The sequence below is a fragment of the Symsagittifera roscoffensis genome, chromosome 3 (genome assembly GCF_963678635.1).
Source record: "Symsagittifera roscoffensis chromosome 3, txSymRosc1.1, whole genome shotgun sequence".
In the NCBI taxonomy this organism is placed as follows: Eukaryota; Metazoa; Xenacoelomorpha; order Acoela; family Convolutidae; genus Symsagittifera; species Symsagittifera roscoffensis.
In genome coordinates this window covers 65,117,381-65,684,896 of record NC_087064.1, presented here as the reverse complement: position 1 = coordinate 65,684,896, position 567,516 = coordinate 65,117,381, and the positions used below count along the sequence as shown (strand labels likewise).

Here is a 567,516-nt window from a genome sequence, read left to right as displayed (position 1 = left end):
GTTGAGCGCCTTCTTGTTGCTCCTTGTACTGCTTGCCGGATCAGTCTTCTGCCAAGACCCTTCCGAATTGAGCGCAAATCAGCTGACCCTTCCGGATTGAGCGCAATTTATCATTAACTCATTTCCTTCGATTGGGATTCATTGATAGAAAACTTCTCGAGTTATATTCAATTATATTTATGCTAGAGTTACTAATTAGCTTAGTTACTCTGATTCTCAAGTGTGCTGCTATGTAAGTACCTAATTTAATTTTCCCGAGTGTATTCTGTGATAAGTATGTTGAGATATGGCGAGTTTTAGGTTGATCCATCTGAAATGGATCAAAGTTCCACTGTCCAATAAAAAGTAATTTAACGGACTGTTCCGACCCTGTTTTTAACGGCGTTCGTGTATTTTGGGTATTTTGAGACCTAAGTATGGGGACGTTCTCATTTTCTAGAGTGGGGGGGGGGGGGGGGTATTTTGGTTGTGGCCTTTAAGCTGTAACGGGTTCTAGTCTCATGTCGCAAGTGAACCGAATTGGCTCCGACCGTTTTGAGGTAGAAAAACACAAGAGATAGTGTCCCTGACTCTTGAGCCAAGTTTATAGAGCCTATTTTTCTTAAGCTTCATATGTGACCGAAGTAGGCGACTGTTACAGTTTTTCTCTTCTCTTTTTCCGTCAAAATGGCCGTTCTCTTTATTTCCGGGAAATGAACTGTCGACAATCGAAATATTAAAATTTAAAAAATTCCAGAACATTCTGACCCTCCTTTTTATCACGAATTCGTCTGTAACGTCATTAACGTCCGTTTTGTTCTCGTCATAGAGTTTGACTGTGCCAATCCGGCAGAATGGCACAGTGCACTGCAGGTTCGTCGTCATAGATAGGCGTGAAGCATGAAGAAATGTAACATTCGCCCGGAAGATACATATCGACGGAGAACAAAACTAAGTTCTAAGACGACTGGCTAACGTCTAAACACCGTCTCTACCAAGCCAGTACTTTCAGTGGTCTTTCTAACATCGGGTCGACAAAAAACGTTACTGCTTTCGGCTTCGGTCAAAACACTCAAATTAACTGAAGCATGAAGAAATGTAACATTCGCCCGGAAGATACATATCGACGGAGAACAAAACTAAGTTCTAAGACGATTGGCTAACGTCTAAACACCGTCTCTACCAAGCCAGTACTTTCGGTGGTCTTTCTAACATCGGGTCGACAAAAAACGTTACTGCTTTCGGCTTCGGTCAAAACACTCAAATTAACTTAATTACATGCAGAAATAGTGAGCTCATGGCTGGGTCTCAGTATCCCCAGACCACGAGGTCACTCCTAAAAACAGGGCTACTACTATTTTTTGAATTATTATTGTTTTTGTTCAGTAGATAAAAATCATCATCTCCATCGAAGATGGATCAACCCTTTCCCCCAACTCCTAGCTTCTCATCTTAGTAGAATGAATTCGGATGTTAATTAAATTCAATTCAGGACATGACAGGGAAGCTAAAAGTTCATATAAAATGATAAAAGTTTCAGTCCCGAAACCCCTACGGATTCTCGAATCCACTGAATCAAGCACGTTAAGCTTGATTTCTCTGTAATCCGGAAGGCTGGTTTCCAACCCTCACTGTTGTTAGCAACTGCTTTGCAACTATTGTAGCGACACAATAGTTGCAACTCGGAGCTGTCTCTGTCACTTCTGTTTCTCTCTGTGGTTTTTTTAACCACAATCTTCGTTGTTTTTGTCAGCGCAACTATCGTTGTTGTGTTGCTTTTCAGTTTTTCTGCCAAAATGGCCGTTTTTGACGTTTCTGAGAATTGTTACGTCATCACTTCGAAAATTTAAAATTTAGGAATTTCCGAATCCTTCAGCGTTCACGGTTTGTCCAATCGTTCGAATTAAAAGGAACTTTACAAACACACAGGCCGTATCTCTACACATATTTTTCTAAGTTCTGTATCATGATTTTTCGAGTGGAACATGTGTGTATAAGCTTTCAACATTAAAGAAATTGTTTTCGTCGGACTCTTAAATCAATACTTTCTTTGATCTTTCTGGCTTCCAATGAGTTTGTTTCTCTTTTTTTTGAGCCCTCAATGCCTCCAAAAACTTGTACTAGTGCTCTGTTCAAGTTATCATAACAACTGCCGATTTTTGGAAGCGTCCTTTCTTCTTCAACTGAGTTTTGGCATGCTTTTTTTTAACAGAAGGCATTTTCATTAAGCGCAAAAGTTACTTTATCGTCCATTGTTCTTTTGACGAATAACGATTTGCTGTATCTCATTTTTCAGAAAGCTGTGACTTCAAGTTTGAACTGCCCAATTCTGGACAGTTTTCTGTTTAGCAAGAATGTATCAGAATAATGTGGGAGGTTCACATGATGGCGCTTTCCAATCAAATGCGAGGAGTGATCGGTCTAAATTATCTCTTGATTTCACCCATGCTCATACGCCAAAGAAAAATGACAGCCAGAATAATAATCCCTGTTTCCTCGACTCACCTGACATGCAAATGTTAAAAGTTGATTCTCCGGAGCTTGAAAAAATGATTTTGGATAATTATACGATCACAGGTGGGGGGTCTTCAACGCCTACGCCTACTCAGTTTGTCAATCCAAAAGCTGTCAGTCAATTGGATTCGACATCATACGCAACAAGTGTTCCTAACAATCTTTACGTCGACATATCCTCAACGCGTTCCTCTATGAATGATCTTCAGCAATCGATGTCTTCTTCGATTCCAAATCAGCGCAATATTGTTATTAATCACGGCGTACCGCAATACATTTCCAGTGCACCTATTCTAATAAACCCAAATCAGCATCCAACAAGCTCGGCTCAGAACTTCCTTCTCGCAAGCCTTCAATCAGTGCCTAAAGTTACAGAATCCGGGGCTCGTATGATTTTCAGTGCGCCAAATGTATCCTCGGATCTAAGTCATCAAAGAAATCTGCTGTCTCAAATTTCCGCACAAGCCCAGAAAAGTTGCAATATAAGCACATCGTCTACTTACTTGAGCAATGTAGATCAGTATTCCAATTCAAACTCACCTAATTCGGTGAAGACCGAACCAGGCAATCTATCGTCGTCCGAATCTGTGACGTCCGCTTCCGAACAATCGCCGCTGCCTCATTCGAACAATCCTTCCCTACAGGACAAAATAAAACAAGAGCGGAAACGGCTACGCAATAGAATTGCAGCGACAAAGTGCAGAAAGAGGAAGCTGGAAAAAATTTCGACGCTAGAAGACCAAGTAAATGAGCTGAAAAAGAGCAACTCTGACTTAAGCGAGCGGAAGCACCAATTAAGAGAGCAGATTGCGCATCTCAAAGAGAAGATGATGGTTCATTTAAAACATGGTTGCCAAGTACACGTCCAAAACATGGAAGCCTTTGGCTCCTCGTGACTAAGTTAAACAATTTTGAAGTTTTTTTTGCTGAAATCTGTAACTCCAACTGCGTTTTTCCAACCAAAATGTCGCTAGAAGTGTAATCAAAATATTAAATAATTCAATTAAATTCTTAGCAAAAACATCAAATCTCAAAAAACTAGTGTTACAGGCTTTTCAAAGAGTTTTATGATGGCATTTGTGTATAGATTTCGATGATCTTATCATTATAAATTTCCGTATATTTATATTTTTCGGCTATTTGGTTGATCAATCTGCTTCAAATTTGACCGTGCTAGTCTTCAAGCATTCTTAAATATATTTCCATTTTAATTGTTGGTGGTTTAGTTCTAATAAATTGCATTCTTTAAGCGGTCTAGCTTTGCAATAATTATTTGAGTCAATGTTGTACTCATCTCAAATTTCACTTCCGTGTTTTGACCAGCCACTGATATTTTATCTTGCATTGTAAAATATTCTTCTGTAGATTACCCGATATTTTCTCAATAGATTCTTAATTTCTGATTTTTGTCCAGCTAAAAAGACGAATAGGCCAGTGCCTGACTTTGTTGTGATGGCTCCCAGCAATTCGCCGCCCATACCATTTACGCACTTGACTAAAATCTATTATGTGCTATTTATATTTTAGCGGCATCGATTTTGACGAGTTAAATTCTTTAGGAAGCCAGTTTGATACTGATTATTGTACAAGTGAAGTGAGAGAAATTAAACGTAGATTTAATAATATTAATCATAATAATTCTCAAATTTCGAGGTCGTTTCGTATAGTTTGTTCATTTTTTTTTCAAGGAAACTTAGATTTAAAAATGAAAAAAAAAAAAGATTTCTTTCAACCCTTTGGTGGAGTGTTATCAGGGTGCAATCAGGAATTGCATATATGGCCTCCAAGTATGACTGATCAAAACCTTTTAAGAGCAGAGATATGGTTTCTGCTTTGTATGTTTTGATTTTGAAAACAAAAGCATCGATTTTAAAAACTGACAAATCTTGAAATTTTCAACCATGTTTTGTAATGCTGTCAGGAAGCTCCTATAGGCTGTAAGTTTGTCTTTTAAATTGAACTTCTTCATTTTGATTTTCCAGTAATTTTTTTAGAGAAAACAAATTTTTTTTTCAAATAAAGTCTCATTGTTGTCAGAAAATTAAAGTATGCACGGGCATGAGTTTGCTTTCGGCGTGTAAGGTCCTTTTTGGCTTTGCGCGTCATAAAACTGATAAAGCTCAGAAGTTTTTGAGATGTGACCATTTGGCTGAAAAATAAATTAAAAGATAACTTCTTAAAATGTTCAATTAAGAAATGCAAAACCCTGATAAATGGGCACAAGTTACATTTACGGTTGTGTTAAATACGTCCTTGTTTTTTGTAAATATTTAAGGAAGTTTTTTTTCACGTTCAAAATCTGTTTGAAGCACCGTACGTGCGAGTCATGCGCTAGTCATAATAAGAATTCGCTTTCAGGTGTTTACTAGATAAGATGGTATTATAAGTTTACTAAATTACAGTAGTTTCAAACGCGAAATTATTATGAGAATGATCTCAAGCGAGCTTGATCATAAATTAAAGCAATTATACGGCGGTATTAGCCGTAGTTACGGTTATAATTTTTTCCAACCGTTGAAAGCGGGGAAAAGTTGAATAACAAATTCCAAGTTTGTTTTTGTAATCTCGTTATTAATTTTTGGAAAAGGCCTGCATGTGGGATGCTGAAATCTGATTGCCAGTAAAATAACATTTTTAACCTAGCGAACGATCTCCTCCCTAATTTTATTTAGGGGGAAGTTGTTCACTTGGTCCCATCGCAAAAATGTGGCAAGTTGAGATCGTTCTCTCTAGGAAAAAATCGTTTTTCAGCTTAAATTTCATGTACCCAAAAAAGTTTTTTAAAAAAATTCTCCTATGTTACCTCGTGACTAATAGGATTGCAGTGAACTAGGATTCAATTGTTACGCACATACGAACATGGACCCTAGCAACAAATCGCTTTTTTGCTTTGGGGAAAGGTGAGAGTGAATGACAAGAAGACGGGTCTGATCCAGAACTTACTAGGAAATTATGAGAGATTGTAAAGCAACCATAACAAAAGCAAGGCACCAAATTAGAAGAAAACTATAAGCCGAATATTGAATCACTATTTATTACAGCTGTTAGTTTTATTTTATCCGACTTGAGGGCAAGCATGGTGTGAAACAATTATTCGTTTACCACCTATTTCGTTCAATTGCCCACCAAAATGCCTTCATTTTGTTTGTTTTGCTCGTTATTAAGTTCACTGTCTAGACCAGACCCGTCTCCTTAACATTCACCAAATATATAAAAGAGATCCAATTATATTTTTTACAATCATACCACATCTATATTACGGAGCTACTAAATGGTGGCCAGTCAATGAGCAGAATAGTCTAAGAGCAGAAAGGGTCAAAAGCCGAAAAACAGCAATTTTTTTTATTTCTACGGGCTAATTGATAAAGCAAGTATTAGAATTGCCAATAATAACAATGAAATGATTAATTTATACATTTGTTGAGTAATTTTATCAAGTTTTTTATTGCATTTAAAAAAGCTAGACCAAATTACTCAATTTATGCATAATCTAATAATTTCTTTGGTAATATTGACGATTACATCTCAAATGTCGTAATTCCCGGAAACTTCATGCAACAGTTGAATTAAAAAATCAAGAACAACTTTTTCGTGAACAATGTGAGAAAATTAGTCAAGTCGGTTGCCAATTCAGATGTTGATTGATATTTTATTTAGAAAAAATTGCAGAATTTTTAATCAAACGCGAAAAGCATTAGACTGCGGTTATTGATAAGCTTCTTTCCGACAATTTTCTCGCTTAAGCAATTTTTTCTAAATCTTGAAGCAATCATTTCTAAATCTTGTTCACATGTCGCATGTTTTAGTTCTTGACGTAGAAAACGTTTGAATCTATATCTATCTATCTATACCATATTTAAATGCTAGTGACAGCTATCTCCCATGTTTAAGCTTAATAGTTTTGCATGTTTAACGAAAGAATTTTTTTCATATTTCAGCTATATCATATATTGCAATGCTTAAGAAACTTTTTCAGTTAGTTTTGCGCAAGGTCATTAATTTTTCAGTAGTTTTTTTTGGAGGCCACATAAGGTCTGTCTGTCTGTCTGAATACCTGCTTTTTTAATTAATTTGATTATGTCTGTCTACCAGTCTCTTGATTTTTTTTAACTTTCAATTTGGTTTCGACGATTTACTTCAAAATAGTACTACTGTCAAACGGTTGTCTCCAATCTCTCTTTATCTTTATCTGGATTTTCTATCGTTTTTTCCTGTCTTTTTTCGATCCTTCTTTGTTGATCTGTTTTTTCTATCTTTTTTTTCTATCTTCGAGATATCACGTTTTGTGCTTTTTCAGAAAGCTTGAATTAATTTTTGTTTTCAAAATTTGAAATTTCTTACCCTGTATTTGGGTGCTGTCAGGGTACTCTCGGGTGTGTTACTCTCGGGTCCTCCAAATATGACTACTCAAATCCTTGTGGTTTTCGAGATATGACGTTTTTTGTGATATGTCAACTAATTTTCAGAAAAATTAACGAATTTCTTTCTTCATAGCTTGAAATTCCCAACCCTGTAATTGGGGACTATCAGAGTACTCTCAGATATTGCGAACCTTGCCTCCAATTTTAACTGCTCAAATCATTGTAGTTTTTGAGATATGCCTTTTTTCACGATTTTCAAAAATGTTTCAAAAAATTTAAATTAATTTTTTCTCAAAATTTGAAATTCCAAACCCTGCAGTTGGGGGTTTTCAGAGTACTCTCACAGGTTGTGAACCTTGGATCCATTTATGACTGCTCAAATCTTTGTAGGTTTCCAGAGATGACGTTTTTGTGATTTTTTCCAAGATTTTCAGAAAACGAAATTTTTTTTTTAATTTGAAGTTCTTAACCTGTTGTTGGGTGCTGTCTGGGTACTCATAGGGGCTGCGAATCTTTGCTCCAGATAGGATTGCTCAAATCCTTGTAGTTTTGATATGAGGTCTTTTTATGATTTTTCCAAAAGTTTCAGTTAACTTAGGATTGGAAAAATTCTCAAAGTTTAAATATCCCAATCCTGTAATTGGGTGCTGCCAGGGTACTCCCAGGAGTTGTAAATCTTGCCTCCAAATATGACTACTTAAATGTTTTTACTTTTCGAGATTTGACTTTTTCGAGATGACGGAAAACACAAATTTAAAAAAATTATAAAATAATAAATTACCAACCATGTAATTGGGTGCTGTCAGAGTACACTTAAAGCCTGCAGATCTGGTTTCCAAAATATGCGGTTTTTCATGAGTTGTCAAAAATTCGAAGCACTGGAGGTGCGTTACACGCTAGTTACAATGAAAACTTGAAACTTTGGCCATTTGGGAGAAGTTTCATTTTAATGCCATTTGGGAGTTATGCCATTTGGTAAAGGTACCGTCTAAACTCTTTTGCAACTTGAATTGCAACCGTCTACTCTTGTATCACCCGTATTTCATTGGCAAATTTTTTTTCAAGAACTGAATATTTTTCAAGTATGATTTTGCTTTCTATGCCTGCGTCTAATTTGTATTTATGCTATTTTAATGATAATCTACAACTTGAAACAGAAAGTTCTGTAACAACAAATGAATTGGATTGATTGAATTTAGTACTAAAGCATCGATGTATGAAATTTGCAGGCCGAGTATTGTTGATATTGGTCATCAGATTTTACAAATAAACATCATTGATAGTTGCGTTTTGTCGCTTCTGACTCTCTAGTAGTCCTGAAACAAAGAAAACAATGTATTAAGCTCGTCATAGTAACTGAAAAAATGTTACGTCAAAGGGTTTAGTCACACAAACAATTCAACTAATTTTCCATTTGATACAGGGGCGGATTTGGGAGGGGGGCGGAGGCCCCCACCCCGACCCCCCCCCCCCCCCCACTCAGGGATTCGACCCCCTGCCGACCCAAAGGGTCCCCCCTTTGTACTATTTTGAGATATCCATATTTGGTGACGGACCCTAAAAATTTTCTAAAGGCGCCTTTGGCGCCAATATATACTTACTTTAGGGGGGAGCGCGTGCCAAAAAAACGCAATTTTTTTGGTCAAAATTTTCTAAAAAGTGCTAAAAACGCTTTTTTGGCCTGTTTTTCAAAATTTTGCCTGCGGCGCACAAAATTTGACCAAAACAGGGTCTTTTTACTGCTTTGGGAGAGCTCGGAAAATCAATTCGGGTAGACCTAAAAAAAAAAGTTCGACAAAAACTTTTGAAAATCCTGAACGATTTTGGCTGCCAAAGTGGTGCCGCGTAAAATTTCGAGAACAAAGCTCTTCGCCCAAAAAACGTTCTCTGGAATATGGCAAAATAATGCAAACTGACTATGCTTAGACAGGCCTGAGAGCCTTTTATAAATCCTCCCCGATTCGCAAAAACATCAATTATGATTATAAATTATTTTATAATACAAATTGTATTTTAAAGAAGTCGATTGAACCAATACGCGTTTTGTTCCGAAAAATATCAGGCATTGGTTATACAATGGACGAAAAGAAAGCTGTAGTAAAGTCTATATGAATCGGAAAATATCAAATGGTGCGAAATTGCGCGTGTCAATTATGTTGATTTTTTGCGCATTTGAACCGTGACCTTCCGTAGGTCCCAACTTTCATAGGGCCCAAATAGAAAACTCAGTTGCGTAAGCCCCAAACATAAGTCCAAAATTTCGACCAATCAGTTTCCTTTAAACAGTTCAAAACTTTGTTTTTAGGTTGTTATTTTTCCCCGCTTTAATCTATTATCTATTATATATTTAAATGCGGGCTTCACTATCTCGCCATGTTTAAGCTTTCTCAACGTATTATTTTTGCATGTTTAAGCTATATCGTATATTGCAATGGTTAAGAATTTTTTTTTCATTTTCCAATTTGATTTTAGTGGTTATTTTACCGAGTTTAAATTAAGCAGCCCAATATCGAATTAGGGGTTGCAATATTATATATTTAAATGCGGGCTTCACTATCTCGCCATGTTTAAGCTTTTTCAACGTATTATTTTTGCATGTTTAAGCTATATCGTATATTGCAATGGTGTAGAATTTTTTTTTCGATTTTCCAATTTGATTTTAGTGGTTATTTTACCGAGTTTAAATTAAGCAGCCCAATATCGAATTAGGGGTTGCAATATTATATATTTAAATGCGGGCTTCACTATCTCGCCATGTTTAAGCTTTTTCAACGTATTATTTTTGCATGTTTAAGCTATATCGTATATTGCAATGGTGTAGAATTTTTTTTTCGATTTTCCAATTTGATTTTAGTGGTTATTTTACCGAGTTTAAATTAAGCAGCCCAATATCGAATTAGGGGTTGCAATATTATATATTTAAATGCGGGCTTCACTATCTCGCCATGTTTAAGCTTTTTCAACGTATTATTTTTGCATGTTTAAGCTATATCGTATATTGCAATGGTGTAGAATTTTTTTTTCGATTTTCCAATTTGATTTTAGTGGTTATTTTACCGAGTTTAAATTAAGCAGCCCAATATTGAATTAGGGGTTGCAAATTTGGCCTCCAATTTTGAGTGCCCGAATCATTTTAGTTAACGAGTTAAGACGATTTTTGAGATTTTTTCAAAAATTTTCAGAAATTTCAAATAACAAAATAATTTACAAAACTTGAAGTTCCCAACCCTGTAGTTGAGTACTGTCAGAGTACTATCAAGGATTGCGAATCTTGCCTCCAAATATGACTGTTCAAATCCTTGTAGTTTTCGAGATATGACGTTTCTTGTGACTTTTTTCAAAAATTTTCAGAAAACTTAAATTATTATTATGTTTTGAAAATCGGAAATTCCCAACCCTGTAGTTGAGTCCTGTCAGAGTAATCTCAAAGATTGCGAATCTTGCCTCCAAATATGACTGCTCAATTCTTTGTAGTTTCGAGATATGACGTTTTTTGTGATTTTTTCAAAAGTTTTCAGAAAACTTGAATTATTATTTTTTTAAAATCTGAAATTCCTAACCCTGTACTTGGGTACTGTCAGAGTACTATCAAGGATTGCGAATCTTGCCTCAAAATATGACAGCTCAAATCTTTTTAGTTTTCGAGATATGAAGTTTTTTGTGATTTTAAAAAAAAAATTCAGAAAATTTTAACTAATTATTTCTCAAAATTTGATATTCTCAACCTTGTAGTTGAGTGCTGTCAGATTACTCTGAGGAGTTACAAATCTTGCCAACAAATATGATTGTTCAAATCTTTGTAGTTTTCGAGATAGAGGTTTTTTGTTATTTTTTTCAAAAAGTTTTTAGAAAACTTATATTAGTTTTTTTTCGCAAAATCTGAAATTCGCAACCCTGAAGTTGGGTCCTGTCAGAGTTATCTCAAAGATTGCGAATCTTGCCTCCAAATATGACTGTTCATATCCTTGTAGTTTTCGAGATATGACGTTTTTTGTGACTTTTTTCAAAAGTTTTCAGAAAACTTAAATCTATTATCTATTATATATTTAAATGCGGGCTTCACTATCTCGCCACGTTTAAGCTTTTTCAACGTATTATTTTTGCATGTTTAAGCTATATCGTATATTGCAATGGTTAAGAATTTTTTTTTTGATTTTCCAATTTGATTTTAGTGGTTATTTTACCGAGTTTAAATTAAGCAGCCCAATATCGAATTAGGGGTTGCAATATTATATATTTAAATGCGGGCTTCACTATCTCGCCATGTTTAAGCTTTCTCAACGTATTATTTTTGCATGTTTAAGCTATATCGTATATTGCAATGGTTAAGAATTTTTTTTTCATTTTCCAATTTGATTTTAGTGGTTATTTTACCGAGTTTAAATTAAGCAGCCCAATATCGAATTAGGGGTTGCAAATTTGGCCTCCAATTTTGAGTGCCCGAATCATTTTAGTTAACGAGATAAGACGATTTTTTAGATTTTTTCAAAAATTTTCAGAAATTTGAAATAACAAAATAAATTACAAAACTTGAAGTTCCCAACCCTGTAGTTGAGTACTGTCAGAGTACTATCAAGGATTGCGAATCTTGCCTCCAAGTATGACTGTTCAAATCCTTGTAGTTTTCGAGATATGACGTTTTTTGTGACTTTTTTCAAAAATTTTCAGAAAACTTAAATTATTATTTTTCGAAAATCAGAAATTCCCAACCCTGTAGTTGAGTCCTGTCAGAGTAATCTCAAAGATTGCGAATCTTGCCTCCAAATGTGACTGCTCAATTCTTTGTAGTTTCGAGATATGACGTTTTTTGTGATTTTTTCAAAAGTTTTCAGAAAACTTGAATTATTATTTTTTTAAAATCTGAAATTCCTAACCCTGTACTTGGGTACTGTCAGAGTACTATCAAGGATTGCGAATCTTGCCTCAAAATATGACAGCTCAAATCCTTTTAGTTTTCGAGATATGATGTTTTTTGTGATTTAAAAAAAAAAAATTCAGAAAATTTTAACTAATTATTTCTCAAAATTTGATATTCTCAACCTTGTAGTTGAGTGCTGTCAGATTACTCTGAGGAGTTACAAATCTTGCCAACAAATATGATTGTTCAAATCTTTGTTTTCGAGATAGAGGTTTTTTGTTATTTTTTTCAAAAAGTTTTTAGAAAACTTATATTAGTTTTTTTTCGCAAAATCTGAAATTCGCAACCCTGAAGTTGGGTCCTGTCAGAGTTATCTCAAAGATTGCAAATCTTGCCTCCAAATATGACTGTTCATATCCTTGTAGTTTTCGAGATATGACGTTTTTTGTGACTTTTTTCAAAAGTTTTCAGAAAACATAAATCTATTATATATTTAAATGCGGGCTTCACTATCTCGCCATGTTTAAGCTTTTTCAACGTATTATTTTTGCATGTTTAAGCTATATCGTATATTGCAATGGTTAAGAATTTTTTTTTTTGATTTTCCAATTTGATTTTAGTGGTTATTTTACCGAGTTTAAATTAAGCAGCCCAATATCGAATTAGGGGTTGCAATATTATATATTTAAATGCGGGCTTCACTATCTCGCCATGTTTAAGCTTTCTCAACGTATTATTTTTGCATGTTTAAGCTATATCGTATATTGCAATGGTTAAGAATTTTTTTTTCATTTTCCAATTTGATTTTAGTGGTTATTTTACCGAGTTTAAATTAAGCAGCCCAATATCGAATTAGGGGTTGCAAATTTGGCCTCCAATTTTGAGTGCCCGAATCATTTTAGTTAACGAGATAAGACGATTTTTTAGATTTTTTCAAAAATTTTCAGAAATTTGAAATAACAAAATAATTTACAATACTTGAAGTTCCCAACCCTGAAGTTGGGTCCTGTCAGAGTAATCTCAAAGATTGCGAATCTTGCCTCCAAATATGACTGTTCATATCCTTGTAGTTTTCGAGATATGACGTTTTTTGTGACATTTTTCAAAAATTTTGAGAAAACCTAAATCTATTATATATTTAAATGCGGGCTTCACTATCTCGCCATGTTTAAGTTTTTTCAACGTATTATTTTTGCATGTTTAAGCTATATCGTATATTGCAATGGTTAAGAATTTTTTTTTCATTTTCCAATTTGATTTTAGTGGTTATTTTACCGAGTTTAAATTAAGCAGCCCAATATCGAATTAGGGGTTGCAAATTTGGCCTCCAATTTTGAGTGCCCGAATCATTTTAGTTAACGAGATAAGACGATTTTTTAGATTTTTTCAAAAATTTTCAGAAATTTCAAATAACAAAATAATTTACAAAACTTGAAGTTCCCAACCCTGTAGTTGAGTACTGTTAGAGTACTATCAAGGATTGCGAATCTTGCCTCCAAGTATGACTGTTCAAATCCTTGTAGTTTTCGAGATATGACGTTTTTTGTGACTTTTTTCAAAAATTTTCAGAAAACTTAAATTATTATTTTTCGAAAATCCGAAATTCCCAACCCTGTAGTTGAGTCCTGTCAGAGTAATCTCAAAGATTGCGAATCTTGCCTCCAAATATGACTGCTCAATTCTTTGTAGTTTCGAGATATGACGTTTTTTGTGATTTTTTCAAAAGTTTTCAGAAAACTTGAATTATTATTTTTTTAAAATCTGAAATTCCTAACCCTGTACTTGGGTACTGTCAGAGTACTATCAAGGATTGCGAATCTTGCCTCAAAATATGACTGCCCAAATCCTTGTAGTTTCCGAGATATGATGTTTCTTGTGATTTTTTCAAAAATTTTCAGAAAATTTTAACTAATTATTTCTCAAAATTTGATATTCTCAACCTTGTAGTTGAGTGCTGTCAGATTACTCTGAGGAGTTACAAAATTTGCCAACAAATATGATTGTTCAAATCTTTGTAGTTTTCTAGATAGAGGTTTTTTGTTATTTTTTTCAAAAAGTTTTTAGAAAACTTATATTAATTTTTTTTTCGCAAAATCTGAAATTCGCAACCCTGAAGTTGGGTCCTGTCAGAGTAATCTCAAAGATTGCGAATCTTGCCTCCAAATACGACTGTTCATATCCTTGTAGTTTTCGAGATATGACGTTTTTTGTGACTTTTTTCAAAAATTTTTAGAAAACTTTAATCTATTATATAATTAAATGCGGGCTTCACTATCTCGCCATGTTTAAGCTTTTTCAACGTATTATTTTTTGCATGTTTAAGCTATATCGTATATTGCAATGGTTAAGAATTTTTTTTTCATTTTCCTATTTGATTTTAGTGCTTATTTTACCGAGTTTAAATTAAGCAGCCCAATATCGAGTTAGGGGTTGCAATATTATATATTTAAATGCAGGCTTCACTATCTCGCCATGTTCAAGCTTTCTCAACGTATTATTTTTGCATGTTTAAGCTATATCGTATATTGCAATGGTTAGAATTTTTTTTTCATTTTCCTATTTGATTTTAGTGCTTATTTTACCGAGTTTAAATTAAGCAGCCCAATATCGAATTAAGGGTTGCAAATTTGGCCTCCAATTTTGAGTGCCCGAATCATTCTAGTTAACGAGATAAGACAATTTTTTAGATTTTTTCAAAAATTTTCAGAAGTTTGAAATAACAAAATAATTTACAAAACTTGAAGTTCCCAACCCTGTAGTTGAGTACTGTCAGAGTACTATCAAGGATTGCGAATCTTACCTCCAAATATGAATGTTCAAATCCTTGTATTTTTCGAGATATGACGTTTTTTGTGACTTTTTACAAAAATTTTCAGAAAACTTAAATCTATTATCTATTATATATTTAAATGCGGGCTTCACTATCTCGCCATGTTTAAGCTTTTTCAACGTATTATTTTTGCATGTTTAAGCTATATCGTATATTGCAATGGTTTAGATTTTTTTTTTCGATTTTCCAATTTGATTTTAGTGGTTATTTTACCGAGTTTAAATTAAGCAGCCCAATATCGAATTAGGGGTTGCAAATTTGGCCTCCAATTTTGAGTGCCCGAATCATTTTAGTTAAGGAGTTAAGACGATTTTTGAGATTTTTTCAAAAATTTTCAGAAATTTCAAATAACAAAATAATTTACAAAACTTGAAGTTCCCAACCCTGTAGTTGAGTACTGTCAGAGTACTATCAAGGATTGCGAATCTTGCCTCCAAATATGACTGTTCAAATCCTTGTAGTTTTCGAGATATGACGTTTTTTGTGACTTTTTTCAAAAATTTTCAGAAAACTTAAATTATTATTTATGTTTTGAAAATCGGAAATACCCAACCCTGTAGTTAAGTCCTGTCAGAGTAATCTCAAAGATTGCGAATCTTGCCTCCAAATATGACTGCTCAATTCTTTGTAGTTTCGAGATATGACGTTTTTTGAGATTTTTTCAAAAATTTTCAGAAATTTCAAATAACAAAATAATTTACAAAACTTGAAGTTCCCAACCCTGTAGTTGAGTACTGTCAGAGTACTATCAAGGATTGCGAATCTTACCTCCAAATATGAATGTTCAAATCCTTGTAGTTTTCGAGATATGACGTTTTTTGTGACTTTTTACAAAAATTTTCAGAAAACTTAAATCTATTATCTATTATATATTTAAATGCGGGCTTCACTATCTCGCCATGTTTAAGCTTTTTCAACGTATTATTTTTGCATGTTTAAGCTATATCGTATATTGCAATGGTTTAGATTTTTTTTTTCGATTTTCCAATTTGATTTTAGTGGTTATTTTACCGAGTTTAAATTAAGCAGCCCAATATCGAATTAGGGGTTGCAAATTTGGCCTCCAATTTTGAGTGCCCGAATCATTTTAGTTAAGGAGTTAAGACGATTTTTGAGATTTTTTCAAAAATTTTCAGAAATTTCAAATAACAAAATAATTTACAAAACTTGAAGTTCCCAACCCTGTAGTTGAGTACTGTCAGAGTACTATCAAGGATTGCGAATCTTGCCTCCAAATATGACTGTTCAAATCCTTGTAGTTTTCGAGATATGACGTTTTTTGTGACTTTTTTCAAAAATTTTCAGAAAACTTAAATTATTATTTATGTTTTGAAAATCGGAAATACCCAACCCTGTAGTTAAGTCCTGTCAGAGTAATCTCAAAGATTGCGAATCTTGCCTCCAAATATGACTGCTCAATTCTTTGTAGTTTCGAGATATGACGTTTTTTGTGATTTTTTCAAAAGTTTTCAGAAAACTTGAATTATTATATTTTTAAAGTCTGAAATTCCTAACCCTGTACTTGGGTACTGTCAGAGTACTATCAAGGATTGCGAATCTTGCCTCAAAATATGACTGCTCAAATCCTTGTAGTTTTCGAGATATAATGTTTTTTGTGATTTTTTCAAAAATTTTCATAAAATTTTAACTAATTTTTTCTCAAAATTTGATATTCTCAACCTTGTAGTCGAGTGCTGTCAGATTACTCTGAGGAATTACAAATCTTGCCAACAAATATGATTGTTCAAATCTTTGTAGTTTTCGAGATAGAGGTTTTCGGTTATTTTTTTCAAAACGTTTCTAGAAAACTTATATTAATTTTTTTTTCGCAAAATCTGAAATTCGCAACCCTGAAGTTGGGTCCTGTCAGAGTAATCTCAAAGATTGCGAATCTTGCCTCCAAATATGACTGCTCAATTCTTTGTAGTTTCGAGATATGACGTTTTTTGTGATTTTTTCAAAAGTTTTCAGAAAACTTGAGTTATTATATTTTAAAAATCTGAAATTCCTAACCCTGTACTTGGGTACTGTCAGAGTACTATCAAGGATTGCGAATCTTGCCTCAAAATATGACTGCTCAAATCCTTGTAGTTTTCGAGATATGATGTTTTTTGTGATTTTTTCAAAAATTTTCAGAAAATTTTAACTAATTATTTCTCAAAATTTGATATTCTCAACCTTGTAGTTGAGTGCTGTCAGATTACTCTGAGGAGTTACAAATCTTGCCAACAAATATGATTGTTCAAATCTTTGTAGTTTTCGAGATAGAGGTTTTTTGTTAATTTTTTCAAAAAGTTTTTAGAAAACTTATATTTATTTTTTTTTCGCAAAATCTGAAATTCGCAACCCTGAAGTTGGGTCCTGTCAGAGTAATCTCAAAGATTGCGAATCTTGCCTCCAAATATGACTGTTCATATCCTTGTAGTTTTCGAGATATGACGTTTTTTGTGACTTTTTTCAAAAATTTTCAGAAAACTTAAATCTATTATATATTTAAATGCGGGCTTCACTATCTCGCCATGTTTAAGTTTTTTCAACGTATTATTTTTGCATGTTTAAGTTATATCGTATATTGCAATGGTTAAGAATTTTTTTTTGATTTTCCAATTTGATTTTAGTGGTTATTTTACCGAGTTTAAATTAAGCAGCCCAATATCGAATTAGGGGTTGCAAATTTGGCCTCCAATTTTGAGTGCCCGAATCATTTTAGTTAACGAGATAAGACGATTTTTTAGATTTTTTCAAAAATTTTCAGAAATTTCAAATAACAAAATAATTTACAAAACTTGAAGTTCCCAACTGTGTAGTTGAGTACTGTCAGAGTACTATCAAGGATTGCGAATCTTGCCTCAGAGTATGACTGTTCAAATCCTTGTAGTTTTCGAGATATGACGTTTTTTGTGACTTTTTTCAAAAGTTTTCAGAAAATTTGAATTATTATATTTTAAAAATCTGAAATTCCTAACCCTGTACTTGGGTACTGTCAGAGTACTATCAAGGATTGCGAATCTTGCGTCAAAATATGACTGTTCAAATCCTTGTAGATTTCGAGATATGACGTTTTTTGTGACTTTTTTCAAAAATTTTCAGAAAACTTAAATCTATTATCTATTATATATTTAAATGCGGGCTTCACTATCTCGCCATGTTTAAGCTTTTTCAACGTATTATTTTTGCATGTTTAAGCTATATCGTATATTGCAATGGTTAAGAATTTTTTTTTGATTTTCCAATTTGGTTTTAGTGGTTATTTTACCGAGTTTAAATTAAGCAGCCCAATATCGAATTAGGGGTTGCAACTTTGGCCTCCAATTTTGAGTGCCCGAATCATTTTAGTTAACGAGATAAGACGATTTTTTAGATTTTTTCAAAAATTTTCAGAAATTTCAAATAACAAAATAATTTACAAAACTTGAAGTTCCCAACTCTGTAGTTGAGTACTGTCAGAGTACTATCAAGGATTGCGAATCTTGCCTCAGAGTATGACTGTTCAAATCCTTGTAGTTTTCGAGATATGACGTTTTTTGTGACTTTTTTCAAAAGTTTTCAGAAAATTTGAATTATTATATTTTAAAAATCTGAAATTCCTAACCCTGTACTTGGGTACTGTCAGAGTACTATCAAGGATTGCGAATCTTGCGTCAAAATATGACTGCTCAAATCCTTGTAGTTTTTGAGATATGATGTTTTTAGTGATTTTTTCAAAAATTTTCAGAAAATTTTAACTATTTATTTCTCAAAATTTGATATTCTCAACCTTGTAGTTGAGTGCTGTCAGATTACTCTTAGGAGTTACAAATCTTGCCAACAAAAATTATTGTTCAAATCTTTGTAGTTTTCGAGATAGAGGTTTTTTGTTATTTTTTTCAAAAAGTTTTTAGAAAACTTATATTAATTTTTTTTCGCAAAATCTGAAATTCGCAACCCTGAAGTTGGGTCCTGTCAGAGTAATCTCAAAGATTGCGAATCTTGCCTCCAAATATGACTGTTCATATCCTTGTAGTTTTCGAGATATGACGTTTTTTGTGACATTTTTCAAAAATTTTGAGAAAACTTAAATCTATTATATATTTAAATGCGGGCTTCACTATCTCGCCATGTTTAAGTTTTTTCAACGTATTATTTTTGCATGTTTAAGCTATATCGTATATTGCAATGGTTAAGATTTTTTTTTTGATTTTCCAATTTGATTTTAGTGGTTATTTTACCGAGTTTAAATTAAGCAGCCCAATATCGAATTAGGGGTTGCAAATTTGGCCTCCAATTTTGAGTGCCCGAATCATTTTAGTTAACGAGATAAGACGATTTTTTAGATTTTTTCAAAAATTTTCAGAAATTTCAAATAACAAAATAATTAACAAATTTTGAAGTTCCCAACTCTGTAGTTGAGTACTGTCAGAGGACTATCAAGGATTGCGAATCTTGCCTCCAAGTATGACTGTTCAAATCCTTGTAGTTTTCGAGATATGACGTTTTTTGTGACTTTTTTCAAAAATTTTCAGAAAACTTAAATTATTATGTTTTGAAAATCGGAAATTTTCAACCCTGTAGTTGAGTCCTGTCAGAGTAATCTCAAAGATTGCGAATCTTGCCTCCAAATATGACTGCTCAATTCTTTGTAGTTTCGAGATATGACGTTTTTTGTGATTTTTTCAAAAGTTTTCAGAAAACTTGTATGATTATTTTTTAAAAATCTGAAATTCCTAACCCTGTACTTGGGTACTGTCAGAGTACTATCAAGGATTGCGAATCTTGCCTCAAAATATGAGTGCTCAAATCCTTGTAGTTTTCGAGATATGATGTTTCTTGTGATTTTTTCAAAAATTTTCAGAAAATTTTAACTAATTATTTCTCAAAATTTGATATTCTCAACCTTGTAGTTGAGTGCTGTCAGATTACTCTGAGGAGTTACAAATCTTGCCAACAAATATGATTGTTCAAATCTTTGTAGTTTTCGAGATAGAGGTTTTTTGTTATTTTTTTCAAAAAGTTTTTAGAAAACTTATATTAATTTTTTTTTCGCAAAATCTGAAATTCGCAACCCTGAAGTTGGGTCCTGTCAGAGTAATCTCAAAGATTGCGAATCTTGCCTCCAAATATGACTGTTCATATCCTTGTAGTTTTCGAGATATGACGTTTTTTGTGACTTTTTTCAAAAATTTTCAGAAAACTTAAATCTATTATATATTTAAATGCGGGCTTCACTATCTCGCCATGTTTAAGCTTTTTCAACGTATTATTTTTGCATGTTTAAGCTATATTGTATATTGCCATGGTTAAGAATTTTTTTTTTGATTTTCCAATTTGATTTTAGTGGTTATTTTACCGAGTTTAAATTAAGCAGCCCAATATCGAATTAGGGGTTGCAATATTATATATTTAAATGCGGGCTTCACTATCTCGCCATGTTTAAGCTTTCTGAACGTATTATTTTTGCATGTTTAAGCTATATCGTATATTGCAATGGTTAAGAGTATTTTTTTTCATTTTCCAATTTGATTTTAGTGGTTATTTTACCGAGTTTAAATTAAGCAGCCCAATGTCGAATTAGGGGTTGCAAATTTGGCCTCCAATTTTGAGTGCCCGAATCATTCTACTTAACGAGATAAGACGATTTTTTAGATTTTTTCAAAAATTTTCAGAAATTTGAAATAACAAAATAATTTACAAAACTTGAAGTTCCCAACCCTGTAGTTGAGTACTGTCAGAGTACTATCAAGGATTGCGAATCTTACCTCCAAATATGACTGTGCAAATCCTTGTAGTTTTCGAGATATGACGTTTTTCGTGACTTTTTTCAAAAATTTTCAGAAAACTTAAATCTATTATCTATTATCTATTATATATTTAAATGCGGGCTTCACTATCTCGCCATGTTTAAGCTTTTTCAACGTAATATTTTTGCATGTTTAAGCTATATCGTATATTGCAATGGTTTAGAATTTTTTTTCGATTTTCCAATTTGATTTTAGTGGTTATTTTACCGAGTTTAAATTAAGCAGCCCAATATCGAATTAGGGGTTGCAAATTTGGCCTCCAATTTTGAGTGCCCGAATCATTTTAGTTAACGAGTTAAGACGATTTTTGAGATTTTTTCAAAAATTTTCAGAATTTTCAAATAACAAAATAATTTACAAAACTTGAAGTTCCCAACCCTGTAGTTGAGTACTGTCAGAGTACTATCAAGGATTGCGAATCTTGCCTTCAAATATGACTGCTCAAATCCTTGTAGATTTCGAGATATGACGTTTTTTGTGACTTTTTTCAAAAATTTTCAGAAAACTTAAATCTATTATATATTTAAATGCGGGCTTCACTATCTCGCCATGTTTAAGCTTTTTCAACGTATTATTTTTGCATGTTTAAGCTATATCGTATATTGCCATGGTTAAGAATTTTTTTTTTGATTTTCCAATTTGATTTTAGTGGTTATTTTACCGAGTTTAAATTAAGCAGCCCAATATCGAATTAGGGGTTGCAATATTATATATTTAAATGCGGGCTTCACTATCTCGCCATGTTTAAGCTTTCTCAACGTATTATTTTTGCATGTTTAAGCTATATCGTATATTGCAATGGTTAAGAATTTTTTTTTTTCATTTTCCAATTTGATTTTAGTGGTTATTTTACCGAGTTTAAATTAAGCAGCTCAATATCGAATTAGGGGTTGCAAGTTTGGCCTCCAATTTTGAGTGCCCGAATCATTCTAGTTAACGAGATAAGACGATTTTTTAGATTTTTTCAAAAATTTTCAGAAATTTGAAATAAAAAAATAATTTACAAAACTTGAAGTTCCCAACCCTGTAGTTGAGTACTGTCAGAGTACTATCAAGGATTGCGAATCTTGCCTCCAAATATGACTGTTCAAATCCTTGTAGATTTCGAGATATGACGTTTTTTGTGACTTTTTTCAAAAATTTTCAGAAAACTTAAATCTATTATCTATTATATATTTAAATGCGGGCTTCACTATCTCGCCATGTTTAAGCTTTTTCAACGTAATATTTTTGCATGTTTAAGCTATATCGTATATTGCAATGGTTTAGAATTTTTTTTCGATTTTCCAATTTGGTTTTAGTGGTTATTTTACCGAGTTTAAATTAAGCAGCCCAATTTCGAATTAGGGGTTGCAAATTTGGCCTCCAATTTTGAGTGCCCGAATCATTTTAGTTAACGAGTTAAGACGATTTTTGAGATTTTTTCAAAAATTTTCAGAAATTTCAAATAACAAAATAATTTACAAAACTTGAAGTTCCCAACCCTGTAGTTGAGTACTGTCAGAGTACTATCAAGGATTGCGAATCTTGCCTCCAAATATGACTGTTCAAATCCTTGTAGTTTTCGAGATATGACGCTTTTTGTGACTTTTTTCGAAAATTTTCAGAAAACTTAAATTATTATGTTTTGAAAATTGGAAATTCCCAACCCTGTAGTTGAGTCCTGTCAGAGTAATCTCAAAGATTGCGAATCTTGCCTCCAAATATGACTGCTCAATTCTTTGTAGTTTCGAGATATGACGTTTTTTGTGATTTTTTCAAAAGTTTTCAGAAAACTTGAATTATTATATTTTTAAAATCTGAAATTCCTAACCCTGTACTTGGGTACTGTCAGAGTACTATCAAGGATTGCGAATCTTGCTTCAAAATATGACTGCTCAAATCCTTGTAGTTTTCGAGATATGATGTTTTTTGTGATTTTTTCAAAAATTTTCATAAAATTTTAACTAATTTTTTCTCAAAATTTGATATTCTCAACCTTGTAGTCGAGTGCTGTCAGATTACTCTGAGGAATTACAAATCTTGCCAACAAATATGATTGTTCAAATCTTTGTAGTTTTCGAGATAGAGGTTTTTTGTTATTTTTTTCAAAAAGTTTTTAGAAAACTTATATTAATTTTTTTTTCGCAAAATCTGAAATTCGCAACCCTGAAGTTGGGTCCTGTCAGAGTAATCTCAAAGATTGCGAATCTTGCCTCCAAATATGACTGCTCAATTCTTTGTAGTTTCGAGATATGACGTTTTTTGTGATTTTTTCAAAAGTTTTCAGAAAACTTGAATTATTATATTTTAAAAATCTGAAATTCCTAACCCTGTACTTGGGTACTGTCAGAGTACTATCAAGGATTGCGAATCTTGCGTCAAAATATGACTGCTCAAATCCTTGTAGTTTTTGAGATATGATGTTTTTAGTGATTTTTTCAAAAATTTTCAGAAAATTTTAACTATTTATTTCTCAAAATTTGATATTCTCAACCTTGTAGTTGAGTGCTGTCAGATTACTCTGAGGAGTTACAAATCTTGCCAACAAATATGATTGTTCAAATCTTTGTAGTTTTCGAGATAGAGGTTTTTTGTTATTTTTTTCAAAAAGTTTTTAGAAAACTTATATTAATTTTTTTTTCGCAAAATCTGAAATTCGCAACCCTGAAGTTGGGTCCTGTCAGAGTAATCTCAAAGATTGCGAATCTTACCTCCAAATATGACTGTTCTTATCCTTGTAGTTTTCGAGATATGACGTTTTTTGTGATTTTTTCAAAAGTTTTCAGAAAACTTGAATTATTATATTTTTAAAATCTGAAATTCCTAACCCTGTACTTGGGTACTGTCAGAGTACTATCAAGGATTGCGAATCTTGCTTCAAAATATGACTGCTCAAATCCTTGTAGTTTTCGAGATATGACGTTTTTTGTGACATTTTTCAAAAATTTTGAGAAAACTTAAATCTATTATATATTTAAATGCGGGCTTCACTATCTCGCCATGTTTAAATTTTTTCAACGTATTATTTTTGCATGTTTAAGCTATATCGTATATTGCAATGGTTAAGAATTTTTTTTTTTGATTTTCCAATTTGATTTTAGTGATTATTTTACCGAGTTTAAATTAAGCAGCCCAATATCGAATTAGGGATTGCAATATTATATATTTAAATGCGGGCTTCACTATCTCGCCATGTTTAAGCTTTCTCAACGTATTATTTTTGCATGTTTAAGCTATATCGTATATTGCAATGGCTTAGAATTTTTTTTCGATTTTCCAATTTGATTTTAGTGGTTATTTTACCGAGTTTAAATTAAGCAGCCCAATATCGAATTAGGGGTTGCAAAATTGGCCTCCAATTTTGAGTGCCCGAATCATTTTAGTTAACGAGATAAGACGATTTTTTAGATTTTTTCAAAAATTTTCAGAAATTTGAAATAACAAAATAATTTACAAAACTTGAAGTTCCCAACCCTGTAGTTGAGTACTGTCAGAGTACTATCAAGGATTGCGAATCTTACCTCCAAATATGACTGTGCAAATCCTTGTAGTTTTTGAGATATGACGTTTTTCGTGACTTTTTTCAAAAATTTTCAGAAAACTTAAATCTATTATCTATTATATATTTAAATGCGGGCTTCACTATCTCGCCATGTTTAAGCTTTTTCAACGTAATATTTTTGCATGTTTAAGCTATATCGTATATTGCAATGGTTTAGAATTTTTTTTCGATTTTCCAATTTGATTTTAGTGGTTATTTTACCGAGTTTAAATTAAGCAGCCCAATATCGAATTAGGGGTTGCAAATTTGGCCTCCAATTTTGAGTGCCCGAATCATTTTAGTTAACGAGTTAAGACGATTTTTGAGATTTTTTCAAAAATTTTCAGAATTTTCAAATAACAAAATAATTTAAAAAACTTGAAGTTCCCAACCCTGTAGTTGAGTACTGTTAGAGTAATCTCAAAGATTGCGAATCTTGCCTCCAAATATGACTGTTCAATTCTTTGTAGTTTCGAGATATGACGTTTTTTGTGATTTTTTCAAAAGTTTTCAGAAAACTTGATTTATTATTTTTTTAAAATCTGAAATTCCTAACCCTGTACTTGGGTACTGTCAGAGTACTATCAAGGATTGCCAATCTTGGCTCAAAATATGACTGCTCAAATCCTTGTAGTTTTCGAGATATGATGTTTTTTGTGATTTTTTCAAAAATTTTCAGAAAATTTTAATTTATTATTTCTCAAAATTTGATATTCTCAACCTTGTAGTTGAGTGCTGTCAGATTACTCTGAGGAGTTACAAATCTTGCCAACAAATATGATTGCTCAAATCTTTGTAGTTTTCGAGATAGAGGTTTTTTGTTATTTTTTTTCAAAAAGTTTTTAGAAAACTTATATTAATTTTTTTTTCGCAAAATCTGAAATTCGCAACCCTGAAGTTGGGCCCTGTCAGAGTGATCTCAAAGATTGCGAATCTTGCCTCCAAATATGACTGTTCATATCCTGGTAGTTTTCGAGATATGATCTTTTTTGTGATTTTTTAAAAAATTTTCAGAAAATGTATTTTAATTTTTTATCACAAAATCTGAAATTCTCAACCCTGTGGTTAGGTCCTGTCAGAGTTATCTCAAAGATTGCGAATCTTGGCTCCAAAAATGACTGCTCATTTTTTTTATAGTTTTCAAGATATGACGTTTTTTGTGATTTTTTCAAAAATTTACAGAAAACTTAAATTATTATCAGTTTTTAAAAATCTGAAATTCCCAACACTGTATTTAGGTCCTGTCAGAGTACTCTCAAAGATTGAGAATCTTGCCTCCAAGTATGACTGCTCACTTCTTTGTAGTTTTCGAGACGTGACGTTTTTTGTGATTTTTTCAAAATTTTTAGAAAGTGTAAATTAATTATTTTTCAAAGTTTGAAATTCCCAACGCTATAGTTCAGTGTTGTCAGGGTACTCTAAAGAGTTTCAATTCTTGCCAAATGCGATTGCTAAACGAGACTGCTCAAATGCTTTTAGTTTCCGAGATGTGACGTTTTTTGATTTTTTCAAAACTTCTCAAAGAACTTATCTACAACGAAATTCAAAAAATTTGAAACTACTAACCTTATTGTCAGCGTACACCCAGGCGTCTCAAATTCTGACTTTTAATATGAATGCTCAAATCCTTTTAGTTTCCGGGATAAGACGTTTTTTTCAATTTTTTTTCGGGAAACTTAGGTGTAAAAAAGTTCACTAAGTTTTGCATTCCTAACCCTATAGTAGGGTGCTCTCAGTGACTCTCAGTGGTTGCAAATCTGGCCTCCAAATTTCTCGAGAGGCTCATTAAGTTAAATTTAAAAGTTCGAAATTATCAACCCTGTAATTGGATGCAGTCAGAGTACACTAAAAGTTCCAATTTATGCGGTTTTTCATGAGTTGTCGAAAAATTTCGAATCACCGAAGGTGCGTTAAACGCTAGTATTTATTAATTATTAATTTTTTTGACTTATTGGATCAATTTATATTGTCATCGAAATCAGTTTCTAAAAACTGGTATTTAATCATCCCTAATCCCCCTAAATCGATTTAGGGGAAATTGTACGGTTGATCCCAACAAGACACTACTAACCCACACAGATCGGAGGTGTCTGATGGTGGTGTTGAGAGAGTGAGCTCTGTCGTTCAGTCGGTCTATTCTGCGCTCCACGTCCAACAGACTCTCCGGACACCTGAGAAGAAAAAAAACACATGTCTAGCTAACGACAAACGGTTGATTTTTTGTAATTTTAAACAGTAAAAAATTGTGAAAACTCGTCGAACTTAAGAAGTTCTTTCGGACAGGTTGAGGAGCTCAAGGTTACCGATATAGTCAACAATTTGGCAAATTATAACTTAGACCTGAAAATGATTTTCTTTTTCTTAAAAGTACGACAAAAAAAAACAATTTTTTTCTCCTTGACGTTTGCAACTCAAAAAGAAAAGGAAATTATAATGTAGTTATTTGTTACCTTTAGCTTATTGCAATTTGTCTAATACGGACAATAAACTTACATTGTCGTTGTTTTGAATCTAGGGTAAGTCACTTCAGGTTTTGGAGGGGGCGGTGGGACTAGAATAGGCTTCTCTTCTTTCAGAGTCTTGGATACGCCTTCAAAGTTTTCCATCGCTTCATAAAACTTCGACAATCTCAGAGGACTAACATAGTAAAGCGGCCTTCGGAATTTAATCCAGTCAAGCTCCCGTTCGAATGCGCGCATCTCGAAATCGATGTTGTCGAGGTACTTCTCAAACGAGTAGTAGTTTCTATACGGATATAGCAATGGGTATGGTAGGTGCCTGCGTGGTATGTAAGGGATCCTGGGAACTCTGACAGGCGAAGTCGCTCGAGGGGTTTCCACCTCGTCGGGATCACGCGTCAACTTCTCGAGTTCTGGCTTGGAAACGCTGCTTTTCAGTGTGCTAGGAAACTTGTACGGTTTATGGCGACATGAATTGGCAACGGAGTCATCATCGAAGTCGTCTAAGAAATTTATTTTGGGCTTAGGACCGTAGTGCCTGTTTAGAAGCTCCTCGCGTTCGATCTTCTCGGGAGTCATGGGGGAGGTCAAGTGAATCACGTGACTGTTTATGAACAGCTGTGTGTCCTGATGCGTCTGTGAATCCAGGTACGTCTGGCGTTTCATCTGACGTCGATTGTCGTTAGAGTTGAGTAAAGAAGATTTGACACCCCTGCTATCTTTGCTGTCTAGTACTTTCGAGGGTTTTTCACTGTAATTTTTGGGTTCAGCTTTCTTCAGTGCCGGTTTCTGGTCCACAGAATTGGAGGTTGTCGGGATAGTTGGAACAGTTTTGCTTCGAGTGAATGCGCGTCTAGTGGGCTTGGAACCGAGCTTGTTACTCTTCGAATCCTAGAAAAAAAAACCTGCATATTGTCATAGATCGCTATGGATAGAAAGTTTTATTTGTCATGAATCGCCAGAAACGGAGTTTCAAATGGAAATTTAATTGATTCAACCAAATTAAGATCTGATTTGATTTAGATTTGAATCTTTGGCGAAGTGTCTGGTCTTAATGCTCGTTACTATAAAAATAAAAAATCAGTATCGCTTAAACAAAAACTGCAACTCGATTATACTTACTGGTTGAAACTTCTGCCGACCAAATATTTGATTGCCTACTTTTAGCAAAATAGACTTGATTAACTAATTTTTTTAACCATTATACCGTTTTCGGGCATGTCTTTTCGGGGAAGAGACTCGATTTGAACGACCAAATGTGTCTTTGTATTGCCATGCACGCAAAAGGTTCGAAAAGAAGAGTTGACGTCGCAAAAACAACTGGGACTCTCGCTATTTGTTTTGGTGCGCATTCATATTTTTCAATAAAAACCGCTTTTGCATGGCTGTTTGGTAACTGGGACATGTCCAGAAAATGGAGGGTAGAATAAACGAAGAATTAAAAAAAATTTCTATCTGAAAGATTAGAAAACTATCTAAGTGGCCTTTATTGAGCATTAGTGGGAAGGCTTTCTCTTTGAGATCGCCATATCGTGTGATCGATCCCTAACCGTTGAATGGCAGCACATCGTTTTATAGCTCCTGTGATTCGCACAAAGGCGCCGCGATAACTGGGAATAACAAGCCTCAGCTTAAATAAATTGGCTCTTATTTTCATGTAGAGTTTTACCCTGCAACACGTATCAGCTCGTTTGGACTAAAAATGGTCTTTTTCTCCAGTTGCTTAATGTTCCCACTTCATAACTTTTTCCAAATTGTCTGGAAATGCGCAGAAACCACGAATACTGTTGTTAATCGAAGTATTGTTTCGCTCCAATTACGGTCAATTAGAATGCGAGTAGTAGTATTTTGAGATTTTTCGGATCATCTTTGATTGTGGGAGCTAAGAAAATGGTAAAAGTTTGCAAAGAGTGGGTTCACGTTTTCATAGCGCCCAGAATGAAAGATCGGTCTCATATTTCTCAAAATATTACTTCTGATATTCTGATTGACCGGAATTTGAGCCAACTTATATTTCGATCATTGTTTAATTGTGAAGTTGAGAGAAAAAAGGTTCAAGTTGAGAAAAAATTCTTGTTTACCTCACAAAACCTCTTTTTAAGATCACCATTTAACTTAATTGCAGAATCGTCAAGCTAAATTATGGACAGGACGGATGCGCACGATCCGCACTTGTTAAGACAGCAACCCGTGAAGTCACTCGGCCGACCGTTAAGCTCGCTCCAGTTCTTCCTTCTTCAGGGGGGAGGGTGTTGCAACGCAAATGTAAACAAGACTATAAATGCACATAAAACAAGAGTATAAATGCATATAAAACAAGGACAGATAGCCGATGGCAGTGCGGCCAAGAAAAAAGTATCTCACGCCGGTCAACTGGGTTCGAGTCCCCCCATACGCAGACGTTAAAACATGTAGACCCGAGGGGCTATAGACCCTTTTGACCGTTTTAACAGTTTTTTGGTTCTAATTCGGTTCAGCCTTGATTAAGGCATACCGTGAAAAAGAGCAATTTGTCTCAAGGACATTACCGACCGGTTCTTGTGGCTAGCTTGCGCCAATTTGTTTTTTGGAGCTGAATATTTGCGAAATTATGAACTTGTATAACAGCAAATTTTGGATGAAATTAGCAGTTTTACCAATGAATTTTGTATTGCCGAGAATACGAATTTATGATTGATTTTTTTCCGGTTCTAAAATCATACTACGGAGATTGAGCGCGCACAATTAGTCAAAATCAGGAATTAAATGAAAAGAGCAGCTCGACAGCACTGAGTAAAACAGCCCGTCATTAATTTTTTTAAAACGCAAAAAGAATTGAGAGAAAAAAAAGGATAGCCGGTTACTATAAAGAGCTAAAAAAAGTTTTTTTTTAAACTAAGATTTGCGGCTTAAATTCAGCATGCATGACCTATTGTTAGCCTGCTCGCTCCTCTTAATAGCTCTAAATAGACAAAAAAAATTAAACCGGTTTTTCTCTACACAGACAAATTTTTCAATGCCGTTAGAATTACGACTGAGAGGGTTTTATTATGATATATCACTCGATCCATTCCGATGATTATTTGTGCCACCCGATTTTGCCTGGAAACAAAAAAAATAGAAAAAAAACCTAATACACACTCGAATACAAAATTCCTGCTCATTTTCCAAATGGTCGGAACGAAAATGCTGCTCGTATGATGGCGAAGTTTTGAATGTTCCGACTGATTTTGAAGGTCTATGTTCGCTTAAAAAAATGGAAAAATTTTCAAAAAAGAAATAGGCAATTTTTTTATTGAGATTGTTCAAAAAACTATAATACTTCCCCCTACGCTCCATTTACACTACGACGAAATGATAGATTTCGCTCCTTTTAAGGTAGCAATTATGACAAATATTCTGCCTCAAACAATTTAGAACGGTTTCTAAGACTGATTAAACCTCCGCGTAGGCCTTAATATCGTAAAGTATATCGCTCGTTAATGGTCTTAAATTGACCATATTGGCAGTTTTTAAACCCCCATAAGTTCACGAAAAGTGATCACAGATGATTTTTTTTAATTTTGAGCTCCGTACAACAATATTTTTTGGATGATGTAAAAGAATTCCCTGAAAAATTGCCAGTTAAAAAGTTCTAAAACCACCCCCAGCGAGCAAAATTGTTCCAGTATTTTCTTCGAAAAGCGGAACAGCAATCTCGATCAGCGGACATACATTTCCACTAGATCTGAAATAATTTTGCAGAGTGAGAGCATAATCTAAAAACCATTTGCTACTTGCCATTAATTTTGGACTGCTAATTATTATATGTAAAATTTAGTTTATTTAGAATAATTTATGTACTGTTTTTAGTAGTTATTTACTTAATTTATCGAACATAAACTAAAAAAACTGCTTGTATCAGGGCAACGCGTTACAAATAACTCGCGATACACCTTAAGCATCTGAGTATAAAGCGAGCAGTTTAGGTAGACTCGTTTCAGATAGCTCTTAAAGTCACTTAAATATGCAAGGTCCAAGGCTCGAGCCGCCAAGCGAGACAACATCCTTTTGGAAATTGGTCTTAATGAAAAACCACCCCAAATATTCTGCCTCAAACAATTTAGAACGGTTTCTAAGACTGATTAAACCTCCGCGTAGGCCTTAATATCGTAAAATATATCGCTCGTTAATGGTCTTAAATTGACCATATTGGCAGTTTTTAAACCCCCATAAGTTCACGAAAAGTGATCACAGATGATTTTTTTTAATTTGAGCTCCGTACAACAATATTTTTTGGATGATGTAAAAGAATTCCCTGAAAAATTGCCAGTTAAAAAGTTCTAAAACCACCCCCAGCGAGCAAAATTGTTCCAGTATTTTCTTCGAAAAGCGGAACAGCAATCTCGATCAACGGACATACATTTCCACTAGATCTGAAATAATTTTGCAGAGTGAGAGCATAATCTAAAAACCATTTGCTACTTGCCATTAATTTTGGACTGCTAATTATTATATGTAAAATTTAGTTTATTTAGAATAATTTATGTACTGTTTTCAGTAGTTATTTACTTAATTTATCGAACATAAACTAAAAAAACTGCTTGTATCAGGGCAACGCGTTACAAATAACTCGCGAAACACCTTAAGCATCTGAGTATAAAGCGAGCAGTTTAGGTAGACTCGTTTCAGATAGCTCTTAAAGTCACTTAAATATGCAAGGTCCAAGGCTCGAGCCGCCAAGCGAGACAACATCCTTTTGGAAATTGGTCTTAATGAAAAACCACCCCAAGAATATATATTCCCCACATATCTTTGAAAGTCGGAACAATATCCATGTTTGAGATCGGACGACATCAAATCTTCGTAATTCGCTCTGTGAGTTTTAATTGGGACAAGGGGGTTTATTAAGAATTTCTAGAGTTGGTTTATGCTGTTTCTGTTATCTCCAAAAACGGTCCTCAACACTTATTTGTTTTTTAACTCAAATAAGAGTCATTCGCCTTATCTACGACGGATTCTTTTTTTCACAATTATTAATTGGCTGATGGCTGTTTGAAATATTGTTCTGTAAGTTGTAACCATATATTTTTAAATCAATTTATTGTTATGGTATTTGGTTGAAACCGTCTCAAATTCATGCACAGAACCGATATTATTTCCAATCAGTTGGGCACCCTCCACACGTTGTGCTGACCAAATGTCTGCCCCATGTCTCACATTTGATTTTTCACCCTTTTTTTAATTCAGACCAAATCATTTTAAATTTCGCCCATGGCTGAAATGACACTAAATTTAAGTGGAAAATAGGAGCTGTGAAAACACGATTCATTGATTTTAATTTATCAAGTGCCCAGTTTTTTTTCAAGTTTTTAATTTAAAAATGTAGTTTTATTTGTAAATATAGTTTGAAAGAAAATAGCCAGCCTGGAAGCATTTAAGATTAATTTTCTCAAAAAAGATGGTTTTCAGCAATATAATTATGATTTTTTCCCCTTTTTGGATGAAAAAACGACTATAGTCTATATTCTATCATTTGACATTTGAGAATTTTTCGATATCAAGTTGAAATTGGATGTTTGTTCTGATAACATGTGCACTCAAATATTAGCTTATCTAAATTAAATAAATTGACGCGAGAACATATAATATTTTGTCCTTAGACAAATTACTCATCATTTTACTTTTTCCTGGAGAAATGATGGTAGCATTTCACAATTAGAGTACGTGTGCATTTTGCCTAAATTTCAGCTAAGAACTAATCAGCAATACTTCAGACTCTTGACCTACCTGTCCTTCAATAAAATGCTTGTTTCGCTCTTCGTTAGCTGACAGCTTATTGGAAATTGCTTCACTATTTAGAATGATACCCGGTTATATGAGCCGATTTTGCCAATTAGCTATTTGCGTTTAAAAATTGACTGATATAACGAAATTAGGGTGTTTCAACGTTTCTTTCGCGAATAACCGTCCAGAGAACAATTACATTTTACCTAAATTTTTAACTATTTAACCGTCCATTGTTACTTGGGAAACTGGAGTATTACTTTTTTGCGCCATAAATTCCTTGCCATTGTACTTTAATAGGTGAAATACGAAGCACGGGCAGATCTATGAATTCCCGCGAGGGAGAGTGAATTTCCGAAATTTGTCAACGACTGAGAATTTTTGACATAATTCTGTTTTTCTCGAGCTCTTTCGGAAGTATCAGTGAGTCATTCACCCGCGCTGCTTCATTTTCTATGCGATGATGCACCGATTTTTCTGTTGTTTTTTGCGAATCTTCTATCGACGCTATGTGTGTTTCATTTGTCGTGCGCTCGTTCAACTCTAGCAATTATTTTCACAAGAGCTTTTTAGCGATATCTATTTTTCCTCTGCAATTCGAAAGTTGCTGTAAGATAAAAATATAGTTGCTGAAGCAAAATGGATTTCAGCAATTAGATTACATTGGATTATTTCCTAAGTTTGAGTTTCCTTGCTTGCTTGAAAGAAAGTTATGCCTGAAATTAACCAGAAAAACCCAGTTTTGATCTAAAAGAAAAGATGAGTTTAAGGTTTGTAATTCAGTGTATTTAACTTTTTGGCCTTAAGTGAGGTTTTTACAGAGCATTGACTGAAACATTGACTAATTTTAGTTTTATAAAATCAATTGGGAAAAATCTACGCCAATTTTTGCAGTGTTTTTTGCTATGTTTTTTGCTATTTTGTTTTCCAGACAAGGCTATTTCCAGTCTTTTGCTATCTATCAGAACGAGTCAATAACTTTTGCAAGTTATTACGCTTGCGATTACAAAAGCGTTATCAAACTGGAATATATACTTTTTTGTTCCGACTTTCGATACGAAAGTAACGGAATATTTGTGCTCGGGTGGGTTTTTTTCTTCAGACAAACTTCGACTTTTTAACTAGCCATTTTTGACGGAATTTTTTAATATCATTCGAAAGGTATTGTTGTCATGAGCTCAAATTTGAAAAGATATTTCACCTGTGATCTTTTTTCGTAACGTTATCGAGGTTTAAAGATTGCCATTTTAGCCAATTTGGGACAATTAACGCGCAATATATTTCGCGCTATTAACGCGGAAGCGGAGATTTAATCCGTCTTAGAAATCGTTCCAAATTGGTTGAAAGAAGCTTATTTGCCATAATTGATTAGTTACAATGAGCGAAATCTATTTGTTTGTACTTTATATGGCGTGTGGGGGTATAATTTCATTTAAAAAAATCAAATTTTTTTTTCATTTTATTTTATTACATTTAATTTTTAATGTTATTACTGCTCCATAAACCTTAAAAGGCAGTCGGAACATTCAGGCTTTGCCATGATACGAGCAGTCTTGATGGTCGCGTGTAGCATAAAAAGCATTTAGGAAGGGGAAGGGGCCCCTTCCGGACAAAAAATTTCTAAAATTTAACCTTTAACAAAACGACCAAATTTGTCGAGTTCTCAAAAACGTTTCGTTGAATTTTTCTAATTTTTTGCATGCGGCCCTAATTTGACACGGCAATCATATCTTATAAAGGTCACTTTTCGATCCTATCGGTTTGAAGCCGATTTTACCCGATTTTTCCACTTTTTTGAGTTAACTAAAAGGTGATTTTTCGAAGTTTCTCAAATTGGGTACTTTTTACGGCTTTGGTCATGAAAACCATTCTGAACAGGTTCATAGAGTGTGGCTTAGTGAGCTTATTCAATTGGGACAACTTTTTTTGACTTTTTGAAAAAAATTGTTTTTTCCTATTTCTGACTCAACATTTTGATTTAAAAAATAAAAAATTTTGAAAGTGATTAAAAGTGGTTTTTGATGGTTGATTCGAGCTCCCGATAGTCAAATTAGTGGGTATAGAGTATTTGAAGGTCAAAATTGGATGAAAATTGTAGTTTTTTGTATTTTTGAATTTTGACCATATATGGTACTAATTAGTGTAAATACTACTACTAAAATTGTCAAAAAATGGTTTCGTTCTTAAAAAAAACCCGTTGGATTGTTTCAAAAATTGGCATGCAATCCTCATTTGACACGGCATCGATGCTTTTACTGATCACTTTTTCATCCTATTTGTTTGAAGACTATTTTTTACATTTTTCCACTTTTTCAAAGTGCTGAAAAAAGAGTTTTGTCGAATTTCCTCGAATTGGGTACTTTTTACGGCTTCGGTCACCAGAACCATTCTGAGCAGGTTCAAAAATAGTGGCTTAGATTTTTAGTTGATTTTGAACAACTTTTTTTGTTTTTCTGAAAAAAAAATCTTTTTCCCATTTCTGACTCAACTTTTTGATGGAAAAAAACTTAAAAAATGCAGAACGATTAAAACTGGTTTCTGATGGTTGATTCGAGCTTAGCATAGTCAATTTAGTCGGTATAGAGTATTTAAAAGTCAAAATTGGATAAAATTTGTAGTTTTTGCGATTTTTTTATTTTGACAATTTATGGTAAAAATGGTGTATATACTATTTTGTCAATTTCTGGAACAATTGTTTCGTTCTCAAAAATGCTTGAGTGCTTCTGCTGAAATTTTGCATGTGGCCTGAATCTCGTAATTTACACGTGATATTAGTAATGCTTTTTCTCATAAAATTCTTTTCTATAAGTTTGAAGAAAACTTTTCCATTATGCGTTTTTTATGTTTCCAAAAAAGTTATTGAGGACATTTCTAAAATTGAGTAAGCGTCTAGTCAATGGTTATGAAAACTATTTTGAACCTAATCATATACCATGATTCCATTGGTAAAACTACTTGCCACCTTATTTTTTGACAGTATTTAAAAATCTGTTTTTTTTTCGGACTTACTTTTCTGGTAAAAAATGAAACTTTAATAAATTGCTTTTGAAAATATATGACACATGTTTTGAAAAAATAAAACGAAACTTATAAAATGGGCTGTCGATTGTTCGTTTTAGCTTCGCAATTTCGAGTTTGGTGGGTGAAGAGCCTTAATTTAACCAAAATGGTTTCAGTTTGTAATTTTTGTTCTTTTTCGGCAGACATACAATTTGAAGAAAGAGTTTTCAAAATCTATCTGAAATTTAACAAAAAAAGCAGTCTGAAATAACCAGAATCGTTTTTTCTTTTTGATGTATTTCCATGCTTGAGAAGGTTAGTCAGATTCTTCCATTGATTTATGAGTGATACGAGTCATCACAAATGAAAAGGCTATTATTATTTTTTAAAACTTCAAACAAAAATTAGTCTTTACATTTGCAGTGGATAAGGGACTGTGAAAAAAAACACAATTGGCCAAAGATTTTGCCTTAATCAAAAATGGCATACTATCCAAAGCCTTTACTGATGCTCCCTGGGACCCTTGTGGTCCCACTTAGGGAGCATCATTGACCTCCAACAAAGAGAACAGATATAGACGACAGTCACAATAATGTCTTGCTATCTTTCAGTGTTTTTTGGTATGTTTTTGATTTCTAATGAAGTAATTAGTTTATTTTGCGAAAAACGGCAAACAAAATCAAATCAGTATTTTCAAAATTGAGACAGTATCTGAATGGGAATCTCATGTGGTCCTGTTGTTGGAACACCAGTGACGTGAAAAAAGTCGGAGCCGCAGCTGGACACGGCAAATTTCAGATAAAACCATAGTAATGTTTTATGTGAACTGTTCGGAGAAGAATTTCAGTGAGAAGAGAAAATGGGCTTCACCATTGCGCCCGTTGGGGGCAAAGTGAATGCGAACGTTTCAAGTAGGACTTTTTTCAAGAGTAACTGACCTGAGATGGGGTAAAGGTGAAACAAATGATATTTCTCGGAAGCAAGATTAGTCACGGAGGGCGGGTGGGACGCAGACCTGACCGGCTAGGTGGCCGCGTTCCAGCATTACAAAATTTTTTGAGGTGGGGTAGGGGCCCCCACCGGTACAAGTAATATCCCTCAAATGGACTATAGAGAAATTTTGCAAAAAAGTCGATTCTCGAAATTGTCAGGTTAGATTGGTCTAATTTTTTGCATGCGGCCCTAAAATGTCAAACGAATAGGGGTTTCCTTTTGTGATTTTTTGACCCAACAATTTTTAACAGGTGTTTGGGCTAATTTGGGCTTTTTGCCCAATTTGGGAAAAGTTTTTATTTTGCCTAATTCTCAAAAATAAGTAAAAACTTTGATATACTTATGAAAGAACGTCTAAATTGATCTCAGCAGTCCTATCTAACGCACTAATCATCATGGTAGTGGAGGTTTTTGAATCGGAGAAAATTGATTTTTTTGACTTTTTTTTACCCATTTTTGAATACTTTTTCAAAATAAAAGGCTTTAACGAATAAACTTGAAAATAATTTGCATAATTAAATTATTTGAGCTTAAAGGGCATTGCTCTGGCTTTATTAGCTAAAATGAAAAGTTTCAGCTAAAAATTGGCACTTTTTCAAAACAATCATTTTTTTCAAAAAATTTTTAAGTTTTTGATTTCTTTTCAATTTCTTGTTCAGAAATAAAGTTAAAAAACGATTTTTGAGTCAGAGTAAGTTTTTTGTTTCCAACCTAATGTACTTTATGTGGGAGTACTGTTTGTACTAATTTTAGGCCCTCATTCTTGTTTTTAGCCAAGATATTGCTTCCGGAATTCTGTCAAAAAAATCGAAAAAACATGTTTTTTTGACCTTTCTCAAAACTTTAAAATAAGTTATCCACTTGTTGGTAGCCGCCAGATAAGGTCTCCCAAAACCTCGAACACTCCAATAAATAGACTGATGAGATTTTTTAAAATTTTTGTCAAAATTTGAAATTTTTGATATTTTTTGAACTTTTCAGCTGAAAAATTATTCTAAGTATCGCCATTTGAAGAAGAAAAAAGGTTAAAGTTCATAATTTTCTTTCTTTTCTGGAGTTTTTTTTCTTCCAGGCGTGTTATCACGCTGAAAATGGCTCAGTTTGACCATCTGTGCAGCTTGTTTAGGTTCCAGTTTCTCAAGTTGGCTCAAAGGTGCCTTAAGTGGAGGCGACAAGGAAAAATAGCCAAAATGAAAACTTCATAAAATCTACAATTTTCAATATTTTTTGGTAATTTAAAATGCTAGACCCACTAAGTTGGGTACGCTGAATCGTAATATGCAACTAATTTTTACTTTTTTCAATTTTGAAAATTACAAGTTTTTGATTTTTTTTGTAAAACATAATTTTTAAATTTTTCTTTTTTTTAAAACATTTTACATCATATTGATGTTTTTTCTGCCAAAGTGTTATAAACGGCTAGAACAGGAATCTTCATTACTTAAGAAAAGTGGGTGGTGCAAGGAAAACTTAAAAAAAAGTGATTCATTTCTCCCAATTTATAAAAGAAAAAAGCAAAAAACTGTTTTTAAATTCATTTGAAAACTTACAAATTTTGTCATCATTATCCCATACTAGTTTTCACCAACCGCATTTGTAACCGCCTAACATCAGTTGTTCTTGGAAGCATTGATTAATAAAATCAATTTTTTTGAAAGTTAATACAGCTTCTCATGAGGAATTGAAAACAAGGAATAGTGAAAAAAAATTTTGTGAAAAACTAAAAACAACTATCCGTTATCCTGGATCGAGGTAGGATGCTCACTCGGTCCCTCTGGGACCTGTAGAGGGAGCAGCCGTAACCGTAAACTCTACGCTTAAAGTCTGAAATCAGCCTGATCGGAATTATGACATTAGCGGAGATCAAATAAGTTTTTGATAATGCGTTCTAATTTTGAACATTTTTTTCTTTCCATTTCCTTCATTTTCCATTTTAATTTTGCCGAAATCAGTCTCACTGCATGCCCGGTATTATCAAATACTTGATTAATTCACACTTTGAAATCTCTGCGTTTTTGGTGGTAGTTTAAGTTAAAATTCATCAGATTTTTTTTTAAAAAAAAATTTCACCTGGCAAAATTAATTGAGCATTGGCATTTGCGCCCGAAGGGCGCATTGCGAATGGGAATGCGTAGAAGTCCACGTATTTGCTTGAGCACATGATGTTGATGCTTGACTACACTCTCTTTTGGCTTGACAAAATACGAAAAACAAAAATAAAACACTAGTACCTGACTGTGCTAGGTGGTCGTCGCGGTCCGGCTTTGTGAATCCTTTAGGCAAGGGTAGGGTTTCCTTGCCGGTCAACTAGAAAAAATACCTAATTAGGAAAAGAAAAAAATTATTCAAGTTCTCGAAAACGGCAGTATAGAATTTCTTCAAACTTTGCATGTAGGTAGAGGACAAAATTCTAAGATATAACTTGGGAAGGCGTTTTTCCGAAATAATGTTATGAGTTGCACTTTTTGGGGAAAAAGGGGCGTTTTTTTTGGTCAAAATCACGATTTTTTTCAAAAATGCCCCAATAAATCAATTTTGGTTGAGAAAATGCGAAAAAGTGATGTTTTTTTTGGACACAAGCACAGTTAAGGGAATCGAATGGTGTATTGTTTGCCAAAATTTTTTCAGCAATTTTTTCGAGATTTTTGATGTTTTTTTGCGGTTTTTTTGAAGTTTTTTGTCAAATTTCAAAAAAGTCAATGTTCCGCTCGTTTTTCGACATTTTTACTGATCACAAAAAATGATTGTCGTGGCCGAATTAATTTATTGGAGTAAAAAGAGAGAAAACTTGATTTTTGATTTTTTGAGAATTTTCCCGCCAAAAACTGATTTTTTTACGTTTTTTTCTTTTTTTTTCAAAAAATCACTGTTCTTCTAAACTTTTTTATTATAAACATTTTGCCAGTTTGTATACCCTAGTGAGCCAAACTTATGACCTAAAAACAAATTTTTTGCTGGTCCATCATAGAAGGCACTTTTTGATCGCCAAATCTGAAAAAAAAAACTTTTTTTGTCAAATTTTTTAATTTTTTTTCAAAAATTAGCCAAAAAATCATTATTTAACTGGAGACAATTTTTATATACCTCAAAAACCCTTGACAAGTTAGTTTTGATGCAAAAATTTTCAACAATTTGTTCAAGAGGTTTAGAAGTAATGAAATTTTGATTGTGGTAAAAAAAAGCGTGTTTGTAAAACAAACGTAAAAGTTAATCGATCATTGTGAGTTGCGAAGTCAAAACGTGCCTAAACTGTAGTAACGCGTCAAAACGGGCCTCTAAGTATCATCTTTTTCAAACTGAGGTTTTTGTGATACTTAAAAAAACAAATAAGTGATTTTTTTTGCATATTTTTTTGATAAACTTAAATTTCTTTCTCGATTATTTGTTTTTTTTTTTTATTAATATTGTTTTTAACATAGTTGTTATGTGTTTGAACAGTCAATAAACACAAAGACATGGGCTGGGCTCTGTAAGTTTAACCAACGCATTAGATTTCTCTTTGTTTGTATTTGGGATCATAATTTAAAATTTGGACTGTTTCCGAAAACTTGTTTTCGTTGAAACAGTCCATTTCGTAAATCAAAACGTATTTGGTAGTTAATTGATCGAGCCACAGAGTGACTTATAAAAATGCCCTTCCAGGAATACAATTTGAGGTATCATGGGAGTTTAATTGAGAACAACTAGAAAAAAAGTTAAATTTCGGACGAAATATGTAAGATTTAAATCGACTTACAGTTCTCGAGCAAAAAGAGCACCCGCAGGGTGCTCTTTCTGCGAGTGCGTTGAGCGCTGTTCGTATTCTTCCCCCCCACGCAATGCAAGTAACTAAAGTCGAGAATAGACCACACAACCCTGCCCCCTAGATGGTCGCGTGTAGCACAAAAAGCATTTAGGAAGGGGTAGGGGCCCCTTCCGGACAAAAAATTTCTAAAATTATACATTTACCAAAATGACCATATTTGTCGAGTTCTCAAAAACTTTTCGTTGAATTTTTCTAATTTTTTGCATGCGGCCCTTATTTGACACGGCAATCATATCTTATAAAGGTCACTTTTCGATCCTATCGGTTTGAAGCCCATTTTACCCGATTTTTCCACTTTTTTGAGTTAACTAAAAGGTGATTTTTCGAAGTTTCTCAAATTGGGTACTTTTTACGGCTTTGGTCATGAAAACCATTCTGAACAGGTTCATAGAGTGTGGCTTAGTGAGTTTATTCAATTGGGACAACTTTTTTTGACTTTTTGAAGAAAATTGTTTTTTCCTATTTCTGACTCAACATTTTGATTTAAAAATTAAAAAATTTTGAAAGTGATTAAAAGTAGTTTTTGATGGTTGATTCGAGCTCCCGATAGTCAATTTAGTGGGTATAGAGTATTTGAAGGTCAAAATTGGATAAAAATTGTAGTTTTTTGTATTTTTGAATTTTGACCATATATGGTACTAATTAGTGTAAATACTACTACTAAAATTGTCAAAAAATGGTTTCGTTCTTAAAAAAAACCCGATGGATTGTTTCAAAAATTGGCATGCGATCCTCATTTGACACGGCATCGATGTTTTTACTGATCACTTTTTCATCCTATTTGTTTGAAGACTATTTTTTACATTTTTCCACTTTTTCAAAGTGCTGAAAAAAGAGTTTTTTCGAATTTCCTCGAATTGGGTACTTTTTACGGCTTCGGTCACCAGAACCATTCTGAGCAGGTTCAAAAATAGTGGCTTAGATTTTTAGTTGATTTTGAACAACTTTTTTTGTTTTTCTGAAAAAAAAAACCTTTTTCCCATTTCTGACTCAACTTTTTGATGGAAAAAAACTTAAAAAATTCAGAACGATTAAAAATGGTTTTTGATGGTTGATTCGAGCTTAGCATAGTCAATTTAGTCGGTATAGAGTATTTAAAAGTCAAAATTGGATAAAATTTGTAGTTTTTGCGATTTTTTTATTTTGACGATTTATGGAAAAATTGGTGTATATACTACTTTGTCAATTTCTGGAACAATTGTTTCGTTCTCAAAATTGCTTGAGTGCTTCTGCTGAAATTTGGTATGTGGCCTGAATCTACTCTCGTAATTTACACGTGATATTAGTAATGGTTTTTCTCATAAAATTCTTTTCTATAAGTTTGAAGAAAACTTTTCCATTATCCGTTTTTTATGTTTCCAAAAAAGTTATTAACGACATTTCTCAAATTGAGTAAGCGTCTAGTCAATGGTAATGAAAACTATTTTGAACTTAATCATATACTATGATTCCATTGGTAAAACTACTTGCCACCTTATTTTTTGACAGTATTTAAAATTCTGTTTGTTTTTCGGACTTACTTTTCTGGTAAAAAATGAAATTTTAATAAATTGCTTTTGAAAATCTATGACACATGTTTTGAAAAAATAAAACGAAACAAATAAAATGGGCTGTCGATTGTTCGTTTTAGCTTCGCAATTTTGAGTTTGGTGGGTGAAGAGCCTTAATTTAACCGAAATGGTTTCAGTTTGTAATTTTTGTTCTTTTTCGGCAGACATACAATTTGAAGAAAGAGTTTTCAAAATCTATCTGAAAATTAACAAAAAAAGCAGTCTGAAATAACCAGAATCGTTTTTTGCTTTTTGATCTATTTCCATGCTTGAGAAGGTTAGTCAGAGTCTTCCATTGATTTATGAGTGATACGAGTCATCACAAATGAAAAGATTATTATTATTTTTTAAAACTTCAAACAAAAATTAGTCTTTACATTTGCAGTGGATAAGGGACTGTGAAAAAAAACACAATTGGCAAAAGATTTTGTCTTAATCAAAAATGGCATACTATCCAAAGCCTTTACTGATGCTCCCTGGGACCCTTGTGGTCCCACTTAGGGAGCATCATTGACCTCCAACAAAGAAAACAGATATAGACGACAGTCACAATAATGTCTTGCTATCTTTAAGTGTTTTTAGGTATTTTTTTTTGAAATTCGAATGAAGTAATTAGTTTATTTTGCGAAAAACGGCAAAAAAAATCAAATCAGTATTTTCAAAATTCAGACAGTATCTGAATGGGAACCTCATGTGGTCCTGTTGTTGGTGGTACTGAATCTCGTGAAAAAAGTCGGAGTCGCAGCTGGACACGGCAAATTTCAGATAAAACCATAGTAATGTTTTATGTGAACTGTTCGGAGAAGAAGTTCAGTAAGAAGAAAAAATCGGCTTCACCACTGCGCCCGTAGGGGGCAAAGTGAATGCGAACGTTTCAAGTAGGACTTTTTTCAAGAGTAACTGACCTGAGATGGGGTAAAGGTGAAACAAAAAACTTTTCTCGGAAGCAAGATTAGTCACGGAGGGCGGGTGGGACGCAGACCTGAAAGATCTAGATGGTCGCGTGTAGCATAAAAAGCATTTAGGAAGGGGTAGGGGCCCCTTCCGGACAAAAAATTTCTAAAATTATACATTTACCAAAATGACCATATTTATCAAGTTCTCGAAAAGTTTCCGTTAAAATTTTCTAATTTTTTGCATGCGGCCCTAATTTGACACGGCAATCATACCTTATAAAGGTCACTTTTCGATCCTATCGGTTTGAAGCCCATTTTACCCGATTTTTCCACTTTTTTGAGTTAACTAAAATGTGATTTTTCGAAGTTTCTCAAATTGGGTACTTTTTACGGCTTTGGTCATGAAAACCATTCTGAACAGGTTCATAGAGTGTGGCTTAGTGAGTTTATTGAATTGGGACAACTTTTTTTGACTTTTTGAAAAAAAATGTTTTTTCCTATTTCTGACTCAACATTTTGATTTAAAAAATAAAAATTTTTGAAAGTGATTAAAAGTGGTTTTTGATGATCGATTCGAGCTCCCGATAGTCAATTTAGTGGGTATAGAGTATTTGAAGGTAAAAATTGGATAAAAATTGTAGTTTTTTGTATTTTTGAATTTTGACCATATATGGTACTAATTAGTGTAAATACTACTACTAAAATTGTCAAAAAATGGTTTCGTTCTTAAAAAAAACCCGTTGGATTGTTTCAAAAATTGGCATGCGATCCTCATTTGACACGGCATCGATGCTTTTACTGATCACTTTTTCATCCTATTTGTTTGAAGACTATTTTTTATATTTTTCCACTTTTCAAAGTGCTGAAAAAAGAGTTTTTTCGAATTTCCTCGAATTGGGTACTTTTTACGGCTTCGGTCACCAGAACCATTCTGAGCAGGTTCAAAAATAGTGGCTTAGAATTTTAGTTGATTTTGAACAACTTTTTTTGTTTTTCTGAAAAAAAAACCTTTTTCCCATTTCTGACTCAACTTTTTGATGGAAAAAAACTTAAAAAATTCAGAACGATTAAAAATGGTTTTTGATGGTTGATTCGAGCTTAGCATAGTCAATTTAGTCGGTATAGAGTATTTAAAAGTCAAAATTGGATAAAATTTGTAGTTTTTGCGATTTTTTTATTTTGACGATTTATGGTAAAATTGGTGTATATACTACTTTGTCAATTTCTGGAACAATTGTTTCGTTCTCAAAATTGCTTGAGTGCTTCAGCTGAAATTTTGCATGTGGCCTGAATCTACTCTCGTAATTTACACGTGATATTAGTAATGGTTTTTCTCATAAAATTCTTTTCTATAAGTTTGAAGAAAACTTTTCCATTATCAATTTTTTATGTTTCCAAAAAAGTTATTAACGACATTTCTCAAATTGAGTAAGCGTCTAGTCAATGGTAATGAAAACTATTTTGATCTTAATCATATACTATGATTCCATTGGTAAAACTACTTGCCACCTTATTTTTTGACAGTATTTAAAAATCGGTTTTTTTTCTGACTTACTTTTCTGGTAAAAAATGAAACTTTAATAAATTGCTTTTGAAAATATATGACACATGTTTTGAAAAAATAAAACAAAACTTATAAAATGGGCTGTCGATTGTTCGTTTCAGCTTCGCAATTTCGAGTTTGGTGGGTGAAGAGCCTTAATTTAACCAAAATGGTTTCAGTTTGTAATTTTTGTTCTTTTTCGGCAGACATACAATTTCAAGAAAGAGTTTTCAAAATGTATCTGAAATTTAACAAAAAAAGCAGTCTGAAATAACCAGAGTCGTTTTTTCTTTTTGATGTATTTCCATGCTTGAGAAGGTTAGTCAGAGTCTTCCATTGATTTATGAGTGATACGAGTCATCACAAATGAAAAGGTTATTATTATTTTTTAAAACTTCAAACAAAAATTAGTCTTTACATTTGCAGTGGATAAGGGACTGTGAAAAAAAAACACAATTGGCCAAAGATTTTGTCTTAATCAAAAATGGCTTACTATCCGAAGCCTTTACTGATGCTCCCTGGGACCCTTGTGGTCCCACTTAGGGAGCATCATTGACCTCCAACAAAGAGAACAGATATAGACGACAGTCACACTAATGTCTTGCTATCTTTAAGTGTTTTTTGGTATTTTTTTAAAATTCGAATGAAGTAATTAGTTTGTTTTGCGAGAAACGGCAAAAAAATCGAATCAGTATTTTCAAAATTGAGACAGTATCTGAATGGGAATCTCATGTGGTCCTGTTGTTGGAACACCAGTGACGTGAAAAAAGTCGGAGTCGCAGGTGGACACGGCAAATTTCAGAAAAAAACCATAGTAATGTTTTATGTGAACTGTTCGGAGAAGAAGTTCAGTGAGAAGAGAAAATGGGCTTCACCATTGCGCCCGTTGGGGGCAAAGTGAATGCGAACGTTTCAAGTAGGACTTTTTTCAAGAGTAACTGACTTGAGATGGGGTAAAGGTGAAAGAAAAAACTTTTCTCGGAAGCAAGATTAGTCACGGAGGGCGGGTGGGACGCAGACCTGACCGGCTAGATGGTCGCGTGTAGCACAAAAAGCAATTAGGAAGGGGTAGGGGCCCCTTCCGGGCAAAAAATTTCTAAAATTATACATTTACCAAAATGACCATATTTGTCGAGTTCTCAAAAACGTTTCGTTGAATTTTTCTAATTTTTTGCATGCGGCCCTAATTTGATACGGCAATCATATCTTATAAAGGTCACTTTTCGATCCTATCGGTTTGAAGCCCATTTTACCCGATTTTTCCACTTTTTTGAGTTAACTAAAAGGTGATTTTTCGAAGTTTCTCAAATTGGGTACTTTTTACGGCTTTGGTCATGAAAACCATTCTGAACAGGTTCATAGAGTGTGGCTTAGTGAGTTTATTCAATTGGGACAACTTTTTTTGACTTTTTGAAAAAAATTGTTTTTTCCTATTTCTGACTCAACATTTTGATTTAAAAATTAAAAAAATTTGAAAGTGATTAAAAGTGGTTTTTGATGGTTGATTCGAGCTCCCGATAGTCAATTTAGTGGGTATAGAGTATTTGAAGGTCAAAATTGGATAAAAATTGTAGTTTTTTGTATTTTTGAATTTTGACCATATATGGTACTAATTAGTGTAAATACTACTACTAAAATTGTCAAAAAATGGTTTCGTTCTTAAAAAAAACCCGATGGATTGTTTCAAAAATTGGCATGCGATCCTCATTTGACACGGCATCGATGTTTTTACTGATCACTTTTTCATCCTATTTGTTTGAAGACTATTTTTTGCATTTTTCCACTTTTTCAAAGTGCTGAAAAAAGAGTTTTTTCGAATTTCCTCGAATTGGGTACTTTTTACGGCTTCGGTCACCAGAACCATTCTGAGCAGGTTCAAAAATAGTGGCTTAGATTTTTAGTTGATTTTGAACAACTTTTTTTGTTTTTCTGAAAAAAAAACCTTTTTCCCATTTCTGACTCAACTTTTTGATGGAAAAAAACTTAAAAAATTCAGAACGATTACAAATGGTTTTTGATGGTTGATTCGAGCTTAGCATAGTCAATTTAGTCGGTATAGAGTATTTAAAAGTCAAAATTGGATAAAATTTGTAGTTTTTGCGATTTTTTTATTTTGACGATTTATGGAAAAATTGGTGTATATACTACTTTGTCAATTTCTGGAACAATTGTTTCGTTCTCAAAATTGCTTGAGTGCTTCTGCTGAAATTTGGCATGTGGCCTGAATCTGCTCTCCTAATTTACACGTGATATTAGTAATGGTTTTTCTCATAAAATTCTTTTCTATAAGTTTGAAGAAAACTTTTCCATTATCCGTTTTTTATGTTTCCAAAAAAGTTATTAACGACATTTCTCAAATTGAGTAAGCGTCTAGTCAATGGTAATGAAAACTATTTTGAACTTAATCATATACTATGATTCCATTGGTAAAACTACTTGGCACCTTATTTTTTGACAGTATTTAAAAATCTGTTTGTTTTTCGGACTTACTTTTCTGGTAAAAAATGAAATTTTAATAAATTGCTTTTGAAAATATATGACACATGTTTTGAAAAAATAAAACGAAACATATAAAATGGGCTGTCGATTGTTCGTTTTAGCTTCGCAATTTTGAGTTTGGTGGGTGAAGAGCCTTAATTTAACCGAAATGGTTTCAGTTTGTAATTTTTGTTCTTTTTCGGCAGACATACAATTTGAAGAAAGAGTTTTCAAAATCTATCTGAAAATTAACAAAAAAAGCAGTCTGAAATAACCAGAATCGTTTTTTGCTTTTTGATCTATTTCCATGCTTGAGAAGGTTAGTCAGAGTCTTCCATTGATTTATGAGTGATACGAGTCATCACAAATGAAAAGATTATTATTATTTTTTAAAACTTCAAACAAAAATTAGTCTTTACATTTGCAGTGGATAAGGGACTGTGAAAAAAAAACACAATTGGCCAAAGATTTTGTCTTAATCAAAAATGGCATACTATCCAAAGCCTTTACTGATGCTCCCTGGGACCCTTGTGGTCCCACCTAGGGAGCATCATTGACCTCCAACAAAGAAAACAGATATAGACGACAGTCACAATAATGTCTTGCTATCTTTAAGTGTTTTTAGGTATTTTTTTTTTAAAATTCGAATGAAGTAATTAGTTTATTTTGCGAAAAACGGCAAAAAAAATCAAATCAGTATTTTCAAAATTCAGACAGTATCTGAATGGGAACCTCATGTGGTCCTGTTGTTGGTGGTACTGAATCTCGTGAAAAAAGTCGGAGTCGCAGCTGGACACGGCAAATTTCAGATAAAACCATAGTAATGTTTTATGTGAACTGTTCGGAGAAGAAGTTCAGTAAGAAGAAAAAATCGGCTTCACCACTGCGCCCGTAGGGGGCAAAGTGAATGCGAACGTTTCAAGTAGGACTTTTTTCAAGAGTAACTGACCTGAGATGGGGTAAAGGTGAAAGAAAAAACTTTTCTCGGAAGCAAGATTAGTCACGGAGGGCGGGTGGGACGCAGACCTGACCGGCTAGATGGTCGCGTGTAGCACAAAAAGCAATTAGGAAGGGGTAGGGGCCCCTTCCGGGCAAAAAATTTCTAAAATTATACATTTACCAAAATGACCATATTTGTCGAGTTCTCAAAAACGTTTCGTTGAATTTTGCTAATTTTTTGCATGCGGCCCTAATTTGACACGGCAATCATATCTTATTAAGGTCACTTTTCGATCCTATCGGTTTGAAGCCCATTTTACCCAATTTTTCCACTTTTTTGAGTTAACTAAAAGGTGATTTTTCGAAGTTTCTCAAATTGGGTACTTTTTACGGTTTTGATCATGAAAACCATTCTGAACAGGTTCATAGAATGTGGCTTAGTGAGTTTATTCAATTGGGACAACTTTTTTTGACTTTTTGAAAAAAATTGTTTTTTCCTATTTCTGACTCAACATTTTGATTTAAAAAATAAAAAATTTTGAAAGTATTTAAAAGTGGTTTTTGATGGTTGATTCGAGCTCCCGATAGTCAATTTAGTGGGTATAGAGTATTTGAAGGTCAAAATCGGATAAAAATTGTAGTTTTTTGTATTTTTGAATTTTGACCATATATGGTACTAATAAGTGTAAATACTACTACTAAAATTGTCAAAAAATGGTTTCGTTCTTAAAAAAAACCCGATGGATTGTTTCAAAAATTGGCATGCGATCCTCATTTGACACGGCATCGATGCTTTTACTGATCACTTTTTCATCCTATTTGTTTGAAGACTATTTTTTACATTTTTCCACTTTTTCAAAGTGCTGAAAAAAGAGTTTTTTCGAATTTCCTCGAATTTTGTACGTTTTACGGCTTCGGTCACCAGAACCATTCTGAGCAGGTTCAAAAACAGTGGCTTAGATTTTTATTTGATTTTGAACAACTTTTTTTGTTTTTCTGAAAAAAAAACCTTTTTCCCATTTCTGACTCAAATTTTTGATAGAAAAAAACTTGAAAAATTCAGAACGATTAAAAATGGTTTTTGATGATTGATTCGAGCTTAGCATAGTTGATTTAGTCGGTATAGAGTATTTAAAAGTCAAAATTGGATAAAATTTGTAGTTTTTGCGATTTTTTTATTTTGACGATTTATGGTAAAATTGGTGTATATACTACTTTGTCATTTTCTGGAACAATTGTTTCGTTCTCAAAATTGCTTGAGTGCTTCTGCTGAAATTTTGCATGTGGCCTGAATCTACTCTCCTAATTTACACGTGATATTAGTAATGGTTTTTCTCATAAAATTCTTTTCTATAAGTTTGAAGAAAACTTTTCCATTATCCGTTTTTTATGTTTCCAAAAAAGTTATTAACGACATTTCTCAAATTGAGTAAGCGTCTAGTCAATGGTAATGAAAACTATTTTGAACTTAATCATATACTATGATTCCATTGGTAAAACTACTTGCCACTTTATTTTTTGACAGTATTTAAAAATCTGTTTTTTTTCGGACTTACTTTTCTGGTAAAAAATGAAACTTTAATAAATTGCTTTTGAAAATATATGACACATGTTTTGAAAAAATAAAACGAAACTTATAAAATGGGCTGTCGATTGTTCGTTTCAGCTTCGCAATTTCCAGTTTGGTGGGTGAAGAGCCTTAATTTAACCAAAATGGTTTCAGTTTGTAATTTTTGTTCTTTTTCGGCAGACATACAATTTGAAGAAAGAGTTTTCAAAATCTATCTGAAATTTAACAAAAAAAGCAGTCTGAAATAACCAGAATCTTTTTTTCTTTTTGATGTATTTCCATGCTTGAGAAGGTTAGTCAGAGTCTTCCATTGATTTATGAGTGATACGAGTCATCACAAATGAAAAGGTTATTATTATTTTTTAAAACTTCAAACAAAAATTAGTCTTTACATTTGCAGTGGATAAGGGACTGCAAAAAAACACAATTGGCCAAAAATTTTATCATAATCAAAAATGGCATACTATCCAAAGCCTTTACTGATGCTCCCTGGGACCCTTGTGGTCCCACTTAGGGAGCATCATTGACCTCCAACAAAGAGAACAGATATAGACGACAGTCACAATAATGTCTTGCTATCTTTAAGTGTTTTTCGGTATTTTTTTTAAAATTCGAATGAAGTAATTAGTTTATTTTGCGAAAAATGGCAAAAAAAAAATCAAATCAGTATTTTCAAAATTGAGACAGTATCTGAATGGGAATCTCATGTGGACCTGTTGTTGGAACACCAGTGACGTGAAAAAAGTCGGAGTCGCAGCTGGACACGGCAGATTTCAGATAAAACCATAGTAATGTTTTATGTGAACTGTTCGGAGAAGAAGTTCAGTGAGAAGAAAAAATGGGCTTCACCATTGCGCCCGTAGGGGGCAAAGTGAATGCGAACGTTTCAAGTAGGACTTTTTTCAAGAGTAACTGACCTGGGATGGGGTAAAGGTGAAACAAATGATATTTCTCGGAAGCAAGATTAGTCACGGAGGGCGGGTGGGACGCAGACCTGACCGGCTAGATGGTCGCGTGTAGCATAAAAAGCATTTAGGAAGGGGAAGGGGCCCCTTCCGGACAAAAAATTTCTAAAATTTAACCTTTAACAAAACGACCAAATTTGTCGAGTTCTCAAAAACGTTTCGTTGAATTTTCCTAAATTTTTGCATGCGGCCCTAATTTGACACGGCAATCATATCTTATAAAGGTCACTTTTCGATCCTATCGGTTTGAAGCCCATTTTACCCGATTTTTCCACTTTTTTGAGTTAACTAAAAAGTGATTTTTCGAAGTTTCTCAAATTGGGTACTTTTAACGGCTTTGGTCGTGAAAACCATTCTGAACAGGTTCATAGAGTGTGGTTTACTGAGTTTATTCAATTGGGACCACTTTTTTTGACTTTTTGAAAAAAATTGTTTTTTCCTATTTCTGACTCAACATTTTGATTTAAAAAATAAAAAAAAATTGGAAGTGATTAAAAATGGTTTTTGATGGTTGATTCGAGCTCCCGATAGTCAATTTAGTGGGTATAGAGTATTTGAAGGTCAAAATTGGATAAAAATTGTAGTTTTTTGTATTTTTGAATTTTGACCATATATGGTACTAATTAGTGTAAATACTACTACTAAAATTGTCAAAAAATGGTTTCGTTCTTAAAAAAAACCCGTTGGATTGTTTCAAAAATTGGCATGCGATCCTCATTTGACACGGCATCGATGCTTTTACTGATCATTTTTTCATCCTATTTGTTTGAAGACCATTTTTTCCATTTTTCCACTTTTTCAAATTGCTGAAAAAAGAGTTTTTTCGAATTTCCTCGAATTGGGCACTTTTTACGGCTTCGGTCACCAGAACCATTCTGACCAGGTTCAAAAATTGTGGCTTAGATTTTTAGTTGATTTTGAACAACTTTTTTTGTTTTTCTGAAAAAAAAACATTTTTCCCATTTCTGACTCAACTTTTTGATGGAAAAAAACTTAAAAAATTCAAAACGATTAAAAATGGTTTTTGATGGTTGATTCGAGCTTACCATAGTCAATTTAGTCGGTATAGAGTATTTAAAAGTCAATATTGGATAAAATTTGTAGTTTCTGCGATTTTTTTATTTTGACGATTTATGGTAAAATTGGTGTATATACTACTTTGTCAATTTCTGGAACAATTGTTTCGTTCTCAAAATTGCTTGAGTGTTTCTGCTGAAATTTTGCATGTGGCCTGAATCTACTCTCGTAATTTACACGTGATATTAGTAATGGTTTTTCTCATAAAATTCTTTTCTATAAGTTTGAAGAAAACTTTTCCATTATCCGTTTTTTATGTTTCCAAAAAAGTTATTAACGACATTTCTCAAATTGAGTAAGCGTCTAGTCAATGGTAATGAAAACTATTTTGAACTTAATCATATACTATGATTCCATTGGTAAAACTACTTGCCACCTTATTTTTTGACAGTATTTAAAAATTTGTTTTTTTTTCGGACTTACTTTTCTGGTAAAAAATGAAACTTTAATAAATTGCTTTTGAAAATATATGACACATGTTTTAAAAAAATAAAACAAAACTTATAACATGGGTTGTCGATTGTTCGTTTCAGCTTCGCAATTTCGAGTTTGGTGGGTGAAGAGCCTTAATTTAACCAAAATGGTTTCAGTTTGTAATTTTTGTTCTTTTTCGGCAGACATACAATTTGAAGAAAGAGTTTTCAAAATCTATCTGAAATTTAACAAAAAAGCAGTCTGAAATAACCAGAATTTTTTTTTAATGTATTTTCATGCTTGAGAAGGTTAGTCAGAGTCTTCCATTGATTTATGAGTAATACGAGTCATCACAAATGAAAAGGTTATTATTATTTTTTAAAACTTCAAACAAAAATTAGTTTTTACATTTGCAGTGGATAAGGGACTGTGAAAAAAAACACAATTGGCCAAAGATTTTGTCTTAATCAAAAATGGCATACTATCCAAAGCCTTTACTGATGCTCCCTGGGACCCTTGTGGTCCCACTTAGGGAGCATCATTGACCTCGAACAAAGAGAACATATATAGACGACAGTCACAATAATGTCTTGCTATCTTTAAGTGTTTTTCGGTATTTTTTTCTAATTCGAATGAAGTAATTAGTTTATTTTACGAAAAACGGCAAAAAAATCAAATCAGTTTTTTCAAAATTGAGACAGTATCTGAATGGGAATCTCATGTGGTCCTGTTGTTGGAACACCAGTGACGTGAAAAAAGTCGGAGTCGCAGCTGGACACGGCAAATTTTAGATAAAACCATAGTAATGTTTTATGTGAACTGTTCGGAGAAGAAGTTCAGTGAGAAGAAAAAATGGGCTTCACCATTGCGCCCGTAGGGGGCAAAGTGAATGCGAACGTTTCAAGTAGGACTTTTTTCAAGAGTAACTGACCTGAGATGGGGTAAAGGTGAAACAATTGATATTTCTCGGAAGCAAGATTAGTCACGGAGGGCGGGTGGGACGCAGACCTGACCGGCTAGGTGGCCGCGTTCCAACATTTCAAAAATTTTTTAGGTGGGGTAGGGCCCCCACCGGTACAAGTAATCTCCCTAAATTGGTCTTTAGAGAATCTTGACAAAAAAGTTGATTCTCGAAATTGTCAGGTTAGATTGGTCTAATTTTTTGCATGCGGCCCTAAAATGTCAAACGAATAGGCGTTTCCTTTTGTGATTTTTTGACCCAACAATTTTTAACAGGTGTTTGGGCTAATTTGGGCTTTTTGCCCAATTTGGGAAAAGTTTTTATTTTGCCTAATTCTCAAAAATAAGTAAAAATTTTGATATACTTATGAAAGAACGTCTAAACTGATCTCAGCAGTCCTATCTAACGAACTAATCATCATGGTAGTGGAGGTTTTTGAATCGGAGAAAATTGATTTTTTTGACTTTTTTTTACCCATTTTTCAATACTTTTTCAAAATAAAAGGCTCTAACGAAAAAACTTGAAAATAATTTGCATAATTAATTTATTTGAGCTTAAAGGGCATTGCTCTGGCTTTATTAGCTAAAATGAAAAGTTTCAGCTAAAAATTGGCACTTTTTCAAAACAATCATTTTTTTCAAAAAATTTTTAAATTTTTGATTTCTTTTCAATTTTTTGTTCAGAAATAAAGTTAAAAAACGATTTTTGAGTCAGAGTAAATTTTTTGTTTCCAACCTAATGTACCTTATGTGGGAGTACTGTTTGTACTAATTTTAGGCCCTCATTCTTGTTTTTAGCCAAGATATTGCTTTCGGAATTCTGTCAAAAAAATCGAAAAAACATGTTTTTTTGACCTTTCTCAAAATTTTAAAATAAGTGATCCACTTGTTGTTAGCCGCCAGATGAGGTCTCTCAAAACCTCGAAGACTCCAATAAACAGACTGATGAGATTTTTTAAAATTTTTGTCAAAATTTGAATTTTTTGATTTTTTTTGAACTTTTCAGCTGAAAAATTATTCTAAGTATCGCCATTTGAAGAAGAAAAAAGGTTAAAGTTCATAATTTTCTTTCTTTTCTGGAGTTTTTTTCTTCCAGGCGTGTTATCACGCTGAAAATGGCTCATTCTGACCATCTGTGCAGCTTGTTTAGGTTCCAGTTTCTCAAGTTGGCTCAAAGGTGCCTTAAGTGGAGGCGACAAGGAAAAATAGCCAAAATGAAAACTTCATAAAATCTACAATTTTCAATATTTTTTGGTAATTTAAAATGCTACACCCAATAAGTTGGGTACGCTGAATCGTAATATGCAACTCATTTTCACTTTTTTTCAATTTTGAAAATTACAAGTTTTTGATTTTTTTTTTTTAAAACATAATTTTTAAATTTTTCTTTTTCTTAAAAGATTTTACATCATATTGATGTTTTTTCTGCCAAAGTGTTATAAACGGCTAGAACAGGAATCTTCATTACTTAAGAACAGTGGGTGGTGCGAGGAAAACTTTAAAAAAGTGATTCATTTCTCCCGATTTATAAAAAAAAAAACTGTTTTTAAATTCATTTGAAAACTTACAAATTTTGTCATCATTATCCCTTACTAGTTTTCACCAACCCCATTTGTAACCGCCTAACATCAGTTGTTCTTGGAAGCATTGATTAATAAAATCAATTTTTTTAAAGTTAATACAGCTTCTCATGAGGAATTGAAAACAAGGAATAGTGAAAAAAAATTTTGTGAAAAACTAAAAACAACTATCCGTTATCCTGGATCGAGGTAGGATGCTCACTCGGTCCCTCTGGGACCTGTAGAGGGAGCAGCCGTAACCGTTAACTCTACGCTTAAAATCTGAAATCAGCTTGATCGGAATTATGACATTAGCGGAGATCAAATAAGTTTTTGATAATGCGTTCTAATTTTGAACATTTTTTTTCTTTCCATTTCCTTCATTTTCCATTTCTAATTTTGCCGAAATCAGTCTCACTGCATGCCCGGTATTATCAAGTACTTGATTAATTCACACTTTGAAATCTTTGCGTTTTTGGTGGTAGTTTAAGTAAAAATTCATCAGAATTTTTTTTAAAAAAATGTTCACCTGGCAAAATTAATTGAGCATTGGCATTTGCGCCCGAAGGGCGCATTGCGAATGGGAATGCGTAGAAGTCCACGTATTTGCTTGAGCACATGATGTGATGTCGATGCATGACCACGCTCTGTTTTGGTTTCAGAAAATACGAAAAACAAAACTAAGTCACGTGACCTTGAGGGTGCTAGGTGGCCGCGTTCCAGCATTACAAAATTTTTTGAGGTGGGGTAGGGGCCCCCACCGGTACAAGTAATATCCCTCAAATGGACTATAGAGAAATTTTGCAAAAAAGTCGATTCTCGAAATTGTCAGGTTAGAATGGTCTAATTTTTTGCATGCGGCCCTAAAATGTCAAATGAATAGGGGTTTCTTTTTGTGATTTTTTGACCCAACAATTTTTAACAGGTGTTTGGGCTAATTTGGGCTTTTTGCCCAATTTGGGAAAAGTTTTTATTTTGCTTAATTCTCAAAAATAAGTAAAAATTTTGATATGCTTATGAAAATACGTCTAAATTGATCTCAGCAGTCCTATCTAACGAACTAATCATCATGGTGGTGGAGGTTTTTGAATCTGAGAAAATTGATTTTTTTGACTTTTTTTAACCCATTTTTGACTAACTTTTCAAAATAAAAGCCTTTAACGAAAAAACTTGAAAATAATCTGCTTAATTAATTTATTTGAGCTTAAAGGGCATTGCTTTGGCTTTATTAGCTAATATGAAAAGTTTCAGCTAAAAATTGGCACTTTTTCAAAACAATCATTTTTTTCAAAAAAATTTTAACTTTTTGATTTTTTTACAATTTTTTGTTCAGAAATAAAGTTAAAAAACGATTTTTGAGTCAGAGTCAATTTTTTGTTTCCAACCTAATGTACCTTATGTGAGAGTACTGTTTGTACTAATTTTAGGCCCTCATTTTTGTTTTTAGCCAAGATATCGCTTTAGGAATTCTGTCAAAAAAACCGAAAAAACATGTTTTTTTGACCTTTCTCTAATTTTTGAAATAAGTGACCCACTTGTTGTTAGCCGCCAGATAAGGTCTCCCAAAACCTCGAAGACTCCAATAAACAGACTGATGAGATTTTTTTACAAATTTTTTCAAAATTTGAATTTTTTGATTTTTTTTGAACTTTTCAGCTGAAAAATTATTCTAAGTATCGCCATTTGAAGAAGAAAAAAGGTTAAAGTTCAAAATTCCCTTTCTTTTCTGCAGTTTTTTTTCTTCCAGGGGTGTTATCACGCTGAAAATGGCTCATTCAGACTATCTGTATAGCTTGTTTAGGTTCCAGTTTCTCAAGTTGGCTCAAAGGTGCCTTAAGTGGAGGCGAAAAGGAAAAATAGCCAAAATGAAAACTTCATAAAATCTACAATTTTCAACATTTTTTGGTAATTTAAAATGCTAGACCCACTAAGTTGGGTACGCTGAATCGTAATATGCAATTAATTTTCACTTTTTTTCAATTTTGAAAATTACAAATTTTTTGATTTTTAAAAAAAAACATAATTTTTAATTTTTTCTCTTTTTTAAAACATTTTACATCATATTGATGTTTTTTCTGCCAAAGTGTTATAAACGGCTAGAGAAGGAATCTTCATTACTTAAGAACAGTGGGTGGTGCGAGGAAAACTTGAAAAAAAAATGATTCATTTCTACCGATTTACAAAAGAAAAAAAGGAAAAAAACCGTTTTTCAATTCATTTGAAAACTTACAATTTTTCTCATCATTATCCCTTAATAGTTTTCACCAATCGCATTTGTAACCGCCTAACATCAGTTGTTCTTGGAAGCATTGATTATTAAAATCAATTTTAAAAAAAATTTATACAGCTTCTCATGAGGAATTGAAAACAAGCATTAGTGAAAAAAAAAATGTGAAAAATTAAAAACAACTATCCGATATCCTGGATCGAGGTAGGATGCTCACTCGGTCCCTCTGGGACCTGTAGAGGGAGCAGCCGTAACCGTAAATTCTACGCTGAAAATCTGAAATCAGCCTGTTCGGAATTGTGACCTTAGCGGAGATCAAATAAGTTTTTGATTTTGCGTTCTTATTTTGAACAATTTTTTTCTTTCCATTTCCTTCATTTTTCAATTTATTTTTGCCGAAATCAGTCTCACTGCATGCCCGGTATTAGCAAAAACTTGATTATTTCACACTTTGAAATCTATCCGTTTTTTGGTGGTAGTTTAAGTAGAAATTTATCAGATTTTTTCTTTAAAAAATTTTCACCTGGCAAAATTAATTGAGCATTGGCATTTGCGCGCGAAGGGCGCATTGCGAATGCGAATGCGTAAAAGTCCACGTATTTGCTTGACCACATGATGTCGTTGCTTGACGACACTCTCTTTTGGTTCCAGAAGTTACTAAAAACTAAAATCAAGCCACTAGTACCTGATTGTGCTAGGTGGCCGCGTTCCAGCATTACAAAATTTTTTGAGGTGGGGTAGGGGCCCCCACCGGTACAAGTAATATCCCTCAAATGGACTATAGAGAAATTTTGCAAAAAAGTCGATTCTCGAAATTGTCAGGTTAGATTGGTCTAATTTTTTGCATGCGGCCCTAAAATGTCAAACGAATAGGGGTTTCCTTTTGTGAGTTTTTGACCCAACAATTTTTAACAGGTGTTTGGGCTAATTTGGGCTTTTTGCCCAATTTGGGAAAAGTTTTTATTTTGCTTAATTCTCAAAAATAAATAAAAATTTTGATATACTTATGAAAATACGTCTAAATTGATCTCAGTAGTCCTATCGAACGAACTAATCATCATGGCAGTGGAGGTTTTTCAATCTGAGAAAATTAATTTTTTTGACTTTTTTTAACCCATTTTTGAATACTTTTTCAAAATAAAAGCCTTTAACGAAAAAACTTGAAAATAATTTGCTTAATTAAATTATTTGAGCTTAAAGAACATTGCTCTGGCTTTCTTAGCTAAAATGAAAAGTTTCAGCTAAAAATTGGCACTTTTTCAAAACAATCGTTTTTTTCAAAAAAATTTTTAATTTTTGATTTTTTTAAAATTTTTTGTTCAGAAATGAAGTTCAAAAACGATTTTTGAGTCAGAGTCAATTTTTTGTTTCCAACCTAATGTACTTTATGTGGGAGTACGGTTTGTACTAATTTTAGGCCCTCATTTTTGTTTTTAGCCAAGATATTGCTTTCGGAATTCTGTCAAAAAAATCGAAAAAACATGTTTTTTTGACCTTTCTCAAATTTTTATAATAAGTGATCCTTTTGTTGTTAGCCGCCAGATAAGATCTCCCAAAACCTCGAAGACTCCAATAAACAGACTGATGAGATTTTTTTAAAATTTTTTCAAAATTTGAATTTTTTGATTTTTTTTGAACTTTTCAGCTGAAAAATTATACTAAGTATCGCCATTTGAAGAAGAAAAAAGGTTAAAGTTCAAAATTTTCTTTTTATTTTCTGGAGTTTTTTTTCTTCCAGGCGTGTTATCACGCTGAAAATGGCTCATTCTGACTATCTGTATAGCTTGTTTAGGTTCCAGTTTCTCAAGTTGGCTCAAAGGTGCCTTAAGTGGAGGCGACAAGGAAAAATAGCCAAAATGAAAACTTCATAAAATCTACAATTTTCAACATTTTTTGGTAATTTAAAATGCTAGACCCACTAAGTTGGGTACGCGGAATTGTAATATGCAATTAATTTTCACTTTTTTTCAATTTTGAAAATTACAAATTTTTGATTTTTTTAAAAACAAACATAGTTTTTACATTTTTCTCTTTTTTAAAACATTTTACATCATATTTATGTTTTTTCTGCCAAAGTGTTATGAACGGCTAAAACAGGAATCTTCATTACTTAAAAACAGTGGGTGGTGTGAGAAAAACTTAAAAAAAAACTGATTCATTTCTCCCGATTTACAAAAGAAAAAAAGAAAAAAAACTGTTTTTAAATTCATTTGAAAACTTACAATTTTTCTCATCATTATCCCTAACTAGTTTTCACCAACCGCATTTGTAACCGCCTAACATCAGTTGTTCTTGGAAGCATTGATAAAAAAAATCAATTTTTTAAAATTTATACAGCTCATCAGGAGTTGAATACAAGCATTAGTGAAAAAATATTTTGTGAAAAATTTAAAACAACTATCCGTTATCCTGGATCGAGGTAGGATGCTCACTCGGTCCCTCTGGGACCTGTAGAGAGAGCAGCCGTAACCGTAAAATCTACGCTTAAAGTCTGAAATCAGCCTGATCGGAATTATGACATTAGCGGATATCAAATAAGTTTTTGATGTTGCGTTCTTATTTTGAACAGTTTTTTTCTTTCCATTTCCTTCATTTTTTCTTTTACTTTTGCCGAAATCAGTCTCACTGCATGCTCGGTAATAGCAAAAACTTGATTGTTTCACACTTTGAATTCTTTGCGTTTTTTGGTGATAGTTTAAATTAAAATTTATCAGAATTTTTCTGTAAAAATTTTTTTTCACCTGCCAAAATTAGTTGAACATTGGCATTTGCGCCCGAAGGGCGCATTGCGAATGGGAATGCGTAGAAGTCCACATATTTGCTTGAGCACATGATGTCGATGCATGACCACGCTCTCTTTTGGTTTGACTAAATACGAAAAACAAACATCCACCACTAGTACCTGATTGTGCTAGGTGGCCGCGTTCCAGCATTTCAAAAATTTTTTAGGTGGGGTAGGGCCCCCACCGGTACAAGACATCTCCCTAAATTGGTCTTTAGAGAATTTTGACAAAAAAGTTGATTCTCGAAATTGTCAGGTTAGATTGGTCTAATTTTTTGCATGCGGCCCTAAAATGTCAAACGAATAGGGGTTTCCTTTTGTGATTTTTTGACCCAACAATTTTTAACAGGTGTTTGGGCTAATTTGGGCTTTTTGCCCAATTTGGGAAAAGTTTTTATTTTGCTTAATTCTCAAAAATAAGTAAAAATTTCGATATACTTATGAAAAAACGTCTAAATTGAACTCAGCAGTCCTATCTAATGCACTAATCATCATGGTAGTGGAGGTTTTTGAATCGGAGAAAACTGATTTTTTTGGCTTTTTTTTACCCATTTTTGAATACTTTTTCAAAATGAAAGGCTTTAACGAAAAAACTTGAAAACAATTTGCTATATTAATTTAATTGAGCTTAAAGGGCATTGCTCTGGTTTTCTTAGCTAAAATGAAAAGTTTCAGCTGAAAATTGGCACTTTTTCAAAACAATCATTTTTTTCAAAAAATTTTTAAGTTTTTGATTTCTTTTCAATTTCTTGTTCAGAAATAAAGTTAAAAAACGATTATTGAGTCAGAGTAAATTTTTTGTTTCCACCCTAATGTACCTTATGTGGGAGTACTGTTTGTACTAATTTTAGGCCCGCATTCTTGTTTTTAGCCAAGATATTGCTTTCGGAATTCTGTCAAAAAAGTCGAAAAAACATGTTTTTTTGACCTTTCTCAAAATTTTAAAATTAGTTATCCACTTGTTGTTAGTCGCCAGATAAGGTCTCCAAAAACCTCGAAGACTCCAATAAACAGACTGATGAGATTTTTTAAAAAAATTTTTAAAATTCGAATTTTTTGATTTTTTTTGAACTTTTCAGCTGAAAAATTTTTCTAAGTATCGCCATTTGAAGAAGAAAAAAGGTTAAAGTTCAAAATTTTCTTTCTTTTCTGGATTTTTTTTCTTCCAGGCGATTTATCAAGCTAAAAATGGCTCATTCAGACTATCTGCATAGCTTGTTTAGGTTCCAGTTTCTCAAGTTGGCTCAAAGGTGCCTTAAGTGGAGGCGACAAGGAAACATAGCCAGAATGAAAACTTCATAAAATCTACAATTTTCAACATTTTTTGGTAATTTAAAATGCTAGACCCACTAAGTTGGGTACGCTGAATCGTAATATGCAATTATTTTTCATTTTTTTTCAATTTTGAAAATTACAAATTTTTGACTTTTTAAAAAAAAACATAATTTTTAATTTTTTCTCTTTTTTAAAACATTTTACATCATATTGATGTTGTTTCTGCCAAAGTGTTATAAACGGCTAGAACAGGAATCTTCATTACTTAAGAACAGTGGGTGGTGCGAGGAAAACAAAAAAAAACTGATTCATTTCTCCCGATTTACAAAAGAAAAAAGAAAAAAACTGTTTTTAAATTCATTAGAAAACCTACAATTTTTCTCATCATTATCCCTTACTAGTTTTCACCAACCGCATTTGTAACCCCCTAACATCAGTTGTTCTTGGATCTTGGAAGCATTGATTAATAAAATCAATTTTTTAAAAATTTATAGAGCTTTTCATGAGGAATTGAAAACAAGCATTAGTGAAAAAAATTTTGTGAAAAATTAAAAACAACTATCCGTTATCCTGGATCGAGGTAGGATGCTCACTCGGTCCCTCTGGGACCTGTAGAGGGAGCAGCCGTAACCGTTAACTCTACGCTTAAAATCTGGAATCAGTTTGATCGGAATTATGGCATTAGCGGAGATCAAATAAGTTTTTGGTAATGCATTCTTATTTTGAACAATTTTTTTCTTTCCATTTCCTTCATTTTCCATTTTATTTTTGCTGAAATCAGTCTCACTGCATGCCCGGTATTAGCAGAAACTTGATTGTTTCACACTTTGAAATCTATCCGTTTTTTGGTGGTAGTTTAAGTTAAAATTCATCAGAATTATTCTTTAAAAAATTTTCACCTGCCAGAATTAATTGAGCATTGGCATTTGCGCCCGAAGGGCGCATTGCTAATGGGAATGCGTAGAAGTCCACGTATTTGCTTGAGCACATGATGTCGATGCATGACCACGCTCTCTTTTGATTTCAGAAAATACCAAAAACAAAAATCCAACACGTGACCTTGAGGGTGCTAGGTGGCCGCGTTCCAGCATTACAAATTTTTTTGAGGTGGGGTAGGGGCCCCCACCGGTACAAGTAATATCCCTCAAATGGACTATAGAGAAATTTTGCAAAAAAGTCGATTCTCGAAATTGTCAGGTTAGATTGGTCTAATTTTTTGCATGCGGCCCTAAAATGGCAAACGAATAGGGGTTTCCTTTTGTGACTTTTTGACCCAACAATTTTTAACAGGTGTTTGGGCTAATTTGGGCATTTTGCCCAATTTGGGAAAAGTTTTTTTTTTGCCTAATTCTCGAAAATAAATAAAAATTTTGATATACTTATGAAAATACGTCTAAATTGATCTCAGCAGTCCTATCTAACGAACTAATCATCATGGTAGTGGATGTTTTTGAATTGGAGAAAATTGATTTTTTTGACTTTTTTTTACCCATTTTTGAATACTTTTTCAAAATAAAAGCCTTCAACGAAAAAACTTGAAAATTATTGTCCTAATTAATTTTTTTGAGCTTAAAGGGCATTGCTCTGGCTTTATTAGCTAAAATGAAAAGTTTCAGCTGAAAATTGGCACTTTTTCAAAACAATCATTTTTTTCAAAAAATTTTTAAATTTTTGATTACTTTTCAATTTCTTGTTCAGAAATAAAGTAAAAAAACGATTTTTGAGTCAGAGTAAATTTTTTGTTTCCAACCTAATGTTCCTTATGTGGGAGTACTGTTTGTACTAATTTTAGGCCCTCATTCTTGTTTTTAGCCAAGATATTGCTTTCGGAATTCTGTCAAAAAAGTCGAAAAAACATGTTTTTTTGACCTTTCTCAAAATTTTAAAATAAGTGACCCACTTGTTGTTAGCCGCCAGATAAGGTCTCCTAAAACCTCGAAGACTCCAATAAACAGACTGATGAGATTTTTTAAAAAATTTTTCAAAATTTGAATTTTTTGATTTTTTTTCAACTTTTCACCTGCAAAATTATTCTAAGTATCGCCATTTGAAGAAGAAAAAAGGTTAAAGTTCAAAATTTTCTTTCTTTTCTGGAGTTTTTTTTCTTCCAGGCGTGTTATCACGCTGAAAATGGCTCATTCAGACTATCTGTATAGCTTGTTTAGGTTCCAGTTTCTCAAGTTGGCTCAAAGGTGCCTCAAGTGGAGGCGACCAGGAAAAATTGCCAAAATGAAAACTTCATAAAATCTACAATTTTCAACTTTTTTTGGTGATTTAAAATGCTAGACCCACTAAGTTGGGTACGCTGAATCGTAATATGCAATTAATTTTCACTTTTTTTCAATTTTGAAAATTACAAATTTTTGATTATTTTAAAAAAAAAACATAACTTTTAAATTTTTCTCTTTTTTAAAGTTTTTTACATTATATTGATGTTTTTTGTGCCAAAGTGTTATAAACGGCTAGAACAGGAATCTTCATTACTTAAGAACAGTGGGTGGTGCGAGGAAAACTTAAAAAAAACCTGATCCATTTCTCCCGATTTACAAAAGAAAAAAAAAGTTTTTAAATTCATTTGAAAACTTACAATTTTTCTCATCATTATCCCTTACTAGTTTTCACCAACCGCATTTGTAATCGCCTAACATCAGTTGTTCTTGGAAGCAGTTATTAATAAAATCAATTTTTTTTTAATTTATACAGTTTCTCATGAGGAATTGAAAACAAGCATTAGTGAAAAAAAACTTTGTGAATAATTAAAAGCAACTATCCGTTATCCTGGATCGAGGTAGGATGCTCACTCGGTCCCTCTGGGACCTGTAGAGGGAGCAGCCGTAACCGTAAACTCTACGCTTAAAATCTGAAATCAGCCTGATCGGAATTATGACATTACCGGAGATCAAATAAGATTTTGATAATGCGTTCTTATTTTGAACAATTTATTTATTTCCATTTCCTTCATTTTCCATTTTATTTTTGCCGAAATCAGTCTCACTGCATACCCGGTATTAGCAAAAACTTGATTGTTTCACACTTTGAAATCTGTGCGTTTTTTGGTGGTAGTTTAAGTTAAAATTCATCAGAATTTTTCTTTAAAAAATTTTCACCTGGCAAAATTAATTGAGCATTGGCATTTGCGCCCGAAGGGCGCATTGCGAATGGGAATGCGTAGAAGTCCACGTATTTGCTTGAGCACATGATGTCGATGCATGACCACGCTCTCTTTTGGTTCAGAAAATACCAAAAACAAAAATCCAACACGTGACCTTGAGGGTGCTAGTTCTATTTAACAACTAGTTCAACAAAATCAGTTGAATCACTTGCTGACTATGCTGCTGACTGACATGCTCATTTTCTTGACAATTCAAAATAAACACAACGGGTTTGCTCGTGCTGTCGACGATTTTCATTGTTGCTGCAAGTGCAAGCGATGTTCATTCTAGTTTTTGGGGGGGGGGGGGCTTGAAGGATTTTTCTAAAAATCATAAACTCTTTTTCGGTTCAGTTGGTGTCTGCTCAAAGATTGTCGGCTTTGTTTCTTGTCGTAATTTTTGTTCCGTTTTTGCTGATTTAAAATTCAAGTGTCTGGCATGTTTGCCTGGAATAAACTTCTATCGAGACATATGAAAGTTTATCTGACCTAGTTTTTTTTGGTGAATTGTTGCACTTATTTTCAGCCTTGTGTCAAGCGCCATTTGTGCTATTTTGGACTTATTTACATGATCTGTATCGGCTCATTCAAAGCGCATTCAATTTTGACTGTTTTTGAAGTAAAATGTGGACTTATCTCTGAAAGATGCAAAGATGCGTTCAAGTAAGAGTGGTTTGAGGCTTGTAATTCTTTATATGCAGGTAAGTAACCGTTCGAATCGGCAGGTTTTCAGTTCTAATTAATTTGTTTTGCTTTTTCAGGTCTTCTTTAATGACATTGGATAACATGGCATTGGATAGGGTAGATTAAAATTGGCTAAATTGTCCTTCTACCGAATTATTTATAGAAGAGAATAATTATTGTGGGAAAGATTTTTTGCGAAAGTCAATTTTTTCCTTGCTTGGTTTTTTTTATCGGCTCTTTCCCAGAAAAGAAAAGTATCTACTGCTGCTTAAAGTCTTCCTAAGTAAAGGTCATTGATTTTTAAAACCAAAATGAGGTAGGTCATTTAGTAAGCATAAGCATAGAGTATAGGTGCTAGGGGCAAGACTTATTTAATCTTTTTAGTTTCTTGCGGCATACCGCTTTTGAGGTTTTAATTGAAAATAACACACCCATAAAATCGCCGCCTCACCTTCAAGCTATGCTCATCTTTCTAACTGATGCTCACATTTCGGAACTTTTTTGTGTAGCCTTGAAAATGTTCTTTGATGTAGCTTGGCAGCCTTGAAGAAGTTTTAACTGCTATTATGGTATACATAGCGGAATTAAAGGGCGATATCGCCTTCCTTCACGGATTCGACCCCCTTTGGTGCTATTTTAGGATATCTATGTTTGGCCGACCGACCCTGAAAATTTTCTGAGGGCGCCTTTGGCGACCCTTAAATTGTAAGCGTGGAGCACCCGCCGAAAATAAACGCAGTTTTTTGTTAGAAACCTTTTTAAAAAAGTGCCGAAAAACTTGCTTTTTGGCCTGTTTTTGAAAACCTACCTGTGGCTCAAAAAGATTTCTCAAAAGAGGGTCTTCTCTTGATGTGGTAGATCTCAGAAAATCAGTTTGGTCGACCTAAAAAAGGGGACAACATTTTTAGAAAATCCGCCACTCGAGAAAACCCTAGATCCGCCCTGATGGTATATATTTCTAGTTATCTTTCGTAATTTTAATGTTTTTATAGTTTCTGATTTTGTATTGTCAATTTTCCTTAATTGGCTCTCCTGAATTCATTCTTTACCTCCCTCCGTGTTTCATTAGGAAGTTCGCCACTATGTCAATATTCGCTTTATGTTTAACCGGTGAAGCAGTTCTTAACAGTAGTGGATTTTTGCTGCTAGATCCTATGGGGAAAAATGATTGATTCCGTTAAATTAAAATTTTCAAAATGAAACTGTAGCGATTGATGTTGTGCCCTATGTTAGAGCTGACACCATTGATGCACTAATAAAGTCATCTTATGTTAATGATCAAAAGCTTTGTAATTTATTTAAATTAAAACGGGAGTGTAGAAACCGTCCGGGCTGTGACCGAAATTTGCATAATTTGTTTCGTCTTTTTTCGCTTTTCAGACATATTTCTTCTGGTAAAAAATACACCAGAGATTTCACGCCTAAAGTTGCTATTTCTGGCGTTGAAAAACAGCCCTTGCTTTGCTTTGAACGAAAGGCCAGACGGTCTTTTTATTCTTCGAATAACGAATTTGTTAGTTTTTGTGCGTCATACTGGTTTTCCTGTTTTATGATTACAAAAAAATTTGTCTTCGAACACAATGGAAAATTTACTTTGTTTTTTTTTTCAGTTTTAATGTCTATTTTTGAACGGCTTATCAATGGCATTTGGGGGCTATTTTAAATTAAGTTGAGCAAAACGCCCCTTGCTTTTTAACCAGGCAAACCGAGGCATTAGAGTGAAAAAAACTACTCTTTGTTTTACTCAACTATTCGACTTCTCTCTAATCAACATAGCCCACTTAATCTACCATTTCCTCTAGAAAATGTGCATTAAAATTTGAACGCTCAAATTAGATTGATTTAAACTAGTTTTTTTTTAAAAAAATGGTTGAAACAATTGAAATATTTCTTTCGGTTTTTTTGAACGAGAAGAAATCAGTTTTACGTGGAAAGCGCTAATATTTCCTGTTGTCATGGGAAGCCATGATTTATTCATCAAAAGAAACCACAAAAAAAACAAAGAAATGGTTTGATATTATTGAAGTAATTGTTTCTTTTTCGTTTCATCTTTATGCGCATTTTCTTGGAAAGCCTTGCACAATATTTTGTTTGCTAAAAGCATTAATAAAAATATTTTTTTTCTCAATGAAAATACTTTGTTAACCTCTAAGTTCTGCGCTAATCAAAATTATTTTAGTAGAATCGAAAAAAAAACTTGAGAAACGGTTAGATCCGACTCGTAGGAATCAAGTAAAGTGCGTTTTTAAAGCCCATTGAATCGTGATTAGGATTGAAAAAATCAATAAGTTGTCAAAAAACGTTCGAGAAAAATGGGGCTGATTTTTTAAAAAGCAATATGATATTTTTAAAAATTAATGGACAAAAGTAACATCCGACACCACCACCAAACCCCCACCCAGGCTTTTAGGGAAGTGGATGCTAACTTAGTTCTGAGTTCGAATTTGCAGCCAATCAGAATGGAGCATTTTACACGCAGCGCTCAGCAAATTTAATTTAAATTGAAAGCTGGGGTAGAGCACCTTAACTTGTCCATTTTTTTTAGGGAGGGGGGGGGGGGGGTGTTTACTTGATTTTTGTCAATTTTTGAAAAAGTTTTCACCATTATTCAGATTTTTCTACCCGAATTTTTGTGGTCAGGTTTTTCTATGCATAGCAACCATTTGTCCTCGTAACTTTTTAATTCGAGTTTTTTTGTTTGAAACTTGTTCATAAGGATTCGAATTCACTAAGACAAACGAATTCACTAAGACAAATTGTTCATAAGAATTCGAATTCACTAAGACTAACAAAATACCTCTAGTATTCAATTTACTTTTTTATTTCAAAATTTTTCAAATTAACATCACTTTTGTCATTTTTTGCAATTATCATAGCTTCTCTGGGGCTTTTCATGATCAGACTGATTAGTTTCCATCGGTGGTCGCAACTCGTGCAGAGCTCTGAGAGCAAATTTTTTTATGGGAAAGTCGTGATCTCTGCAGCTATTTCCCCGTTATTGCCAGATGGGGGAAGGGGGGGGGGGGGTTAAAAAGGTACGAAAAGCGCGTATAATTAGCCATTGGTTCAGTTCTTTTTTCGAAGTGGTTATTCTCGACTTGGTACATCATAGGTGGAGAGGGGGTAGTTGAAAAGATCCAAAAATAGCTCCGGGACAATACAATAGCTTGCAAAAACATCTTCCTTTTTTAATTTTAAGCAATTTTTTCAGAATGGTTTTTTCTTTGTCTCAGTGGTGTATGTTCAATAGCTAAACCACTTGTGCGTCAAAATTGGATGAGTTAGCGTTCAATACAATTCAATTCGACTCCCAAGCAAGTTTTTTTGATTGCTTGGTTATTTTACTATTGACTCGTTTGCTCTGGTAGACTTTACTTGGTTTTATTTCCTGTCCAAATAGACTAGTTGAATACAAAAGTATGGTAGTTAAGTCCCTGAAGTACAGATAAGTCTTTGAACATGTGTAAAAAGCTGGCTTATTTGCCTAATAATAGAATTTATGGTTTTTAACCAACTCTACAAGACCCATCTTTAAGACTTGTTTTTTAACGGATCCAAGTATCATTATCTCGAATCGATCAGCTGGCTTTCTTGATATAATTCAGCTATTTGTAGCTATTTGTTCTGGTTAGCTAAAATTGAGTAATTTCCTTCGCTTATAAAATTTTATTAGCTGGTAACGGATTAAAAAAAAAGTGTTCATGTTCGATTGACGTAAAAATTTCAACCATCTTCAAAGGTTGTTAATCGGCTCCGATTGACTTTTAAAGCCGCACCTTTACCGTTTTCTTTTCCGGCTATGATCTGAAGCCAATGTATTTTATTTGGAAGGTTACTAACTTGTCAAAAAAGATTTCTGTCCATTACCGTGTTAGTGCTGACGGCAGAGAGTACATTAAAAATAAACAAAAACAAATTTACTCTTGTTGGTTAAATGTGATGTTAGTTTCCTGACGATTGGGAGTCTAATAAAGTTGTTAAACTGACTCTCCAATCGATCAAACTTACACCTGATTTATTTTTTCCTTGTCTTATCAATCAATATTTGCTCAATACTTCCTGTTTGACTGTGATGGATCGCCTAATAATTATGGTAAGTTATCTTTTTCGTTTTCTTTGCTCTGAAAAAAATTCGTCCTCTTCTTAAAACTTCTCCTGATAATGCAGGTAATGATAGGCTTCGATGCGCTATTTATGTAAAATAAGCTAAACAGGGGCGGATCTAGGATTTTCTCGAGGGGGGGGGGATTTTCAAAAAATTTTCGACTTTTGTCGACTTTTTTTATTTATGTCGACCAAATTGATTTTCCGAGCTCTCCTAAAGCATTGAAAAGACGCTGTTGTGGCCAAATTTTCTGCGCCGCAGGTAAAATTTTGAAAAAACAGGCTTAAAAAGGCAGTTTTAGGCAGTTTTTCGAAAATTTTGACCAAAAAATGTTTTTTTTCGGGGCGCGCTCCCCCCTCAAAATTAGTGTATATTAGAAAATTTTTAGGTTCAATCACCAAATATGGATTTCTCAAAAAATGGTTCAAAGGAAGACCCTTTTGGAAGGGAGGGCGTCGAATTCCTAAGGGAAAGAAGCGTCCGCCCCCCCCCCCCCGCCCTCTCCTCCTAAATCCGCTCCTGAAGCGAATGACTTATCTTGTATGTACAGAACGTTTTTCTGGAAATTAAAATCATTTTTTTTCTGAAAATATATTTACAATGAAACTAGAAAGCCTGTGAATTGTTTTTTGATAATATAAACTGCAATAAAGCATGTCAGCGCGAACCGAAGTGAACCGATATTTAAGCAGCTTTTTTTATTTCTTGCAACTTGCCTTATGAACAATTTTCAGACAACTTTATACTGTAATTTTATGATTGGGAGGGAATCTGGAAAATATGGAAGAGAGTCTCCTGCTGATCATGCTCTGAATCACCAACGGATTTAGGGGGGGGGGGGGCGTTTAAAAAAAAGGACGATAAATTTTTTTGAAAATCCCCCACTATCAATGAACTATAAAGTTATTCATAACTTAGTAATCAAAAACCTGGTTATCTTCACATGCTCTTATTCTTAAGCACAGTGCTATATTGTTAATGATGAAAGTCAAGCAGCCAGGAGGAAAAAGTATACTTTTGGTCGTAAGAAAACTTAATTTTTATGGGGGCCGGAAAATTGTTTAAGAAAGTTAAGTGCGGAAACCTTCAAATTTTGTCTTATAATCGCATGATGATTGTTAGTCCAATTCTACAGCAAGATAAATTAGCAGGCAAAGCTTTTTAGCGAGCTGTAATAACAAATTTTTCAAATTTCGCAATTACTTTGTAAGCTCCATTTTGCGCTCTCTCAGCACAAAATTAGAAAAAAATTAACCTGAGGAAATAGATAAAAACAAAGATGAAAGATAAGCATTGCAAATGGGAGAAGTGACCAGGCTTTCATTCACTAAGGAGAGAAGAAAATTAACCAGAAAATATAAAGCGGTAAGAAGGAAGCACGAAACAGCCCTCAAAAACGGAACAACAGAAAAAAGAACAACATAAGTCAGAAAAAAATTCAAAGCGGACTGGAGAAAACCACCAAAGAGAGAATAGCAGATGAAGACGATTCACCCGGTTAAGAAGAGTTTCCCTCGAATAGCGACTGTAAAGAACGAAACGCCGAGTCATCTTCAAGCAAATACTATTGTCTGAAAACTCCAAAATTCAGCGCTCTTCTGGAACAGAAATCGCACAAAAATCGCCACTGCTAATTTTAATTTGAAGAGATCGCGCGAAAGTCGACACAGGTAGAAATTTAAATACTTGCAAAACCCCACACAAAATTATCATTGATACGAAACAAAATAGAGAAGAAGTTTGCAAAAGAAAGTCCGATTGAAGAAAACAAAGATAAAATCTTTAATAACCTGATCAACGAAATGGGGTTCAACAAAAAATCATCGGAATTGGAAGCTTGCATGGAAATCATCGTGGTCATAAAACCTCAACGAGAAGGTCCGAGAAGGCAATTCGAAATTATCGACCTCGTATAACCGATCGGAAGTCCGGCAAACAATGTGCTATATATCGAAAAGGCCACGAGGGAACAAGATACGAAGTGACAAAGGAGGTAGCCGAAAAAAAAACAAGTCTCACAGTAATCTGGCGATGGGCGCGCAACGAATAACCTCCGGGCGTTCTCATAAAAAGTTATAGTCATTGGACTGGCAAGCATGCAACACGTACCCGACCCGCTGTCGAAAAAAAGCTGAACTTCTAAACGTTGCCTGATGGTCCGGGTTATTGCCGGGTACGTAACGTAGCCGGAGTGCGAATTCTCGCTTTTGACCATTTTTCGCATTCCAATTTAAGACGATTTATCCACAAGAGAATTTATTCCGCGAGTTGTTGTCGCTCAAAAATATGGTTTCGCGGCAACTCGAAAAAATGCAGCTAACAAAAAGTAACCTGGCAAAACATATTTTTTTGCAAATAAAGTTGCAAAATGTTTATCTCATAACTGAAGGAACTTAAAGTTGCAACTCGATAAATAAGATAACTAGTTTTAAAATCTGCATTGGCTATTTCACATTCGGTACAGGTCAAATAAGTGAGCCAGATTTAGTGTTTGCCGCTAATCCAGCTTGACCTGTTCTAAGTCAAAGTGATCAGGTCACATAGTCTTTGTTCGACCGCTGAAGACCAACTTTGTCTTCGGGTGTTTTAGTTTTTGATTTTTTTCCACTCAAAAATAAGATAAAACAAAGAATCATCTGAATGGGCCGAGGTCTGTCTCATATAAAAGCGCCTTCAGTGTTGATTCGAACGACATTACAAAAATTTTCCAAAAATTTCCTCAGTTCTGTGAAAAATCAGTGAGAGTTTTTCAACTTTTGTCTAATTTTGAGCAAAAAGGAATCGAGCAAGCTTCTAATACGGTGTTTTTAAGCCGTGAATAGTTAAATTTCTACATTGAATTTAATTTTTAAAGTTTCTTTTGGCCTTTTTAGGGAACATGTCTGTTTTGGGAAAACTTTAAAAAAACTAAGAAAAACTGATTGAAAATTATTTGTTTTTTTTTTCGAAAGAAACTATTGTCGGATAGGCCTGCTATTTTATTGATACTATCAACTATCCTTAAGTCCTAGACTTGTGTCAAGAGATTCTCCCAATCACAACACAATCGAAAAACGACACAATTTGGATTTGGTTTTTATTATCGTGGTCGGAGCTTTCTTCGCTACATGCACAGCAACCGGTTTTTTTTAATTGCAAGTTGTCAAATATCCTACGACTTGGGCGTTGTTTTCTTGTCGTTTGTCTGGTTTTAGAGTTTAATTGTTTGTTCTGGATGTTTGTTTTCTCGAGTTGTTGTTTTATTTAACCCTTTGCTTGTTGCTACGAGATGAATTAGGTACCTTGTGGGGAGCGGAGTTGTCGTTGTCACCTTCAACGGGAGACATGAAGTGCAATTCCTCTTCGTCTGGAGGGTCCTCAAATTTGGGCACACTTGATTGCCTCCTCACTGCTTGCACGTGGTCAGAACTCTACAAAAAACATGTCACTTAAACCAAGATGTGGGGTCAAATTGTCATCCTCCCTCCTATAACTAGACAAAGTTGAGATCTTCTTCCCCAATTATAAGTTTGAAATAAATTACTTAGCGGTGCGTGTAAAATGACCGATTCTGATTGGCTAGGAAACTTCAGCTAAGAAACAATTTGACATCCTCGCCGTAAATCCTTTTAGGCGGTGTGAAGTAGTAACCAGATTGGTTACGTTAATTCAAATAATACAACTGCTACTTTTCAACAGTCAATAAAAAGTGAGCGTGATCAAATCAAATTCACTTGACACACCTTGGCAGCTAAATCCCAGTTCACACATTAGGCAACGTAAGCTGAATAAAGTAGATAAACATGAGGCTACGTTGCCGTCACACTTCCGCCTTTAGACGAAAATTTCAACATCACAAATTTAAAAAATTATAACATACTAACATAAATCATCAGATAAAAAAGTTTTCAGATCTTTTTAGCACTTTTCAGCTAGACACGAATCTTCCGGCAAGGCGATAGAGTGGCGGACCAATCCTCGGTTGATACTGCAGTGGCATCTCTAATGCCTGGTCGTTGAGGCTCCATCGATTCAGGCACCTCCTTCACTGCGTGCCTGACTGATCTTCTATAAAGTTTTAATGTCCCTTACTCCGTCCCGATGATTTGGAAGATGTGGATATGTTGTCATCTTGGCTGTGAGATGGTTTTTCCGGTCTTGATTCTGGAGTAGGCGCTGTTTCGGTCGGTTTGGAAAATTCGACTGGAAATTGCCGAGGAGTTCTTTTTGGGTCTAAAATGAGCTCATCGCCAGACGACACAGAAACATACTTTGCTGGCTTTCATTTTGTGAGTAGGCTCTGAGTTTGGCTAACAGTCCTGCTTGGAGACTGTTTCTCGGTTGCCGAAGATTCGGCAATTGGGAGTTGGAAATAACCCTTAGTAAACTTGAAGAGGGTCGATTAAGGCCTACTATTTGAGCTGGCGCTTTTGCTAGTTCTGGGTTTTTCTTTTTTTGTTGGTTTGGGTGCAAATTCTCTGAGCTTCGAGGTTGAGCGCAGTAGTGGCCATGATTCGGTCGGTTCCGATTCGGTCAGAAGCCTGCGTTTGGGCGCTAGGTTTGAGATACTAATGTCTTCTTCTGACGATGATGATGTGCCCCGGGGCTTTTTGCCTTTCTTCTCTGCATTTGGCTCTTCGACTTTTGGTCTAATACTCTAGAATCGTTATTTTTTTTTCTAATAGACATTTTTTTCTAACTGTTTATTTTTGAGTTATATAAGTGCTATTAGTGATTTTTTTGATCGTATCGTCGAATAATTTGAATAGCTGTTTCCCTGATCTCCAGTCCAATAAATTCCTGGATCCTTATATTTGACTGCGGTTCCTGGATCCGACTAATTAAAATCAAATGCTCAATAATATTTTTCGATTTTGAAGACGAAGTAAAAGAGGTATCTGATCGAATTCTCAGGAGTTCTGTTGTTCATTTGTTTTGCAATGAGACCGCTAACACTTGATTTCCATCGGTAAATGTTTTCATAGAGTTGGCTCCTTGTTTTTTACAGGCTGGTTTAGCCATATTTTTCACCGCATGAGAATTTGGGGTGTCGGCGAACGAGTCTGAGTTTAACTTGAGTAAGGGTGACACTTCTCTGCTAGATTGACTAATATTGAATGCTTTTCAGACTGTGAATGATCTTCTGGGGTTAGTGCGTCTCTTAGAAAACTTTTATGATCTAATTTAAATTTAAAAGTATACCAAAAGTTATTGATTTCCTGGTGTTTTGTTATTAAAGAGGTCGATACGACAAAATCGTTCAAAATGATTACTCGAGACTGCATTGTTCAATAGTTTAAGTCTTGGTTCTTCTGCGACAAGCTCTTCCAACATATTTGGGTCCAGAACTCCAGTTAGTCCAGGTAAAGGTTTCTTATCCTTCGTGATAACAGACAGTTGCTGATTTCAAGCTAAGTTGATTTTGGCTGACATTCTTCTTGTATTTGAAGTTTGCGACCTGTTTTGTATCTGATAAGGCAGCGACTTCAATTCAAAGGCAGTCTCAAAGCTGCCATCCGCGGTTGAAATTATGGCTCCCATACTTTCTGAAAGTTGAGAGTATATGTCAGCCCAGTTAAAAGATAGATTGTTTGTGAGAAAAGTTTAGATAAAAAAGAGCGGTTTATATGATATGGCTACTGTTTAAGGTCGGTTCTGACCAATTGTGAAAGTCGATGAGACCAAACATGCATACCGCTCTGTGATTAGTCGGTTGGTCGGAACATTTGCGAACATATTTGTAGCCCTCTTGCGACGATATGGCATAATGGATAGAAGAATCTCATTGATTCAAGTTTTTTTTTTCAATCGATTAAAATTGTGCACTCTTGCAGTTGAATGCCGATGCTTGAATGGATTTTGATTGCTGAGAATTTTGAGAGTGCTTTCGCCGCCCTCTTGTGACGAATTTTTTTTAAAGAGTGTGATTGGATTAAACTTGTGTCCCACTTGCGGTAAAAGACTTCAAATGCAACCGAAAACTAATTGGCTAGAATTCTGGTCAAAATGTATAATGCAGGGTGACTTTGCTGGAGGAAAGTGAAATATGGCTGAAAAGATTTTTGATGATACATGATCGACTGTTTCTGCTTTGACTTCTTTCCCAATAATGTCGGAGAGAAATGCGGTAATTTCATTTAAGAGTCTGGCAAAATGTGGTTTTTTTGGGCTGCAAAGAAATTTCGTATCGACTCAACGAGAAACTGTTTGTCGAAGTTTGACGGTTTAGGGGGTTATAATGACGGGTTTTCAGAATGGTGGACAATTCCTTATTTCCAGCATGTGATGAGTTTACTACCTCGAAATCAACAGCCTGTCTGCCCATCTAGTTAATATGGGTTGATAGGATTTTTCTGTCCTCTGTTGGTTTTTAGTGCTGATATAATAGCGTTATGTTCAGTTAGGACCTCAGATCTGTCTACAAATTAATGGTTCCGCAAAAGTACCCACTACCCGACAATGGCTTAAATTTCCTTCTCTCAATTTCTGTATTTTTTTCTTAAATATTCAGCTATCAAAAGGCTAATGAGTTTGGTCCCTAGTTGCCATCTGGTATTTCGTGCTCAAAAAGGGCTGCTTGTCTGCTAGGACTAGCGTCCTATTTTCTTCGTGATTTTTTTTATTTTAACATAATGACACTTTTGGTTATCTCGGAAATAACTTTGAGGCTCTTGGTAAATGCTTCTTGTAGTTCTTGTTCCCAGATGAAGTTAGCCCTGTTGCTGGTTTTCAGCTAGGATACAACTTTTCAGTGTTTTGTTGGAGATTCAGAAGGTTTTTTTGTAATTGTTTTAAAACGCCCATATATGATTCTAAATAAAAGAGAGTTCTCATTGGTTTCGTGTCCAAAACTACACGGACCAGGAGTGTTTAGGAGTACAACTACGTTTACGAATATCAAAACCTTACCTGGTGATTTTTGCCACAGAAAATTCATATTTCGAGAATTTTAAGGCAAACCCCTCTTTGTCTATCTTTTGTATTACTTTTTCGATAACTCTTTTTTGATATGAACACGATTAAAATATCATCAAGAAAAAAATGTGATTCCCTTCAAGTCGTTCAGTTGCGTTTTGCGATTATTCAAACAAATGGAAACGACCGACAATAACGCTCGTGAACGAAATTTTGGAGGAAAAATTTCTTCCCCTCCGTCTTTTATGAGAAAAACAGCCTTGGTTTCACTATCTGAACAGCCTCGTTATTAAAAAAAGTGTTATGACCAAGTTTAAGTCCTTCTTGCGACGTTTTGTTTGGTTATTTTCCGAGTTTCTCCCTTGTCTGTCCTAATACAAATTTTTAAAATATCCCATAAATACATTTATGAGAAAATGTAACAATCAAACTAAATCGTTTATGAAAACTTATTGAGCCATTTTTTAACCAGTAATTTAGGCAAAAGTTGTTTAACAATTTATAACGAAAGTTGTTATCAAAAACTTTTTAAAAAAAAAAATTTTGAAGTCGTCAAATTGTGTTGGTGTAGATCTTTTGTGAACGAAGTGTTACATACTTTAAGTTAATTATTCCTCGTCAAATATACAAAAGGTCTTGCGTTGATTTAGATCTTGTAGTTAGATCTTCCCCATGATTTCAAGAGTTCCCAAATTTTTAAATCTAAGCAATTTAACGCCATAAAATTTAACTCCGTGTCATTTAGTACTTGAATTTCCTAAAATAAGCACAATTTAACGCCATCATAAACCAAAACAAAAAATTTTGCTTCAAAAAAAAACGTTCGTAGCATCAAAGCTTAAGGCGAGAAAACATTCAGCCCTTCAGAATTACTTGGTTTTGTGCTTCTCAAAGGGCATGAAGTTTAAACGGATTTTACTGGGTCCTTTTTTAACTGCCTATAACATTCAAATCAAAATCTAACGTCAAAGGCCGTTTGAATATTTAGAAGTGTCCTGGTCACAAGTAGCGTAATTATCTAGACATTTCAAACCGGTAAGAGAGATTAGATATAAGTTAACCTATGAATTGATTGTTTTTTCAGCTTATTTTGAATTGCTGGCACAAAACGCTAAACTTAAAAGGTTAAAAAAGCTGGCGAACACTCTACACAATTTAGTTTCGAAAAATGAAAAATTATACAAACAGAACATTGTTGATTGTTTTAGCATTGTTTTCAAATTTGCTCAGCTGAAACAAAATTTAATTTATCTTTTTCTTGAATTTTGTACAAAAGGTGATATTTTTTTTTCGACGTATAAAAATGCAGATGAATTTTGTAATCTAAATTTTCTAAGTTTTTTCTTTTTTCGTTTTACTTTTTCTTGCACCACAATTATTGGGTACCACAAAGAATTATTGGAAAAGGTTGAGCGATATGATACGTTAAAGTCCTTTCAGCCGTGATGTTTTTAAGTTTTAGACTAATTTCAAGCGATTGAAACGCACGAGTAAAGCGATAATAAAAACCAATAGGTTGGTTCATAGGGCAAAAAAGCTGGAGTTACTGAACTAAAACCAGTTTTTGAAGCTTTTTTTGGAGTTTCCTCGATAAAAAATTTCTAGAAAATTTGACATTGTGCAAACAAAAATTGAAAAGTTATGAATTTTTCTTCTATTTTTGAAGACTGATTCAAACTCAGTTTTGAAGTTTGACTTTTCTTGAAAAAAAATTGTAACAAAATTGAAAGATCACTGGGCAAGTAAAATTAAGAAAGCCTTGAATTAGTCTTTGAAAGCTTGTTTTCTCATTTTTTTAATTCTTTTTTGAAAACCGTTCTTGCCGACTATTTCTAATTAACCAGTTTAATACGCATATGTATAATTCTATTATCTTACCACACTCTTGATAAAAATTTTGGCGAATTTAGTTAATTGAAGAATTTTTGTAATTTTTATGAATGAGTGTTTTCTAGAAGTTTTGACTTAAATTTTAGATTCGATACTTCGATATCCCAATAAGTGGGAAAAATAATTGCTTGCTAATTTCAGGGTTAAATTTGGTGCAGGTATTACAAAAGCTTTGAAAAGCTACTGACTTCAACTATTGCCATAATAATGTTACATAATACTCATAGAAAAAACTGTTCCGCCTGACATGCTGGTAAAGTGCAAGGAATTAAATTATAAACAGCATTGCAAAATCTTACTAGGATTTTTTGTCAAGTTATCTTTAATCTTGACTCTAGTGCTTTACAAAAGCGAAACGCATTTGTATCTTTACGGTCCAAAATCTAATCTAAAGAAAATTTAAAGTAAATTGAATGGTAGGGTGGAAGTTCTTTATTTGGTAAATAAGGGGGAGGGGGGTTAACTGGATCTTTACAATACCAAAAATGAAGTGTTTCTCGTGTGTCACTAGCCTTGTGTGATCTCTCCTTCGGGCTCTTGTGCTCCCTCGGACACCCCAAGTCGACCTCCTTTTTGTCCCTCCTCTCAACGACTATCTCTTCGTCACTCTAAATTGAAAAAGTGTCAACTACAATTAAAGGTTGAGGTTATTTTGTTACTCTCTGAAGGTCATCGGCAGTGTTTTTTCATCAACATTGCTTCTGAGATGGCAAAAAGTTTTGAGTTTGAAAATTTGGAATTTTTAATGATGTTTTTTTTGTAGAAAAACGCAAGCTACTTTGAAAATTTTTAAATGCGCCTAAAATTGATGTCCTAAAAACTACCGAAAGGGGAACCTTTGAGTGGACAAGAGGTCACATCCCTGAGGATAGGGCGTCAGCCGACTCACCCCCCCCCCCCCCACCCAACGAAACTACTGTTTAGATAAGAAAAAATCGACCGAGTTTCAATTATAGAATAAGTTTTAAAAGCAGTTACACAGGTGCGGGTTTACAATTTTATTGCGCGGGTTTTTGAAACATTTTGGAAATTTTTGTCGACTTTTTTTTCTCAGTGGTACTTTTGTCGACTTTTTTCTCAGTAGTGAAAATATGGCCAAAAGAGGCGTTTTTTGGCACTTTTCGGAAATGTTAGAACAAAAGTTGCTTTTTTGCCCCAGCTCTCAAGTTTTTGTGTTTATTGGCGCGTCAACCAAGTATTTTTTAGAAAAAAAAACCGGGAATCCCACCATACGCCCCTAAATTTGTAACTGGGTCCCTTAAACTTTAAACAGAAGATTCAAATAGCTAGAACCAAATCCCCACCCGAATTCATGCAATAGAAGAGTAAGCAAAAAATTAAAACATTCAAAACAGTATCCGCAGCCCGAAACCACCCAATAACTGGACCAATTAGCTCGCCTCAAATCAAATCTAATTTTTCAGCATTATTTTTTCGCTGCCTTTGTTGATAATTGTAATAACCATGAAATTATATTTTCATGAAAAAAATCATCGCAGGTGAAAAAATCTAAAGTTGTGTGAAGAAAATAACGACACCGCAATATTATAGTTCGTTTTTTTTTGCAATCGGGAACAAAAAACAGCTCGTTAGCTCCTCCCCCTATTCGCGCAATTACATAAACACACTCACATACACACTCTCACATACACCACCATACTTTGCAACAGGGGCGGATTTAAGGGGTATGGATGCCTCACCAGGGATTCGACCCAACTCCAACGCAATTTTTTAGTAATTTTTTTTTCAAAATATGCCCAAAACCGATTTTTGACCTGTTTTTTTTTAATTTGCTTGCGGCGTAAAATTGTTGATGGTCAAAACGTAGTTTTTATAGCTTTCTGAGAGTGCTCGGAAAATCAATTTGGTCGACCAAACAAAAAAAGTCGAAAAAATGTTTGAATTTTTTTTTTAATCTACCGCCCTCTCTCGAGAAAATCTTAGATCCGTCCCTGCTTCATAATATACTTTATACGAAAATGTAGGTGTGTGTGAGTGTCAATGGGTAAAGGGAGTTACGTTTAATTTAATTTTGTTGTCTTCAGCTGATGTCTTCAGCTGAATTTCAATACGATATTTTATCTGTGATCATATTTTCACAACTTACGGTAACTCGAATTGCGAATTTGTCTAATTTGGAACAATTAGTGCGCAAGATATTTCGTGATATTAAAAAAATAACATTTTGTTCTCGCGGTAGTTTCGTTAATTTACTCGGACAAACTTTGATTTTTTACAGGTGGTATATAAACCAACCAAGGTACAAATCAGGTACCATATAATTCAGCCGAACATACGTAATTCTTAATGTATAGATATGGAGCAAATTTGTAACCACTATGAAAGTTATGCAAACTTTTTTCATCAGACATAACTTTTTGGTTGGTTCATAAAATTTGAGCATTCTGAGTTGATTTTTAGAAGTTGGCTACTTCGAAGAAATAAATGGAATTCTTGTGCTTGTGGTTTTTTTCTCTAGGCCAATTTCAACCTTTTAGTTTTTGAGCGAAATTTCTGAGCTCGTCCAATAGCCAGTGATGTCTTCAGCTGAATTTCGATACGATATTTTATCTGTGATCATATTTTCACAACTTATGGTAATTCGAATTGCGAATTTGTCTAATTTGGAACAATTAATGCGCAAGATATTTCGTGTTATTAACGCGTAAGCAGCTATTCAATCCGCTCATAAATCGTTCCAAATATTTGGTGGTTCTAATACGTATCTATATGCTAAGAATATCAGTTTGAGGGGAGTTTGCAAAAATATGTATAAATTTATCTATTTCAAAGACCTTGAAGCGCATTTGGAACATTCAGGGTTTCGCTCTGAAAAAAAAAAATCTTTTTCCAGCTTGGTATTTTTTGAACCCCCATAAGCTTGCGAGGAATAGTTGTGAAACAAATAAATGTTTTGTTTTGGTTTTTATTTGGTAGAGCAATAAAATCAGTCACACTGAACAAAAATTTCCGAAGAAAATTTTTATTTGAAAAAAAAAATAAACATTTTCTCAGAGCCATCATAAATTTCAGGCTAAATTAAAAAAATTATCTCAAAAATGGATTGATAAAAGGTCAAATTTGAAAACCACACCGAGCACAAAAATTCCATGCTTTCTTTTAAACCAAAAAATAAGACAATCTGAATATTATCGCTTTTAACTCTTCACTTTAGTTTATACTTCTGTGATCTCAATTAGTTTCATGGCATAATTTTTATTTAACCTTCCCAAGTTTTTTCCAAGTAAATTTTTTTGCTAGGGACCGATTTTATAGCAAACTAATCTGTCAGAAAAAGTTGTTAAAATTGAGTCTTATAGTAGATCAAAGTAAAACTATACTGATTGCATGATTGTTTGACAGACGTAAAAAATCCTAAGTAAGAACTAAAACAATGAGCCGCAAACCTTGGTTCACGCGCAAAATAACACTCGTGCCGAAGGTAAGCGCAGCGGAGCAAGCGTTCGCTGCTTGATAATGCCGCGTTTAAATTAGGTTTATGGCTTGTTAATTATTTCAAATCTGCTACAAAAAATTTGCCTGCTAAAAAAACCTTTTTTGTTTAATCATATTAAATCGAAGGAGAGCATTTGAAAAATGGAGAAAGTTGAGGAAGAATACTAACATGATTAGGGGCGTGTGGATCTACTTTCGCATCCCTCTTTTGTGGAGGAGCGCTCTCCAGAGTTCGTACAAATTGGAACCCAATTTCATCGTCGTCTTCTCTCTCCGCGAACAGAGTCGGCTTTCCACGCGTTTCCACGACTATCATCTCCTCTCCGTTAGTTTGATCTTCAATTACGTCATTTCTGGTAGCAGTTACGTCACCGGTAGCACTAACTGCAGCATTATGACCTATAACGTCATACTCGCCTTCCACTTCATTGGCTTCGTTCGGTTCCGATCGCTCATCGGTTTCGTAATATTCTCCGCCGTTCGGCATGTCATCGTTTCGACTGTGATCATCATCGCTGTTTTGCTGCTCGTTTTGTGAGTCGTATCGATTCTCAGCGACTTCGTTATCCTCTTCGTAGTTCGATTCTTCCGATCTGTCGGTGTTTTCTTGAAAGTCTTCCTCAACTTCGTACTCGTAAGCAGCTTCGTCTCCTTGGTCCGGTTCGTCGGTCGATCTCGGGTTTTCATTCGGATTTTGAGCCGTATCTACGCCATTTGGTTTTCGATCTCCGACCAGCTCGATTTCGGCTAACTGATCGTCGTCTGAGTTCGCTTGTACTTCATAAATAGGACTCGCGACTCCTGATCTTCGGTTTTCGACCTCGTCCCAGTCCGAATTATTTCCGTCGTCAGACATTTTGAATTCTTCTAAATATTTTTTTCCGTTTGTTTTTGGAACCAGTATTAAATTTGCACTAGTTTAGCTGGAATTGGATGTTATTATGATAGACAAATCTTTGTCAATAAAAAGATGATTCCCACCGATTGCTTAAATTTTAGGGAAGTAAAGTCCAATTAAAAGCTGATTTCTCTCAAAAGCTTTTTTTTATTGAAGCTTCAGACAAAAGAGCTTCAAAATGAACAATATTTTTCCGTTTAAGCTTGAATGAGTCTAAAAAATTGAGCTTTTATGAGACTAAAAATGTCATACTGTGTGGTATTAAATAGCAAGTGCGTTTTTATATGGTGTAGTTGTTTGAATAATTTGATGGTACGTTGTTTTCGTTTTTAAAATAAAACGTATGCGACCATGTGATTTAGCTTGGCTTTTATTTGAGATGAAAGTCTGTGTATTATCTCAGGTCGTCTACTCGTATCATATTTTAGTTTCTTTGTCAACTTGAAAACGAATCTGAAGAATTTCTCTTTAAAGTGAAGATTGCCGCTGGTATAAACAAGGTCCAAAATGAAGTTAACTTTTAACTGTTCACAAATTATTTAAACTAATTATGTAATATAAACAATTATGTATGCATGACTTATCAATTTATTAAGTGAGTGGAGAAGTAAGCTTCTGGATCGGATGATTCAGCCCCTACCCTCCCTTTGAGTGAAATCCCTTAACCGCCTAAATAAACACCAATTAAAAAAGTAAAACACTGACTGAAAAAACAAGTAGCAGTCCCGCGTGTTTCAACTGTCGCTTAATGTGCCTCAAGTAGTTTTTCTTGAAAAAAAACTTTTCAAAAAATGTTAAGAAGTTTTTCTTATATATATTTTTTGAAAATAACCCCCCAAAACGTTTTTTTTAGAAATGTTTGAGCGTTCATTGACCAGAATTTGGTGCCGTAAACCAGTTCTCAGTTTCGAGACTCTTTGGTTGGTGAGCGTGTCGAATCCCTGAATCGTTATAAACCCGACCTTGCCTGTTAGCATGCGCCCTGCAAAATTAAGATGGGACTATTAAAACCTGCACATGTGCTTTGATTTGTGTGATTTCTTCAAGTAAATACTTAAACGAAACTGAATCTTCTAATCGTCAAAAATGGGATATTCTCAAAAGCTTGATTAAAGCAAGGATAGCTGGTTGCTCTGCAAAAAGCTCAAAAATTTTGACCAAACTTATCTAAAAAAAATGTTTGTTTTTTTCATTTTTTTGTCGAATTTGCTGTTCAATTTTTTTTTTGTAAAAATTGACTGAATTAATTGAAAAACTGCAAAAATGAGAACTATTCCCAACTAAAGTAAAGTGAAAAAAAAACTAGAATTGTGTTCAACTACAATTCTATCTCGCTATTCTCTATCCCTATATTATATTAGACTTAAAAAAAGTTTTCAAACCGAATTCTTCTCAAATTTTCTCTCATTTTTTGATTGAAAAACCTTAATATGATATGTCACTCAAAACAATGTAATGAGTATTTTTGGCACCAAATTTTTCCTGGAAAACAAAAACTAAAACAAACCCAAAGACAAAAATTTCAAGGGGCGGAACCATGAGGATAGTGTTTTAACATTTGATCCAAAATGTATCTTTTTCTGGTCAAAATTTTTTTGAAAAGTCAAATATCGATTTGGCGATTTTTCGATAATGCCAAAACTAAAATCACATATGTTTAGTTCAATTTTTGTTTAGTGCAGTTTTTTAGTGCAATTTCCCTAACTTCTCGGGTTGACCTTCAAACATCGAAAATGATTATCATACAATTCCATACATCAAGTTTATGGGAAAATGCTTGTCATACAATTTTCACCCAATTTCCAAAAATGGGTGATAAAAAAATAAACTTATTTCTGCGTCTGTTTGATTCTAGATGTTGTTTTTTGAACAAAAAATGTAAAGGTTTTTGTTTCGGACTGAGGTTTTTGTTTTTTGAAAAATGCTGATCATACAATTCCCATATATAGAAATTGTATGACAAGCATTTTTTATGGCAAGACAAATAATTTTTCTAAGTAAATTTGAAATTGACCCAAAGAACGAATTCAAACAAACATTTTCCAAAAAAAATTTTCAGCATGCAAAATTTATAATTTTGTGTGCATAATGTTAGTCCTGGATACACTAGTGTTAGATTTTTTTTTAATTTTCGCTAAATAACTTATTCAGAAACGCTGAAAACACCTTTTTTTGTATGGCCTGCTTATGAACGCCTTGATCAATGTCTGATAACTTAAAAATTCAAATTTGAAAAAATAATCATCGTTGAAAAATTTAGCCAAAATTTAACAGTTTGTTACTTTAATTATATCATTTGTGAAAGACAGCTCTAAAACATTTCATGTAGTTTTCTAGGCAGTGTAAATGCAAAACCATACAATGTAATTCCAAAATTGTTTTTCAATTTTTTTTTTAATGTTCTTATAACCGGTTAAAAAGTTCTCCGCTGACGCAGAGTGCAATAACGGTAACTCCTAGTCTAAATGTCTCATTTTGCAACCCGAGTTGATTAATATTAGAGTTAGTTTATCGCTGATTTCTGGAGTTTTTGTCGATATGTACCAGAACTCTGCTTACAAGACGTCCGAATCTCTATGACAATATTCAAGTTTTTCCAAAATTGATTTTTATCTGTTATATGGTCCGCAAATCGTCCGCAAAGGCTGTAATTATTGAGTTTCGGTCGCGGCATTGTGGAAATACCCAATATTGGTCCTGATAGTCTGAAAAAAATCAAAACTAGTTTAGTCGCGATAATTGAGCATGCAATCACTTCCTCGGCCCGGGTCTCAGAATAAGAGTATGCTATTAGAAGCACATGGTCATCACTACGTCCTCACTTTCAAATGGGTTTAATTTTTTTCAGTTCACTGTTTGTTCAGACCACAGTGATTGTTAACCAGGTTCTCATTAATTTATCTAACTTGTGGAGGATCACCCATTTTTCCGGTTCTTTTTCGTTGTGCTCCATTAGCTTTTGAGTGTACAGGGGAATCTAAATCAATCTTTTCTTTTTATCCTCGGGTCATAGCCACAGTTTATTACGGTTTTAAAAAAAGAACAGTTCAAAAATGCCGAAAAATCAAAAAGGCGAAAGCTGTCGTCAACGAAAGACAACTTTCGGCAATTTGCTCAGTGTTTTAATTGGATGTTTCAAAATCATTGTCATTTATTAGTAGAATTGTGGTAATCGATGATGCTCAAAGGTGAATTAGAATGACCCTTTGGCTGTGTATTTGATCAACTGGTTTCAATCGATAAATCATCTTAAATACAAAGCTAATAGGGTCCCATTATTTTATTCCAGAGGGACCATTATTTTTTATCCATCCAAGGGATAAACCTTGATGGTTGTATAGAATCTTCAGACAAATGATGTCTAAATAGATTAGAAACCATCCTTGGATGAAAAGCTACAAGTGCATGTTAAATCTCTATCCTCAAAATTGGGCTTCCATTTGACCTTGAAGCGATATAAAGTAAAAAATGTCCTCCAGTCCTTTTTTTTACAGTTTGGTAGCTGGGTTAATTAAAAATGCAGCCACCATTTTCAACCGCAACTAGAGATGATTTTTTTCAAAGTTATGTTATACGATCGTCAAATTTTGGTAAATCAGTACTTTGGTGCTTCTGTAAACCGATTTGTTTTCGAGAAACAAACCTTTTTTTCTCGTGTATCCTTAGTTATTTGAGAATTACGCATTGACTTCATGGTAAGTTTCTTATGTCTTGGCTGCTTTGATAGGCTTCCGTTTTAACAAGATTGCTAAAAACTTTCGAAAATTCTTCATTTAAAACTGATTACTTGCAGTTTTTTTACCGCTAGTTGATAGGATGTTGAAGAACAACCTCATGTTACAATTCGTTCATTTATTTTATTTCGGACCAGTTCTCCTCAACATTCAGACAATTTTTTGGAATCCAAAGTTTTTCTGGAAGGGTTGTTAAATAATTTCAAGCAGTTTACTGACTACGAGAGTGTTTTCAAAACCTGAAAAAATTGTTGCCCCGGGCGCAATTTTATATTTGCTTCGAAAAAAAATAGGACAAATCATTTTTCTGTGTGCGGCAAACTTGTCGATTTCTAGGAATTTGTAAAGCTTATAACTGCTTTCAAAATAGTAAGCTAATTCGGCATATTATTTCCTCAGTGAGACCATCAACTTCGTATGAAATCGTCATCTCATTTTAGAGATCGTTCATACGCGAGTATTCGGCATTCATTTTCATCAATTTAGTCTTTAGAGTTTTTAGCTGTCGTGTTCTGACAATCAACTTCAAAACCATGTTCACATTGAACTGAAATAATTATAGAAATTCGATTTTTTGGCGACAGTGCTTGCTATTTTTAAAGACGTTTTCCATCCAACTATTAAACTAATTTTCATTCTGACATTTCTAGTTAATTGTGCCATATTTCTGCTCAACCTTTTCAATTTAAAGCAACATTTATATCTTTTTTAATATCTGCATACTATCTTTATGGGAGAAAAAAAAATCGATTTAATTGAAGAAAAATGCATCAAACAGTTAGCTGAGTTTTTTTTTGGTAAAAATGAGTCGGAAAGAAACACGTAATTGGACAATAAATCGGTAATTACTGCTAAATTAACTTCCTAAAAACCTCCGCGGCTAAAAAAATTAGTTTTCCCCTCCCCTTTTTATTCAATAATTTGTTCAGCCCGCGTACGAATTTTTCGACTGAGTAAATATGTTTACGTTGTAGAATTCGTTTATAAAAGGAAACCATAATTTTGCACATGCATGGACTTACCAACAAAAACGAGGGATTATTTTGTGTTGTTTTTAATTTTCACTGATTAAGCCAGGTATATAATCTGCCTTTGAAAATAGTTAAAAGAAACGTTAAATATACAAAAGTAACTGTTGTTATTTGCCAACTACCGTTGATCCCCCGTCAAAAATACGCCTATCTAATGGCAATCCTATGATTAAACATGGATTTTTTGTTGCTAGTATATGAAAATAAATGCCCAATTTTTGTTAAAATGTGGCCGTTTTTAGGGGCAGAAAATTTCATCTGTTTCTTTCATTGGTGAATAAGCGTCCTTTAAAATGTGCCAAGTACGTTTTTATAGCCACACGATGACATAATCATCCGCCGTGTACTTATTGCTTTTTGACTTCCTTCTTTCATTTGCAGAAAAAAAAGACACTTCATTACTCTAAAATCAGCAGAGCTGATAATTTGCTGTGCAAATTTAACCCAGTAAATTAAGCTTGCTTATTTGTTTCTTTTTTTATTGCCGGTATTTTTAAACTCAGGGGCCTGAAAGATTCTCTTGACTGGTTTCACATGTTATTTCAGACGCCGTTTTTGAAAGCGACTGAAGTGTAATAAAACGTGTTTGACATTACCACCTCCATTTTTACTGTTCCTTCTTTTTAATTGCCTTCCTTAAATATTTGGGGCCAAACAAGTTGATTTATTTTAAAACTAACATTTTTGTACTTAATTATTTTTCTACATCGCTTATTTTAACTGCAAACTTACCATTTACCAAGGTTTGTTTTTAGAAGATGATAATAAAATTTTCAATCCAATTTACATCGAAAGTAAAATTAACTGATTATGAAAATATTTTAGAAGAAGATTAATTTAGGAATCGAATAATTTAGAAAAACCTTTAAAATTGAAGTTGAAGCTATCTAAAAGATGAAAGTTTTTGGCAAAATAGCTTTCTTTGGCAAAATAGCTTTCTTTGGAAGCTCAGAAAAACTATTTTGCTGCTCTTTAGAACAGTCTTCAAAATGTTTCCAAAACCGGGATCTTCGGGAAAATTGTAGTTTCTGATCTAAATGGACTAATTTTTGCTATTTCTCAACTCTAAATTAAACTGTATTAAGTTCTCAAGTTGAACTTGGTTGTACCTAATGATTTTTTATTGCAAATGAGTTGTATTTAGAGCCACTGACATTTAAATTGAACTATACCACCTTCTATGACCTGCAAAATAATTAGATCAATTGACAAAACAAAATCCCGACATCTTAAAATAAAACGGATGTTTCCAGAAGCTATTTTTGTTATCTTATTTTTCCTGTGACGTTAGAAGCATAACGATAACTGAAAAAATGGTGGAACTTACACCCCAAAATGCTCCTTTGTGTTTATTTCAGTACAAAAGATAATCCTTATCGACTTTGATGGCTGTTTGGACCTTTTGAAAGTTGGAAAAAAACACTCCTTCCAACTGAAAAAAGTTAACTTGTGGTACCTCGAGGCGTTCTAATCTAAGAACTCGTTTAAACGTAGTTTTAACTTTTAATTCGGTTCAATGGGTTTGTTTGAGTTTTCATTCTAACTTGAGATAAATATCATCTCCACAACTGATATCGTTCGACCCAACAAGAAACTGTAAAAGGTAAGTTTGATTTTTAGAAAACAAAATGAGCAAAATTTTGCAATTTGTTTTGAAAAAAAAAGTTTTTATGTTTTCCTTTTATTTTTGTAAGTGAACAATTTTGGATAGAATAAAATAAAACCAAATACTATATTTGGTCACGTAGTATATCTTATAAAATAGTTCCTCTCATCTTTTACACTTTTAAATGAATCATCTTAAAAATAGTTTCAAGGAAACATAGACAACCTAACTAAAACTTCAAAGTTTGAGTGGCAAAGGCTTCTAAATTGGTAACCTATGCCAGTGATGGTTTTGAGTTTTTGAAACCCAATTGAGTGCAACAGTGTGAGCTTAAAGTGGCAACTTAAATTGGTCATACTCAAAGCCACGTTGAATGTTCCGACTAATGATAACGTGTATAATGTAGTTTTTAGCGAACAAAAGTAAGCCCTCAATGTCAAACGCAAAGTGATAAAAATTGCATGTAATTGAGTAGTTTTTAGATGTATTATAGTTAATAGTGTTAATAATTTTTATACTTGATAATTCAGTCATCTGAATTAACGTTGCTTTAGCTAGCTTTTTTGTTCTGGCTTTCAAAATTGTTTTCAAAGGACAGAACAAAAAGGATAGCAAATGCGACTTTTGTCAAACGATCACTCTGTTAAACGCTCAACGCAAAATTGAGCTACAATTAATTAGACTGTTTCAAAAAAAGCCTTTGTCAAGTTGCCGTATCAATTTCAAAGATTGCAGGTTGGGTCAATTACTGTTCGGGATTTTTGAGATTTCTGAAAGCAATGCGAGAAAAGAAAAAAATCAAAGTCAAATTGAGTTAAGGCAACCTTTTTAGTGTTCAATTATTTGTGTAGGTTTGAGAATCATTTTATTTTTTGTTCTGACTAGTGAGAATGGGGAGCAAGTTTGTCTTCTGTTGTGTTTTATTTTTTCTACGCTAGCACACTCAACAATTATCAAAATTAGCCGAGTGATGTTTCAAATTGAATCCCTTTTACTTATGATTCGAACAGCAAAAAAATCCAAAAAGTTTTCTCAGTGTCGAGATAAACCAGTTTGAATTTTTTCGAGCTTTAAATTATTTCGAGCAAAAAAGCAATCAAATAACGTTAGTTATATGAAAGTTGCTTATTTAGGCTAACAAAAACTTAACTAAAGTTATTTGTATACTAACTTTAAGAGCTTCATTCAGCGCTTCATTGACCAGAATTGCAAAATAAAAAAACTATTCTTTGAGATTTCCTAGAAATTGTTTTCATTCTTTGCTCTTGGTTAATCAGTTTGTTTTGAAGACGTCTGATGTGGATTACGCCTAAACCGCACAAAACACGACACTAGTTTAAAAAATAAAAAAACAGCTATTCTTCTACATTAAAGAGTTTGTGTAATAGCAAAAACCCAACCTGAGGCAATTACAACACAAAAATCTCTAAAATGATTTCAATTTCATTGCTTAGCAGGCAATATAATCTGAAAAAAAATCAATTTGTTTCGGTAAAAACTAGTTCTGTTTCGTTTTTTTTTTCAATCAAACTTTTTTCTGATGAAAATGCAATCGACCGTTCACGCAATGAACTCTCTCGTAATTTTTGTCAAAATCAGGATAACAAAATGATTCCAAGAAATATTTTCAATTTTTCAAAAGTGTTTAAACCGATCTTCTTGATGTTTTGTTTTGTAATTAAGGGCGAATTAAGTTGAACTAAATTTTATCACAAGGGCTGGTCAAAACTGCTTTTATCCCATTTCTCAATTAATTTCCAAATAAATTAAATCGTTTCATAAAAAACGCTTTTAAAAATTTCAAATAATACGGGGCTCCAAATTGGATTTGTATTGATCAGTTTCGTTAATTTTTTATAACTTGATTGTTTTTATAACAATATCTGATCAGCTCTTTTTCAGATTTCTTTAAAAATTCATGTGCCTAAAATCTAAAACACTGAGCTCAACCTGTGATTCATTCAGTGCGTTTCTAAAGATAGTATAACCTGTAAAATAATAACTTGCCATCTTTTTTCAAAGGTAGCATGCTTTTTATCGTTAATCCGTACAGGCTAGTGAAAACATGAATATTGGCCGACTTTAAAGTGACAAAACTAGACAAAAATCAAAACTTTTTGTGTTTTATCATAGCTCGAATAATCACGTTATTTGATCGAAAAGGAAGTTTGACGTTATTTGTGACTTTTGAACACACAGCCCCAGGTTGATTGATTCCTAAGTCCGCTTTTGTAGACAAACATTCCTAAGGGGTTAACTAAGTTTTTCTCGAGGAGCAATTTTGTTTTCTTTTTTGAAAATTTGACCAAAAAAGTGCGTTTTGTCGGCTCCCTCAAAAAAAGTTTTTTTTTAGGTGCCAAAGGCGCCTTTAGAAAAACTTTCGGGCTAATTTGCCAAAAATGACCCTAGTCGATCAAAAAAGGTAATCTTGCAAGCTCTTAAACAATTTTTAAAAGTGTTCATAAAAATTTTGATTTTTCATTTTTCGTAATGTAAAATATTTCAAATTGCCGTTATAATTTATGCATTTGAAATCAAAATTTTTCGACTTTATTGGATTTTTTCATCTAGTTTTGCAACTCTAGCGTTTAAATTTCATTTTTTTGTCAAAATTTTGATGAATAGAGTCAATTAGCTTGAGATATTTTGTATGTTGAGTTCACATAAATCCGATAAATTATTATGTTCATCTTATTATGAGGTTATGTTTTGCTTTTTAATGTTGATTTGTTCAATTATTCAAGGTTTTCTACTTGCAACTGGTAAAGTGTCTACTGGTAGAAAAAAATTTCTTGTCTTCTAGTGTAAAATTTTTTATTCACAAAAAAATCATTTTTTTAAAAATCTTGCTAGAATTAAGGTTATCTTTAAAGGAGGTTTTCTTGCATGATCTTGCAAGAATTTTGCAAGATTTTTTAAAGAGATGCATTTTCTTTACAAGAATCTTGCAAGATTCTTGCAAGATCTTGCAAGATAACCTCCCCTGATCAACGAGGGGAGCTCTTTAAATAGTATCAAGGAAGACTTTTTGGGTTGTCAAGGGGTCCAATCACTGAACTGGGGATTTCGTCCAACCCACCGCCCCCCTAATTCTGCTACTGGGTTGACCCACTATTCTATCAACAATTTCATATTAGAAAACTCCCTCGAATCTGGTTGTCAAACTGTTTTTCAAAGCGTCCCCGTTTTCCTATTTTTATAGTATGCAACTTTGGCTGACGGAGCATAAAATATCTCCAAATGTGCGTTCGGCACCAATAATCTCGTATGCTGCAGAAATCAGTTTATGGCCACTTTTCTAAAATTCCGGAAACAGTTCAAAAATTCAATGCGTTCAAAAAACTTGCCCAATAATTTACTCAAAAATCAAAATGGCCGCCCTACATAACTGATGACAATATTTAAAAAAACCCTTCCCGTCAAAAAAAACACCACTCTAACGTTGCTGCAATAATTCTTATTTTCTAAAACACTCAGAAAATTGGCGTCTTAGATGATTTAAGAATTAGTTTGACTAAAATATTGTTCTATATAGTTGTATCTATTTTTTCATTACCGTTGCAAAACAGAAAATTTCTATTTTTTCTTTGATTTCTTAAAAAGCCGCTATCAAAAAATGTTTTTATTGCTTTGTTTGTACGCTAAGAATTGAATATTAAAATTAGTAACTTAAATCAATTAAATAACATGCTGAAAAAAACACGGCTCTTCTTTTTTTTGATGACTAAGCCAGCCAATGAATCAGTTCCTTTGCAATTTAACGCCTTATTTGGTGCATTTATTTATCCGTTGCCTGTTTAAAAGTTCTGATTTTTCCTCTTTGAAGAAAATCGGGCTATCTAAAAAAAATCGTTTTTTTTTTGCGCAAATGAAAACGAACTTTTCCAACCTTTATAAGCTGTTTCGGAGAGTTTTTCCATTTTAAGAAAGAGCGGTTGAATTTCTGATTAGCAGAAACGCAGTTATGTGTATCACAAGCCCAGGTGAGTGGACTCCTATTTTTTACTTTTAGCTGCCAAACTTTATTGCCTTTATACCTTCTTAATCAAATTTATTTTGAACTTAATCAAGTTTTCAAACAAGTTTACGAACCTTAGAGCCATTAAAACTAAATTTTCAATCTTTTGTAGACTATCGTTTTCTTAATTTAATTACTCAAAACTGAATATAGTCGTTTTTGGAGTGGAAAGAGAAATTTTGCTAAACCAAAATTTAATTTGATGAACCAAAATTAGGGTAAGAATTTTTGATGAACCTTTTTTTACTATGGACAAAGAAATAAAAGCTTAGGTTAAAAAGGTGGTTTTAATCACATGTTCCAAAATTAATTAGAATTAAGAAAAAACGAAATTTTAGTTAATCGATGACAATAGTGTGTATATAAATTGCAATTAAATGGAAGGAAAAAATCGGCACAATTATTGGTAATTTGCTTCGCGTTTGTGACCACTAGAGGCAAAACTCATTCAAAATTTATGTTTCATCTTGAAAATCATTTTCATTTTAAGAGATAGGATTTTCTTTGGTTGTTTTAACCTAATTTTAGTTAATTTGAAGCAAAAAAACGCGTGATCAAAAACGCGTGATCAAATTCTTCAATGCGTGATCAAAATTCTTACAGTGCCTAAAAATGAGATATAATTGGTTGACATTTATTTGTTAGGTAATTAATTCCTGCTAATATCACCAGAATCATCTAAACAATCTATGGACTACGCAGGTTACATAGGCTGAGAATTTCTTGCGTGAAATGTTATTTTCACTTATTTAATCACCTTCATCATACTCCTCAATCCACCTGAGCAGAACTTCAACTGCAGATTTTTCATCTGATGGTAAGGTATGTAGTTTTTTTTCCTTTTAGAAGCCTCTGGAACCCAGGTTTCGGTGATCGGCTATCGTATAGACCGCATGAGACGACCGTTATTTTGTCTCGATTTTGTGGGTCGAACAATGTCCGGTGTCGACTTTTAGGACGAACAAAATTAACGATAAGAAGCATTAAAAAATGCCAAAGACTCATAATGGACCATAATGGAAAATAATGAACTACAAAGAATCATAATTTGTTGTACGCAAGAGCCTGGATTTTCCAATTTTTTTCCTATACTTTTAAAACTTGGACATGCAATCGCTAAATTCAGATTTACATTTGGCTTGTAAACTTTGTTGTTTTTTTATTCTTACTTTTTCTTATTTGTGGTATCACCTCTCTTCGTTTAGCCAAACGCTTTTTGGCCTGTTTTTTCAAAGTTTTCGAAAAATTTCCGAAAAATGTTGGAAACTGCTAGAGGGTTGGGTAAATTGCAGATTTGGAGATCCAGGGGGTTTTGGGAACGGTTAGGTGTGAAAAGGCGGATGAGAAATGGGGGGAGGGGGTCGGAGGGGTTATTTGTTCGGGGAGGGCGGTAAAGTTGGGTGGATGCCGTAAGCATTGGGGTATTTCATTATAATCGATTTAAATTGTTTTAAAATAATGGATTTTATCTATTATAATCGATTGTGTGCTTCCAAGAGGAATTATAATCGATTATAACGGCATCATTTTGACCACGGAAAACGATTATAATCAATTTTTATCCATGGAACCTCATTGCGGGTGGTCGACTCATGCATTGATCCTGATCGACTCATCTACTGACAGTTATCGACTCGAAAAAATAGTTATAGTCGAAAAAATAAAAACCTAATACAAATTTCAAGCGCCTCAACCTAGGAAACCCGGTTTGTAATATAAGTGTTTGGACAATATCTTTTATCATCTTTTTAAATGTTTCTCAAAATCCGCTTTGCCCTTAACTATCTTTCATCAAAAATTTTGCTGGAATCTGCTAAATCAATCTTTTATAGAGTAAAAAAATTTGCAGCTGATAGTAGTTCTGACTGTTAATCATTTTAAACCTCCAACCTCTTTGCCCAGTAACAAAAAACTTACTAAATCCCTAGTGTGGCTTTAGTGTTATTAGAGGCTTTGTATTGCTGAAGAGGCCGTTATGGGAAATCTGAAGCATGTCTACATCTTTTGAATCAAACCTGCCACTCATCTGACCTTAAACTTTCACGAGATATGATCAAACATAGTTCAATTTTTTTAATGATTTTGTTGGGCTTGCAAAAGAATTTTTAACAATGGGATAACTAATGCAATCAATATTGCGGTTTTTCTTACAATGCGCAGTGTATCAAGTTGTGCGCTCAGCAGTGCCGAAGTGCAAAAGTGCCGAAACTGAAAGTGTGTTCAACATTGCCGAAAACTGAAAATATTTGAAAATAAAATTGATGTTTGAATACTGTTTTGTTTTGGAGCAAAACTGAGGAAACAACTTGACAATTTGCTGTGTTAATTGTTTGCTCAGAAAAATGTGTGACGCGGCGATTGGGAAATTTTTTTTGTTGAACAAGTGGCATCAATTAAACTGGCCAGTTTGACTTTTCCGTCAATTTGAGTTAGATTACTTGTCAGCGATTTGGGATCAATAAAAACCGTTTTCAACAAACTTTTTGGCACTAATGAACTACATTAGTTTTTCGGCATTGTACTTTGGCACTGTTGTACTGCGCCGTATCAAGCAATTTAATGTGACTCAAAAATCAACCCAAATTGAGTTAGCCAAATTCATTATTTCTATTAGACTTGAAAAACGTAAAATATATACTTTTTTGTAAACAGTAACATACCTCTCAACTATCTCGTTCGGTCCTGGTTAAAGTGTCCAGACTAAAAATAATCACCAAAATCACAATCACTGATCTTTATCTGAAAAATTGTTAAATGCTCGTGCAGAAAAGGTATCGAGCGGCTACTCTTCTCCATAAGCGATGAAAATTTTCGAGAAAAAGTCAGGAATTTTGATTTCGATATTAGTTTTTTTTCTATTTAAAGTCTAGCCAGAACCGAATAAGCTACTTGAAAATTATAATTTAAATGAAACTTTCACCTTAATTTGCGTTAAAAACAGTCTCAGTTTCAACTAATTTTTTTTTGCTTTTAGTGGTTGGAAACAATTTAGCTTTTGGTTCGTGTAATAAACTTTTTTACAATCAATGTTTTTACAGGAGATATCAACTTTACTTCCTTCAAGTATTTTTGACAAAAAAAAACACAAATACTGTAAGCGGTTTCTTGAATTACTTTTAATGCAATTTTTTTTAATGTAACTATTTACAATCATCCATACTTTTTTAAATTTATTCAAATAAAAAATTAATCTGTTGTGTTCAAGGGTGTTATGTATAAACTATTATTATCTGAGATGATTCAAAATTGACTTTTTTAAGTCAAATCGGATTAAATCTTTGGGAAAATTATAATTTTTTTATTAGCGCTTAGAGTCGTTTTGGACAGTTGTTTTGTTTTCAATTTAACATCTGTCACAACAGTAAAAAAAAACTGATTTTGCATATATAGACCAGTACGGGATCATTTAATCTGTTTCTACAATTGATGTAACTGTGAAAGTCAGGTCCATAAAAAATAGATTTTGCGCTAGAACTGAAAACAAAGAATGAAGTTGATCAAAACATTCAAATTGAAATTGAATTATGATTACTTAAAGACTGTTGATTGATTATTTTGAAATTTTCATACCATTTGAATTTTTGTAATTGGGAAAAATCAAAATTGTACTACTATTAGATTTTCAGGGAAACATTTATTGTAATTGAGTCAAAACTTTGATTAACTGCTGCAAATTTTACCTTGTTATATTTTAATTGGCCTAATCACAAGTTGCTGATTGATTACGCAATCAGAAGTAACAAAGTATTCCAATTTATCTCTCACCTCCAATTTTGATTTTAAAAGAGTGTTTCAATTATGGCAATTAAGAGATAAGTAACTTTTATAAGTCACTTTTATAATTAACTTTTTCAAGTAACTTCCGTAAGTCGAGCCCAAATTTTTTGGACCATTGTTTCCGATTGGGACAAATTTTGCTATTTGAGCTGCCGTATATAAAACTGGCTTCATTTAGTCGTATTCACATCAACCTGTGGGAATCCTGGTCTAATTTTACTACCGTTCCAACTGATTTACTGATTTAAGAAAATTGAGCTTCTTGTGAACGCTTGCTATAATCATGTAAATAACTGATAAATAAATTTAAAAAAGCACACTTCAAAAACATTTCAGATGGTATAAAAAAATCAATAAAAATCCAAAGTGGCTAGTTAATAAGCTGAAGTTTGTCTGAAGAAAAAAATCATACCGAGCACAAAAATTCAATCCTTTTAGTCAAAAATTGAATAATAAACATTTTTTATTGTTCAAATTTTTGAACAAAAGGATGGAATATTTGTGCTCGGTATGGTTTTTTCTGTCATTATTTCTGACTAAATAACTGACATTGAAAATAAGTTTTAAAAAAGCACACTTCAAAAACATTTCAGATGGTATAAAAAATCAATAAAAATCCAAAGTGGCTAGTTAATAAGCTGAAGTTTGTCTGAAGAAAAAAATAATACCGAGCACAAAAATTCAATCCTTTTGTTCAAAATTTGAACAATAAACATTTTTTATTGTTCAAATTTTTGAACAAAAGGATGGAATATTTTTGCTCGGTATGGTTTTTTTCTTCAGACAAACGTCAAATTATTAACTAGCCACTTTTGATTGATTTTTATAGAAATTTTTATACCATCTGCAATATTTTGACGCCTGAGTTTAAGTATAAAGAGATATTTGAAATGCGATTTTTTTGAACTAATCGAAAATAGCTAATCGAAGCTTTTGAACTAATCAAAAATTTGGGGCAATTGACACGCAGGCTATTGGTTCTATGGTTAAGTTGCTGTTAGCAAAAGATTTCATTTTGAACTTTATATAGCGAATGGGGCTATTTTTAAAAAAAATAATAAAAAGCTCAAAATTTATTTTTTGTGAACTTCTCATAGTTTTTTTTTTTCGTTTTTACCTGTTATGTATGCTATCGACTTTATGGTAGTCGGAACTGAAATCCAAGCATTGTTGTTTCATTTGTATAAATTAAGGTGATATATCATCTGCTACTTGCACAGCAACTCTTTTCGAGGTACAAGTTTGGCAAATGTTCAACCGATGAATTCCTTTATTGAGGTGGCAATTCGCTACAAGGTACCATAGGGGAGGGGACTATAATTAAGAAGATCCACTACATCAGATATGTTACAAGTCAGCCGAAATATTCAGAGATTTGCCCTGGCAAGCAGTCTGGCATTCTTTTTACTAAGCCCAGTTTGTGCTATGTTGCAAGGTCGTTCGTTTTTTTTTCACCGCCAGCTAAAATGTACACACCAAAATTTATGCAATATATGAACAGGAAAATTTCAGCTGAAGTATTCCCGCTCAAATTTAGAGCATTTCAGTAGCTAGAAACCGGGGACAGTAGAAAAACAGTATGTATAGATGGGGGTGTCTGGAATTAACAAAAAAACGATGATAAAAAATTTCAAATAGTTTCACAAACCAATTCAAGAAGGAGCTAAGCCATGTTTCGCACGGTTAACTATTATGAAATTCTTTCAACTTCTCATATTTTTTTGTATTTTTGTCTACTTTTTAAAATTATTCATCTGCATGTACTTCTGGTAGACTTTGAGTAATAATTGTTATAATATATCAAATTAAAGGATACTCAGTCTTACTTTTTTTTACAGACTCACTTAATTTCCGCAGCTTTTCTTTTTTTTTCAAGTTTTTGTGTTTGATTTTTATCCGTACTTTTTTTGTAAAATTATAAAATTTTTGCCATTTTTAGGGTCTAGCGCTATCTCTGTATAATGTTTTTTGTTTTAGAAAAAAATTTAACGATAAAATTAAATCTGCCTTCGCGGGGATGTTTCAGGGTTAGTATCTGGTTTTATGTTCTAATTGATATTTAAGTTTCCTGTTTGGGGGAAAATTGCTAGATAAACCAGCCGAAGTATGAACAAATTATTGAACACAAGACAAGCTTCAAGGCAAGCTTTGGTTTGTTTACTAAATACAGTGTTTTTCAGGTTGTTTATACTTGGATAACCTTATTTTTTGTATGAAATGTAGTTCAACATTTTTTTGGCGCTGAAGGCATTCTGGGTTTACCTGAATTAACTATGTAGATTTGAAGACCAGTAATACTTGGCTATTTTTGTTTTTACTAACAAGATGTGAGTCTTTTTTGGCTCTTTTTCTTCCCCCCCCCCCCACCAGCGAAATTTTAAAAATAAAATTTTGTTCACATAATCGGATTGTTACAAAAATTGGTATGCGGACTAATTGGGCTATGACAAACATATTTGGTCTTGTTACTTAACCTTGTAAAACCCCTCGTTACTTCATAAAATTGATGTATATATGAGGTTGGCGGGGGGGGGGGAAGAGCCTTTTTTATCCGACCACTTCGCGTTGGGTATTTTTTTCGACCAGTTTCAGTACCTCTTGGGGAAGTAGTCTACGGGGTCAATTATCGCATTATATTAAAACCATATATTGGGAGTTTTGACGTGCTTACAAAAATTCGCTCAAATTCGAGAAACTTTGATTTGAATTTTTTTGATTTCAGACTAAATGCTGCAAATATATATACACTATTAACCAGGGGCGGATCTAGAATTTTCTCGAGGGGGGGGGGGGGGGGGGCAGATTTTCAAAAAATTTTGTCAATCTTTTTTAGGTCGACCAATAGCTCTCCCAAATCACTATAAAGACCCTATTTTGACCAAATCTGCACCGCATGCAAATTTTTGAAACAAAGGCAAAAACGGCGTTGGAAAATTTTGACCAATGAATCGCGCTTTTTTGACGCGAGCTCCCCCCTCAAAATTAGTATTTTCGGCGCCGAAAATTTTTAGGGTCAGTCAGCCCAGAAAGCGCAGGGCACTCATCCCCCGTCCCCCTAAATCCGCTGGTGCTAATACCTGTACAGTATATTTATGCACTATTTACCGGTAATTAGATAATTAGTGCCTATATGTATACACTAATTTGCTTTTAAATGAACATCCCTGGGAGCGAAAATGCCAATTTGGGTCTAATACAGAGTTGGTTTTAGAATTCTCTGACCGATGAGAGGCGGAATGACCGAGAAAGATTTCATTCAAAACCACCCCGCCCTGATCCCCCGAGAGAAGCCGTCGGAGCTTGTCAAGTCGGACAAAAATCAAGTCAAGTCCCCGAAGAAAAAATCAGGCAAAACTGATCGGAGAGAAAAGCAGACACTAAGTCGTTTAGGCCAATCTCTGCATGATCAAACTGTACTAGCAAATAACGATTCGGCGTCACGAAAGTTTAGATTTATAAACAGAGCTAGACGAACACTTCCGAATATCTTCAGAAAGCAAAATTCGAAGCCTGATTACTCCAGCAAATCTGTCGGAAAATTGCGTGCTAAAAATAATGCACACGCAAAAGTGAAAGAAAGTAAAAGTTCAAATGCGCTTGAGTTTGTTCAGATTAGGTCACAAAAAATTCTAGAGAGTGAAAAAATGGCCGATTACATAACAGTTAAGACAACTCCCGCCAGCCAAGAAAGTTCCGACGGGGCTCGGAGACAAGACGACATGGTTCCGATGGCGTCTTCGATGCGGAAAACGAGACTGGATTTAAACCCGACAGGTAATTTCCAACTTCCAGAATACTTAATTTCAATGTCGATACTATTAGTAACGTCTAATTTTTGAGCGTTCATTGCACAATGCTAGTGGTAAAAATTCGGAAAAAATATCAGAAAGGCGAAAAGTAGTGAACAGGTGATCGGTGTCACTAAATATCACTTAAATGATAATATTTGCAGTTGCTTTTTTGAAAAAGGAACTCTAAGCATGGGCCATTTTTAACATTTCCATTATTTTATGGAACAAAAAAACTACCCAATTTTAAAAAATGTCGCGAGCTCAAAATAGCCCGCTGCTGTGCAAGTAGCACAGAAAGCTTCGAAAACAGTTAAATTTGGCAATCAAAAATCCGTATTTGCTTAAAAAAACACACACATTTCGGGTGCGCGGGCTACCCGAGTTGAAGTCCCAGTTATAGTTATCGATGAAAAATTGCTAACCCATTCTTAGTAAGATTTTCATAGGTTTTTCCGTGCTATTTCATAGCTAAATTAATTAGTGCTTATTTATCAAAAAAAAATTTGATAAATTAGCGATAATTCATCGATGATTTACCAATTAAGAAATTTTAATAAAATTCCGCTCGTATCACGATCCTACTGAATCGATTGATCGATTACCATTGTAGGCTTTTTGCCCAGAAGGATGTCTTCCCTTTTTGACTTTGTTAATCCATGATCCGCCAGTTTTTTCAATTTTTTTTCGAAAAGGTTCGAGCAGTTTTTTTTTCGAAAACTTCGGGCACTTTTCTTCAAAAACCTTCCGGTAGTTTTTTTTCGATAACGTTCTGGCAGTTTTTTTCATCACAAAGACAATTAAATTTGAATTCCTTAATGCAGCCCAAAACAGCACAATGGGTTTCAGTATGGTATACCACTCAGTCTCCTCTAAAACCTTTTTGGCACTTGTTTATGCTGTGAAAAAACCAACGACGGTTCTCCCTTCGAAAATTTTTTTTTCCTGGTCAAAGCAAAAAGGCTCTTTTTTGGCCCTTGAAGCTTAGAAATGTTGAATACCCAAAAAGGAGCTAAGTTTCAAAAATTATAATTATTATAAAATGTGATTTTCAAAGATAACAGCCGGCTATCTTGAACATCAGATTCTTTCATTCCATCATTTTTATAGTGTCAACTGAAAAGTTTTACAGGTATGTTTTTGGATCAACTTAACTTTTTAGTTAAAACTTCCACCTGATCATCTGAATTGGATTCAATTTGGCTGAATAATGGATTAATTTTAATTGCGAAAAAAATGGTTAATTTCAGCCGAGTCAGAAATTCTGTCTGAAGCTTTCACACAGTAGCGGATTTAGGAGTGGGTGAATCTTTGTTTTCGTTGCGCAATTAAATCTAAATTCTAGCTTTTAAATTTCTTTTTTTGTTCACTTTGTCTGGCTAGTTTAAATGAACACGGTCGGCTGACTTTGGTTGACTGCAGCAAATCAATTTTTTTCATTCGCGGAGACAAACGTTTTTTTTTGTTGAGAAAAAAATTGAAGGGGTTCAAATCTACATACAGAAAGTTTCTATGAACTAATTAGAGACATAGTTGAAATCATTCGATGAGGTTTTTTAAAAAGCTACTACAAACACTACATGCTTGACAAGGAGCTAACAAATTTCGAAAAAGTTATTTCATTCAAACTTTTGGCGATACTTTTGTAAAACGTGTTGAACTGTTGGTTTTTGATAAAATGGATCTAGTATTTTTGAACAATTTAACTTTTTGGCTGTGTTAGTGGGCTAAAATTTTTCACATAAAAAGGAAGGAACGTTATCAATCAAAATAATTTGGTCACTGTTGTTTTTTAAGGGCGCTTTTGTGCCATTTTGTTCCGAAAATCGCTGTTTTTTCCTCGCTGTTTTTCTTAAAAGAAGGCTTAAGAAACCAATTTTTCGCGCATTTTTCCACAGGAAAATGCATAGTTGTCGAACAGGAATAAAAATTTAAAAGAGTAGCCACCAAGGCTTTCTTTCTATTTTATCCTCCATGTATAATGTACCATTTTTCATATATATCTCAAAATTTCCTACATGATTTTTCAATAAACCATCCACAATGTTCTTTTGACTTAAATCACGTAGGTATTTTAAATTGCTAACCCATTCTTAGTAAGATTTTCATAGGTTTTTCCGTGCTATTTCATAGCTAAATTAATTAGTGCTTATTATCAAAAAAAATTTTGATAAATTAGCGATAATTCATCGATGATTTACCAATTAAGAAATTTTAATAAAATTCCGCTCGTATCACGATCCTACTGAATCGATTGATCGATTACCATTGTAGGCTTTTTGCCCAGAAGGATGTCTTCCCTTTTTGACTTTGTTAATCCATGATCCGCCAGTTTTTTCAATTTTTTTTCGAAAAGGTTCGAGCAGTTTTTTTTTCGAAAACTTCGGGCAGTTTTCTTCAAAAACCTTCCGGTAGTTTTTTTTCGATAACGTTCTGGCAGTTTTTTTCATCACAAAGACAATTAAATTTGAATTCCTTAATGCAGCCCAAAACAGCACAATGGGTGTCAGTATGGTATACCACTCAGTCTCCTCTAAAACCTTTTTGGCACTTGTTTATGCTGTGAAAAAACCAACGACGGTTCTCCCTTCGAAAAATTTTTTTTCCTGGTCAAAGCAAAAAGGCTCTTTTTTGGCCCTTGAAGCTTAGAAATGTTGAATACCCAAAAAGGAGCTAAGTTTCAAAAATTTATAATTATTATAAAATGTGATTTTCAAAGATAACAGCCGGCTATCTTGAACATCAGATTCTTTCATTCCATCATTTTTTTAGTGTCAACTGAAAAGTTTTACAGGTATGTTTTTGGATCAACATAACTTTTTAGTTAAAACTTCCACCTGATCATCTGAATTGGATTCAATTTGGCTGAATAATGGATTAATTTTAATTGCGAAAAAAATGGTTAATTTCAGCCGAGTCAGAAATTCTGTCTGAAGCTTTCACACAGTAGCGGATTTAGGAGTGGGTGAATCTTTGTTTTCGTTGCGCAATTAAATCTCAATTCTAGTTTTTAAATTTCTTTTTTTGTTCACTTTGTCTGGCTAGTTTAAATGAACACGGTCGGCTGACTTTGGTTGACTGCAGCAAATCAATTTTTTTCATTCGCGGAGACAAACGTTTTTTTTTGTTGAGAAAAAAATTGAAGGGGTTCAAATCTACATACAGAAAGTTTCTATGAACTAATTAGAGGCATAGTTGAAGTCATTCGATGAAGTTTTTTAAAAAGCCACTACAAACCCTACATGCTTGACAAGGAGCTAACAAATTTCGAAAAAGTTATTTCATTCAAACTTTTGGCGATACTTTGTAAAATGTGTTGCACTGTTGGTTTTTGAAAAAATGGATCTAGTATTTTTGAACAATTTAACTTTTTGGCTGTGTTAGTGGGCTAAAATTTTTCACATAAAAAGGAAGGAACGTTATCAATCAAAATAATTTGGTCACTGTAGTTTTTTAAGGGCGCTTTTGTGCCATTTTGTTTTTGTTCCGAAAATCGCTGTTTTTTCCTCGCTGTTTTTCTTAAAAGAAGGCTTAAGAAAACAATTTTTCACGCATTTTTCCTCAGGAAAATGCATAGTTGTCGAACAGGAATAAAAATTTAAAAGAGTAGCCACCAAGGCTTTCTTTCTATTTTATCCTTCATGTATAATGTACCATTTTTTATATATATCTCAAAATTTCCTACATGATTTTTCAATGAACCATCCACAATGTTCTTTTGACTTAAATCACGTAGGTATTTTAAACCCTTTTTTCTATCTTGGATTTGAAGAATGACTCTTAGTCAAACGTGGGACTCTGAAAGTTTTTCCCTCTACGCAACATAAAGACCAATGTTCACCATTATGAAGGTTTGTCTAACGGTGTTATTTATACAAAAACTTGAGCCTAGTTGCGAAATCTTAATTGTGCAATAAGAGTGTAGGGATAACGCTAATACTCCACTAAGATTAACATATTGTATTTTAGTTAGCAAGCTCCTTTCAATATTGAAGTTGAATTTTAAAAAACAAATTTTTAACCTTCATCTAAAGCTAAATTTTGAGTGCATTAATGATAAAGGGATCAAAAAGTTTCTCGAACGGGAGTGGGCAACGTTAATTTTAATTTGATACGAATGAATTTGTGAGCACCTCCAATTGACGCCACGACTGTAAATATTTTTTTCATCAATGCTGCAGCCCAGGCAAACTTTTCGGAAAAACTGAAAAAATACCAAAAAAGTTTTTTTTTTTGCTCTCGCTCCCATCCCTCAAATCATATGGCACTTATAACAAAATTTCTAGAATCAACAGTTATGAAATTTAGTTACTGCAAAAAAAAACATAAATATTTGAACTAGTTTGTTTAATTTTTAAAGCTTGACATGCAATTACAGATTTTTGATTATATGCAATTATATAAGTTCTATTGGTTTGATTGAAAAGTAACTCTTTTTTTCATTCAATTTTCGCTTTTTTACAGTAACAACTCAACAAATAACATTTGATTTTTTCTACTAGTTTTTTGGATTTAGGCACGGCGCCAATTCGTTGCAGAAGAAAATGGATTGCTCGCGATAATTTGTCACTATTAAAAAAACGATAATTGGTCGCAAGCAATCTTCTAATCAGATCCGCAAAAAATTTCATATGGAGTCTCACACTCAATATGGCCTGGTCGTTTGGTTGCTGTGCATTGCTAAACAATTCATTTCAAATTGATTACATAATTGATATTAAAAATTGTCGCCTCACCTATGTCCTAGTAGCTGAAACGAAGCATTGTCAAAAATGGCCCTGAAACATAACAAACTTAGCAGTTTTTTTTGAAAAATACTAAATAATGCAAAAAATATCAGTAATATGAATTTCATTGATCTAAGATTTTTTTAGTAACTATAAAGTTAGGGATTCTTTATCGGAAATGAAAACGACTATAATCCATTAAAGCAACTGATAATTTTGAATCATCTAACAGGAATGAACTGCGAAGGATGATACTTATCCCGGCTTGAACTCCATACACAAAAGTTGCTTATTATACAGTTGCATTAACAGCAATTTTTTACATGGCTAGAAAAATTTTCCGAAGCCACAATTCCGAATATCTAGGAATTTTTTGCTGTAAAATCATTTCTAGGCTCAAACAATCAGTTTTCGTAAAAAAATGCAGGCAAAAAATATTTGAGTTATTGTTTTTAACATAATCCAGGTTGTTGTTTTTTGTACAAAAGAAGCAGTAGTGGCCATGAATTTTTGTGCGAAGCGAAAATAAAAATATTTCATGCTTTCATTTGATAAGATAAATTATATTCTGTCAGAAAAATAGGCCAGCAAGTGTTTCTTAGAGTAAAAATTTTCAAGCTATATACAAAAGGTTACGGTTCTGGTTATAATTCCGGGTGAGTACGTTTAACAAATCAACTCTGTTGGCGAATCTTCAAATGCAGTTCACCTGGGCGAGTCTTGCCACTTAACCTATCGGTTTTCCGCCAAAAGAGAAAAACTTGGTTATTGTGTTTTCAGACAAAACATGAATGAATGAGAAAGTCGAGTTTTTCTTTCCTTAAAAAATGCTTTTCAAACAGTTTTGGTTTATAGAAAAATGGATATCATACAACTTCCGTTTTTGAAAAATTTCTTTTCGTAAAGTTTTCTAACTATTTTTTGCACGCATGGAATTGCACGATATCGTACTTAAGCATTTTTCCATGTATGCAAATTTTATGACAACCATTTTTGTTCAGCCAGGGATGTTTATGCAAAAAAATCTTTCAACCGAATAACTTGAGTATCACATTCAGGGGCGGATCTAGGATTTTCTCGAGGGGGGCGGTTTTTCAAAAAATTAATGAACATACTGTCGACTTTTTTTTGGTCGACCAAATTGATTTTCTGAGCTCTCCCAAAGCACTGAAAAGACACTGTTTTGGTTACGTTCCCTGCGCCGCAGGCAAAGTTTTGAAAAAACTCAAAAAAAAGCGTTTTTAGGCACTTTTTGGAATTGCGTTTTTTCGGCGCGCTTTTCCGCCTCAAAATTAGGGTCCGCCAACCAAAAACGGATACCTCAAAATAGTATAAAGGGGACCCTTTGGGTCGGCAGGGGATCAAGTCCCAGTTTAATGATGATCGGCAGGGGATCAAACCCCTCAGCAAATTGAACTGATCCAATAACAAACACACGCATAAGAGATTTATGTTACTGTATGAGCTACTATTAACTGGAATTAACGTGTGTTTAAGGTGTCTCGTCCACAAGATCCAGTCCAGTTCGCAACTCCAATCGGAAGACGAGTTTCCAACTGATGCTTCCGAGAGCAAATGACTCGCCCATCAAACACGAGGATCTCCTTGACGACGGAGGGGTCAAGTCCCGACGAGCTACTTCGTTCAGCTGTGCGGAAAACAGTGATATACTTGAAATTGTAGTGCAAAAGAAGCGAAGGAACTTCCTGCACCGAATCTTCTCCGATAAAACCAAGGTTAAAAGGTCTGCCTCAACCAAATCTAAAAGCAGGTCAGTGTATTGAATTAGAGTTGCATTTAAAGAAAAAGCTAAGAAAATTAATTTATCCTTAAACTCATACCAAGCTTTTGATTTGAATGTTCTACTTCCAAACAATTTTCCGACATAAAAATGACATCATTTAAGAAAAAAATTGAAAGCGTGAAATTGAATGATGTAACCCGAATTTAAATCCTCTAGCTTTTTTGAAGGTTTTTTATAAATTCATTCTCTAAATTAAATTTAAAATGAGCTCTCTGAACAGAAATAGCCTGGGTATTTTTTTGCTTTCGAATTAAATTACTTGCACAAGAATAAAGAGCTATATATTGATCAAATTCATGTTCAATCGCCTACGTTTTCCGAAGTTCAGCCAAGTGTGAAGCAATACATCATTTAACTGGTATTGAAAAAACTTAAGTTTTTTGAACTTACCAAAAATAACTGTTCTCAGAGATTAACAACACCCAGTCAAATATCTATTGGCTTTGGCTTAGTTGCTGTCTCAGCTAAACTTTAAAAGTAACAAGAATTGGAAATATCAGAAACATCACATTTTCTAAATAATGTTTTTATTCAGTATGTCGTTATGAAAATTTTTTGGAAGATGAAGTCTCATATTTTGAAACGGACTCAGATTCGAGAAAATTTCAGAAAAATTCGAGTTTGTTTGGCGCGCGTTTCCCCCTCAAAAGTTTTAAATACTGGCACCGAAAGCGCCATTAGAAAACATTAAGGGACCGTCAGCCAAAAATAGAGATCTTAAAATAGTACAAAGAGGGGACCGGACCCCCTTGGCATTTTGTCCAAGTGTTTTCGTGCAATTTGTCCAAGTTTGGTTTTACCACAAAAAATTCTACAAACAGTAGGTGTATTTTTTTGAATTTTTTACCTAAGTTTTTGCTAGTTTGTTGGACTTGCATTCTTATACTTTCTTGAATTTTAATTTTTAAAGATAAGAAATAAAAAGTTCGAGAAAAAAAAACAATGAGAGATCTTAAAAGTTCTCTGAACAATGATAAAAGTTTTTTCTTTTTTGACTTCATGCGGCATTAATGATCCAATTTTTCCCTCGTAAATAACTTATATACGTTAAAATTTTTGAAATTTCCAAATTCCTTGGCTCAATTTTGGTTGATTTCCCAGTTTTTCTTTTTATAATGAAATTATTTAATTTTTTCATTTCCGAAGATCAAAACTCGTGCCACTTTTGATGAATAATGGGCCGTTTTTTTGCGAGTCAATGCAATTTACGGGTTTTGGTCATGAATAAATGTTCTACAAGTTGTCTGTTTTTATTTCAAGCTGTCGCATTAGAGGACCGTAACTTGAGCGCAAAGAGTCAATAGCACAAAAATAAGAAATTTTTGAAAAGATTTTTAATAAAATATAAGCCTATCAGATTTTGTGATAATAGAACTATCTAATTATCTAAAATATTTTGGCTAAGGAACTCAATATTTTATATAACAAATTTATTTGTACATGAGCTTAACAAAAGATTTGGTTTGGCTCTAACTCAGTTTTTTGTTTAAAATGACTGAGAAAATGGATAAATAACCCTGCATCTGCCACTCAATAGCCATGCTGATATGTTCATCCAGTTCTTTTAGAACCATGACATGTAGTGTTGTTCCAGATATGCAAATTTAGTTACAAAAAGCACGCAATAACACTTAAATAAAGCTAGCAATAAAGTTTATGCTATTTGATTTACATGCTACTTGATACAACCCAGTCGCATTATGGCTTGATATTTTTCTTCATTACTTGCATCTAAGTTGGTCCCCTTCCGCCCAAGCCAAGGTTGTGCGATAACGATTGGACAATGGCGACAAAAATTGGATATTTGCAGACCGTTGCGGTCGAAGTTTGCTATTTTCAGATTTTGCAAACCAATGAAATGTGTCCAAAGCCGACCAGAAAAAAAAACAGTGACCGACATAAACGAAAAAAAATTTTGAAGCGACTCTTAAATGCCCACTTGAAAAAACTTTCAGTTCAATTTTTGCGAGTGTTGTCTTTTCTGCACAATTTGAAACACTATGTAGTTATTATGCATTCTGTTCATGAGGTTAATCAGTTTTTGTTATTCATTTAACTGTTTTTTATTCAGTTAACCAATACTTGTTTTAATATAACAAATCAATTTTTGTACCGTTTTGTTGTTATATCTATTACAGTTTTTTTGCCTCGTTTTGTTTTTTACCTCCCAAAAATTGTTTCCCATACTTTTGTTTGATATCATAGCTTAGAAGTCCGGTCTTTATAACCAGTCTATCGCAACTTATTTCAGACTGTACGGGACAAATTTTAGACTATTGCGACAAACTTTCAGATTATCGCAACTGTGATATGGCGTAATTCATTAGTTCATATGACGTCATCAATGTGCTAGCTATTCGTGCTAAACTTAACTTGCCTTTTTGTTTATCAAGGTCGTGACCGACCTGCCAATCCGTTATAGATTATCACTATGTACTCTCATTCACTCTGACACAACTTATGAAAGATTTGAGTTGTATTGAAAAGATTTGTCATGACAATTTCTAAGTACAAAATTATTTATATTGTTTACAATACTATAAACATAAACAAGGAGAATTGATTCTTGTTTTACAACCGTTCTTTGAGTATTCACATGGCGCAGCCAGCAGTTTCGATCTCCGAGGATCGAACTGACCTGTTAGGCGTACCCGTATTCTGGCATAAACCAACTGCTGATCCACCCTGTAGTTGGGATTCTTGGATAGGACAATTCAACTTGGCAATCAATCTGAGAGAAAGGTGTGATCCACGCGAACTGTTAAAAGTTCCGGGTATAGTACATGACGATCCTGTCCCAAAACCAGAAGCTGTGGGGGTGGATGAAGATGCTGCCGCAATCGCAAACCGTATTGCAAGAAACGACGCAGCGGTCCGGGGGGTTACAGAAATGAACGAAGAGCGTCGGGCGAAAGGGCCCAGAGTTGCACCAGGAGTGTTTTATTACGAGGTTGAACAGCGGATAAAGTCCCGTTTATTTTTCTCGCTCGGTTCTGAAGGGAGCAAAAGATTCCTCCAAAGTTATCCACACGCGGACCTCAGTGCAATTTCATTTCGGGAATTTCACGAATTCTGTGTTCTTCTTTTCAGAAAGGAGAAAAATTATATTATCGAACGGATGCAAATGTACAATGCGGTCCATTCAGATCGAGAAGGTTTGGAAGCATTTTACCTGCGGCTGACGGGACAAGCCGCCCTGTGTGGGTGGACAATTGATCAGGAGAAGGAAGTTGTCAGAGATATCTTCATTGCCAAGATGAGATATAACGATATTCAGAGAGAACTGTGTATTCGTCCAGGTGCTACCCCAGAGGATTCTTTGAAATCAGCGTTACTTCAAGAACAAGGGGCACAAACGGCCACCGATTTGCAACGGCAACTTGGGAGTTCGTCTTCGATGGGCAATTTCTCCCAGTCAAGCACTACTTCGGGTCATAACTCCCAGATAAAACAGGAACCCACCTTCTCGGTCCAAGGAAAGAAACTATCTGATAGGATTAGTCGAGCACAGAGCAGTAAGTCAAAGGGAAACAACGAGAAATCAAAGTCGTGTTATTTCTGTGGTAATAGATTTTCAGCAAATCACAAGCAAAGTTGTCCAGCCAGAAATGTCAGCTGTAGAAACTGTAGTAAGAAAGGTCACTTTGCCAAGTGCTGTAACTCTAAAAGTGTAGCGAATGTTGAAGCCGAGTCAGATAAAACAGTGGAAGAAAATTCCAATTTCATCACGTCCGATAGTGAGTCGGAATTTGCTGTCTTATCAGTGGCAGTAGAAAAATCAAATCGTCCATGTGCGTCAGTAAGGAAATTGGAGGTGGTCAATGCCGCCACGGGCAAGTTACGTTCCATTCAAATAACACTGCGTTGTGGACAAACGTTCTTCAAGGCAACGGTGGATACAGGAAGCCCGGCTTCTTTCGTGAATAAGAAGACAGCAGATTATATCTTGAAAACTGTTCCGTCAGCTAAGGTCTTTACTGTTCAAGAAAGTCCAATCGATACAGTATACGTTGACTATAATAGGAAGAGAATCGAATTGATGGGTACATTAATTCTAGATGCGTCATCTTTGGGTTGGCATGTTAAATCTGCAAAATTTCTTATTTCAGAAAACCGCACACGTTGTTTACTTGGTTTAGATTTGCAACCTCGTTTGGGAGTAAAAACAACGCAAGTTAGACCAGAACGGCTTTTGGTGGGTGAAGTCTCCCAATCAAACTTGAATGCAGCGTCTGATTCCTGGAAAAATCACTTCCACCAGAAATTCCTTCGTGTATTCACTAGAGTGGGTAGAGCAAAAAATCATAAAGTTTTCTCTACATTCAAGTCTCCACTAGTACCGATTCAGGAAAAAGGAAGGAGAGTTCCGGTCCATATTCAAGACAAAGTCGGTCAGGAAATTAAAAAATTAATTCAAGAAGGCCATGTAGTAAAACTTAATAAATGCACAAGTGAGCATTTTATTTCTCCAATTGTCATTACGGCTAAGAAGGATGGTTCTGTGAAATTGGCAATGGACGCAAAACCTATGAATGATCAAATTTATAAGAACCATTATCAAATGCCGAATTTGTTGGAACTGTTGGACTCGGCGGCCCAGATAATCACATCGAACACGTTAGGCGATGTCTGGTTTACGTTGCTAGATTTAAAATATGTATTCAGTCAGATTCCGCTCAGTGATGAAGTTAGTCGTCATTGCAATTTTAATATCGTTTGTGGAGAACAAACTGGCACGTATCGCTCCAAAACTGGGTTTTATGGGTTAACGGACATGCCGAAAGAGTTCCAAAAGGCGATGGACAATACCCTCCAGGGGTTGTCGGGAGTATTCTGTTTCCTGGACGATATTCTGATAGTCTCGAAGGGTTCAATATCGGATCACAATATTCTTGTAGATAAGGTGATAACTCGGTTGGATGAAGAAGGTTTCGCTCTGAAGCTGTCGAAATGTGACTTCTCATTGAATCAATTATCTTGGCTAGGATACGATATCGACGTAGAAGGCTATAGACCGAAACTCTCTAAAATAGAGGCAGTATTAGCTTTGGAACCGCCAAGGACGCTCAAGCAACTCCGTTCATTCATGGGCATTCTGAACCATCTTCAACGATTTTTGCCGAACCTTCAGGTCCATTCGGACCAATTACGCCCGTCCTTAAAAGCAAGTAATAAAAGTAAATTTGTGTGGGGGATTGCCAACAAACTGCATTTAGTAACATATTGCAATTGATAGCTAATATCACCAAAATGTATCATTATGACCAAAATCGGAACTCGCGTGTGAATTGTGACGCCAGCCATAGTGGTCTGGGTGCGGCGTTAGAACAGGAGATAGAAAAAGATGTGTGGGTACCAGTCGCTTTTGCGTCACGCTTTCTCAACGATCAGGAGAAGAAATACAGCACTAATGAATTAGAACTTCTAGCAATTGTATGGTCATGTGAGCATTTTCGAACTTATTTGCTGGGAAATCATTTTGTAATCTTAACTGACCATAAAGCATCTCGGCGTTAAAGACCAACCGAGGTAACAAAACTCATCAGTCGCGATTATTCAGATGGGCTGATAGGTTATTGCCTTTCGATTTCGATATCTTCCATATCTCCGGATGTAAACTGGGTATAGTGGATTATTTATCTCGTTTCCCAACGTTTGAAGCACCGCGACCAAGCAGTTTTGACGAACAATATGTGGTTAAATGTATTAACCGATTCTTTGATGCGTGTGAATTTTTGGATGAATGGGCCAAGTGTTGTCCTGCGTTAGAAGAATCACTGATTATTCAGAAAAACAGCCAGAGCTCTGCCGTATCTAATACAATTAATCTAATTGAGTCATCGGATTCTGGTCAGCATCGGGCAAATCGTTCCGTTTTGGACAATTCAATTGCTGTATCTCACACGTTTGGTAGCCTATCAATAGAGGGCGTCCTAAATCAAAACATTCCAGATACATCGCACGGCATAAAATCGGTAGAGGGCGACGAAAATCTAGTCATTAATCAGATTGGCACTTTCCATCAACTCAATACGTTTGACATCTCTCCGCTAGGGGGCGTCAAAATTGTTGGTTTAAATTCTAACCAATCGGCGTTGAGAGTTATAAAGCATGCTTTTGTCACTTTCTCAGCATGGATTACATATTATCTGCCAATTTTGTTCTCACTGGTTTATTACTTTGGTCGTTAGTGATTGTAACCTATTGTTGTCGCTCGTAGATTTTTTCGCCTTTGTCTCATCGTACCGTATCTCTTGGATAACAATCGTTTTATTGGGTGTTTTCCAATTTCAGACAGCTATGGATTCTAATACCAGTACCAACAACAACCCAAATGACAGCTTCGAACAGCTTTTAAACCAGTATCTCCCAGCTACTCAACCTTGGTTTTCCTCTGATAGGGCTCGGCCGCGGTTTCGCGTGGGGGTTGTACGTCCCAGAAGATCGACAACATTGCAACGCGGAGTGGAGTTGAAGAGTCAGTATGCCCGTATATTAGCAAACTTCAGGACAAAAAGGGCCAGGAAAACTACTGTATCGAATCGGCAATCTCAATCAGTACATAGTTTAGAAATATTGAAGTCACCAGTGGTCGCCAAGGACCAGAAATCGTTAACCGGTTTGGTGGGCATCTTGGACTCCGATGTACTGTCGGAACTTACGGACGAAGATGCCAGTCTATGCCTCATGAAACGAGCGATCATTAATCGGGACTACGAAGGATTTTGTCGTATAGATTCCTATATAAAATCCTTTTGGCATTGTGCAGCGGTGGCTGATGGCTGTATTGTTGTAGATAATAGGATCGCTATACCCATGTGCCTACGAAAACCATTATTGTCTCGACTGCATAGGTCGCATGCGTGTCAGTTGGCCATGGTTGATGCTGCGCAATATATCTGGTGGCCCCGAATGCATCGAGATATCGTCCAGCTTTGCAAAGATTGTCCCCAATGCACAAAGTTTGGTAAGAATTTGAAAGCGAACGCTTCATTTAACTCTTCCAAGCCTTTACCCCTTTTGTCTGGCCCTAATGAAGAGCTGCAGCTCGATTACGCGGGTCCTCTACTTGATTCGTTTGGTAACAGTATGTATATCTTGGTCGCGATCGACCGTTACTCAAAATATCCGTCAGCTATGATTACGCGTTCTACGGGAGGACGGAAGATTATTAAATTTCTTAAATCGTCTATTCAACAGCACAGTATCCCCAAATCTATCAAAACTGACCAATACTCTGGTTTTAAGAACAAATTAGTGCAAAATTTTTGTCAAGAGAAAAATATTGCAAAATATTTCTGCCCGGTGGGGGACCATCGTGGTTGCGGTTTAGTAGAAAGGTCGATTCAAACAATTAAACGTCGTTTAGGCGCCTCGCGGTTAAGTTCGGATTTTTCAAATATTCAAGATACTCTTAGAAATATTATTGAAGATATTCGGATTACAAAAAATTCTGTTACTGGGGTTTCCCCGTTTGAGCTTCATTATGGCCGTCCTCCGAATACGGAGCTATCCATTGCGGCTGAGCGTTTATCTACGGGCGTTAATTTAGATAACCAACAATTGGAAAGGGACATTTTAACACCCGAACAGCGTCGGGAGCAGTGCGATAGCCGACCGAGGATAAAAATGGTCAGGAAGGGGCAGTCAAGCCCGACGGTGTCTCCATACTTTGGTGGATCTACGGATTCACTTTCAGACACTCCTCCTTACCGCGCTCTGGAGAACCTGGCACATTCCGCCAATCAGTGGTTGACATTGAAAAAGTCATTGTCCCACCAGGAGGGAGTCAAAGCTTTGAAGACGTTGACGGAGAGAAATCAAGTCCTCGCAGCCACCCTTCGCTCTAATTTGTCAGCTGGTACCCTTAGATTTAGGAATCAGATGCAGTTGGATCAAATTCGCCCGTCGTTACCAAAACGTAATTTGGATTATTTAGTATTGAATGAACCAACTAAAGTCGAAATTTTTAGGAAATTTCTAAATAGGAAGTCTGGCCGAGAACTTTTCAAACCTTTTAAGGGCAAAATCGTGCGGATTACTGGGTCCACATATATTTCGGATAAGGGGAAAGTGATTAGAAGAAATCATTTGGCGGTACGTCTTAAATCAACCGATCTAAGTTTTTCAGGCAAACAACTTACGCCTGTCAAGAAGGGGCAGAAACGCCCCATTGTGTCATCTTCTCCGTCGTCATCAGAAGATAATCGGCCACTCAAACAATCGAGTTCTCGCCAACACATCACAGCTAAAACAAAACAATCGAGTTCTCGTCAACACATCATAGCTAAAACGTTACAGATCCCTGCTCATTCGAAGTTCCCATCTCTGCCATCTTCAATTACTCAATCGCGTGGCCAAATTGTGTCGACTAAATCGAAGCAATCTTCAGTCTCGGAGGCTCCAGGTGTACAGTTCATCCCTTCTCCGCAGCATTCTACTCCAGTAGTAGACCTGACAGTATCTTCTTCCACATCTGGCAATCAAGGAACGGAGGTCCCCATTAGTATTAAACCGAAGTCACCTATTTCAGTCATTAAAAATCCAGTATGTCCAGACCTCATCCCTATTTCGTCAGATGATGAATCTTCAATTCCTAAATCTCAAGAAGGAACTTCTTCAAATGTGGCAGCATCGGGCTTTCCCACCCAAGGCGGTCCCGGCATAATTTCCGAACCGGATGGAAATGTCTCATCCATTTCGAATTCGTCCCGTGCCTCTTCTCGACGTAAAAAAAACAGACTACATTTTACGGTAGCCCCATCAGACACTCTGTGAATATTATTCAGTCTCAGTCGATGTCTACACCTCCGTCAACTCCTGCTTCGCCCGACAAGAAAGTTCGCTTTGTTGTGGCTAATTCAGACTCAGAACCGATTAACCAAGCAGGACAGTCTCGGGTGGTTCTTCCCGATAATTCCGAAGGCCTATATCGGAAATTTACACGCTTCCCTAAAAAGAGTCCTTCTGACCATCCTTTGCGTCGGGCAGACAAATAAAACTTTCGTACTTTTGATTACGATACAAACTTACAAAACTTCCGTTCATCGCTAAAAGTCACATCAGTTAATTTGTAAAATCTCTAGTGTTTGTTTATTTGTTATAAGCCGTATTGTTTATTGTTTGTGAGGGCATAAATTTGTTTTGTTTTCATCACTATAAAGAAATTCAAACGCTGTTTGAATTTTTCCCGAGAGGGGGAAATGTGATATGGCGTAATTCATTAGTTCATATGACGTCATCAATGTGCTAGCTATTCGTGCTAAACTTAATTTGCCTTTTTGTTTATCAAGGTCGTGACCGACCTGCCAATCCGTTATAGATTATCACTATGTACTCTCATTCACTCTGACACAACTTATGAAAAATTTGAGTTGTATTGAAAAGATTTGTCATGACAATTTCTAAGTACAAAATTATCTATATTATTTACAATACTATAAACATAAACAAGGAGAATTGATTCTTGTTTAACAACCGTTCTTTGAGTATTCACAGCAACCAAAATTTGACATTTCTAGACTTTTTCTACCGCTAAAAGTTTTTGTCCAGACTATGATTTTTTGGTCGACGAACGCATTCAATTACAGCGTTGGAAGTTCAGGTTCAGATTCAGGCTGTCCTTCAAGATCAGTTCTTTTAGTCGGGAGTTGACAGCATATTATGAACGTTTGAACATTAGATTAATATATTCAGTAAAAAAAAACTTGCTGTAACTTTTTAATGCCAATTAAAATAACTTTTCTTTGTATTTTTCAACCTTTTAGAACAATAATTTTGTGAAAGAAAAAAATGTCAGAAAAAGTTATTACAGCTTGCAATTTTTGGTTTGCTGATATAATAGAAAATATCATTTGTTCTTCTTAGGTGTTCTCACCCGTCACTTCAAAATAAGTACACGTTGGAACAAAAGCGGCTGGCGTTGAAATTTAATTCATTTTTGAACAAATTCCGCTCCATTATTCAAATCAATTCATCCAAATCTTTTGTGCTCAAATAATCAGTCGAATTGTCTGACCATTTTTTGCAATCTTCAATTATCTTTTTTCCAACCGACGTCATCACCAGTGGACTAAACGTTGGTTGACACGTCAATTCTTCATTTCTGACCGATTTAGAGAGACTATCTATAATCGATGGTAATCGAGCGATTCTAGGAACCTTTAATAACAAACATCAAAAACTAGAATAGATTTTCGCCAGCAAATCCTTTTATTTTCGTTTTTAATTGTTAAGGTAAGAAGAACGTTTAATTTTTTGAATTGCAGTGGTTATCAGTCCAGTGTTTAAGGAAAGTTTTTTCCAAAGAAAAACTGTTGCTTTCGACAGGTGGTTGCAAATGCCGATTTTATAAACTGAAACAAATCAAATGCGTTTTAACTGTATTGAAGTTCCGTGAAACTTGGTATTATTTATTAATTCAGACTTATAACTTTATACTGGGCGACCGAGATTTCCTTATTTTCGCAACTCAATGAACGATTATGATTAATCGTAAACTAATTTTAAAAAGATTTTTTTTGACAGTCGAATTAAAAAGCATTTTTTCTCAAATTCGAATCCAATATTTATTTATTGTTGCTTCATTCAACTTTTTTTGTTTCTCAAAAATATCCAAATGTCAAACAAGTTTTCAGTGAAGCGATTTGTGAGAGATTTTCTAAATCGAGATTCTAATCAAGAATTAAATTTTGAAAATGCCAAATTACGTTTAAAAAGTGAAGTTGGCTATTAGAAGCACATTATTTGATCAAAAATTGGGTCTTAAAATTGTTTAAAAGGGTTTCAGTCGAAACGCATTAGGTCTATTAAAATGGTTCAGATAAGCGGGTGAAATGAGCTTTAAATACCGACTGGGAAAAAACTAATAATCTTAAGCGGTGCAAAAGGGCAAGAAAAGGTTCGTGCAATCGAGTACTAGGATTTGTGACGCAAGCGCTGCCGTTTTCACTTATCCAAAAAAGGCTGGTTTATGCTAAAAAATTCAAATTTCAAACTTAATTCGCCTTAAATCTATTGAAATTTTTGTTTTCACTGAACCAAAAAGTGAAAAACTGTTGCTTCTTAAATTGTCTTGCTTAAGACATACTCGGAAAGATTACTCTTTTGTTCTTACATTTTTTAGCTGATGACGATAATTAAGTTTCCCAGGATAACATTTTTTCAATTTACCGCAAAATGAGTTCATTTCCCAAATTTCCTTTCGCTTTTTTGCAAAAGTGAGTCCTTATATCATATTGTCACTTAGCTGGTTGGTTTCAGTGATACGAATAAACCAGGATCATCAAACTATCCTTCAGAAATACCGTCTCCCTTCAAATCCAACTCAATTTCGGCAAAGCGAACTAACTCTCCTACGGAATTCGCAGTTATTTCTGCTACGAGCACGCTTTTCAACATCTCAAAGTTCTCGTCTAACGACGAAATATCACCCTCTTCTGCCACTTTAAACTCATCCAACCGAAGTTCAATTAGACGAAATTTCCGATGCGAAAAAGAGTTTTCGAACACGTACCCTACTCGTGAAATACCCGAGAGCTCACGTGAACGAACTCTCTGGTCGGCAGCGGAAGACGCCGAGACATCAAGCTGTGCCGAGGAAAGCATGCATACGTTGCCCCCAATCGCAGTTTTGGACACGGATGATACGAATGAAGCTTCAAGCGAGGCGAAGTCGTCTTCGGAGCCTTCGGACACGCAACTGGGCAATGATGCGACTCATACTGCGACACATAAGCCCCAGTTTTCGAGGACGGGGAGCGATTCGAAGAAGATGTCGATTGCGGCCAAGATCAAACGCGGTTCTTTCAGAATGAGTAAACGTCTTCACCAAGTGAGTCTGAATATCTCTTAGATTAGCTGATTTTGCAGTTTAATGGGGTTGAACTCAATCAATGCAATTTTATTTTTCTAGTATGTGACTTATCAGCTAGTGAAAATGCTTTGCCATTTCAGTTTGGTTGCAGTTGCTTCCTCACAAGAGTAAATTTCCCCTCTAAACGGTCTTATGAGACGTGTCACATGTTCTGCAAAACAGGCCACAAAGACATTTTTAAGTTTTTTTTTGAAAATTTTGACCAAAAAATTGCGTTTATGATAAAAGAAACAACGGATAAAAATTATTTATTCACAATAACCCCATGCACTGTAAAATCTTCAATAAACAAGATTTTTCTCCAAAACCCCAATTGAAAATGAGAAGAAAAATCCTTTTTACAACCAAATACGAAGCTTTATTGTATGTGCAAAAAGACAATATACTTTATAAATAAAACAAAATTCGAGCTATTTTTCTAAATACTTGTCTTTTTCGTCTCTATGAGCCACACCATGTTTTATTCTCAGCAGAGATGTTTTATTCCAAATCTTTGTTTTCTTACCCTAAAAGTTACTAACATTAGCATCAAAGGCGCTTTTACCACGAGTCAGCCAGTGTGTGAATTTTTTCTAGAGGCGCCTTTGGCGCCAACATAACTAAATTCGAGGGGAAGCGCGCGCCAAACATGTCTGAACATTTGGCTTTAAAAATCTTGGCTTTTTGAGCATGGGTTTTCCCGGAATGACCAAAAATGCTAGTCATACAATTTTCATGCAATTCCATAATACAGAAAATTGCATGAAAGGTCTATCATTAGTATTTTTTCATATATGGAATTTATATGACTAGCATTTTTCCATAAACCAAAAATATTGATTTTTTACATTTTAATTTTCTCAAAATTTATTGGTTGTGTTCGTAACCGAACACAAATGACATAAACCTTGGTTACTCAAACGTAGTAACCAAAGGTTTGGCCGACTCGCGTTAAAAATGCATTGGAAACAGCCTGAAATGTTTTAATTCTGTCTCACAAAAAAAGTAACAAAAGTAACGAACTTTTAAATTTTGGCAAAAATTTAAAAGATGATTATTTCTAAAATTTGAATTTTTAAATTACCACACATTGATCAAGGCATACAAAAACATGTCATACAAAAGAAAGAGGAGTTATAAAAGTTTTTTTAAAAAAATTTTGAAGATAAAAGGAAAAAAAATCCAATATTAGTATATCCAGGACTACGTTATAAACACAAAAAAAATTGAATTTTGCATGCAATTTTTTTTTTCAAAAAATGTTTGTTTGAGTACGAAAATCAATTTGCGGTTGAAAAAAAAACACAAAAAAAATTTAAGGGCGCAATTTCAAAAATACTTTTGTCGTCGCCATCAAAAGAATGCTAGTCATACATTTTCCATATATAGAAATTGTATGATTAGCATTTTTTTGACGAAAAGTTTTTCTTTTTTATTTAGTACGATACACCGAATTTTATGCCGAAACAAGAGAAAAGTTTTTCGAAAAATTGACGGCATCTTTTTAGCAAAATGTATGAAATTTGTATGATTAGTATTTTTTTCATAGACTTAGTTTATGGAATTGTATGATTAGCATATTTGGTCTATGGAGGTTAACCCGGGTTGTGTCTAAATTCCAAGGTGGCGAATGGTTCTTTGAAGCATGGCTATCTAATCGAATCTTGTTTGAGTAATAAATTTAACTCCTGCGTTCACTTTTCTACTCTAAAACCCTCAGCGACCCGGGTTATCAACAAATGCTAGTCATAAATTTTCACACCTGTGAATTAAGCTTTTAACACATCTTGAAAAACATCTGATATCTCTATGACTAGCAGTTTCCCGAGCATGAAAGCGTGTGACGAATATTTTCTCCATAGTATGAAACTGTAGGGGTATAAATGAAAAGAAATTTTTTTTTCGGCTCGGTCGTATCTTTATATGTTTGGTCCTAAGCAACAAGGAGCAAAGTTTTTGTCATATGAGAAACCAACAGGTTAAGTGGCAAGAACCCCGCATTTGGAGATCCGCCGAATAGTTTTTTTGGAGCTTCACACATCATTATAATGAAAAATTGTACCTTTTTGTGTAACGGCTAAAAAGCTTCTTCTTCAAAAGATTGAGCATTTATGAATTCAGGCCTGGTTTTTGGTAGATTGAATTTCATATTACATTATAAAACAAAAACTCATGCTTCACACAAGACGTTCTGTTTTTTATCTCATGTGTGAAAAAATTTGTTTCCGGACTACGTTATAGACAAAAATTACGACAACGAATGCAATTTTTTTTCAAGTCTACTGCTCTCAGCAAAAACTCTAAAAAAAGTGGAAGTTCCTCATTTTTTCAGGGTTTTTCTAGCGAGTAGTAGTCTTGAGGTTATTGTTTTAACAAACTTCAAAAGCAACTACTTATTCACACTTTTATCAAAAATTTTTCACTAATCTTTTTATTTTCAGTCGCAAGTTCACAATTCACCAAAAATTGCACAAAACTAATTTAACTGTGTCGTCGGTAATTAGCAATACATTGCTTGAGTTACAATCTTTAGAAGGCTCGTTCATGCATATTCGGAAACAAAAGGCCAAACACCAAATCTTTTGCCTATTGATGTTTAGTTTTCAGTGAAATAGTTCAAATAAGTGGCCATTAAAATGGACAAATAACTAGAGTTCAATCTCACTTTGAAAAAATAGCAAGCAATTTTTGCATTTTTGTGGCCTTGTTTCTTAACCTAGAAAAAGTTTTTTTTGAAAAAACAGCTTCTTTTGTTTCAAAAGCATAATGTCATAGAAAATTAATTACGGGAAAAATTTTGTACGAAACTTCGTAAAAGTCGTGTTTGTATGAAATATTGAAAATTAAAAAGAGCTGAGTAATAATCAGCAGCGGATTTAGGTGGGGATGGCACAGCAATTTTTATATTGTGCAATTTTTTGGTGAATTGTGAATTGAGTCCGCCCGCATCAGGATTTCGACCCCCTGCCGACCTAAAGGGTCCCCCTTTGAACTATTTTAAGGTAATAATTTTCTAAAATTTTTTAATTGTGTACAAAGTTTGATAAAGGAGAGCGCGCCAAAAAAAACGTAATTTGTGGTCAAAATTTTCCGAAAAAACCATAATAACGCATTTTTTGACCTCTTTTCAAAAATATGCCAGCGGCGCAGAAAATTTAGTCAAAATAGAGTCTTCATAATGATTTGAGAGAGCTCAGAAAACCAATTTGGTCGACCTTGGAAAAAAGACCGGCAATTTTTTTTTTGAAGATCCGCCCCGCCCTCTCCCAAAAAAAATATTAGATCCGCTCCCAGCAATAAGTACTATACGGTGGTTTTATTAATAAATATTTGAGAAGCATGAGCACACCGCTGTTGATATTTTTTGTAATATTTTTTTTTCAAGTAACTACACATATGTCACAACAAAGCTTGCTTTCGAATCATTCAGAAAATTTTTAAAAACGGAATTAAAGTTTGCATCTTTTTCAAAAATGAAACTGAAATTTGTATCTTTGCAACTTGTCTATAGCTAGCAAATGAGTTCAAGTTGATGCAGTCGCAGCGTTCTGTGCAACTTAAAGTACAGTGAGCTAACTTTCTTTTCTAACTATTTGCTTTGAGGTTTTTTACCAAATTTATTAAAACCTGAAGATTTTGCAGCTCAGATTTGAATGTTGTTTGATGTCTTGCTTCCAGGCTGAAAAGTTTTGTAGTTTTTCTGCGTTGTGTGATAAAAGATTCTAAAGAAAAAAATCAAAATTTCGGCGTTTGTGCCAGTCATGGTATCATTGATTGCACAACAGTTTTTGTAGAAAAATGACAACAAAAACAAATTTTTAGTTTTATTTTTTTAATGAAATTTTGATTCCCAAAATGGCGCTAAGAACTGCAAAAACTAACTTGACTTGCGTGAAACTAAGTTTTCAGGACTTAAATTAAACCATAAAAAAATTTTCTTGATACTGGGAAAACTTTTTGGAAATTTTATGTCGTCGTTCAAATCACGACTGCAAGGGTTTTAATTTGGTATATTACTCGAAATACTCCAATTATGTTTTTGGAACCTGATTTTGCATAAGTAACGCAAAAAAGACCGAATACAAAGTTACTCTCCACTTTCAATGGTCGGAAGAAAAAGTGAAAAAATTAAAACACAGCCGAAAACACAATTCTTCCCCAATTTCAATGGTCGCGACAATAAATTGAAGTTGAACCAAATAGTAATTTTTCCTGTGGATCAGATTAAAAAACGCGTCAATAAAATTAGAATATATGCATTTTTGGTCAATTTTTTAAATTGTTTTGCTTTAATTCTGCGCCTTTTCCCGTTTTTTTTTACATGGGAAACGGTTGCTGTGGTACAAGGATGTATGATGGTTTCCTTGCTCTAATACAAGCATGACTTGAGCCCTTTTCTAGCTCCGAGTAGCAATTTTTACAATAGTTTTTCTACTTACCAACTTTCAATATAGTCTTTTATTGTACTTATACCCTGGGGCTGTTGAATTTGAATAGCAACCTTTTCTACTAATTGACGAACTCGCAGTGTTAACAATGCCAATTTGTTTCTCGCACGATTTATTTTTTTCTTTTTCTTTTTTACCTTTCATTTGGGCTAAAAAGTCTTCTTCTATTCTTGTTGTGTTTTTCTAATTGACATTTTAAGTTACTGTCGCGTAGGTTTTGTTTTATTTAAATTCTAAGTCGTCGAGAAAATTTACGGTCATTTGTTGTCTTTTACAGCCTCAGTTATTTGATATGAGTATTTCCTCTTTCTGCATTCTTTGACCAAATTACTTTTAAAACTTTTAGATATTTTTGAGTTGCGAGCGGTGATTTGTTATGGAGTGACAGGAGCTTTGGTTACATCAATTTCACTCGATTAGTTGGTTGCCCTCATCATATTTGAAGGCTGAAAACTTCTACGATTATTGACGGTTCAGGAAGTATAGATCGAAAATTTTAATTAGCAGAAAAAATGAATAAGTGCAAAAAATGAAAAAATGAAAAAATGAATAAGTGGAAAGATCTTAGGTCAAGTCAAAAAGTCATAACCAGCGATCTGATTTTCATGTTTGATAGAAAATGGTCACTTTACTACAAGAGAAGCAATTGGTATTTTTGATAGTTAAAAAAACACTTTGGGATACAAAAAACAAATAAAAACAAATAAATTTGAGGCAGGACTTTGGGATATCTCTATTTTTTGCAAACTCAATTTACATCAGGGGCGGATCTAGAACTTTCTTCACGTGGCGGGGGTGGATTTTCAAAAAAATTTACAGACCGACCAAATTGATTTTCCGAGCGTCCCCGGAACACTATTAGGACCGTATTATAACAAAATTTTAAAAAATCCAAAAATGCCGTCTTTGAGCCATTTTTGGAAGATATTTTCTGTTTCTTTGCGTTCATTGACATTTTTGACTGTCTGTTGGCTGACTATGGCCATATTTGAGCTATTTGATGGACAGAAAAGCTTATTTTGGACTTAATTTACTTGCTCAGAAGTTTAGCTCAGATATACTGAAAGTTGATTACAAGTCCGCAATATTTTTGAACACTCAATTAACAAAAATTCCTTTTTGAACTGAATACAACAACGTCAAAAAAAATGCCGTGATAACTTTTCAACTAACAATTTATGTATGGTGCAAAAAGTAGGGTGTTGTAATTTCAGTAACAGGATCAATTCAGCAACTAGAATAAACAGGATGTTGTAATTTCAGCAACGAACTCCCTCGGACCTGACTGCAGAGTACGTAGCTGCTACGGCCTCCGGTGCCACAGCCTCCTCATCCTCCTCCTCCCCCTCCTCCCAGCAGCAGCAGCAGCAGCAGCAGCAGCCTCATCAGACTAAACTGCCCCCTCCCCCCGTGCAAGGGGTAGTGAATATCAGACAGGACACTGTCGTGGTGTCTGGGGGGACAACATCAAACGGAGCCATCCCGACCTCATCTCCAACCACCCCCACTGTACAGGTAACTTTGTCGACACAGTTGCGGGTTGAAAATTTTCAATTCTGGTTGCCAACTTTTTCCAAAGACTCCTCCGTTTGGAACATTTACGCCGTACATTTATGACATCTATTTTTGGCTATAACCAACCCAAAAGAAAATTTAAGGCGCTTTTTGCGCCATTATACACTGAATTTGAGCGGTGTAAGAGAGCGCCAAAAATGTTTTTTCTTATAACAAACTTTCCAACATTTCTCCTAATAGGCCCTTTTGGGCCTGTCTTTTCAAAAGTTCGTCTGCGGCCTAGAAACTTTATCAAAATAGTATTTTGGTAGGGTTTTATGAGAAGTCGTTTTGGTCGACTTTTAAAAATTTCCAAAATTTTTTTCGAAAAACTGCCCCTCCCCATCCCCTTCAAGAAAAATCCAGCTCACGCCACTGGTTTGACACTCATGTTTAATTGTTTTCGGAGTAGTACTATTGTCTTTTTTTACGCCCATTCATCAACCACGGAAAAAATCAACATAGCATACTTGCTACCTGTAGGCTCCGTCTCATTTTATCCCATGTTAATTCGCTGCTTGACAAATTTACAAAGCAAAAGTTGGCGTATTTGGGAAAAAAGTCCTGTCCCGACACTATCAATGTTTTGTAACTCCACTCAATTTAAATTTTAAAAACCGTTTTTTGGTTTCTTCTCATTAAAAACTAATAAAACTTGAGAAATTCGCGTATTAAGGACAAAATGTTTTGTTTCGGCACCATAAATGTCTTGAAGCTGCACTCAAAATGATGAAATAAAATATTCGTTTTTCGGTTTCTTTTTTTAAAATTGTTGAAGTTAATATGTTTCTTCTGCCAAGTGTAGGTTCCAGCTGAAGATTCGCCTACTGAGCAGAGGGAGAGGGAGAGGGGGGCTTCCTGTTCGCCCAGAAGTCACTTGGGGGGCTCATCCAGTGGCAGCAGAGTGGCTTTGCTAGACAGGGCCAACTCGTCCACAGACTGCAAGTCACCCCCCACTGCACTCAAAGACTCCCTATTGCCCCCTGAGCAGTACTTCACCATGCCAAAATCCAGAGTAAGCCAGGTGTGAATACACTTTTTACCTTGTGGCTTTTATCCACATCCCCCCTTGTATCTCTTGTATTTCCCAAATTTTTCCCGTAAGGTATTAAAATCAAATCTGTTCACAGTGGTTAGTTTGTTCAGCATGCCAAGTTTCATTGCATTATGCAAATTAAAATAGGCTTTCCCAATTGACATTCAAAGGTAGGGGGGAGTGGAAAAGAGCCTTACCTTGTTATTTATTTAAGGATCTTGAATTGCCCATCCTCCTATAGCACTTAAAAACGAACCTCCTCTATGAAGAACAAGTTAACGGTCAAGCAAGTGTGAATTTTGCACTTATTAACTAACAAAATAGTATGGGGAGAAATAAGTTGAAGTTTTAAAACATTGTCAGAATGAACATTGGCTTGTTTTGCAAATTTTAATTGAAAAAAGTTTATTCGCGTGTTTTTTTGCTACTATTTTTTCAAGAGTAAGTGTCTGGTAATTGTGAATTGGACTTTTTTCCGTAAACAAGTTTTACAAATCTGTAAAAGAACTGTAAGGTTGCTTATTAGTGAACCTTTTTTACTGGACCTTTTTCAGTATAAAAATAATGCAAAGTTTTTTCCGGGAAAGATTCTATTGCCAAATTTTCATATGCCGGCTTATGTTTGGTGTCTCAGTTGCCACGTCCGAGAAACTTTTTGAGCTATCAGCAATTTAAACCTTAGATGCAGGTGTTTTTGGCTTACACCTGTAATTTATAAAACATAATAGCCCTAACGTTGTATCTTTTCCCTTTTGTTTTTTTTTGCTTAAAAACTTTCTTCGGATCAAATGGTTTCGCTGATGTTGATGTTTTATTCGCTGAATAATTTATTTTGCGTCGCTTACAGAGTAAAAATGACTGATTTGTTTTTAAATATTGGGTAATTTGTGTGCAAGATTTCAAATTTTTAAGATTCAAATGCTCAACTTCTCATGGCATTTTTTATTTTACGCGCAATAGGCGTATAACTTTTTGTTGTCAGCTCAGCAGAAACTCAAGACTTACTAAAAGTTTATTTAATACAGGCTGCTGTTTGTTATTTTTGACTGTTTTTCTGGAACGGTTTTCATTTTTTCCCAAATTTTTTAAACGTTTTTATTGTTTCCGTCTCATTTTTTAATTGACAGCCTGCAATGCTGTGCTTGTGTTATAATGAAATAGATGCAATCGTTTTGCTTCCGTGTGAATAATGATTTTCAGATTGCGGACTAATCAGACCAAGTCAAGCATAATTGGTCTCCATACTTAACCTTGTAAAACCACTGGTTACACCATAAAATTGATGCTCGTGCGAGGTGGAGGCAGGAAAAAGTATCGGTTATTGTCATATTGTGACAAGGATAGCCGATTACTGGGCAGGGAACCGAGAATGATTCTACCATAGTCTTAGAAAACGCACAAACTTTTTTTTCAATTCATCTGCGTTTTTTCTGCTAAAATAAACAAAAAAAAACGAATTAGGCTGATTTGACAGTGAATCAAGCAATATCAAGCAAAGTAAATCAAGCAAACGCAAATCCTAAAATCTGCGTTCGGACTTTTCTTGGAGCAAAACTTTGAAAAATGGTAAATCTCCAATTATATTAGTAGCACCTAAGCTCTATTGAGGGCCTTTCAGCGTGATATTTGGCTTGCTCAGAAGTTACGAGATTATACCAGCTATATCCTAGAACTAACAAGGATAGCCGTTACTGTGCAAGTATCAGAGAATGTTACCATCATAGTCTTTAATCAACTACAAGAAAACGTTTTTTAAATATATATAGTTTTTTCTGCGTGGCGTGAAAAAAGGAGCTGACGTATAACTATAGTTTAGGCATATTCGAAAGTCATAGTGAAACAAGCAATTTGGACTCGAATGTTAAAATAGATTACTAAAAAAAATCATTTAAAAAATCAAAAAATTCAATTTTTTTCTTCAGTTTTATTTTTTGAGTTTTTGAAAATTTGATTCTCAAAGTTGCGTTAATAAAACTCTTAAAATAATAGTAAAGATCTAAAAAATTGAGTAAAACCAAAAACAATCATAAATAAGCAATTGTCAACGATCTAAGGTAAGCATAAATAAGTATGTTAGTTCGCTTTACTCGCTTAAAGTGAAAAACAAAAAAATAAAAAACTAAAATACACCCGAATACATAGTTTCTCCGCAGTTTTTAAATGGTCGCAACAATGAATGCTAGCATGGTCAACAGACCATGCGAAAACTTAACCTTGAATTTTCTCTGCTCAGATCTGACTCATTTGGTTTTCTTGGGTTTTTCCCTTTCCCGCATTTTGACATAATAAACCCGCTTCGTGAGTTTTTTGGAACCTAATCAATTATATTGTCATCGTCAAGTCAGTCTCTATAAAAAAAACATACCATGATATATGTTGTATCGTTTAAGAAATGCTGCTATTTTTAAATCGATAAATACCATTTTAAATTGATTAATTTGCCTTCCTCTCTACGTTTGATTGACGTGGGGGGGGGGTGTATAAGTTTTGGGAGAGGGTAGAGTAAGTTTGAGGGCGGGGAGTAAGTTTCATTGAGAGGCCATGCTCTGTTAGATACGGAATCTTTTAAACTGTGTGTACCTACGGAATCCGGAAACGAGACTTTAACCATTGCGAAATTGATGTCGGCACAATCAAAGAAAACACAAGAACAAAGATAGACAAGAATAAAGATCAAACAGAGCACAATCCGCTTACAAGTCTTAAAATACAGTTTTGCCTTTTGCCGATTAATTTTGGGTGCGGGTAATTTATTTAAGGGTGGGGAAATTAAGGCGGGGGGGGGGGGTAGTTAGTGTTTATAGTGTGAGGAATATCGTTTTGCTAAAAAATTGCCTTTGTGAGTAGTTTTATACTTCGAGTAGGTCGTGAGTAAAACAGAAATTGTTGCAAAGTTTTCGATTGTTCTTGCAACAATTTCTTACAGATTTATAAACCACTCGATTGTTTATATGACGAGTTTCGCATAAGTAATAATTGTTCAAAGTTTTTATGAAGGATCTTACATCCATTTCAATTTGTTAAGTATAATTATAATCTTTCATAAGGAATTTATTAGAATTATAATTGATTAATGAAACTCCACAGATTGCCATGAAAACAAGATTTTTGAAATGTGGGTGGATAAAAGCGAAAATCTTTCTTGACAAGTCGCTGATGTTCAGTCGTGAAAATTCATTATTGTTCCGACTTTCGAAGAAAGTAAGGAATATATATGCTCGGGTGGTTTTTTTTATCCAGACCAATTCTCAAAAATGTTTCCCTTGGGGGATCGAACCATGGATCATCGTGTTCTCAAAAGGGTCGCGCTCGCCACTATACTATCTGTGAAAAGCTGTAATATACAACAATTTACGCGTGGCAAATTATCCCGCACCTTAAAATTATTCCAAATTTAATTGAGGCAGCCTAATTGGTCTTATTAATTCCATAAACGATAGTTAATTTTCAGCTTAAGACTCATAGCTTGTCAATATTTCATTAATCAAAAATTATTAAAGACCAGTTTATGGACAGTCCGAACTTTCAGGGCTTTTTCTTGATACGAGCGTTCTCATTTGACTTTGATCGACACAAGTCGAGAATTTGAACCCAAGAAACTAACTTTTGTGAACACTTTTTGGTGTCCATAATGTGAACTTTTGTGTCATCGCGCAACTGGCCAAGCAGCTATATAATAAAAAAAATCAATGATGGGAGCAAAAAAAGGGCCTCTTTTTCAACATCAATTTTTGACATTAGAGAACGTTGGTAAAGTTTTGACATTGATGCGAAGTTTCGCAGGATGAATGACTGAATTGCTCTGATCACAAAACGGGACTGAAGTTTCTTAGTTTGACCAGTGTTTTTTGTCACGGAGAAAATCCAACAAAACTGCTCGTATCAGGGCGAAGCCTTGAATGTTCTGACTGTTTTTTAAGGCCTATGAGGCAGTGTTTGCTTTAAAAAAAATGATCAATTTTTCGAAAAAAAAATTGTGTTTTTTTTAATCTCCCCACACGCCATATAAAGTACAAAGTGATAGATTTTGCTCTTAGTAACGTAGAAATGATGTCAAACAGCCTGTTTCAACCAATTTGGAACAATTTCTATTAGGGATTAAATCTCCGCTTACGTGTTAATAGCGCGAAATATATCGCGTGTTAATTGTCCCAAATTGGCCATATTCGCAATATTTGAACCCTGATAACTTCATGAAAAGTGATCACAGCTAAAATATTTTTTTTAATTTGAGCTCAAAACAACAATATCTTTCGGCTGGTATTAAAATATTTCTTTACGAAAGTCGGAAAAAAGTATCGTATTTCGGTAATGATTGTCTAAAAATTAATCGCGATTTTCTGGAAACTAGTCGCGATGATCTGGAAATTAGTGGCGATGATCTACTTTGGATGATTTAATGAAGCGAAATAACTCTTGATGGTCTGGAACTTGGTCGCAATGGTCTGAATTTTAGTCGCGGTGTTGTGGAAATTGGTCGTGATGGTCTGGAAGTTAGTCGCGATAGTCTGAAAATTAGTAGTGATGGTCTGAAAATAAGTCGCGATGGTCTGTAAGTTAGTCGCGATGGTCTGGAAATTGGTCGCAACGGTCTAGAAGCTAGTCGCGACAGTCTGGAAAGTTGTCGTGATGTTCTGAAAATAAGTCGCGATGGTCTGAAATTTAGTCGCGATGGTCTGCAAATTAGTCGCGATGGTCTGGAAGTTAGTCGCAATGGTTTAGAAGCTTGTTGCGATGGTCTGATTGTTAATGGCGATGGTCTTGAACTTAGTCGAGATGGTCTGGAAATTATTCGCGACAGTCTGGAAATTAGTCGTGATGGTCTGAAAATAAGTCGCGATGGTCTGAAAATTATCGCGATGGTCTGGAAATTAGTCGCGATGGCCTGGAAATGAGTCGCAATGGTCTGATTATTAGTCGAGATAGTCTGGAAATAAGTCGCGATGGTCTGAACATTAGGTGCGATGATCTGGGAATTAGTCGCGATGGTCTGGAAAACGGTCTCGATGGTCTAGAAGCTAGTCGCGATAGTCTGGAAATTAGTGGAGGAAGTGTATAAATTAAATTGTGTTGTTTCAGAAGGCGAACTCCTGCAGTACCTTCCCGGCCGAGTCCTTCACAGTGAATGACGACGGCAACATCTTTTTCCACAGACCCAGCTCGGCCATGGGAAAGAGACCCTCGGACAGCATCGTGGTCCCCCCTCACTTCCCTCAAGGTTAGTTATAAATTAGACCCTTTTAAAATTCTTTTAAAATTAGCTGACCGCTTTTTCATGGAGACTTGTAAGATCTCTGAGACACATCGCAGCTAGCCGGGTGGACCAAAACTCCTTATCAAACAAATTCCATAAAACTCACAAAAAATGATTAACATTTTCAAATATTTAAATATCTATGGTAAAAACTTCCCATGCATGAAAATTGTATGACTAGCTTTTTTTTCAAAAAAATCAATTTTATATTTAATTAGTAATGATATGGAAACTGAATGATAAGCATTTTCGGAGTATGGAGGTCAACCTGGGAATGTAGAGTGCAGTCGCAACGATGAAGACAAGAATTTGAACTGCAGTTGCTCTATCCCCCTTCCAACTCACATAAGCATCAGTTTTTTGTGCAATAAATGATTTGCATATGACAATAATGACGATTAAAAATGCATGTTGCTTTTTATAATAATCGGTCGGAAATTCTAGGCCAAACAGATTTAAGTAAACTTTAACTCGTGCGGTGAGAAGAAAAAAACAGTCGTTTTTTTTTCATCTCGAAAATTTTAACCAATAGTTATTCCATACAATTGTACGCTATGGATTTTTTACACCGGTTAGTAGAACATAAGTCATATGGAATAAAAAACCTTCTTTTTGGCCAACAAACTCTGAAGATTTTTGATCATAAGTGTTCAAAAAAAGCTCCACAACCGTCATTTTCTAAAGAGCCCCTGCTAAGAAGAATCTTGAAAAATAAGACATTTTAAAAGTTTGCGAGAGCTTGGAAAATCAAATTAGTCGGCTTAAAAAAATCGACCTTCTTTTCAAAAAAAAAATAAAAAGCACCCTCCTCCCTCGAGAAAACCCTCAATGCACCCCTGAATATTTACATTTCCAATTATTGGAGCAATTAAGCGTTATGTTACCGTAATTGTTTCTTCAAAAGTTAAATTTATCAACACTCTGAAATAAAATTGGATGGATTTTATCAGTTAAACTGCTTGTTTTGTAATTATTTCCTGACGCACATCAAGAAAAAATTTTTTTTAATGAGCGCTTTTGTTATTTATATATTTAAAGAAAACCCATGGGCGCAAAATGTACTTCTTAAAACTGTGTTGGTATATTTTAAGCCTCACCAAGCAGCAATTATCGGGAACTTATTACAGCAACTATTTTAGCCATTGTTTATATCTTTTTATTTACTCTTTTTTACTCATTTTTAAGCTTTTAATAGAGACAATATTATCCTTTGTTTTTTTATAACAGAAACGAAAGAAAAAAGTGCGTTTGAAAAACTAACAGACGATCTCAAAAGATCTTTCGGGGGAAAACGAACCAAGTCGCTCCTCAACTCGGTCGATTCCAGTTCGTGTAGTATGTACAGTCCACCTATGATGGACAAAAGCGCCGGCGGGCAATTGAGCCCCAGAATCGGAACACGAGAGAACTCGATTAGCAAAGACAACAGCTCTGTGGATGTGAATGGCCGAACTAATCCTTCGTCAAAACACGACTCGACATGGGCGCTGACTGCCACGACTAGTATCCGAAGAAAGAGTTTTACGAAGCCGACTTACATGGAAAAGACGACTAGGCAGAAGCGACTTGCAAGTTCGTTTCGGGACTGCAGATCGAACAGTTTCCGGAAAATGGACGAGGGCGAGAAGCAGTCGTCGTCGGCTAAGTTGACTGGGGAAGTGGTGATCGATGAACCGAGTGAGACGAGGATGATTCGGGGGGCTTGCGAGGACGCCGCAAAGACATACACTTCTCAAGTTAGCCCACGAAACTTTTTTTTGTCGAATAATTTATTTCCGCTCACTTGTAACCCGACTTGACCTGCTTCAGGACTCAGTTGTTGCTTAAATATATATTTGGGTGTCGGATGAGCTCAGAACATTGTCTTTTCTCATGCGCAAAAGACCGAATGCTGAAACAATTCTCAACCAATCAATTCCCCTTATATTACTCAAAATTGACTAATTTTATTGCTTATTTGCACCGAATTTATAAAAAGCAAAGCTGGTCGGCTTTCAAAATTTCGGTCCTTCTCTGGTAGAAATTTAAAAGTTGCTAAATCCTAGAAACATACCAATAGTAGCTCATGTAGTTTTACCAATTATCCCCTCCCATCCCCACACACACAAAAACACTTAAAAATTGTATTTTCAGAGAAAAAATGCATCTAATTTTTTGTAGAGGAGTTGGTTGAAAGTTTTTCAAATCAAGCGGCCACTTCTGCCGAGGCGATTTACCCTGAATAAAATTTTGAAAAAATTCAATGCTTCCAAAAATGTACCTCGAGAATGAATAGTTACTTGATATTTGGTTTTTAGGAGAAGATTCGATTCATAGTCTCCACTCTCCTGGACACAGAGAGGTCTTACGTATCATCACTACACTACCTCGTTTGGGTTAGTCAACAACGCACTACTTATAATAAAATGCGCTTCAAATCGAATCGGCGCTTCAAAATTTGTACATTTATTGAAAAAACTCTTTAGAATGCCCGACTCGTCAACGTATTCATTGCTCCAACTTTCGAACGAAGTGAGCAGGGGCGGATCTAGGATTTTCTCGGGGGGGTTTCGGATTTTCAAAAAAAATTCGATTGATTTTTTGAGCTCTTGCAAATCACCAGAAAGACCCCATTTTTGCCAAATTTTCTGCGCCGCAGGCAAACTTTTGAAAAAAAACAGGCCGAAAAAGGCGTTTTTAGGCACTTTGTGAAACATTTTGACCAAGAAAAATGCGTTTTTTTGGCGCGCGCTCCCTCTCCCCCTCAAAATTAAAATATATTGGCGCCAAAGCCGCCTTGAGAAAATTTTAGGGTCAGTCAGCCAAAAATGGATATCTCAAAATAGTACAAAGGGGGGACCCTTTGGGTCGGCTGGGGGTCGAATCCCTGAGGGTCCCCGTACCCCCTAAATCCGCCGGTGGAAGTGAGGATTATATAAACTAGAAGTGATTTTTTTATTCTGAGGAAAGTTTTGACTGCTTGTGGTGCTATCCAGGAATCTTTGGATTGCAAGTCGGCTGGGCCTGCACTAGCCTATCGACCATTAGAAATATTTCGCTTTACAAATAATAGTCAGAATCACTCCCAATCGAATTGAGGAAAATACATCGGTCGTATTAAATCCATAATTTACTCGAAGCTTAGCACTTAAAATTTCATACTGACAGTCCAAAAAATATAGTTACCAGTAAAAGGGCTGTCGGAAAGCTTAGAGTTTTGCTCTGATATACAAGCAGTTTGCTATTATTTTAAAGCCAAATTGTTGATACTATTGGTGATCTGGAGCAATGTAGGCCCCTAGACAAGAAACTAATGCTTGCTGATATTTTTTTATTGAGTTTTTATTGGCTTTGATTAAAACATTTTGTTGTGATTCACTTTACTTTGTAAGTGTAATGATTGTTCCGACCATTTGAAAAATGTGGAAGAATCGTGTATTTGGGTGCATTATTTTTTTCTATTTGTTTTTCTTGCAAAATCAGGTACCACAAATAATCACCAGAATGGATTGAGTGATATATCATATTAAAGCCCTTTCAGTCGTAATTTGAAAGACATTACAAAGACATTATTCAAGTAAGGTTGGTTTTTGGAGTTTTTTTAGCGTCAATTTGGGAATCAAAAGTTCGGCAAAGAAAAAATTGAAAACATTTTTGGAAAATTTTTGAATTTTTTAAGTTTTTTTTTTAAAATTGTTTTTCAATAGGCCTATTTTACTATGGCTGTTAAATATGCCTAAGTTTTTTTCTGTTCAGATCTTTTAATCCCAATAAGCAAAAAAAGACACTGAGTTGAACTTTTTGTATTTTTTTAAAACTTTAATCGGGACCTTCTGTGCTACTTGCACAGTAACCGGCTATCTTTCTTTCATTTAACAATTGGTAAAACGACAAATGCATCTAGGTTGTGTTAATTTGAGCATATTTTTAGTCAGCAACCAAATTCTAACCAACCGAGTGAGGAGCTGTCATTGGACACAAAAATCTCTAAAAACTTTAAAACTTCTAAAAGACTAAAAACCGCCTCTGTAGTTATTTAGACATGAGTGCTTAACTATTAGTTCCGGAATGGAATCAATTTTCTCAGACAAAGAGACAAAAAATTTACCACTAATTGTCAGTTCAGATAGCAACTTTTCATAATTTTCAAAAACTCAAAATGTGGAAAAATTGAAATTATTTTGTTAAAAGCGTTTAATGGCGTTAAAAGATGCATAAATTTGACGCAGTTCCAAACATAATAGTTGGTCAGGAAACGTCTGCAGTCAGTGCTGCTAGAAGTCTCGATGAAAACTGTTAAAATCTTTTCTCAACAGGTCTCAGCATTGCCCCAATTCTGTCTTTACTGATGTTTACGACATTATTTTCTTTCAAATTCGTTGACCAAAAAACCTAGTTACCAAAAAGTTGGCATTTAATATAGACAATTATCCACATTGTGATTTAAAAAAATTGCAGTACTTAGCATGAGCAAAGATGAGCAACGCAAATACAAAGATGCTTATTCCGAATTTTTTCAGAAATTTTTTTTAAAGTCAATTTTCGGTATTTTTCATCGCTTTTCCATAAAAAATTTTAATTTATCTTGATGCCGTACGAATTTTTGGACTTTTTGGCAACAAATTTGTCATTCAATTGAATTTGTTAATTTGTATTATGATTTAAAATTCTACATCCATTAAATTGTTTATAATGACAATATCCTTGCCAGCAAAAACAAAGTCAATTAACCCAAAACTGCTCCTCCTGACCTTAGAAACCAAATTTAACAGATGTCTTTTAACATGCTGATAAAAGATTCAACGCGTAAAAATGGGTGAAAAACTCTAACTAACATCAAAATCACTTCTTTTTTGGCCGATTCAAAATCCCAAGATCACCGGTATTGCCAACAATTGGACAGTAACTCTAATTGAGAGCAAAAAAAAAGATAGAATTAAATAGTCAAATTCAGCAAACTTATTTTTTTTAAATGTGAATCGTTCGTTTATTTGTTTCTAGCTTTGCCTGAAGCCTCTTCAAAACAGAACCGAAATATGCGAAGAGCACCTATTACACTACATGCTGTTCAAGTTCCCCCAGATACTGCAGCTGCACCGACAACTCCTCGAACGCCTCGAGGCCATGACTTCATCATCTTACACTTCCTCCTCGTCGACACTTGAATACAATAACAACAACAACACCTGTTCGACTTCGTCTATCGCAGGAGGGACCACGGCAGCTGCGGGTGACGGGGGGAACTGTTTGAGGGAGCCGTTTGCCATTGGGAAACTACTTCTGGACATTGTGAGCTATGATATTATTTTCGCTTTTAGCTTTCTACTCTACTCTTTTATAGGAAATAGCCGCGAGTAATTTTGGCGATTGGAAAACGGCGGTACACCATCGACAATTAGGAATTCGATATAGTGAAAAAATTTTAAATATGAAATGCTACTTTTAACTGAAACAATTCGCATAATTTTGTTAAAATGGGTGTAGAATTTTTGCCTGCGCACTTATTTTTGGACGCTGTTTGAAATACTTATTGAGGCCGTTTTTCTTGAGATGAAAGCTGTTGGTTTCCAACTGTAGCCAAAAGATGTCCGGGTCGGATGTCGGTAGTAGTATCGGTGCGAGGATAATGTCGAGCTCGGTGTTTTGTTAATAACCGTATCAGATAAAAAACTGAACGATTTTTCCGATAGCAAATTTTGATATTTGACCTCCTCGTTACCCAAAATATCACCCCTTCAATATCAATATTTGACATCCATTTTAGTCGAATAATCTTCAGAATTTTGTAAAGCGCAATTCACATCAATATGTATTAAATTTAAGGAGTAAAAAAGCGCTGAAAAAATCTATTTTCATCAAAACTTTCAAAAAGTGCTCTCTAACGTCCATTCTAGCTCGAAATCTTGGGAAATAAGGGTCTTCATAGTGTTATGGGGGAGCTCGAAAAATCATTTTTACCGAGCTATAAAACTTGGCTGTGAATATAATGAGAAAACGTCAAGCCGATGGTTTCAGGTTTGCGTAAAAGTTCATTGTTCCTCAAAAAATATTTGATCACTGAAATTGTTCAGAGAAAAATCATCGCTAGCCTCCGTATTTTGTTCTTTCTCATCAAAATTCGGAAAATTATTTTAAAAATACTGACCATAGTCTTTCAGGCGGTTTAATTACGATTTCAATGTCTGCAATTGGATTGACAGTACTTTTTAATCTTTGGGACATTTTTCATTCTGAATTACGGAAATAAGCCGCAAAATGCTGCTGTTTTTGCAAAATTTGTCTGCAAAAATCCTTTCTTGTGGCATTTTGCGGTCGTTTAATTCAATTCTGTAGTTAAATTGGTTTTAAGGATGTCTAGTCTGTCGTTCTATCAGCTAATTACCTGGAAAACGAATAAGGCGTAACGATTTTATATCTGAATTTTTATGCCTGATTTTGTCTGCCCTTAAGCTTTACTATTTAACGAGTCCATCTTAAAGATAAGTCTTGAAAATTACGATCGACATGAACTTAATCTATGAAGAAAGTCAAAAATGCCATGGTTGAAATCAAAACGGAAATAAACTTGACTTTCTTGCAACTTCCCATTCTTTTCATGCTTGAGCGAAATTAGATGAGATGCAGTTTTTGGGGATTTTCCAAATATTCGTAGAAACAAATCGTAGAAAGTGACGATTCTTAATTTTTCATAAGGCGACTATTCGTAATAGGCGACTATCGTATCAAGCGACATTTCGTAACGCGGCTTTCTTTGATATTGATCAATTGAAAGGGAGTAGGAGCAATAAGCAGAATGGTATAAGAGCAGAAAAAAATTAATATTTTTTTATTCAGATGGGCTAATTGAATAAAAGAATTATCAAAATTGTCAACACTATCAAGAAAATGAATAAATTATGCTTGAATTGAAAAATTCAAGCACCTCTTTTAATTGAAGTAATCATTTTTTTTTGTGAAATTAAGGGGGTTTAAATGTTGTCAATTTGGTCAATTTGGGACAGTTAATGCGCGTTATAATTCGTGGTATTAACGCGTAAACGGAGACTTATGATCGAAATTCAAAATAATTTCAAATTGGACTGAGGCATGCTCTTTGCTCTATTTAATACTTAGCTATATACAAAATATATCTTTTTGTTCTGACTTTCGAAACAAAATTAACGAACTATTTGTGCTCGGGGTGGTTTTTTTTTCTTCTGACAAATTTCGACTTTTTAAGTAGCCATTTTTGACAGAATTTTTTAATTATCATTCAAAAAATATTGTTGTCTTGAGCTTAAATTTAAAAAATTAATTTACTTGTGATCATTTTTCATAAATATATGGGGGTTCAAAGATTGCCATCTTGGCCAATTTGGGACATTTGAAGCGCGATATATTTTGCGCTACTAACTTATAATCCGTCTTACATTCCGTCTTAGAAGTCGGGCTCTTTTCGAGCTCTCCCCCTTTGATTTTTTGGAAATTTAATGTATGAAAACTTATTTAAAGATAATTTTTTATGATATAAAAAGCATTAAAACGTGTCAGCGTGAACAGGTGAACAAATTTTCAGAACATTTCTTTCATGTAAAATGCCACGTGAACAATTTTTGAATAGCTTTATTTTGAAATTTGGGGGGGGGGGGTGGGAAACTGGAAAAGAGCCAGAATGGTTGAAGGAAGCTTATTTGCCATAATTGATTTGTTATTTGAAGCGAAAATTTTCACTTTGTTCTTCATGTGGCGTGTTGGGGGATGATTTAGAAAAGCTCAAAATTTTTGTAGTTTTTTTCTTTTCCAAAAATTTCATCTTTTAAAGCTAACACCGCTTCAAAGACCTCAAAAGACAGGCGGGACATCCAGAGCTTCGCCCTGATACGAACAGTCTTGTTCCAATATATGCTCGTCAAGTAGCGGATTTAGTGGGGTGCTGGGGGATGGACGCCCCTTTCTCCCCCTCCTCCCACGGATTCGACCTCCTGCCGACCCAAAGGGTCCCCCTTTGAACTATTTTGAGATTTCCATTTTTGGCTGACGGAACCGCAACTTTTTCTAAGGGTGCCCTGCGCGCCAATTTATGCTAACTTTGAGGGGGGAGCGCACGCCAAAAACAATGCGGTCAAAATTTTCCAAAAAGTGCCTAATAACGCCTTTTTTGTTTGTTTTTTTTTGTAAATTTGCCTGCGGCGCAGAAAACTTGGTCAAATTAGGGTCTTTATAGTGGTTTGGGAGAGCTCAGAAAATCGATTAGGTCGACCTAAAAAAAGGTCGACAAAGTTTCGAAATAATCCGCCCTCCCTCGAGAAATTCCTAGATCCGCGCCTGTTTTCATCCTTGTCATGTCGTTGCGGGTATGCTGTTTTACACGAGTACCATTGTTCCATTCATTTGTCGCTTTCGTTGAACCAATTTGATTAAAAGTGAACACACCTCACTTAATTAAATAATCTTAGGTTCATCTTGGAAGGAGTCCGAGCAATACAGACAGGAATACGGTTTTTTATACAACACAAAATTATCAGTTAGTCGACTGCAGTACGAAACCTTAGATTTACAAAAACGTTTAAGAACACGCGCATGGAAGAATTTTTCAAATGTGTTTTATCAAGTTTGAGAAAAAAAATTGATTTCAGCTGCGCAATTTTTTCAACTGTAAATCAAGTGCTCACGTACACGCACAGTTGCTGGATATTAAAGAAAACTTGAACAAGAAATTGTTTTTTTAAATTTTGAAAATTAGTGTACAATTATAATTTGATTGTCGTAAAAAGTCCCAAATGGCGATGTTTCGAGTCCTTGAATCCCCGCCTCCTGATTTCGTCCTTGTCTGATAACATCGTCCTTGCAAAATGAAGATGTGGTGATAGATCTATGCACATGTACCTACATATGCCTGCCAGATTTGTAGCTCAGCCCAACTCTGAAAAAAAAATACAAAACGTGGTGGCTGCACAATTGTCTTAGCTCTAGCTCTTATGCTCATAACGCTCTTAAGCGCCTATCCAGTTCCCTCTACAGATATTTCATCAAATTAACTTTACTATATCTTTTTTTAAATGATTTTTGATGTTCTAAGCCGCAAAGAAACGGATTTTTTAAAATATTTTTTGCCCTCAAATTGCCAAATGAATAAATTTTGAACAAATGCAGGTTAATATTTCACAGAGGGGTTAATGTTTCAAAGGGTCCCCCAAGGGGTCCCCAAAGGTTCAATAACCCAAAGAATAGGCATTTGTGGTCCAAATCAGTTGGATATTCATTCTACCATAACGTTTTTAAGCCGCGGGAAAAAAAACACAACAAAATAAAAACTATAAATTCTCATGACACCCGTTGTTGCTTAAAATTTGGTCATGAATAAACAAATGATTATAAACTGTCAGTTGTTAAATAACCGTGGCTCATGGCTGAGACTATAATTAATTAAAACTGTTCAAAAGTTTCAAGCAAATGATTTTCCAATTAAAAGTGAAAATCTAATTTTAATGATAGTTTTTTAAACCACATTTTTGTTGACGCTCGTTTTTTTTTATTTGGCGTATAAATTTGTGTGTTGTTTTCCCCTAATTTGTTGTACGAAGTTCTTAAACGTTTTTTGAGCAAAACTTTGTTAAAACAGTTTGTCTGTTGTCTATGTTTTCATTTCATTCAAACTATCAATTGCATAATGACATGTTTTTACCTTGACAAAAACTACAGGCTTTTGAAAAAATAAGGATAACCAAGGGCGGATTTAGGGGGGCGGCTTGGGCGGACGCTTTTTTCGGCCTGTTTTTTCAAAACTGCTTGCCGCGCATAAAATTTTGCCAAACCAGGGTCTTTATATTATTTTGGGAGAGCTCGGAAAATCAAAATTGGTCGACCTAAAAAAAGGTCAACAAAATTTTCAAAAAATTCTTGAAAATCTCCCCCCCCCCCCCCCCCTCGAGAAAATCCTATATCCGCCCCTGATTGTTATACCGGACTTCGAAGTTGGACTTATTGCTTCTGTGAAGAAAGTTCTCAGAAACCAAATAGAATTTAGTCAATAAGCAAAAGTGTTTTTGATGTTTTTGAAAAACGATCAAAACTAAACACCGAATCTGGTTTTGTTCTTTTCAGTTCTCGAAGTGTGAGATGCGGCAGGCGTACTCGGAGTTTATCTGCAAGTTCAGTCGGACTATGGAGGCCAAGAACATCTGCATGGCAAAGACACAGTTCCACAAGTACATCGAGGTAAGCCCCGTGTATAACCCCCTTTTTGGTGTTGTTCCAAGATAGGAAATTTTTGGAGAAATTCAGTAAATTAGTAATAAATTGTTCCCTTCTTGAGAACAAAATTATTAATTATTGTGACACACAACCTAATTCACCTAATTTTTAATATAACTAACTTTAATGAAGGCCATCATTCATTCTACGCTATCAGCTAAAAATACCAGAAATCGCCTTCGAAAAATTTAACAGGTTTTTAAAATTTTTTTTGTTGTTTGACTTTGGTTTTAAAAAAAGTAGAATTTCTTGTCGATTATTGCAATGTTTGTTAATTGTTAGGTTTTCAGATCATTAAAAGTCCAAATGAAATGACATCAATTCTTATTGACCCTTCATTGCGGGATGGAGGTACTAAATGAGTCATACGCAACATACATCATTCGAAAATTTCTTAAATTCCGTTAATTGTCCAACTAGAAACTCAATTAACTGCTAGTCTCCTTATAGGGTTCGAAACTTCTACTTTGATTCTAAGCTTTGAAAAGCAACGCCTTTTTTCTTTAAGTTGCTTAAGCAACTTTTTACGCAGGAAACTGGACCTGATTGGAAAAAGTTATTGGTCTGGTTAATCTGTACCTGTCAAGTTAATCTGTTCACAATTTTATTTCCTCTCATCTAATTTGGGGGATATAGTATTGCAGAGTTGAGTTTTGATCTTGTTAACTACCCCCCCCCCCCACCATGGATCTTAGTAAATAATTGCCACCACTTTAAAGAACTAGTTCAACGGATAAGCGTATGTCGTATGTGAGTTTTGTACCTTGTAACGAATTTTCCATATTTTGTAATAAGGGGGACATATGTAACAAAATCTGAGATTTGATTGGATAATTTTTTCAGGTGTGCCAGCGACAACATCAGGTCAAACTGACGCTGGATGATCTGATGATTAAGCCGGTGCAGCGCATTCCCAGATACCTCCTTTTAATCAAGGTAAAACACAATACGCCCCCCCTCTCATTGGTTTTCCCGCACAGCTTACGATATGCTATAAATCAAATCACTTTCTCCAATATAGTTTTAGTTCGGTTAGCAATCGCAACCACTATAGTCACATACCTTTTATGGCTTTAGTGCGCATTCCCTATTACTAACCATTACTAGCAACAGCCCTAAGCCCACTTGATAATTTTGCCAATCACCTCTTTCATTTCTAGCTGGGAAGTTTGTATCAAAGCCACAAAAAAAGCTTTACAAATACATTTGATTGAAAACCCAGTGTGAACAAAATAAGGTCTATCCCGGTCCAATTTAAAAGCTTTTTACCCATTTAAAATAAGTGCTTTTAGATTAGTTGCCAATACAATTTATATCACATTTATTGGATTGTCCTATTAAGGGATGTTTCTGATTTAGGAGGTTTTAATGTGGCTACACAAATGAACTGTTGTAATTTCATACTTAAATCCCTAGTCTCTAATGAGGAAAGACGAAAATGCTTAGGTCGAAGTGACACGCCGCTTTCTCCTACAACCGATAAAGTCTGGTGATAGGCTTGTAAAAGTGCAGTTAAGTTTTTTGATGATTTTAAAACATTTTACATCTGCTTTAAAACAGTTTGTTACGCTTGCGGGAAGGTGTTGGATCTTGTTAACTACCCCCTTTGGTCTAGATAAGAATTGCCACCTCTATAAAGAACTATTTAGCGGATAAGCGTAGCGTTATCAAATCGGAATGTAGACTGTTTTCGGATAATTTTTTTTCGGGTTTAAAAATCAGTTAAATCTCTTGTGATGCTGTTAGGCAGCTGATATACTCAACTTCATGAAAATTCAAATTTAATTAGTGGCTGGGTGGTAGTAGTTACTACAGGGTAGTTTCAGGGGGACTTGAAACTTTTCCTAGTTTTCTACGTAATAATTTTTTTCGGCTAACTGATGTCTGCTCAAAGATTGTCTGCCTTGTTTCCGCTACGTAAGTTGTTTCCAGTTACCAATTTGAATTTCAAATGTCCTTTTTGGCATGTTTGCCTAAAATTTTTGTTTGATAAAAGCAGGTACTATGAAAGTATATGAGAAAATTTTAATAATTTTAGCAAAAAAAAAATTTTTTTCCTCAAAAACCCTTCCACCGATTTTTAAAAAGGGGTAACAAAAAAAGGGTAACCCTACAAAGACTGCCTTTTTTATTGTGCGCTTACATGCTCACCTGGTCTCTTTTGGCTGTACTTTTGTCTGCAGCCTTCGAAAAAGTCTGTGGGGGAAATAATTGACTGATTACTTTTTTTTGTTTTCTCAAAAACTAACATACCAAATCTGAAATTTTTGTTTCAAAAAAAGATTACAGATTTAAAAGGCTCTTCTCCATAAGCGACTACCACAAACTGTTTTTAACATTAAAATGGTGGCCCTCGCAACAGTCAAATTTTTGATTTTTTTGGCCTTTTTTTGAAAATTTTAAAAGTTTTCTCAAAAACTAACCTCCCAAAACTGAGATTGGGGGTTCAATGGAGATAACCGGTAGAGGTAAGCCATCCTGCATTAACGGCCACTCTCAATTTTTTTAAACTAAGAGTTATCGTTCTCGAAAACTCTTTTTTGTTTTTTTGAGTGTTTTGTTTCTAAATTTTATGAGTTTTACCAAAAAAGACCCTCCCATATCTGAAATTTTGGGTTGAGTTCAACTCAAAGATTTGTTTGTGTGAAGTTTTTATGCATACATTAGTATGCATAATTTTTTTCGACCCAAAAAGCTGAGACCCGCGAAAATTCAAAATTTTAGTTTTACTTCTGAGAAATTACTTCTCTCGAGAACCACCATTACAAACCTGGGTTTTTTGGGTTCAATCGAAAATAAAAATCGGTGAAACTCTTCTTCATAATTTTCTGTTTTCAACCGAGTTTTCTGAATAACTATGCTGCCAAATCTGATATCATAGGTTTAAGCGACGAAAACTTTTATCTTTGAAACTTACCTTTATATTTTGCTACGTCCAGTTTCTTTTAGAAAAAAATTATGATTTTCAAACAAGTTATATGCTATTCGATTTTTACAAAATTTATCAGAAACAAAACAATTTCTCCACAAGGGAAAGGGCCAACATACGAGCAAATTAGCTCATAACGGAGAGTCACTGTTGTGCCCCTGGTTAAGATATCCATGTTCATTTTTTCAGTTATTTTTCTGGACTGTGTAATGTTGCCTCAACCTCAAGCAATGTACATGGATCATGGTGGGCCTCGAACATCCGACCTTTCGATTGAGAGGCAGATACGTAACCACTTCACCACCACTTCAACCAAACAGTCCAAGGCGGAGGTCATTGGGTTGCCTATAACAGAGGGAGGGGGGTGGGCGTTGACATGAAAAGAGTTTTGCCTCGAAGATTTCTTTCTTTTTTTAGGATCTTTTGAGTGAGATGAGGAGCGACTGTCCAGACAGACAGAATCTTCTAGAAGCACAAGAGGTCATCAGGAGTCTAGCCAGTCTCATGAACGAACAGGTGTGCTTTTATGACTAGCTAGGGCGAACAAAAATCAGTTCCTTGTTTTTAGTTTTGAGTTCATTTTCATTTTCTTGTTTGCTTTTTCTATTTTTTTGAAAATGTTTTAAGAACAAAGATTAAGTTTTGGGCACTTTTTAAGAACTTTGTCTAAAGTAATCGGCTCTTTTCCAGTTTCCCACACCCCCCCCCCCCCCAACCCCCCCCCCCCAAAATAAAATTGTTCAAAAATTGTTCTTACGGCATTTTGCATGTAAGAAATTTTGTGAAAATTTGTTCACCTGTTCACTCTGACACGTTTTATTGCAGTTTATAACATGAAAAGTCATTTTAAAAAGTTTTCATATATTAAATTTTCGAAAAAATCAAAGGGGGAACTGGAAAAGAGCCAAGTAATCATTGAGTTCTTGTTAGGTTGGTTCAAACTGTTCGTTTTTGGTGTTTCTTATATGAACAGAGCTCGGAGAAAAAAATTCGTATTGTTATTGATTTTATCATTAATGATCATCATTGTCATTATCATCTTCTTTCTCGTGCTATTTCAGATTTTTTATCTGAATTTAGAGGCAAAATTCCGATGTGAAAGTTGTTTTTAATATTAATCATCATCATCGTCAGCATCTTGTTGTTTTTTTTCCTGTGAATTGCAGAAGAGCTATTAGAAGAGAACGCCTTACCACTATTCTAAGTGCCTCGTGATGATTGACAGTTTCATAATTTTGTTTCGTTGTGTGTTTTAGGACTCGTCTTGTCTGAAGGACATGCCCACAAATGAGTCACTGCTGCAGGAGTTGGAACACGTGGTGGATGGACTGAACTCGTTCCTGAAGTCACACGACAGACGACTCATCCGACACGACTTCGTCACCGAAATGGTTAGTCACAAACCGACGCACGCTTACACACGCGACGCAAAAACAGCTCGTGCGTAAAAACTAGTGGCGCTATGATCAATCCTCTAGAAAAGGTCTTCGTTTGCATTAAAAATCACTCCATATGCAAAGCGTTATGTCAATCAACTTAGTGTGCTAATACAAACCTTCTTTTTTTTCTAACCTAACTCCCATATAAAAGTGTTCTTGAAAGTATTCACTTATTTGGAAATTTCACTGTAGCATTTGACTCCTCGTGTATCATGGCAAAACCTTGCATGTTCCGACTGCCCTTTCATTGGTCTCCAATGGTTTCTGATGAAGAAAATTTAACAAAACACAATTTTTGGACCGCCAATATCAACAACTAGGTGTTACAAATGGGAACTTATGTGGCCGGGGTTCAATTCAGAACAATTTTGGTTGTGAGAAAAAAATTTGTGTTACGCTTTCGACATCATAGATACGCGTAAAAGCTTATATTTTTCAATTTCTTCTCAGTTCAGAACAATAAAGAAAAAACAACAACAAAACTGCTGACATAAGATCAAAAACTTGAGTGTTTCGACTGTCCTTTAATGTAAATCAAAACCATTTTTATCTCAAAGTTTGTTAAACATAGGTAAAAAAATGCAGTTTAATTAATAATTTTATTATCCACGCACCATTTAAACTAAAAAGTGATATATTCTGCGTCTCGTAAGTGATCAAAAATATCCAATTATTTGCCTCAATCAAAATTCGACTGATTGAAAGTAATCACGCAAGGAAAGCTTTTAAGTATATATTTCTTGGTAACTTTTTTTCAGAAAAGTATTAATTTTTTTTCACGCTCAACTTCAGTTCATTTCTATCCAATAAGAATAGTTAACTCCACTATTGAAAAGCAAAAGTGCAAAAATCACAAAAACGTAATCAACTTCTTGTTTCGAAACTTGACTTTAATGTTCAGATTCCCGAGCGGAATTGAAAGCTTTTATTTTGATCCAGATCTATTTTTCACAAATTGGGTTCATTTGTATCAAAAAACACCAGCTGAAATTTTTTTAATGAAATTCAAGGAGCGTAAAAAGCATTTATTTTTTTAAAATAAGTCAGTTTTTTCTCTGATTCTTTGCACTTACTACTCTTTTCCAACTATCGGCTGGCGATGTTTTAATTTGCCGATTACGTTTTAATCGGACAAAGTATATTGCTCGTTACTTGTCCTGAGTTATAATAGTCAAAGTATTCCTAAATCTAATTCCCCAAAAGTTTAGCACAACCGTTTGCAGATGGTTTTTTTGCTTACCTTTTTAGACAAAAAGAATTTTTGGATAGTGCAAAACTCTAGTAACCAACAACTCTAGTCAGCATTTTGATTTGCTTCCGGAGAAAAATTTATCAGAGCACAAATTGTTTGTCACTTTTTTCGAAACTCGGATCAATGGAACTTCAAAGCAGCTTTTTATTTGTGATATCACAATTACGCCGATAAGCATTTGTGTTTGCTTATAACAGACTTATCACTCTTGGCGATAACAGACTTATCAAAGTGTATAATTGAAAAAATTGCACGGTGCCATGAAACTTTAAAGCAGCTCTTGTTTTGTAACTTCCGCAACTGCTATTTGATATCGCACGAGTAGTACACTGATAAACCTGTGTGTCCATTAGCAAGTCGATTGGCAATAACTGATGTATAAAAAAGTATAAATAGTTGTGACATAAATTATCATGAAATTTTGAAGCAGCTCGTGATTTGTAACTTCCGCAATTTTTATATGATATCGCAAAAAGGGTACATATTTAAACACGTGCGTCTATTAACCCGTATATTTGGTTTATTGGTGATAATTGTTGCGACTTTCGAAGATAACGGAATATTTATGCTCGGTGTGAATTTTTTATTCAGTCAATTTTCGCCGATTGAAATAGTAATTTTCAAGAAAAATTTTTTTATGCCCCATTGAAGATATTGATTTCTTGAGCTCAAAAGTAAAAAGATATTTCACCACAGATCATCATTTGTAAAACTTTGGGGTTTTGAAAATTGCCAAATTGGCCATACTCTGGACTAAATTATGCGCGCTTTGAAGAATTTATTTATAATGCTGAGAGCGTAACGCGAATTATTTATGCGTGGCGAATTATCCCCCACAACCTACCGTTCCATGTTGAATTGAGGCTAACTAATTGGTCGTATTAATTTCGAACGACTCAAAATTTTAATTTTACACTTTGATATTGTCCAAAATGTATAGGCTTTCAATATTTTCTTTTCCCAAAAACTATTCGATATGAATTAAGGGACAGTCAGAACATTCAGGGCTTTGCCCTGATATACGAGCAGTCTTGTTTTTTCTCATTATCGTACAATTGGAGGACATACATTTTGCTATGAAGCTTTATAGTAACTCCTGATTCGTAACTTTCGCTTTTTTTGTATGATATTCAGTAGTGTGCCAAAGGGGGGGGGGGGCAACCGCCCTTCCCTCATTGCTTGTTGCCAAATTTTTCCAAACCGGTCTCCTCTTTGGTATAGTTTTCCAATTTTTCCTAACCAATCTCAAAATTTTTCTGAAGGTACCTTTGGCGACAATAAGATTAATTATGAGGGCGAAATGCGCGCCGAAAAAAAAACGCAATTTCTTTGTCAAAATTTTCCAAAAAGGGCCTTAAAACGCCTTTGTAATCTGTTTTTTTTTAACTTCGCCTGCGGCGCAGAAAATTTTTGACAGAAAATGGACCGTATAGTATTTTCGGAGAGCTCGGAAATTTAAATTGTTCGACCTAAAAAAAAAAGGTTGGCAAAAGTTTTTGAAAAACTGCCCCCTCTAAAAACTTTTCTGCGTATGCCACTGATGAAATTGCTATAGTGAGTGGTGGACAGAAAAACATTTTTGCCAATTGGCGTGTCTATTGGCGATGAGATACATGCAAAACTAATTAATTGGATAAACAAAAACTATCATAAAGCAACCAAACGCTTTTGGTTTGTTCAGGGATCTCTTCGTGTACGTCTATCCGAGTAGCAATTCTTGCATAATTAGCCAACTTAGTAATCCAAGTAGTTCAATGCATATTTTAACAAAATTTTTCCAAATTCCAAAATTAAAAACCATGCAGTGATTAAAGCAACTTACTTGATAAGAGAATTACTGATTCAAGAAACAAATAAAACTTTTGTTTATAGGCCGATATTCTATTTGTTGCCACTTTTATTTGAAAAAAAAACTTTTTCGATTTCAGGGCGAAGCACTAAATGTTCCGACTGCCTTTTAAAGTCTATGGAGCAGTCATAACAAGAAACGTTAAACGTAAAAAAAGTATATATTTTTTTCTAATTTGAAATTTTAGCGAAAATCATCCCCCAGCACGCTATATGAAGAAAAACGTGATTGACTTCGTTCCTAGTGAAAAATCAATTAAGGCAAATAAGCTTCCTTCAACCAATTTTAAACAACTTCTAAGACGGATTAAATCTCCGCTTACGCCAAAATATATCGCGCGTTAATTGTCCCAAATCGGCCGAGATGGCAATCTTTGAACCCCCATAAATTTACGAAAAATGATCACAGGTGAAATACCTTTTGAAATATAAGCCCAGGACAACAATACCTTTTGAATGATAAAAAAATCCCACCAAAAATGGCCAGTTAAAAAGTCGAAATTTGTCTGAAGAAAGAAAAAAACTCAACCCGAGCACAAATATTCCATTTCTTTCGTTAGGAAAGTCGGAACAAAAACCGCAATCATTAACAAAAATAGCAGTCCTAAAAATATAAAAAATTTATTGCGCAAATTATATAAAACAAAAAATATGGGAAATCTTTTTTTTTGCCGAAATTTTTTCAATTTTTTGTCATTAATTTTTTGAAGATAGCTTTTGTAATTATTCCTGATGCTCTACCTTTCTACACGTTTGTGTAGTTTTTCGTCACGCCACGCACAAAAAAACCCTAATTTGAGAAAAGGATAATTTTTTGTATTCTTTTTTATGAAGGTGGTCGTAACATTTTGTGATACATACTTGCACAGCAACAGGAAAAATTTTGTTTTCGGGTATGATCTTAATTTTTGCTTTCTTTCATTTGTTGCTTACGCAGCAAAAGGCACCACAAAAACCATTTTAATGATTAGTTGTCATGATTTGAACACTTTATAATGATAACTGATTACTTCTGTGTCACCCTATCCTTTTTGAAGTTTGAAATGCTCTGGGGCTTACTGTTTTTTTTACTACGGGCTCACTGTGTTTTTAATACTTTGAAATTTGGAATGCTATGGGGCTTACTGCCCAAAATGGCAGACGATGTTATAGTATGTCTAATTGCAAACAAGGCAATCCATTTGTCCCAGCGAGAACCAAATTACAAAATTGTATGATTCAAAGAAAATACGAAAACAGTTTACGATAGGTGACTAAAATACAGACTCAGACTCTGCTTCAATTTTCAACAGAAATTGCAGTCCTTCTGAAAGAAATGAAATATTTAAAATGGTTATTTTTATGCCGAGAATTGTATTAAACGAGGATAGTAGATCGCAATGAGTTTTTTTTCTATCATTAAAAAAAACGTGTTTTGAACACTGCAATATTTTTTGCAAAACAAGAAAAATTATGTGAAGAAAACTTGTTATCAAAAAAATACACTACATTTTACCTATTAATCGGTAAAAATCGGTTGCTTAAAGTTTTCTAAAATAGCAGCAGGGATAAACTTCTAGCAACCGGTCGCTTATAACAAAAAATATAGTCGGTCATGACAATATTTTCTACAATGGCATACAACCATTCTTAACTTTTTATCATCGATCTTGAAAAGCAAAAAATCTAATCAGTTGTCAAAAGTTTTCTACAAAATCAGCTTCGATACAAATTTTAACTATTTGCTTACGGCCGTGAAGAGCAGAACAGTTAATCGGCCGTGAAAATTTCCCCTACTAGCAGCATTGGTACTTTTCTTAAATGTTTTATGAAAAAAATGATACCAGTTGACAAATTGGTATTTAACAATTTCAATGAGAAAACGTAAGCAGATTTGCAGATTGGTCCATGTAGTAGCATGGATACAATTTTTTTAAAGGCTTGAAGTCTATCGCGGCTTGTCAATGCTTAATTAGGATTTTTTTTCATTCAATTACGATTTTTTCAACGGCGGGTTTTCATTCAAACATTTCAGTTTTCATCAAGTTTTTTTATTTCCTGCTTTTCCTGCGCTTTCTTGAAAAACCTAAATACACATGATTCATTCCAAAACTGTTGCGCTTTAGAAAATATACCGAAAAACATGTTTTCGAGCATTTTCAAACTATTTTTTTCTAAAAAACGACATTTCGCCTGTGCAACCTCACCTATTTACTCTGACATCAAAAATACCTTTGTTTCATAGCTTTATATCGTTAAGTTGTTTTAAATGGGTGTTTCGGTGGCTCGGATGACTTCATATTTCCAAAATAGTTTCCGTTTGTAGAGCTCAATAAAAAATTACTGTCTTCCAGTTTTCTCAAATTGAGTAACTTCAACCATATCAATTCAAATAGCTTTGAATTAATGTAAATTTTTCCTTCAAACCTGAAAATTCAAATTGCCAGGTTTTTTAAGTGTTTTGAAGAAACTGAAGATACTTGTTGAAGTCGTGTTGATTTTTTTGTTTCAGTTTCAGGAAAACTAAATTTCAATACCGCTCAAATTTCGTTTTTTAGAAATTGATTTATTGATTTTTATAAATTCAAATTAAATTAACTTGCACAAAAGACGACAAAAGTCAGAGCTTCATACGATTTTTTTTGTTCGACTTCCTTAAAACTTAACCATACCTAATATTCATTTTGTAGAAATAAATTCTGGTCATAGGTTGATTTGAATGGGAGGCAAACTTTAAAAAAAAATCTATATTGTCTGTCGATTTTTTGAAAAATTTTGAATTGCGTTTTTTTGGCGCGCTCGCCCCTCAAAATTAAAATATATTGGCGCCTAAGGAGCCACTAGAACTAATTTAAAATTGGTCAGCCAAAAATTTATGCCTTAAAATATAATCTTTGGGTCGTCAGGGGTCGCATCCTTGACAAGGAAAGCATCCCCCCCCCCCCCCCTCTAAACCCGCTACTGAGTTTGTTCAGAATTTTAAAAAAAAAACGATTTAATTTTGCTGGACTGTTTAGAAGAATATGTTGGTGAAGAAAAATCGGATCCTGCTGCTGTTCAACGATGCAGTCATGTGTCTGGCATCCAAGACCAAGAGGTCACTCTCCAAAAGAGGATCCAGTTTGTAAGACATATACCTACTCTTTTTTTTTCTTTTTCCAAAATAATTATTAACCCCCCTCCACCCCCCATCCTCCTAAAGGACTCGACCCCAAAGTTTCCCCCTTTGTACTATTGTGAGACAAACATAACATTTATTAATTTTGAGGGGGAAGCGCGCGCCAAAAAAAAACACTATTTTTTGGTCAACATTTTTCAAAAAAGGCTTAAAAACGCTTTTTGTTGGCCTGTTTTTTCAAAATTTTGCTTGCGGCGCAGAAATTAGGGCCAAAACACAGGGCCAAATTTTTAGTGCTTTGAGAGAGCTCGAAAATCAATTTGGTTTGACCTAAAAAAAGGTCAACAGAATTTTCGAAATTTTTGGCTGATATCCATTTTTGGCTGACGGACTAAAATTTTTCTAAAGGCGCCTTTGGCGCCAATATTCAATACAGTGCCGATTTAAATTAACCGGACAAAACGAGCTAAACTTCAAATTTAAAACGCGTTTTTCTCTAATAGGGTTGAGTTTAGGTGAAAACTTATGAAGACAAAACTTTCATAAAATGGTGTAATTTGTTTTGCGAAATTCGGGCACAAAATTTTACCCCAAAAATGGGTCATTTTGGTTTTTCTTAGTTATTCAAAAATTACCCAGTCGATCACAGACATAATTATTTCAAAGTGATCTCCTTACGTAGTTCAACAAACATTAAGAAGCGTGTATTCTCCAAAAAAATTTGCAAATTGTTTAAAAATTGTTTTTAAATAACTAGCTGGTATTTTTCTTAGTAAAAACGACCTTTTTTTTCTATCAAACAAAAATAAATTAACTTATACAATGTTTTGGAGAATATACCCTTATTGAAGTTTGTTGGGCTACGTAAGGAGCTCACGTTGATATAATTATGTCTGTGATCAACTGGGTATTTTTTGGCGTAATTTTTGATTAAATAAGAAAAACCAAAATGACCCATTTTTGTGGTAAAATTTTGGGCCCGAATTTCGCAAAACAAATTACACCATATTAATTCTGCTAAAATTTTAAGCAAGTTTTGTCTCGATAAGTTTTCACCTAAACTCAACCCAATTTGAGAAAAACGCGTTTTAAATTTCAAGTTTAACGCGTTTTATCCGGTTAATTTAAATCAGCACTGTACTGTATTTACTCATTTTGAGAGGGAAGCGCGCACCAAAAAAAACGCGGATTTCAGTCAACATTTTCCAAAAGCACCCAAAAACGGCTTTTTTGGCCTGTCTTATTTTCAAAAACTTGCCTGAGGCACACAAAATTTTGTCAAAAAATGGTCTTTACAGGGCTCAGAAAGTCAATTTGGTCCTAAAAAAAGTCGACAAAATTTTCAATTTTTTTTGAAAATTGTCCCCTTGAGAAAATCCTAGATCTGACCCTGGATTTATATGAAAGTGTTCACTCATTTGTTGTCTGTCATATAGACACCCAAATTAGTTTCAATAATAATATCAAAACTTTTTGTTCTCAATTAAAATTTTGTTGTACAGGTTGGTATTTAAGAAATTAACTGTTTTTAATCGCATTTCTCTGGTTGTGTTTAGTGCGTCAGCGTCTGGTATAGACCCGTTCATGCGGTATTTGGGTCGAGTCGGTCCAAAAATAACTAGAACACCTCAAGCTGGGTCTTATTGAAAAAGGGATCCTCCGATACTCATTCATTATATGTCTCAAGCATGTCGTCACTAACTGTGCCTGCTGTGTTTAGTGCATCAGTGTCTGGGATAGACCCGTTCATGCGGTACAGAGTGTGTTGGAAGTGTCTGATCAGAGACTGCGAGATAGCGGAGAGTGATAGCCAGCAGGTGAGGCAGGACAAGAGCTCTATCCAGAGACTGGAACAGGACCTCGGCCGACTCAACGAGATCATGACCATCGCCGACTCCCTCTACATGCCACAGGAGGTGCTCCTAGTCTTCTTTTCTGCAGTATTCCATTTAATCTGATCTCTTAACAACAAGCCGCACATAGGAAAACCCAAAAGAACTTTTAAGAAAAAGGTTAACGATTCTCGCTCTGAGACGCCTGAAAACAGGCTATATATATTAAAATATTATAGTGCTCTCTCAAATAACATTTTTATTTAAACAAATCTAAGTTTCTACATTTGATTATTCATTGACCTCACTTGGAAGCAATTTATTGTGATTATTCACCCGTTTCCCTTGTACTATCTCCTATATTGCTGAAGAAAGGGGACCCAAAGCTTGTGCCCATAGCTATTTTAAACATTTATATAGACCACATCAGCTTTAGTAAGCACAGCAAAGATCTCCAAGTACCGAACTCTTTTAAAACTTGGTTGTAGTTAAAACTATTTCTAATTAAATTATTGTGTTGTTTCTTTCTCTTCAGGGCCTGGTGGCGCAGGTGAGAAAGACACAGAGTGAAATCAGCAGACAGCTTCAGGAGCTGAAGAGCTTCTACTCTCTGGACGCCACCAGCGCCAGGATCCAGATCCTCATCGACACTCCGTGAGACCCCCTACCCACCTCATCACTTTAGACACCAATTTTTAAGAGTCTTGAACCTAGTGATGATTTTTTGCTCAAGAAAAGTCTTAAAATTTGATCAGGCTCAAATTTACTTGTTCGGGGTTTGACGTTTGATTTCTTTGCTAAATTCAGTGCATTTCTTAAATGAAGGCAAACTCCACTATCGAAGAGCATTATGTAAAGGTCACGAAAAACGTGATCAAATTCTTGTTTCGAAAATCAACTTTATTTTGCGGATTTCCCAGCGAAATAAAAATCTTACTTATTGATCCAGTTTTCTCAAATTGGGTTATTTTTATTTAAAAAGCACATATCAAAAATTGTTCGTGAAATTCAAAGAGCTTTAATGGCATACATTTGTTATCTTTGAAAATCAGCTAATTTTTTTTTTCAAAAATTCTGTTTCCTTACGTTCATTACATTTTTCAGTTGGCTGTTGTTGCTCGAATTAGCTACTAGTTTTGCTGCTTTATTGAAAAAAAATTTCCACGAGCACTAAAGTTGTTTATGAAGAATTACTTTGCGTGGTTAATTAAAAATTTTTGTTGTTGAATTTTGGGGCCCTGCGTCTTACTTGACCCTACTGTGACGAAAAATTCTTTTATGCAGTTTTAATTGATTCGAAATTTCAAAAATATTCAAAATTTTTGAAGAACGTATGAGACTGTGATTGGCAAAAATTTGATCGTCGATTATGATTGGGTGTTGATCTGGCATCTAAGTGTCTCTTTTTTTTTCGTCTAGAGCTGGAATGGAGACTGTGATCGTGGTGTTCCAGAACTCCTTGGTTCGGAGCCAGTGGGAGAGTGTGTTTGCAGAACTGAGTAACAAAGTCGGACCCTCCTCTCACCTAGTCGTTCCCGAATTTGTCAAGGTATGCTAACTTTTTTTTCCACAACCAATCACGCCAATTAAATAAATGCTGAATTAAGTTTATTAAGGAATATATAGTTAACATCAAATTTTTAGTAATAACCCTTTTCGGTCAACCCCCTAATCAAAAATACTCAGTTTGCCATCAGAAACAAAATTTTCATACGTTTCATAACGTCAAAAGAGTAGCGAGACGTTTTGCAGGTAGCACAGAATGTACCGATCACGAAAATTCGATTTATAGTTTTTTCAATTTTCTTTTTTTTTACCGTTAAAAACGTACTTAACCGAAAACTTACAGAATACCGGAATGACTTCAACTTGTTTGGAACTTTGATTTTTACTGTTGTTGGTGTTTAGTCTATTCCCCTGGCGCTGGATGCGGAGATTGACGATTTGAGAGACAAGTTCAAAGTTCTCACTGCCAACGACGGCCAACTCGTCTTCATCATCGCCTCCTATGACACTTACAGCATCATTGTACAGGTAAATCAGATACTAGCATCGTAAAACGTCCAAAATGTTTTTTTAAGACCATTTATCCACGGGGGAAAGGACCAACACAAGAGCTGTACAGCTCATCACGGCGAACCGCTGTTGTGCCCTTGTTTAAGAACTACATGCTTTTTTTTGATGCATTGTAATGCGGTACTTGAATTCTTGTTTGTTGTTAGCCAAAACTCCAGAGCCAAAATTGTTAAATTCGATTACCAAAAAACGTGGAATTATTTTGATGCGTTTCATCTGTCATATATAGGTTTTCATTAGCGGAAATTCAATGTGAACAACGAAATGAAACTAATAAAATCCAGTCTTGAGAAAAAGAATAATATGCATTTTTTTAAAAAATCTGAGAATATAGTTTTAAGATAAAAATGTAGTTCTCTGCATACTAGTTTCAATGAGTTTTATTCAAGTAGTTTTATTCAAAATTGTTCCAGCTTCAAAATATCCACCAGAACAATCCGATGCTGAACAGAGTCTATTACACAGACGGAATCATCAATGACGCCATAGTGATCCAGCACTGCTCTGTCTCATCCTCCGAGCCAGCCATGCCCCCACCCCTTCCCACTGCACCCTCCAACAGCAGCAGAGATCACAGACCCCACCACCATCATCATCATCACAGGGGAGTCAGCGGCACACAACAGAACAACACAAGGTAACATCAACGCAGATATTGGATCTAGGGGTCTTTTTAAACACCCCCTCCCTCCCCCCCCCCCTTTACCCCGTAAAATTGATGCTCATGATGTAAAGTGGGGGAGAGGAAAAAAATTGGTCACACGTATCTAGTGTCATTGAAAAAAGTTCAGCCGGATTGTTTTTATTTTCACTTTTAGGGAGTGTTTTCAGCATTGTGTTCTGAACAAAAACTAGATTTGTGGATTTCACATCTAAAAATAATTTCCTATCTGATAACGATTTTAGTTTTTTAATCTTCAAACTAAGCTAGACTACTAAAATATCTGAGGAAAAGCTGGTTTAAAATGCAGCAGATGTCAGCGGAAAAAAGTTCTCAGATGTGAAGTTGCTGTGATTTAGGGGGGGGGGGGGGGGGGGGGATTGTTTACTTGGACCACGTACGCTTCTCCGTTTAGCTTTTTGAGCTCTTTGACTGTTTTAATTTAAATTCTGAGACAAATAGAGCGAAGTTAGTTTTCTGATACTTTTAACTAATTGATTGTAGTTAATCTTTGCTGCTTTCAAAATTATACATTTTTCACTAATCTGGAGGTTTTTGTCGGAAATTTAAGTTTACTGAAAAATTCGATCACATGTTTTTGCTTCAATTAGATATAACCTCGAGTGTTTGTAATCGATTGTTTTTCAGGTCCGATATGACACTGTCCTGTGGGGGAGGAGGAGGAGGAGGAGGGATGACGTCACAGCTCCCCCAGCAGCAGCTGACAGCCAATGGGGACAGACTGGAGAGTGGGGGTGGGGGTGGGGGCACTAGGGGACTGGCAGAGTCTCAGAGCTGGTGTGGAAGCACTAACAAAATCAGCAGCCACAAGTCAGATTATAATCATATCATCTCACTAAATTGAAATTACTTTTTTTCAAAAGTTTCGCGTGAAACATTAGGGATCTTCGAAGTTTTCGGTTTTTGCTCCTTATTTTTACATCTATAAATATAGACATCTTCCAAAAAAGGATTCATAGGTAACAAGACCAAAACGTTCGTGACCATAGCTCTCTGAAAATTTTATTTAATTAGTTTTAAATTTTTAATAGATGAGTTTAAGCTTATCAATTTCAGTCCGAATACACTGCAACTGCCGCCTCAGCTAAACCCACGCATATCAGTCATGTCATTCGACTCAGATTCGAGTGAGGGCGAAGACTTCATCACTTACGAACACTACTCGCCACGACACAGACGACTAGCCCGCGAGAGCCACTCGGTCGGCGCCAGCTACGTTCGCCCAAACACCCCGACCCGAGTGGGAGCCACCCGAAACAACTCCTCCGGCGCTTTCTTCCCCGACAACTTCCCGCTGAATTCGGCCACGACTACAGGCATGATTAATCAGCAGAGTAGTAACGACAGCAGTTGTGCCCCGACTGCCTATGGCTCTTCGATGCCGAGAAGAAGGGCACAACATATGAACTACTCGCGACATAATCAGCAGTCATCCAGCTTCTACAGCACAGAAGAGAGCACCGGTAGGTCATTTTGGGTTCCGTAACAACCTAATCTGTCCGTTTCATTGAATACGATCAAAACTAATTTTATGCAAATTATCTGGTTTTTTGCTCAAAAAAATTCGAATACATCTTATTTGAACAAAAAAAAACTTGAACCCTTTTAAATACATCTGTACAAAATTAGAATGTTACTGCATAACTCAAATCGCAGTAATAACCCCTATGCATGGCATGAATGTATTATCGCATCACTTACGATTTAGTTGAAAATTTTTCCTTTTAGAGTTGCAGTTCCTTTACAGCGCTAATTCAATTAAGCATGTGGTAAAATTTTACCAGGTGAAAATAATTTCCTCCTTTTTCATGAGGGGGGGGGGGGGGGGGTGGGGGGGGGGGGGTTCCAAAGAGTCTAAATTTTTTAACGTGTGTTTTTTGGAATAGATGTGCCGGATGGATCGTTTGACGAGGGGGGTAGTACTAGTTTCAACCAGGGCAGCTTCTCAGCCGGCAGCAGCATCGAGGAGGAGACCCCCTCAGCTGTCAACTTCTTCCTCTGCATATGCACTGCAGACGCAAAGTTAGTCACGTGAAACAATCATTTGATGCAGCAAAACTAAAAAATAAAAACATAGAAAATATTTACGATTACATTGGAGATGAAGAGAGATATTGGAAGCAGTCGTTTTTTTAGTAACTGCAAGTCCCCTTATTTTGAAAACCTTGCTTTCGTCAAAAAATTGGGCAAATTGTAATCTAAAATACACCTCAAAAAAGGTTAAACGTTGCATTTCGAAATGCAGAAGTTGTCAAAAACTACAAGTTACTGAGTAAAAAAATACACATTTAGTATATATAGATTTAAGTAAGACTGTATCTCTCACAACAAAAAATGGCTTAAGAATAATTTTAATATAAAAACAGAATGAATATTGAATCGAGAGCAATTTTGGTATCACAAGACTATGTAGATTTTAAAAATGAGGGTTTTGAATGTAGTGAGTACTCTTATATATGTTTTTATATTATGTTTTTTTATGAAGCATAGCTAAGAGTCGATTAATTTAAATCAGACTCTCATATAGATCGCGGTGATTTTTTCGTTTTTTTTCGAGAAACGCATTTATAATTGTTCAGGTTCAAATGTATTTTTTCGCAACTTTACTTATGCTGTTTATTTAGGTCGATCAAAAGGTGAAACTTTAGTTCATTAGTAAAACTTTAGACACAAAAAATTTGATTGAATTCTAATATCAAAATGGAAAGAAAATTATCAGATTAATCAGCGAAATAAAAGTTATACTTTTTCATCCAGTTGTCTTAAATTGGGTTAATTATGGTACAAAAAAGTAAAACATAAATTGTTCATGAACTTCAAAGAGCTTTAAGGGAATGTTTTATATAATTTTTTTCACTACCTGTGTTCATTGCTTTTTTACAACTGTCAGTTAGCTAGGTTTAAGAGGTTAAATTTTCTTTTACTAAATCTTCATTCTAAATGATTACAAATGTTTTGACTCGTTCTTGTCTCAATTGTCAGGAGTCAATTGTAGAAAAATTTATCAAGAAGGCTAATCAGTTAATTTGTTACACTCGCGAGAGCAAGTGTCTTGTAATTGCGAACAGGTAAGCAATGTCAATTGCTTTTTTACCTGCTTTATTTTTGAAGCTGAGCAATTTCTAAATTCGTTTCTACTTGGCCTGGAAGTAACGCCGTTGCCTTTGTGCTCTAAGTCAGGGTTTCGAGTCGCACTGAACTTTGTTTTTTTTCAGTAAAACTGCATTTGAAATTTTTATTCAGTAGAAATTGATTTGCGGGACTTTAGTTCCCACGCTTATTTAAGACTTGTTCCGCCGCTTATTTAAAGTTGAAATGTCTGGTATGTTTGCCTAAACGAAAGATTAGAGAGGCATACAAAGTTCAAGTTTTGGTAGACCTAGAATGTTTCAACATTTTTTTTTCATTTTTTTTTTCAACATCTGGTGTTTTTTTATGTTTGTTATGTATCGCAAATGACCCAAAGTTAACTCTGATAGTTGACCTGAAGCAAAACTAGACTATCAACCTGTAATTTTTAGGAGCAAACTTAATAATTGTCAATTGAGTTTTCGTTTTTTTTGTTGATTCGCTTGAGAAAAATGCGCAAAACACGTTGATTTTTAAAATCTCTAAGGTATCCTCTGGAAACGAATGAAACGAACAAAACTTTTCAAGTGACTAAAAATCTTTGTAACTCTGACAGATTTTTTATGAGCGCAATTTGTGGCTCAGCAATTGGAGCAAAGCTAAATAATATATGGAACTTGAAAATTGAATAAGGGTAGAATTTCACGACCCAAAAAATGGATTCAAATAGTTTCTGTAGAGATTTTTATGGCTTTTAGTGTCTTGCATCTTTGTCTATCTAAATCTTGACTCGATAAAAAATTATCTTAATTCGATTTTGTCAATGCAGGATATCCGATTCTGTGGAAGTTCTCATGAACTCTGTGGATGCAACGCTTTCGCCCAACATTGTTCAATTACACATAAAAAAGCTTGTTATATTTTGTCAACTTTTTCAAGCTGACTTGCTGTATTACAGTTTAAAGATAAAGTCATTTTAATAAGGCTTTCTTTATTAGAAATTAAGAAACAATTAAAAGAAAGATTGAATTAAAAAGAGCTGTTAAATGTCTTTATGTAGCCTTAATGTTTTAGAGTGCGTACTCTTGGTGCCCTGGACGACGGCGAGTACTTCAATCTAGAAGAAGTGTTCACTTATCAACTGAACGAGGCCTGCAACGACTTCGTCGAGTGCCACCGCCATGACAGGAGCCACTCTTCGGACGGGGGGAGGGGACAGCAAGTGGAGATCACGTGTCTATGCTCAGGTGCTAACAAAGTGTTCTGCGGGAGGTCAGACGGCGTCATCACGAGTTTCGACAAAGCCTCCGGTAAAATATTGGCCCGCAAATCAAAGAGCTAGCAAGCCGCAAATAAGCTACCATTTTCACAAGAGGAAATTTAGTCTTCGGGCGTCGGTCCCCTGACTACCCAAAGACTCCACCCTATTCGATCATGGGAGGTTATCTTGCAAGATCTTGCAAGAATCTTGCAAGATTCTTTTAAAGAGGATGCATCTCTTTAAAAGATCTTGCAAGATTCTTGCAAGATCTTGCAAGATAACCTCCTTTAAAGATAACCTTTTTTTTGCAAGATCTTTAAAGATACAATTTTTTGGGCAAAAACAGCTTTACATGCGAAGACAACCAAGTAGCGTTCGTGGAAGAAGGAAGCAATCTTAGCTACGCATACATACACACAGCCCGCTAGGCGGTTGCCCCCAGAAAGCTTCATTTTTTACTTTTTGAAACCCCCCCCCCCCCCCCCCGAGAAAACTCTAGATCTGCCCCATGTCTAAGTTTTTGCACTTGAAAACTGAGCAAAAAAAAACAAAAAAAATGGAGGCTATTGAAGCAAAAAGGCACTGTTTTATGCACTGTTCACAAGTCATAGTCATTCCAATTTAAATTGAGGGCAGAGGAGTATACTTGCTGCTTATCTTTTTTTGAAACCTTTAATTTTTATCAGATAAAGTTGCATCAATTATCTTAAGTATGTTTTGCAGTGAAGCCATATAAATAATAAGCGCGTTCCAAGGGCGGAAACGCACGTTTTCCAAATGAAAAATTTAGAATAATCAAAATAATATTTGTTTTTGTTTACCAATTATAATTAAATAAATAACTTATGACGTTATGAAGGTCGCACTTAAGCCCCTCATTGTCATCTGAAGTCAATCAATGTTTCCTCTTGACTTCCTAAAAGCGGAATCTAAAACAAAATTAGGAGGAAAATGCGAGTTCGATTGAATGAGCAAATTGACGGAGTCAAAACTCCGAAATTCAATGAAAAACCGAAGCGGCAACAAGTAATTCATGATTAAGCCTTTGATGAACTAAAATTGTGAATTGTTTCCATCTTTTTTGTCGATTTATAGGGTTGTACTATTTCTCATGCATTATGTTACTTAATTTTTTCAGTCATTTTAAAAATTGTAATTTGGATTATTTTTTTACTATTTTTTTTTATTTTTGCTTTTTCCCGTGCTGTCCAGGGACATAAATTGAGCACAGCAGCGTGCCGAGGGGGTGGTGACCGCTCACATCCTCCCTCCCCCTCAATTCTGGCTGCCAAATTTTTCCGAGATCCAATTTTGGTTGGCCAATATCAAAAACTTTCGCGCCAATTTAACTAAACTTGAGGGGGAGCGCACGCCGAAAAAACGCAATTTTTTGGTCAATTTTCTGAACAAAGTGCTCAAAATGTCATTTTAGCCTGTTTTTTAAAAAATCAATTTGCAGCGCAGAAAAGTTTTCATAGAACGGGGTCCTTACAGTATTTTTGGAAAGCTTGGAAAAAAAGGCCGGCAAAATCCGGGTTTACAGACTAGACTGTTCACAAGTCATTCCAATGTAAGCTGAGGTGAGCTCAATCTTCCTAATGTATTTTGAGAAAACTCGGCGGCGATAACCCGCTCTAAATTTTTTTTAAAGTCCTACCCTCTGTTGGCAACCCGCATTGGCAAGAAAAGTGAAAAAAAATTCGATTATATCCCCACCTGAACACCCCCCCCCCCCAACCCATTTGAACCCGACCCCTCTCCCACCTGAACCCACCCCGACCCCACCCCAACCCCACTGAACCCCCCCCCCCACCTGAACACCCCCTTCCATCTGAAAAACCTCCACACCGGAACACCCCCATCTAAAAACACCGCCCCCCCCCCACCTAAACAAAACCTTCACCCCCAAAGGATTTTGTTGCCTCTAAAAATAGTAATATTATAATCCATTTCTAATTGAATATAATCGATTTGTTTTCACTTTTGTGGATACTGACAAGGAAACTCAATTATGATCAGTTTTTATTCATAGATCTCCAATGCGGGAAGCTCGCAACACGTTGGCGCGACTGCGGCGGTGATTATATTGCGAGTTGTCTTTTAATGAGAGTTGTCTTTTGTTGCAAGTTGTCGCATTACAAAAATCGTGTCAAAAAAAGAAATAGAAGCTCGGATTGATTGATACCAATCAAAAATTTGCGAAACAAAAGTTTAATTTTTAGTTGAACTCGAAATTCTAAATCGCAATTCTATACGAAGCTCTAAACTGGCATCTATAGCCTTAAAAAAACCGATTGATGTATATAACGTCTAGTTATGATGCATGATTAATGTCTTTTGTACTGGATCTTTTGCGGTTGGCTCAAAAAGAATTCATCTCTTCAAATTGGTTTTTGAGCTCATGTTTTTCCCGCTGGCTTGAGTTTAAAAAGGTGGAATTTTTTTTAAATGAAGTAAATTTATAGTTTCGGTAAATGCAATGAAAATTCTAGTGGTGAAGTGGTTACGCCGCGTCTCTCAATCCAAAAGTCGGATGTTCGAAGCCCACCATGATCCGTGCTCGTTGCTTGAGGGTGAGACAGCATTACCCAGTCCCATAAAAAATAGCAACAAAAAAATTGCATCTAAATTTTAAGCTGTGGCACAACAGCGGTTCGCCGTGATGAGCTGTAAAGCTGGTATGCTGGTTCTTTCCATCGTGAATAAATGGTCTTTAAGTAATTTTTCTAATGAAAACGAGTCTGCTTTTTTTCAGGGATGCGTTTGAGTGTGTCGGACAGTTGTCGGGTGTCCAACTCGGCCATCAAGAGTGTCTTAGTGGCCGCAGGGGACAAACTAATCGTCGCCTCAGGAGATCACATAATCATAGTCAATGTACAAACACTCACTGAACTGGTCAGAGCAATTACACTTTGTTTCATGTTCGAGACATTAATTAAATTTAGGCCACTTGAAACAGCAGAAAAAAAACTTTTAAAAATAATGAAATATTAAAATCATTTCATGCATTTTAGTTGCGAACAGTATTTTAGATTGAAACAGTGTAATAGTGTAATTGAGATCAATTGTAGTGTAGCATAAGTCGAAAGAAGAAGTGAAAATGGCTGACCTATACACTTGACTTTAAATTGAAACTGGAATGGTGGGTTTGCAGGAACTTTTTACCGCGTGGTGCTGGGGGAGGTTGCACGATTAAAACTTTGTCGACCTTTTTCCATTCAACCATATCCAATTTTCGAGCTCTGTTAAAACTCTAGAATACGTTTTGGCAAAACTTTTTGTGCCGTAGTTTCTTTAAAATAAAAATAGCAACAGGTCGTTAGTAAGCTAGGATATTTTACCATCCCCAACCAGATAAACATACATTTACGGTAACACCATTGGTTTTACGAAGTTGAAGTTCAGTTGAGAACCAAATGTATTTGCAATTAGTTAATTAACCCTCTTTCAAGAGGAACTGAACAACGCGAACAATGTTAACAATATAAAAAACTGAATGAAGGGAGGGGCGGGTTTGTAAAAAAAGCGTGAACAGACACCTGACAACAGATCTGTAGTTTTAATGTTGATTTTCCATGCTGTACTAAATTTGTTTAAGTGACATTTACAGAGATAACTTCTGGATATTTTCTGCGTGAAAACCCTTCATTATCATAAGATGTAAAACATTTTTTTTATTTTGATTAATTTTGACTAAAATGAGAAGTGTTTGTATTGTAGCGTCGCATCCAAGTGGTGGACAAGAACATGCCTTCTAACTTGACATGTGTTCGGAGCATGATCAGACGCAACAATCTCCTCATAGTCGTGTGTGAATTCAACCCCACTGTGCACTTCTACAACCTCACTCACTTCACACCCACCGGAAGTCTCAACCTCACCACTGTCCAATTGGACGACGGATCTTTCAGCCTAGGTAGCTACTTGTACTCAACCATTCTCATAATTCTCACTCCCCTAGTCGAGATCACGCTCAAAAGCAGTTCAATATTTCAGCGGTTTGAGTGTTTTTTTTTACAATTGCGCTCAAACCGCTCAAAAACAGCTCAAATCCATGCAAGAAACAATCAAATTGTTCAAAACCGTTCAAAACTGCTCAGAACCTTGTAACAACCGCTCAAACCTTGAGCGTTTTTTTAAAAAATTTTATCCCGAAAGTTTTATATCGATGTATTCGTTGCGGTAATTTTCCAAAGTTTGTGTTAAATAAACTTTTGCTTTTTATTGGTCTGCGGCATAGTTTAATTTTCGCAAGAACGCTAAAATGTAACCCAAAAAAACTATGCCTTTTTCCAGGCAAACACCAAAATGTTATCAGAGTCCTCAATTTGACATTGAAACTAAACAAAACAGAGCTCAAATCAATTGAAGACGTACAAAACAAAGCGAGTAGATGAATCCTCAGTTGTTCAACAACCTCGTAGAAACGTAGACTTCAAAAAAATCAAATTAGTGCCGCTCTTGTTCAATCACAAGACGCATGACCTCTTATTTTTTCATAATATTGCGAGTAACAACTACGACTGCAGTATCAACCATGTAACATCATGCCCCAATTAGTTAGTTACAACTCGACAAATATCAAGAAAACCGTTCCTTCTTCACAAATTAAAACAACACAAAACAAAAAACTTTTGTCAATTGAATTACTGTTTGAAAGGAATTTTTTTGAATGTACCCGCATCCAAGTTTAGGCGTAAGTAATCGATTATAACGGATTATTTTGATGATTTTTTGACAATTATAATCGATTACAATTACCAAAATTAGGTCCTTAAGGGATTTATAATTGATTATAATCGTGATATTTTCCAAGAGATTATAATCTCTTATAATCGATTATAATTGATTATAGTTCTTACTAAAAACCCTTAAAATCAATTATAATCGATTATAATCTCTTATTTTGCCGGAATTTTTCTATTTTCGAATTGTATCTTATGGGTTTTTTTTGTGTCAATGAGAAAATCTCTAAAAGAGAGATCTCTTGAACACTTTGGTTCATCTGAACACAAAGTTTTACCACGAAACAAAAGTTTCACAGAGATCCTTTCATATGACTGGAAAGTTTCTCGCGGTAGATGAAAGATAATTTTTCCGAATCAATCATGAAACTAAATCAATTTGCTGATGTTTTGGTGTTTATAAAAGCTTAAAATATGCATCACAAAACAACTCTAATGGGGAAGAAATGGAAAAAAACTTATAAATATGAATTAAATGGAAAATTTTGAAAAATTTTTTCTCATTTTTCATAGGAACCAACGTCCACAAAAAGCATAAAATATAAGCAATTTATATGCAACTTCGAAGACAAAAATGGACAAAAAAAGGGATTATAATCAATTATAATCGATTATAATGGATTTTTGTGCAAAACTAACGAAAAAGAATTTTGAATAAAAATAATGGATTATAATCAATTATAATCGATTATAATTGTATGGAAAAATAGACGAATAAATAATCGATTATAATGGATTATAATTAATTATAATTTGATTTGAAAAAAAAAGAGATTATAATCGATGATTAATTGATTAAAATCTATTGTTTCTCAATTTTAGTGAGACTGGTTTTAAAATCGTAATATAATCGATTATTAACGCTTGAAACTGGATGCGGGTATGTCAATTGCCTCAAAGTAACCATTATTTGTGGTATTTATTTTTACTTTAAAAATTCTGAGAAGAAAAAAAACCTGAATTCAACGCTCTTTTCACGTCTTGGTACACTATTTAGTCCCTTTTTCGTTACTTTTCGCCAGTTGAAAAAATACCGGCATATAATCACAGTAAACAATACATAAAAAAATAGTATTTTGAAAAGTTTTCTCTTCGGCTTATAATTTGACAGTTTTGTTCCAAATGCCCCCTGTCTAAACCAAAATTTAGAAAAAAGGAATCAACATATTTTTTGACTACTTTTTTACCAAGAATTATGAAGCCAAAAAAACTCACTTACGAACTCTATTTTAGTACCCTCATTAACTGGCCACAAAACCTGGAAAAAAAGAATCCAAAATGCATCGCCACTGTCAAAAGTATACGCAATGGCACATTTAGGGGGTTCAAGAACTGTTTTTAAAGAGAATGTTTTTGTAACGAAGATGATCGCGATATTTTTTTGAGGAAAAACTCGCCAAGGAATGCATCCAAACAAAAATTTCTCTAAGTGTTTAACAATTCCACCAACCGTTTCAATGGTAGATGGGGAGAGTTTATTCTCCTCAAGGATTTGAATTTCTGACCACCCAAAGGGTCCCCTTTCGGTACCATTTGTTGTCATCCGCTTTAGGTCTAGTATCGCTAAATTGTTGGTGCCAGTATATTCGATTTTTGTGGTGGGGATATATCGAAATTTCTTTTTATTAATAACTTTGCCCTCAAGCAAATCCTAGATCCGCGCCTGGGTGTACGGCAGTTGAAAAAGTAAATATAAGGTAATAAAAGTAAATAAAGTAATCCATTCTAGACAATTTGATAACGCCAGAGAAAAAAATTTGCGGTGTTTTTTATTTTGCCTCGATAAAAATAGGAAATATAAGGACAAAGGTTTTTTAGCGGCACTAGTTTTTGTTGAAACTGGTTTTTGTGATTTGCAGAAGAAGACGAGAACATCTGTGTGACTCATTGTGCCACTTACGGAGACCAACTGATGGTGGGGACAAGTGGGGGGCTCATTTTCCAACTCAGTCTCCCCGACACCACTCATGGGGGAGGCACTCACAATAGACAACAACAACAACAGCAGCAGCAACAACAACAACAGCAATACACTAGCCACGCGCCTGCCAGTTCTACTAACTCAAACTCTGGTAAATTAAAAGTTATAAATGTAAATTCAATTGCATTTTGTCTTGTTTACTTAGCTTTCCTCAAATGGAAAAGGTCGAATTTTAACATGGAACGGCTGGTCATAAAATCTAGTCAGCTTAAAGGCTACTATAATAAATGTATGACACGATGGCAGGAACATGCCCAGTATTAGATATAATAATATATTTAGAGCATGTATTGCTGAAACAGAGCGCAAAAAGCTTTTCAAACTATTTGTTAAGGAGAAACAACTGTTGTGACTTTTTCAAGCAATATCATTTTTTACTCATTATTGACTTTTTAGACGAAGTTAAGCAAATTGAAAAGCAACTCTAAGCAAAAATGCAAAAAAAATACGTTTTTGAATATTTTTTAACTTGTTTTCGGCGCGGGTAGGCGCTAGCAGAAGCGTGAAGAAATAATTGATTGCAGCTAGATCAACATATAAATCACATTTTATGAGCTTTCAACAATATATGAAACAAAAGTAGAAAAAATATTGAAAGAGACCTTTTTTACGCTAATCATGTAATAGGGTGGTTTGAGCAACAATTTGTAACAGCTGACAATCCATAGCTAGCGAAAGTTCGTAACAAGAGACAATTCGTAACAAGCGATTATTTGAACCAAAAAATTGGCAAGTCGTACTAAGTCTTGGCTGTTTTGTTTTCCGAAGGGTCATCTTTTGGGACCAGTTTACGATAACCTTTTCAGGCAGACCAGTTAGTCCCTCAATGACCCAAGAATCACAAAAATCACCAAAAATGACTAACTTTGACAGGGGAGTGCGCTCATAAACTCATTTTTTTGGTCAAAAATTCCATCGAAAAAAAATGCCTGCAAAGCAACAAAACTGGCGAGTGTGGTAATTTTGGGGTTTCAGAAAGAACTCAAAAACTCTAAACGGCTGATTTATAAGAAATTTGAAAATCTTTGTCAAAGCCGCACCCGTGAAAAACTTCTTATTCACGGTACTTTATCAATCAATCAAAATTCAAAAGTTTGGAAGAAGTTGCGTATATGTGTAAAGAGCGAAAAAACTGTCCGAGCAGAAGTTTAGCTGATAAATGTTGCGAGCTGGCAGATCTGAGGCACGAATGGTTCATTTAAAAGCGCTCCGATTCGCCTAAAGCAAACAGTCCGCCGGGAGAAAGTTTTTATTTCAGTCTGTCGATTTGTTTTCGGTTTTCTATTGAAACGCTCAACGAATAGCGAGAAGATACAATTTTTGACAACTCTGATTAGCTAAAAATTATCCATAACTCAGCTTCTCTCATTTCCAGCTTAATTCTTTCAGATTTTTGAATACAAAATTCTTATTGGTTATCATAAACCAAGGGCATTTAGTCTTCCTGGTATAAGGGATTCCCCCCGATTACAGCAAAGAGCTGATCTTTAAGCACTCCTGCACATCTTGATTGATAAGAGAACAGTTTTTTTTCAATTAATCATTAGATAAAAAAACTACAGGGGGAGTTAGGGTCTTTTCTCATTGTAGAGATCTTAGTATATTAGCATGCGCAATTAGAATTGAGTTTGTTTTGTCACATTTGCAATCAAGCAAACTCACTTGTAACTCTATTGGAACCAGTTCTGGACTTGTAGTTATAAACCAATTATATTATAAAACTATCTCGATAAAATATTACTAACGGGGCCTAGACGATAAGCAAATTAGACGGATTGTACAAAAAGGCAGTTAGACGGTATTTTATTTCAGAGATCTGGCATTTTAGACGTCGCTGCTATGAAAAGGAAAGGGCCAACAAAATTTTTTCTTAAAAGTCAAGTTTCACGAATACAAAAAGAATATAAAATGACATTACCTATCAAAACAATTAACTTAAATGAACATAAAACGTCAAATCCGAAAATTACAGAAGAGTTTTGAATTGAATAAATTATTATGCATAACTGACATGTAAAATTTACGTTCATTTTTTTAAAAACAAATTTCGGCAAATAACGCCTAGATTGTTCCAATAAATGTCCCAACTGATAATATTCTCCGCTCAATTGTTTTTCAATCGCTGGATTTTAGCATTAAGCAAACGCCACTTTTTTTTTCTGTGGAGGTGGAGGTTCACCTTTCGAAAGTTTCGAGTATACATTTTTTTGTGATTTTTTCCTGTTTTTTCAATTTTTCCACAACTACCCATAAAAATGGGTGGTTTCTTCCAAATTTTCTGTTCCAGGAAGCATGCCATGATTACCAGGCGTTTGTTGTTCCGAGATTTTGTGGTCTATCATAAACGTTCCACATAAAAACTCCAGTTTTTTGGATCCATGTTTTTTTTACATAATTGACAAAATTTCGATTTTTGGGAAGAAAATCTTCAGTCTTCGGCATATACCAGATTGATTTAAATTGTCAAAATTTGTAATCACCTGGTCGATTGATAAAAATCCTAGGCTGAAAATTTTGAGAAAAGTTAGCTGAAATGGACCATTATTCCTGTAGGCAATAATAAGACCAAAAATTTGATTTTTTCGGAAAACTGCTTGAGTATAATGAAAATTACAGCCCAATTGATCGACTTGTGGCATCAATTTTTTCACTGCGGCGATGAAACCCGTCTCGTAATCGGATATAATAAAACCTGGTTCAAAAATTTTCGACAAAAAAACTTGACATTTTTCGTCAATTTTTTCCAACAAACTTTGGTAAGCTTCCTCTGTTTTTTCGGACATCAGAGCCTAAAGTGACGGATTTTTTGATCTTGCACTACACTGGATATTGTATAAATTTGATGAAACAATTTTGTTTCATCCAATTTATAAAATTTTTTGGGTTTTGCAAAAATTGCAGATTTTTTAGCGAACAAAAAAGCACTAATCCAACATCTTGATGTAACACAAAATCTTGATTATCGCTCGTTTTACTTCACATACCATCTATTTTCCCATTCTGTAAAATTATCGGAAGTTTTGGCGAAATTCGAGTTCGTTTTTTAGTATCCCGCTGCTAATTTTGTGAAACTCCGGTGGATTTCCGATTTCCGGATTCAGTTTAACTTGCTCGTCGTAAATCATTTTTCACCGATTTTGTCGGATCATTTTAGATTTTGGTCAGAATATTTTGGCGAAAATTTTCTTCGTCGTTGTACAAAAGGTCGGGTTCGTGACTGTGGTTGCCTGATTTTCGAATAATTTTTGTAATTTCTAAATTTGTCATTAATCTTCCGAAGCAATTGGAGATAACACAGCAATAAGGACAACCAAATTTGGTTTTGCTATCTTTTTTAAATCTATAACCTTCGTCGGTATTAAGATTTTGTCCACCTCGATATTTCGATGAAACTTTTTTGAAATTTTGCATTTTTGGCTACCGAAATTTAACTGTCTGCAAACAATATTACTTTTCTCACGCAGTTTGTCTGCAAACAATTTTAATCTCTCTCACTTTCGTCTATTTTCTCACAATTGCAGTTTTACAAAACCGTCTAATTTCGTTTTCAGTACCTCCGTCTAATTTGCTTGTCGTCTAATTTCTTAACCCCCATTACTAACTAACCAATCATATTCCACTACTAACACTGGCAATTATTTGTAAGTGCTGAAACTACTTGAAATTTCAGCACCAGAACAATTTGAATAAATCATAGACTACAGTTGTTCGCCTTTGGGACAAGCTCAAAGACTAACGCGCGAATACCAGTAAACACTAGATCTATTGAGACTAGGAGATATAAGAGTAAGATTAAGATTGTTATTAGACTAAGAAGTTGCACGAATCTATCCGGCCGAAAATAAGACAGCGTGACGAACAGACGGCGTACCTTATCTGAAATTACTCTATGAGAAAGCTACCTCTGGCTTAAACTCACTATTGCACATGTTAAGCGGCTCGCATGCAAGAGGCCACACCCACGATGATATAAGGGTCGAATGCGCGAAAATTTAATTATTGAACCAATCAGCTCTTTTCAAACTGTCCGATATGGGAATAAGTTGCGTATGCTAGTAAGCCGGTTCCCATTTCGGACAGGATTGGTTTGAGAGTTTTCGCCATGAGAATAGCCTCCGATCCGACAGTTTTCGCGCATGAGAATAGCCTCCGATCAAACTGAATTATTTGCTCTTTTTGTCTGTTAGGTGGTGCGGGCACTGTGGGGAACCCCCCGGGATGTCCAAGTGGGAGTGGTGGTGCTGGGGGGACGGCTGGACTGAGAAGAAACTCCGTCAACATCGCCATACTGCCTATCAGACATATTGGACCGGTATGGCCTTTTTAATTTATAGATGAATTTCGACCCCCCCCCCCCTACACATGCGGACACGCGTGCACAGACACATAGCCTCAAAAAGCGAAAAAAAGTAAGACTGTTCTCTCGGGAATAAACGTGATCAGCTTCAACACGCAGGCGAAGCAAGGCGCGAGGCTTATCGCCACTTGAAACTCAAAAATATGCCATGTAAAATTAACTACTATTGAATAGTTCTCATTGAGTTACGGTTTTTGAAAAAGTAACGGAAATGTTTATCAGAGAAAATTGCAAAAATTGAAATGATTCAAAAGGATCCTGCGACAAAATCAAAAACGAAGAGGAAAACAACATCAAAAAGGACAACTTTAAAACTTTAGAAACGTTGTATTTTTCGAAAATCCGTTAAGTTAAAGGACTTCATTAAACATGTGATCAAAAGATATGCTTGCATTGAATGATACCTGGCTGTCGCTTGGAAAGAAAAATTTGCTTTTCAAGTCATTTTGAGCTTTTTGTTACGTTTTTGAGCATCAGACAATTTCCTGCTAAGAGTTAGCAGAAAAACGAGCCGAGTAATTTGAGCAGATGACTTTTTGCCCAAAAGTCTTAAGCTTTTTCAAAAGTTCTGTACTATTTGAAACTTCATTCATATCTGCACAAGCTAAAGACTTGTGAAAATAATCAACTGCATCTGGTAAAATAATTCAAAAAAGAAGCTGACCTCAAAAACTCAAAAAGTTGAGACATATATGTGATTGCTTTTTGTATTGTTTCAGAAACGTCTAAAATTTTTCTCAGGCTTAAATTTTTATTCAAGCTAACTGATTTCTGATTTTTTTTATGATTCGCTTTAAAATCATTTGTTTAATTACAAATAGGCACGCTGAATAAATGACTTGCAGTTCTAAATTAAGATCCAATTTAAATATATCGCAACTCGGTCGAGTTTTCTCGGGCTGGGTTGGTTTTAACGGAAAAAATCAAGATTATATGTTTATTGAAACTTAGAGGTTTTTGAGGTGATTTGTTTTTCTGTTGGATACTCAAAATATGAAAAATGTACAGAAAATTTCAACAATTTTTTTTTTAGCTTTCGTGAATTAATTGAAATTTTTCGTTAGAAAAATTTCATAATATAAAAACAATTGTAATTTCCTCTCAAAACTAAGGATCGAAAAACAAAGTTTTACGCTGTTTTCATCTCTAAAAACAAAAAGAAATGGCAGTTGTTATTATTCAATGCAAAAAAAATGCTCACGTTGGGATAATTTTAATTTTTCTCTAGAATGAGTTAAATGAGATTTCGTGGCAACTCTAGCCATTTGATTCAAAAGCTACTCAATCAGCACATAGTTATTTCAACCCGTTGGAATTTTCAAAAAATATCTATGTTCTAAACAAGAATCCTAACGTTACAAGAAAGTTCATTGAGCTTACATAATACTTTTCTTTGACTAAAATGACAAAAAGCCACATGACCATTTTTCAAACTACCTAACCGAATGCATAGAATGGCAAGTTAGACGATAAAATTGGCTACAAAGTCAAAAAAAATTGACAAAAAAGTGAAACTGGATTAACTAAAATCTTAGTAAATCTATAAACACGTCAAGAAAATATTTGCTAGCGTCAAATAGCGTTGAAAATAAGTTCACGAAAAAATAGCTTACTCGAGTTTCAAGTATTTAGCTCCTCATCCTAAACCAAACACCCATCGAACAAAATCGCCTCTTCAAACGAGCCGGGTTGGCCAAAATTCTTGCCATACAAATTTCATATCTGGAAAAGTGTTAACTAAGCAACTTTTTACAATTCCGTATGTACAAATAATTGTATGAAAACAGTACGACCAGCATTTTTTTCATCGATTTTTTATCATAACGATTTTTCTATATCAGCAAATTTTTGACAAGCACGTTTCTATGAAACAAAAAATCGATTTTCGTTTTGTTTCATGTGTTTAGTCCAAAAACACAATAACCATCGTTTTCTGTTACGCATGAAAACCCGTATCTTAAAAGGTAAGAATCACACAAGTCACCTGCATTTGTAGTTTTTCCAAGATTTTTAATGAATTAAATGAACTGCACTTGTAGATTTGCCAAGAATATTAATGAATCAAATTTCACTCAGAATTGTAACTAGAAACCATAACTTTCTGTATATGGCTAGAAAAAAAATTTACTCCAAAAAATTTGGTGGTTTCAAATTGTGGCCTATATTTTGACTGAATAAAAAATATCTTATTATTAAAAAACATGAAAATTGTTTAACTGCGATTCACCCAAAAATTCATAGTCACTTTTAATTCAGTTGTACAAAATTTCAGCCTGGAGTACGTTATACACAAAATCGCATGCAATTTTTTTTTCGGTGAATGTTTGCTTCAGCGTAAAGTGATTTTGCTATTTTAAAAATTCACCCAAAATTTTGGAACTTTTCGGAAAATTGTTCTAGTCATCTTAAAAAAAATTGCTCATCATGATGTTTTCATACAGGAAATTTTATGATATGCGTTTTTTACCCCTTCCATGTATGGAATTTTGTGACAAGCCTTTTAATTGCATGAAATTGTGTGATACGCTTTCTTGTGTATCGAAGTCAACACGGGAAATCGATTTGAGCAGACCAGACGCCGATATTGTTTAATTGACGCAAACTAGAAATAAAACAAAACAATTCGGACAAAAATTAAATTTATAAACCTTTTTTGCAACATTTACATGTCAAAAACGGTAATTACATCAATTTGCAAAATTATAGTTCCTAGCCGAGCTCGAACCAGTGAGTTTTCACCTCCAAAGCTTAGACGTTTACTTTGCGCCATAGGATCAATGTTTGTAACTGGAACTTAATATATGGGGACCGACCTTTTACCAAGACCAACATAGACCTTTTACCAGACTCGATAAACAAATTTGATTGACAGATGTAATGACGCCGTTTAGTCCGGTTAAAGACAATGTTTTCACGGTTTCTCAGCGAAGTTTTGTTTGATGTAACCGCTTCCGTTTCAAATTTTCCACTAATTTAATTTATTTCAATTGAATTAATGCATTTTGTTCTGGTAAAAGGTCGGTCTGGTAAAAAGTAGGTCTGGTAAAAGACCTAGCCCCTTAATATATGCTAGAAAGTTAAGCCGAGAAGAGTTCTGCGAACGAAGTTTCCTAATGAGAAAATTCTAGTAATAGTTTTAATACTCTTGCTAATCACAAAATTATAACGAAAATGTTGGATGAATAACGGCCTTTTGATCATATGTTGACCGACCAACCAATCAATATCTTAAGTTTTCTGTAAGTTCGAAATAGCGGAGAGGGTTCTCATGCTTGAAGGACCGAATGCTTGAAAAATTTCAACAAATCAAAATTTCTAAGCGTACTTATTGGCTAAATGCCTTTCCCACAAAATCGAAGTAAAAAAAAACAGAAAATGTTTTAAGCTGTACAATTCGTGCAGATCTAATAAATTTTATTTTTTGTTTGTTTTTCCATTTTTCATAAATCGGTATCTTTGAAATATTAAATTTGTTCCAATCCACCTTCGATCCGGTAATATTTGAAAACTCATCTGCTTATTATCTAATCGGTCAGTATTAACCTTAACTGCCTGGATTTATTTTCTTACTTTGTGATTTTTGCGATTTACTTTGATATTTTGAATACTCAATTCTGATTGGCTCAAAGGAAGCTAAAATTGATTTCAAGCATTCGGTCCTTCAAGCGTGAGGTACGCCACCGAAATAGCTGAATCAAGCGGCAAAGTTGTTGGTGTTTTTCGATCTGGTGCGTATTCATAGGTTCCAAAATAAAAAATCAGTCCCAAAGGTTCCAAAATAAAAAAGCAGTCGCATAAGTTCCAAATCTTTTCAATCGGTCAAAAGACTAAATTAGCCGAGTCTCGGCTTAAGGTTGCCGGTGGGCTTCGCGGCAATAACCGGCTCTAAATTTCGTATAGAATCCTACCCTTTGGTGGCAAGCTCGCAACACGTTGGCGCGGCTGCGGCAGTCACTGTTCTGCAGCTTGAGTTTATGCTGGTTGAACAGTAAACAATTAATCCATAAATTCGTTGGCTCAAATTTCAACCAATCAGAATTCAAGAAGATAAATTTTGGAACTTATGCGACTGATTTTTTATTTTGGAACCTATGAATATTGGAACCTATGGGAATTCACCTTCGATCTTTCTGAAGGTCTTAGCTTCCAGATTAAAATTCGCGAAGATGTTATTTCAGCGATGCAATTGACAATTAACAGGTATTTATTCTGTCCTACGGTTCATAAATTTTGAGTTATATCATGGAGATTGTATTGTCCTATCATGTCTTTGAGAATCACATTTACTTGTTTTTTTAATATCACATCCAGCTCGTCATTTTGCCAATGTAAATTGAACCCTCAATCATTTCAGGTGAAGTTCATACACCCTTTCACGTATCAATCCCAAGTGAAGAGAAAAAGTGACTTTGACTTCGGATTTCCCCGACGACCTCTGCGAAATTCGGGAAACAATGGCGCCGCTGTCGGAAGCAACTCGGCTACGCCTCTAGGCCGAGGTCTAGCGAACAGTTCCTCATTACGTAACAAAAACCGAATGCAGAGTGTGGCAAGAACTTTTACTTCTACAATGACGTTGAATAAGTCGTACTTGCTTCTGATTGGTCGAGGCATAGACGACACGATGCAGTCTTCGTCATCCAATAGTGCTTACAATGCTTCATCTGAGAGTGGTTCTGACACAATATATAATGTACTTCTATTCCAGTGAAAACGAATCCCAAGAAAACTGAATCCTTAAAATCTACTCAAACAATATTTGTAACATTCGTCTACTGCAGTCACACATGAGGCTTAAGAAAAATAGGCCCTATAACCACTGGCTCAAGGGTCAGGGACACCATCTCTTGTGTTTTTCTACCTCAAGAACGGTCGGAGCCAGTTCGGTTCGTTTGTGACATGAGACTACGACCCGTTACAGCTTAAAGGCTACTACTAAAATATCCCCCCACTCTAGAATTAGAAACGTCCCCATACTTAGGTCTCTAGATACCCAAAATACATGAACGCCGTTAAAAACCGGGTTGGAACAATCCGTTAAGTTACTTTTTATTAGACAGTGGAACTTTGATCCATTTCAGATGGATCAACCTAAAACTCGCCTTACCTCAACATAACAATTATAAAACACACTCTAGGAATTTAAATTAAGTACTCACATTGTAGCACGCTCAAGAACCAGGAAGTAAATAAGTCGGTAAGCAACTCAAGAATTAATAAAGTAACTAAAATGAGTTTAATGTTAGTCAGTTTTAATAATAAGAACAAGTTTTTTCTCTAGACTGTAAGTTCTCGTGAACCATTGGGACACTCTAGCTGTCCACCTTTCCACCGAAGGTTCACTCTGGTCCAGTTAATAATAGTACTCCAATCACAACAATCCAGTTCGTGGGAATGCTCTCGTCTCTGTTTTAGATGGGACAGCTCTACTCTTGTTCTATTGTGACAGAAATTGCGAATAGCAATTTCCCACCGTTTTATTTAGCAACTTTCCCGCGATTGTTACTCGATTGTTCTGACTTCTCTTTTTCTGATTTTCAGTTATCGCGAGAAAATCGTGCATGACAGGTTCCATTCGAAATTTTGAAAAACTAAATTTCACTCCAAAATCAAGTGTTTTTTTCTTCTCTCAAGGTCAAACTTCCGATTATGACCGACTGGCACAATTTTCAAGAAATTGATGATAATTAATTATTGATGAAAATTACCAATTTGATACGGAAAACACTAAAAAGAGAATTTAGTGTGTTGTTGAACCCCTTATTCGTATCCTGTCTTACGTTTTTTGTTTAAATGTTCCAATTTCAGTGCAATTGTAGATTTTAATTCACTGCAATCAACCTTCGATATCAATTTTTGAGCTAATTTATTTCAATCAAAATGTATATCAGATTAAATTCAAATCTTCAATTTATTTTCTGTTACATATATGCTTGTTTTTTCTGAACAATCGCATAAACTAGGAGATTTCTGATGGTTTTTAAGGTTTATGGAAGCTGTTTTTGTTAAGCTAAACTTTTGCATCTGGTTTTTTCGTGCTAGTTTTTGGTGCAAACAGGTTTCCTCTTGACGACAGATTTTGTCTTATGAATCCATTGGCAGATTTGGTCCTATTTTGATATATCAGCAGAGTTTGTCCCTCTATTAAATTTATTGTCGATTTTTCTTACTAGGCTCCCGATCAGAAGTCGGGCGTTTTTTCGCGACCCCTGCAACACCAAACGAGTATGCGACCATAGTGACTCAAATGGGTACGGATTGACTTTGCGCGACGAAAAAAGATCTGATGACCCATCATTGACCTAAATCGATGACCCATCAGACTATAGACCAATTTCACTTCTACCAGTTCTGGGAGAATTTTTTGAGCGATTGAACTTTAAACTTTTGACTCTAAAAAAACCAAACTGTTGGAACTGGAAATGAAATTCACGAATCAAGTGTTTTTTTCTTCTCTCAAGGTCAAACTTCCGAATATGACCGACTGGCACATACTCCCCGGACTCGAGATCGATGTCCTCATCGCGTGCTGTCTTCTGCCAGTGAATCCCAGAAAACCGAGTGTTACTCAAGATACAGTGCCAGTGGTCATTTACAGAAGTTTGCAGCAGACTTAAGCTTATCTACACCCCAAAATTCACAGCCATGTAAAATTTTCACACTATCGCTAAACAGCAATCAAAATCTGCACACACCTGCACCCTTGAATTCTTGCTTTCCAAGCCAATCATTTAAAATTTCTTTTGTCCTATTCAACCAGGAAATTGTCATGCAGCATTTTGATTTATATAATAAATATAGTATATTAATAACAATATTTGCTTTGTTAAAACTTCTTTTTCGTGAATCCAAGTTTCACCCGGATCCACGCTCAAGCCCCCCTTTCCCTCTCAAGACTCAAGATCCATTCGAGCCACCTGCTCATCTCGCACTCTTCGCCTTGGAGGTACTGCACCCTGAAGTACTAGATACGGCAATTGAAGACGTACAAAACACAGCGAGTAGATGAATCCTCAGTTGTTCAACAACCTCGTAGAAACGTAGACTTCAAAAAAATCAAATTAGTGCCGCTCTTGTTCAATCACAAGACGCATGACCTCTTATTTTTTCATAATATTGCGAGTAACAACTACGACTGCAGTATCAACCATGTAACATCATGCCCCAATTAGTTAGTTACAACTCGACAAATATCAAGAAAACCGTTCCTTCTTCACAAATTAAAACAACACAAAACAAAAAACTTTTGTCAATTGAATTACTGTTTGAAAGGAATTTTATTGAATGTATGTCAATTGCCTCAAAGTAACCATTATTTGTGGTATTTATTTTTACTTTAACAATCCTGAGAAGAAAAAAACCTGAATTCAACGCTCTTTTCACGTCTTGGTACACTATGTAGTCCCTTTTTTGTGATTTTTCGTCAGTTGAAAAAAATACCGGCATGTAATCACAGTAAACAATACATAAAAAAAATAGTATTTTGAAAATTTTTCTCTTCGGCTTATAATTTGACAGTTTTGTTCCAAATGCCCCCTGTCTAAACCAAAATTTGGAAAAAAAGGAATCAACATATTTTTTGACTACTTTTTTACCAAGAATTATGAAGCCAAAAAACTCACTTAGGAACTCTATTTTAGTACCCTCATTAACTGGCCACAAAACCTGGAAAAAAAAGGATCCAAAATGCATCGCCACTGTCAAAAGTATACGCAATGGCACATTTAGGGGATTCAAGAACTGTTTTTAAAGAGAATGTTTTTGTAACGACGATGATCGTGATATTTTTTTTTGAGGAAAAACTCGCCAAGGAATGCATCCAAACAAAAATTTCTCTAAGTGTTTAACAATTCCACCAACCGTTTCAATGGTAGATGGGGAGAGTTTATTCTCCTCAAGGATTTGAATTTCTGACCACCCAAAGGGTCCCCTTTCGGTACCATTTGTTGTCATCCGCTTTAGGTCTAGTATCGCTAAATTGTTGGTGCCAGTATATTCGATTTTTGTGGTGGGGATATATCGAAATTTCTTTTTATTAATAACTTTGCCCTCAAGCAAATCCTAGATCCGCGCCTGGGTGTACGGCAGTTGAAAAAGTAAATATAAGGTAATAAAAGTAAATAAAGTAATCCATTCTAGACAATTTGATAACGCCAGAGAAAAAAATTTGCGGTGTTTTTTATTTTGCCTCGATAAAAATAGGAAATATAAGGACAAAGGTTTTTTAGCGGCACTAGTTTTTGTTGAAACTGGTTTTTGTGATTTGCAGAAGAAGACGAGAACATCTGTGTGACTCATTGTGCCACTTACGGAGACCAACTGATGGTGGGGACAAGTGGGGGGCTCATTTTCCAACTCAGTCTCCCCGACACCACTCATGGGGGAGGCACTCACAATAGACAACAACAACAACAGCAGCAGCAACAACAACAACAGCAATACACTAGCCACGCGCCTGCCAGTTCTACTAACTCAAACTCTGGTAAATTAAAAGTTATAAATGTAAATTCAATTGCATTTTGTCTTGTTTACTTAGCTTTCCTCAAATGGAAAAGGTCGAATTTTAACATGGAACGGCTGGTCATAAAATCTAGTCAGCTTAAAGGCTACTATAATAAATGTATGACACGATGGCAGGAACATGCCCAGTATTAGATATAATAATATATTTAGAGCATGTATTGCTGAAACAGAGCGCAAAAAGCTTTTCAAACTATTTGTTAAGGAGAAACAACTGTTGTGACTTTTTCAAGCAATATCATTTTTTACTCATTATTGACTTTTTAGACGAAGTTAAGCAAATTGAAAAGCAACTCTAAGCAAAAATGCAAAAAAAATACGTTTTTGAATATTTTTTAACTTGTTTTCGGCGCGGGTAGGCGCTAGCAGAAGCGTGAAGAAATAATTGATTGCAGCTAGATCAACATATAAATCACATTTTATGAGCTTTCAACAATATATGAAACAAAAGTAGAAAAAATATTGAAAGAGACCTTTTTTACGCTAATCATGTAATAGGGTGGTTTGAGCAACAATTTGTAACAGCTGACAATCCATAGCTAGCGAAAGTTCGTAACAAGAGACAATTCGTAACAAGCGATTATTTGAACCAAAAAATTGGCAAGTCGTACTAAGTCTTGGCTGTTTTGTTTTCCGAAGGGTCATCTTTTGGGACCAGTTTACGATAACCTTTTCAGGCAGACCAGTTAGTCCCTCAATGACCCAAGAATCACAAAAATCACCAAAAATGACTAACTTTGACAGGGGAGTGCGCTCATAAACTCATTTTTTTGGTCAAAAATTCCATCGAAAAAAAATGCCTGCAAAGCAACAAAACTGGCGAGTGTGGTAATTTTGGGGTTTCAGAAAGAACTCAAAAACTCTAAACGGCTGATTTATAAGAAATTTGAAAATCTTTGTCAAAGCCGCACCCGTGAAAAACTTCTTATTCACGGTACTTTATCAATCAATCAAAATTCAAAAGTTTGGAAGAAGTTGCGTATATGTGTAAAGAGCGAAAAAACTGTCCGAGCAGAAGTTTAGCTGATAAATGTTGCGAGCTGGCAGATCTGAGGCACGAATGGTTCATTTAAAAGCGCTCCGATTCGCCTAAAGCAAACAGTCCGCCGGGAGAAAGTTTTTATTTCAGTCTGTCGATTTGTTTTCGGTTTTCTATTGAAACGCTCAACGAATAGCGAGAAGATACAATTTTTGACAACTCTGATTAGCTAAAAATTATCCATAACTCAGCTTCTCTCATTTCCAGCTTAATTCTTTCAGATTTTTGAATACAAAATTCTTATTGGTTATCATAAACCAAGGGCATTTAGTCTTCCTGGTATAAGGGATTCCCCCCGATTACAGCAAAGAGCTGATCTTTAAGCACTCCTGCACATCTTGATTGATAAGAGAACAGTTTTTTTTCAATTAATCATTAGATAAAAAAACTACAGGGGGAGTTAGGGTCTTTTCTCATTGTAGAGATCTTAGTATATTAGCATGCGCAATTAGAATTGAGTTTGTTTTGTCACATTTGCAATCAAGCAAACTCACTTGTAACTCTATTGGAACCAGTTCTGGACTTGTAGTTATAAACCAATTATATTATAAAACTATCTCGATAAAATATTACTAACGGGGCCTAGACGATAAGCAAATTAGACGGATTGTACAAAAAGGCAGTTAGACGGTATTTTATTTCAGAGATCTGGCATTTTAGACGTCGCTGCTATGAAAAGGAAAGGGCCAACAAAATTTTTTCTTAAAAGTCAAGTTTCACGAATACAAAAAGAATATAAAATGACATTACCTATCAAAACAATTAACTTAAATGAACATAAAACGTCAAATCCGAAAATTACAGAAGAGTTTTGAATTGAATAAATTATTATGCATAACTGACATGTAAAATTTACGTTCATTTTTTTAAAAACAAATTTCGGCAAATAACGCCTAGATTGTTCCAATAAATGTCCCAACTGATAATATTCTCCGCTCAATTGTTTTTCAATCGCTGGATTTTAGCATTAAGCAAACGCCACTTTTTTTTCTGTGGAGGTGGAGGTTCACCTTTCGAAAGTTTCGAGTATACATTTTTTTGTGATTTTTTCCTGTTTTTTCAATTTTTCCACAACTACCCATAAAAATGGGTGGTTTCTTCCAAATTTTCTGTTCCAGGAAGCATGCCATGATTACCAGGCGTTTGTTGTTCCGAGATTTTGTGGTCTATCATAAACGTTCCACATAAAAACTCCAGTTTTTTGGATCCATGTTTTTTTTACATAATTGACAAAATTTCGATTTTTGGGAAGAAAATCTTCAGTCTTCGGCATATACCAGATTGATTTAAATTGTCAAAATTTGTAATCACCTGGTCGATTGATAAAAATCCTAGGCTGAAAATTTTGAGAAAATCCTAGCTGAAATGGACCATTATTCCTGTAGGCAATAATAAGACCAAAAATTTGATTTTTTCGGAAAACTGCTTGAGTATAATGAAAATTACAGCCCAATTGATCGACTTGTGGCATCAATTTTTTCACTGCGGCGATGAAACCCGTCTCGTAATCGGATATAATAAAACCTGGTTCAAAAATTTTCGACAAAAAAACTTGACATTTTTCGTCAATTTTTTCCAACAAACTTTGGTAAGCTTCCTCTGTTTTTTCGGACATCAGAGCCTAAAGTGACGGATTTTTTGATCTTGCACTACACTGGATATTGTATAAATTTGATGAAACAATTTTGTTTCATCCAATTTATAAAATTTTTTGGGTTTTGCAAAAATTGCAGATTTTTTAGCGAACAAAAAAGCACTAATCCAACATCTTGATGTAACACAAAATCTTGATTATCGCTCGTTTTACTTCACATACCATCTATTTTCCCATTCTGTAAAATTATCGGAAGTTTTGGCGAAATTCGAGTTCGTTTTTTAGTATCCCGCTGCTAATTTTGTGAAACTCCGGTGGATTTCCGATTTCCGGATTCAGTTTAACTTGCTCGTCGTAAATCATTTTTCACCGATTTTGTCGGATCATTTTAGATTTTGGTCAGAATATTTTGGCGAAAATTTTCTTCGTCGTTGTACAAAAGGTCGGGTTCGTGACTGTGGTTGCCTGATTTTCGAATAATTTTTGTAATTTCTAAATTTGTCATTAATCTTCCGAAGCAATTGGAGATAACACAGCAATAAGGACAACCAAATTTGGTTTTGCTATCTTTTTTAAATCTATAACCTTCGTCGGTATTAAGATTTTGTCCACCTCGATATTTCGATGAAACTTTTTTGAAATTTTGCATTTTTGGCTACCGAAATTTAACTGTCTGCAAACAATATTACTTTTCTCACGCAGTTTGTCTGCAAACAATTTTAATCTCTCTCACTTTCGTCTATTTTCTCACAATTGCAGTTTTACAAAACCGTCTAATTTCGTTTTCAGTACCTCCGTCTAATTTGCTTGTCGTCTAATTTCTTAACCCCCATTACTAACTAACCAATCATATTCCACTACTAACACTGGCAATTATTTGTAAGTGCTGAAACTACTTGAAATTTCAGCACCAGAACAATTTGAATAAATCATAGACTACAGTTGTTCGCCTTTGGGACAAGCTCAAAGACTAACGCGCGAATACCAGTAAACACTAGATCTATTGAGACTAGGAGATATAAGAGTAAGATTAAGATTGTTATTAGACTAAGAAGTTGCACGAATCTATCCGGCCGAAAATAAGACAGCGTGACGAACAGACGGCGTACCTTATCTGAAATTACTCTATGAGAAAGCTACCTCTGGCTTAAACTCACTATTGCACATGTTAAGCGGCTCGCATGCAAGAGGCCACACCCACGATGATATAAGGGTCGAATGCGCGAAAATTTAATTATTGAACCAATCAGCTCTTTTCAAACTGTCCGATATGGGAATAAGTTGCGTATGCTAGTAAGCCGGTTCCCATTTCGGACAGGATTGGTTTGAGAGTTTTCGCCATGAGAATAGCCTCCGATCCGACAGTTTTCGCGCATGAGAATAGCCTCCGATCAAACTGAATTATTTGCTCTTTTTGTCTGTTAGGTGGTGCGGGCACTGTGGGGAACCCCCCGGGATGTCCAAGTAGGAGTGGTGGTGCTGGGGGGACGGCTGGACTGAGAAGAAACTCCGTCAACATCGCCATACTGCCTATCAGACATATTGGACCGGTATGGCCTTTTTAATTTATAGATGAATTTCGACCCCCCCCCCTACACATGCGGACACGCGTGCACAGACACATAGCCTCAAAAAGCGAAAAAAAGTAAGACTGTTCTCTCGGGAATAAACGTGATCAGCTTCAACACGCAGGCGAAGCAAGGCGCGAGGCTTATCGCCACTTGAAACTCAAAAATATGCCATGTAAAATTAACTACTATTGAATAGTTCTCATTGAGTTACGGTTTTTGAAAAAGTAACGGAAATGTTTATCAGAGAAAATTGCAAAAATTGAAATGATTCAAAAGGATCCTGCGACAAAATCAAAAACGAAGAGGAAAACAACATCAAAAAGGACAACTTTAAAACTTTAGAAACGTTGTATTTTTCGAAAATCCGTTAAGTTAAAGGACTTCATTAAACATGTGATCAAAAGATATGCTTGCATTGAATGATACCTGGCTGTCGCTTGGAAAGAAAAATTTGCTTTTCAAGTCATTTTGAGCTTTTTGTTACGTTTTTGAGCATCAGACAATTTCCTGCTAAGAGTTAGCAGAAAAACGAGCCGAGTAATTTGAGCAGATGACTTTTTGCCCAAAAGTCTTAAGCTTTTTCAAAAGTTCTGTACTATTTGAAACTTCATTCATATCTGCACAAGCTAAAGACTTGTGAAAATAATCAACTGCATCTGGTAAAATAATTCAAAAAAGAAGCTGACCTCAAAAACTCAAAAAGTTGAGACATATATGTGATTGCTTTTTGTATTGTTTCAGAAACGTCTAAAATTTTTCTCAGGCTTAAATTTTTATTCAAGCTAACTGATTTCTGATTTTTTTTATGATTCGCTTTAAAATCATTTGTTTAATTACAAATAGGCACGCTGAATAAATGACTTGCAGTTCTAAATTAAGATCCAATTTAAATATATCGCAACTCGGTCGAGTTTTCTCGGGCTGGGTTGGTTTTAACGGAAAAAATCAAGATTATATGTTTATTGAAACTTAGAGGTTTTTGAGGTGATTTGTTTTTCTGTTGGATACTCAAAATATGAAAAATGTACAGAAAATTTCAACAATTTTTTTTTTAGCTTTCGTGAATTAATTGCATAATATCGCATAATATAAAAACAATTGTAATTTCCTCTCAAAACTAAGGATCGAAAAACAAAGTTTTACGCTGTTTTCATCTCTAAAAACAAAAAGAAATGGCAGTTGTTATTATTCAATGCAAAAAAAATGCTCACGTTGGGATAATTTTAATTTTTCTCTAGAATGAGTTAAATGAGATTTCGTGGCAACTCTAGCCATTTGATTCAAAAGCTACTCAATCAGCACATAGTTATTTCAACCCGTTGGAATTTTCAAAAAATATCTATGTTCTAAACAAGAATCCTAACGTTACAAGAAAGTTCATTGAGCTTACATAATACTTTTCTTTGACTAAAATGACAAAAAGCCACATGACCATTTTTCAAACTACCTAACCGAATGCATAGAATGGCAAGTTAGACGATAAAATTGGCTACAAAGTCAAAAAAAATTGACAAAAAAGTGAAACTGGATTAACTAAAATCTTAGTAAATCTATAAACACGTCAAGAAAATATTTGCTAGCGTCAAATAGCGTTGAAAATAAGTTCACGAAAAAATAGCTTACTCGAGTTTCAAGTATTTAGCTCCTCATCCTAAACCAAACACCCATCGAACAAAATCGCCTCTTCAAACGAGCCGGGTTGGCCAAAATTCTTGCCATACAAATTTCATATCTGGAAAAGTGTTAACTAAGCAACTTTTTACAATTCCGTATGTACAAATAATTGTATGAAAACAGTACGACCAGCATTTTTTTCATCGATTTTTTATCATAACGATTTTTCTATATCAGCAAATTTTTGACAAGCACGTTTCTATGAAACAAAAAATCGATTTTCGTTTTGTTTCATGTGTTTAGTCCAAAAACACAATAACCATCGTTTTCTGTTACGCATGAAAACCCGTATCTTAAAAGGTAAGAATCACACAAGTCACCTGCATTTGTAGTTTTTCCAAGATTTTTAATGAATTAAATGAACTGCACTTGTAGATTTGCCAAGAATATTAATGAATCAAATTTCACTCAGAATTGTAACTAGAAACCATAACTTTCTGTATATGGCTAGAAAAAAAATTTACTCCAAAAAATTTGGTGGTTTCAAATTGTGGCCTATATTTTGACTGAATAAAAAATATCTTATTATTAAAAAACATGAAAATTGTTTAACTGCGATTCACCCAAAAATTCATAGTCACTTTTAATTCAGTTGTACAAAATTTCAGCCTGGAGTACGTTATACACAAAATCGCATGCAATTTTTTTTTCGGTGAATGTTTGCTTCAGCGTAAAGTGATTTTGCTATTTTAAAAATTCACCCAAAATTTTGGAACTTTTCGGAAAATTGTTCTAGTCATCTTAAAAAAAATTGCTCATCATGATGTTTTCATACAGGAAATTTTATGATATGCGTTTTTTACCCCTTCCATGTATGGAATTTTGTGACAAGCCTTTTAATTGCATGAAATTGTGTGATACGCTTTCTTGTGTATCGAAGTCAACACGGGAAATCGATTTGAGCAGACCAGACGCCGATATTGTTTAATTGACGCAAACTAGAAATAAAACAAAACAATTCGGACAAAAATTAAATTTATAAACCTTTTTTGCAACATTTACATGTCAAAAACGGTAATTACATCAATTTGCAAAATTATAGTTCCTAGCCGAGCTCGAACCAGTGAGTTTTCACCTCCAAAGCTTAGACGTTTACTTTGCGCCATAGGATCAATGTTTGTAACTGGAACTTAATATATGGGGACCGACCTTTTACCAAGACCAACATAGACCTTTTACCAGACTCGATAAACAAATTTGATTGACAGATGTAATGACGCCGTTTAGTCCGGTTAAAGACAATGTTTTCACGGTTTCTCAGCGAAGTTTTGTTTGATGTAACCGCTTCCGTTTCAAATTTTCCACTAATTTAATTTATTTCAATTGAATTAATGCATTTTGTTCTGGTAAAAGGTCGGTCTGGTAAAAAGTAGGTCTGGTAAAAGACCTAGCCCCTTAATATATGCTAGAAAGTTAAGCCGAGAAGAGTTCTGCGAACGAAGTTTCCTAATGAGAAAATTCTAGTAATAGTTTTAATACTCTTGCTAATCACAAAATTATAACGAAAATGTTGGATGAATAACGGCCTTTTGATCATATGTTGACCGACCAACCAATCAATATCTTAAGTTTTCTGTAAGTTCGAAATAGCGGAGAGGGTTCTCATGCTTGAAGGACCGAATGCTTGAAAAATTTCAACAAATCAAAATTTCTAAGCGTACTTATTGGCTAAATGCCTTTCCCACAAAATCGAAGTCAAAAAAAACAGAAAATGTTTTAAGCTGTACAATTCGTGCAGATCTAATAAATTTTATTTTTTGTTTGTTTTTCCATTTTTCATAAATCGGTATCTTTGAAATATTAAATTTGTTCCAATCCACCTTCGATCCGGTAATATTTGAAAACTCATCTGCTTATTATCTAATCGGTCAGTATTAACCTTAACTGCCTGGATTTATTTTCTTACTTTGTGATTTTTGCGATTTACTTTGATATTTTGAATACTCAATTCTGATTGGCTCAAAGGAAGCTAAAATTGATTTCAAGCATTCGGTCCTTCAAGCGTGAGGTACGCCACCGAAATAGCTGAATCAAGCGGCAAAGTTGTTGGTGTTTTTCGATCTGGTGCGTATTCATAGGTTCCAAAATAAAAAATCAGTCCCAAAGGTTCCAAAATAAAAAAGCAGTCGCATAAGTTCCAAATCTTTTCAATCGGTCAAAAGACTAAATTAGCCGAGTCTCGGCTTAAGGTTGCCGGTGGGCTTCGCGGCAATAACCGGCTCTAAATTTCGTATAGAATCCTACCCTTTGGTGGCAAGCTCGCAACACGTTGGCGCGGCTGCGGCAGTCACTGTTCTGCAGCTTGAGTTTATGCTGGTTGAACAGTAAACAATTAATCCATAAATTCGTTGGCTCAAATTTCAACCAATCAGAATTCAAGAAGATAAATTTTGGAACTTATGCGACTGATTTTTTATTTTGGAACCTATGAATATTGGAACCTATGGGAATTCACCTTCGATCTTTCTGAAGGTCTTAGCTTCCAGATTAAAATTCGCGAAGATGTTATTTCAGCGATGCAATTGACAATTAACAGGTATTTATTCTGTCCTACGGTTCATAAATTTTGAGTTATATCATGGAGATTGTATTGTCCTATCATGTCTTTGAGAATCACATTTACTTGTTTTTTTAATATCACATCCAGCTCGTCATTTTGCCAATGTAAATTGAACCCTCAATCATTTCAGGTGAAGTTCATACACCCTTTCACGTATCAATCCCAAGTGAAGAGAAAAAGTGACTTTGACTTCGGATTTCCCCGACGACCTCTGCGAAATTCGGGAAACAATGGCGCCGCTGTCGGAAGCAACTCGGCTACGCCTCTAGGCCGAGGTCTAGCGAACAGTTCCTCATTACGTAACAAAAACCGAATGCAGAGTGTGGCAAGAACTTTTACTTCTACAATGACGTTGAATAAGTCGTACTTGCTTCTGATTGGTCGAGGCATAGACGACACGATGCAGTCTTCGTCATCCAATAGTGCTTACAATGCTTCATCTGAGAGTGGTTCTGACACAATATATAATGTACTTCTATTCCAGTGAAAACGAATCCCAAGAAAACTGAATCCTTAAAATCTACTCAAACAATATTTGTAACATTCGTCTACTGCAGTCACACATGAGGCTTAAGAAAAATAGGCCCTATAACCACTGGCTCAAGGGTCAGGGACACCATCTCTTGTGTTTTTCTACGTCAAGAACGGTCGGAGCCAGTTCGGTTCGTTTGTGACATGAGACTACGACCCGTTACAGCTTAAAGGCTACTACTAAAATATCCCCCCACTCTAGAATTAGAAACGTCCCCATACTTAGGTCTCTAGATACCCAAAATACATGAACGCCGTTAAAAACCGGGTTGGAACAATCCGTTAAGTTACTTTTTATTAGACAGTGGAACTTTGATCCATTTCAGATGGATCAACCTAAAACTCGCCTTACCTCAACATAACAATTATAAAACACACTCTAGGAATTTAAATTAAGTACTCACATTGTAGCACGCTCAAGAACCAGGAAGTAAATAAGTCGGTAAGCAACTCAAGAATTAATAAAGTAACTAAAATGAGTTTAATGTTAGTCAGTTTTAATAATAAGAACAAGTTTTTTCTCTAGACTGTAAGTTCTCGTGAACCATTGGGACACTCTAGCTGTCCACCTTTCCACCGAAGGTTCACTCTGGTCCAGTTAATAATAGTACTCCAATCACAACAATCCAGTTCGTGGGAATGCTCTCGTCTCTGTTTTAGATGGGACAGCTCTACTCTTGTTCTATTGTGACAGAAATTGCGAATAGCAATTTCCCACCGTTTTATTTAGCAACTTTCCCGCGATTGTTACTCGATTGTTCTGACTTCTCTTTTTCTGATTTTCAGTTATCGCGAGAAAATCGTGCATGACAGGTTCCATTCGAAATTTTGAAAAACTAAATTTCACTCCAAAATCAAGTGTTTTTTTCTTCTCTCAAGGTCAAACTTCCGATTATGACCGACTGGCACAATTTTCAAGAAATTGATGATAATTAATTATTGATGAAAATTACCAATTTGATACGGAAAACACTAAAAAGAGAATTTAGTGTGTTGTTGAACCCCTTATTCGTATCCTGTCTTACGTTTTTTGTTTAAATGTTCCAATTTCAGTGCAATTGTAGATTTTAATTCACTGCAATCAACCTTCGATATCAATTTTTGAGCTAATTTATTTCAATCAAAATGTATATCAGATTAAATTCAAATCTTCAATTTATTTTCTGTTACATATATGCTTGTTTTTTCTGAACAATCGCATAAACTAGGAGATTTCTGATGGTTTTTAAGGTTTATGGAAGCTGTTTTTGTTAAGCTAAACTTTTGCATCTGGTTTTTTCGTGCTAGTTTTTGGTGCAAACAGGTTTCCTCTTGACGACAGATTTTGTCTTATGAATCCATTGGCAGATTTGGTCCTATTTTGATATATCAGCAGAGTTTGTCCCTCTATTAAATTTATTGTCGATTTTTCTTACTAGGCTCCCGATCAGAAGTCGGGCGTTTTTTCGCGACCCCTGCAACACCAAACGAGTATGCGACCATAGTGACTCAAATGGGTACGGATTGACTTTGCGCGACGAAAAAAGATCTGATGACCCATCATTGACCTAAATCGATGACCCATCAGACTATAGACCAATTTCACTTCTACCAGTTCTGGGAGAATTTTTTGAGCGATTGAACTTTAAACTTTTGACTCTAAAAAAACCAAACTGTTGGAACTGGAAATGAAATTCACGAATCAAGTGTTTTTTTCTTCTCTCAAGGTCAAACTTCCGAATATGACCGACTGGCACATACTCCCCGGACTCGAGATCGATGTCCTCATCGCGTGCTGTCTTCTGCCAGTGAATCCCAGAAAACCGAGTGTTACTCAAGATACAGTGCCAGTGGTCATTTACAGAAGTTTGCAGCAGACTTAAGCTTATCTACACCCCAAAATTCACAGCCATGTAAAATTTTCACACTATCGCTAAACAGCAATCAAAATCTGCACACACCTGCACCCTTGAATTCTTGCTTTCCAAGCCAATCATTTAAAATTTCTTTTGTCCTATTCAACCAGGAAATTGTCATGCAGCATTTTGATTTATATAATAAATATAGTATATTAATAACAATATTTGCTTTGTTAAAACTTCTTTTTCGTGAATCCAAGTTTCACCCGGATCCACGCACAAGCCCCCCTTTCCCTCTCAAGACTCAAGATCCATTCGAGCCACCTGCTCATCTCGCACTCTTCGCCTTGGAGGTACTGCACCCTGAAGTACTAGATACGGCAATTGAAGACGTACAAAACACAGCGAGTAGATGAATCCTCAGTTGTTCAACAACCTCGTAGAAACGTAGACTTCAAAAAAATCAAATTAGTGCCGCTCTTGTTCAATCACAAGACGCATGACCTCTTATTTTTTCATAATATTGCGAGTAACAACTACGACTGCAGTATCAACCATGTAACATCATGCCCCAATTAGTTAGTTACAACTCGACAAATATCAAGAAAACCGTTCCTTCTTCACAAATTAAAACAACACAAAACAAAAAACTTTTGTCAATTGAATTACTGTTTGAAAGGAATTTTATTGAATGTATGTCAATTGCCTCAAAGTAACCATTATTTGTGGTATTTATTTTTACTTTAACAATCCTGAGAAGAAAAAAACCTGAATTCAACGCTCTTTTCACGTCTTGGTACACTATGTAGTCCCTTTTTTGTGATTTTTCGTCAGTTGAAAAAAATACCGGCATGTAATCACAGTAAACAATACATAAAAAAAATAGTATTTTGAAAATTTTTCTCTTCGGCTTATAATTTGACAGTTTTGTTCCAAATGCCCCCTGTCTAAACCAAAATTTGGAAAAAAAGGAATCAACATATTTTTTGACTACTTTTTTACCAAGAATTATGAAGCCAAAAAACTCACTTAGGAACTCTATTTTAGTACCCTCATTAACTGGCCACAAAACCTGGAAAAAAAAGGATCCAAAATGCATCGCCACTGTCAAAAGTATACGCAATGGCACATTTAGGGGATTCAAGAACTGTTTTTAAAGAGAATGTTTTTGTAACGACGATGATCGTGATATTTTTTTTTGAGGAAAAACTCGCCAAGGAATGCATCCAAACAAAAATTTCTCTAAGTGTTTAACAATTCCACCAACCGTTTCAATGGTAGATGGGGAGAGTTTATTCTCCTCAAGGATTTGAATTTCTGACCACCCAAAGGGTCCCCTTTCGGTACCATTTGTTGTCATCCGCTTTAGGTCTAGTATCGCTAAATTGTTGGTGCCAGTATATTCGATTTTTGTGGTGGGGATATATCGAAATTTCTTTTTATTAATAACTTTGCCCTCAAGCAAATCCTAGATCCGCGCCTGGGTGTACGGCTGTTGAAAAAGTAAATATAAGGTAATAAAAGTAAATAAAGTAATCCATTCTAGACAATTTGATAACGCCAGAGAAAAAAATTTGCGGTGTTTTTTATTTTGCCTCGATAAAAATAGGAAATATAAGGACAAAGGTTTTTTAGCGGCACTAATTTTTGTTGAAACTGGTTTTTGTGATTTGCAGAAGAAGACGAGAATATCTGTGTGACTCATTGTGCCACTTACGGAGACCAACTGATGGTGGGGACAAGTGGGGGGCTCATTTTCCAACTCAGTCTCCCCGACACCACTCATGGGGGAGGCACTCACAATAGACAACAACAACAGCAGCAGCAACAACAGCAATACACTAGCCACACCCCTGCCAGTTCTACTAACTCAAACTCTGGTAAATTAAAAGTTATAAATGTAAATTCAATTGCATTTTGTCTTTTTTACTTAGCTTTCCTCAAATGGAAAAGGTCGAATTTTAACATGGAACGGCTGGTCATAAAATCTAGTCAGCTTAAAGGCTACTATAATAAATGTATGACACGATGGCAGGAACATGCCCAGTATTAGATATAATAATATATTTAGAGCATGTATTGCTGAAACAGAGCGCAAAAAGCTTTTCAAACTATTTGTTAAGGAGAAACAACTGTTGTGACTTTTTCAAGCAATATCATTTTTTACTCATTATTGACTTTTTAGACGAAGTTAAGCAAATTGAAAAGCAACTCTAAGCAAAAATGCAAAAAAAATACGTTTTTGAATATTTTTTAACTTGTTTTCGGCGCGGGTAGGCGCTAGCAGAAGCGTGAAGAAATAATTGATTGCAGCTAGATCAACATATAAATCACATTTTATGAGCTTTCAACAATATATGAAACAAAAGTAGAAAAAATATTGAAAGAGACCTTTTTTACGCTAATCATGTAATAGGGTGGTTTGAGCAACAATTTGTAACAGCTGACAATCCATAGCTAGCGAAAGTTCGTAACAAGAGACAATTCGTAACAAGCGATTATTTGAACCAAAAAATTGGCAAGTCGTACTAAGTCTTGGCTGTTTTGTTTTCCGAAGGGTCATCTTTTGGGACCAGTTTACGATAACCTTTTCAGGCAGACCAGTTAGTCCCTCAATGACCCAAGAATCACAAAAATCACCAAAAATGACTAACTTTGACAGGGGAGTGCGCTCATAAACTCATTTTTTTGGTCAAAAATTCCATCGAAAAAAAATGCCTGCAAAGCAACAAAACTGGCGAGTGTGGTAATTTTGGGGTTTCAGAAAGAACTCAAAAACTCTAAACGGCTGATTTATAAGAAATTTGAAAATCTTTGTCAAAGCCGCACCCGTGAAAAACTTCTTATTCACGGTACTTTATCAATCAATCAAAATTCAAAAGTTTGGAAGAAGTTGCGTATATGTGTAAAGAGCGAAAAAACTGTCCGAGCAGAAGTTTAGCTGATAAATGTTGCGAGCTGGCAGATCTGAGGCACGAATGGTTCATTTAAAAGCGCTCCGATTCGCCTAAAGCAAACAGTCCGCCGGGAGAAAGTTTTTATTTGAGTCTGTCGATTTGTTTTCGGTTTTCTATTGAAACGCTCAACGAATAGCGAGAAGATACAATTTTTGACAACTCTGATTAGCTAAAAATTATCCATAACTCAGCTTCTCTCATTTCCAGCTTAATTCTTTCAGATTTTTGAATACAAAATTCTTATTGGTTATCATAAACCAAGGGCATTTAGTCTTCCTGGTATAAGGGATTCCCCCCGATTACAGCAAAGAGCTGATCTTTAAGCACTCCTGCACATCTTGATTGATAAGAGAACAGTTTTTTTTTCAATTAATCATTAGATAAAAAAACTACAGGGGGAGTTAGGGTCTTTTCTCATTGTAGAGATCTTAGTATATTAGCATGCGCAATTAGAATTGAGTTTGTTTTGTCACATTTGCAATCAAGCAAACTCACTTGTAACTCTATTGGAACCAGTTCTGGACTTGTAGTTATAAACCAATTATATTATAAAACTATCTCGATAAAATATTACTAACGGGGCCTAGACGATAAGCAAATTAGACGGATTGTACAAAAAGGCAGTTAGACGGTATTTTATTTCAGAGATCTGGCATTTTAGACGTCGCTGCTATGAAAAGGAAAGGGCCAACAAAATTTTTTCTTAAAAGTCAAGTTTCACGAATACAAAAAGAATATAAAATGACATTACCTATCAAAACAATTAACTTAAATGAACATAAAACGTCAAATCCGAAAATTACAGAAGAGTTTTGAATTGAATAAATTATTATGCATAACTGACATGTAAAATTTACGTTCATTTTTTTAAAAACAAATTTCGGCAAATAACGCCTAGATTGTTCCAATAAATGTCCCAACTGATAATATTCTCCACTCAATTGTTTTTCAATCGCTGGATTTTAGCATTAAGCAAACGCCACTTTTTTTTTCTGTGGAGGTGGAGGTTCACCTTTCGAAAGTTTCGAGTATACATTTTTTTGTGATTTTTTCCTGTTTTTTCAATTTTTCCACAACTACCCATAAAAATGGGTGGTTTCTTCCAAATTTTCTGTTCCAGGAAGCATGCCATGATTACCAGGCGTTTGTTGTTCCGAGATTTTGTGGTCTATCATAAACGTTCCACATAAAAACTCCAGTTTTTTGGATCCATGTTTTTTTACATAATTGACAAAATTTCGATTTTTGGGAAGAAAATCTTCAGTCTTCGGCATATACCAGATTGATTTAAATTGTCAAAATTTGTAATCACCTGGTCGATTGATAAAAATCCTAGGCTGAAAATTTTGAGAAAATTTAGCTGAAATGGACCATTATTCCTGTAGGCAATAATAAGACCAAAAATTTGATTTTTTCGGAAAACTGCTTGAGTATAATGAAAATTACAGCCCAATTGATCGACTTGTGGCATCAATTTTTTCACTGCGGCGATGAAACCCGTCTCGTAATCGGATATAATAAAACCTGGTTCAAAAATTTTCGACAAAAAAACTTGACATTTTTCGTCAATTTTTTCCAACAAACTTTGGTAAGCTTCCTCTGTTTTTTCGGACATCAGAGCCTAAAGTGACGGATTTTTTGATCTTGCACTACACTGGATATTGTATAAATTTGATGAAACAATTTTGTTTCATCCAATTTATAAAATTTTTTGGGTTTTGCAAAAATTGCAGATTTTTTAGCGAACAAAAAAGCACTAATCCAACATCTTGATGTAACACAAAATCTTGATTATCGCTCGTTTTACTTCACATACCATCTATTTTCCCATTCTGTAAAATTATCGGAAGTTTTGGCGAAATTCGAGTTCGTTTTTTAGTATCCCGCTGCTAATTTTGTGAAACTCCGGTGGATTTCCGATTTCCGGATTCAGTTTAACTTGCTCGTCGTAAATCATTTTTCACCGATTTTGTCGGATCATTTTAGATTTTGGTCAGAATATTTTGGCGAAAATTTTCTTCGTCGTTGTACAAAAGGTCGGGTTCGTGACTGTGGTTGCCTGATTTTCGAATAATTTTTGTAATTTCTAAATTTGTCATTAATCTTCCGAAGCAATTGGAGATAACACAGCAATAAGGACAACCAAATTTGGTTTTGCTATCTTTTTTAAATCTATAACCTTCGTCGGTATTAAGATTTTGTCCACCTCGATATTTCGATGAAACTTTTTTGAAATTTTGCATTTTTGGCTACCGAAATTTAACTGTCTGCAAACAATATTACTTTTCTCACGCAGTTTGTCTGCAAACAATTTTAATCTCTCTCACTTTCGTCTATTTTCTCACAATTGCAGTTTTACAAAACCGTCTAATTTCGTTTTCAGTACCTCCGTCTAATTTGCTTGTCGTCTAATTTCTTAACCCCCATTACTAACTAACCAATCATATTCCACTACTAACACTGGCAATTATTTGTAAGTGCTGAAACTACTTGAAATTTCAGCACCAGAACAATTTGAATAAATCATAGACTACAGTTGTTCGCCTTTGGGACAAGCTCAAAGACTAACGCGCGAATACCAGTAAACACTAGATCTATTGAGACTAGGAGATATAAGAGTAAGATTAAGATTGTTATTAGACTAAGAAGTTGCACGAATCTATCCGGCCGAAAATAAGACAGCGTGACAAACAGACGGCGTACCTTATCTGAAATTACTCTATGAGAAAGCTACCTCTGGCTTAAACTCACTATTGCACATGTTAAGCGGCTCGCATGCAAGAGGCCACACCCACGATGATATAAGGGTCGAATGCGCGAAAATTTAATTATTGAACCAATCAGCTCTTTTCAAACTGTCCGATATGGGAATAAGTTGCGTATGCTAGTAAGCCGGTTCCCATTTCGGACAGGATTGGTTTGAGAGTTTTCGCCATGAGAATAGCCTCCGATCCGACAGTTTTCGCGCATGAGAATAGCCTCCGATCAAACTGAATTATTTGCTCTTTTTGTCTGTTAGGTGGTGCGGGCACTGTGGGGAACCCCCCGGGATGTCCAAGTAGGAGTGGTGGTGCTGGGGGGACGGCTGGACTGAGAAGAAACTCCGTCAACATCGCCATACTGCCTATCAGACATATTGGACCGGTATGGCCTTTTTAATTTATAGATGAATTTCGACCCCCCCCCCTACACATGCGGACACGCGTGCACAGACACATAGCCTCAAAAAGCGAAAAAAAGTAAGACTGTTCTCTCGGGAATAAACGTGATCAGCTTCAACACGCAGGCGAAGCAAGGCGCGAGGCTTATCGCCACTTGAAACTCAAAAATATGCCATGTAAAATTAACTACTATTGAATAGTTCTCATTGAGTTACGGTTTTTGAAAAAGTAACGGAAATGTTTATCAGAGAAAATTGCAAAAATTGAAATGATTCAAAAGGATCCTGCGACAAAATCAAAAACGAAGAGGAAAACAACATCAAAAAGGACAACTTTAAAACTTTAGAAACGTTGTATTTTTCGAAAATCCGTTAAGTTAAAGGACTTCATTAAACATGTGATCAAAAGATATGCTTGCATTGAATGATACCTGGCTGTCGCTTGGAAAGAAAAATTTGCTTTTCAAGTCATTTTGAGCTTTTTGTTACGTTTTTGAGCATCAGACAGTTTCCTGCTAAGAGTTAGCAGAAAAACGAGCCGAGTAATTTGAGCAGATGACTTTTTGCCCAAAGGTCTTAAGCTTTTTCAAAAGTTCTGTACTATTTGAAACTTCATTCATATCTGCACAAGCTAAAGACTTGTGAAAATAATCAACTGCATCTGGTAAAATAATTCAAAAAAGAAGCTGACCTCAAAAACTCAAAAAGTTGAGACATATATGTGATTGCTTTTTGTATTGTTTCAGAAACGTCTAAAATTTTTCTCAGGCTTAAATTTTTATTCAAGCTAACTGATTTCTGATTTTTTTTATGATTCGCCTTAAAATCATTTGTTTAATTACAAATAGGCACGCTGAATAAATGACTTGCAGTTCTAAATTAAGATCCAATTTAAATATATCGCAACTCGGTCGAGTTTTCTCGGGCTGGGTTGGTTTTAACGGAAAAAATCAAGATTATATGTTTATTGAAACTTAGAGGTTTTTGAGGTGATTTGTTTTTCTGTTGGATACTCAAAATATGAAAAATGTACAGAAAATTTCAACAATTTTTTTTTTAGCTTTCGTGAATTAATTGAAATTTTTCGTTAGAAAAATTTCATAATATAAAAACAATTGTAATTTCCTCTCAAAACTAAGGATCGAAAAACAAAGTTTTACGCTGTTTTCATCTCTAAAAACAAAAAGAAATGGCAGTTGTTATTATTCAATGCAAAAAAAATGCTCACGTTGGGATAATTTTAATTTTTCTCTAGAATGAGTTAAATGAGATTTCGTGGCAACTCTAGCCATTTGATTCAAAAGCTACTCAATCAGCACATAGTTATTTCAACCCGTTGGAATTTTCAAAAAATATCTATGTTCTAAACAAGAATCCTAACGTTACAAGAAAGTTCATTGAGCTTACATAATACTTTTCTTTGACTAAAATGACAAAAAGCCACATGACCATTTTTCAAACTACCTAACCGAATGCATAGAATGGCAAGTTAGACGATAAAATTGGCTACAAAGTCAAAAAAAATTGACAAAAAAGTGAAACTGGATTAACTAAAATCTTAGTAAATCTATAAACACGTCAAGAAAATATTTGCTAGCGTCAAATAGCGTTGAAAATAAGTTCACGAAAAAATAGCTTACTCGAGTTTCAAGTATTTAGCTCCTCATCCTAAACCAAACACCCATCGAACAAAATCGCCTCTTCAAACGAGCCGGGTTGGCCAAAATTCTTGCCATACAAATTTCATATCTGGAAAAGTGTTAACTAAGCAACTTTTTACAATTCCGTATGTACAAATAATTGTATGAAAACAGTACGACCAGCATTTTTTTCATCGATTTTTTATCATAACGATTTTTCTATATCAGCAAATTTTTGACAAGCACGTTTCTATGAAACAAAAAATCGATTTTCGTTTTGTTTCATGTGTTTAGTCCAAAAACACAATAACCATCGTTTTCTGTTACGCATGAAAACCCGTATCTTAAAAGGTAAGAATCACACAAGTCACCTGCATTTGTAGTTTTTCCAAGATTTTTAATGAATTAAATGAACTGCACTTGTAGATTTGCCAAGAATATTAATGAATCAAATTTCACTCAGAATTGTAACTAGAAACCATAACTTTCTGTATATGGCTAGAAAAAAAATTTACTCCAAAAAATTTGGTGGTTTCAAATTGTGGCCTATATTTTGACTGAATAAAAAATATCTTATTATTAAAAAACATGAAAATTGTTTAACTGCGATTCACCCAAAAATTCATAGTCACTTTTAATTCAGTTGTACAAAATTTCAGCCTGGAGTACGTTATACACAAAATCGCATGCAATTTTTTTTTCGGTGAATGTTTGCTTCAGCGTAAAGTGATTTTGCTATTTTAAAAATTCACCCAAAATTTTGGAACTTTTCGGAAAATTGTTCTAGTCATCTTAAAAAAAATTGCTCATCATGATGTTTTCATACAGGAAATTTTATGATATGCGTTTTTTACCCCTTCCATGTATGGAATTTTGTGACAAGCCTTTTAATTGCATGAAATTGTGTGATACGCTTTCTTGTGTATCGAAGTCAACACGGGAAATCGATTTGAGCAGACCAGACGCCGATATTGTTTAATTGACGCAAACTAGAAATAAAACAAAACAATTCGGACAAAAATTAAATTTATAAACCTTTTTTGCAACATTTACATGTCAAAAACGGTAATTACATCAATTTGCAAAATTATAGTTCCTAGCCGAGCTCGAACCAGTGAGTTTTCACCTCCAAAGCTTAGACGTTTACTTTGCGCCATAGGATCAATGTTTGTAACTGGAACTTAATATATGGGGACCGACCTTTTACCAAGACCAACATAGACCTTTTACCAGACTCGATAAACAAATTTGATTGACAGATGTAATGACGCCGTTTAGTCCGGTTAAAGACAATGTTTTCACGGTTTCTCAGCGAAGTTTTGTTTGATGTAACCGCTTCCGTTTCAAATTTTCCACTAATTTAATTTATTTCAATTGAATTAATGCATTTTGTTCTGGTAAAAGGTCGGTCTGGTAAAAAGTAGGTCTGGTAAAAGACCTAGCCCCTTAATATATGCTAGAAAGTTAAGCCGAGAAGAGTTCTGCGAACGAAGTTTCCTAATGAGAAAATTCTAGTAATAGTTTTAATACTCTTGCTAATCACAAAATTATAACGAAAATGTTGGATGAATAACGGCCTTTTGATCATATGTTGACCGACCAACCAATCAATATCTTAAGTTTTCTGTAAGTTCGAAATAGCGGAGAGGGTTCTCATGCTTGAAGGACCGAATGCTTGAAAAATTTCAACAAATCAAAATTTCTAAGCGTACTTATTGGCTAAATGCCTTTCCCACAAAATCGAAGTCAAAAAAAACAGAAAATGTTTTAAGCTGTACAATTCGTGCAGATCTAATAAATTTTATTTTTTGTTTGTTTTTCCATTTTTCATAAATCGGTATCTTTGAAATATTAAATTTGTTCCAATCCACCTTCGATCCGGTAATATTTGAAAACTCATCTGCTTATTATCTAATCGGTCAGTATTAACCTTAACTGCCTGGATTTATTTTCTTACTTTGTGATTTTTGCGATTTACTTTGATATTTTGAATACTCAATTCTGATTGGCTCAAAGGAAGCTAAAATTGATTTCAAGCATTCGGTCCTTCAAGCGTGAGGTACGCCACCGAAATAGCTGAATCAAGCGGCAAAGTTGTTGGTGTTTTTCGATCTGGTGCGTATTCATAGGTTCCAAAATAAAAAATCAGTCCCAAAGGTTCCAAAATAAAAAAGCAGTCGCATAAGTTCCAAATCTTTTCAATCGGTCAAAAGACTAAATTAGCCGAGTCTCGGCTTAAGGTTGCCGGTGGGCTTCGCGGCAATAACCGGCTCTAAATTTCGTATAGAATCCTACCCTTTGGTGGCAAGCTCGCAACACGTTGGCGCGGCTGCGGCAGTCACTGTTCTGCAGCTTGAGTTTATGCTGGTTGAACAGTAAACAATTAATCCATAAATTCGTTGGCTCAAATTTCAACCAATCAGAATTCAAGAAGATAAATTTTGGAACTTATGCGACTGATTTTTTATTTTGGAACCTATGAATATTGGAACCTATGGGAATTCACCTTCGATCTTTCTGAAGGTCTTAGCTTCCAGATTAAAATTCGCGAAGATGTTATTTCAGCGATGCAATTGACAATTAACAGGTATTTATTCTGTCCTACGGTTCATAAATTTTGAGTTATATCATGGAGATTGTATTGTCCTATCATGTCTTTGAGAATCACATTTACTTGTTTTTTTAATATCACATCCAGCTCGTCATTTTGCCAATGTAAATTGAACCCTCAATCATTTCAGGTGAAGTTCATACACCCTTTCACGTATCAATCCCAAGTGAAGAGAAAAAGTGACTTTGACTTCGGATTTCCCCGACGACCTCTGCGAAATTCGGGAAACAATGGCGCCGCTGTCGGAAGCAACTCGGCTACGCCTCTAGGCCGAGGTCTAGCGAACAGTTCCTCATTACGTAACAAAAACCGAATGCAGAGTGTGGCAAGAACTTTTACTTCTACAATGACGTTGAATAAGTCGTACTTGCTTCTGATTGGTCGAGGCATAGACGACACGATGCAGTCTTCGTCATCCAATAGTGCTTACAATGCTTCATCTGAGAGTGGTTCTGACACAATATATAATGTACTTCTATTCCAGTGAAAACGAATCCCAAGAAAACTGAATCCTTAAAATCTACTCAAACAATATTTGTAACATTCGTCTACTGCAGTCACACATGAGGCTTAAGAAAAATAGGCCCTATAACCACTGGCTCAAGGGTCAGGGACACCATCTCTTGTGTTTTTCTACCTCAAGAACGGTCGGAGCCAGTTCGGTTCGTTTGTAACATGAGACTACGACCCGTTACAGCTTAAAGGCTACTACTAAAATATCCCCCCACTCTAGAATTAGAAACGTCCCCATACTTAGGTCTCTAGATACCCAAAATACATGAACGCCGTTAAAAACCGGGTTGGAACAATCCGTTAAGTTACTTTTTATTAGACAGTGGAACTTTGATCCATTTCAGATGGATCAACCTAAAACTCGCCTTACCTCAACATAACAATTATAAAACACACTCTAGGAATTTAAACTAAGTACTCACATTGTAGCACGCTCAAGAACCAGGAAGTAAATAAGTCGGTAAGCAACTCAAGAATTAATAAAGTAACTAAAATGAGTTTAATGTTAGTCAGTTTTAATAATAAGAACAAGTTTTTTCTCTAGACTGTAAGTTCTCGTGAACCATTGGGACACTCTAGCTGTCCACCTTTCCACCGAAGGTTCACTCTGGTCCAGTTAATAATAGTACTCCAATCACAACAATCCAGTTCGTGGGAATGCTCTCGTCTCTGTTTTAGATGGGACAGCTCTACTCTTGTTCTATTGTGACAGAAATTGCGAATAGCAATTTCCCACCGTTTTATTTAGCAACTTTCCCGCGATTGTTACTCGATTGTTCTGACTTCTCTTTTTCTGATTTTCAGTTATCGCGAGAAAATCGTGCATGACAGGTTCCATTCGAAATTTTGAAAAACTAAATTTCACTCCAAAATCAAGTGTTTTTTTCTTCTCTCAAGGTCAAACTTCCGATTATGACCGACTGGCACAATTTTCAAGAAATTGATGATAATTAATTATTGATGAAAATTACCAATTTGATACGGAAAACACTAAAAAGAGAATTTAGTGTGTTGTTGAACCCCTTATTCGTATCCTGTCTTACGTTTTTTGTTTAAATGTTCCAATTTCAGTGCAATTGTAGATTTTAATTCACTGCAATCAACCTTCGATATCAATTTTTGAGCTAATTTATTTCAATCAAAATGTATATCAGATTAAATTCAAATCTTCAATTTATTTTCTGTTACATATATGCTTGTTTTTTCTGAACAATCGCATAAACTAGGAGATTTCTGATGGTTTTTAAGGTTTATGGAAGCTGTTTTTGTTAAGCTAAACTTTTGCATCTGGTTTTTTCGTGCTAGTTTTTGGTGCAAACAGGTTTCCTCTTGACGACAGATTTTGTCTTATGAATCCATTGGCAGATTTGGTCCTATTTTGATATATCAGCAGAGTTTGTCCCTCTATTAAATTTATTGTCGATTTTTCTTACTAGGCTCCCGATCAGAAGTCGGGCGTTTTTTCGCGACCCCTGCAACACCAAACGAGTATGCGACCATAGTGACTCAAATGGGTACGGATTGACTTTGCGCGACGAAAAAAGATCTGATGACCCATCATTGACCTAAATCGATGACCCATCAGACTATAGACCAATTTCACTTCTACCAGTTCTGGGAGAATTTTTTGAGCGATTGAACTTTAAACTTTTGACTCTAAAAAAACCAAACTGTTGGAACTGGAAATGAAATTCACGAATCAAGTGTTTTTTTCTTCTCTCAAGGTCAAACTTCCGAATATGACCGACTGGCACATACTCCCCGGACTCGAGATCGATGTCCTCATCGCGTGCTGTCTTCTGCCAGTGAATCCCAGAAAACCGAGTGTTACTCAAGATACAGTGCCAGTGGTCATTTACAGAAGTTTGCAGCAGACTTAAGCTTATCTACACCCCAAAATTCACAGCCATGTAAAATTTTCACACTATCGCTAAACAGCAATCAAAATCTGCACACACCTGCACCCTTGAATTCTTGCTTTCCAAGCCAATCATTTAAAATTTCTTTTGTCCTATTCAACCAGGAAATTGTCATGCAGCATTTTGATTTATATAATAAATATAGTATATTAATAACAATATTTGCTTTGTTAAAACTTCTTTTTCGTGAATCCAAGTTTCACCCGGATCCACGCTCAAGCCCCCCTTTCCCTCTCAAGACTCAAGATCCATTCGAGCCACCTGCTCATCTCGCACTCTTCGCCTTGGAGGTACTGCACCCTGAAGTACTAGATACGGCAAACTGTCTCAACAGTTCCTCTTCATCATCGGAGCTAATCACAATCTCCTCCCAAGCCTTCAGCTGCTCGTAGGATCGCATCCATTCTCTTTGCTCTTGCAACCTCTTTGCTTGGTTGGGTAGTGCCTTCACCCTAGATTCCCGGTTCAAACAAAAGGAGTTGTGCAGGCTCAAGCTCACGTTCTTCGCCAGGTCCTCCTCTAGTATCGATTCCCTCGCCTTGGTATTGTCTCTAGACATTTTACCCACTCTCTTCCATCCTGTCGTGATTGCATTACGATGGGTTAACAGGGGTCTCTTGAAAGCTTCCGGCCCAATCTCGGCCTGGAACTGTCGATACTCCTTTTGATGTTTTCTCATGTGATCTTTCGTTGTCATGTACAACCAGGACGTCAGCGTCGCCCGAAACCATGGGAAGTACCTCAAACGGCTCCAGACATGTCTGACTTCCGTTGGTATGGCGAATACCTTGCACGCAGTCTCAAACAACTCGAGTCTCCTACTGTAACCTATCGCGTATATTGACTCTGCCGTTGGCGTCCCCGCTTCCCGATACTTCGTTATATTCTCTTCTATCCATCTCAGAGCCAAGATCGTACTCACTACCAAGATCGTCACCTTCTGTCGGTGATCCGGTAGTCCGATCGACCGGATTTCTTCCATATCCCACACCAGGCAAAGTTTCTTGTGATCTGGATACCACACCGTTTGCGCTAAACAGTGGCATGGGCATTCTCCATGGGTGATTTCAATGCTCCTGAGGTTACGCTCCCCCGAGGCTTCCAAGAGAGGCTCAAGCCAATGAGAACGAAAAAACAAAATGCTTGAATACAAATCACATCTATCAAAACATACAAAAAGAACAACCCAAAGAAAAAATTTGGACAATACCATTTCTTTTAGAAAGTCCAAGAAGCAAAGAATTTCAACCACCAGATCTTGAAATTGATTTTTTAATTGATTCAGGAGCAGAATCAAATATAATAAACATTCCCACATGGAATGAAATAAAAACCCTACACCCAAAGCTAACACCTCTTGAAACCTCCAGCAAACTAGCAACAGCACAAGGATCAACATTAATAAACTACGGAAAAATTCAATTATTTCTTCTCCCCACAAGAACAATGGAGCAAAACAAAATTTTAACCAAACCATTTAAACAAATATTCCATATCACTGATATTAAACACAATATCATTGGAATACCATTTATCTCTAAATATATACCAACAATCAACATCTTGAATAGTAAAATATTAATCAAAGATAAATATACAAAAAGAAAAGACACATCCCTAACATTTTTTCAAAGATTAAATAAACAACCACCATTCTTTTCAAAATTCTATCCAATATATAACCAACAAAGAAAACACTTGAAACCACTATCAGGAAACATATACAATTTTTCAATAAAGCAAGTTCACCAATATGATAAAAAACAAAACAAACAAAAATTTTATATGTCAGATTTTGAATTCAAACCTATTCATAAATTTTTCAAAATCACAATCTCATCAATAAAATATTTGAAAAACTCGAATTCAGATATTATTTCCTTACATGTATACAACAATACACCTTACCAAGTAACATTACCTTTAGGACTTTTAGGCTATTGCGAAACCAACGCTACAATATCACCAATACACGAAAAAGCATATCGTGTAAATAATATACTCCAATTACTAGATATTTGCCAATCCACAATTCTTAATGAAGAATTATCTATAAATAGTATAATAAGTAACGAAAACAAAAATACGGATTATTTCACAAAAACCCCATATTTCAAACCTACATTCAACATAAGTAACTACACAGAGAGTCAACAGAAATTTTTAACAATGTTTAATTTCCAACATTCACAAATAACACAAGACGAATTTGAAAAACTAGCAAAACAGCTAATTAAATATTCATCAGTCTATGCAACATCCAAATTTGATGTTGGCAAAATCAGCTCATCACTACATCTCCCATTAAAACCAGACGCAGTTTTCAAAAAACAAAGAGCAAGTAAAGTACCAATTCACTTACACGATAAAGTGAACAGATTACTCGACATTTTAGAACAATACAACATTATATCACCAGTAAACAAAGAGGAACAACCAAAAGACAACACATCTATCAACCCTGTTATCATTCTAGCCAAAGGAGAATCATTAAAAATTGTTCTCGATGCTAGATACCTCAACTCACTCATAGATGAATCAAAGTGTAATTGGCCCATTGAACCAATACAAGTTATTTTAACAAAAATAAACGGAAAATACTTTACCACCGCCGATATGAATAGTGCATATAATCAAATGCCATTAGATGAACAATCACGACGCTTAACACAATTTGTTATTGGAAACCAACAATACGAATTCAACCGCTTATTCTATGGAATATCCATAGGACCAGCAGCATTTTCAGCTTTTATGAGCAAAATTTTTCGACCACTAATACTCAAGAAAAATGCAATCACCTATTTAGACGATGTTTTTATGCAATCACAGACAAAAGAGGAAATGTTCAATGTTTTAGAACAATATCACCAAATACTTCAGAACGAAAATCTGAAGGCCGCCCCCGATAAATCACACTTCTTTTTGACAAAAGTTAAATTCTTAGGACATAATATAGAAAGAAAAACAATCACTCCATTGAAATCACGTATAGACGCTATTCAAAAACTCCAACCACCAACAAATAAAAAGAAAATCCAAGAATTCCTTGGAATGTTAAACTTTTTAAGCAAATATGTTTATAAAATGCAATTATATCTACGACCATTCTATAACATACTTAGACAACAAAATAATTTTGAATGGAATACAGAACATCAAGCACGATTTGAAGAAATTAAAAAACTTCTAACTGAACAAATTTCAAACACAATTCCAAATTCAAATCAACCATTTTATGCAATGTGCGATGCTTCGAACTTTGGCATTGGCGCAGCATTATTACAATCACATAATAGTACAAATAAAATGAACCTCATATCAGCAAATTCTCGATTATTCACCCAAGCAGAGCTACGACTCTCAACTCTAATGAGAGAATGTACAGCCATAATATATACACTAACAGAATATGAATTTCTGATACTTGGATCAAAACATCCCACAGTTCTATTCACAGACCATAAACCAATCATCTTTCTTTTTACACAAAAGTCTAATCCAAACCACCGAGTTTATAGATTTCAACTCATTTTAATGAAATTCCCAAACTTACATATAGTTTGGACCGCAGGAAAAAATCTTGCATTACCAGACACCTTAAGTCGAAATACGCCACCTGAATTACTCACACGTAAAACCACAGTCGAAATACCCAAAAACATAAAATTCTACCTTGCAGAAAATGAAACATCACCCCGATTGGAATGCAAATATGCAGTAAAAACTGACGTTGAACAATCACAAATAAATAATTTACAACATTTCCCACTTTATTTAGATTGTCAAAATAATCACTATGAATTTGATCTACTTGGAACATCAACTTTTAAACCAATCCCATATTCACAATGGATAAAAAATAACACCCAACAAAAAAGAATAAAACAACACCCGCCTAAAAAAGACCATTTTCCACTAATTGAAAAAGAAAATTTAACTGATAAAATAAACTTATCAGGACCACAAACAAACGATTCAAAATACACAATAAATCAAGTTTTTGACCTCCATGACCCACTTGACACAATACCCTTATCTAAATTAGAAATTGAAAACATTTTTCTCCCCCCAACAGAAACAATTACAATTTCAACACTGAAACAAAATCAAAACCTTGACCCAGTAATTCGACAGCTGAAATTATGGCACAAATATAAAACTAAACCTATCAAAGCAGATTCAACTATTCTAGGAAACAAAACACTCCTCCGATATTTTCGAAAATTCAATAATACAACAATTAACGGAAACACAGACCTTCTAGAATACAAACTAAATGAATCTACAGTTCCCTGTCTCCCTTTAAGTATGATTCTTATAGCTTTTAATATTTCACATACACAAAATATTAAAGGACACTCTGGATCAGAAAAAACATATTCAAATTTTGTACAAAACTTTTATTTCCCAAATGCACCAATTTGGATAAAAGTACTATGCAATGACTGTATAGTATGTCAACTAAATAAACCTTACCCAAATCAAAAACAAATAGCACAAAAACAAGATTTTAAAGGACAAAGTTTGTACTTTAATCATCGTATCTCATTTGATACCAAAGGACCAATTTCACCCTCATCCGAAGGAAACTCCTACATTATGGTAATTGTTGACGCATTTACACATTATGTAGCACTTAACCCAGTACCACATTGTAACGCTTATTACGCTTACACAACACTCTATGAACACTGGATAGCAAAATTCGGACTACCAGAAATTTTAGTTACAGACAACGGTACAGAATTCATAAATAATGAAATCATCACACTATGTCATTTATATAACATTAAACACAAACCACGTACATCTCACGCACCTTGGACAAACGGCTTAGTCGAAGGTATGAACCGTTCATTACAAGAATATCTCAGATGTATCATCAATGGAAATGATACAAGATATACCGAATGGTCAGCAGATGTAAAACTATTTCCCTTAGCATATAATTCACAAATCACGACAACTTTAGGAATGTCACCATATGAAATGGTTTTTAACCAAAAGCCACGCAAACCAATAATATTTACAGCAAACTCTCATAAAAACGCACAAGGTTATTGTCAACCAAATAAAGACTCAATTTGTTATAACCTACCATTACATACACACGATGAAGATCATTTTCATCACCCACAAATTCTTAAATTAGCCTCCGGTACACACACCGAATGGATTTTAAACAGAGATAAAAAACACAATGAAATTTACCAAAAGGTAACAAAAAAGTTGTTACAAAGGCAAAATATTAATGAACAAATAAATTCACGCTTTACACCAGCCTTCGATTTAAAAATTGGAACATTTGTTTTAATACCCAATTTTAATACTCAAAAAGGAATTTCAAAAAAGTTACAACCCCTTCGTAAAGGACCATACCAAATAATTGTAAAACCCACTGATGTCACATATAAAATCACCGACTCAGATAAAAAAGAAATCGTTCAACACCGAAATAACCTATTACCTTATTATCCAAAAGAATACGCACTCCGCGAACTAACTCAATTATATTCTTTTACAGGTTTAAAAGTTATTCAAAATGACCCACATACGGACAACATAACAAAGGAACAAAATGATATTCACCTCGGAAATCAAAATACAAAATCAAACACCACAAAAAACAATACAAAAAATCTCGATCAAAATACATCTCAAAAAGAAAGAAAAAATAGAAAAATGACAGAACAAATAATACCCCAAGAACAAATTGACAAATCAGAACATAGAGAGTCTTCACGACTTAGAAATCAACCACGTAAAAATTATAAAGTATTCATCCCACAATCTAAAATATTAAAGAAAGTTGAATTTCAAAAACAACCTTAATTCTACATTTAATAATCTTTGCACCTCTGAAACATTTTACACTTTCAATTTTCAAGATAACATGCTGATAAACACGCAGCGATTCTAGTTCAAAATTAGCCAATAGGATTCATCCAATCCGTCACCTTCTATAACTTTAACACAAACCAACTAGACGAAAAATATTAAACTCCAGGCATATCTATAACTATAACTCTACGACCTCCAGGTCAAAAATAAGCAAACCACTCCAACTTGACAACTAAAAGTTTAATGTTAGTCAGTTTTAATAATAAGAACAAGTTTTTTCTCTAGACTGTAAGTTCTCGTGAACCATTGGGACACTCTAGCTGTCCACCTTTCCACCGAAGGTTCACTCTGGTCCAGTTAATAATAGTACTCGAATCACAACAATCCAGTTCGTGGGAATGCTCTCGTCTCTGTTTTAGATGGGACAGCTCTACTCTTGTTCTATTGTGACAGAAATTGCGAATAGCAATTTCCCACCGTTTTATTTAGCAACTTTCCCGCGATTGTTACTCGATTGTTCTGACTTCTCTTTTTCTGATTTTCAGTTATCGCGAGAAAATCGTGCATAACAGGTTCCATTCGAAATTTTGAAAAACTAAATTTCACTCCAAAATCAAGTGTTTTTTTCTTCTCTCAAGGTCAAACTTCCGATTATGACCGACTGGCACAATTTTTAAGAAATTGATGATAATTAATTATTGATGAAAATTACCAATTTGATACGGAAAACACTAAAAAGAGAGTTTAGTGTGTTGTTGAACCCCTTATTCGTATCCTGTCTTACGTTTTTTGTTTAAATGTTCCAATTTCAGTGCAATTGTAGACTTTAATTCACTGCAATCAACCTTCGATATCAATTTTTGAGCTAATTTATTTCAATCAAAATGTATATCAGATTAAATTCAAATCTTCAATTTATTTTCTGTTACATATATGCTTGTTTTTTCTGAACAATCGCATAAACTAGGAGATTTCTGATGGTTTTTAAGGTTTATGGAAGCTGTTTTTGTTAAGCTAAACTTTTGCATCTGGTTTTTTCGTGCTAGTTTTTGGTGCAAACAGGTTTCCTCTTGACGACAGATTTTGTCTTATGAATCCATTGGCAGATTTGGTCCTATTTTGATATATCAGCAGAGTTTGTCCCTCTATTAAATTTATTGTCGATTTTTCTTACTAGGCTCCCGATCAGAAGTCGGGCGTTTTTTCGCGACCCCTGCAACACCAAACGAGTATGCGACCATAGTGACTCAAATGGGTACGGATTGACTTTGCGCGACGAAAAAAGATCTGATGACCCATCATTGACCTAAATCGATGACCCATCAGACTATAGACCAATTTCACTTCTACCAGTTCTGGGAGAATTTTTTGAGCGATTGAACTTTAAACTTTTGACTCTAAAAAAACCAAACTGTTGGAACTGGAAATGAAATTCACGAATCTAATTAAAAGATTGATTTTTCATAAGCACAGGATAGAGTCAATCACTGAAGTATTGCATGAAAGGGAAATATATACGCCCAGAGAATTTTTTGCGTACGACATTTTGAAAGAAACCGTGAAAATTGTTCGACAAGAGTGCCAAATTAATCCGTTGAGATATGCCATAACTGAACAAAGTTAAACACAAATTTATCAAAGAGAAAATCAAATCAAAAGTAAGCTAAAAATAGAAAAAACTCATCAGAGGGTCGATTATAATGAAAAATAATGAATATTGTTTAAATCTTTTTTCTCGCCTGGGCCAGTTTTTTAAAGGCACTTCTCTGATTCCACAAAAATTTTGTTTATTACTGTTGGTTTCTAGGTTATGGTTAAAAATTACCCGAGAAAACAAAAGTAGATTTTTTTTTAAGAAAAGGGTTGAAAGGAGGAAATAAAGGAGTAAGTCCATTCAAAGTTAATTTTTTTTTCACTCCTAATGAGACAATTGAAAACAAGCCGTGCTGGCTTAATGGTGTTCTCACATACAATTACGATTTCTATTTGAATTTTTTTTGCATAACTCGTAACTAATTTTGTTTGCAAACATTTTATTCTTACTTTTAATAACCCGCAAATTTTTGCAAAACAAAATAGTTATGTTGAAACCAGCGCCAAAATAAAAGTAGGCATGTCACATCCAAAAAAATAGATATTTCTCGGCTTTGAGAGGTCAAAAAAATTTTTCGCTACTTCTTTTCGCTCCGAGTTCGCGCTACTCAAAAAACTTTGTGCGGCTTTAGCAAATGATGATGTCCATACAGTAACTTGAAATTTACTCATATAATCAAATTCTCCTAAATTTTAATACCGTACCAAAAACTTTTTCTACAATTAAACCAAAAATTTATTTTGAGTTAAGATGATTTGTCACAATAAAATTTTTTTTCATTTGAAAGCCACGAACCAACTTAAAAATATATATTTTTTTAACTTTAAGTTTCTTATCGTTTTCTTAGATTTTTGAAAATCTTTCTTCAAAAAAACTCCATCAATCAAAAATCAAAATTCAGTCAAAAAAAGTTAACGACAAACCCATTTGTCATAACAAGAAATCATTGGGATTAGTAATTCGTTTTGCTGGAAATATGAGGGGTTGGTAAAACTCGGCAAAATTTTATCTTTTCTACAATTTAGGGGTCAGACTACAATTTGACTCAAATTATCCGGTAAAGATGAACAAAGTTTGAAATTTAAAGCGTTTTTCTCGGACTGATATTTAAACAAATTAGATAAGATTAATTGTTGATTAAAATTTGACCAAAATTTGTTTCTAATTTTTTTTTGTTTTTTAAACACCATAGTATTTTGTTGGGCTGTTTACGAAGCTCAGTTCACTTTAATACAAATTGATCATCAACTGAACTTGTACTTTATGCGTATTTCTTGATTGAATAAAAGAAGCCAAATGAATCAATTCTGAGGGTGAGTTTTAATTTTGAAATTTGCAAAAGAAGTTTCACCATAATAATCCTGGTTTAATTCAAAAAAGTTCTCCCCAATAATTTTGTATGGATTAATTTAACCCATTTTGGTAAAACGCATTTAAAATTTCCAATTTTGTCTGGTTTATCCGGTTTATTTAAATTAGCCCTTTGAAGCAAAGGAAATCAATTACGAAGCAGAAATGATGCCAAACGATTGGCCGACCAAAATACAATACAAAATTTGCGTTACAAATCAATATTATTGTGTAATTTGACGCCCAGCCATCTTGAAACGTCTAGTATAACTCAAACACGATGATCCAGTACTACGTTAACAGAAGTTTGTCTCGTAAAAAAGGTATTGTTTGAACAAAAAGACCTTACAGAAGCAACTAACATTTTCCACTAAATTTGTCCAGTTTCGGTAATTTGTTTCGCTCTGTATGTAACCTGGACAATTGCGGCCATATACAGCAAGAAAAATGAGCTCGCTATATTGATAATTTTTTCTCTTGAAATATTTCACTCGGAAGAAGCATAAAAAAGTTAAAGCTTATTTTTTTTCAATTTTACATCTGACTATATCGAAGTCTGCCATCATCATTAAACAGAACTTAGTCAAGAGAGCTGTCATAAAAAAGAGATAAAAAATTGAAGTTTCCACTGGAAATTTTATGCCAAAAAAACCAGTCGTTTCTGTTTCTACCGAAAATTTTTTATTTCGTAGATAACTTATTTGACTTTTTCTTTCAAATATCACCCTCCGACGACGTAAAATCTGCACTAAAAATTCGGATTTTTACAACTATCTACCTAGGGTACCTATAAACGAATTGCCACCCACTAAAGAAATGATTCAAGGAAAAAGCATATGTGATCTTTTGTACCTAGTAAAGAATCTCCTCTTTTTGCAAAATGGGGGAATTAATTACAGAGATCCAAAAAAATTTCAAAAAACAGAAAAAATAAGACCGCTTATCCATATGTTGCGTTTTCTTCGCAGATGTTGCTAAGAACTTCAGTAGCTACAAAATAAAGGGTTAAAAAACGTCGACAACAAGTTGGCCCAAAGAACTTTTTCTAGGTATGACTTTCTTTAGAAAACTGTTAGTCAAAAATTGCAGACAATTTTTCCCTGTAGTTAACGACAATAAAAGGAAGCAGTTTTGAGTGTTCGGACCAAAATTATAAGCTCACAAAATTAGTCCATCTAAGTTCCGCAGTGTCACAAATGTTTTTTTATTAAAATTTGAGATTACAAATTGACAACTTGGCATCTTTCACGTAAAAAGAAAAAACAAGTATACTTCAATAACATATTTGCTTCCAGAAACTGCAACTAAATTCAACATTAAAAGGCCGCAAATGAGTGGCAAATAGCTGATAGAGACAAAAAACATCCGGGTATCTTGCTATAGGCAACAAAGTCAATTGAATTTAGCGCTTCTAAAAATAATGTCTATCGTTGAACATGGCATAGTGCTATCACAGGGCCACTTTTGTGCCATGAAATTTAAAAAATGGCTAATTAACAGATAACTTCAATTATCCTGACAGCAAAAAATGTAATCAAGCAAAAATTATCTCAAGCCTAAAAAACTTAGAACTCTTTTAGTCAACAGTTAGAATATTTCGCCAAGTTAGGTAATGATTATGAAGATTTCAGTCTCTGAACAGTTAAATTTGAATTCAAATATTCGGGCCCAACAAATGCGGTTTTTGTACTGTATTTTTTATGGGCTTTCTATTATTTTTCGAATTTTGTCAACATAAAAATGCAAGTCTCAAACATTACCCTAAAAAACCTTAACCGGAAACACTATCATCAGCGGAGCCTTTGTAGAAGTTCAGAGCCTTTGATCGATTGGTATATTATTAGCCGACGAAACTTCAGTAAACGTCCGTAGAGCTGAAACAGGAATTAATGCCCAGAAAAAAGGGAAACAAGGACCAGAGAAACTTGAAATATAAAACTTTTAAGTCTCACCCTTCGATCCTAGACTACACAAAAGCATTCATTCAATTTTTGTCCTTCTAAGAGCACAATATAAAGTGATTAAGCTTATTCAACACTTGCTGAAGTCATTAGAGCTGAAAGAAAAACGGGAAAAGTGTGGATAATTATACAAGGTCAGACTGATTCTCTCAATCACAATGGAAATTGCCAAAAACGGGCAATAAATTTTTGCCCATTGCGTTGGAAAATAAATTGAAAAAAAAAAATAAAAAATAAGCAGACAAACGATAGTCTCGTTTTTTTTGCTTTCCCACTAAAATTGAGATTATATACAAAAAGACAAACCAGTTCGAACAAAAAAACTCTTTAATGTACTGTTTAATGGAAAAAAACTAAGCCCCAATTTCAAGTACTCTTGCGCTCGTAGTAAGTAATAACAACGCAAGTTGTTTTACGGAGTAGTTTTCGTTTAGCCGGTTTTGTATTCATTTTTAACCCAATAAGAAAAACCATTGTGAATCTAATGCAAAAATTTTTTCTGTAGAAAAAAGTAATTTTCTTTCATTAACAAACGTGAACAATTACGAGAGGAAAACATGAAGCAATGATGAAAAATCGAAAAAATTTCAATGAAACTAGATCTAACTAATTATTTGGATCTCTGTCTCAACTTGTTTTGATTAAATTTGACTGAAAAAAAATCTAGCCAAGTGAAATATTGTAATGATAATTAGCACCCAATCAAATCTAACGAAGCGTTAGTACAGTTTTTTTAGAGAAGGCAGCCCTTGAGTAAAAAGAAATTGCTTTAAAAAAACTTGAAAACTCGAAAACATTTCACCCTCCAAAAAAGTCATTTTTCGCAAAATACGCAAGTATAATAAAATTTTTTGACTCAACAAATGACTTGATATGAGACTAGCAAATTTTAAAAATTAATTGAATGTTTTCAAGGCGTATAAGCTAAAAGAGCGAAAGAAAATAAAAAAATTCAAATCCGAGTTTTCAGTCGGTAAATTTGCAACCCGCATCAAAAACTGAGAAAAGTCGCCTATGACAAAACAATTTCGTATTATTGTTAGATATTTTTTTCACCTGGACAAAATTAAATGCTCTGATTTAGTAACATTTGCTAATCGAATGCTCTGATTTGGTAAACTTGAGGCTAACAAGTTTTAAAAATTAATTGAATGTTTTCAAGGCGTATAAATAAAAAAAGCAAAAGCAAATTTAAAAAAATCAAATCCGAGTTTTCAATCAGGAAATTTGCAACTCGCATTAAAACTGAGAAAAGTAGCCTATGACAAAACGATTTCGTAATACTGTTCGATATTTTTTTACCTGGACGAAATTGAATGCTCTGATTTGGTAACATTTGCTAATTGCAAGCGCAACAAAACGAAATTTAAACCAGTAAACGCCAAAAAAGAGCAAGACTCTTTCCTGAAAGGCAACAAAAAAGCTAAAGTGGCGTCGGAACTTCGAATATAGAAAATTTTGCCTGAAAGTTTTTTTGATACAATTTTTGCCTTTTTTGATAGTCTTTTCGTTGAAAAACTTTTATACCGTATTAAGTAAACATAATCAACCAGTTTTGTCTTTCGAACTAGCTGCAACAAAACACAGCCCAAATCAAACTGACATAAATTGAGTTCCACGTTCCTTGCATTGACGAAAGTCAATTCCAGAAAAATAGTATACCTGTTGAGTTTTTTCCTGAAATCCATGACACTTACAATAAGCCAAAATACGCTTGATTAATTTCTATTTCATTTTTAAAAAACTCTTTTGCTGAAAATGATTTTAACCCATGGAAAATTTTTTATTAACACCAAGATAAAATTTTTGAAATTTTTTTGTTAAGTCCGATTCAAAAGGCTTAAACATAGTATGCTACTTGGCCTCTCGAGAAATTTGTTTGTGATAATTGACGAAAGTGGAAAAACGTTGGCGAGAATTGGGAAACTTTTTTCAAAATTATTTTAAGCAAAAATTAATTTTAAGAACACCATGCCAAAAAAGATAAATTTATTTTGAGTTGGCTTTAAATCCAAACTAACTCATCAGCAGTAAAGCCACTATTTTTTTGAGAAGGCACCCTTTGGGGCAAAAGAAACAGTTTTGTGCAAAAACAGTTGACAAAACAATCATTATCTTTCGAAAAACACACGAGCATAATAAAATTTTTGGATCAAAAACCAATTAATTTGAAGTGCAAAAGCTAATATGAAAAGCCAAAAATTTTTAAGCCCTCTAAGCAAAAATGCAAAAACAAACTAAAAAACAAAATCATACTAAATCGGAGTTAGCAATCGGTATATTTGAAATTTACTCATATAATCAAATTCTCCTAAATTTTAATACCGTACCAAAAACTTTTTCTACAATTAAACCAAAAATTTATTTTGAGTTAAGATGATTTAACACAATAAAATTTTTTTTCATTTGAAAGCCACGAACCAACTTAAAAATATATATTTTTTTAACTTTAAGTTTCTTATCGTTTTCTTAGATTTTTGAAAATCTTTCTTCAAAAAAACTCCATCAATCAAAAATCAAAATTCAGTCAAAAAAAGTTAACGACAAACCCATTTGTCATAACAAGAAATCATTGGGATTAGTAATTCGTTTTGCTGGAAATATGAGGGGTTGGTAAAACTCGGCAAAATTTTATCTTTTCTACAATTTAGGGGTCAGACTACAATTTGACTCAAATTATCCGGTAAAGATGAACAAAGTTTGAAATTTAAAGCGTTTTTCTCGGACTGATATTTAAACAAATTAGATAAGATTAATTGTTGATTAAAATTTGACCAAAATTTGTTTCTAATTTTTTTTTGTTTTTTAAACACCATAGTATTTTGTTGGGCTGTTTACGAAGCTCAGTTCACTTTAATACAAATTGATCATCAACTGAACTTGTACTTTATGCGTATTTCTTGATTGAATAAAAGAAGCCAAATGAATCAATTCTGAGGGTGAGTTTTAATTTTGAAATTTGCAAAAGAAGTTTCACCATAATAATCCTGGTTTAATTCAAAAAAGTTCTCCCCAATAATTTTGTATGGATTAATTTAACCCATTTTGGTAAAACGCATTTAAAATTTCCAATTTTGTCTGGTTTATCCGGTTTATTTAAATTAGCCCTTTGAAGCAAAGGAAATCAATTACGAAGCAGAAATGATGCCAAACGATTGGCCGACCAAAATACAATACAAAATTTGCGTTACAAATCAATATTATTGTGTAATTTGACGCCCAGCCATCTTGAAACGTCTAGTATAACTCAAACACGATGATCCAGTACTACGTTAACAGAAGTTTGTCTCGTAAAAAAGGTATTGTTTGAACAAAAAGACCTTACAGAAGCAACTAACATTTTCCACTAAATTTGTCCAGTTTCGGTAATTTGTTTCGCTCTGTATGTAACCTGGACAATTGCGGCCATATACAGCAAGAAAAATGAGCTCGCTATATTGATAATTTTTTCTCTTGAAATATTTCACTCGGAAGAAGCATAAAAAAGTTAAAGCTTATTTTTTTTCAATTTTACATCTGACTATATCGAAGTCTGCCATCATCATTAAACAGAACTTAGTCAAGAGAGCTGTCATAAAAAAGAGATAAAAAATTGAAGTTTCCACTGGAAATTTTATGCCAAAAAAACCAGTCGTTTCTGTTTCTACCGAAAATTTTTTATTTCGTAGATAACTTATTTGACTTTTTCTTTCAAATATCACCCTCCGACGACGTAAAATCTGCACTAAAAATTCGGATTTTTACAACTATCTACCTAGGGTACCTATAAACGAATTGCCACCCACTAAAGAAATGATTCAAGGAAAAAGCATATGTGATCTTTTGTACCTAGTAAAGAATCTCCTCTTTTTGCAAAATGGGGGAATTAATTACAGAGATCCAAAAAAATTTCAAAAAACAGAAAAAATAAGACCGCTTATCCATATGTTGCGTTTTCTTCGCAGATGTTGCTAAGAACTTCAGTAGCTACAAAATAAAGGGTTAAAAAACGTCGACAACAAGTTGGCCCAAAGAACTTTTTCTAGGTATGACTTTCTTTAGAAAACTGTTAGTCAAAAATTGCAGACAATTTTTCCCTGTAGTTAACGACAATAAAAGGAAGCAGTTTTGAGTGTTCGGACCAAAATTATAAGCTCACAAAATTAGTCCATCTAAGTTCCGCAGTGTCACAAATGTTTTTTTATTAAAATTTGAGATTACAAATTGACAACTTGGCATCTTTCACGTAAAAAGAAAAAACAAGTATACTTCAATAACATATTTGCTTCCAGAAACTGCAACTAAATTCAACATTAAAAGGCCGCAAATGAGTGGCAAATAGCTGATAGAGACAAAAAACATCCGGGTATCTTGCTATAGGCAACAAAGTCAATTGAATTTAGCGCTTCTAAAAATAATGTCTATCGTTGAACATGGCATAGTGCTATCACAGGGCCACTTTTGTGCCATGAAATTTAAAAAATGGCTAATTAACAGATAACTTCAATTATCCTGACAGCAAAAAATGTAATCAAGCAAAAATTATCTCAAGCCTAAAAAACTTAGAACTCTTTTAGTCAACAGTTAGAATATTTCGCCAAGTTAGGTAATGATTATGAAGATTTCAGTCTCTGAACAGTTAAATTTGAATTCAAATATTCGGGCCCAACAAATGCGGTTTTTGTACTGTATTTTTTATGGGCTTTCTATTATTTTTCGAATTTTGTCAACATAAAAATGCAAGTCTCAAACATTACCCTAAAAAACCTTAACCGGAAACACTATCATCAGCGGAGCCTTTGTAGAAGTTCAGAGCCTTTGATCGATTGGTATATTATTAGCCGACGAAACTTCAGTAAACGTCCGTAGAGCTGAAACAGGAATTAATGCCCAGAAAAAAGGGAAACAAGGACCAGAGAAACTTGAAATATAAAACTTTTAAGTCTCACCCTTCGATCCTAGACTACACAAAAGCATTCATTCAATTTTTGTCCTTCTAAGAGCACAATATAAAGTGATTAAGCTTATTCAACACTTGCTGAAGTCATTAGAGCTGAAAGAAAAACGGGAAAAGTGTGGATAATTATACAAGGTCAGACTGATTCTCTCAATCACAATGGAAATTGCCAAAAACGGGCAATAAATTTTTGCCCATTGCGTTGGAAAATAAATTGAAAAAAAAAAAAAAAAAATAAGCAGACAAACGATAGTCTCGTTTTTTTTGCTTTCCCACTAAAATTGAGATTATATACAAAAAGACAAACCAGTTCGAACAAAAAAACTCTTTAATGTACTGTTTAATGGAAAAAAACTAAGCCCCAATTTCAAGTACTCTTGCGCTCGTAGTAAGTAATAACAACCTGACTTTATTTCAGAAAACTGCATCAAAACTGTAGCGTACAGAGTTCTGCATAGAAACAAAAAACTTAGGCTCAAACAAAAACTAAGCCAATCAGTTTTTGAGTCATTTGCGTTTTCTGAACAGTGCATTGACATGACTTCCAATGCACAAGAAGAAATCGGGGACCAAAAGTTTGGTTAAAACGATGCTGGGGAAATGTTTGTTCTTGTGTTAGTTGGGGGATCCGGATAGTCATTTTTTAAATATTCTTAGGAACTGTTGATGAAGTTGGGGTACCCGGATTTGTATATCTTAAAAATGTTAAAGAATTTTTGATGGGTATTTCCCACCTTGTTTCCCAAATATGCATAATTTTTCACCGTGTTTCGGGTTCCATGTTTGAACTTATAATTGATGGCATTGGAAATCATGAAAACCGGAAAACGTCTATAAAAGATATTTATAAGGTCTTTCAGTGAGTTTCCATTAATATCTAGGCTCAAGACTGTTGGAAGGAAAGTTTTGAAACGACTGACATTTTTACTTTAAAGTTTTTGGATCAATCGTGCAATTTGGCCCCTAAATTGATTAAAGTAGGCAAAAAATGATTTTAAGTTTTGGGATCATTCGTGCAATTTGTCCCTGAATTTCAATAAAGTAGGCAAAACAAACAATTTTAAGTTTTTGGATTAATTGTACACTTTGAATTGATGATTAAATTAGGCAAAAAAAACAAGTTTTTGGATCAATCGTGCAATTTGTCCCTTAAATTGACTGAAGTATACAAAGAAAAAAAACGATTTTAAGTTTTTGGATCAGTTGTACAATTTGTCCCTTAAATTGATTAAAGTGGGCAAATAAGACTTTACGCAAGTTGTTTTACGGAGTAGTTTTCGTTTAGCCGGTTTTGTATTCATTTTTAACCCAATAAGAAAAACCATTGTGAATCTAATGCAAAAATTTTTTCTGTAGAAAAAAGTAATTTTCTTTCATTAACAAACGTGAACAATTACGAGAGGAAAACATGAAGCAATGATGAAAAATCGAAAAAATTTCAATGAAACTAGATCTAACTAATTATTTGGATCTCTGTCTCAACTTGTTTTGATTAAATTTGACTGAAAAAAAATCTAGCCAAGTGAAATATTGTAATGTTAATTAGCACCCAATCAAATCTAACGAAGCGTTAGTACAGTTTTTTTAGAGAAGGCAGCCCTTGAGTAAAAAGAAATTGCTTTAAAAAAACTTGAAAACTCGAAAACATTTCACCCTCCAAAAAAGTCATTTTTCGCAAAATACGCAAGTATAATAAAATTTTTTGACTCAACAAATGACTTGATATGAGACTAGCAAATTTTAAAAATTAATTGAATGTTTTCAAGGCGTATAAGCTAAAAGAGCGAAAGAAAATAAAAAAATTCAAATCCGAGTTTTCAGTCGGTAAATTTGCAACCCGCATCAAAAACTGAGAAAAGTCGCCTATGACAAAACAATTTCGTATTATTGTTAGATATTTTTTTCACCTGGACAAAATTAAATGCTCTGATTTAGTAACATTTGCTAATCGAATGCTCTGATTTGGTAAACTTGAGGCTAACAAGTTTTAAAAATTAATTGAATGTTTTCAAGGCGTATAAATAAAAAAAGCAAAAGCAAATTTAAAAAAATCAAATCCGAGTTTTCAATCAGGAAATTTGCAACTCGCATTAAAACTGAGAAAAGTAGCCTATGACAAAACGATTTCGTAATACTGTTCGATATTTTTTTACCTGGACGAAATTGAATGCTCTGATTTGGTAACATTTGCTAATTGCAAGCGCAACAAAACGAAATTTAAACCAGTAAACGCCAAAAAAGAGCAAGACTCTTTCCTGAAAGGCAACAAAAAAGCTAAAGTGGCGTCGGAACTTCGAATATAGAAAATTTTGCCTGAAAGTTTTTTTGATACAATTTTTGCCTTTTTTGATAGTCTTTTCGTTGAAAAACTTTTATACCGTATTAAGTAAACATAATCAACCAGTTTTGTCTTTCGAACTAGCTGCAACAAAACACAGCCCAAATCAAACTGATATAAATTGAAATCCACGTTCCTTGCATTGACGAAAGTCAATTCCAGAAAAATAGTATACCTGTTGAGTTTTTTCCTGAAATCCATGACACTTACAATAAGCCAAAATACGCTTGATTAATTTCTATTTCATTTTTAAAAAACTCTTTTGCTGAAAATGATTTTAACCCATGGAAAATTTTTTATTAACACCAAGATAAAATTTTTGAAATTTTTTTGTTAAGTCCGATTCAAAAGGCTTAAACATAGTATGCTACTTGGCCTCTCGAGAAATTTGTTTGTGATAATTGACGAAAGTGGAAAAACGTTGGCGAGAATTGGGAAACTTTTTTCAAAATTATTTTAAGCAAAAATTAATTTTAAGAACACCATGCCAAAAAAGATAAATTTATTTTGAGTTGGCTTTAAATCCAAACTAACTCATCAGCAGTAAAGCCACTATTTTTTTGAGAAGGCACCCTTTGGGGCGAAAGAAACAGTTTTGTGCAAAAACAGTTGACAAAACAATCATTATCTTTCGAAAAACACACGAGCATAATAAAATTTTTGGATCAAAAACCAATTAATTTGAAGTGCAAAAGCTAATATGAAAAGCCAAAAATTTTTAAGCCCTCTAAGCAAAAATGCAAAAACAAACTAAAAAACAAAATCATACTAAATCGGAGTTAGCAATCGGTATATTTGCAACCCACATAGTAAAAAGACAGTTTTCAAATTGAATGGGTGTAAGAAGACAGTTTTCAAATTGAATGGGTGTTCAAAATGTTCAAAAAACTATTCTCGTTGAGCAAAAGTATATATCAGCAAAAAAATGGTTAAACTGCTGGATAAGTTGTTTACTTGAACAAAAAACAACGCTCTGATTTCATAAGGTTTGATTATTACGAGCGTAACCAAAAAGAAGGTGAAGAAAACATTGTCATTTTCAATGTATCGCTTTTAAGTTTGCTGAATGTTGTTTTCATATTAATCTTTTTGTTGCTAAAATAAACTATGGTCAAAAGGTACCTTCTTCTACCCGCAGTAAAAGATATGTAAAAACCTTGTTTTTGAAGCTAAAAAAATGCGTTTTTTGCAACATTTGCGAAGGAGACCCTCACAGTAACTTTCCAATGACCATTTCAATCCCAAGATTTGTACTAAAACAATTTCAAGCTTTCAAAAAATCCCAAGATTTGTACTCAAAAATTTCAAGATTTGAACTAAAACAATAGCACCTGCGCAAAACACCAGGGCAAACAGATTCACTGCGTTGAATAACACTTTTTTATCAGCTTATAAATGATCAAGAAACCCAACTTGAAAAATTGGATGATTTGTTTTATAGATTACCAAGCACCTGCTGCAAATGAGTCTGAAAACTTTCTTTTTCATTTAAAAATTTTTACTTGACACTTTATAACAATTTTTTATATTTTAATTATGTGGCAAAAAGCTAGGCCCGAGTTCCTTCCGAATACATTTTCAATATTTAAAAAATATTACTAATCGGTATCCAATCGGAGTTACCAATTTTTTAACAAGATTTTAGCAAAAAAGACATATGCACTTAACTCGCTTTTTTATGTGTCCCTATAGTAGCCTTGACAATAAAAACTACCACGAGCACTTTAATATCAGGAGCTGTAAGTGCCCACGGTGGAATCATGGTAGATTAGCGTTTGCAAATTGAACTGAGAAATTTTTTAAGCAGAAGTTTGTGCACAGAGACGAAGTGGATCTTTGCGTCTCTTGCAATACAAAGCAAGCAACCCTTTGCAAACAAAAACAGAAATTACTGTCGGCAAAATTTGAAGAATAAAATTTTTTATTTGGAATAAAGGAAAAAACCAAATTGCAGAAACAGTCGGTAACACAATTACCAGCATTAACTGCTCTTGTACTATTGTTCGAGTGGACACTATACCTACAAAAAGTGGGCCCATGAGTGTTGAGCCAAAAACAGAAAACAGTCACAGAAATTTTATGACAGAAATTACCGTCATGAAAGCTTTGAGCGATTACATTATAAAATTTTGAATTTTTTCACCGCAACCGGCCTGAGCTAATCTACAATAAAAAACAATTTTCGCCCTTCAAACGACGCAATACAAGTTGAGGAAGACGATACAACATAAGCCGAATCCATGTAGGAGGGAAAAAAATTCAGGAGAAAATATGCAAAGCCAGGGCTAGCAAAAATTAAATACAGAAAATCAGCAATATTTGCAATTACAAGGAAAAGTACTCAAAGCACAAAAAAAAATTGTGATGTATCAGCTAAGCCACTAAATTAAAGCAGACAACTAATTGGCCAAGGCAAATTTTCCCTCTAAAAATTTCAGATTCACAAAAAATGAAACAAAAAATCCAGCCGTGACTCGAACCCCAGACACTAGGATTCGACTGCATGAACTTCAGGCCAAGTCCTCGAAATCCCAAATGTTCACAGAAAAGTTAGCTGAATTTCCCGATTACAACACTTGCTCTCGCAATTGTAAAACAAAGGGGAAGCTACGCTTCGCACACGACAAAAAGCAGCTTTACAAAGTGCAATAAGACTAATTCGGCTACCGCCGAGATTCGAAATGGTGACCTAGATTTTAAGAGTCTCACACACTAACCACGGACGCTTTAGTTACCAAATACTAGCCACATATAAAGGAGAGAACATACTATGCAGTTTCCAATGCTACAGTGAAATTACCAAATAAGTGAACACTTTTATTTGCGAGTTAGGTTAGAAAAAAAGAAGGTTCGTTATAATAAACTACCCTGATCGTTAGTTTAAATACCGTACAATGATACATGCGAAAAAAACTAGCTGAAAATCAAAATAACATCTTTCGTGGGAAAGTTAAAGTTGCCTGACAACATTTTGCTACGCTTGTGCGCTTTTAAGTTATTCTAAACGCTATCCGTAAGTTCAAGTGCCTGTCTGTCGTTCTATCAAGCATGTTGTGCCGTGACTTACGGAAATCGTTTGCCCCGAGAATGTTTTTATATCATCAATTTTGAACTTGAATCATGCTCAGCTAAAATTACTCACAAAATAAGTCGTAAAAAGATTTAATTTTCCAACATTCATGTGTCCGATAATTTAATTGATAATTTAACAATTCAAGGAATAGAAGAAATTAATAATTAGCTACTATTATGTTAAACAGTTCAGCGAAAATCTGCAATCGGCACAAATTATAGCTGCATAACTTTACAAAAACAATAATGAACTCCTCGATTGATTCGACTCCAGTTCAATTTCAACAAAACTAAAAATGATCAGCACGAAGCTTTAACATAAGTATCAAGTAGCTTTGACACTCTCAGTATAAACAGAATTTAGTTTTTATTTGAATAGAAAACTAATTAATGTAGTTCAAAGATAGAGACATATGGAGTTTTGATGGATCAATTTATCCATTAATGCGCATGTTATTTTAAACCGAGTCTTCGTCCTCCTCCAAACTTGCCCTGAAGCTGCTCAGTGGAACTTGCGATGCCGAACTTCTGGACTTGTCTCCGAACTCAATAGTAGCACCAAGTTTGCCCACACTATCACTTCTACTGGATCTCAGTGCAGAGGACGGGTTGTAACCCAGGGATGAATGATGATTTCCCTGAACGCCTGGTAACCCGTTGGGAGGTGGGTAGTACATATCTGGACTCCTTTCTATAGCGTTTCCATTCATATATCTCGCAGGCACTTGTTTACTATAGCTGTTGTTGTTGACGTGATTATTACTGTTATTATTATGATTCATATGGAGTGGGACGCGTGTTTGCGACAGTGTGTTAGGATTCAAATTAGCTGGGGTTGTTGTGGTGGCTACTTGTAGTTGTTGACTTCTCTTCGCATGAGATCGACCAAAAGTGCCCATTTCGGAGGCTAAAGGGGAGTCCACGGCTGAGTCTGCGCCAGAGGGTGAGAATGAAGAAGGGGCCAATCTGGATCCCTGATGGTGCGGATAACCAGGCTGAAAGTCCTCTAAGGCATCCTGAAACATCCAAAGCATTTTTCAAAAAACAAAGTTTTTTCATTATAAATTTTCGATGAGATGATTTTATTCACTAACTTTCAAGTAGGTCAGCTTGCTTAAAAAATGTATTTAGTTCAAATCATTTAGCAAGTTATGGCGCATGCAACATAGCCTAAAAATACCGATAAAATATCAAACACCCATTTTTTCAACAAGAAACCTAAATCTTTGAGGGAGTCTCAATACACATCTGTTTCATTTCCAAATTACTTTTGAAATTATCAATATACTTTCTTTCAGGAAAATAACATTTTAGCCACAATATATGCAAGCAGTGGCAATAATTCAACTACCTATACTAAACTCGATCGCTCTACTTTTGCAGCTGTTTTCTTCTTTTGCAGCCCATTTAAGCTCTAAAATGTATCTTTCATGAACCCGAGCTGAACCGGGCCCCCTTTTGGCACACATCTGTCTATAAATCAACTAGAAAGCTATACCTTTCTTGTCCGATAAACAGTCAATTCTAGGACAGAACTTTTGCACATGATCGAAGTTTCTAATTTAGTTCACAATATAAAGTCTAACAAATGACTGCGCGTATATGAAACTACAAATTAGATTAATGTCCATTAATAGATATTCTCGGGTATTACAAATTCATACATAAGTTACGAGCCTGGCCGCCGAAAAAAATTTAATTGTTTTGGAAAAGTTAGGGGAAAATGTTTAGACAGAGACAAAGCTGCAATTTGCAGACACCGACAAGAAAAAGCTGTAAATGAAGATAATGAACTGCGAGAGAACAAAAATTAAGCTTTGAAAGGCTCTTTTCCATTATATCACCCCAGCATAATAGTAAAACCACAGTTTAAAGGCTATAAATCGTTTTAACACTAGTCTTGCCTGATGGACACCCTTGACCATGGGAAAAACAACCTGGCAAAAATATCAAACATAGCCATCAGACAGTTGGAAAAGAGTCAATAAAAAAAGTAAAGAAAAAAATCTAATTTGTTTATGTAAAAATATTTCAACTTTCGAATTGCAAAGAAAAAATAGGTGCAGTCAAAGCTCTTTGAATTCTTGAACAATTTTCGGTTGGCACTTTTTGATAGAATTATTCCATTTTGGGAAATCTGATGATAAAAAACCAAATTAGAAATCAGACGACGATCACATTGTTCGTAATCTTTATACTTTTGTTAATCGATAGCGGAGTTTGCCTTTCTTTTAACAAAAGAAATGAACTGAATTTAAAAAAGTCAAACCGCGAAATATCAAATTTGAGGTGAACAAATTTTTAGACTTTTCATGAAAAAAAAACAACAAAAAAAACACCACGAACTTTATAAGAGTTTTTACTACGCTCATAACTCTTAAAAGAAAGCCTGCGGTTTGATACTGGAGTTTGCCTTCCTTTTAACAGAGGAAACGAACTGAACTAAGAAACATTAAAACTTTTGATGAAAAAACGAAAATAAATCATCATTACCTATATAAGAGTCTGAACTACGTTCATCGACTCTTAAAATATCTTTAACCACTAAACCACTGCTGCTTAGATTATCTTCCTTAAAATGATGCAAAATTAAAACAAAGCCAAGTGAGATTTCGAAAAGAATAAAGAACGCAAAAAAAACTGACTTCTGAATTTCGAAGAAAAAAACAGATGGTCTTGAAATCTGATAATTATTTTCCATTTTCGAAATTAGAAGTCGATCACGTTTTTCGCGACCTTTACAATTTTGCTGTTCGATAGTGGATTTTGCCTCCCTTTTAACAATAGAAATGCACTGAACTTAGTGAACAAACTTTAAGACTTTTTCCTGAAAAAAAAAAACAGCAAGACCTATATAAGAGTACTCAGTACGTTCATTACTTTTAATATCAGGTAGCAAATAAATGAGCGCGTATCTTAATCTGAGGGTCGCGGTTTCGATTCCCACTTCGGTCCCAGTGGAGGGTTACCAATTTAATCCACCTTCTCAAGGTGTGGGTAGTAACGAATGAAAAAAATACATAAAAGAGGCGAAGCTGCGCTTCGCAAGCACTAGCGAGATAACACACAAAAGCCTAAGGGATATGAGAAAAAGTAAGCCCTGAAAAGTAAAACTTTTGCTGTGGTGCATTCAATCTAACAAACAGGAGATTTGGAGTCTCCTGTCCTCACATCTGCGCCATAGGGCCTTGACAATTTACTACACAAAGGCGAAGCAGAGCTTCGCACCACTTGCAATGCAACACATACATGAAAAAAAAATTAGATGTTGAAAAAAAAACATGATGAAACAAAATTTTCGGATGTCTCGATAAAAAACAACAACGAGCTCAACTAAAGCTAGAGGTACGTGTTCGATATTGAACGAATTTGCTATACTGATGCGGTACGAAAAGTGTGATTTCAAAAATTGGACTCTACCAAAATACGTAAGAAACTTTGAGATAAACAATTTTCCCAAGGAGATATATTTCCTCTACAAAGAATTAATGAAACGCCGCTTCTGCATAAAAATTTATCGCAACTCGTATTTTTAATGGAACTTTTCATCTCAAAATTGATTGTGTAAATAAGAAAACTCAAAAAATTCCAGAAAACATTTTTCAGCAAACAGCAGGTGATGACCGCTTAAGCAGAGAAGATTTCCAAGGCCGGTTTTCTCGATTGAACACAACCTGAGAATTGGACCAGTAGTTTTCGCGTAAGTCAAAAAGTTTCCAAAAAACTGCCAAAGATTCAAAACTTTGACTCGTTTGAAGACCATAATTAATTTCTTCAATAAATTGGGTATATCCAATTGTAAATCTAGGCTTTTAACAAACTGTTCATTCGATTAAACCTACAATATCAGATTTGGCAGGATAGTTAGCGAGAGAAATCCAGAAAATGGTCAACAAATCAAAAATTTGACGATTCCGAGAATCATAACTTTTTGTCTGAAAAAAAATATACAGAAACGCTATGCAGAAGGGATTCACGCAGCCTGTAATTTCAATTAAATCAAAATCTCAAATTTGGGAGGGTAGTTTTCGAGAAAAGTCAAAAACTTCGAAAAAAACGGTCGGAAAACCTAAATTTTTATTTTTCCGGGAGCCATATCATTTGGAGTCAAAACAATTGGGCGTATTAGCATGAGCAAATGAGAAACTTTAAAAAAGTTAACGAGTAAACGGTCAAAAACACAAAAATTTGAATTTTCAGAGCGCGATAAATTCTTGTGTTAAATTTTTGGTTAGTGTCCGCTAACGCAGAGGAACTTCCCACTACGCGTTCTAATCGGATTTACGAGGTTAGTTTTCGAAATAGTGGAAAAATTCACAAAACGGTCAAAAATTGACAATTCCGAAGTCCATAACTTTACGTGCAAAAAAATGGCATACGTTCCAAAAAAAAGTTCAATTCATTGAAACCAAAAACTCATATTTGAGAGGAAGTGGTTTTCGAGAAAACGAAAAAATCAAAAATATGGGTATTATAACCATCCACACTTTTTCGAAGGCTGTAGACAGAGAAGTCAGTATAAAACAGACTCCAGGGAAAACGCATGCACACAGAAAAGTAAGCAGTTTTTCAATTGATACCCCTTTTTTGAAAATCAGTAAAAGTTTCTGAGAAAAATTAAAATTTTTGCATGGGTGAAACGGCCAAAAATTAGGTCATAAGTCCGATGAAAAATAGGCCAAAACAATTTTGGCCGAATTTTTTTTTAGCGAAACAAAAAACAAAGAGGCGAAGTTGCACTTCGCATACACAAGCAAAAATATGACCGATTACGCTACTGGGAAAAACTGAATGAGTAAAACTTTGAGTCTACATAATTGCTAAGTAACGCAAGCCAATTATAACGCAATAGGAGCACCAGTCAATTTGAAAAAAAAATTACCAACTAATATGCCTCAATTTATAGAGCGGACGCATTTTAAGTAGCATACGAAAAAGTTCACATTAAAAACATCCGACCCTGCCCAGGTTTGAACTCTTATTTTGTTGCGAGTCTCCGTCCCTACCTCTGCGCTTTAGATGCATGATACCTTGAAGCTAAAGTGCTACTAGTGGCCCAGCTAAAGCTGGAGGTACCGGATTGATAATTTTTGAGTTGTGTACTGATGCGGGATGAAGTAGGTAGTTAAAAAAAAAATTGAAGCATTGGTCTTCACCCAAAACCTTGGTTGTTGCTCTATTAAAAAATGAGTGAAAAAATTGTAATTTTGAAATGTTTCCAGAAACATGTTCCTTGTTCAAACTTCATAGCGTAGAAGTTTATAAGCGGATGCTTCTTACAACCTGTTGCCTTGATTCAACCTTTGAGAGTTGTTTTCGAGAAGTCAAAAGTTGAGGTAAACGGATAAGAAATCGAACAATTGACTTTTCTGAAGAACATAACTTTTAGAAAAAATGGAAAAGACTACAAGAACTAGAGGCCAAGTTAAGCTTGAAATACCTGCTGGATAATTTATGAAATTTATGTATTGATGCGGAAGGACAATGCTAATTTCAAAAACATACCTATAGCAAAGAAAATTAAATCCCAATTTATTGACTTCAGAATCTGTTGAAACACTAAATACTTCAATTTTTTTAAATTGAAGTCATAACAAGAGCTTGTTTGGTTGAAAGATGCTTAAAACGTTGCTCATTAGATTTGGGTGGGTAGTTTTCGAGAGAAGTCAAAAAGTTTCAAAAACAGTTAAAAAAAATGGTTTTTTGGAGCGTCATAACTTTTGGTCTAAAAATTTTTTTGGAGCGTCACAACCATTTCTACTCAGTGAAACCAAAAACTCAGATTTTGTGAAGGTAACTTTTGAGAAAAGCCAAGAAGTTTGAAAAAACAGTCAAAAAATCAAATACTTGACTTTTTGGAGCGTCATAACTTTTGCTGTAAAAAAACTTAGGCGTAACCCTTTATGCAGCGAAGCTTCCCATAACCCGTTCTAGCTATTGAAACCAAAATCTCGGATTTAGGAGAGTAGTTTTCGAGAAAAGTCAACAAGTTTGAAAAAACGGTGACAAAATCGACTTTTCTGAGGGTCATAACTTTTTTGTGTAAAAAAATCGGCGTAATCATTTAAGCAGCGGAGCTTCCCACAACCCATTAACCCATTCTCCTCATTGCAACCAAACCCTCGGACTTTTGGGAGGGTACTTTTTGAAAAAACTGAAAACTTTCAAAAAATGGTCAAAAAATCAAAAAACTGACTATTTAGAGGGCCATAACTTTTTTGTGTACATAAATTTGGACCTAGCCGCTGATGCAGGGTAGCTTCCCACAATCTGTCCTAACCTTGAACCCAAAATCGCAGATTTGCGTGGGTAGTTCACGAAAATCCAAAAATTTGGGTAAAAAATTCACCCCACACACTTTTTCGAAGGCTATAGAAAGTGGGGCAAGGTAAAAAGAGGATATGGGAGTATGCAGACAAACAGGGGACTGGCCGGTGGTCCCATTGGTACCACTCTTTTGAAATTCGGTAGAGCAGTTTTCGAGAAAAACGAAAATTTTCCAAAAGGGTCTCAAAAATAATAAAAAAAACCCGATCCCATACATTTTCATATTACCTGCTTTTATCAAACAGGAAATTGTAAAATAATAGTCTGTGTTACTATCCTTAGCATTGGCTGTATTTAATAGCTGGTTACTGCTCAAAATGAACACTTTAAAAAATGAACACATTTTGTCTCAACAATATTTGCGACTCAGGTTGGAAAAATGTGAGTTCGTACTATAACACAAGCATTGCTTGTGTAAACAAAGGGAATATGAAGTCCAGGTAAGTAAAATTACAAAATGTAGGCATACATCAAACACTTAAAGCAACCTTAAAGAAAAAATTGAGCAAAAAAAAACAATTCCATGACGTGACAACTAAGACGACAACAGTTAAGCAGACAAATAATTGGCCGACAATTTCATTTGAAAAAGAATATTTGCCGTTTGAAAAAAAACAGGTCCTGGTCAGATTTGAACCCAGGACCTTTGCCATTCTAGGCATATTCATTACCTCCAGGCTAATTTGCCGGGGATGCTAAGAAATTTGAAAACATTATGAAACAAGGTAGAGATGAGTCCAGACGAGTACTGTGGACAAAGTTTTTTACGGGGAAAAAGTCTAGTACCCGGTTGCAATACCCTCGCTTATCGTAATGGTAATAATACTAACCACAATTAAAGCAACGACATATGCTAAAAAACTGTCAATGCGATGCAGCAACAGATGACAACAAATGCAAAGAGACAAACTTGGAAAATAACAAACCGAAGGCAATTGCACCAGCTTTGCATGTAATAAATTGTAACAAATAGCTTTTTTCGGTTCGTTTGATGAATTAAAAATGCATCAACTGCGCTAACTTAATAGCAATCGCATGTCAATGCACATTCTGCCAAAAAGCCGTAAAGGTGCCATCCAAAGTGACAACAAAATTTGCTACTTAGGTTGGAAAAAAGAATAGTCATACTGTTACACTATGCTGGCTAGTGTAATAAAGCGGATATAGGCAGCTCAATCTGTTTGAAAAGCAAAAACTTGGTACTAAAATATTCAAAATTGTTTGAAAAAATGAACTCGTATTTTATTACAAGCTCCTCTTATGTACAAAAAGCTCTCCATCAATACTCTTTTGGTCTATGTTCAGACTAACCGGCTGATGCGATGATGAGTTGGCCGAGTCCGAATCACCCTCCATTCTTTCTTCACTCGGATCACATCCCGTCAGAGCCCCCTCCGCCCTCATGTAACCCCCGCCACTCTCGAACCCCCCTGCCCCTCCCATTCCCAACTCCATACTCCTATGTTTGCCCCCCACACTCCCCATGGGTGACATGGGTCTATGATGGGCTAAACTGTTCTGAAAAGTGTGCGAACCCCCTCCTGTTTTGCGTCTCAGAGATCCCATATTGTGTTTTGAAGGCGCAATGTCTAACGCGGGTACGCTGTTGAATATTGCGTTGGTTGAGTTAGGGTGTGATGATGTTGACATTTGCACAGTGGTACTGGCGATGGAATTCCGATTTAGATCGGAGGAGTTCGGAAGGTAGTCTTGCATCTCCTGAGCTTCGTGGATTCGCTGCAACATCGTATCTACACAAAACACAGTCAAACTAATTACCTCTATTTTTATGAAGAAAAGAATAATGAGAATTTTATAGATCTTTTAGGATTGTCAAACTCAATCTGCAACCATAGATTCTTCAGTGCTTGGAACAGCTGTCAGTTTTAACTGTCCAGAACTGCGGTAGTGAGGCTATCAAGCGTGGTCGATTGAGTTTGGCCACACATTTCAAAACATAGTAAAGGCAAGTAACATTGACAAAGTGGGAATTAGAAAGTTGGCTTTGCGAACAATTAGAAATATTGAGTGATCTTCAATAAAAACACTTCAAGGATTAGTTTGGTTGAGTATTTGTTGTTTCGTTAATGTCACTTAGTTGTTGGGTTTGTTTGCTCAATTTGTGTGCCACAAACCTTCTTCCTCTTTACATGTTTCTGCATTGGTGCTATTGTGCGAAGAAGCACATGTTATTGCTTCCAGTATTACTGAAAGATAAGAGTGCTCGACTTGGAAGAACAACAAGATAAATCGTGGCAATTTCATTCTAGACGGTGATGAAAACGTTTCATATGAGTTAGATTCAAGTTGCTTTGCAAAACTGAAATAAATGAAAAAAAAACTTTTTCATTTATAGACATCTATAAACATTTATCATTTAATTATTCATGTGTATAAAACTCTGCACTATTTGGGATCACTCGCCACATAAATCGACTAGTTCATAACTTCATGGAAGCTGGGGGGTCTGATTTGATCCCACCAGAATTTTTATTCTATAAAATTTATACCCAGAGTTTTAGAAAATAGGTCATTTTTAGAGCTCCAAATAAATCTTTGTTAAGCGAAAAAAATTGCCTTAAATTGCTAAAACTTCATGCCAATTTTTATGAAGAAAATTTTTGACTCTATTTAGGCACGATATTATTCAGACTTGATACTGATCAATTTAAGACCCCACCACACCAATGAAAAACGCCCATTTTTCGACACCCACGAATTAAGTAATGCAGAGTAGTAAAGTATAGTCCAAATTTGAATTTGAAACTCCCCCTTAAGACTGATTCTATTGAGTGCCGAAGTTAAAATATTTCAGATTTTGGTCTGGACATGGAAAGCGATACGAAATGGGTATGAATATACACATAATGGACACTAATTTATACACGCATTTCAAGTCAACGGCAATAATTATTAGCAAAATCGCCCAGAAAACTGGTCACGGACTTATTTGAACTGACGACAACTCACATTGTATTGGCGGAGCAGCCCTATGCTTTCCTGTAAACCATTCGACCATTTAATTGAAAGCTTTTTAGTCAAAAACGAAGGCCATAAAAATTGCATCGCACAAAAATGGCTACAAGGATAGCTTCTCTGATGAAATTTTCGCTGCAACCGGTGTTCACTAAATTATGTTTCTGAAAAACGCAATGCAACACTCTTTTTCATTTTCAGAGAAAACAAAAAAATTTAGATAAGTGTACCTTTGTGGATCTGGTTTCTGTTGCGGGTCTTCTTTTTGCTAGTGAACTTGTGATTGGTCATCTGCAGTTTCACACACAGGGCAAGACAGATCAATAAGAGGAAGAAGAGAGCGAGGAAGATGATGATAATCCATGCCTGGGAGTACCAACTCTCACTCGAAGAAGAAGAGGCCACACCCTTAGCAACCAAATCCAGTTCACCCTCTAAAACGAAAATGAGACAGTAGATTAAAAACAGTTGGATCCTTTAAAAAAGAGAACTTTCCCGAATTATAACTTCATTTGGTAAACGGCAGGGCTTAGTATTTTCGCCAAGTTCATTTGATAAGCCAGTAAAAAGCAACCGTTAGTTACTATGTTAAGGCCTGGTGCTAAAGATTCCTCTTAGACAGCTAAATTTATTGCGAATTATGTAATCATGTTAATCCAGCATAAAAATTGGGTGACCTGCTTTAATGGTCTCAAACTAATTTTGTTCACAAATCGATGTTTTCCAGTCAAATTAGTCATCCAAACATTTTGAAGTTAGGGATAATACTGGTGCCGAATTATTGTTGCGTTGCAAGGAAGCGTAAAAAAAAGCATTTCGTTGTCTGAATTATCGCAATTTTTTTTTTCAAATTTCAAAAAACTGAGCACCACTTTGGTTATTCAATATATCTCTTGCCTGGGCTATAAGCAGATGGTGGTCCCAGGAGTCCCTGTCCATTTCTGTTGATTGCGGCCACTGCAATCCACATAGAATCCAAGTAGCCACTGCTACTACTACTACTACTGCGAATACTTCTACTGAGTCCAGTCATGATTCTGTCCACAGAGGGGTTCCCAGTCTCGTTTATGTTCACTACTAGTTTGCATTCCTTCGTTAGTGTCTTATCCACCAAGACCGCTTCCGTTTTGAAACGATCTAAAAATATACAACTGATCAACTTGAATCCCAGGACTTTATGCTTGAACTAAAGATCGTGTTAAAGTGACTAAGCATATCGGATGCATGGACGATTTATGCATTCAAATTAATGCAGTCCAAATAAAAAACATACATTCTACTCCTTCAACTGAATACTGTAACTTTCAATTACGGTAACTTTTTTACCCCAGTAACTTGAATTGAAGTCAAACTTATCGTCACTAAACTCGAAAAGAAACATCAAACCGAAAAGTTAACATGCCCAGAATATTTAGTTTGAAAAAGATAAGACTTCAAAACTCTCATATCGCTGGATACATTACTAATACCTGAATAGAGTAAATAAACAGCGTAGTTCAGCACTGGCTCCTCATCGTTCTCGTAATCCGGTGGCTTCCACTGCACTTCCAGCTCCCCTTCTTCATCTTTGTTTCCATCTTCAGACCTCTTAAACCATGGCTTCCCAGGCACTGCCGGTAAATCATCTCTGGATCCCATGAACACCTATTCAAACAAACACATTACGAGCTCAAAATTTTCTATGATGTTTACGCTATCGAATTCAGTATTCCTTCACATGGTTGTAATATTGATAAAAACCATTCTGGTTCAGTTCAATGTTAGAAGCGATTTTTGGCCTAAAATATTTTGACGCGTTTTTCCTCTCCGGAAAAAATGACCTCTTTCGGAAATTATTACAGAAAGAACATTTTTTGAGTATTTTTTCAAAAATGGGTTTCATGCGTTACTTTATATTTCAAACAATCAACTGAAATGTCCCAAAAACTTAATTTGATTTGATTCTTATTGCAAATACCTCGTGTGCGACTGGATCTCCGAACCCCTCTCTCGTTTTGGCTCTGATTGAGACAGAGTAGGTGTGGCCTGGCTGCAGGTCGCTCAGAGTGACTGAGTTGGAGGTTAAGTGGGGGTCAGTGATGAAAGAGGATGCGAGGAGAGAGGCACTGTCCACTTCGGAAGTCTCCACTCCAACTTCTGAAAGCAAACAAGGTTACACCAATGACTATTTCTTCTACTCTTTATACAGTCCGTCTCTCTTATTTCTTCGCCGTTTCTCTTATTTCCTCACATTCCAGATTAAAAAGAGTCCTGAGGGTCGAGATTTTATCCTATTTGGTCTACAGGCGCGTCTTTTTTTCTCTCCTAACCAAAATTTCAAACCGCAAAGAAACTCTCTTCTTTCGGACCCGAACTACTCAAAACTGGTTCAGAAACCTGATATGTTAGCAAAAACTTTATCAAGAGTAATTCTGTAATAAGAAAAAGATGACTAATTCTTAAAGACCTTCTTATATGGCAAGATGCATTCAGTTTAATTTCGCAATAAAAAATTATAACCTCACCTCTTCTCGACCTCTTGTTGCCGTTGTTGTTTTTGCTTTTTGCCCTGTAGGTGATCAAGTAGTCCTCAATTGGTCCCTGAGCAGGCACTGGACTACTCCACTCAACCACCACAAGAGAGTCAGTCAAAACATCCACTGATAATTTCGAAACACTCGACGGCACTGAAAACAACAACTTAATTAGTTTGAAATTTCTAAGTTATTAGCAATCGTTATTAGAAAAGTGATACCCCGACAACTCATGAAATTCAAGGGAACCGACAAGTCGCTAGCTTTTGGAATTTTGTCAATATTTTTAAGAAAAATCTTTTCTAGCCAAACATGATGAGATATATCACGAAAACTTCTGAAGCACTTGTTAACTTTTGATTTCCTGGCAATTATTGAATCAATCCAAACCGAAGACTGCTTATCTAATCTTATCACTGAAACAGTAAGCTACCATTTTCTTTTCAAGTTTTTTTCCGGCTCTTTCCCATTATTGCCCCTAGAAATCATCATCAAACCCGCTTCCCTATAATAGAAAAATTACAGTAAAGTGGATCTTTACTTCAATTACTAGCTTTTTCTAAGTTTCTTTCTTTTTCTGTAGTCTTTTACAATTTTTAAAGATGTACAAACTATTTTTTTGGCTGTTCTCGTTCATTCTTAATTTGATGATTTTATTGTTTAACAATTTCATCTCATTTTATTCCAACATACGAGTAACTAACTAATCTGACTATGTACCAAAAATTAACTTAACTAGGTTATTATAATAATGCATCGACTATGTTATAGTAATTAAAGCTCTCGCGGACTAAATCCCCTAGGATAAAATCCCACTGGATATAACCCCCAGGACAAAATCATCCATAGGACCAAATCCCCGTACCACAAAATCCCCCATGTTTTATTCAGTATGATAGAAATCAAATTGTACACATTCTATAATTTCAGGTTTCTATTGATTCCACTTTGAATTGACTTCCATTTAAACATTCAATTGACTTCCTATAAGAATGAGCTTTGGATGCAAAAATTAATAAGCCACGTGGCAAGTCAGTACGACAAGTGAATGGAAAATAAGGTTGATTCCTTCAGCCCGAGTTCGAATCCCAAATAGGACATTTTGCGCAATCAAAGTAAAGGTCTGTTAAATCTACCCCCAGGGGTGAGAAATGCCAGGCTTCAACTAAGAAAGGAAGCCCCCCAATTCCACGAAAAAAAACCTCTATATTGTGTCAAAATTTCAGACCCCTAGGATCACGGAATGTTGATTTTGGGCGGGTTCGAAATTTTGATCATAATTTTGAACTTTATGTTGACTGATAAACAAATTAACACCTGATATAGTCCCAGCAAAACGAATAGTGTAACAGGTAAGATGCCAGTTTGCGTGCTCGCAATTTAATCCCACCAATAGCAATTAAACGTTTGTCTCTGGCAAAATAAAGTCAAATTTGAGTTAAGCAACAAAGGGAGCCAGAAAGCGTTTCACAATAACTACGCTTACTAAAAGAAAATAGAAGTAGTCAATTCTATTCAGTGGGTGTGCGAGTTGCGGCGATCAAAGCAACAATGTAAGGTAAGCATATGGACTTCAAAGGGCGAATTCCTCGAATAGTTGCCACATGAGCACACGCACGGCCCGAACTATGCTTTAATAGAAACGTATACCATTAACGAACCGATCAAAGCGGACGCAGCGGCATGCACGGACTGTTCGACACAAAAGGTGCTGTAAAATGCCCTGGCGAAAGCCACACCAGAATGCTCCGAGGATGCCGATGGTGCCTCACCCCAAAAGAAGGATCAGAAGAATGCGACATGAAAACCGTAGCCAGACACCGATCCGAACAGGGTTCGATTTTGAACTGCCTGTTAAATACATGCAAACCATGAATGGAGAGGATTTTCTTCTTGAGGATTCGACAGTTCCACGAACCAGTAAACGATATTTGGTGTTCGCAACCAGCAAAAACATCGAAATCTTAAATTCTTATAGAAACTGGCTTATCGGTGGAACTTTAAAAGCTGTCCTGATAACTTCTACCAAGTATACACTGTCCACTGCTTCGTAGATGGAACAATTTTTCCATGTATCTAGTTCCTACTCCCCGATAAACTTTAAGAAACGTACAACGCTATCTGGTCGAACTTGAAAGCAGATAACGTTCCCCCCAGTTCAATCATAATGGACTTTGAAATGGCTGGCATCAATTCTGTGGGTGACAACTTTCAAAACACAGAAATCAAAGGTTGTTTCTTCCACTTTTCGCAAGCCAATTATAGAAAGATACTCGAATTTGGTTATGCTGTACAGCATCGCGAGGACAAAGAATTCAACCTAGCTATACGTCTTTTAGCTGCTCTTGCGTTTGCCCCGGCCTTACATGTAGAAGCCTGCTATTAAAAAATATTAGTATGTTGCCATATTCCTGACGACATCAAGAATTATTTTGAGGACACCTTTGTAGGCAAAGAAACGCGAAACTAGACGAGACGGAAATCCCGATTCGACATGGATATGTGGAACGTTTACTTCAGGACCATTAACGACCACACCAGGACAAGTAACGCCCTTGAAGGATTCCACCGTGGATTCGCATCCATGCTCCAAATGTCAAATCCTGACATATGGAAGATCATTGAGGCGATTCAGAGGCAGCAATCACTGCAAAAATTTTAATTCCGCTCAAAGAGAGAAAAGGAAAGAGGATAATTTTGGGAAGATAAAAAGAATTGTATGCTCTGCCGTTAACTACAAAAAGTTGGATTATCTTAAAGCCATAGCTGTTAACTTTTCCTTTTAGTTTTTTAGTATTTAATCTATCTACTTCTTTTCTGTTAATTATCTTTCATCAATTAATTCAAGTTTTAGTGTCGCTGTTTTATTCAATTCGAATGTGGGGGATTTTAAACTAAAAACTGGGGGATTTTGTCCTAGGGGATTATATCCGGTGGGATTTTATCTTGGGGGATTTAGTCCTGAACCCTAATTCAAGTGTTTCTTCTTTTTCTTTTTCTGTTTACATACCGCCTATGTCAGTGGTGACTGTGATTGGATAGGAGAGTGGCCCCAACCCCAGGTGGTTGAAAGCACCCACTTGGAACACATACTCAGTGAAGCCCACTAGACCATCCACAGTCAACGAAGTCCCACTGTCACCTCCCCCCACTGCTCGCAACTCACACGCCATGTGCAGTTGGGACTTGCCATAACACACCTGGACAGAATTGACCGGTTACACATGACCAAACAATCAACAAGAAATTAATTCTCGAAAGTTATGGTGCCTTATTATCTTTTTTGTAAATAAATTATGACAATATTCATTTATAAACCACTAGTAAATCAAACTTAATAACTTGGTGAATAAACCTTAACCTAAAAACTAGCGGCCCAGAGTCATTCCGATAAACAGAAAAAAATCAATAATATATCATGTCCAATTATAAAATAATTTGAATCATTTCAATCAAATATGTTAGCAAAATCTTCAACCAATTCTTGACTGCCAATTCTAAAATTTGATGAACGACAAGACGGCTTATGGATCAATTATTACCTAGCCAATTATGATAATCAGTTATCGCATCTCCTTATTTTCCAACGCTATCTCCTCAAAGACCGCTATTTGGTCTCATTATGTGTCATTTTTTGCGAGAACAATACCTGGTATCCGTTTATGTTCAGAGCATCTAGAGCCGAGTTCTGACTGGGAGAGTGGTGCCAACTCAGTGTCACAAAAGAAGCGCCGGCACTTCCCTCGGCCACTTTCACATCCCGGGGTGGTTTTGTTATTTCTAAAAACAGGTGCAAACAATCAGTCGATACCATAATACAACTTCATTCACATTGACACTGTTTAAATGAAAACACTATCTCAAAATCATACCATGCGGCGAAAATTCTGAATTAGGACGTATGATTTTGATTGAACGCTTCCCACCGTTTTCTCCTCAGAAAATAGTCATTTTAATACAAAAAAAAACGATTTTAAACAGGGCCTGGGTCTCACTTGGACACCATTTACTTTTCATCAACAGATCATACCATCTCTTCTTTCTCTAACAATTAACAAGAGTCCAGCTAAAGTTGGAGGTACCTGTTTGATAAATTTTGATTTTTTGTACTGATGCGGGATGAAATAGGTAAATTCAAAAAATTAAAAATCGTGCTTTATCCAAAAGCTAGTTATTGCTCTATCAAAATATGAGTAAAATTTTTGTGATTTTGGAAGTTTCCCAGAGACATAATTTTTTGAACAAATTTTAGGGCGTAGCATGTTATGCACGGAGGCTTCCCACAAAATGTTGCCTCGATTTAACCCTTGATATCAGATTGAGTTGTTTGCCGGTCAAAACGTTTCAAAAAAACTGACAAGAAATTAAAACATTATTTTTCTGAAGGCCATAACTTTTTGCTAGAAAATTTGGACCTTAGCGCTTCCACACGGGAACTTCGCTCAACCTTTCTTTTGATTGAAACCAAAAATCTCAGATTTGGGACGCTAGTTTTCGAGATGAAGAAAATTCCAAAAATATGGGTCAAAAATTCCCCCCACACTTTTTCGAAGGCTGTAGAAAGTGGGGTAAGCTAAAAAGAGAATAGGGAATTATACAGGCACAGAGGATAGAGGGCAAACTTCCTATAGGTGCCAATTTTTGTTTTTTAAAATCGTCTCTACTCACCGTCCTGTGTGACGAAGACGTAGAACAGGTGAGTCCATGGTCCTCTTCCCATCTGATTACACACTGCCAATCTCATCTCATACATGCTGTTTAATTGCAACTGCCTACCACTACTCATTCTACTACTGTCTCCCGATGAAAATACACTCTGCCAGTCGGCTAAAATACACAAATTACATCACAAATAGAAAAATATAGCCAACAGACAGATGGAGAAGAGTCAATCAACTCAAAGAGTACGTTTTTTTAACATTCGAAGAAAAAATATCACGTTAAAGCTCTTCCAATTTCAAGAAAACTTTGTATATGAGAGCTAAAATTCCCTGCCTTTATCAAATCAAATGAAATTCCAAAAAAAATCAAACTTACAAAGCCGACAAATAATAGGACGAAAAATTTATCTGAAACAATATTTCCCGTTTGAAAAACAAACAGGTCCTGCTCAGATTCGAACCCACGACATATACCATTCCAGGCGTAATCGCTCTATTCAGGCTAAGTGTGTCGGAGACGTTAAGAAATTTGAAACTTAAAAGCATTCTTCACACCATTTGCACTTATGTATATGAGAGCTAAAAGTTCCTTCCTTCAGCACACGAATTGAAATAGAACTTCAAAAAATCATAGTAACAAAGCCGACAAATATCAGGCCGAAAACTTTATCTGAAACAGAATATTTCTCGAGAAGGATTCAGGTGAGTCCTGTAGACAAAGCGGTTTACGTGAAAAAAGTCTAGTATACAGGTACTAGAATTCAAAGTATAGTAACATGTTGCAATATCCTTGCTAATCGCCAGTGTAATGACTGAAACTTTTTGGAAGAAACGAACCCATGTTGGGAAAACTAAATCAGTAGCTGAGTCTTTTTTTTACTCCACAGTGAAGTCTAACAATTAAAATCCACATTTGCTATAGAGAGCGGAAAATCACTATACACTACGACTGCCTCCTATCAAAGATAACTGCTTAAAAAAACCAGGACTGCTCGTAAATCATGACAAAGCCTTGAATGTTCCAACAGCGCTTTGAAGCCAATTAAAAGTTTTTAAGTGAAAAATGGATCAATTATCTAAAAAAAAAGTTTTTTTTTCTTAATTTTTTTTCGTTTCCTTTTACCCCACACGCTATTTAAAACACAAAGAGATGGATTAAGCGTCTCGAATCTAAAGATATGACCAAATGACTAGCTTCAAGTCAAATAGACCCGATTGAATCCGTCGCTTACGGACAACATATCTTTCTGATGGTATAAAAAATTTCCGTCCAAAACGCCTAGCTAAATAGTCGAAAATTGGCTGAATAAAAAACCTCAAAGCATATATAATCCGCTCGTTCTTCGAAAGTTGGAACAACAAGCAATAATGTAAGTGCTTTAAAGCAGGTATGTAGCGCGTGTCAAAGTAGCAAATAAGTTTTTCGATGAAATGTGAGGCTTGCTTCGAGAAAAAAAGGAATCGTATTATAACACAATCTGCTGTTGTTTGATGATAATACAGTTAATTTCACAGATTAGAAATGCAAACCTGTTGAATTCTCTCTCAGCTTGTACTGTAACTCGTATTTGACTAGATTTCCATTCAGTTTCTTGTCAGAGACTGAGAGACCGGATAATTCTACTCTGCGTGACTTAATTGTGTAGTCTGGTATCCTCGGTATTGCGTCCGGAACTAAATCAACAACAGTCATAACTGTAGATATATCGGCAATTCCCATTTAACATTATCTACGTATTAAATTTCATCATAATTATTCAGCATCACAAAATAGATACGAGCAACCAGGGGCGGATCTAGTATTTTCTCCAGGGGGGGGGGGCAATTTTCAAAAATTATTCGAAAATTTTGTCTACCTTTTTTTAAGTCATTAAGTCGACTAAACTGAATTTCCGAGCACTTCAAGAACACTAAAAAGACCCTATTTTGACCAGAAGTTAAGCGCATATATTTTGACCAGATATTTTTTTTGTGGGCAGCTTCAACCTCCAAAAACAAACAGACAAACATAATGGTATCAAAATACATAAGGTCTGGTCACATTATATAATTTCTGTAAATTATGTCCAGTTCTAGCTTTTAAATTCTAAAAAATCTCTCCTACAGAGAGATTCTGTCTATGTTACCTTTGAGTGATACAAGGGAAATGATTTTAAAAAGAATACTAGACACGACTTACTATCGGGTTCTGTTGTGATAATCGCACTCGTTTTTGCACAATCCCCAAAGAAACCATTCGCTGCAATGGTTATTTCATATTTCTGATTCGGAGTCAACCCGACTATTTTAGCTGAATTGTCATAACTAGTCACTCCTAACTCTGGCATATCATTTGTGAACTCATCTACCAAGTGGACTACACTCAATGAGAAATTCTGCACTTTGACTTTTTCGTTGTGATTCCACGAAATCGAACTTTCTCGCGATGTCGTGTCTTCGTTTAAATTGTTGAACGCGTCCAATCTAATCTCTGCTCCCTTGCTCGGAATAAAAGTGCTGAACAATTTCTTGCCGCTGTTTCCGAGAGAGTTTGAGAAAAATACAGACACTGAGATGGATCCTTCGTCACTGCATGCATCTATGGTCTTGCTGAACCACTTGGACTCAACGTCGACAAAATCTTCGGCATTTTTCACTTCGGAATCAGCAGTCACTTCGCTTCCTTTATTGCTAAAATTGAAAAAAAAATAAAAATAAAAGACCTGGATAACAACTTCCGAATCTTCATTACAATCGCACTCCTCCTTCTTGAAAGGGGGAGGTGGTTAAATAGATCCCAATTTCCTAATAATTACTAGCCTCCCCAGTATAAGTAAGCAATTAGTGGTCAAGTTTTTAGACTTTGAAAATAATAATCCCCCGCCCCTGTTCTATACAGGGGCGGATTTAGGGGAGGGACACCTCCCCCCCTCAGGGATTCGACCCCCTGCCGACCCAAAAGGTCACCCTTTGTACTATTTTGTGGTATCAATGTTTGGCTGACGGACCCTAAAATCGTTCTAAAGCCGCCTTCGGCGCCAATTTTGAGGGGGAGCGAGCGCTGAAAAACTCGATTTCGTGGAAAAAATTTTCCTAAAAACAACTTGTTTGGCATGTTTTTCAAAATTTTGCCTGCGGCGCACAAAATTGGGCCAAAGCAGGGTCTTTTAAGTCCTTTGGGAGAGCGTGGAAAATTAATTTGGCCGACCTTGAAAAAAAAAGTTGAGAAAATTTTCGATTTTTTTTTGAAAATCCGCCCCCTCTTGAGAAAATCCTGAGTCCGCTCTATACCAGCATATTTGTCGTTCAATTGCTCCTATAAATAAGAAACTAAGATACTCTGTTATTTTCACTGTCACTGTATTTTCTGATTTTATACAAATTGGCCCTATTCCAATACTTTTGAACTGATATATTTGATCTGCTGAGCTTACCCTTCAGTTCCTATTAGAAGGTGGCAACTACTTTGAACTTACAAGGAGTAGTCGAGATGTATTTGCTCTACGAAGTCTTCTTTGAAGAACTTGCCAAACACTTCGAAAGAGCAGGGCGGTCCTCGGTGCATCAAAATCCACGCATTCTCAGGTTTCTCGGGAACTGAAACGAAACACCTGCTGATTCCTCATCAATGGAACAAATAGTTTTCGAAACAGACCTTAAAACCTTTCGTTGACTCCGTCGACCATTGAACAAAATGATGAAATTCAAAAACCCCTGCTTTGATTCAACAAATTATACTAACGAAACGCCATTTTTTAAATAAAAAGTTGAGCTTTTTTCCAAAAAAAAATTAACCTTTCTTACAACTCTCAGGTTTACGATCTAGTCAGAGGCTCTACGAAAACTACATGAAAAACCATTATTTTTAGCACCCATTTTCTTTTGCGCACTGCCTATTCTTATAGCGAGACAATGAATTTGCTCGTTTGCGTCGACATATTTTAGCACGCTTCAATTCCTTCTTTCGATATTCGCACTTTGGATGGCACGGAGTGCGGCCTGTGTTTAGACAAGCGCGTATTCATACTCGTCAGTGAGCAGACAAATATTACATTAACCAATCAGAATCGAGATGAGGACGCTATCTTACGAAATAAATAATTATTAGTCTCGATTCTGATTGGTTAATACAGTATTTGTCTGCTTACTGACGAGTATGTATACGCAGATGTCAGTATGTCTAAATACTGCTACGTAACTGGATACCACCCTCATTTTTAGAATTGGGCAATGAGAGAATTACCCATAGACGAATTCGTTACCTCGAGGAATGGCGCGTTTCTTCAGAGGCTTCGACCACTCTCCCTTGCCAGCTCCATTTACAGCAGCCACTTGTGCGTAGTAGGTCAAGTTGCTACGAAGACCATAAAACTTTGCCATCATGTTTTCACTGACCTCCACTTTAATTGTCTCAATCGGCTTCTGGTTGTACAGCAGCTGTGCCTGCAAATAAAACAAACCCTCGAGTTTCACGTCAAGAATTTCATCATACTACGTACGTATAATGATGGTGATACGATAACAACAAAGTTGAAAGTATATATAGAAGTATAATAAAATATATATTTTCTTAAAAATTAATTGCGTACTTTACCGGACAGTCGAAAAAATTAGCCGAGCAACAATTTCAACGCATACTCTTAATAACAAAAAAGCAGCTTACGCGTTAAATTTCCAAAATTAATTTGATTTATGAGCAACTTAAAATTTGAATATCAAATTATTTAATTTTTACCATGTCTTAAATATCTAAACACAGAGGCGATGCTTCGCTTCGCAGAAACTAGCGAGAACATGACAAAAAGCAGTTCTAGAAAGTTCAATAAAAAAATAATAAGCCTCGAATTAGCACCAATTTGGTTATGTCTAGATTCGATCTACAACCTACTGCAATCAAGAGATTTTGAGTCTCACGCACTAGCCACTCACCCACGCACATAACCAACGACAAACACTAGTCACGAATAAAGCAGCTACATATGCTAATAAATTGCCAATGCAATTCAGCAAAAGGCACCAGATACAAAAGGCACAATTTTGCGATTGATAATTTAAAACATAATAAACTGAAGGCATCACACTAACTGTACATGTAACAAATCGCAAAGCATAAAGCCAAATTTTCTATAAATTACGCATTTCAAAAAATTGCGAGAAATTTTGAGTTAGAAATTTTCTAAAATCGAGTAATAATATTTGCGACTTAGGATAGAAAAAAAAGACGGTTCTTAATAATACACTAAGCTGACTCTAGTGTAATAAACTATTCCAGCAATGAAATTTGAAATAGTTCAAGTTAATTGGCTGGCTTCTCTTGAAAAAAGTTAAGAATAATAAGAAGTCATTACGCCACCTTCGCCTTCAAAAGACAGACACGCATTTTTTCGCTTGTTGAAGGACGCAATATGAATCTGATAAGCCATTATACCATAGGCCGAAACCTAACAAGCAGGAAAAAAGGAAAAACAAAAATGCGATAAAAAACCTGTTGTCATGAAAAATTTGAATTATAAATTCTATTAGGATGTTGAGCATTTTGAGCTATCCAGAGGTGAAAATAAAAAATATGTTTCCATTGAAACAACCCGAAAATAGGTCACCAACCTGATAAAATATAGGCGGATATCATTTGGGCAGAAAAAAGTTTTTAATCGAAAAAAAAACAAAAGGAAAGATATACGATGTCAAAGTTTTTTAAAAATACAAACAAATAGCAGAGGTAAATCAGAACACTACAAGCAACTATAATGTAACAAAACTAAAATTCAAATAAGCGATTTAGTTGGATTGTAAAAACAAAGCGGAATAGGGATGCACAGTAAGAGTAATAGTCCAATGAGCGCAAATATACGACGCACATACTGCATGCATGTCACGCTGAAATCTGTTGACAAAGTTGTTTACTGGAAAAAGAAGTCTAGCACCCGATTGCAATACACTTGCTATCGCAAGGGTAAGCAAGGAAAGTTTGAAACTTTTCAAACTGTTTTTGATAGCTTCGAACAACTCGCGAAAAAAAACTTTTCGAGCAAGCTGTTCGAGCGATAGAACCCGGAAGTAACTCGAGCTACTTTTGATGGCCTGTCAATTCGCAAATACAAACTTGGAGCAAGCGATGTTTTTTGAAAAAAACTATCAGCTAATTCAGACTTTTATTTAATATATAAGATTTCGTTACTGCGACTCACAGAGGATCTATCAAAGGCAGTTAGGTCTGCCTAAGGATAGTCCGTTTCTATGATTTACCCACATTACAATTTGCATTAATTTTTTTAACAGCATTTCTCAATTCTCAATTGTAGCCTTTTTGCGCCTGGAAATTTCACGTCGTATAAAAAATATCATAGCAATCAGACAAAAAAGACCAAAAACCATATTGACCATTTTTGAAAATTTCACAGAACTTTCGAATTTCCCCGAAAAAATACATCGTCTTTTACCTCTTTGAATTTCCATAAAAATTTATGACAGACATTTTCTTAAAAATTTCAAATAAAAATATATTTCCTTGAAACTCTTCGAATTTGAAAAAAATATATATTATATCTTGCCACTTTTTTCATAAAATTAAGCCAAATATATCAAGAAAGTGTCGAGAAAACTGGATCTAAAGGTAAATTTTATTATTCCGAAATGAACCCTCAAAATTAACTGAAGACTCCACTTTGGAAACTAGAAATCAAGGACGTTTTTGTGACCTTTGCATTTTCGCTGTCCGATAGTGGAGTTTACCTTCCTTTAACAGAGGAAATGACTGAACTTTAAAATAAATCATAAGTCAAACCGCAAAAAAAATTGAGCGTGAACAAACTTTATGATTTTTCCTGAAAAAAAAAACATAAATCAAAATTCACCACGCTCCTCGACTCTAATAAAAATTAACCCAAGAAAACTGGATCAATAGATAAATTTCTATTCGGCTGGGAAATCTTAAAATGAAACCCGTTTTTAAATCATAAGTCCAGCATGATTTTCCTTCTCTTCAGCAAAGAACTTGAATCGAACTTTTAAAGAAAAGGATCATATTTGAGCGTGAACAAAAATTCAAAAAAAATCAACACGACTGTTATAAGTGTCATCACTAGTTTCATTGACTCTTAAAAAAATGATAAACTTGAATGGATGAAATAACTACCTCGTAATAGAGTATCTCTCCTCTCTGGCACTGTTGCGAACTCTCCACCCACCCGACAATGAGTGAGTTCGGCTCCTCCGATGGTCTATGCATCAAAGAAGACGGTGCACATGGAACTAAAACATCCAACACACAACATAAACAACTTGGACATTTATTATTCGCACAACACTCCAGGGTTGGAAAATTGTTCAACTTACGACTTTCGAACGTCTTTGCATCAATTCTGTTGCCAAGCCGCTCTCCTCGACTATTCTTTGCCATCACAGTAATAGTGTACATCTTATTCGGCTTCAAGCCTCGAATCGCCGTCTCATTACTCTTCGTATCTAGTTCGATTTTCTTCATTACTCCACTATCTGAACTGGAACTAAACTGCACGTTGAATCTACAATTCGATATCTTGTCGTTCCAGTCTCGTTCTGAAAGGAGACTCCAGGCTACTTCTACTTCGGTGGAGCTGATAGCTCTCACTAGGATATTCGGAGGCGGAATTCTGGGAAGGTCTGGCTGAGTCTGGAATGAGATTGAGGTGGCACTTGGTCTGCTGCAGCCGACGATGTTGCAGGATGTGATTCTGGCTCTGAAACCAAAACACTGATTTTAACTAGCAAAAGAGCAAAATTATTCTTACCATCCTATCCTAACACTAACACAAGAGTTTGTAAAAGAAAAAACCGAAAAGAAAGAGCTTGTATTTCATTGTAAATACCGTTAAATGGCCCAAAATCTTAAGTTTCATAGAAAATATCAAGCAAAGATTGTTTGCTTTGCAGGTAAAAACAAATCTAAATGAATGGCAACATTTTATTGGTTTTGATTTAATTCCAAATCAACTACAGGTCAATTAGAGGGTCAATAAACATGCTTACGTATAGTGTGTGAATGGTGTTAGAAACCCATCGTGCAATTGTAGATATGTCAACTCTGGCTTGTCTGTGACGTTTGTTCTCAGAGCATGAGTCCACGAGGCACGAGAGTCCATTTTGACCTCCACAATCCACGTATTAATTGAAGTGTGACCACTGAACCCCTTTAAAACAAGAAAAGTCATCCAAAATGACCAAATCAAATTGAAACATTGAGATCTTTCCCATTATAGCCCCCTCTTCGATTTTATAAAAAAAAAACCTACTGTAATGTGTCGATAATTTTTTTTACTAACCTGTGGGCGGGGGTATGGGGGGTGCCTAAGAGCTTAATATTGCACATGATCCGCAAAACGATTTAAAAAGTTCTTAACTAAATACTTTCGACTACAACTCAAATGATTAACAATTCAAAAAAAATCAGTCGTTTTCAAGAAGGGAATAATTTGCTTATAATCTACAAAATCAACTATATTTTGAAAAATCCCATCTTCGAAGAACGCCCAATTTTTTTAAAAAATTAAAATTGAGCCTAATGCATTTTTTACAAAATTATTTTCAAATTTTAACTGTTATATCTCCATCCAGTTAACTAGTCAAAACTCCAGTTAACTAATCAATACTCACATGCGAAAACTGAAGACAAGCTGCTGTTGCTGTGAGATTGACCACTTCGATATTATTGGGTGGCTCGGGCAAGGTCGGCGGCACACTGGACGAAAACGAGAACACAGTGTTCTCTCCCTTTCCTAATTTGGTCAGGGCCATGATATTCACCACATACTGCGAGGACTGCTTCAACTCTGGAATGGAAATTTCCGTTTTGTCTGCAGACGATGAATACTTCTTCACAAATTGAACCACTTTAGGGTCACTCAAGGTCATGGTTTCGTCATACGATCCAACCTTCAGTTTGTACAGCTCGACCGAGTAGGCATATATGACTCCGTTCGGCTCTCGTGGCTCGGACCACACGAGTCGCACCGACTGGTCGGTTACATCGAACAGACGAATCTTACTAACAGGTCCTGCTGTCGATTCGTCAGTCGTGACCTCCAACACATTGCTATCCTTTTCAGGGTAGTGGAAGCCGTTGAAAAGTGAGCCTGATATTCTGTACTTGGTGAATGGCTTCAGGTCTTGGATGGTGTAGGATACGTGTTGGGGTTCCACTTCAATTTCTCTGTTCTCCACTGAATCGCTGACATAAATCTTAAAAAGAAACTTTCGTCCTCCTGTCTTAAATGGGTCATAGTAGTTTCCGTATAATTATATTTTTCTATTTTAGATTTTTCAGCATGTCAAACTGCATTTCGACCTTCTTTAAGAAGAAAACTTCAATTTTGATTTTCGAATTATTTGAAATTCATAAAACTACACGCTACAACTTAGTTGCGTTTGCGTCCCTATTGTTTCGACAATACTTGTAGAGCGGAATGAATCTAAGATGTAAGGTGGCTTATTTCACTCGATTTAGACACCCTCAGTAAAATCTCGTATGGTGCTCAAGTTGCGAAACATACTAAAACCCTTTCAGACTAATCTGCAAACTTATCGGTCGCCGAATTATTCAATTTACATAAAAACACAAGTATAATAATTTCGAAGAAAAACACATTTTATGATGACAAATATTCTGATTCAGATCTCATTCTCACCAGGTAGTGTTTCTGAGGTCCCCTCCAGTACTGCGAGGACACTTTGGACCACCTCACTTTCACACTGGTCGATGTAACATCCCTCTGGTCAAAAGACAACTTGATATTCTTCGAAGGCACATCCTCCAAAGTCCTCACTTGAACCTAAACAACATCAGTAATTATACACTTAGCCAACTGAAAGTTGAAAAAGAGTCAATGAACGCAAAGAAACGGAAAAAATCGACTTGTTCGTTGAAAAAACTTCAGCTTTCAAATTTCAAAGAAACAAATAGATGCCCTTGAAGCTCTTTGAATTTCTTGGACAATTAATTTTTTTTGATAAAATTTACTTAATTTGAGAAAACAACTGGATCAATAAGTAAATTTTTTAGTTCGCTGGGTTATCCGAGAATTAAATTCCAATTTCGAAACCTCTTAACGTTTTTCGTGACCTTTTAGCTTTCACTGTTCGATAGTGGAGTTCGCCTTCCTTTTAACAAAGGAAATGAAGTGAACTTAAAAAGAAATCAAAAGTCAAACCGCGAAAAAGTATATTTGAGCCTGAACAAATTTAAAAATTTTCGTGAAAAAAAAGTATATATAATTGCGACGTATATAAGAGTCTTGACTACGTTCATCGACTTTTATACAAAGAGTACGCTATTGTAAAATACTACTAAAGGAAGCTACAATTAACAGAATTTTAATCTTACACCACATTTTAACTATTATTTTTCCCTTTTCAATTCTCAGGCTACTTATTATTGCTGATAACTTGACTTGGATGCTACAACTCGTTTCACTGAAGCCTAAATTAATGCCAAAAATTTCAAACCAGACTAAAACGCGAGATCTTTATAAACCAAGATTCTCTTCATAAACCATTCATAAACGTCTTCATTTTCTGGCTCTTTCCTCTACTACTACTACCACCCCCCCCCCCATCTTTGAACTTTTACAAGTAATTGTTTGTTGATATTGTCCGATTGTTATAAAAATTGTCAAGCGGACTTTTTAGGCTAAGAAAATATATTTGGTCTTCATACTTAACCTTTTAAAATCCCTCATTCCACCGTAAAATTGTTGCTTAAGTGAGGTTAGTGAGAAAAGAAAAAAGAGCCACTTTTCTGACCTTATCACTCAAAGGTCCGATTCCCTTGGCCGTTCTCCCAGCAACTGCAATTTCTACTGTCTCGTAAACTCCGAGCTTCGATATCACGACCAAGTAGGCATAGGCACTGTCAATCTCCAAATTCATGGGTCTTCTTTGCAATCCCACATAGCCGTATTCAACATGGTAACCCACAATCCTCCCATTAGCATGTTCTGAGCTTACAGGTGAGAATGTGACCTCAACAGCTGTGGAATTTACAGCTGTGGCGATTACATTATCCGGCGCCCTGTCTGGCGTTGATTCGGGAATGACAACTGGATTGCTGAGATCACTGAACTTCCCATAGCCGATTGAGTTGTTCAGTTGCACTTTGAACACATAAGAGCTCCATGGCTTCAAAACAGATAAAAGTCTCACTTTCGTCATGTCAGAACTAGGCGGCGGATATTTCGTAACGAATGTTTCCCAGCTGATATCTAAACACCACTTCACAATTTATGACTATTCAGAGAATTTGGAGACAAAAACACTAAAGCATGAATGTGCAAAACAGCTCACACAGATGAAGACGTGTCAAGGAACTGAAAAAAAAACTGCTTTCCAAAAAATATATACATATACGACCTTACAGCTCTCTGAATTCTAATAATCTTTTAAGGCAAAACCAGCCCAAAAACTGGATCAATAGGTAATTTTCAAGGCTATTTCCCATTACAGCCCTTTCAGCATATTATAGCCCTCGATAATAAAAACACAACATGGAGGCTGTATAATATTTCTGTCACTAGGCTGGAAAAGCCATAAAAAATCGCCTTCCATTTATAAAATTAATTCAAATTGAACCTAAAAAGAGATAAAAAGTCAAACCTCGATTTAATTGATTTGGGCGCCAACAGCTTTCAAGAATTTTTCGTTTACCATGAAAAAAGTGTTCACGACCTAAATAAGTAACTCCACTTAAAAATTTTCGGATCAATTAAGCAACGGCCCTCCTGCCCCTCGTAATGACCAATTGAACTATCTCCCCAAAGCAAAAACATTAAAACATCACAAGAGTGTTATCAAATGCCAGAGGGTGCTTCATATCTACAAAGCAGGCAATTGAGCTGATGCGGAAAATAAAATTTGAAAGTCGATTTTTTTTTTTTTTTTTTTTGATCGGACGATCAATTCCTTCGAGGGTTGATCCGAACGAAATTTCGATAGACTTAATATTTCGATTGAAAACCCTTCATCAAAAACAAAGATAATATTCGTCTGCACAAAAATAAATGAAAATACCCTTGAAGGTTTGTGGACTATATAACCCAACATACCTTCTTCGTTGATGATATCTTGTCCCTGTGCTTGAGTCTTTCTGAAGTGGACTATGACGTGAGAGATGGGACTGTTGCCATCTGCCACTGTTCGCCAACTGAGGGTGGCACTGTCTCCCTGTCTATTAGTTGTGAATAGCTCCACTGACGGCTTCACAGGCGAGGAGGGAGCAGCTGAAACACAATTGGATGAACCGTTAGATAAACTACTACTATATGCATAGTTCATCCATATTACAAAAAAAAATGATTATATAACAATTTTAACTGATTCATTTTTCTAAGTTTAACGTATTTTTTTAAATATCTGCTAAAAATCTGTTAAGCGGAATATAAGTGGCAAGCACTAGACCTTCAGAAAAATAATGAAGATGAAACATGCATTTGGTTTAGTGCTTACCTTTTTTGGGGTACCTGATTTTGGGTGAAAAACCAAAAAAAAAAAAAAAAACACCAGAATACAAAGCTCCTCCCCATTTTCAGTCGTCGGAACAAAAATGAATGTTTAAATTAAATAATCAATTTTTTTGACATTATTGACTAGCCAAAACATTAAATGAAAAACCAAGATTTCCAATCTCAACTCTCTCCAGCGCTGCCGATGCGATATTGAACTTTTCCGCAGCTGTTTATTTGTCGGAAAATTTGCGTCATTCTCTCAGTGTCAGAGTGATATAAGAGAAATTGAGAGGGAAACAATAAGAAAAATAGGAAGAAATACGTTGTTTCGAACGACGTGCAATTTGAGGAAAACTATTCAAGTAATAATATCACTGCAATTAAATTTGCATGCAGAATCAATCAGAGAGCGGCAACTTCTGCGATAAAACTTAACGTGGGCAGACACCAGCAGATCCGAAAACAAAATGTAAAATTTAGAGCTAAAAAAATTGCAATTCAGAGTTTATCCGCCCCATTCCCTCTGAAATAAACAAAAGCATACCTATCTATTTTCGCCCTTTATGCGAAGCAGAATGAGGTAACGCAGTCAATACAGCGTTATGCAAACCTATTTGAGCAAAACAATCAAACAAAATCAAACCTGGTTAACTTTAAATGATAGAAGGATTTTTGAACAAAATTGGAATTCGCTCTATCATTTAAAGTTAATCAGAAGAGAAGAAAAATGAAGCTTTGAAGAAAAAATCTAGGGGTTGGATCATAAGCCATTAAAAAAATAAGTAGACGAAACCTAGTCGTACCTCAAACCCTAGACTTTATGATCCGAAGGCGCGTGCTTTACCTCTAGACCAAGTGAGAAAGAGCCCGGTAAGAAAAGGTGTTTACGGGGAAGTCCAGGGGGTAAGATGGGGGAGAACGCCGACCACCTTGACTTCCCGGTAATCTTTTCGTACGAGCGCATGCAACTTTTCGTAATCTTTTCGGTAAGCTTTTCGGTAATCTTTTCGTACGAGTTCCATCCACTTTTAACGAGCCACCGCGAGTTCTCAACTTAATGACATTGGAGGGTATAAATCCGATCTCGCAAAGTTACCGCTATTTTGTCCTCGTTTTTTCCATTGTGACTTGCTTCCCAAGCTAGGGAATACGCAAACTGGAAGTGCAATTTCCATTCACTTCACTGGGAGAAATTCCACTTTCTTCCGAGAAGAATCGGGGAATTAAAAAAAACAAATTTGGAAAAATTTTAATGTTGTTAAGTACCTTCATAGCCGAGCGTATATATTTTTGCCTCACACACCGTATGACCAGGTTCAAATGCTGATCGGAGATTTTTAATTATTTTCTCAACTTGCCTATCGAGTAAACAGAAAAATTTCTCGTTTTTCATAATCAGAAAGCTCAGTGGTCAAGTGTATCTATCGCCAACTCCCAAACCCAGTAGACAAAAAAGAATCTCCAAACTTATGTTCAATGTTATCCGAAATTAAACATTCATATCTCTTTAATTAAAAACGGTAAACACCTGCGGTTTTAGGAATAGGAATAATTTGAAGGCTGCTCAGTTTGATCTGAACAACTTGAATTTTTTCCATTTTTGTTCTCTTCAGTGTTTAATTGATTTTATATTCTTTCATGATCAAATGTCCATTATACCAGGGGAATCAGTTCGAGCCCAGGTACGACAGTTGATTTTTTTAACTCTTTTTTTACTTTGATCGATTTGATTTATTGAAAATTTAAAAAAAATGGACTGCACTATCGTTCAAATGATCAAATTGGCACTAATAAATCAAGCTGCTTCGCGTCCTCACAGGGATTTGAGCTAAACAGCCCTACAAAAAACTCAATATCTAAAATCTGTTGTCTATTGTTCATGTGGCTCGCTATGTAAAAATTTGATTTGTTTTAAGTTTTATAGCGTGCTTGGCACAGTTAGTAGCATTGGTGATCGATACGCAGCACGACAGGGTTCAAACCCAGCTGGGAACTTAGAAAAAAATTGTCATTGAAAGATGCACTTGTGAGGAGAAAAAGGAAAGCGTTCAAACAGCAAACAGCCAAGAACCCTGACTGGCACCTGCCCCTTGTTCCAGGTTACATAAACAATTGCTGTCGTATAATTGAGTTTGTCTTTGGAATCAGGGCTAAAAAGGCTTCATTATGATATATCACTCCACTAAACCCAATGATTATTTGTGGTAACTGATTTAGTTGAGAAAAAAAATAGCCCTGCTCGATATTCGCTCTAAAATACGCAGAAAATCAAATATTTAAACGTTTTTTTTTATTTACACTGAAAAAATTCTTCGAAAGTTTTTTTAAAGACGTTCGAATCACGACTGAAAAAGCTTTAATATAATATATCACTCAAATCATTCCCATGATTACTTGTGGCACCTGATTTTGCGTCGAAAAAAAACTAAAGAAACGCGAATACAAAGCTACTCACCATTTTCTATGGTCGGAACAATAACTTTTCGAAATTTGATCACAGGTTGAAAAAATCTTTTTAGATTTGATCTCAAGACATCAATAGCTTTCAGATGATATAAAAAATCCATTCAAAAATGGCTAATTAAAATAGAGGAAATTAGTCTGGAGAAAAAGAATCACCCTGAGCACAAATATTCCGTGACTTTCTTCGAAAGTCGGAACAAAAAGAAATCAAAAGTCAAGTCTCAAAAAGTCAAATATGAGCGTGATCAAATTTAAAACTTTCCTGAATTAAATCGGTACAAAAAATCATAGGAGTATATCAACCGATTGAAATGACAAACATTTCTTTCATAACAAACTACGAAAAGAGATATACCGAAAGCTTACAACAATACACAAACTTACAATAAACAGAGAAGTTTCCGCTTGATGACTCGAAGCCTGCTATGGTGTCCACTTCACACGTGTAAATGCCCGCTCTCTCCCCGTCTATACGGTCTATGTAGAGAGAGTTGTTCACGATAGTTGTCCCATCTATTACACCTTCTCTCACCTTCACATTTCTGAAACAAGTTAAAAGTTGTGAATTTCCTAGCCTCCAAAGTTTTTGAAATTTTTCATTCATTGGCTTTGATAGATTACTGTTGTAAGCATTTCGCGATTTGGTCTAGATTTAATCGTGCGCCTTTTTCAGAACTTGCTTCATTGCTAAGAACTTGCATCATTGACAGGCCCAGAGTTCCATTCCCGGACGGAAAAAAATATTTTCTTGCTTTTGCAATTTATTCCAGTTAGCTAAAAATAATTGAGTTCGAATAAGCGAAACAACAAATGAACTAATGTGCAGTGAAGTGAACCAGTTATGACTTGATATTAACATGGATAGATGCTTCCAACCCACACAAAACATTGGACGACACACTTTTTAATTAAGCCAACCATTTGTCGCATACCTTAATTAGGAGCATGCCAATAAACCCCCTCCCCAACTTCTGAGAGCTTTTAGATGTACTTTCGAAAAAAAAAACACTCACATGGGATGATCGGCACACTTTGCTTGGATTTTGCCCAAAAATTGATTTTTTTTTGCCAATGTATATTTTATATTCCAGTATGCAAGCTTCCAAATCAAAAGGAAAAAATTTGTGCATGAGAAAATGACAATTTTCATAAATAATAAGGAAGCTGACATTTAAGAATCATAATTAAGCATTAAACTATTATTTTTAAATGTTAATTTTTTCCAGTATTTTCAGCGTCCAAAACAAAACAAAATATTATTCGAACTACTAAAATTTAAGCTAATAATTTCAGAATCTAATTCTATGAAAAGGCTAATTAGTGGATCTTAACTGTTTGACTATAAAAGTATTAGATTAGAATCATCAGTCAGTATCTGGTGAAATGAGTTGTATTAGATGCAGATATAGTTAGTGCTAATTGATTTAACTGAGTGAATTGAAATAATATTGTTTGAGAGCGAAGCACAAAAGCAGGTGAGAAAGGAGCTAACTTATCATCTACTGGCTGACGAGACCTGAAATACAATAGTGCACATCACATTAATTTTATTAGGCTGGTAGGAGGGGTTCGAATCGGAGGATGAGGATGAGGGATTTCAATTCGATCTGGACGTATAAGTACAGAAACAAAAAAATGTATTTTCATTGTAAATGGTTTTACTTGAAACAAGAAAGTCACCGATATCCCAACTTGCAAGAAAATCAGATACCTCACACAGGTGGCAGCCGAATCATGCTTACTAATTAGAAAAACAGTATACATTATAAACCTAGTGATTCCATGACTACCAATCACCACACAAAGTAAAAGGAGACACATGCTATCTTCGAATAGCGTGAGTGAGCACTTAAAAAAAAAGGAGACGCTCTTCAATCACCAGTCGCCTTCAAATGAATGACCAAATTGTGCTCAAAGTGACAAATTTTTATTTTCAAACTAGTTCAATCAGAGTCTACATGTGAACAACCCTGTTTTAGATTCAATGTACCAAATCATAGAAAAACTTGATCTAAAAAATGGGCACTAAAAAACATTTTTAAACTTTTTGTGTTGCTGACAAGAAGATAAATTAAATAAAGTTTCGATAATTGACCACAAGAACCTCAAGACTCTTCGACCAATACTTCATATGCCGGCAAAACGAATGAAACAAAAATCACCACCCGTCTGCAATTTCATACCAAAGATCAAGCTAACAGGCTACAAATTATTTTACGAATTGGCCGAGGGATACCCAAAGAGTCATTTAATGCCAAGTCAGACAAAACCCCATTGATATCTCAGCAGATTAGAACAACTGTCCCAATTCAGTCTAATAAAACAGCTCCCGGCTTCTGATTATTCACTGCCTGTTTCAAAACTTCCTCGCCGTTTAAATCCTAATCTCACCAAAAACACCAAAACACAGCTGGATAATCAAATAAATGGTCCGATTTTGAAGAGACTTCATATACTTAAGTGACTTGAATTTTGATTGAAACAAACGCGCCTTTTTGTATCAATATTCGTTATATTTCCATGATCTAAAAAACAAGAATTTTTTGATTGGGCTATATGATTACGGATGAGCAATGTAACTTCGGTTACCGGAACAATTTTAAGCTTCTGAATACCTTAATTAATAACATTTTAGCCACGAAAGTGAGAGAAACAGATTGTTCTTACACAAGACTGCTCATTCATCAGAGCATGACTGAATAAATAACACACCGAGCATAAATATTCCATTTTCTTCGAAATTCGGAACAATAATACGTATTATCAGGGAAAGTAGAATAATTTAAACAGTTATCTACTGAGAATTTTGCACTGAATTCAATCAAGCCTTTTACTACCAAAAACAAGTTCCCTTCTAGTCCATCCTTTATGATGCAATACTACTAAGGTGGTTTCACGGGTTTCTTCACACACACGCAAAAAAAAAAAACAGAACACCCGTTTCATAGCACCATGCGAATATTCATACGCCATAATTTATCAATGAATGTTTTAAATTAAACATTAATACTGAATTGTTTAATCGCTTTATAACATTAGAACAGAGATTTCTCAAAGGCCTTTCGAGTCACAGAAGAGAGCTGACCATAAAAAAGTGACAATGGGGTCAAACAAATCCTCAACAACCGATTGAACTGATTGCCAGATCTAAAAGAACAAACAAAATTGTGTCAGTTTTACAGAGAAAACAAACAGAGAGACTCAGTAAAATTTAGCCTATTCTGTTTGTTTCAGCTGACAACGTAAGACAATGGGACTAAAATTGTAAGTTTGAGGACGACCAGAATTGAATGACTCATAATCATTGAGGGGGGCTCTGCGAAAAGTTTATATCAATCTCGCGCAAAGAATGCAACATTTACACAGAGGCGAAGTTTCGCTTCGCAAACCCTAGTCAGAACACAAAAAAGCAGCTCAATAAAGTGCAATAAAAAGTAAAAATAAGCCTGGAATTAGCAAAAAAAATTGAGCTACGTCTGAGATTGTAACCTGCGACCTAGAGATTAGGAATCTCACACCTTAACCACTCAGCCACAGAAGCCTAATTTTCAGGTCGACCAAATTGATTTTCCGAGCGTTCCCAGAACACTAAGATAGGCCACCTTTTAAAAAACAGACCAAAACAAAGCGTTTATAGGCACTTTTTCGACACTTTTGACCAAAGATCGTGTTTTTTCGGCGCGCACTACCCCCTCAAAAATAGTATAAATTGGCGCCAAAGGTGCCTTTAGAACAAATTAAGTGTCAACCAGCCAAAAACGGAGGTCTTAAAATAGTATCAAAGGGGTGACATTTGGGTAGTCAGGTGGTCGAATCTTTGAATCCCCCCAAATCCACTTCTAGGAAATTGTTCAATTGGTCTATTTTGGGTGTAGATTGTTCATGTGGGCCGAAATTGTCCACATGGTCCAAACACGGACTAATCTAACCTAGCTACCGATTAAATGTCGAGCCATCAACTGCTACGTACATGACACGTCACTTAATGATTGAAAATGCATGTACGAAAAAAAGTAAATTGCGTAACGATTAGCCAAAACAATGGTGAGTCTACTTGACTTCAATTTAGTCACACAATAAAAAAAATTGCGTTCTTTCGCACCGCTTCGAATAAGTTTAAAGAGAAGATGCGACTTCTAATTGAATTTAGATCGATTAATCCGAGAACAAGGAAGACAACACAATCTAAACCGATAAGTGAAGACACAAAAGAGGCTTTCCATTGAAACATACAAGGGAAAAAACAGGAGACACAACAGCTCAAACGAAGAAATGATCAAATGAAGATAACTTCATTTTCCCTGAAGTCCCATTTCAATCCAACAATTTCAATGACAAAAAGTTATCGAATTTGTTAGATTTTGAAGCAAAATTTTGTGGGCTACAACTAAAATGAACGGTGGGAGGGTGCATTATTAAACAGAAATCGATTTGACAAAAAGGAGCATGAAAAACATTTACTGTAATTGATCACACAAAATAAAATTTAATTCAAATTCAACTGAATCTATTGGGTTGGCATATTTTATGTAATCAATTGATTCTTTGTCACACTTTCTTTTCAAGATTTTTTCAGCGACTGTTCTCATCAAGACTGCGAATTAGCCAACTATGCACTTCAACATTTAACCTTTATCTAGACAGTTAACTAACATTTATAACACTTATAGGATCTCTTTAACTATAGCCCCGTATTGCAAAGGGGAGAAGGGGATTCGCAACTAGGTACAAAATGCATACATATGCTTATACAAAGATTTGATTTTCTATAGGAGTGAAAATTCTTTCGCATAGTGGGGGGAAATAGTTAAAAGAGATCTGATTAATAATGGCAATAACTGAATCAACTCACACTTGAACATATTGGTCTTCCCAGCTGTTCTCTTCATACACAACAGGTTCCTCCAACTCCCTCTCAGCTGAAGAGGGCCAGAACTTCCACAGGATTCGGAAAAGAGGTCTTCGCTCCTCTTTCTCAAGTTCCGACTCCCCGGAGTAGGCCTCTGCTTCTTCTATTTCGTCTGATGACGTCATATGTAGTAGAGTTGAGTCCACTCGGAACAGACAGTGCATCTCGGCCGAACTGAGTCGAGGCGCCCACGAGTTGTGCACTCCCTCGATCAGAGCTGTTCTGTCTGAAACAAATCAAAAAGTTTGTGTTAATTAGATTAATCTATCGCCACTAATTCACGCTCCAAAGCATAAAACCAACAGAAGAATTTGTGAGCTGGATATGGCAAGTAACGACAAAACTCTAACCTAGCCAGTGGCATAGAGTTAGAAAAATTACATTGAACTCAATTTCAGCATATGGAAAAATGTCTAATATATTTTTTGCTGCTCGATTATTTTTTTTTGCACACGCCCCGATTATCAATCAACCTGCAGTACTCAATGAAAAATTGCTGGCCTCGCAAAAAAAATCTGCCAATTATTGATTTTGTATTATCATACACAAAAGCGAAGCACAGCTTCGCACCACTTGCGATACAAAACATAGTATGAAAAGAGAAATTAGTGGACAAACATGAAACGAAAACCGTTGTCGAAAACAAAACTAGATTATCATAACTTTTATGCTTAGTCGCGATTTGTCATGGAAAAAACCCTTTTCAGAAAAACAGATCAAATGGGACAATTGAATGATAAATAAGCATCGCAACAAAGATTTACACAGAGGCGAATTCGATTCTACGACCACAAGATTTTGAGTCTCCTGTCCTCGCATCTGCCACAATCCCTTGGCAATTTACTAACACTAGCCACAAATAAAGCAGCTACATATGCTAATAAATTTTGCAAGTAATAATTTGAAATAAATTGAACTAAAGTCGTCCACACCAACTTTGCATGAAATATATTGAGCATGGAGCCAAACTATGAATAAATCATGTTTTAAAAAATGCTAAATTAATTGATAAGTAAAATTTCTGAAATCGAATTTTTTATTGCTGTGCTTTGAAACATAAAACTTTTCTCCTTCGTTTGATGAACCAAAAAGGCATCAACTGTGTCAACTTTTTGCTATCGAATGTCAAATCACATGCTACCAAAAGGCCGTAAATGTGCCACTTTGGTGATACCAATATTTACTACTTAGGTTGGAAAAAAATAGTCGTACTATGACACTACGCTCGCTAAAGCTTGCAAAAGTAAAACAGCGGTCATGAAGCTGACAAAACTCTAACAGACACCCGTTGAGCCGAAAAAAAACTATTTTAGGAACAATTTGAACTAAAAAAAACTTCAAGTCCTTTTCCCTCAAAAAACACATACACACACTTAAAATTATTCGCTCATACGACGCAAGGAGCCAACAAAGTCAACTTAATGTAGGCCTAAAGCCGATTAAGTAAAAAAAAACAAGTTCAACAAATCGGTCAAGGTAAAATTACATTGAACATGTGAAAACTTTCGAATATAACGGGTATTTAAACGCAGACATGCTCAAAATAAGTCTGTTAGTTAACGGAATCTCAAAAAAAAAGATGGGAAGATCAAATAAAATTGGAGATCCTGCGATCAACGGTAACTCGGGGAAAAAGTAGTACACGATTGCAACACCCTTGCTTATCGCAAGGTTAATGATTGATCGTTAAGTTTGCGAAGTTAACAATTAACGCCTCTCGTGCAAGTTACATCGTATAAGGGTTTTACTCATAGTATGTTTAGTACATCGTGTAAAGTACAAAACACTGCTTCTAATCATTTGCACCTTCACAATTGGAGAGCGTAATTTGCTTTCCTTTTATCAAATGAATTTGAATTGAGCTTACAAAGAAATCAAAAGATAATCCAAGAAAGATCAAAATTGAGTGTGGACAACTTTGAAGGCTTTTTCCATTAAAAAAAATCATTTCGTTATATTGTCTTCACATCATTATTGTCTTAACTTCGTTCATTGATATCTAATTAGGTCAAAAATTCTTACTTTCTGAACACCTAAGTTTTAATGAAGTCAATTTACGGTCTGTTCTAAATAAATCAAAATCCACGAAACCCAGCTGAATTTAATCATTCGATTTCACTTTTATCAACGAAAATTAGGGATATACTTTTTCTGCATAATTTCGAATTCTCAAATTTATGTATTCAGATAAGATTAATTTTGAGACTTTCTTCTTCACAGTGGAATGGGAGGATATCTGCCATCACTTGACAGAACTGCAAATAAAGGAGCTACACCACTTGTCCCTAAAGGGTAAGACAGGAAATTGGAATCTCCTCCTCAACACCTGGGACACAACTTCTCAATCAGACAATAAGTCACTTATATAACATGAAAAAACCTGTTCTCGTCGCTTGAAGGCCAAAAAAAACCCAGCCCCAAAAAATGAAAGTAAAAGACAAACAAACAGGAACAACAGCAGTTCTACGTGAAGAGCTGAAAAAAGCTCGCATGTATGCTGGCCCTAACAAGAGACCAATTGGTAAATGCTCCTCAATGAGGATAATGAGAGAGTGCGTTGTTCAATTGAATCATATTATGGTAGAACTAAGTTTGTACGCTTAGCCAGCATATGACATCATTGCGAATATCAATCATTTCATTTTTCCACTAAAAAGCAAAAAAAAATGTTGATCAACAAAAATTATGCCTCAGTCAATCGTCATTTTCGTTCAGAATGAACTCCAAAAATATTAAATTCAGCTAAAAAGACCCGAAATTGTCAAAAAAAGATCAATTATGCATGAAATTATAGTTCACAAGAAATATCTTGACTTGAGCTGTTGCTTTAATAGCCATTTGAAGTTATCGTCAAACGGCTATAATTTATAATGGATCTCAAATTGCATATCAACATTAAACATTCTGGCGCCAAATTGGTCTCGTTTCAAAATATTTTATCAGGTCTGCAATTTCAAAGATCCCATACTGAACACACAAATATGCCAACCTTTCTGCACAAAAGAGACTAAATCGGTCTGATTTAAGTTGATATGGGCTATATTTGAACTGATATCTGGAGCTAGCAGACCAAAATAAGTCACAACTCAGACTGAAATTCAGCTCAAAAGTAATAAAACTTGTTGAATGTGTGCGATGGGCTCAAACTTCGAACCTGGATGAAATTTTAAAGCTAACTCGAGTTTAGTTGCACTTAGTTTAAACGAAATATTAGAAACTTTTTTCATGGGGCATTTAGTAGTTTGTAATTCAGGTCTCTTACTCTTAGACTAGTTCTTGGCCCTACGAAGAACTTAATCAACTTTTGAGCATAATTAAACATTTAACCTAGTTACGAATTCCCCCTTTTGAATGTCGAGCTGGGAGGATTTTTTATGCGTGATTTTGAATTCTAAAAGTTTTATGTACAACAAAAATCCTGCCTCAAGCATTGAGAAAAAAAACTATAATTCATAAACTTTTAGTTGATTAGATTAACTTAGCTCTACAAAAATTAAATGCTTTTCAAAAAAATAAACCAAAAATTGATTTTTATAGACCAGTATAATAACATAGACCAAAAAGTGATTTTTTTTAGACCAGTATATTAAGATATTCGTAAATTTTTAAAAAATATCCCCCCCCCCCCCCTCCTTCGAAAACATCCTTGATCCGCCCCTGAACATAGGCCAAAAAGTGACTTTTTAGACCATTCTAAAGATAAAGTGGTGAACCTGTGAAGCACTCGAGATATTCTGTATGTAGTTGTGGGTGACTTACGGAGCACTTTGAGCTGCAGTTGGTTGCTCTCAGTTGTCTTCTTCGTCCTCATCACATCCAACTCCTCCTCCGCCACACACTTGTACAGTCCCGCCTGCTTCACTCTCACTTCCCGCAACACCAACACAAACTCCAATCTATCACAAGTAAACACAACAACACAGGTGAATCTGAGCAAACACGTACACACAATTTCTCATGATATGTCTGAAGCTGATGCCCGCAAAAACTTATTTCTATGTCAAAAACACACGTATCTTGGTAAGACACAGATTCAAAGATCCTACTACTATCTTTTGGTGTAAAAAAAGAGAAATTTTTAATATAACCAAAACAAGTTGTTTGCCCTTGTAGATTCAATTCATTGTAAAATTCAGAATATTTACAAAATAATCAATTATCTCCGGTCATTTATTAGCTATTGATACCCACTTGGCTGTTGGAACATAATGTGATTTTCAACATTTACTTGGGTGAAAATTTTTCAAATTAATTTCTTGGCACAAAAATCCGCCAGCTTTTCGCAGCAGTAAGGTAAAAAAAATCATGCAATATTTCATTAGCACCCAGTTAAAGCTTCTCATACTTAATTTTCCGTCCAATTGAATCAAATTTGAACTTACTTTTCATCATTTTCCGAGATCTTTGTCGTAGAATGTTCTGGAATGTTCTCGATTAGCTGGTCGTCCAGATACCACGTGACTGATTTCTTGAGAGAGCCTCCAGTGACAGTGCAGTTAAGTTCGACTAGGTGACCTTCAATTACTGGACTGAATTTTTCATCAACCAACAAACGCACCTCTGTTTCTTCATCTGAAACGATAGAGAATGGCGTTATCATATGATTGCGGGTTCAAATCGCACGTGAGCTGCAACTCACAAGGTGAGCTCTCGTAAGATAGCCATAGCTTAGTTACCCTTGAATAATTAACTTCGGGCTAGGCCTCTGGCTGGTTAATTTTAAAAAATTCTGGTAATTTTTGGGGTCTTCTGTTCGCATCGATGCATGTCTGCGTTGTCATACATTATTCCGAAGATTCTATCGTAGCAAATTTTGGAGTTTTTAAGGGGTCGATTTTAGCGAATGGAACCGATCATTTAGGGGGTAGATGTAGCCAAACAATTGTTCCTTTTTATTATTTTAATTTATATCTCCAACAGAAGACTTATTTTCAAAAAAAAAACTAAATATTATCATTTCAGCATCTTTTCGTTTTTGCGGTCAAACGTTCTGCTAGGATTTATGACTGAAATTGAAAAAAAAAATCTGAAAAACAAAATCTACAATCTACATAGAAGCGAAGACAAATTGCGCAAGTGCTCAATTCGCGCAGCCAACATCGAATTCGAGGAGCTAAGCACAGCCACTTCTTGTCAGAGCTGATTTTCAGCAAATAAAGAAGCTTTCTACACAACAATAAAAATAGAACTTTTCACTCAATGGAGTGAGATTGATGGCCCAATTGAGGATGTCAGTCCAATAACGAAAGTGTCAAGTTAAATTTGGTGTAATTGAAAACAAAAAACAATTCACACTTTATATTCCGTCCAGTTTAGGCCTACAGCAATAAAAATGAGTTCCCTTCTAAAAGTAGTACGGCGTTATATTTTTCCATAATTGTCTGTCTATTAACAAGCTAGAGAGTGTCGCGAATCAACCTAAAATTGGATTCGTCAGCTCAATGCTAATCCATTTTCACTTAACTAGAAATCAATTTCAAAAAGCCCTAAAAACTTTTTATAAAAGCGTCAGTTTGTGCAAAATAAGATGTGCTTATTTGAACGTAGCGCAACCCATTCAAAATTTTAGGCATCACACGCAGGGGCGGATTTGGGGGGGGGGGGTGTGGCGGATGCTTCCCCCTTCTTCACAGATTCGACCCCCTGTCGACCTTTGTACTATTTTGAAATATCCATTTTTGGTGACGGACCCTAAAAAATGATTAAAGGCGCAATTGGCGCCAATATATGTAAAGGGGGGGGGGCGCCGAAAAAAAAGGCAATTTTGGGTCAAAATTTTCCAGAAAATGCCAAAAACGCCTTTTTTGCCTGTTTTTTCAAAATTTTCCTTGCGGCGCAGAAAATTTGGCCAGAACAGGGACTTTTTAGTGCTTTGTGAGAGCTTGAAAAATCAATCCACCTCTCCCTCAAGAAAATCCTAGATCCGCCCCTGATCACAAGTTAACTTCAGATGGGGCTGATTGAGTCATCAGATTCGATCTATATTAGTCGCGATTCAGAGTATATGAAAAATGAACCCAGTTTAAGAGTGCTAACAAATTCTATTCAAGCTTTGTGAAGTCCCTTTGTAAGGACTAATGACCGTAGAATAAAATGTTTTTTGGTAGTTTATACCAAAAAAGCTTGCCCAGAGAAATGAAAGATATAGGAAACAGATTTCTTTTTTCAGCGTTCGCTTTTCATAGAAAACATTTAATCACCTTAGAGAATTTCTTATAATTGACACTTTTTGGATAACACAAACCCAATTTTATAAAACTTGATCGATAGGAATGGATCGATTTTTTCATTCTAATGTGAAACTTAAACAAAGGCGAAGCAGTAATTCGTAAACACAAATTTAATTTAACTATCTTTTTAGTTATCGCATCTCCATCATGGTCGCTTGAAAATAGGTAAAAACTATCCACCAATGAAGCAGATTGAACAGATGCTATACAATAGCCAACGCTTTGCAGCAAAAGAGCCTTAAATCTGCACATTTATTTGCGAAGTGGGTAAGAAAAAGATGTTTATTCGCAAAATAAAGCTACGCTCTTTAGCTGGCCTGTGTAATAACAAACAATTACGGTCTTTCACCTGTTCTAGACAAAATAGCAATTCGGTTTACGGAAGTTCAAATTTGACTTCAATAGTTTGATGGTTTAAAAAAGAATCAGAAAAAGATATATAAAATTTTGATAACAATGGAGTCATGCAAAGGAATCGAGGCATTATTAACACAGAGGCAAAGCTGCGCTTCGCAAATACTTGCGAGAACACGACCAAAAAGCAGCTCTATCAAGTGAAATCAAAAGTAGAAATAAGCCTCCAATTAGCAAAAACTCGGCTACGTGTCGGATTCGAATCTAAGACCAAGCAAAAATTGAGCCTCACGCAATAACCACTCAGCCACGGATGCTTAAAATCCTCAAAAACTAGTCACCAATAACGCAGCTACATATGTTAATAAATTGCCAATTCGATGCAGCAAAGTACCACCAAATACGAAAAGACACAATTTTGCATGTATTAAATTGGAAACAAAAACAAATTATGTATAAATTATGCATATCAGAAAAATTGCGAGATACACGAGTTGCAAAATTTATGAAATTGAGCTGTTTATCAATGCACTGCTATTTGAAACAAATAACTTTTTTCGCTTCATTCGATGATTTACACACAGGCGAAGTTGCACTTCGCATACACAAGCAAAAATATGACCGATAACGCTTGGGAAAAACGAAATGAGTAAAACTTTGAGTCTACAAAATTTCTCAAGTGACGCAAGCCAATTATGAGTCTACATATTTGCTAAGTGACGCAAGCCAATTACAACGCGTTAGCAGTACCAGTCAACTTGCATATGAGTCAACTTGCAGTCAACAGATATGCATAAAAAATTACCAACTAACATGCCTCGTTTTATAGAGCGGACGCATTTTAACTACTATACGAAAAAGTTCATGAAAAACATCCGACCCTGCCCAGGTTCGAACCCTCTTATTTTGTTGCGAGTCTCCTTTCCTACCTCTACGCTTTAGTTCCATGATACCTTGAAGCTTAAGTTCTATTTGTAATATAATAGTCTGTGTTAAAATCCTAAGCATTGGCTGTACTTAATAGCTGGTTATTGATCAAAATGAACATTTTCAAAATGAACTTATTTCGTCGCTACAAAATTTGCGACTTAGGCTGGAAAAAAAAGAGAGTTCATACTATAATACCAGCTTCGCTTGTGTAAAAAATTCATCAGCCGTATTAAGTTTTTACTTATCAAATTTCAAAGCACATATGATATTAAACTGCTACCGCAGCCTACCGGTTTAAAAGTACCACCAAAAGTAGCAATTTTATTTGCGACTTAGGTTGGAAAAAAAGAACGTTCATACTAATACACTTTGCTTCGCAAGTCTAACCAAGGGGGAAACAGTAAACAATATAGATCAACTGCAATACTTACACTGAATCTGGATGAGAACCGGAGCGGATACCACAATGGGTAGAGTGGGGTATGTCTGTTTGGGCTCTGCGTAGCAATGGAAGATGCCTCCCGTCCTGTTGTTGCGCGAGTGAGGAGTCACTACAAGTCCACCTGATTTGTCGTCCACTCTCATTTCCAACATCTAAGCAAGGCTCGAAGAATTAACTACTTTATAGTACCACTGACAACCGTTAATCTCGCTTAGACATTTTCAGTGTTTCACTTATTTGTTCCATTTAGATTGAGACTGCGACTCACCCTTGTGTATCCTTAATGATATGTGTCGTGCAGTGGTTCAGCATAGAGAGTATAAACCTAAGGAACAATCTGTTTCCTTTACTTAAAGTTTCCTTTACTCTTCCAAGGACGTGCGCTGAAATTTTTCGATAGGTGATGTACATTTTGCACACCTTGATTTTTTAAGCCAGACGTTTTGACAAAACCATGAAAGACATAAATTTGCAAAAAAAAATAAGCCAGAGTTAATAAAAATGCTGTTTTTGAGCCTTTTTTGAAAGATTGTGACAAAAAATTCACGTATTTAGGCGCACACTCCTCCCTCAAATTTGTATTATCGATAAGAGGACCTTTTGCAAATTTTTAGGGTTTATTATCAGCCAAAAATGATTGGGGTTAATATTTACCAAACGCGAGTCCCTTCGTAAAAATTTGGCCACCCAACCAAAATGAAAAGTGGGCGGGTTTCCCCAACCCTGACCCCGAAATCCCAACCCCCCCCCCCCCCACAACCCCATCGCCAAGCTCCTAATCCGATCTGATCATAAAATATTTTAACTTCTTGGGGCACTACACACATCGATGGAACCCAGCTTTAATTTCTTGGTCACACATTCATCTCCTGTAACGCCAACTGACGCAACACATTCTTAACAGTCGTGAGAAAGTGACGCGCAAGGCGAAGCAGAGACAGCTATGGCATCAATGGATGCATGCGTACTTTATATGCATCAGTGATGTTAATCCGACAGTGTTAGTAGTCTTATTGCTTGTCAGTCTCAACTAAGCGGTGCAATTAGAGAGGTAGCTTTGAATTTTCAATCAAAATATAATTTGATTAAATGGTTAGGTAGTGCAAGAAAGAGACGGCAAAAAAAGCTCTAATACCAAAATAGGTTAACAAAAAAACTTTAAAAATACAAACAAATCAACTGAAAGCTACATGATTGCTTGCATAAGTGCGAAACCCTGTATGTACTGACTGCTAAGTAAAAAAATGCTAAAAATTCCAATTTTGTGTTAGGAAAATTTCGCCCGCACACAACTTTGTCTCCTCATAACGTATTAATTAGCTGGCCTTAATCTAATCTGGAATTATTTTCGATGCGTCTTAAATTACTGCCTAAACGACAAGGTAAAGAAAATTGGAAAAAACGCGCGAGATATTTGCCCAAATTTGCTAACTTCGAACCCCCATAACTTAACAAACAATAGGCAATTGAAAATATTTTCAAATTTGAGCTTAGGGCAACAATCTGTTTAAGATGGTTGGAAAAACTTTCGTTCGTTGAAAAGTCGCAAATGAACTGAAGAAAAACCCACGTTCAAGCACGAATATTTCATCCTTCTTCACAAATTGGAACAAGTAACGAAAAGTTGGTAAGACACAGCAAGAAAAGTGTTAAGGAAATGAAAGCAGACGAATGAAATGAAGGAAAATCACATATGGCCTACTAAGCATTTCAAATTCGACAATATTTCAGAATTAAAACTTTTTAAAAAAGTAACACTAACACTCACAAATCTAATAACGCTAACAAATCTAAAAATTAAAAAACTAAACTCTAAAAAAGTTTCATTAAGATTGAGAAGTTTTCGGATTGGAGAGAGTAATTTTTTTAAAAGTGGAATGATTTTTTTTAAAACTTAAGCCTGAGGAGTTTCTAAGACCTTTCCATTGAAAAAAGCTGAACTACCACAATAAATGTCTTCAATTCGTTCATTGACACTTAAAAATGAAATTACTGAACCTAAAAAAGAATTACTGCGAAAAACTAGCATGTTTTAATTCAATTTTGAACGATTATTTCAACGCATCGGAATTTCGATTAATGCGCAGCGCTAAAAAAAATTAGTTAACGAAAAATCAGTGTGTCGCTATTTTCGAAGGAGTTTCAAAAACATCCAACAAAAAAAACGATTTATCGATTAACTGAGCGTCAGAAAAAAATACATTTACCTACACCCAAGTTAACACTACGCTTGCAAGCTTAGTTGAAAAAAAAATAAAAGAAAAATTTTTATTCGCTTGAGAAATTTCAAACTTTTTGAATTACTTTTACAAATTAGCTTATTTATACACAAGAATCAAGATGTTAAATTAAGCTTGTTGCAAAAAAAGAACTTTTTAAAATGACCAGCAACGAAATCAAATTATGATCAAGATAAAAATAATTCAACCTTGAGCGGTATTGAAACGAGTCAAAGTATAAACCACAAGAAATGTATAAACGAAATGTTGAAGTATGAACCAGAAAAAAAAGCAAGGTAAAAATATGCCTTAAAACACTCTTGAAAAACTATGAATGCAAAAAAATGAAAGTCGATGAAAACAAAAAAGTTCTTGAAAAAGTCTATGAACTCAAGAAAACAAAAAATTGACCTCAGCTGGAAAATCTTAGAACGTTATTATTCCGCTGAGAAATTTTTAATTATAATACTAGGGGAAGCTGCGCTTCGCAATCACTAGCGCGAAGAACAGTTTATAAGGTGAAATATAAAAAAGTAGAAAAAAGCCCCGAATTAGTTAAAATTTCCTACATATCATGAGATTCGAACCTGCGACCTCGATATTTGGAGTCTGACGCCCTGCCCTCTCAGCCACGGACGCTTACTGTTCAACTAACACTAGCCGCACGTAAAGCAGAGAGCAAATTTCAAATGCTACAAATCGTGATTGTGGCAAAAAAGCCACCAAATGAGCACTTTTATTTGCGAGCTACGATGGAAAAAGTCAAACTATCACAGCAAACGGCTATTCTTGCATCACTTAGGATTCTTGAAGCTTCGGCTGGATCATTCACACATGTGGTTTTTTATTTAGAAAACACAAATAGCGAAAGGCTCAAATCTAACTCTTTTCTGAAAAGATCCTTTCCGAGTTGTTCCGAAATTGAAATATGAAGTGTTGGGCTGAGAAACTGCTCACTCAGCTCGTTTGAAATGTTAGCATAGGATGAAAACAGAACAAACAACCAAATAGACAAAACACGTGCAAGAATTCTCGACAGAAAGACAAGAAATGGTCGATTTTTGTGGGCTTTTTGAATGAAGAACACTCACCGTGGAATTAGTTTCATTATCACTCGCTGGCTAAAAATGTCAATAAATTATAACACGTTGTTAATTTACTACTCTTGTGTGAAATGATTGATGGCTAGAAAAACTTAAGCAAAAAGAACACAATATTAAAAATGGTTTGTTATATACAGATGCTTCACCATTTTTACATCACCGCTGCCCCGCAATTGAGTAAAACTATTCAAAATCAACTTAAAGGACCCTCTGATATCTTGGGTATTCAGCACTTTTTTTTTCGATTAACTTCGTTTGTAATAAAGGAAAAAGTTGTCAATCAAAACACAAGTCTCGAGCTAAAAACTGCGTGCCAGCAAAAAATCAATTGACACATCAAACAATAAAAAACATCAAGAAAAAATAAATTACCTAAAAGCTCGATTTTATCTACGTGATTATATGGTATGATCAACTTACCCGTTTGAATTTGTACCCGTTGTGGTACCATCCGAAAGAGTAGAACTGGTTCACGTCTGTCTGCTGATCACTCTCTCGGCCAAGTGCACTGGGCAGTTGTAGAGTGCAAGGCACTTCTAGTTTGTCAAATACTCTCACTTTGAAACTTCTCTGGTTCAGTCCATAGTCCACAACCAATGCTGAAATAAAAGAAAATAAGCATACTCGCTTGGCAATTCGAAGGTTTTCGGATCGAAACCCATACGCTATCAACTTTTCTAAAACAGGCTGCATAAAAAACACCCCAGGCATATATATTCCTCACTTTCTTCGAGAACAATAAAGGATGACACCGATGATGCTTTAGAAACGCATTTTGCAATTTGATTTGCCTAAAATATTTTTGCATATTCGCCAAAAGAAATGAAAGAGATTTACGCAAAGTCGAAATTTCACTTACCAATTAACCAGGAAAAAAATACATGAATTACTCAAAAATTATAGAACTGATTCTCTGAGCATCTCATCTCAAGACAATTGAAAACAAACATCGGAAGACAAAATATAGACCTCATTTTAAAGAGCCAATTGCGCGCGCGTAAAAATCCATCAGACAGAATTAATTTGGTATTCATAGTATCATGAATCAAAATCCAAGCAAAAGCTTTTTAGAGCAAAACATGAGGTTAATGTATATTATACTCAGACAGTCTGACTCAGTTAATCACATGTTTAGCTATGCTTATAGAGCGAATACCAAATGATTGCGAGCGTTGTATCTTGAAAACACGTGAAGCCATCGGCTATCTTCGCTCGAAAACTAACACCATATCATTTATTCTGCATCTAGCAACAACAAAACCATTTTTGCTCAGACGGATTCACGCTATGATAGAACATCAAAACGTCAAAAGTCACTCAATCACACTGTGAATCTTGATTGCAAAAAATTCCTGCTGATACCACACCCCCAAAGTCAACACAGCGTGACCAACTTCCTACTTGCTCATCCAACATATGCTACAAACAATACTATCACTCATCGCTTAACTCATTTAACTGAAGCAAGTCGAATCTCTTCTTTTTGTTACAGTCACAATCAAAGTCACAAAATGCAATCAATAGCATAGTACTAGTAGAAAAAAAATAAGTTTAAATCGAACGTCAATCGCTCCACTAAACTTCAATTTCCACCGCAATCTAATCGCACTAATTCCCAATACACCGCTCTTGTTTACTTCCCTCCCTAGCCTGAAGATAAGCAAACTAATCTCTCGTGACAAATAAACAAACATGTGTTCAGTGTTCTATTCCATACGCACCACATGCTAATGGGAAATTAACAACACTTGTTTATTAACAAATGGTTGCACCAACCAGATTGGTCGGAAGCTCACTCAAAATGAATGTGTTCCCATTTTTCAGCAATAAACTTTTGAAGGAACCCTCAAATCGCTCAAATATCTCCCTGTTCCAAATCCGTTAGGTACAGATAAAAGATTGACCTGAGCTAAAGACAGTTCTGCCTGTTCGTTTGTCATGGATCATATCATTTGAAATCATGTTTCAAAATCATAAAATAAAGAGTCACACAAAACAACTAAGAAATAATAACTGGAAACAACTGGATATAGAAAAAAGCAAGCACATGAATTTTATCTCCGCAATGAATTCATCTCATCATCTGATCAGTCTTCGTCTAAATGAGGCGGATATTTTTGAAGGTGTCCCCACTGAGTTTTCACTCAACTACTCGATACTATCTCGGTACCACACAATGGCACAGTCGGGGACAGACCAATTAGCATACCACTCGCTTAGCATAATCAAAATTCTTATCTAAAAGTTAAGCGAACACGATTTGAAACGTTTCATACAATTAGCCACGGACAACTTAAACCTAACACACCTCAAAATGAACTGGAGTATGTTAGAAAACCCATAATTACTCGAAACTTTGAGCATGCTAAGCGCGTGATCGGGTGCGAAAGGACATGAGCCAAGTTCACTCATCAAACATAGACGGCGCGGTGGGGGCGTAGCGATACTATTTTAGTCATCATTCCACTCCCCATATAACCATAGAAAGAGTTATCTAAACTGGAGAGTCATCGCTATTGTCTATCCCAATTAGACTAAAAGCACCCAAGTGTCATCCATGATTCAAAATTGAGACCAGATAGGACATTCGCTTATAATTTGAGACGTCGATCAAGAGAAATTAGGCCATTCACTAGGAATAGTTCCAATTAACCTATGAAACTGAAGAGATAATACATTTTCACATGCCATTATTTCCGCAAGTGGTAACTTTTTTTCTGAATTGGAATATATTTTATTGTTTTCCACCTAATGAATTCAGAGGTCAAAAATAGAATAACCAATGTATTAAATTTTAGAAATTCTATAGCACCAAAAAGTCTTTTGGCCAGAAAGCAATTGAAAGCCAAAGAAAAATCAGGTTCTAATTAACCTTCTAGGTTTCGAGAAATCGAAATTTGTGGAAGTTTTGAACAGTTGGGAAAAAAGTCAAAGAACGCAATTAAACAGAAAAAAAGACTGACGTTTATTTTTTTGAAAAAAATCTACAAATTTAGAAAAAAATTTTTTGAACTTCCGCGAAAAAATTGATGGCCTTTAAGCTCTTTGAATTTAAGATTGACATTTTTTTGATGAAATTGACCCATTTTCAGAAAACTAGATCAACAGGTAAACTTTTTATTCTGCTGGGAAATCTAAAAATTAAATTCCACTTTCGAACCTAGCAGTTGATCACGTTTTTCGTGAATTTAAACGTTTGCTGTTTGATACTAGATTTGCCTTCCTTTTAATAAAACTAGCATAAAAGCATAAAAAGCCGAAAATGAAAAGGTTCGAAAAAAACTAGGACAACAATTGCACTTGCAACTACAATAAAAGTCGTTTACAGCACAAGAAAAATCAGTGATGTGGCAACTATGCCAACAATCTTTCAGCTAAAACCACTTGAACCGGAAAAAAAATGTTTTTTATTTAATCTTTCAAGTACCCTTGAGGCTGGAATGAACAGCACTTGCAGTTGAAACTACAATGAAAGTTTCTCACAGAAAAAAAATTTACTGATGTGGCAACTAGCCGGCCATCTTTCAGCTGAAGCCACTTGAACCGAAAAAAAAATCGATTTTTTTATTATCTTTCCAGTCCCCCTTGAAATTAGAATGAACAACATTTGCATTTGCAACTACAAGGAAAAATGTCTACAGCAACAAAATCCTTTATGGCAGTTTAACCGACAAAACCTGAGCGAACAAACAAAAAACCATTAATTCATTTTTCTCGATTTTTTTTTAAATTTCCTTGATACTGAAAAAAAAAACAAGATCCGGCCACGACTCGAACCCCAGACCTTAAGGTACAAAGGCTACTGTTTACCTCTAGGCCAAGGGGAAAGCAACGTCCAACATGTTAGGAGAAGATAACAAGAGATGTGAAGAGAAGATAAGAAGGGAAGTGAAAAAAAGTTATTCAACTGATTACGTTAAACTAGTTGTTAACCCGAAAAAAGTCCATATTCCAGTTTGATAACGCTTGCTCATCGCAAGCCTAAAGATATCAAAAATCAAACCGCAATAAAGTAAATTAGAGCCTGACCAAATTGTAATTGTTCCTGAAAAAAAAACAATAAAAGATCATCGCGACCTTTATAGGAGTCTGAATCAAGTATATCGACTCATAATAACAGGTTTGTTCACTATTTCGTGAACAAATCCACAAATTAATTATGACCTTTTATTAAAATCCATCAACCTTAATTTCTTTTTATAGACCAGGTAGAAACTATAATAATCTTGAGCTTACGTAACACTTTCAGTCTAGCTGCCCTAATGGACTGAGGCAGTTCTTGTGGTGATTCCGAGTGTGTGACTTCTGTTTCCGAGATGCACCCACACGAGTAGCTGCCCTGACGAGAGATGTCCGGTCTGTGAATTTTGAGATGGTAGGAAGCCTCTTGTTTGATGCGACCACCTTCGAAGAACCAAACTGGCTTGCATCTAAGCAGAGAGAATAGATTCCATTAATTTCTTCGAAGGTCAGAACAATAACCATTCAATTTAGACTATATATGATATTTTAAGCTTGAAAAATGTTCACACAAGTTCGATATACTTGTTTATCAAAATTCTCAAATACGAAACGTCAGACCAAATAGCTACACTTTTAGTTGACCGCCATTCACAATTTAGTACAGAAGCGTATTTATGGAAAGCTTAACTTTTTCCTGTATTTTCAAACGGAAAAACAACTTGACCAGAACAAAAAAAAACAGCAAATTGCATGAACACAACTAATATATTAATTAATTTTGGAGTTGAACCAAAGAAAAACAAACACGAACAAAAACTAGTTTACAGCATGTTATCGTTCTAGTTGCTACTTTTTGATGTGCTGCATTAAGAAGTGACCATTAACAGTTCAATCATCACCATAACGTTGTGACAAAAATTTCGAGCTCAAATGACAAATTAATCAACCATAAATCACTCAAGCATCAAGCCAATCCATCAATCACTCAATACTTTTCTTTATGTCGTGTATTCTGTCTTGTTAGTTTTCTTTATGTCTTGTATTCTGTCATTATTAGGTTATGTCTTAAAAGTCAGATTGATAAAGAGATCAATCATCCAACTTCAAACAGGAAAACGTCGAGACTTAGAATCACATATAAGCCGTTCAACAGTCCTCTGATAATACAGCTACTAATGTTGGATAGCAATTGCAAACAAAAAATAAAATGAAAATTAAGTCGCCAGATTTTAATTCTGGGTTAATCGCTCGGGTTTAATTAATTTAAAATAAATATTTCTGTACATTTATGCTAAGATAGTTTTTCTACCACTCGTAAAATTCACTTCTGTCACATTGGATATTATGGCTTAGTACATATTCTAGTCTTTAGAACTAAGTACATCTGAATTTTATGAAATTTAATCAGCAATTGCAAAATGTAACAAGGATAGCCGTGCTGTGCAAGTGGCACAGAAGGTTCCCACCAAATTGTTTTTTTTTAAAATCCAAAAATAAGTTTTTTTAAATCGAAAAAAAAATAAATTTATGAAATTTCCTGCTATTTGTTTACTAGAAAATGCTATTAAGTGAAAAAAAAACGACGAAAGAGCGGCAATGTTAAAACATGGCGTTAAAATTCTAGTAGAAGAATTAAAGTAGGGAGGACAGCCTCTGAGCAAATTTCGGCATTAAGCACTTTTGACAAAAGAAGACTAATTACACCTCGCGTAATTTAGAACTTCATTAGTTCAATTTAAAACTTCCCAAGTTGCTGTCAATCCACATTACTATTAGCACTTCAGGGAGAAAAACAATTTTCAAAGCAAAAACAAATTAGCATTTAACAAATGAAATAGAGAAATATAAACGAAAAAGATTAGCATTTATAATTTAATGAATGCAATTTAGAGTGAAAACGTCTGATGACTATTTTAAACAAATCTGCCAAGTGATTTCAAAGCACGTTTAAATCGAAGAAAATCTGTGTTAATAATGTCTTAATGAATTCCAGTTTCCTATTTCAATTTATTTTCCTGTTTCGTCGGTGCTTGCTATTTTAATTATGTTTCAGTTCTAAGCCACTGAAAATACCCCAGGAGCAATGCTTCATTTTTATTGATTTTAATCATAAGGTTTTAGGCCTTAGGTTACTCTACGCAAGTTAAAGCTATCTGCAAAACCGCTTTTGGTACTTTAATTTATGAAATAAAAACACAGCCAACAGAAACGAAAAATGAGCATAGCCAACAGGTGTAAGGAAAAATCTAGAAAAAAAAACCGCAAAAAACGTTGATTGAAAATTGTTGAACCCTTTTTAACTTTCGAATTAGGATAAAAATTGAACCTTGAAGCTCTTTGAATTTCAAGAATTCCATCAATAGGCAACTTTTTTAATCTGCTCGGAATTCAAAAATTGGAGTCCATTTTTGAAACTGGAAGACATTCGTTTTTTTGTGGCCTTTACACTTTTGCTGTTCGATAGTGGAGCTTACCTTCCTTTTAACAAATGAAATGAACTGAATTTAAAAAATCAAATTTGAGCGTATTCTGCAAAAATTCATCACGACTAATTTTGGTGACAATCATTTGGTTCTTTTGTACTGGATGAAGTAAAAAACTTCTTAAAAATCTCTCAAAAACATTTTTTTAGAAAAAATTACAGAAACTGAAGCTTTTGAATTTTAATCTTAGAAATAAATTCCACTTTCTAAACTAGAATTCAATCACGTTTTTTCGCGCCATTTCCACGTTCGTATTTGGAGAGTGCTTTTCACGTCATTTTTGGTGGATGAATTTCAACTGAGCTCAAAAAGTGCATTATACCTAAGTGCATCAATATTTCGAGACTTTCCTGAAAAAAAAAAAAATCAGCAAGACCTATATAAGAGTCTTCAGTAAGTTCATTACTCTTAAGAATAAAACTATCTTAACTTGAGTAAACGTAACCAATATGTAATTCTTATATTTAATTTGAAATATATTTTCACTGATAAACCGTGTAAAAATGGTCTGAATTAAAGCAATTTGACAACAACGCATACTTTTTGTCTTTCAATCAATTATGTTTAAAGCTTTTTATGCTAAGAAAATGGTCTGCTTAACCCCGGTCCTCGTGAGCCCAGCCTAGCAAACGTTTTTAATGCACAGTTTGTGAAAATTACAATAGATAAATTCGTTTTTATTGGACTGATTAGGTTGAAAATTTTGAGTTTCGAGCATCCCTGATCTTCAACCAATAAAGGTTTTTCAAAATTGTGCTTGAAAGAGTTGCTGATAAAGTGAAGTCAATTTTAATTTTAAAAAAAATTTAGAAAAAACTTGTAGCTAAAAACTAATTTTAAAAAATGATAGCTGGTTGCTGCGCAAGAAGCACAAAATACTGCGAACAAACTGGTAGAAGAAAAATGCTGAAATTCCCAATATTTAAAAAAATGAAGATTAGCCCCAAGCACTAGCCTCCTCAAAATAAAACAGAGAACAGACGCTATGCAACTTCCAATGCTACAGTGAAAGTTCCACGTGAACACTTTTATTCTCAAAACTCTCATCAAATTTCGGGTAATTCACACTGAAAAACGATAAATTGAGACCAGTTTTCCTCAACACTGAGAAAACTTTTAAGAAAGTTTCTTTTTAAAATCCAAATCACGGCCAAACGGACATTAATATATTACCACAATTGCCATTCTAGGATATTTCTTCGAGGCAATCAAAACTGACTGGTAAAAAACGACCCGATTACAAAGTTACTGTCCACTCTTCTGTGTCGGAACAATAAATTAGCTTAAAATTGGCTTTTTTTTCAGAAATTAACAGTTTAAAAGATAATGATTTTTGCTACTGAAAAATCAGGTGTATATTCAGTATAGTTGATATAATATTCAATTTCATTTTTTCAAAATTGTTAAATGCAAATTTCAGCTAAAATTGAGGCTAAGCAATCAGATCCGTCTGTTTAACTTAATTTAATAAGTTTCACACGAACTTGTCGCTATCACGATTTTCTGTAACATTCAGTAAGCTAAAAAAAATTTGAAATTCAATCAAACATTTGGAACCACGGTGACTCGAAAAGAGTATGAATAAATTTGGATCTACTTAACAATCTCCCCCCTCCCCCTATGGTACCCACTTAAGAGTCTCCACCCCTATAATTAAAATCAGTAAATTAGCACTGAGCTTTCTGTTGAGAATTATAATTTTGCTGCATTCTGATTGGTTGAAAATCGACCATTTTGACCTACTCAACAATCCCCCCCTTTCTTGAAAGGGGTGGAGATCGTTAAGTAGATCCATAAATTTTATTCCTTGACAGACGTCGTCACCGCTGCGTGTGATACCATTCTTGTCTAAGACTACATCGTATCAATTGCCCTATTCACCTGTTAAAAGTGCAAATGTAATATTCGCCACCCCTCCCCCCTCCCCTTTAAAGAGTCAAATTCAATTTTGAAATTCATTTTCAACGCCATTGAGAATCAGCTGTTTTAAGTGTCAGAACGAAATCAAAATTTGAAAACGTGCAAAAAAGAGCACACATCGCTGAAGCTGAAAATTCATCGCGCACAAGACTTTTCGAACTCCTAATCTAATGATTCTCCTGATCTATCCTCAATGAAAAATTTACTTTTGAATATCACGTACAGGGCAGGGCTCCAGTTTATACACTGATTAAAACACGATAACCATAACACGCGTTTTAGCCGTTTCAGGCTGAATTATTTAATTGTTCACTCATTATTCACAGATGATTGTTTTAGTAGCCGAGGCCATTTGATACTGAACGCTTCACTGGAGCCCAAAGAACATTTTTCATAATATCAAGCCAATAAAAACAACAAAAATCTATCTGTAAAATGTGAACAAACAATAATTCAACCGAATGGCTTTGATATTTAATTTTCATTCAAACCAACAAAACAGCAACATACTCATTGAATGCGCACTAAATATACATTTGTAAACCATTTTTCTTAAGAGAACCAAATAAAAAAGTTGATGATGTTTTCAGGCCAAAGAAGTTATGCTAACTTCTTTCTTTAAAGCATTTCTATGCGAAAAAAAGCGTGATCTCGATTCTACGCTTATTGCAAGGTGGATCTCTCAAACTATTCCCCCGCCCCTAGGGTATCTAGTAACCAATTGCCACCCCTATAAAGAAATAATTCAATGGTTAAGCATATGTGAATTTTGTATCTAGAAACGAATCCCCCTTTTGTGAAATGGGCGGGGGGGGGGGGTGATAGTTGAATAAATCCTTGCAAAGCATATATATCTGTGCATATCTTACCCATTGGGGCCTATGCAGTCGAACTGGACAAACTCTGTGGAGTGAGCAATCGCCACTGTATCTCTTGGCTCCAACACAAACTCACTTTGTTCACTCTCAGACTCTTCAGAATCTAAAGCACATGAACCCGAGTGACACCAAATAACGCCAATTCAACCATTTAAACAAATCACTTGAACCGTGCATACAAATTATTGTTCATCTACTACGTCTTTAGAGCAAAAAAAAACGTGAATCTCAACACAGCTCACTAATTGTTACCAATTCACCAAATATTATACTGTTAAAAACAGTCCAGAAGCTAAAAACGGGCTCTTACTTATAATTTGAACGCTTATCTTTGACAACTTTGTTTCATCCAGCAAGCACCAATAGGACACAGGTTCAGACGCTTGCAAGCGCAGCAGCGCCAAGTCGCCTCTGTGAGTCACAAAACTGCTTTCCGTTTCCGAACTAGCTCTGGCTGATATAGTCCTGCCTAATTGGTCAACCCAAGTAATCCGACTGCGTAGGTCCCCCGATATTGCATTTGATTGGTCAATGTCCTTCTCTAGATTTTCATCCACACATTTTAAAATCAAAGAAGCTCCATTTTGTCCAGATGTCACTGACACGTCTTTGAATGCATGTGGCGAAACGTTAATGACTAAAACAGTTTAAAAGACATATTGAGAAATCAAAACACTGAGGTTTTTTTCAAATCACGGCGGCTTTTGGGCACAGCCACATCCTTTAAAACTTAATGACAGATTTGAAGCATTTTGACCAGCTAAATATAGCTCGGACTCTGTCACCGTGAAAACGGCATCTTCTATGGATGATTGAATTATGTTTAAGACCGTTCAAGTTTAGAACGTCAAAAAAAAGGTTCAAAAGATGTCGAAGATATCATTGATGGCGTGTTTGTGAATTTAAATTTCAAATCGCTCCAATTTTCTTAGTTGTGTACTTCTGGCTGTTTAGTTTTTAACTTCTAACTTAGATCCAGCTTTTGTCTGCATAGCAATCAGTTATTTAATTCAGAAAATCGCCAATTCCTGATAACTCTTTAAAGCTCTGAATCAAATTAAGGGCTCTTCAAAATTCAAAATCCGTGTTTCACAGATTACAGAGAAATCAATTTCAGCGCTGGTTGATATCAACCGTTAATTCTCAGCTGGACACTTCAAACTTACAAGGTGTGCACTTTGGATCAACAGTTGGGCTTTATCGGATCCTGAAGCTTGTTCAACATTTGCTTTCACTTAAGACACGTCATGTTACATTGCAGGCAGATAAACAATCTGTCAGCTTTCTCAGAAGGTTTCTAAGCTGTGCTAGAAAGCAGTGGCAAACATGATCTAATCACTTTTCCAGTGGATCTACTTGTTTGATATTATAACTTGTCCGATTAAGTCGGTCCAATTTGAATCCGCTCAATAACTGTAAACCTTCTGTAGTGCTATTTGATTCCGTACGTTCAGTCACGTTAAGCAACCAAAAATCGAACTAACGGGTTTGCTGTCCAATAAACAATATCGCAATCACAAGTTCTGAACCCCGAAAATATTGACCGAAGATTATTAAATAGGTCCAACCGCCTCAAAAACCATAATTAGATTCAAGGCCATAAATAGTAACATTTACGAGAACCAATAAAATAAAATATACAAATACTCTTAAAAGACATCACAGTACTTACTTTATCCACATGCATGGCTATTGTTTTCTCGGAATGACGACAACAGGCGAAAGTCGACTTAAAATATTTCCCAAAAGACACAATTTGCGAAGAAAGTTGAACATCATTATTTCTTTAAGTTGAAAGTTTGAAATATTGAAAACTTGTGCCGACCATTCGTTTATCGGATGACCAGAACTAAAGTTTTTGATTTTTCCCAAAATGACCCCGGGTTAAATTCTGAATAGGAGTATGTAAATACATAAACTTGATTAGCCCTAAATCATCATCGTAAATTAGGGACATAGGAAGAATCTCGCTTCCTATCTACTTACTTTATGCAGGAAAAGCGCTTAAAATCTTAACGTTTTCAATCGGATACGCGATAAAAATCTTAAAATATCGTTGCCTGTGGGCTGTGTAATAGACCAGATAAGGGATTTGAGCAGGTTTTTGAAACTCTGTATGTCTTGATTTAATATCCGGCATCCAAAAGCGCATTTTTAACTCTTTAAATTCATTTAGAACCTTTGACCGATAAGAATATCAACATTTTGTCATTAGCTATATTTCTTATAGAATAGGGCAAGAGGTTGGCATTAAATATATTTCTGTGAAAAGTACCTTGGACAAAAAATGAGGATGAGACTGATGTTCCCAGTCCCTCCCCCTTTGCCTTGCACTGGACTCTATAGAGTCCCCCCGTCTGATCCAGCAGGGGACCCCTGTTCTCCACTGGGAGCAGAGAGATGGGCGGGGCTGATGTACCTTCCTTCTCACTCTGGTGTTCAGTAGATGAGGCGAGGAAAAATTCTCCCACCCACAGTTCATACTTGCTAAAAAGAACACATACAAAAAATGATACTTTTTTAAATGATACAAAACCTGATATACAAAAACGGTGAAACACAAAGGCGAAGCAGAGCTTCGCACCACTTGCGATATAAATTGTTTGTTTCAAATTGACTTCAGAAAAGCATGCTAAATTAAACGATTGAATGTTACTCTTTTACTTAGCGGTTAAAAATTCGACAATACTTGAGCAGACAATCGCTGAGCAGTTGGAAAAACCGTTTTTCAAAAAAAACAGACAAATGAAAAACGTTCTTCGCTCATCAAACGACGAAATATGAGACCACTAAGCAAAAAAACAATTGGAAAAGAAAAAATTGATTGAAATAAAAAAATTATAGCCAACAGACAGTAGGAAAAGAGTCAATGAACGCAACTAAACAGAAAAAAAATGTTCGCTGGGAAATCTGAAAATTAAATTCGAAATTTGAATACATTTTCGAAATTAGAAGTGACGTTTCTCGTGACCTCTTAACTTTTGCTGTTCGATAGTGGAGTTTGCCTTCCTTTTAACAGAGGAAATGAACAAAGTGGATCTATAAAGTGGAATAAAAAAACCTAGAAATAAGCCTCGAATTAGTAAAAAAAAAACGGCTGTCTCGGATTCGATCTGCGACTTTGAGATAAGAATTTCATGCACTAACCACTCAGCCACGGACGCTTAATACATCACAAACACTGGCCACAAACAAAGCAGAGAACAAATGCTATGAAATTTCCAATGCTACAGATCGTGATTATAGCCAAATAAGTCAACACTTATAATATATAAGGATACCATTAAACACTTATACCATATTTACATATATAATATATAATTAAACCATTATACACTTATAACTTATAATTATACCACCAAATAAGCGAACATTTTTCTTTGCGAGTTAGGTTAGAAAAAAAAGAAGGTTCGTACAAATACACTACGCTGCTCACTCTGTAAGAAGAGTCTGAACTACGCTCATCGACTCTTAAAAACAGAAAATGAGCTGTGAACACGTTTGACAACAGGTAAAAGTATATATTCCGATTTGACAAGGCTTGCTTATCGCGAGCACAGTGAATTTCATTTTAATTTCCAAATAAAGCTTCGAACGTCGCTGAAACTCTCTCAGTTTGGTTGCTTGATAAATATTTCATTTTGATATCCGGTTTTGATATCAGGTTGCTGTGCAAGCAGCACGGAGTGTTGCGACCACTTTCATCATACAACAACTTTTTTCTTATTTTCTTCAAGCTAAAATTGTTTTTTTTTTCGGTGCGTGGCATGATAACAGAACTAAACAAACACGTAGAAATATAGCGAGTTAGAAACCTTCTGAAATCGAGTTTTTATTTTGTTATGTTGTTTGAAGCAAATAGCTTTTTTTGGTACATTTGATGAATTAAAAATGCATCATGTGTTAATTTATTACTATTCGAATGACAAAGCACATGCTATCAAAAATCTATAAAGGAGCCCCAAAAGTGGCACCAATATTTGCGACTTGGATTGGAAAAAAAGGTTCGTACTAATACACTAGCTTCGCAAGTGTAAAAATTTTTGTGGTCGAAGACGAACTAAATAAAGCTTCCAAAACTAGTTTTCCTTTTAGTAATATCATGCTTTCTCATCCTAAATGACCAACTTCATAAAAACTTGCGTTATAAGATCGCTTTACTCGTTCGAAATAAGCTTTTTTCTCGACACTGGGACAAATTTTTTAACATTTGTTCGGATCACGATTATAAGGGCTTTAATATGATATATCACTCGACCGAATTCGATGATTATTTGTGGTACCTGCTTTTGCGTGAAAAATCATTTAAAAAAAACAACCGCAGAAAAAAACTCCTTTTCATTTACAATGGTTGGAACAAAACGGTGTTTCATAAGCTGTGAAACAGAGTTCGAAATGATCTAACACCAAAAAAACGTATGACCACACCTTGGTTCAGGATTGCCGACAGCATAACAGTATACTTCAGGTCTGCCTGTTGAATTAAATGCCGGTACGACTACAACTGGACTGATCTGGGTGGTAAAGCTAGGAGCTATTGGCACATCTGACTCTCTGATTGACACTGCATCTGATAAAGCTCCGAGTAAGATAAGTAGCGAGGTAAATAGCACCAAAGTCCGCTTCCACGAGACTGAAAACAAAAAAAAACTTCACATGTCAGCTGATCCGCTTTTGAACTTAATATTGTAGAACAAGCAATTATATTTTGATCCCTAGAAAGAGCAAATATGAAAGAGAGGCCCCAACACTTTATGAAAAGATCAAAAATGCAAGTACACAGAATATTATGCCATGACATTTCCAAAAAAAAATCGTGGTCCAAAAACTGTCTTCGGAAGTAGATCCAACTAACGGAAGTAGACCCAAAATATTAAAGACCCAACTATAATACATTTCATACGTATGCGAATGCTGTCTTTAAGCTACAACTAAATACTGATATCTATATTAATCAAAATGTAACCCGCTAAAATTAATTAAACAAAGTTATTCAAAGATTTTTGCCGAAATTGAATAAATGTTGGTCCAAACCAAGGATGATAGATTTTCGGTGCATTTGGATTGAGCTTAAACAACACTTTCGGCAATCCACACGCGCATGCAATCAACTTACCTTGACATTGAACTTGGTTTTTTCTTATTCCGGATATAGTAACAGAGAAGCTGCTTGAAAAAGATTCCATTTATTAACACGTTATTTAAGTCAGCAAACTAGTTTGTTTAAAAAATAGATGACCATTTTTAAAATTTATTCAAGTGAATCATGTCTTTCAGCTAAAATTTCAATGACAAATCGGAAAGTAAAATTCAGAGCTAGAGCGGAATTAAGCAGGAATTGTTCGATATTACAATTTGCATTAAATTATCAAGCTGTTTTCGTATAAATAAACCAAGTCAAATTCTATTGGACGAAAATGATATATTCAGATTTCATTTAAATGAAGAAATGCATTTTCAGACTGAATTGAATGCATTTTAACTCAAATGGTCCCAAAATAAATAGTTTAACTCAATTCTTTCAGTTTTTCAATAAATTTGGCGTATCCTTTTATGCCGAATTAGCATGTTAATATCAATTTCAAAAACTAAATTGCAATCAAAAATTTTTTTGTTGAGGGATCATATTTGTACCGATAGTATGCTTGATAAACTTGATGCAATTTTGACATGTTTGAGATTTTCAGTTCACATCGCCTCCCCCGTCTCGTACAAACGGCGTCGGGAGGAGGATCTTAACTTGTCTCTAAGTTCAAATTGACTGGGCCAGATTTGAAACTTTATGTCCATTTCTACGAATACCGATTTTATTGTTTGCTCAACTTAGCCCTAGTTCTACCCGGACAAGTTAACTCGCAAATACTGAAACATTGAGCCAATTTTTGAATAGGACTGAACTCCTTCTCGGTCTAAAAACTATTTAGGATCTTTTTACTCAAAACATATAAAACACAAGATTTAAAAAGCCACTCAACAGCTTTGTTTATAACTTTGATAGCGTTTGATCTAGCCGCTTTGGTGATAAACCGAGAAACATTTTACATTCTCAACACATTTTGTAAAATGCCAATGAGCACGAGAAAACCCGAAAAACTACTGATCAATTTCGAAAATTCTACAAGGATAAAAATGGCCTTGAAGCTCTTTAAACTTCAATAAAAATTAACGCAGAGGTAAAATACATTATAAAATCATTTAAAACACAATTTTTGGACGGGAAGAAAAACATACACAGAGGCGAAGCGATTATTGACTTCGCGATTATAGCACAGATAAAATTGTCTATGTTGGATGTATTTTTAAGATTTTTGCACCCCCTAAGGCAGAGGATTGCACTCCTCAGAAGTGCAAAACTTATTCTTGTTCTTAAAAAGTTTATTGTGTCCGAGTATGATTCGTTCCGTTTCTCGCTTAGTTTCTCTGCTAGTTTCTGGATGGTTTTTGTAGAGCCTGGTGTTGCTCCTCCGGTACACGCAAAAATTAGTGGAACAAAGCTGCTGTAACCATAGTCTTAAAAAATACAAATTATATTTTTTTCCAAATTAGTGTCGTTTTTCTGCGTGGTGTGATAAAAAATACTTGAACGAAAAAATAGAACTAAGGCACAATAGAACGATTGCAAAACAGTTTTTGGCACATTCGGCATTCAGAGTAAAATAAGCCGATAGCAAAATAGTTTTAGTAGCAAAACGATTAGAAAAACGAAAAAAAAAACGTTAAAAAATTTCAAAAAAAACTCCATAAATAACTTTACTAAAGAAAAACTAAGTTTTCACTGCTTAAATTATGCATGAATAAGCTCAGAAGACAAAAGATGCATTGCTTTAAGTTATTGAAAACGATCATTTGTTTTGTAAAACTTGTTTTATAAACAAGTTTTCTATTCACGTTACACTTTACTTTTCCATATCTAAAATAATTCCATGGTTGGAATTTTTCAACCTCGGTTACTATGATACTTTAACCTCGGTTACTATGTAGCCTTGGTTACTATGAAACTTTTGACCTTCTGCTAATAGGTTGAACCGGGCGCTTTTGGCAGTTATGCGGTTTAATGGCAATTTCGATTCCATATCTACACGAACCAATTTTCATAATTAGCAGAACAAGACAACATCATCACCGTCAAGAAATAAGGGCTAAGCAATTTTGCTAAATGATAATAAGTAACTCTCAACTTACGATTAAAAAATCCCATGTGGTGACCTACGAAAACCGCTAACATTTTAAGGTTTCAACAGGTGACGAAGTAGAGTTATCAGGTAAGGCGCATCTAAACGGCCACGTCATTATCTGAAAACCAGAAAAATTAAAAATAAGAATAAACTGACTCAGCTGTTTTGGTAAACCAGAAGCAGAAAAAGCTCAAAATAAGAATTCACACGTTTTCGAAACTATATCCATCGTCTGATTAAAAACTGCTGGTTATCTAGTTAAGCCAATTTTTTGGCAATAATGTGACCTTCAAAAAAAATGAAAACTTTAATTGCAAAATGATAACCAATATTTGTAAGCAAAATGTAAGTCACACAACTTTTCTTGGTTTTGTTTTTTTTTAAATTAACAAAATTTTTTATTAAGGGGGTCTTTCTTCCTACGTGGTAGGCTTAAGAGATAGAAAATTTAATATGGAGTTCATCACAAAGCAAATACACAATCGACAATTTAAACAATAACAAAAATTGATTCAATCATCGTCTAAAATCAGTTCCAATAGGGTCTGCTGGGTCGCATTGCAAAGTTTAAAATTTAGAAGTTTATTATTTCGAATTTTTAAAATTTAGCAATTTCCGAATCCTTCAGCCTTCACTATGATGGCAGGGGGAACTGGGAAACAAACAACGTCATCATCATTCTCAGAAAAAAGAATGAAGAACACCTTCGGAAACATCTTTCCATTCAGCATGGGAGGAGGAGCAGGAAACGACGGTGAATCCCAGGAGGAAGAGGATGAAGAAGAGCAAGGGGACTTTGGATCTCAAGTCAGCCTCAATAGTTCGATCCAGGAAAATGAGGCACACGTCGGAAGAGAGACTGGAACCATGGACAAATTTGGTGTAGTGACAACGATAAGCAAAGAGGCAAACACAACGGGCCAGTCAAAAGACTTCGCGATTAGGACAAGTTCAGAGCCACAAACTGGCGAGAGTAGAACCAGAGGGCTAGGCAACGCGCTAGCGGATCCTGAAATAGATAATGAAAAGACGTCTAGGCAGAGAGTTAAGGCCCGGATCTCGACCAGCACGAAGCTACCTGGGACCGACAGGGTTACACCACCACTAGTGACGCCACTCGTGGATATCGGGGCAGCACTAGAGGAAGCCTTAAACAACATAGTGGACAGTTTAGGAGAACAAAAAGAGCAGATGTCAATAAGGATGAGTGAACTAGAAAGGGCAGTCCACATTGAAAGAGAGAGTCTGAGGGAAGAAATAAACCGCAACAGACAAGAAGTTGGGAGGAGCGAAAAACGCTTGAAAGAAAGAACGGACGAACATATGGCGAGGAACTTGTCGCGAATGACAAGAGAGGCGGAACAGCGAGAGTTACGCTTAAGAGACGACATGGAGAAGTTAAGAATTCAACAAGAGCAGTCTCTTGGGACTCTTGACACAAAGATAGACGCGATGATGGAGAGGCGAACTCAGGCTATCATGGATAGGTTGGACGGGCTACTAAGCAGCAAGAGTGGACCAAAAGAAGGAGAACCGAACTCGGGAGGTCCCAGCAGGGAACCGAGGGTGAACTTCAATGAACATCAAAAGAGGAAGACGTACGGATCCACTAGAGGCAGGGGCAGTTCATCAGGCTATGCCACAAGGGGTAATGGAGCATGGGGCCCGAGCAGTAGAGCAAGTTCAACGGGGAACAGACAAACCTCTAACGAACGACCAACGCAAGGCACACATGCGACTGGGAGAAGTGATTCCGGCAACAGGGGGCATGCGAGCCCGAGGAGGAGTCATGTAGGCCAAGAGGGAAACACTCACGGCGATTCGGATTGCAGGGATGCACCTCATACAGAGCCTTTGACGAGGTGTGAGGACACTCAAGCGGGACACTCAAGGGATGCTACGGCAATGGCCACAGCATTTGAACCCCTAAACAGGTCTTTGGAGACATTCCTGACAAGGTTATCCAGAACCAATGAACGCAGTGAGTAGTCCAGAAGAGTCTTTAAGAAACCAAGATGCTACAAAGACGAATCTGATGGCTGTATTGATACCTGGATAGAGGTAATGAAGCTGCATTTCGAGGAAGAGGACTTGTCGGAGAGACAGGAATGCAGCGCGCTCACCAGCAACTTAGAAGGGACAGCCCTGAACTGTGTCATGGCCAAGAAGCAATATCAACGTGACACTGCTGAGAAAATCTTCGAAATCTTGTTAAACCGTTTTGGATCAGGGGTGCAGGGGCACCAGGCGATGATGCGCTTCGAGAAACGGAGGCAACGAGAAGATGAAACGATAGACAAGTTTCTCGATGATTTGGAAATGCTGAGGAGACGCAGCCAACCGGACGAGTCAAACCGAAGAATGAACTTGGCCGTAGCCTCGAAATTTATCGATGGTGTGAAGAATGATGAACTTCGTACGATGCTAGCAACGCATTACACACCACTATCAACCAATGCGTCAACACCGGAGGAGTTGAGGCTCAAATCAAAAGAGTATCTTTTGTTGAAACCTCCTTCGAGATCTGGATATTACAAGAACAATTATGGCAATTTTAACAACGGACCAGCAAACCAAGGGAACAATTGGTACAAACCGAGGGATGATATGGGCAAGAGACGCTCTTGTGCTAATTGCAGTTCAACGGACCATCATGTGTCAGCATGCCCAGCTTACAAACAAGGCATGAAAGCACTAGGCTTCAGCCTCGAGGACGAAGATGCGTCAGAGTTGGACCATGAGGACTTCATGAGAGGAGTAATTGCAAAATTCGGCCCGAGGTGTTTCTTTTGCAACTTGGAAGGTCATTTTAAATCAGATTGTCCGCAATTCTGGGATGCAGTGGCAGACATTACGCATCCAAGACATGAAGAAGCTTTGTCAGGAGTGAAAGCCAGCAGGCTCGACTTTTGAGTGAAGCAGATGCACGCAGAAAGGATAAACCTCAAGAGCTGGCGGCAAAAAAAAATGCAATGAGATACAGTCGATAATCTCAGTGGCTGGACATCAGGTGATCAGAAATCTGAGTGAACCATCCGAGTTCACTTTGATGCACTTGGACACATATGCAGATTATCTGAGGCTGGTGGAGCCACGCACCGAGTCGAGAGCTGTGCGAGCACTACTAACGACGGGTGGTCCTCGCATGAAGAAACTTCATGGACGCTACCTAGAGGTCTATGGGCCGTATCAAGTAATGCTGAACGTGGATGGAATCAGTATCTACACCAGGACTTATGTAACAACAGATGATGACCAAATGGGGCAGATCTATTTGGGAGAAGAGGAACTCAAGGTCCGCAGGATAGGCCATGACGCCATGATGGAACAACACGCAGTACACATTGGGTATGAAGCAGATGTGACCGCACATCTGCTCGACACCAACGGAACAAAACTCGGAGTCACAGGGCTTCTGGACACAGGAGCGGTAGTGAGTGTGATGCCGATAAAATTTTGGGAAAGAATAGGCTTCACGCGGGAAGATCTAATTCCAACGAATCTCCGACTGGCGGCCGCCAATCGAGAAGCTATCTACGTGGCCGGGAGAACACCAATAATGGTTCTCCACATGGGAGGACGAGATCTTTGGATGAGCTTCCTGGTGGTAGAGAATTTGGACGACGCCGACCAATTCATCTTAGGCAGAGATTTCGTCAGCAATTTTGACGTGATGATTGACTTGAACAACGGTCTGATACGGATTAGAAACCCGGACCGAAAGTATGTTAAGAGACCAATTAATAGGATAATAACAGACAAAAACAAGGTACCAATTTTTTTAGATAGAAAAGTAAAATTACAACCAGGACAAGCTGTAGTAGCAACTTTTAGAATGAGAAATTTGAATTCGTTAAGTGATAGTAAACAGGTTTGCTTAGTACCGAATCCAAATAGTCAGAGTTCGGTGATTTTAGGCCGGAGCTTCTCGGTAACGCGAAACGGACTGTGTGTCAGTGTGTTGTTGAACACACTGGACACCACGGTTTCAATCCAGCGTGGAAAGAAGCTTGGCTACGCTTTGCCAATGAGGACGACTATGAGGAGACACAAAACTTGAAGAAATATAGTGTGAAAGACTGTCCTTATCACGCCAATAAAGATAAAATTTTAAAGAGGATTAATGAATTAAAATCTATTCATAAATTGTTTTCAATGAAATCCGAAACGGATGACGGCTTATCAAGCTGCTCGAATTTTCCGGAACGCCCCTCGTCATATGAACTAGAATCTGACAAACCGGTTTTGCCAGAGATAGAACATTTAAAAGGGAAAATAGGTGAGGGAGATTTCAAAAAATTGCGGGACCTCCTAAATCGGAACGCAGATGTATTTTCAAAACATAAGGCGGAAATCGGTTGCTGTAATTTCGTCGAACACGAAATTGAACTAGAAGAGGGCGCCGTTCCCCATAGGGAAGGCGCAAGGCGAATGACGCCACACAAATCGGAAGCGTGCCGAGCGGAAATAGAAATGTTGCTTGAATACGATATGATAGAACCCTCGAAATCGCCATAGGCTTGCGGAGTAGTAATTGCGAAAAAGAAAGGGGGCAGCTTAGATTTTGTTGCGACTTTCGTTACTTGAACGCGGTAACGATAAAAGATGCGTACCCGATACCGCGAATAGACGAGAGCCTATCTAAGCTTGGTGATGCCAAGTTCTTCACCACATTGGACTTAGGTTCTGCCTTCTGGCAGGTCCCTCTGCGGAAGAAGGACAGAGAGAAAACCGGATTCGCGTGCGAATTGGGATTGTACCAGTGGAAGAGGATGCCCTTCGGCTTGTGCAATGCAACGGCCACTTTTCAAAGACTGATGGCTCAGGCTTTGACGAGAGTGACCAAGAAGTACGGGAATCTCGTGATGTGTTACGTGGATGACGTAGTCATAGCGACACCGACCCTGGAAGACCACTTGATAGGCTCGATGAGGTCTTTGGATGCATGAAAAGAGCAGGATTAAAGTGCAAACCATCGAAATGTGAAATCCTTAGGGACTCGATTAAGTACCTAGGAAGAATGGTGGATAGGCGTGGTGTGAGGCCGGACCCGGAAGCAGTGGAAGCAGTGTTGACATGGAAAACCCCAGAACGGACACACAGCTCCTGAGCTTCCTAGGGTTTGCCAATTACTACCGAGAATTCATAAAAGGATATGCGGACAAGGTGTACCCGATGAAGAAGCTGATGCGCAACAAAGGGCAAAAGTTCGAATGGAACGATGAGGCACAGGTTGCTTTCGAGAACATAAAGCGGGAACTGTGCGAAGCGGCAGTGCTGGGCATGCCTACAGAAAAGGGCATGTATGTTCTCGACACAGACGCATCGGTGGTGGCCATCTCAGGAATCTTGCATCAAGAGCAAGAATGGAACGGAAGAACAGTTCTCCGTCCCATTGCATACGGCAGCAAAGTCTTGAGTGACACAGAGATGAAATATGGCGCACCAAAAGCAGAAATGATTGCAGTAGTCACCTTCGTGGAAAAGTACCGTGCATACTTGGGGAGCGCTCCCTTCAAGTTACGCGTGGACAACAGAGCGTTATCCTGGTTGAAGACCTACTCGATGGATCAGAGTTATATTGGTAGATGGATAGTAAGATTGGATGGCTACCATATGATAATCGAACATAGGATGCGTGATAAACACCAGAATGCTGACAGCCTCAGCAAGAAAACTGAGTTCTATGAAAGATTGGAGCAGAAGCAGGCCAATCAGGCGGAAATAAAGGAGGGATTCTCATTTCTGGACAAAGAAACTTATGAAGCGCTTCCCTTAACGAGATGGTTGGATAAGTCTGGACATCCAATTCCAGGGCACCCTGAGTTACCTGTAGAGAAAGCAGCCGAGATAAAGATCCTGTCCAAGGAGGACCCGGTCCCCTTGGATTTGTTGCTGCGCTCGAACCTGGTCCAGCAAGAACTCTCTCGCATGAATATAAACAGCCTCTCATTATTGGATAAAACGGTGCAAGTCACACCACAAGTGATGCGGATGCTGGGTGGATTGTTAGAAAGAGAAGTGACCAGAGATGACCCCGAGTGGACAGCAGCAGTGGCATCGCTAACAGTCAGGGAGAAGGTGAAGATCATGCCGTCCAGACGACAACACGAAGAGAACGAGAGGGATTGTAAGACAATAGTTCAGCAACTAGTATCCTCAATACCCCAAGAGATTTTAACCAGTACTTCTTACGGACAGAAAGCGGAGGATCCTGAAGCGCTTTGAGTGGTCTGGAATGAAAAAAGCATGCGAGAAATGGGTAACAGCATGTCTGTCATGCCAACAGGTCAAGGATCCAAGGAAGTTGCGATTTCCTTTACAATCGATCGAGTCGTCTGAATTGAACGAGGTGGTGCAAATAGATCACCAAAAGATATGCATGACAGACAATGGTTATAATCAGGTGCTGGTCATGATAGATCATTTCACGAAGTATGCAGAGGCCGTGCCCTGCATAACTGCCACGGCGGAAGAAACATGCGACCACCTGATCAATACGTGGATAGCAAGACATGGTTGTCCGATGACGTTTCAATCGGATAATGGAACAGCTTTCGTAGGAGAGCCTACGAAAGAGCTTATGAGACACTCACAGGTCGCTCAGGCTCACTCCACGACATACCACCCTCAGACGAATGGCTTAGTGGAAAGACAGAACAGGACGTTAGTGTCGATGCTGAGAGTATATTGTTCCAGGTACATGACCGATTGGGACAGATACCTTCCACAGGTGATGGGAGCATATAATAGCACGCAACACTACACTACTGGAGTCAGTCCACACATGATGCTAACTGGACACGAAAAGTCTTTACCCTTAACCTTCTTCTACCCAGAATATGAGGGAAAGAAAACGTCCCCACAGGTCTACGTGAGGGATGTGATCAGACGCCAACAGGAGCTGAACGATTTGTGTAGACAAAACACTCAGCAGGCACAGGCAAGGCAGAGGAAAAGATTCGACAAGAAAGCAGCTGGTGCAAAGGCTTACTCGGTGGGAGACTACGTATGGGTATTCCAGAACGTTATACCACCGAAAGGGACAAAAAAGCTCCTAAAAAAATGGAGGGGACCCTTCATGATTACAGAGGTGCATCAAGAGGGACGCTTTTATAGACTGAGTACTGGCCGAGCCGCCCACTACGAGAACATCAAGCCACACAATCCATCGACAGAAGACTGGTGTATACCTGCAGACATGGAAGAAGGGGATTATCTAATGATGAATCCTGCTTGTGAGGTCAACGAAAAAGGCACCAGGGAGAAGAACGATGGAAACGAAGTCGTAGAGGAAGGTACGGATACACCGCTGGATCTGGATCCAAACGAACAGATCGAAGCGGACGATGAAACCTTACCCTACGCAGAGGAAGATTGGCAGGATCCCGAACAGATAGAGGTTCCCAAGAACTTGGAACCGGATCTTCCGTTCACCATACAGACCGTTCACCATACAGAGGAAGTAGTGGGTCTAGAGGAAATAACTGTGTCACAAGACATTGACATAGACGATGATCACGACGATGAGTGGGTTGACGACTGGTCAAAAATCGAGGTAGAATTCGACGACGAGCAACAGCAGTCTCACGAACAAGACTTGACGAACCTGCGTGTCTTAGAGTGGCTGAATGAAATTACCTCGGATCCTGAGGAGACCAGTGTCACGATCCAAGACGTAGAACGTGAAAGCATGAAATAAATCAAGACCGAACGAGAGGATCCTTCCTGGGCTGCCCAGGAAGGACGACTACTCATCCCAGCTTCTAACCTTGACTTGATACCCGGTATGCGATCGACGGGGACGTCGATGGATGTTTTTGTCCGGGGAGTGGGGGTAGGACTTACCCACACTGAAATTTGGTAATAAAAAATAAGAATAGCAAGAGAAACAGGAGACTTAGAAGCAGAAACAGGCGAAGAGCCTAAGAAACCTGACATAGGCAGGGTAGTTGAGTCATATTTTAACTTACCAAATGAATATTCAAGTAACATAATACTAACAGACAGTGATTTCATACTCACAAACAGAACATGTGCGATAGCAATCACCGCAGACATGAGTTTTAAGACAGCGTTAGCGGCAGATTTTAAGAGAGAATACAAAAACGTGGAATTCCTTTGGAAGCAAAGACCAGGGATAGGGGGCGTGGCAGCCTTACCTCCGGCGGCGTGGCAGATACCGGGAAAATACTTGTGCTTCTTGGTAACGAGGGCGACGGAGAAGCAGCACGTGGACCCAGAGAACCTAGTCTTGTCTTTGACGAGGCTGAGGGACTTCCTTGTCGAAATGGACGTGAAGGAGCTCTCGCTTCCAGTGTACGATCCAAACAGAGGAAGACAGCATCCTCGGGAATTGTACGCGCTTGTACACGTGATATTCTCTGATACGAACATACAAGTACATCTACATGAGAAATATTTCTTAAGTATAGGCTGAATGATGTGCGAGAGAGTGTTAGGCCAAAGACTAAGTTGTATGTAAGATGTGTTATGTTATGTTATGTTATGTTAGGATATTATGTGTTAGGTTATTAAGATCATGGGTAAGTAGGAGTTAGTGACCATGAACAACTAAATGATGATCTTAGGAATAGATCCAAAGTTTGGACTGTCCAATCTTAGGTCGAATTCCAAAATTTTAGAAACCAATTGATTTTAATAAATTTTAGGATAAATATCTCTTTATCTGAACTGTTTTTAAGCAAATTTTAACGATATATGTTAAGGTGAAACTGACAGGTGTGATATTTGTGACTTTTTTTCTAGATCCTGATTGATCATTTAATTACTCACTTGAGTCAAAATCTTGGAATCAAAACCGAATCGAACTGGAAAGAACAGAATGGACAATTTCAACTTGGATGAATTGATGGACCTGGCAGAGGCATATGTAGGACCGATGATAGATGCGATCTATCGTCGGCTGATCGATCGAGACTTCGCTCTGGAAGACCCAGAGGTAGTCATGTTGCTGACCGCCCTGATCAACATCTTGGGGCACGACAACCGTGGGGACCGCCCCACGGAAGTCCTGTTGATGGCAGCATATGGAGAAAGAGGAGTACTAGACCGCCCGAACATGAGAGTGATGAGGTGGAGAAACGGGGCTCTCTCAGGGAGTGACTTGGCGAATGAGCCTGGATTGGGAAGTTCTAGGACTTACCAACCAGGTGAGATGCCAATGCCCTCCAAGCCCAAACCTGGTCTGACGAGAATGCATCGGGAGATGAACAGCGAGGCGACCTCGTCTGGTTCACCACTGAGAGCAGCTGTGCCACCAAAAAGGGCGAAAGTAGGACAGGAAGTTCAGACGAACCAAACCATGCAAGGTCTGGATGAGATGAACGAAGAACTGCAAAGTACGAAGAAGGAGCTGGACGAGATGACCAGAAGCATGCTCCAGATGGAGGAAGATCGGGACATGTGGAGAAAGTTGTTTGAAGACTGCAACAAAAAGCAGGGTCAAGAGATTGAGCGCTTAAGGCAGGAATACAAAGAGCGATCGGAGCAGATGGCGTTGACAACAGCCGTGGAGAAAGTGATACCTGCAAGGGATATTCCTCGTGGACAGTCCCCGATGGAGCTCTTGACGCCTCGAGAAATGAGTCAAACAACGGAGACACGACCTCCAGTAGAGACAAATCGAGTAACGATCCCGGATCCTAGTGACACCTTGGGTGACCCCGTCGTAGAACAGACAGTGAGGAAACTGATAGAGACAGCTGGACGACTGGTCGCTAACAAGAATGCGCCAGGTTCCGGGGTGACTGCACCCTATGGAACGATTGACGATACGGGCAGAGTACAACTCTCCCAGACCGTGATCAGACAAGGGATAAGTAACATGACACCACTCATGGGGAGCTCGAGAATCCCAGAGAGGAAAGTGCGGAAGATGCCAGCGAAGAAAGTGTCTCGCATAATAGACGTGCAAAAGAATAATCAATTGAAATATAATTTCACGGGAGTTCCGGAGACAGATCCGAGGGCCTGCTTCAATCGAGCTACCTGGAGCCCAGCTGTGAACCTGCAGCAACCACCACTCGGGACATCTCATCTGATACTGGGAGACAGCTTGGTCAGAGTGCTGTCAAATTTGAGGACCTCGTGGGTCACCACGGTGATGGCCTTTGGAGGAGCGACGATAGCCCAATTATATCGGATGGTGGAACTGATGAATCCAGGGAGGATTCCCAATGTGATTATCTTATTTGGGACGAATGACATCTCCAGAGGTTTAGACGAGCAGGAAGCACTATGGGAGTCAATGATGGTGTGTTTGTTTACTACCCTCTGGCAGAAATTCAGTTGCGCGGTACTGACCGTTTGCACTGTGCCAATGAATACGAGAAGCCTGACAGCATCAGGAAGAAGGCACAACGAGGGAGTCGTCAGGTGGAACAACATCTTGAGGAACCTAGCAAGTCGAAACGCCGGAAGAATGAACCTCATGGACATCGAACATGAGTTGAGAGCCATGGATCAGGCCAGACAGTATCGAAGGACAAGCTTGGTTGAATCGAGTCTTCCAAGAGCGGTTGGACGAGCTGGAAGCAGAACTCTTTGACACAGGAGTGCTGAAGGAAGAAGGAACGGTGAGTGACGCGGTGATTACCACCTTTGTGCCTCCTAGCTTGGAAACACGCTTGGGTACGGTCCCGGCCGTCACGAACTACAGGCAACAAAGCTCCAGCGAACCAGGTCGAAGAACAGACGTACAGGATCGATTGGGAGAAGCACCGATGAGGAGGACTATTCATCCTAGGAGAAGAATAGGACCTGTCAACCCAATCGAAGAGACAGCGGGCACATCTAGATCGGACACTAGATCGGAGACGACGAGTACCAGTCGAGAGGAGAGACCGAGCAGAGGCTCATTGATGTGGCCGAGACCCATACCGTCTCCCTGGCATATATACAAAGACGAACTAATGAAGCTGGATCTCCAGAGAGTAAGCTTCATCGAAGATGCAAGGAGGATGCTGAATGGAGCGATGCTATCCGTCAGCAGATTGTACTCGATAACCATCGTAGACTGGTTGATAGCCGCTAGCATAAATTTCAGCTCCACGACGGCCTTGAGATTTGCTGACTTGCAGGGACTGCCCTCTAACAACACGATGGGACCAGTGAATGCGAGACCGTTGCAAGATGTGAGGTTGAACCATGATGAGGGGAATCGTGAAGAGAGACCAGGAATATTACTGACGACGAGAGCGCCGATTGGACAACACGTGAAGATATTCAGGCAGCTGACGACACCACCTGGTCATGTGAAGGAAAGAGTGTACCCAAAACTAGTGAACCAAGATGGTGATGCCCAGAGATATGGCGGGTTGACAGCGATAAAGAAAGATGAAACCATCTTCGCCGCCTATGACAAAGCAGAGATGAGGAAGGCCAAGATTATGGTAGTAGCGAATTCAGAGTTCGTGTACACTTCCAAGTCTTTGTTTTGGCCGGACGTCATAATGTTGGCAGCGGTCGACCTGGACCTACTGCAATCAGTATCTTTGGCTATAGGGGTACAAAGGCAGACGGACATGAATCCGATTACGATTGTGTTTGCTGGCATCAATGACCATGTACACAGTAGAGGTTTTCTGAGCAGACTCAGAGATCCTACAACAGCAGAGAACGCTGTATGGCCAGCGATAAAAGACATCCTTGAGTCGATGTGTGAAGTGGTGGATGCGACGAAGGAGGGGTCATTCAATAAAGTGGCATTGAGAGTAGTATTCGCGTTGTCTCTGGAATATGCACACATCCCGGATGGACTGAAATTCGTGTATGCAATTGTGGCCTTACTCTCGGAAGGAAAATATGATGTGATCATATCAGCTCCGAATCGCCTGTTAGAAATGGAGAATCTGAGGCCACTTAAGTCTGAACTGCCTGCAGTATGGTCAGATATCTCAAACGCGATGAGAGGATTCAAGGACCACGCGCTACACATGTTAGTGTTGGACGAAGTGCTGGGGTTGGAACTGTCCAATTTCAGTCGACAACTCAAACTGAAACCGGGAATAGACGACGACCATCGAGTGATCACGGCAATGTCTAACGACTTATGGTTCCGAGCAATGGAAGTGGCAGGTGAAGACACAAGAAGGAAAAATTCACTGGAGACGAGAGCTCATCTGGAGGCGATGGTTCTGAGAATCAAGCCGGAAGCCAACCAGTGGCTACACCTGAACCCTAGAGTAGCGGCATTGGGTGCAGATGGTTTTGAGCAAGGCCCCGTGATGATCACGAAGATACATGCCTACTTGTTGAAGGAGGTGAACCTGGCGGAAAATGCCGGAGAAAAGACCGCTGAGTTTGTAAACAGAATGTGTCAGATTACTCTGGAAACCTTCTGGACCCAGGAAATGAAAAGACAGGAGGGCTTTGAAAGGACAGACAGCATGCTAGAACGGTTAGGAGCCAAAAGTCTCGCACTATTTGATAAAGGAATTCCTCCAAGCAGTAGTGAGAGTATCGATAGTGGAATTAATAGCCTTGTTCGTGACATTCGGAGCGGAGAGTTTCGTGAAAGGACCGGCGATGCTGCTCACCGATGGAATTCAGAAGCTGCGGCTAGACGGACTTCTGACATTGATTGCAATTACCCACGGAAACTTGGGAGGACTAATGGAACTGGCACGTTGTCCAGAGCAGATGAAAGAGAGAGCGAGGAAATTGGATATGAAGAAATCCACGGACTCGTGGAACAAGATAAGAGACCTGAGACACACTCTTATCCAGTATCTCTTACAACAAAATCGCTTTGGAACGGGAGAAGACGAGACGATTGAAAGAGAGGAAGATGTTAGACGACATGCTGGAGGCATGCCACTGTTAACTGATCTGAGCTTGGCTATGAGAACCGATCCCTTGGCGCTGATCAGAGGAGTCACGGAGTTCGTGACAGTGATCTATGGACCAGCAGTCACGTTTGCGTTCCCTGACGTTAAAGTGGAAGCATATAGGAGGTCGGTGCTGCACCTGAACCTCATATCGGCAGTGGACGGTAGTACACTGAACTGGTATGAGCAGCACACATTGCGGGAGCTCATGAGTGAAGATCTGTTATTTGCGAAAATATCGGAGCCAGAGATGACAGTCATCAATTTTGACGATCACTTCCGTGACCGCATGGGAGAAGTAGAAAGAGGACACATCGAGGTGTTTCCAAAGCTTTGGAACCTGAGACCCTATGATAAAACGAACGGTGAGATAACCAGAGTGCCTCGTCTCACTGCAGCATATCACAAAGTGAGAGAAGAGACGAAGGACTGGGGCGATTACAAGAAGCTGCCGGAGGCAATCCCTGAATTCCCTCTGATAAAAAGGATGTTGCTCGGAGCAGTCTCCGTGGTACAGACTCCTAGATTGGGAGCATTCGAAGCCAATGAAAGGAGAGTAGGGAATTTCGTGGGAACGATGGATCCATACTTTGTAGGGAGAAATGCCGCCGTGTTACAGTACACACGATTTGCATACACGGATCAAGCGACGAGAAGGCGAATAAGCAACGCCGCGACTCCCAAGCCTGGAAGATTTGATGAGGAATGGAAGGAATTAGGCTTAGCTCCGATGAGGATGAGAGGCAGGACCGAATTGCCTGAAGCCTCATTAATCCTGACCAGTGTGAAAAAGGAGATGAAAGTAGGAGGAATATTGCAGACGAGAACTTTCCTAGCACCCTTCGGCTTCGAAGAAATCAAAGTGGTCCATGGAGAAGAGGAAGATAAATCGGCCGGTACATTGCTCATACCGAGATTCCGGGAAGAAGCCGACAATGACGAACAAGGACCATCGAGCTCGAACAAGGATAAGTCAGAAGGAGATGACGGACAGGGTGGAAGCCGTCAAACCGAAGAACCCATGCAACAAGATCAAGCTGGTGGGGAAGACGACAGGGCATCGACAGGAGGAACATCCAGCCTGTCTCACTGCAGCATATCACAAAGTGAGAGAAGAGACGAAGGACTGGGGCGATTACAAGAAGCTGCCGGAGGCAATCCCTGAATTCCCTCTGATAAAAAGGATGTTGCTCGGAGCAGTCTCCGTGGTACAGACTCCTAGATTGGGAGCATTCGAAGCCAATGAAAGGAGAGTAGGGAATTTCGTGGGAACGATGGATCCATACTTTGTAGGGAGAAATGCCGCCGTGTTACAGTACACACGATTTGCATACACGGATCAAGCGACGAGAAGGCGAATAAGCAACGCCGCGACTCCCAAGCCTGGAAGATTTGATGAGGAATGGAAGGAATTAGGCTTAGCTCCGATGAGGATGAGAGGCAGGACCGAATTGCCTGAAGCCTCATTAATCCTGACCAGTGTGAAAAAGGAGATGAAAGTGGGAGTAATATTGCAGACGAGAACTTTCCTAGCACCCTTCGGCTTCGAAGAAATCAAAGTGGTCCATGGAGAAGAGGAAGATAAATCGGCCGGTACATTGCTCATACCGAGATTCCGGGAAGAAGCCGACAATGACGAACAAGGACCATCGAGCTCGAACAAGGATAAGTCAGAAGGAGATGACGGACAGGGTGGAAGCCGTCAAACCGAAGAACCCATGCAACAAGATCAAGCTGGTGGGGAAGACGACAGGGCATCGACAGGAGGAACATCCAGCCTGGATTTCAATATCTTCAGTGATCTTGAGAATAATGCAGACACGTTGGAAACGACTGAGCCAGCGGATGAAGGCATCTCGACACTGGAGCCTCCGTCAGCCTTTATGGAAATGAAACGGAATTTGCCGGAGAGCAGCTCTCCTGGCAATTCAAGAAATAGTGACCAGAGAATCCTCATGGAATCACCTCGGAGGAGAAGAATAGAGGCTTCAGCCAGAGTACCTTTCTTGGGAACGCTGCCCGAAGAAGAATGGGAAGTTCATCACCGAGACCACGAGAGTAGGACGGGATGCAAACTGGATAGAGTGGCGTTTATGGAAGAAGTCTGGACCGTGGTTCAAAGCTATGGGACCCAGTCTATTCTGAAAACGGGTCTCAACCAACCCTTGATGAGAGAAGTACTGGACAAGCTTGATGAGTGTGAAGGGAGACTGAGTGAGTTGTTGATCGACTCAGCCACTGATGAGAGTGAAGCGAATTCTCCCATCAAGATGACACCGCAAGACGATGAAGGAGAGGTGATGTATCTGTCAAGAACCAGGAGAGGGACGATGCGATCAAAAATGGTGATTAATAAAATCAATGCGATGAAAATGAAGTTAGGCAGCAGAGTGATGCCGAGGAGAGTTGGAAAGACGAAGGTGGATTCAGAAATATCGATGAAAGCTGGTAACTCAGCGAAAAGGAAACGAGTTGAGGAGGTCATGGATTTGGGGCAAGGTGATTATCAATTGTCTGGCACAGATAGAATATTAACTGATATAGCGATGGTGCCACCCATTCTCATGGCGGGGATAAAGTCAACCGGTTATAAATCCAAAAGGAGTGACCGCACTCTGACTGGAGCAACCTTAGAAATGGAAATACTCAGCCAATAAGGAGAGAGCAAAATGAAAGACTTCAAGCCATCTCCCATGAATCATGGAAAGGGAAGTGTCGCAGGACAACTAACACCAGTGGAATACAACCGACTGACAGTGTCGGAGACTGTGTCGATAGATGAACCCACCGGTGGATACATGGAGATGTTGGAATACCGAAACTCGGCTAGAGGGTATGTAATGGCCCTGGAAGACGAAAAAGCCATGGAGGGTTATCTGGAAACGATGTTGCAAGGTACCACCCTCAAGCAGAAGGCGTACGGGACTTTGGCGTCGTCTGACATACAGGCGGAAACGATCGAGCAGTTAGTGAGCCTTCCATGGAAAGCAGTAGTGTTGAGGTATTTCGAAGAAGAAATGAGGACTATGCCAAGAATACATGCTCTCGTGGCAGTACCTTACGTAAGAACAGAGTTACAACTCAGGTTCGCCTGGTGCATGATGGGACTGACTCGCGAAGAATATGACTCAGAAGAAAGGAAGAGATCAAAAGAGGAAAAGATTTTCCTTATGACGAACCTGAGGGATCTGATAGTCCAGGAGGGAGCAGCAGTAGCGTGTGCGAAGCGGAGAGACGCTCTCTGTTTCATTCGATTCCTGATAGAGCAGATTTCAGTACCTGCATTAAACACTTCTGTTAAAATGTTGAGGGAAGGCGATGAGCGAACGAAAGCCTTATTCTTGCTAGCACTGCTGGATATGCAGCAAAGTAAACCGATGAGGGTGAACATGAAAGAACCTGAGGAGTTGGAACCCATGAAAAAGATAGACGAAATCAGGAGATTCTCAAACAAGGAGCTGAGACTCACTAAAGAATCTATGGGAGCATTGCCGAAATCCAGTGAATACTGTGGACCGATCGAGAAGAAATCGTATGGCTACGTATCCGGGATCATCGGGATCGCGTACAATCCTTTCCTGAGTGAAGACATACGCGATTGCTTCTTCGATTATGAGCAGGCGGTGTTGCTAAGATTCTGGACGTCCAGAATTGTAACGATTAAGAGCGTTAACAATCCACAGGCCAAATTGGGACTGGTCTTGGAAGAAGAGGTAACCGCACCTTCAGTACCAAAATCCGACAAAAGAGTGGAGTTTGGGTTGGGATTCTCAGATGAATTACTGAGAACGAGCTTGATGACAGTGTGGGAATTGATGAGGCCATCATGGTGTCCTAGTCCCAACGCTGACTCAATATTACGGGCGACACAAGACGTACAGAGGGAACTGAATGCAGACTGTAACCTGCGTGACCTCAACATCATATATAATGTGATGATAACGGCCTCTAAGAGCAACGGAGAAGAAAAAGTTGAGTTGCCTGGCTGGGGACCAGAAGACTGGGTCAAACCTGGTAGCTGTCTGGCGGAAGTCTGTTGACCGGAGGGTCACGTTTGTGGAGGTTTGGACTGTGTGAAGACCCTGGAGAAACAACACAAGCAATTGACGGTATTGTTTGGAAATGTAGTGATGAAAGCTAGAATAGAAACGGAACTGATAGCAGATTGCCATGGAGGAACCGATGTGAATCTAGTGACTGCACTAGGATTCTACAGCATGTTTGGCTCTTTAGAGTCACTATTGAATCTGGAACAGAAACATGAGGTGGTCACAGCCATCAGTGTAGAAGTATTCCCAGGAGTTCTGCAGACTGAACAGAAATACATAGGAAAATGGAGGGAAGCAATCGAGACAGAAATGAACATCAGACACAGTGAGACTTATTGTAGACCATCAGGAGCACGATATTTGGTGGGTTCAACGTTGGCTCCAATGTGCAAGAGCAGATACCCTGTACATTTCGTGGCTGTGGACGTGAAGAGTACAAGAACGATCGTGGATCAAGCCTTCTCAGTGCCGAAGTGTGTGAGATTGGCGAGAATGTCTGAAAAGTCTTACGAGTTACTATGTAAGATGTTCTCAGCAGTTCCGGAGAGAACCAAAGAAGAATTGGAGTCAATACTAGGAAAGAAGTTCATGGGATATGTGAGTGGGAACTTCAGTGACTTTGAGAGACAGAAACAGAGAGGATCAACTGTCACAGATTACAATGCAGTAGAAGAGACTGATGAAGTCCACCGATTGATGATGGAAGTGGAACCATTGCTGGAAGCTTCGGGAAAACGTAATTGGAGGAGCATCATGTTGACGCATGACGAGTTTCCTTGCCACTGCTTGCTGCAGACCTGGTGGTATCCCAAGCGTAGTAATCTGATGTTGATCTGGGACTCTGGAGAGCTGCTCTCCATGGGTTTACCAGATTCATCACAGCCCGTAACGATAGTGATAGTGGGAGTTATGATGGCGATACGATGGCTGGAAGCTCATGTGAGAGAAAATAACAGACAGGAGGCACCGACGAGAGAACAGTTGCGGAAATTAGATTGTCTAAAAGATTTAGATCTTTTTGAGACAATGTGCAAAATTCTAAACATTCCGATGGAAGTGAAGAAGATATGGGCGAGGAAACGATTGATGCCATGGTTCAGAGCTAACATGACTGCATGGTTGTACGAGTATGTGAAAAAGCAAATGTCGAAGCACGGCAGGGTGTACAGTGAATATCAGCTGGACATTGGAGCAGGAGCTTTCAAGCGAGCTCTCGTGACTCATCAGAATGCAGTGACCACCGCTGTGAAAAGAATTTCCAGGACGAGTGAACGTAGTGGAAAGGAGAAGGCAGAGATGCTGAAAGAAGATTTGGAGAGAAACGTGACGTTGTGTCTCCACAAAAGCTTCTGCAGGAACAGAGAATCTAACGTGGATCCCCTACCTTGTTGTAAACAGAGGGTGGAAGAGCAGAAGTGTTGGAGGACGGCTTCCAGCAGCGTCAGGATAGCTAACGACGTGTTACGAGATACAGAAACTGAGAGTGCAGAGTCAGTATCACAGGAGGAAGAAATGGAACATTGACGGATGACCGAAAGACACGATGAAAAAAGAGATGAAATTAGAAGAATTTAGAAGTTTTAGAACTTCTAAACGACGAAAAAAGAAGAAAAGAAAGGAGTGATGAAGAAAAGTTAAAACTCAGAATTGTTTTATGTGTGTGAAAAACTCAAGTGAGAAACCAAGCAACCAAGTTGTAATTGAAAACTGAAACATTAAGTTGAGTTTTGAAATTGTTGCATTTATAGATTTGCATTTTGATTTTAGTTGAAGTGGCTTTAGAGACACTCACTTACTATTTATTTAGGAAGGCTTAAGTGAAGGAGTATATTTAAATATTCCCGCCTGCATGACTGTTTTTAACCAGCTAGGAGAACTGATCAATTTGTGGTGACATGGAAGGCTTGAGTAATCTCTCGAAGAGGGAGATTGTTTCATTCTTTTTTCTGACCACAGAGTTTCTTAGTTTTAATATCCAGGACAATAACAAGCAAGATTTCCGAAGGGAAGAAGCATAGTAGGATAATTTTAGCTTGTTGGTTGGCAGGACCGTCCTGCAAGCCAACATCTTTTAAATCTAAGAGAAAAAGTTTTAATCGGGACATTGACATTGGAAGTCAGAAAATATGTTTTATCTTAAGTCATATCCTCAATGTGCAGATTAATGAGAGAATTTGAAGGCTATAGTGATGTAGTATGATGCCATTTATATTCTGCAGTGAGTCGATGTGACGTGGATAAAAGTAATTTCGTGCATTTTGTAAATTCTGTTCGATGACACTGTAACCATTTTACGAACATTGCGTGATTCAATGAGGACATTGACCGGACTGTCCGGGGAGTATGTGACATTCGACCAGAATGTGAAAAATGCAATCTCTGCAGAATTCGAATTTTTAGCAGCGAGCCTTCCGGATTGGTGATTATTAAGAATTAAGAACGTTATTGGAACGATTGGCCAAACGGTGAGGACTGGAATATTCTGGTATTTTAAAATTTCAAAAATTCGAATTATGACGTCATATTTCTGAGAAACGTCAGAAACGGCCATTTTGGCTAAAACAAGAAAGAAAAACAGAACAACATTAGCTGCGCTAACAACAACTACAAAATCGAGATTGGAAAACGACAACGAGTTACAGAGTAACAGAGAACACTCCGTAATGCAATTATTGTGCCGCTACAATAGTTGCAAGGCCGTTGCGAACAACCGTGAAGGGTGAAAGACGGCCTTCCGGATTAAGAAGAAATCAGGATTAACAAGCTTGATCCAGCGGATTTGTCAATCCGGAGGGGTAAAGGAACTGAAACTTTTATCCTGTTACATAAACTTTTAGCTTCCTGTCATGTCCTGACTTGAATTTAATTAACATCTAGATTCATTTTGATAAGGATGAGAAGCTAGGAGTTGGGGGAAAGGGTTGATCCATCTTCGATGGAGATGATGATTTTTATCTACTGAACAAAAACAATAGTAATATAATGAGTAGTAGCCCTGTTTTTAGGAGTGACCTCGTGGTCTGGGGATACTGAGACCCAGCCATGAGCTCACTATTTCTGCATGTAATCTAGTTAATTTGATGTTTTGACCGAAGTCGAAAGCAGTAACGTTTTTGTCGACCCGATGTTAGAAAGACCACCGAAAAGTACTGGCTTGGTAGAGACGGTGAAAAGCATGCAAAGCTCTGTTTAGACGTTAGCCAGTCGTCTTAAGACTTAGTTTTGTCTTCCGTCGATATGTATCTTCCGGGCGAATGTTACATTGTCTAATCGTCTGAATAACGCTCTTAATCCTTCAAAACTGCCAATTCGAAAGGTTCGCCGCTAAAAACTCGAAAATGCATTTTCGTCCATTCTGGTCGAATGTCACATACTCCCCGGACAGCCCGGTCAATGTCCCCATTGAATCTCGCAATATTCGTAAAATTGGTACAGTTTCATCGAACAGAATTTACAAAAAGCACTAAATTACTTTTATCCGCGTCATATCGACTCACTGCAGAATATAAATGGCATCATACTACATTGCTATAGCCTTCCAATATCTTTCACTGATCTGCAGTTTGAGGATATGACTTAAGATAAAACGTTTTTTCTGAATTCCAACGTCATTGCCCTGATTTAAAACTTTTTCTCCTAGATTTCAAAAGGTTTTAGTTTGCAGGACAGTCCTGCCAACCAACAAGTTAAAATTATCTACTATGCTTCTTCCCTTCGGAAATTTTATTGTCCTGAATATTAAAATTAAGGAACTCTGTAGTTAGAAAGAACAATTAACAATCTCCCTCTTCAAGAGATTACCCAAGCCTTTCATGTCATCACAAAGTGATCAGTTTTCCTACTTGATTAAAAACAGTCATGCAGGCTGGAATATTTAAATATACTCTTTGCTCAAGCCTTTCTAAATAAAAAGTAAGTGTCTCCAAAGCCATTAACTAAAGTCAAAATGCAAAATTATAATTGCAACAAATTCTTTCATGTTCAAAACTCAACTAAATGTTTCAGTTTTCATTTACAACTTGGTTGCTTAATTTCTCACTTGAGTTTTCGTCACACACATAAAACAATCCTGAGTTTTAACTTCTTCTTTTTCGTCACTTCTTTGTTTCTTCTTTTTTCGTCGTTTAGAAGTTCTAAAACTTCTAAACTCTTCTAACTTTCTTTCTTTCTGCGTCTTGTCTTCCGGCCATTTGTCAATGCTCCATCTCCTCCTCCTGCGACATTGACTCTGCACTCTCAGTTTCTGTGTCTTGCAACACATCGTTAGCTATTCTGACGCTGTTGGAAGCAGTCCTCCAACACTTCTGCTCTTCTACCCTCTGTTTACAACAAGGTAGCGGATCTACGTTAGATTCTCTGTTCCGGCAGAAGCTGTTGTGGAGACACAACGTCACGTTTCTCTCCAAATCTTCCTTCAACATCTCTTCTTTTTCTTTTCCACTATGTTCACTTGTCCTGGAAATTCTCCTCACCGCGGTGGTCACTGCATTCTGATGAGTCACGAATGCTCGCTTGAAAGCTCCTGCCCCAATGTCCAGCTGATACCCACTGTACACACTGTACTTTTTGGCATATTCGTACAACCATGCAGACATGTTGGCTCTAAACCATGGCATCAGTCGTCTTCTTGACCATATCTTTTTTACTTCCATCGGAATGTTCAGAATCTTGCACATGGTCTCAAAAAGATCTAAATCCTTTAGACAATCCAATTTCTGCAATTGTTCTCTCGTTGGCGCCTCCTGTCTATTGTTCTCTCTCACATGAGCCTCCAGCCACCTTTTCGCCATCATAACTCCCACTATCACTATTGTTATGGGCCGTGATGAGTCTGGTAAACCCATGGAGAGCAGCTCTCCAGAGTCCCAGATCAACAATAGATTACTACGCCCGGGATACCACCATGTTTACTTCGCGATTATAGCACAGATAAAATTGTCTATGTTGGATGTATTTTTAACATTTTTGCACCCCCTAAGTCAGAGGATTGCACTCCTCAGAAGTGCAAAACTTACTCTCGTTCTTAAAAAGTTTATTGTGTCCGAGTATGATTCGTTCCGTTTCTCGCTTAGTTTCTCTGCTAGTTTCTGGATGGTTTTTGTAGAGCCTGGTGTTGCTACTCCGGTACACGCAAAAATTAGTGGAACAAAGCTGCTGTAACCATAGCCTTAGAAAATACAAATTACATTTTTTTCCAAATTAGTGTCGTTTTTCTGCGTGGTGTGATAAAAAATACTTGAACGAAAAAATAGAACTAAGGCACATTCGACATTCAGAGAAAAATAGAACGATTGCAAAACAGTTTTTGGCACATTCGGCATTCAGAGTAAAATAAGCCGATAGCAAAATAGTTTTAGTAGCAAAACGATTAGAAAAACGAAAAAAAACGTTAAAAAATTTCAAAAAAACTCCATAAATAACTTTACTAAAGAAAAACTAAGTTTTCACTGCTTAAATTAAGCATGAATAAGCTCAGAAGACAAAAGATGCATTGCTTTAAGTTATTGAAAACGATCATTTGTTTTGTAAAACTTGTTTTATAAACAAGTTTTCTATTCACGTTACACTTTACTTTTCCATATCTAAAATAATTCCATGGTTGGAATTTTTCAACCTCGGTTACTATGATACTTTAACCTCGGTTACTATTAAACTTTTGACCTTCTGCTAATAGGTTGAACCGGGCGCTTTTGGCAGTTATGCGGTTTAATGGCAATTTCGATTCCATATCTACACGAACCAATTTTCATAATTAGCAGAACAAGACAACATCATCACCGTCAAGAAATAAGGGCTAAGCAATTTTGCTAAATGATAATAAGTAACACTCAACTTACGATTAAAAAATCCCATGTGGTAACCTACGAAAACCGCTAACATTTTAAGGTTTCAACAGGTGACGAAGTAGAGTTATCAGGTAAGGCGCATCTAAACGGCCACGTCATTATCTGAAAACCAGTAAAATTAAAAATAAGAATAAACTGACTCAGCTGTTTTGGTAAACCAGAAGCAGAAAAAGCTCAAATTAAGAATTCACACGTTTTCGAAACTATATCCATCGTCTGATTAAAAACTGCTGGTTATCTAGTTAAGCCAATTTTTTGGCAATAATGTGACCTTCAAAAAAAATGAAAACTTTAATTGCAAAATGATAACCAATATTTGTAAGCAAAATGTAAGTCACACAACTTTTCTTGGTTTTATGTTTTTTTTTAAATAAGCAAAATTTTTCATTAAGGGGGTCTTTCTTCCTACGTGGTAGGCTTAAGAGATAGAAAATTTAATATGGAGTTCATCACAAAGCAAATACACAATCGACAATTTAAACAATAACAAAAATTGATTCAATCATCGTCTAAAATCAGTTCCAATAGGGTCTTCTGGGTCGCATTGCAAAGTTTCTCGGAGACATGCAGCCGTCCCTCTCTGGATCGCGATTCCAAGTCTTTGGCGTAAGAAAACGGTTGCTCTAAGCTCATCAGTCGCCTGTGTGACGTTTTTTTATTAGACTCGTGATAAATCGAAGCGTGTCAGTCCCCATTCCCCCCAGAGTCTCGAAGGCGACTGGTTGGACTATGTTGGACGAGACCAACCCGGCATATGTGTGTGCCATTCTGCCAGACTGGCACAGCGCAACCTTCCGGCAAAACACAAAAAAAAACGATTAAAGGCCTTAACGACGAAAAAGTGCTGCGAAGGAGGGTAGACATATTCTAGAAATTTCTATTTTCAAAATTTCGATTGTCGAACGAGTATTTCTCAGAAATACGAAAAACGGCCAATTTGACTAATGTAACATTCGCCCAGAAGTACACATCGACGGAAAATAAAGCTAAGCTATAAAACGACTGGCCAGCGTCTAAACTAAGCTCTACATGCTTTTCACCGTCACTACCAAAGCCAGTTCTTTTGGTGGTCTTTCCAACATCGGGTCGACAAAACGTTACTGCTCTCCGGCTTCGACCAGAACGCTCAAATTAACTTACTTACATGCAAAATTAGTGAGCTCATGGCTGGGTCTCAGTATCCCCAGACCACGAGGTCACTCCTAAAATCAGGGCTACTACTATTTATTGAATTATTAGTGTTTTTGTTCAGTAGATAAAAACCATCATCTCCATCGAAGATGGATCAACCCTTTCCCCCAACTCCTTGCTTCTCATCCTCGTAAAATGAATTCAGACTTTAATTAAATTCAATTCAGGACATAATGGGGAAGCTAAAAGTTTATTTAAAAGAGTTTCAGTTCAACTCTCGAGACCATTCCGGATTCTTGGATCCGGGAAAATAAGACCCTTGTCTTCCTTCCGGAAGGCTGGTTTTCCACCCTTCACCGTTGTTTGCAACTCGGAGCGGTCTCTGCTACTTCTGCTTTTCTCCGATTCTGATTCTCAATTTTCTCGTTGTTGTCGTCGTCACAACTATCGTTGTTGTGTCTCCATTTTGGTTTTCCTCCAAAATAGCCGTTTTTGACGTTTCTCAGAATTATTAGGTCATCATTTCGAATTTTTAAAATTTAGCAATTTCCGAATCCTTCAGCCTTCACGATTTGTCTAATCGTCTGAATAACGCTCTTAATCCTTCAAAACTGCCAATTCGAAAGGTTCGCCGCTAAAAACTCGAAACTGCATTTTCGTCCATTCTGGTCGAATGTCACATACTCCCCGGACAGCCCGGTCAATGTCCCCATTGAATCTCGCAATATTCGTAAAATTGGTACAGTGTCATCGAACAGAATTTACAAAAAGCACGAAATTACTTTTATCCGCGTCATATCGACTCACTGCAGAATATAAATGGCATCATACTACATTGCTATAGCCTTCCAATATCTTTCACTGATCTGCAGTTTGAGGATATGACTTAAGATAAAACATTTTTTCTGAATTCCAACGTCATTGCCCTGATTTAAAACTTTTTCTCCTAGATTTCAAAAGGTTTTAGTTTGCAGGACAGTCCTGCCAACCAACAAGTTAAAATTATCTACTATGCTTCTTCCCTTCGGAAATTTTATTGTCCTGAATATTAAAATTAAGGAACTCTGTGGTTAGAAAGAACAATTAACAATCTCCCTCTTCAAGAGATTACCCAAGCCTTTCATGTCATCACAAAGTGATCAGTTTTCCTACTTGATTAAAAACAGTCATGCAGGTTGGAATATTTAAATATACTCTTTGCTCAAGCCTTTCTAAATAAAAAGTAAGTGTCTCTAAAGCCATTAACTAAAGTCAAAATGCAAAATTATAATTGCAACAAATTCTTTAATGTTCAAAACTCAACTAAATGTTTCAGTTTTCATTTACAACTTGGTTCCTTAGTTTTTTACTTGAGTTTTCGTCACACACATAAAACAATCCTGAGTTCTAACTTCTTCTCTTTCGTCACTTCTTTGTTTCTTCTTTTTTTGTCGTTTAGAAGTTCTAAAACTTCTAAACTCTTCTAATTTTCTTTCTTCCTGCGTCTTGTCTTCCGGCCATTTGTCAATGCTCCATCTCCTCCTCCTGCGACATTGACTCTGCACTCTCAGTTTCTGTGTCTTGCAACACATCGTTAGCTATTCTGACGCTGTTGGAAGCAGTCCTCCTACACTTCTGCTCTTCTACCCTCTGTTTACAACAAGGTAGGGGATCTACGTTAGATTCTCTGTTCCGGCAGAAGCTGTTGTGGAGACACAACGTCACGTTTCTCACCAAATCTTACTTCAACTTCTCTTCTTTTTCTTTTCCACTATGTTCACTTGTCCTGGAAATTCTCTTCACCGCGGTGGTCACTGCATTCTGATGAGTCACGAATGCTCGCTTGAAAGCTCCTGCCCCAATGTCCAGCTGATACCCACTGTACACTCTGTCGTGCTTCGACATATGCTTTTTGGCATATTCGTACAACCATGCAGACATGTTGGCTCTAAACCATGGCATCAGTCGTCTTCTTGACCATATCTTTTTTACTTCCATCGGAATGTTCAGAATCTTGCACATGGTCTCAAAAAGATCTAAATCCTTTAGACAATCCAATTTCTGCAATTGTTCTCTCGTTGGCGCCTCCTGTCTATTGTTCTCTCTCACATGAGCCTCCAGCCACCTTTTCGCCATCATAACTCCCACTATCACTATTGTTATGGGCCGTGATGAGTCTGGTAAACCCATGGAGAGCAGCTCTCCAGGGTCCCATATCAACAATAGATTACTACGCCCGGGATACCACCATGTTTGCAGCAAGCAGTGGCAGGGAAACTCATCATGTGTCAACATGATGCTCCTCCAATTACGCTTTCCCGAAGCGTCCAGTAATGGTTCCACTTCCATCATCACTCGGTGGACTTCATCATTCTCGTCTACTGTATTGTAATCTGTAACGGTTGATCCTCTCTGTTTCTGTCTCTCAAAGTCACTGAAGTTCCCACTCACGTATCCCATGAACTTCCTTCCCAGTATTGATTCCAACTCCTCCCTTGTTCTCTCTGGAACTGCTGAGAACATTTTACACAGTAACTCGTAAGCTTTTTCCGACACTCTCGTTAGTCTCACACTCTTTGGCACTGAGAAGGCTTGATCCACGCTCTCTTTACATCCACAGCTACAAAATGCACCGGGTGTATGCTCTTGCTCATTGGAGCTTATGTTGATCCCACCAAATATCGTGCTCCCGATGGTCTACGATAAGTTTCACAGATTTTCATTTCCGCCTCGATCGCTTCCCTCCATTTTCCTATGTGTTTTTGCTCAGTTTACAAAACTCCTGGGAACACTTCTACACTGATGGCTGTGAACATCTCATGTTTCTGTTCTAGATTTAATAGTGACTCTAAAGAACCAAACATGCTGTAGATTCACCTCGGTTCCCCAATGGCAATCTGCGATCAATTCCGTTTCCGTCCTTGCTTTCATCACAACGTTCCCAAACAATATCGTCAACTGCTTGTGTTGTCTCTCTAGGGTTTTCACGCAACCCAGACTTCCACAAACGTGACTTTCCAGTCCACAGACTTCTTCCAGACAGCTACCAGGTTTGACCCAGTCTTCTGGTCCCCAGCCAGGCAACTCCACTTTGTCTTCCCCGTTGCTCCTAGAGGCTGTTGTCATCACATTATATATAATGTTCATGTCACGCAGGTTACAGTCTGCATTTAGTTCCCTCTGCACGTCTTGTGTCGCTCGTAGTATCGAGTCAGCATTGGGACTAGGACACCATGATGGTCTCAATCCAAACTCCACTCGTTTGTCGGATCTTGGCACGGAATGTGCAGTCACCTTTTCTTCCAAGACTAGTCCCAACTTGGTCTGCGGATTAGTAGCGCTTTTAATCGTTGCAATTCTCGACGTCCAGAACCTTAGCAACTCTGCTTGCTCGTAATCAAAGAAGCAATCGCGTATGTCTTCACTCAGGAAAGGGTTGTACGCTATCCCTATCACTCCGGACACGTAGCTGTATGACTTCTTTCTGATCGGTCCACAGTACTCACTGGATTGCGGCAGTGCCCCCATAGATTCTTTAGTGAGTTTCAGCTCCTTGTTTGAGAATCTCCTGATTTCGTCTATTTTTCTCATGGGTTCTAGCTCTTCAAGTTCTTTCATATTCACCCTCATTGGCTTGCTCTGATGCATATCCAGCAGTGCTAGCAAGAGTAAGGCTTTTACTCGTTCATCGCCCTCCCTCAGCATCTTGTTACAGGTGTTCAATGCTGGCACTGAAATCTGCTCTATCAGGAATCGAATGAAACAGAGAGCGTCTCTCCGCTTCGCGCACGCTACTGCCATTCCCTCCTGGATTATAAGATCCCTCAGGTTCGTCATCAGGAGTACCTTTTCTTCTTTTGATTTTTTCCTTTCTTCTGAGTCATATTCCCCGCGAGTCAATCCCATCATGCACCAGGCGAACCTCAGTTGTAATTCAGTTCTCACGTAAGGTACTGCCATGAGAGCGTGTATTCTCGGCGTAGTCCTCAGTTCCTCTTCAAAGTACCTCAACACCACTGCTTTCCATGGAAGGCTCACTAATTGCTCAATCGTTTCCGCCTGCATCTCAGACGACGCTTGAGTCCCGTACGCCTTCTGCTTGAGGGTGATGCCTTGCAACATCGTCTCCAGATAACTTTCCATGGCACTCTTGTCTTCCAGAGCCATCACATATCCTCTAGCCGAGTTTCGGTATTCCAACATCTCCATGTATCCACCGGCGGTTTCATCTATTGACACAGTCTCCGACACTGTCAGTCGGTTATACTCCACTGTTTCTAGTTGTCCTGTGACACTTCCCTTTCCGTGGTTCATGGGAGACGGTTTAAAGTCTTTCATGGTACTTTCCCCACTTTGGCTGAGTATCTCCATTTCCAAGGTTGCTCCAGTCAGAGTGCGGTCACTCCTTTTGGATTTATAACCTGTTGACTTTATCCCTGCCATGAGAATGGGTGGCACCATTGCTACATCAGTTAACATTCTCTCCGTGCCAGGCAATTGATAGTCACCTTGTCCCAAATCCATGACCTCTTCGACTCGTTTTCTTTTCGCTGAATTTACAAAAGAAAACGAGTCAGTTTCATGGAAGACTCTGTTCAACCAAGCCTGTCCTTCTATATTATCGAAGTGTATGCCGTCCGTAGTCAGCCTGGCCTGATCCATATCTCTCAACTCATGTTCGATGTCCATGAGGATCATTCTTCCGGCATTCTTCCGGCATGTTATTCCAACTGACTACTCCTTCGTTGTTCCTTCTCCCTGTTGCAGTCAAACTCCTTGCATTCATTTGCATTGACAAAAGAAAGTGTCAGTTTCATTAGTCCTCCCAAGTTTCCATGGGTAATCGCAATCAATGTTAGAAGCCCATCTAACCGCAAATTCTGGATTCCCTCGGTGAGCAGTATCACCGGTCCCTTCACGAAGCTCTCTGCTCCAAACGTCACAAACAAGGCTAGTAGTTTCACAATCGACACTTCCACTACTGCTTGGAGGAATTCCTTTATCAAGTAACGAGAGAGTTTCGGATAGACTTTTGCCAAGAAGGACGCGGTCCATCCGGCTCACAGCCCTTCCAGCATGCTATCAGTCCGTTCGAAGCCTTCTTCTCCCTTCACCTTCCCAGTCCAGAAAGTTTCCAGGGTAACTTGGCACACTCTGTTCACGAATCCGGCTGTCTGTTCTTCAGCATTCTCCGCCAGGTTCACCTCCTTTAACAAGTAGGCATGGATCTTCTTGATCATTATTGGGCCTTGCTCAAAAGCATCCACACCCAATGCCGCTACTCGAGGAGTTAGATGTAGCCACTGATTAGCCTCTGGTTTGTTTCTCAAAACCATTGCCTCCAAGTGAGCTCTAGTCTCCTGGGAATTTTTCCTTCTCTCACTTTCTCCTGCTGCTTCCATTCCTCGGAACCATAAGTCGTTCGACATCGCTACAATCACTCGATGGTCGTCGCCTATTCCCAGTTTCAGTTTGAGCTGTCGACTGAAGTTGGACAGTTCCAACCTCAGCACCTCGTCCAGCACCAGCATGTGTAGCGCATGGTCCTTGAATCCTCTCAATGCGTTTGAGATATCCGACCACACCGCAGATAGCTCAGCCCTGAGTGGTATCAGGTTCTCCATCTCTATCATGCAATTTGGGGCCGATATGATTACATCATTGTTCCCTTCCGAAAGCAAGATTACGATCGCATACACGAATTTCAGTCCATCCGGGTGATGTGCATACTCCGGAGACAGAGAAAACACTGCTCTCGGTGTCATCTTGGTGAAGGATCCCTCCTTCGTCGCATCCACCACTTCACCCATTGACTCGAATATGTCTTTTATTGCTGGCCACACAGCATTTTCTGCCGTTGTAGGCTCTCTGAGTCTGCTCAGGAAACCTCTACTGTGTAGATGGTCATTGATGCCAGCAAACACGATCGTGATTGGGTTCATCTCCGTCTGTCTTTGTACTCCGATAGCCATTGACACGGATTGCAGTAGGTCCAGATCGACCACTGCCAACATTATGATGTCCGGCCAAAATGGAGACTTGGAAGTGTGTACGAACTCTGAATTCGCTACTATCATAATCTTGGCTTTCCTCATTTCTGCCTTGTCGTACGCGGCAAAGATGGTCTCATCTTTCTTTATCGCTTTCAATTCGCCGTATCTTTGGGCATCACCTTCCTGATTCACTTGCTTCGGGTTTACTCTTTCCTTCACATGACTTGGGGAGGTCTTCAGCTGCCTGAACGTCTTCACATGTTGTCCAATCGGCGCCCTCGTTATCAGAAATCTTCCAGGTCTCTCTTCTCGATTCCCCTCATCGTGATTCAGTTTTACGTCCTGTAACGGTCGGGCGTTCACTGGTCCCATTGTGTTATTAGAGGGCAGTCCCTCTAGATCAGCAAACCTCAAGGCAGTTGTAGAGCTGAAGTTTATGCCAGCCGCTATCAACCAATCCACTCCTGTTATCGAGTACAATCCGCTGACCGATAACCTTGCTCCGTTCAGCATCCTCATGGCATCCGCCGCGAAGCTCACCGTCTAAAGGTTCAGTTTCATCAGGTCATCCTTGCATATGTCCCATGGAGAAGGTATTGGCCTCGACCACATTAGAGAGCTCCTGTTAGGGCGTCTTTCCTCTCGACTGTCCTTGTCGTCTCCGACCTCGTGTCCGATCTAGAGGTGCTGGCTGTCTCCTCCGTCGGGTTGACAGGCCCTAATCTTCTCCTACGATTAATGGTCCTCCTCATTGGCGCTTCTCCCAACCGATCCTGAACGTCTGTTCTTTGACCTGGTTCGCTAGAACTCTGCTGTCTATAGTTCGTCACGGCCGGGAACGTCCCCAAGCGTGTTTCCAGGCTAGGAAGCACAAAGGTGGTAATCACATGTTCGACCAATGCTCCCTGCTCCTTTAGCACTCCTGTGTCAAAGAGTTCTACTTCCAACTCATCCAATCGCTCTTGGAAGACTCTGTTCAACCAAGCCTGTCCTTCTATATTATCGAAGTGGATGCCGTCCGTAGTCAGCCTGGCCTGATCCATAGCTCTCAACTCATATTCGATGTCCATGAGGATCATTCTTCCGGCATTCCGACTTGCGAGATTCCTAAGGATGTTATTCCACCTGACTACTCCTTCGTTGTGCCTTCTCCCTGTTGCAGTCAAACTCCTGGCATTCATTGGCACAGTGCAAACGGCCCGTACCGCGCAGTTGAACTTCTGCCAGAGAGTAGTAAACAGGCACACCATCATTGATTCCCATAGTGCTTCCTCCTCATCCGAGCTTCTCGAGATGTTATTTGTCCCAACTAGGATCATTACGTTAGGGATTCTCCCTGGGTTCATCAACTCCACCATTCGAAATAACTGGGCTATGGTCGCGCCTCCGAAGGCCATCACCGTGGTGACCCAAGAGGATCTCAAGTTCGAGAGTACTCTGACTAAGCTATCTCCAAGTATCAAAAGTGATGTCCCTAGCGGTGGTTGGTGCAGTATCATTGCCGGTTTCCAGGTCGCTCGATTGAAGCAAGCTCTCAAATCTGCCTCTGGAACTCCTGTGAAGTTATACTTGAACTGATTGTTCTTCTGTACATCTATTACACGTGACACTTTCTTCTCCGGCATCTTTCGTATCCTCCTCTCTGGGACCTTAGAGCTCCCCATTGGTGGCGTTGTGTCGCTAACTCCCTGTCTGGTCATCACGCTTTGGGAGAGTCGTACTCTGACCGTATCGTCGATCGTTCCATAGGGTGCAGTCAACCCGGAACCTGGCGCATTCTTGTTGGCGACTAGTCGTCCAGCTGTCTCTATCAGCTTCCTCACCGTTTGTTCCACGACTGGGTCACCCAAGGTGTCATTCGGGTCCGGGATTCTCACTCGACCTGTTGTTGTCGGGGGTCGCGTTTCCGTTGTCTGACTCATCTCTCGAGGCGTCAAGAGCTCCATCGGGGACTGCCCACGAGGAACACTCCTTGCAGGCATCACCCTCTCCACGGCTGTTGTCAACGACATCCGCTCTTTGTAATCCCGCCTCAAGCGCTCAATTTCTTCACCCTGCTTTTTGTTGCAGTCTTCGAACAATCTCTTCCACATGTCTTTATCTTCCTCCGTACTGAGCATGGTCTTAGTCATCTCATCCAGCTCCTTTCTGGTCTTTTCCAGCTCGTCTTTCATCCCATTTAGATATTGCATGGTTCGGTTCGTTTGAACCCCTTGTTCTACTTTCGCTCACTTTGGTGGCACAGCTGCTCACAGTGGTGAACCAGACGAGGCAGCCTCGCTGTTCATTTTTTGATGCATTCTCGTCAGCCCAGGCTTGGGCTTGGAGGGCAAAGGCATTTCACCCGGTTGATAAGCCCTAGAACTTCCGAATCCAGGCTCATTCGCCAAGTCACTCCCTGAGAGAGCACGGTTTCTCCACCTCATCAATCTCATGTTCGGGCGGTCTAGTACTCCCCTTTCTCCGTATGCTGTCATCAATAGGACTTCCGTGGGGCGGTCCCCACGGTTGTCATGCCCCAAGATGTTGATCAGGGCGGTCAGCAACATGACTACCTCTGGGTCCTCCAGAGCGAAGTCTCGATCGATCAGCCGACGATAGATCGCATCTATCATCGGTCCTACATATGCCTCTGCCAGGTCCATCATTTCATCCAAGTTGAAATTATCCATTCTCTTTTCAGGTTTTGATTCGATTTGATTCAAGGTTTGACTCAAGTGAGCAATTAAAAAATCAATCAGGATCTAGAAAAGAGGTCGCGAATATCACACTTGTCTGTTTCACCTTAACTTCCCGTTAAAATTTATTTAAAACAGTCGGATAAAAAGATCTTGATCCTAAAATTAGTTAAAATCAATCGGTCTCTAAAATTTTGGAATTCGACCTAAGATTGGACAGTCCAAACTTTGGATCTATTCCTAAGATCGTTATTCAGTAGTTGGTCACTAACTCCTTCTTACCCAGGACCTTAATAACATAACACATACCATAACTAAACACACATTGCCTACTTTAGTCTGACACCCTCTTGCATGTCACCTTAACTCAGCCTATACTTAAGTAATATTTCTTATGTAAGTATACTTGTATATTAGTATCAGAGAAGATTACGTGTGTGAGTGCGTACAGTTCTCGAGGATGCAGGCGTCCTCTGTTCGGGTCGTACACTGGAATAGAAAGCTCCTTCACATCCCTTTCCACGAGGAAGTCTCTCAATCTCGTCAAGGACAAGACTAGGTTTTCCGGGTCTACGTGCCGCTTCTCCGTCGCGTGTCACTAAGAAACATAGGTATTTTCCCGGTATCTGTGACGCCGCCGGAGGCAAGGCTGCTACGCCCCTTATTCCTCGTCTTTGCTTCCAAAGGAATTCTATGTTTTTATATTCTCTTTGAAAATCTGCTGCTAACGCTGTCTTAAAACTCATGTCCGCTGTGATTGCTATTGCACATGTTCTATCCGTGAGTATGAAATCGCTGTCTGTTTGTATTATGCTACTTGAATATTCATTTGTTAAGTTGAAATATGACTCAACTACCCTCCTTATGTCAGGTTTCTTAGGTTCTTCGCCTGTTTCTGCTTCTAAATCCCCTGTCTCTCTTGCTATTCTTAATTTTTTTATTAATAAATTTTCAGTATGGGCAAGTCCTACCCCCACTCCCCGGACAAAAATATCTATCGACGTCCCCGTCAATCGCATACCGGGTATCAAGTTGAGATTGGAAGCCGGAATGAGTAGTCGGCCCTCCTGGGCAGCCCAGGAAGGATCTTCTTGTTCGGTTTTCATGTATTTTATGCTTTCACGATCTACATCTTGAATCGTGACACTGGTCTCCTTTGGGTCCGACGTCATTTCGTTCAGCCTTTCCAAGACACGCAAATTCGTCAAATCTTGTTCATATGACTGCTGTTACTCGTCGTCGAATTCTTCCTTGGGTTTCGACCGGTCATCGATCCACTCATCGTCGTGATCATTGACTATGTCAATTTCCTGTGACACAGTTATTTCCTCTAGACCCACTACCTCTTCCCCTATCTTCTTTAGGTCTATCCTGTCCACTACAAAATCGTCGTCGTAAGGGTTATATTTCTTCTTCGATCTTATCCTGTCATTCTGACGAGTCTGTATCGTGAACGGAAGATCCGGTTCCAAGTTCTTAGGAGCCTCCCTTTGTTCAGGGTCTTGCCAGTCCTCTTCTGCGTAGGGTAAAGTTTCATCGTCTGCTTCAATCACATCATTTGGGTCCAGGTCCAGTGGTGCACTTGTTCCTTCCTCTATGACCTCATTTCCATCGTTCTTTCCCCTGGTGCCCTTCTCATTGACCTCACAAGTAGGGTCCATCATTAGATAATCCCCTTCTTCCATGTCTGCAGGTATACACCAGTCTTCTCTCGATGGATTGTGTGGCTTAATATTTTTGTAATGAGCGGCTCGACCAGTACTCAGTCTATAAAAGCGTCCCTCTTGGTGCACTTCCGTAATCATGAGGGGTCCCCTTCCCTTTTTTTAAAGCTTTTTTGTTCCTTTCGGTGGTATGACGTTTTGAAATACCCATACGTAATCTCCTACCGAGTAAGCTTTTGCACCAGCTGCTTTCTTGTCAAATCTTTTCCTCTGCCTTGCCTGTGCTTGCTGAGTAATTTGTCTACACAAGTGGTTCAACTCTTGCTGACGTCTAATTACATCCCTTACATAGACCTGTGGTGACGTCTTCTTCCCCTCATACTATGGGTAGAAGAAAGTCAAGGGCAAAGACTTCTCGTACCCTGTCAGCATCATGTGTGGGCTAACTCCGGTGGTGGAATTTTGTGTGCTATTGTAAGCTCCCATCACCTGTGGAAGATATCTGTCCCAATCGGTCATGTACCTGGAACAATATACTCTCAGCATCGACACTAACGTTCAATTCTACCTTTCCACTAAGCCATTTGTCTGGGTATGGTATGTCGTGGAATGAGCTTGAGCAACCTGTGAGCGTCTCATAAGATCTTTTGTTAGTTCTCCTACGAAAGCTGTTCCGTTATCCGATTGAAACGTCATCGGACAACCATGTCTCGCTATCCACGTATTGATCAGGTGGTCGCATGTCTCTTCTGATGAGGCTGTTAAGCAGGGCACGGCCTCTGCATACTTCGTGAAGTGATCTATCATGACCAAGACTTGATTATAACCACTGTCTGTCATGCATATCTTTTGGTGATTTTTCTGCACCACCTCGTTGAATTCAGACGACTCGGTCGACTGTAAAGGAAATAGCAATTTCCTTGGATCCTTGACCTGTTGGCATGACAGGCACGCTGTTACCCACTTCTCACATGCCTTTTTCATTCCAGGCCACTCAAAGCGCTTCAGGATCCTCTGATACACTTTTTCGATCCCTTGATGGCCCATCTGATCAAGCGACCTAAATAATAGTTCTGTCTGATAGAGTTGCGGCAACACTATTGCGTTATACTTGTATAGGACTTTGTCTTCTTCTCTTCTCTTGCAAGCCACAATCCCGTCCTTGTTCAAGTACAACCTTCCCTCTTTCTGCATGAAATACTGTCTCAGAATGCGGTAACTGTCTTCCTCGAGGTCTCCTTTGTCCGGAGTTCCATTTTCGATCCACCTTTTCATGTTGCTTGTCATGCGGTAATTTCTCTGCGCCCTTAGAACATCCGAGAGTCTGTATCTCGCCTTCAAGTACGTCTTCATGACCCTCATCTGACTATTCAGCTCATTGGTCCGATGCGTATCCTCTTCCATCTTAACGCACCAAATCCTTGCCAATGGCTGTGTTTCCTGTTCGAATGGCTGAATATCAGTTCTGACTACCTCTTTTTGCGGCAATAGATTCATCGAACGTTTCGATACTGCTATTGTCTCCAGATCATCCGCTGCGTTTTAAAGACTCTTTCACCTGGTTTGAGGTAGCGATCACTATCAGGGTCCTGGTGTACCTCTCTATCCAGATCCCTTGCTCGAGTTTCCACTAGTAGTGTGTGGATCGCTAATTCTGACAGTTCCGATCCTGAGCTCGAGTTCCTGTCTGAGTAGGTGTCAATTCCTGAGTTTCGGGAGTTGTCCTCTGTAGAAGAGTCTGCGACGGAGTCTGCACCATCTGCTGGGTCAGTTCTGTGCTTTCTTCTCATTCATCTGAACTCCCCGGACAAAACTTTGTTCCCCAGGTCCTGCTTCGCATCAGGAACTTCCTCATCTACATCAGACTCCCCGGACAAACTTCCTTGTCCCGGATGTTGATCTTGAACTCGCTGGCTCTTCCCATCGTTCGTCTCCCCGGACAAACAATCTTGCACCAGGTTTATTTCTACCCTTTCACCTTCTTTATCCTGGTCCACAAAGGTAACGGTTTTCCTTCGCGTATTGCTCCCCTGTTCTTTCCGTCCGTAACAAGTACTGGTTAAAACCTCGTGTGGTATTGAGGATACTAGTTGCTGAACTATTGTCCTACAACCCCTCTCGTTCCCTTCGTGTTGTCGTCTGGACGGCATGATCTTCACCTTCTCCCTGACTGCCAGTGATGCCACTGCTGCTGCCCCCTCGAGGTCATCTCTGGTCACTTCTCTTTCTAACGATCCACCCAGCATCCGCATCACTTGCGGTGAGACCTGCACCGTTTTATCCAATAATGAGAGGCTGTTTATGTTCATGCGGGAGAGTTCTTGCTGGACCAGGTTTGAGCGCAGCAACAGATCCAAGGGGACCGGGTCCTCCTTGGATAGGATCTTTATCTCGGCTGCTTTCTCTACAGGTAACTCAGGGTGCCCTGGAATCGGATGTTCAGACTTGTCCAACCACCTCGTCAAGGGAAGTGCTTCATAGGTTTCTTTGTCCAGAAACAAAACTCCTTCCTTTATCTCCGCCTGATTGGCTTGCTTCTGTTCCAGTCTTTCATAAAACTCGGTTTTCTTGTTGACGCTGTCAGCGTTCTGGTGTTTGTTACGCATCCTGTGCTCGATTATCATGTGGTAGCCATCTAATCTTACTATCCACCTTCCTATACAACTCTGATCCATCGAGTATGTCTTTAACCAGGATAACGCCCTATTGTCCACGCGTAACTTAAAGGGAGCGCTCCCCAAGTATGCGCGGCACTTTTCCACAAATGTGACTACTGCAAACATTTCTGCTTTTGTTGCACCATATTTCATCTCAGTGTCACTTAACACCTTACTGTCATATGCAATGGGATGGAGAACCGTTCTTCCATTCCATTCTTGCTCCTGATGCAATATTCCTGAGATGGCTACTACCGATGCGTCTGTGTCAAGAAAATACATGCCCTTTTCTGTAGGCATGCCTAGCACTGGCTCTTCGCACAGTTCTCGCTTTAAGTTCTCGAAGGCAATTTGTGCTTCATCGTTCCATTCGAACTTCTTTCCTTTGTTGCGCATCAGCTTCTGCATTGGATACACCTTGTCTGCATATCCTTTTATGAACTCACGGTAGTAGTTGGCAAACCCTAGGAAGCTCAGGAGCTGTGTGTCCGTTCTGGGAGCCTTCCATGTCAACACATCTTCTACTGCTTCCGGGTCCGGCCTCACACCATGCCTGTCCACCATTCTTCCCAGGTACTTGATTGAATCCCTAAGGATTTCACATTTCGATGGTTTGCATTTCAAGCCTGCTCTTTTCATGCATCCAAAGACCTCATCTAGCCGATCAATATGGTCTTCCAGGGTCGGTGTTGCCATGATTACGTCATCCACGTAACACATCACGAGATTACCGTACTTTTTTGTCACTCTGGTCAAAGCCTGAGCCATCAGTCTTTGAAAAGGGGCCGTTGGGTTGCACAAGCCGAAAGGCATCCTCTTCCACTGGTACAACCCCAACTCACACGCGAATCCGGTCTTTTCTCTATCCTTCTTCCGCAGAGGGACCTGCCAGAAGGCAGAACCCAAGTCCAAACCTAAGCTGCCCCCTTTCTTTTTCGCCATTACTACCCCGCAAGCCCATGGCAATTTCGAGGGTTCTATCATGTCGTATTCGAGCAACATTTCTATTTCCGCTCGGCACGCTTCCGATTTATGTAGCGTCATTCGTCTTGCGTCTTCCCTATGGGGAACGGCGCCTTCCTCAAGTTCGACTTCCTGTTCGACGAAATTACAGCAACCGATATCCGCCTTATGTCTTGAAAATACATCCGCGTTCCCATTTAAAACCTCCCGTAGTAGCTCGAAATCTCCCTCGCCTATTTTCCCTTTTAAGTGTTCTTCTCTGGCAAAACCGGTTTGTCAGACTCTAGTTCATATGACTAGGGGCGTTCCGGAAAATTCGAGCAGCCCGATAAGCCGTCGTCCGTGTCGAACTTCATTGAAAACAATTTACGAATAGATTTAATTTCATTAATTTTTTTAAAAATGTTATCTTTATTGGCTTGATAAGGACAGTCTTTCACACTAAATTTCTTGAAGTTTTGTGTCTCTCATAGTCGGTCCTCATCGGCGAAGCGTAATCAAGCTTCTTTCCACGCTGGATTGAAACCGTGGTGTCCAGTGTGTTTAATAACACCTGACACACAGTCCATTTTGCGTTACCGAGAAGCTCCGGCCTTAAATCACTGAGCTTTGACTATTTGGATTCGGTACCAAACAAACCTGTTTACTATCAATTAACGAATTTAAATTTCTCATTCTAAAAATTGCTACTATTGCATGTCTCGGCTGTAGTTTTACTTTTCTGTCTAAAAAAATTGGTACCTTGTTTTCGTCTGTTATTATCCTATTAAATGGTTTCTTAACATACTTCCAATCCGGGTTCCTAATCCTAATTAGACCGTTGTTCAAATCGATCATCTCGTCAAAATTGCTGACGAAATCTCTGCCTAAGATGAATTGGTCGGCGTCGTCCAAATTCTCTACCACCAGGAAGCTCATCCAAAGATCTCGTCCTCCCATGTGGAGAACCATTATTGGTGTTCTTCCGGCTACGTAAATTGCTCCTCGATTAGCGGCGGCCAGTCGGAGATTCGTTGAAATTAGAGCTTCCCTCGTGAAGCCCATTCATTCCCAAGTTTTTATCGGCATCACACTCACTACCGCTCCTGTGTCCACAAGCCCTGTGACTCCGATTTTTTTCCGTTGGTGTCGAGCAGATGTGCAGTCACATCTGCTTCGTACCCAATGTGTACTGCGTCTTGTTCCATGGTGGCGTCATGGCCTATCCTGCGGACTTTGAGTTCCTCCTCACCCAAATAGATCTGCCCTATTTGGTCACTATCTGTTGTTACAGTCCTAGTGTAGATACTGATTCCATCCACGTTCAGCATCACTTGATACGGCCCATATACTTCCACGTAGCGTCCATGAAGCTTCTTTATGCGAGGGCCACCCGTTGTTAGTATTGCTCGCACAGCTCTTGACTCAGTGCGTGGCTCCACCTGCCTCAGATAATCTGCATATGTGTCCAAATGCATCAAAGTGAACTCCGATGGTTCACTCAGATTTCTGATTACCTGTTGTCCTGCTACCGAGATTATTGAACGTATTTTGCTTCCTTGCGGCACCATGCCGAACCTCTGACCGGAGATCACATTAAGTTTCATGCTCAAACTACTTGATGCCTTTGTCTCTTCGACTTCTGTTGCCTCGAAGGTATACAGTTTCTCCTGTAGTTTCTCCTTTTCCAGTTCGAGTTTCAATTTTTGTTCGATCTCTTTTGTCACCAGTTCCTGCTGCACTCTAATTAGAGCATCCCTCGCGGCTGCCCTATAATCAATCTTGAAGTCATCGGCCGCAGTCACTGGTTCCGGTTCGCATGTCTCTTCAGTTACCGCTTGCATTTTCTTCGTCCTCGGGCCGAATTTTGCAATTATTGCCCTCATGAAATCTTCATGATCGACTTCTGACGCATCTTCGTTCTCGAGGCTAAAGCCTATTGCTTTCATGCCCTGTTTATAAGTTGGGCATGCTGACACATGATGGTCCGTTGAGCTGCAATTGGCACAAGAGCGTCTCTTGTCCATATCATCCCTCGGTTTGTACCAGTTGTTCCCTTGGTTTGCTGGTCCGTTGTTAAAATTGCCATAATTGTTCGTATAATATCCAAGGAGGTTTCAACAAAAGATACTCTTTTGATTGGGCCTCAACTCCTCTGGTGTTGGCGCATTGGTTGATAGTGGTGTGTGATGCGTTGCTAGCATTGTTCGAAGTTCATCGTTCTTCACACCATCGATGAATTTTGAGGCTAACGCCAGGTTCATCCTCCTGTTCGACTCGTCCGGTTGGCTACGCCTCCTAAGCATCTCCAAATCGTCTAGAAACTTGTTTATGGTCTCATCTTGTCGTTGCCTCCTTTTCTCGAAGCGCATCATTGCTTGGTGTCCCTGCACCCCTGAGCCAAAACGATTCAACAAGATTTCGAAGATTTTATCAGCAGTATCCGGCTGATATTGCTTTTTGGCCATCACACAGTTTATGGCTGTCCCTTCTAAGTTACTGGTGAGCGCACTGCACTCTTGCCTTTCTGACAGGTCTTCTTCCGCAAAACACAGTTTCATCACCTCTATCCAGGTGTCAATGCAGCCGTCAGATTCGTCTTTATAGCATCTTGATTTCTTAAAGACTCTTCCAGACTTCTCACTGCGTTCATTAGTTCTGGATAACTTCGTCAGGAATGTCTCCAAAGACCTGTTTAGGGGTTCAAAGGCTGTAGCCATTGCCGTAGCATCTCTTGAGTGCCCCGCCTGAGTTTCATCGCACCTTGTTAAGGGCTTTGTATTCGGTGCATCCCTGCAATCCGAATCGCCTTTACTGTTCCCCCCTTGGCCCACATGACTCCTCCCTGGGCTCGCATGTCTCCTGTTACCGGAATCTCCCTCTCCCGTCTATTCCACCCACCGAGTACTGTGTTACATATTTGCCTTCGGACTGCCCGAGCTAGCCTTACTAAAATCCTCAGGGCAGTCACTTTTCTCAAAAACGTTTTGGATTTCAATCCACACCAAAGAGTTACACACTCTTTTTTAATTTAGACTTAGTGTCGCGAATATCCGAGTTTGGACCTGTTTTTTTTTGGTCTGGTCTTTTTCTTTAAAGGCAAGTTACCAGTGCAGTCACTGGTTCCTAGCCTGTCTCCTAATAACCAATTACCCCTCACTATTATTTTTTCTTCTTTTTGCCTAAGTCCTTTAATAAAAAAATACCCCTCCGGGTTGATAAAAACAGTACCCCTCCGGATTGGCAAAAATAGGACCCCTCCGGATCGGCAAAAATGAGACCCCTCCGGTTTGGGACCCCTCTGGGTTAGCAAATGTAAGACCCCTCCGGATTGGGACCCCTCCGGTTTTGTGAAAACAAGACCCCTCCGGATTGGGACCCCTCCGAATTAGGAAAAATTTGGACCCCTCCTGATTGGGACCCCTCCGGTTTTGTAAAATTAGCTCTTCTGTGACTTCCTTGATTTTCAACCTATACCCCTCCGGATACGTTCTCCGATGCTATTATGCTGTTTGTATCAACTAGGAAGGGTATTTGGTCCTTCCTTAGATCCTTCCGGATTGAAGTTAAGCCTCCTATTTGACAATTCACGCTAACGGTGAAGGGTCTTATCGCTAGCCTAATTTCGGCTCTATCAAAGTTTTCTGGTGGCTTTAGCCTTCCCTATTCTTCTTGAACAGCGTAAAATTGCCTTATTCAACCGTTTCTACCCTTTGGTAGGGGTGTAAGGGCTTTCCAAAAATTTTTTTTATAAAACGTGAGGGGTCTACCCTCCCGAATTGGTGAATTTGCTAAAAACAATCTCAAAAAATTTTCACGCTTTTTTTTCGAATAACTTTTGTTCCTATTAGTAAGCTCAGCTAATTTCTGATCTAATGGTACCAAGATTAACTGGATCTGTCCAGTAGTTCCAAAGTTATTAACAAAAACGTCTTTTTTCTAAAGTCAAGAAATTTCTCTCTTATAGGTTCCGCCTAACTTTTTCCGCAAATTTGTTCTTTTCGACTTGAAAATTTTTGATCCGAGCTCACAAGGCCTATACTTTTCTAGTTCAGTGAAAAAAATCCGATCTAAAATGCTTTAGTTGAAAAAATTTGCGAAAAACTATGCTATCTGGACCCCTCCGGATTGATGAATCCACTGAATCAAACACGTTAAGTTCGATTTCTCTGTAATCCGGAAGTCTTTCGGGAAGGGGGTTTTATAACCTGTAGATTCACTAGTGAATGTTATCCCAACAACTATTTTTACTGTCCTAACTCAAAAATCCAAAAAATTTTCTGATTTTATATTGTTCCGTTTTCTCAAAAATCGCGAAAATTCGGTTTTTGGTACCAAAATAGTTCCAACCACTTCTGAACTAAACTTAACCGGTTCTACCTATTATAGTAGTGCAGTTACGATGTAACACACTAATTTAGCGCTTTTTCCGTTTCAAAAAATATCGATATGTCAAAAATTACGATAGATAAAAATCATCATCTCCATCGAAGATGGATCAACCCTTTCCCCCAACTCCTAGCTTCTCATCCTTGCAAAATGAATTCAAATGTTAATTAAATTCAATTCAAGACATAACCGGGAAACTAAAAGTTTATATAAAAGAGTTTCAGTTCAACTCCCGAGACCCTTCTGGATTCCTGAATCCGGGGAAATAACGTCCTTATCTTCCTTCCGGAAGGCTGTGTTCTACCCTTCACCGTTGTTGTGAACGACCTTGCAACTATTGTAGCGTCACAATAGTTGCAACCCGGAGCGATCTCTGCTAACTCGGCAATTTGTTGTTGTTTTTCAATCACAATTCTCGTCGTTATCGCTATCGCAATTATTGTTGTTCTGATTTTATTCTGGTTTTCTTCCAAAATGGCCGTTTTTGACGCTTCTCAGAATTATTACGTCATCAATTCGAATTTTTAAAATTACAAAAATACCAGAATATTGTGCCATTCTGCCGGATGACACAGCACAACCTTCCCGCGACCGAAAAAAGAGTGACTAAAGGCCTTATGAACAGAAAAGTGTTGCGACGGAGGGTCAGAATGTTCTAGAATTTTTATTTTTAAAATTTCGATTGGAAGAAGAACATTTCTGAGAAATAGAAAAAAGATGGCCATTTTGAATAAAAAAGACGAAAATCAGAACCACGATATAGATTGTGAAGAACAGTTGTATCAGAGACAGAAAAATTACGGAGCCTCTTATCGTGGCAAGAACACACGATAAGGACCTTAGCGACAGATATTTGTGGAGACGGAGGCTTCAGTGGGGGGAAGAGAAATACCACGGAACCCTCCCGGGACACGAAATATAGGAGATAAGAGTATTATCTCAAGAAAATCACGGGAGCGGAGGCTTGGTCCCCCAGAGACTGTTATATGTGAAGGGACTGGGTAAACTGACTATAACAGCTGCTGTAATGTCCTAGATCTTAATTAACACCGTTATTATTTAATATTTCAGAGCATGAGTAGATAGAAAAAAGGAAAGGGTCAATCCATCTCCAATGGATTTAATATAAAACTGTCACACAAAAACATATAGAAATAGGTGGTTCGAGCCGTGTTTTTAATGACAATCACGTAGTCTGAGGATCCGAGACTCAGCTATGTGGTTGTGTTCGCATGCAAACGAAAGCTGATCAAAAGTCGTTTGACTGATGGCCTAAAAATGGTAACTTTTTACTTTGCCCTAAACAGACCAGAAAATCAACTGGCAAGGTCGAGACGGTGAAAAACGAGTAGAATTAAGGTAACTGACGCCTGCCAGTCGTTGATAGGTACTTTTTCTACGCTCCGTCGCTGTGTGATATTTGGGCGAATGTTACATAGACGTTTTTATGGCGCTCCTGGGTGGGCCTGTTAAAGGCATGAAACCATCATGATCAGCAAGCGTTTCAGCGACGTACCCTCCGCTCCGGGCGTAAGCCCGAGTTAGAGGCCTTAATGACCGTTGTTGTACTAGGGGGAAGGTGCGTACCCTCCGTCTAGTGCAATTTAGCTTTTTAACTTAGTTAACACCGAAAATTCCGGGGGCCGGAGGGTTAGGTGGGAAATCTAGAGCCCGCTTGTCCTGAGGTCCCAGGACCAAAAACAATTAAAGAGAAAGCGTAAAACCAAACAAAAATAGTGTATAACCAAGAAAAAGCCAAAAAATAAATTTATTTAAAAACAAAAAAGTACAAAAAACAGTAAAAAAATCCAAAAAAGACCAAAAACAGTAAAAAACATAAAGTGACAGTTTATATGTTATTTCCGGACGAGATGTGATCTGACCTTCCTATTTGTTGTTGTTTCAGATTGATTTATATCGTTTCTGATAGAGAGATTGTGTGTTTTGGTGAAGGGTTGGGTACCCTCCCTCGAGTGTAATTTGAGTGTTTAAGCACGTTAATGGTGATTTTGCCGGTGACCGGAGGGTAGAGTGGCAAGCTGATCAACGTGTTCCACACTCAACAGGGACATCAAGGACAACATCCGCAACGACTGTTGGGTATCGTTGAAGCAATTTTAGTATCGTTCGGGTACTATTTCCTTAAAACTTAAGTGGTGGGGGGCACGATTGGCGCGGTCCGATTGTACCCTCCATCGATTACAAATTTCCGAGTTAAGGGTCTTAATTCGGATATTTTGGTGCAAAGGAGGGTATAGTACTATTTATTAACGACTATTTATCGATTATTGTCCTTACTATATATTACTTATCTCCTATTTAGACCCAAGAAACACCCATTTTTTGTCGAAAATTACCAATTTTCGACCAAACTATAGACCCCCAAATTTTCGGATATCCGAGCTTTTCCGATAGGCAAAAAGCTTTTATATAGAGAGTAGCCACGTAGTTCGATCCCCTTTATTAAAGAAACCGCGTGAGCAAAGGTTCAGTGGAAGTTAGAAAAACGAGAATTTTTCGACCAAAATTTTGATAATTTTCTGTATTTTGTCAATCTGTTTTGGGGATCGAGTTTTTGAGTTTTTAGAATTAGAGCAATAAAATTTTTTGCGTTAGGAGCGTGCTAGCATAACGTGCTAGGTTACTAGAGAAATTTTTGGGTAACCCTCCGAGTAGCTCCGTGGATAGAGCTAACGACTTAAGGTTTGGAAAAGGAAGGAATCGGAGGGTCCAAAATTGATAGTTTTTGGCCAAATTTTTGTTTCTAAACCAATTTTGGTCCGGTTTTTTGCATTATTCCAGTGCCGTACAGGGCTGCTAAGCTCATTTCAAGTATTTTTAGGCACTCTCGACCGGAATTGCGAAAAAAGTCTTTCAGATCCTATTCAGGTGGTGAAAAAGGCCATTCTGACGAACGCGTTTTTGGCGATTTCTCAAAGACTAGTTATCCGATCGGGATAATTTTGGTACCATAAGTCGACGTTTTTGACCACTTTTCCGAATCGCAACCGTTTTTGGGTTGATTATTTCGGAAAAGAAAATTTTTTTAGAATTTGTTGGTTCGGAGGGTCCAAGTAACGGGCAACCCTCCGAGCGGCAGAAAATTTTATCAAAACATCTTTTTATTCAACTGGGAAGGTTGACCGTGTCAGCCAACCTAGTTTTAAGTCAGGTAGACCGCTTTCAGAGGCTTTACTGCGGTGATTTAACCCTTTTTCTTGATTTTGGGGGAACCCTCCGAAGTGACCCTCCGGAGTCAGCTAAGCCCTTTAGCAACCCTCCTTAGTGGAAAATTTCCACGAGATCACCCTAAGAAGTTGAAACAGCTCCCCCTAGAACCCTTAGCTTATTTTGACGTTTTTTGAAGCTAGTAGGAGAACCTTCCAAGTGAGATCAGAAAATTTGAAAATTTTGGAGGTACCCTCCGAAGTGACCCTCCGGAGCGTATTAAGCATCTTATTGACCCTCCTTATTAAATTTAGGGGGACCCTCCGAAGTAGCTTGGGTGATTAAGATACCCTCCTAAGTAACTTGAGTGATTGAGGTACCCTCCGAGGTAACCCTCCGGAGTGTCTTAAACCTTCTAGCGACCCTCCTTGTAAGAGACTTGAGTAAACCTTCTGTGGCAATTTGGGAAACGGAAAATATCCATTTAATTAGGATCATATTAGGATATTAGGCGTGCTTATCAGGGTCATAAGAACCCATTCTGACCCGGAAATTCGTGATCAACTTTGGATTCTATATTGGGTGTATTAGAAGTACCCGAACAAGATTTTTTTTTGATTGTGATTTTGGTTGAGTGGTTGCCTTGAGCTACTTAATAGGAAAGTTCGGGCAATCCGGGAACAAATAAAGGAAGACGTCGGTGGGTGTATTAAGCAAATACACACCCACTTGAGAAGAAGAATTGTTCCCTACTCTCGTGCACTTGGAGCAGTCCGAGTGTGGGAGAGCTTTTTCATAGATTAGACGAATTTTCGACCAAGAGGTTGCCTTGAGCTACTTAGTAGGACAGCTCGGGCAATCGCAGGACACCTAAAAGAAGACCTCGGTGGGTGTATTAGGCAAATACACACCCACTTGAGAAGACTGTGTCCTGGGCTTCGTTCTTTCGGATCGTTCCGATTGGGGGAAGTCTTTTTCTTTAAGACTAAGTTTTATTTATCTATTTCTGAATCATCACTGCTTTTTATGGAAGATTGTTTAATTTTAACAAAGCAGTGACTTGATAAATTGTGTGGCGATAAATTGATACTGACAAAAGGTCGCTGTCACCTGTAGGATATTCTTATCTGATTATCGATTGTGTTTTGTGTGTCGATTATATCTTGTGGAAACTTAGTGATACTGTTATACTATACAACCGGGTTGAGTTAGCATTATATCAATACTGGGTAGACCCTGTGTGTAACTTTAGCTGAGTCACTAATTTAGTCGTGAGAGATCTAAGAGACATTTTGATACTGACGGAATCGAGTAGGCAGCGTTAAGTGATTTAACTAAATCTTGTTTGTGGTACGTTTGCATTGCCATCAAATTACGAATACTTTCATTTTGTACAAAACTATGCAGCGCAGGGACTCGTTAGGATCGACTACTAAAATTCCCAGGCTAAGCAAGGGAAGCACGCGGAAATTTAGAACTAGGCGTAGCCAAACCTCGTTTAGCAGCGCTTCCGACGCGTTTGCTGAAGACGAATCGACTAAAGGTCAACCTGATATTTCAGTGATCGAAATGAGACTAAGGAGCGAGAAAAACCTTGATGGCAATCAAGGGCGGAGCGCCGAGGCCGAGCCTGCGAGCGAAACGCCGGTGGATCCCTTTGACGAAGGGGAGCGAACGCTCATTCGACCCGACTTTGAGCCAGACGGGGTCCTCGAACGAGAGGAAGTCGAGAGGACAGAGGAGACCTCGGAGCGTTCCGAGGTCGAACCTCGGGAGGAAGTGTTGTACAGGGGAATGTCCAAATCAGAGACTAAGAGCTATAAATGGAGAAAGGAACCTTCACATCTGACAAGTGCACACTCATCCTTGGCCAAACAGAGTAACAACGCGATGATGTCGAGTATGAGTCCGGGTGAAGAGCAGACGTTCTCGAAGGCCAAGAAGAGTTGGAAGTCCTTGTACGACGCACGCATGGCGTAACTACCAACTGTAGGTTTGACTTCCAGTGATGACTACCCGGAGATAACCCATCCGGATGTGAACTTCACACCGTGCCCAAGGAACGACATGAGCAGGGAGGCATCTTCTGCCTCGCCGACCAGGCCTATGTCAGATGGGATAACGATGGGAGCATCATCAACGTTTGACAGACTGATGACGTCAATGCACAAGCAAAAGGGCGGTGCGTCATCAAGTACTAGGCTACAGCCACAGTTGACCTCGTCTTCTCTGGGGCTAACCTCGCCACTGGGGGCAGCTGGTGACATAAGTGATATGTTCGCTGGTGTGATGAATGGCCTGGATGAATTGAGGCGAGACATGACTAAGCGGATAGATCAAGTTGACGAGAGAGCTCACCATGGTCGAGAGAATTTGAAAGATGAGCTAACGCACGTGAAGTCGCAGGCGAGGTTTGATCAGGCTCAATTGATTCGTGACACCGATCAATGCCTGGCCGAGAGCCTGGCTCAGGCAAACAAAGAGTCAGAAAGAGAGGCTAGGATGACAAGAGAGATCGAGCGATTGTTGAATGATCATGATAATACCTACGCCCAAACGATGACTGGCCTGGAAAGGAGGTTGGACGCCAAATCTGACTTGATGATGCGGAAGCTTGACGCGATCCTGAATGGGAATAATTGGCAGGAGCTTTCCAACTCAAGGGAGCGCTCACGCCATGCGAATGTTGGAGATGGTACGGGCAACAGTGCCAGAGCCCAGCAAGGCTCGAGAACGAACTACGAACATAGAAACAAGGAGCGGCCAAGGGCAGCCCCGCAGAGGCCTGGCTGGACAAATCCAGTCCCACCGGAGGCAGATGCCACCCCGGAGACAAGATTGCCAACCGTGCCACAAGTCAGTTCAGTACCAGATCTGACTACAGTCTCACAAGACACAACGATGTATGCCTCGATGTTTGAGCCTCTGAACAGATCTCTTGAAACATTCATCACCAAGCTCTCGAAGTCAACCGAGAGAGGAGAGAGGTCAAGAAGAACACTGAAAAAGCCGAAGTCATATAAAGACGAGTCAGACGGCTGCATTGATACTTGGATAGAGGTGATGAAGTTACACTTTGAGGAAGAGAATCTCTCCAAGAAACAAGAGTGCAGCGCGCTGACGAGCAACCTGGAGGATACTGCATTAAATTGTGTAATGGCGAAAAGAGCCAATGAGAGAGACAGCGCTCGCAAGATATTCGACATCCTGCTGAATCGTTTCGGCTCTGGAGTACAAGGGCACCAGGCCATGGTGAAGTTCGAGAAGAGGCGTCAGAGAGATGAAGAATCAATAGATAAAATCTTGAACGACCTTGAATTGCTCAGGAGGAGGAGCAACCCGGATGAGAGAATATCCGAACGAAACTTGGCGATCGCTTCGAAGTTCATGGATGGTGTAAGGAGTGAGGAGTTGAAGACGATGTTGCCCACTCACTTCACCCTGTCGCTTGACCAGGTACCCACGCCCGACGACTTGCGTATGAAGTCACGCGAGTATTTACTCATAAAACCGAGGGCGCAAAACCGTTACAGCAATTATGGCAACTATAGCGGGACAAACACTGGTGCGAATTCCAGTTGGTACAAACCTCGCAATGACATGGACAAGAGGAGGTCATGCGCGAATTGTGGTTCGATGGACCATCACGTTTCTGCGTGTTCTGCATACAAACAGAACATGAAGGCCATAGGCCACTTTCTTGAGGACGCCGACGCGACCGACGAGGATCATGAGGAGTACGTCAGGGGGCTCATCATGAAATATGGTCCGAGGTGTTTCTTCTGTAATTTGGAGGGACACTTCAAGTCGGATTGTACTCAATTTTGGGACGCAGTAGCGGACGCGAAACATCCCCGCCACGAAGAGGCGCTTTCGGGTGTCAAGGCCAGTCGAGCACGTCTGATGAACGAGGCTGAATCTCGGAGAAAGGAAACGACACCGAGCACCTTTGCGACCAAAAAGGTTAAGACATGGCCTGACGAGGTGGTAGCCTCGAACCTCGAAGCAGAGTCGTCTAGTCCACTCAAGGTGGATTACGGCCTGGCGGCAAGGACAGCGCTGCAGAATGTCAAACAGGACCTTGCCACGAAAGAAGTGGAGCAATGGGTAAGGTCGGAGCTGGAGAGCACAGATCTTCGGGAAAGTCTTAATGTCCTGAGTAAGACGACAAGAGCAGAAGATGAAAGAGAGCCCAAGAAACAGGGACTAAAACTGAACGTTATATCTGGCAAGACTTTCGGCATGACGAAGGCAGGGGCCAAAATAATGTCTATCATCTCAGTCGCAGGGCACCAGGTGGTCAAGAACCTGAGCGAGCCATCCGAGATTACACTGGTCCACCTGGACATCTATGCCGACTACCTGAAGGAGAAGGATCCCAAACTGGACTCCAGGGCAGTGCGAGCGCTGCTCACAACGGGAGGTCCGAGGCTGATGAAAGTGGACGGACATTATATCGATGTCCATGGCCCTTACCCGATTCTGATGAACGTAGATGGCATCAATATCTACACGAAAGCTCACATAACTGATGCGAACGATCAGGCTGGCCGGATATACATTGGTCAAGAGGAGCTGAAGGTCAGACGAATCGGACACAACGCGATGCTCGAACAAGATGCTGTGCATATTGGTTGCGAGGCAGATCTGGCCGCACACGTTCTGGACGTGCAAGGCAGACAACTTTCAGTAAAGGGGCTGCTAGACACGGGAGCAGTGGTTAGTGTCATGCCAGTCAAAACTTGGACCGACATGGGTTTCGAAAGATCGGATCTCATACCGACAAACATCAGGTTGGCAGCTGCCAATCAGGGAGCGATCTATGTCGCCGGACGAACCCCGATCATCTCACTGCAGCTTGGAGGAAGACATCTTTGGATGAGCTTCCTAGTAGTAGAGAATTTGGATGAATCCGACCAGTTCATCCTAGGAAGGGATTTCGTTCGCAACTTTGACGTCACGATTGATCTCAATGACGGATTGATTAGGATCAAGGATCCTGAAAGAAAGTATGAGAAAAGACCCCTTAATAAGATCTTAATTAATCAGGCCAAGGTGCCGATTTTTCTGGATCGAAAAGTTAGATTAAAACCGAACCAAGCCGTAGTAGCGACGTTTAGGATGAGGAACTTGAATGAACTCAGCAATGACAGACAGGTGTGTCTGGTACCAAATCCAAACAGTAAAAGCTCGGCTATTTTAGGAAGAAGCTTCTCACTCACTCAGAGCGGACTGTGTGTGAGTGTGTTATTGAACACAGAAGCAACAACAGTGACAATACAGAGGGGAAAGAAACTTGGCTACGCTTTGCCTCTGAACACAGACTTTCTGAGTGTGGAGAACTTGAAGAAGTTTGACGTAACTAAATGTCCATTACATGCGAACCAAGAATGTATAATGAAAAGAGTAATTGAATTGAAATCTTCTAGGAAATTGTTTTCAATGAAGTCGGAAACAGATGATGGGCTGTCTAGTTGTTCCAACTTTCCTGAGAGGCCGACGGAAGCAGAGTTAGCAGCGAATAGGCCTGTCCTACCTGAGATAGAACATCTGAAGGGTAAAATATCTGACAAGGAACTAGATTCGCTCAGGGCGGTGCTAGATCGGAACGCAGACGTTTTTTCAAAGCATAAGGCCGATATAGGTTGTTGCAATTTTGTAGAGCACGAGATTGAGATAGAAGAGGGCTCGGTACCTCATAGGGAAGGGGCGAGAAGAATGACCCCAAACAAGTCAGAAGCGTGTAGGAAGGAAATTGAAATGTTAATGGAGTACGACATGATTGAGCCGTCGAAGTCCCCATGGGCTTGTGGCGTGGTCATGGCGAAAAAGAAAGGGGGACAACTCAGATTTTGTTGTGATTTCCGTTATCTGAACGCAGTGACTATAAAGGACGCATACCCGATTCCCCGCATCGATGAGAGCCTATCCAAGCTGGGAGACGCTAAGTTCTTCACGACGTTGGATTTGGGCTCCGCATTCTGGCAAGTGCCACTCAGAAAGCAAGATCGAGAGAAAACAGGTTTCGCGTGTGAGCTGGGACTGTTCCAGTGGAAGAGGATGCCATTCGGATTGTGCAACGCGACGGCCACATTCCAGCGACTGATGGCCCAGGCACTCACGAGCGTCACTAAGAAATACGGGAATCTCATTATGTGTTATGTCGATGATGTCGTGATTGCAACACCAACCTTGGAAGACCACATAGAAAGGTTGGAGGAGGTGTTTTCTTGCATGAAGCAGGCGGGTCTGAAATGCAAACCCTCTAAGTGTGAAATCCTCAGGGATTCCATAAAGTATCTGGGCCGCCTGGTTGACAAACATGGAGTGAGACCAGATCCCGAAGCGGTTGAAGCAGTGCTGACCTGGAAGGCACCTAAGACAGATACACAGCTGATGAGTTTTCTGGGATTCGCAAATTATTATCGAGAGTTCATCAAGGGGTATGCTGACAAGATATACCCCATGCAGAGGCTGATGAGAAACAAGGACAAAAAGTTCACCTGGACTGATGAGGCACAAGTTTCATTTGAAAACATCAAGCGTGAACTTTGCGAGGCACCGGTCCTCGGCATGCCAACAGAGAAGGGAATGTTCGTGCTGGACACGGATGCATCAGTGGTTGCGATATCGGGCATACTTCACCAGGAGCAGGAGTGGAACGGGAGAACGGTTCTTCGTCCGATAGCCTACGGGAGTAAAGTCCTGAGTGATACTGAAATGAAGTACGGCGCACCAAAAGCGGAGATGTTTGCGGTGATCACTTTCGTGGAAAAATACAGGGCCTACTTGGGGAGTGCTCCCTTCAAGTTACGTGTGGATAATCGTGCCCTTGCCTGGCTGAAAACCTATTCGATGGACCAAAGCTATATTGGTCGTTGGATTGTGCGCCTGGATGGATACCACATGATCATAGAGCACCGTACCCGTGACAAGCACCAGAACGCAGGTAGCCTCAGTAAAAAGACAGAATTTTATGAGCGCCTCGAGGAGAAGCAGGCTAACCAATCAGAGATCAAAGAGGGGTTTTCCTTTCTGGACAAAGAAACCTACGATGAGCTGCCACTTACTAGGTGGTTAGACAAATCAGGACATCCTATACCTGGACACCCTGACCTTCCAGTGGAGACGGCCGCGGAGATAAAGCTTTTAGCCAGAGGCGAACCCGTTCCGTTGGACCTGCTAGTCCGATCCAACTTCGTACAGCAAGAACTGACCAGGCTGGGTATAAACAGCATCGCTTTATTGAATAAGACGGTGAACGTGGCGCCGGACGTCATGGGAAAACTCCGTGACTTGTTGGATAGGGAAGTGAATAGGCATGATCGTGAATGGATAGAGACTATGCAGAGGTTGACTGTCACCGAGAGAACGGAGAAGAGGCCAGTGTCCATTCGCAGCCGAGGCGTTGAACGGGATTGCAGGTCGATCGTCAACCAGCTGGTGACCTCGATGCCGAAAGAAGTATTGTTGAGAACTTCGTTCACTGAATATGGAACATCGAATCAAAACCAAGCTACTGAGGAAGTCAGGATCAGGTCGAAATCTAGCTTCACGAGGAGAGTGCACTTCACGGATGCAAAAGAGGAATACGAGCCAAGCCCAGATTGTTCGTCCGTGGACGAGACAATGTCCGGGGAGTCTGACATCTTCGAGCCAGTCAAGGACGTCTCCTCTGATGAGTCAGACACCTTTGAACCCGTGCAGGACGACTTGTCCGGGGAGAGGTTGACTAGACCACCTAGGGGCAGAATTTTGTCCGGGGAGTCGGGTTCAAAGCGACCGATGGACAGAGTTTTGTCCGGGGAGTCGAGAAACATCTCAGACAACTTGGAATATGATGTTGAGGAATCAGTCGACTCAAGTGGTGACTCGAGACCCCAGTCCTGGGACAACACGTCTGAAACAACTTCCAATTCCGATGTGTCAGAGATCGCAATCCACTCCTTGTTGGTAGACTGGAAGCAGCGTGGGCTGGACCGAGAAACACATCAGGATCCAGACAGGGACAGATACACCTCAGATGAAGAGGGCACTGTGGTAGATAATGCCGCAGACGAGCTCGAGCTGATAGCAGTTTCAAAACGCCCAACCAGATTGCTGCCACATGGTACGGTCGTCCGTACCAATCTGGAACCATCTGTGCAAGAAGCGACGCCTTTGAAAAAGATATGGTGTGTCAAGTTGATGGACGATGCTCATGCTCCGGAGATAATGAGTGGGCAAATGAACGTGGTGAAGACGTATTTGAAAGCCAGGTACAGGCTGTCGGATCTCCTGAGGGCTCAACGAAATGATAGAATGACGAGCAGTCTGAAAAGATGGATCGAGAATGGAGCACCTGACAAGGGAGACTTGGAAGAAGACAGCTACAAAATCCTGAAGCAGTTTTACCTGAAGAGAAAAGACTTGTTGTACCTGAATAAGGACGGAATCGTAGCCTGTAAGCGCGAGGAGGAGGACAAGGTCCTTTATAAATACAACTCAATAGTGTTACCACAGTTGTACCAGACTGAATTGCTCTTTCGCTCACATGATCAGATGGGACATCAAGGCGTGGACAAAGTGTATAACAGGATACAAAAACGATTCGAATGGCCGGGATTGAAGAAGGCTTGTGAGAAATGGATAGCCGCATGCCTGTCTTGTCAACAGGCAAAGGATCCCAGGAAACTAAGGTTCCCCCTACAGTCAATAGAATCGTCAGGTTTCAACGAAGTGGTGCAAATTGATCATCAGAAAATCTGCATGACAGCAACGGGCTATAATCAGGTGCTGGTAATGATCGACCATTTTACGAAGTACGCGGAGGCAGCACCCTGCATGACAGCGTCGGCAGAAGAAACATGCGATCATTTGATAAACGTGTGGATAGCAAGGCATGGCTGCCCCATCACGTTCCAACCGGACAATGGCAAAGCATTCGTAGGTGATCTCACGAAAGAGTTAATGAAAAGGTCGCAGGTAGCGCAGGCCCACTCGACCACTTATCACCCGCAAACGAATGGCCTAGTCGAGAGGCAGAATCGCACACTGGTATCCATGTTGAGAGTCTACTGCTCACGCTATATGGATGACTGGGACAAGCACTTGCCGCAAGTGATGGGTGCTTACAACAGCACGGAGCATTCCACCACGGGAATAAGTCCGCATATGATGCTGACGGGTCATGAAAAAGCACTCCCGTTAACGTTCTTCTACCCTGAATATGAAGGGAAGAGGACAGCACCGCAAACGTACGTGCGGGACGTCATTAGAAGACAACAGGACCTCAATGACTTATGCAGGAGGAATACGCAACAGGCGCAAATTAGACAAAAAAGGAGGTTTGATAAAAGAACAGCCGATGCAAAAGCCTACTCAGTTGGCGATTACGTCTGGGTGTTCCAGGAAGTGGTTCCACCAAAAGGAACCAAGAAACTATTAAAGAAATGGCGTGGTCCATTTCAGATAACAGAGGTGCATCAAGGAGGTCGTTTTTATCGGCTGAGCACCGGAAGAGCGACTCATTACGAGAATATCAAACCACACAACGCCTCGTCCGAGGATTGGTGCATCCCAGCGGACATGCAAGAGGGAGACTATTTAATAGTGGATCCTGCTTGTGAAGTGAATGAAAGGGGTACTCGCGACAAGAACGACGGGAATGAGATGGTGGACGATTGCGATCTACCACTGGATCTCGAGTTGACTGAGCGAGTAGAGGTGGACGATGAAACTCTACCCTATGCCGAAGAAGACTGGGATTGCCCGGAACAAACCGAAGTCGACAAAGGAATACGGCCTGACTTTCCGCTCACTATGGAGACACGCCAAAGTAAGAGGGGAAAAAACCAGAAGAAATGCAATCCGTATGGCGAGGACTTCGTTGTAGACCGGATAGTAGTGAGTGATGTCATAGACTCGCTGGTGGGGCTGGACGAAGTAGCGATGCTAGAAGAAATCGACCTTGTGAACGATATGGATCAAGATTGGATCGACGATCGATCAGAACCGGAAGTGGAGTTCGAACCAGAAGCGGAACAGACTCATGAGCAAGAACTAACAAACTTGCGCGTGCTCGAATGGCTCCACGATCTGCCGACAGATCCAAAAGAGACGATCCTGACGATTCAGGACGTCGACAGAGACGGCGTCAAATACATCAGTCATGACAATACCGAGTCCAACTGGGTCGCCCCAGATGGTCCTCTACGTGTTCCACAATCCAACCTCGGTCTCCTAGACTTTGGGCGATCGACCGGGACGTCGATGGATATTTTTGTCCGGGGAGTGGGGGTAGGACTCACCCACACCGAAAATCTCATAATAAAAAAATTGAAATTGGCAAGGGAAACCGGAGAACTAGAGACAGAGGGCGAGAATGCTAAGAAACCACCTTTTGGACGAATCTTTGAATCGTATTTTGATCTCCCGAACCACTATTCGAACAATATCGTTATAACGGACAGCGATTTCATACTCACGGAACGCACGTGCGCCATAGCGATAACTGCGGACGTAAGCTTCAAAACAGCACTAGCGGCCGACTTTAAAAGAGAGTACAAGAATATCGAAATTTTGTGGAAACAGAGGCCGGGTGTAGGAGGAATGATTGCGTTGCCCCCTGTTGCATCACAGATACCAGGGAAATATTTGTGTTTTTTGGTTACGAAAGCTACTGATAGGCAACACGTGAATCCGGAGAGCTTGGTATTGGCCTTGACTCGACTTAGGGATTTCCTGGTTGAGAGAGGTGTGACCTCTCTCTCGTTGCCAGTTTATGATCCCAATAGAGGGAAGCTACACCCGAGAGAGTTGTACGCTCTTGTGCATGTGATATTTTCAGAGACTGACATAGAGGTTTACTTACATAAAAAATACTATCTGAGCATATGCTAAGAATTGCGCTCGGCGATAAGTGGTTTTTATTAAGTTGCTCGATAAGAATTAGAGTCAAGTTTTAGGTTAGGCTTTAGGTACAGTATTAGGGATTAGGTTTTTATATGATAGTATAGGTGTGTGATGTTTATGTGTTTATGTTATGTTATTGTTATGATATGTTTTATGTTTGTGCCATCAAGGTGACAGCGCTTATTCGTGCTACTCTGACAAAGATAAAGGTGGACGATCCACCTTGGTGCTAAATTTTAAATCAGAATTGAAAAAGAGAATCTGATACCCCCTATGCTCTTGGCAGGTCTGACCGTAACCGCCACTAGATCGAAGAAGACGGCGCGAACCCTGGCAGACACTAAGTTAGAAATGGAAGTCATCAGTCAATGTGGATCTGGAGGACTTGAAGATTATAGGCCCTCGCGGATCAACATGGCCAAGTTGAAACTGGAAGGACAACTCGACGTGGTCGAGTACAGTCGAATAACTGTGCCGGAATCGGTCCACATGGGAGATCCGGCAGGGGGTTATGTGGAGATGTTGAAAGCGAGGAACTCCGCAAGAGGGCACTTGATGGCTTGGAGCGAGAAGCGAGCCATGCAAGAATATTTGAAAGGGCTTACGGAGAACTCTAACTTCAATCGAAAAGAGTATGGCACAGTAATGTCATCAGAAGCGAACGAAATTGGATTGGAAAAACTGCTAGAGATTTCTTGGAGGGCGGCCCTCCAGAAATACTTCGATGAGACGATGAATGCACCTGCTACTGTGGCAGCATACCTGGCTCATCCTTGCGTGAGAACTGATCTGCAAGTATGACTGGCTTGGTGCTTGATGGGCATCAAAAAGGCGGAGTATGAAGCCAGTAATGACTCGAAATCACGAGAACAGGAGCTAGAGTTAATGGAAGCTCTACGAGCATTGATTTCGAAAGACGATTCAGCGATAGCATGGGCTAAGCGTAAGGATGCCCTTTGCTTTGTCAGGTTCGTGGTGGATCGCATCCCCACTCCTGTGTTAGGAGAATGTATAAAGATCATTCGGCAAAAGGGAGTTGATTGCGAAAGGAACTTCCTGAGGGCACTCCTAGAGCTATATCAGGACATGCCATTGACCGTGCCAAGCAAGGAGTCGAATGATATGGAAAGCTATCGCAAGTTGGAAGAGGTGAGAAGATACTCCAACAAAGAATTGAGAGTGAGCAGAGACTTGATTGAAGCGGCCAGAGGACAAAAGGAGTTTGCAACACTAGGGAAACTGAAGTCATTCCAATACGTGTCTGGCATACCGGGGATGGCGTATAATCCCTTCGTGAACGAAGAAGCCAGGGAAGCATACTTCGACTACGAGCAAGTCACAGTGCTCAACTTCTGGGTTGAACGGATTAAGGAAATTGGAATGTTGATGGTGGAACAACCCAAGCTTGGAATTATTTTGGAAGAACGAGTAGTCGAGCCCTCGATTCCCGAGCTAAAAGGGCAAGTGAGTTTTGATTGTGGTTCTTGGGACGGTCCCTTGAAAACCAGTCTAGTAGTGATGTGGGAACTCATGAAACCTTCCTGGTGTCCCCATCCTAACGCAGGCTTAATCTGGGACATGACCGCAGATGTCATGTTAGAACGGGATGATGATGCGAGTTTACATGATCTGGCCATGATACATCACCTGCTGGCCATGAGATTGACGAAGAAGAAGAGCAACCCGTCCACGGAGCTGTCCGAGAAAGGTACATCGAGTAATTGGTTGAAGCAAGGCACATGCTTGGCTCAACACAGTGGGATGGAAGGACATGTTTGTAACCTGGAACACTGCCTGATTACGCTAAGCGAGCAGCATCGACAACTGGCACGATTGTACGGAAGATTGAGCATGTCAGATAAGAGTGCCATGGAGTTGGTCGCAGACTGCCATGGGGTGACGGACGTAAACCTGATCACAGCCTTGGGATTTTGCAGCATGACGAGTTCGATAGAATCGCTCGAGCGCTTGGAGCGTGCCCATGAGCTGGTGACGTCCCTCAGCGTGGAAATATTCCCTGGAGCATTACAGACAGAACAAAAGATTGGAGGCTGGCGAGAAGCCCTAGAGAATGAAATGAATCTGAAGGATAGTGAAGCCTATCACAGACCTACTGGTTCAAAATATATGGTGGGTTCAAGCTCAGCGCCGTATTGTAATAGCAAGTATCCTACGCACATGGTGGTGATGGATGCGAGGACGCAACAAGTGTTGGTTGACCAACTTTTCTCTGTGCCAAAGTGCGTGAGGTTGGCCAGAATGTCAGAGAGGTCATATAACTTGTTGGCAAAGATCTTTCGGGCAGTCCCGAAGAGATCCGAAGGCGAGTTGCAAGACGTTGTGGGTGAAGAGTTCATGAGACTGAACGAAGGAAACGTGAGTGAGTTCGAGAAACAGAAAGCGAGTGGAGCGTTACCTACTGAATTCCCCACCATAGAAGAGAAAGACGATTTACATAGAATCCTGATGGAAGTGGAACCGTTGCTGGGAGCCTCAGGGTATCGGACCCGAAGGAACATAGTGAGAACCCATGGGGAGTATCCTTGCCACTGCTTGGCGCAGACGTTGTGGTACCCCAAACGCGGGAATCTGATCCTAGTATGGGACGTGGAGGAGTTGTACTCCACGGGGTTGCCCGATCAGAATCAACAAGTGTCAATCGTGGTGGTTAGCGCCATGCTAGCAGTGAGATGGTTGGAGGCTAACGCGGACACAAGTGAGCAGGAGACGGCCGTGCCGACTCCTGAACAGTTGAGCAACGTTAAAATGAGTCGTGAATTGGATCTTTTCAGAACCACCTGCAAGGTTCTGAGAATACCTAAAGCCATTGAAAGAATATGGTCAAGGCAAAGATTGATGCCTTGGTTCCGTGCAGTGATGACATCTTGGATGTATGAACGCGCGAAGCGTCACATGTCAAGGAATACGGAAGCCTATCAATCTTTCCAGCTAGATATAGGACCAGGAGCCTATAAACGAGCATTCTTGACGCACAGAAACGCGGTCACCACAGCGGTGAAGCGGGTAGCTGGAACGCCTTGTGTTACTGAAGATGAGAAGAAAGAGGTCTTAAGAGCTGACCTAGAACGAAACGTGAGCCTGTGTCTTCACAACAGCTTTTGCAGGAACCGGGAGCAGAAGGTGAATGTGGACTTGCTACCTTGTTGCAAACCGAGGCTGTTGGAACAGGAGGGTTGGGGCACGGCCCGCAACTCTCTGGACATGTTAGAGAAAGTTCTGGAAGACAGTGACGTTGAACATCAGGATGGAGAAATGATGGAATGAAGATGACCGAAGAAGAGAAGAGAAGGAGAAAAAAACTTGATTGTATTTGTGTGCTAAAACTTGAACAAATCAACCAAGTTTTGATTATTGAACTTGTTAAACTTTTTGTTTTGATCTAGTTTGGTCAGACCAAACTTTGAAAATTGTTGCAATTGTTAAAATTGTTGAAATTGTTGATTTTAGTTACTACTATCTATGTATGTATATAAGGAGCATAGGTGAGTATATTTACCTATTTATTCCCGACTGAAGTTTTTAACCTGTGTAAGACACAATTTCACTGTGTGGCGACATGGTAAGTTTGAGTAAATTCGCTCGAGAAGGGTGGGTAACTCAATAACTTTCCTAGCCACAGAGTTTCTTAGTTTTAATATGGAAAGGACCGCATAAATGACTGATTATACTTGGTGAGTAGTCTTAAGTTAATTTTAACGGGTGCGTGGCCGTGCCACGTCCCACTTTTTAATCACAAAGAGCGAAAAGAAGTTTTATGGCGAGATGACGTAAGTAGTCAGAAAAGAAATTTTATCTAGGACACTCCTCATGGTGCAAATTTTGTGAAAATGTTGAAAGGCAGTGAGATGTAGTACGATGCCATTTGTGAACACGTAGTGAGTTGAGGTGGAGTAGATAAATTTCATTTTCTTATGCGATTTCTAAGATTGGTTACAGAAAACTGGATACCTACTTGACGATAACCCGGTGTTGTTCGATCAATAGGGACATTGATGGAGACTTGTCCGGGGAGTATGTGCCATTCTGCCGGATGACACAGCACAACCTTCCCGCGACCGAAAAAAGAGTGACTAAAGGCCTTATGAACAGAAAAGTGTTGCGACGGAGGGTCAGAATGTTCTAGAATTTTTATTTTTAAAATTTCGATTGGAAGAAGAACATTTCTGAGAAATAGAAAAAAGATGGCCATTTTGAATAAAAAAGACGAAAATCAGAACCACGATATAGATTGTGAAGAACAGTTGTATCAGAGACAGAAAAATTACGGAGCCTCTTATCGTGGCAAGAACACACGATAAGGACCTTAGCGACAGATATTTGTGGAGACGGAGGCTTCAGTGGGGGGAAGAGAAATACCACGGAACCCTCCCGGGACACGAAATATAGGAGATAAGAGTGTTATCTCAAGAAAATCACGGGAGCGGAGGCTTGGTCCCCCAGAGACTGTTATATGTGAAGGGACTGGGTAAACTGACTATAACAGCTGCTGTAATGTCCTAGATCTTAATTAACACCGTTATTATTTAATATTTCAGAGCATGAGTAGATAGAAAAAAGGAAAGGGTCAATCCATCTCCAATGGATTTAATATAAAACTGTCACACAAAAACATATAGAAATAGGTGGTTCGAGCCGTGTTTTTAATGACAATCACGTAGTCTGAGGATCCGAGACTCAGCTATGTGGTTGTGTTCGCATGCAAACGAAAGCTGATCAAAAGTCGTTTGACTGATGGCCTAAAAATGGTAACTTTTTACTTTGCCCTAAACAGACCAGAAAATCAACTGGCAAGGTCGAGACGGTGAAAAACGAGTAGAATTAAGGTAACTGACGCCTGCCAGTCGTTGATAGGTACTTTTTCTACGCTCCGTCGCTGTGTGATATTTGGGCGAATGTTACATATCTTGGCCTTCACCGTTTGACTAATCGTCCCAATAACGTTGTCAATCTCTTAAAACCGTCAATTCGGAAGGTTAGCTGCTAAAAATTTTGAATCCATCCAATCTGCAGTTTTGTCCATTCTGGTCGAATGTCAGAACAGCTCTACTCTCGTTCAATTTATATGGCAAAATTGCAAATAGCATTTTCACGCTCCTTTTTTTGGACTTTTTTCCCGCGATTATAGTTCGATTCTTCTGATCTTATTTTCGTGTATTTTGAGTTGTCGCGAGAAACTTAAGCATGACAGGCTCAATTCGAATTTTTGAAAAATTGCATTTCACCCCAAAATCAAAACCAAACGTTGCTCAAGGTCAAACCTACAAATATCACCGACTGGCACAATGTTCTCGCTCGCTGTTTTCTACATTTGCGGAAAATAATTGTCGACAATCGAAATTTGATAATTCCAGAACATTCTGACCCTCCCTTTCATCACGAATTCGTCTTTATCGTCATTAACGTGCGTTTTATTCTCGTCGGAGGGTTCGACTGGCTCTCGTGGGAGTATGCCCCGTTGGACCAGAATGACTTCTAAAATTGCAACTCAGTAACGAAATTTTATTGGAGGAGCTTTGCTGGAAGATTTTGTTGGAGCAGTTCTGTCATCAACAGTTTTAAATTAACCTAGTTTGACTTTTCATGTTTCAGAATAATGATAGCAACTGAGAAGCGCTCTTGTTCCAGGAGAAAAGTTCAGCGAAAAATGAAATCAAAAAACAGGTTTTCGTTTCGAAGAGTTTTCCGAGTTTTTCAAAAGAATAATCAAGAGGCCCAGATACGCGAAAATAACAAAGAATTGAAAGATAAGCTTGAAAAGATTAGATTGAAAAATTTTGAGCGAAACCAATTTTTGGACGTATTGAAAAGTCGTATTAATTCAATGCAGCTGGAGGCGACCAAATCATGTCCAGACGCAAAACAGTCAACTTTTGATCGAACTCTCTTTTCCGTCATTCGAATAAAATTGGAATTACTGGAAAATATAGCGGTGTCTGCGAGAGAATCAGTGGACTTCACTTGTGCATAACTATCAATACATTTTCCTAAATTAGATTTTGCGAATGGGTTTCACAACTGTATAATAACTTGATTGATTGCTCCCATGAAGAAATTTGTGTTTTATGTTTTGTTTTCATCGAAAAACCTTTAGAAGAGAAACGTTTTAAATAAATTGAAGTCAGAGCACTATGTCGATTTTTAATGGTATTTGAACACAATTCAGTTAACTGAAATGTCGGAGAGTGACGATGGAGTCGATAATCTAAATCAAGCAAAAAGTTTTAAAAAACCGTTTTTGAATACTTTATTCAGTGTTCTCAAGGAATTAGAAGATTGTATCACTACTGTGGAGCTGATAAACGAAACCAAAATTAAAGGAACAGTGGAACACGTCTCAAAAACGATGGACTTAACGCTTGTCACCGCTGTGATTTATCCAGTAAACGGAAGAAATCCAAAGTACTCTGCAGAAAGAATAGTTATCAGACGGAACAAAGTTCGATTCATCCATTTTCCAGAGACTTTTAATATCATTATGAAACTCCAAGCAAATGTTAGAAAAGTGAAACGTATTTGACTTGATGCATATTGTTTATAGTTCAAAAATATAATCAAAAAGTTTTAAATCATGAAATGGGCTCTGAGAAAAACTGGGGAAAAAGCGATTCAATCTGATTTGGATCGAGTAGTTTTTTTAGATGCAATGAATTTTATTTTTTGCTGAATGGCGCAGGAATTTGCACTCACAGTAGGTCTAGTTGCGATGACGTAACATATTCATTACACTTAATTACTCACCAGATTGTTTCCCCATGACTGTGTCTTCCTTGCAGTCAGCAGTTATTCTTTTTGTTCCGACCATTTGAAACGCAAAATCAGGTACCACAAATAATCATTGGAGTGGGTTGAGTGATATGATATTACAGTCCGTTCAGTCGCGATTTGAACCACATTAAAGAATTTCCAAAAAAATCTCCGAGTGTTGAGAAAAGCCGGTTTGAAATTTTTGATTTTTCATCTTAATTCTAGCGAATAAAGCGAGCGAGCAGGCTTACAACAGCTGAGTTAAGCCTAATTTAAGACCTTAAATCTTAATTTAAAGCAAGTAAAACTAGTTTTTTTTTAGCTACATTTGTCTACGTTTTTTTTCAGTTTGCCTATATTATTATGTATGTCTAATATGCCTTCATTCTATTTTTACGTCTGATCTTTTTATCACACCAAGCAGAAAAAACTACACTAATTTGGAAAAAAAATTTTCTTCACCGAAGTTTTCTTAAGACCATGGTCGGAACATCCTGTGTACAGTAACCGGCTATCCTTGTTATTGTTTGCTGATTTTCAAAGAAAAAGGTGGAAAATTGTTCGCGACAAGTTTGGTTACTGCTGTTTGACTTCTGATGTTTTTTCTACTCAAGCTCATTTTTTGAAAGGAAGGTAATTTCGAAAGCGGATTTTAATTTTCAAATTTCTCGGCGGAACAAAAAATTTATCTATTGATCCATCCAGGTTTTATTAATCAATAAAACCTGGATAGAGCAACATAATCAAAAAAATTTTGAATTGCAAAGAGCTTTAAGTCCCGATTTTTCTTGAATTGCGAAAACTGCTTTTTTCACAAAACAAGTCATTCTTTTTTTTTTTTTTCGTTTTCTATGTGTTCTTTGGCCTTTTCTGTCTGTGGGCTGTGTTTAGCATCTCAGGATTTCCAACTGCTAACTTTGTCCGTTTGGCGTAGATGAAAAATACATGCCTGGGACGACAAAGGTCCCTGATGCGAGTCCTGCCAATAGCTGTAAGATTTTTTCTATTGAAATTTTTCTCCTTGGAATAATTTGGTTGTCAGCTTATTGTTTTTTTTTGTCGGCTGAGAATTGTCCCCTGCAATGTTAATTTTCCCTTGACGGCAGTTGAGTTGCAAAAGTTTTTTGCTGACGCTTTTCGTGGAACAAAAACTCGATTTTGAAATGTTCGATTTTGGAACGTTTTTTTTTTTTAAATGAGTTTTTATTTCCCTTTTTACCACAAGAAAACAATGATTGGAGCCTTGTGTAATAAACTAATGTTATTGAATCAGAATATAGAATTCTCAGGTTACCTTGTTTAGCGAAATCAATTGATTGTTTGGCAATGTATTTAAATTTCTCGGCCACTTCGGCAAACGTGGCCTAGCAGTCAGTAGAGAACGCGGGCGTAAAAGTACCGAAGTAACTGAAAAACTTCCGCTTTAAAAAATTCGATTTTCTGATTACGTTTTGTCGATTTAGTTGTCACATTACGGAATTTTTTATGCAATAAAAGTTGTAAATGAAAAAATGTTCAGTAAATTCAGGAGCTTGGCGTTTACCCGCGGGCTTATAAAATGCCATACATACAAAATAACAGAAACAAATTTCAATGACGCTAGATACACAGAAAAACGTTACCAGATTTGCATAGAACAGAAAAAAAACTAATGAGCAGTACCGGGACAGGAGGAGGGTGGAGTTCCCTTTTTGCAGGACAACTGACAGCTGTTGCATAAGATAGACAGCACTGACAGCTGTTGCACAGTCGATTGTTGTTCTCGTTGATCCCTTCTTGTTGCTCCTTGTACTTTTGCCGGATCAGTCTTCTCCTAAGACCCCTCCGGATTGAGCGCAAATCAGCAGACCCTTCCTGATTGAGCGCAATTTAGCATTAACGTGCTTAAATACTCAAATAACCCTACAGTACAAGCCTCACAAACGGCCCACAAAATTGATCGTAACAATCTTGACTGATATAATTGCCTGTAACAACAATAAATCTATCAAAAACAAATGGGAGGGTCAAATCAAATCTTGTCTGGGGTGATGATTTCTACTGATTTTTTTGCTTTTTTACTGTTTTTGGATTTTTCGGTTATTTTTTTATGTTTTTTGTTTTTCTTGGGTACTATACTACTTTTTGTTTGGTTTTATAAATATCTTTAAGTGTTTTTTGTCACAAACTTCTCAGGGAACGAGGGGATGGCCGATCCCCCCACCCTTCCTGCTTCGTGAATTTTCGGTCTTAACTAGGTTAAAAAGCTATTCACGGTAATTCGGAAGGCTTCCGCATTCCGAACTACCCTTCCACCCCGGCGGTTTTAGCCTATTAAGGGCGTTAATGTGAGCATCCGCTCTGCGCGGAGTGCTCGTTAACGGTTCTGCCGGTCTTGATGTTAAAAAAGAATAACACCCAGGAGCGCCATAAAAACATCTATATAACATTCGCCCGGAAGTACATAACGACGGAAAATAAAGCTAGGTCCGAAGACGACTGACCAGCGTCTGAACAGAGCTTTATATGCTTTTCACCGTCTCTACCAAAGCCAGTTCTTTTGGTGGTCTTTCTAACATCGGGTCGACAAAAACTTTACTGCTTTCGGCTTCGGTCAAAACACTCAAATTAACTTAACTACATGCAAAATTAGTGAGCTCATGGCTGGGTCTCAGTATCCCCAGAACACGAGGTCACTCCTAAAAACAGGGCTACTACTACTTATTATATTACTATTGTTTCTGTTCAGTAGATAAAAATCATCATCTCCATCGAAGATGGATCAACCCTTTCCCCCAACTCCTAGCTTCTCATCCTTGCAAAATGAATTCAAATGTTAATTAAATTCAATTCAAGACATAACCGGGAAGCTAAAAGTTTATTTAAAAGAGTTTCAGTTCAACTCTCGAGACCCCTCTGGATTCCTGAATCCGGGGAAATAACGTCCTTATCTTCCTTCCGGAAGGCTGTCTTCTACCCTTCACCGTTGTTGTGAACGGCCTTGCAACTATTGTAGCGACACAATAGTTGCAACTCGGAGCGGTCTCTGCTAACTCGGCAATTTGTTGTTGTTTTTCAATCACAATTCTCGTCGTTATCGCTATCGCAATTATTGTTGTTCTGATTTTATTCTGGTTTTCTTCCAAAATGGCCGTTTTTGACGCTTCTCAGAATTATTACGTCATCAATTCGAATTTTTAAATTTACAAAATACCAGAATATCTTGGCCTTCACCGTTTGACTAATTGTCCCAATAATGTTGTTAATCTCTTAAAACCGTCAATTCGGAAGGTTAGCTGCTAAAATTTTGAATCCATCCAATCTGCAGTTTTGTCCATTCTGGTCGAATGTCACAACAGCTCTACTCTCGTTCAATTTATATGGCAAACTTGCGAACAGCAAATTCACGCTCCTTTTTTTTGGACGTCTTTCCCGCGATTATAGTTCGATTCTTCTGATCTGATTTTCGTGTATTTTGAGTTGTCGCGAGAAACTTAAACATGACAGGCTCAATTCGAATTTTTGAAAAATTGCATTTCACACCAAAATCAAAACCAAACGTTGCTCAAGGTCAAACTTCCAAATATCACCGACTGGCACAATGTTCTCGCTCGCTGTTTTCTACATTTGCGGGAAATAATTGTCGACAATCGAAATTTGATAATTCCAGAACATTCTGACCCTCCTTTTCATCACGAATTCGTCTTTAACGTCATTAACGTGCGTTTTATTCTCGTCGATGGGTTTGACTGGCTCTCGTGGGAGTATGCCCCGTTGGACCAGAATGACTTCTAAAATTGCAACTCAGTACTGAAATTTTATTGGAGGAGCTTTGCTGGAAGATTTTGTTGGAGCAGTTCTGTCATCAACAGTTTTAAATTAACCCAGTTTGACTTTTTATGTTCCAGAATAATGATAGCAACTGAGAAGCGCTCTTGTTCCTGGAGAAAAGTTCAACGAAAAATGAAATCAAAAACAGGTTTACGTTTCGAAGAGTTTTCCGAGTTTTTCAAAAGAACAACAAACGGGAGGGTCAAATCAAATCTTGTCTGGGGGGATGATTTCTCCTGATTTTTTACTTTTTTACTGTTTTTGGTTTTTTCGGTTATTTTTTATGTTTTTTGTTTTTCTTGGGTACTATACTACTATTTGTTTGGTTTTATAAATATCTTTACGTGTTTTTGGTCACAAACTTCTCAGGGAACGAGGGGATGGCCGATTCCCGCACCCTTCCTGGTTCGTGAATTTTCGGTCTTAACTAGGTTAAAAAGCTATTCACGGTAATTCGGAAGGCTTCCGCATTCCGAACTACCCTTCCACCCCGGCGGTTTTGGCCTATTAAGGGCGTTAATGTGAGCATCCGCTCGGCGCGGAGTGCTCGTTAACGGTTCTGCCGGTCATGATGTTAAAAAAGAATAACACCCAGGAGCGCCATAAAAACATCTATATAACATTCGCCCGGAAGTACATAACGACGGAAAATAGAGCTAGGTCCGAAGACGACTGACCAGCGTCTGAATAGAGCTTTATATGCTTTTCACCGTCTCTACCAAAGCCAGTTCTTTTGGTGGTCTTTCTAACATCGGGTCGACAAAAACTTTACTGCTTTCGGCTTCGGTCAAAACACTCAAATTAACTTAACTACATGCAAAATTAGTGAGCTCATGGCTGGGTCTCAGTATCCCCAGACCACGAGGTCACTCCTAAAAACAGGGCTACTACTACTTATTATATTACGATTGTTTTTGTTCAGTAGATAAAAATCATCATCTCCATCGAAGATGGATCAACCCTCTCCCCCAACTCCTAGCTTCTCATCCTTGCAAAATGAATTCAAATGTTAATTAAATTCAATTCAAGATATGACCGGGAAGCTAAAGTTTAAATAAAAGAGTTTCAGTTCAATTCCCGAGACCCCTCTGGATTCCTGAATCCGGGGAAATAACGTCCTTATCTTCCTTCCGGAAGGCTGTCTTCTACCCTTAACCGTTGTTGTGAACGGCCTTGCAACTATTGTAGCGACACAATAGTTGCAACTCGGAGCGGTCTCTGCTAACTCGGCAATTTGTTGTTGTTTTTCAATCACAATTCTCGTCGTTATCGCTATCGCAATTATTGTTGTTCTGATTTTATTCTGGTTTTCTTCCAAAATGGCCGTTTTTGACGCTTCTCAGAATTATTACGTCATCAATTCGAATTTTTAAATTTACAAAATACCAGAATATCTTGGCCTTCACCGTTTGACTAATTGTCCCAATAATGTTGTTAATCTCTTAAAACCGTCAATTCGGAAGGTTAGCTGCTAAAATTTTGAATCCATCCAATCTGCAGTTTTGTCCATTCTGGTCGAATGTCACAACAGCTCTACTCTCGTTCAATTTATATGGCAAACTTGCGAACAGCAAATTCACGCTCCTTTTTTTTGGACGTCTTTCCCGCGATTATAGTTCGATTCTTCTGATCTGATTTTCGTGTATTTTGAGTTGTCGCGAGAAACTTAAACATGACAGGCTCAATTCGAATTTTTGAAAAATTGCATTTCACACCAAAATCAAAACCAAACGTTGCTCAAGGTCAAACTTCCAAATATCACCGACTGGCACAATGTTCTCGCTCGCTGTTTTCTACATTTGCGGGAAATAATTGTCGACAATCGAAATTTGATAATTCCAGAACATTCTGACCCTCCTTTTCATCACGAATTCGTCTTTAACGTCATTAACGTGCGTTTTATTCTCGTCGATGGGTTTGACTGGCTCTCGTGGGAGTATGCCCCGTTGGACCAGAATGACTTCTAAAATTGCAACTCAGTACTGAAATTTTATTGGAGGAGCTTTGCTGGAAGATTTTGTTGGAGCAGTTCTGTCATCAACAGTTTTAAATTAACCCAGTTTGACTTTTTATGTTCCAGAATAATGATAGCAACTGAGAAGCGCTCTTGTTCCTGGAGAAAAGTTCAACGAAAAATGAAATCAAAAACAGGTTTACTTTTCGAAGAGTTTTCCGAGTTTTTCAAAAGAACAACAAACGGGAGGGTCAAATCAAATCTTGTCTGGGGGGATGATTTCTCCTGATTTTTTACTTTTTTACTGTTTTTGGTTTTTTCGGTTATTTTTTATGTTTTTTGTTTTTCTTGGGTACTATACTACTATTTGTTTGGTTTTATAAATATCTTTACGTGTTTTTGGTCACAAACTTCTCAGGGAACGAGGGGATGGCCGATCCCCGCACCCTTCCTGGTTCGTGAATTTTCGGTCTTAACTAGGTTAAAAAGCTATTCACGGTAATTCGGAAGGCTTCCGCATTCCGAACTACTCTTCCACCCCGGCGGTTTTGGCCTATTAAGGGCGTTAATGTGAGCATCCGCTCGGCGCGGAGTGCTCGTTAACGGTTCTGCCGGTCATGATGTTAAAAAAGAATAACACCCAGGAGCGCCATAAAAACATCTATATAACATTCGCCCGGAAGTACATAACGACGGAAAATAGAGCTAGGTCCGAAGACGACTGACCAGCGTCTGAATAGAGCTTTATATGCTTTTCACCGTCTCTACCAAAGCCAGTTCTTTTGGTGGTCTTTCTAACATCGGGTCGACAAAAACTTTACTGCTTTCGGCTTCGGTCAAAACACTCAAATTAACTTAACTACATGCAAAATTAGTGAGCTCATGGCTGGGTCTCAGTATCCCCAGACCACGAGGTCACTCCTAAAAACAGGGCTACTACTACTTATTATATTACGATTGTTTTTGTTCAGTAGATAAAAATCATCATCTCCATCGAAGATGGATCAACCCTCTCCCCCAACTCCTAGCTTCTCATCCTTGCAAAATGAATTCAAATGTTAATTAAATTCAATTCAAGATATGACCGGGAAGCTAAAGCTTAAATAAAAGAGTTTCAGTTCAATTCCCGAGACCCCTCTGGATTCCTGAATCCGGGGAAATAACGTCCTTATCTTCCTTCCGGAAGGCTGTCTTCTGCCCTTCACCGTTGTTGTGAACGGCCTTGCAACTATTGTAGCGACACAATAGTTGCAACTCGGAGCGGTCTCTGCTAACTCGGCAATTTGTTGTTGTTTTTCAATCACAATTCTCGTCGTTATCGCTATCGCAACTATTGTTGTTCTGATTTTATTCTGGTTTTCTTCCAAAATGGCCGTTTTTGACGCTTCTCAGAATTATTACGTCATCAATTCGAATTTTTAAAATTACAAAATACCAGAATATCTTGGCCTTCACCGTTTGACTAATCGTCCCAATAACGTTGTTAATCTCTTAAAACCGTCAATTCGGAAGGTTAGCTGCTAAAATTTTGAATCCATCCAATCTGCAGTTTTGTCCGTTCTGGTCGAATGTCACAACAGCTCTACTCTCGTTCAATTTATATGGCGAAATTGCGAATAGCAATTTCACGCTCCTTTTTTTGGACTTCTTTCCCGCGATTTTAGTTCGATTCTTCTGATCTTATTTTCGTGTATTTTGAGTTGTCGCGAGAAACTTAAGCATGACAGGCTCAATTCGAATTTTTGAAAAATTGCATTTCACCCCAAAATCGAAACCAAACGTTGCTCAAGGTCAAACTTCCAAATATCACCGACTGGCACATTGTTTTCGCTCGCTGTTTTCTACATTTGCGGGAAATAATTGTCGACAATCGAAATTTGATAATTCCAGAACATTCTGACCCTCCTTTTCATCACGAATTCGTCTTTAACGTCATTAACGTGCGTTTTATTCTCGTCGATGGGTTCGACTGGCTCTCGTAGGAGTATGCCCCGTTGGACCAGAATGACTTCTAAAATTGCAACTCAGTAACGAAATTTTATTGGAGGAGCTTTGCTGGAAGATTTTGTTGGAGCAGTTCTGTCATCAACAGTTTTAAATTAACCTAGTTTGACTTTTCATGTTTCAGAATAATGATAGCAACTGAAAAGCGCTCTTGTTCCAGGAGAAAAGTTCAACGAAAAATGAAATCAAAAAATAGGTTTTCGTTTCGAAGAGTTTTCCGAGTTTTTCAAAAGAATAATCAAGAGACCCAGATACGCGAAAATAACAAAGAATTGAAAGATAAGCTTGAAAAGATTAGATTGAAAAATTTTGAGCGAAACCAATTTGTGGACGCATTGAAAAGTCGTATTGATTCAATGCAGCTGGAGGCGACCAAATCATGTCCAGACGCAAAACAGTCAACTTTTGATCGAACTCTCTTTTCCGTCATTCGAATAAAATTGGAATTACTGGAAAATATAGCGGTGTCTGCGAGAGAATCAGTGGACTTCACTTGTGCATAACTATCAACACATTTTTCTAAATTCGATTTTTGCGAATGGTTTTATAATAATAATAATAAAGAAGGATTTAGACATAAAGCCATGGGGCTAAAATGCCCCGCGTTGGGAGTTTTAAACTGAGTTTTATAGTTTCTTTGAGTTTACACAGCTATTGCAGCAGTTTATTCTCCATGTGCATGGGACACTTTCCTCATATTTACTGATGAAATATATCCAGAAAACGTTTTTGAGGCTTGATTTGAGTCTTTCGTATTTCATCGCAAACAGGTCTTCTTCTTCCTGAGTCTGTAAAATTTTGTTTGCTACTATAGGTGTTCTGTGCCAGAAATTGCTTTTCGATTTTTCGTAATGATAATTTTTATGCGCTAAGTTATTTTTCGTTGATCTTCTTGTTGGGGCTGTAGATTCTTTGAACTGAACAAATTGTCTCCAATGGAAGTTGTATTGGTCGTTTATTATTTTATGAAGCAAGAGAATGTCGTGCATTTCGTGGTAGAGAGACAGTGGAAGCAGGTTTAATCTAATCAGTCTGTCTTTATAGTTGATGTTGTTACATGACAGTATCCAACGTGTAGCTTTTCTTTGGACATCTTCAATAATTTTTAATTCACACTTATTTGCTTTCCATATGGGTGAGCCATATGACACAATTGGGGTTACATATCCACAGTAGGAGTTCAGTTTCATTTTTAAGCTCGCTGATTTTGAAATATTTCTTTTAATTAAAAATAAGCAGCCTATTGCTTTTTGGGCTCTTATTTTTGCGTGTGCTGACCAGTTTAGGTTGTTGGTTATTTGTATACCAAGGTCTTTTTCTGAACAGGTTTTTTCAAGTATATGGTCACCGAGATACATGTGTAGGTCAAGTTGGGGGTCTTTGAATATTATATTGCGACATTTTTTCAAATTAAGACTCATGGAATTATCTTTGCACCATAAGTTGATCGTGATTAGGTCATGTTGGAGCAGGGAAGGGTTCGTTGCAACAATTTTATAATCGTCTGCGTAACCATAGCACGAGTTGGTGAGTGATGACGGTAAATCGTTGATGAATGTAATGAAGAATACTGGCCCTAACAGTGAGCCTTGAGGTACGCCGCTACTAACTTCAAGATGGCTGGATACTGCCGCACCTACTCGTACTTGCTGTTTTCTGTTGGTTAAGTAGTTTGCTAATAGTTTAAGTGCGTTTCCTGATATGCCAAATTTATTGAGTTTATATATGCACAAGTCGTGAGGAACTTTGTCGAAAGCCTTTTCGAACTCTAAGTATATTGCCTGTAGAGACTTGATATTAGGGTTACAACTGTATAATAACTTGATTGATTGCTCCCATGGAGAAATTTGTGTTTTATGTTTTGTTTTCATCGATAAACCTTTAGAAGAGAAACGTTTTAAATAAATTGAAGTCAGAGCAGTATGTCGATTTTTAATGGTATTTGAACACAATTCAGTTAACTGAAATGTCGGAGAGTGACGATGGAGTCGATAATCTAAATCAAGCAAAAAGTTTTAAAAAACCGTTTTTGAATACTTTATTCAGTGTTCTCAAGGAATTAGAAGATTGTATCACTACTGTGGAGCTGATAAACGAAACCAAAATTAAAGGAACAGTGGAACACGTCTCAAAAACGATGGACTTAACGCTTGTCACCGCTGTGATTTATCCAGTAAACGGAAGAAATCCAAAGTACTCTGCAGAAAGAATAGTTATCAGACGGAACAAAGTTCGATTCATCCATTTTCCAGAGACTTTTAATATCATTATGAAACTCCAAGCAAATGTTAGAAAAGTGAAACGTATTTGACTTGATGCATATTGTTTATAGTTCAAAAATATAATCAAAAAGTTTTAAATCATGAAATGGGCTCTGAGAAAAACTGGGGAAAAAGCGATTCAATCTGATTTGGATCGAGTAGTTTTTTTAGATGCAATGAATTTTATTTTTTGCTGAATGGCGCAGGAATTTGCACTCACAGTAGGTCTAGTTGCGATGACGTAACATATTCATTACACTTAATTACTCACCAGATTGTTTCCCCATGACTGTGTCTTCCTTGCAGTCAGCAGTTATTCTTTTTGTTCCGACCATTTGAAACGCAAAATCAGGTACCACAAATAATCATTGGAGTGGGTTGAGTGATATGATATTACAGCCCGTTCAGTCGCGATTTGAACCACACTAAGGAATTTCCAAAAAAATCTCCGAGTGTTGAGAAAAGCCAGTTTGAAATTTTTGATTTTTCATCTTAATTCTAGCGAATAAAGCGAGCGAGCAGGCTTACAACAGCTGAGTTATGCCTTATTTAAGACCTTAAATCTTAATTTAAAGCAAGTAAAACTAGTTTTTTTAGCTACATTTGTCTACGTTTTTTTTCAGTTTGCCTATATTATTATGTATGTCTAATATGCCTTCATTCTATTTTTACGTCTGATCTTTTTATCACACCAAGCAGAAAAAACTACACTAATTTGGAAAAAAAATTTTCTTCACCGAAGTTTTCTTAAGACCATGGTCGGAACATCCTGTGTACAGTAACCGGCTATCCTTGTTATTGTTTGCTGATTTTCAAAGAAAAAGGTGGAAAATTGTTCGCGACAAGTTTGGTTACTGCTGTTTGACTTCTGATGTTTTTTCTACTCAAGCTCATTTTTTGAAAGGAAGGTAATTTCGAAAGCGGATTTTAATTTTCAAATTTCTCGGCGGAACAAAAAAAATTTTATCTATTGATCCATCCAGGTTTTATTAATCAATAAAACCTGGATAGAGCAACATAATCAAAAAAAATTTTGAATTGCAAAGAGCTTTAAGTCCCGATTTTTCTTGAATTGCGAAAACTGCTTTTTTCACAAAACAAGTCATTCTTTTTTTTTCGTTTTCTATGTGTTCTTTGGCCTTTTCTGTCTGTGGGCTGTGTTTAGCATCTCAGGATTTCCAACTGCTAACTTTGTCCGTTTGGCGTAGAGGAAAAATACATGCCTGGGAGGACAAAGATCCCTGATGCGAGTCCTGCCAATAGCTGTAAGATTTTTTCTATTGAAATTTTTCTGCTTGGAAAAATTTGGTTGTCAGCTTATTGTTTTTTTTGTCGGCTGAGAATTGTCCCCTGCAATGTTAATTTTCCCTTGACGGCAGTTGAGTTGCAAAAGTTTTTTGCTGACGCTTTTCGTGGAACAAAAACTCGATTTTGAAATGTTCGATTTTGGAACGTTTTTCTTTAAATGAGTTTTTATTTCCCTTTTTACCACAAGAAAACAATGATTGGAGCCTTGTGTAATAAACTAATGTTATCGAATCAGAATATAGACATCTCAGGTTAACTTGTTTAGCGAAATCAATTGATTGTTTGGCAATGTATTTAAATTTCTCGGCAACTTCGGCAAACGTGGCCTAGCAGTCAGTAGAGAACGCGGGCGTAAAAGTACCGAAGTAACTGAAAAACTTCCGTTTTAAAAAATTTGATTTTCTGATTACGTTTTGTCGATTTAGTTGTCACATTACGGAATTTTTTATGCAATAAAAGTTGTAAATGAAAAAATGTTCAGTAAATTCAGGAGCTTGGCGTTTACCCGCGGGCTTATAAAATGCCATACATACAAAATAACAGAAACAAATTTCAATGACGCTAGATACACAGAAAAACGTTACCAGATTTGCATAGAACAGAAAAAACACTAATGAGCAGTACCGGGACAGGAGGAGGGTGGAGTTCCCTTTTTGCAGGACAACTGACAGCTGTTGCATAAGATAGCAAGCAGCTTGCCCGGGGTCGGCACAGGCAGAGCGCGCTGCTGCCATCGAAGCAATGCGACGAATGGTTTTAGCGGCAATGGGCAACCACCCGCCAAGGGCCTCGACAGAGAGGGGCACAAACGAGATGCCAGCTTCTTCGCACGCGGAAAGGTGCTCTGTGAACTTTCGCTCGTCTGATACTTCGAGGGCGTGACCGGCACTAGTTCCAGCACTTGGCAAAGTAGATGACTGCAGGGAACTAATGACGGTCATGTCCAGAGCGGCTGGACGACCTCGGAACCAACAGGGGAGATAAATGTCTCCCGGGCGATAGCGAGAAGAGGTGAGATTGGCTTTTTCTAAAACGGGGGAGAGAGCTGGAACATTTCGGGCACGTAGACTCGCTGTTGAGTAGGGGAACTCCGAGACGATAGCAAACTGCAAACCGAAACTCGGCTGCAGGAAGGGTTAACCCTAGCGCCTTCAGAGGGACTGCCGAAAGCCAGTCACCTCTGTTGGGGAGCGAACAGGAGAGCTGTCTGGCTCTGTCTCGGGCCGTAGAGGCGGATGTCGTGAGCTCGGACCAAGACATGGAATCAAGCAGGCTTGTAATTTTCATTTGTGCTTTGGGGGCCATTAAAAGAATGTCAGCGTTGTCACTGAGAAACTCGAGAGAGGACGAACAATTCAACACGGTGGAGGGCACCGTGGTGTTGTGAAAGATCCGGTCAGAGAGATATTTGGTGTCAATGTAGCACCCGAGGAAGGCCATTGGGGCGATCGAAGAAGAAATTGGAAGAAGGCCACCTTTAGCCACAGGCAGTGAACACAGCAGGCGTTGAGGCGGCGACAGGGCTGAACCAGTAATGGACTCCAGACATAAGTGAACGGCATTGTCAAACTGATCTAGACAGGTGCTAATGGAGAAGGGATCGCAAGTCCTCATGCTGAATGTGATTTTGGGAAGAGCTGCGCAGCTTCTCAAAAGATGTAATTCCAACTGAGGATCTTCCAAGAGACGGATGGATTCCATAAGGTTTTCGCACTTTCCTACTCTTTTCAGGAACAGGGCTTGGATAAAGTCGTCAATAGTCGAAATGGCAGCGCCCACGTTCTTCAAATCACTGCTCCGAACGGTAATGGCATTAGGAAGAGCACTAAAATCCAGGTTGGGGTTGGGAGACCAAGCTTCACACTTCTCAACGCTGACCTCCAAGCCGACTTTAGCCATAGACGAAACCAAATGTGGAAAAACCTGAGCGAGAAGATTAACATCGCCGACAAGGGAACCATCGTCAAGGTACCAGACGTTACAGGCGCGATCAGGAAATTGGTTCTTAAAAGCTACAATGATGGGATGAATAGTAATGGCAGACAAGAGTGGAGCCAGTGGGTCACCTTGCTGGACGCCACACGCGGTTAGCACAAGGGAATTACCAAATTTCAGCCAGGATGGTTGGCTGTAGCAGAACTCGACCCACCGGAGAAGCTCTGGAAACTGGTCGGCAACCTGCCGAAGAATAGAGGACCGGTCGAGGGTATTAAAGGCGTTTTTCAGATCGACCTGGAGAATAGCCAAAGAAGTAGTGTCACCCACGGAAGGAACGAGCCCGTTCGGCGCGTGAAAAGCGGCTTCACAGCCACCAGGAACGCCCGCTCCGACCTGAAGAGGAACGAGCAAAGAGTCGGCTTTCTGGCTAGAAAGACGACAAAGGCATTTGGCAACAAGTCTGCGCAAGATCTCACCAACTGCTATGGGTCTTCTGCTACCATCTTTTTTCTTCAGCGCGTGAAGACTGGCTCCGCATAAGTAAGAAGCAATGGAGGTAGGAGCCTCACCACGAGCAAGAAGATTGACAACGGCGGAGATGGCCTGATCGCCGTAAGCGGGTGAAGGGCAAAGAAAAGCAATAGACAAGTGTGTGGCATAAAATTTGGAGACTGCTGCAGCAGAGTCTTTTGGAAAACTCTTAACACAGTTGATCAATATGTCACGGGAAATGCTGCACGGGTTAAGATCTGGAGGAGGTTCGGGAGACAGCACGACAGTGACAGCAGGAGGATGTTTTTCTTGCAGGACCGATAAAGCCGCGTCATCAAAGCACAAACTCTCTGGGCAGAGCGCGGCAATGGCTTTACGGTAACTTCCAAGTTGCCTAGCGTTGCCAAATTTAACATCAACTTCTTCGGATGGGAGGGGCTTAATGACGAGAGGCTTGAAGAAGTGGCTTCAAACCATAACTGGGTAGCTTCGCCGTTAAGCCACCTGTTCAACCTGGACTGAACATTGTTTTCTTCGTATCGCAGATGCTTAGACCCGCCACGGGGAGGAGAACGCAAAACACACTGGCTGAGGATAAACAACTCAATCCAGTTGTCGGTAACCGAAGGATTGTTCTTCACTTTTGCGTAAGTCGAAGAGACTACTCTGGCCCACAGGTTGCGACAGCTGACAGGAACGTGCTTTCTAGTTGGGATCGAAAACTTCTGTCTGCCAAGGAAGGAAGGGGCAGTTTGGTGGCAAGATTCCGGGGTCTGTGACCGGAGCCATCGCACTTCGAACCCTGATGCTTGTGGGACTTGACCAACCCCGAAGCACAAACTCCTACCTGCAACAGACAGACAGGGCACCCCACGCGGAGGTCTCTAGCAGAAGGAGAAGCACCGTTAAAATCAACAGAAGGAGAAGCACCGTTAAAATCAACAGAAGGAGAAGCACCGTTAAAATCAACATTAGAAAGATTAGCATTGACAGAAATAGAGTTTGAAAGCAAACCGTAGCTTGGCGGTGAGTCTATATTGAGAGCGTCCATGTTCTGGATGAGGCTAGTGTGCGGGATGGCTGCTTGAATGTCTATCGTGAGGTCCTCCATGCCTTGGGTAAAGCTGCTAAGAGACTGAACTGGAGCTCGCTCCACTAGCAAACCCGTTGGTCGCTGATTGTTCCGCCAGAACACGCGCCCATCGTCTTGAACGCGAACGCGGCGGAGGGAAGACCATTGCTGGTTGCCAGGCTTCCACTCGACCAGGATCTGCGGGTCGTTTGCGTCCAGTACCCGGGTCGCTGTTCGATCCCGTAAATCAAATGGAATTTTCTTCCACGGGTCGTTTGTGCCAGACATCTAGAGACACGAAAATTGACTCAAAATACCGTGGGCTTGGATGGGAGTGTCGACCAATGGTTATCACAATGTTTGGAGAGTGGAAACTGAATCAATCAGTAGAGTTGTCGATCAATTTTCTCCAACCATGCCTCGCGAGCTCATCCCTGAAACTATTTAATAAGTTTATCACAACAATTAGGCTAATTTATCACAACAATTTATCACAACAATTAGGCAGTTGTAAATGATGCAAGTGTTTTTAACTTACACCTGTAGTTTTTTAATACATTAAACTTAACTTTTTATGTTTCCATTTGTTTTTCTTTTTCACTGAAAAGCTCTATTCGGCCTAAATAATGAAGAAAGTATCCAGCATAAAAGGTTCTGTAAACTCGGAAAAGGGCCATCTTTTACAGATTTCTTCAAATTCATTGACACTTTTCCAAATGCCTGTTGCCTATGTTGTTTTCATTGCAAACTATGAGATATCACACTTGCCGGTGGTAAGGTCTCGTGATCGGGAGTTGATTTTTTCCCAGTGAAGTTTCTCGAGCTCGTGCAGCGACTATCGCACTGATGATTGTGCTTAAGTTGCCAGAACTTTGAGATTGTTGTCTACTATTTATCCATCCTTTATTTCTTTTTATTAAAGTTTATTTACTGAACTGTCTTGCAATCGGGAATTACCCCTTTTGAAAAGTTTTGAAAAAAAAACGAAATTTTGCCGGCTTATTTTTAGGTCGATCAAATTGCTTTTCTGAGTGCTCCCGATTGCCGATTCTGACAATTTTGGGAAAAAAACATGGCGAAAATGTTGTTTATGACCCTTCCTTAAAGGCATTTAAGTCGTGATTCGAAAGACATAAAAATTTTTTCACGTAATAAGGGTTGCTAGTTTTCACTGTATATAGTCTTGAAGTACTTCCAGGGGTATTTGGATTTTGATAAAAAAGACCGAAATTTTGCCGGCTTATTTTTAGGTCGATCAAATTGCTCTTCTGAGTGCTCCCGATTGCCGATTCTGACAATTTTGTGAAAAAAACATGGCGAAAATGTTGTTTATGACCCTTCTTTAAAGGCATTTAAGTCGTGATTCGAAAGACATAACAATTTTTTCACGTAATAAGGGTTGCTAGTTTTCACTGTATATAGTCTTGAAGTACTTCCAGGGGTATTTGGATTTTGATAAAAAAAGACCGAAATTTTGCCGGCTTATTTTTAGGTCGATCAAATTGCTCTTCTGAGTGCTCCCGATTGCCGATTCTGACAATTTTGTGAAAAAAACATGGCGAAAATGTTGTTTATGACCCTTCTTTAACGGCATTTAAGTCGTGATTCGAAAGACATAAAAAATTTTTTCACGTAATAAGGGTTGCTAGTTTTTCACTGTATATAGTCTTGAAGTACTTCCAGGGGTATTTGGATTTTGAAAAAAAACCGAAATTTTGCCGGCTTATTTTTAGGTCGATCAAATTGCTTTTCTGAGTGCTCCCGATTGCCGATTCTGACAATTTTTTGAAAAAAACATGGCGAAAATGTTGTTTATGACCCTTCCTTAAAGGCATTTCAGTCGTGATTCGAACGACATAAAAATTTTTTCACGTAATAAGGGTTGCTAGTTTTTCACTGTATATAGTCTTGAAGTACTTCCAGGGGTATTTGGATTTTGAAAAAAAACCGAAATTTTGCCGGCTTATTTTTAGGTCGATCAAATTGCTTTTCTGAGTGCTCCCGATTGCCGATTCTGACAATTTTTTGAAAAAAACATGGCGAAAATGTTGTTTATCACCCTTCCTTAAAGGCATTTTAGTCGTGATTCGAACGACATAAAATTTTTTTCACGTAATAAGGGTTGCTAGTTTTTCACTGTATATAGTCTTGAAGTACTTCCAGGGGTATTTGGATTTTGAAAAAAAACCTGAAATTTTGCCGGCTTATTTTTAGGTCGATCAAATTGCTTTTCTGAGTGCTCCCGATTGCCGATTCTGACAATTTTTTGAATAAAACATGGCGAAAATGTTGTTTATCACCCTTCCTTAAAGGCATTTCAGTCGTGATTCGAGCGACATAAAATTTTTTTCACGTAATAAGGGTTGCTAGTTTTTCACTGTATAGTCTTGAAGTACTTCCAGGGGTATTTGGATTTTGAAAAAAAACCGAAATTTTGCCGGCTTATTTTTAGGTCGATCAAATTGCTTTTCTGAGTGCTCCCGATTGCCGATTCTGACAATTTTGTGAAAAAAACATGGCGAAAATGTTGTTTATGACCCTTCTTTAAAGGCATTTAAGTCGTGATTCGAAAGACATAAAAATTTTTTCACGTAATAAGGGTTGCTAGTTTTCACTGTATATAGTCTTGAAGTACTTCCAGGGGTATTTGGATTTTGATAAAAAAGACCGAAATTTTGCCGGCTTATTTTTAGGTCGATCAAATTGCTCTTCTGAGTGCTCCCGATTGCCGATTCTGACAATTTTGTGAAAAAAACATGGCGAAAATGTTGTTTATGACCCTTTTTTAAAGGCATTTAAGTCGTGATTCGAAAGACATAAAAATTTTTTCACGTAATAAGGGTTGCTAGTTTTCACTGTATATAGTCTTGAAGTACTTCCAGGGGTATTTGGATTTTGATAAAAAAGACCGAAATTTTGCCGGCTTATTTTTAGGTCGATCAAATTGCTCTTCTGAGTGCTCCCGATTGCCGATTCTGACAATTTTGTGAAAAAAACATGGCGAAAATGTTGTTTATGACCCTTCTTTAAAGGCATTTAAGTCGTGATTCGAAAGACATAAAAATTTTTTCACGTAATAAGGGTTGCTAGTTTTTCACTGTATATAGTCTTGAAGTACTTCCAGGGGTATTTGGATTTTGAAAAAAAAACCGAAATTTTGCCGGCTTATTTTTAGGTCGATCAAATTGCTCTTCTGAGTGCTCCCGATTGCCGATTCTGACAATTTTGTGAAAAAAACATGGCGAAAATGTTGTTTATGACCCTTCTTTAAAGGCATTTAAGTCGTGATTCGAAAGACATAAAAATTTTTTCACGTAATAAGGGTTGCTAGTTTTTCACTGTATATAGTCTTGAAGTACTTCCAGGGGTATTTGGATTTTGAAAAAAAAAACCGAAATTTTGCCGGCTTATTTTTAGGTCGATCAAATTGCTTTTCTGAGTGCTCCCGATTGCCGATTCTGACAATTTTTTGAAAAAAACATGGCGAAAATGTTGTTTATGACCCTTCCTTAAAGGCATTTCAGTCGTGATTCGAACGACATAAAATTTTTTTCACGCAATAAGGGTTGCTAGTTTTTCACTGTATATAGTCTTGAAGTACTTCCAGGGGTATTTGGATTTTGAAAAAAAACCGAAATTTTGCCGGCTTATTTTTAGGTCGATCAAATTGCTTTTCTGAGTGCTCCCGATTGCCGATTCTGACAATTTTTTGAAAAAAACATGGCGAAAATGTTGTTTATCACCCTTCCTTAAAGGCATTTTAGTCGTGATTCGAACGACATAAAATTTTTTTTCACGTAATAAGGGTTGCTAGTTTTTCACTGTATATAGTCTTGAAGTACTTCCAGGGGTATTTGGATTTTGAAAAAAAACCTGAATTTTTGCCGGCTTATTTTTAGGTCGATCAAATTGCTCTTCTGAGTGCTCCCGATTGCCGATTCTGACAATTTTGTGAAAAAAACATGGCGAAAATGTTGTTTATGACCCTTCCTTAAAGGCATTTAAGTCGTGATTCGAAAGACATAAAAATTTTTACACGTAATAAGGGTTGCTAGTTATCACTGTATATAGTCTTGAAGTACTTCCAGGGGTATTTGGATTTTGAAAAAAAACCTGAAATTTTGCCGGCTTATTTTTAGGTCGATCAAATTGCTCTTCTGAGTGCTCCCGATTGCCGATTCTGACAATTTTTTGAAAAAAACATGGCGAAAATGTTGTTTATCACCCTTCTTTAAAGGCATTTAAGTCGTGATTCGAAAGACATAAAAATTTTTTCACGTAATAAGGGTTGCTAGTTTTTCACTGTATATAGTCTTGAAGTACTTCCAGGGGTATTTGGATTTTGAAAAAAAAACCGAAATTTTGCCGGCTTATTTTTAGGTCGATCAAATTGCTTTTCTGAGTGCTCCCGATTGCCGATTCTGACAATTTTTTGAAAAAAACATGGCGAAAATGTTGTTTATCACCCTTCTTTAAAGGCATTTAAGTCGTGATTCGAAAGACATAAAAATTTTTTCACGTAATAAGGGTTGCTAGTTTTTCACTGTATATAGTCTTGAAGTACTTCCAGGGGTATTTGGATTTTGAAAAAAAACCGAAATTTTGCCGGCTTATTTTTAGGTCGATCAAATTGCTTTTCTGAGTGCTCCCGATTGCCGATTCTGACAATTTTTTGAAAAAAACATGGCGAAAATGTTGTTTATGACCCTTCCTTAAAGGCATTTCAGTCGTGATTCGAACGACATAAAATTTTTTCACGTAATAAGGGTTGCTAGTTTTTCACTGTATATAGTCTTGAAGTACTTCCAGGGGTATTTGGATTTTGAAAAAAAACCGAAATTTTGCCGGCTTATTTTTAGGTCGATCAAATTGCTTTTCTGAGTGCTCCCGATTGCCGATTCTGACAATTTTTTGAAAAAAACATGGCGAAAATGTTGTTTATCACCCTTCCTTAAAGGCATTTTAGTCGTGATTCGAACGACATAAAATTTTTTTCACGTAATAAGGGTTGCTAGTTTTTCACTGTATATAGTCTTGAAGTACTTCCAGGGGTATTTGGATTTTGAAAAAAAACCTGAAATTTTGCCGGCTTATTTTTAGGTCGATCAAATTGCTCTTCTGAGTGCTCCCGATTGCCGATTCTGACAATTTTGTGAAAAAAACATGGCGAAAATGTTGTTTATGACCCTTCCTTAAAGGCATTTAAGTCGTGATTCGAAAGACATAAAAAATTTTTCACGTAATAAGGGTTGCTAGTTTTCACTGTATATAGTCTTGAAGTACTTCCAGGGGTATTTGGATTTTGATAAAAAAGACCGAAATTTTGCCGGCTTATTTTTAGGTCGATCAAATTGCTCTTCTGAGTGCTCCCGATTGCCGATTCTGACAATTTTGTGAAAAAAACATGGCGAAAATGTTGTTTATGACCCTTCTTTAAAGGCATTTAAGTCGTGATTCGAAAGACATAAAAATTTTTTCACGTAATAAGGGTTGCTAGTTTTTCACTGTATATAGTCTTGAAGTACTTCCAGGGGTATTTGGATTTTGAAAAAAAAACCGAAATTTTGCCGGCTTATTTTTAGGTCGATCAAATTGCTTTTCTGAGTGCTCCCGATTGCCGATTCTGACAATTTTTTGAAAAAAACATGGCGAAAATGTTGTTTATGACCCTTCCTTAAAGGCATTTCAGTCGTGATTCGAACGACATAAAATTTTTTTCACGTAATAAGGGTTGCTAGTTTTTCACTGTATATAGTCTTGAAGTACTTCCAGGGGTATTTGGATTTTGAAAAAAAACCGAAATTTTGCCGGCTTATTTTTAGGTCGATCAAATTGCTTTTCTGAGTGCTCCCGATTGCCGATTCTGACAATTTTTTGAAAAAAACATGGCGAAAATGTTGTTTATCACCCTTCCTTAAAGGCATTTTAGTCGTGATTCGAACGACATAAAATTTTTTTCACGTAATAAGGGTTGCTAGTTTTTCACTGTATATAGTCTTGAAGTACTTCCAGGGGTATTTGGATTTTGAAAAAAAACCTGAAATTTTGCCGGCTTATTTTTAGGTCGATCAAATTGCTTTTCTGAGTGCTCCCGATTGCCGATTCTGACAATTTTTTGAAAAAAACATGGCGAAAATGTTGTTTATCACCCTTCCTTAAAGGCATTTCAGTCGTGATTCGAACGACATAAAATTTTTTTCACGTAATAAGGGTTGCTAGTTTTTCACTGTATATAGTCTTGAAGTACTTCCAGGGGTATTTGGATTTTGAAAAAAAACCGAAATTTTGCCGGCTTATTTTTAGGTCGATCAAATTGCTTTTCTGAGTGCTCCCGATTGCCGATTCTGACAATTTTTTGAAAAAAACATGGCGAAAATGTTGTTTATCACCCTTCCTTAAAGGCATTTTAGTCGTGATTCGAACGACATAAAATTTTTTTCACGTAATAAGGGTTGCTAGTTTTTCACTGTATATAGTCTTGAAGTACTTCCAGGGGTATTTGGATTTTGAAAAAAAAACCTGAAATTTTGCCGGCTTATTTTTAGGTCGACCAAATTGCTTTTCTGAGTGCTCCGATTTGCCGATTCTGACAATTTTGTGAAAAAAACATGGCGAAAATGTTGTTTATGACCCCTCCTTAAAGGCATTTAAGTCGTGATTCGAAAGACATAAAAAATTTCATTAAATTTTCCCTCTGTTGAGAAAAATTGGTTGCAAATTTTTACATCTGTGACAAATTTTCAGCTGATAGGTTTTAATAAAGAAAATTTAGTAAATAGTGGAAAACTTAATTCTGATCCAGGAAATTTGTCGAGGAAGGCTAATGTAGCACTTACCTGGTAAAAAAAATTCAATTCAGTAAATTGCCAAACAGTTAAACTTTTTCGGAGATATTTTCATTTTGTTTGTTATTCATTTTTGAAAATAACTGATGGTAATTATTCCTAATTTTGTAACCTTCTACGGGTTCTTCTATTTTCTGATCACGCAACGCTTTAAAACTTACCCTAATTTTAAGACAACGAAAAAAAATTTTGTCTAGGTTTTTACGAAGTTAGTTTAAACATTCTGTGCTACTTGCTCAGCAACCGGCTATCCTCGTCCAGTTCTGAAATTGGTTGGCTATTTATACCTAAGAGTGGTCGACCTTAATCGAATTAACTTCTGAGATATCTTAGTTTTTCTCATTTGTGTCGAATTTGTTACCACTAAGGCTGATCCTTCTGAAACGGATCCTTTATGTTTTTCTTTTTGCTGAAGGAAGTTTTTATAATTTATGTCGTTTCAAATGTATTTTTTGTCTTATTGCTGATATTTTCTATATGAGAAGGCAGTAAGTGAATCCTCTGGTTATAATTTTGCAAAAAAATTTGTAGAGTCATTTGAATAAAAATCAGTTTTCGAATTGAGGTTTTTGAAATTTAACTTAATTAATTATTTGTTTTTCTTTTTGAATACTTTTTCAATTAGATGGCATTTACCATTAGCAAGTTTTTTTTTCACTTGCGAGAGCAAGTGACTTGTAATCATGAGCTAGACCATATTTCCCGTTGCCAACTTTTTATACACATTTTTGCTGACTTGCTCAATTGAGTTTTTATGTTTTTTTTTTCCAATTGTGCTGGAAAAAGGTTTTTTTCCGGGTTTGTCTTTTTCGTCTTTTATTCTGTCGGCTTATTTTCCGTATTTTTTTTTCCAAATTGGGCTTCTTGATTGTTTGATGAAATATATTTTTAATTTTCTTAAACATTACCCTCCCAAAGCTCAGGGTTTGGGTTCAATCAGATTAGTCGAAAAAAGCTATAACACTCTGGAGAGTCAAGTTTTTTGATTCTTGCGACCGTCTTTTGGAATGTTTTTGACTTCTTAAAAACTACCCTAAACTAACCTAATTTGAGATTAGTGGTTAAATCTAAGAAAAAGACTGTGAAAATTTTTCCTGCATAAGTGTTGAATCTTTAGTTTCTGTTAGAAAACATGTCCTTGAAAACGTTCACATTCTGATTTTTTTTGTCTTTTTTCTAAATGTTTGCAAACTTTTTCTCTCTTCTCGAAAACTACTCTGAAAAATTTGAGATTTAGGATTGAATCACAAAAACAGGTCGTGGGAATCTCCCCAGTATAAATGGTTTGGCAGTTACGGGTCCGATAAAAAGAACAGATTGCGGAAAAAATCCACAATTTAATTCGAAAATAAGTAGCAGATTTTTTGAGACTCATTTGATTTCGTATGTCATTTTTCTGATGAACCGCTACGGTCGATTATTTTTGTGCAATTATTTTTCATGATGAATGTTTCTAGTTGAATCTTTTTGTCACAGTGACCTCAAAATTTTTTTAAAAATAGATTAAAGATGGTTTTAACATACTGTGCGTGGCTTGGGTGATAGAACTTCAATTTTTTCTCATTTCATTTAAAGTACAAAACTCTTTTTGATAGATCACAAAAACAGGCACGAAAAAAGAAACGAAAAACTACATGTTTCTCGAGTGAAGATTGATGTTGTTTAATTTAAGAAAGTTTGAAACCTACCATAAAGTGCGGCGGCGTTGTTAGTTACGATATTGGGCCGTAGGTTGCGATAGTAGTCGCATGATCAATAGGATTTAGGCAACTTTAACAGCAATTTAATGCCCATCAAATTTTTATTTTTAGGCAATATTGCTTAAACTGGAGTTTCGGACTTAGTGAACGTCCTCGCCTGATCCGGTTTTGGAGCCTAGTGGTGTGAAGTTCACTTGGTTACGTCAACAAATTCAACGTATTATTTTGCAGCACCTTATTTTCATTTCTTTGAAATTATTTAGCCAAAATCAGGTTTTTTAATAATAGTTTTGAATTTAAGTGTCAAATTTTTTTCTCTATAATTTTGCAGCACCTTATTGTTTTCTTCAATTATTATCGAAAAAAAAAGGTTTGAATGTACTTTTCAGGGTTGTGCTAGTTTTCTTAGGTTTAGAGTTGGCATTCATGGTTAGATTTTTCATAATTAAGACGGATTATTGACAAGCGGTTTACAGTGCTGATTACGCTTGCTATTAGCAAGCGTTATCAAACTGGAGAGTCTGGTTAACAAAATCAGTTGAATCACTTGCTGAGGAGGAGGAGCAAAAGGCAGCTTCTTTTCTATGCAGCTGACTTCTTTTCACTTATATTGTCTTTTATTAACTTTCCAGATTGCTTCCCTTTGGCCTGGAGGTAGACCAGTTGCCTTCGTGCCCTAATGTCTGGGATTGAGTCGTGGCCGGACCTTGGTTTTTTCAGAACAAGGAAATAAAAAAAAAATCCTAGAAAAGTGAATTGTTGGTTTTTCGGTTGTTCGCTCAAGTTTTGTCGGCTAAATTGTCACAACGGATTTTGCTTGTGCTGTAGTCAATTTTCATTGCAGCTGCAAGTGCAATTGTTGTTCGTTCTCATTTCAAAAAATCATATAATCTTTTTTCTGTTCAGTTGGTGACTGCTGAACGATGGTCGGCTTAGTTGCCACATCACTGATTTTTCTTACGCTGTAAACAACTTTCTTTGTAATTGCAAGTGCAAGTGTTGTCCATGGTTGTTTGTGGTGGAATATTTTTTGTATAAAATCATATTTTTTTTCGGCTCAACTTGTTGCTCAAATAGCGTCGGCTTTGTTTCTTTGCGTAAATTTTGTTCCGTTGTGGCTGATTTTAAATTTAAGTGTCTGGCATGTTTGCTCGGAATGAACTCTCAGAGATGGCGAATCTACCCTCCAAATCTTCTCAAAAGCTTTAGAATTTCTCAAAAAATTAAGATTTGAAAATGTTCAAAAATTTGGAAGATCTTCATCGTGTTGTTGGTAACTCTGAGGGTACCCTCAGGGGTTGCGAATCTTGCCTCTGAATATGACTTCTCAAATCCTTATATTTTCGATATATGACCTTTTTAAGGATTTTTCAAAGTTTGAAGATATAAAAATTTAACAAAATATGAAGTTTTCACCTCGATAGTGATGCTCTGTCGGAGTCCTCCAGTAGGTATGACTGCTCAAATCCTTCTAGTTTTTGAGATATTTTCAAAATTTGACATGTCCATTTTTGTAATAAGGGCTGTCAGAGTACTCTCAGGGTTTCAGGGGTTGCAAGTATCACTTGCCTCCAAATATCACTGCTCAAATGCTTGTAATTTTTTCGAGATATGACGTCTTCAATGATTTTTTGTAATTTATCAGAAAACTTAGATTTTAAAAAAATTTCAAAAATTGAAATTCTCAACCTTGTAGTTTCATACTGCGAAAGTGCTCTCTTGAGCTGCAAGTTGCTAATTTGGTGTCCAAATGAGACGGCTCACATGGTCTTAGTTTCCGAGATGTGACGTTTGTTATATCTTTTTTTAAATATTGTTTAAAGAACTTAGTTATAAATCATTTTACAAAGTTTGAAGTTCGCATCTCTATATTGAGGCTTTTTCATTGCACTTCCAGGAGTTTCTAATTCGGCCTCCAAATCTGACGTCACAAATCTTTGTAGTTTGCGACATATGACGTTTTTGGTGATTTTTTCAAAAAGTTTCAGAAAAGATAAATTCATTTTTTTTTTCAAATTTTGAAGCTCACAACACAATAGTTGGGCGCTGTCAAAGTACTCTCAGAGGTTGCGAATCTTGCCTCCAAAAATGACTGCTCAAATCTTTGTGTTTTTGAGATGTAATGTTTTTCATGGTTTTTCAAAAAGTTTTTTTTAGAAAGTTGAAGTTTCTCAAGATTTGAAATTCCCAACGCTGTATTTGGGTACTGTGAGAGTACTATCAGGAGCTACAAATTTTGCATTCCAATGCGACTGCTGCTTTGCTTTTAGTTTCCGAGATGTGGAGCAGAACTTCTCAGAATTTTATGGTTTTTTAAAGTATAAGTAAAAAAAACTTATATATATATATTTTTTTTTACAAAATATGAAATTACCATTCTTGTAATTGGGTGCTGTCAGAGTACACTCAAAGGATGCAGACCTTATTTCCAATATCTGCAGTTTTTTATAATTTGTTAAAACCGGTGGTGCGTTACACGGTAGTAGTTTAAATTATTTTAAAATCGACTTTGCATATGTTTATTGCCTCTGACTTTGAGCGGTTCAGCTTTGTAAACTGTGCTTCAAATTGTTTTGTTCTGTTAGGTCTGTAACTGACTAATTTCCTTTCTTACTGGAACTAATGAGTCTGCAAATGTTTTCTTCATCACAATATTAATATGTTGTCGTGTAGTGTGGAAAACATTTTTGTGTCTTTTCAGCCCCGTCAATGGTATGACCTGTGGAGCCTGGCCCAGGAGAGATACTGGGAGGGGGAGGAGAACTACTTGGAGAAGAAGAACAGAATCACCAAGAGGCTCATTGCAGCCCAGGACGAGAAGTCCAAACAGGCCAGAGAGAGGGCCCAACAGCTGGAACAGAAGGTTGCTAATTAGTTTAAATCAGTTGATACGTCGTCAGGGTAGTTGTTTTTGTCCTAGTTTCGCCCCTTCTTCTTGAAAAACAAGGGACACATATGGTGAAAGGGGTGCAAGAGCGTACTTTGAATGCAAATCTTTTGCTGTGGTGGATTTCATCAAAATAAGATCATTTGAATGGATTTTGATCCATGATATTTCAACGAATTGCTGAAGAAATATTGCTAAAGATTTATAGAATTTCAGAAGACTTCAGAAAATGTATCCATCAAAGTTCGAGTTTAATGAGAAAAACAGAAACTGACAATCAGACAGATTTGCTCAGTTTTTATAAGTGAATATAATGATGAATGAGTTTTTTTCTCTCTCAGAGACGTGACCGACTGAAGAGCAAGAAGCAGAAGATAGATGACCATTACAGAGAGTACATCAGAAATGTCCTGGCTCAAGGTAAGACACATAAAGGTCCACTATCATAAATTGAGCTGAGCGTATATTAATTACTCTTTGTTCACCTTTTAAAACATTTTTTATCGAGATGGCATGAAAGAATTTTGAAGGAGTATGGAATGTTGTGTACTTAATCAAAAGAAATCAAGAAAAAAAGTTTCCGTTCTCTTCCAGAATCGTCCAACAGTGCTAAGAATAAATATGCACAGAAGTTACCAATAATTAACTCATAAATAGAAATTTATGCAAAATATGAAAGCTCCTGATAGAAAGGACAGACAAAGCAAATGGGCCTCATTGTGCCCACTAGGCGTCTACAGTTTAATTTTGGCGATTTTTGCAGGAAATGTGACAATGTCCGAGCGATGCAAAATTATGTTAACCCTGAGCGTACTCATACTAGGACTGGGAAAAATAGTTAAAAAAATTATATCTATTGTGATAAACTATCCAGGCTCCTCTTCATATTTTATCAGGACTAAGTTACTAACATTAAAAATCCAATTTTTTGTAAATATGCACGAAATGTGTAATATCTGATTTTTCCGAAGAAAAGAAGTTTCCAGGTTTAGGTATATATCATTTTTCTCTCAAAAAAACTAGAAGCCTAGCTTTCTTGTTTTCGAACAAGTAGGACCTCCAATTAGTTTTGCAAAATGGCTCCGAACTCCGAAGAATTCAAATTTTCTTGTTTTGCGTACTGAAACTTTTTGAATGAAGAACGAATTAAGAAGAAAAAGTTAACATATTTTGTAAACAGAGAAAATACAAAATTTCAGAAGGTCTTAGACATGTAGCTCGAATAATAATATTACGGTTATTATTTCTTTCATGATATCGTCTAGATTTCGTTTGAACAAAATAGGACATAAAAATCTCTTAAGCGAAGTATGAAGCCGGTTTAAGGCTAAAAAAACTGGTACACTCATAAGACAGCAGGTAAATAGTTGGTTAACATTTTGTTTCAGTACTTGCGCGAAATATTTCTGGGAGCAAAATATCAAGTTTTTGGTAATAAACAAGCCAGCTAGCGTGCGCAGTGTAAAAATATGACTCATAATAAAAGTGATATATAAAAGTGATCATTTTGCGGCTTTTTCGGCATATTCATGTTCTGTAGCATTGGGGATTTCATAGCATTTGTTCGTTTTATTGGTGGCTAGTGTTTGCCATTAGTTAAGCGTTAGCGGCTCAGAGGGAAGAACGTGAGATTCCGAAGCTATTGTCTAAGGTTCAACGCCGCGCTTAGCTCTCGGTATATTTATCTTTAGTAGCATTTTTGCTGCATAGCAATAGCAATTTATTGTTCCGACTTCCGATACGAAAGTAACGGAATATTTGTGCTCGGGGTGGCTTTTTTTTCTTCAGACAAATTTCGACTTTTTAACTAGTCATTTTTGACGGATTTTTTTTTATATCATTCAAAATGTTCTGTTGTCTTGAGCTTAAATTTGAAACGATGTTTTAGCTGTGATCAATTTTTGGTAAAGTTATGGGGGTTTAAAGATGGGCATTTTGGCCATTTTCAGACAATTAACGCGCGATATATTTCGCGCTATTAACGCGTAAGCGGAGATTTAATCCGTCTTAGAAATCGTTCCAAATTGGTCGAAGGAAGCTTATTTGCGATAATTGATTTGTTAATAGAAGCGAAATTTATCACTTTGTACTTTATATGGCGTGCGGGGGGATGACTTCCACAAAAAAATTCCACAAAAAAAGTTTTTCATTTTTGTTTCTTTTTTTTGTATCTACTTAACAATTGCCCCCCCTTTGGTATCTACTTAAGAAATGCCTGATTTTTCTATTGACATCTATCACATTTAATTTTTTCATGTTATTGCTTCATAGACCTTGAAAGGCAGTCGGAACATTCAGGGCTTCGCCCTGATACGAGCAGTCTTGTTAGCATCTTTGGCGTCAATAATGGCTAGTGTTAGTAAACTTTCAATGGCCCGTGGAGCAGATGCGAGAATGTGAGACTCCAAATCTTGAGATCTCTAGTTTGAATCCGACACATACCAAATAAAATAATAATTTGAGGCTTATTTCTACCCTTTATAATTTCACTTTCTAGAGCTGCTTTTTGTAGTTTTCTCGCTTGTCTTGCGACGCACAGCTTCGCTTCTGTGTAACCAATGTTGACCTTGAGCAAAAAAAGAGAAATATATCCTGTAATTTGGAACCTAAAGGCATGTCAAAAATAAATTAAGAAAATTAATGGGCGCAGAACCGAATTTTGAGGCACTCCACACGACACGGGCGAACATTTAGAAGGGTTAGCATTAATTACTTCAAATAGCATTTGATCAGATACAACTTTTAAATAATTCAAAATTAACGGCCTTAATTGCAGATAACTGTTATTTTTGAAGCAGAATTTTTTCAGCATCAAGAGCGTTTTTAAAACAATGAAAATAATTGTAATTGATGACTTTACTTTCCGAAATTGACTCTGGCAATGAGTTTTGCTGATGCATCAACAGAAGCAATTTTTGAGACGGAAAATTAATTGATGATTGAAGATCAAATACAAGTTTTTAGATAATTGAACAAGCGGTTTTCCATGTTTTTTTTTTCAGATTTTACAACAAATTTTTAAAACAGAAAAAGGGCGATAACTGTTCACTTCTAATTTGCCTTCAAATTTTTTAAAGAGAAAAATGCGATAACTGGTCACTTCTAAGTTCACTTCTAATTTTCTGTAACGGCTTACAAATTTCAGGATATTCGGAAGAATTCCTGCTAAAATGATAAAGATTGGTAAATAAGTTAGGTTAAGTGCTCAATTATCAACAGTTTTTTTTTCAGAACTAAATTGATGATTTCATCAATGCCTGGAGTGTTTTTTTTTGCATTTTGTTTATCACCTTCACAAAATTGGAATAAGTATACGGAGTTTGATACACAGATTAATTTGCTGCGTTTATCGGTATAATTGTTTTTTTTTTTGAAATCAGAAATGAAAGCATGGGTCCTATAGACGATGAAATTATTGAAGAAACTTCCGAACGCTCAGTTTTTTTCATTACCTTCCATATTAATTAAGTATCTAAAAATAATTTAAAGTTGGCTGAGCTGTCTTTTGCCTAATTGCTTACCTAGCTGTTATAAATAATTATCCATGCTGTTTTTCATAGGTTGATTTCCACCCTTCTCGTTTAATCTCTGACATTCTAGTTGGATAAATGAAGTCATCTTTATTTTTTTCGCTAGAGCGTCTGGACAAGCAGAGGAAGAAATTGCCGGAGATCAAAGAGCACAAAGTGGACTTCTATCCGGAAGTGCATCCGAGCGACTACCACTTTCTCACTGCCGCTCAGGGAATAATGAATGGAGACAACTACTCACAGTTCTACTCGTCGGGCATGCCACATGTCAAGTACTCTGTCGGCGACTTCAGCGAAGGTCAGTCCACTTGTTAAGAAGGAAGGAAGAAAGAAATCACCCTGGAAATTAAATTAAACAAGATTTCTCTAAAATCTTGCGTTCATTTAATTATTTTTTGAGCGCTGAAATGCTCCAGTTAGCCTTTGTTATAAAGGGGTGGCCACGGTGCCACTAGAAATTTCCGTTGCACTTGTTGACAGTCCTATAAATCATTAAAGGTTTTGAAGCAATGTTCTGATGGTTTAATTTTTGAAGCATTAACTCTTTTTAATTGTGCTATAAATTGTCAAACTTTTTTTGGAATTCAGTACCAGCGGTTTTTTTGATACCTTAGCCACCCTGTATGACACCTTGTTCAAACAATGCGTATTTTGATTTCAATAAACTGAACTAGCTCGAGTTAGAATAATTTTTTTTCTCGAAAAGTTATAGGCCTAATTGGTGACACGGGCTTAAATTTTGTGGCCTAGATTTTATGTAGCTCTGACAACTAATTTTTTCGGTCGACCGAGCGTGTCTGCTGGGTTACAGCAAATTACCTTCTATCTCTTATAGTGTTTTCGTCGAAATCAAATTTATTTGAAGTCAAAAGTTGCAAAAAAAACTAATCAATTTTTGCATTGTTTATTCGAATGCCTTTTACCTCTACTATTTTTATTTTTGATCGCTTTTGTGAAGTACTTAGGTTGAATCCAATTTGTTTGGCCCGTGGAAATAAAAAAGAATTGTTCCGACCATTTGAAAAATGGGGAGGAACTTTGTTTTCGGGTGTTATAGTTTTTTTGTTGTCCACACAAAATCAGGTTCCTCAAATAATTATGGGAATTGGTCGAATGATTAAAATTTTGATTTGGCGTATATTAGAGCGAATAAAATTATCGAGCCGCCTTATTTTTTTTGTCAACCAAATCAGTTACCACAAACAATCTTTGGATTTGGATTGATATATCATACTAAAGCATTTTCAGCCCTGATTCATAAGACAATCTCAGTTGTACGACAGCAATTGTTTATGTCACCTGGAACGATCCCAAAATCGAGAAAAACAGGTTTAAAGTTCGAGCAAATAATGCGAGCGAGCAGGCTTACAATAGCAAGTTCTTGCTTAATTTAGGCCATTAAAACATAGATTTATTCAAGTAAAGTTGTTTTTTGGATTTTTTTCAGCGCCATTTGGGAATTAAAAACTTCAAAAATTTAAAAATGTTCTGCAATTTTTGTCTTTTTTACTATGACTGTCAGATATTCTCAAGTCCTAGTTTTTGTTTGGATCCTTTTATCACATCACGCAGAAAAAAAACGACTCTAATGTGAAAAAAAAACTTTGGTTTTTGTATTATCTTAGACTATGATCGAAACATTCTCTGCTACTTGCACAGTAACCGGCCATCCTTCTTTTAAACTATAGTGGATATTTAATAGAAATTTATGAACCCTGACTTCGTCTATTTTCCTTTTTGCTCGGATTTCTTCCGCCTGAACGTTTTTTTGGCTTAATGGTCTAATTTTGCGCCTTTGAAGGGAAATTTTTACGCCCCCTTTCTCCCCCCTCCTGAAACACAAAAAAAACGATTAAATTTTATAGAAATTCTTCCAAATTTAGTTAGCGCTTGCTATATGTTTCTGGATACTTATTTCGCGCCGGCGCTTGTATTTGCTTGTGTTATGTTTTTTTAATGTGGGATCGCAATTAGAGCGCAGCTCCGTCACCCCTCGCCTCTTTAAAAGATGAATATGAAACACTGAGGCGAGGCTACCCCGGCGCCAAAGCTCGAAAATTAAAAAGATGAATATGAAGCACAATTTTGAACTTTGGCGCCGTGGTAGCGCTGAAAGACTCTTAAAAACTATATTTTCGGAGCTTATAACTAAGTTTTTCACAGTTTAATTGATACTTTTTGCTCATTTCTATCGCCGCACCAGCTCTTAATTCTAAAAAGAAGTAAAATTTTCAAACCAGTTTTTCTCGACACACGAGTCTTAAAAAATTTAATTAATCACATTGGCAACGGTTTCATAATGATAAATCAATTTCTCATCTGGAGTTAAATTGTGTTAGTAATGTTGCCGGGAATAAGAAGTTAAAGTAAAAAAACAATAAACATCTAAAACGCAACCGAAAACAAAACTCCTTCCCACTGCTTGGTAGGGAACAAAATTTATAGGATGCCTTGGTGCTCTTCAGGGTTAACTGAAGGCGAGCATGACAGTAGTGGATCGCCGGCGAAGAGAGAGACGAGGACTCCGGAGTTGCGGGACACTGATGTACACCATGTGCACTATGACCCGACGAGTGAGGAGCAGCAGTCCAAGTACACCAACATCATCACCAACAGAGCACTCCCAGAACACATCAAGGCCATTCTCTCCAGGCACGCTTCTATTATATAGTTTGAAGCTCTTTTGAACTTTTATATCGCATGGAGAACAAATAAATATGTTCAGAATCCTATATATTAAATATAATGCGCTATAGACGCAATGTTTTAACTTTCTATCAAGCGCATTGTTTAATCAATTATTTTTAGTACGTTCGCTAAGAATATTCTCAATCTGAAATGTTGTAATCGTTTTTCTAAGTATCAATGAACGAAGTCAAGACACTTAAATACAGCGTGTCTTTTTCCCTTTTATTCAGGAAAAGTCTAAATGTGTTCTTGCTCAACTTAGATTTTTCGCGATTTGATTTTTGTTCAGTTCTTTTTTTTTTGTTAAAGGAAAGGCAAACTCCACTATCGAACAGCAAAAGTGTAAATACCACGAAAAACGTGATCGACTTCTAGTAAAGTAAGTTGATTATTTTTTAGATTTTGAAACGATGTAACAAGATAACGTATTAGTACAGTTTTCTCAAATTGTTTCAATTTTTTCAATAAAGTCAGTCAGAAATTGTTATTGAAATTCAAGAAGCCTTAAAGCCATATATTTTTCTTCAAAGTTCGAAAGCCGAAATTTTTTCAAAAAACGTTTCAGTGTTTTTTGTTTTGCATTTATTGACCCCTGCAACTGTCAATTGGCTCTGTTTTTTGAAAAGTCAACACTTGAGACGAGATTAACATTTGAGAACCACTTTTTTTCGTCAACTTCAGATTTTTTCGTGGATGTTTTAATTTCTATGAGCCAATTAAAATCAACAACCCATCTGCCGGTTCCATGACATTCTACCCTATTCCAAGCTACCCTGTGCTAATCTACCCTATACTATTCTATCCTACATACCAATCTACCCTCTACCAATCTACCCTATACCATTCTACCCTATAATTAAAGCAAATGAAACTTACCCCATCCTCTTGAAGAATCCGAAACAGTGTATTTCAGAACAAATCATAGAACCATTAATTATGATCGAAGAATAATTGACGCACGTGAACAAAATATCAAAGCAACGTAAAACTTGCTTGTTCAAAATGGAAATGAGTTCAAAGCATGAACGAACAGAAATTTTAATCCAATGTTGCTATAGAAATGCGTTGCGGCTATTTCTTAAACAAACAAAAGTCATATCACATCAAGTCGACATAGCTTAGCGGATAATGCATGTGTTTGAAAATCAAAAGTTCGAAAGATCAAATCACCAAGAAGACAAATTTTGAATGAAATTCGAAAGTTACTGAGGGTTTGACTAGTTGATCGCAAAAGGAGGAGGGGTAGACCCCCAGTACCAGGCCAAGGTGGTACTGGGGGGCGGGGTGAGGGAGAAGGTAAATTTCTTTTGATATTGGCCTCTATTACCTCCCAAAATTTCAGCCCTCTACGGCCACGGGAACCTCAAAAAGTGTATTTCTTAAAAAAATTTAATTTAAATTTTTGAAAAATTCACGAAAATTGATCAAATAAACAGAATTAGGAATAACTTAATTGCGCGAGAGAATACAAATATGTTAAAATAGAATCTTTGTTAAAATTGTTGCAAATGTTTTTCACTTTCTCATTCAATTCCCTGTACTTCTTTCCACTGGGGTTGCTGTTTCCTCCCATTGGTTTCATTATATTGAATTTCTGATTGGCAGCATCCAGTTTGATTTGTTCCAGAAAGGTGTGAACGGATGGGTGGTTTCCTGTAAAGAGAATAGCAACGCCAAGATGCCAGCCTTCTACAGCATTTGTTGTCCTTATTAACCCAGCAGCTGCTTCTTCCGAATGATGCCAAAGGTTTACAGGAAAGAGAGGTTCGCGAGAGTTCCTTCCGATGGTTTCGCCTTTGATGTAAATGCGCTGGAAGTATGAGGCTACCTCATCAAGTTTTTCAGTGATGTTTTCGTCAAGATCAAATTTGTCCGACACGTTTTCGATTTTTTCAATAACCAAGTCAAAAGCAGCATTGACCGTTTCAACTGGTATAAAACTTAGAGCTGGAATTAAGCGCAATGACAAATCAAGATCGTGATTAGTTTCGTACAGTCGCTTTAGGCCCACTTCGTTTATCTTCCGGTTGAACGCTTGACATAAATGAAAATAGCAGCCTTTCAGCAACGCTCCGGTATGATGACTAGCGAAAGCGTTCAGTGCTGCACGTTCAAAATCGAGGAGAATGCAGTGAGGCTCGGTGTTTTCGGTGATGGCTGATAACCCCTTCAGTAGCTTTTTGTAAGTGTGTTCTGTTTTGTTGGGCAACAGTGCATAAATGCAGGGGGGGGGCAAAATCCAGCGAGTTGAATGTAGATGGTATAAAGTTGATAAAATTGAATCGGGCAAACTTTGAACGTTCCATCACACAGCCAAACATCTCGATGTAATATCAAACTCTGGATGTTGTCCCGATCTCCAAAAATCAGCACCCTTTCTGGATCTTCAATGCCGCTATCGAAGACGCAACAATCCTCGTGTTGCTTTGGCACTTCAAAATGTGTGTCGACAATTGGAGGCAATGTGGGTCTATCTTTTACCTTCTGTCGATTGAGGGCCCGATTAATCACCGACCGGCAAGAAAGAGCTATTGAACTGCTTTTTCTTCGGAGACATACTGCAGGCCGTTTGCTATAATTATGCTATTGACTGGTACTTGCTGAATTTTTGTGTCCTGTTTCATTTTCTGCACGAGAAGCCTTGCATCCGAACGACCAGGAAATAATTCGTGCGTGTGCTCATTTCTAGAGGAAATAAGATCGTTTTCTCGGGTTTTTGCTGTCATTTTGCATTTATGGGACCCCCATCTTGAAAACTTCCAGTGAATGTTTCCATTCTTTGTTTCCTGTTTTTTCGTAAACTCGTGGCCACCGATTACAAGCGTTCTCCGATTCTGTTGGGATAGACCCCAAGAAATTTGACTCATTTTGGTAAATGCTATTCCAAGGAAAATTGATATAATGACGTAGTTTTGATTTCATTTTTGTTCGTGATTTTGAAAATTGGGGATTAAAACTTGTTAATTGAGACAAGTTTCAGATTTTGAGGCTCTAATTGCGATTTAGTCTTTAGAACAATTTCCTTAAGTGAAAGACTCAAATTTAGTTGAAAAATTTAGACTCAAATGAATTAACACGTGCTGTTTCTTTCCGAATCTAATTAGGACTTTGAAAGATTACATTATGGGACCTCATTATGGTATATAGGGCAGATTAGTATAGGGTAGATTGGTATGTATGGTATAATGGCATAGGGTAGAATGGTATAGGGTAGTTTGGAATTTTGGAATAGGGTAGATTGTCCTGGCACCTATCTGCCTTTTGTCGCAAAACAGTCAAAATTTTGTTAGTGTGCATAAAAAAACGTTTACGAACTGATTCACTTTTTTGCTAACTGATTCACTCTATGAAACAACATGAAATATTTCAAAGTTAATGGCTCAATAGGTTGATAAAACTATCTTTTTGCAAGTTAATTCAAGCTCTGGAAACAAAGAATAGTGTGCTTGAAACCTTCAAAGTTTTACGATTCGAATCATGCGATTGAAAAAAACCCGATATTTCTTTTAATGCTCATCAATATTCTAGCTCATTAGGTTGCTTGATTTTTTTTTGCGATTCGATTTAAGCTATGAAAACAACTTGAAAAGATTCAAAGCTTTATTGCTCAGTAGCGTGCTGGGAAAACTTTATTTCTTCTTCAATGGGTTCAAGCTATATAAAAACCTAAGGTAATTGAAAGTTTTATTGCTTATTAATTTTTACATGAGCTTAAGAAAACTTTTTGCAAATCGATTCAAGCTCTGAAAACAACTTATAGTATTTTAATTACGATTTACGGGGCACAACTTCATTGCAAAATGTCAAAGTATAATTTGCTTTCGAAGTTAAGAGTTCAAATGGGGGAGTTGTAAAGAGCCAAAATCGATTAGTTGATTGGAACAATCAGAATTAATTAAAAGCTACTTTCAACAAGTTTTGCTTGCACTCTTAGATGGTCAGAACACTTCGAATCATAGTTTTGTCTGTAGAACAGGGACGAATCTAGGATTTTCTCGACGCAAAAGGCACTGATTTTTAAAAAAAATCAAAGTTTGTTGACTTTTTTTAGGTCGATCAAATTGATTTTCCGAGCGCTCCCCCAAGCTCTATAAAACCCTATTTGACCAAAACTTGCGCCGCTGGCAAATTTTTGAAAAAAAAAGGTCTTTTTGGGCACTTTTTTGAAAATTTTGACCAAAAAATTGCGTTTTTTCAGCGCGCTCTCCCCGCCAAAAGTAGTATATATTGGCGCCTGAGGCGCTTTTAGAAAATTTTTAGGGTTGTTTGGCCCAAAATGGATGTCATAAAATAATACCAAAGGGGGACCCTTTGGTTGATGAGGGTGCGACTCCTTGTAGGTGGACGCCCGCAGCCCCCCCCCCTTAATCTGCTCCTGCTGTAAAATAAAATCTATTGCATGCAAAAATGCCCTGGAGTAGTTCAGCTGCTGTGTTCGATCAATTCCGTCTGTGTCCATTTTTTTGCAACTCTAATTAAGACAATAGTTTTAGCAATACTCTTTACGGTTAACACATTGTTATCGCAGTTAGATTATAAGTATTTTTTGACCAATTAAAGAGCAAGTTTGCCCTTACTGCGAATAATTTGTAAGTAACTTTAGATACTTTGAATGAATGATTTAATTCTTCCAGTGCCATCCCATACTTAACATAAAGTAAAGTGGTGAAGAAAGGGTTGTCTATGCGTACATCATAGATTATACATGAGTTTCATTGAGATATCTTAAAAGGGGAAAACACTGTCAGTTATAACAAATTTATATAAAACGAGTGGTTTTAGCATTCAAGAATGTTGTATTTTCTCCGCCCCTTCGATTGATTGATAATGTTGACAAATTTATTGTAGTATTTATTCAAGAAATGAAAGTTATTGAGAATTGTAGTCGAAAGTTGGAAAAATGGAGTTGCATGGGTGGATCTAGAGTTTCCACAAGGGGGATTGGATGCCATTTCAAAAAAAATTAAATGAAACGCAAAAATTGCAGTTTTTTGTAGTCTCCCTAAGTGTTAGCTTTTTACCGTGTTGTGGTCAACTAATGCTCTTTAAGAAAAATTTAGGATAAGATGGCCAAAAATGGATGTTATGATATTTTACCTACGAACTCCCCTCTCTCCTCTCAATCCGCCTGTCTAACATCGTTGTGTTACTGATATGTTTTCAACTATCATCTTGTGTTACAGGACATTTGGTCCCTTTCTGGCCAACTACTACATCAACCCACACGCACCTGCCATCAGGATGAAGGACAAGCCCAGAGTGGACTTGAAGAAGGCGGCGGCCGATCGCAGTGAGTAGTGTTAAGTTGTCATAATTCGAATTATTTTTTGAATTTGGATAGTTTTTTAGCGAGATCAAGTGATTTTTTATGTTAGATAAGACCCTTGCGAGCGGAAAATAAAGACAAGAATAATTATTTTAGTATAATTGCAAAATGTTTTTCACGTGTTACCGCTTAAAAATCCCACGTGTAAAGCGAACCCGGTCTTCTAGACAGTTCAAATTTTAGTTTCACTTAAGAGTTGAGATGAATCCTACATCCGCTACAATTATAACCCTATTTTTGTTCTGTTTTTTCTCAGTGGGCGGTCGACAGATGTGGCGGAAGATGAGGACAGAGTCCAACAAGGGAGTGGAGAATCTAGGCAACAGGGTCATCTCACACGAAACTGCTGTAAGTCAAACAAACTATTGTTGTCTGCTCTTCAAAACTATTTCCGAATAAGCAAACCGTAGCCTGCTTCGAGGTTACTTGTGTCGTTCACCATGCAAATTTTGTTGCAACGTTAAAATTGTTTTTTAAAATTAAAATTCAAATTTCGATTGATTGAGGGGGGGGGGGGGCTTGTGGAAGTGATTAAGAGTCCAATTGTTCTTTCAGAAAGCGTTTGAAGCGTACGTGGAAGAATCCAAAAGAGAAGAGAAGCAACCGCTACATCTGTTCAAGCCATACTCTCAACGTCATCATGTAAGTTCTTTGCGTTCAAATTTTGAGTAACAGAGCTAAGAATTGGAAACTGGTGTCTTGCAATCGGGAACTAGGCTTCTTTTCCCGTGCTGCTTGTTGTAATTGCAACTACTGATGTGCTTGCTGCTATTATAAATAGTTAGTTCAAACCTCTTGTTAAATTTCCATTAGTTTAATTTAAAAGTTTATTTGAAACAAGGAATATGGTTAGAGACAATTAAATAGGGACTTAGAAGAAGAAGAAGAAAAAAAGACTTAATTCCAATTTGTAGAAACAGAAATGAAAGAACATAAAAAACGGTGGACAGAAATTTAAGAGCAGCAATTTTTACAAAAGCATTTGACAAAATACGAACACAAAAAGTCTGTTAAATGTTGAAAGTTTAGCAAATAGAAAATTGTTCAGATCCGATTTCAGCTTATGCAAAAACACGTCAAATCTGATTTTGTGCTGATACATAAGCTCTTTTGCACATTTTGTAGCCCTCACATTGTAGTTGCTATCGGAACTGAACGTCTTAGTGCATGGAATGTTGAAAAATCCGATTGTTGATGATCTCGCTTCTAACGAAGGACCATGTCAGCTTTAATTACCTGGAATCTGATCGGCGCTAATCGAAGGTTTCTCAAGGCTGAAGCATAGTCTTGTTTGTTAGAAATCCAACGAACTACTTTCGGCGGGAATTTTTCTAGTTTCTTTAAACTAGTAAGGGAAGGGGACCATACATGGGAGCCATGTAGCACTAAAGAAAGAAAACGTGATTTAAATCTAATAATGATTCAACAAAAAACTTCAAAACAAAAAAATCAGAAATAAAAACATACGGTTGTCTTCAAGGATGCTCGAAAAAGTGTCGACCTGACCTTTTCTGATATGATTCAAAATATAATTTTTCCGGGAATACTTGAATTGTGGACCATCTGGCTTTTTTCTGTATTTTTTGTCGGCTTAGTTTCCAAAGCATCGGTTTTTCATCTGATATACACATGTAATTAAAAGACGTTCTATGTTTTGAATTTAATTCAAATTTGATTTTTCATAATTTCTTACTGAAATGTCACTTGGAAACTTCGGCTTGTCTTTCATCGGTTATTCATCTTTTTTTTGCCCGTTGTAACGACCAAAACAAACTAGATTTTATGTTTTTGTGTGTTTCAGGAGAGATGAGACAAAACTTTTAGTATCGAGTTTTTTTTCAACTTTTTTTTTTGGCTCAACGATGTCTACCCAAGTGTTGTGGGCCTAATACTCGATAGGCAAATTTTCTGAATTCCTATTTAACTTTGGCATTGTGTTTCTTGGCATAATTGCCTGTCAGTCAAGATCATTCGAGACAATCGTTTGAAAATTTTGTAGCTGAAGTTCGTCTTCTTATAAAATATGTACTTTTGATTCAGTGGGTTACGTCTTATCTCTCCGCTATCTTGCAGAGCAATGTTTGTGTTGTATCACATGAATTGCAAAACTCAGATTCCATCTGTTAAAAAAGCGAGCTGCGTAATATGCATAATTAACTTGACTGTTCACAGTCGCAATGTCTCTGCAATCATTTTTTAGTTTAACGTTGTCATCGGACCATTACAAATGGGGAGGAACCTTGTTTTCAGTATTTTTCATCGTTTTCCACGCAAAGTTAGGTACCACAATCAGTCATCAGGTTTGGTCGAGTGATATATCATACTAAAGCCCTTCAGTCGTGATTCAAGCATCAAAGTTTTTTTTTGAAAAATTGTTTATTAAGTTTCATTAAGAACTGGTTGGAAACTTTCAACTCTTAATCTAAATTGAGGGGACAACGCGATCGAGTAACGTTTTTTCTTTGAAAATTGGTCGTTTAGGCTAAGAAAACTTGATATTATTTAAAAAATAAAACCTTTTTTGTGAATCTTCATTCAGCGCTTGTTTCTTAGGCCAAAAAGTTTACTTGATTTTTTTAAAAGTTTTTTGCATATTGTTTTAGACAAATGTGTACGATTATGTCTAGTTTTCTAACTTTATACGCGTTTGTTAAGTTTTTTCATCTCATTGGGCACAAAATGGAAACTAATGAAAGAAGAAAAAAAGAAAAAACTTATACGTAGTTTTTTTATGAATGTGGTCAGAACATACTTTACTTACTTGCTTGCTACTTTACTTGCACAGCAACTTGCTATCCTTGTTCAATTTGATTCTTAGTTCATAGATTTAATCGTTTGGTACGTCCAAGTAATTTTTGCTCAATGAAAGCAGTATCCATTAAGTTTGCGACAGTTTACTATCGTAGTTTTTGTCAAAAGTTTGTACGTAAGGTTTCGACTTCCGGCTTCTGGAGAAATAGATTGCACAGACGTTCAAAATTGCAGATTTAATGTAAAATTTCTTATTTTGTTGCAGCAGAACCGAGAAAAAAGTGCAATACTGTACTGATCGTCAGTCGTCGTTTTCGCAGCTTTAAATTTTAAATTAAAATGGAATGCAACAACTCGCATTCTTTGCGGAATAGTGCAAAATGAATTTGGCATGTTGATTTTAAATTCCGAACTAGAGTAGAGACGTCTTTATTGTCATCTGGTCCGAATTAGCAGATGTTTCGTATCGTCAGTTTTCAAAGTACCTCGAATTGCGGCTTTCGAACAATTGTCACTTTATTCGAAGATTATTGATGAATTCAAAATTATTTCCAGCTTATCATTGTATTGTGGTATTTTTTTGTAGAAAAAGCATGCTGTCACTGCTGTTGATCCATCCCTACCAAATTTGGAAAGAAGTGCTCAAATGTACGAGACTAAGACTAAAAATGCGTCCATGTGCAAACTAATTTCGGAAGCCAACGAGGATCGAACTAAGCTGCTGACTCATAACAACGACGCACACCAGAAGTCACTGGCTGTCAGTTTGGAAGACACTGAGCCGGTTGACTATATACCTTACATTGAGATACTGCGAGAACTGGACGAGATTGTGAAGCACTATGAGGCTCACGCCGTTAGTTCAATCAAGTTTTTTTTTTGCTAGAAATTGCGAATAGCTATGTGTTTTCCAGAACACGGTGATTTTAAATCCATGTTTAGTTTTTAGAACAGTTGTTGATTAGATTATATAACTGGGACTTGATGTACAATGAAAAAGAGATGCATGAGTGCTGTTATTATATCTTCAGAGAATAGATTATTTGATTGTTTTTAGGATGAAGAGCCCATTGATAGCAAACGAGTGCTGCCATTGAAGCCGGATCCACATGCTGATGCCATTGCAAAGAAATTAGGAGCCTCTAAGTGAGCAGTTTATACAAATGAACATACCACGTATCGTTCATTAAAGACAAAAAGTCTGACTGAAAAATTGTGTCTCGAAACTTCTTCAAAAGGGTATTTCAGTTAGATACTGTGAATGAACGTTGTAAGCTCTTAGTTATGATAGATTTTCTTGTTACCCTTGCAATAAGCTAGGGTTTTGCAACGGGGTGCAAGATTTTTTCCCTTGAAGAACTTTGTTCTCACGATTTTGCACTAAATTTTACACGTGTTTTGAAGTGTTTCATAATAAATTCAAAATCAATCAACCATCTGGCGCAGAGGTAGCACACCTGCTTGAGACGACAAAGGCCTGTCGTTCAAATCCGGCTGGGACCTTTTATTTTTCATTTAGCGGATTTAGGAGGGGGTTGCGGACGCCCCCCTTCCTCAAGGATTCGAGCCCCTGCCGACCCAAAGGGTCCCTTCTTTGTACTATTTTGAGATCTCTATTTTTAGCGTGGTACCCTAAAAATTTTCTAAAGGTGCCTTTGGCGCCAACATTCACCAATTTTTGAGGGGGGAGCGCGCGCCGAATAAACGCGATTTTTTTTTGGTCAAAATTATGCAAAAAGTGCCTAAAAACGTCTTTTTTGGCCGGAATTTCTTGTTACCTTGCAAATAGCTAGGGTGTTGCAACGGGCTACAAGATTTTTTCCCGTGAATAACTTTGTTCTCACGCTTTTGCACTAAATTTTACACGTGTTTTAACTTGCTTCATAATGAATTCAAAATCAATCAACCATCTGGCGCAGAGATGGCACACCTGCTTGAGACGACAAAGGCTCGTCGTTCAAATCCGGCTGGGACCTTGTTTTTTTCATTTGTGTCGGATTAGTTCTTTTAGATGTGTTCTTCTATATGTGTTGGTGATTTTTTTTCAGGAAAAAGTTCTATTAAAAATTGTTCACGCTCAATTCTGATTTTTCGCGGTTTTACTTTTGATTTCTTTTTCAGTTCACTTCACTTCTTTAGTTAAAATAAAGGCAAACTCCACTATCTAACAGCAAAAGTGTAAAGGTCACGAAAAACATGATCGACATCTATTTTCGAAAATGGAAATTAATTATCAGATTTCCCAGCGAAATAAAAGTTATACCTATTGATCCAGTTTTCTCATTGGGTTCGTTTTAAAAAAGTTGTGTCCATCTTAAACTGTTTTCCTAATTCCAAGAGCTGTAAGGACATTGATTTTTTTCTTCGAAAATCAGAAGTTTTTTTTTCCTTGCGTTCATCCTCTTTTCCAGCTGTCAGTCGGCTATGTTTTTTTTTCTGTTCGATGATTCATTTTTCTTCTAAGTTTCTAAATGAGAATTCTCTAGTCTTAATGGGGAAAGTAGTTGACTTTAAGTTTTTTGAAAAGTTTTGGTACATACCCTTGCATACCTTTTAAGAAAACAAAAATTTGATTTTTTTTGTGTTTGTTACTCTGTAGATTAACACGGAATTGATACGCATGTGATAATTATGCTGGCAATAAGCAAGCCTTGTCACTTCGAAACACTGAATTTTTCTTGTAAACAACTTGTACAACAAAATCGCTGAATCATTTTCTCAAATCTGCACTTTCGTCAACAATTTTTGAGCATTTCGAAACCCTTTTCATTCACTATTTTTTTAGTGTTGGCTTACAATCTACCAACTTAGGTTCGGTATAATTTTACTATTACTAACAAGTTAACTATGCGTGTCTTTTGAGGGGTGTTTTGATATGTTTTAAAAGTTTATAAGTTTTTATGAAAACATTTTTTTGGGCCAAAGTGTGTCTGCTCAAAAATTGTCGGCTTTGTCACCGCTTCCCATTTTGTTTCGATGCAAATTGAAATTTCAATTTACTTTGGAAAGTTTTTTTTAAAGGTGATCTTCATTTAAGACACAGGTATGAAAATTTTGGTAGATCTAGCGTCCCTCGACTTTTTCATCAGAAATAATATCGACTTCGGAGTTTTCGTCTCAAAATTTGTCTGCTAGTTTGTCATGCTATTTTTTGCTGTATCGCAAGTGGTGCGAAGCTTTGCTTCACCTCTGTGTTACATTTGCGATGAGTTTGCTGTAGCAAATCGATGCGTAAATTTTTGGTTTACATTTTTGCGAAGCTAAACTTAGGCAAAATGCTTGATTGTTTTATCCGCTTTATTAAATTGTCTTGGTATGTCTTATTAGAAGCAGCTAGGAAAGTTGGCTTAGCCGTTTCGACGAATGGTTAAAACTCGAGACGCGGGTGGTTTGAATATCATTTTATTGCTTGACGTCTTTTTTGAACGATGTTTAACTTTATTGTTTTTGTCTGTTGGTTTTCTTCTTGGCTGTTAGAAAACAAAGTGTTTTCAGTTATGGTTGCCCAGTGAATAGTTTTTCGTATAAATACTTCCCTAATGACCATTTGATCATTGAGCGTCGGACAAAGAACGTTCCTTTTTCGCTCGACAGGAGTTTGGCTAAAAACACGCCGATTCTTTTCACGCACTAAGTCTTTTATATATTGGATGTTCGATCCACTGAGTAATCTTGTCACTTTATTTTTTGTAGATTTGAACTGTGAATCTATTATATATTTAAATGCGGGCATCACTATCTTGCCATGCAAGCTTTTTCAACGTATTATTTTGCATGTTTAAGCTATATCGTATATTGCAATGGTTTAGAATTTTTTTTCAATTTTCCAATTTGATTTTAGTGGTTATTTTACCGAGTTTAAATTAAACAGCCCAATATCGAATTAAGGGTTGCGAATTTGGCCTCCATTTTTGAATGCCCGAATCATTTTAGTTAACGAGATAAGACGATTTTTGTGATTTTTTCAATAATTTTCAGAAAGTTCAAATTATTTTTATTTTTTAAAAATCTGAATTTCTCAACCCTGTAGTTGGGCACTGTCAGAGTACTATCAATGATTGCGAATCTTGCCTCCAAATATGACTGCTCAAATCCTTGTAGTTTTCGAGATATGATGTTTTTTGTGATTTTTTCAAAATTTTCAGAAAGTTTCAATTAATGTTTCTCAGAGTTTGAGTTTCCCAACCTTGTAGTTGGGTGCTGTCAGAGTACTCTAAGGAGTTACAAATATTGGCTCCAAATATGACTGTTCAAATCCTTGTAGTTGTCGAGGTATGACGTTTTTTGTGATTTTTTCAAAAAAATTTCAGAAAACTTATATTAATTTATTTTCGCAAAATTTGAAATTCCCAACCCTGTAGTTGGGTTCTGTCAGAGTACTCTCAAAGAGTGCGAATCTTGCCTCCAAATATGACTCCTCAAAGCTTTGTCTTTTTTGAGATATGACGTTTTTTTTGATTTTTTCAAAATTTTCAGAAAGTTTTAATTAATTATTTTTCGAAATTTGAAATTCCCAACGCTATAGTTCGGTGTTGTCAGGGTACTCTAAAGAATTGCAAATATTGCCACATGCGACTGCTCAAATGCTTTGAGTTTCCGAGATGCGACGTCTTTTGACTTTTCAAAATTTCTCAAAAGAACTTCTCCACAAAGAAATTCAAAAAATTTGAAACTACGAGCTTGATGAAGATAGAACCTTATTGTCAGCGTACACCCAGGCGACTCAAATCTTGCCTCTTAATATGAATGCTCAAATCCGTTTAGTTTCCGAGATAAGACGTTTTTTCAATATTTTTTTTGGGAAACAAAATTTCGAGTTCCCAACCCTATAGTAGGGTGCTCTCAGGGACTCTCAGTGGTTGCAAATCTGGCCTCCAAATTTCACTAGAGGCCCATTAAGTTTTCGAGATGACGCTTTTAAAATGAAATTTACAAAAATTAAAAGTTCGATTAAAATGGAATTTAAAAAAAATTAAAAAGTTCGAAATTACCAACCCTGTAATTGGGTGCAGTCAGAGTACACTAAAAGTTTGCAGATGTTGTTTCCAATATATGCGGTTTTTCATGAGTTGTCGAAAAATTTCGAAGCACCGGACGTGCGTTAAACGCTAGTATACTTTAAATGCTCGACCTATGCCGTTTTGAGCCGCTCTGTCGATGGTTTTTGTTCCGACCATGAAAATCGGGATGATCTTTGTGTTCTGTTTTTTTTTCCACGCAAAACCAGGTGCCCTAAATAATCATCCAACTCGGTTGGGTGATATATCGATCGTTTTGAAGCCCTTTTAGTCGTGATTCGGCCATGAAATTTTAGTTTTGTTATAGTAAAATTGTTTTCAAAAGTTTTTCCGCGCTGTCTCGCGAATGAAATGAAATGAGTATGGTCGGAACATTCTGTGGTACTTGCACAGCAACCGGCTATCCTTGATTCTTTTCGTATGTATATTGAGGATATAGTTTCATGTGAATTATGAATGCCGAGGGTATCTGAAACTAGTGAAGTCAAAGCAGCAAAGGGTTAACAGGAAGGCAAACTCGATATTGAACGTCTAAAGTGTAATGGTCACGAAAAACGGAATGCAAAATTTACCCTTGATCCAGTTTTCTCAAATTGCTTTGTTATAATCAATAAGTGCCATTCATAAATTGTTCTGTAAATTCATTTTTTTTTTACATTTTTAACAGTAATTATTGTAGTGAAGACTTATATAGGTCTTAATGATTTTTGTTTGTTTTTTTTTCAGGAAAAAGTCTTTTTCGTTAACCAATTTTGTTAACTAAATTAAAGTTTTCACTCCTATTGTGGGGTCCTGTCAGGCAGCACTCAAGAGTTTCAAATCTGGCGTCCAAATATGACTGCTCAAATCATTTTGGTTATCGTGATATGGCGTTTTTTTATGATTTCGTTTTAAAAAAAAACCTACATATAAAAAGAATTAATCGAGCTTGCAATTCTCAACCTTATAGGGGCGTGCTGTCAGCGTACATTGTTACGAATGCTTGAATTTATGAATGCACTTAGGAATAATGCACTTTTTGAGTTCAATTGAAGTTCATCTGCTGAAAGTGACCTAAATAGCACTCTAAAAAAATATATGAACCTGGAAATGGCGCGAAAAAACGTGAACGATTTCTAATTTCGAAAGTGGAATTTATTTTTAAGATTTTTCCAGCGGAATAAAAACTTTACCTATTGATCCAGTTTTCTCAAGTTGGGTTCAAGGTATCAGAAAATCGCCAATTATAAATTGTTTTAGAAATTCAAAGAGCTTAAATGGCATCTATTTTTTTCTTTAAAACCTGAAAGTTTTTTTTTCAAGAAGTTCAGTGTTTTTTTTATGTTTACTTGCGTTCATTATTTTTTCCAATCTTCGATTGGCTATTTTTTTTTCTTCAAAATTTGGAATGTTTTCAAAAATCAAGTCAGTGTTTTTTCTGTTTTCCTTCGTTCATTGACTTTTTCCACGTGTCAGTTGGCTGTTTTTACACTATAAGTCGTTTTTTAAATGTCAATGAACAAATTGAAGATGCTTATATTGGCCGTGTTTTTTTTTGTTTTTTAGGGCGAAGTCTCAAAAGGTGTTCACTCTCAAATTTGCTCGATTTGACTTTTCGCTCTCAAAATAATAAAGGGGCAAAAGGCTGAAAAACGTAAATGACTTCTAGTTTCAAAGTCTTTTTTGCTTCGAAGTTTAAAGTGGAATACTAAATTATCTTTTGATCGAGTTTCGCAGATTGTGTTAGTTTAGAACCATGTATGAGTGATAATATTTTTTGATTAGAAACCATGATGATATATTTTTTCTTTGGTACTCCAAAGTTAGATTATTTGGATCTTGTTAACTATTCCCCCCCCCTATGGTACCTTGTAGCGAATCCCCCCCTATAAAGAAAGAATTGAACAGTTAAGCATATACAAATTTGGTACCTTGTAACGTATCTCCCCCCTATTGCAATAGGGGGGGGATTGTTAATCAAATCCGATTTTTTAAACAGGCGTTTTTTCCGGTCTCTTTGATTTCGTTGACATGTTTATATCTGTCTGCTGGCTATTTTTAGTGTTTGCAAATGTTAAGATGCAGGCTAGCGTACTCTCTGAATTGGAATGTTGTCCCAAAATGGAGCCTTTTTAAAATGTCCCCTTCTAGTTTTTCTATTTTTCTATCAATTCCATTCACTCTAGTATCGCAAGTGGTGCAAAGTTTCGCTGCGTCTCTGCGTTGAGGTTTGATATTGTAGTTGAACATTTAATGTTCCGTGCGAGTCCTAGGTTCAAGTCCGATTATTTTAATGATACTCTGGCATTTTCCCCGACAAATTGTGCCAAGTATGAAGGAACTATGGCCTTCGTGCATTTTTTCTTATCGCGATTTCAGGTAACTCCTAGAGCACAAATGTTACATCAGATTAAATATCTTTCATGCACAATTCGGATTTAGTTTGGAAACATCCGAGAAACATCGGTCGAAGAGATTTCGTTTTTGAGACTGATTTACAATGGAGATGACGATTTTTCTCCTTCATTATGGTTTAACATCGTTGCACCTCATGTAAGCCATAAGGTACCTAATTTCAGTTTTGGTTGCTCTTTAATTAATTTTTTCCGTAGTATATTTGCTTTTATGGTAGTTCAGAAAGCTAACCAATGACAGACTTTATATGTAAGTCAACTGCTGTCGTCACTTTTCTTTTAAGTTTAAAACAACTTAAGTTTTTAAGTTTAAGATTGGCTTTAAGTTTTGTCATAATTTTTTCTTGCTATTCGATCAAGTTTGCTTTTTGATTCTTTGATATTTTATATTTCTATTCAAATCTGTTGTCCAGATTGAAGTTCCTGACAGAGGCGGAGAGTTCTAATGTGAAGCCCAAGTTCTCCAAGAGATTTGCCTACTTGGCAGAGGTCAACCCAGTGAAACACGTGAAGAGAGAGTCCACTCATGCCACCACTTCTGCCACCAGCACCCTACAAACTGGTAACTTCTTTTTTTTATATGGAACAGAAAGCATCAAATTTGTCTCTATTTTTCATGCTTGCTCTCAGATTTTTAACTGCAGTGTGACGTCAGCAGAATTTTTTGACTTTATGGGAACTTCGTAATTCTAAGAGTAGTGAACATTCTGAAGATTCTGATATAGATCTTGGTGATTTTTTTTGTTTTCTTTTTCAGGAAAAGTCTTAAAATGCTATAATAACTACAGATGTCTAATAACTACAAGCGGCTGGTCACTAATTTGCTTAGGGGAAGAGCTATAGACTTAGGAAAAGTCACTTTTTTGATTTTTTTGCCTATTTTTTCGGAAATTATCGATTTCCTCAAAAACTACCCATCCAGATTTGGAATTAAGGGTTTAATCGATAGACCAGGTTGTAGGAAACTCCCATGCACAAGCGGCTGGTCCCTAATTTGCTTAGGAGAAGAGCTATAGACTTAGGAAAAGTCACTTTTTTGATTTTTTTGCCTATTTTTTCGGAAATTATCGATTTCCTCAAAAACTACCCATCCAGATTTGGAATTAAGGGTTTAATCGATAGACGAGCTTGTAGGAAACTCCCCCGCACAAATGGCTGGTCCCTAATTTGCTTAGGGGAAGAGCTATAGACTTAGGAAAAGTCACTTTTTTGATTTTTTTGCCTATTTTTTCGGAAATTATCGATTTCCTCAAAAACTACCCATCCAGATTTGGAATTAAGGGTTTAATCGATAGACCAGGTTGTAGGAAACTCCCCTGCCCAAGCGGCTGGTCCTTAATTTCTCTCGGGGAAGAGCTGTACACTTAGAAAAAGTTTTTTTAAAAGTTTTTTGGCATTGGAACAAAGATTCAATATACTTATTGTGTGTATTTTTTAGACAATGGAATCCGCTATGCTTACGTTTTCTCGCTTTTGCTTGGTGCTATTGGCTTTGTGTTGAGTTTTTTTGTATGGTTCGAAGAAGTCCAACGAGAAGTTGCACGAGTTACGCTAGTTCTCTTTAATCAGGTCGGTTTGTTCCAGAACGTTTTTGTGATGTCAGTTATAGTCAACATATTATAGTCATATTTGCAATGCTTGGACAAAAGCGTTACCAATGAATGCATAAGCTTCTCTTTCAATTTTTTGCGTAGAAAGGGCGCTATCGACTTGAGAAACCTGAAATTTTAAAACAATTTTAAAATAATCAATATTAAAATAATCAAACAGGTCTCTCCAGCTTTCAGCTGGGCCCCTAGTCTTAAAATGCTCTAATAACTACAGATGTGCATTCATACATGTTGATGCATTTATGAATTCACTTAGGTATATATGCACTTATTGAAATCAATTGAAATTCATCTGCTGAAAGTTATGTAAATTCCTGTTTGATTTATTAAACAGGTATTATGAAAACGTTTTTTTTTTCAGATGAGATCTGTTTTTTTTTTTTTTTTTTTTTTTTTAGACGCTTTTTCGAAAAATTCGCTTTCCCAAAAAACTACCCGTCAGATTCTCATAAAAGTGGTACCAATGGATTCAGTAGCGTTTCACCTGCCTGCCTGCATGAAATTTAGGGCAATTTTTACCCTACCCCACCCCCTACGGTCTTAGAAAAGCTTCACAACTCGGTACTTTTTTCACTTTTTGCCCATTTTTTCGGAAATTTTCGATTTCCTCAAAAACTACCCGTCCAGATTTGGGATTAAGGGTTTAATCGATAGACCAGGTTGTAGGAAACTCCCATGCACAAGCGGCTGGTCCCTTATTTGCTTAGGGGAAGAGCTATAGACTTAGGAAAAGTCACTTTTTTGATTTTTTTGCCTATTTTTTCGGAAATTATCGATTTCCTCAAAAACTACCCATCCAGATTTGGAATTAAGGGTTTAATCGATAGACCAGGTTGTAGGAAACTCCCCCGCACAAGCGGCTGGTCCTTAACTTGCCTAGGGGAAGAGCTATAGACTTAGGAAAAGTCACTTTTTTGGCCTTTTTTCAAATCTTTCCGATTTCCTCAAAAACTACCCGTCCAGATTTGGGATTAAGGGTTTAATCGATAGACTAGGTTGTAGGAACCCCCCATGCACAAGCGGCTGGTCCCTAATTTGCTCAGGAGAAGAGCTATAGACTTAGGAAAAGTCACTTTTTTGATTTTTTTGCCTATTTTTTCGGAAATTATCGATTTCCTCAAAAACTACCCATCCAGATTTGGAATTAAGGGTTTAATCGATAGACCAGGTTGTAGGAAACTCCCCCGCATAAGCGGCTGGTGCTTAACTTGCCTAGGGGAAGAGCTATAGACTTAGGAAAAGTCACTTTTTTGACTTTTTTGGCCTTTTTTCAAATCTTTCCGATTTCCTCAAAAACTACCCGTCCAGATTTGGGATTAAGGGTTTAATCGATAGACCAGGTTGTAGGAACCCCCTACACAAACGGCTCGTCCCTAATTTGTCTAGGGGAAGAGCTATACACTTAAAAATAGTCAATTTTTCGGTTTTTAGGCCATTTTTTCAAACTTTTTCGATTTCTTCAAAAACTACCCATCCAGATTTGGGATTAAGGGTTTAATCGATAGACCAGGTTGTAGGAAACTCCCATGCACAAGCGGCTGGTCCCTTATTTGCTTAGGGGAAGAGCTATAGACTTAGGAAAAGTCACTTTTTTGATTTTTTTGCCTTTTTTTTCGGAAATTATCGATTTCCTCAAAAACTACCCATCCAGATTTGGAATTAAGGGTTTAATCGATAGACGAGCTTGTAGGAAACTCCCCCGCACAAATGGCTGGTCCCTAATTTGCTTAGGGGAAGAGCTATAGACTTAGGAAAAGTCACTTTTTTGATTTTTTTGCCTATTTTTTCGGAAATTATCGATTTCCTCAAAAACTACCCATCCAGATTTGGAATTAAGGGTTTAATCGATAGACCAGGTTGTAGGAAACTCCCCTGCCCAAGCGGCTGGTCCTTAATTTCTCTCGGGGAAGAGCTGTACACTTAGGAAAAGTTTTTTTAAAAGTTTTTTGGCATTGGAACAAAGATTCAATATACTTATTGTGTGTATTTTTTAGACAATGGAATCCGCTATGCTTACGTTTTCTCGCTTTTGCTTGGTGCTATTGGCTTTGTGTTGAGTTTTTTGTATGGTTCGAAGAAGTCCAACGAGAAGTTGCACGAGTTACGCTAGTTCTCTTTAATCAGGTCGGTTTGTTCCAGAACGTTTTTGTGATGTCAGTTATAGTCAACATATTATAGTCATATTTGCAATGCTTGGACAAAATTTAATTAGTCAATTGTCTAATGAAAACTGTTACAATTCATTTGCTGCCAATTCTTATTTATCTCGTGTTGTTCCACAATTGACAGACTATCAATGTCGCGGGTCTTCACTATCACTTTGGCCGTATTATACCTTCTTGGTTTGTATCAAAAAGTTTCATCCACAGCTTCAGAGAAATGTACGACTACTCCTATAGACTTTTTAACATTTCTGTTGCTCAAAGAAAGTGGCCTTTTCTTACATGAATCTACCCTGCATGTACTGCCAAACAATGTACGTTTCACTTCAGATCACCCTCAGTTCTCGACTCATTGCATGCAACTGAAAAAAAGAGCTTCTGTTGTTATTCTTCATGGTCGTCGATTATACGATTTGAAAATCATGAGCGATGATGCAGATGACAACACCGATGATGATGTGCTATCTATCACAGAAAAACGTTCAATTGTAGCGCAGTTTTGTCTTGGCACATGTAAACCTTGGCGTAACATTGATGACCTGTCTGCATCTTCAACTACATGGTATAACGCGTATTTGGCATACATGTCTTCTACAAATCACACTCTTCCTTTGGCTAATCGAATTCTTACCCACAGTCAAGAATATTATATTGGCAAAGAAGAAGGTAAACATGAACAGGCCGAAAACCGAGGCCTAATTCAAGAGGACAGCAATCCTAATGTAGATGAAGAAAACAACAATATTAAAATAATCAAACAGGTCTCTCCAGCTTTCAGCTGGGCCCCTAGTGGTACTCTCCAAATACGAACGTGGAAATGGCGCAAAAAAACGTGATCGACTTCTAGTTTCGGAAGTGAAGTTTAATTTTTAGATTTTCAGCGGAATAAAAAATTTACGTGTTGATCCAGTTTTCTCAAGTTGGGTTAATGTTATCCCAAAAAATGCCAATCATAAATCGTTCTAGAAATCAAAGATCTTAAAGGGCATCTATTTTTTCTTTGAAATCGAAACTTTCAATTAAGTCAGTGTTTTTTTTATGTTTACTTGCGTTCATTACTCTTTTCCTGCATACTTGCGTTCATTACTCTTTTCCAACTGTCTGTTGGCTATGTTATAGTTTTTTGACGTTATTTTGATAAGTCACGTTGAGTTCAGACTGGGAATGGCGCTATGTTGAAAACTTGTCTATGCTATATAGTTACCTTAACTTCAACTGTGAAAGCGAACAGGGAGATTCGTAGAAAATTTAGAGGGAGCTGAATTGTCCACAATCTTCAAAATTTCGAACCCCCCCCCCACCACCCCCTTTGGAATACTTAATTCATTTTCGGCCGATCTTTCTAAAATTTTTCGAAACTTTCAAAAAGTGCCCAAATTTCATTTTTTGATTTTTTTGAAATTTGCTTGTTTTGAAATTTGTAAATTTGCATTTTTTTTAAAATTAGTTCACGTTTTTTGAAAATTGTTCGTCGTCCCGCCCACATCCTGTATAAAATTCCTAGATCCGCCTGTGTTACAGATGTCTTTCTCAATTGCCTGATGTTATCTAGGGGATTAATGACAGGTCGCACGGTTAATTTCATTGGAGATGTTATGAACATATTCCTAGTTCTATCCAACCGTCTTGTCACGTACTATACCTTTCTGCCTCATTAAATGTAGCTGCAGCCATTGAAATGTCAACTGAGCAAAAATTCCCGCTCTAATCGAGTTGAACGGGTCACAAATAAGGTGATTAGTTGAGCTAACATTGATTTTCACTTTTCAGAGGGAGAACTTGCCCCCGAGCGCATTGATTTGAGCCGGCTAGCTGGACTTGATTTGGCATCTCTCAAAGCCTCCTCTTCAAACCAGAACAACAGAAATGTCAGTTTCAACTCGAGAGGATCAAAAAACAGGGAAGTGGATCGGGATAACAAAGCACTTTTGGCGTACTTGAAGAGGCAGAATTTGGGCACTAGCCGGGGGTTTGAAAGTGCCAATCAGTGGGATCCTTTGTCACTTACGGCTCTTGAGGAATACACTCCTATTGGGAGGGGAGGGGGAGCGAATCAAGGACCAGGCAGCAAAATCAATTACTTGGACTCATTTCGCATTCAGGCGTCTCAAATTGGAGCCCCTCGTAGCTAGGGAACAAATTTTAATCTCGCAACCTTTCGCGTCAAGTAGTATTTGACTGGAATTAATCTCTGCTAACCATTATTTGCTAATCGCTGTTTCAATTGATTAAAAGAGCGATAATTGATTACAAATTATGATTATGAGTGTAAAGATTAATTAAATTTACTTATTATTGCTCAACTGAAATATATATCGAATGATGTTAGTTCTGAAGTTAAAGGGAATTAGATACGTTTTATTGGTTGTTTATACTTTGTCATTGAGAGTTTAGACGTTTGCTGACCATCTGAAGTGGATAGAAGTTGGATTTGGTTATATTAAAGTATTCATACCAGTGTCCAGCGAATTGTTTAATGAAGTAGGTGCCAATTTCTGGTTTCTTTTCTCTTTTCCAACACGTGGATTAAAGTGTTGATGTTTAGCGTTTATTGCCCATTTTACTATCAGGCGATAATCAACGGGCTGACTTTGTCTGGTAAAGGTGTTTGGAATTAGTTTCGGATGGTCTTGATTAGATTGAGTTTAACGACGTCAACTGTTTTTAGTTGCTCTTTCTCGGCACACCTGGTTAGAGCAACCTGATTGGTCAATTTTCTTAAGCTAGAAGACTGAAACTAATTTTAAACATGTGCAGTCAATGTTTTTGACAATCACCTTTAAGCCGCCTCCACTCAATTGTCGAGAATAAACTTTCTCTTTTTCAAACCAAAAATCCTCTTTCAAATACTCAATTTTATTATTATTCCTTAACACCAATCAATTTGCTAATTCTCCAATTACTTGTCTTGCAATGATCCCGAAAATGCTTCATTTAGCAATTGTTGCAACTTTTTTGTGTGTATTGAGCGTGCAATCAACCACGCCTTGTTACAACGAGAAGAATGAGCCCATTTTTTGCAATCCAGAATTCGCGAACATCGTTCAGAACTACCGATCGAGTTTATTCGCAAACAGTACATGTGGATCAGCTCTGAAAGAAGAAAAAGTATGTCCAGTATTTTTCTCTGTGAATACAGTCGGAGCTCTGGACTCTCCAACGCCTCCATACAACAAAGCAGAGTGTGAGCTCTGTGATTCCCGAAGTGTAGTCGACGACCGCCAGCATCCCGTGGAACATATAACCAAGTCCACTTACTTCGGATCCGGAAACCAACTTTGCTGGATGTCACAACCAGGAGAGTCAAAGCCTGTTATGGTTGAAATTGATTTTGGAAAACTGATGGATGCTTTGTACATAGTGCTTCGTTTCTGCAACGAACCAGCGACTGATATTACAATTCTGAAGACGAGTGACTTCGGAGCTACGTGGTACCCGATACACTTCATAAACGAAAACTGCCTGTCTGCGAAAGGTATAGACCCGGATGCGGATGTGATCCGAAATGAACCTTCATGCGGACCTCTGCAAAAGCAACAGAGTCAACTGTTGGGACTCTACAGCGCGGCGCACAATCAGAGGAATTATGACGATTCTGAGTTGCAAAGTCGTAAACTGGCGACAGGGTTCCGAGTTCTGTTCAATGGGTACGCACCTGAAACTTCAGTCGATCAAGCGTACCAGTTTTACTCCCTCGCCAGTATGGAAGTGGGCGGACAATGTCAATGCAACGGGCACGCGAATCTTTGCGACAGCGATGGAACTAAAACAAGATGTGAGTGTCAGCATAATACATACGGAAACGATTGTGAATCATGTCACCCGTTTTACCAGGACCTCCCATGGCGTGCAGCAATTCCTAACGAGGGCTTCGAGTGCAAGAAGTGCTCGTGCAGTGGCCACTCGGACGAATGCTATTTTGACCAAGATGTTTTCGACCGCAGTGGAGGCGTGAGCGGGGGAGTCTGTTTGAATTGCAAGCACAACACCAAGGGAAGGTTCTGTCACCAGTGCGCTGAAGGGTTCTATAGGACTCCGAATACCCCAATTGACAGTCCAGATGCATGCTCACCCTGTGATTGTCACCCCGCTGGAAGTTCTTACATCGACAGATGCGATCCGATTACAGGAAATTGTATGTGTAAACAAAACGTGAGAGGACGAAACTGCGCGACGTGCGAAGATGGGTACAGGATCTCGGACGATAACGACATGCCTTGTGTGAAAAATACTTACCGGCCGAAACCGGAACAGGAGATCCACCCACCCTTCAGTCCCCCGATCTGGAAACCAGCGGAACCCGCAGAAGCTGGGATGCTTGCAGACAGTCCTCAAGAGTGTTTGTCCGAGAAGAATAAAGTGCTGAAGTATGACGCGTTTTGCAAGTATGATGTCGTAATCAAAGTGTCGGTCGGGGATATTGCAGAGAAAACAAGCAACGGAGGGAGCTACATGTTTGAGTTGAATGTCCTGGATCACATGTACAGTACCTTCGGAGGCCAAAGGTTACCGCCTACGATTCTAGTGAGTGTTCCTACTGAGCTCGTTTCGTCATGTATCTCCTTCCACGACAAGAATCACAATTATTACGTGTTCGCGGGTGATTGGCTGAAACTTATGAGCAAGGAGTCCATGGTGTATCCACTTACTGGCAGTGATATCGTGTTGAAAGCGAAGGGCAGTCTGGACAATAAAGTGAAAAGATTCAGAACTAGGAAGTTGAAGGGGAAGAAATGCAAGTAATCTGAAGTCGAACTTCCTCGCCACTATTTGAAGAATTCAATCAATTTCAATGGAATCACAATTTTGTATTTTGTCTAAAATTAGTCCCAAAGAGTAGAGAAAAGTAGAAGTACTAAATATGAGAGAAAATAATGACTGAAAGCAGTTGTACTGATGGTCGCAATAACTAAAAAAAGACTTTCAAAGTGACTGCCTCAATTTAAGATTTTGAACTAGATTGAAAATTGGTTTCTAGTTTTGTTTGCTGTTTTATACATTTCGATAAAAACGAAGAATGCTGTTTTTAAGTTATTCTATTTTTGAAAAATTTGACTACAATGCTGGAAGTTAGTGTTTAACTAGTTGCAAGTGCTGATTACTGGAGTTATTTAAGTTCTTTTTCAATAATAAAGAGCAGATTACGAAAAATATGGTTTTTTGAAAATTCGAAATGCTGAATTCTTGCATATACAAAACAGTACTTCAGAATATTCCGATACAAAACCTTCCAACGCGTCAAAAAATGGCCGGTCGCTGTGCAAGTAGCAAAGATTGTTACGATCTCAACGATTGAAATAAAGAAATTCAAAATCTGAGAAAAATTGACGAAATTTTTGACTTTTCCTTTTTTCGCCAAATTGTTTTTTTTACAGCAGAGAGTAATTAAAAACGGCTAACTTAGTACAAAAATAGAGGTCGTAATAGCTAAACTAAAGTTGAATTTGCATAAAATTTGAATAGATAGTTCAGTTTCAATTGTATTTTTGTGTAATTCAACCTGAAAGCGGAAAAATCTAGACCAGTTTTTCTCGACTCTGAATTTTGTTCGAATCTGAATCACGAGCGAAATGGCTTTTATATGAAACCACAACAAACTACCTGTCAGTTTTGTTTGAGATGGTCGAAATTATGCGAAAAATGAACACAGGCTAATCCATAGTTCCTATGATGATGTTTAGTGGTCAGTCAGACCAAAAAGAAAATTTCTTTATTCAACTGCTTACAAAAATAATAAAAAAAAATTTTTGTCGTTTTTTTTCTGTATGGTGGATAAACAGATCTGAACGAAAAAAGTGAATTTAGGCATATATGACAGTCATAGTAAAAAAACCAATCGGAATACAGTTTTTGAAGAAAATTGACTAAAAACAATTAAAGTTTTGAAATTTTTTTCAAAATTTGTTGGTTGCAGAAATTTTTAAAATTTTTAATCTTTGGCGCTAAAAATGGCGCTTAAAAACTCCAAAAATTGTTTGTTTTAGTACCTCTAAGTTTTTATGGCCTAATGTAAGCTTAAATAAGCTATTGTAAGCCTACACGCTCACATCATATTGTTACACGCTCACATCATATTAGTGCGAAATTAGACCAAAAAATGTTAAAATTTCAAACCGGAGTTTTTGGAGTTTTTTAATGTCGTTGGAATCACGATTGAAAGGGCTTTATTATAAAATATCATTCGACCCATTCTGATAAATTTTTGTGGCACTTAATTTTGAGTGGAGAACAAAAAGAAAAAAAACTAGAAGTTCTTGCCCATTTTTCAAATGGTCGGAACAATAAATACAAAAATTGAAAGCTGATGAAAAGGACAGACGAAAGGGCACACAGAGTGCTCACTGTACGTACTCATTTAGTACTACATTTAGTAGTGCAAATAGTGCATTGCATAAACTTATGAATAAATTATGAATTTGATCCAAATCAAGTGCCTCAAACTTTTTTAACATGATATTGTTTTTTTAACGGAAATGAAATAATCAATTGGTCCCTGATATTCGTCTTTAGAACTGGTGTTCTTTAGTTACTAGGCTGTTGGCATAATTTGTATAACATACCGCAGAAGATCTTTATCATATCCTTAATTGCGCAATTGAAACTCATTTTGGCAACAAAGATTGAAATTTTGGCAAATCTGAAAACAAGTAATCAACGATACAAAACGGGCACCTCCTGTAAGGGTCGGAGAAGGCTTTTTTTCTGAAAAATTAGAAAAAAAACGGTTTTTTCTGCTGTTATCCCAAAACTTTTTAAAAAAATTTCCATTCATAAGTTTTTATGCATGTAACGCTTATGACGGAAATTGAGTTGAATAATTAGGTAATTATAATGTATTGAAATTTAAAGTTGAAGTAAAATGAGATAGGTGGAGAACTGTTTTTTGAAATTTAATCAATGAACTTTTACTCATCGTAGTAATTTAGTCTTAAAACCAACAAAAAGCAGATATTTCAATCTCAACATTCGAGAACATTTTATTTTCGTTGAAATTCGAAATATACGACTACTCGGGAAATCGGTTTGTTTTTAGAGAGTGAGTATCGAGAATCGCCTGTAAGCTTTATTTAAGCAGTTAACGGACTATTCATGCATCTAGGATTATGAACGGCCAATCCAGTGTTTTTTTTGTTAGCGCTTTTTGAATACGTAGTTTTACGATCCAACTTACTCTCATGGATGTCCAACTGTTTTTTTTTCCACTATTTCGGTAGGTTTTTTCTTCGTCCACCGTTTTTACACTCAAATTATAAGAATTTTAGCCATTTTTGAGAATGACTTTTAGTTTACTAAGGAATAATTTACGTATATTTACTGTATATTTTATTGACCGATTTGGTATGCAGTTTTGTGTATAAAAAGACAGAAACTAAAGATTGAATACCTTTCGTAAATTTGAGAAATTCTTGCACGTTTTAGCTAAGCACTCGGCCAAATTGAGCGATTAATATCTGACACTTCAGGTGCAAATAATATCAGCTAAAGGGCTCTTCACAAGTTATGATAATTGAACCTTTAATTACTAAATTGGCTTTTAACTCTTCAAGAAAATTCACGTGAGTAGAAAGTTATTTTCAGCGTCGCTTGTGGTTAATGACAGAACTTAGCATTCATTCAATGGTTGTGAAAGAAAAGTATTTTTGATATAAAAATGGCAACTTCGCTAGAATTTAAAACCAAAGAGACTAATATGCAAGTGGCTACATCAAAGTTGATTTTCGATTTTCGGGGTACTTTAAACAAATGATTTGATAGTCACGGTAAATTCTTTTGATGTTTGTTTTAACCTTGCTCCTTGACCGAGAAAACATTTAGCATCAAATGCAGTGAATAATTTGCAAAAAATTGTTAATTCAAACGAAACTTCGGCTTTTTTCAAATTTTTTATTGTTTTACAAACATTGGCATGCTGAATAATTTGGCCATGACAAACATTTTAGGTGTTCTTACATAACATTGTAAAACCCCTTGTTACACCATAGATGTGATGCTTCTGTGAGGTGGGGTGGGGGGTAATTCTTATTAACGTACAATGAGACATGAGGGAGGGAAATGGTACTAGTTTATTTGTTGGGGCCTTCAACAGAAGTAGTTTACATGTAGGGTAGGGTTCTGAGAACAGGGTTCGGCTGTAAGTTAGGGCTCTAAGGATAGGCAAGGGGGGGGGGAAGAGGAGGAGGAGAAAGAGCCTACCGTTCTGGTGGCTAGGAGATGTGACGGCTCTTTTTCGCCCTCCTGCTAAATTTTACTAGTGAAATGTTGTTCACATCATCCGAATTTTACAAAAATTGCCATGCGAACTAATAAGGCCATGACAAACATATTTGGTCTTCATGTTTAACATTGTAAACCCCCTCGTTACACCATAAAAAAGATGCGAGGTAGGGGGGGGGGGGTGGGGGTGTCGGACATCAAGCCGATGTGACCCTTCAGGAAACATGAAGATAGAGGGCTCTTGGCTCTTTTTCCTCCCCCCCCCCTGTTCACATTGTCCGATGGTACTAAATATTTCACACGTGCAAAATGCAACTAATAATATCTGTTCTCCGTTCTCCAGTGAAAGGATACGAGGCAAAGCATGCAGACACTTTCGAGTAGTGCATACTATGCGCACAACTAGTGCGTATTTTTCAGAAATAAGTTCGTCCTCTTTTAAAGCCAGTGGTTGAAAAATGAAATGATGTTGTGTATAAGATCTACCAAATATTGCTCAGACAAAAGTCTTGCTTTTTGCACATACCACGTATAGTCAAGTTTCAACTAACTTCTGGTTGAGCGGTGCAATTCAATACACGCATTAATGTTTTTTCAACTCGAGCATGCTTTTTTAGTTAACTAGTGCAATCTTGCGGAAACGCGCGCTCGTTTTGTTGCCTGCGCTCGAAACTATGTACTAGAAGCTCGATGTAGCTTTAATCAAAATACTAGCTCACTAAACTGCTCGTATCAGGGTGAAGCGCTGACTGTTCCGACAGCCTTTTTATGACTATAAAAATGTTTTTGTTTATTAAAAAAGGGAATGTTCAAAAATAGAATAAAAACTCACCCGCTTCCCCCGAACGCTATGTGAACTAGAACGTAATGCATTTAGAATCTAAAATGTCAAATAGCTTGCCCCAGTTCTATTTGGAATTGTTTTTGAGCAGGGGTTTATCGCCGCTTTTTTGTTCATGGTACGAAACATGTGGTGCGTTAACTATGTTTTTTTTCGCAATTTTCAAGCCCTATAGTTAAACGAAAAACTGACACAAGTGAAGTCTTAACCCTTGCATAGAACATGTGGCGCGTTAACTATGCCATTTTCGCAATTTTCAAACCCCATAATTTAACAAAAAGTTGACACAGGTGAAGTCTTAACCCTTGCACGAAACATGTGGCGCGTTAACTATGCCCTTTTCGCAATTTTCAAACCCCATAATTTAACAAAAAGTTGACACAGGTGAAGTCTTAACCCTTGCACGAAACATGTGGCGCGTTAACTATGCCCTTTTCCCAATTTTCAAACCCTATAATTTAACAAAATATTGACAGGTGAAGTCTTTTCCCTTTCACGAAACATGTGACGCGTTAACTATGCCTTTTTCGCAATTTTGAAGCCCTATAGTTTTACAAAAAATTGACTTAGTTGAAGTCTGTACCCCTTTTTGAAAACAGCAAAACTAAAATCGCAAGCGTTATTTAACTGGAATATAAATTTTTTTTCGTTAACTTGCTGTGTAGAATCACTTTATTTTGGACCATTTTGAATTCAAACTTTTAAGCGTTCACGGCCCATTTAGCCTGGAGGTAACGAATACGCCGGGGACGGAAAAGGTCCTGGATTCGAATTTGGCCAGGGCTTTTTTTTCAAACCAAATATTCTGTTTCAATTAAAATTGCCGGCCAATTATAATTATTTTATTTGTCTGCTGATCTTTTGTCGGCTTAGGTGCCAAATCTTTGAATAATTTTTTTTTGCTTTTAGCCGCGCTCAATTTTCTCATTGTTGCTTTTAGTGTTTGATTTACTCTTGCATTTTATCATGATACTTGCCTTGACCATGTTTTTTCTGTTATGTTTTTTTTTTCGTTAAAATTTTCTTCGTCTCAAGTTATTTCATCCCTTTTTTACCGGCTTAATGACTTAATTTCCGGTTAAGAGAAAAACATTTTGGCTCCAAGTGAAACACAATTTTTACACTCCCCTTCGCACTTTTTAAGTTGGTTGCATTCTTACCACTCGGTTTGTTGAAATTTAATTTTCATGTTTTTTGATATTAATAGGTTTTAGCTTGTTTTCATAACGGCTGAGTATCCTGTTTTGTGTCGTTTGATGCTCGGAAAAATTTAAACGCGCCTGCAAGTGTTATGAGGGGAAGGCGGACGTAGAAATTTAAAGTTTCAAATTTAAAAAAAAAATCGGTTAGAAGAGTTTCTCCTTAGGTAAATTCGGCTTTGTTACCGCTTGGTTAATTTTGTTTCCATGCTGAGTTTGCATTCTATTCCTTGGGCATGTTATTTTCACAACTATCTTCCTTCATTTTGATAGATCATCATTGCTGATTTAAATTAACGACTCAACGAAAAACATTGGAAACTTCAAACGCGTTAATTGGGTTAGGATTAAAAAGAAAATGAAGAAAACAAAAGTTGCTTTGAACTTCACCAGAGTTATAACGGTGCAATTTATTTTACGGACCCAAAATTTTACGCCAACAAATGTTAATTTTGGTATTTTTGAAATTATCAACAATTACGCTATAACTACCAATTTAATTGCTGACAAGATTTATGTAGAAAGAAGCCTCTCACACATCTCAACAATGTTTAAAAAGGTGAAGTCTCTAAAATTTTAGGCAAAATAAATTGCACCGGAATAATTCTGGTGAAATTCTTTGCCAGTTTGTGCTCTTCTCTTTGTCGTATCAAAACTCAATTTGAGAGAAACTCGATCGAAGTTTCCAACGTTCGTTTTGTCCAGTTAATTAATAGCAGCACTGTAGTTGTTTCGCAAATGGTGTAAAGCTCAGTGGGCTACTAAACTTTGTGCCCGAACCGCTTCTTTAGAACTCTAATGTTTTATTAGATAATATGTTAATTTGAAGTCTACTCAGCTAGGCTACAAATGCTGCAGAATTTTGAGTTCACAGTCTGAATGCCATAGTGAGCTGTTTTAATTTAGTTTTGAAGTTTTTTTTTTCATTTTTTTTAGGGTGATGAACGTAGTCCAGACTCTTATATAAGATATAAGTGTTGATGAGTTTTTCCATTTTTTTTTCAGGAAAAGTCTTTTTTTTTCAGGTGCAAATCAAAACTTTCATAAGAGCTTGAAGGGCATCCATTTTTTCTTCCAAATTCATGTTTTTTTTTCTGTTTACTTCCGTTCATTGACTATTTTCCAACTGTCTGTTGGCTATGTGTTTGCAATGTGAAGCTCCACGCAGAAGTTGGTACCAATTGTATTAGGAGCCACCGAAGCCCAACTAAAGGACCCTCAGCGTACTCTTTGGCTAGCTTAGGAGATAATAGGTTCTATCAGTTAGATCTTATAATTCAGCAAGACCGAAATAGTTTTTTAAGAGTCATGAACATTGCGAATACTCTTATATAGGTCTTGGTGAGTTTTTTGTTTGTTTGTTTTTCAAAAAAGTCTTAAAATTTATTCGCGTTCAATTTTGTTTTCTTTACAAATTCAAAGGGAGACGAATACCTTTATCGAACAGCGAAAGTGTAAAGGTCACAAAAAACATGATCGGAAATTGAATTTTATTGTCAAATTTCCCAGCGAAACAAAAGTTTTAGCCATTGATCCAGTTTTGTCAAATTTAATCAGAAAGGTTTCAATCATAACTTGTTTTAGAATTTAGAAGAGCTTTAAGGCCGTTTTTTTCTGTTTACTTGCGTTCATTGACTCTTTTTCAGCTACAGCTTCTAATCTGTTCATAATCGATCTCTTTTCAGAATATTATGTTCAAGATGGAGTTTTTGTGTTTGTGAATCACTAGCTAATAGCATGAATGTGTGCAATTTACTCGAGAAGAGGAGGCGCTCGGGGTCCTGTATGAAAAAGAAATTTCTGTCTCAGAAGTCAGTCAGCCTTTGGCACCACTTTTCTCTCAGAGATTGCCGATTGGCTGAATTTTGCACCAATCACATCTTTCTTGGTACCGTTTTATGACACAATTCTGAAGAAAATTAACTAAATAATTTGGGTCTTTTTACTTATTCCGCCCCAAATAACTTAACTTCGCATCAGTAATGGTTTCACGCCTCGTTCAAACTAAATTTCAAACTAAATTTTGTTTAAAAATCGTCAAACTAAACTTTTAACCTGTAGGGCGACAATTCGTAACAAGCGACAATTCCTAACAGGCGACAATTCGTAACAAGGCATTGGCAAGTAGAATACGCTTGCTCCGCTGCGCTTTCATCCGGAACGAGAGGAATACTGCGCGTGAATCAGTGGTGCCAGCTTAATCTACTGTTACGAATTGTCGCCTCACTTTTTAACCAATCAATTTCTGCTCTCATAATTTGAAATTTAAGATTTTGAGCTGAATAAGTGAAAAGTACCAATACTTCTAATTTAGGCCATGATCTTGAGTAGAGCCACGGATCTCTATAAGGAGGAAAAAATCGTATTTTAGTCCTTTCTCTTGAGGGATAATGGTCTGAAATTTAATCAATGTCGGTGAACTTGGTCGCTTAAAAATGATTAAGAATTATCTGCAAGTTATGACAAATGAGGCGAGAAAATTAGCAATGTTATGTAAATATCTCGACTAATTTAGTTAATAGTTAAGTAAAACCAGGTTGAGTGATTCAGTTTTCCCATTACTCTGTAAATAAAATACACCTGAGCTAATTGGTGTGAATGCTAGGAAAAAATTCTAATGGTATGCTTTGAGGAATATGATCTGAAGCTATCAATATCACCCAATGTTTTCGTACATGTTTTCTAATGGTACAATAATTTCTTTGCGTATTTAAACGAAAAAGTTGTTTTAAAGGCCCGTTATTTTTCTTTTCGCATTTTGCTTAAGTGGTGTTTGCCTCCATGGTCAATCAGATGGACTAAACGGCTGTCGATTATCTCAAAATGAGTATCAAAAAAGATCTCGAATTTTTCCTAGTGTTAATGTGAAATTTATATGCGACGGGCAGTTTTAACAACTTATGTCTCATTTTAACTGATTTCAATGATAAAATTGATAACGTTTCGAAACCCGGTCTAAATTGTTCAAGAAAAGTCCCAAGAAACAAAAATACCAATGGAGTCATAAAACCGTACTGACAACAACAGGTTTCACTGCTAACGGAAACTTTTTGGTCTCCTACACTGTGGACGCAGTACAAAATGAAATTGTGGACTCCTACACCTATAAAATCCATTGGTGGTCAATTTGCCGAAGTCCCAAAAGCAGACGACTATCGCTGAAGACAATCAAGTCCAGCCCGCTTTTCGAAGGCCGGCACCTTTCGCTGAAAGTGATTATTTGGATCTATCATTGGCCTAATGATGAATCGAAACTAATTGTACACGGAATTGACAAAATGTGCAGCTTCAATCTTCAATTTGCCATGACTTCTTCCTCGGGTGTATCCGATTTCGAATATCAATCGATGATTAATGTGTTCCCGAATCCGCAAACTGCGAGTTCTAGTTACATCAAAAATAATAATCAGGATGGCAAAGCTTGTAATAGTCACGATTGGTCCGTGTATTTAGACATTCCAACTCAAAGCTCCTTTAAGCTTCCCAACTTTTACCGAGATTTGACGATCATCAACAACGCTTTAATTTACACAAATGGATTTACAGTGAAGTTTGTTGAGTTCATTTTTGATGGCAAATCATCTCAAAATAAAAATTCCTCAGCTAATGTCAAAAGCTCTTCAGAAAAACTGTCTCTTGAAAGCGAGAAAACAATGAATTTTGATTGTGTTGAGATTAATTCAGCCCAGTTTCTCTCTCAAAATGGTGTAGCGTGTAATTGTAGTTTTGCACAAGGAGATAAATTGGAGAGTACACTTTTGTCGGAACATGTGAGTTATTCGGATGACCGAATTGGAAGTTGTGAGAACAATCCGGTAAGTTTGATGAACTCGGAGACGTCTGAAAAGAGACATTATTAGTCTGCTGTCGATCTCCCGGGGTGGGTTCATTTAGGATGATTTTTGGTTTCAATCAATTGATAAATGATACACTGGAAACAATTTATTATACAAGCGAAGCGTAGTGTATTATTACGAGGAATTTTTTTGTAACTTTAGTCGCAAATAAAAGTGCTCATTTCAATTTAATCATTTTCAAACATAAACCATTTATTGGTATATGTTGCTGCTTTATTTTTGGCTAGTGTTAGGTCCTGTTTGAAATAAACATGGATTATGTAATGTATGGGATTTGTTGTTTTTTTGCGACGCTTTTGATTTTTTTTCACAGAAATGTCACAGAAGCTGATATGGACTTCGAACCAAATTCGTTTTTGATTTTTTAACGTTTTTGTTTTTTAATTTCGTCACTATTCTCGAAAACTCTTAACTAAATCTGATATTAAGAGTTCAATCTAAAAAATCAGGGTGCAGAAATATTCAATCTAAAAAACCAGGGAATAGAGCAGAGGCTATTCACATGATTTAATAGAGAACGTTTATAGATGCAGGAAAAGTCAAGTTTTTGAATTTTCGATCGATTTTGGAATCTTTTTCACTTTTTTCAAAAATTAACTTGTCAAATCTGAGATAAAGACTTCAATTGAAAGAGCAAGAAGAAGTTTTTTCCTTTAATTAAGCGGTTATTACCCTACTTAAGCAGGGAAACTCCAGGGCTTAGCGTAAAGTCCCTTTTCTGAAATTTTGAAGTTTACGTATCTCGGTGTCACTACAATATATGATTACGCTTGCGATAAGCTAGCGTTATCAAACTGGAATATAGACTTTTTTGGGTAAACAGCTAGTTTAACAGAATCACTTAAGTGTCTCCGGCACACTTAGTTTTCTGGAGGTAACGAGTAAGCCTGGACGCCCCCGGGTATCGAAACTGTTTTTTTTTTCAAACTGGAAAAAGTGCGTTTCAAAAACAATTGGCTGCTGATGATTGTCTGTTGATGTTTTGTCGGCTTAGTTGCCTTTTTTATAAATTTTTTTGAGTTCTTTTTTCTAATCATAGTTGATTTTAGTTTTCCGATTTCTCTCTGTTTGTGCTGTTTGTATTTTAACTAAACCTGACCTGGTATATATATATATATATATATATATATATATATATATATATATATATATATATAATATATTTTCTTTTAAAAACTGTTTTCTACCGATATGATTCCGGCTTATTTTTATCGGATTGGTGACGTAATTTTGAAACATTTCATTGGAAACTCATTTTTATGCTCACTTCTGGATTGCACAAAATGCTAAAATTCCTAATAGAATTGTAGTTCAATTTTGCCATGCTAACAAATTTTTTATTGTTTTAAAAAAATTTTTCGGATTGATTGGTTTCGGCCTATATTATATTGGCTTCTTGGCCTCATATTGCATCTTTCAATGAGCCAAAAAAGTTCTGTGTGTGCGTGACTGTGTTTTGTGGTTGAGGGGGCTTTATATCTCTTTATTCTTAAATTTTTATTATTTTTTTTCGGCTGTTTTTATCATTTTTTTTGTGCTTAACAGATTTCGGCCTATTTTGTATTGGCATAGTAGGCTCATAATGTTGTTTGACGAGCAAATAAAGTGTTTTGAGGGTGAGGTGGACTTATTAATTTTTCAGAAGTTTGAAGTCTTGTTGATTTTTTTCGACTTCTGTCAAGGTTTCTTGTGACGAGGTATTTTCGGCTTCGTAACCGCTGGGTACATTATCTTCTTATACTTATTACAATTTTTTTCGTCTTGACTTGTTTTTGTTTCAAAACTAGCTTTATTCATTCAACTGATCTTGTTTTTTTTTTATCTTTTCGACTTTTTAAAACTTTTTTCTTGTTTTGAATCGCAAGTGGTGCGAAGCTCAGCTTCGCCTCTGTGTTAAAAGTATTAGAACAGGTAATTACAGCGTTATCTGGGCGGTTAGTTTACTTCCAAGCAATCTTGGCGCAGATGCGAGTACCTGAGACTCCTAATCAACAGGTCGGATATTCAAATCCGGAACACTTAATTAGTTTAAGTTTTTGGTCAAATTCTTGCTGCAGATCACTGGTAATTTGAGAGAAAGTGTAGCTGCTTTATTGGTGGCTAGTGTTAGTAAAATCACAAGGGGTCGTGGAGCAGATGTGAGAACGTGATACTCCTAGCCTTAACAATTTTTTTTTCAAAGTGTGTTTTTAATCTTTTCCGTATTTCACTTTATTTTGCCTGTTTTTAGCTCTTTTTTTTTGCATTTTCCTCGCTTTTGTTTGCGAAGCACAGCTTCGAGTCTGTGTTATGATAGTTTTTATTTATTTTTATTTCAACAAACGTTCCAGCATATTTGCACTTTAAATACCGTTTTTTCTCAGGTTTTGTTCAATTAGCAGCTGGTTGTATTTATAGCAGCTTCTTTTCTGTATGTTTTTACTCCGATCATTGAAATTGAGGTGGAATTTGGTATTCGGTGTGTTTTTTTTTAGCTTTTCGTTTCCAACGCAACATCACGTACCACAACTGAGTCGCGTGATATATTCAAAGCTTAAAAAATTCAATAGGAGCAGACAAATTTTGAAACGTTTTCTTAGTTTGGAGAAAAACCCGTGTTTGATTCCTTTTTCAAGTCGAATTTCGAGCGAGGTCTCATAGAAGAAGGTTTTTCATTTAAGTAATTAGAAGCAAATTACTCAAGGTGTCTGAATATATTTTTTTAAGTTTATTTTGTGAAGATAACTGTTGTCGATTATGCCGTAAGCTATAACGTTCTCCGCGTGCGTACAGTTCTCTCATTACATCATGCACAAAACACGACACAAAATTGAAGAAAGTAATTGAAAAATAAGTTTTCTGATGAATACATTATGTCGAACAACCTTTGCCACCGGTTATCATTCTTTGTTGTTTGTTTTCGTTCATGCAGATTGTTTATTTTCGCTTATGCGATTTGGCTTAGTCGCTTCATATTGCGTCGTTTAGAGAGTAGAAATACTGTTGTTTCTCAAGCTTTGTGAAAAAGCTACGATTCATATCTGTCGAAATGCAGCTTTTTTTCATTATCTCTTAGAGTTTTATCGTTTCGTCATCGAAACCAGAACCGGGTGCTTTACCCGCGGTTTGATAACCTGAAGAGGCGTCTTTAAAACATCTAGACCGTTACTCGAATAATCAATGAGGTATATCTTGGAGCCAACAATAGTCAATGGTAAATTCGAAAACAATTGAGAAGCCTGTTTGTTTTGATTGTTTTTGAGGTACATGAAGTTTTCTTTGGAAACCATTAGAGGTCGTATCGCAAAGTATTAGTACAGCAGTTTTTGAGCACCAAAGCATTTGCGTAGCAAGTTAATTGGATTGTCTTGAGATTAAGTCCGCTGATCGTAAAAGTTGCTTTAAATTCCACCAGAAATTCAACAGTAAAATTGATTAAGTCAATATTGGGCTGCAATCCGATTTGAAAAAATGTTTTTTTTTTTTGATAATTTTGTTGATTTTGAATCTCAAATTTAGAGTAAATGGCATTTTTTGAGATAATGTTGTTAATTTTAAGTAGCTATCGAATGCAATGGTTAAAATTTGAGCGAGATCTTTTTCTATACTAGGTATATTTAGGTTTATAACTAGCAATTATTATCAAATCGGAACATCGACTTTTTTCAGGTTAACAACTTGTTGCATATAAAATCATCTAGCATTAGCAACAGATCTATTTTGGGCTTTTTGAAGTTACAATCTATTCGAAATTTGGCCTTTTTGTTGTTTGTTCCTTGTTTTTAAAATGTTATCGATTTCACTTTTTATTGCGTGGGTTCAAGGGCTTGTTTAAAAAAATGTTGTTACTGTTTTTGCGGAGGTTAATATTTTTGAGTAGCAAAACTTCATAGTTCAAATTGCTTTATGGTTATTTTGTTGAACTATCGTCTGCCGGATTTTTTTTCGGCTTAGGTGGAGCTCAATATTTTTTCCATTCACATTTTTCCACTTGAATTAAAGGCGGCAGCCTCATTGCAGATGGTCGTGGTTCAAAGCTCTGCTTCGCTTCGCTTCTTTTGGTTTATTGGTGTGTCTTTTTTCATGAAGCGTCTTGAAGTATTGCTGGGAAAATTGGTTGCTTAAGCCGCAAAAAATTTACGAATGTTCCAGAAAAAAATGTTATTATTACTCCAGGTAAACCAGTTTCCGAAGCCTCCTTAATCGTTTCCTTGTCCTTAAAATTAAAAAAAAAAATCGATTATTTCAGCAAAAGTTTTCGTTGTTTTCAGCCTTCGTCTCTCTTTTCAGCTTGTTTAAGTGGGGTAAGAATTTTCTGTGATTCATTTTGAAAAAAAAGACAAGCGCAGAACAACGTTTTTGGCTTTTTTCGGAAGATTTTGACCAAAAACTTGCGCGTGCTTCCCCTTCAAATATAGTATCCTTTAGTATTGTAAAAAAAATTCAGAGTGGTTAGTCATAACTGAATGTCTTGAAATAGTACCAAAGGGGGATCGAATCCTTGAAGGGTGCGGAGAGGCGTCCGCACCCCTTAAATCTGGTTTCTTACACAGCAACTACTTATTTTTGTTTTGCTCAGTGATTTATGGAAGGGGCCCAAGTATCAAACTTGAAGCTTTTTCTGGAGTCACGAGTTCCAAAATAATGACAGGCTTCATTATTGATGGTTGGGCTCTTTTTTCTTTTCCCCCCACCTCGCACGAGCTTCAACGAGGAAAAAGAGCCTTGCCATGGCCTTATTAGTACGTATGCCAATTTTCATAACAATCGAATAATGTGAACAAACTTTTCATTTATAATTAATTAATAATCGTAGTTCCTGCGAATCGCAGAGGAGCTATCAGTAGGCCTTAACAGTCCTGTCGAGGATAGTCCGTTTGTATTATTTCCCCACATTCTAGACTGTGTTTTTTTGTTGAGGGATGCTCTTTTTTTGCGACTCAAGGCCGTTTTTGTGCGTCTAGAACTTTCACGTGGTACCACTTTTGCAGCCTAATTTGGTCAGGTTGTGGTAGACCTGGAGCTAGAGGTCAAGTGAGAGCTCGTCCTCACACACTATCATTGCCATGGCATGGGATCGATTACACGATCTGACGATTCTAAAGTGAACGCCTTACCACTATGCTAAGTGCCCCTTATAAAGTTTTGCAAGTGGGGAGAAAAGGAAAAAGAGCCGATGGTTGTGAAGTGCAAGCAACGTGATGACATGACCTTAATAAATGCATTATGTCACTAATTGGAGCAACTTGCCAAATTCCAACCGCAAGTCAATTGCATTTAGTGAAAGTTCAGTGTGATAACAGTTCCATTTTCACAATTTGTTTCTCGCATGTTAAGTAGCCAAGACAGGGTGGCCGAGTGGTTAAGGCGTTGGACTGCTAATCCAATACGGTCTCCGTGCGTGGGTTCGAATCCCATCTCTGTCGTAAACAGTTTTTAACGAACAACGAAATACAATTTTTGGAGACCTTTTTCTGTCGGATTCAATGAAATTTTGTAATTACTACGTCTGAGTTTGGTTTCGTTTTAAACACAGTATTATTTTCACACTGCAAAATCATTGGTAATGGTGAAGAGAAAAGGATGTTCATTCTTTACACCGTAATTTGTTGCATTGTGTGAAATAACCGCTGAAAATGGCTAAATATGCAGCGCAGCGACATGTGTAACTCTAAGCTGCTTATTTCTCTAAGCTGCTTATTTAGCCACTTTCATTTCTTAAAGATTGATATTAATACAAAATGTTATCTTAGGTGGGTAGTTCTTTGAGTCTGAAGTTCCACGAGGTGGCGACATCCATGAAGAAATCGAAAAAATCCTGCTTTCTTAAAGTTACGGAAGTGTGCTTGGGAATCGAAGAAATGATGGGATCCATTCTTGACTCAGATTACTCCGAGGCCCTACAGAAACTGAACTTGGATCTAATTTTGACAGATTACACTACAATTGTGTTGTCAGTTTGCCCATTGCTGTACAATGTGCTGTTTAAAATCCCAGCTGTGTTCGTGGACAGATTATCGGGATTTTTCTTCAAGTCGTCCTTTCTGATTAGATGGAATATTACGAGTGGAGTGTTTGAAGTGATTAAGAGAGAAGAGATTAAGAAGACGAGTGAAAGGCAGTTGAATGTGAATGCTGAAGTGAAGCCGCTCTTTCAAACAAACTGGAGAGGTGAGAGCTTGTTCAGCGGTCGAATTAATCTAAACAAAGAACCTAGTGGGCGATTATGTCCGTCAAATAAAAAATTGTCAACTTATTGGTTATTGTTGGTAATTTCAAATGGTTTCAATTTGAAAAAATTGTCAACATTTTTTTAGATCGGTAAATTTTTGGAGGAAAGGCCGTTTTGCGAAACTTTTTGGAAGGTTTTGACCAAAAGTTAGCGTTTTTCGACGAGTTTTTTTTATATCTCAAAATTAGTTTATATTGCCTGAAAGTATAGACATTTGAACTCTAAATTTAGGTAATATAGATAGATGTTTGAATTTTGCGACTTCACTAAAAGACATTTGAGATTTTTTAGTGGGCAACGTGGTAGTTTGTCTCGCAGATGGTTTGCTTCATGCTTTAAAATATGTTTCCACTGTTCTTTCATTGTTTCCTGTTATGTTTAGAACATCTCAAAACTTCGCAGTTTCCTCTGGAGTCAAGTCTGGACGCTGGGAACAATGTTCCTTTTCTAGTCGGGAAGTCCAAGAGTTCCATGTTCAACAGACAACAGCATCTTCTGCTCAAGCTATGAGTTGCTCTCTTCTGCTTTATATTTCTGCTTCGTTTCTGTTTATTTTGCTCGGGTCAATAAATGACCAGGATATTTTATCTTCAAGTATTTTTAATTTTATTGAAATATTGCTTGGGGCAATTTTGAGTTAAATTTGTTTCCATCAAAGCATGGATCTTACCTACGTCGTTTTTTGATTGCAAGCATGGATCTTACCTACGTCGTTTTTTGATTGCACTAGAAAGCTGAAGAAAAAATTGACAAAAGTTTCGGAAAGTTTTTTGTTTCTGTAAAAAAATTAACCAAAAATACACGAAAACTGCTTAATACAAACCCACATTAGATGTAAAGTAGGCTCTAAACATTCTCAGTGTCATAACTAAACAGTGTCATTTATCCAAACTTGATAAAAGTTGGCGTTTTTATTGAAGAGTTAAAAAAAGGTACAAACTCAATTTAGGAACATAAAAGTGAGGAATATGGCAATGGTGAAAATCGATTGTGAAGTATTTTTGTTGACCAAATTGTTGTCTAGATAAGTCATAATCGTGGAAATTTTAGACCACGTAATGGATTTTAAAGCAATTATAATAGAATATTTTTGAACTATAAAAATCCCTTATAATCGATTATAATCCATTTTTTTCTCCATGACTGATTCTTTGTTTAACCTAAAATCCATTCTAGTCCAGTTTTTCAAGTCAAGATCCTTGAGAAGACAATTTTTTGCTGATTATTTGCAATAACATATTTCGCAACTCAATTTTTGATTCATGAATAAGCTGTAAAGTTACAAAATTATAAATGAATACTACATAAAAAACCTTTTTAGATGATTCATTTGCCGGGACTCGACTCCGTCACCACCCAAAGGGTCTCCCCTTCAGTACTATTTTACGACATCCAGTCTCGGTCGACTGACCCTAACAATTTTCTAAGGGGTTTTTGACTATAATTAATAAGTCAAGACTATATTTAACTTTTAAAAGGGAGTGCGCGATTTTTCGATCGAAGTCTTCCTAAAGTCTCCAAAATGGCCTTTTGACCTGTTTTTTTTGTAAATGCTGCCTGCGGCGCAGAAATTTGTCAGAATAGTCCTTAATGGTTTCTGGGAAGGTCGTAAAATCAATTTGGTCGACCTGAAAAAAAGGCGATCAAAATTTGTAAAATATTTTTTCAACAGTGTCCCCCTCGAGAAAATCCTAGATCCCCCCCATTTCTTTTATCAATTTCTTCCCATCCTTTTCATCTTTCGATCATTTTCTTCATTATGCAGATGGGTACGACGACTAGTCCATTTTAGGTGGTTGGTAAGATGATCAGTTCATTTCAGGTGGTCGGTTAGACAGCTTGTCAATTTAACGTGGAGATCCCGGCAGTGAAACAAAATTGAGCAATTGATTTTAAGAGATGGAACAGTTAAATTAAGATAATTTATTAAAATTAATTTTGAGAAAAGATTATTCTAAATTATTCCTCAAAATTGAGAAAACTGATTTTTAGTTTATATAATTGGGCGGGTGCTATATTGTAAAACATCCTGAAGTAGACATCAAAAAAGTTTTTTTTTCTTCCCGTATCTTGCAAAATTATAGCCCATACTGTCTTTTTTGCAGTTGCCATCTCCCTTGGAAGTTCTCGAACCAAAAGTAGCTTTCTTGGGGCAAACATCCGACAATTTTATCTGTTTTCTACCGTACGCTTGAGTACAATATTGGGCTTAAAAACAGTGACGTTAGGAGTCGCGCCAATGTATTGCGAGTTTTACTACATTGGGTAGGTCTCTAAATGAAAAAAGACATACAATGAAGCGAGTCGGGTAAATTGTTATCGGCTAATTGAATTAGGGCGTTGTGGCGCATCGGTAGTGATTGTGCCCAGAAATCATATGATTGCGGGTTCAAATTGCACATGCGCTGCAATTCGCAGTGTGAGCTTTTGTAAGATAGCCATAGCTTAGTTAAACTTAAATAATTGCCCTTCGGGCTAGGCCTCTGGTTGGTTAAATTTAAAAAGAAAATGTTAACATAACTGTTATTCTGCTCAATTTTTAAAGTAAAAACAAAAGAGAATCGGTTTTAAAATCACGAATTATGATCGTAATTTTGTGACTACCTTAAATATATCAAGCCAAAAAGTGGGGATGATCATGCGCTGATATAGTGATATGTGATTTTTACAAGGAAATCATATTCAGTTCACGCAGATGAATTAACAGAAACTCAATCGCAAACCAATTTTGAACCGATTAAAATATTAGCATTTTATGTTCTATCAGGTTCGGCTCAAATAGGATTCTCAAATGAAACCACTTAGGTGAGAATTGAACTCACGCCGAACTTGAACCCGTAACGCACTATGTATGCGCTAGGCTATATAGCTGGTTTTGACGAAGAGACGAAGGAGCGACAACTGGAACGAGCTTACTGAGCGGCCGAGTGTAGTTTCAGGAGACGGTCCTAAGGTTTGCGGAACGGGCGGTGTTGTCTTTCCCGTAGTTTAGCGACATTATGCGTGCTAGTAGGTAGTGGCCCCTAGGGCTAGTCGATTCAACTAACCACACAAAATCTCCCGTTTTCAAAGAAACTTCGGCAGGAGCATGCCACTTAATTCTCTTATTGAGTGTGGGGACGTACCCACTTAACCATCGCTGTCAAATTGCGTTTGCGTACGACTGCGCACGGGCATAGCGTTTAGAGTGAGAATAGTTTTCACCCGACCTTAAAGACGGAAACGTTAGACTGTGCTGACCTAAAAGGAAATGATTCGGCGTCAAAGCCTCCAGACTATCTGGGTCGTCAGAAACAGGAGTGAGCGGACGGGCGTTAAGTGAACGTTCAACTAGGCGCATGATTGTGTTCAAATTCTCGTCAGTCAATTTTCTTGACCCTAAGATTGCATAAAACACGCGCTTACAACTGCGCACCATTCGCTCCCATGCTCCACCTTGATGTGGTGTAGTAAGTGGATTATACTTCTACTTAATGCCTTTGTGTACGAGCGATAGTGGAGCTTCTGCGTTCCACTTTTTGATGCACACAAGATGCTCTTTTTCGGCTCCTACAAAGTTCATTCCATTGTCCGATCAAATTATCGAGGGTGTTCCTCGCCTAGAAATAAAGCGCTCGATAGCCATCACACTTGAACTTGTGTCCATAGATGAAACCAACTCTATGTGAATTCCGCGTGCCGTTAAGCAAGTGAATAGAAAACCCCAGCATTTCTCGGAAGATGATGAATGGTTACATGAAATGGTCCAAAAACGTCGACGCCGCAGTTCGAGAATGGTGGCTGGCTGTAACCTAGACACTCCACAAGAAGGTCAGATATCATTGGAGTAACGCTTTTCGCTTTCTGCAACATACGCAATGTGGTTCAATAGCTCTTAGTGCAGATCTCAAGCGTAATACTACAAATTGCTGATGAATGACGGAACGGAGGTAGTCGACGTACTGATGTTCGTGCTCAATGTGATAAAACCTGAGAAACAATCGGAGTAAGTGATGGCGGCTATCCAAAATAATTGGATGGCGAGTTCCGAACGCGGTTGCGGAGAGACGTTGGATACGGCCGTTAGATCTAACCAAACCGTTCGATCCGAGAAAAGGCGAATACGATGATACACGGCTAGATGTTTTCACATGTTTGTCCAGCTGATAATTGCTTACATTCAGCTGGGATTGACTTTAACTGCGAAAGTTGCAAAAGTTTTTCCTGTGCAATGACAAGTTCTGCTGGATCAATTATGGCCTTATCTGGCGATCTGAAATGTCTATGCTAAGGTGAGAGTCTCAACATATATGCCACTACTCTTTTTTTTGGAGAACGAGCTATACTCTTCCCAAGGGGTGGCAAAGTCAGTCGAAACTGCAGTGAACGGAAAATTTGAAGAGACCTCTAAACCCTCATTCAGGTCGTAGACCGGACCATCCAGGCGAACTCTCTTAGTAAGTTCCCTATTTGGATTGAAAAGCCAATCAGAAGTTTTCAAAAAGGAAGGGCCGTTGACCCAACTGCTTCGCTTGAGGAATTCAGCAGTAATACCACTAGTTTCAGTGTCAGCGGGGTTGTCTCAACTCAAAACGTGGAACCATTGGTCAATTGATGATGACTCCAGAATCTCGGCTACTCGATTGGCTACAGACACGGGCTGTTTGGTTGTCGAGTTCAACCACTGAAGTACTGATAGTGCTGTCTGTCCACATGAACACTTTGTAAATACTCAGCGTCAGAGCTTTCTCAATAGTCTTCAGAAAAGTAGCTAGTGGGCAATTGGATAAGGCGTTTTTCTGAGCGCGAAGGAATGATACAGAACAGAAAACGTCCAATGAGCTTATCACCGAACATATGCAGTTCAACTTTATCTACTGGAAAGTCAAAATAGCAACGAGGTATTGTGAGCTGCTCCGAAATTGGCTAGCCGGAGTGCCATTCAGTGAATCTGCGTCACAACTCATTTGGCAGTGAGCCGTCCCACTGTTGACCACTCAATGGCCAGATATCTTTCAGTAGCAATTGTGCGCGTACGGTATAGGAGACCTATGGGATCGAACACGGAGGGCACAAAACTAAGAACCGATCGCTGTGAGTCTTTGAGTTTGCGGTTTACGCCTCTGCTCACAACCAACGTATCGGTGACGTGGTCCCCATTTGAGACCGAAAACATGCGATGCGTTTTGCGGATTAATCACAGCGGTAAGAATTTCCTTACTGTTGTTAGCGCTGGTTTTAGGGGATGTAGGTTCAAGGACAAATTGGTAACGTTGCTAATACATTTTGTAAGATTAAAACCACCCAACTTAAACAGTTCAACTAAACTGCGATTTAACGTTAAAGCAGTTTCCGGATTTTTCACAGACCCAAGGTAGTCATTCATGTAAAAATTGTTAGCACGATGTAAGCGTCATCGGGATAACGATCTTGGTTGTCGACGGCTGTTCGTCGAAGAGCATAGATAACACATGTCGGAGAATCTTTCGCTCCAAATATATGCCTTGTATATTGAAATATACTCACGTCTGATGGGGGATCCTCCCGCTACAAAAAACGCAAGGAACGTTGATCTCTTTCTTGTAACCCGACATGCATAAACATGCCTTCGATATCCGCGGAAACTGCGTATTTGTGCTCTCTGAAGCGCATGAAAATGGTTAACAGGTTCTGCAGCAGATCTGGTCCGAGAAGAAGGAAGTCACTGAGTGATTTGCCTTGAAACTTGGAAGCACTGTTCAAAACGCGCAAAACTGGGTGTTGGGGAACGTACAGTTTTCGGTCCGAGCAGTTTTTTGAGTCGTGTGGGCTAACGGGGACTAAGTATACCTTCTCTACGTCAACTCGGATATCTGATGCGTGAGGAGTTTTCAGGCTTAAGTCTTTCTCTACCTCTCTCCCAATATCATCTCAATCTCGGAGTAGTTGTAGACAAAAGTTTTAATTGAAATCACATGTGGAAACATGTATTGCAGGATTGGAACATCAATGGTCACGGAACATCAACGCTTTTGCCCAATTCAATTTAAACGCTGTGCAAGGCCTGCCGAGACCCATGAGTGGATACAACAGGAATCGCACGTTACAAGAGCAGTGGTCACGTCTGTGCTTGAACCTATTTCCAATCGAAGCACAGGAAGTAGTCCTATAAATTTCTTGTTAGACGGCGATCCGGCTACGTCCGTTGACGAAGTTTGCGGTTTATTCCGGTTCGGCGGGGCGGTATTGTTTGAACTTGAATGGCTTGTGTCATTGCTAATGTTAACCTCCTTGTTTCCAAGCCTTGCGCTGAAAACTTTCTCAGCATCAAGCAACAAGCACATTATGGGTGCTTTCACAACCGAGCTCGTTGGGTTTGTATTTTCCTTAAACACACTGAAGGCACGGAGCATAAAATGGTTTTTCAACTTTTGAAGCAGGGGCAGAAACTTTTGTGAGTGGTTTATGGAAACCAGTTTTTCAAGTCTACTCAGATCGTGACTTATTTTGACTGGCACGCATAAGTTGGTGTGTCTCAGCCTTGTCGCGGAACCAGTCATTAAAATCGAAAACGGTTGGCTGTCTCCAACATCTCTTTACAGAGTGAAGAGACCACCACTCTTTCATATTCGGACGCAATTTTGAAGCTCGTTCATTTCGACTTGTTGCATGGGAACGGATTTCGTCGAATTGAAGCCGTTTACCAGAATATCTAGCTTTTGCCCAATTAAATTTAAACGCTGTGCAAGTCCTGCCGAGACCCATGAGCGGATAAAACAGGAATCGCACGTTACAAGAGCAATGTTCACGTCTGTGCTTGAACCTATTTCCAATCGAAGCACAGCAAGGAGTCCTGTAAGTTTCTTGTGAGAAGGCGATCCGGCTACGTTCGATGACTAAGTTTGCGGTTTATTCCGGTTCAGGGGGGCGGTATTTTTTGAACTTGAATGGCTTGTTTTATTACTAATCTTAACCTCCTAGTTTCCAAGCCTTGCGCTTTCTCAGCACCATGCAGCAAGCACGTTATGGGTGCTTTCACAACCAGACTTAGTGCATTTGCGGGCTTTAGAGCATTTCCGGAATATGTGGTCAGGTTGCAAGCAAGCAAAACACAACCTATTCTGCGCGAAGAACTGAGCTCGTTGGATTGGGGTATTTCCCATAAATACACTGAAGGCACGGAGCATAAAATGGTTTTTCAACTTTTGAATTAGCGTCAAAAATTTTTGAGTGGTTTATGGAAACCAGTTTTTCAAGTCTCCTCAGATCGTGACTTATTCTGACTGACACGCATAAGTTCATGTGCCTCAGCCTTGTCGTGGTACCAGTCATTAAAATTAAAAACGGTTGGCTGTCTCCAACATCTCTTTACAGAGTGAAGCGACCACCACTCTTTCATATTCGGACGCAATTTTGAAGTAATTTGATTCAAAACGGATGTACTCTTTAGGTAATACTCATAGCCTAACGATTTTAAATCAGCGACGAGACTGGATATACAGGAAGTGAAGCTTATAATGCTTTCTGAATTGTGCATTTTGAGAGGGGAGACATTCGAAAATTGTTTGTAGCTGTCCGAATTTCCTCTCCACAGTTTTCAAAGCGTCCTTGTAGATTGTTCCACTGTATGCGAATTCGGCATTTGCATTATTCGCTTTGCCTGAAACGAAGGTTTTGAGTAATGTCAGTTAGAATCAACATTTGCATCGATTGCGCTTTTGAACTGACCAAACCTTTCAGGCCACTGCAATGAACTTCCGTCGAAAGAAGACAATTTCCTCTCAGGCAAGGGACCCTTCTGGCTTAGTGTCAAGATTTCAGCTAGATCTTGATTAGTGATTTGTTTACTGCCAGAAGACGTAATTGGCCCAGATTGGTTACACTCATTTTTTTAAGACGCCAGCATCGTCTACAGCATTAAGATTACCGACATAAAAAGTTGTTTTTCCGCTAAAGAACGGTTGAACATTCGATGGTTGTGTGACATAGTATGGGCTAGGGGGAAGGTGACTGTTGAAGAATTGAGGCGACCAACGTTAGTGGGTGAAAGTGGTTGGTACCGAAAATTAGCAGAAGTATTTGAGGAAAAAAATTGTTGAGGAATGGGCATTTAGCTTGTCGAATATTAGACTTATGAAGAGACTCTGCCTCAAAGGGTTGTAGTTGTAAAAATTGGTCAAAGGTAGCTGTTCGGGCGGCTCATACGTACTATTTACTTTTGGATTCGGCAAGCTGACACTTGTATCTGACCTATGAGGGATGTTAACACTCGGTGAGTTTACACAAGTGGTTTATGGAACTAAGCTCGTCTCAAATACTCTATTTTAAAGTATTTGTTTTATGCTTTTTTAAAATTAGAGCCAAAAAAATCCACAAAATTTCGGGTGTTGAGAAAATTTTGGGTGCCGAGAAGGGCTGTCGGTTTTTCAGTCGTCGGGTGGGTAGTGAGCTTGGGAAGGACTGTGAAGTTCAAGTTACTCACTGCACGGGGCTCTATGAAAACCAAACAATGTGGTAGCTTCGGTATTTGTTCGGCCAATTGGTCGGTACAGCTAATTTTGGCTGATTCGCTGTTGTCAGTCATGTGGTCGTTCGGCCAATGGGACTATCGGTTTGGGTCGACTTTGTGTTTCTCCGCCACGGCGCTGGGTCGGTCCTCGGCTGTTGTTTCCCGAGTCGCGGCACCAACATATTCTGCTCAACTTAAAGATAAACAAAACAGAATCGGTTTCAAATTCAAGAAATATGATCGAAATATTGTGACTATATCAAACGTATCCAGCCAAAAAAGTGGGGTTGATCATGCGCTGATATGGTGATTTGTGATTTTCACAATGAAATCATATTCAGTTCACGCAGTTGAATTAACAGAAACTCAATTGCAAACTAATTTTGAACCGATTTTTTTTTAGCAGTTTATGTTCTATCAGGTTCGGCTCAAATAGGATTCTCAAATGAAACGACTTAGGTTAAAATTGTAACGTAGTGCTATACTCGCCTATGTTAGTCATTGTTAACTAAAGACCAGTGCTACTCGCCCTTATTAGTCATTCTTAACTAATTACCATAATTGGAGCATATTAAATATTCAATTGCTATTCCAAATGTCAATGTGAAAGTGTTAAATTATTTTTGTTTAATGTAAACAATAAATTGATGATTAGTTCAGTAATATTGAGAGAGCCATTATAATCAGGACCTCGCCAAAAAGAGACAATTCAATTAGTAATACTCACTTTTAATTGAACAGAAAGCCAGTTCCTTGGAAGGTTGAAACTGACATCACAAAGCGCATCCCTGAGTTGAAGATTCACTAGCCTAGACCGCACATCCAACATAGATAATTCATCACTCTAGAATACAAAACATAGTCATTTCTCAATCAACGAACAAACGACAATAGCCAGTAACGGTATATAACATGGTTACAGGAGTGGGATTTAAATCTTTTAGTAGCAATATTATACTTTCAAATAACAGTTAATGGAAGCCACGTAGTCAGTCTTATGGGTGATTTATGAATGTGAGTTCAATGAATACCAGTAACTGGTCAGATTTGGCTTAAGCTCTCCTCTCTTCCTCTTTCGTTAAAGCTCGTTTCGTTCAAGACAACCTGTGATTCTTGTGTTCTGCTGATGTTCCCCATTGAGGAGCAGGCTGAAGTTAGTCTTGATCGGTTGGCTGACGTTTGATAGGCATTCAGTTCTGCTTGTGTCGGTACCATGTATTTCTCACGAAGCTTGGACCCCTCCTTTTGGAAGGCCTTCCTGTCAGATGCTGCTACTGAGAGCACCGGTCGAAGTGCGATGGTTCCATCCTGCCCTTTCAATCACCACCATCAATTTTCGGGACCCCCACCAAACAGGTGGACGAATTTTGAAAATTTTGGTGCGATTGATCTCCAGAATCCTAATAAGGAGCCTGCTGGAAGCTGGTCCACTAGGAGAAAACAACTTCGCGAGATCTCGAAAAATCCACCTGTTGCCCATGTTTAAGCATAACGAATAAAAAATTTTCGGGACCCCCAATAAACATGTGGACGAATTTTAAAAATTTTGGTGCGATTGATCTCCAGAACACTAATAAGGAGCCTGCTGGAAGCTGGTCCACTAGGAGAAAACAACTTCGCGAGATCTCGAAAAATCCACCTGTTGCCCATGTTTAAGCATTACGAATAAAAAATTTTCGGGACCCCCACCAAACATGTGGACGAATTTTGAAAATTTTGGTGCGATTGATCTCCAGAACCCTAATAAGGAGCCTGCTGGAAGCTGGTCCACTAGGAGAAAACAACTTCGCGAGATCTCGAAAAATCCACCTGTTGCCCATGTTTAAGCATTACGAATAAAAAAATTTCGGGACCCCCACCAAACATGTGGACGAATTTTGAAAAATTTGGTGCGATTGATCTCCAGAACCCTAATAAGGAGCTTGCTGGCAGCTGGTCCACTAGGAGAAAACAACTTCGCGAGATCTCGAAAAATCCACCTGTTGCCCTTGTTCAAGCATTACGAAAAAAAAATTTCGGGACCCCGACCGAACATGTGGACGAAATTTAAAAGTTTTGGTGCGGTTGCTTTCCAGAACCCTAATAAGGAGCCTGGTGCACGCCGGTCCACTTGGAGACAGCAACTTCGGGGAAAAACGAGCAGAGGAATGCCTTCAATTCTTTTAACTAAACGTATACAATTACACAGTACTACATCAATGATATTCACTAAAACTTCTGCACCATTATTTCTTCAAGTCTTTATGAAGCGGACCATCTGCATACTTCATCCACCTCCGTTTCGATACATGCAGAGTGCTAGCGACCGTCTGCCAGACACGCTCATACCTCGCCTAAGGCACACGCAGCCTAACCGACAGCAGCGAGGCACATCCAGCAATGTTGTTGAGGGTGACCACACAATGAACAAACCCGTAAGACAAATAGATAGTGTCCCCTACATCTGCAGACAACAAGTCAGCAGGTGACCATGTTGCAATAAACACTCCAGAAACAACTCTGGCGTCCTAAAGTCGAGCTCCAACTTCTTCGCTATTTTCCCCTGCTTCACAAAGAACCACGTCTTAGTATCACAACCATAGAGGGTAATTAGGTTATCGATGGTCTCATCGAAGTCAGAATGAAAACGCGTGAAGTTTTCACCCTCCGTCACAATCAAATAACCGTACGCTTTATCAGACACCTGAGCACCGTAAGGAGCCCATATGTTCAAGAAATTCGGATTGGTTTTCACATCCTTCGGGAACAAGCCCATAAGAGTCTTGGCTCCCAGAGGGCCAGGCCGATCATCGAGAACACTGAAGCTTCGACGGGCCCGATCGGCATATACGAGCTCTCGCAACAGGCGCTACGAACAAAATAATAACGATATAGTACACTGAAACAAAAAGATGCCATGAAAAAAAAAAGAAATGAACCAAAGAAATATGACTTACTCGTCGATGGGTGTCCTTGTACTCTACCGAAATAAACTTTCGAAATACAGCCGGTTCCTCTCGATTCAGTTCCTCTAAACTGTCCAAACTCACAATCTGAGGAAGGCCTTTGGCAAAATCAGCCACCTCATGCAAATAAGTACGGCCAACTAAATCATCCTTGGAAGATCTGGTCTTTCGCTTGGAAGTTCCAACAATGTTGTGAGCGTCAGCGTTATGTTCCATTTCACAACTGAAAATTTCTCAGTCAATTAAAACGCGAAGAATCAGAAAAAGCTAGACTTAGTTCCTAACTTTGAGAAAAAAAAATAAGAAATTTAATTAAAATGCATATTATTCACGAAAGCGATGAAAACAGTTAAGCGATACGTGACATACTATACCCAAACGCCAAAAAGCTAAAACGAAAAAACCGCATGAGCACTCAACACTGATCTTATGAAAACACCGAGAAAAAGTACGAGTATGAATTAAAAGTAAACAGCCAAATAAGTAAAATTAAAAGTCTAAAGTTTCTAAAACAACAGTCCACTAAACAACTCGACTTCTACTTGCGCTTTAGCACAGCTATAACAACGCCCACCAGGAACAGCAGAGACGATGCCACCGTGACGATCATGAACGTCATGGAGCTGTCGCCATCCTGAACTTCCTCCTCCAAAGGACGGCACAGCGGAGAACGCTCCGACCAAGACCGCGTAGCTCCGAACTGCACAAAGCTACCATTCTCGCAACAGTACAAAACAAACTTGCCCCAAGGCAGAGGGAAACACATTTTCAACTTAAAAAATATATATATATACACTTGTACATCCATTCTAAATTAGTACAACTCTTCTCGTTACCTGCAGTAATAACTCAAGGAAAAACAGAAATGTAAAAGCTAAAACACAGAAATTGATATTTTTATCTTATTATAAGCGGGCAGCATGTACAAAAACGTTTGAAGCACAATGGCCCCCAAGAAAACGAAATGAAAAATTGGGCATAAATTAACCCCTATTAGGTAGTTGAGTCCGCCCGCGGGGAAAAGGCCACGGGCTTACCTCGGTTGCTTCTGGCACTTGCTTATGGCCTTTTACTTTCGAAAAAGTGAGAGTTGCTTCTGGCACTTGCTTATGGCCTTTTACATTCGACAAAGTGAGAGTTGCTTCTGGCACTTGCTTATGGCCTTTTTATAGACAGCAGCTCAACTTCTTCAAGAAAACTTGCGAGACAATATGAAGAATGAATTGAAAACGAGAAACATATACAACAACGATAATACAAACTACTTGAAGTTTAAAATTTTGAGTTTAAATACTCTCGTCTTTGTTCCCACAAAGGGACTTTTCATGCTCCTCCCCGGGACACCACAGCCTGACGTCAGCATCATTTGCGGTGAAGGAAATCTCAATCACCGAAATTGCCTCCGTCAGCTGCACCATGACCACGGGGCCGTCCAATTCTGACACATAGGCCCTCAGCTTGGGCAGCAGTAATCCCTGACAGATGATCCCCCGAGGTGGTACCGAAATCCAACCAAATTTGTCGGTCCGAACGGCAAATTGTGGACGCTACAGTGACCCGCCCTATCAGCCAGACTCGCCACCACAAACAGTTGACTCACTGGGGACATTCGCCACTTTAGAACGGGTACACAAGGAATGTCAATTACTCGGATGAACATTCTGGGATTAAATTAACAGTCAGTGATTCAATTAAAATTGACTGCAATACGGAATACAACTTGAGCTTGAGCCAAATTAAGTGCAGTGACAAGATAAAATTGGCAAAAGTCAACAATTTGTCGACCTCTTAATGAACATTTGCAGAGTCCGTATCATACCCATGGAATGTATTTGAGCTGACTTACAATGAGAATGATACAGAGTGACCCGAATGGAACAAGTGACTAAGCTTATTTGTGTTTAAATAAACCAACACAGCCTGAATACGAACTCAATGATTGGAAGTAAATGCCACCGAAATATCAAAATCACCAAACTTGGCTAAACAACAAACATCCTGTTTATACCGTAGAAAATAAATACCACAACGCCCACCCAACGACACGAAGCCACAGTTTTAATTTAACAAATTGAAAGTTGACGACAACGGACCAAGAACCTCGCTTGCAAGCACAATCATATAAATCAGTTCCATGAACCACGAAAACTTTAAGATCTCGTGCAATCTATTCATAATTCCATCTTGCTTTCCAAAACGCCGTACAGCATCGACCTAATTGGCTTCGGTGATCTTAACGTAGACCACACATCGGGAGAAGTTTACTCGGTCTTTTCTTGTGAAGATCCTTTAGTAATAATTATTATAGCATACACCGTAGCCGATTTGCGCATGATAGTTGCCTGCCGTTTCAATACAACCGCAGAACTCACGGAAACGATTTGCACCCTGCAGACAGACGCCTACTTCGATCTCGACGACATCAATTACTCCGTTATTTTTCGAACTATCACAGTAGCCCTCTTCACAAATCTTTGCACTACAATCGATGGTCTGGTTCGGACACCACGATACCAATTACTTAACCATCTACGAAGACACCAGTGATTCAGGTCACCCTGTAATTTGTCAAAACTAACCAGGAAAGTTACTCTAGATCACGAAGGAACAATGCTACTATTGCTTCTCGTCGTACAAGTAGGCCGTACTTTGGCATCCTACGACGATGTTCTTTCATCTGGGATAATCTTCCACAAAGAACAATTTCTTAATTCCTTTCCCAAAGTACAATTTCACGATGACGACAGCAATGAGGAATTACCTCAACAAACTTTCGGAGAAATGGCGAACACCCTCTTTAGAGTGCCCTCTGGATTTTTCCACGAACTTCAATTCAACGACATACCTATTCAACCTTGACTGGCTCCTGGACATGATCGAGGATAAGGCTGCAGCAGTAAAGCAAGGAGCCCAAGCCATTAGAACTGACACTTCCCTCTTCCTCAACAAAAACCCACTAGACTCAACACGTACCCGCAGGGGAGGTCCACTAATTGCGGCAGTGGCCATCGCCGTAATTGGTCTGTTTGGCTCTGGTATAATGATAGGTAATTCAGGAGGATGTGGACTTATGGGAATTTTCGGATCGTGCCAGGACCAGGCTCAAGCAAATGCCAAAAACATTGAGTGCTTGGAACAATACTCAATGGCACTTACGGACTATGTGTCAGAAATCGAAACATCGAGCAACGAGAAGGTCTTTGCGGTTTCGAATGAGTTGTCTGAAATCAGAGCAATTCAACAACAAACCATCGAAAATCAAAACCGAAAATGGAAAAATACTCGAAGAACAATTTGCTACAATTCAATGCAATTTCCATATCTTGCGGGACTGCACACAAACATTTTTCTCGAACCAACAGATAAATTTCAACTTCGACACAGCAGCATCACTACTAAGCGTTGTCTACGCAGATATAACAAGCTATAAAGCCGCACTTTGTGCCTTTAAGACAAATGTTATAAACTCGATACCAACTCTGCTGGACCAGCGACTACCGATGTCTCTGGTACCGCGAGAATCCCTGTTGGCGATCATAGACGCAGTATACAAAAGATAAAAGGAGGAGAACCACCGATTGACACTTGCGATACCGCCAAGCGATATCCACTCATAATATGCCGCGAAACTACTTCGCGATGTCACAACAATTGAGGAAGGACTTCTGCTCAACTTGGCAATACCGTACGCATCGAGTCAAACAGCCTTCCAGATCTACCGGGCCTATGTGATACCTATGCCACAAGGTGACCCAACCGAAGCCATCAAATGGGTTACTGAAGGATCATATCTGGCAATCTCAGAGGACTCTATGGAAACAACAGTTCTGACAGAAGACCAGTACGCCAATTGTTTGGGAAGCTCAACATACCGGATCTGCCATCAAACAATGGAGACACATCTTGGCCAGTCGTCATGCCTAGCCACACTATATTTCCACTCAATCATGACGGCATTGCAAGTGTGCGAAACGGAAAAGATACTTCTCCCTACCTCGGAGAAAGCTACGCATTTGGGCTACGGGATTTGGCTCATCACATCAGCCAGTGCGTCATTTTCCCTACGAGAGTACAGCCTTGAAGAGCTGAACACCCCCAAACGGGAAGATCATGCAGGCTGTAATATTTGTCTGATAACATTAGACTGTGTGACTCAGTTGATCAGCAAATACATAAAAATCAGGCCGGATCTCGCTAGCTGTGACAAAATTCCAGCAAAACGAATGACCATGAACTTGCCGGACCCCTTGTCGTATCTTCTTTCAGAATTGCCAGACTTAACAGAACTCCCGTATTATGAATCAAAAACAAATGCCGGAGTTAAGTTACTGCGGGAAGTAAAAGCGAAACTGATAGACAGCCCTCACCTGACAAAAACAGACCAGCTAAATGACATCACAAAGCCGATCGCCCATCACATGATATTGCTAAAACCCACCCTAGTGGATAAAATGGAACAGTATGTGCCATTAAAAATCTCTCTGACGTTAACACTGACAGTCTTCATTGGAAGCCTGCTTTTACACGCGTTAGCCATATACCTCTACCACCGATTTGCCATCTTCAGAAGATTGACTCCGAAGTTTCTGAAAGGGCAGGATGGAACCAGGGCAGAAAGGGCAGCTTCTGAAAGGGCAGCTTCGTGAGAAATACATGGTACTGACACAAGCAGAACTGAATGCCTATCAAACGCCAGCCAACCGATCAAGACTAACTTCAGCCTGCTCCTCAATGGGGAACATCAGCAGAACACAAGAATCACAGGTTGTCTTGAACAAAACGAGCTTTAACGAAAGAGGAAGAGAGGAGAGCTTAAGCCAAATCTGACCAGTTACTGGTATTCATTGAACTCACATTCATAAATCACCCATAAGACTGACTACGTGGCTTCCATTAACTGTTATTTGAAAGTATAATATTGCTACTAAAAGATTTAAATCCCACTTTCTGTGTAACTGAACCATTAGGGACAACCACTTGCATATATTTGAGTTCCACTTTAATCTACTTGCGAATATCACCTATTTACTCTAGTTACATCTATACTTAAAATTATAAAGTGCTCGTGCAACTCTAACTTGACATCCAAATGCAGTAAATTAACCAAAATGCTCAGTTAAGTTATTGATTCTTTGATCCTTCGATCTGTGCCTTCCTCCATAATTAGCCGCCAGGGAAGAATCAACAAGCGTGGTAGTGTAACATAGTGCTACTCGCCTATGTTAGTCATTCTTAACTAATTACCAGTGCTTCTCGCCTGCATTAGTCATTTTTAACTTATTACCATAATTGGAGCATATTAAATATTCAATTGCTATTCCAAATGTCAATGTGAAAGTGTTAAATTATATTTGTTTAATGTAAACAATAAACTGATGATTAGTTCAGTAATATTGAGAGAGCCATTATAATCAGGAGCTGGCCAAAAAGAGACAATTCAATTAGTAATACTCACTTTTAATTGAACAGAAAGCCAGTTCCTTAGAAGGTTGAGACTGATATCACAAAGCGCATCCCTGAGTTGAAGATTCACTAGCCTAGACCGCACATCCAACATAGATACTTCTTCATCACTCTAGAATACAAAACAGTCATTCCTCAATCAACGACCAAACGACAATAGCCAGTGGCGGTATATAACAAGAATCGAACCCACGCCGAAATCCCCGGAACGCACTATGTATACGCTGGGCTATATAGCTGGTTTTGACAAGAGACTATACTTTTTTTATACTATACTTTCAACTTAATGCTATGTAGCATTAACAACTGTCGTTTTTGTATTTAATTATATATGTGTCCACCAGATTTTTGAAGAATTTCCTAAACACGACATGTTCTTTCAGTCGTTTGAAATTAAGCAAATTCTTGGATCAAAGTTGCCAGTACGTGCGTTAAGCGCAAGTCGCCGCTTCGTGGTGATGATCGTTTTTTTTCGTATTAGTCCTAGCCTCTGTTGGCAAGCTTGCATTACGTTGGTGCAGTTGCAGTAGTCACGAATACTTTGCTCCAAACATCATATTAAAAAAATGGTCATTTCTTAAGACAATCGATGTGCCTGCATTCAAAATTGAATCTTATTTTGTTAGTACTAAAACAAGCGCTCCATAGAAGTACGAGTTATAAATATATAAACAAACATTCACATGCTTTTTTTACTGCTTGTTTGTTTCATGTTGCGTATTTACTGTTACTCATTTGTTTTACTTTAAAGCCATCATCGTACCTTCCTTCAACAGTGAATTGTTGATTTTTAGGGGCCTAGGAAATTAGACGACGAGCAAATTAGACGTGACCAGAAAAAATGAATTTAAAACTCCAATTATGTGAAATTAGACGTAATTGTATTGTTCGTGCTTGAACTTTGTTTAGTGACTACAATTAATTTTCTTTCGAACTTGCTAAAAAGCAAATCAATTTTTCACATCAGGCAATTGCATAATTCATGCATTTCATAATAAACATTTTGATATGTAATGGGATTATATGCTCTTCTTGAGTTTTTGAAATTTTTTTGGCAATAAATTTTGTTAGCACTTTGCTTTCTGTCAAAAATGCTACTTAAAAAATTTAGCGTCCAAATTACGTTTTTATTGGAACTGTCTATTTTACTAGCCCCCGATTTTAGAATTGAACTAAGCGCCGCATAGAGTTACGAGCTACAATTAAATACACACAAGCACATTTTTTTTCACTGCGGTTTGTTTCATTTGATTTATATTTCCTTACCGGGGATATAAAATACTGGAGGAGCTATAATGGGAAAGACGGTCCTTATGATTACGAAACCAGGTTGCATTAACATCGGAGTTGGGGTTGGCCGAAAAGGTGCTTATGATATTCGTGAATTGAAAATGGAAAGGGTCTTTTCTGTGATACAGCCCAAGTTCATCTTTTTGATATTTAGAAAAATGAATCAATGCATGAAGCCGATTGATTGAAGTGTTTAATAGTAAAAAATATGAAATCTGAAGTTCAATAACAAAGATCAAGTCCCGCTTTGGAAATGGTGATTTTGAGCCAAGTAAATGACTAAGTCAACAATCCCCCTAAATCTAAATCATGGGGGAGATTTTTCACTTGTTCTGTTTGTTGTCTGAAACAGAAAAAAAATCATGCTCACTCGGTGAGTTTACACAAGTGTTGTCGATATTGTTTGCATTTGGATCAGAGTTATGAATCATCGTCAGATTCCTGCTGAAAGGCGGTTCAATAATTGAAAAACACAAGAACTCAGAAACAGGTTTCATGTTGACACTTTGGACCGGCACCACGGGCTGCACTATTTCGTGAGGTAGGAATTGAATGTTCACCCAACTTCTTGTCCTGTCTTCCTCCGTTTGGTTCTCCTGAACGGCGATTGCCAATTTCGACCTGAAGCCCACTAATTTCAGAAGCGTGTTCTTGATATCCAGCTTCTTCGATAGTTGCTTCGGCTAGCTTTTGACGACTTTCCTCTACAACCACATCAAGTTCAAGTTGACCTTTCATCGACTGAAGCTGGATCTCTTGCGTTTTCAAACGAAGCTTAGCTTCTACCTGGCGTTCAACTTCCTCGCGTCTTATTTTTGCAAGAGCTGCTTCTTTTCGACGCTTGCTCGAAATCATCGATGCAATCTTAGAACGCTGTGAAAAGGGTTTCATGGAACGGACAGATTCGCTTGTCGTCGGGGTTCGCCCAGTTGCTACCTGGTCCTCTTGACTTTTAATTTCAAAGTAATTTTTTGCGAGATCTAATACATCGTCATTTTTTTGCAGTGATAGATCCTAGGTAAAACACAAATTGATTTTTGCTTTCAGCAGCGTTGTTGCTGTGCATAGACAGATTTCAGCTCATCATTCTCTCTAATTTTTTTAAAAACTTTTGCTAGGTTTTTCGATGTACGTTTCAATTTTAGCTGGTCTATCATTCGCACTTATATACTCTGTAATTTTGGCATGGTTTTCAAAAAGATTTGTTTCCAGCTTTTTCCTGGCATGATAATTTTCGTTAAATTTCTGGCCGAATTCAAACTCTATTTTAAAGTATTTGTTTTTTATGCTTTTTTAAAATTAGAGCCAAAAAATCCACAAAATTTTGGGTGTTGAGAAAATTTTGGGTGCCGAGAAGGGCTGTCGGCTTTTCAGTCGTCGGGTGGGTAGTGAGCTTGGGAAGGACTGTGAAGTTCAAGTTACTCACTGCACGGGGCTCTATGAAAACCAAACAATGTGGTAGCTTCGGTATTTGTTCGGCCAATTGGTCGGTACAGCTAATTTTGGCTGATTCGCTGTTGTCGGTCATGTGGTCGTTCGGCCAATGTGACTATCGGTTTGGGTCGACTTTGTGTTTCTCCGCCACGGCGCTGGGTCGGTCCTCGGCTGTTGTTTCCCGAGTCGCGGCACCAACATATTCTGCTCAACTTAAAGATAAACAAAACAGAATCGGTTTCAAATTCACGAAATATGATCGAAATATTGTGACTACATCAAACGTATCCAGCCAAAAAAGTGGGGTTGATCATGCGCTGATATGGTGATTTTCACAATGAAATCATATTCAGTTCACGCAGTTGAATTAACAGAAACTCAATTGCAAACTAATTTTGAACCGAATTTTTTTTAGCAGTTTATGTTCTATCAGGTTCGGCTCAAATAGGATTCTCAAATGAAACGACTTAGGTGAGAATCGAACCCACGCTGAAATCCCCGGAACGCAACGATCTTGGCTTAAAGTAGCCAGTACGTGCGTTAAGCATAAGTCGCCGCTTCGTGGTGATGATCGTTTTTTTTTCGTATTAGTCCTAGCCTCTGTTGGCAAGCTTGCATTACGTTGGTGCAGTTGCAGTAGTCACGAATACTTTGCTCCAAACAGCATATTTAAAAAAATGGTCATTTTTAAGGCAATCGATGTGCCTGCATTCAAAATTGAATCTTTTTTTGTTAGTAGTAAAACAAGCGCTCCATAGAAGTACGAGTTATAAATATATAAACAAATATTCACATGCTTTTTTTACTGCTTGTTTGTTTCATGTTGCGTATTCACTGTTACTCATTTTTTTTCCTTTAAAGCAATCATCGTACCTTCCTTCAACAGTGAATTGTTGATTTTTAGGGGCCTAGGAAGTTAGACGACGAGCAAATTAGACGTGACCAGAAAAAATGAATTTAAAACTCCAATTATGTGAAATTAGACGTAATTGTATTGTTCGTGCTTGAACTTTGTTTAGTGACTACAATTAATTTTCTTTCGAACTTGCTAAAATGCAAATCAATTTTTCACATCAGGCAATTGCATAATTCATGCATTTCATAATAAACATTTTGATATGTAATGGGATTATATGCTCTTCTTGAGTTTTTGAAATTTTTTTGGCAATAAATTTTGTTAGCACTTTGCTTTCTGTCAAAAATGCTACTTAAAAAATTTAGCGTCCAAATTACGTTTTTATTGGAACTGTCTATTTTACTAGCCCCCGATTTTAGAATTGAACCAAGCGCCGCATAGAGTTACGAGCTACAATTAAATACACACAAGCACATTTTTTTTCACTGCGGTTTGTTTCATTTGATTTATATTTCCTTACCGGGGATATAAAATACTGGAGGAGCTATAATGGGAAAGACGGTCCTTATGATTACGAAACCAGGTTGCATTAACATCGGAGTTGGGGTTGGCCGAAAAGGTGCTTATGATATTCGTGAATTGAAAATGGAAAGGGTCTTTTCTGTGATACAGCCCAAATTCATCTTTTTGATATTTAGAAAAATGAATCAATGCATGAAGCCGATTGATTGAAGTGTTTAATAGTAAAAAATATGAAATCTGAAGTTCAATAACAAAGATCAAGTCCCGCTTTGGAAATGGTGATTTTGAGCCAAGTAAATGACTAAGTCAACAATCCCCCTAAATCTAAATCATGGGGGAGATTTTTCACTTGTTCTGTTTGTTGTCTGAAACAGAAAAAAAATCATGCTCACTCGGTGAGTTTACACAAGTGTTGTCGATATTGTTTGCATTTGGATCAGAGTTATGAATCATCGTCAGATTCCTGCTGAAAGGCGGTTCAATAATTGAAAAACACAAGAACTCAGAAACAGGTTTCATGTTGACACTTTGGACCGGCACCACGGGCTGCACTATTTCCTGAGGTAGGAATTGAATGTTCACCCAACTTCTTGTCCTGTCTTCCTCCGTTTGGTTCTCCTGAACGGCGATTGCCAATTTCGACCTGAAGCCCACTAATTTCAGAAGCGTGTTCTTGATATCCAGCTTCTTCGATAGTTGCTTCGGCTAGCTTTTGACGACTTTCCTCTACAACCACATCAAGTTCAAGTTGACCTTTCATCGACTGAAGCTGGATCTCTTGCGTTTTCAAACGAAGCTTAGCTTCTACCTGGCGTTCAACTTCCTCGCGTCTTATTTTTGCAAGAGCTGATTCTTTTCGACGCTTGCTCGAAATCATCGATGCAATCTTAGAACGCTGTGAAAAGGGTTTCATGGAACGGACAGATTCGCTTGTCGTCGGGGTTCGCCCAGTTGCTACCTGGTCCTCTTGACTTTTAATTTCAAAGTAATTTTTTGCGAGATCTAATACATCGTCATTTTTTTGCAGTGATAGATCCTAGGTAAAACACAAATTGATTTTTGCTTTCAGCAGCGTTGTTGCTGTGCATAGACAGATTTCAGCTCATCATTCTCTCTAATTTTTTTAAAAACATTTGCTAGGTTTTTCGATGTACGTTTCAATTTTAGCTGGTCTATCATTCGCACTTATATACTCTGTAATTTTGGCATGGTTTTCAAAAAGATTTGTTTCCAGCTTTTTCCTGGCATGATAATTTTCGTTAAATTTCTGGCCGAATTCAAACTCTATTTTAAAGTATTTGTTTTTTATGCTTTTTTAAAATTAGAGCCAAAAAATCCACAAAATTTTGGGTGTTGAGAAAATTTTGGGTGCCGAGAAGGGCTGTCGGCTTTTCAGTCGTCGGGTGGGTAGTGAGCTTGGGAAGGACTGTGAAGTTCAAGTTACTCACTGCACGGGGCTCTATGAAAACCAAACAATGTGGTAGCTTCGGTATTTGTTCGGCCAATTGGTCGGTACAGCTAATTTTGGCTGATTCGCTGTTGTCGGTCATGTGGTCGTTCGGCCAATGTGACTATCGGTTTGGGTCGACTTTGTGTTTCTCCGCCACGGCGCTAGGTCGGTCCTCGGCTGTTGTTTCCCGAGTCGCGGCACCAACATATTCTGCTCAACTTAAAGATAAACAAAACAGAATCGGTTTTAAATTCACGAAATATGATCGAAATTTTGTGACTACATCAAACGTATCCAGCCAAAAAAGTGGGGTTGATCATGCGCTGATATGGTGATTTGTGATTTTCACAATGAAATCATATTCAGTTCACGCAGTTGAATTAACAGAAACTCAATTGCAAACTAATTTTGAACCGAATTTTTTTTAGCAGTTTATGTTCTATCAGGTTCGGCTCAAATAGGATTCTCAAATGAAACGACTTAGGTGAGAATCGAACCCACGCTGAAATCCCCGGAACGCAACGATCTTGGCTTAAAGTAGCCAGTACGTGCGTTAAGCATAAGTCGCCGCTTCGTGGTGATGATTGTTTTTTTTTTTCGTATTAGTCCTAGCCTCTGTTGGCAAGCTTGCATTACGTTGGTGCAGTTGCAGTAGTCACGAATACTTTGCTCCAAACAGCATATTTAAAAAAAATGGTCATTTTTAAGGCAATCGATGTGCCTGCATTCAAAATTGAATCTTTTTTTGTTAGTACTAAAACAAGCGCTCCATAGAAGTACGAGTTATAAATATATAAACAAATATTCACATGCTTTTTTTACTGCTTGTTTGTTTCAAGTTGCGTATTCACTGTTACTCATTTTTTTTTCCTTTAAAGCAATCATCGTACCTTCCTTCAACAGTGAATTGTTGATTTTTAGGGGCCTAGGAAGTTAGACGACGAGCAAATTAGACGTGACCAGAAAAAATGAATTTAAAACTCCAATTATGTGAAATTAGACGTAATTGTATTGTTCGTGTTTGAACTTTGTTTAGTGACTACAATTAATTTTCATTCGAACTTGCTAAAATGCAAATCAATTTTTCACATCAGCCAATTGTATAATTCATGCATTTCATAATAAACATTTTGATATGTAATGGGATTATATGCTCTTCTTGAGTTTTTGAAATTTTTTTGGCAATAAATTTTGTTAGCACTTTGCTTTCTGTCAAAAATGCTACTTAAAAAATTTAGCGTCTAAATTACGTTTTTATTGGAACTGTCTGTGTTACTAGCCCCCGATTTTAGAATTGAACTAAGCGCTGCATAGAGTTACGAGCTACAATTAAATACACACAAGCACATATTTTTTCACTGCGGTTTGTTTCATTTGATTTATATTTCCTTACCGGGGATATAAAATACTGGAGGAGCTATAATGGGAAAGACGGTCCTTATGATTACGAAACCAGGTTGCATTAACATCGGAGTTGGGGTTGACCGAAAAGGTGCTTATGATATTCGTGAATTGAAAATGGAAAGGGTCTTTTCTGTGATACAGCCCAAATTCATCTTTTTGATATTTAGAAAAATGAATCAATGCATGAAGTCGATTGATTGAAGTGTTTAATAGGAAAAAATATGAAATCTGAAGTTCAATATCAAAGATCAAGTCCCACTTTGCAAATGGTGATTTTGAGCCAAGTAAATGACTAAGTGAACAATCCCCCTAAATCTAAATCATGGGGGAGATTTTTCACTTGGTTTGTTGTCTGAAACAGAAAAAAAAATCATGCTCTAAACGAAGAGAACGATCTTCCCCGTAAATTTCTCTAAGGTTATAATGCTCACTTTTCCTTTTTCTGTTATGCGGCTCAAAGTTTCCATTGAGACTAACGCTTAAATTTAAGGCTTTCTTTACTATCAAGCTGTTAAACCAATCAGGTTCAAGCTTGGTTTCAATTTTCATTTTAAAAAAATGGATTTGGCGCCGAGTAAAAGTATGAATCAAGGTAGTTTTTTTCATTGAAAAAGTTTTATACCTCAAGTTTTTTTACCGCAAATGTCTCAAAAAATAAAGCAAAACTTAAGCCTGCAAAATGCTGACTTTTAATTTTCCATTCTAGGTCTACTGTTTATTTTTTTTAATAATATTTTGAATTTTTACTGATTTTTTTTTACTCTTAACTGAAAAATAAAAATTAAGGGGGAACAAAAGTTTTACTCTTTAAAATTGAAATTCCAAGTATTTCAGGTGGTAATTAGGAAAAAAATTGTCAAAAAATGCTAATTAAGACAACAAAACTGGTCAGAAACAAATCTTTCATAGCACAATCCTTCTATCACTTTTTTCAAAAATCGGAACAAAATTATACATACCAAGTTCCAATTTCATCTTCAAATGAACTTGAAGATCGTTACTCAAAGATAATCAATTAGAGTTTACTAAAAATAAAATTTTACTTAAAACACTTTGATTGATTGTTTGCAGGGAGGCCTAGTCGCCACATGGGATTTTTTTTATCAGCGTGGTTGACGCAGTTTATTGGTTCCAGCGCACAACTCAAGAACGAAACAAAAAATAATTAAAATTTTTGCCAACGCTTTGAACCAATATAGCTCCAAGAATTTACTGCTAAAGCTATGACAACATTAACAAATACAGCAAAAAAACAGACCTTAAGTTTTGCCAGTTGGGGGGTTTTTCAAGAAGCCAGGCGGTTATTTGAATCGTTTATACCAAATGGTAGTGAAAAATAGCTCAAAACGGTTTCAGTTAAGAAATCTCAACAGAGCCTTCACATATTTGTCAGTTCACAAATCTTTCGAGGTTTGCTATGATGCTTAATGGGATAATTCTTGCTACTACAGAACGGTATTGAAAGATAAAATCTATTTCAAAAAAGCTGAAACCAGAATTTTTAATAATTGTGAAGATTTTCTGAAAGTTTTTGAGGACAATGGTTAGAGTTGCCCCAATTTGATCACATATAATAATAATAGCAAAGGGTTTAGGAATATATTCCAAAGGTTCGCATAAAACCCAGTCATTGCATTGTTCAAAGTTTAGTTTTCAGTTATAAGTGTAAGTTTCTTTAGGTCTCTACAGTTGTTGCATTCGCATAAAATGCGCCAAGCGCATGTATCTGATTCGTTGTAGCGAGTTTTGAAAAACTTTGTGTACATTCCTAGAAGTCTGTTTTTGCATTCTGGGTCAAACAATATGTCGCATTTGAAGTATTCGTTGTACAGATTAGCAAGACGGCATGCCCGAAACCAGAAATCCGACTCGGACTTCTTCACACGCATTTGTTTGCAGACGAAATTTCGTGTCATTTGAGCTCTTCGGTTTCCAACGTCAGTGATGCTTACATGGCTTCTCCAGTCGATGTCAACTTTTCCAGCTAGTATTTTTGCAAACAGCAGTCCAACATGAAGCTCTTGGTATAGAGACAAAAGAAGTATGTTAAGTTTCACGAGTTTGTCTTTATAGGAGATATGGCTATTGCTTGTCATGTAAATCCACGAGATCGCTTTCCGCTGCACACTTTCTATGATTCCTAAGTCATCTTTTGATGGTTTCCAGATAGCTGAACCGTAGCACAGAATTGGCACAACGTAACAGGTATATGCGTTTTTTCTGCTCGCGAAATTCGCCTTTGAGAGATTCCTTTTGAGTACGAAGAGAGTGTTTAAGGCTTTTTCAGCCCTCTATTATGCGTGTTGCGTCCAAGAAAGCGTGTCGGTTATCAGGATACCCAGATCTTTCATTACTTCAGTGGTTTCGAAGCTGTAATTGGGGAGTGCAATCGTAGCTGATCCTTTGATACAGAGGACTTTGCTTTTCGTCAGATTCATTGACATGCAGTTTTCCTCGCACCACCTCCAAAGTCTCCTAACATCTATGTTGAGAGTTAACGGGTTGTCTCCAACAATTTTGTAGTCGTCTGCATAATCAAATGTTGCGGACATGACACACGACGGTAGATCATTTATGAAATCTAGGCAGAAAAGCGGCCCGAGTATAGAGCCCTGGGGAACGCCGCTGAAGACTTCCAGCTCTCCTGAAATTGTGTCATTCAACCTCACTGTTTGCTTCCGGTTCGAGAGGTAATTGTGTATCAGAGATAAACAATTTCCTCCGATTCTAGAAGTCGATAATTTCTTCATGAGGATTCCGTGCGAGACTTTGTCAAATTCCTTTTGAAAGTCCAAGTAGAAGGTGTTCAGGTAGTTGCAGTTTGGCAAATCGAGGCAGCTAAATATCTCGTGTAGATAGTCTATTAGGTTTGTTATCGTCGATCGTTTAGGTCTAAAACCGTGTTGGTCTGGTGTTAGGGTTGGGTAGACAATTGGGGCCAGTTTCTCAAATATTAGTTTTTCAAGCAGTTTTGACACTGCTGAGAGCAGGCTGATCTGCCTGTAATTTGGTACGTCTTGTTTATCCCCGTCTTTGAAAATTGGTGCGATTTCGCTGATCTTCCATTTTGTTGGAAATATCGCTTTATTTGAAATCAAGTTGAACAGGAAGTAAAGTGATTTTGGTAGTGACTTTGAGAGGTTTTTCAGAAGAGTATTACCAATCATGTCTGGTCCATTTGCCGTATTTACGTGCAGCTCGTTTAGGGAATCTTCTATTTCATCGATAGTGAAATTGATACTGTTCAGAAGAACGTTATCTTGTCGTTCTGCTTTCCCAACGTTGGCGTTTCGTCTGAAAACTGTTTGAAAATGTGTGTTAAACAATTCAGCTTTTTGAGCGCGTGTATTGGCTATTTTTTGATCTAGGAATGTCTCTGAAGGGATCATGTGAGACTTGGTGATCGATTTCAGATATCGTTGTATTTTGCTGAATTTCCCATTCTCAAAAAGCATTTTTTCGTGGAGATGCTGGTCTTTTTGAAGGGACAGTGTTAGTTCAGTTTGCAGATTTTCAATTTTGCCTTCGTGCGATGGGGTAGGTTTTCACTGATTTTTAAGTTGGAGTGTATTAATTTCTTGATAAGGTTGGAGGAATCGCTTTTCACCCAAGGAGCTAGTTCAGATCTGTGTTTTGTAGTGATTGGTAGCAGGTCCTGTAGTATTTTGTGTAACCACTTGTACCAATGATCGAGCATCAGTTCAACGTTGCTCAGGCAAAACGGTTGGAAGGGGTGTTGACGAATGAATTCATTCACTTCTTCCCAGTTTGCTTTCTTGTACGCGAAAATGCCAAAATCTAGTTTTAGTTTGATGGCTGGTGTATTTTTATGAACAGGTCGGTAGTCAAATGAGACTTTGGCATGGAGTGGCAAATGGTCGGAACTGAATAGACTACTCAGACGGTTGTCAAGTTTTACGCTGGTGACAAAATGCGGTTTGTTACTAAGGAGAACGTCTAGTGATTTTCCATCAGGCGTTTTTATTAGTTGTTGGAAGTTTGACTCACAGAGTTCGTCAAGGATTGACTGCTCATCTAGAGAAGTTGAAGTCATTGACGGCCAGTGTGTACAGTTAAAATTTATATTTCCAACTATATACGAGCAAATTGCACTTTGTTCAAATTGCTTACGCCTCAGGAATTTTAGGAGTTCGATTAGATCTGAGATGTCCCATGAGTAGGTACTGTTTGAAGGAGCGCTGTAGATGCAGCATATTATAATCGGCTTGTTCAGGGATATGCGGATGATAACACAGTCATGAAACGCGGAAATGATTTGGCTACTTGAAATGTTACGGTTTACTGCTATAAGTACGCCACCATGTTTTGTCAAGCGTTTGTCACTCGGTCTGTCATTTCGGTGGATAAAGTAGTTTGTCAGAAAAAGTGCAGCGTCGCCGATGCTTTCTGTCAACCCGGTTTCAGTTAGGCAGATGACTTGATAAGCGTTCTTTACTTGGACAGCATTAGAGAAGGTTGTCCGCCGTTGATACTCAAGAATACTTCTGACATTGTAAACAAAGATATTCATCGTCGCTGCTAGTCAATTGGGTGCTTCGGGATCTGAGAGTTTCTCTTTTATCCACTTACCACCTTTCCGAATGTCCAGAGTTGCATCTTGGACTCTTATGTCCTTTCTGTCTACAGATTTTTCGCTGAAAAGTTGCCTTCTTCTGACGAGGGCAAGGTTTTCCTGATCAGCTTCTTCCTTCGTCAGTTGTCGGTTGAGGAAAATTGGTTGAAGGGAGTTTTTCAGTTTCGTCGCGGATAGCAATATCATTCGTCGTTGGTATGCGTTGGGCACTTTTAATAGGATTGTTCTTGTCTCGTTCTCGTCGTATCGACCCAGGCGTATGACATCGCCAATTGAGGCATTGACATCCATATGGGTCAACACTTTTTGAACTTCGGCGAGATCGTGTTCTTGGCGCAATCTTGCTTCCTTCTCCGTTGATTCAGGGACTCCTCGTATGCGAATGCCATCGAGTTCCTCGGCGGGTTTCGGAGGCGGTTTTTGGCGACTGGCAATCGAGCTAGGTTGGGTTGGATAATCTGAATTAGGTTGTTTTGTGGTTAGCAGCGTTTTGATTTCGGTCACTGTTTTTTTTGAGGTCAGTCATTTCGTTTTCCAGTGTTTTCATTTGAGTTTCTCGAAGTTCTTTTGAGATTGTAGTTTCATGGGCAGCTTGGGTCAAATTATCTTGACGTTTTTCTTCAACACATTTGTTGCATATCAATAGAGCATTTTTTTCCTAAGGCTGGTACTCCACTGACAGCGGCTTCGCTTAGACCAGTGCAGTCTTCATTCAAGTGCATTCGACAACCACAGCAAAAGCAGTCGAAAGAGCTTTCATTTTTCAGGATTTTCTCACAGGACGTACTAAAAGAATCAGAGACTGACTTGACTCGATTTCGGGTGTTATATTCAGACATCAACACTTATTACAGAGCTGTGACCGCCGGATGCTCAGAATGGTCTGCAATTTGTCGCTGTCAGACCGAATGTCAAGCTCAGAAACCCTCAGAAAATGTGGTCTAGAGGATATTCTGCTGATGATAAGGAAGCGAAGATTGACCTGGTTTGGCCACATCCACAGAAGACAAGATCAAGATAACCCGCTAAGGAAAACAATGCACACAGAGGCACCAGGTCGCAGACCAAGAGGAAGACCCAAGAAAACCTGGAAAGAGTGCCTCAAGCAAGATATGGCAGCCGCTGGTGTACACGAGACTGCAGCGAAGACTGAGCTGAATGGTGAGCTGTCATCAACCGTCTAACCTCTTCAGAAGAAGGGACAAGAAGACGTTAAAAGGAAAAATGAAAAAAAATCCTGAAGGGGCTCAGAGCCAGAGACTCGATTAGCACACCTGTTGAGATTTTAGGTTTAGGACTCAGATTTGCGTACCTGTTTAGATATTTCGCCGTCTAGCTTCGCGCTTCTCGCCAGCCGTTCGACGTTTCGTGCCACGTGTTTTGAAGATTCTATCGAAGTCGGGAAAATAGTGCAGCACAGTAGCTAGAGTCTTCGACTCTATGTCAGCAGCCTGGTGCAGTTTTCGGTATTCTGCAATTAAAGATTCGTCAATTCTTTCGGAAGCACTGATAATGTGCTTGGTCACGTCGATGACGTAACAGTCTAATGAATTTAGAAGATCGTCGAATATGTAGGGAGCACCTTTGCGTTGACAGGTAACGACACCAAAGACGTTTGAAATAGTCTTAAGGGTCGCAATCAGTTCTTCGATTGTTTGGGGTATGTTGCCTTTTTTCGGGTGCGATGTTTTTGTGTTGTTTTATAAATCGTGCCAGAGAACAATTTTGCAGTTCCTAAGAGGAATTGATTTAAGGTAATCGAGGCAGTAATTTGACGTGCTAGGGTCAAGATTCAGCCCAGGGAAAGAGTGAACAGGATCAGCAAGCTTATCTTGTTCCGATTCTTCAAGTTTATTGATGGAATGGTAAAGAGAACTTGCACCTACTATTTTGATCGTAAGGTATAGAGACTAAGAAAAATAAATAAATAAACAAAATTGGAATGAACTCAGTTGATTGGGAATTGGGATGGTGAACACAGCAATTCGGGAGCCGTCCAGAGTGTAGTTTCCCACAGTGTCCAGTGATAAGTAATCCAGAAAATATCGCCGTGATCAAACTTTTCAACAATTCAACATTGACTATTGGGGCCACCATGGCTGCCTCTTGTATTCATTTTTAACTGAAACTATTTATTATGTTTATCACAACAATTGCACCATATGCCTTGGACCAATAGCATTGAAGTGGGCACCATCTTCCAAAAGTAAATTTTACATTGAAAGTTTCTAGGGATGCATATTTTTTAGGATACACTTTTGCAAGCTTCTTGTTCAGTCGCTTGACTGGATCTTCACGTTTGCGCAGACTGACTGTACTGCCGTTGGTGGTCTCCTCGGGAAAAAAATTAGCTTATTTTGAAAACAACACCATTTTCTAGTAAATTACTCAATGTTTTTGTTTTACTTATTTTTTATTAATGTCGTTGATTACGAAAGCTGCTCTAATGACACACTTGTGATTTTTGATCCGTCTGTCCATAAACCGCCATTTTAACATAGCGCGGCACCCCCTTGCCGTCTTGACGTCTTCTGCAGGTCTGAATTAGGTTGTTTTGTGGTTAGCAGCGTTTTGATTTCGGTCACTGTTTTTTTGAGGTCAGTCATTTCGTTTTCCAGTGTTTTCATTTGAGTTTCTCGAAGTTCTTTTGAGATTGTAGTTTCATGGGCAGCTTGGGTCAAATTATCTTGACGTTTTTCTTCAACACATTTGTTGCATATCAATAGAGCATTTTTTTCCTAAGGCTGGTACTCCACTGACAGCGGCTTCGCTTAGACCAGTGCATTCTTCATTCAAGTGCATTCGACAACCACAGCAAAAGCAGTCGAAAGAGCTTTCATTTTTCAGGATTTTCTCACAGGACGTACTAAAAGAATCAGAGACTGACTTGACTCGATTTCGGGTGTTATATTCAGACATCAACACTTATTACAGAGCTGTGACCGCCGGATGCTCAGAATGGTCTGCAATTTGTTGCTGTCAGACCGAATGTCAAGCTCAGAAACCCTCAGAAAATGTGGTCTAGAGGATATTCTGCTGATGATAAGGAAGCGAAGATTGACCTGGTTCGGCCACATCCACGGAAGACAAGATCAAGATAACCCGCTAAGGAAAACAATGCACACAGAGGCACCAGGTCGCAGACCAAGAGGAAGACCCAAGAAAACCTGGAAAGAGTGCCTCAAGCAAGATATGGCAGCCGCTGGTGTACACGAGACTGCAGCGAAGACTGAGCTGAATGGTGAGCTGTCATCAACCGTCTAACCTCTTCAGAAGAAGGGACAAGAAGACGTTCAAAGGAAAAATGAAAAAAAATCCTGAAGGGGCTCAGAGCCAGAGACTCGATTAGCACACCTGTTGAGATTTTAGGTTTAGGACTCAGATTTGCGTACCTGTTTAGATATTTCGCCGTCTAGCTTCGCGCTTCTCGCCAGCCGTTCGACGTTTCGTGCCACGTGTTTTGAAGATTCTATCGAAGTCGGGAAAATAGTGCAGCACAGTAGCTAGAGTCTTCGACTCTATGTCAGCAGCCTGGTGCAGTTTTCGGTATTCTGCAATTAAAGATTCGTCAATTCTTTCGGAAGCACTGATAATGTGCTTGGTCACGTCGATGACGTAACAGTCTAATGAATTTAGAAGATCGTCGAATATGTAGGGAGCACCTTTGCGTTGACAGGTAACGACACCAAAGACGTTTGAAATAGTCTTAAGGGTCGCAATCAGTTCTTCGATTGTTTGGGGTATGTTGCCTTTTTTCGGGTGCGATGTTTTTGTGTTGTTTTATAAATCGTGCCAGAGAACAATTTTGCAGTTCCTAAGAGGAATTGATTTAAGGTAATCGAGGCAGTAATTTGACGTGCTAGGGTCAAGATTCAGCCCAGGGAAAGAGTGAACAGGATCAGCAAGCTTATCTTGTTCCGATTCTTCAAGTTTATTGATGGAATGGTAAAGAGAACTTGCACCTACTATTTTGATCGTAAGGTATAGAGACTAAGAAAAATAAATAAATAAACAAAATTGGAATGAACTCAGTTGATTGGGAATTGGGATGGTGAACACAGCAATTCGGGAGCCGTCCAGAGTGTAGTTTCCCACAGTGTCCAGTGATAAGTAATCCAGAAAATATCGCCGTGATCAAACTTTTCAACAATTCAACATTGACTATTGGGGCCACCATGGCTGCCTCTTGTATTCATTTTTAACTGAAACTATTTATTAAGTTTATCACAACAATTGCACCATATGCCTTGGACCAATAGCATTGAAGTGGGCACCATCTTCCAAAAGTAAATTTTACATTTTGAAAGTTTCTAGGGATGCATATTTTTTAGGATACACTTTTGCAAGCTTCTTGTTCAGTCGCTTGACTGGATCTTCACGTTTGCGCAGACTGACTGTACTGCCGTTGGTGGTCTCCTCGGGAAAAAAATTAGCTTATTTTGAAAACAACACCATTTTCTAGTAAATTACTCAATGTTTTTGTTTTACTTATTTTTTTATTAATGTCGTTGATTACGAAAGCTGCTCTAATGACACACTTGTGATTTTTTGATCCGTTTGTCCATAAACCGCCATTTTAACATAGCGCGGCACCCCCTTGCCGTCTTGACGTCTTCTGCAGGTCTGAACAAAAACCAAACTGAGCAAATTTGAACGAGTGTTTGGACAAAGATTAAGATAATTCTGACCACTTACCTATATCTTCAATTTCAGAAATAATTTTTAGAAACTCGGAGCTTTGTCGTAAGTTCGAATCTCCATTTATTGTTATTGATTAGACCTAAAAGGGTTTAAAAACCAACATATCGTGTTCGCAATTATTTTGATGTCTCGTGTCAAATAATGGAAAAGGAAATGTTGAAAGGAGAAAAACAATCAAAATGCAAAATGGGCTAGGAAAGCATGGGCAGACTGAAAAGGAGTATATTTTCTGCCAGGCTGTAGGTTTTTCTCAACAAGAAAGAAAAAACTTCGAAAGAGGAAAAACTAATGGTGCAAGTAATTAAAGTACTCCGGGAACCTGAGAACTAAACAGGCTTCTAACGTTAACAAGTACCTTTTTTTGCCCTCGCGTAGGGTGTTTTTTCGGCGTTTTCTACCATTTGCCCATGGTGAATTGTTATTTAATTTGCTGCTAAGATCTGAAAACTTCGTCCTAAATTCGGGTCTTAAGCACTAAACGGCCCAAAATCAGTATTCTACATCTTTTTGAATTCTTAGATTATTTTAGTTGGATCTGATTGGCTAATTAGACTTTCAACTTCAAACAACATGCTCCGGTATTTCAATCAAAATTTCGAGCGGATAAAACCGTGAGCTGAAATAACCAAAACTTTAGAACTTTTATTCTGCTGAAGCAATTTAAATGAATTTTTCTCGCCTGGGCAAAGTTTCCCATATGACTTGATAATCATTTTATTATTAGAAAAAGTTCACAATTTAGTAATTTTGGCTAATGCTTTTATCTGATTGAAATGCCTGAAAATGTTTCTTGAGTTTGATTGGCTAATATTAGCCAATCAGATTCGACGACATAAATTTTAGCTCGAGAAAATTATTTTTGGGCCGTTTTGTGCATAAGACCCATAAATCTTTATGTTGCTAGGGTAGTCGGAGTGAATTGAACCATACGTGACTCCAATTTGTTCAAAGAATTTTAGTAAAATATCATTATATCACTACATCATTATTGCACTTATTCAACTATATTTATCTTTTTTAAATTCTACACGAGTTGATTTTGATAATGCAGTATCTTGCAAAAATTAATAGAAATCACGTTTCAATTAAACCAAGTTGTCAAACAATCGAAATGATCTGAAATTAAAACATGTTAATTTTAACAATCAATAAGCAAAACCTCTAAATACATCTAATAAATTTAAACTTTTGCAAGGCTGATCTCATATATTTGTCTGGGGGATTAAGACGAAATTGAAAATAACTTATTCCTCCCTCCTCCCTGTAAAATTTTTAAAAAATTCGAAAAAATCAAACTCCGGAATCGAGCAAAATTTTCGGTTTCAAAAGTTGTCTTATATATCACAATCGGATCTATAAATTAGCTCTACGATTTGGCTTAAAGTTTTGGCTCGGATGGACACTAAAAATGGTGAATGTTTCGTGGTAAACGAGACAACTCTTAAAGTTATCATGCCCAGGATGTTTTCAACGATATTTCTGATGCCGCACAATTTCAACATTTTATCTCAAAAAATTTAAAAACTTTCTCCACAACTTTTTCCACAGAGACAGACTATGAAGATCCATTATAACGAATATATCTATGCCGATTTCCCTTTGATGGATTGGATAGACAAATGATGAGAAGTAAATTTTTGCCAATCAGAATTGAGTATTCAAGAATTGAAATTAAATTGCGAAAAACTGAAAGTAAGAAAGTAAGCTAATAAAGCCAGGCAATTAAGTTTAAATATTGACCGATTACGCAAAAAGCAGGTTGCAGATACAAAAATTTTCAATTATTCTGAGATCAAATACGCATTGGATACCTTACATTTTCGCAGTTACTGATTTGAAAAACCTTTAAAAAAATCAAAATTTATTATATCTGCACGGATTTTACGTGTAAACTTCATTTTCTGCTAAATTTGAATGATCGGTCAAAAAAAGCTGAAAATGTTTTGAGAAATGAATATTTTATGGCTACCCAAAAATTATTTCGATGCTCTATGTGGCATTTTGCACTTTTTTTGGACATTGACCCGAGTTATTTATTTGTAATAGTCGCTGAACGCTGAATGAACTGCTTAGTTTGATGATTCTTCTGATTTGAATTATATTGTTGTTCGTTTTAATTCAACTTCTCAATTCAATTTTTACGAAGAATTTGTCATGTTAGCAGACTCTACAGATAACCATATTATCAGCTCAGTTCATACGGGCTTAAATTGTGCAGAGTGTTTGCCCCATAATTTGAAACATGACAGGACTGCTTGTATCTGGGCGGATCCTTGTATGTTGCGGCTGCCCCTTAATGTCAATATATATGTAAAAAGTGATAAATCAGAAAGAGAAAAAATGCGTTCAGATTGTTGATTTTTTTACCCCACCCCATGTAAAATACAAAATATGTAATTGGTGTGTAGCAACGTATTAAAAACTTAAACAACTTATTATACTTTTCAGAGTCAATGATGCCTTGAAGCGCATTCGATTGGATACCAGTGTTGCAGTAAGATATCCAAGAGTTGTGTGACGTCACAATCGTTAGAGCGAGAGAAAGAGAGTGTCAAGATTATTGTGACGTCGCAGAATCAAGAGTGTGCGTGCGAGAAAGATAGAGAGAGGGAGAGGATGATGCATCCGGTGTTGAAAGAGGCGCTGTTTGCCAACTGGGACACCATCACATCCAACCTCCCCTTCGACCTCATCCTCACCAAGTTCAACTGGGTCAGTGCTCAGTACCATCCCTTTATCCTAGCCCATTTCATCCCCACTTAAGCTCACTTATTATTATTAAGAGTAATGAACTTAGCGAAGACTTATATAGGTCTTGCTGATTTTTTTTTGTTTTTCTTATATGCACTTTTTGAGGTCAATTGAAATTCATCTGCTGAATGTGACGCAAATAGCATTCTCCAAATACGAACGTGGAAATGGCGTGAAAAAGCGTGAACGGTTTCTAGTTTCGAAAGTGGAATTTAATTTTAAGATTTTCAGCGGAATAAAAACTTTACCTATTGATCCAGTTTTTTCTTGTTGGATTCATGTTATGAAAAAAGACCCAGTCATAAATTGTTCTAGAAAGTCAAAGAGCTTAAAGGGAATCTATTTTTTTCTTTGAAATTCGAAAGTTGAGATTTTTCAAGAAAGTGAGTGTTTTTTTTTATGTTTACTTACCTTCATTACTCTTTTCCAATCTTGGATTGGCTTTGTTTTTAAGATAGTACTATAAAAGTTACCTAAAATATCTAAGATTTTGGTATTGATTGAAAACATGTGCTTTGGGCCATCTCTAAGCGGACGTGGGATTATGATAGAAAAGCGAAACAGTCATTTTTCGTTAAATTAAATGGACTTTCTGCGAGTTGTCGGTCTTTTGCTGCGGAGCATTATCATTGTGCAGTTAGTTTTGTGTACGTCAATTTCACTAGAGTCAGCTTAGTGTATTATTAAGAACATTCTTTTTTTCTAAACTAAGTTGCAAATATTGTTGCACCTTTACAGCTTTTTAATAGCAAGTGCTTTGACCTTCGAATAGTAATAAATAAACACTGTTGATGCATTCTACTTCTTTAATATAGACGGAAAATGATTTAATTTTTATTTCATCAAATGAACCGAAGCTATTTGTTTCAAACAACATACAATAATGAAAACTCGATTTGAGAAATTTTCAAATATTTTGATTTCAGTTATCTTGCAATTTTTGAAATGCACAATTTATACATAATGTGGCTTTATGGTTTGCGATTTGTTACATGCAAAGTTTATGTGGATGCCTTCAGTTTGTGATATTCCAAATTACTACTTGTAAAATTGTGTCTACTTGTATTTGGTGCCACTTCTGCTGAATTTCATTGGCATTTTAATAGCATATGAAGCTGCTTTTTTCGTGATTAAAGTTTATCGGTGGTTAGGAGTGCGTGGCTGAATGGTTAGTGTGTGAGAGTCTAATTCTCTTGATTGTAGTAGGTCATAGATCGAATCCCAGACCTAGCCGATTTTTTTGCTAATTCGAGGCTCATCTACATATTTTTTACTGCACTTTCTAGAGTTGCTGTTTGTCGTGTTCTCGCTAAAGTTTGCGAAGCCAAGCTTCGCCTCTGTGTTAAGCTTTGATCTCTTCCTGATGCTCGACGCTAAGCTAATTTATATTATCCCAAAAAGGAAATCAGAAATGGACTAGGTTTCTTAGAAGACGATTCTGCCCTTTTTAGCCGCGAAGAGATTATAACCTAATCGCATCAATTATCGCGTTAATAGACGATCTTGAGAATAACAACTCACATAACCAAACAGTTCCGCGAATCGATGATTGCCTGAAACGAACCTGTAGCTCTTTTCATTTTTTTGTTTTTATTATCTAGGTCAATAAGATGTCATTGAATAAACTAAGAAATGCGATGTTTCAATGAATTTTTGTCTAGCTCTGACAAATATGAAATCCTTTATTGCACAAGCGGAGTGTGATAGTACGAAGCAACTTTTTTCCAACCGAAGCCGCAAATACTTTTCTTGGCCCATTTCCGCCAGGAAGCTTCATTGGCAGTACAATGCCATGTGCTTTGACTTTTGATTAATAATAACTTAACACAAGTGACGTGTTGTTAATTTGTTAAATGAACCAAAAAAAGCTATTTGTTTCATACAACGTTTAAATGATTGAAATTAGATTTAAGAAACTTTCTAGCGAGGTTTTTGAAATGCATAATTTTTTCACAGTTTGGTTTTATACATTCCAGTCTTTTAAATGCAGAGTGGTTGCCTTTAGCATGTGACATTCCAACTTATTACCTTCAAAAATTGTCTGTTTGTGCATTTCAACTTTTGGAGCTTTCTTGCTTGTGTTCGCGAATTTACAGCATCGACTTTGTTAAAAACAGCCAGAAAAATACTAGCTGTATAGCCATTTAAGTATTGGTATCTTGACTCATAAATCAAACTAAACGTCCTAGCTTTACTTTTTTTGAGTCTTTCAAGCTTTGAGAGAAAAAGTAAAAAATTATTTTTTGTTATGTAGTTTTTGTTTTTGATTCGCAATCAGAATATGTAGTTGTTCAATGTGGCTGATTTTCAACTAAGCGATAATTAACAGTAGGCTAAGCACCAAACTGAAGTGGTTAAATGGAGCGGTTAATGAAGTGAAAGATGGTTGTATGAAGATGTTGTTCAGTGAAAAAAGGATTTTTATTTAGAAAAGAGGTCAGTTGGTGGTTAGTCTCAAATTTCTCATTTTAAGATGAAAGACTTAATAATTTGAAGCTCAACATCTTATTTTCCTTGTTTCGGAAACTTTCAGTAACATTGATTGTTGGGGGCCTTGATTAAAAATTACCATGAATCAATTGTTCAAAAATTTGTAGGTGCTCATTTATAAATGTCTAATGGAATTAAACTGCAAAACAAACCTTTGTTGTCACGTAACTCCAGTTTTCACACTTTTTGCCCTTATCGAAGGAATTTGGGCGAAATGTTAAAGCCAAATAGACCATAGCACTTTTCGTTCTTATATATACCCCAAAAATTAGTTTTACTACTCGCTGAAAATTAAGTTCTAAGGTTTTAAATTAGGCATAATACAGCTGTTATAAGCCTGCTCACTTGCTTTATTCGCTCGACTTTCAAAAAATTAAAACCGGTTTTTCTCGATACTGGGAAAGTTTTTTTAATGTGGTTCGAATTGCGACTGAAAGGGATATATGATATATCACATAAACCAGTCCGATGATTATTTGTGGTACCTGATTTTGCGTGGAAAACAAAAAGAATAAAAATTAAAACATACCCGAATACAAAGTTCCTCCCCATTTTCAATGGCCGGAACAGTAAGAATAGACGGTTGTTCTCTAGTACAGAAAGTTCTGACCACATATGTATTATCAATTATAGAACAAAACTCATTTTTTCTTTTTCAAGTTTGTGTTGTTCACTGTGATGGTTAAAAAGGAACTAGACTAGGCTAAAATTTTCTTCAAAAAATTTATTTGGAAATCTTTTACGGCATGAATAAAAGCTGTTTAACGCCTACTCGCGTGCGTTAATCGCTCCAAAGTAGGCTGAAAAGCTAAATTTTTTGTTGTACCTGGTTTTGCTAGGGGAAAAGTCAACAAGCTTTAAAAAATTTTTGTGGTACTTGGTTTTGCTTGGGGAAAAGTCATCAAGCTTTAAAAAGCAGAAATAACCGATGAACATTTTCCTCCTCACTTTCAGTGATCGAGCCAAATTTTTTGGTAGTGGAAGCATCAATGCACAAATTGGAAGTACAAGCCTCTTGTTAACTGAATGAATTTTTAAAGAAAGACTCTCTTCTTCCATAAATGTCCAGAAATCTTCACTCATCATTCTTGTAAATTTTGTTTCATTGACTGCAGTTTTACTTTCAGATAACTCTAAATATCTTTTGGGTTCTTGCATTATAGGATCTGTGCACTATCAGGCATTTCCGTTAACGTATCAGCTTTATGGCTGGCTGACGCAAGTTTCAAGAAGCCGTTAATTGGATAATGGTCATCAACTGTGTTAATTATAGAGGTGTAAAAACTTTTACAGCATGAATATAAGCACATGATAAAAATTTATTCTGACTATTAGTACCTGATTCAAAGTTTGGTTAGTTTTTTGCTGAGGTTGTTACTTCTCTTCTCTTGTTTTAGAATAGTTGATTGATGTTGGTTGATGTAAGGCAAACGTATTTTTTTTTTCGTTTTTATTTCATTTTTCTTCTATTTTTTCTAGCAGTTTAGGAAAGTTTAATTCAAACTTTTCCTCAGTTGAGAGGTCGAATCGAAACCTGCTTCCGAGACATAGTGAAAGTTCACCTTCAGGCATGAAACCTTTTGTCACCACGACTGGGATGATGATCTTTTTCTGCTGCTTTGCATATTCGATTTCACACATGCAGTTCTCGCTTTTGTGATATTCCTGTGATATGCAGCAGATTACAAACTTTGCTCCATCCACACCTTTCACTATCCCACTAAGAATTGACTTTTGCATGTGCATGTGCTTATCGTCTATCCAAATTTTTCCAACTTCCTTTTCCCGGAGTTTTTTCAGAAGTTTCATCACATTTTCTTCCTGCGCGTGACAATAGCTGATCATAATTTTATGTTCATCCGTATCGGGTGACTTGGTAATACTAATAAATTCAGCATCTGATGTAAGATTAGCGCTGCCATTTATTTCTTTTTTACAATCGGCCTCGTCTTTGGCTTCTGATTTGGATCTCTTTAGCAATGGTGTTTGTTTTTTGAAACCGTCGGATTTTGACGTGGGTAAATCTGCGGGTTTCCATTCGACAACAGGCGTATTTGAAACAAAGAACTGATTCTGCTGGACCATCGTTAAGATATATTCTAATTCGGTAGCAATTCGGGCAATTTCTTGTGTTTGATTTTCTGTAAATTTACTGATGACGTCTTGAAAATCAATAAGAGTGCCGGTGAGCAGATTTTTAGTTAAACGAAGGAGTAGCTCTAGAGCCCATTTAGCCGATTCGTTAACAGAAGTTACGTGTTCAGTATCGACGAATGGTTTTTTCTGGGCTTTTTTCAAAGCAGACTCGCATGCTGATACAATGCCTAGCTTAACGAGTTCGCGTGCAGTTTTAGGGTTGGTTGCAAGTATAGCCAAAGGCTGAAAAATCTCATCTGAGCTGAAACACTGTTGGTCTGAACCGTACTCGATATAATTTGCTAATGATTCATCATCGATCTTGGCGTGGGCAGTCGTAGGCAGAATGTGCTTTATCAGAAACTCTAAATCCTCCGTTTTCAGTGATATCAAATCCTGGTGTGAACCCTTTTCCACGTCCACCACATATGGTAAGCACATTACGACAACTGACCTGACCAGAAGATCTTCAACATCTAGCAATTTTTTTAGAGAATGCTTCAACTTTGTTGCACTAAGTATAGATCTTGAGTCAGGGAAATTACGAAGAGTGTTGTTTATAATACCCAAGAAAGCATGAAGAATGGAAAAAGTGTCCTCTTGTTTGGGACATATATTCAAATTGTCCTTCTGAAACTCCTCGTTATCCTGGAGATTCGCAATGATAATTTCGTGGATTTGGTTATCAATGATGCTTTCGCAAAAAGCCTTACTTGCATTGCTGGTGTTACAGAGAAGGTTTAAAACAAGTTTGTGGTGCACTGCTGATTTGACTTCTATGATGTATCTTTTTGCCAGTGCGACAAAATCTAATTTAACCATTTCGTCGCAAAAGAGATTTCGTTGTGCACATTGTTTCATTTCGCCATAAAACTCACTGAGTTTTATCAATCCAAGAAGAGTTATAATAGATTCATCGGGGTCCTTTATTTGGTCGAATGCATCGTTTATCCTTGTTGACCAGTCTTCACGCGATGTAAAAAGATTCATCTTGAAGAGAAAATGGTCAAAGGTACTTGAAAATTAAATGAACACAGAATCAAATAACTCAGTTTTTGACAAACAGATAAATCGTAATTTCTCGACGGTTTCTGAGCCAAATAACACTTTTAATAGTATATATATGTGGTCTGCAAAACATGGTAACTGCAAAAATTTACATTGTTTTTTTTGATAGTGCATATCTGAAAATAGAAAGTCAAGACTTCTTGTGATCAACTAAAGTATACTTTCAGTTTTGCTTCTGTTTGCAAAGCAAATAAATCATTTTGTTCTTTTTTTGTCTTAACTGTCTCTACAATATGTAAGTTTTATGTTTCTTCGATTTTAATATTTTAACAATATAGACCACTCTAAGCTTTTGGTTGAGCACCTTTTAGTTGTGGTGTTAATATTGTCATTACCTGCATCTGTCGTCCAAACGCCCTTAGAACAAAATCCATCATGATCCTATGTGAAGGGCGGATCTAGGATTTTATCGATGGGGGGGTGGGGTTTCAAAAAAGTTGTGCAAATTTGGGTCGACAGGGGTCGATTCACTGAGAGGGGAGGGGGCGTCTGCCCCCCCCCCTTAAATCCACTGGTGAATGCGAGGCTGAATAGACCTAGATGAAAAATACCGAAAAAGTTTTTGTGTATTTTATGCAAGGGACTAATTGTCTGTTTGAGGCAATGAAATGAACTAAGAGATTAAGAGCTACTTGTAATCAGCAACTTCGGCATTTTCTGTAAATGTGATTTTAAGGTTTAATTTTGTTTTATCACCTCTTTTACCCTTATGTCAGGTTCCATTGAATAATTGAGTTGCGCCTTGCCAAATGGTGTAACAAGTGTGTCAGGTCTCTAAAGCCTAAGTTAAGAGTTTGGAAAATTTTTGAAAAATTAATTTCTGAACACGAACCGTGGTTTTACTGAGCTATAATCGTTCATCTAAGGCACCATTTTTTACCACAGTATCCTGTGTGACAAAGTCTTGAATGACCGGGGTATGGCAGTGGATTTAAATGAATGAACTACTTAGAGTTAACGTTTTAGTTCCCTGAATTGCTCGAATTGACCAAAACGAGTTGCCCGAACGTCAGTCAACAGATATATCCTAAATCCTTAAATATCCTAGATCAAATTAATTTTATTTCAAAGAACTTGAACTGAATTTTTTCCGACATTGGAAATAATCATTGCATTATTTATGATTGCTCGAATCACAGGCTTCATATGATTTTTTCTTTTGATACTTCTTTGGCGCGAAAAAAAGCAATTGAAGTTTTTCATCGTTTTTAGATGGTCGGGTTAATAATTATTTGAACGAATGCTTTATGATGTATAGGACCTGCTGATATTGATATGGAACTTAGTATTCAGCTTTGAGCAACGCTGAAATATCGGATTTTACGCAATTCACAATTTTCGCGGTAATCCGTTTTCGGTTTCAGCTGTTACAGGAACAAGTGTGACTGATCACGATTTATGCAAATTAATTTCGTTACTTTGTGCGTTTTAAAGTTATCTTTGTCGCTTTCTTTCTCGCTTGTCTTTAACTTCCTTAAGTATCAGTGACCCAATTGTATAGGGAAGTCAACTGAAAAACTTGAATGACCGAGGACTGAGGTTCAATTCCCGTATGTCATTCATTTTCTCAATAAATACATTAGTTTTTTATGTTTTTTTTCTGGTTTTGACCATTTCAAGGCTGTTTCTGGGCGTTTTTCCGATTGTGTATGCGAATTGGAGCTTCGCCTCTGTGTATTAACTTGGCTCTATGTTTAAACTACGCATATTTTTTATCCAATTTAAGTCAATTTTTGTTCAGTTTTGGTTGCAGTGGTGTATGTATGTAAGTCAGCGCTTCTCTATACAGAGGTGATTAATACTAAAACGACTCTCGAAGAATCTTTGCGCTTGGACTTGTTTTCTCCTGTATTGCAACGTTTCTATTTACTGTTTTAAGTAATTTTTTTAAGTCATCTGGAAGATATGGTGCTTTGAGCTCAAAATTAATTAGATACTTCACTCTGCGATCATGGTTAGCTAAGTTATAAGGGTTTGAAAGTTGATAATGTGGGACAATCAGTGCGCGCTTTTCATTAGTTGTCGATTACCGTAGTCGACAAATAATCGGGCTACAAATAACTGTGAAATCATTCGAAGTTATAAATTGAGGAAAATGGTTTGGTCTTTCTAATGAACCACTCGATTATATCAATTTTTAACGCAATAATTATATCAATTTTTAATGAACATAGGGGTGTAGACGCATTATAGAATCTGAAACAAAAAAATTGCTTTCGTTTTCTAATTGCAGCGTTGATTCTGTAGCAAGCCTGAATTAAGATAGCAATCTTATTTATTAAATGAAAGTCGGAATGCTCTATGGACGCAATATTTAACTGTACAGAATGCTTAAGAAATTTTAGGAGACAATTTTTAAAAGGCCATCGAGCGTAACGTTTAAGAAGCATTCACAGCAACCATCAGAGGAAGATGAACTCGATCCAACTTAAAGGCTAGACGGTACCTGCCTAATTATGTCCATTTCATTTCTGTCTGGAATTGGGACTGTCAAAAGTTCAGTCTGGAACGAATCACTTGAAAACAGCAACCTCCATGCTAAGAAAGAACATTTTGCGAATCGATTCGGTCTATCAAATAAATGGAAATATTTCAACGTTTCATAGCTTGAAAAGCTTTCATAGAAAATTTTTTCGCGATTTGATTCAATCTATGAAATAACTTGAAATAATTCAAATTTTCATACCTTAACAGCTTGCTTAGAAAATCTTAAATTTTTCGCGAAACGACTCAATCTATGAAAAAAAAACTTGAAATATTTTAGAGTTTCATAATTTGACAAGAGTGCTTCAAAAAACTGAAGATTTTTGCGAACCGATTCAGTCTATGAAATAACTTGAAATAATTCAAAGTTTCATAGCTGTAAAATCTTCCTTAAAAAACGGAAACTTTTCGTAAACCGATTATGTTAAGGAAGTAAATTGATCTATTTCAAAACTTCTATCCTAAAAATCTTGCTTAGAAAAAGTTCTACGAAATAAATTGAATCATTTCAAAGTTTTATAGCTTGCTTCAATCAAAAAACTTAATAGTTTTCGGGAACCAATTCAGTCTATGAAGTAGTTTGTGATAATTCAAAAGTTCATAGATTTAAAAATTGCTTAAAAAACTTTAATTTTTCGAACTGATTTCGCGAACTGATTCGGTTTTTGAAATAACTCGAAATATTTCAAAGTTGCGTAGCTTTAAAAGCTTGCTAAGAAAAACTTCAAATTTTTCGCGAACCGTTTTAGTCTACGAAATAACTTGCAATATTTCAAAGTTTCATAGTTGAATGGCTTGCTTAGAAAAACTTAAACTTTTTGCAAACGGATTCAATCTGCGAAATAACTAGAAAGAATTCAAATTTTATTTGCTTGCTTTCGCTCACTGATTAGTTTTATGAAATAACTTGAATTAATTCAAAGTTGCATAGCTCTACCAGCTAGCTTGCTGAGAAGAACTTAAACTTTTCACAAAACGATTCAGTCTATGAATTAACTCGGAAATTTTTCAAAGTGTCGTAGTTAACAAAATTTCGAATAGCTTCAAAGTTTCGAATAATTTGCTGAAACAAGTTTTTCGTGAACTGATTTGTTTCATTGAATATCTTGAATCATGTCAAAGTTTCATAACTCGGATTGCTCAAAAGTTTGCTTCGAAAAACTTTTACTTTTCGTGAACCAAATCAGTCAAAGCAATAACTTGGAAATGTTTAAAAGCTGGAAATATTTTAAGGAGCTTGCATAGAAAAACTTGAACCTTTTGCGAACCAGTTCTCTCTTTGAATTAGCTTGAAATATTTCATTTTTTAGCTTGAATAGCTTACTAAGAAAAACTTAAACTTTTGCTAACTGGTTCGCTCTAAGAAACAACGTGATTTTTTTTTGCTTTAAAAGCTTCCCGAGAAAAACTTTACTTTGTTTGCAAATTGATTTGCTCTAATATTCCAAAGTTTCATAGCTTGAATAGCTTGCTAAGAAAACTTCATTTTTTTGGGAACCGATTTATTTTATAAAACCATAAATTTTTCACACCGATGTACGATATGGCTTAACTTGAAACTGCTCAACATTTTTTTGCGTAGATAGCTTGATCAGAAAAACATCGAGTTTTTTGCGAGCCAATTGATTATTGGAGGCGTGCATGCTAGTAGTTCCCATCTACAAAACCGGAGTTGATCATTGATTTTTGGTTGCTTTTGAAATCATATCGACCAGCAGTTTTTCCTAAATGAATCCGCAGGCATAACGAGAAAAATCTTATTATCCGTTTGATGCATGAAGTCTTCACGTTATTCAACCATAGTTGAGTAATGTGAAAACTCGGTGTGTCAAACGTAACTCATTAGAAAAATTGCTGGTCGATATGGTTTCAGAAGCAACCAAATATCATTTTTTGCGAGTTGTCTTTTTTGCGAGATGGAGTCAATTTTGCAAAAAAGACAACTCGCAAAACAATTCAAGACTTTTTTTGCAATTTGTTGGTTTCATTGAATTATGTTTCATTTTTGTTGGCTTCATTGAATGTTGTTTTCATTAAATTCATTGATTGTTTTTGATTTTTTTCGAGTTGACACGGTACTGCTATCTCAATACCAACTGCTATTGGCTTAGTGTCAAACATTGAGAACGTTTTTTTTTCAGTGCCGTCCGAGTTGGAGGACATCTGTTCAAGTCTACCCAATTGATTAGTAGCTCGGTCTAAATCTCTAATGATTGGTTTTAATTACCATCAATATTTTCATAGTTAAGTAAATATAAATGTATGAACTTCTTTTCATTAACAAGGTTAATTATGCAATCTATTATAGCATAAGAATGCATGACATCATGCAGTGATGTCACACTACCTCACAAGAAGAAATCTTCCCGGTTGGTTTCAATTTTTGACTGTTTAAAATTAAAATAATTCAGTTTAAAAATTTTTAATCAAATTGACAAAATATATGCTGCTACAGGAGAGTTGTTTATCTATCACAAGAATTAATTAACACTCATTTGTTTAGAAGCACAGGTTACTACTTCAATTTATACTGTGAAATAAATTTGAATTGAGCTTAAATGGGAAATGTTTCAAAGGGGACAGAAAGCCACATTGAGTCGGGTTATGGGAGTTAAGCGATAGATGATAAAATAAAAGATAGATGATAGCAAAATAGGCTTAATTGTAAACTATAACTAAATTTACAGGGCAAGTACTGTAATGTCGTGTAGTTGTTGTTCGTAGTTTCGTTTCAAATTTTCTTATCGCTGACTTCGTTCGTTATTTGGTGCATGTCATTCACTTTGCTCCATTGATGCTGAAGTTTATTGTTGTTTGGGTAAAATGGGGTGCTTTCCTAGCCTCGTTAAGTGCGAATTTATTTCCAACAACTTAACAGGGATCTGTGTTGTCGAAAAATTCACGATTTTATTTTCGAAGTTGACAACTAAGAAAGCAGTTTGTACGTTGGTGTACATGCTTAAACGTTGAACTTTGTCTTTCAGATTGGGTCCGATGTGTTCAGGAGTCATCCTATCTTCTTCCATTAGAAGTTTTGTGCCTTTGTTAGCCTTACTCCCTGAATGAAGTTTTTGCATTTTGTCGCAATCAACGTCATTTTGTGCAGAATCTGGCTTTTGTATTCTGTCTTCGTTTCTTCTACAGACGTTGTAATTCACTCTTTCTAGCGTTTCCAGGTAATTGCTGGCTCGCCTGAGCAAAACTTGGCGTCAAGTAGAGTTTTGTTGATGAATTCTGATTTTTCATCAATATTTTTTTTCCGGGTTTTATCGTTTCCTTACGGTTTTGAAAAATTTGTTGAGTATCTTTGACAGCATTTTGGGGTTGTCCCAACGATTCCTAATTGTTGGCTCGCCTGAGCAAAATTTGGCGTCAAGTAGAATTTTTTTGATGAATACAGATTTTTCTTGTTGATGAAGGTGGTTTATGTTTTTTATGTCTCTGAGTTCATGGACTTGAGTCTAAACGTCTTTGCTATGGTTTAGATGTACAAGAACGACTGATGTTTTTGGCTGGACTCTTAGCTGTGCCTAGAAAGTTTTTGTTTTTACGTGCTAAACGTTCAGTCGAATTCGGATTAATTTGCCGTTGTATGACAACAAAACTAGAATTTTGTGCTTAATTTAATTTTTCCATACAGAATGAGCTTTTTACAGGCCTTTTAAACTTACATTTTGGGTGAGCGAATGTGAACTACCATATTTTTCAATGACAAAAAAGTTTGTTTTTGCCTCGCATTTGAACAAGCAATTTGAAATGTAATTCCTTGCAGTGAGTGTTGCAACTTAAGTGTCCCAAAACATACGATTGTGTTGCTAATATTTTGTTAATTTATTTTGTCTCAGTAAATACTCACCAATCCATATTTCGTTTGAGGAAAGATTTGAAAAAAAAATCGCTTAACAACAGTTTCACATAAAAATAGTGCAGTAGTATGTTTTGTAAGGTGCTGAATATTTTGTTCTTTTTCTCTCGCTTGGATATAAATCTGTACTTCAATTTATTAAAAAACTGTCATACTGAATGCAAAACTTGCTATACTTTTGCCAAAAAAGTCGTCTGCTCTACTTTTAGCGACCGGTCAAAGGAATGCATACTTTTGACTCATTGAATGTACATATTTGAGGCATGCTAATCAAGACAAAACTTTATGATTCTCTCTGCTTTGATCTCTCACTTATGCGCATGATTTTATGCGTAGGCGCTCGACTTCTTATACATATGGTCTATCAAACGTTGCTCACAGAAATCGTTTTTGTTTATTATTCATTAACTAATTTAAATAGCTATTTGATTGCTTGATTGAAAGCACGCCCAGAGTTATGGACCACTAATCTTTTATAATGTAAATAGCCAAAACAAAAACATTTATAACTGACATTATGAATGATTTATGGTCCAAAACTTTGCACGTGCTTTTTTTCATGCAATTAAATAGCGGTGCAGTATAGTAAATGAATAATAGCTTCAAAATATATTTTCGTTGATAACTTTTCAGATGCCATATTAATAAAAACGTGCGTCTACATCTAAATACGTGTAATTAATTGATCATACTAAAAAAGTTTTCAAATCTCTACTTTCAAGCCAAATATAGTTTTTGTGGGACACAAAAAGTTTTTAACAAATAAAAGCTTTTCAATAATATGTTTTGGGAGAGTAAATTCGTAAAATTTTAGGCAGGAAGATATTCAAAGTTCCATATTGCGTGTTCAAATGCGAGGCCATGTTATTTACTGTTGTGAAACAGTTTAGTAATTGAAATTCGCTTATCAAGTTTTGAAAACTCGAAATCTTAGTTTTTAAATACTAATTGTGTCTGGAACATATTAATCAAAGCTCGATTATTGAATTCTATTGTCGTACAAATGCAAATCTATCTATAATTTAATTGGCGTTTCACGATACCATTGTTTAAGAAGTCCCTGTATTGACATGATATTGAACCTCCAATTTATTTTGTTGAATTGGACGTTTCAAATCTGATTGCTCATATACTTTTTGTTTCCGAGATATTGCGTTTGATTTTTCTAATTTTTTCAAAAAGCCTAAATTAAAAAAAAACTAAAAGAACAGGAAATTTTCAATCTAATGGGTACACTCTAGGGCTGCAATGGGGTGCTTTCAGGGTACACTATGGGGCTGTCAATCTGGCCTCCAAATATGACCACCCAAATTTTTTTGGTTTCCGAGACATAATCAAGGGTATTAAAAATTTTCAAAAAACTTAGATTGAAAACAGTTCTTCTAAAAATTCAAGTTCTTGACCCTTTAATGGTTCGCGTTCTTATTAATCCCAAGGTTTGCAGGTTTGATTTGTAAATTCGACTGCTCTATTTTGTAGCGTCCGAGATATAGCGTTTTTTTCTCAATATTCCAAAAATTTTAAGTATAAAAAATACGTTTGCAAATTTGAAACTGTTGACACTATAGTGGGTTGATGCCGTGTTTTTCCTAGGATTCATAGATGTGGCTAATTATTTAATTTTTCGAGATAAGGCCTTAGTTATTTTTTCTTAAAGAAATCAAAAAAATTAGATGTAAACCAAATTAACAAAACTTTAAATTTTCAACCTCATACTGTGGTGCCATCAGGGGACTCCAAGGGGCTAAAAACTTGTCTTTGTTGAATTTCGGTATGATAGTTTCCAAGATGTATCAATTTTGATTATTTTTTCAAAAATTTCTAGGAAACTCATTGAAGATTTTTTTTCAATAAAAATCTGATTGATGTCAGAACTTTTGAACTTTTTAAAAAATAAAGAAACCAGTTGTATGCTTTTGGGCTCTTTGGGATTCTGTTTTTGAGTTTTATGTTCACTTGTCTGATTAAATTCACGCTACAGAGGTATGACCATTTTGGGGATAAATAAGCTAAAACTGACTCTATAATTTGATCAATTATTGAAATAAAAACCCTGATGATTGCGCCAAGGTTAATATAAAATTTGCATTAAATATCGTTTTTTTTTGTACCGTACATATTTTTAGGAAGCTCTTTCCACCTTCATTTTTTAATTTAAAGTACCGCATGTGCGAGCCATGCTGTAGTTAATTCGAGTTCGACTGAATTTTAAGAATCTAAGAATTATGTTTTTCTGGGCATAGCTGTGAGTTAATTCAAAAGTGTCTGAATGTGTCTTCTTTACGTCTAAAACATCGCCTAGAGACAGTAAAAAGGTCAATGATTTATCGGCAACCGAGAAAATGATAGACTTTTTTCAAATAAGTATTGTATTCTTAAGTTAATTGTTTTTGAAAAAGGCAATCATTTGCCTATTTTTGTGAGAATAAGGATACTTTTCTACTAGTCGGTTGGCTATGTTTTTTTTTCTTGCTCGTGTTTGCGAATTACAGTTTTACCTCTGCTTTACAAATCTGATCAAAGGATATTCAATTCTGTCCCATAAAACTATCTTTGGGACATGCGTCAAAATATGGCGCATCATAGCTTGCACTCATACACGTCAGAAAAGCGAAAAAATCATATTTGATATTTTTATTCAAATGGATAGAAAAAATCATTAAGCAAGTGCAGTAGCTGAGTGTACCGTTCCCATATGATCCAAAAAAAACTGCTGGTTCACTTATGGGAAGATAACGAAACTGTAATTTTACTTAACGCTCATTTTTGAAACACGAGGATTATTATGAAATTCGGAATATGTGTCCATGTGAAAGTTTCAATGCTTTGATATGACTTCAGAGAATTGAGATTGTTTTGAAATTTGAAGCGCTGCCAATCCGATTATTTTAAATAATAGAAAGGTATGAATTTGTGTCTGTTTGGCAATGCTTTAAAATTTTTTCTTTTTTTTGTGAATCTCGTATTCAATTTTTTAACGAGTCGAATAATTTTTTTAGATCCAAAGTTTTTGGGGCATTGTTTTTTAATAACTTTGTAATGAATCTAGACATCACTTAACTATAAATCATGAAATTTTTGTAAGACCTTTTTCGTAATAAAATAGAAAGAGTTCCACAAGAGTAAAATTTCTTAATTAAGTTCCAACAGAGTCACTGAACGGAAACTATGGTTGAACTAGTGTTTTCCGACCGATTTTAACCACTTCATACAAAATTCTTAAATAATCAAATTTGGTATCATATTGAAGCCTTATAAGTCGTGATTCGGGGATTCCAGAAAAAATCAAAAAATTTCAGGCATTTTTTCTGAGTTGAGTCATTTACATTGAAATATGCAACGTTTAGAGACCGCCATTACACTTTTGACGTTGTTACACACATCAAGCGTAGTGTCATAATACGATGGCCACTTTTTTCCAACCTGAGCCGCGAATAAAAGTGTTCATTAAAAGTGCTGACTTATGCTCTTACTGTGTAGCATAGAACCAATAGCGTTAAATAGCATGTTTTTGTTTTCGGTTAGTAAGTGGTAAATTCTTGTTTGATAATAAGGGGTCTGATGAAAAGGTGAGATTTGGTTTGTTTTGGGACGCTTTGGAAAATTTTTGCCGTTTTAGTTTTTTGTCAAAAACAGCTTCGACGATTTTAAAAACAAATTGAAATAGTGGAAAGACCTGCTGCGCTGCTATGTTTCTGCATATTACACCAGTCTTTTTTCTACCTTATCTCATGTTCAACGACCTTCGAAAATTTTTAGTGTTGGGATGTTTTTTCGATTCAGTTCATGATCTGAAAAATTGCCGTGCCAATCGTGATATTAAAGGTTCAATCGATACAGCATGTCATGGAAATCTCTCCTATGTGAACGGTTACGCACTGATTTTTGAAAAAAAAATTATGGCGTTGTAAAGTGTCCAAACCTTGACCGTTTTTTTTTGAAATTTTTGTTTCGAACAACTGTCAAATCGGAGATTGAGATTGAATCAATAGAACAGATGTAGAAATTTCAGTATAATGGCTACGATCTTATTCTATAACGAAAAAGTAATGATCTTAAGAAAGGAATTTTTTATTTTCGACATTTCAATTTTTTGTGAAACTTTTTTTTTATCGAAAAGTATCTTGCTAAATTTGCGATTGTGTTTAACCGAAAAAAAAGAACGTAAGGCTCTTCCCTGCATAAATGATTTTCAGCTATTTTTGTTTAGAAAAGCCAGCATGGCCGGCCTTAATTGAGAAAGCCTTATGGATTTAGCAAAAGTCAAGTTTAGATTTTTGACCGTTTTCTTGGAATATTTTTCACTTTTCTCGAAAAGTACCCAGCTAAATCTGAGATAATGAAGTCAATTAAGAGAACGAGTGAGAGGAATCTCTCTTAATAAGCGGAGATTCTCTCTAAAATTGCCCTACTGGAATAGAGAAACTATAATGGTTTTGAATGGATTTTTTTGGCATCGTAAAATTACGCATTTCCTTCCGCGTCAGTAAAACATATTCTATAGAAAGTTCACACATTCACCCTCGGTTTTAGCTGTCCACAGTTTTTTTAAATATACTCAAGAGCTCATGGTGCAGCTCAGAGGACGTACGCTTTTCAATCGCTAGGCCCGTGGCTCAACTTCAATTTTTCCCTTGCTCTTTTTTCTTTGCCTTTACAGAGTAGTTTTTGCCGTGTATACGCGAAGTGTTGGTTCGCTTCTGGGTTTTCACAATAAATTTCAAGCGCTATTTTAACTATTTTTCCTCTCATTCTTCCAGATTTTCGTACAGTTCTTAAGATCATGAATCATTATTGTATACTTCTCAGAAAAACTAAATCTACATCTGCTGAACTTCTATGCTGAGTGCGTACCAAATGCTCAGCGTTTATCTGCTAAGCGGCATAGTAGTGTGTAGATGGGTATGTTTTCTATCTGAGAAATATAATGCAAGCACTGTTGCCGTTCTTTGTTGTTGTCATTCATTAGTTGTACCGTAAAGTTTTTTATACGGAAGTTGTAATATGTAAAAAAGCAATATGGAGTAACTCTGGTAACGAATTATCAGTTTCAATCCATTGATTGATAATCAAATCCTAAAAAAATCAGAGATTTTTATGTTAAATCGCAGGCACGTTAATCGCTGGCCAGAAATTACTTTTCAAGTCAATCTTTATTTTTTAGTTGAGTTCGTTCAGTTTCTCCAAAATTTAATTCAAATGAAGGCTTCATATTAACAGAGCAAGTACAAATACAGACATTGCTATAAATATTTCTGACTCTTCAGTGAGGGAATGAACAATTTTGAGACTTGAGTTCAAGGCAGTAGTTGTTCGTAAAGTGGCTACCAAAGAAACACGCGCATGAAAAGGTTCGGGATGTTGCGTTTTCTCTGGCTTACGTTGTTAATGCTTGAAACGATTTTCTTGAAGGTTTTGTATGCTAGCATTTTTTTCTGGTTTTTCTAATTAACACATCAAGAAGTGCTAATTTGGTTTTAACTGATTAAATCAAAAAGAATTTTTTGACATTTATCAAAAATACCAGCGAAACGTTTGTTTTTGATGATTTAAGACTTTATTGCAAACAGGGATTTATTCGTTGGTTTTTTTCTTCATAATTTGCAAATCGCATCTGGAATTTAAGTTATAATGAAAATTGATCATCAGTTAGGCTAAGAGAACTTGATTTTACTACGAGGAAAATTTGTCGTGGAAGCTTCTTTTAGCGCTTCTTGGCAATCAAAATTTAAAAAATAATAATTCCACTAAAAATAGAACAAAGTTATTAGGAAAAACATTTTCTTTCACTTTTTGTACATATATTATTTTTTGAAGATAGCTGTTGTCGGATGCATAATTCACTAAATCTTTTTGCTTTTCCATAATTTTCTCATCACACAGCGCACAAAAAGCTAAAGTGAATTGAAAATAAAAATGAAAATAAAACTTTTTGAAAGTTTTTTTATGAATTTGGTCGGAACATTCTGTGCTACATGCACATCCACCAGCTATACTTTTTGTGTATTTTTAGTTTTCATAATTTTGTTAAACCTGCATTGTTAACAGTTTCCTCATCTCCACACTTTGTGCCCTTGAAATTCTGTAAACAATAAAACTTAATACAAGGATAGATTTTATTTTCTGATTAATAAATTTAGGTATAATATATCTTTTCAAATGTATAATTTTCGCAGCTCCACTTTATGAACATGCCATCTTTATTTAAAGTTTTGTAGCAATAAGCAAAACATTCAGAAGGATATCATGATTACTTGAGTGTAGTTAGTTAATGAAAATAAAGATGCGTAACGTTACGAGAACATTTATAGTAATCATCACCGAATTGAGTTGAGTATGTTGAACGGGTGGGTTGATTTCTATACGAAAAAGCGTCCTATATAAAAATTATTGAATCGTTACTTTGAAGAAGATCATGCAGCTTTACTGGGATAAGACGTGTGATTGATTTGACTAAAGCGCGTGCGTTGATGAAAGAGATGGTTGACAGGCTAACTCAATTTATATTGAATATTTTACTGAGCGTTTAGTTTTTGTAGCAACAATGGAAAGTTAAGACGAAAGTTATCATCGGTGGAGAGATCGAATTGGAATGTGTCGATGCCGATGCCCATGAGAAGAAGACTCTTTGGCGTGAAGTCTTTTTCTACCAAAATCGGAATGATGGTTTTCTTCTTGGTCTGTGCATATCTGACTTCAGTCATGCAGCTATCGCTGTTAGCATAATCCTGTGAAATGCAACAGATTACGTAATCAGCGTCATCTAGTGCTTTTGCCATTTGGTCGAGTATTGACTCGCTGTTGTGCATCTGTTCTTCGTCTATCCAAATATTTTCAAATTCATTTTTTCTCAGTTCCTTCAGAAGTTTTTGGACGATACTTCTTTGCCTATAAGAATAGCTGATCATAATTTGGCTTTGTTGTGCCATTATGGAGTTTTGTTTCGATTTAAATTAATCAGAGAATCGAATTAGGAAATTTTGATGAACTGAAAAATTGTAACTCTTGGCAGCTTCTGAGGCAAGTAAAAGTTTAAAGATTTATTTTTACTGTCTGCAAAACGTGGTAACCAAGACAAATTTTTTCATAGAACGTATTTGAGAAAAAGAACGCAAAGATTAAGCCAAAGTATACATATCAGCTTTACTTATGTTAGAATAGAACAAAATCAGTGAACCATTCTTCGATTTACTGTTTTCAATGTGAACTAGCATGTCTAATTAGTTAATACGGCCACATTTCAATTGAGTCATAGATTTAACATAGCCCAACGAATTTTTCTTTGCTTTATATATTCCACCGAAGTTTTTGTGATCTTTGTATTGATATCGATATAAAAAAAATTTAAGGCAATCGATAAATCAATTTTTTATGTCATTTAAACTAAATAAATTTCTTTCAATTGTGATCGTTAAATGCCGTTAGATCGGAATCAATCATGGTCAAAAGAAAGCAAAAAACCCCTGTTTGAAAAATAATCGAACATTGCATGTAGATCATGATCAACCAATCATGATAAAAAAAAAGAAAATAACCCTGTCAGAAAAATAAAATAATTACCCTTGCGATAAGCAAGGGTATTGCAACCGGGTACTAGACTTTTTTTCTGCACGTCGTCTGGAATCATCTCTACCTTGTTTCATAATGTCTTCAAATTCCTTAGCGTCCCTGGCCAACTTACCGTGGAGTTAACGAATATTTCTAGGACTGCTAAGGTCCTGGGTTGGAATATGACCAGGACCTGTTTTTTTCAAACAGGAAACATTCTGTTTCAGATAAAATTGTCTGCCAAATTTTTGTCTGCCTATCTGTTGTCGGCTAAGTTGTCATCTCATGGAATTGTTATTTTCTGCGCTCACGTTTCCGGAACAATTGTTTGATTTACGCCTCCATTTAGTATTTTTAATTACCTTGACTTCTTAATTTCCTTTGTTTTTTTTTTTTAAAATTGTTTCGCTAAAAAAAAATTTGTCGGCCAAAATTATTTCTGCCTATTTTTCTTCGGATTTATGACCTATTTTTTAACCGTTTCAAGATAAAGAATGTTAGTACTCCCCTCCGCACGTTTCAAGTTGGTTGTACGTTTACCAATCGGTTTGTTGAGTTTAGTTTTTTTTTTTTTTTTTTTTAAATTTTGTTTTTCATTTTGCAAATTTTTTTGTTTTTCTCAGAGACTTCTTCTGGCTTTCAAAAAAGGGATATCAATTGAAAGGCCGCTTTCTCCTCTGTGTGCATGCGTTTTCCCCTAGAGTCTTTTTTACTTGACCCCTCTGTCTACAGCGTTCGAAAAAGTGTGGCTGACTATATTACCCATATTTTTGATTTTTTATTTCGTTTTCTCAAAAACAACCCCCTCTCAAATATGAGTTTTTGGTTTCAATGGGATGAACTGTTTTGAAAAGCTACCCTGCATAAGTGGCTGCGACGAAATACCAAATTTTTTTACTCGTATGTTTGATGAAAATGAAATTGAGATCATATTGAAGCTTTTTTAAACATGATTCGATGACAAATGAGATCAAAGAGTGGGCTAAGGATTTCAATTCTTTGTGTTCTTTTTACATAATTTTGTTGTGTTATTTCCATCACTCAGTTTCAATCACAGCAACAAATTGGTTTTAAAAAAGTACAACAATGATAGCCAGTTGCTGTGCAAATGGCACAGAATTTTCCGACCATAATGCTTTGAAAAAACTTTTTTCATGCTTTTTAATGCTTGCAATTAGCAAGCGTTATCAAACCAAAATGTAGACTTTTTTCGGGTTAACAACTAGTCTAAAAGAATCACTTGAATCATTTTACTTATGGTTCATGTAAAATCAAAAGTCAGAGGTTAATTCGCGCATGTGGTGAAGAGGTAACGCACCTGCCTATAAAGACATAGGTCCAATTTTTCTCGGAATTGTCAATTTTTTGATTTGTTGACTGTTTTCTTGATTTTTCTCGCTTACTAAAAGTGCCAAATCTGATTTTATAGGTTTAATCAAATGAACAGGTTGTTAAATTCTCAACTTTATAATTGGCTATGCCCTTTTGTTGAATAAAGTTGTTATGGCCTTCGAACAAGTCAAAGTTTTGTATCTTTGACAGTTTTTTGGAAACTTATTGACTTTACTCGAAAACTACCGGTACAGTTCTCAGGTTGTGTTCAATCATGAAACCTGGCCTTTGAAAGCTGTCATGCGTAAGTGGCCATAACCTGCTGTTTGCAGAAAAATGTTATGGATTTTGTAAAAACTTATGAACGTTTGTTAGAACTTTCGACCATTTTTGGAAACTTTTTGAGTTTTCGTATAATTTTTAAAATCAAGTCTGAGATGTTAAGTTCTATTAAAAGAATGGGGAGCGACAATTGTATCTGCAGAAGCGATGATTTTTTAATTCTTTTTAAGAGGAATTTATCTCCGTGGGAAAATTGATTATCTCAAAATTTCTTACTTATCTTAGTAGAGAAACAACTAAGTTTTAGGCAGAGTTCGATTTCTGAAATCACAGCAAACAGTTCGTTCAAAATCAAACGCGTACCTCTAGCTTTACCTGGACTCGTAGTTGTTTTATATGGACACATCCGAAAATTTCGTTTTAACCTAGTTTTTTTTCAACGTCTAGACTTTTTTAATGTTCGTGTTGCTCCGCTTCGCCCCTGTGTCAAAAATTGCATCGATTTCAAGAGTTTTCAAGAGCAATAGATAAATAATTTAATATTTTTTGTCATTTAAACTTAATTTTTCCCCCTCAATTGTGATGGTGAAATGCCGTTAAATTGAAGCCAATCACGGTCAAAAGGAAGCGAAATACCCATGTCTGATAAATAATCGAAAATTAGATGTAGATGGGGTTGTCATTCCAGGGTTTGTCAGGTGTTCAGTGAATGGAATGAATTTCAGATCAACAGTTGGTCGTCGTAATCACTAACTTATGAACGAGAGGAAGTGCAAGGATAGTTGATTGCGACAACTCCGTAATCTTCCTTATTAAAAAGTTCGTCTGATGCTTAAATGATAGTTGTCTGTCTAGTCGGTGTCGAAGCTGGTCTTGGATATTCTGCTTGCTATGGTGTCTTTGCGCCATATTTTTCCACCTTTGTTTTTCGCTTTAATTTTTTATCTGTCTAGTTGCATTATGCTTTTTACAGGCCATATTAATTTTTGCCAGAGTCTTGCATAAGGTTTAAATGCGTCATATTTTTCTAAAGCATTTTTGAAGCATTCTAAGTTTGCTATTACAAAAGTATATACAAGAAACATCTGGCTGTGGAAACACTCTTTTTTCTTGGCGGTCTTTTTTGATATTCAGAGCTCGTTTTTCAACAGCTTCTGTTGTTTCTGTTTTGTCTGTCTTGTCATTTTGCCGGTGCTAAAAATTTGAGAACCCCTTAGATAAATGTGGTAATGGTCTTTTCGTGGTCGTTTCATGCGAAAATTTGGAGCCATAGCTAACTTTTGAAGTTAGCATAATTACAGTTGTATTATATTGTGAAAACTAGATGTAATTTGTTCTCTCAAATAAGGAAAACAACTCAATGGAGAAAATTTTTTTGCATCATCCCATTTCTAAAAAGATCAAATACACTGTTTCTCATATAGTGCTGATTACCCTTGCGATAAGCAAGGGTATTGCAACCGGGTGTCAGGCTCATTTCCCATAAACAACTTAGTTCACAGAATGGTCAATTTTATAGGAATGGTAAATTTCAAGACATATTCAATTTCTCGAAAATTCAAAAAAAAACTATCCTCATTTAGGTTGTAAATAGGTGGGGTCTGGTTTGCAGTAATTATTTTACCGAATAATTTTTTTTTTGAAAAATTGTTGAATTTTTACGGATTTCTGGTTTTCGGCCTAGTTTTCTAGTTTGGTCGGCAACAGACTTTTTTTGAGCATAGTAGCATTTGAAGTATGCTGCCTAATCGAAATTTGTCTTTGTCTTTTTTTGGCTTGATAGGTTTCGGCTGATTTCATATCGACTTAGTGGCTTCTTATTGCGCCGTTTTGAAAACCGAAAAAAGTTGTGTGTGTGTGTACTGTGAGATTAAGGGGAACTTAACATTTTCTAATTGTTTTAGATATATTTTTTTGAGATGAAGGGCGTTTCTGCTCAGGTTTTTTCGACTTTGTTACCCCTTACTAATTAAAAATTGAAATTCAATCAACCATCTCGCGCATGGGGTTGAGAAGTAACACGGCAAGGGTTTGTGTTTCGAATTCGGCCGGGACCTGTTTTATGCAAACTAGAATTCATTTGCTTTTCAGACTATCGTCCGTTTGTTTGTTTTTGTCGGCTTAGTTCCCGTAGCCCGACTTCTGTTTGAAGACTCGGCTTTCTTCCAAATTGCTATCAACACCCATGCTTGATACGACAAAACCTGGGAGTTCAATTCTTGGCGCGGTCTGTTTTTTTTTGCAAAGTGAAAACGTTCGGCTAGATTAGATTATTGTCTGTCTTTTTGTTTTTGTCGATTTTGCTCCACAGAAGGGACTTTTTTGTCAGATAGGCTTATTTATATTATTTTGAAAGCTTCTTGTAAGGTGCAGAATTTTTGTTCCGGATGTTTGGGGTTTTTGTTGCACTTTTTTTTGCAATTTTGATTGCCTAAAACGATTTTCTGATGTTTTTTTTCAATTTGTTTAAATGTGTTTAAACATCTGTGTTTAAAGTATCTGGGCAAAATGTCTGAACAACATTGGAAACATTGGTTTTTCTCACATTGGATTAAACTTTGACAAAAATTAAGAGTACAAAAGTTGCGTTTTATCAGAATGTTTGTCAGAATGGTGCACTTATTTTCACGGAATTTGAAATCAAAATTTTAAACCAAATTGGGTCATTTTGACTGTTTTAGTTGGTCAAGTGTTACTCTAACAACTAAGTGAATTGATAAAAAATTACATCAAAAGAAGCCTCTCACACCGTCCATCAAATTTTAGAATTGTAAAGCCTCCAAAAATCTGGATAAGAGAATTGCTTGATAGCCAATTAATGTCAGTCAATTTTTCATATAACTCTTTGTGATAATATTTCGATTGCCAAAATTGCAAAAAAAAACTCGGCCATATTTTTTTCTGGTAAAGTTGTAAGAAAGTTTTTTTCAGTTTTTGTCTATTGTGAACCCATTTTTTTAGATTTCACCGAATACTCGGATTGAATCAGCACTGTATAAGTCAAGGAGTTAGTTCTTGCTGTGAAACTTGTGTCAGACTGAATTCCATTGAAATTTCATCATCCTAATATGCTGTCTGGGCAAATCTTACCAAAGATATTGTGCAGTATCAAGTTAGTTCAATTGATTTTAGAGATAAATTGAACGCTTTAATTGCCAGATGACTACAAACAAACGTTTTGCAAGTGCAGGTCACATTAATAACGAATACAAACATAAGTTATTTAACAAGAGACAATAAGATAATTAATCTTGTAAATGATTTTGAATTGATCCCATGAGACTATTCCATAGGTTAATATGATCAGTACAGATAGATCGTTACAAAATATAGATAAAAAATTGGTCTATAAAGTTGAAATTTATTGTTTTAAAAGTTTAAAAATTGCTGATTGAAATATTATACTTGTCTTGACTTGATTCCATAGAAATACTGATCGACTGAAAGAAAAACCGTTTCTAGTATAGTGACTGATGAAAATTTGTATTTAATTTTCTTGATTATTTTTGGTCTTAGATTTGATCCGCTTGCATAAGTTGACAGCTTGGGCCGATAAATTATATCTATCTATGTTATATTTAAATGCGGGTGACAGCTATCTCCCATGTTTAAGCATAATAATTTTGCATGTTTAACGAAGTTTTTTCAGTTTTTTCATATTTAAGCTATATCATATATTGCAATGCTTAAGAAAATTTTTCAATTAGTTTTCCGCAAGGTCATTAATTTTCAGTTATTTTTTTGCGAGGACAAATTAAGTCTGTCTGCCTGTCTGTATACCTGCTTTTTTGATTAATTTGATTACGTCTGTCTGCCCGTCTCCTAATTTTTTAACTTCCATCTATCTATTATATTTTCAAATGCGAGCTTCACTATCTCGCCATGCTTATGCTTTTTCAACGTAATATTTTTGTATGTTTAACAAAAGAACTTTTCACGTTTAACCTATATCGTATATTGCTGTGGTTAAGGTTTTTTTTTCGATTTTCCAGTTTAAATTCGGCGTTTATTTCGTCAAGTTTGAAATTAGCAAGCTAATATTGGAATATTGTCAGATTTTTCTCAGGTTTTGCGATTCTGGCTTGCATATATGAATAACCAAATCCTTTTAGTTTACGAGATAGGCAACTTTCGATACTTTTCAAAAATTTCTAGAAAAAATGATTTTGATAAATTTCTCAATTTTTGAGTTTCTCACCCTGTAGCTGGGTGCTGTCAGGGTACTCTTAGGGGTTGCGAATCTTGCCTCCAAATCTCAAATCTCAAATCCTTATAGTTTCCGAGATGTGACGTTTTTTCATGATTTTTTCAAAAAATATTCAAAAACTTTGATTTTAAAAATTTCCAAAACGTTGAAGATCTCATTCCTGTTGTTGGATATTGTGAGGGTGCTCTCAGGAGTTGCGAATCTTGCCTCCAAATCTCGCTTCTCAAGTCCTTGTTTTTTTCGAGATATGACGTTTTTTATGATTTTTTCAAAAAATATTCAAAAACTTTAAAAGATTCCAAAACGTTGAAGATCTCATTCCTGTTGTTGGATATTGCGAGGGCACTCTCAGGGGTTGCGAATATTTCCTCTGACTATGGTTGCTCAAATCCTTGTAGTTTTCGATTTCTGGTAGTTTTCTGGTCAATTCCCTGCTCAATTTCTGGTAGTTTTCGAGATATGACGTTTCTTTAGGATGTTTTTTTTCAAAATTTTTCAGAAAACTTATAATAAAAGTTTCACAAAATGTGATATTTGCATCTCTGTGGTGAGGCTTTGTCAAGGTACTCTTAGGAGATGCGAGTTTTGCCTCAAAATATGACTGTTCAAATCCTTTTAGTTTTCAAGATACGACGTTTTTCATGATTTTCTCCAAAATTTTCAAAAAAATTAGATTTCAAAAAATTCGGAAACGTTGAAGCTCTCAATCATGTTATTGGAATATGTGAGGGTACTCTCAAGGGTTGCAAATCTTGCCTCCAAATCTCGCTTCTCAAGTCCTTGTTTTTTTCGAGATATGACGTTTTTTATGATTTTTTCAAAAAATATTCAAAAACTTTAAAAGATTCCAAAACGTTGAAGATCTCATTCCTGTTGTTGGATATTGCGAGGGCACTCTCAGGGGTTGCGAATATTTCCTCTGACTATGGTTGCTCAAATCCTTGTAGTTTTCGAGATGTGACGTTTTTTTTTAAGATTTTTGTTTCAAAATTTTTCAGAAAACTTAGATATGAAAAATTTCACAAAACTTGAAATTACCATCTATGTAGTGAGCCTCTGTCATGAAGTTGCGAATGGAGATATGAAGTTTTTTGTGATTTACTCAAAAAAATCTCGTGAAAATTAAATTAACTTTTTGCCAAAGTTTGAATTTCCTAACCTGTAGTTGAAAGCAGTCAGAGTATTCCCAGGTGTTGCAAAATCGGCCTTCAATTCAGAATTCCCAAATCTTTTAATTCTAAGAGATCAAACGATTTTTGTGATTTATTTGGAAGTTTTCAGAAAATATAAATTTAAAAAAATTCCTTACAGTGAAATTCTCAACCCTGTAGTTGTGTGCTGTCAGAGTACTTTCAAAGATTGCGTATGTTGCCATCAAATAAGACTGCTGAAATTGTGGTAATTTTGGAGATGTGAAATTGTTTCTGGTTCTCAAAAAATACCCTTTTTTTCAGAAAAATTAAAGTGAAGTTTCCCAAAATATGAATTTCCCAACGTTTTAGTTGAGTAATATAAGAGTATTCTTAAAAGAAGCAAATCTAGCGTCCAAATGCGACTGCTCAATTGCTTTTAGTTTCCCAGATGTTACGTTTCTTAGTTCATTTTAATTTTTCTGAAAAACTTATATAAAACTTCACAAAATTTCATGGTTCTTCAAAATTTGTATAAACTTGAAAAAAAAATTTTGCAAAATTTGTAATTACGAACCTTGTAATTGGGTACTATCAGAGTACACTCAAAGAATGCAGATCTTATTTCCAATATATGTGGTTTATTATGAGTACCGGAGGTGCGTTACTCGATAGTTATGAATTGTGTGAATGGATTGTCTTTCTTACTTTCAAAGATTTTCATTTTATCAATTCGGTTTGGTATGATTTCGGTTTGGTATGATTTCTTTGGGTTATAATTGATATGTATTGGTGTAGCTCTTCATTCGTTTTTGGTTTTCGGATCTTAAAATTGCAATTCACATGCTGTCATATTATATAGGTCATTCTATATAGACTCTTGTATAGGTCGTGAATTTTTTTATCCAGAGTCCGATTTTAAGCGGTTTGATGTTTGATATTTTTCCCGAAAATTCAGTTCATTTCCTTTGTCGAAATGAAAGCAATTTCCATTATCCGACAGCAAAATTGTATAAGTCACGAAAAACGTTACCGACTTCATTTTTTTTTCGAAAGTGGATTTTTATATTTAGATTTCCCAGCGGCAAAAAAGGTCACACATTGATCCAGCTTCCTCAAGTTGGGTTAACCTTATAAAAAAGTGTCAGTTATAAATTGTTATAGAATTTCGAATAATTCAAGGGGCATATTTTTTTCATTTGAAATTCGAAAGTTGAGATTTTTCCAAAAAAAAACAGTCATTTTTTGCTTGCGTTCATTGGCTCTTTTCCAGCTGTCTGTTTGCTGTTTTCGCTTTCCTCGGTAGAACTATCATAGCGAAAATATCAAAGTGATAACTATCCAGTTTGCACAAAAATTTATCACTTGAGTCATTGAACCAAGTCTTTAGAGAATCTATAGACGTATGTTATCCACCTTTGCTACTGGTTTGTTCAGTGTATGCTGTTGAGTTGATTTCCTCAAGTTTTGTTTTTGGGTCTGCATAGGAAACGTCTAAAAGACCATAAATATCTAATTTGTACGGTTGATAGTAATGTTACTAGTAGTTGTTGAAGCAGTAATCACGCCCGTCTGCTGACTTCTGTTTCTGACGACCCAGATAGCCTTGAGGGTTTCACGCCGAATCATTTCCTTTTAGGTCAGCACTTTCTAATGCACTGTCTAACGTTTCCGTCTCTAAGGTCGAGTGAGAACTAATCAAACTCTAAACGCTATGCCTGTGCGCAGTTGTACACAAATAGAGAATTTACTTCGCCTGGATGGTCCGGTCTACGATCTGCATGAGGGTTTAGAGGTCTCTTCAAAATTTTCGGTGTACTGCAGTTTCGACTTACTTTACCTTCCCTTGAGAAGAGTGTAGCTCGTTCTCCAAGATAAAGCGGCTGGGCGCATATATGTTGAGACTCTCACTTAAGCATAGAAATTTCAGATCGCCAGATAAGGCCAGAAATGATTCAGCAGAAATTGTCATTGCAGAGGAGAAACTTTTGCAACTTTCGGAGTTAGAGTCAATCCCAGCTGAATGTAAGCAATTAGCAAATGGAAAACATGTGAAAACATCGAGCCGCATATCATCATATTCGTCTTTTATCGGACCGAACGGTTTGGTTAAATCTACCGGCCGTATTCAACGTCTCTCCGCTACTGCGTTCGAAACTCACCGGCCAATAATTTTAGATAGCGGCCATCGCCTAATCCCCTTATTTCTCTGGTTTTATCACATCTGTGCTCCGTTCCGTCATTCATCAGCTTATTGTTGCACTACGATTGAGATCTGCACCAAGAGCTATTGAAACACATTGCATATGCTGTAGAAAGCGAAAAGCAAAAATCGTTTATACAATGATGTCTGACTTTCCTGCGGAACGTCTAGGTTACCGCCAGCCACCGTTCTCGAACTGCGGCGTCGACTATTTTAGAACATTTTATGTAACGATTCGTCGAGCTTCTGTGAAACGCTGGGGTTTTCTATTCATTTGCTTAACTACTAGCGCATTTCACATTGAGTTGGTTCCTTCCATTGACACAAGTTCATGTGTGATGGCTATCGAGGGCTTTTTTCTAGGCGAGGAACACTCTTGATAATTTGGTGGGACAATGGAGGGAACTTTGTAAGAGCCGAAAAAGACCTTCTGTGCATCAAAAATTGGAACGCACAAGCTCCACTGTCACTCCTACACAAAGGCAGTAAGTGGAAGTATAATCCACTTAGTGCACCACATCAAGGTGGAGCATGTGAGCGAATAGTGCGCAGTTGTGAGCGCGTGTTTTATGCAATCTAAGGGTCGACGAGGTTTTGAATACAACCATGGGCCTAGTCGAAGGTTCACTAAACGCCCCTCTGCTGACTTCTGTTTCTGACGACCCAGATAGCCTTGAGGATTTCACGCCGAATCATTTCCTTTTTTGGTCAGCACTTTCTAACGCACTGTCTAACATTTCCGTCTCTAAGGTCGAGTGAGAACTAATCAAACTCTAAATGCTATGCCTGTGCGCAGTTGTGCACAAACGCAATTCAGAAGCGATGTTTAAGTGAGTACGTCCCGACACTAAATAAGAGAGTTAAGTGACATGCTCCTCCCGAAGGTTCTTTGAAAACGGGGAAATTTAGTGTGGTTAGTTGAATCGACTAGCCCTAGGGGCCGCTGCCCACTAGCACGCATAATATCGCTAAACTACGGCAAAGACGACGCCGCCCGTTCCGCATACCTTAGGACCGTTTGCGGAAACTACACTCATTAAGCTCGTTCTGGCTCTCGCTCCTTGGGGGGCGGAAGATGTTAATTCTACAAAGCATTGAGTTGAAAGTATGGAAGCTAGTATAGTATGAGAACAGAATAGTCGCTTGGTAATACCAGCTAAAATGCCCAGCGTGTACAAAGTGCGTTCAGGAGTCGAACCTGAGACGAACCTATTTGAGCCGAAACTGATAGAACATAAATTGCTAATATTTTGATCGGTTCGAATTGGTTTGCAGTTGAGTTTCTGTTAATTAAACCGCGTGAACTAAGTATGATTTCATTGTGAAAAAACACAAAAATCACACCATATCAACGCATGAACAAGCCCACTTTTTTATCTTGATACTTGTAATGTTGTTGCTAATTCCGTGCAATATAATTGACTAAAATTTGCGGCTTGCTGATTCGATTGAATTAAGCCGATTCTGTTTCCTGTTTCTATTCGAGCTATCAAAAAGGTCAAAAAAAAACTTTCGTGGTTTCCGGCAAATAAATAAGACGAAAGCTATTAAGATGACAACCGCTTTTGGTGAGACGACGCTACACATAATTTCTGAAATGGTATCTCTGAGATATGTAATTCTCTTAAAGTCGAACATCGATTGACATGTTTTGACTCTCATTTTTGATTCGCATCTTAATGACTTGTCTATTTATTTAACTAGCACCAAATTTCGTAGTGCTTCTTACAAAAGGCTGTAAAAACTCAAAAATTGCTAATGTGCTATTAATTTTTCTCAGAAATACAAAACTTATATGACGTCTGCACTACTACACTGCTTATTTATAAAATGATCTGCATTCATTAAATAAGTAAGATAAGATAATAGTGCGTAGGTATGATCATTGTATTTCTGAGAAGTATAAATGAAGCAATCATAACCGTTTTTTGTGTTATCAAAGTAATCTACGTTAAAGCAAATTTTAGTTTGTACCTGGTAACAAATCTCCGCCTCCCTCCTCACCTTTGGGGGGGATGGGGGGTTTTCAATATGCAAGTAGGATAAATTGTGCTCTATGATAAGATGTTCTGCTTTGTATGCTGAGCTCAGTATAATGTTTGCGGCTGACAGAGTACTAGTCCAGCTGGTTGAAAGTTGAAATTCTCAATAAATGGCGTTAGTTTGGTTCATCGGATCGTGTTAATTATCCCCACCCCTTTAAACGTTGTTAACTACCCCCCCCCCCCCCCCCTCAGGAATGTATTTTTTTAAACAACCATTTCTGTATAAAATATGCATTTCAAAAATGTCAACAATTAAGTGGTTTCCATTTACGCGCGTTCGTATTTGTGTTACTAACTATTTATATAATACACACGTATAAATTTTAAATAATATTTTCTGAAAATTGTTTTTAAGTCATATTGAACATGTGGCCGCCAAAGATGAATTTCTGAAAATCAAAATAGGGGGGAAATAGTTAACAGGATCCGGTTCATCTCTATGAACGAATAAATGTTTCAGATATATCACTATTCGCCCTCCCGTGTTAACGCACCAGCGCGGAAGCATTTACTTAAACCTTGTTGTAGTGCTGAATATGACAGAATCTCATCATGCTAAAAACAAAAATACTGATTAATGTTGACAAGTTTTTCAGATTATTAACTCGAATTTACAAAATGTGGCATGCAAAAATATCGCTTAAAATGTAGAGAAATTTGAAGCTTTGTAGTTTTATTTACATATTTCTATTTACAATTAATCCATAGCACGAAAAATGTTGATTCAAAATTGAAAATGAGATGTAGACATGCATCAAATTAGTTGCAATAAGTAAAAATATCGAATCAGTTAGACTGTTTTAAGTTTTTAAGAAATAGTTCTCTCTAGTTTTCAATCACACACCTTTGAGAGAACGGATGTTCTGTATATTTAAAAAAGCTATCATCACTAGTTAATTATGATCTCTTTAGCTATTTCCACTGCTATGGTATCTAGTAACGAATCTACGATTACGAAATAGTTCAACAGTAAGTATATGAGATATTGTACCTAGTAACGAATACCCCCCCCCCCCCCTTGGAAAAGGGGGGAAATAGTTGAAGAGATCATTATATTTTAATCATTATATATAGCAGCTTTTCGCGAAAGAGGTTTGTAATATAAATGGGGGAGATAGTTGAAGGGTGAGTTCATACAAGATGACCCGAGATATGTTAGATGTTTCACAGAGCATTTAGTTTTTGCAGCAGTAGTGGATAGTTGAGGCGAAAGTTTTCTTCGGTGGAGAGGTCAAATCGAAATTTCTCGCCGATGTACATTTTAAGCTTTTTTTCTGGCGTGAAGCCCTTTTGAACCACAACGGGAATGATGATCTTTTTCTCGCTCCGTGCATAGCTAATTTCACACATGCAGTTTTCGCTCTTATGATAGTCTTCCGAAATGCAACAGATGACATACGTGGCGCCATCCACTGCATTCACCATCTCATCCATAATATTCTCGCCCTTGTGCATGTGTTCTATGTCTATCCAAATTTTTTGAACTCCGCTTTTTCTCAGCTCTTTGAGAAGTTTGTGTGCTGCATTTTTCTGCGCATGACTATAGCTGATCATTATATGGCTTTTGTCAGATTTTTTGAGCTTTGAAACACTGACAAGTAGTAGTGAAGATCTGGCATCGTTTCTCTGGGTTCTTTCTTTTTCGCAATCCTGCTCATCGACATTGTCATTTATGGACATATCAGTCGCCAAATGCAGGTTCTCGAGTCTTGAGAGTGCAACTAATGGCTTTTCACTCGAGCGGTCTTTGTTTGTATCATAAACTAGCTTTCTGGCATCTTGGGCAATTCCATCCTCTTCGTCATTTGTGAACTTAGCGATGATGTCTTGGAAGTCGATAAGCGCGTTTGCCGGCCCATTTCGATTCAATTCAACCAAGAGACGCAAAGACCATTTAACGGTCGCTGCATCCGAAGAGGAGTATTCATTCTCGGAAGTAACACGCGTTTCATAGGCATTTTTCAGAGCAGACTCACTTGCTGAAATAATTCCTAGTTTGATCATTTCGCGAGCATTTCCAGGGTTGGTGGCAAGTAAAGCCAATGGCTGAAAAATCTCATTCGAACTAAAAAGTCCTAAAGTGTTCTCATTGTACTTTACGCTCTGGGAGAACTCTTCGTCCATCGTGACATGAGCAGTAAGGGGGAGCATGTGCTTTATCAAAAATTCCAAATCGCCCTTCGTGAGTGATAGCATTTCCTGGTTTTGGTGATTTTTCTCGTTCATGACATACGCCAAACATATTACGACCACTGACCTGACAAAAAGATCTTCAACATCCAGCAATTTTTTCAAAGAATACTTCAAATTTGTTGCGCTGAGTATCGATCTTGATTCTGGATAATTACGAAGAGTGTTGTTAAAAATACTTAAAAATGCACAAAGAAGATCAATTATGTCACCTTGCTTCGGCTTCTTGTTCAAATTAGCTAACTGGAACGCCTCGTTATCCTCGAGATTTGCAATAATCAGTTCATGGATTTGAGTATCAATGATGCTTTTGCAGAATGCCCTACTGGCATCGCTGACGTTCCAAAGAAGGTCAAAAACAAGTTTGTGATGCACTGCTGATTTGACTTCTTTGATGTATCTTTTTGCCAATGCAGCAAAATCTGATTTAGCTATTTCTTCACGAAATCTCATCTCATAGCTAAATTCGAGGAGTTTTATCAATCCCAGGATAGTTTTCCTAGAATCATCGGGATTTTTTATTTCGTCGAAAGCATTCTTTGTCATGGAGGACAGTTCTCCACGCGATAGAAGCAGAGTCATCTTGAAGATATTTTTTTTTCGAAGAAGTTTGAAAATCAAATGAACACAGAATCAAACCGCGTAACTATTGTCAAACAGAAAAATGGTAACTCTCGGCGGCTGTTGAGCCAAGTAAAGTTATTGAGATGGTTTCAACTCTCTGCAAAATGTGGTAACTGAAAACATTTTTGAATCTATTTATTGATTCAGCATATCTGAGAAATAGACAGCCGAGATGTTTTGTTTTTGTTAGTTAGACTTTTCAGCTTTTGTTTCGGTCAGCCTAGCACAAAATCTTTTCATAGTCCTTTGTTTTAACTGTTTTCTTATGTGAACACACCTGACTAATAACTTAAATATGCGTACAAAAATCACCAACTGTAACTTCATTTTGCTGCTTGGTATTCTTGTTTGATAAGATCAGGTATTATTACCCTATCGTAGAGTAGTGTGATAGTACGATGCAACTTTTTTTCCAACCTAAGTCGCAAATATAAGTGCTATTATTGATGGCACTTTTGAATCGGTAGTCTACATTAGCTGTATAGTTCCAAGTGCTTTGACATTTAATTAGTAATGAAATAACACAGTTGATGCTTCTTTAATTCATCAAATGAGCCGAAAAAAGCTTCCTGTTTCATTCAACAGTATAATTAATTTGAAAAATTTTTCACTTGGAAAAGTTTTAGTTTTACTCAAAAATTACAAAGCTGATTTTCAAAAAAAGTGATCCTGATAGAATGAAGTGATACGACTTCAGCTGCCTGCATCTTCTCTGAGTTTCTTTTCAACTTTCTACAGCCTTTAAAATTTTCAATTGGGGAATGTTTGACCCATTTATTTGGAAGTTTTTTTCTCAAAAACAACCCTCCCAAAACATTCGAGAGTATGGGTTCAAAAAAAAAAAAGGTTATGGGAAGCTCTAAGCGGCTTTAGGATTTTTCAATCAAGATAACTGGTTGTGCGAATCCTCCAGGCTTTACACCTTAAATTTTGTAGAAAAATGTCAAAAATGTCCTACAAAATGTCAAATCTTAAATCAACACTTCCAGAAAGTTGAATCAAACTTCAAAATTTTTATATCAACACTTCTAGAAGTGAGAATTTTATGTGGCAAAAAACAGCGAGAAAAGAATAAAGTAATGAAACGAAAAAATAGGTGATGAAACGAAAAAATAGGCTAAGGAATTGAAAAGAAAAGATTTTTGTTCAAAAGTGGCTGAGGTCTGGAAATGATGAAGAACGGGTGTGCAGAACACATTCGAGAAACAGCCAGTCGCTGAAGCTAAGAAGTAATCTGTTCAGAAATGGTGTTAAGGTCTGTCTGACACGGCATAAATTTTTTCTTCTCGCCAAGCAAATGAAAAATGATCAAAAAGATGTGGTTGGAGCAAAGTTCATCACTTGTGATGGAAAACTCCTGACTTGTGACCAAGATGTTCTCCCGCAGTGGCAAAACTACTTCTCAAATCTTTTTAATGAACCAAATCCATTTGAAATGGTAAATGTTCCCCCATTGGCTGGCCCATTGGAGGAATTTACTATCCAGGAAGTTGCACTTGTAATGAGAGAGATGAAAAATAAGAAAAGCTTAGGACAGGGCCGACTTCGGACTTAATGAATTTGCCGGGGACGTGGACTTACTGGAACTTTTAAAGTCCTTAAGGAAATCTGAGAATCTGGTGTAATTCCTGCGGCTGATGAGCCAAGTAAAGTTTTTGAGATGGTTTCAGCTGTCAGCAAAACGTAGTAAATGAAAACATTTTTTGAGTCTATTTTTTGATTCAGCATATCTGAGAAATAGACAGCCGAGATGTTTTGTTTTTGTTAGTTAGACTTTTCAGCTTTTGTTTCGGTCAGTCAAGCTCAAAATCATTTCATAGTCGTTTGTTTTAACTGTTTTCTTATGTGAACACGGCTGACTAATTACTTAAATATGCGTACAAAAATCACCAACTAAAACTTCATTTTGCTGCTTGGTATTCTTGTTTGATAAAATCAGGTATTATTACACTATCGCAGAGTAGTGTGATAGATCGATGCAAATTTTTCCAGCCTAAGTCGCAAATATAAGTGCTATTATTGATGGCACTTTTGAATTGATAGGCTACATTAGCTTTATAGTTCCAAATGCTTTGACATTTAGTTAGTAATGAAATAACACAGTTGATGCTTCTTTATTTCATCAATTGAGCCGAAAAAGTTTCTTGTTTCATACAACGGTATAATAATTTGGAAAAATTTTTCACTTGGAAAAGTTTTAGGTGTACTCAAAAATTACAATGCTGATTTTCAAAAAAGTGATCCTAGTAGAATGAAGTGATACGACTTTAGCTGCCTGCATTTTCTCTTAGTTTTTTTTTACCTTGCTACACTTTGTACGGATGTGAAAAATTTCAATGGGGGAATGTTTGACCCCTTTATTTGGATCTTTATTTTCTCTCACAAACAACCTTCCCAAAACATTCGAGAGTATGGGTTCAAACAAAAAAAGGGTTATGGGAAGCTCTAAGCGGCTTTAGGATTTTTCAATCAAGATAACTGGTTGTGCGAAACTTCCAGGCTTAAGCGGCTACGCCCTAAATTTTGTAGAAACATGAATTTCCTTCAAAATGTCAAATCTTAAGTCCAAACTTCCAGAAAATTAAATCAACAGTTCAAAATTTTTAATTCAACACTTCAAAATTTTTAAATCAATACTTCTAGTAGTGAAAAACGTGTGTGGCGAAAACCAGTGAAAAAAAAGGCAGAAAAAGTGATGAAACGAAAAAATAGGTGATGAAACGAAAAAATAGGTGATGAAACAAAAAAAAGGCTAAGGAATAGAAAACAAAAGATTTTTGTTCAAAAAGTGGCTGAGGTCTGAAAAATTAGAAAAGCTTAGGACAGGGCCGACTTCGGACATGATGAAGTTTGCCGGGGATTGTGGACTTGCTGGACTTTTAAAGTCCTTAAGGAAGTCTGGGAATCTGGTCTAGTCTCCTCCGACTGGAGCGAAAGTGGAACTGACGTTTTTTAGAAAGGAAAAGGTGATCCGTTAGAAAGTGAATTCTACAAAGCATCCGATTACTAGAACACACATTCAATTTTTTCGAACAAGTACTATTAAACGTCTGACAATCGATAAAAATAGTTGACTTGCATTTTGGCTTTATGGGTGAAAGATCAACTACCGATGCCGTTTTTCTTATAAGACTGTTGAAGGAACTGTTTGCAGATAAGAAAAAACCTCTGCGTCATATATTTGTTGATCTGAAGAAATCCATCGATTGTGTTCTCAGGGAACTGATCTCATGGACTCTAAAGCAACGGAGAGTTCACGAGTTCGCCGGCCCCAAGGATGCAGTGATAACTTGAAATTTCAAGTAGGCGTGTATCAAGGATCGGCACTTAGCCTATTGTTATTTATAATAGTAATGGAAGAGGCTACGAGAAACTGTCGTTCCAGGTACCATGGGATATGCTATATGCGGATGACCTCGTGATATCCGCTGATTAGGAATCCCAGTCTATTGAGAAGTTTAATACTTGGAACAAGGCTTTCTAAAACGCAGTTTACAAATCAACGTGGATCCGACAAAGCTTTTGATTTCAGGTCAAAAGCCTCTTCCTCAAAAAACCGGAAAATATCCATGCGCTGGTTGTTTGAATTTGGTATCGGTAACAATTTATGCGCTTGTTGTCCGCACCAATTCATTACACTGTAATTTTTATAATAAGTTGGTACATAAAATGCAGTAGCCCGAGGAAAATACCTAAACATAACGCTAATCATGTTTTTCCAAGATGCAATAAGATTTCTAATTATCACTCAAATCACAATGCTACTCTACGGATTAATCATTTTGAAACCCTGAGTGCTGTCGACAAGTTCTGCTATCTGGGTGATATGATTTCCGTTGAAAGTGACGCAATACATGCATCATCTGTCAGAATAGTAGCTTTCTGGAGGAAATGACTGCAAATTGCGGCTCTGCTGATGAATAAAGATATTGATTTGATTATAAGGTGTCTTATCTACGGAGTTTGTCCCTGCCTGAAACCTGCCCGCAGACCAAGTCATTGACCAGCTCTCTTAAGAGTGCTGATATGAAAGCTCTGCGTAGGATTACCGGAGTCACTTACAAAGACTGAGTTACCAGCGAAGCAGTAATTAAAATGACATGTCTTGTTGACCTTGTTGATGTCTTGCTACAAGTGCGGTCACGGCTACGATGGTATGGCCATGTTCACCGAAGAGAAAATGATCATGAGCTAAAATCAACAGACCATATTTCAGCCCCACGGAAAAGACCAGCATCAAGGCGTAAAAACGGGTCTCGTTTAAAATCCACTGACTACTTTGATCGAATGGCTTGGAAAAACGTGTTATCTTCCATTTAGTAGCTTGAATGCTCTTCAGAATGCCCTCATCTGAACCATTGCTTACGCGCTTTCCGAATATCCAACAACAAAAAGGGACAATAAACGCATTTGTAGTAGTAGTATTTCACAAAGTCAAATTTGGCATTTTGACCGTTTTTTGGAAACATTTTGACTTCTCAAAAAGCGGCGATGCCTTGGTTTTTGCAACAAAAATGTCATCGTCTTCGGCAAAAATCCATTTAACTGAAATCTAGAGTTTTATCTTGCCAAATCTGAGCTTTAGTTCAATCGAAGAAAGACGGGTTATGGGAATCGTACCTGCATAAAGGATTCTGTGTCTACAGGTTCAATCGAAAGAACAGGTAAACATTATAAACTACACTTGCAGATTCTAATAGCTACATAAAGTTGGGTTCAATTATTAGTCTTAGATGGAAAGCGCTGAAATTTAATCTTTCCTCTTTTCTGGACTCGTTATCATACGACTCATATTGTTCTGAATGAGAAAACAAGATCGTCGATAACTCATCCCATAAAATTGAATTGATGATTTTTTGACCTTAAAATCACACCGCTTTGCCACTGTGACATTGAGATGCCATTTTTGTTGATTCACATTTTTTTCTGGAATTCTTAATTCGAGTCGATTAATAACCAAAACTGCGATAATCACATATTTGTTTCTTTTTGTCTGTAATCAGTCGATTTTTCATCCATGCGTTTTTTACCTTTAACCAAGATGGTGTTTTTGTCAGGGGATAGTTTATTGAAGTTTCTCAGTCGCTTCTTGCTTTGACCTTTTTTGGCGCCACATAGCCTTGTTATAACTTAAAAGATCATTTCCATCCCTGTTTGAAGGAAAACTTTAAATAGTAAATAGATAAAGGAAACACGTTCAAGGTTATCTGTGCCACTGTCTAGGTTGTCTGTCAATAGTCGAATAATTGTGGTTTTCTCGTCTTCATAACTGTTGGCCTGAGGCGATCACGTGACAGTCAAGATAGTGGAATTCATGTATGGCCTCAGTCAGAATGAGCATCATAAGAGTATCATATGAGCAACGGATCTAGATATCGATTGGTCTATTGATTCAGTAAAATTTGGTGATCATTTTACATCATGTGTAGCGCATTGCTGTGCTGAGTAGCTATTTTTAAAAGCCAATGAATGTAGGGAGTTGTGATGATTTTTAAAAACTTTTTCGCCGTTTGACTTATGAATTTTTTTGAAGTGCAGATCATTTTCTCGTTGAAAAGAAGAAAAAAACTCCATTGAACAGCAAAAATGTAAAGGTCACGAAAAACGTGATCGACTTCCAGCTTCGAAAGTCGATTTTATTTTTCAGATTTCCCAGCGAAAAAAAAAATTACCTTTTGATCCAATTTTCTGAAATTGAGTTATTTTTGTCAAAAAAAATTTGACCATAAATTATTCTTGAATTTTAAGGAGCTTTACGACCATACTTTTTTTTATCCTTTGAAACTCAAAAATTGAGTTTTTTTTAAAAAGTTAGTTTTTTTCTTTCTTTGCATTCATTGACTCTTTTACAAATGTCGGTGGGCTATGTTTGAAATTTTAAGGTCGATAACAGTTAGTGACGATAATGTCTTGTCTTTTAAGAGTCGATAAACGTAGTTAAGACCCTTTTGTAGGTCGTAACAATTTTTTTGGCTTTTCATCCAGGAAAGTGTTTTCAGGTTCAAATTTACTTTTTCGAGGTTTTTTTTTTTAATTTCAGTTAATTTATTTGTTAAAAGGACAGCAAACTCCACTACCGAACAGCACAAATTCACGAAAAAATTGATAAACTTTAAGTTTCGAAAGTAGAATCCAATTTTCAGATTTCCAGCGAAGTAAAGAGTTGACCAGTTTATTTATCCAGTTTTCTCAAATTTAGGGTGTTTGTATTGTCTGTTGGCTATGTTTTACATGTAAAAGAACGATGTGATTTTCACTTACACAGGTCTTGATGATTTTTTTGTTGGCTTATTTTTTATGAAAAAGTCTTAAGATGCTCTAATATTTACAGAATTGCATTCGTACACTAATGCACTTAGATCTTTATGCAGTTTTTGGGTTCAATTCAAGTTCATCTGCTAAGAGTTGCTTGGAAATTAGTGATCGATTTCTAGTTTCGAAAGTGGATTTCAGTTTTTTTATTTCCAATGGAAGTTTTTTTGATTTGGTCTGTTTTATGAAATAGTGTCTTGAAACGTTCAATGATATCATTTTGAAATTGAATAGTTCCAAAAAAGAATAAGTTTTTGTTTATCACTGTCCTTGAGTTGATTGACACTTCTACTGGAATCCTATTTTCTCCGATGTCTTGTAGTTGTCTTGTACATGTGATTATGCGTGTTGCTTGTGGTATAACACAACTCGTTGTTCATTAAATTTAGGTTGTTGTGTCACTACACTTTTTGATCTGTCTATTTCTGAAGGGTTTGACTCCTCGAGTTCAATTTTGCATAGTTTCATTTCATGCGAACTCTTATATAATACATAGATCAAAAAACCTAGAATGTACCATAGAATGGTCAACTGAAATTCTCGATAAACCTCACTCATGTCTTTTATTTAGGCTTTCTCGACTGACGAGTACGAGTCGATCATTCTCGAGTCGGGTGAGACGCGAAGACGTGAACAGCTTCTGCTGGTCTTATCGCAGAAAGGAGACGTGCTGTTCTACGAGCTGATCAAGTACTTCCAGTTCAATGAGTCCCAACTGGCTCTGTCTGCTTCTTGGTCGTCTGCCAGTGGAGATGTAGACAGTAGTAGACAAGTGAGTGTAATGAAAATGAGTCTACAGGCATTCGAGTTTTGGAAAACTTTAAACCGAAAGTTCAGTAATTAGAAATTAAGCTTCCTTTGAAGCTTGATGGAGCTTATTTAAGCTGAAAAAAGTAGCAAAGTTTAGAAAAACTGCATGCTTAATTCATTCATGACCCTCGAGTTAAATTGAAAATGTTTTTGTACTGTTTTTCATTAACAAACTTTGAGCCGATGGTATAAACTGATTGAAAGCATGATGATGGCCCTAAATTGGTAGAGTAAAGTCAGGCTTTGAAGCTAAAGATATAACACATTGGTTAGATGTAATCTAAAGTGCCTGTCGGTTAATTGTTTTGTGACCAGGAGGCTGTCGTGGGTCAACAACAACAACAGAACAGTGGACAGCAGTCGGAGATTGTGAGAACCTTGGTCGGGTACATTGAGTGTGCTTACGAAATACAAACACGTAAGTTGATCCTGGAACGATAATTAACTGTTTTTTTTTCGACTGGCGAAGGATTGATGTGATAATGTTGCAATTACCCTGATGTTGGTGTTAGCCGTTTGTTTGTTGTTGGGAATAAGTTCTGGTTTACCCGGTATTTTCACAGTCCGTCCAAAACTTTCTTTTTTTTGGGTCTGTTTACTTATTCCGCCCAAATTTCTTACTTTTGCGATTTTGTAATATTCACTGTATAAATACTGAGAACAATATACCGATAGCACTGGTTGATTTAGTTATAACAAATGTGATCACTTCATTCTTAAGCTGGCTTCTAACAAGACCGAATTTTGAACAGATACGAAAGTGGTAATTTTTTCGCCTGTAGCTGTTCTCTGTGTTTTTTTTCTAATATGGGTACAACTCTGGAGCGTATTTGAAATTATTCTGAGTAGTTTACCAAACAGTCTTCTTTATAGGCTAATTCGGCTTTTTTATAATTCGCCTTAAAATTGTCAACAAATCATTTTAAGATGGCGTTGAAATTTGATTGGCTAATTCTAGCCAATCTAGTTTCAGTTCTAAGTCAGTTCAATTTCTGGTTTCAGTTCATGATTTTGAAATTTTGAATTTTGGGCGCAATAAGTAAAAAGACCCGTGTTTTCTATGCCGGCATGAATTACAATTCTGATTTAACTACGGAGTACATATTTAGGAGTCGGAAGCAGAGTAGTAAGCGCAGAAGTGCTCTAAGAGCAGAAAGAGTCCAAGGGCACAAAAAGAACAGAAAAAATGGACTCTTAGAAACTGATCGGTAAAACAAGAAATAGAATTGTCTATATTACCAAAGAAACGAACAGATAATGCATAAATTGAGAAATTTGATTTCGTTTTTTAAATACAAATTTGATTTTGTTTTTCTGGTCTTGACCCTCTCTGTTCTTAGACTTTTCTGCTCATTGACTGGCCATCATTTAGTAGCTCCGTATTATGGATGTGGTATGTTGTACAAAATACAATTGGATCTCTTTTTATAAGTTTCCCACTTTGGTGACTGACAAGGAGATGGGTCTGATCTAGACAGTGAACTTATTAAGAAGCAAAACAAACAAAATGAAGGCATTTTAGCGGGTAATTGATCGAAATAGGCGGTAAACGAATATTTGTTTCACGCCATGCTTGCCCTCAAGTCGAACGAAAATAAAACTAACAGCTGTAATAAATAGTGATTCTTCTAATTTGATGTCTTGCTTTTGCTTTGATTGCTTTACTGTCTCCCATAATTGCCTATGAAATTCAATGTATGGATCAGATCCGTCTCCTTGTTATTCACTCGCTTTTCCCCAAAGCAAAAAAGCCATTTGTTTCTAGGATTAATGTTCATATGTGCGTAACAATTGAATCCTAGTTCACTGGAATTCTACTAGTCACAATGTATCAGAGGAGAATTGTTTGAAATTAATAACTTTTTGAGTATATTGAAATTCAAGTTGAAAAGCTTTTTTTTAATGAAAACGATCTCACCTCGCTAGAGTTTTGCGATGCTAGAAGTGTTTTGTTTCAGTAAAAAACGTGAGATGGCACGGACTCTCCGCCCCCAATGTACGCTACGTGCGACACATCCCCGAATCCCAAGACCTGTCTCTCTTCACCCCCTCAATCATTTCTATTATCCAACTCACCCCCTCAGTCAAAGAACAGTCAATAGATAATTTGTCCCAATGGAGTGAAAGTATATGTTGGGCTCTTATGAAACAAAATGAACCTCCAGGATTATGTGTAGTATTTCATGAAATACTGACTGCAAATGACGACTACTGCGCAGTAATACACGACTTGTTTTTATTCCTAACTAGAAAATGCAAAGATTTTGTCTCAAGTGTCGATTTGCATCACGTCTCAGCGTCTTCCCCTGTTGCGATTTTGTCACGGATTAAAAGTTTGACCTCTAAATTGAAAATCATAACTTTGCTGGGGTCACTGAAGTGCAATGACCGATTAGTAAAACTTTTACATTCTCTGAAGTACGCAGGACTAACGGTTGTTCTGTACAACTTGGATGTTGACCTGGAAATGACGGAAGATCTGGAAAATGCTGGATTAAAAATACGATCTGTGAAAATTGAAGAAATTACAACTTCTGTGACAGAAGGTAGTCAAACTGATGTTTTGAACAAGAACGAAGTGTTCGGAGCTGTTAATTGTGTCGAACCAAAATGTGGAAGTAACTGTGGTCGAATATTTGACGATTTGCCGGCAAAGGTGCAAGTGTTTCTGAAACAGTGTGCCATTCTGAAAAACCGAATCGTCTATGTGAAAGTCATAAAATGTCTATGGAAGTTTGTCTTCGATTCGAACGTTCAAGACGTGGCAAGTGTGAACAAAATGCATGACACGATTAACATGTTGATCGAACAAGGAGTTTTCAGGCATTTTCTGGGAAGTTATTTCTTCTCTCCATCTATGAAAGCGTTTCTGCTGAAGAAAATCCAGCAAAATGGAAGTGAAGTTAAAGTTCTGAATCAGAATTTGTTACAGGCATATTTGGAGAGATATAAAACGTGGTCTAGTGTACCGGCTGGCGATATTTACTTCCAGCAGTATTATTTGCGACATTTACTGAAAGCAGGTACGTTTTTATCAAGTTTACTCACAGGAAGATTTTGGTTGAATGGTCAAGTTTAAATGCAAATGTTTCTTGGTCTATTTTCTTCTGATTAGGTCATTTTTTCAAAAAAAATTTTGTAATTAATTTTTAAAAGTTTGTGAAAATTTGAAATTCGCAACCCTGTATTTGGGGGATGTCAGGGTAGTCTCAGGGGTTGCAAGTTTTGCCTCCAAATCTTACTTTTCAAATCCATGTAGTTTTCGAGATATGACGTTTTTTTATGATTTTTTCAAAAATTTTCAAAACAACTTAAGATTTTTAAAAAATTCAAAAACTGTGAAGATCTCAATCCTGTAGTTGGAATCTGTGAAGGTACTCTCAGAGTTGCGATTCTTGCTTCTGAATATGACTGCTCAAGTTCTTGTAGTTTTCGAGATATGACGTTTTTTTGTGATGTTTTTTTTTTCAACAAAATTACATTTAATTTTATTTCTTCTAAATTTCATCTTCCCAACCGTTTTAGTTTGGGGTTGTCAGTGAACTCTCAAGGTCTCAGATGTTGCGAATCTTGCCTCCAACTGTGACTGCTCAAGTCTTTGTAGTTTTCCAGATATGACGTTTTTTTGTTATTTTTCAAAAAATTTTCAGAAAATTTATTTTTTTTTCTTCAAATTTTGATGTTTTTAAACCCTGTAGGAATTGCGAGGGATTTTGCTTCCAATTGTGGCTGCTCAAATCTTTTGGTTTTTTTCGAGATTTGACGTTTTTTTTTTTCTGGTTTTTTCAAAAAAGTTTTTTTCAGAAAACTTATTTTCAAGTTTCTCAAGATTTGAAATCCCCAACGCTGTAGTTGAATACTGCAAGAGCTCTCTCAGGAGTTGCAAATTTTGCGTCCAAATGCGACTGCCCAATTAGTTTTAGATTCCGAGATGTGATGTTTCTTAATTTTTCAAAGATTTTAAAGTTTTTCAAAGAACTTAGATTTAAAAAACTTGAATAGAAATTTTTTTCAAAATTTGAAATAACTAACCCTGTAACTCGGTGTTGTCAGAGTATGCTCAAAGGATGCTGATTTTTCTGATTTACATGTTGATCGAACAAGGAGTTTTCAGGCATTTTCTGCGAAGTTATTTCTTCTCTCCATCTATGAAAGCGTTTCTGCTGAAGAAAATCCAGCAAAATGGAAGTGAAGTTAAAGTTCTGAATCAGAATTTGTTACAGGCATATTTGGAGAGATATAAAACGTGGTCTAGTGTACCGGCTGGCGATATTTACTTCCAGCAGTATTATTTGCGACATTTACTGAAAGCAGGTACGTTTTTATCAAGTTTACTCACAGGAAGATTTTGGTTGAACGGTCAAGTTTAAATGCAAATGTTTCTTGGTCTATTTTCTTCTGATTAGGTCATTTTTTCAAAAAAATTTTTGTAATTAATTTTTAAAAGTTTGTGAAAATTTGAAATTCGCAACCCTGTATTTGGGGGATGTCAGGGTAGTCTCAGGGGTTGCAAGTTTTGCCTCCAAATCTTACTTTTCAAATCCATGTAGTTTTCGAGATATGACGTTTTTTTATGATTTTTTCAAAAATTTTCAAAACAACTTAGGATTTTTAAAAAATTCAAAAACTGTGAAGATCTCAATCCTGTAGTTGGAATCTGTGAAGGTACTCTCAGAGTTGCGATTCTTGCTTCTGAATATGACTGCTCAAGTTCTTGTAGTTTTCGAGATATGACGTTTTTTTGTGATGTTTTTTTTTTCAACAAAATTACATTTAATTTTATTTCTTCTAAATTTCATCTTCCCAACCGTTTTAGTTTGGGGTTGTCAGTGAACTCTCAAGGTCTCAGATGTTGCGAATCTTGCCTCCAACTGTGACTGCTCAAGTCTTTGTAGTTTTCCAGATATGACGTTTTTTTGTTATTTTTCAAAAAATTTTCAGAAAATTTATTTTTTTTTTCTTCAAATTTTGAAGTTTTTAAACCCTGTAGGAATTGCGAGGGATTTTGCTTCCAATTGTGGCTGCTCAAATCTTTTGGTTTTTTTCGAGATTTGACGTTTTTTTTCTGGTTTTTTCAAAAAAGTTTTTTTCAGAAAACTTATTTTCCAGTTTCTCAAGATTTGAAATCCCCAACGCTGTAGTTGAATACTGCAAGAGCTCTCTCACGAGTTGCAAATTTTGCGTCCAAATGCGACTGCCCAAATAGTTTTAGATTCCGAGATGTGATGTTTCTTAATTTTTCAAAGATTTTAAAGTTTTTCAAAGAACTTAGATTTAAAAAACTTGAATAGAAATTTTTTTCAAAATTTGAAATAACTAACCCTGTAACTCGGTGTTGTCAGAGTACGCTCAAAGGATGCTGATTTTTCTGATTTACATGTTGATCGAACGAGGAGTTTTCAGGCATTTTCTGCGAAGTTATTTCTTCTCTCCATCTATGAAAGCGTTTCTGCTGAAGAAAATCCAGCAAAATGGAAGTGAAGTTAAAGTTCTGAATCAGAATTTGTTACAGGCATATTTGGAGAGATATAAAACGTGGTCTAGTGTACCGGCTGGCGATATTTACTTCCAGCAGTTTTATTTGCGACATTTACTGAAAGCAGGTACGTTTTTATCAAGTTTACTCACAGGAAGATTTTGGTTGAACGGTCAAGTTTAAATGCAAATGTTTCTTGGTCTATTTTCTTCTGATTAGGTCATTTTTTCAAAAAAAATTTTGTAATTAATTTTTAAAAGTTTGTGAAAATTTGAAATTCGCAACCCTGTATTTGGGGGATGTCAGGGTAGTCTCAGGGGTTGCAAGTTTTGCCTCCAAATCTTACTTTTCAAATCCATGTAGTTTTCGAGATATGACGTTTTTTTATGATTTTTTCAAAAATTTTCAAAACAACTAAGATTTTTAAAAAATTCAAAAACTGTGAAGATCTCAATCCTGTAGTTGGAATCTGTGAAGGTACTCTCAGAGTTGCGAATCTTGCCTCCAACTGTGACTGCTCAAGTCTTTGTAGTTTTCCAGATATGACGTTTTTTTGTTATTTTTCAAAAAATTTTCAGAAAATTTATTTTTTTTTCTTCAAATTTTGAAGTTTTTAAACCCTGTAGGAATTGCGAGGGATTTTGCTTCCAATTGTGGCTGCTCAAATCTTTTGGTTTTTTTCGAGATTTGACGTTTTTTTTTCTGGTTTTTTCAAAAAAGTTTTTTTCAGAAAACTTATTTTCAAGTTTCTCAAGATTTGAAATCCCCAACGCTGTAGTTGAATACTGCAAGAGCTCTCTCACGAGTTGCAAATTTTGCGTCCAAATGCGACTGCCCAAATAGTTTTAGATTCCGAGATGTGATGTTTCTTAATTTTTCAAAGATTTTAAAGTTTTTCAAAGAACTTAGATTTAAAAAACTTGAATAGAAATTTTTTTCAAAATTTGAAATAACTAACCCTGTAACTCGGTGTTGTCAGAGTACGCTCAAAGGATGCTGATTTTTCTGATTTACATGTTGATCGAACGAGGAGTTTTCAGGCATTTTCTGCGAAGTTATTTCTTCTCTCCATCTATGAAAGCGTTTCTGCTGAAGAAAATCCAGCAAAATGGAAGTGAAGTTAAAGTTCTGAATCAGAATTTGTTACAGGCATATTTGGAGAGATATAAAACGTGGTCTAGTGTACCGGCTGGCGATATTTACTTCCAGCAGTTTTATTTGCGACATTTACTGAAAGCAGGTACGTTTTTATCAAGTTTACTCACAGGAAGATTTTGGTTGAACGGTCAAGTTTAAATGCAAATGTTTCTTGGTCTATTTTCTTCTGATTAGGTCATTTTTTCAAAAAAATTTTTGTAATTAATTTTTAAAAGTTTGTGAAAATTTGAAATTCGCAACCCTGTATTTGGGGGATGTCAGGGTAGTCTCAGGGGTTGCAAGTTTTGCCTCCAAATCTTACTTTTCAAATCCATGTAGTTTTCGAGATATGACGTTTTTTTATGATTTTTTCAAAAATTTTCAAAACAACTAAGATTTTTAAAAAATTCAAAAACTGTGAAGATCTCAATCCTGTAGTTGGAATCTGTGAAGGTACTCTCAGAGTTGCGAATCTTGCCTCCAACTGTGACTGCTCAAGTCTTTGTAGTTTTCCAGATATGACGTTTTTTTGTTATTTTTCAAAAAATTTTCAGAAAATTTATTTTTTTTTTCTTCAAATTTTGAAGTTTTTAAACCCTGTAGGAATTGCGAGGGATTTTGCTTCCAATTGTGGCTGCTCAAATCTTTTGGTTTTTTCGAGATTTGACGTTTTTTTTTCTGGTTTTTTCAAAAAAGTTTTTTTCAGAAAACTTATTTTCAAGTTTCTCAAGATTTGAAATCCCCAACGCTGTAGTTGAATACTGCAAGAGCTCTCTCACGAGTTGCAAATTTTGCGTCCAAATGCGACTGCCCAAATAGTTTTAGATTCCGAGATGTGATGTTTCTTAATTTTTCAAAGATTTTAAAGTTTTTCAAAGAACTTAGATTTAAAAAACTTGAATAGAAATTTTTTTCAAAATTTGAAATAACTAACCCTGTAACTCGGTGTTGTCAGAGTACGCTCAAAGGATGCTGATTTTTCTGATTTACATGTTGATCGAACGAGGAGTTTTCAGGCATTTTCTGCGAAGTTATTTCTTCTCTCCATCTATGAAAGCGTTTCTGCTGAAGAAAATCCAGCAAAATGGAAGTGAAGTTAAAGTTCTGAATCAGAATTTGTTACAGGCATATTTGGAGAGATATAAAACGTGGTCTAGTGTACCGGCTGGCGATATTTACTTCCAGCAGTTTTATTTGCGACATTTACTGAAAGCAGGTACGTTTTTATCAAGTTTACTCACAGGAAGATTTTGGTTGAACGGTCAAGTTTAAATGCAAATGTTTCTTGGTCTATTTTCTTCTGATTAGGTCATTTTTTCAAAAAAATTTTTGTAATTAATTTTTAAAAGTTTGTGAAAATTTGAAATTCGCAACCCTGTATTTGGGGGATGTCAGGGTAGTCTCAGGGGTTGCAAGTTTTGCCTCCAAATCTTACTTTTCAAATCCATGTAGTTTTCGAGATATGACGTTTTTTTATGATTTTTTCAAAAATTTTCAAAACAACTTAAGATTTTTAAAAAATTCAAAAACTGTGAAGATCTCAATCCTGTAGTTGGAATCTGTGAAGGTACTCTCAGAGTTGCGAATCTTGCCTCCAACTGTGACTGCTCAAGTCTTTGTAGTTTTCCAGATATGACGTTTTTTTGTTATTTTTCAAAAAATTTTCAGAAAATTTATTTTTTTTTCTTCAAATTTTGAAGTTTTTAAACCCTGTAGGAATTGCGAGGGATTTTGCTTCCAATTGTGGCTGCTCAAATCTTTTGGTTTTTTCGAGATTTGACGTTTTTTTTTTCTGGTTTTTTCAAAAAAGTTTTTTTCAGAAAACTTATTTTCAAGTTTCTCAAGATTTGAAATCCCCAACGCTGTAGTTGAATACTGCAAGAGCTCTCTCACGAGTTGCAAATTTTGCGTCCAAATGCGACTGCCCAAATAGTTTTAGATTCCGAGATGTGATGTTTCTTAATTTTTCAAAGATTTTAAAGTTTTTCAAAGAACTTAGATTTAAAAAACTTGAATAGAAATTTTTTTCAAAATTTGAAATAACTAACCCTGTAACTCGGTGTTGTCAGAGTACGCTCAAAGGATGCTGATTTTTCTGATTTACATGTTGATCGAACGAGGAGTTTTCAGGCATTTTCTGCGAAGTTATTTCTTCTCTCCATCTATGAAAGCGTTTCTGCTGAAGAAAATCCAGCAAAATGGAAGTGAAGTTAAAGTTCTGAATCAGAATTTGTTACAGGCATATTTGGAGAGATATAAAACGTGGTCTAGTGTACCGGCTGGCGATATTTACTTCCAGCAGTTTTATTTGCGACATTTACTGAAAGCAGGTACGTTTTTATCAAGTTTACTCACAGGAAGATTTTGGTTGAACGGTCAAGTTTAAATGCAAATGTTTCTTGGTCTATTTTCTTCTGATTAGGTCATTTTTTCAAAAAAATTTTTGTAATTAATTTTTAAAAGTTTGTGAAAATTTGAAATTCGCAACCCTGTATTTGGGGGATGTCAGGGTAGTCTCAGGGGTTGCAAGTTTTGCCTCCAAATCTTACTTTTCAAATCCATGTAGTTTTCGAGATATGACGTTTTTTTATGATTTTTTCAAAAATTTTCAAAACAACTTAAGATTTTTAAAAAATTCAAAAACTGTGAAGATCTCAATCCTGTAGTTGGAATCTTTGAAGGTACTCTCAGAGTTGCGATTCTTGCTTCTGAATATGACTGCTCAAGTTCTTGTAGTTTTCGAGATATGACGTTTTTTTGTGATGTTTTTTTTTCAACAAAATTACATTTAATTTTATTTCTTCTAAATTTCATCTTCCCAACCGTTTTAGTTTGGGGTTGTCAGTGAACTCTCAAGGTCTCAGATGTTGCGAATCTTGCCTCCAACTGTGACTGCTCAAGTCTTTGTAGTTTTCCAGATATGACGTTTTTTTGTTATTTTTCAAAAAATTTTCAGAAAATTTATTTTTTTTCTTCAAATTTTGATGTTTTTAAACCCTGTAGGAATTGCGAGGGATTTTGCTTCCAATTGTGGCTGCTCAAATCTTTTGGTTTTTTTCGAGATTTGACGTTTTTTTTTCTGGTTTTTTCAAAAAAGTTTTTTTCAGAAAACTTATTTTCAAGTTTCTCAAGATTTGAAATCCCCAACGCTGTAGTTGAATACTGCAAGAGCTCTCTCAGGAGTTGCAAATTTTGCGTCCAAATGCGACTGCCCAATTAGTTTTAGATTCCGAGATGTGATGTTTCTTAATTTTTCAAAGATTTTAAAGTTTTTCAAAGAACTTAGATTTAAAAAACTTGAATAGAAATTTTTTTCAAAATTTGAAATAACTAACCCTGTAACTCGGTGTTGTCAGAGTATGCTCAAAGGATGCTGATTTTTCTGATTTACATGTTGATCGAACAAGGAGTTTTCAGGCATTTTCTGCGAAGTTATTTCTTCTCTCCATCTATGAAAGCGTTTCTGCTGAAGAAAATCCAGCAAAATGGAAGTGAAGTTAAAGTTCTGAATCAGAATTTGTTACAGGCATATTTGGAGAGATATAAAACGTGGTCTAGTGTACCGGCTGGCGATATTTACTTCCAGCAGTATTATTTGCGACATTTACTGAAAGCAGGTACGTTTTTATCAAGTTTACTCACAGGAAGATTTTGGTTGAACGGTCAAGTTTAAATGCAAATGTTTCTTGGTCTATTTTCTTCTGATTAGGTCATTTTTTCAAAAAAAATTTTGTAATTAATTTTTAAAAGTTTGTGAAAATTTGAAATTCGCAACCCTGTATTTGGGGGATGTCAGGGTAGTCTCAGGGGTTGCAAGTTTTGCCTCCAAATCTTACTTTTCAAATCCATGTAGTTTTCGAGATATGACGTTTTTTTATGATTTTTTCAAAAATTTTCAAAACAACTTAAGATTTTTAAAAAATTCAAAAACTGTGAAGATCTCAATCCTGTAGTTGGAATCTGTGAAGGTACTCTCAGAGTTGCGATTCTTGCTTCTGAATATGACTGCTCAAGTTCTTGTAGTTTTCGAGATATGACGTTTTTTTGTGATGTTTTTTTTTTCAACAAAATTACATTTAATTTTATTTCTTCTAAATTTCATCTTCCCAACCGTTTTAGTTTGGGGTTGTCAGTGAACTCTCAAGGTCTCAGATGTTGCGAATCTTGCCTCCAACTGTGACTGCTCAAGTCTTTGTAGTTTTCCAGATATGACGTTTTTTTGTTATTTTTCAAAAAATTTTCAGAAAATTTATTTTTTTTTTCTTCAAATTTTGAAGTTTTTAAACCCTGTAGGAATTGCGAGGGATTTTGCTTCCAATTGTGGCTGCTCAAATCTTTTGGTTTTTTTCGAGATTTGACGTTTTTTTTTCTGGTTTTTTCAAAAAAGTTTTTTTCAGAAAACTTATTTTCAAGTTTCTCAAGATTTGAAATCCCCAACGCTGTAGTTGAATACTGCAAGAGCTCTCTCACGAGTTGCAAATTTTGCGTCCAAATGCGACTGCCCAAATAGTTTTAGATTCCGAGATGTGATGTTTCTTAATTTTTCAAAGATTTTAAAGTTTTTCAAAGAACTTAGATTTAAAAAACTTGAATAGAAATTTTTTTCAAAATTTGAAATAACTAACCCTGTAACTCGGTGTTGTCAGAGTACGCTCAAAGGATGCTGATTTTTCTGATTTACATGTTGATCGAACGAGGAGTTTTCAGGCATTTTCTGCGAAGTTATTTCTTCTCTCCATCTATGAAAGCGTTTCTGCTGAAGAAAATCCAGCAAAATGGAAGTGAAGTTAAAGTTCTGAATCAGAATTTGTTACAGGCATATTTGGAGAGATATAAAACGTGGTCTAGTGTACCGGCTGGCGATATTTACTTCCAGCAGTTTTATTTGCGACATTTACTGAAAGCAGGTACGTTTTTATCAAGTTTACTCACAGGAAGATTTTGGTTGAACGGTCAAGTTTAAATGCAAATGTTTCTTGGTCTAATTTCTTCTGATTAGGTCATTTTTTCAAAAAAATTTTTGTAATTAATTTTTAAAAGTTTGTGAAAATTTGAAATTCGCAACCCTGTATTTGGGGGATGTCAGGGTAGTCTCAGGGGTTGCAAGTTTTGCCTCCAAATCTTACTTTTCAAATCCATGTAGTTTTCGAGATATGACGTTTTTTTATGATTTTTTCAAAAATTTTCAAAACAACTTAAGATTTTTAAAAAATTCAAAAACTGTGAAGATCTCAATCCTGTAGTTGGAATCTGTGAAGGTACTCTCAGAGTTGCGATTCTTGCTTCTGAATGTGACTGCTCAAGTTCTTGTAGTTTTCGAGATATGACGTTTTTTTGTGATGTTTTTTTTTTCAACAAAATTACATTTAATTTTATTTCTTCTAAATTTCATCTTCCCAACCGTTTTAGTTTGGGGTTGTCAGTGAACTCTCAAGGTCTCAGATGTTGCGAATCTTGCCTCCAACTGTGACTGCTCAAGTCTTTGTAGTTTTCCAGATATGACGTTTTTTTGTTATTTTTCAAACAATTTTCAGAAAATTTATTTTTTTTTCTTCAAATTTTGAAGTTTTTAAACCCTGTAGGAATTGCGAGGGATTTTGCTTCCAATTGTGGCTGCTCAAATCTTTTGGTTTTTTTTGAGATTTGACGTTTTTTTTCTGGTTTTTTCAAAAAAGTTTTTTTCAGAAAACTTATTTTCAAGTTTCTCAAGATTTGAAATCCCCAACGCTGTAGTTGAATTTTGCAAGAGCTCTCTCAGGAGTTGCAAATTTTGCGTCCAAATGCGACTGCCCAATTAGTTTTAGATTCCGAGATGTGATGTTTCTTAATTTTTCAAAGATTTTAAAGTTTTTCAAAGAACTTAGATTTAAAAAACTTGAATAGAAATTTTTTTCAAAATTTGAAATAACTAACCCTGTAACTCGGTGTTGTCAGAGTACGCTCAAAGGATGCTGATTTTTCTCCAATATTTACAGTTATTAAAAATTCGAAGCACCGGAGGTGCGTTACACGCTAGTTAATTTTTAAGATTTCCCAGCGGAATTTAAACTTTACCTATTAATCCATTTTTCTGAAAGTGGGTTCATATTATCAAAAATGCCTGAATCATAAATTTCATTCTGTTCATAAATATCATAAATTTCCGTTCATTACTCTTTTCCAATCTTCGATTGGCTATGTTGAACGTTTCTTAGAATTTTGAATTTGTTGTTTTTCCTCGAGTATGCAACTTTGCCCCTGTTTTAATGCACCAAACATGCAAACTAATAAGCTTATTACTTCGACCGGTAGAACTGACAGGGTAAAACAGTGGCGTAGTGTCAAAATTTCGCTGCCCGATTTTTGGTCTCAATATTTCTGGTTTGCAGTCAAATTTAGAACATGCTGGCTAAATTGCCCAGTCCTCGCTCGGCAATTATCCCAATAAAAAGATAATTTTTTAAAAATGTTACGTAACCTGTGCTTAAGCAGTTCAAGATATTTTAAGTACCGTGAATTTCCTATGTCATCTCTCCCTCATGAAATTTTCCTTTTTGTGCAAAAAAAATTCTATGCTACTTGCACAACAACTGGCCATCCTGTTTTGTTTTTACTGTAGATTTCGTTAATTTTTTAAGGCGGGACTGCTGAAGCTCTGAACCTGTTCGCTAACTTAGAATGGATCCTCCAAAAGTGCTCTTCTACTCATTCCAAGTGTTTCGTCTCAGATCTCAATCGGCTCATTAAAGCAACTAAACTAGAAGAACGGGAACCCCTGGAGCAGCTCCTCAAGATCGTCCAGAAATCAATCTCGAATCAGTCTTCCGTATCCAATCATCAACAAATGCTACTTGCCTATATCGTGTCATCTTTTTCCAACAAAATCAATAAACGGGGGTCAATATTTTCCAGATTTTTCGAGTCATTGCCGGTAGTTTTGAACAATGATAACTTTTGGGTTCTGCCGCTGAATAGTTCAATAGTAGACAGCGTGCTTTTAACGACATCTGAAATCGAGTATCTGCCTTTGAATTCCAAAGTCTTGTTGTGCGATTCGAGTTCACTTATTATTTCTGCAGACGTAAGCTCGTTGATAGTTGTTAATCGTCAATCTCTAGAGTTAGAATCGCGATTGGAATTTATGACAGATTCTTTGAATATAGCGTTCATTTCGCATTTCAAAGACAAGGAGTTTAATGTTGTCACAAAAGACTGCGTGCAATACCGAGTAAATTTTGCGACGTCTCAAATTTCTGAGGTCGCACTTATTCATGAAAACGGACCCATTGTCAAATTTCACCAGATATTTGATAAATTTGTGATTGTATCAGTGCATGAAGATTTTGTATTGAATGTTTGGTGCTCGATAACTTTTCAACTTTTCGCGTCTGTAAGTCTGAAATCAGGTCAAATTTTGGATTCGACGTTGAGTCCAAGCATAGTCAAACTGTCGTATGCGATAACGGAGTCGGATACTGTAGTTTTTAGTACGATTCTCAATTGGGATTCGGAGCCCCAATGTATAGTGTATGAGTACGACTGTGACAGTATGGAACTGGAAAAGAGAGCGGCCACAATTGCCATGAACTGTCCCATGGACTTTGCCGCGCTCAGCACAAGTTGTGACTTGATTGTCTGTTTCACAGGAGGCGACATTGTGGATCTTTACAGCATTGGGTGAGTCTGAGTTGACTTAAAAAGCGTTTTTGAGTTGCAATCGCTTTATAGAAGAAAAAGCGAGAGAAATGGCTCTTTTTACACAATCAAGCTTGTGTTATAGTACGAACTATCTGTTTTTCCAACCTAAGTCGCAAATATTGTTGCGGTAGGATGTGTTCATTTTTAAAGGGTTCATTTTGACCAATAACCAGCTATTAAATACAGCCAATGCTAAGGATATGTTAACATCGACTATTATTGTTCCGAGTTTCGTAACGAAAGTAACGGAATAATTGTGCTCGGGGTGATTTTTTCTTCAGACAAATTTCGACTTCTTAACTAGCCATTTTTGACGGAATTTGTTTAAATCATTCAAAAGGTATTGTTGTCTTGATCTTAAATCTGAAAAGATATTTTACCTGTGATCATTTTTCGTAAAGTTATGGGGGTTTAAAGATTGCCATTTTAGTTTGAAGATTTTCATAAAAAATCTCAAATTAAAAAAAATCATTATTCATTACATTTATTTTTTTCATGTTATTACTGCTCCAATGACCATAAGAGGCAGTCGCAACAATCAGGGTTTCGCCCTGATAGGAGCAGTATTTTTTGTTTTTTTTCCGACTTTCGTAACGAAAGTAACGGAATATTTGTGCTCGGGTTGGTTTTTTTCTTCAGACAAATTTCGACTTTTCAACTAAACATTTTCGACGGATTTTTTAAATATCTTTCAAAAAACATTGATGTTTTGAGCTTCAATTTGAAGATATATTTTTTGTGCTCATTTTTTGTAAAGTTATGGATGTTTAAGGAGTGCCATTTTGGCCAATTTAGGACAAACAATGCGCGATATATTTCTTTAAATTCGTTTTAATATATTAAATTTTTACAAATTCATTATATTTTAATTAACATTTAGTTTTTTCATGTTATTACTGCTCCATAGACTTTAAAAGGCAGTCAGAACATTCAGGGCGTAGGCAGTCAGAACATTCAGGGCTTCGCCCTGATACGAGCAGTTGTGTATTACAAATAGCACTTTATCTTCAAGGTATCATGGATCTATAGCGTAGAAGTAGGGAGGAGACCAGCAATAAAACAAGTGTGGAACCTGGGCAGGGTGCGGTGTTTTCATGAAATTTTTCGTACACTAGCTAAAATGCGTCCGCTTTAAAAATTGAGGCTCGTGCAATTGGTTAATTTTTTCTTTTTCATATTGACTGCTAATGCGTCGTAGCGTTATCGGTCATATTTTTGCTTGTGTATGCGAAGTGCAACTTCGACTCTGTGTCAACTCCGCCTTTCAACCTTCAAACTTTTGATCTTTATAGCTCCCTTACGGGTAATTATGTCTATGCGCAATATTTTGATGTAAAGCTAGAAGAAAAAATCTGTTCACAATTGTTAGTTCGTTCATGGTGCCAATTTCGATTGCATAATGACATTGTTAATGTATTTCTTCAAAAGTGAATTTCAAAGGGGGTAGTTGAAAAGGGTCCAAACTATGTTTACCTAATTTATATTGTCAAAAGCATAATTAATTGTGTTTATTCGAAATTCAGAATGGAGAGGTAGCGAACAATTTGGGTTACGGAATGCTGCACTATCGTTGAAGGTGCAAGAAATCTATCTATTACTTAATTGGCGTTTCACGTCAGATATGTTTTAAGAAGTCACTATCTTGACATGTTTAAGTTTTTGCTTCGTATTTTTTATGCATTTTCAACGGAAAAGTTTTGCATATTTACGCCAAACCGTATATTGCAATTTTTTGGTTTTCCACTTTATGAACGCAAGGTCAATTGAATGTTTCACTTGTTTTTCAAAAAACTTAGATTTCAAAAATACTGACAGAACTTGAAATTCTAAGCCCCATAGTGGGGTGCTGTATGAGTACACTATGAGGTTGTAAACTACCCTTCAAATATGACTGCTCAAATCTTTCTGTTTTTTCGAATTACGGCGTTTTTTAATGCTTTTTCAAAAAATTAAGAAAGAGAATAAACTACTTTAACTTGAAGTTCTGAACCCTATGGTGGGGTACTGTCAAAGATCACTCAGATATTGCAAATCTGTCCTCTAAAGCTCACTGCTCAAATCTGACGCCTTTTATTGTTTTAAATTTATTTCTCAAAAAAGAAACTTGAAACTCAACCCTATGGTGAAGTGCTGTAAGGGTACACTCAGAGGTAGTGTAAGTGTAAAAATCTGACCTTAATGATCTTCTGAGAGCAGGTGTAAAATGTGGAGTACACATGTATCACATTGCTTTATAGAAGATTTCAATGGTGATCTCAGTGCAGTCAGCACTTGGCTTAATGTTAATAAGTTTTCCTTGACCCTAGCTAAAACTGATCAAGTTAAAATAAGTGCCTCCCGTTTCACTCCAGAAAAAACTTGTGCACGAAAAGACTTAAGAGTTCCTTGTTCGTGCAAATTTTTAGGCGTTCACAGACTCCAAATTGGTGTTTTTGACTCATATAGACTCTGTTAGAACCAAATTGCAAAAGCAATGCAGTACAGTTCCAAAGGTGTGAAAATATACCCTTAATTATATAATTTTGAGTTATATTATCTCAAACGTTAACCTCAATACAAAACGTTAAACTCAATCAAACTGATTTTCAAAATTGAGTGTTTTGACCGTTCATGAACTATATGTTTTCGAGCTGCCTAAGTTTGTTTTACGATCAATTATGGGCCTTCACAGCGAAATTTTCTCTCTCTTATCCTTCTTTTAAAGGAAGATTCCTCGTACAATACTAGAAAAGCCATCAAAAGCATAATTCTTTTCAGGACTAAATTAAAACAAGCGTTTTTGATCTATCGTGGTGCAAAACTTTTTGGGATGATGTATTAATTTTTATCGAACTTAATTGATGTTAATTTATGCCAGAGAAATAAGTTCTTCTTTTAAAACTTATGAAAAGTCCAGTGGTATGTTGTCAGCTTTTTAAGGGCCGTTTTTAAAGCTAAAAGTTTACATATTCGATAAAATTCAGTAGTTTTGGAGGTATGTCAATTTTTTAAATTTACGGTTGCTTTAACTATCGCTGTTTTGTATAAAGTTTAGGAAGCTGATTTTACGTTCAAAGATCTCTCGCTAGTATTAATTAAACATCAAAAAATGAAAGTGTAAGTTTGAACTTAATCTAGTCAGTTTAACAATCATGAGCAAGGTTTTGATATAGCTGGGAAAGCGTAAGACAATATCTGAACTATCAATAGGTTCTTGTTCGATGTTCTTATTCTAAATTTAACGCCTATAAGTCGATATTCGAGGCTATAATGTTGCTGACTACTCGCAGTTCTAATGATGCTAACGGGGCTCTAGAAGTGGCACGATTACTAGCGAAATTAGCCACTAAATGAACAACTTCATGCTTTTTAAGAGTCAATGAACGTAGTGAACACTCTTAAATAAGTGTTCTTCGCAGGAAACATCTTTAAGTTTGTTCGTGCTCAAGTTTGATTTTTTTCCTTAGATTTTTGATTTCTTTTTAATTTATTTCGTTTCTTTTGTTAAAAATAAGGCAAACTACAGTGTCAAAAACCAAAAGTGTAAACGTGACGAAAAACGTGATCGAATTCTACTATCGAAACTGGATTTTCATTTTTCCTGCGCAATGAAAAATTTACTCACGATTGCCGTGAAAATATTCAACTCTGAAAAATGCAGTTTTTATTTTTAAGAGTAGAGGAACGTAGTTCAGTCTGATATATGGATCGCGATGATTTTTTAAAATGCAGATGAACGTAGTTCAGACTGTTATATGGATCGCGATTGTTTTTTTTTTCAGGAAAAGTCTGAAAATGTGTTCAGGCTAAAAATTGTTATTTAGCGTTTTGACGTTTGATTTATTGCTGTTAAAAGGAGGACAAATCTACTATCAAAAGTGTAAAAGTCACGAAAAACGTGATCGACTTCTAGTTTCGAAAGTGGATACTTTTATCAAAAAAGTTTCAATCATAAATTGATCTAGAAATTCAATGAGCTTTAATGGCATCTGTTTTTTTTTAAATTCGAAAATTAAGATTTTTTCAAATTTGTTTCTGAATTAAGATTAATTTTTTTCTGTTCGATTGCGTTCATTGACTCTTTTTCAACTATATGATGGCTATGTTTTTAAAATTGATTCGCCGAGTGTTCTGTTGTTTTTTCAGTAAGGGGCTATTGATCTACAAAATTGCGAAACATGGAGGGTATAATAGCTAAATCACAGAGTCGAAGCTGAGCTTCGCATCACTTGCAATACAAAAATATATGATTAAGATTACCAAAAAAGTTCAAAAAAGGATGAAAAATTTCTGAAACAAAATCACTTGCACCATTAGAAACTTTACAAAGAGCTTTCAAATCCTAAAAATGAATCGAACCGTTCTGCGGGACCCAAACCGACAAAAATTAGCAGACACGAAAGTCTACAATTTTAGTCTAGAAAATCTAGAAAGCCTTGAAAAAATTCAGTTTCGATAAAAAAAACAGGTCCCGACTAAAATCGAACTTCTGAGATTGTTATCAAGCATGGTTGTTATCAATGCCTTAAATGCACTGAACACTCCTTGACCTTATAAAGTACACAATTTCCAGAAGTTTTTTTTTGAATAGCATGAAAAAAATCACGAAGTAGCCAGAATGGTCAGAATTTCTTGGAACTCAATTACTTGCAAAAAACCGGAGTACACAAATTTTTTAATTGGAGTAAAATATGCCCAAATGTTTGGCAAATTTGTCGCTGCGGTAGCTAAAACGACAAAAACAAGCAGACAAACAGAAGTATGACAAAGATTTTGTGACTCGTGGACTAGTTTCCGCTTACAAAAAAAAAGGTAATGGCCGGATTCGAACCAGTGATCTTAGTATTTAAAGGCAGGTGCGTTACCTTTTTGACACATGCGCGAATTAATGTTTTGCTTTTGGTTTGATTTGCTTTTGGTTTGATTTGAACCAAAGGTAAAATTATTCAGGCGAATCTGTTAATCTAGTTGTTAAGTCGAAAATCGGAAAAACACTCTAATTCACAGTTTCTTTTAGTCACTTTCAAGGATTTGATCCGAATAATTTAAAATTGTTTACTATAATAGCAAATAGTTTTCGAATAGTTTTTTCAAATGTTCTCACATAAAAAATATTTGTTTATCAAAAGTATTTTGCCAAAAAAATCCTTAAGTCTGCGCCTGGACCTTTCTTGGAACGAAACTTTGAAAAAAGATAATAAGTCTGCTTCAATCTAAAGACTTAGTTTTACCAATTATATTGGTAGTACCTAAGCTCTTTTGAAGAACCCTCCTCAGCGTAATCTGTGGCTCGCTCAGAAGTTGTGAGATTATACCTGCTATGTCTTAAAATTAATTAAGATCAAACTCGTTTTTTCCAGAAGCATTAATTTAGCAATCTTCTTTCTTTCGAAATTATGATAAACAATTTGGCTGTTTTAGGTCGGAGACTTATATGAAGACAACTTGGGCAGCGTCCATTTCGAAGCCTCAGTTCTTCCACAGAACCAAACGTGGCATCTACTTATTTGCAGACGAACATGGCCAGTTGGAGGTTTGCTCGCTAGAGGGCGAAGCACAAATAACCACCATGTGGTCACATAATCTACCGCTCACTTCGAAAATTTCACAGCTGTTTGTCGGCGCCGATGATGATACGTTATGTTTCATGTCGAATACAGAACAATTCAATTCGTGCTCATTCTTCCAACTGTCCAAAGTTATGAGCACGTGCATGTCAGATAACCCGAACAGTCCAGTAGTTGCAATAAACCGAGTCTCGTCGGGGGGCAAGAAATCAAGTAATCAGCAGTCTTACCTAAGCGGAGATGGTTCTTTGATTTACACGATCGGTCAAAAGAGAATCATTTGTGAAGCCACCGATACTCTAAACCCTGTTCAAATTTACAGTCTCAGTGAGCCAGTTGTAAAAAGTTGCTTCGTAGATGAAGTTTTCAGTGCTTTATTCGTGTTTTTCGAAAATAAAACTTTTGTGGTTCTCAAGTGTCCGTCATTCGAGACAGTTTTGGAGTCAACATGTAGTTCAAACCCAATTTACTCGTTTTTCCGAGAACATCTTTTGGTTCTGATTTTCGAAGATATCATAGAAATTTGGGACTGCAACATTCAGAAAAAAGTGTTGATCAATATCGGCATCGGGTTAGCAGTGAATGATGCTTATATAGAAGACGATAAATTGTACATTCTATTGTCAAACGCGAGCGTCAAGGTTATTAACTTACAAGACATGACTTGGGACGTTTTGGACCCAGTGTCTTTGCAGCCGAATACTTTCATTGTCAAATCATCTAGTCTTAACGATTGCTATGCTGCACAACTTATAAATAACCAGTTGAGGATTATACCTGTATTTTCTCAGAATAGATTATGCTCAACAGTTCCGGTGATTGACTCAAAGCGATATGTCTTCCTTCATTTTCAAGCTCTGCCTTCAAATAAGTTTGCGATGTTACTAAACGATACTTCTAAATTTCAACTTGTAGTTAGAATTTTGTTTCTGAATGAGAAAGAAGCAGTGATGCTAGAAGTCTCGTCTGATTACATATCATATGAAAGTTTTCTCGAAGAAAGAGAATTTATAAGCAACGCGATGTCGTTCAATTGTTCTTTCGACGCAAAAAGTCTGATGTGCTTATCGAACCGGAACGAAATTTGCATCTATTCCCAAAACGAAACTCGAAAAAAGTGGACAAATTTATCAAAATTGTTGGGATCAAAGTTCTGTTTTTCACAAGCTCTTTTTGTGTCAAATTCTACAATGTTTGCATCGGGAAATGACGCGAGCTTTTATCTTTATGATGTAAACTCAACAAAAGTTAGTTCACGAGTTACGTTACCCGATGCAGGGCCCCTCTGTATGACAGAAGTGTACAGTAGCAATAATGGGTTCACATTGGTAATTACGAGCGATGTGAATGGGCTATTCATGTTCTGGCGTCTGAACGAGAATTGGTATCGTGTATATCTATCTATATTAGCCAAAAGCAAAGTGTAAGAAGCCGCCGTGCAAGTAGCACAGAATGTTCCGACCACGATATTTAGAACAAAAAATAAAATAAAAACATTGAACATCTATTTTTTCAAAAAAGATCAATTTTCTTTTTTTCTTTTTGTGTCATTTTTTGCTAGTATTGCTGAATTGAAGCGAGTATTGCTGGGGGTTGAAACAGAAAGGTTGAAGACATTAACCGCCTTAATTGAGGCCACTTTTTTCGAGGGGTCTTATTGGTAGTTTTTAGTGGTAGTAGTATTGTATCGTGTCCCGGATCCTAAGGGGGGGGGGGGTCCTTCCTAAGGGGGGGGTCCTCACGTAAAGCAAAATCCTAGGAAAGGGGTCCTTAATTTTTTGGAGGACCCTCATCCTAGGATTTTGTAAACGAAAGAGATTTTCCACCCAAAAAGCAGAAGACCCCCTACTTAGGATCTTGCTAAGTTTAGCTTAACAACAAGGGACACGATACAAAAATCTTTCTAATTCCAAATTTTGGGGTCCTAATTATTGGTCCTGATTAATTATATGAATCATATTAATTGTTATGCTTGTTTAGGGTAAATGAACTTTCGACCTAGTTGAAATTTGTTAGTGAACGGGGAATTGACTTTTATGGTATATAATAAAAATTCGCCGGCCATTTTGGCAGCGTAGCTTAACTGTTGGCAGCAGTAAACTAATTCCTTAACTTGACCTAAATTTTATGGTGAAAAGGCAGTAAATTGAAATTACTCTCAAAAGGCGGCGGCCGTTTCTGGGCAAAATATACCAAATGATAAAATTGTCAAATTTTGAAATAAGAAAAATGAAATTAGAGGGAACTTGGTGTACTGAAGATATTGATAATGAACATTTACAATTAAGAGTGTTTTCAACCGCAGAAAAAAACTCATTTTTCAAATTATGTAATGAACGCTACGTCGTCTTCCTCGAAAGGGCAAAGGAAATTTCAAAGAAAGAATACGAGTTGATTTTCAAAGAACAATTTTATTTGAGTGAGCTTCAACAAATCTCTTGGTGCATTTCTACAAAACAAAAGTATGGCACTGTGAGCGATTTGAATATTGCTGATTATGAAAACGTTTTCGACTATTCGTTTGACTTTAACTCATTATGGGTTGATAAAGACTTGGAGAGAAAAATCCGTCTATGTTTCAACAAGCTATCAAAATACAAAAAACTTCCGGTGGTTTATTTAATTATTTACCACCGTTATCTTAATGAGTCTAAATGGTATTTGCAAGGTCACTTTTATTTCCACTGGCTTGAAATTCAGCAGGTTGGAGAGGTGTTGGAAAAAATAAATAATGAAATTGCAAAAAAGCAGAGTAACTCCTATTGATTTGAAAATAATTCACGAAATTTATACGTCTTTGAAACAAACTTATCCTGATAATTCTAACCGACGCAACTATTTTCTAGCTGCATGTTCTCTGTTTTTTGTTAGTTCTGATAACCTTAACTACGACATTTTAATTAAGTTGAGACCTTATGGTGGCTTGATTGGTATTGATAACTCTTCCTTGGACAAATATTTGAAAAATTCCAAAATTTTACGATTGCACGCTATTTTGCACGATGCGGCCGGATTTATACACGAATTTTATCAACAGGGTCCCACGTACTGTTACATGTTGCCCTGGAACTGTAACAACAGCTTATTGGGACATTTGAGTGGAATAGCGTTCTGCCTTTTCATTAAGTTGAAAAAACCAGAAGTTTATCATTTACTAGAATGCTAGGCGAGAGATCAGTTGTGCTTGACGTGGAAGGCTTTCGTTACAAGAAAAACGCCTTTGTGGTTAAAGAATTAGCAATAACAACTTCAGACTACAGCGATCGACTCATTTTCCTACCTCCAGTGAATTTCAATATACTACCAAAGCTTGAACAAAAAGCTTACAACTGGTTAACTAATTATTTACACGGTCTCCATTGGGAAAACGGTGATTATCTTTATATAAACTTGAATCAAATACTTCAGAGTTTTGTGCTGAGAAATCCTGGTGCCGTTTTTTACGCTAAAGGAAAAGAAAAGACAGAATTTTTGGCCAAGTACTTGGACCGAAAGATTGAAAACCTAGATGATTTGGGCTGTCCTCGGGTTGAAAACTTATATTTTAAAAATTATCCAAGTTGCAATAAACATATTCCACATTACAACTCCAGGAATCATTGTGCCTTGAAGAAAACCAAGGTTTTTTATGATTGGTTGAAAAATGAACAACAGCGAGAGATCAGCGAAAGTGGAGACATACCTATCACAAAATTCAATGCTTTGTGCGTGGATGACTCCAGAGGGTGATATTAAAATTTCATTAACGAGAATAGAGCGTATTGATTGCAGTGGCCAAATTGTTCAGAGGAAGGAGCAAATAATAATTTCCGAAGAAGAGTTGTCTACGTTGAAGAGGTTTTTTCCAGTTATTGATCAATTTGTATACTTCCAGAGATTCAAGTTTATCAGAAATGTTAGCCAGCAAGCGAGGAGTATGTCTTCCCGAACTAGTCTTAGTACCCAAACGTCAGCCAGGAGTTCAGATGGATCTAAACAGCAGTGAATTGCCAGATGAGATTAAGACGATTGTGAAAGAGGATACTGTGAAGAAAATAATGTACTACAAAAAAAACCGCAAATATCCCAGCAAACTTTGTTTTAGAAATGCATGACATAAATGATAGAGATTTCACACGTTATGAAATTTTTTACTGTTCTCAAAAGTAATTTAATTTTTTACAAGCTTCATTCGCAGAGAGAAAAAGTCTAACGCAGTCTGTAGAATAAATAGTTTCTCAAATGTCAGAAGCAACAACAGCAGTAGATGAACCTGACGCAACATTAGTAACAGAGTTTGTTTATAACGAGACAAACAGTGAAAAAAAATCATGGAAGTTTTGTAACAATGTAACTTTGCCAAGGTCTGAAGTAGTTTTTGTTGCGCAAATGGTAGTAATTCTAATTTTACTAACTTTCTGCATTCTCAAACTTTCTTTCACTAAATTAAGTTGCGAAGAAACGTCAGTTTGGTTCTCGATTTTATCAGGCTTGGCTGGTTACGTACTACCAAACCCAAGAATATGAATAAAGTGATTGATACTTCGACAAGAATTTTTATGGCGATAGTGGGACCTTCAGGATCCGGGAAAACTGAGTTAATTTTGAAACTTCTGATGGGAAATACTTTTTACCCTAAATTTGGAACCGTTCTATATCTTTACAAAGAGATGCAACCTGCATTCTCAGAAAAAGTGTCTTCTCGCGAAGTGAATATGGAGTTCATGAAATTCGACGGATTCGAATCTGTGAGAAAATTAGAAAATGTTCTTCTAGTTTTCGATGATTCATGTGAAGACATCTATAATGACAAGGAATTTGTTAGGTTAGCGACAGCGGGTAGACATAGAGGGATAGATGTAATATATGTTAAGCATAACTTGTTTCAACAAAGTCGATGGTCGCGTACGATTGATTTGAACACTTCACACATCATTCTGTTCAAATCGCCTCGCGACGTTCAGCAACTAGATCTATTAGGAAGACAATTGAATGTATCAAAATTTTTGAGAAACTGTTACGAATTAGCTACCAGAGACTCTTTTGGACATCTTCTAATCGACTTGGACCCCCGTACATCAGATTGTTTGAGATATTGTTCAAATATCACACCACCTGGGCCAACAGTTTTTTATTTACCCTTATCTGAAGCAGAAACTACTCCAATCACAAATGAAAAAGAAAAACTTATCTATTCTGCGGCATATGGTACAACTGAAACCTGACCAGCTAAGAAGATTAATTAGAAAAACTTCAAATCGTGAGATCATAACACTTGTTTGTGAATGTTTGCTCAATGTAGTCAATGGAAACGTACCCGTTAAAATCGCAAACATCGAACGATTCGAGACAGCATACAAATACTTATTAACTCCAAAAACCAGTGTTGTCAAAAAACGTGCGATTATTTTGAGTAAAGAAGGCTTCCATTTAGTTCGACAAATACTTTATTTTTGTTACAAGTACCTCACAACTTAATGATGACTGCTGAAGAATTCATTCTAATTCCGAAACATTTATATGTTAAAGAGCAGCCACATGCTGCACGTGTTCTTCATGATAATAATATTAAACATAAAAATGCTCAACTGTCCTATCTTAACCGGCTTAGACCCCAATTACCTCCACAAACTAGTAAGACTACTGCAACGAAGGAAACATTTACGGATAATGTTGAGCCCCAACAAGAACAGCTTAAACTGTTAACGGACGATGAAGAAGTACCGGTCGAACGTGTTAAAGACGAAAAACTAGAAGAGAAACACAATAGACAGACCGAAAGCATTTTAGGACAGTTACAAGTTTTAGAAGACAAAAAATTTGTTAGAGCAAAAACCGTACTTGAAATTATAGAAAATTCAGAAAGAGTAACCATAAACCATGACAATGAGGTGATATATGTAGATAAAGTACCAACAGGACTTAAAGCTACAATATTTTTATACGACATACAACAACCAACGAAAAAACTACACAATCCGGCGTTCATTAACATTTTAACTGCTCTCAACTTGAATGAAAACCTGGTAATAAATCGAAATGCCAAACACGCGGTTCAGTCAGCGTCTTTTAACGCTCAAGAGAAACGAGAACCCGGACCCTCAAGAACCCGCTCAACATCGCCCACTTGGCAGGAAAAAAGTAGTGCAAACCTTAAGAGAAGTAAAAAACACAAACGAAAAAGTCTCAGCGGTAATAGAAAAACCCAAAACCAAAAACGTGAAAAAGAGTCAGAAGAAGGCTCTGACTCTTACGGAACGCCCCATAACGATTCAGATTCTCCAACGTCAGAAAAGACGAAGGCGCAAACAAAACAATGGGAAAATTACCAAGATTGAAGAAAAATTGTTGAAAACTAAATACAGTGACAAAGGTCCCGCGTTATTTGGTAGTGTGAACAACTTGATAAAAGCAAGCAATTTGTCGCGAAAGAAAGTTAAACATTTCCTTCATACTGAACCTGCTTACACAAAATATCGAACTGTGATCCGAAAAACGCCGCGACTCAAGGTCATAGTTTACGATATCGACGAAATCTGGTCATTAGATCTGGCCTTTGTTGATAAACTTGCCCAGTACAACCATGATGTTAAGTATCTGCTTGTTGCAGTTGACTGCATGTCCCGCTATCTCAGAGTGCAACCCTTGAAATCAAAGTATGCTACTACAACAGCAGAAGCGTTCAAACTAATGATAACGACAAAACAACCGGAAAAAGTATGGGTGGACAAGGGCACAGAGTTTAAAGGGTCCTTCGAAGCATTATGTAAAAAGAAAGGCATAAACACATATAGCACAGAGAGCGAGAAAAAGTCCGCATTCGCTGAGAGAAATATCCGTTCCTTGAAAAATCTTATTTATAAGTACTTGGAGGATAAATGGACTTACTCATACATTGACAAATTGCAAGATTTTGTCAATGCAATTAATTCGAGAACAAATCGTGTCACAAATCTTGCACCAAATAAAGTAACTAAAAAAGATGTTCCTCGCCTGATTTCATTAAGAGCAGAACAGTCTTTGAAGTTAGTTCGACGTCCAAAGCTTTATGTTGGTGATTATGTTAGACTTGCCAAAGTAGACATACGTTTTCGCAAGGGTTACAAACAATCGTTCACCGATGAAGTGTTTGAAGTTTTTGACATACCAACACGAAATCCCCCAACATACAATTTGATTGATTCTAACAGAGAACCGATTGAGGGAAAATTTTACGAGTCTGAACTGATTCGCGTTCTGGAGATGGACAATCATGACTGAGGGCACTTCCGACAGTCTTTTCACCCATAATGTTCCCCCTTCCTTCACAATTACCCTAGTTTCATCTGCATCAATGAACGTTTTTAAGGATAACACTCTGGCCAACTTCAAAAATCTCCTGAGTGAAGAAATAAATTTGCAAGGTGAATGGAGAGTAGCAGTTACAGAAATTACCTTCCCTACTCAGATAAACAACGTAACTGACAACAACATTGTGTACTACAAAAAAGATCGGGTTATAGCAAGCATGAAAGTTGAGAAAGACAAGATCTCCAGACCTTACCTTGGAGAAACAGCAAAATTAACAAAAGGAGAATATACGAGCATTGATCAAATACTGGACGAGATTCGTCGAAAGACAGAATTAGAGAAATTGGATTACGTAATAGATCCAATAACCAAACATCTTTCCTTATGGCTGCATTATTGGGAAGGTATAACTTTTTCAAGCCCGCAAATTCCTAGTCTACTTGGATTCAAAGGCGTCAGAGATGGAACTGGTTATCATATAGGTTACAAACAAGGAAGCACGAAACATAGCACATTCTCTACCCAAGATCTTATTGCTGACTATCCCGTTGATGTATGCGCTGGTACTCAGCTTATGTTTATTTATCTGGACATAATTCATTATCAAATAGTCGGAGACACAAAAGCACCCCTTTTACGAGTCATTGATACAAATCGTCGAGTGAAAAACGGTTACGCATGTACAATTGAACCGAATCATCGTAAAGTGTTTAGTAATTTGGATTTTAAAAAACTTTTGGTCAATAATATTTCCAATATTTCTGTGAACTTGCGCACAGAAACTGGAGGACTTGTTCCTTTCGCTGGAGGGGGAAAAGTTGTTCTGACTTTGAAATTTCAAAAGTTTAGCAATTGATCAAAATGGATTCATATTACCACAACCAAGCAAACCTACCACATTTCTCGGGGCATTATAGACAACGAGGCAGTGGCTTCGGTGCATTAGCCTTGGGAATAGGAAGAGTCGCACTTCCACTGGCTCGAAAATTTGTGATACCCGCGGCTAAAAAAATCGGAAAAGAACTACTTCTTCAGGCAGCTCCAGAACTGATAGAAGTTGCAACAAAAAGAAAAAGTCCTAAGCAGGCACTCAAAAGCACCGTTAGAAAAACAATCAAAAAGCAAGTAGGAGGAGGAAGTAGATCTCGGAAAAGTCATCCGAAAAGAACGACGGCGTTTAAACGAAAAACGAGACGCGTCATTCCCAGAAAACGAACTGCACAGAGAAGTCGCTCCGATTTCTTTACAAGGGTTAAAAATGATTTCTAATTTAATCCCGAGTGAAGCAACTCACAGCTCCTTGGACTTATTTGAGAAACCGCCTTTGCTTGTCACTTTTGAAAATGCATTCACCCAAAAAATTGGACCTTCCTACTCCCCTGATGGTCCTATGCTAGAGTTTGAAGTACTCGGCGACAGAAATAATTTCATCGATCTTCAACGTACTCGTTTGGAAATAGTTGCACGAATTGTTCGAAGCAATGGAAACGTGCTTCGAACACATGCTACAGAGGCGGCAAACAGAGATACGCCGTATTTTGTTAACAATCCTTTATCTTCATTATTTTCTGAGTGTACACTGTCTCTGAATGGTGAAAAAATATCAACTACCAATGCTAATTTTGCCCATAAAAGCTTTATTGAGACCGAGTTTTCATACGGTAATGATGCCAAGAAAACATGGTTGGCTTGTCAAGGTTATTATTATGAAGAAAATCCATCAGCCATTGACGGTGCTGGAAGGAGAGCTGATGATGTTACGGAGCGTAAAGGTCTCGTTGCGGCCTCGAGCGAGCTGAAGCTATTTGGTAAAATTGCTTGCGATTTTTTGTCGTGTGACAAGCATCTACTTAGCGGTGTGACAATAAGATTGTCTCTTAGACGTTCTCCTAATGATTTTGTTGTCATATCTGAAGATGCAGCTAAACACTACAAGGTCCAAATAATCGAAGCTAACCTCTATGTCAGAAAGATGACTGTGACTGACTATGTTCTCTCATCAATAGAAAAAACTTTGTTGAAGAACCCGGCAATTTACAATTACATCGAAGTAGTACCAAAAACGTTTCTCGCAACTGCAGGAGTACAAAGCTGGCGACAAGAGGATGTTTTTGCAAAAGAACCTGTTCGAAGAATGATAGTAGCAATGAGCATAAACGAAGCATATTTGGGTACTAATAGAACAAACCCTTTTCATTACCAGAAATTTGGGTTGAATGAGATCATTGTTTACAGAAACGGTCTACCCATTGCCGGAACTCCCATCTCAACATCAGACAATAAAAGAATTTATTACAATACGCTTGAGGCTCTTGATTTTGTTTTAAACACTAGTCATGGAATCAGTCTCGCTAATTATGATAATCATTATATTATGGCTTTTGATCTCACGTCTACTCAGGAGGCTTCACACGATTTTATTCATCCTGAATTGACCAATTGCACTATTTCGCTCGAACTCAAGTTTGACGCAGGTCTCGCTAATAACGTCGAGTTATTGTTTATGGGAGAGCGTGCATCAACAGTTTATGTGCGTTCAGATAGAAAAATTACCAAAAACACTCTTATGACCTAAGATAGACATGGATAATCTTCAACTAGTAGAAATTATTAACCGTTGTAAACATTTGAAACATCGCTTTAGAGGTGTTTTTCCGGCAGATTTGCCATGCTCTTCAGTACTGAAAAACGATAATACGTTCATGATTATGAATGCCTCACCATCGGATCAACCTGGAACCCACTGGTTGCTTTTTGCTCAAGCTGGAGGACAGATATTCTTCGCAGATCCTCTAGGTAAACGATTATGTGATTATCCCCTCGTGTACAAGAATATGCGACGAACAATTCACGAGGGAAATCAGCTACTGTTGAAAAAACCAATACAATCAGCTGATTCAGTGTTATGCGGACTTTATTGTATTTATGTTGCTCATGTTATAATTACAAACAAATTTCCAATAGGTTTCAAACTTAATGATCATGATTTGATAAGATTTGCCAAACATATGTTATTCTAAATTAATTTATTGATGTTTTTGTAAAATTTATAAATTCGTTTTTTTTTTTTTTCAATTCATTCTTATTAACAACAAAGTTTTTTTCTGCAAGTTTATGTGAACCGCGAAAAGTTTCATATAAAGTCCTTCGAATTATTAAGGCATGGCCGTTTGGTTTAAGGGGCAATAGCTAACCCGGCGTTGCTCGTCGCTACGCTCCTCGGGAACGCCTCCCGCTTGTGTAGTAACAATTTTTTTTTTTTTTTGGTATACAAGAGCGAAAGAAAACCAATATTTAAAACTTGAATTTCTTCTCCATGATAAATTTCACAAACAAAGTGTTTGAATCAATTTCCATACAACCATACCCACTTAAAATTATGTCAATTATTTTAGAAAACTCAGCAGCGTTTTCACCATTCAAAATATTAGTAAAGCGTTCAATTGTTACGTTAGTAATCAGGTCAGTTTGAGTTTGAACAGATTTAGTCTGCGAGCCGAAGCAAACTTGAGGCAATCGTCTGCGAACTGGAACACCACTAACATCTAAGTTGTTGATAGAGTTATAATTCACAGCTATTTTCAGTTTTTCCATCAGAGGGCCAGACCATTCATAGTTGGAGCAACCAAAAATTAAATATTTGAATGTAGAGAGAAGACAAGGAACAACGAAGGCTTTTGAAGTCATCTTGTTAAGTAAATCGGTAGACTCTTTCGTAAATTCGACCAGCACATGATAATGTTTTTCGTTGTCAATCGAATGGTTGCAAAAATCTAATTTATTCGAATGGGAGGATACTGCAAAATTTGCTTTTGAAGCGAAGCCTGAAAAGTTGGGTTCATGATTCAGGATGAAAAATTTGTAATTTTTACGGAATTGTTTGAAATAATCAGGGGATTGCTCATACATTGCTTCAACCATTGCTTTGAAGTTTCAATCGAATAACGAGTTGATAATGTTACACAACCCGACAGTTATCATCGTTTTCACTTTCGCATTCCTTTTCAGAGCATGAAGATTTTTTAGATTTGTTTCGCTTTTTTCTAAGTTTTTCAGTCACGTCGCAGTTTTTTGCTTTCGTCAACCTTTTAATTTTTGTGTAATTGTCCGCCAAGGACTCGAATTCACCAGTTGACAAAGTTATTCCTTGTCGATACTTAAAAGTTCCCTCTTCGTCTTTTTTGTACAATTTGATAGTTATGTAAGTACCGGTCTGTGCGAATGTTTTTGCACCGACTCTAACTAAACGTTTATCATTCGAAGATATATCCCTAAAATCATCGAAATAGTCTACATCCGTGTCAAGAGAAGCGTACATTATAAATGAATAACAACCAACTGGTTTTTAGTGTGGAACGTTGAAGAATGACTGATCACAGTATACGAGACAGATCATGCGCTCCCAAAGTAAAAATTTAGGTGATAAAGTTTACGAGCGCCCTAAGCCATATTGATAAGACTTAATCACCAAGGATATAATTTCTTTAACGATAAACCTCTTTTTATATGGGTATTTAGTTACTTTTTCCCCCGGCTATACTCTAAAAATCTTCTAGTGTTATTTATTGTGACGGTTATTTTAATGACTGTTATGAATCATGGTAATGAATTTCTAACAGCATAACAATGAATGTCTGGCAAACTATCATGAAAACTTGATTTTGAGTGCTTTCGCCCGTAGCCACTATAATAAAGCTGTCACATAAATCTAAAAAATCGGGTTTTCACATTCATTCCTAACATGACCTCAGGCGTCATGCTTAAAAGAATGAATAAAATTTGATAGCCTCGCCTAAAAAGTTATTAGCTTTGACCTAATTGAACTATGCCACCCCTTTCCTGATCTCATTTTCATTAATAAACTTTTCATACTTTTCATTCTCTCAATTTCATTTCGGTAGTTCAGTCATTTCATTTTAACAAAACTTTAAACCTCTTCAAGTCATGACTAGTCCTTTACAAATAATCTCAGTGTCTGATCGAGAAAGAACCATTATCTACCAAACATACACGAGAGAGTCGATTGCAGTCATCCATCAACAGAAAGAGAGAGTCTCTCCGTCTACAGCAAGTCCGTTCAATGACTTGGCTCCCCGAAAAAACGACGAGAATCAAAACGAGGAATGGACTACAAAAAGTCATATCATGCTACCAAACTACCTCCTTGATCACATCGATCTACTTAGACAGAATCGAAAACGAATGTACGAGAGTTGCACTATTCACGAGAGCTATCCGGCATTAGAAAAGACGGAGATAAACGACACAACCTCGCTCGAGCAGTCTCCAAGAAAAATTCTCTTCGCGTATGACTGCGAGTCAATGCCGTTGTATGAAAATCAGGAGGGATGTATTCGTGACTATGCAGAGCGCGAAGCGTACTGGGATATTCCGACAGCAATGTCTCCCGAGTCGTTTGTTAGGGGACCAGTTTCAACTCCAGAACAATCAACTTCCTATTCGGATGCTCGGGTTTCATCTAGTGCGGAGACAATTGATCTAGTCACCCCAGATCTCATTCAAGGCACTCCTCCAAATGCAGCTTGCTATGCGCCAAAAAAGAGAAAACTACAGTTTCGAGGTTTCTAATAACTTAAACAAAAAACTTTCCTTCTTTTGTTTCAAATATTATTCCAAGGTTTTATATTTTCATTTTTGTTTGATTTGACTTCTAAGCTGTTTTAACATTACTGTGTGTATATTTTTTGTCTCAGTTTTTATTTTGCTTAATAGATCAATTAAAGTTTGCCCCGTAAAGTTTTCAGCAAAATCTTAGAGAAAAACTAGAAAAAAATCAGAAATCGAGAATAATTTTACGCTAAAATTGTTGTTTGAGAAAGAATGAGAGAGAGAGAGAGAGAGAGAGAGAGAGAGATAAATACACTTGCTCACTAGTGAACCCCATTTGGAATATCCTTTTCGGGATATTGCTTTCTTTTCAAAAGAAAGATAAATATGGAAGGGTCCAACATTTTCTTGTTGGTAGTCCAACCATATTTATTTGGCTTTTTTATCAAACACTCTCTGTCCTCTCTCTCTCATCATACTTTGTGCCCGGTGGGGTTAGCCAGGTCTTACGCAAAGTAACAGAGAGTGTTTTAAGCCATAAATCTGCATTATATTACATTCATATACATGTTTTGGGTGAAAAACGGACAATTTTTTGGTAAAAATGTGAAAAAAAAAAAAATTATGTTTTTTTTTCGAAAAATGAACATGACCCTTAACCCTGCTCAGAAATTCATGGCAAATTGATTGAGGGTAGTTTCAATGGATTTGGAGAGAAAAAAAATTTTTTCCCAATTTTTTTTTTCAATATTTTCACAAAAATCAGATTTTCTCAAAAAATCACAACTTTTCAGGCGTCTACTCTCATTGATTGGGCTATAATTGTTTTTTTTTTGAATTTCTACGCTTGTCCTAATTACGTATCAGATAGCTCCTAAAAATTTCAAACCACATTCACTTGAATTTAAAACGAACGAATAATTCAAGCTAAAAATGAAGGAAAAAAGAAGTTAAAAAATTATGTTTTTTAAATTTCGAACTTGACCAGTAGAACTGTGCTCGAGGTCCCACAAAACTTACTGGTTTTTTTGTTGATAGATTTAAAAGACACTTTTTTAAACATTACTTTTCCTTTTTTCACAACATAAAAAGTTTGAGGTTTTCCTTTATTTTGAAAAAAAAAAATTTCACTTGAAATTACAGAACGGGAGGCGTTCCCGAGGAGCGTAGCGACGAGCAACGCCGGGTTAGCTATTGCCCCTTAAACCAAACGGCCATGCCTTAATATTTCGAAGGACATGATATGAAATGTTTCACGGGACACCGAATGACATGAAGGAAACTTTGATTCCGATATCTTTTACACATTCAAATGACAATCTATGCTTATCATGCATCGGTAACTATCAAGGTGTCAAATTTGCAAAATTTTCATTTTTTAAGTTTACTATTTTTTCAACTTAATTAGTTAGTTGAGGGCTTTACTTTCTGAATACTTTTATCTCATAAATCTACTTTTTATTATACCTATTTACGCAAACCAAGAAGTGGGCTTGAAATCATTAGGAAATTACTGTTTCACGGTTAAAATTAGTCAGAAAAAGTTTTAGGCTCTATCTGAATCATTCTAAGCATTAAATTTTGTAATTTAGTGCTGAAATGTTAATTGAAAGTCTAAACCAGTCGCCTAAAAAAAGCCAAAATTTTATCGCTAACCCTTAAAATTAACAGCAAAAGTTTGAGGCTGTAAATGAATCAGTTTTTAGTATACAAAACCCCTCCACTTGAGCAGAGTGATGAGACATATAGAGCTTAAAGCTAGAATAAACCCTGTTTTTGGAAAGGAAAAGACTTATTGCCAAGACGGCGAAGTATAACTCTCGTTAATGGCTTCTACTTGCCCTTACCCGCAAAATTTTTTGGTGCTAGTCACTTCTCGCTTTTGCTTTTCCATAACCAGTTCTACTTGAAATTCTCCTAAATTTTCTTGAAATTTTCCTGAATTACTTCAGTAACTTCAACAAACAATGCCGAACTCTACTTCTATCGCGACACCTGTTCCTTGCCAGCAGTGCGGAAAAATACTGAGCTCTAAAAGGAACTTGAGAAGACATGAGCAAAAAGTTCACAAGATCCTTCCTCCCCCTCCTCCTCAAACTGTTTGCGATGAGTGTCTAGAGTCATTCGAGAGTTTGTCGGAAGCCCGAGAGCACGTCGAGCTGGTACATGACATGACTTCGAATAGTCATTGTATCTATTGCCATACAATATTTCTCACCGCGGAAAGCTATGGACAACACTTGCTGAAGAAGCACGCATTGCCTGTTTGGGACGGCATTGAGACGACGTCTTCCGCTGCCCCAACGGAAAGCGCGTTCAGAGGCAAATTGCGTCGATACGATCTCAAAGTTGGTGAAAAAGAAATGGATTTGCTTCAAGTCATGATGCAAAACAAGGAGGAAATAGATGCTCTTATACTGGAAAGGGTCAAAGAGGGTCCGAACAAGGTGCAATTCCATGTGGAAGTGGGAATGATCAAAATTCCCACTGTGCAAGACGGGGACAGTGGAAACTTCGAAAGGACCATGCTGTTTCTGAACACTAAGACATTGACAGTGTACTTCGAGGGAATAGCTGGGGTTCAATTCTTGGAACTGATTGAACATATGGTCAACCAAGTCAATTCGTTCTCTTCTCATGGTAGCGGATGGATTATTGACAGAATTGAAAAATTGCAAATCAGTTTCGCGGCCTTCTCACCAATAAGAGCAGGATCCTACCTCGAGCTACCTGATGCACTCAGCGCAGCATCTACTCTGCTCACAAATATCAACACTAAAGATGATGACCGTTGCTTTCTCTACTCCTTTGTTGCCGCATATCACAATGTGAATGAGCCGGCCCTCTACCCCACATCTAGACGGTGGCTGGAGAAAAACAAAGTCTCAACCTACAATCTCGACAAAGAAGGAATTGTGAAAATCAATGGGGAATACGAAATGCCAATGGGTCTGATGGATATGGACAGATTTGAAAAGTTGAACAATTGTCAAATCAACGTCTTCCGGTAAGCAAATTCTAATTTCCTTCTAAAAATTTTAAAATTCCTTCAATAATGTTCTTCACCTATTCAAACACCCTTTTTATTTCATTTCAAACCTAGGTATAAAAATTATTTTTCTGTTCAGGTACAACGATGGCGAATTGTTGCCCATAAGAGTATCGAGCAGATTCACTACTAGCCTGATTGTGGACTTGTTGCTGCTGACAGATGGATCAAAATATCACTATGTGTTGATAAGTGATCTCCAGAAACTGGTCGAGTACGTGCGGCACAAAGTGCACCGATTTCAATCTGAGATTTGTCGCAAATGTTTCCACACATGCGCTTCATTCGAAACTTTGAGAAGACATCAAGAACTGTGCTACCAAGACGAAGATGTCGTCATAACAATGCCCAAGCCGGGAAAAGATGACCACAAGTTCAAAAACTTAACAGCTCGTTGGTACGTACCCAGAGTAATCTACTTTGATTTGGAGTCACTGCTCTTACCAGTATACGGACCGCAACCTGATCCGCGAAAATCTAGCACGCAAACAATTGAAATCCATCAACCGTGCGGCTACGCGTTAGCAGTAATCGAATTTGGGAAAAAAGACCTGTTAAAGTTTGAGCTTAAAAGAGGACCGAATGTGATGGAAGAGCTAATTAGCTCCCTTGAATCGTTAGCGAGACAAATTTACGTAGAAAAAAGGAAATATTACACTTTCACTGGTATAACAGACCAGGAACGGGAAGATGCTACAATTTGTTGGATATGCGAGAATGATTTTTCCGACAATGATCAAGTGGTACTTGATCATTGCCATTACACCAACAAGTTTCTGGGTTGGGCACACAATGAGTGTAACGTTAATAGAAAAACAACAAATTACATTCCAGTGGTAGCTCATAATTTGTCAAATTATGATTTACACTTTATAATCAAAGCGCTGGCAAAAAGCGATTCGGAAAACACTTTTTCCGTAATACCCGCATCTGAAGAAAAATATATATCCTTGACAATCTCAGTCTACATAAAAACGTACACGGACAAAAACGGAAAAATCAAAAAACTCTACGAAAATCTGAGATTCATCGATTCGTATAGGTTCATGCTGGCATCGTTGGCAAAACTTGTCGATAATTTGCCCAACGAAAAGTTTTTTCTGCTGGAGAACTATTTTGAAAAACTCGGCCACTCACGTGAAAAAGTCAGTCTGTTGAAACAGAAAGGGCATTACCCCTACTCATACTTCAACTCATTCGAAAAATTCCGAGAAACTCGCCTTCCCCCACGAGCAATGTGGAAAAATAGTCTAACAGGAGGGGATGTGAGTGTTTCAAGAAGCGAGTACAATCATGCCCTTAAAGTTTTCACCGAACTGAAGTGTGGCTCACTTGGTGATTACCACGACTTGTACTTGACTACAGATGTGCTATTGCTTGCTTCCGTTTTCGAAGCTTTTCGTGAAGTTTGCTATCAAACATACGGGCTGGATTGCGCCTGTTACTTCACGGCAAGTAACCTTTCCGGGGACGCCTTTCTAAAAGTTTGTAAGCCCGAACTGAAACTCTTAACGGACCGTGAACATCTAGACCTTGTGCAGCGAATGATACGAGGAGGCATGTCGTCGATTTACGCGCGCCGATTTTACAAAGCAAACAATAAATACCTCGACGATTTTTCGCCCTCAGAACCATCAAGCTACATCCTCAATATTGATGCAAACAATTTGTACGGGGGGATAATGAAACACTGCCCTTTGCCCTTAAACGATTTTTCAATAGTTGAAAAAAGTCTGGCAGACATACTGCTCACCAGCGAAACATCAGAATGGGGTTATATAGTTGAAGTCAATTTAACCATACCCGAAGAGCTTCACGACTTCTTTGCTGATTACCCCCTTGCCCCCTCTCGTGAAGTAGTGGACATCGGTGCAATGAGCAACGAGCAAGTCGACATGTTGGGAAAATTGGGAATCACCACACTGCCAAAAGTGCCAAAGCTTCTACAGACCTTACATCCTAAAGAAGGTTATGTTTTGCACTACCTTACCCTAAAATTGTACCATGAGCTAGGAATGAAAATAACTCACCTCGGAAAAGTTCTTCAGTTCCGCCAAAGTCACTGGATGGCACCCTTTGTCGACCTCAACACCCGCCTACGAAAAGCCGCGGTAAATAAATTCCAGGAGAACTTCTACAAGCTAATTGTTAATTCAGCTTTCGGTAAGACAATGGAGTCTAAGTTAGGAAGAAAGAAGCTGGAGATTGTAAGGAATGAGAGAGAACTTTTACAAAAAACAGCTCTGAGCACAATGAAAAGCTTTCAAATCATTGACGATCAATTAGCCACAATTAGCTTTTCAGTAACAAAAATATTGTGGGATAAACCTATGATAGTTGGTGCGACCATCCTAGACCTCGCCAAGCGTTTCATGTTTCAGTTTCACTATCAAAAAATGAAACCAAATCTAAACTTGGAACTCCTTTACTCCGACACGGATAGTTTTATTTACGCCATAAAAACTGATGACGTTTACCGAGACTTGGAGAAAATAAAAGCTGATTTCGACTTTTCAAATTACGATAAGGACCATTTCTTGTTCGAGGATACCAACAAGAAAGTTGTGCTGAAGTTCAAAGACGAGACTGGTGGGAAGCCGATCAGAGAATTCATCGCCCTAAAACCGAAACTATATTCGGTCGTCCTTAATGGTAAATAAAATTTAAGCCACCCTTCCACCCCCCATTCCTACCTTTTACAGAACAAAAATACCACCACCAACCTACCTACACCCCTTAATTTGTTGCATTAAACTATGGGCATTTAGCTGATTTAGGCAACATTATACAATGTTGCCTAAACGTTGATTTATCTGACAACATATTCCCTCTTGTTTCCTCTTTTTTAATCATAATTTAGAGTCTTCTGCTCTTTTTTGGTAAAATGAATCAAATTTTGTTCGGTATAAATTGAGTTGCTGAAGTGAAATGAAGCTATCCCCAACGTTGTAGAAAAGAATAATAATTTTGCTATTGTTTAGAAGGCACTCAAAAATTGAGTGCCAAAGGAATTAAACGGAGTGCACAGAGAGAACTGGTCCACCAAACCTTCAGGGACACATTATTCACTGGAAAAACAATGAGAGTATACAACTATAATATAGTTTCGAAAGGTCACACCAATATGACAGTGAAACAAAACAAACTTGCATTATCACCATTCGACTCAAAACGTTTTCTACTTTTCGACGGAGTTTCGACAGTGCCCTTTGGCCATAAAGCCGCTGAAGAAAATGCTTTTCTAGAAGACATTTACATGGACACCGAGTGGGCCAACTCATACAATGAAACTGATAACAGTTCTCCCGATTTTACACTCCCGGATTGGGGATTTTTACAGCGGCCCTACTCAGAAGCAGAGCTGCAAGAAGAAGAAGAAGCTTCTAGTAGCCGAGTCCGTGAACGTCCCCCTATAAAAAACCCATTTATTTTATCTGAAGCTTCAGAAGAACGACCATCTAAAAAACACCGCAAAGAAAACCAAAACAATAAACATTAAAGTCTGAAACATATATTTTCAGATGATTTTTACTCTTCGTCCTTTTTATACTTCGACTTGTATATGTTTTGGTTTTTACCAATTTACAACTAATAAAATACTCGTATTGAGCTCAATCACTGTTTTAACATAAATAGCTTCAGGCAAATAAACTAGTAGACACAAACCAAGTGTTAATTCAAACAAATGTGTGAAATCCTTAGGCTTGTTTTGAATAATAAACTTTAATAGCATGACAAATCTTTGACGAAAAGAAAGAAAGCCAGGAAATGATATCCACATGAAACTAGGACGAAAAAAGAAAAGTTCAGGAATTAGGACGATTAATTTTAATTATCGCGGGAAAAGGGACCGCTTTCAAAGGAATTAGAAGGAATTATTGTATCGCGTCCCGGTTGTTGAGCTCAGCTTAACAAGATCCTAAGGAGGGGGTCTTTTACTTTAGGGGTGGGAACTTGCGATCATTTACAAAATCCTAGGATAGGGGTCCTCCAAAAAATTAAGGACCCCTTTCCTAGGATTTTGCTTTACGTGAGGACCCCCCCTTAGGAAGGACCCCCCCCCCCCTTAGGATCCGGGACACGATACAATACTACTAGTGGTTTTGTTTATTTAATTGCAAAAATTAAAAGTTGTAGCATCAAATTTCATTAATTTCCATTTATGTGATTACTATGCAAAATTACCCACTAATATTCAAAGTCATTGTATGAATCTGCTCGAGATTTATTTAGATTGGATTCATTCTAAAAACTGGTTCAGTTGTATTTGAGTTTGTTCAGCCCCAAACTGGACTGTAGCCGCTTTTCTTCTCCGCTCCCCAGTCGGTGAATCTCATTCCGGCCATGGGGTGACTTATCCCGTAGTGTCGCTTGTCGGCAGAATGCCCATCGGCTTCGTCCACGGACGCCCCTCCCCCTCTGAGGTCACGTGGCATGAGGGCCCATCTCATTTCCACCACCGGGGTCCAAATTGCGGCCAAGATGGTAAAGGAAAGTAAAAGAGAAACTATTGATCGGTTTACCATTTTGAAGCTGGGTAAAGTTTGCTAAATGTTAAGTTAGAGTAAGTTGGAAGGATTAAATAAATTGGACGGCAAAGGAAAATTTGCTATGTTCAGTTTATCTCTGGAACTTGCTATTATTGGCGTGGCTGGGTCACAGAAATAGGTAAATAAATGGCTGTTTTGCTGTGTCTTTTTTGTCCAATCGAGAAATGGGAGTTGAGTGTATCAAGTAAATAGTCTCACAAATAGTTAGTTGCCTTCAGGGACGATGAAAATGAAATATCCTTCTGGTTAGATGCCGAAATATTAATGAAAAATGGTATTCGAGAATTTTTTCAAGTTTTGGTAGCCAAGTTACCGAGAAATGTGATTAAATTTTCTCTAGTTATAAGGTTTCTAGTTATAACTGTTTGGTCACTGGAGTGAAAATAATTCCATCCTGAAGGGTGAAGCCTCAAGAGTAAATGTCACACTCATTACTCAAACGAAGTGCTGTTTTTCTCCTGAAGTTGGACTACTTTATTATACGATTGAGAGGAGAAACGAATTCTTATTTGATCATAAATGTGGAGGAAAAGTCGTAAACTAAATCAAGATTTAAATATACCTGGGTTCAAGTGTAGAATCTAGTCCCCCTGTTTATGGCGTTCTCTTTAATTGCATAAAGCTGTCACGGCTTTTACGACTTGTTTGTTTTTACCCCAGCCATTTGCTGCATCGTACGACCTTTGTATTCGTTGCAAGTATCGGCAGCAGCTAAAAAAAACGCAAGAGCCCTGTAAAAAGTTGTTTAATTAAACAACTTAAGACTTTTTTTATTCATGAGGGAATGGAACAACACGAGCTACTCGGAACGTAATGGAGAAACGCTAGTGCCCCGTGCTTTATAACTGCATGCAAGTTTTTTGACTATGGGCTGAGCAATACTGGGCCACGAACCACTGATCTGTTGACTGAGATGCAGAAGAGGCCTTGGCCACTTGCCCATGGCGCCTTTTTTTTTTAAAAAAAAGGAGCCCAATTCACAATAAAGCCACACGCAATTCTGAGAGTCGCCGTTTTAAACTTGGGTAAAATAGAAAATCAGTTTAAGTAATCCAAAATTTATAGGAAAGTTCCGAGTCATCTGTAAAAGTCCCAGTACTGACCTATGAAAACGTCAAATTAATCTATCTATTATTTGATTGGCGTTTCATGTGACACATGTTTAAGAAGTCCCTATGTTGACATGTTTAATAGAATTCTCTGTTTGCATGCTTAAGCTTTTTCAATGTATTACTTTTAGCATTATTTACGAAAGTGTTTTTGAAAGTTTTTGCTATATCATCTATAAAAACTCTTAAGAAATTTCATTTGGCACATATTTAAGAAGTCCATATGTTGGTCTGTTAAAAGACCAAAAAATATGCAATGGTTGAAAAGTTCACTCAAGTCAGCGTTTCAAAATCTGTTGGAGCTCGAATGCTTTAGCTATTACATTTTTCCTTTATTCGCAACGTAAAACTATCAAAGTTTTTGTTTCACAATTTACTTAATTTATTTTAAATGTCTCAACCCTATAATGGAGTGATATCAGGGTACACTCAGGGGTTGCAATTCTGTCCTTCAAGGATGACTGCTCAAATCATTTTGGTTTTCGAGATATGGAGTTTTTTTAATGATTTTTCATTTTTTTCATGGCGTTTTTTAATGATTTTTAATTTTTTTTTTCAAAATACAAATACCATATACTAATAATAAAATACAAATAATATTAAAAAAAACTAACCGAACTTGAATTTCTCAACCCTATAGTATGGTGCTATCAGGGTACACTCAAGGGTTGCAAATCTGACCTCCTATTATAACTGTTCTTATCATTTTGTTTTTCGAGCATGGCGTTTTCTATGATTTTTTGAATTCATTGTTTTTCAAAAAAGTTAGATATAAAAAATATTAATGGAACTTGAAATTCTCAACACTATTGTAGGATGCACTCAAGGTACACTCAGGGGTTGCATTTATTCCCTCAAATGTGACTGCTCAAATCTTTTTGGTTTCCTAGATCTGGCGTTACACATTCGGCGTTGCAAATCTGCCCTCTAATTTTGACTGCTCAAATCTTTTTCCGAGATGTGGCGTTTATAAGAAAAAACGCCTGATACATGAGTCCAGTTCATCTTCACGGTTGCAATACGTATTTTAGTACATGTTTTAGGATGCTCCTTTAACGTTCAGCTATCTATTTGACGCACCGTAGGTGCGAGTCATGCGCTAGTATTGTTTATTGGAGGAAACTTTTCATATAATTCTATGCGAAGTTCGAAATGATTCATTGTGTTCATAATTCCTGCCGTTGGTGTTGATTTTTTTGAAACATACTTGAATTTTACAATGTATTTTAGAGAACTTGAAATAAATTTTTCTGGTTCTCTTTAAAAATAACAAAAAAAAACATAGAAAAACTTTGTCAAGTGTAGAAAATTTTTTTAAAGAAGAAAATATGACTGATCCTTTTTTTGTGACAAGCAATGGTGATGCAACCGGGTACTAGAAATTTTCTCCTGTAGCCATAGTAACAGAGTGGTCAACTTAGAGCAAGATCTTTTGTCGAAACTTTTTTCCGGTGATTTTCAGTTTATTGGTGTCAGTTTGAATTCTGTCGGCTTATTTTGAGTTCACCCTAAAATTTAGTTTTGTTCCGGTAATTTGAAAAATGGAGAGCAACTTTGTATTCGGGTGTGTATCTGTTTTTTTTTGCTTTTGATTTTCCACGCAAAATCAGGTACCACAAATAATTATCGGAATGGGTCGAGTGATATATCATACTTAAGTCCTTTCAATCATGATTCAAATGACATTAAAAAACTGCAAAAATTTTTTCACTGTCGAAAATAACCGGTTTGAAATTATTGATTTTTGGTCTAATTTCGAACTAATATGGTGTGAGCGTGTAGGTTTTCAATAGCCTATTTAAGCTTACTTTAAGTCATGAAAACTTCATTGTTTTCAAATAAAAGTAGTTTTTGGAGTTGTTAGCGCCATTTTGTAAACAAAGGTTAAAAATTCCAAAAACTTCTACAAAACAAATTCTGATTAAAAAAAATTCGTTTTTCTAGTCAATTTTCTTCAAAAAATGTTTTCCGAATAGCCTTTTTACTGTGACTGTCAAATATGCCTGAGTTCTTTTTTTCGTTCTGATCTTTTTATCACACCAAGCGGGAAAAAAACGACGCTAATTTAAGAAAATTTTTTTTTGTTTTTCGAAGACTGTTGTCGGAACCTTCTGTGCTACAGTAACCGGCTATCCTTGTTGCGGTTTGGCTTTTGATTTTTTAAAAACATTAATAACCCATCTGTCTAGTTTTCTCAACTTGGGTTGATTTAATCAAAAACTGTTGATCACGAAGTGTTCTTAAATACAAATACCTTTAACGCCATATAATTCTTTCTGTGAAATTTGGAAGTTGAATTTTTCGTAAATTCTGTGAAATTCATAAGTAAGTTGTTGTTTCTGTTTTCTTGCATTAATGACTTATTTCAACTGTCTGTTGGCTATGTTTTTTGATTTTCTGGCTCGTTTTTTGAAGTTGATTTTAATTTTACAATGCATTTTAGAAAACTTCAAATCAATTTTTCTGGTTCTCTTTCAAAAAAAAATTGTTAAGTGTAAAATAACCAAGTGATTTTCACTGATATAGGTCTTGATAATTTTTTTGCTGTTTTTTGATCTTAAATTTGATTTTTTGTGGTTTGATTATTTTTTTAGTTCACGTCGTTTCGTTTAATGATGGCAAACTCTACTATCGAAGAGCAAAGAAGTTTAAGTGTCACGAAAACGTTAATGACTTCTAGTTTCAAAAATATACTTTAATTGTCTCTTTTCTAGTTCTCTCACCTTGATGTTTTCTTAAAATTAATCTAAGATATCATTTTTAAAATGATTTTTTATATTCTGAACTGAAATAAAACGCGTCAATGTGAACAAGTCATCAAATTTTCACAATATTTGGTACATTTGAATAACTTAGTATGAATAATTTAGTAACAATTTTATTTTATATTCTTATGAGGGGGTGAAAAACTGAAAAAAAAACTTTTTCAGAAAGATCCATTTTAATTTTTTAACTTAAATCTAAATTATCACATAAAGATAATCATCCCAAAGGTGCTGAATAAGAGTCCGAGAATTATGTTGAATTTTCCAATTCACTTGGACTCTTACCATATCCATGCTTTTTTTTGTGGAGGGAAGCTGAAAAGTTTTGTCGAATATTTCAAACATAGGAAAACCATACATTATAGACCAAACAGGCAACCTTTAGAAACTACTCACACTAAAGGCAAGAAGCGCAAAAATCAAGACGCGCAAAGAAATCAGGAGCCGGGAATTAACACTAAAATTGTAGTCCATAAATAAACATGGCTAAAAATTCAAAAAACTGACATGTAAGATTTGAAGATATTCCTGAAACAAAATTAATCACAATTAAAGAACAAAAAACTGAAAAAAAGTCTCAGAAGTTTACAGGAAAATGTCATTAAAGATAACCTTATTATGTAATTACAGTTGTATAATTTTGATTGGTCAGAAATTTTGAGAGCATTTTTTAGATCTGTTTGTCACTTTTTTCAGATTTTTGATCATTTTGTAAATATTGTATAAAATTTTAATTCTGATGATGCACAAAGTATGCGAAAGCGTTCGAATTAACATATAAAAAATTCTATGAATAGATGATTAAAGCCAGTTGAATTAAATTTTTCAGATAAGATAAATATTCAATAAATGGACAATGTTTCGAAATTTAGAAGGATTCCGTCAAGAAAAATCAGTAAAATTTTACAGCTGTATGGCTAAAATGTGTATGGCGATATAAGTTCTTCAAAAATGAGAAATTTGCATAGATTTTTAAACTTTTTTTCGTTTTTTTTTACTCTTGCGAAAAGCAAGGGTGTTGGAATCGGGTACTAGACTTTTTTTCCCGTAAATAACTTGTTTACAGGATTCATTTCATCTCCTGTGCTCCTTCATCTTCTGATATGCTGAATTTCTTGAACATTAAAAAAAAACAACTAAATTCAGTAATTTTAAGTTTAAGCCCGTTTCGCGTAATTATTTTTTCAAAAAAATTTCTCCATTTTTTTCGGGTCCGTGGTTTTCGCCCTAGTTTCAGTAGTTTCATTTTCCATTTTTTTGAAACGCAATTTTTTATCTATTAGAGTTTTATTTGCGTATTTTCGAGAGCATATGTTTTGTTCCCGAAACAAAAATAATCACTATTAAAGAACAAAAAAACTGAAAAGTCTCAGAAGTTTACAGAAAAATGTCATTAAAGATAAACTTATTTATTATGTAATTACAGTTGTATAATTTTGATTGTTCAGAAATTTTGAGAGCATTTTTTAGACATATTTGTCACTTTTTGAGATTTTTGATCATTTTGTAAATATTGTATAAAATTTTGATTCTGATGATGCACAAAATGTGCGAAAGCGTTTAAATTAACATTTAAAAAGTTCTATGAATAGATGATTAAGGCCAGCTGAATTAAATTTTTCAGGTAAGATGAATATTCAATAAATGGAAAATGTTTTGAAATTTAGAAGGGTGAAATTTTGTGGCTGTATGGCTAAAATGTGTATGAAGTGTATAAGCGCTTTTAATCAACTTTTTTTTCGATTTTCTTGTTTTTTCACTCTTGCGATGAGCGTTCAATCGGTATCAATTGAAATTCATTTGCTGAAAGTTACGTAAATAGCATTCTCCAAATACGAACGTGGAAAAGGCGCAAAGAAACTTGAACGATTTATCGAAAGTGGAAATTATTTTAGACTTCCAGTGGAATGAAAACTTCAGTGATCCAGTTTTCTTACGATGGGTTAATGTTATCAAAAAGTGCGCCAATCATTTTTGGCATAATTTTGCGATTCTGACCTAATAATTCAATTTTTGTGGTTCAAATAAGTGTTTCTTAGCAAGATCTTGCGTAGTTATAAAGAGGCAGGGCAACTATGGTATTTAGCACAGCGCATCGCAGAGAATACACTACGGGAACCCAAAATTGCAAGACATTTTTGTCAGGCTTTTTAATAAGAAAATCAAAAAGGCAGCTGGAGGTCTCGCCAGCCTTTGTGTTAGAATTGCTATACATGTACATGTAGCCGTTTTAAGCGCATGAGGGTATGATTATTGCCTATTATTTTGAACAGATTTTAGAAGATATTTCCATGTCAACCATCTATATCTATCTATCTATCTATACATTATTTAATTGGAGGTTCATTGGACACATCTTTAAGAAGCCCTTATCTTGACATATAAAAGATTTTTCAACATATTATTTTTTGCATGCTTAACGAAAGAAATTTTGCACGTTTAAGCTTTATCATATATTGTACTGCCTAAGAAATTTCACTTGGCAAATGTTCAAGACTTCACTATTTCAGTCTGTTAAAAGGCCAAAACATTGCAAGGGTTGAAATGCTTAATCAAATCGACGTCTTCCGTTGGAGCGCGAAAGCTTCAACTCTAGCTTTTTCTTTTATTCGCAACGTAAAATTATCAAAATTTTTGTTTCACAATTTAGTTAACTAAATATTAAGTTTTCACTCCTATTGTGGGGTCCTGTCAGGCAACACTCAGGAGTTTCAAATCTGGCGTCCAAATATGACTGCTCAAATCATTTTGGTTATCGTGATATGGCGTTTTTTATGATTTCGTTTTTTTTTTTAAAAACCTACATATAAAAAGAATTAATCGAGCTTGCAATTCTCAACCTTATAGGGGCGTGCTGTCAGCGTACATTGTTAAGAATGCTTGAATTTATGAATGCACTTAGGTATATATGCACTTTTTGAGTTCAATTGGAATTCATTTGCTGAAAGTTGCGTAAATAGCTTTCTCCAAATACGAGAAGGGAAATGGCGCAAAAAACGTGAACGATTTCTAGTTTCGAAAGTGTAATTTATTTTTAGACTTTCAGCGGAATAAAGACTTAAGTGATCTAGTTTTCTCAAGTTGGGTTAAAATTATTCAAAAATGCGCCAATCATAAAGTGTTCTAGAAATTCAAAGAGCTTAAAGGCCATAGGTTTTTTCTTTGAAATTCGAAAGTTGCGTTTTTTTTCAACAAAGTCAGTGTATTTTTTCTGTTTACTTGCGTTCAGTACTCTTTTCCAACTGTCAGTTGGCTGTGTTTCAAGTTGTAAGTAATTAAATTGATTATTTTATTTTAATAGTTATTCCAGCTTGTTAGCGAAAGAACCTTAACACTAGTATCGTATTTTTCAAAAAAGGCACAATTCAGTATTTTTTTCGCATCCGCCTTACATCTTAACCGACCTTGGAGTCGTCAAAAAAAATCACTAATTGATTCGCACCGCCTTCAGTGCCATTTTATTTCACTTTAAAAACAAAGTGTGCAAATAGCAGGTGTAATAATGAAGCATGTTTTTATTTACTTCTCTCGTTAATATTTGGTTTTCTGATGCTTAATTGAGCCGATGAAATTGATCCCAGAAAGTGCAAGAGAAATTGATTTATTTGGACATATTGACTTTTGAATTAATTAAAATTTCAAGAACGCTAGAGGTTATAAAAGGCGTTTTTATTAGAGTTTTATGGAAAAATTAATGATGCGGAATAGAAAAAGGCTTTGGGTAATGATACCAATAAATCTCTGGCTCTGAAAAGCAGATTAAAAATGCCTGAAGAGGTTTTTGAAATCAGGAACCTTATGCTGCCTATAATTTTAACTTAACTCATAGTCAACGACTTCTAAAAGCTTGGAAAAACTTTTGTCTGCTCTTACGGCTGGGAAAATGCCTTTCATCGCAGAAAATCGTTGTCGAAATAGTCCTTGCTCCATTTATTTTACTGTGTTTTGTGGAGCATACTTGTACTTCCATCTCAAAAATTAGGCGCTATCTGCTTTTTTATAGCAGAAAGTTGCTCAGTTTTGCAGAAAAATGTTTGCAGCACATGTAACTTCGATTGTTTTGCATGTAGTTTATCTCTGTAAATTAATATATTGCATGTCATTTTCTCCCGCGAATAATCTTCAGGTTCAAAAGGTCATGCAATCGAGTTGTAGCATATGTGGGGTGATGACTGATTATTGAATTCTAAACGAGTCTTTAAATATGCTTTTGTAAAACTTCTGTTTGCATCTGCACCATAAAATTGATGTTCTTGTGAAGATCTAGGATTTCGCACAAATAGTGTTTTCCTTCCCGCTCAACCCGTGTTTTTTTCTACGATCTTGATCAGTTTTTACTAATTAGCCAATTTGAGCATCTGGTTGCTGCGGTGCCGACCACCTTTTTTGAAAATTTTCTGAGAATTAAGTTGTTGAAATTGAATTTTTTTTTCGTTTTCCAGACCTTTTTTCAGACTGGAAATTTTAGATTGAATTTGCACTCCAACTCTTCTGCGCTTTTTTTTCTTTCTATATTTTATAAGGTGTCACTAATTGCTCATTAACTTTTTCAGTCTCCTCTCACTGGATATTCATAGATATTCGCGCGGTTAGACCATTCTTGCTATTTGCACAGCAACAGGCTATCCTTGTTACAATCGGACTAAATCAACAAAAGTCTATCGTAGTAAAAATTTGAGGCTCTTTTCCAGTCCCCCCCCCCCTTTGATTTTGTCTGAAGATCAATATTTGAAAGTCTATTTAAAATTGCTTTTCATGTTACAAACTGCATCAAAACGTTTCAGCGTGAACAAGTGAACACAAATTTCTACAACATTATTTACATGCAAAATGCCGTGTGAACAATTTTTGAACAGCTTATTTTTGTAATTTTATGAGGGGGGTGGGAAACTGGAAAAGAGCCAAATTTCACATGGCGTAAATGGCCGCTACCTACTGGTTTTTAAAGATATGACCGTGAAAACGGTTGAAAAATGGTAAAGAAAGTAGTTCATTTTGCTGTTCCAAGTAGCATCAAATGTTGACAAATAGAAATGTAAGCTGTTCATTCAAGTGGAATTACACGTCACTCGATAACTTTCTTGAAAATAGGGAAAACTCCAATTGGGAGCTAAAAGATTTTCGACAGAGATGGGATTCGAACCCACGCACGGAGACCGTATTGGATTAGCAGTCCAACGCCTTAACCACTCGGCCACCCTGTCTGGATAATTTGGAGTGATTCTATTTAAAATTGACATTCGAGTCGGTAACTGTTTTGTGTTCAATCTAGTTCAGAAACATAGTTTTGAGTTAACGTAAGTTTTTGTCGTGTTGCTAAAGCAAGATGTTGCATTCAATAAGTTGCCAAGTTGCATATATTTGACTTTTCGGTAAGAACTTCAAAGAGTTAAAATGGTAAAAGCTAATTTAGTGTTCAAAAATTGTTCACGATACCAATTTTAACTGCGCAGTGAAACCTTAAACCTCATTCACAAACGTGAACATTCATCGGTGTTCAAATCTGATTCGATACCGTATTTTGGAATCCTAAACACGACGATATATTTCATATGTCTAACTACAGACGACAACGCTTTGGTTTGGACAATAGAATCCGACACTTTCGAAGTGTCACTCTGCGACCAATGCCAATCGCCGGTGTCATCATTAACTGTTTCACTGGACATTGAAAATTACTCCATGTCATTCTTGCGCGATGATTTCTCCTTGAGATCTCTTGACATCGAATCAGACTCCTGGTCGGAGAACCAAGAGGGTTCAGAGAGGTTCTTGATGTTCCGAAAGCGACATCGGTTCCTCGGAACTTCAGGACTGGTTGTATCAGTTGGTGAATGCAGTGGAACTGTGGATATATGGGATTCGATTAGTCACCGTTTGTGCATGTCGTTGGGCACTAAGTTTGACCTGATTTCGGGAACTTTGAATGATTCTGGCCTAGGCCAGGAGGCACATCAGGGTCTGGTGGACTTGAAGGTTCTGAATGAAAAGTGTCTGATCTTCATCGGCTATAAACATCTACTTGAGGTTCGTGAATATGTTTTGAATAGTTTGAAACAGCTTGAAATTTCCCAATAACCTTTTGAGTTTTCAAAAAATGACCTCTCCCATCAAACTAGATTGGCATCGAATGCTGTTAGGTGGAATGTTTCGTGTTTAGGGCGAAGAATAAGCAGTTTTGAACCCAAAGTTTAAAATATAAAAATAAAGTATAATCACTGCTCAGGGCGGAGTCTACAATTGTTCATTACTTAAATTGAGCATAATTCGAAGAAGGCAAAACTTGGATAAACCTTTTCGAATTTGTTTGCTTAGGTTTGGGAATACAACGAAGAAGCCTTGTTGTTAGACACATCAGATGACGGCGGTGCATCTGACCACCATGCCAGTAGGCCGAAAGTTAGACTGAGTCTGCCATTCGAACTGACTGCAGTCGTCGTATGTTCCGACACTCACTCTGTCTTCGCCCTAATCGACTCAAAAGGAGGCCATCATTTGATGGAATTGTACAATAAACAGCTGACCAATGAAAATGCTGACACTAAAGCGAAGTCGTTCTACTGCTCCAAATTAGAAATTAATTAGGTTATAGTAATAACTGATTGTTGATTAGAAGATAATGTAAATAATATCGTGTATGGAATGAATAAATAAAAAATTCTACTTAATTTGAAATAATTTAGCTATTGCTCTTTTATCACGATTAGGGCGGTTTATCCACAAGGGAAAGGACCAACACAGCAGATGTTCAGCTCTTCACAGAGAACCGCTGTTGTGCCCCTGGTTAAGATCTACAGGCAATTTTTTGCCTATTTATTGTGGGATGGGTAATGTTCCCTAAAGCAACGAGTACGGATCATGGTGGGCCTTGAACAATCTACCTTTCGATTGAGAGGCGGGGCTCAAGCTACCACTTAAGCATTGATCCTCAATTATTATGCTGCAAGTTGAGTAGTTGTGATATGATAAATTGTTCGATAATAGCTGGGTATCTCACGGGATCAGTTATGTTATCATAATTTTAGTGGTAATAGACTGTTTTATTTATCCATTGAATTTCTCGTATGTTGTTTTTACTCGAGTAAGAGCCGCGTCATTAATCTGATGTTTTTTACTCTTGTTTACATAATAAGTCTTTGGTGTGAGAACGACTCTTCTTTTTAATGCGTGATAGATGATAATACCGGCAGTACTGTACCTTCTACGACAAAACACTTCACCTTGCTCCCTTAAAACGAATTCGGGCATTTTGATCAGGAGAGGACTTATGCAGTTTGTCCAAATGATTGAAGTTAACTTCGAATGATTCAAACTTTTATTTGAAGGATTTAAAATTATGGGCGGATTTTACTTGGCGTTGTCTCTTGTTCTCTATTACATGAAAAAATTACCCCATAAAGGAGGGCGACTTATAATTGAGGTCGGCTCATTCGAGAAGTTTCGATAAAGCACTTTATATTCAAATTTTGTTTCAACACCGCAACATGTGTTTCAGTTCAAGTCTGACAATTAGACAAGCTTTTTGTGATAGGGGCGAAATTGGCAGACAAGTTTTTTTGAAATAAATTTTGGCTTAAAGTTGTTCGCTGTTAGTTTTTGAAAATTAATTTGAAGAACAAGGAACTGAAGATGAAAAAAAATCATAATAAATAGCGGACAGACTTCGTTTACTCTTTTAATGATAAGCGTTCAATGAATTTGTTCCGCTTTAGATCTGAAATCTGATTATTAAATTCGTATTAAGTCTTCAGAAGTTGATAAAATGTTTTCTGACATTGAAGTGAAACTGGTTTTTGATGCCGAGCATTTCTCCATTTCTTCTCTGTTCAGCCATGCGCCAAGTGCTTTGGAGTCTAACACACATCGGATTGTGGACTCAAACACATGGGCCGAAATAGGAAAGATCATTTTCACGCCCAAAGAAGCCTCGAGAGAAAAAGAATCTGATTTTGAAAATCTGAAAAGTTCCTTGAAACATTTGTATGCTTCGGTCCATCCGTCACCTACAAAAAGAACCTCAAATGTACCCAAAGCTCCTAAGATTGCAACTGGCTTGAGAAACTCTACCCAAGTTGGTTCAAATGCGAGTCTTATGATTCAACAGTCGTCGGCTAAAATTGACGTCACCTCAATGATGGCGGTAGTTCAACAAATGGGATCGACCGAGAAAAGCTACAAATGCTCTTTTTGTGGCCAGGAAAGTGCGCACGTGACTTCAATGCGAAGACACATTGAAAAGATACATTTGCCAAATTCGACTTCGTTCGACTGTATGAGTTGTGAGTACAAAACGAAGCATAAGTTTGTGCTGAAAAACCACTACATGAACAAACATGGGATGCCGGAACCAGCTGCGTTGGCTATGATGGTCAATTATTAGGTATATGCTTCACAAATCGCTACTCAATAATGATAGCCCTTCACAAATTGTTACTCAAGAATGATAGCTCTGTAGAAATAAATCCTTTTTGAATTTAAATTTTTAGTTATGAATTTTGATTCTGTTGGTTAAAATATTTTTAATCTCATACAGTTTTCGATTTTTAAGTTCGTTTTAATTTTTAATACATCAGAAATTTTACAAGAGTTGTTTGAATTTACTTCGTGGGCATTAGCAAATTAGTTTTTTCGCCATCGTATTGACAGAAATTAGAAAAAAACTTGAAAACAAGGAGTTTTTTGTACGACAAAGTGATTGAACGATGCTGAAAGATGCTTAAGTGATTATTGATGAACGATGGTCTTGTTTGCATGGTGTCAGAATGTGAGGTTTAAATACATTACAACAATGGAAGTTATCTTTGTTGGCAATAGCGTGACGATCAAGAAGACCAACTGAGTGTTTTTTAGATTGAAATCTGTCTTTTGATTGAAATCTGAAAGGATGATTAAGACACGAAGGGATTTTTTTTTTTGGGGGGGGGGGGTATAGGTCTTCCCTTTTTTGGCTGACCCACTTTTAATTTACTAAAAGTTATTACTGAATTTTTGGCTAAGGTCTCCGCTTTTCTGAGCATTTTGAGTTTTCTTCTTTCTTGATAGCTGCTGATATACTATGACAGCTATATTCTAACCCTAATACTCGGTGCTTAAAACTTTAATTAAGAATGACCGAATAACGCCAACTTAGAGATGTTTGACGCAATAGCGCTTTTTTCCACCCGAATTTAAAGCTCTGCAAGAAGTGCTCAACTTCAGTATCTATGAACTGTTCTTTTTCTAATTAAGAGTACTGAACGTAGTGAAAGTCAACTTTTTCTCAATTTAAATCTTGATTTATTTTTAAGTTCATTTCATTTGTTAAAAGAAAGGCAAACTCCACTATCGAGCAGCAAAAGTGTAAAGGTCACGAAAAACGTGATGGACTTCTTGTTTCGACTATGGAATTTAATTATCAGATTTCCGGGCGAAATAAAAATTTTACCTGTTGCTCCATTTTTCTCAAATTGGCTTAGTTTTATCAAAAATAAAGCAATCACTAGTTGTCTGTGAATTCAACGAGCTTCAAGGGCATATATTTTTTCTTAAAAATTCGAAAAGTTGAAGCTTTTTCAATCAAAATTAAGTCAGTATTTTTTCCATTTCCTTGCGTTCATTAACCTCTTCCAACTGTCAGTTGGTTATGTTTTATGCCAATTGAATGGCTTGGTTTAATTTGCTCATAAGTGCTTGGCGAATACACTAGAATCAATGTTTGGAGGTCGTCGATCAGAATCAGGACAATTTTTGTATTTCACAAAGTTCATGTACTTTAATTGCTTAATAGTTTTGCTTGCAATTTTGAAGCTCTTTTTGCCTCTTATTTTGCTTGTGTTTGCAAAGTACAGCCTTGTCTGTGTTGAAAAATTAAAGGAAAAATTAATTGCTTTTAGAAAATTAACAAATTTAAAAAATTAGCCAATTGTTTTTCACACAATGATAGCGTAATCAATGGGTTTTGCTCCAATGTGAAGAATTTTTGCTGGTACCTAAAGCTTACACTTTTTCTACAGATTTCAGATCATAACTCTAATGCGATACATGCTCATTTGTTTTGTTCAAGTTTTTTTTCAAGAAAAAAAACATTAAGCAAAAATAATCTATCTAAAGGCATCAGTAAAGATAGCTAGCTTAAACGATGAAGCATATGCTTAAGTTGTGGCGTTATTTTATAGAACACAGTCAAATTCAAATTGATTAATGGCTGCTTTTGCTTTATTTTGAAACTTGGATTATCTTTTATTGTCCGCGTAGGCTGAATTATGAAATGACTTAATTGTTTTTTTTTTTAGCTAAACCTCAAGTTCAGTTCCAACGATAAAATTAACCAAATTACCGCACAACAAAAAGCAGATTCTCATTTTGCCGTTCTCCATTTATCTCAATGATAGCGACCAGCAATGTTGCACACCTCAGGCGTTTTTTTTTTAATAATTTTTTGACAATTTTGGGCTTTGCAGAAAAAAAAGAACAGAGAAAACCTCAATTGTGATTGAAGTTTATAAATTTACGTGTTGCAGATAAGTTTAGCAAACAAATTGAAAAAAGGTTCATTTTGAGGTTCAGTTGCACTTTTCCACTTTTGTTTTTTTAAGCATTTTTAAGTGCCATTGAACGCAGTGCAGACTCATTTGTAGGTCGAGTTAGTTACTACTTGTTTTTCCACGATAAAGTCCTTAGAAATGTTCACACTCAAAAAAAGCGATGCTTATAATTTACTAACTTTTTAAAAGAAACGAGATTGTTATTGTACCTAGTTTTCGAACTCGCACTTTGAAATACAAATTCCTGCCTAGAAATTTGTGACTTAAATCTTACGAAACATAGTTTTATAACTATATTGTAACAAGACTGCTCGTATCAGGGCGGAGCCCTGAATGTTCCGACTGCTCATTAAGGTTTATGGAGCAGTAATATCATTAAAAAATTAAAAGTAATAAAACAAAATGAAAATTTTTTTTTCAAAAATTTTTAATTTTTTTTAAATCATCCCCCCACACGCCATATAAAGTACAAAAGGATAGATTTCGCTACTTGTATTAAATCAATTATGGCAAATAAGCTTCGTTAAACCAATTTGGAACGATTTCTAAGACGGATTAACTCTCCGCTTACGCGTTAATAGCGCGAAATATATCGCGCGTTAATTGTCCCAAATTGGCCAAAATGGCAATCTTTAAACCCCCATAACTTTACAGAAAATAATCACAGGTGAAATATCTTTTCAAATTTAAGCTCAGGACAAAAATACCTTTCGAATGATATAAAAAAATCCGTCAAAATGGCTAGGTAAAAAGTTGAAATTTGTCTGTTGAATCCATTGAATTTCTCGTATGTTGTTTTTACTCGAGTAAGAGCCGCGTCATTAATCTGATGTTTTTTACTCTTGTTTACATAATAAGTCTTTGGTGTGAGAACGACTCTTCTTTTTAATGCGTGATAGATGATAATACCGGCAGTACTGTACCTTCTACGACAAAACACTTCACCTTGCTCCCTTAAAACGAATTCGGGCATTTTGATCAGGAGAGGACTTATGCAGTTTGTCCAAATGATTGAAGTTAACTTCGAATGATTCAAACTTTTATTTGAAGGATTTAAAATTATGGGCGGATTTTACTTGGCGTTGTCTCTTGTTCTCTATTACATGAAAAAATTACCCCATAAAGGAGGGCGACTTATAATTGAGGTCGGCTCATTCGAGAAGTTTCGATAAAGCACTTTATATTCAAATTTTGTTTCAACACCGCAACATGTGTTTCAGTTCAAGTCTGACAATTAGACAAGCTTTTTGTGATAGGGGCGAAATTGGCAGACAAGTTTTTTTGAAATAAATTTTGGCTTAAAGTTGTTCGCTGTTAGTTTTTGAAAATTAATTTGAAGAACAAGGAACTGAAGATGAAAAAAAATCATAATAAATAGCGGACAGACTTCGTTTACTCTTTTAATGATAAGCGTTCAATGAATTTGTTCCGCTTTAGATCTGAAATCTGATTATTAAATTCTTATTAAGTCTTCAGAAGTTGATAAAATGTTTTCTGACATTGAAGTGAAACTGGTTTTTGATGCCGAGCATTTCTCCATTTCTTCTCTGTTCAGCCATGCGCCAAGTGCTTTGGAGTCTAACACACATCGGATTGTGGACTCAAACACATGGGCCGAAATAGGAAAGATCATTTTCACGCCCAAAGAAGCCTCGAGAGAAAAAGAATCTGATTTTGAAAATCTGAAAAGTTCCTTGAAACATTTGTATGCTTCGGTCCATCCGTCACCTACAAAAAGAACCTCAAATGTACCCAAAGCTCCTAAGATTGCAACTGGCTTGAGAAACTCTACCCAAGTTGGTTCAAATGCGAGTCTTATGATTCAACAGTCGTCGGCTAAAATTGACGTCACCTCAATGATGGCGGTAGTTCAACAAATGGGATCGACCGAGAAAAGCTACAAATGCTCTTTTTGTGGCCAGGAAAGTGCGCACGTGACTTCAATGCGAAGACACATTGAAAAGATACATTTGCCAAATTCGACTTCGTTCGACTGTATGAGTTGTGAGTACAAAACGAAGCATAAGTTTGTGCTGAAAAACCACTACATGAACAAACATGGGATGCCGGAACCAGCTGCGTTGGCTATGATGGTCAATTATTAGGTATATGCTTCACAAATCGCTACTCAATAATGATAGCCCTTCACAAATTGTTACTCAAGAATGATAGCTCTGTAGAAATAAATCCTTTTTGAATTTAAATTTTTAGTTATGAATTTTGATTCTGTTGGTTAAAATATTTTTAATCTCATACAGTTTTCGATTTTTAAGTTCGTTTTAATTTTTAATACATCAGAAATTTTACAAGAGTTGTTTGAATTTACTTCGTGGGCATTAGCAAATTAGTTTTTTCGCCATCGTATTGACAGAAATTAGAAAAAAACTTGAAAACAAGGAGTTTTTTGTACGACAAAGTGATTGAACGATGCTGAAAGATGCTTAAGTGATTATTGATGAACGATGGTCTTGTTTGCATGGTGTCAGAATGTGAGGTTTAAATACATTACAACAATGAAGTTATCTTTGTTGGCAATAGCGTGACGATCAAGAAGACCAACTGAGTGTTTTTGAGATTGAAATCTGTCTTTTGATTGAAATCTGAAAGGATGATTAAGACACGAAGGGATTTTTTTGGGGGGGGGGGGTATAGGTCTTCCCTTTTTTGGCTGACCCACTTTTAATTTACTAAAAGTTATTACTGAATTTTTGGCTAAGGTCTCCGCTTTTCTGAGCATTTTGAGTTTTCTTCTTTCTTGATAGCTGCTGATATACTATGACAGCTATATTCTAACCCTAATACTCGGTGCTTAAAACTTTAATTAAGAATGACCGAATAACGCCAACTTAGAGATGTTTGACGCAATAGCGCTTTTTTCCACCCGAATTTAAAGCTCTGCAAGAAGTGCTCAACTTCAGTATCTATGAACTGTTCTTTTTCTAATTAAGAGTACTGAACGTAGTGAAAGTCAACTTTTTCTCAATTTAAATCTTGATTTATTTTTAAGTTCATTTCATTTGTTAAAAGAAAGGCAAACTCCACTATCGAGCAGCAAAAGTGTAAAGGTCACGAAAAACGTGATGGACTTCTTGTTTCGACTATGGAATTTAATTATCAGATTTCCGGGCGAAATAAAAATTTTACCTGTTGCTCCATTTTTCTCAAATTGGCTTAGTTTTATCAAAAATAAAGCAATCACTAGTTGTCTGTGAATTCAACGAGCTTCAAGGGCATATATTTTTTCTTAAAAATTCGAAAAGTTGAAGCTTTTTCAATCAAAATTAAGTCAGTATTTTTTCCATTTCCTTGCGTTCATTAACCTCTTCCAACTGTCAGTTGGTTATGTTTTATGCCAATTGAATGGCTTGGTTTAATTTGCTCATAAGTGCTTGGCGAATACACTAGAATCAATGTTTGGAGGTCGTCGATCAGAATCAGGACAATTTTTGTATTTCACAAAGTTCATGTACTTTAATTGCTTAATAGTTTTGCTTGCAATTTTGAAGCTCTTTTTGCCTCTTATTTTGCTTGTGTTTGCAAAGTACAGCCTTGTCTGTGTTGAAAAATTAAAGGAAAAATTAATTGCTTTTAGAAAATTAACAAATTTAAAAAATTAGCCAATTGTTTTTCACACAATGATAGCGTAATCAATGGGTTTTGCTCCAATGTGAAGAATTTTTGCTGGTACCTAAAGCTTACACTTTTTCTACAGATTTCAGATCATAACTCTAATGCGATACATGCTCATTTGTTTTGTTCAAGTTTTTTTTCAAGAAAAAAAAACATTAAGCAAAAATAATCTATCTAAAGGCATCAGTAAAGATAGCTAGCTTAAACGATGAAGCATATGCTTAAGTTGTGGCGTTATTTTATAGAACACAGTCAAATTCAAATTGATTAATGGCTGCTTTTGCTTTATTTTGAAACTTGGATTATCTTTTATTGTCCGCGTAGGCTGAATTATGAAATGACTTAATTGTTTTTTTTTTTAGCTAAACCTCAAGTTCAGTTCCAACGATAAAATTAACCAAATTACCGCACAACAAAAAGCAGATTCTCATTTTGCCGTTCTCCATTTATCTCAATGATAGCGACCAGCAATGTTGCACACCTCAGGCGTTTTTTTTTAATAATTTTTTGACAATTTTGGGCTTTGCAGAAAAAAAAGAACAGAGAAAACCTCAATTGTGATTGAAGTTTATAAATTTACGTGTTGCAGATAAGTTTAGCAAACAAATTGAAAAAAGGTTCATTTTGAGGTTCAGTTGCACTTTTCCACTTTTGTTTTTTTAAGCATTTTTAAGTGCCATTGAACGCAGTGCAGACTCATTTGTAGGTCGAGTTAGTTACTACTTGTTTTTCCACGATAAAGTCCTTAGAAATGTTCACACTCAAAAAAAGCGATGCTTATAATTTACTAACTTTTTAAAAGAAACGAGATTGTTATTGTACCTAGTTTTCGAACTCGCACTTTGAAATACAAATTCCTGCCTAGAAATTTGTGACTTAAATCTTACGAAACATAGTTTTATAACTATATTGTAACAAGACTGCTCGTATCAGGGCGGAGCCCTGAATGTTCCGACTGCTCATTAAGGTTTATGGAGCAGTAATATCATTAAAAAATTAAAAGTAATAAAACAAAATGAAAATTTTTTTTTCAAAAATTTTTAATTTTTTTTAAATCATCCCCCCACACGCCATATAAAGTACAAAAGGATAGATTTCGCTACTTGTATTAAATCAATTATGGCAAATAAGCTTCGTTAAACCAATTTGGAACGATTTCTAAGACGGATTAACTCTCCGCTTACGCGTTAATAGCGCGAAATATATCGCGCGTTAATTGTCCCAAATTGGCCAAAATGGCAATCTTTAAACCCCCATAACTTTACAGAAAATAATCACAGGTGAAATATCTTTTCAAATTTAAGCTCAGGACAAAAATACCTTTCGAATGATATAAAAAAATCCGTCAAAATGGCTAGGTAAAAAGTTGAAATTTGTCTGAAGAAAAAAAAACCCACCCCGAGCACAAATATTCCGTTACTTTCGTATCGAAAGTCGGAACAACAACTTAGAAACAGGTATGATAGCTTGTCGGCTGTATTTTGTTTGAGGATAAAGTCTATCAGTTTCGATCATTAAAAACTACAACTGTTAGCCTTTGTTCAAAGAAAAATGCACGCGTTTGATGCATGCAATTCAGATATTTCGTGGCCAGATTAATATGCTACTGTGCTTTTGTTGAGGCAAAAAGTGCCAGAGTGTAGATTTTTGTATGATGATCAATTAGACATCTATAATTTTACATGTAGAAGCTCGCCTTCTTTTAATATGGCCTGTGAAACGTCATTAACAGAAATCGTTTTTAATTTATTAGTCATTATCTAACTTGAATAGCTGCTTGATTGCTTGAATGAAAGCACGTCGCTAGTTCATGCGTATTTACATTGTAAAATAAATGTTCTTTTTTCATGTAAAAACTAACTCGTGTATCGCGCCTTCGCTTACGAGTAAAAACGAGCTACCATTGAAAATCATTCATTACGTGTGACGACAATGAATTGAATGCTCTTTTGTCTGACGCTAGTTAGCATTATATAAATTATAGTATATAACTTGAATTAGCTCTGCTCTAATAAGCAAGTGATTGGTGACAGTTGACAAAAGTGCTATAAAATGGGAAGCTATAGTTGACCATCGCATTCTTCGGATATCCTTTCTTAGAATAACTAAGGCAAAACAAACAATAGTTTCAAACACAGGTGAAGCAGAACTTTGCATCACTTGCTATACAACACAAAAGCACGGCAGCTAGCCGAAAAAAAATATGCTGAAAACTGCGATTCGAAAAAAAAATCAAACAATTTACATATACTTTTGTCTCGAATGAAGTTCAATTGAGGAAATTAAAAAAAACTATTTAGCATTGAAGCAAAGTTTATAAGCGGCTACTGATCATATAAGACTCCAAGAGACGACTCGGATAGTCGAAAAAAAAGTTGCCTGAAAAAGATTTGAGCTGCAAAAAGTTTGAAACTCCCATCTTTGTTCGTACACTTCGAGTTACAAATGCATCAAAATGTGTTTCTCCCTTCAAACGACGTATCATGAGATAATTAAAATGATATAACAATAGCCGAAAATATTTAAGCCGAAGTAACATTGAAAGTGACGAAAAAAAGTTATTCGTGTAATTCGTAAGTTTACCAGCAACTAATATAAATCAAAATGAATTTTAATTATAATGTAAGAAAGAAAGCCTTAAAGGAGGTCTTCGGAAATTGGAAAATAAGCACACAGCAATATTCCGCCAATTAAAGTTTTTCAAGAGAACGCTTTCAACTTATTACAAAATTTTCAAATTCAGATATTCAAATTCAAAATTCACTTCTACTTGAGCGCCAAGAACTGGATTCAGAAATGACTGTATGATGCAAGAAACTTAGTTTAATGGAAAAAGTACAGTTACTTATTACAAGACACTTGCTCTTGCAGGTGTAGCTGGCTACTAATCCCTTCATTTGAAAGGCATAATTAAAACTATCTTAAATTGAATCTCTTCCTTGAAACTGCTGCAATAAAGTGACCTACTTATAGTAATTACCTTGAAAAAAAATAAAGTTATTGAATATTTTTGCTTTTTTGGCTGCTTATTTAAAGAATTCTGTTTTCGTGTGAGTTTTTTTTGTCTCAAAATTATGTACCACACAAATACATTGTCAGGTCGAGTGATATATTGAATTTTTCCATAGTTGGACTGCAAAAAAGTTTTAGCTGTTGCGAGAAAAAGCTTAGTGCTATAGCTATCGATTTTCAGGTTTATCGACTATCTGGGATAAATACTGCAGATTCTGGAGAAAAATTGAAAGAATGTTTTTTATGAATGAATAAAAATCTGTTTCGTAAATTTTTTATTTACAGTTACTATGTACAAATCAAAATTTTCCTGTATAAATTGAATATAAAAATGAAGGATGAAATTATTTGACTGGCATCAACTTTGATGTATCTCTTTACATCACATTTTTTAAAATCTTGTTGGAATTAGAGCGTCACTGTATGGTGAATGCTTCCACGGAACTGTTTTTTTTCTCTATATATAATTGCGCAGTCAATTAATTAACATCATTAAACGGATAGCATTTAAGATTACAGTGGCTTGAATCGCCAAAAGAACCCGATGAAATTATTGTTGTTTAATTATGATCAAACTATCTGATGTCTTTTCATGGTCTCACTCGGAAGGAAGATGTATGGTCTTTCGTTTAGTTATGGTCTCACTTTTGGGAGATTTATAGTGTTCTTTCATCCTTGTATGGTCTCATTTTGATGGTGTATGTATGATATGGTTTTTCCGTTCTGCTCAGTTGTGGTTGTTTGTATTAGAGGTGGTATCCCTGTTCATGTATCCCTTGACAGCGTAGTAGTTGTGTCTGAGCTTGTATGCTTTGTAGACTACCACCAGCATGGAGAGTAGCATAGTGGTGGCGAACAGACTGAACATGCCGGCTGCCATTCGAGCGCCCTCTAGCGGCTGCTGCTGCATGTGGATAGGCCCTCTCGCGACTAAATCGAGAAACAGTCAGACATGATAAGTTCGAACTCATACATGATAAGTAACCATGTATGATAGATACTAATTAATGAAAAAATGCTTAACATGCTAAGAAGGCTCCTAAATTGTCGAAAACCATACGCATGGTCTGATTTGAAAACAACCGGAAATGAGATAATTTTTCGAAGTGTTTCCGTAAAATGGTTCATAACTTCGTAAAACATTTCTAAGAAGTGCTTCTTACAGGACTCACTGAGCTCTTAGGCAAACAACTTTGGTTAGCTAGGCAAGGCAGATAAATAGTTGGATGTATCAAACAAAACCTTAAAATGATAAAGTTAGATAACTGTGTAAAAAGCGGTTTTTGAAATTCGTAGTGAAATTTATGTACTGGAAACGAACGAAAGACTAAAACCGAGAGTTCTCCAAAAGTAAACATATTTGAAAAAAAAAGAATATTTTCTTTCGGTAACCTTTCAAGAGAGGAGGTATTTTTGAACGAAAGACTAAAACCAAGAGTTCTCCAAAAGTAAACATATTTGAAAAAACAAGAATCTTTTCTTTCGGTAACCTTTCAAGAGAGGAGGTATTTTTGAACGAAAGACTAAAACCAAGAGTTCTCCAAAAGTAAACATATTTGAAAAAAAAAGAATCTTTTCTTTCGGTAACCTTTCAAGAGAGGAGGTATTTTTGAACGAAAGACTAAAACCAAGAGTTCTCCAAAAGTAAACATATTTGAAAAAAAAAGAATCTTTTCTTTCGGCAACATGTATCTGTAATGTAAATACCAATTTTTTGATCAATGAAGAATCGATCGAATTCTTTCAACCGCTTCTCTGTAAGTGTGATTGTCAACCAATCACTCACTCTACAAGAATGGCAAAAATTGACTCACTGCTGAGTGGTTCCACTGCCCCCCTCTTCTCCCGAATGATGATGGGGGTGGGGGCTGTGATGATAGACTCCTCGAAGTGCTCCCCGTGGCCCAGAGTAGCAGCGTCCCTCCTCGCTCTTTTATTTCCGCAGGCATTGGTTTCATTCGCTAAACAAATTGAAGCCTCCCAGTCTTTTTTGACATACGCACTGTCCTATCTGTTAAAATCTGTCACTTTTAAATTGCTAGTAATGTTGCTGCGAGTGTAATTATATTACTGTGCTTATTTTTTCATCAAATTTTACTCAGTTATGACTCTATGAACAGCTTGAAAAACACATTTTTTTACAATACTGTTGGTATCAGTATGACGCCCTGACTGCCCTTTAACATCTATGCAGTAGTGTTTGATTGAAAAAAAAAAAAGAAATTTTCAACGAAAAAATTGAATTTAAAAATAGATATATCTAGCACAGTAACGTACTAATTAGAACAACCAGCATCCCAAACTAGCCAAAATTGCAATTTTCAAATTCTCATATTTGTGATCACAGGTAAAAGGTATGTTTAAATTTGCGCTCATCAATAGCTGTCTGATAATGAAAAAAAAATCGTCAAAAATTGCTATTTCAAAAGTCGAACATTGGCTAAAAACAGCCCAAAAGTTCCGTCACTTTCATCAGAAGTCGGAACAAACGTTTTTTTTTCTACAACCAGACTATGTTCATATTGCTTAACATATATACACTAGCGAACTTTAGTGAGCGTTAGTGTTATACTATGACCATTTTTTCTAACTTAAGTCGCAAATATTGGTGCCACTTTGGGGCACCGTTACGAATTTTTGATAGCATGTCCGTTGACATTCGAATACTAATAAGTTAACACAGTTGATACATTTTCGATTCATGAGTAGAACCGAAAAAAACTTTTTGGTTCAAACAACACAACAATAATAAAAACTCGATTTCAGACATTTTCTAACTCAATATATCTCGCAGTTTTTTAAATTCATAATTTATACATTATGTGGTTTTATGGTTTCCAATTTAATACATGCAAAATTAGTGTGGATACTTTCAGTTTGTTATATTCCAAAGCATTACTTGCGAAATTGCGTCCATTTGTATTTGGTGCCACTTTTGCTACCTATTATTGGCAATTTGTTAGCATATATAGCTGCTTTATTTGTGACTAGTTAATGCTGGTTATTAACCGTTCGTGGTTGAAAGGGCAGAGTTAGAGACTCCAATTCTTGAGGTCGCAAATTCCAAACCCATACGTAGCAAAGTCTTACTCATTCGAGACTGAATTCTATCTTTTCTAATTTCAATCAATGAAGCTACTTTTTTCTTTTGTACTCGCTGTGTGTAACCTTTGCCTCCGAATTGAGACTCATTTTGATTGCAGTTAAAAGGACAATTAACGCTCGATATAGTTCAAGCTATGAACGCTTGAGTGGGCATTTAATCAGGCTGAGATTTTTTCAAATTGAGATGAGGCAAGCTGTTTGGCCTAAATAATACGTTACTATGAGCAAAATGTATCTTATTATACTTCAAAAAGCGGCGAAATATCAAAAAATGCTGAAAGAAATTGATATAGACACATTCAAGAAATCAAAGCAGTCTAGTTGTTATATCTTTCGAATAAAGGGACGGAATGTAATCCTAGGGATGATTTTTGTCCTCCGACAAATTTCGACTAGAGTTTTTTTTTTAAGCAATTTTGTTTAGACATCTCAAAAATACTGATGTTTTAAGCTCAAATTTAAAAAGAAGCTTCCCCTGTGCTCAATTGTTGTTAATTATAGGTATTGAGTTTCGGTTCAAATATAGTTCAAATAGTCCACTACATTTCAAACTGGGACGAAAAATGCGCGATAATTTTCGTTCTACTGAAGATTAGGCGGCAAATTAAATTCTTACAATTTGAGTAATCAATACGCTGCTGGAAATAAACTATAATACTTTGAAGTAGCGTGCGAAGAGACTAAACAATTTTTAAAAAATAAGAATTTTTTCAAAATTTTTGCATTTTTTGAAACAAAAAACAATTTCATCGGAGTTAAAACACTCAGGGCATTACTTTGATATGTGGGGTCTTGTAAACCATTTGGATGCAATTATGGGAATTATTATTTGACGGGAGCAGTTATGGAATGGGCTATTTTGTCCATTGGGATATGGTGATTTTGGATATTTTAGCATGTGATACTGCGTCCTGTCACAATAAATTTTCTGACATTAGTATATGACTAAAACAACTTAACATTCATAGTGCGGGTGTAACCCAAAAAGTTCGAGGTTTTAATTATCTGCAATTCAGGTTCCAGCTCATCTATAAGTGCGAATGTTAATTTCAGGGCAAAGAATTCCATTGATTCAATCCTTACGTGTAGAAGAATAAAAAACCGTCTTATTGAAAGATTTTCAGTAACGAACTTTAGTTGCTTGAATTTGAGTAATCCCATCATACTCATGCTTCTAAAAAACTCTTAGATTCTGATGGCATCTTTTTGGAAATACTACAATTTTTTTACTCGAACGAAAAAGCGAACTAACTGAAAAATTGAGTCTTGTGTAGAACGTCAAACATCAAAACTTCTGCAAACTGGCGTAAATATTCCATTGCGCTTCCTAAGCCTTAAACTGCGCTGACCGAAAACGCGTGCATCTAACCATAGATTGATTACAAGTAAACTTTTTTTCAATGTCATTTTTTACGAAGGGTCTTCTGCCCTTTCACCGACTACAGTTTTTTACTACGTGAAGCTCACAACGTAAGATTTTATATCTTTTTTATCTTCCTAAAATTTGGAGAAATTAAAGAAATTGAAACAATTGAATTTAGGAAAAATCGTAAACTTTTTTGTAAATTTTTCGCATACATTTTTTTTGCTTACTTTTGCTTTTTTTCAGTAAAAATTAATTTTAGCAATAGCAGTCATGGTGTCATTCGTACATTTCGTGTCATTTTGTCTGAAAATTTTGAAGTTTTATTTGGAGTTGGTTGTAGGGGTATTTTGTAGGTGTGTCAAAAATGAGAAAAAACTATACCTAGTGTATAGTTCCTTCTCACTTAAGAAGTGGTTGGAACAATAGTAATGGATTTTTGCTCGTATTCTAATCAAAGTTGGTTTTTACCAATATTTCTTACCTCTGACGCAGAATTGGGTGTCCCCATTAAGGCAAGCCCTGACGCGACACTGGACATAGATGGGGGTCTGTATCAGCTGCTGGGTGGTGGTGTCGTACCATGCGAATGCGTCGAAGCGGAAGGCATCCCTCTGTACAGTGGTTGCAGCTGAGTCCCAGCTAAAGGTCGAGTCAGCCGAACATCTGAAGTATCATTAAGAAGCTCTTCAATTTTGAGTTGGCATCAATGCAATGCAATGGAAAAAGTTATCAGGGTGGAAGGAAAGCAGAGCGTTGTATAATACATACAAAGCCTTTTTCTCAAGTGGAGCGTAGTCTTTACTGTAATTTTTTGCAAACTACTAAAAGTAAATTTAAAGCTCTTGTTTAATTATACAAGGGTTCAGCTGTGTTTTATTAGCGCCAATAGACAAACTATAAGCTGATTGTTCCGACCATCTCACGAAGTGAAAAGCAAATAGTTTTTCGCAATTTCGACTAACCTGATGAAAGCTCATGAGTCAAGAGTGGTATCATTTATATTACTGCTCTTTCAACCGCGATTCGCTTTCCAAAAAAAAACTGAAAAACTATCTGATTTGATAGGAACTAGTCTGACTTTTTTTTTAAATTAAACACTTCAATTTTTTGTGTTACTTGCTCAAAACATTCTGTGCTACTTGTTCAGCAATCGGCTGCTCTTGTTGCGTTTGAGATTGACTTGGAAGCTAATAACTAACTGATCTAAGCACCAATTTACCGCCGTGGGCATTGTGTATTAAGTTATTGTGTTTTATAAAACATTTCATGCTTCTACAATCTTGATATGAACCCATTTTAATTTATGAATGACGGTTTGTAAAAATAGCTGACGGCTGTTTTTTGCAACTAATTTTCCGGGGTGACTTCCTTTGCAAAAGCAAATTATATACGAACCCTAAAAAAAATTTTTTGACGGCCGTTGACATACTACTAAAAAACTTGAGAATCCAGATAGCATTTTTTTGCAAATGTAGAAGTCAAGGGCCTCCAAATAAGTGATCTCGAATTTTTTCATGTTTTATAGCGAAAATTGGGAAATGAACATGTGAAGTGTACCAAATGGTCAAAAGTTTTAACCGAATCTCTTATTATTGAGACTAAATTTGAGTCTACCTGACATGATTCAAATAATTTAATCCTGTATTTGTGTCCCAATACTAAATGTGATAAAAGTTAAAAAGGTGAGGTTTTTAAGCGTAGGATAGATTGGTTTAGGGTAGATTGGCAAAGGGTAGATTTGTACATAGGGTAGAATGGCTTAGGCTAGATCGGGGTAGGGCATATCGTCCTGCTTACGGTGTGAAGATCTGCTTGAAGTTTTCAAACTGAGCATTTGGTGTCACTTGCCTGTTTTGAAAAGGGGGGTTCATTTAATGAACGATGTTTTCGACGCGTGATAGTTTCAGTTAAACTTTTCCGAAGTTTTTGGAAATATATATTTTTTTCATTTTTATAACAGCAGATACTTAGCAAACACTCGAAAATTTTCAGGCCGCCAAAATTGACTTTCCGATCACTATGCTACAATATTGTGCGCCAAGCATATTTTTACCCCTTTTTTGGGCGCGCGATTGATCTGCAAAATAAGTATAGTATAGCGCCAACAAAAATTTTTTAAGGTCGCTCGGGGGAAAATGGATGTTGTGAAACAGTAGTACAGTGCGATGTTAGTGAAGCAGAACAGCTGACTTTTCTGACATGTCGAGACGTGAGAAAGCGCAAACCAAATTGGCACCAAAAAGTGAAATTGTTTCGAAAATTGCAGC

The 567,516-nt window shown here is 36.7% G+C and overlaps 11 protein-coding genes and 2 non-coding genes across 24 annotated transcripts in view; 9 read left to right on the top strand and 4 right to left on the bottom strand.

Annotated features, from left to right (window-relative positions):
* Positions 1–1,923: 1,923 nt before the first annotated feature.
* LOC134841522 (transcription factor Jun-like) lies at positions 1,924–3,896 on the top strand. Its single transcript, XM_063857553.1, has one exon. It carries the CDS (start codon positions 2,334–2,336, stop codon positions 3,387–3,389), a length of 1,056 nt encoding a protein of 351 aa, XP_063713623.1. The 5' UTR covers positions 1,924–2,333; the 3' UTR covers positions 3,390–3,896.
* A 4,119-nt stretch (positions 3,897–8,015) lies between these two features.
* LOC134841150 (uncharacterized) lies at positions 8,016–81,489 on the bottom strand. The gene is made up of 6 exons (XM_063856951.1): positions 80,429–81,489; positions 77,316–77,411; positions 71,301–71,429; positions 26,336–27,192; positions 25,914–26,013; positions 8,016–8,170 (listed from the first exon to the last, which is right to left on the bottom strand). Exons 1-6 carry the CDS (start codon positions 81,113–81,115, stop codon positions 8,162–8,164), a joined length of 1,878 nt encoding a protein of 625 aa, XP_063713021.1. The 5' UTR covers positions 81,116–81,489; the 3' UTR covers positions 8,016–8,161.
* LOC134841148 (uncharacterized) lies at positions 67,912–175,509 on the top strand. Of its 4 annotated transcripts, none has more exons than XM_063856950.1 (29): positions 67,912–68,007; positions 98,535–99,097; positions 105,336–105,609; positions 116,905–117,475; positions 123,208–123,459; positions 124,304–124,513; positions 129,614–129,752; positions 131,016–131,524; positions 132,086–132,163; positions 134,769–135,056; positions 139,851–139,964; positions 140,844–140,936; positions 143,347–143,445; positions 144,186–144,320; positions 150,465–150,571; positions 152,286–152,481; positions 152,933–153,051; positions 153,817–153,946; positions 154,306–154,431; positions 154,887–155,110; positions 155,783–155,965; positions 156,212–156,618; positions 157,042–157,177; positions 159,299–159,534; positions 162,241–162,380; positions 163,206–163,401; positions 166,090–166,302; positions 170,399–170,523; positions 174,923–175,509. In XM_063856950.1, exons 2-29 carry the CDS (start codon positions 98,548–98,550, stop codon positions 175,277–175,279), a joined length of 6,207 nt encoding a protein of 2,068 aa, XP_063713020.1. In that variant the 5' UTR covers positions 67,912–68,007; positions 98,535–98,547; the 3' UTR covers positions 175,280–175,509. The 4 variants fall into 4 exon arrangements, with proteins under 4 accessions (XP_063713020.1, XP_063713017.1, XP_063713019.1 ...); XM_063856947.1 differs by having other exon boundaries at positions 124,304–124,522; XM_063856949.1 differs by lacking the exon at positions 67,912–68,007 and adding an exon at positions 86,581–86,665 and having other exon boundaries at positions 124,304–124,522.
* A 16,108-nt stretch (positions 175,510–191,617) lies between these two features.
* Positions 191,618–200,872, top strand: LOC134842781 (uncharacterized). Its single transcript, XM_063859267.1, has 3 exons — positions 191,618–191,775; positions 195,872–195,996; positions 200,394–200,872. The coding sequence occupies exons 1-3, from the start codon at positions 191,625–191,627 to the stop codon at positions 200,748–200,750; spliced, it is 633 nt and encodes a 210-aa protein (XP_063715337.1). The 5' UTR covers positions 191,618–191,624; the 3' UTR covers positions 200,751–200,872.
* Positions 200,873–223,876: 23,004 nt separating this feature from the next.
* On the bottom strand, positions 223,877–366,096 carry LOC134841998 (protein sidekick-2-like). Of its 7 annotated transcripts, XM_063858131.1 has the most exons (37): positions 366,075–366,096; positions 310,526–310,638; positions 285,042–285,246; positions 282,889–283,100; positions 280,924–281,250; positions 280,605–280,716; positions 275,606–275,799; positions 271,790–271,968; positions 271,358–271,387; positions 268,037–268,199; positions 264,474–264,663; positions 263,851–263,987; positions 260,035–260,317; positions 256,675–256,698; positions 255,567–255,724; positions 252,321–252,494; positions 251,023–251,480; positions 249,909–250,052; positions 248,878–249,462; positions 248,254–248,414; positions 247,582–247,964; positions 247,382–247,497; positions 244,509–244,689; positions 243,723–243,843; positions 242,447–242,937; positions 241,798–241,941; positions 240,275–240,433; positions 239,256–239,386; positions 238,617–238,806; positions 235,598–235,759; positions 235,051–235,229; positions 234,563–234,737; positions 233,991–234,230; positions 233,324–233,527; positions 232,253–232,324; positions 231,429–231,868; positions 223,877–224,806 (listed from the first exon to the last, which is right to left on the bottom strand). In XM_063858131.1, exons 2-37 carry the CDS (start codon positions 310,566–310,568, stop codon positions 224,249–224,251), a joined length of 7,725 nt encoding a protein of 2,574 aa, XP_063714201.1. In that variant the 5' UTR covers positions 310,569–310,638; positions 366,075–366,096; the 3' UTR covers positions 223,877–224,248. The 7 variants fall into 7 exon arrangements, with proteins under 7 accessions (XP_063714201.1, XP_063714200.1, XP_063714203.1 ...); XM_063858130.1 differs by lacking the exons at positions 310,526–310,638; positions 366,075–366,096 and adding an exon at positions 287,796–287,908; XM_063858133.1 differs by lacking the exons at positions 232,253–232,324; positions 310,526–310,638; positions 366,075–366,096 and adding exons at positions 233,088–233,117; positions 285,730–285,993.
* On the top strand, positions 360,963–404,674 carry LOC134842000 (uncharacterized). The gene is made up of 12 exons (XM_063858137.1): positions 360,963–361,043; positions 376,879–377,040; positions 377,406–377,484; positions 380,701–380,892; positions 383,060–383,246; positions 388,466–388,572; positions 388,865–388,956; positions 389,164–389,250; positions 391,946–392,215; positions 392,417–392,505; positions 399,184–399,332; positions 404,313–404,674. Exons 1-12 carry the CDS (start codon positions 361,020–361,022, stop codon positions 404,672–404,674), a joined length of 1,800 nt encoding a protein of 599 aa, XP_063714207.1. The 5' UTR covers positions 360,963–361,019.
* A 765-nt stretch (positions 404,675–405,439) lies between these two features.
* Positions 405,440–407,349, top strand: LOC134841999 (netrin-3-like). Its single transcript, XM_063858135.1, has one exon. The coding sequence runs from the start codon at positions 405,456–405,458 to the stop codon at positions 407,283–407,285; it is 1,830 nt and encodes a 609-aa protein (XP_063714205.1). The 5' UTR covers positions 405,440–405,455; the 3' UTR covers positions 407,286–407,349.
* A 7,184-nt stretch (positions 407,350–414,533) lies between these two features.
* On the top strand, positions 414,534–458,050 carry LOC134842257 (uncharacterized). 2 transcript variants are annotated; one of them, XR_010162487.1, is made up of 5 exons: positions 414,534–414,684; positions 415,824–416,611; positions 422,386–422,803; positions 423,247–423,426; positions 458,037–458,050. XR_010162487.1 is itself a non-coding variant. In XM_063858521.1 (4 exons), exons 1-4 carry the CDS (start codon positions 414,534–414,536, stop codon positions 423,372–423,374), a joined length of 1,485 nt encoding a protein of 494 aa, XP_063714591.1. In that variant the 3' UTR covers positions 423,375–423,432. The 2 variants fall into 2 exon arrangements, 1 of the variants encoding a protein (XP_063714591.1); XM_063858521.1 differs by lacking the exon at positions 458,037–458,050 and having other exon boundaries at positions 423,247–423,432.
* Trnas-gcu (transfer RNA serine (anticodon GCU)) lies at positions 421,977–422,058 on the top strand. The gene has a single exon. It is a non-coding gene; the product is annotated as a tRNA-Ser (tRNA).
* Positions 458,051–458,442: 392 nt separating the features above from the next.
* LOC134841791 (uncharacterized) lies at positions 458,443–508,339 on the top strand. The gene is made up of 9 exons (XM_063857828.1): positions 458,443–458,702; positions 499,229–499,429; positions 499,783–499,885; positions 501,426–502,490; positions 503,623–503,781; positions 504,912–505,070; positions 506,025–506,183; positions 507,138–507,296; positions 508,320–508,339. The coding sequence occupies exons 1-9, from the start codon at positions 458,607–458,609 to the stop codon at positions 508,337–508,339; spliced, it is 2,121 nt and encodes a 706-aa protein (XP_063713898.1). The 5' UTR covers positions 458,443–458,606.
* Positions 508,340–509,524: 1,185 nt separating this feature from the next.
* LOC134842114 (uncharacterized) lies at positions 509,525–550,463 on the top strand. Of its 2 annotated transcripts, none has more exons than XM_063858302.1 (5): positions 509,525–509,697; positions 512,698–513,736; positions 519,158–520,687; positions 549,067–549,640; positions 549,929–550,463. In XM_063858302.1, exons 1-5 carry the CDS (start codon positions 509,532–509,534, stop codon positions 550,196–550,198), a joined length of 3,579 nt encoding a protein of 1,192 aa, XP_063714372.1. In that variant the 5' UTR covers positions 509,525–509,531; the 3' UTR covers positions 550,199–550,463. The 2 variants fall into 2 exon arrangements, with proteins under 2 accessions (XP_063714372.1, XP_063714373.1); XM_063858303.1 differs by lacking the exon at positions 509,525–509,697 and adding an exon at positions 510,770–510,987.
* On the bottom strand, positions 548,736–548,817 carry Trnas-gcu (transfer RNA serine (anticodon GCU)). The gene has a single exon. It is a non-coding gene; the product is annotated as a tRNA-Ser (tRNA).
* A 10,608-nt stretch (positions 550,464–561,071) lies between the features above and the next one.
* LOC134841865 (uncharacterized) overlaps positions 561,072–567,516 on the bottom strand; it is a gene marked incomplete in the record, with an annotated part of 31,942 nt that continues 25,497 nt past the window's right edge. The window contains 3 exon segments of the mRNA XM_063857907.1: positions 561,072–561,708; positions 562,593–562,739; positions 565,731–565,912. Coding sequence (XP_063713977.1) covers positions 561,506–561,708; positions 562,593–562,739; positions 565,731–565,912 — 532 coding nt within the window.

Coding starts and splice junctions, on each gene's coding strand:
- LOC134841522 (XM_063857553.1), top strand. CDS start 2,334: ATGTATCAGAATAATGTGGGAGGTTCACATGATGGCGCTTTCCAATCA.
- LOC134841998 (XM_063858128.1), bottom strand. CDS start 285,799: ATGGAATCTTTTTCAAGCAGCTTCTCTGTTACTATATCCGGAATAAGA. Junction 263,988..264,473: donor ATCTCGGAAAATGATGAAAA/GTAAGTTCAAAT, acceptor TACTTGTGATAG/ATTGGAGTTTGTGTTGGTGT. Junction 235,230..235,597: donor CAACAAGAGGTCGAGAAGAG/GTGAGGTTATAA, acceptor GTTTGCTTTCAG/AAGTTGGAGTGGAGACTTCC.
- LOC134841999 (XM_063858135.1), top strand. CDS start 405,456: ATGATCCCGAAAATGCTTCATTTAGCAATTGTTGCAACTTTTTTGTGT.
- LOC134841148 (XM_063856947.1), top strand. CDS start 98,548: ATGAGAGGCGGAATGACCGAGAAAGATTTCATTCAAAACCACCCCGCC. Junction 117,476..123,207: donor TGAGTAAACGTCTTCACCAA/GTGAGTCTGAAT, acceptor TTGTAATTTCAG/CAACGAACTCCCTCGGACCT. Junction 159,535..162,240: donor GAGTTTCGACAAAGCCTCCG/GTAAAATATTGG, acceptor GCTTTTTTTCAG/GGATGCGTTTGAGTGTGTCG.
- LOC134841791 (XM_063857828.1), top strand. CDS start 458,607: ATGATGCATCCGGTGTTGAAAGAGGCGCTGTTTGCCAACTGGGACACC. Junction 499,430..499,782: donor ATGTAGACAGTAGTAGACAA/GTGAGTGTAATG, acceptor TTTTGTGACCAG/GAGGCTGTCGTGGGTCAACA. Junction 507,297..508,319: donor GCGACATTTACTGAAAGCAG/GTACGTTTTTAT, acceptor AATTTGTTACAG/GCATATTTGGAGAGATATAA.
- LOC134841150 (XM_063856951.1), bottom strand. CDS start 81,115: ATGTCTGACGACGGAAATAATTCGGACTGGGACGAGGTCGAAAACCGA. Junction 77,412..80,428: donor ATCCACACGCCCCTAATCAT/GTTAGTATTCTT, acceptor TTTTCAATTTAG/AGTGACGAAGAGATAGTCGT. Junction 71,430..77,315: donor CGAAGGAGAGATCACACAAG/GCTAGTGACACA, acceptor TGTTTTTTGTAG/AGTTCTGACCACGTGCAAGC.
- LOC134842000 (XM_063858137.1), top strand. CDS start 361,020: ATGGCGCAGGAATTTGCACTCACA. Junction 389,251..391,945: donor CATACTCTCAACGTCATCAT/GTAAGTTCTTTG, acceptor ATTTTTTTGTAG/AAAAAGCATGCTGTCACTGC. Junction 392,216..392,416: donor AGCACTATGAGGCTCACGCC/GTTAGTTCAATC, acceptor GATTGTTTTTAG/GATGAAGAGCCCATTGATAG.
- LOC134842257 (XM_063858521.1), top strand. CDS start 414,534: ATGAATGTGTGCAATTTACTCGAGAAGAGGAGGCGCTCGGGGTCCTGT. Junction 414,685..415,823: donor CACCAATCACATCTTTCTTG/GTACCGTTTTAT, acceptor TGACAACAACAG/GTTTCACTGCTAACGGAAAC. Junction 422,804..423,246: donor CTTTCAAACAAACTGGAGAG/GTGAGAGCTTGT, acceptor TGTTATGTTTAG/AACATCTCAAAACTTCGCAG.
- LOC134842781 (XM_063859267.1), top strand. CDS start 191,625: ATGGTGGGGACAAGTGGGGGGCTCATTTTCCAACTCAGTCTCCCCGAC. Junction 191,776..195,871: donor TTCTACTAACTCAAACTCTG/GTAAATTAAAAG, acceptor TTTGTCTGTTAG/GTGGTGCGGGCACTGTGGGG. Junction 195,997..200,393: donor CTATCAGACATATTGGACCG/GTATGGCCTTTT, acceptor CAATCATTTCAG/GTGAAGTTCATACACCCTTT.
- LOC134842114 (XM_063858302.1), top strand. CDS start 509,532: ATGAAAGCGTTTCTGCTGAAGAAAATCCAGCAAAATGGAAGTGAAGTT. Junction 509,698..512,697: donor GCGACATTTACTGAAAGCAG/GTACGTTTTTAT, acceptor TAATTTTTTAAG/GCGGGACTGCTGAAGCTCTG. Junction 513,737..519,157: donor GTGGATCTTTACAGCATTGG/GTGAGTCTGAGT, acceptor TGGCTGTTTTAG/GTCGGAGACTTATATGAAGA.